The sequence below is a fragment of the Mobula hypostoma genome, chromosome 4, assembly GCF_963921235.1.
Source record: "Mobula hypostoma chromosome 4, sMobHyp1.1, whole genome shotgun sequence".
NCBI classification, from domain to species: domain Eukaryota; kingdom Metazoa; phylum Chordata; class Chondrichthyes; order Myliobatiformes; family Myliobatidae; genus Mobula; species Mobula hypostoma.
In genome coordinates, this window is record NC_086100.1 from 1,547,050 (window position 1) to 2,070,875 (window position 523,826).

General features: G+C 45.5%; 1 protein-coding gene and 1 long non-coding RNA gene across 5 annotated transcripts; one reads left to right on the plus strand and one right to left on the minus strand.

The window, feature by feature from the left end:
* The first annotated feature begins 19,493 nt into the window (after positions 1 to 19,493).
* Positions 19,494 to 473,066, plus strand: LOC134345086 (lipoma-preferred partner homolog). Of its 4 annotated transcripts, none has more exons than XM_063045237.1 (10): positions 19,494 to 19,631; positions 225,300 to 225,521; positions 323,266 to 323,378; positions 335,107 to 335,223; positions 386,137 to 386,802; positions 402,205 to 402,400; positions 418,568 to 418,737; positions 456,030 to 456,208; positions 465,248 to 465,368; positions 468,687 to 473,066. In XM_063045237.1, the coding sequence occupies exons 2-10, from the start codon at positions 225,311 to 225,313 to the stop codon at positions 468,813 to 468,815; spliced, it is 1,902 nt and encodes a 633-aa protein (XP_062901307.1). In that variant the 5' UTR covers positions 19,494 to 19,631; positions 225,300 to 225,310; the 3' UTR covers positions 468,816 to 473,066. The 4 variants fall into 4 exon arrangements, with proteins under 4 accessions (XP_062901307.1, XP_062901306.1, XP_062901308.1 ...); XM_063045236.1 differs by lacking the exon at positions 19,494 to 19,631 and adding an exon at positions 41,547 to 42,647; XM_063045238.1 differs by lacking the exon at positions 19,494 to 19,631 and adding an exon at positions 129,355 to 129,445.
* LOC134345088 (uncharacterized) lies at positions 24,186 to 77,055 on the minus strand. The gene is made up of 3 exons (XR_010017599.1): positions 52,751 to 77,055; positions 48,440 to 48,499; positions 24,186 to 27,544 (listed from the first exon to the last, which is right to left on the minus strand). It is a non-coding gene; the product is annotated as an uncharacterized LOC134345088 (long non-coding RNA).
* Positions 473,067 to 523,826: the final 50,760 nt, after the last annotated feature.

The window sequence follows — 523,826 nt, forward strand, 5'->3', positions numbered from 1 at the left end:
GGGGGAGAGGATGAGGAAAACCGGCGATCAGGTAAGGAAGGGGGAGAGGGCGAGGAAAGCCGGTGATCAGACAGCCGGTAGGAAATTTAAAACATTTTTTCCCTGCGCCACTCAGTCATCTGATCATCTACTCGAATAGCCAGATTAATCAGGTCATCCAGACTATCCTGCTCGTCCCGGACAGTGATCTCATGCCGGACCCCTGTGTTCAGTCCACGCTGGAAGGCAGTGATGAGAGATCTCTCATTCCATCCCGACTCTACTGCAAGGGTGCCAAATTTCACTGCATAGGCTCTCACCGTTCCTCTAGCTTGGCGCAGGTCCAGGAGTCGGTGGGCAGCCTCCTGACCCCGTACTGAAAGATCAAAATCCTCCTTAACTCCGCCACGAAATGTCGGAACGACTGTGCTACAGGTATCCTTGCTCCCGTAGAGCAAGGAGCAGGCTGAGTGGAGATCCATCAAGAAGATTGACAGTTGACGTCAATTTTTACACATCATCACCAAAACGACCAGGCTGGGCTTGGAATGTCAGTTCGCATTGGGTAATAAAATTCCTGCAGCAATCGGGATCACCAGGATATCTGCCTGGAGGTGGAATACTCGGTTCACAAGAGTCTGTGGGGGTCCGACTGCGAAAGTCGGCTCTGGTCCGGACGCAGGAGCGGGGGCATTAGTAACAGATTGTCGTGGCGGCAGAGATGCTGCGAGATGCTGGGAGTGGAGACTGAGGCGGCCTGAGGCTGCTGGATTGCGCTGGCGAGAACGTTAATGGACGTCAGCTGATGCCGTCTGTTCACAGTAAGTTCGTGGACGGCGGCCGTGATAGGGGAAAATCGCAGACACCCGAGTCCGATTGTCTGTGGTGAGCTGTTAACAGTTGCGGCTCGGGACGATACCTGTTCCTCCAAGTGAGACTGTGTTGTCGGCATGAGGTTATCTGCCTCATCATTGCCTTCGTATCTTCACTGAGAACAGATTCCATTGCCTGTAGCTTGTCTCCTACTTGACCAATGAATCTCACGGCCAAGATCAGCTGCTCTCTCTCTCTCTGCTCGGTCTATCCTTGTGTGGTCGAGACTTGCTGTCACCCGGTTCGGATATGGCCCCAGTGTGGAGTGAGAGACACTGAAGCGGGTCGATAGTTCATAGACTTTAGTGCGAACAGTGTTAAAGGGGAAAGAAAACAATAAACGCTAGGCCAAACAGGACCACTAACTAAAACTCTCAAATGGAAAAACGAAGCCCACACTGCGGATGAAAAGAACAACTAGAATATAAAACGAGTACTGCTAGTCTTCAGAGTCAGTTGACTGGACAGTCCAATTTCTCAGGCAAGGCCGAATGCAATCAGGCAGCAAAGCGTTGCTGTACTGTCCCCAAGTCTCGACAAGCACTACGACAACAAGTATGGAGTTAAATACTATCACAATGAAATAATAATTAGCTGACAAGTGCATATTCACAAGCGTAATTGCCGTGTCTACTGCGCTGCCAAATCCGTGGATGTGACATGTAGTCCAAGAACAGCATTCTCACATAAGCATCCTTCTCCAGATGTGTAAGGACGGTATGTAGAGCAGTGGCTATTGTGTCATCTGTCGATCGGTTGTGTCGGTGGGTGAATTGTAGGGTGTCCAGTTTGGGTGGTAGCAAGCTGCAGGTGTAATCCTTGACCAGCCTCTCAAAGCATTTGCTTATTAGGGAGGATTTAAACTAATTTGGCAGGGGGATGAGAACCAGAATGATAGAGCGGAGGAAGGGGAAAACAGAAATAAATCTAAGATAGTGAGCAGTAAAGATGTCAGGAAAGACAGGCAGGTGATGGGGCAAATGTGTAGCCATTGGGATGAGTTGCAGTGCAGTAAAGTTGCAGCGAAATCAAAGCAAAAAGTATCAAATACTGGTCTTAAGGTGTTGTACTTAAATGCACACAGCATAAGAAATAAGGTGGATGATCTTGTTGTACAGCTACAGATTGGCAGATATGATATTGTGGCCATCACTGAGACCTGGCTAAAGGATGCATGTCTCTGGGAGCTGAACGTCCAAGGATACACGTTGTATCGGAAGGATAGGAAGGTAGGCAGAGGGGGAGGCATGGCTTTATTGGTAAGAAATGATATTAAATCATTAGAAAGAGGTGATATAGGATCAGAAGGTGCAGAATCTTTATGGGTTGAGCTAAGGAATAGCAAGGGTAAAAGGACCCTGATGGCAGTTATTTATAGGCCTCCAAACAGCAGCAGGGATGTGGACTACAAATTACAACTGGAAATAGAAAAGGCTTGTCAGAAGGGCAGTGTTATGATAATTGTGGGGGATTTTAACATGCGAGTAGATTGGAAAAATCAGGTCGGCACTGGATCTCAAGAGAGAGAATTTGTAGAATGTCTGCGAGATGGCTTTTTAGAACAGCTTGTTGTTGAGCCCACTAGGGGATCGGCTGTACTGGATTGGGTATTGTGTAATGAACCGGAGATGATTGGAGAGATTGAGGTGAAGGAACCCTTAGGAGGCAGTGATCATAACATGATTGAGTTCACTGTGAAATTAGAAAAAGAGAAGCCGAAATATGATGTGTCGGTGTTTCAGTGGAGTAAAGGAAACTACAGTGGCATGAGAGAGGAACTGGCCAAAGTTGACTGGAAAGAGACACTGGCGGGAAAGACGGCAGAGCAGCAGTGGCTGGAGTTTATGCGAGAAATGAGGAATGTGCAAGACAGCTATATTCCAAAAAAGAAGAAATTTTCGAGTGGAAAAAGGATGTAACCGTGGTTGACAAGAGAAGTCAAAGCCAAAGTTAAAGCTAAGGAGAGGGCATACAAGGAAGCAAAAATTAGTGGGAAGACAGAGGATTGGGAAGTCTTTAAAACCTTACAAAAGGAAACCAAGAAGGTCATTAAGAGAGAAAAGATTAACTATGAAAGGAAACTAGCAAATAATATCAAAGAGGATACTAAAAGCTTTTTCAAGTATATAAAGAGTAAAAGACAGGTGAGAGTAGATATAGGACCGATAGAAAATGATACTGGAGTATTTGTAATGGGAGATGAGGAGATGGCAGAGGAACTGAACAAGTATTTTGCATCAGTCTTCACTGAGGAAGACAGCAGGATACCGGACACTCAAGGGTGGCAGGGAAGAGAAGTGTGCGCAGTCACAATTATGACAGAGAAAGTACTCAGGAAGCTGAATAGGCTAAAGGTCAATAAATCTCCTGGACCAGATGGAATGCACCCTCGTGTTCTGAAGGAAGTAGCTGTGGAGATTGCGGAGGCATTAGCGATGATCTTTCAAAAGTCGATAGATTCTGGCATGGTTCCGGAAGACTGGAAGATTGAAAATGTCACTCCGCTATTTAAGAAGGGGGCAAGGAAGCAAAAAGGAAATGATAGACCTGTTAGCTTGACGTCGGTGGTTGTGAAGTTGTTGGAGTCGATTGTCAAGGATGAGGTTACAGAGTACCTGGAGGCATATGACAAGATAGGCAGAACTCAGCATGGATTCCTTAAAGGAAGATCCTGCCTGACAAACCTATTACAATTTTTTGAGGAAATTACCAGTAGGCTAGACAAGGGAGATGCAGTGGATGTTGTATATTTGGATGTTCAGAAGGCCTTTGACAAGGTGCCACACATGAGGCTGCTTAACAAGATAAGAGCCCATGGAATTACAGGAAAGTTACATACGTGGATAGAGCCTTGGCTGATTGGCAGGAAACAGAGAGTGGGAATAAAGGGATCCTATTCTGGTTGGCTGCCGGTTACCAGTGGTGTTCCACAGGGATCAGTGTTGGGGCCGCTTCTTTTTACATTGTACATCAACGATTTGGATTATGGAGTAGATGGCTTTGTGGCTAAGTTTGCTGACGATATGAAGATAGGTGGAGGGGCCGGTAGTGCTGAGGAAATGGAGAGTCTGCAGAGAGACTTGGATAGATTGGAAGAATGGGCAGAGAAGTGGCAAATGAAGTACAATGTTGGAAAGTGTATGGTTATGCACTTTGGCAGAAAAAGTAAACGGGCAGACTATTATTTAAATGGAGAAAGAATTCAAAGTTCTGAGATGCAACGGGACTTGGGAGTCCTTGTACAGGATTCCCTTAAAGTTAACCTCCACGTTGAGTCGGTAGTGAAGAAGGCGAATGCAATGTTGGCATTCATTTCTAGAGGAATAGTGTATAGGAGCAGGGATGTGATGTTGAGGCTCTATAAGGCGCTGGTGAGACCTCACTTGGAGTACTGTGGGCAGTTTTGATCTCCTTATTTAAGAAAGGATGTGCTGACGTTGGAGAGGGTACAGAAAAGATTCACTAGAATGATTCCGGGAATGAGAGGGTTAACATATGAGGAACGTTTGTCCGCTCTTGGACTGTATTCCTTGGAGTTTAGAAGAATGAGGGGAGACCTCATAGAAACATTTCGAATGTTAAAAGGCATGGACAGAGTGGATGTGGCAAAGTTGTTTCCCATGATGGGGGAGTCTAGTACGAGAGGGCATGACTTCAGGATTGAAGGGCGCCCTTTCAGAACAGAAATGCGAAGAAATTTTTTTAGTCAGAGGGTGGTGAATCTATGGAATTTGTTGCCACGGGCAGCAGTGGAGGCCAAGTCATTGGGTGTATTTAAGGCAGAGATTGATAGGTATCTGAGTAGCCAGGGCATCAAAGGTTATGGTGAGAAGGCGGGGCAGTGGGACTAAATAGGATAAAATGGATCAGCTCATGATAAAATGGCGGAGCAGACTCGATGGGCCGAATGGCCTACTTCTGTTCCTTTGTCTTATGGTCTTATGGTCTTATGGTATTATTGAGGTGAGTGTGACAGGACGCCAGTCGTTCAGGCATGTTACCCTGGTCTTTTTTGGTACAGGGACAATGGTGGATAAGTTGAAGCATGAGGGCACTCTACACTGGGAGAGGGAGAAGTTAAAAATGTCAGTGAACACACCTGGCAGTTGTGCTGCGTACATCGTGAGTACTCGCTCTGGGATGCCGTCCGGTCCCGCAGCCTTGCGACTGTCCACTCGTTGGAAACATCTGCGTACTCAGCCTCAGAGATGACAAGGTTGTAGGCTGTAACAGTGGCTTTCCTCGGAATTCATAGTTAGCGACATCGAACCGAGCGTAAAAGCGATTAAGCTCATCTGGGAGAGAGGCTGCGATGTTGGCGGCACCACAATGTTCGGGCTTTGATGTCTGTGATGGTATGCAGTCCTTGCCACTAGTCACGTGTGCTATTCGTTGTGAATCTTGACTCAATCTTGTCCCTGTATTGTTGTTTCACAGCCATGATAGGTTTGCACAGATCACAGCTGCTTTTCGTGAGCTCTGGTTGATCTCCAGCGATGTAAGGTCGATGTCGCGCTGTCAGTGCTCCTCGCACGGAACTATTGATCAGAGGACAGGAGGACAAACGGGGCAGCCGTTGTTGGGAGCAGGCCATTGGTGAGAGTAGGAGCGTCAGGCTTTGCTCAGAAGAGGCATTGGCTCTGGGTAAGTTTCTGGGAAAGTTCCCTTTTTTTCTCTTCCTGTATCTCGTGTAGCAAATGGCTGTTGTGTGTTCTTCATGCCAGATGTTGGAGTGCTGGGAGACCCGGAGACTCCCAGGGAACTACATCTGCATGAAGTGCATCCAGCTGCAGCTCCTTGAAGACCGTGACAGGGATCTGGAGCAGCAGCTGGATGACCTTCGGCCTGTATGGGAGAGTGAGGAGATAACCAGAGTCACACTGAAGTTGCGGGAGGCGAATGGTTGGGTGACTGTTAGGAGGAATGGAAACGTCAATAGGCAGTTAGAGCAGAGCACTCTGAGGCCATTCCCCTCAAAAACAAGTATACCGCTGTGGATACTTTTGTGGGGGATGATCTCCCAGGAGAATGCCATGGGGACCGGGTTATAGGCACTGAGCATGGGTCCGTGGTGCAGAAGGGAAAGAGAGAGAAGAAGGGAGCAGTAGTGATCATCATCATCATCATCAGGTGCCGTGTCCAGTTTGAGCTTTGACTGCCGTGGCCCACATACTCCTGTTTCGGGTCAAGTGGATCAATTCATTGGTATTCATTTCCAGTTCTCTGGCTGCTGTCTCCATCATCATTTGTCTTTGCCTTCCTCTTGCTTTCTTCCCTTCAATCTTTCCCATAATTACTGTGCATTCCAACTCCTCTTTCCTAATCACGTCCAATGAAGTTAAGCTGCTTTTTCATGATCTCATACATTATTTCTCTTTTTGTGTTTGTTCTGTTCATGACATCCTCGTTAGATATTCGTTTCGTCCATGATATTCTTTGCATCCTCCTCAAAAACCACATCTCTGCTGCTACAATTCATTTCCTCATGTTACTGGATATTGTCCAATATTCTGAGCCGTATAACATAACTGGATAAATGTAACATTTCAGTACTCTGAGGTGGGTTGTCATGCCTAGTTTAGTATTGGTCAGTATACTCTTCATTCTCGTAAAGGTGTCTTTTGCCATCCCTATTCTTCTTTTGATGTCCATGTCACACCTGCCATCTGATGTCACCCAGCTTCCTAAGTAGCAAAAGTTCTGTACTTGTTTTATGTCTTCCCCATTTATTCTCAGCCTGCAGATAGGATTCTCCTTCTTTTTGGATATCACCATACATTCTGTCTTTTTGCAATTGATAGATAGACCCATTTTTGCACTTTCTTCAACAATTATATCAATTAAGTTTTGTGGTTCTTCCTCCGTACTTGCAATTAACACAGTGTCATCTGCATATCTGAAATTATTGATGTTTTCACCGCCAACTTTGATTCCCAAGGTATCTCTGATTTTTTGTAATATTGTTTCACTGTACACATTAAATAAGTCAGGGGAGAAAACACACCCTTGTCTAACGCTTCTCTTGATTTTCTTAAACTGACTGACTTCTCCATCTATTCTTACAGCGGCAGTTTGTTCCCAGTACAGATTTCTGATTAGGCGGAGGTCTTTTGAATCTAGATCTAGAGTTTTCTGTAATATTTCAAATAATTTATTGTGCTTCACTTTATCAAATGCTTTTGTGTAGTCGATAAAACAAACAAAGAGATCTTTTTGCACTTGAATAGCTCATTCTGATAGTATCCTTAACATCAATATTGCATTTCTTGTACCTTTGTCTTTCACAAAACCACATTGTTCTTTACCTATTTCAGCTTGTATCTTACTTTTAGCTCTTGGCATCAAAATTTTTAGAAGTATCTTGGTGATTAAACTCATTAAACTTATGGTCCTATGTAACTCACATTCTATTGCTCTAAGGTTTCTTAGGAAGAGTGATAAATACTGATTTTTTTCATCTCTTCTGGTATTATTCCAGTCTCATAAATGTTATTGATTAAATCAGTAAGATTTTCAATTCCATAATCTTCAAGGGTGATAATTTGTTCTGTTACTAATTCATCAGGACCTACTGCTTTTCCTTTCTTCATCTTATTTATTGCATTACGAACTTCAGATTTTAAAATACTCGGACCTTCAAAGTTTTTCTTAATTTCTGGTTTTTCGCCTCAATCGTGTTCAAACAATTCTTGAATATACTGAATTGCTATTGAGGGAGTGCAGCGGAGGTTCACAAGGTTAATTCCAGAGATGGCGGGACTGTCATATGTTGAAAGATTGGAGCGACTGGGCTTGTATACACTGGAATTTAGAAGGATAAGAGGGGATCTGATTGAAACATGTAAGGTTATTAAGGGATTGGACACACTGGAAGCAGGAAGCATGTTCTCGCTGATGGGTGAGTCCAGAACCAGAGGCCACAGTTTAAGAATAAGGGGTGGGCCATTTAGAATGGAGTTGAGGAAAAACTTTTTCACCCAGAGAGTGGTGGATATGTGGAATGCTCTGCCCCAGAAGGCAGAGGAGGCCAAGTCTCTGGATGCTTTCAAGAAAGAGATAGATAGAGTTCTTAAAGATAGTGGTATCAAAGGTTATGGGGATAAGGCAGGAACTGGATACTGATTGTGGATGATCAGCCATGATCACAGTGAATGGCGGTGCTGGCTCGAAGGGCCAAATGGCCTACTCCTGCACCTATTGTCTATTGTCTATACTCAGTCCATATGTTCACAGTCTCATCTTTTTCCATGATAATCCGCCTTCTCCGCCATAAGTTAAGTTACTGAACCTTCTGTATCTGCCGTTGGCCTTCACTCATATCCTGAGCAGGAACCCTTGCAGGTGCTACCATTCCAGGTCAGAGCGGCCCTGGGAGCAATGAATGACTAAGGGGCAACTCCACTTTCCCCAAAACTCTGAAAGTCCCCAATCAGAGCCTCATCACCGGGTGCAGTTTAGAGTCATACCCAGGACCGGTGGTAGTGATAGGGGACTCAATAGACAGAGGAACAGGTAGGAGTTTCTGTGGACATGAACGGGACACCCAAATGGTATGTTGCCTCCCAGGTGCCTGGGTCAGGGACATCTTGGATCATGGCCGTAGCATTTCAGAGAGGGAGGGGAGCAGCCAGATGTCTTGGTACCAATGACATAGGAAGGAAAAGCAAAGAGGTTCTGAAGAGAAATTTTAGAGAGCTAGGTAGAAAGCTGAGAAGCAGGACCTCCCAGGCAGTCATTTCTGGATTGTTGCCTGTGCCACGAGCCAGTGAGGGTAAAAACAGGATGATTTGGCAGATAAATGCGTGGCTGAGAAGCTGGTACGGGGGCAGGGCTTCAGGTTCTTGGATCATTGGGATCTCTTCTGGGGGAGCTATGACCTGTTCAAAAGTAACTGGTTGTACCTGAACCCGAGAGGAACCAATATTCTCGTGGGCAGGTTTGTTAGAGCTCTTGGGGAGTGTTTAAACTAATTTGGTGGGAGAGGTGGGGGTTGGGAACCAGAGTGAAGGGACTCTGGATAGGATGGATGGTAAAAAAGTAAAGATAATGTGCACTCAGACTGTCAGGAAGGGCAGGCAGATGACAGGACAAAACTACAGCCAGTAGGGTGAGATTCGGTGCATTAGGGATGCAGAATCAAAAAGGGTAGCAAATACAGCACTCAAAGTGTTATATCTCAATTCACTGAGTATAAGAAATAAGGTGGATGATTTCGTTGCACCTTTGATGATTGTTTGGTATGATGTTGTGGCCATCACTGAATAATGGCTGAAGGATGGTTGTAGTTGGGAGCTGAATGTCCAAGGTTACACGTTGTCCAAGGAGGTGGAATGGCTCTGCTGGTAAAGAATGGCATCAAGTCAGTAGAAACATGTGACGTAGGATCGGAAGATGTTGAATCCTAGTGGGTTGAGTTAAGAAACTGTAAGAGTTAAAGGACCTATATGGCAGTTATATACAGGCCTCCCAACAGTAATTGAGATGTGGACCTCACATTACAACAGGAAATAGAAAAGGCGTGTCAAAAGGGCAATGTTATGATAGTCATGTGAGATTTTAACATGCAGATTGATTGGGAAAATCAGGTTGGAAATGGATCCCAAGAGAGTGAGTTTGTTGAATGCCTATGAGATGGCATTTTAGACCAGTTTGTCATTGAGTCTATGAGGGGATCAGCTATACTGGATTGGGAGTTATGTAATGAACCGGAGGTGATTAGGGAGTTTAAGGTAAAAAACCCTCAGGAGACAGTGATCTCATATTGATTGAGTTCAACTTGAAATTTGATAGGGAGAAAGTAAAGTCTGATGTAGCAGTACTTCAGTGGAGGAAAGGAAATTACAGTGGTATGAGAGAGGAGTTGGCCAAAGTAAATTGGAAGGAGATGCTGGCAAGGATGACAACAATGGTATGAGTTTTGAGGAAAAATTAAGGAAGGTGCAGGATAGATGTATTCCAAAAATGAAGAAATACTCAAATGGCAAAATAGTACAACCATGGCTGACAAGGGAAGTCAAAGCACATGAGTGGGCATACAACAAAGCAAAAATTAGTGGGAAGACAGAGGATTGGGAAGCTTTTAAAACCCTACAGAGAGCAACTAAAAGAATCATGAGAAGGAAAAAAATGAAATATGAAGGATGTTTCCCATGGTGGAGGGGGGGGGAGGGTCTAGGACAAGAGGGCACAGCCTCTGGAAAGAAGGACATCCATTTAAAGCGGAGGTGCAGAGAAATTTCTTTAGCCAGAGAGTGGTGAATTTGTGCAATTTATTACCACAGGCAGCTGTGGAGGCCAGGTCATTGGGTGTATTTAAGGCAGAGCTTGATAGGTTCTTGACTGGACACAGCATCAACATCTATGGGGAGAAGGCCAGGAACTCGGGTGAGGAGGGGAAAAAAGGATCAGCCATGAGTGAATGGTGGAGCAGACTCAATGGGCCTAATGGCCTAATTCTGCTCCTGTGTATAATGGTCTTATGGCTCTTTGTTCAATACAGTTTCCAAACCAATAACTCAGGGCAGACACAGACCCCAATGTTCACAAACCTGCATGTTATATTATATTGAAGAGCACCTCAAAAATAACTTCTTATTCGGAAATTATCTCCAGACCAGCAGATTACCTTGAATATCATTGTATCTACTTTAAAAGACTGATTCAGGCAAGCATCTCCCGTTTACAACATGGAGAATGTTGACCAGCTTCAGTAAGTGGCAGCCTCCATCTCCTTCAAACAAATGGCAAGAACAAAGACAATTAGTTTGTCTGCTTTCACTGTCTTTGATTCATTCAAATTCACTGATTTGTGGACTGTAGTTCTTTCTGGCCAACACTAGGTATATTTAAAGCAGAGATTGATAGTTTCTTAGGTGTCAAAGCTTATGGGGAAATGGCAAGAGAGTGGGGTTGATAGGGTAATAAATCATCCATGATAGAGTGGAGGAGCAGACCAAATAACCATATAACAATTACAGCATGGAAACAGGCCATCTCGGCCCTTCGAGTCCATGCCGAACTCTTACTCTCACCTCGTCCCACCGACCTGCACTCAGCCCATAACCCTCCATTCTTTTCCTGTCCATATATCTATCCAATTTAACTCTAAAGGACAATATCGAACCTGCCTCAACCACTTCTGCTGGAAGCTCGTTCCACACAGCTACCACCCTCTGAGTAAAGAAGTTCCCCCTCATGTTACCCCTAAACTTTTCCCCTTTATTCTCAATTCATGTCCTCTTGTTTGAATCTCCCCCACTCTCAATGGAAAAAGCCGATCCACGTCAACTCTATCTACCCCCCTCATAATTTTAAAAACCTCTATCAAGTCCTCCCTCGACCTTCTACATTCCAAAGAATAAAGACCCAACTTGTTCAACCTTTCTCTGTAACTTAGGAGATGAAACCTAGGCAACATTCTTGTCAGAGCCCCTGCTATTTCCTTACGAACTTTCCGCAAGGTCCTAGGGAATATCTTGTCAGGTCCCGGAGACTTATCCACTTTTATATTCCTTAAAAGCGTCAGTACTTCCTCTTCTTTAATCATCATACTTTCCATAACTACCCTTCTTGTTTCCCTTACCTTACACAATTCAATATCCTTCTCCTCAGTGAATACCGAAGAAAAGAAATCCTTCAAAATCTCTCCCACCTCTTTTGGTTCCACACATAGCCGTCCACTCTGATTCTCTAAGGGACAAATTTTATCCCTCACTATCCTTTTGCTATTAATATAACTGTAGAAATCCTTTGGATTTATTTTCACCTTACTTACCAAAGCAGCCTCATATCTTCTTTTAGCTTTTCTAATTTCTTTCTTAAGATTCATTTTATATTCTTTATATTCCTCGAGCACCTCATTTACTCCAAGCTGCCTATATTTATTGTAGATCTCTCTCTTTTTCTGAACCAAGTTTCCAATATTCCTTGAAAACCATGGCTCTCTCAAACTATTAACCTTTCCTTTCAACCTAACAGGAACATAAAGATCCTGTATCCTCAAAATTTCACCTTTAAATGACCTCCATTTCTCTATTACATCCTTCCCATAAAACAAATTGTCCCAATCCACTCCTTCTAAATCCTTTCGCATCTCCTCAAAGTTAGCCTTTCTCCAATCAAAAATCTCAACCCTGGATCCAGTCCTATCCTTCTCCATAATTATATTGAAACTAATGGCATTGTGATCACTGGACCCGAAGTGCTCCCAGCCACAAACCTCCATCACCTGACCTATCTCATTCCCTAACAGGAGATCCAACACTGCCCCTTCTCGAGTTGGTACCTCTGTGTATTGCTGCAAAAAACTATCTTGCACACATTTGACAAACTCCAAACTATCCAGCCCTTTTACAGAATGGGCTTCCCAGTCTATGTGTGGAAAATTAAAAACTCCCACAACCACAACCTTCTGCTTACTACAAATATCTGCTATCTCCTTACGAATTTGCTTCTCCAGTTCTCGGTCCCTATTAGGTGGTCTATAATACACCCCTATTAGCGTCACTACACCTTTCCCATTCCTCAATTCCACCCAAATAGCCTCCCTAGACGAGTCCTCTAATCTATCCTGCCAAAGCACCGCTGATATATTTTCTCTGACAAGCAGTGCAACACCTCCCACTCTTGCCCCTCTGATTCTATCACACCTGAAGCAATGAAATCCTGGAATACTTAGTTGCCAATCACCCCCCTCCTGCAACCACGTTTAACTAATAGCTACAACATAATACTTCCAGAATCGATGGGTGGAATAGTCTAATTCTGCTGCTATGTCTGACGGTTTCATTGTTACATACACTGACAAGCTGGATGTTAATGCAAGAGGTAAGAATAGTAATAACACCATAAGCAATAATTATGGTGTTATTGTTACATACACTGACAAACTGGATGTCAATGCAAGAGGTAAGAATAGTAATTTTCCAGATAACTGGAAAATTCGTGAAGCAGTGAATAAGGAGGTGGATTGTCCTGCGTTATGCATTTTGTTAGGATGTTAGTGTAAGCATCATAGGGCAGTGTGGTAAATTAAGGTACAATGGTGTACGAGTTGAAGGATCCCTGAAGGTGGCAGCACAGGTAGATGGGAGGGTAAGAAGGTGTATGTATGGAATACCTGCCTTCATTAGCCGGGGCATAGAATATAAGATTATTGGGGAACTTTATAGAACATTGTTTATGTCACACACTGGAGAACAGAGGGTAGCTCTGAGTACCACACCACAAGGAGGACGTTGTAACACTGGCAAAGGTGCAGAGGGGAAGGTCACCTGCAACTTATCTCCTTGTATTAATACCATAAGACACAGGAGCAGAATTAATCTATTCAGCCCATTGAATCTGCTCTGCCATTCCATCATGGCTGATTGTATTATCCCTCTCAACCCCAAATTTGGTTTGAGTGGTGTAATAACAACAACATCTCACTCAATGACAGTAAGACCAAGGAACAGATTGTAGACTTCAGGAGAAGGAAATCTGAGGTACATATGTCAGCCTCATCAGAGGAAATAAGTTGGTGAGGATCAAAAACTTTAAATTCCTGGGTGTAATTTTAAAACCACGAACACGAGGAATTCTGCAGATGCTGGAAATTCAAGCAAAACATATCAAAGTTGCTGGTGAACGCAGCAGGCCAGGCAGCATCTCTAGGAAGAGGTACAGTCGACGTTTCAGGCCGAGACCCTTCGTCAGGACTAACTGAAGGAAGAGCTAGTAAGAGATTTGAAAGTGGGAGGGGGAGGGGGAGATCCAAAATGATAGGAGAAGACAGGAGGGGGAGGGATGGAGCCAAGAGTTGGACAGGTTATTGGCAAAAGGGATAGGAGAGGACCATGGGACAGGAGGCCCAGGGAGAAGGAAAAGGGGGAGGGGGGGGGAAATTCCTGGGTTTCAGAGGAACTGTCCTGGACCCACCATGCAAATGCCGTTGCAAAGAAAGCATGACAGCACCCTTACTTCCTGAAGAGTCTCTGGAGTTGCAACATGACATAAAACATTTCGATAAACTTCTATAGATGTACTTTATACTTTATTGTCGCCAAACAATTGATACTAGAACATACAATTATCACAGCCATATTTGATTCTGTGCTTCCCGCTCCCTGGAGTACAAATCAATAGTAAATATTAAAAATTTAAATTTTAAATCATAAATAGAAAATAGAAAAATGGAAAGTAAGGTAGTGCAAAAAAACCGAGAGGCAGTTCCGGATATTTGGAGGGTACGGCCCAGATCTGGGTCAGGATCTGTTCAGCAGTCTTATCACAGTTGGAAAGAAGCTGTTCCCAAATCTGGCCGTATGAGTCTTCAAGCTCCTGAGCCTTCTCCCGGAGGGAAGAGGGTTGAAAAGTGTGTTGGCTGGGTGGGTTGTGTCCTTGATTATCCTGGCAGCACTGCTCCGACAGCGTGCGGTGTAAAGTGAGTCCAAGGATGGAAGATTGGTTTGTGTGATGTGCTGGGCTGTGTTCACAATCTTCTGCAGCTTCTCAGGACTAACTGAAGGAAGAGCTAGTAAGAGATTTGAAAGTGGGAGGGGGAGGGAGACCAACACCATACAACTTCCGTACCAGGTTGTGATGCACCCTAGAAGAATGCTTTCTACGGTGCATAGTAGATGTGTAGTGGAGAGTGCATTGACTGTCTGCATCATGGTCTGGTGTGGAAACACTAATGGCTTTGAATAGAAAACCGTACAAAAAGTAGTGGATTCAGCCCAGTTCATTGCGGGAGAAGTGCTATCAACCATTGAGCACACATACGTGAGATGCTGTCACAGGAAAGCAGTATCCATCATCAGAGATCCTCACCACCCCAGGGTTCTGAAGAGATTGTGGAGACATTAGTAATAACCTTTCACGAATTATTAGATTCTAGAAACTGGGAAATGTTACCCCACTCTTCAATAAGGGAGAGAGGCAGAAGAAAGGAAACTATAGGCCAGTTAGTCTGACCTCAGTGGTTGGGAAGATGTTGGAGTTGCTTACTAAGGATGAGGTCTCAGGGTACTTGGAGGCACATGATAGAATAGGTAGTAGTCAGCATGGTTTCCTCAAGGGAAAATCTTGCCTGACAAACACTTTGGAATTTGTTGAAGAAATAACAAGCAGGATTGAAAAAGGTGAATTGGTTGATATTGCGTATTTGGACTTCCAGAAGGCCTTTGACAGGATGCCATACATAAAGCTGTTTAACAAGAGCCGATGGTATTACAGGAAAGATTCTAGCATGGTTAAAGCAGTGGCTGACTGGCAGAAGGCACTGAGTGGGAATAAAGGGAGCCTTTTCTGGTTGGCTGCCAGTGACTGGTGGTGTTCCACAGGGGTCTGTGATGGGACCAGTTCTTTTAACGTTATATATGTCAATGGTTTGGATGATAGAATTGATGGCTTGCAAAATTGCAAAGACAATATGAAGATAGGTGGAGGGGCAGGTAGTTTTGAGGAAATACAGAGGCTACAGAAGGATTTATACAGATTAGGAGAATGGGCAAAGAAGTGGCAGATGGACAGTTTTGCGAAGAGTATAGTCATGAACCTAAGTTGACTATTTTCTAAGTGCAGAGAAAATACAAAAAAGGACTGAGGTGCAAAGAAATTTGAGAGACCTTGAGCAAGAATCCCTAAAAGTTAATTCACAGGTTAAGTATGTGGTGAGGGAGGCAAATGTGATGTTAGCATTCATTTAAAGAGGAATAGAATATTAGATTAGATTAGATTATGAGGACACGCAGTCCTCTTTTATCGTCATTTAGTAATGCATGCATTAAGAAATGATGCAATATTCCTCCAGAATGATATCACAGAAACACAAGACAAACCAAGACTAAAAAAACTAACAAAAACCATGTAATTATAACATATAGTTACAACAGTGCAAAGCAATACCATAATTTGATAAGAACAGACCATGGGCATGGTAAAAAAAAGTCTCAAAGTCTCTCGAGAGTCCCATCATCTCACGCAGACGGTAGAAGGGAGAAACTCTCCCTGCCATGAGCTTCCAGCGCCGCAAACTTGCCGATGCAGCACCCTGGAAGCACCCGACCACAGCTGACTCTTGAGTCCGTCCGAAAACTTCAAGGGTCCGACCAGCCCTCCGACACCGAATACCAAGCACCAACTCTGCTGAGCGCTTTGACCCCGGCCCCGGCAACAGGCAATAGGGAAAGCCGAATATTCAGGGCCTTCCCCTCCTGAAATTCTCGACTGCACAGTAGCAGCGGCAGTGAAGCAGGCATTGTTGTTTGCGTTTAATTTCAGAAGTTTCTCCAGATGTTCCTCCGTGCTTCTCACGTCTGTCTCCATCAAATCAGGATTGTGCACGGCCCCTATTTAACAAATACGATATCATTTCAGAGCGGCCGTGCGAATATGAAAGCAAGGATGTAATGTTGAAACTGGTGAGGCCTCACTACAAGTATTGTGAGAATTTTGTGCCCCTTATCTTAGAAAGGATGTGCCGAAACTGGACAGGGTTCAAAGAAGGTTCACAAAAATGATTCCAGGATTGAATGGTTTGTCATATGAAGAGCTTTTGATAGCTCTGGGCCTGAATTTACTAGAATTCAGAAGAATGAGGGGTCACTTCATTGAAACCTATTGAATGGTGAAAGGCCTTGATAGAGTGGTTGTGGAGAGGATGTTTCCTGTGGTGGGAGAGCATAAGACCAAGTTAAGTCAAGTCAAGTCAAATCAAGTCACTTTTTATTGTCAATTCGACCATAACTGCTGGTTTAGTACACAGTAAAAACGAGACAACATTTTTCAGGACCATGGTGCTACATGAAACAATACAAAAACTACACTAAACTACAGACCTACCCAGGACTGCATAAAGTGCACAAAACAGTGCAGGCATTACAATAAATAATAAACAAGACAATAGGCACAGTAGAGGGCAGTAGGCTGGTGTCAGTCCACGCTCTGGGTATTGAGGAATCTGATGGCTTGGGGGAAGAAACTGTTACATAATCTGGTCGTGAGACCCCGAATGCTTCGGTGTCTTTTGCCAGATGGCAGGAGAGAGAAGAGTTTGTATGAGGGGTGCGTGAGGTCCTTCATAATGCTGTTTTCTTTATGGATGCAGCGTGTGGCGTAAATGTCTGTAATGGTGGGAAGAGAGACCCCGTTGATCTTCTCAGCTGACCTCACTATCCGCCGCAGGGTCTTGCGATCCGAGATGGTGCAATTTCCAAACCAGGCAGTGATGCAGCTGCTCAGGATGCTCTCAATACAACCTCTGTAGAATGTGGTGAGGGTGGATGGTGGGAGATGGACTTTTCTCAGCTTTCGCAGAAAGCATGGGCTTTCTTTGCTATGGAGCTGGTGTTGAGGGACCAGGTGAGATTGTCCACCAGGTAAACACCAAGAAATTTGGTGCTCTAAATGATCTCTATGGAGGAGTCGCTGATGTTCAGCGGAGAGGACACAGCCTCAGAATAGAAGGGTGTCCATTTAGAATGGAGATAAAAAGGAAATTCTTTATCAAGCGAGTGGTGAAATGGTGGAATTCTTTGCCACAGGCAGCTGTGGAAGCTAAATCTTTATGTATATTTAAGGCAGAGATTGATAGATTCTTGATTAGTCAGAGCATGAATTGATACGGGGAGAAGACAGGACATTGGGGCTGAGAGAAACTTGGATCAGCTGTGGTGAAATAGTGCAGCAGGTTCGATTGGCCAAATGGCCTAATTCTGCTCTAAGTCTAATGGTCATATGGACTTGATCAAAGGTATCCTGGATCTTGGCACCAGGGAGGCAACATACCATCTGGGAATCTTGTTCTTGCTCACAGAACCTCCTGTTGCTCCCCTATATAACAAATTCCCTCTCACCACAGCGTGCCTCTTCTCCCCCCTTCCCTTCTGAGTCACAGAGGCAGACTCAGTGCCAGAGACCCGGCCACTGTGACTTTCCTCTGCTAGGTCATCCCACCCAACAGTATCCAAAGCGGTATATGTTGAGGGGGATGACCACAAGGGTACTGTACACTGGTCCTTAAACCCTTTCTCCTTCCTGACTGTCACCCAGTTTCCTGTGTCCTGCACCTTGGTATAACTACCTCTCTGTATGTCCTATCACCCCTCAGCGTCCAGAATGATCTGGAGTTCATCCAGTTCCAGCTCCAACTCCTCAACACAGATTGTTAGAAGCTGCAGCTGGATGCACATCTCACAGATGTAGTCATCAGGGATACTGGAGGTCTCTCTGTGTTCCCACATCCGGCAAGATTATCATTCATCTATCCTGCCTGCCATCTTGACTGTCCTCGCTGAGCAGATATAAAGAAAGGAAGGAAAAAGAGTTTAACCTTGAGCTTTGCTTTTCTGACTGAAGCCTTGAATAGCTAAAGTCCCAAGATCACCACTCTCTGTCCACTTTGACGCAGCGACTGCACTTGCCCCTGCCTTCCTTTAATGTGCTATTGCTAATCAATCCCAAGCATGTATTGGTCACTGGTGAAAACTCTTTTTTGCTGTCGTGACCTGTTGCTCCCTTTCCTACTTGGGCAGTGGACCTGAGTGAAATCCCCCCCCTCAAAACTTCTAAGTCTGGATTGGTCACTGGTCAAAGTCCTATTGTGCTGCAGTGACCCACCACTCCCTTTCCTACTCGGGCAGTGGACCTGAATGAAATCCCCTCCTCTCAAAACTTCACTGTTCAAAGCACTTTTTCTACACGTATATGAGGACCTGAAGGATGACGAGAGTGAGGGTAAGACAACAGGGATAAAGGGGGAATGTCTTGAGTTGGAGGAGGTCCTTCATGAATACCTTGCTTCAGGGTTGACCAGTGGGAGGTCAATAGAGAATTGGCTAATGTGTTAATGAGTTTAAGAAAGAGACAATGTTGGAGCTTTTGAAAAACATTTGGACAGATCAATCCCTGGGGCCCCAAGAAGCAAGGAAAGAGATTGCTGCATATTTGGTGATGATTTTTGCATCTTCCCTGGCCACAGGAGTACTTCTAGAAGATTGGCAAATATTGTTCTGTGGTTCAAGAAAATCTCCTGCAGCCTACAAACCTCAACTCTGCAGCCATCTCTCACACTCACCACCTCCACGTTCACCCTAATCCCTCACCCCTACACCTTCACCATCTCATCCTCCACCACCATCCTTCACGCTTACCCTAACCTCTCACCCTTACACCTTCACCCCGTTATCCTCCACAGCCATCCCTCATGCTCACCCTAACTCTTCACCCCCCATCCTCACAGCCATCCCTCATGCTCACCCCGACACCTTAACCCCCTCAGCCTCCCAGCCATCCCTCACACCCCTACACCTTAACCCCCTCATCCTCCCAGCCATCCCTCACACTCACCCCTACACCTTCACCCCCTCATCCTCCACAGCCATCCCTCACACCCCTACACCTTCACCCCCTCATCCTCCACAGCCATCCCTCGCACCCCTACACCTTCACTCCCATCTCCACAGCCATCCCTCACACTCACCCTAACCCCTCACCCCGACACCTTCACCCCTCACACTCACCCTAACCCCTCACCCCTACACCTTCACCCCCTCACCCTCCGCAGCCATCCCTCACACTCATCCTAACCCCTCATCCCTACACCTTCACCCCATCTCCTCAGCCATCCCTCACACTCACCCTCACCCTAACCCCTCACACTCACACTAACCCCTCACCCTCCACAGCCATCCCTCACCCTAACCCCTCACCCCTACACCTTCACCCCCTCCTGCGGTGCGGTTGAGCGCTGACGCAGTGACGTTAGGCGCGGCCCCGGGACGGCTCGACCGGCGGTGGTGAGTGTGGCACCGGGGAGACGGGAAGTAGTAGAGACCGGGGCCGGGAACCGACAGCGGGGAGGCGGGTAGCGGTAGAGACTGGGGCCGGGAACCGACACCGGAGAGGCGGGTAGTAGTGGAGACTGGAGTCGGGAAGGAGTGGAGACTGGGGCTGGGAACCGGGAACCGGCACCAGGAAGGCGGGAAAGAGTGGAGCCGGGAGCCGGGAAACGACACTGGGCAGGCGGAAGGAGTTAGCCTGGGGGCAGCGGGAGGGACTGGGCTGCGGACAGAGCCGGGAGGTCTGGTAGGGATCGGGAACCGGGGCAATTGGGAGTGAGGGTGGGACGGGGGGAGCCGTCCGAGGTTATGGGACTGTTCTAGTGTGTGACCGGCCGGAGGGGGGTATTGGGGGCCGGGCCCTGTGTGAATCGCAGACAGTTATTAATGGGATCTTGCTGTGCATTGGACTTTTGGAGACAGTCACGAGTGTTGTGGGATCTTACTGTGCATCCAGCTCACTGGTTGTGGGATCTTGCTGTGTGCCTCAGACCCTGCTGTTCGTCGAAGACGGTTACTAATTGTGAGATCTTTCTGTGCATCTGGCTGTTGGAGATGATCACTGGTGCGGTATCTTGTGCGGGCTTTGCAGTAAGGTGCTTGCTGAAGGGTCCCAGTTTCCTGTTACTGTGAGGGCAGGCTATTTGGCCTCTCAACCTGCTCACCATTCAGGATGATCAAAAACCATTCAACCTTAGGCTCAGGATCTCCCTATCATTCCCCCTCCCTCTCACTGCCCCTCCCTTCCTCTCCCCCCCTCTCTCTCTCTCCCTCACCCTCCCTCCCTCCCTCTCTCCCCCTCCTCCCTCCCTCTCTCCCCCCCTCCCTCCCTCTCTCCCCCCTCCCTCCCTCTCTCCCCCTCTCCCCCCTCCCTCCCTCTCTCCCCCTCTCCCCCCTCCCTCCCTCTCTCCCCCTCTCCCCCCTCCCTCCCTCTCTCCCCCTCTCCCCCCTCCCTCCCTCTCTCCCCCTCTCCCCCTCTCCCCCTCTCCCCCCTCCCTCCCTCTCTCCCCCCTCCCTCCCTCTCTCCCCCTCTCCCCCCTCCCTCCCTCTCTCCCCCTCCCCCCCTCCCTCCCTCTCTCCCCCCCCCCCCCTCCCTCCCTCTCTCCCCCTCCCTCCCTCCCTCTCTCCCCCTCCCTCCCTCCCTCCCTCCCCCTCCCTCCCTCTCTCCCCCCCTCCCTCCCCCCCTCCCTCCCTCTCTCCCCCCTCCCTCCCTCCCTCTCTCCCCCCTCCCTCCCTCCCTCTCTCCCCCCTCCCTCCCTCCCTCCCTCCCTCCCTCCCTCCCTCCCTCCCTCCCTCCCTCTCTCCCTCCCTCTCCTCCCCCTCCCTCCCTCCCTCTCTCTCCCCCTCCCTCCCTCCCTCTCTCCCCCTCCCTCCCTCCCTCTCTCCCCCTCCCTCCCTCTCTCCCCCCTCCCTCCCTCCCTCCCTCCCTCCCTCTCTCCCTCCCTCCCTCCCTCTCTCCCTCCCTCCCTCTCTCTCCCTCCTCCCCCTCTCTCCCCCCCTCCCTCCCTCCCTCTCTCCCCCCCTCCCTCCCTCCCTCTCTCCCCCCTCCCTCCCTCCCTCCCTCCCTCCCTCCCTCCCTCCCTCTCTCCCCCCTCCCTCCCTCCCTCCCTCCCTCTCCCTCCCTCCCTCTCCCTCCCTCCCTCCCTCTCTCCCTCTCCCTCCCTCCCTCCCTTTCCCTCCCTCCCTCTCTCCCCCTCCCTCCCTCTCTCCCCCTCCCTCCCTCTCTCTCTCCCCTCCCTCTCTCTCTCTCCCCTCCCTCTCTCTCTCTCCCCCTCCCTCTCTCTCTCTCCCCCTCCCTCCCTCTCTCTCCCCTCCCTCCCTCTCTCTCCCTCCCCCTCCCTCTCTCTCCCTCCCCCTCCCTCTCCCTCTCCCTCCCCCTCCCTCCCTCCCTCTCCCTCCCTCTCCCCCTCCCTCCCTCTCTCTCTCCCCTCCCTCTCTCTCTCTCCCCCTCCCTCTCTCTCTCTCCCCCTCCCTCTCTCTCTCTCCCCCTCCCTCCCTCTCTCTCCCCTCCCTCCCTCTCTCTCCCTCCCCCTCCCTCTCTCTCCCTCCCCCTCCCTCCCTCCCTCTCCCTCCCTCTCCCTCCCTCTCCCCCTCCCTCCCTCCCTCTCCCTCCCCCCTCTCCCTCCCCCTCCCTCCCCCTCCCTCCCCCTCCCCCTCCCTCCCCCTCCCTCCCCCTCCCTCCCTCCATCTCTCCCCCTCCCTCCCTCCCTCTCTCCCCCTCCCTCCCTCCCTCTCTCCCCCTCCCTCCCTCCCTCTCTCCCCCTCCCTCCCTCTCTCCCCCTCCCTCCCTCTCTCCCCCTCCCTCCCCTCTCTCTCCCCCTCCCTCCCTCTCTCTCTCCCCCTCCCTCCCCTCTCTCTCCCCCTCCCTCCCTCTCTCTCCCCCTCCCTCACTCTCTCTCCCTCCCCCTCCCTCCCTCCCTCTCTCTCCCTCCCCCTCCCTCCCTCCCTCTCTCCCTCTCTCTCCCCCTCTCTCCCCCCCTCTCTCCCCCCTCTCTCCCCCCTCTCTCCCCCTCCCTCCCTCCCTCCCTCCCCCTCCCTCCCTCCCTCCCTCTCTCCCCCTCCCTCCCTCTCTCTCTCCCCCTCCCTCCCTCCCTCTCTCCCCCTCCCTCCCTCTCTCTCTCCCTCCCTCCCTCCCTCTCTCCCTCCCTCCCTCCTTCCCTCTCTCTCCCTCTCTCCCTCCCTCTCTCCCCCTCCCTCCCTCCCTCCCCCTCCCTCTCCCTCCCTCCCTCCCCCCTCCCTCTCCCTCCCTCCCCCTCCCTCTCCCTCCCTCCCCCCCCCTCTCCCTCCCTCCCCCCCCCCTCTCCCTCCCTCCCTCCCCCCTCCCTCTCCCTCCCTCCCCCCTCCCTCTCCCTCCCTCCCCTCCCTCTCCCTCCCTCCCTCCCCTCCCTCTCCCTCCCTCTCCCTCCCCCTCCCTCCCCCTCCCTCCCTCTCCCTCCCTCCCTCTCCCTCTCCCTCCCTCCCTCTCCCTCTCCCTCTCTCCCTCCCCCTCCCTCTCCCTCCCCCTCCCTCTCCCTCCCTCCCTCTCCCTCTCCCTCCCTCCCTCCCTCCCTCCCTCTCCCTCTCCCTCTCCCTCCCTCCCTCCCCCTCTCCCTCCCTCCCTCCCTCCCTCTCCCTCTCCCTCTCCCTCCCTCCCTCCCCCTCTCCCTCCCTCCCTCCCTCTCTCTCCTTCTCCCTCCCTCCCTCTCTCTCCTTCTCCCTCCCTCCCTCCCTCCCTCTCTTTCTCCCTCCCTCCCTCCCTCTCTCTTTCTCCCTCCCTCCCTCCCTCTCTCTTTCTTCCTCCCTCCCTCCCTCCCTCCCTCTCTCTTTCTCCCTCTCTCTTTCTCCCTCCCTCTCCCTCTCTCCCTCCCTCCCTCCCTCTCCCTCTCTCCCTCCCTCCCTCCCTCTCCCTCTCTCCCTCCCTCTCCCTCTCTCCCTCCCTCCCCCTCTCTCCCTCCCTCCCTCCCTCTCCCTCCCTCTCCCTCCCTCTCCCTCTCCCTCCTCTCCCTCTCCCTCCCTCTCCCTCCCTCCCTCTCCCTCCCTCTCCCTCCCTCTCCCTCCCTCCCCCTCCCTCCCTCTCCCTCCCTCTCCCTCCCTCCCTCTCCCTCCCCCTCCCTCCCTCTCCCTCCCCCTCCCTCCCTCTCCCTCCCCCTCCCTCCCTCTCCCTCCCTCCCCCTCCCTCCCTCTCCCTCCCTCTCCCTCTCCCTCCCTCTCCCTCTCCCTCCCTCCCTCTCCCTCCCTCCCTCTCCCTCCCTCTCTCCCTCCCTCTCCCTCCCTCTCTCCCTCTCACTCCCTCCCTCTCTCCCTCACACTCCCTCCCTCTCTCCCTCACACTCCCTCCCTCTCTCCCTCACACTCCCTCCCTCTCCCTCCCTCCCCCTCCCTCTCCCTCCCTCCCCCTCCCTCCCCCTCCCTCTCCCTCCCTCCCCCTCCCTCCCCCTCCCCCTCCCTCCCTCTCCCTCCCCCTCCCCCTCCCTCCCTCTCCCTCCCCCTCCCTCTCCCTCCCTCTCCCTCCCCCTCCCTCCCTCTCCCTCCCTCTCCCTCCCCCTCCCTCCCTCTCCCTCCCTCTCTCTCCCTCCCTCCCTCCCCCCTCTCCCTCCCTCCCTCCCCCCTCTCCCTCCCTCCCCCCCCCTCTCCCTCCCTCCCCCCTCTCCCTCTCTCTCTCCCTCCCTCCCTCTCCCTCCCTCCCTCCCTCCCTCCTCTCCCTCCCTCCCTCCCTCCCTCCCTCCCTCTCTCTCACTCCCTCCCTCCCTCCCTCTCCCTCCCTCCCTCCCTCCCTCTCTCCCTCTCTCTCTCCCTCCCTCCCTCCCTCTCTCCCTCTCTCTCTCCCTCCCTCCCTCCCTCTCTCTCTCCCGCCCTCCCTCCCTCTCTCTCTCCCTCCCTCCCTCTCTCTCTCTCGACCTCCCTCCCTCTCTCTCCCTCCCTCCCCCTCTCTCTCCCTCCCTCCCCCTCTCTCTCTTTCTCCCTCCCTCCCTCCCTCTTTCTCTCCCTCCCTCCCTCCCTCTTTCTCTCCCTCCCTCCCTCTCTCTGCAAAAGCTGCTGTCCCCCTAATTTTCAGTAGGAGAGTTTCACCATAGTTATAAGGTGATGGGGAACTCATTTAAATTGGAGCTGTGTAGGAGGCTCTTCCCACAGACAACTGTGAATCTGGGGTAGATGGTGATGGGAAGTCTAGGAGATGGAGATATATAAATATTTCTGAAGATGATGGAGAATTGGTGCAGATGGAGGGTTGAGGTCAGTATAGATAACGCTTGATATATATGGGGTGCCACCGTAGCGAAACACTGGGCCGTCGGAGTTTGGAGTTCAGTTCCAACAACCTTTTTAAGGAGTTTGTATGTCCTCTTCATGGAATGCATGGGTTTACTCCTGGTGCTCCAGCTTCCTCCCATAGTTCAAGGTTCAAAGTAAAACTGATTATCAGTGTATGTATGTCACCACATACAGCCCTGAGGTTCTTTTTTCCCTGCAGGTTCTCTTAGCAAATTAATTGAACAGTAACTGTAAACAGGATAAATGAACAGCAGACTATTCAAATGCACATATAAATGACTAGCAATAAACAATGATAACATGAAATAACAAGTTGAAGAGTCCTCAAAGTGAGACCGTTGGTTGTAGGAAGACTAGAAATAGATGAATGTAGTTATCCCCCTTTGTTCAAGAACTTGATGGTTGAGGGGTAGTAACTGTTCCTGAACCTGGTGGTGTGAGTCCTGAGGTTCCTGTATCTTCTACCTGATGGCAGCAGTGAGAAAAGAGCATCACTTGGGTGGTGAGGATCTTTGATGATAGATGCTGCTTTTCTATGGCAACGTTTCATTTTGATGTGCTCAATGGTTGGAAGGACTTTACCTGTGCTGTACTGAGCCGAATCCATTACCTTTTGTAGGATTTTCCACTCAAAGGCATTTTGTTCCCATACTAGCTGTAATGCAGCCAGTCAGCATGCTTTCCACCACACACCTATAGAAGTTTGCCAAGGTTTTTGATGATACGCTGAATCTCTACAGACCCTGTTGGTTAATTGGTGATTGTAAATTGTCCTGTTAAATCAGGGGTTGCTGGATGGTGAGGCTTGAAGGATCTGTTCCACACTGTATCTCTAAATAAAAAAATAAAATGCTGAGGTATGATTGAGGGTCTCCTGCTCCTGTTTTCTTGAATTCTTAGTTCAAGTGTCTGTCATTCTCCAACTAGAATATATTCAGCAACGTTGCTCTCTTGGGCTGAGAATTCCCACCATTTGCATGTGCTTCCAGTAGAAATATTTTGTCTTCACTAGTCTTGAGCTCAAATACTGAAACTGTCTGCCAGTTCTAAATATCCACATGAAGACCTTCAGAATCTACAGTATATGTTGCAATAAGATCACTCCTTGTTCTGAACTCCATTGGGCAAGCCTCTTATTTATCCGTTTACTTATCTGTCTGCCTATTAGAGACAGGGCAGGACAGGCCCATCAAGTTCCAGTTTATTGTCATCTGACTGTACATATATACAACCAAACCAAACAACGGTGCACCCACTAAACACAGCACATAAAACAAAATTATTAACACACACAAGTTAATAAAATATGAATTATAATTCAAGGTGTAGTGTGCAGCATAAACAGTAAACAGTATTTTGGTTCGAAATGCTGCTGCTGTTTGCTTCAATTGTTTGCAAGTTTTTTTTTCTTGTGCATCGAGAGTTGGTCTCTCATTTTTATTTCTTATTCTTCTTTTTCTTTAAGTGGGTTCTTTCAGGTTTCTTGCTTTGCGGCTACCTGTGAGCAAGCAAAACTCAAGGTTGTGTAATTTGTACATTCTTTGATAATAAATATACTTGAATCTTGAAAAGACAAGTTGTACTGCCCAGCAACCCCATGATTTAACCCCAGCCTAAACACAGGATAAATTACAACAAACAATGAACCTACTAACTGGTATGTCTTTGGACTGTGGGAAGAAACTGGGACACCGGCAGGAAAGCCATGCAGTTCTTGGAGAGAATGTACAAACTCCTTTACAAGCAGCAATGGGAATTGAACTCCAAACTGCCCTGAGCTGTACTCTCTGGTTCTCTTCTCCCATAGGCTGTTTGCCCTATCAAGTCTTTGCTGCACTCCTATCAGTCACAACCCCCCCCCCCGCAACTTCTTTCCCTGTTTATTTTCATATGCCCATCACCTGCCACACCACCCCCAGCCCCTTCCTTTAGAGGGGAGGGTTCACAGCAGACAACTCCATTATCACTCTAAGATGCGGAGCAAACCTAGAGTTTTCAGAGGAAAGTACCATGGTAACAGAATGTGCAAACTCCACATTAGGATTGAGTCTGGGTTTGGAGCTTGTTAGCAGCAGCGTTCACAATTAGAATCAGGTTTAGCATTGGTGGAGTATGTCATAAAGTTGAGTGTTTTGCAGCAGCAGTATATTGCAATTCATAATAAATAACTATAAATTGTAGTAAGAAATATATACAGTACATAAAAAATTAAGTAACTAGTGCAAATAGAGAACAAAAATACAGAGATAGTGTTGTTCATGGGTTCATTGTCCCTAAGACCTAGAAATTTAGGAGTAGAGTTAGGCCATTCAGCCCATCAAGTCTGCTCTACCATTCCACAAGGGCTGATTTATTATCGCTCTCAACCCCATTCTCCAGCCTTCTCCCCGACGCTCTGATTATCAAACGTCCAATTTAATGTTAGAGAAATGTATACAATATGCATCCTGAAATACTTTTTCTTCACAAACATCCACGAAAACAGCAAGTGCCCCAAAGAATGAACGACAGATAAATGTAAGAGCTCCAAAGTCCCCCTCAGCTCCCCTCCCTCCCATGCGTAAACAGCAGTAAGCAACAATCCCCCCTACCCCCTCCCCCACCACCGTCAAAAAAAAGCAAGCATTGGTCCCACCACCGAGCACTCACCACGAGCAAAGACACAGACTTGCAGTTACCCCCAAAGACTTCACATTTCATCTGGTATTCGACATACCGCAGATTCCCTCTCTCCCTAATAAGGGAGAAGGAGGTATCTCCATTTTTCCAGCGAGCGGGGAAACATAACAAATAGATCGCTGGTTTATGATTTTAAAAAGTCCATTATGTCCCTTTTTTCAAGCTCTGTGCCCAAAGATCACAAAGAGCCTGAGTCTTCGGGCCCACAGCGGATATCCTGACTCCCCCGATGACACAGAGGTGTCCTGCCATGACACCGACCCTCAATCCACCCGTCTTCAGAGCCACGAGATCTTAGTCTTCCAAATTCGAGCCCGTTTCTCAGCCAAAGTCTTGGCTTGCCGAACAAAGGCCAGTTGTGAAACCCCTGAGAATGGGTCCCATTCCCGCAAAGAACTGAAGTCAGCGTGTAACTCTGGGTCAGGGTCTTCAAAAGAACCCTGAAAGGGAATAATAAAGATATTAAAGGTGGAAATAGAGCTGTTTCCGAAGATGACTCTGCTGCGCCTCCCCAAGAGAACCTGTCAGCCTTCACTGTAAATATACCCAATGACTTGGCCTCCACAGCTGTCTGTAGCAATGCATTCCACAGATTCACCACTCTCTGGCTAAAGGAATCTGATGGCAGAGGGAAAGAAGCTGTTCCTGAAACATTGAGTGTGTATCTTCAGGCTCCCGTACCACCTCTTCAATTGCAGCAATGAGAAGAGGGCATGTCCTAAGCGATCAGGGTCCTGAATGTGGGATGCTACCTTTTTAAGGCATTATCTTCTGAAGATGTCCTCGATGCTGAGGAGGCTCGTGCCCATGATGGAGCTGACTGAGTTTGCTCGATTCTTATATTCCTTGGAAAGGCAGAGCAGGCATGTGTGTAATATTTCAGGTGTGGTCTTGCTGGGATTCTATATAATGGGAGTAAGATATCACTACTCTTGTACTCAAGTTCTCTTTTAATAAAGGTTTTATTCATTGTGTGCTGATCCTACATATATCAACTTTCAGAACACTGACACCTTTCAGCTTCTCATCATATCAGAAATAAACTCTGCCAGTCTGCTTTAGGCAATAGAACAGTACAGGTCAGAAACAGGCCCTTTGGCCCACAATGTTCTGCAAACCAACTAAATGGGTAATCAAATGGCCAACTAAACTAATCTCTTTGCCTACACGCTGGCTATATCCTTGCATTTTCCTCACATTCATGTGTCTATTTAAACGTCTCTTAAAAGTCCCTAATGTATCTGCCTCTACCACCATCCCAGGCACCCACCACTCACTTTGTAAAAAAAACTTGCCCCTTACATCTTGTTTGAAATTGCCCCCTTTCACCTTAAACACATGCCCTCTGTTGTTCAATGTTTCAACACTTGGGAAAAAATATTGTCTGTCTACTCTATCTATATCTCTCATAATTTTATAAACTTCAGTCGGACCTCCGCCTCTTCTGCTCCAGAGAAAACAACCCAAGTTTGTCCAACCTCTCGTTATAGCACATGTTCTCTAATCCAGGTAAATCCTGGTAAACCTCTTCTGTACCCTCTCCAAAGTCTCAGCGGGGGGAGGGGTGTGGTGGTCACGAGAACTGTGTTTAATTCTCCAGGTGTGGCCTAACTAGAGATTTATAAGCTTTTAAGTACTTTCTCCTATCAAAGTGAATATCTCATAGTTTTCCACTACTCTCCAGTTGGCATGTCCTTGTCCAATCACTGGGTTTGTCAGTATCTCTCAATTTTTTAGAGCATAAGATATACACCCATCGAGTCTGCTCCACCGTTGCATCATGGCTGCTGCATCTCACTTTAGCTTCTCCTCAAATTCCAGTGTGAATTTGATTGTGTGATCATTTTTCCTTGCGGGTTCTTTTACGTAAGCTCTCTAATCAATTCCAGTTCATTGCACAACACTCAATCCAGAATAGTTGATCACCTTGTGGCCTCCACCATGAGCTGCTCTAAAAAGCCATCTTGTAGGCATTCTGGAAATACCCCCTCCAGGAATCCAGTGCCAACCTGGTTTTCTCAGTCTACCTGCATACTGAAGTCCCCCGCGACTTTTACAACTTCCATCAGGGTCTTTTTACCCTTGTAGTCCCTTAGCTCTATCCACAATGATTCAATACCTTCTGACCCTATGTCACCTCTTTCGAATGATTTGATTTCATTTTTTTTTACCAACAGAGCAGTGCCTTCTCTGCTTGTCTGCCTGTCCTTTCGATACAATGTGTTTTCTTTGACATTAAACTCCCAGCTATAATCTTTCAGCCATGATTCAGTGATGCCTATAATATCATACTTGCTAATCTGTAACTGTGCAACAAGGTCATCAACCTTATTTCATATACTGCACACATTCAAATATAGCACCTTCAGTCCTGTATTCACTCTGCCTTGTACATTGCAACTCATCCTGTTGACTGCAATTTTGCCCTATCACCAGTCTCTCCTTGCTTGGAGTCTCACTACACATTGCTTCTGTTTGTAAACCCAACTCCCTCATCTTCAGCACTGTCACTCCAGTTCTCACTCCCCGTCAAATTAGTTTAAACCCACCTGAACAACTCCAGCCACCCTGCCCGTAAGGATATTGGATCCCCTCAGGCTCAGGTGTAACCCGTCCCTTTTCAGTCTGCTAGTTCTGATAGCTTGGTCTAAGCATTGTACAGCACAGCACAGTAACAAGCCCTTCCGCCCACTGCATTGTCCCTAATTCCTTCTGCCACACAAAGCCCATACCCCTCCATTCTCTGCATATTCATGTGTCAGTCTAAATTTGCCTCTACCATCACCCCAGGTGGAGCATTCCAGCCACCCACCTGCGTCTGTGCAAAGACACTTGTGCCTTACCCTTGAACTCCCTGACCCTGCCTCCGGCTTTAAATACATAGAGTCATAGACCCAGAGAACATTATAGTTTTATAACTGGGTTACAGAGCACTTTTCATCCAGATGATGTAGTTCAAAATGCTTTACAATGGGAGAAAGTATTAGAAGCTTCATTCAAAAAAGCTGACCTATTCATGATCTTTTGAAGGAGATTGTTAAATTTAAGAGTCCGATGGAAGGACTCCTGAGAGCTCAAGCAGGATCATAAAATGAAAGCAACTCTGTGATGTGCTGTGGTTCCAAACCATTGAGAGCTTTCAAAACAATTCTAAAGGGTACAGAAAACCAGTCCCGAGTCGCTGGGAATGAGTGATTTGCCCCTTCTTCCTGGTTTTGGTTAAAGATCTGAATGATTGAATTCAAATTCAAAGGTTCATTTATTATCAAAGCATGTATCCATATACAACTCTGAAATTTGTTTTTCTCCAGGTAGCCACAAAACAAAGAAAGAATATGAAAGTAACTCAGAGAGAAACATTAAACCCACCTCCCCCCCAGTATAAAAAAAATGGCATCCCGATCATCCAATAATCATACATCTTACATCAAATCAGTAGAAAGATGTGACATAAGATTGGAAGATGTTGAATCCTTGTGGGTTGAATTAGAAACTGCAAGGGTAAAAGGACCCTTATGGCAGTTATATTCAGGCCTCCCAACAGTGGCTGGGATGTGGACTACAGATTACAACAGGGAACAGAAAAGGTTTGTCACAAGGGCAATGTTGCGATAGTCATGGGAAATTTCAGCATGCAGGTCGATTGGGAAAATCAGGTTGGAAATGGATCTCAAGAGAGTGAGTTTGTTGAAAGTCTACGAGACGGCTTTTTAGACCAGTTTGTTGTTGAGCCTACTGAGGGATCAGCTATACTGGATTGGGTGTTATGTAATGAACCGGAGGTGATTAGAGAGCTTAAGGTGAAAGAAGCCGTAGGAGGCAGTGATCCCAATATGATTGAGTTCAACTTCAAATTTGATGGGGGGAAAGTAAATTTCGATGTAGCAGTATTTCAGTGGAATAAAGGAAGTTACAGTGGTATGAGAGACGAGTTGGCCAAAGTAAGTTGGAAGGAGATGTTGGCAGGGATGACAGCAGAGCAGCAGTAGAGTGAGTTTCTAGGAAAAATTAGGAAGATGAGGATAGATGTGTTCCAAAAACAAAGAAATACTCAAATGGCAATATAGTACAACCGTGTCTGACAAGGGAAGTCAAAGCAAAAGACAGGGCATACAACAAAGCAAAAATTAGTGGGAAGACAGAGGATTAGGAAGCTTTTAAAACCTACAGAGAGCAACTAAAAGAAGCATTAGGAGGGAAAAGATGAAATATGAAAGCAAGCGAGCAAACAGCATCAAAGTGGATAGTAAAAGCTTTTTCAAGTATGTAAAAAAGAAAAGAGAGATGAGAGTGGATATAGGGTTATGGGGAAACAGCAGATAGGTGAGGTGAGTCCTTGGCCAGATCAGCCATGATCTTAATGAATGGTGGAGTCGGCTCGATGGGCCAGATGGCCTACTCCTGTTCCTATTTCTTATGTTATGTTCTAGGACCGCTAGAAAATGAGGCCAGAGGAACAATAATGGGGGGGGGGGAGCAGATGAACTAAATGAGTATTTTTCATCAGTCTTCACTGTGGAAGAGACTAGCAGTGTGCCAAGTGTTGAAGGGTGTGAGGGAAGAGAAGTGAGTGCTATTAAAAGGTGTCGTGAAATTTTTTTTGTGGCAGCAGTATATCATATACAAAAGCTAAATTACAGTAATAAATATATAAATGCAGTATGTACTGTGCAAGTCTTCACCACACCTTAAAAAAAAGTTCTGTAAAGCAGGATCTCCCAGTGGCCACACGTTTTAATTCCACGTCCCATTCCTGTTCTGATATGTCTATCCACGGCCTCCTCTACTGTCAAGATGAAGCCACACTCAGGTTGGAGGAACAACACCTTATATTCCGCCTGGGTCGCCTCCAACCTGATGGCATGAACATTGACTTCTCTAACTTCCGTTAATGCCCCTCCTCCCATTCTTACCCCATTCCTTATTAATTAATTCCCCCTTTTCTCTCTCTCTCTCTCTTTCTTCTCCCTCTGTCCCTCTCACAATAACTCCTTGACTGCTCTCCATCTTCCTCTGGTGTTCCCCTCCCCCTTTCTTTCTCCCTAGGCCTCCCGTCCCATGATCCTCTCCCTTCTCCAGCCTTGTATCCCTTTTGCCAATCAACTTTCCAGCTTTTAGCTTCATCCCTCCCCCTCCTGTCTTCTCCTATCATTTTGGATCTCCCCCTCCCCCTCCCACTTTCAAATCTCTTACTAGCTCTTCTTTCAGTTAGTCCTGACGAAGGGTCTTGGCCTGAAACGTCGACTGTGCTTCTTCCTATGGGTGCTGCCTGGCCTGCTGTGTTCACCAGCATCTTGTGTGTGTTGCTTCTGTAAAGTTAGGATGCTTTCAAAAATAATGAAATGAAGTTTCTAAATATCAAAAAATTACAAAGTTTGTACTATAAAGAGCAGTAAACAGCAAAAAAACCTAAATCAAATTAATAATCAAGATTTGTTGTGATTACCCTTTGATTTAAAACCGCATTAATTCTCTTAGGTACACTGTGGTGCGATTTTATAAGAAAATCAGCTGGTAGGTTGTCCAAGCATCTTAGAGAGGTTGGCTGTCTCGCTTTCTTCCCAGACAGCCTTGATGTCTATGAGATCAGAGCTCTGTGGCGGCCATACCAGTTGAAACCATATAAAAAAATCTAGGGTACCCTCAGAGTTTTGCACAGTACTGTATATAAATAAGTTAGTAGTGGAAAAATAAAGCAAAAAAAAAAGAAAAAAAATAGAGATGTCCTCAGTGCTGGGGAGGCTGGTGCCCATGATGGAGCTGACTGAGTTTACAACCTTCTGCAGCTTTTTCTGATCCTGTGCAGTGGCCTCTTCATATCAGATGGTGATGCAATCAGTTAGACTGCACTCCACAGTACATCTGTGGAAGTTTGCGAGACTGAAGTATGCTCCCTTCCCTTATCAGGAAAGATGTCAGATGGTTCCTTTTTGTAGGCAGCTGCTTGTTATGTTCAGTTGAGTATGTGTTCATGAGAAGTTCAAAGTCCCTCATTGCATGTGAGGTGTTTCAAAGTATTTGGGGTGTGGCTGAAGCTAGTAATAGCCAAGTTCAAAGTTTCAGCACAGTCATCCCTGACTGAGTACAAAGCAGTGAAGTGAGTGAATGTGACTGGTGCTGTACATACTCCATTGCACAAGGCATCTTTTTCCACTGTGCATGGTCCAGCTCAGCTGAGCAGTCCACTTCAAGCACGTCTAAGGACAGCTCTTCACTCACAACAGAAACATCATGGTGGGGGCTGTTTCAGTCTCTTGGGTCTGCTTCCTGGTCTGTGAGATTTTATTTTACTTAGACTGCGCAGTAACAGCCATTTTGGCCCACAGAGCCCACATTGCAAACATACAGTCAAGTGACCAATTAACCGGTATGCTTTTGGACTATGGGAAGAAACCAGAGCACCCAGAGGAATCCTATCCGGTCTCAGGGAAAACATACAAACTGGTGAGAGATAGTGGCGGGAATTTAACCCTGGTCACCATTACAGCACAGTATAAGCCCTTCGGCCCACAATGTTGTGCCAGTGTTTTAACCTACTCTAAGATCAATATGACCATTCCCTCCCACTTAGCCCTTCATTTTCTATCATCCATATGCCTATCGAAGAGTCTTTTAAATGGCCCTGATGTATCTGCCTCTGCCACCATCCCTGGAAATGGGTTCCACACACCCACCGCTCTCTGTGTGAAAAAAACTTACCAATGACATCCTCCTATACTTCCCTTCAATCTCCTCAGAATTATGCCCCCTGTATTCAGCATCAGAATCAAAATCCGGTTTAATATCACTGGCATACGTCATGAAAATTGTTGTTTTGTGGCAAGAGTACATCCAATACATCATAATAAAAACTATAAATTACAATAAGTAATACATAAAAAATTAAATCAAGTAAGTAAGTCGTGCAAAAAGATAGTGAGTTAGGGTTCATTGGTTCTGAAATCTGATGGCAGTGGTGAAGAAGTTGTTACTGAAATGTTGAATTTGTGATGGTAGTAATGAGAAGAGGGTGATGGGGTCCTTATTTTTCAGAATGATTAGTCATTTTCACCCTAAGAAAATCTCTGGCTAATTACTCTATCTATGCATCTTAATCATCTTGTACATCTCTATGAAGTCACCTACCAGGACTCTGAAAATCACTTTTCCCCAATATACACTCAAGTGCCGTTCGGAAGTTCCTCGAGAATCGAATTCCACTGCCCTTTCTGGTAGTCAGTATAAGTTACAACAGTTCCTCTGTCTGTACAATTCTTTCTAGAACATAGAACAGTGCAGCACATGTTGTGCGGAACCAATTAAATTAGTAATCAAATGGTGAACTAAACTAATCCTTCCCTGCCGATACAATGTCCATATCTTTCCAAAAGGCCTGTATGGGAGAGTTTTTAACAGTGGAAAAGCTGTTGTGCTGAGGCAGTTCCACTCTCTTGACCTGAGACATTGATTTCAGTGGTACAAGCAGTTGTCACAAACTAGACGCAGATGACCATGGCTTTACTGTGCCTTGTCATGCCCTTTACTCTGCATGAAGCATTGCAGAATCGGCTTCCTGGCTGCAGAATCTCACTGTTGACCTTATTTGCCGAATCCACCAGAACTGACTTTGCATGCAAGGGCAGGCTTGTCCCTCTCTCAGCTGGCTGTGAGGCTGCCGGCTACCCTCATCTGGGCTAGCCTGCGGTGTACCGGGCTGTAGCCGCTGTCACAAACAGCTACGTGGAGCCACAGGTGAGAGCTGAGAGTGTGTCCAGTGGAAATGAAAGGTGAGTGAGTTGTCCTGGAACGGACACAACAAGCCCCTTCACCAGATATGCTACCCCTCCCTGGACACCTCATACACCCTCAACATGCGATATCCATGACAAACCTTTATAGATGCACGGTGGAGAGTTTATTGACTGGTTGCATCTACGTTAAGTGCTGCACTGGAAAGCAGCATCCATCATTAAGGATCCCCACCAACGAGACCATGCTTTCTTCTCACTGCTGCCTTCGGGAAGGAGGTACAGGAGTCTCAGGGCCCACACCACCAGGTTCAGGAACAGTTATTACTCTGCAACCATCAGGCTCCTGAGCCAGAGGGAATAACTTTGCTCACTCCATCACTGAACTGTGAATACCCGCAAGAAAATGAATCTTTAGTGCTGTATATGGTGACATGTATGTACTTTGAACTGTTCCGAGAAGCTGCTAATAATGTAGGAGCTTCCAGCAAACCATCAACAATTTCCTCGGTAGAAGCGATGTGTTCCCAGCATTTTCTGTGTGGCCTTCCTCTTTATTTTTGCCCTGTTTTTGCACTGCTTTAAAAATTTAATTTCTGCATATAGTAATTTGTAGTTTTATTTTTATTACGTATTGCGATGAAATTCTGCAATGCTGGAAATCCCAGGATAGCACACACAAGATGCTGGAGAAAATCATATTACTACTTTTTCATCCCTGTCCAGGTAGACCCATTGTTTCTGCTTGTTCCTGCCCCACTGAACTTATTGGCTTGCTCACAAAAGGCAAAGAGTGGTTGTAGATGGGTCATAATCTGCACAGAGGTTGGTGACCAGTGGTGTGCCTTAGGAATCTGTTCTGGGATGTGTTCTCTTCGTGAGTTTTATAACTGACCTGGATGAGGAAGTGGAGGGATGGGTTAGTAAATTTGATGATGACACAAAGGTTGGATGTGTTGTGGATAACGTGGAAGGCTGTCAGAGGTTACAGCAGGACTTAGATAGGATGCAAAACTGGGCTGAGAAGTGGCAGATGGAATTTAACCCAGATAAGTGTGAGGAGGTTCATTTTGGTAGGTGAAATATGATTTCAGAATATAGTATTAATGGTAAAACTCTTGGCAGTGTGGAGGATCAGAGGGATCTTGGGGTCCAAGTCCATAGGACACTCAAAGCTGCTGCGCAGGTTGACTGCGTGGTTAAGAAGGCATACAGTGCATTGGCCTTCATCAACTGTGAGATTGAGTCTAAGAGCTCAGAGGTAATGTTACAGCTATATAGGACCCTGGTCAGACCCCACTTGGAGTACTGTGCTCAGTTCTGGTCACCTCACTACAGGAAGGATGTGGAAACTATAGAAAGCGTGCAGAGGAGATTTACAAGGATGTTGCCTGGATTGGGGGGTATGCCTTATGAGAATAGGTTGAGTGAACTCAGCCTTTTCTCCTTGGAGCAACAGAGGATGAGAGGTGACCTGATAGAGATGTATAAGATGATGAGGGGCATTGATTGTGTGGATAGTCAGAGGCTTTTTCCCAGGGCTGAAATGGCTATCGCAAGAGGGCACAGTTTTAAGGCGCTTGGAGGTAGGTACAGAGGAGATGTACAGGGGTAAGTTAGAGAGTGGTGAGTACAGTACGTGGAACGGGCTGCCGGTGGCGGTGGTGGAGGCGATACAATAGGGTCTTTTAAGAGTCTTTTGGATAGGTACATGGAGCTGAGAAAAATAGAGGACTATGGGTAACCCTAGGTAATTTCTAAAGTAAGTACATGTTTGGTAGAGCATTGTGGGCTGAAGGGCTTGTATTGTGCTGTAGTTTTTCTATGCTTCTATATCTGTACACCTTAACTGAGTTTTATGCCCCTGGTTTAGTCTGTTCCTACCTACATCTGTGACACTTCACATGCTCTTGATCTGTTCAATGATTTACAATTCCATGGCCCTGATCATCTCAGTTTCACTATGGATGTCCAGTCCCTATGCACCTCCACACCCCGCGCCCCCCCCCCCCATCAGGATGGCTTCAAAGCTCTCTTTCTCTCTGGACACCAGACCCAACCAGTTCCCCTTCACCACCACTCTCCATCTGGCAGAACTGGTCCTTGATCTCAATAATTTCTCCTTTGGCTCCTCCCACTTCCTTCAAACAGAAGGTGTAGCCACGTACACTTGCATTGGTCACAGCTGTGCCTGCCTGTTTGCTGGCTACGTGAAACAGTCTTTGATCCAAGCCTACACTGGTATTAACTCCCCAACTTTTCCTATGCTACATTGACGACTGCATTGGTGCTGCTTCCTGCACCCATGCAGAGTTTGTTGACTCCATCAACTTTGCCTCCACCTTCCATCCTGCCCTCAAATTTACCTGGTCCATTTCCGACACCTCCATCCTCTTTCTTCATCTCTCTGTCTCCATTTCTGGAGACAGCTTCTGGAGACATTAACCAATTTCCCCCGGGATCAATAAAGTATGACTACTACTACTACTACTACTACTACTACTACTACTACTACTGCTGCTGCTGCTACTACTACTACTACCACTGCTACTAGCTTATCTGCTGATAACTTTTGTGGGAATAAAAGGATCCTTTTCTGGTTGGCTGCCAGTGACGAGTGGTGTTCCGCAGGGGTCAGTGTTGGGACCATTTCTTTATATGCTGTATTTCAATGATTTAGATGATGGAATAGACAGTTTGTTGCCAATTTTGCAGATGATACAAAGATTGGTGGAGGGGCAGGTAGTGTTGAGGAAACAGGTAGGATGCAGAAGGACTTATTAGGAGAAGGACAGATGAGGAAAATGGGCAAGGAAGTGGCAAATGAAATACAATGTTGGAAAATGCATGGTCACACACTTTGGTTGTAGAAATTAATGTGCGGGCTGTTTTCTAAACGGGGAGAAGATCCAGGAATCTGAGATGCAGATGGACTTGGGAATCCTTGTGCAGAATACCCTGAAGGTTAACTTGCAGGTTGAGTTGGTGGTGAGGAAGGCAAATGCCATGTTAGCATTTATTTCAAGAGGTCTAGAATACGAGAGCAAGGATGTGATGCTGAGGCTTTATAAGGCACCGGTGGGGCCTCACCTTGAGTATTGTGAACAGTGTTGTGCCCCTCATCTTAGAAAAGATGTGCTGGCATTGGAGAGGGTTCAGAGGAGGTTCACAAGGATGATTCCAGGAGTGAAAGGGTAATCATACGAGGAACGTTTGATGGCTCTGGGTCTGTACTCGCTGGAATTTAGAAGGATGGGGGGCATCTTATTGAAACCTTTCAAATGCTGAAAGGCCGAGACAGAGTAGATTTGGAAAGGGTGTTTCCCATGGTGGGGGAGTCTAGGACAAGAGGGCACAGACTCAGGATAGAGGGGCTTACATTTAAAACAGATGCAGAGAAATTTCTTTAGCCAGAGAGTGGTGAATTTGTGGAACTTATTACCTCAGGCAGCTGTGGAGGTCAGGTCACTGGGTGTATTTAAGGCAGAGCTGGATAGTTCTTGATGGGACATAGCATCAAAGGTTACGGGGAGGAGGCCAGGGAGTGGGGCTGAAGAGGCGATCAGCCATGATTGGTTTCTTGATTGGACATGGGTTGAAGAGGAGATGAGAAAAAAGGATCAGCCATGATTGAATGGCGGAGCAGACTCGATGGGCCAGATGGCCTAATTCTGCTCCTATGTCTCATGGTCTTATAAACATATGGACTCTCACAGCCACCTGAATTATACCTCTCCCCACCCTGTTACTTGTAAAAATTCCATACCCTTCTGTCAGTTCCTCTGCCTGTGCCGCATCTGTTCTCAGGATGAGGCTTTTCATTCCAGGACGAAGATGTCCTCCTCCTTCAAAGAAAAGGGCTTCCCTTTCTCCACCATCAACACTGCCCTCGCTAGCATCTCTTCCATGTTGCACACATCTGCCCTCACCCCATCCTCCCACCACCCTACCAGGGATAGGGTTCCTCTTGACCTCACCTACCACCCACTAGCCTACAGTTACAGCAGATAATTCTCTGTAACTTACGCCATCTCCAACGGGCATTCCCCCCCTCCTCCTGGTTTTCAGCTATCACTTACTACCTTGTACGTCTTCCTCCTCTCAATGCACCTTTTTACTCTAGCTTCCCATCTCTTTTCTCCAATCCTGAAGAAGGGTCTCGGACTGAAATGTTGACTCTTTGCCCTTTTCCATAGATGCTACCTGGCCTGCTGAGATCCCCCAGCATTTTGTGGGTGTTGCTTATTATTTTCCTGTGATTTCTCATAATAGTCATAGTCATAGTCATAACTTATTGATCCCAGGGGAAATTGATTTTCGTAAGAAAAGGAATATGGTGGCACATATGTACCTTAATAATCAAGTGGGATGGTTTCTTTGTGAAACTGGGGTGGACAGACACATCCACACCATCTGCCACAAGTGAGACTTCCCAGTGGCCAAAAATGATAATTCCCATTCTGACGTGTTGGCCCGTGGCCTGTTATTGTGCCAAGATGAGGCCATCTTCAGGGTCGAGGAGCAGCACCTTATATTCTGCTTGGCATCCACCAACCTGATGGCATGAATATCAACTTCTCTTTCGAGAAACAAATCTTCCCCTTTCATCTATTCCCCACTCTGACCTTTTCCCTCTTACTCACCTGCCTATACTTCCTGCTGGGCCCCTTCCTCCATCCCTCCCTCCTATGGATCACTCTCCTTTCCTATCAGATTCCTTCGTTTCTAGCCCTTGACCTTCCCCACCCATCTGGCATCACCTATCACCTGGCAGCAGGCCTCTTTCCCCTCCCCTCATCTGTTCTAGAACATAGAAGAGTACAGTGTAAAATCAGGCAATTCAGCCCACAAGGTTGTGGTGAATCATCTAAAAAGCGTCCAAACTCTGATCCCTCCTACCTACACCATGTCCATTTCTCGTCACCTTCCCTACATCCATATGCCTATCCAAACGACTCTTAAAAGCCTCTAATGTATTTGCCTCTACTACCATACCAGGCAGCACATTCTAGGCATCCATGACTCACTGAGAACAAACCTTACCTCTCACGTCCCCCTTGAACATCCCCTCTCTCACCTTCTGGTGTTAGACATTTTAACACTGGGAACAGATATTCTCTCATCGATGCTTCTCATAGTCTTACAAACCTCCATCAGATCTCCCCCCAGCTTCCAACACTTCAGAGAAAACAACCCAAGTTTATCCAGCCTCTTGTGATAGCACATGCCCTCTAAACCAGGCAGCATCCTGGTAAACCTCTTCTGCACTCTCTCCAAAGCTTCTACATCCTTCCTAGAGTGGAGCGACCAGAACTGTACACAATACCCCAGATGTGGCCAAACTAAAGTTTTATAAAGCTGCAGCATAACCTTCTGACTTTTGAACTCAATGCCTTGACTAGTAAAAGTAAACATCCCATAAGCCTTCTTAACCACGTTATAGACCTGTGTAGCCACTTTCAAGGAGCTGTGAACTTGGATCCCAACACTGTTACGTCTCCTTGCACTTGCCCTCCTGAGGTGCAACATCACATATTCACCAGGGTTATGGCATCTTCCTCCACCCTTCTCAGTCCTAAAGAAGGGTCTCGGCTCAAAACATCAACTGTTTATTCATTTCCACAGATGCTGCCAGATCAGCATTTTGTGAGCGTTGCTTTGGACAGACCTAATGGTGAGTTGCGTTTTAGGAAGTTTGTAAAAGAGGAAGTCTTAAGGCAGAGGTGCTGTGATCATACTGAATGGCGGGCTAAGTGGCTTCTTCCTACTGTTATGTAGGGGTGTACTACGAGGGGTATAGATAGAGTGAATGCAGGCAGGCTTTTTCCACTGAGGTTGGGTGGGACTACAACCAGAGGTCATGGGTTAAGGGTGAAAGGTGAGAAGTTTAAGGGGAACATGAGGGGAAACTTCTTCACTCAGAGTGTGGAATGAGCAGCCAACACGAGTGGAGCATGTGAGCTCGATTTCAACAATTAAGAGGGAGTTTGGATAGGTACATGAATAGTAGAGATATGGGGGCTATGTTACAGTGCAGGTCGATTAAAAATAGGTGGTTTCAGAATAGACTAGATGGGCTGATGGGCTGGTCTCCGTATTGTAGATCTCTATGACTCCATGGGGAAGGGGTAATGCTTTGAAGCATATTTTAGTGTATGATAGTAAGAAGAGGAATTTGTAATAATATAGGAGTTGCAGTTCATTGCTTTACGCGGGCGGGGCATGCTGTGAAAGTCTGCAAAAGTTGTAAACTCAGCCAGCTCCCTCATGGGCCCCAGTCTCCCCAGCGTCCAGGACACCTTCAAAAGGCCATGCCCCAGAAAGGTCGGCATCCATCAGTAAGTGCCCACATCACCCATGTCAAGATGTACATTGGGTGTAATGGTTGGGGACTTGTGTTACTTTGCGCATTTGGGGAATGCCAGTGATAGTGCGGATAAGTTCGAAAATATACAGTGTGGCACAGCGTGCATTAGTGTGTAAATATTACTTTGTGGGATGCCTGTGTTTGTAAATATCACTCTGTGGAATATGTGCTTTTGTGTGTAAGTATTACTCAGTGAGGTAGGTGTATTAGTGTGTAAATGTGGCTGTCGGACATGTGCATTGGTGTGTAAGTGTGACTGTGAGGCAGGTGTGTTGGTGTGTAAATGTGACTCTGGGACTTGTGTATTAGTGTGTAAATATTACTCTATAGGATGATCTGTTAGTGTGTACATATTACTGTGCAGAGACAGGTGTGTTGGTGTGTAAATGTGACCGGGACAGGTGTGTTGGTGTGTACATGTGACTGGGACAGGTGTGCTGGTGTGTAAATGTGACCAGGACAAGTGTGTTGTTGTGTAAATGTGACTGGGACAAGTGTGTTGGTGTGTAAATGTAACTCTGGGATGTGTGTGTAAATGTGTAAAAATTGCTCTGTGAGATGGTGTGTTAGTGTGCAAATATTACTCTGGGGCATGTGTTGGTGTGTAAATGTGACTGTGGGATGGTGTGATAGTGTGTAAATGTGACTCTGGGATGGGTGTGTTAGCGTGTAAATATTATTCCGTGGGGCGGATGTGTTAGAGTGCGAATATGAGTCTATGGGATGGGTGTGTTGGTGTGTAAATGTGACTGTGGCACAGGTGTGTTGGTGTGTAAATGTGAGTCTGTGGGGTGTATGCTTTAGTGTGTAAATGTTACTGTGAGGTGTGTACATTAGTGTGTAAATGTGACTGCAGGATGGGTGCATTAATGTGTAAATATTATTGTGGGATGGTTGTGTTAGTGTGTAAATGTGACTTTTGTGGGACATGGTGTTAGTGTGTAAATGTGACTGTGGGACAGGTGAATTAATGTGTAAATTTTACTGTGGGACGGGTGTGTTAGTGTGTAAATGTGAATCTGTGGGACGGGGGTGTTAGTGTGTAAGTGTGACTGTGGGATGTGTAGGAATCTGTAGTTGTAATGGTCACTGACGCTGGCTCAGTCAATGTGGGGGATTGCTGTTGTGTTACGAGAGCAGTCACAAATCATTCCTTTAGCTGCATTCACTTTGATTACTAAGGTTGCTGTTAGCTTGAACTGCATAGTTTACGGGAGCGGCACTGTGGCACAATTACTTTCTGTTTCCAGAAATTGTGCCTGTAATTTTTGTTGTAATTTTCCATATTTGGAATTGTTGCTGGGATCGGAGCGAAGGGGAGGGATGTAGGAGGGAAGATTTGGTGGGGTTTGCAGTAGACTCCTGCCAGAAGCTGTAGAGTGTGCAACCCTGGGGCTTTGAGGTTTGGAGGACACATTTCTGCTCGCTGCCTCTCGGCCCCGTCTCACTGTAAGTTCAACAACTCTTTCGATTTGACTTCAGTAGAAGAGAAAACCTGAAAAGTATAATTCTTAAAGAGGGCAGGGAAGGCAGGTTCATACAGGAACTGAAAGTGCGGTTGAACAAGCACTGGGCCAGAAATGGCTGGTCTGCTTATTGAACTGGGTGGTGCCCTTGAGATTATGACAGTATTCTGTGTTCTTTAACAGTCTGTCTGTTAACTCCTTTGTCACCACGATGTTTTGGATGCACAAGAAGTGCTTAATGCCTTATGTTGTTTCAGTAAAGTCTGTCTAATAGAAACCTATCAAAAATTGAAAGGCTGAAGTAGAGTGCTTGTGGAGAGGCTGTTTCCTATAGTGGGGGAGTCTTGGACCAGAAGGCACAGCCTCAGAAGAGAATAACGTCCATTAGAATAGAGATGAGGTAGAACTTCTTTAGCCGGAGGGTAATGAATCTGTGGAGGTCGGCCAAGTCACTGAATATATTTAAAGCAGAGGTTGATAGGTTCTTGATGAATCAGGGCATCAAAGGTGACAGGGAGAAGTCAGGAGAATAGGTTTGAGAGGGATTATACATCGGCCCTGATGAAATAGACTCGATGGGCCAAATGGCCCGATTCTGCTCTTATGTCTTATCGTCTTATGCTCAGCACTTGGTCATTGTGTCTGTGCCCCCACACTAACCGTTATCGTAACTGTGCCAGTCATGCATAGACTTTTGTTAGACTGAATAAATACATAAGTACAAAACGACTAGTCAATGGGTTAAACCAATTAGGGGAAGAAGATGTGGTAACAGAGATAAAATGTGAAGCTAAGATCGTAAATTTGTATTTGCCTCTGTATTCAGTTGCAATCAGAATCAGGCTTAATATCACTGGTATATGTCGTGAAATGTAATTGTTTTGCAGCAGCAGTACATCGCAATGCAGAATAAAAAACTAAATTATAATAAGAAATACATATTAACTATTAAATTAAGTAAGTAGTGCAAAAGAGAGCACAAATACATACTGAGGAAGTGCACATGGGTTCATTGTCCTTTCAGAAATCTGATGGCAGAAGGGAAGAAGGGGTTCCTGAAACATTGAGTGTGTGTCTTCAGGCTCCTGTACCTCCTCCTTGGTGGTAGCAATGAGAAGAGGACATGTCCTGGGTGATGGAGTATTTTGCCATTGTGACAGCCGAAGAAGAAATAATTATATTGTTAGAAGGAATACAATAGCAATTGAAAAAAGTATTTGGAGGAAACTACAGGTCTGAGGTAGGTTGCTTACACAGAGAGTAATGGGGGCATGGCCAGGGCTGCTGGTAGGAGCAGGTACATCAGGGACATTTAAGAGTCTCTTAGATAGGCACGTGGATGAATGAAAAATGGAGCACTGTGTGCGAGAGAAGGAAAAAGTGCCAGGTAAACTCAAGGGTCTTAAGGTGGATAAGTCCGCTGGGCCAGATGGTCTACATCCTAGAGCCCTGAGAGAGGTTGCTGAAGGGATAACAGATGCATTGGTCATGATCTTTCAAGAATCACTTGATTTTGGCATGGTTCTGGAGGAATGGAAAATAGCAAATGTTACTCCACTCTTAAGAAAGGAGGAAGGCAAAAGAAAGGAAATTATGGGGCAGTTAGCCTAACCTCCGTGGTTGGGAAAGTGTTTATGTCTATTATTAAGGATAAGATTTTCAGGTACTTGGAGACTAATGATAAAATAAGTCAAAACCATCATTCTGTAAAGGGAAATTTTGTCTGACAAATCTGTTAAAGTTCTTTGCGGCATTTTCTTAAATTTTTAGAATGCATCTGATAATGTGCCACATGTGAGGCTGCTTAACAAGATAAAATGCTGTGGTGTTAAAGGAAAGATACTGGCATGGATAGAGGAAGTAAGGAAGCAGGGCAGACAAAGGAGAGGCATTGGATGTCACTTAGATTTTCAGAAGGCAGGCGCCTCGCTTGAGGCTCCTTAATAAGATAAAATCCTATGGTGTTACATGAAAGTTACTGGCATGGATAGAGGAATGGCTGACAGGCAGGGGATAGTGAGTGGGAATAAAAGGGGCCTTTTCTGGTTGACTGCCAGTGACTAGTGGTGTTCCTCAGGGGTCAGTATTGGGACCGCTACCTTTCACATTGTTTATCAATGATTTAGATAATGGAATTGATGGCTTTGTGGCAAAGTTTGCAGATGATATGAAGATAGGTGGAGGGGTAGGTAGTGCTGAGGAAGCAATGTGCTTATAGCAGGACTTAGACAAATTGGAAGAATGGGCAAAAAAAGTGTCAAATGGAATACAGTGTTGGGAAATGTATGATCATGCATTTTGGTAAAAGGAACAGTAGTTGGACTATTATCTAAAATTCAAACATCAGAGGTTCAAAGGGACTTAGGAGTCATCATACAAGATTCCCAGAAGGTTAATTTACTGGTTGAGCCTGTGGTAAAGAAGGCAAATGCAATGTTGCCATTTATTTCAAGGGGGATAGAATATAAAAGCAAGGAGATAATGCTGAGCCTTTATAAGGCACTAGTCAGGCCGCACTTGGAGTATTGTCAACAGTTGGGCCCCATTTCAGAAACAATGTGTTGTCATTGGAGAGAGTCCAGAGGAGGTTCATGAGGATGATTCTGGGAATGAAGGGGTTAACATATGAGGAGCATTTGGCAGCTTTGGGCCTGTACTCACTTTAATTTAGAAGAACGCATGAGGATCTCATTGAAACCTACCAAATGTTGAAAGGATTAGATATGGTGGATATGGAGAGGATGTTTCCTCTGTTGTGGGTATCTAGAACTCGAATGCGCAGCCTCAAAATTGAGGGGTGACCTTTTAGATCAGAGTTAAGGAGGAATTTTTTTTTTAGCCAGAGAGTAGTGAATCTGTGGAATGATTTGCCACGGACTGCAGTGGAGGCTAAGTCCATGTGTATATTTAAAGCAGAAATTGATAGTTTCCTGATTGGTCAGGACATCAAAGGATATGGCGAGAAGGCAGGTGTATGGGGTTGAGTGGGATCCGGGATCAGCCATGGTGGAATTGCAGAGCAGACGCGATGGGCTGAATGGTGTAATCCTGCTTCTATGTCTTATGGTTTTATGGATTAGATTGATCTTGGAAGTGGATTGAATAGTCAGCAGGGCTGAAGGGCCTATACTGTGCTGTACTGTTCAATATTCTGTACACAGTTGTAGGTGCTCAAGGTAGCAGAATCAACTGATAAGGGTGGGTGCAGAGTACTGCAGATGCTGGAATTCCTTGGGGCAGTGGAGGGTGAAGCAGAGTTAATCGTCTTTCATCAAAATCAGGAAAAGTTGGAGATTATAAAGATGAGATTCTGCAATTCTGAAAATCCAGAGCAGCACACACAAAATGCTGGAGGAACTCCTTCATAAACTGGAGATTAAATAAGTTTAAATAAGCTTCATAAGCCAAGGGGTTATATAGCATGGAAACGGGCTGTTCAGCGCTACAGGTCAAAGCCCTCAACTTCATGATGGGTGGGGGCGGGGCAGGGTAACAATGGAGTGACTCCTGACTGGTTATTTTGTGAAGGAAGGCTGGAAACTGCCAGAATTGTTCATCCTCCTCGGATGTACAGCGGTATGCAAAAGTTTGGGCACCCTGGTCAAAATTTCTGTTACTGTGAATAGCTAAGCGAGTAAAAGATGACCAGATTTCCAAAAGGCATAAAGTTAAAGATGACACATTTCTTTCATATTTTAAGCAAGATTACTTTTTTATTTCCATCTTTTACAGTTTCAAAGTGACAAAAAAGGAAAGGGGCCCGAAGCAAAAGTTTGGGCACCCTGCATGATCAGTACTTAGTAACACCCCCTTTGGCAAGTATCACAGCTTGTAATTGCTTTCTGTAGCCAGCTAAGAGTCTTTCAATTCTTGTTTGGAGGATTTTCACCCATTCTTCCTTGCAAAAGGCTTCTAGTTCTGTGAGATTCTTGGGCCGTCTTGCAAGGACTGCTCTTTTGAGGTCTATCCACAGATTTTCGATGATGTTAGGGGACTGTGAGGGCCATGGCAAACCCTTCAGCTTGCGCCTCTTGAGGTAGTCCATTGTGGATTTTGAGGTGTGTTTAGGTTCATTATCCTGTTGTAGAAGCCATCCTCTTTTCATCTTCAGCTTTTTTACAGATGGTGTGATGTTTGCTTCCAGAATTTGCTGGTATTTAATTGAATTCATTCTTCCCCCTACCATTAAATGTTCCCCATGCCACTGGCTGCAACACAAGCCCAAAGCATGATCGATCCATCCCTGTGCTTAACAGTGGGAGAGGTGTTCTTTTCATGAAATTCTGCACCCTTTTTTCTCCAAACATACCTTTGCTCATTGCGGCCAAAAAGTTCTATTTTAACTTCATCAGTCCACAGGACTTGTTTCCAAAATGCATCAGGCTTGTTTAGATGTTCCTTTGCAAATCTCTGAATTTTGTGGTGAGGGCGCAGGAAAGCTTTTCTTCTGATGACTCTTCCGTGCAGGTCATATTTGTACAGGTGTTGCTGCACTGTAGAACAGTGCACCTCCACTCCAGAGTTTGCTAAATCTTCCTGAAGGTCTTTTGCAGTCAAACATGGGTTTTGATTTGCCTTCCTAGCAATCCTACGAGTAGTTCTCTTGGAAAGTTTTCTTGGTCTTCCAGACCTCAACTTGACCTCCACCATTCCTGTTAACTGCCATTTCTTAATTACATTACGAACTGAGGAAACGGCTACCTGAAAACGCTTTGCTATCTTCTTATAGCTTTCTCCTGCTTTGTGGGCATCATTTATTTTAATTTTCAGAGTGCTAAGCAGCTGCTTAGAGGAGCCCATGGCTGCTGATTGTTGGGACAAGGTTTGAGGAGTCAGGGTATTTATAAAGCTTTGAAATTTGCATCACCTGGCCTTTCCTAACGATTACTGTGAACAAGCCATAGCCCTAACAAGTTAATTAAGGTCTGAGACCTTGGTAAAAGTTATCTGAGAGCTCAGATCTCTTGAGGTGCCCAGATTTTTGCATGGTGCTCCTTTTTTTTCCCACTCTAAAATTATACAAAACAAAATAATACACTAATCTTGCTTAAATGTTGAAAAGAATGTTTCAAGTTTAACTTAATGACTTTTGGAGATCAGTTCATCTTCTACTCAGTTAACTATTCACAGTAGCAGAAATTTTGACCGGGGTGTCCAAACTTTTGCATGCCACTATATCTATCCGATTGAGCTCTGGGGAGTGTTGTAAAATAGAGGGACATAGTACAAGTACATGGATTGTATGGTGCGGAAGCTGCAAGGCATCGGACCTCAAGACTGTCAGAAGATCGTAAAAAACGCTCTCCCTTCCCCCTATTTATGACACTTACTGGGAGCGTTACAGATGAAGGGCTGGAAGCATTGTTGGGGATCCCTACCACCCATCCCACAATCTCTTTGACCCACTGCCATCAGGAAGAAGGTACAGGAACCTCAGGACTAGGACTGTCAGAGTGGGTAACAGCTTCTTCCCTCAGACTGTGAGACTAATGAATACCCTGCCACCACCGAGGTCTTGTCATTAGGACAATGAGCAGTTTACTGTTTAACTGTTTACCTGTGCTGCGTGCTACATGCATTTTGAATAATTTTTTAATGTATTTATGGTAATATTTATGTGCTGTGTAATATATGTTTTGTGGGTGCCCTCTGGTTCAGAGGAACTTTGTCTTGTTTGGTACAGTCAGATGACAATAAACCTGAGCTTGAAGTTGATTCCCTGAAGGTGGTGTCACAGGTAGATAGGGTGGTGAAGAAGCACTTTGACATACTGACCTTCATCATCAGGGCCTTGGTGAGCCTGCATTTGGAATGTAGTGTGTAGTTCTGATGACCCTGTTATTAGAAAGACATCCATGAAGCAGGAAAGGGTATAGAGGAGATGTAGAAGGATGTTGCTGGTACTCAAGGGACTGAATTATGGTCAGAAGTTGAGCAGATTGGGACTTGTTCATTGAGAATGAGGTGGGATTTAAGGTAAAGGCATCTGTTAGTCTTGCAAGACCATAGATCTGCGCCTGGAAAGTCTTCACTCTCCAGGGCACAGGCCTGGGCAAGGTTGTATGGAAGACCAGCAGCTGCCCATACTGCAAGTCTCCCCTCTCCACGACACCAATGTTGTCCGAGGGAAGGGCATTAGGACCCATACAGCTTGGCACCAGTGTTGTCGCAGAGCAGTGTGTGATTAAGTGCCTTGCTCAAGGACACAACACATTGCCTTGGCTGGGGCTGGAACTCACGACCTTCAGGTCGCTAGTCCAATGCCTTAACCATTTGGCCACGTGCCCACACTAATAGAAGTGTTATAAAGTCAAGAGGGGCAGAGAGAGGATGAATATAAGAACTTCTAAAAACCAAGTGGTTTCAAGAATTAAAGTTGAAAGTAAATTTATTATCCAAGTACATACAGCATATGTCACTGTATGCAACCCTGTGATTCATTTTCTTGTCGGTATTCCCAGGAAACACAAGGGGGCTGTGTTTCATATTTCTGGGATCATTGGGATATCTTCTGGGGAAGGCATGACCTTTTCAAAAGGGACGGGTTTCACCTGAACCTGAGGGAGTCAATATCCTTGCGGGAAGGTTTGCTGGAGCTGTTGGGAACAGTTTAAACTAATTTGGCAGAGTTATGGGAACCAGAGTGATAGACCTGAGGATGGGGCAATTGGTTTACAAACGGAGGCAGTGTGTAGTGAGACTGTGAGGAAGGACAGGCAGATGATAGAGCAAAATTGTAGTCAGTGAGATGAGCTGAAGTATAATGGGGGACAATATCGAAAAGAGTGGTGAATACAAGACTGAAGGTTTTATAATTGAATGCATGAAGTGCGTGGAATAAGGTAGATGATTTTGTAGTGCAGTTAAAGATAAGCAGGTATGATGTCATGGGGCATTGCTGAGTTGTGGCTGAAAGAAGATCATAGTTTGGAGCTTAATATCCAAGGTTACACCTTGTATCGAAAAGACAGGCAGTATGCAGAGGGGATGGGGTGGCCCTTGGGTAAAAAATTAAAATCAGATCCTTAGAAAGAGGCAACATAGGATCGGAAGGTGTAGAATCCTTGTGGTAGAGTTAAAAAATTATAAGGGTAAGAAGACCCTGATTATAGTTATATACAGGCCTCCGAACAGTATTCAGGATGTGGGATATAAGTTATAATGGGAGATAGAAATAGCATGTCAAAAGAGCAATGGTACAATATGCATGGGTGATTTCAATATGCAGTTAGGTTGGTGCTGGAGAGAAGTTATAGAACGCCTATGAAATGGCTGTTTGAAGGAGCTTGTGGTTGAACCCACTGGGGGATTGGTAATTCTGGATTAGGTGGTATGATTAGGAAGTTTAAGGTAAAGGAACCCTTTGGAAGCACTGATCATAATATGACAGAATTCAACCTGCAGTTTGAAAAAGAGAAGCCAAAATTGGTTGTATCCGTATTGCAGTGGAGTAAAGGGAATTACAGAGACATGAGCGAGGACCTGGCCAAAGTTGATTGGAAGGGGTCACTAGCAGGGATGATGGTAGAACAGCAATGGCTGGAGTTTTTGGGAGCAATTTGGAAGATGCAAGAAAGATACATTCCAAAGATGAAGTATTTTAAAGGGAGAATGAGGCAAACATGTCTGAACAGGGAAGTCAAAAACAACATGAAAGCAAAAGAGAGAGTATATAATAAAGCAAAAATTAGAGAGAAAGTTGAGAATTGGGAAGCCTTTAAAAGCAAAAGAAAGCAACTAAAAATGCCATAAAGAGGGAAAAGATGAAATACGAAGATAAGCTAGCCAATAATAACAAAGAGGATACCAGAAATATTTTCAGATATATAAAGAGTAAAAGAGAGATGAGAGTGGATATCAGACGGCTGGAAAATTACGTTGGAAAGGTAGTAATGGGGGACAAAGGAATAGCAGATGAATTTAATAAGCTTCGTCAGTCTTCACTGGGAACGACACTAACAGAATGCCGGAAATGTGATAGTGTCGTGGCACAGAAGTGAGTGTCATTGCTGTTACTAGGGAGAAGATGCCCAGGAAGCTGAAAGGTCTGAAGGACCTCCTCCCTGGTGGTATCAGTGAGAAGAGGGCATCCTGGGTGATGGGAGCCTTAATGATAGATGCTGCCGTCTTAAGGTGGAGGCACCTTTTGAAGATGTCCTTGATGCTGGGAAGGCTAGTACCCATGATGGAGCTGGCTGAGCTTATAACTCAAACCAATTTCAAAGATTAAACTATATTTATTATCAAAGGATGTATAAGCATATATAACCGTGAGATTTATCTTCTTGCAGTCAGCCACAAAACCAAGAAACACAATTGAACCCACATAAATCCCCACACAATAAAGGCCAACAAGCATGCAATGTGCGAAAAAAGAACAAATTCTGCAAACAATAAAAAAGTCATAGAACACTACAAAACAGAAACAGGCTGTTCAACCCATCCAGTCTGTGTTGAACTGCTAATCTGCCTTGTCCCATTGATCTGCATCCTCTCCTCTCCCATCCATGCATCTATCCAAACTTCTCTTAAATATGAAAATCAATTCTACATCTACTACTTGTGCTGGCAGATCATTTCACACTCTCATTACTGTCTCAGTGAAGAAGTTACCCCTCATGTTCTCCTTAAACATTTCACTTTTCACCCTTAACCATGACCTCGAGGTGTAGTCTCACTCAACCGCAGTGGAAAATGCCTGCTTGCATTTAACCTTATACCCCTCATAATTTTGTATATCTCTATCAAATATTCCCTCAATTTTCTACGTTCCAAGGAATAAAGTCCTAAACTATTCAACCTTTCCTTATATCTCAGGTCTTCCAGTCCCGGCAACATCCTTGTAAATCTTCTCTGTACTTTTTCAATTTTATTTACTGTATACCTTTCCTGTAGGTAGGTGACCAAAACTGCACAAAATACTCCAAATTAGGCTTCACCAACATCTTATAAAATTTCAGCATAGCATCCCATCTTCTGTACTGAATACATTGATTAATGAAGAAAGCTTTATTTACGGACCTATCCACCTGTGACACCTCTTCCAATGAATTATGGACTTTATTCCCAGATCCCTTTGTCCTAGCGCATTCTTCAGTGCCCTACTGTTCACTGTGTAAGACCTTTTCTGGTTGGTCCTACTGAAGTTCAACACCTCACACTTGTCTGCATTAAATTCCATCTGCCATTTTTCAGCTCATTGTTCCAGCTGATCCAGATCCCACTGCAAGCTCTGATAGTCTTTCTCACTGGCCACTACACATGCAGTTGTGGTGTCATCCACAAATGAACAAATAGTACATGGAACACGAACTACAGAGTCTAAAGTGAGTTCACAACCATGAACCTTCATTGGTTGAAGGCCATCCTTCCCAGCTTCAACAGTCTCAACTTGGAGATGTCATTCTTCATCCCTGGAACCAATCCAGTAGATCTTTCTGCACTCACTTCAGGACCTTGATGTCCCTGGTATAGCTGTTGTCTGTCCACTGTACGGTTTGGAAACAGTTTCCCTCTCTCTGTACACAGTGCAGTTCATTGTGAATCCCACGATCCCATATACTTTACTAGCCATACTCTCTCAACATGCTTCCTCACTTCTAAGGATTTTCCTATGTATGTTCCCAGGTCAGATTATGTGGTCACCAACCATTTTAATTCTTATCCCCATCCCCATTCCCATTCTGACATGTCAGTCCATGGCTGGTCTTCTGCCACAGTGAGGCCACTCTCAGGTTGGAGGAGCAATACTTCATTTTCCATCTAGGTGACTTCCAGCCTGATGGCTTAAACATTGATTTCTCCAACTTATGGTAATTTTTTCTCCCTAGTCCTTCCCTCTTCCTACTTTGGCTTCTTTCTTCTTCGCCTCGCCTGCCAATCACCTTCCCCTGCTGCTCCTCTTCCTTCCTTTTAATCCCATGCTCCACTCTCCTCCTCTATCAGATTCCTTCTTCTCCAGCCCTTTACCTTTTCCACCTACGAATTCCTGGCTTCTTACTTTATCTCCCCTCCCCCACCCCCGCTCATCTTCTAGCTTGTCCTCCTCCCGCTCCTGCACCTCCTTATTCTGACATCTTCCCCTACCTTTCCAATCCTGATGAAGGGTCTCGGCTTGAAACGTCGACCGTTATTCATTTTCGCAGATGCTGAGTTCCTCCTGCATTTTGTGTGTGTTGCAAAAGCCACCGAATTTCTGTTTATTGATCGACAGGATAATATGGCGATGCCAGCATTTACTGCCATTTATTGGGTACAGAGAGTACTATTTAATTGTGTGTAATTGACACAAAACTTGTCAGGACACTAAATAGTGTGTTTGAAGCTAGGAGGATTCAAGGGGACAGGAGTAACTGGAGGCACTGTCTGTTTAATGCAGGCATGAAGAGGTAGTGCAATTCAGATAGTTCTGTTTTATGCGCCTGAGTGCGTTAGTGAGGAATATTTGAAGAGGGCAGGGCAAGTTGGCAAGGTTGTTGAGATAATGTGTGTTATATTTATCTGTGTAAATAGGGGCGGTGAATATAGAAACAGAAAAGATAAGCAAACCTTTACAAGACATTGCTGCCTGTTGCAGGAAACATAAGGTTGTTGTACTAGGTGATTTTAATTTTCCACCTATTGACTGGGAATACCATTCTGTGGAAGGACTAGATGGGATAGAGTTTGTCAAACGTGTTCAGGAAAGTTTCTTTCATCAGTTTGTAGAAGTCCCAATGAGAGCACATACGATACTGCTAGTAGGGAATGAGGCAGAGCAGGTGACAGAAGTTTGAGTAGGGCGACACTTTGCATCTAGTGATCACAATCTCATTAATTTCAAAGTAATTATGCAAAAAGATAGGTCTGGTCTGTGGGTTGAGATTTCTAAATTGGAGAATGGACGGTTTTGATGGTATCAGAAATGATCTGGCAACTGTGGATTGGGTAGGTCATGTCTAACCAATCTTATAGAGTTTTTCTGAGGAAATTACCAGAGAGGTGAATGAAGGCAAGGCAGTGGATGTTGCCTACATAGACTTTTGCAAGGTGTTTGACAAGCTCCCATATAGGAGGTTGGTCAAGAAGATTCAGTTACTTGGCATTCAAGGTAAGGTAGTAAACTGGATTAGACATTGGCTTGGTGGGAGAAGCCAGAGTGGTAGTAGATGGTTGCCTCTCTGATTGGGAGCCTCTGACTAGTGGAATGCCGCAAATATCGGTTCTAGGTCCTTTGTTGTATGCCATCTATATCAATGATCTGGATGATAATGTGACTAACTGCATCAGCAAATTTGTGGCTGTAACGATAAGTGAGGAAGGCTATCATGCCTTGCAGGGGATTTGGACCAGCTGGAAAAATTGGCTGAAAAATGGCAGATAGAATTTAATGTAGACAAGTGCGAGGTGTTCCACTTTGGTAGGATTAATCAGGGTACTGTAGGTCTTATACAGTGAATGGTAGGGCACTGAGGAGTGTGGAAGAACAAAGGGATCTGGGAATACAGGTCCATAATTCTTTGGAAGTGACATTAGTCATAATCATAGTTATAGTCATACTTTATTGATCCCGGGGGAAATTGATTTTTGTTACAGTTGCACCATAAATAATAAATAGTATAAAACCATAAATAGTTAAATAGTAATATGTAAATTATGCCAGGAAATAAGTCCAGGACCAGCCTATTGGCTCAGGGTGTCTGACTCTCCAAGGGAGGAGTTGTAAAGTTTGATGGCCACAGGCAGGAATGACTTCCTATGACTCTCTGTGTTGCATCTCGGTGGAATGAGTCTCTGGCTGAATGTACTCCTGTGCCTACCCAGTACATTATGTAGTGGATGGGAGACATTGTTCAAGATGGCATGCAACTTAGACAGCATCCTCTTTTCAGACACCACCGTGAGAGAGTCCAGTTCCATCCCCACAACATCACTGGCCTTACGAATGAGTTTGTTGATTCTGTTGGTGTCTGCTACCCTCAGCCTGCTGCCCCAGCACACAACAGCAAACATGATAGCACTGGCCACCACAGACTCGTAGAACATCCTCAGCATCGTCTGGCAGATGTCAAAGGACCTTAGTCTTCTCAAGAAATAGAGACGGCTCTGACCCTTCTTGTAGACAGCCTCAGTGTTCTTTGACCAGTCCAGTTTATTGTCAATTCGTATCCCCAGGTATTTGTAATCTTCCACCATGTCCACACTGATCCCCTAGATGGAAACAGGGGTCACCGGTACCTTAGCTCTCCTCAGGTCTACCACCATCTCCTTAGTCTTTTTCACATTAAGCTGCAGATAATTCTGCTCACACCATGTGACAAAGTTTCCTACCGTAGCCCTGTACTCAGCCTCATCTCCCTTGTTGATGCATCCAACTATAGCAGAGTCATCCGAAAACTTCTGAAGATGACAGAAGATGACTTCAACTGTGCAGTAGTTGAAGTCTGAGGTGTAAATGGTGAAGAGAAAGGGAGATAGATACGGTGGCCAAGAAATGTTTTGGCACATTAATCTTCGTAAAACTATGTATTGAGTACAGGAGATGGGATGTTATGTTGAAATTGTAAAATCTAATTTGGAGTATTGTGTGCAGTTTTGGTCACTGACCTACAGGAGGATATAAACAATGTTGAAAGAGTACAGAAAAAATCTACAAGGGCATTGCCTGGTTATGAAAGGTTGAATAGGTTAGGACTGTATTCTTTTGAATGTAGAAGTTTGAGAGGAGATTTAATAGAGGTATACAAAATTTTGAGGGGTATAGATTGTGTAAATGCAAGCAGGTCTTTTCCACTGAGGTTGAGTGGACTACATTCAGAGGTCATGGGTTAAGGATGAAAGGTGAAAGGTTTAGGGGAAACATGAGGATGAGGAGAGACTTCTTCACTCAGAGAGTGGTGAGAGTGTGGAATGAGCTTTCAGCATGAGTGGTGCATGCAAGCTCAATTTCAACGTTTAAGAGAAGTTTGGGTATGTACATGGATCGTAAGGGTACGGAGCGGTATGGTCCCGGTGCAGGTTGATGGGAGAAGGCAGTTTAAATAGTTTTGGCATGGAATAGTTGGACCAAAGGGCCTGTTTCTGTGCTGTACTTCTCTATGACTATGGTTCCAACTGATCTTGATTGGCCACTGCATCAAAGATTACGGAGAGAAGGTCGGGGAGTGGGGCTGAGGAGGAGAAAAAAGGATCAGCCGTGATTGAATGGTGGAGCAGACTCGATTGGCCAGCTGGTGCAGGAGTAGGCCATTTGGCCCTTTGAGCCAGCACCGCCATTCACTGTGATCATGGCTGATCATCCACAATCAGTACCCCGTTCCTGCCTTCTCCCCATATCCCTTGACTCCACTACCTTTAAGAGCTCTACCCATCCCTTTCTTGAAAGCATCCAGAGACTTGGCCTCGACTGCCTTCTGGGGCAGAGCATTCCATATATCCACTACTCTCTGGGTGAAAAACTTTTTCCTCAACTTTGTTCTAAATGGCCTACCCCTTATTCTTAAACTGTGGCCTCTGGTTCTGGACTCACCCATCAGCGGGAACATGCTTCCTGCCTTCAGAGTGTCCAATCCCTTAGTAATCTTATATGTTTCAATCAGATCCCCTCTCAGCCTTCTAAATTCCAGAGTATACAAGCCCAGTCACTCCAATCTTTCAACATATGACAGTCCCGCCAATATACATCCTGAAATGTTTTCTTCACAACCATCCATGAAAACAGAGGAGTGTCCCAAAAAATGAACGACAGTTAAATGTTAGAACCCCGAAGTCCCGCCTAGCTCCCCTCCCTCCCGCACGTAAGCAGCAGCAGGCAATGATCCCCCTTCCCTCCAGTGGCAAAAAAAAATCATCGGCACCCACCACCGAGCACTCAAGCAAGATCGAGACATAACAAACAACTCACTGGTTTACGATGTTAAAAGTCCGTTACACTGCTTTTCTCAAGCTCTATGCTCAAAGACCTTGAGTCTCTGGGCACACAGCCATAGATCTTCCGACTCCCCTGACAACACACGGATGGATCTCCTGCTGTGACACTGACCTTCAATCCGCCCGCCTCCAGAGCCCCGGGACCCTAGGCCTCCAAAGGCAAGTTGAACTCCGAGGCTGAGCCCTTGGTGTGCCGAACAACGGGCAGTAATGAAATTCAGAGAGCGGGTCCCATTCCCGCAACGAACTCCAGCGTGTAACTACAGGTCAGGGTCTTCAAAAGAACCATGAAAGGGAAAAATAGAGATATTAAGGACATTTAATATCCAAAACCACCCCACCCTCTCCTTTACTATTCCCCATTCCCATATCCCTCTCTCACCTTATCACCTTACCTGCCCATCTAGTCCCTCTGGTGCCCCTCCCCCTTTGCTTTCTTCCATGGCCTCTGCCCTTTCCTATCACATTCCCCTTCTCCAGCCCTGTCCCTCTTTCACCAATTGACTTCCCAGCTTTTTACTTCACCTCTCTTCCCCCTTCCCGGTTTCACCTATCACCTTGTGATTCTCTCTCCCCTCCCCTCATCTTCTAACTCTGACTCCTCATCTTTTTCTTCTCCAGTCCTGCTAAAGGGTCTCGGCCTGAAACGTCGACTGTACTCTTTTCCATAGTTGCTGCCTGGCCTGCTGAGTTCCTCCAGCATTTTGTTACTATGTCATGTAATTTGTTGTTTTGTGGCGGCAGTATGTTGCAGACATAATAATAGCAATTATAAATTGCAATAAGAAGTATGTATAAAAAAAGAAGAATTAAGTAAGTAGTGCAGAAGGAGAGGGGGAAATAGACTGAGGAAGTGTTCAGGAGTTTAGTGTCTACTCTGAAGTCTGATGTCAGAGGGGAAGAAGCTATTCCTGAAATGTTGAGTGTGTGTCTTCAAGCTCCTGTACCACTTCCTCATTGTTAGTAATAAAAAAGGGGCATGTCCTGGGTGATGAGCTCTTTAATGACGGATGCTGCCTTTTTGAGGCATCACCTTTTGAAGGTGTCCTGTTTGCTGGGGCGGCTTGTGCTCATGACAGAGTTGGCTGAGTTTACAACTTCCTGTAACTTTTTTCAATCAAGTGCAGTGGGTGTTCCATACCAGATGGTGACGCAACCAGTTAGATTGTTCTCCACGGTACATCCATAGAAATTTGCAAGAGCCCTTGGTGACAAACTCAGTCTCTTCAAACTCCTAAAGAAATATAACTGCTGTCATACCTTCTTTCTAATTGCATCAAAATGTTGAGCCCAAGGTAAATCCGTAGAGATGTTGATGCCCAGGTACTTGAAACTGCTTACCCTTTCCACTGCTAATCCCTGGACGGGGACTGGTGTGTGTTCCCTATCCTGAAGTCCACAATCAGAACCACTGTACTGTGGGACTCAGAATGCATATGGCATGCTTGCCTTTCTCAATCACAGCATTGAATTGAAAAGTGAGGAAGTTAAGTAGCAGCTTTATAAAACTCTAGTTCGGCTGCATCTGGAGTATTGCTTGTGTATCATGTAGACAGCTGTGATTCAACGTCCATGGTTGACCCTCAATCATTGTTTGGCCTAAAAAGATAGACAGACAATATCTTTTTCCCAGGGTTGAAACACTTACGGTGAGAGGAGCTAATTTCAAAGGAGATGTGAAGGGCAAGTTTTCTACACGGAGAGTGGTGGGTATCTGGGGTGGTGGTAGAGGCAGATACATTAGAGACTTTTAAACATGTTTAGATAGGCTCATTAACGTCAGAAAAATGGAAGAATAGGGACATCATGTAGGCAGAAGAGATCAGTTTAGTTGGCTATTTGATTACTAACTTAATTGGTTTGGCACAACATTATGGCCTGAAGGAACTGTTCTATGTTCTATGTCTGGAACGATCGACATAAAAGGACATTGAGTCAGGTTTTACAGGAACTTTTAGTGGGCAGTTGTTCATAAATGTGAAGACTGATTAGTGGGGATATGGTGAAAACATTGCAGTGTGGGTTTAATTCTAGCAATATTTGAGACAAGCAGTACACATGGAGCTGCTGAATGGCCCTGGGTCTGTGCCCAACGATTCTGTCAAAGTTCCACTGAATCTGTGCTTCCTCTGTCTTTCCAGGAGCACATTCCACATTGCAGCGTCTCGTCTTTTCGATGACCACTTATGGGAACATTCCACATTCCACGAACTCTTCTGAGAAACTTCCTTCCAATCTTGTTCTCTGTTATTCAATCATTCCTGACTTCAAAATTTCCATTTTTGTCCCTGAATGGGAACTTCGTGATTATGGTGCTCGCCAGTATTTGATGATCTCATTTCTGTTTGCATTTTTAAGAATTGTTTAATTTGGTATGCTTGATAGAATAGGTGGCAGTGGGCCAGAGAGGCCCACCAGGAAATGGTTCCATGATACAGTGATCCTCCATCAATTAACGTAAATATGTGAAAATATGTAAACAAACTGTTTACTTTTGACAGTGGTAGAAATCAGAAAAATTTTAAACAAAGTTCACAGTAAATTTACTATCAAAGTACATATATATCACAAGAAACAACCTTGAAAATCATTTTCTTGTGGGCATTCACAGTAAGTACAAAGAAACAACAAAAAAGCAGTAAATATGGAGAACATGAGATGAAGAGTCCTTGAAAGTGTGTCTGTAGTTGTGGGAACAGTTCGGTGATCTGGTGAGCGAAGTTATCCCCTATGGTTCAAAAGCTGATGGTTGAGGGGTAATAACTGTTCCTGAACCTGGTGGTGTGGGTCCTGACATTCCTATACCACCTTTCTGATGGCAGCAGCGAGAAGAGAGCCTGGATGGCATGTCCCTGATGACGGATGCTGCTTTCTTGTAACAGCACTCCATGTTGTTGTTCTCAGTGGTAGGAGGGCTTTACCCATAAGACATAGGATCAGAATTAGGCCACTCAGCCCATTGTGTCCATTCCACCACTTCCTCATGGCTGATCCCGGATCCCATTCAACCCCATACACCTGTCCCTCTCACCATATCCCTTGATGCCCCAACCAGTCAGAAATCTATCACCTTCAGCTTTAAATATATCCACGGACTTGGCCTCAACCACAGTCTTTGGCAGAGCATTCCACAGATTCATGACTCTTTGACTAAAAAAATTCATCCTTACTTCTGTTCTGAAAAATTGCCCCTCAGTTTTGTGGCTGTGTCTTCTAGTTCTGGATACTTTCACCAGAAGAAACATCCTCTCCACATCCTCCTCATCTAGTCCTTTCAACATTCAGTAGGTTTCAATAAGAACCATCCCCATTCTTCTAAATTCCAATGAGTACAGGCCCAAAGCTGCCTTCTTTCCCAGAATTATCCTCATGAATCTCCTCTGGATTCTTTCCAAAGACAATACATCCTTTCTGAGATAAGAGGCCCAAAACAGTTGACAGTACTTCAAGTGCAGCCTGACTAGTGTCTTATAAAGGCTCAGCATTATCTCCTTGTTTTTATATGAAGAAGTGAAAAAGGCGAATGGTATGCTGGCATTTATAGCAAGAGGATTCGAGTACAGGAGCAGGGAGGTACTACTGCAGTTGTACAAGGCCTTGGTGAGACCACACCTGGAGTATTGTGTGAAGTTTTGGTCCCCTAATCTGAGGAAAGACATCCTTGCCATAGATGGAGTACAAAGAAGGTTCACCAGATTGATTCCTGGGATGGCAGGACTTTCATATGAAGAAAGACTGGATGAACTAGGCTTGTACTCGTTGGAATTTAGAAGATTGAGGGGGGATCTGATTGAAACGTATAAAATCCTAAAGGGATTGGACAGGCTAGATGCAGGAAGATTGTTCCCGATGCTGGGGAAGTCCAGAACGAGGGGTCACAGTTCGAGGATTAAGGCGAAGCCTTTTAGGACCGCGATTAGGAAAAACTTTTTCACACAGAGACTGGTGAATCTGTGGGATTCTCTGCCACAGGAAACAGTTGAGGCCAGATCATTGGCTATATTTAAGAGGGAGTTAGATATGGCCCTTGTGGCTAGGGGGATCAGAGGGTATGGAGGGAAGGCTGGTGCAGGGTTCTGAGTTGGATGATCAGCCATGATCATAATAAATGGCGGTGCAGGCTCGAAGGGCCGAATGGCCTACTCCTGCACCTATTTTCTATGTTTTCTATATTCTATTCCCCTTGAAATAAATGACAACATTGCATTTGCCTTCTTTACCACTGACTCAACCTGTGAATTAACCTTCTTGGAGTCTTGCACGAGGATTCCTAAGACTCTTTGCACCTCTGATGTTTGAACCTTCTCCCCATTTAGATAACAGTCTGCACTATTGTTCCTTTTACCAAGATGCATTATGGTATATTTCCCAGCATTGTATTATGTCTGCCACTTTTTTGCTCATTCTTCCAATATGTCTAAGCTCTGTTGTAATCGCATTGCTTCCTCAGCACTACCTACCACTATCTTTGTATCATCTTCAAACTTTGCCACAAAGTCATCAATTCTAAGTCATTGACAAACAATGTGAAAAGTAGTGGTCCCAATATTGACTCCTGAGGAACACCACTAGTCACTGGCAGCCAACCAGAAAAGGCCTCTTTTATTCCCACTCTCTGCCTCCTGCCTGTCAGCTATTGCTCTATCTATGCCAGTATCTTTCCTGTAAATCCATAGGATTTTATCTTGTTAAGGAGCCTCATGTCAGGTACCTGCCTTCTGAAAATCTAAGTCAGGGGTGTCAAAATCATTTTAGGTCTCGGGCTGGATTGGGCAAAATGCAACTTCATGCAGGCTGGATCAGTTGTGCACGCATGTGTGCTCCCACAGCTTTTGTTGCCTTCGATTTTTCAACCTGCTCTCCTGTGTCTCAGTCTCTGCTATAACTACAAAGTGTTTCACTTTACAAATTTATACTTTATGCTTTATATACTTAATACTTTATTGTCGCCAAACAATTGATACTAGAATGTACAATCATCACAGCGATATTTGATTCTGCGCTTCCCACTCCCTGGATTACAAATATTAGATATTAAAAATAGTAAAGATTAGTAAATATTAAACATTTAAGTTATAAATTATAAATAGAAAATAGAAAAATGGAAAGTAAGGTAGTGCAAAAAAAACTGAGAGGCAGGTCCGGATATTTGGAGGGTATGGCCCACATCCGGGTCAGCATCCGTTCAGCAGTCTTATCACAGTTGGAAAGAAGCTGTTCCCAAATCTGGCTGTACAAGTCTTCAAGCTCCTGAGCCTTCTCCCGGAGGGAAGAGGGACGAAAAGTGTGTTGGCTGGGTGGGTCGTGTCCTTGATTATCCTGGCAGCACTGCTCCGACAGCATGCGGTGTAAAGTGAGTCCAAGGATGGAAGATTAGTTTGTGTGATGTGCTGCGCCGTGTTCACGATCTTCTGCAGCTTCTTTTGGTCTTGGACAGGACAACTTCCATACCAGGTTGTGATGCACCCTAGAAGAATGCTTTCTACTATTTTTTTTAATACTTTTATACTATTTATATTTTTATACTATTATTATACTTTCTACTAAAATTTTGTTTCTTATGAAGAAGATTGCCTAGCAAGCATTATTTTTATGATTGGTATTAACTTGCAGTCGTAGGCTACAAGAAAGTTGTGATGAGAGAGAGAAAAAACAATGCTATTTTGGCTAAGGTTGTTTTGGGAGCCACATCTTTTCCATTAATAAACCATTTGAAATCGAACATTAGCAGACACAAATGTAGAACTAACGAAACAAATTGTAAATGTAGGCTACACAACTGCACCTAATTTTTATTAGCCTGCTTTCAGCAATCAAACTCAGACAATAAACACAGTTAGCCTCTAATTTTTATTGAAGTGATCACATTTACAATAAAAGAATAGTCAGAAAATGAATGAATCACAATATTATGACACTCAATATTTCATAATGCATTTTGCTTACATGTTGCAATGCATCAAACAGTGTCACTCATTTTTCACTTGCTGCTTCCAGACACCCGACATCTCTCGGCTTTAACCAGCCTGTCAACATTAGGGACCAGTTTCTGGGCAGTTGTGATTTTCATAATGTCATTTAGGTGTCTGTATGTCAGCTGCGAGTGCAGTTTGGATTTGTTAATGTTCATTATAGAGAATGTCTGCTTACAGAGATACGTTGTCCCGAACATGCAAAGGATCTCCGAGGCAAAGTCTGTCATCTTGGGGTACATTGGTCCCAGGTATTGATAGAATGAGTCCAGACCCACAGTCTCAAATTTATATTTCAAAGCTGAGTTACACTGAATTTCGATTAGTTCCATTTGGAGTTCCTCTGGCACATCTGATGTTGCATTGACAGCAAACGGTAAGAAAAATAGTGAGAATTTCTTCTCGAGCTGAGTGAAGACTTGGAAACAATTCTGAAACTCACTTTTCAGCCATGATATTTGTCCTTGTACCTGTCCATGTTGTCATTATTCCCACGAGCGACAGGCACAGACTGCAGAGAGGGGAAATGAGCTGGGTTGCTCCGGGATAGTTGCATCTCCCACAGGCCTAATTTAATTTGAAAGGCACGAATGCTGTCGTAGTCTGCCGTAACAAGTTTGTTGCGGCCTTGCATGTTAACATTAAGCACATTTAAGTGCTCTGTTATATCCACCAAAAATGTAACATCATGAAGCCAGTCTGGGTCATCCAACTCTGCCACTGGCTTCCCTTTCTCGTTCATGAATAGTCCAATTTCCACACGTAATTGAAAAAAAACGTTTGAGCACAACCCCTCTGCTCAACCAGCGGACTTCAGTGTGGTAGGGTAGGCCATGTCCAATATTACTTTCGGACAAAAGAATGTCAATTGCTGATGGTTGAGTCCCTTGGCTCTAATAAAATTAACTGTTTTGATTACTACATCCATGACATTGTCCATTTTCAGGCTCCTGCTACATAATGCCTCTTGGTGTATAATACAATGAAAATTCCAGAATTCCTGCTCTGGATTCTCTGTTTGAACTTTCTCTCTGAGTTTCACAAGAACACCTGCCTTTTCCCCGACCATGGATGGTGCGCCATCTGTTGCCACGCTGACAGCGTGACTCCAGTCAACCCCCAGTCTGTCCAAGGTCTCGATGAGGCAGGAGAAAACGTCGTTCGCCGTTGTGGTGTTTGTCATGGGCACCATCTCCACAAACTCCTCGGTGACTGTCAAAGATGCATCAACACCACGAATAAATATTCCCAATTGAGCTACATCAGTCACGTCGGTGCTCTCACAGTTGCAATAGAGAAGGCAATAAATGACTTCACTTAACACACATCAAAGTTGCTGGTGAACGCAGCAGGCCAGGCAGCATCTGTAGGAAGAGATGCAGTCGACGTTTCAGGCCGAGACCCTTCGTCAGGACTCCACTTTGTCTTTTAGTTGACTGTTCAAATCTCTTGCAAGGTCCCGATTCTCTCTGCCACAGTATTTCTTGACAAGCTGATATTACCAAAAGCCTGTCTCTTCTCAGGGCACACCAGCTCAGCTGCCGTCAGCATGCATGCTTTGATGAATTGCCCCACTGAGTATGGCTTTGACGCAGCAGCTATTTTGTTGGCAATAATATAGCTGGCCTTGACAGCTCCATCATGAGACTCTCGAATTTTGGTGAACACTGATTGCTGTGTTTTCAGAGCTGCTTCAAGCTTGTTTACCTTTTGCGTTCTGAGTCGTCCTGCGTACTTGTCATATTTTTCTCTGTGTGACGTCTCATAGTGTCGTTTGATATTGTACTCTTTTGCCATAGCCACTTGTTGTGAGCATATCAGACACACAGGTTTGCTGTTGACCTCAAAGAAGAAAAAAACGATCTTTCCAATTATCGTTGAATATCCGACCTTCGATGTCAACTTTTCTTTTCTTGGAAAGCATTTTGAACCACAGCAGCAAACAATCTCAGCCTTGCTACAGGTGTTACTTATCTGAGTACTCTGTGTGTTTGTACTGTGTCTGACGACGTAAGTGGGGCCCCAGTTGTCTTCAGTACAGGGTGGTAGGTGCTTATGCACAGCGGGTGGTTAACTGCCACCTATTGTTTTCTAAGTACACACAACAAGCTGCCAGCACAGACGGCGGTGGGAGAGAGAGCGGCTGCTGTAGAGATACATAATAAATGGTCGTGAATATACTTTTTTTCCCTAAATTATCCTGTGGCCCCTTCACGGGCCGGTAGTTTGACACCCCTGATCTAAGTAAATAACATCCACTGCCTCTCCTTTATCTGCCCTGCTTGTTCCTTCTTTGAAGAATTCCAACAGATTTGTCAGGCAAGATTTCCCTCTACAGAAATCATCCTGACTTTGACTTATTTTATCATTATTCTCCAAGTAACCTGAAATCTTGTCCTTAATAGTGGACTCCAGCACTTTCTCAACCACTGAGATTATGCTAACTGGCCTATAATTTTGTTTCTTTTGTCTTCCTCCCTTCTTAAAGAGTGGAGTGACATTTGCAATTTTCCAGTCCTGCAGTACCATGCCAGTATCAAGTGATTCTTGAAAGATCTTGACCAATGCATCCGTTATCTCTTGTCTCAGGACTCTGGGATGTAGTCCATCTGGTCCAGGTGACTTATGCACCTTAAGACCTTTGAGTTTGCCTAGCATTTTTTCCTTTGTAATAGCAATGGCACTCACTCCTGCTCCCTGACACTCATGGACCTCTGGCATACAGCTAGTGTCTTCCAAAGTAAAGACCGAAGCAAAGTACTTAATAAGTTCATCTGCCATTTCTTCGTCCCCTAGTACTTCCTCACCAACATCATTTTCCAGTGGTCCAATATCAACTCACACCTCCCTTTTTCTCTTTATATAACTGAAAAAACTTTTAGTATCCTGCTTTATATTATTGGCTAGTTTGCCTTCATATTTCATCTTTTCCCTTCTTATAGCTGTTTTAGTTGCCTTTTGTTGGATTTTAAAAGCTTCCCAATCACCCAACTTCTCACTCACTTTTGCTACCTTATATGCCCTTCCCTTGGTTTTATGCAGCCCTTAACTTCCCTTTTCAGCCATGGTTGTCTCGCCCTGCTATTTGAGAACTTCTTCCTTTGTGGGACATATCTATCCTGCGCCTTGTGAACTATTCCCAGAAATTTCAGCTGCCTCTTTTCAGCTGTCATCCCCACCAGTATACCTCTCCACTCCACCTGAGCAAGCTCCTCCCTCATGCCTCTGTAATTCCCTCTATTCCCCTAGTAGACTCAAACACAAGCTGCTCTAAAAAACCATCTCATAGGCATTCAACAAATTCTCTCTTGCAATCCGACACCAACCTGATCTTCCCAATCCCCTTGCATATTGAAGTCCCCCAGTACAATTGTGTCATTACCCTTATTACATGCCCCATGCAGCTCCCTTTGCAATCTCAACCTGCATTTTGGCTACTATTTGGAGGCCTATATATGATTCCCATATTGATATCCATGATAGACTGAGCTGTATCCAAGTACCTTTTGTAGGCTTTTTCATTCAAGGGCATTGGTGTTTCCATACCATGGAATGATGCAACCATTCAGTACACTGTCCACCACACACCTATAGAAGATTGTTTAAGTTTAAGATGATGTGCCAAATTTTCGCAAACTCCTGAGGAAGTCGAGATGCTGCTGTGCTTTCTTTGTGTGGCACTATTGTGCTGGGCCCAGGACAGACTTTCTGAAATGATAACACCGAGGAATTTAAAGTTGCTGACCCTCTCCACCTCTGATTCCCTGATGAGGACTGGCTTGTGGACCTCCAGTTTCCTCCTCCTGAGGTCAATAATCAGCTCCTTGGTCTTGCTGACATTGAGTGAGAGGTTTTTGTTGTAGTACCGCTCAGCCAGATTGTCAGTCTCCCTCCTGTCCCTCTGCTGCACAGTTCTATATTTTGTACTTCAAAGTCAAAGTGCCTTTTATTATCAAAGTTTCTTTAAATTATACAACCTTGAAGTTCGTGATTTATCTGCTTACAGGCAGCCACAAAACAAGAAACCCGAAAGAACACAATTTTAAAAAAAGACCAATACTCAAATAAAAAACAGATCAGATCAAATGATTCAAGCAATAAAGCAGGCATCAGAAGGAAATTGAGTCCATAAACCTGAAGCCGGGAGCAGCCGGAGTGGGCTCAAAGTCTCAGTCTCACTCTGTCACACAGAGGCAAATCAGCATGAAGCTCGTGGATGCTAAGTCCAGAGCAGCCTCATCGTCGGTAGGAAAGCCAATGTTTATTGAACATCTAATGTTGCATTTGCAGAGATGGTGTTGCGGCACCTTCCTGAAGTTCCATAGTTTTTCTGGTGATGGCATTTTGGTAAGGGGTTAAACCCAGTGATGATGCAGAAATGATGATCTGTTCTGGATATTCCTGCTCCAGAGTGCTTCTTTCTGTGAGAAATTCTGGTGGATGGTGGACAGAGAGCACGTGCTGTGTACATCTTGAGCACTTGGCCCTAGAGTGGTTTTAGATACAGTGCCGAACAGGCCCTTCTGGTGATCCAAGCTCTACCATCCAGTGACCCCCCAATTTAAATGCCCAGTCCCAGCCGGAATACATCACTGTGCAACTGTGTGTTGGATTTCCAAAGGAACAGACCTCAGAGTCAGGATGCACAACCACTCCATCCTCCTCATCTTCCTCAACATGGGTGCCCCCCAGAGCTGTGCTCTGAGCCTTTGCTGTACACTTTGCTCACGCATGACTGAACGGCCAATCACCCAAGCAATCACATTGTCAGGTTCACCAATGACAGTGGTGGGGCTTGTCACCAACAATGATGAGAAAGCCTGCAGAGAAAAGGCTGTCATAATCTCTTGCTCAATGTCAACAAGACCAAAGACATATGAGCAGTTTCAAACTCCTGGGAGTGCACATCTCACACAACCTCTCATGGTCCCAGAACAGAGTCAACATAAACAGGAAAGCTCACTAATGCCTGTCCTTTCTGAGAGGCTGAAGAGAGCTGGATTATGCACATCTATACTCACGTCATTCTATGGATGCGCAGTAGAGAGCATCTGAAAAAGCTGTATCACTGCAGGGCTTGGAAACTGCACTGCGGCGGGCAGGACATCTCTGCAACAGGTAGTCGAAACTGCCCAATGCATCACCAGCATCAGCCTACCCACCATCAAGGACCCATATAGAGAAAGGTGCTGGAAAAGGGACAATAACATCATGAAGGATCCTACTCACCCTGCTCATGGACGGTTTGTTCCACTTCCATGAGGGAGGAGGCTTCATAGCATTGTTACGTACCCCGTAACTGGGTTGCCAAACCAGCAGAAATGGATCACTCAGTTGGAGTCTGGATTACTAGGACTAAGAAAGTTTTATTAAAGAAACAAGCAACACAGTACTCTAATCAAAAGGATAATAAATGCAACAGTTCAGCAATGATAAACACACAGGTACACAGAATTTGGATAACAGGATCAATCAAGTTCTATCGTCGTCTAGGGGTAAATGACTAGTTTCAAAGTGACGCAAAGTTCAGTTCAATTGAATTCAGTTCAGTTCGCAGTAATCACTGCCGTGGGAGATGGACAGTGGGGGGAAGGAGAGAGAGAGCAAAAACGAATGAATGTTCAAACGGCTTCCACACAGACCTTCGATATTCTTCGCAGTCAGCTTTCGGGCGAGCCCTTTGTGATGTCTTCTGAGGTCACCGACTGTGACCCCTCCGTTTCCAGATACGATCGTTTCTCTGCGGTGAACCTGGCACCCAGGCAAGGGCGGACACACACACCAGGTTCCCGCCGATCGTGCCTTTCCACCCTGTGCGTCTATGGCTTGGTCCCGCGACCAGCCCTCCAAAACTTCCCACCGACTTATGGGAGGCGCACCGCTTCCAGGGTCTCGTTACCTCGTGGTGTCGTGTGTGTCCTGCCTTAGCGACCCTGTCCCTTTTTATCCCCCTGCTGGGGTATCGCCTGTCCATCACTTCAAACAGTTCAGGGTTCAAAGGGGGAGCCGATCTTGACAGCTCTCCTTCCATTAAACTCTCCCGTCCCTTCATTAACATCTCCAAATGCTGCTCCATTGTTTTCCTTATCTCTCTTTCTCTTGAAGACAGGTGGCAGACCAACTGCTGATCCCACTGGTGCCAGCACAGGACAGCTAACATATTAATCTATGTGTATTCTCGTCACAGCATCCACACCAGGACCACCAGACTCAAAAGACAAGTGGTTATGCTGATCAACACCTCCACACACGAATTCCATGACTACTTTATTATTTCTCGTCAGTCACCTTGTGTATAGCCTAGCATCACTTTATGGACACACAATCAATCTACAAACATATGTATATAAGCTATCTCATGTATTTATATTTCTTGTATTTTTTATTATTGTGTTCTTTATCTTTTGTGGGTTTCTTTGCACTGCATTAGATACAGAGTAACAGTTATTTTGTTCTCTTATACTTGTGTACTTCCCTTGAATCTTAACGTTAGCCTGTTCACGGGAGAATTTGCAATGGCCAGTTAACCTACTGACGGGAGGAGACTGGGTCATCCAGAGGAACCTCACGCACACATGAGAAGGAGCGTACAACCTTCCTTACAGAGGACCCTGGAATTGAACTCTGACCTCCAACACACTGAGCTGTAGTAGCATGGTGCTAACTGCTATGTTACTGTAGCACACCAACTGGATTAACTGGGTAGAAATGCTGCCAACCTCTGACCCACCCACAGCTTGCGTCTCTTGAGTGGTGTTTTTGCCTTTTTCTGCAGTCCCTTGAGCTACTTTGCAAGAAAGAATGGGATTTGACAATGTTTTTGCAGTTTCCTTAAGATAACCTAAAATTCCTTTTGAGTGACTTTTAGCTTGTTTGCATATACAGATAGATGTCTGTTTAATTTGTTTAGATTCCAGCCCGTATTTTGGTAAACATAAGAGATTATCTCTTAATCTTCACATGTGGATCAGCAATAGCAACGTTTTAGGAACAGCTTCTTCCCCTCTGCCATTGGGTTTCTGACTGGTCCATGAACAATACTTCACTTTTGCTCTCTTTTTCTGTATTCATTTATTTTCTCTATTTCTTATTGAGTCTCATAGTAATTTTTAATGGTGGTTGTCCATCGTATCTGACGATGACAGAAAACCTGTGCAGGAGAGTTTTTAAAATGGAAGAACCATTACAGTGGGGCAGTTTCATTCTCTCAGCCTTGGAAGTCGGGGTCCAGTGGTACAAGTAGTTGTCACAACTGGGGTCTTCCTTGGTTGCAGTGGTTGACCATGACTTCCCCTTTGCTTCGCCATGCCCTTTGCTCTCACAAAGCGTTACAGAATCGCCTTCCTGATCGTTGGATCTCACTGTTGATTTCATCTGCCCAGTCCACTGGAGCTGAATTCGCATGCTAGGTCAGGTATGTCCCCTGTCTCACCGGAGTATGAGACCCACTGACTACCCTCGCCTGGTTTAACCTGCCTGTTGAAGCTCTGGCCACCCACATGCAAACAGCTTCTTGGAGCCACAGGTGAGAACTGAGTGTCCAGTGGGGCCCAAAGGTGAGGTGCCCCAGAATGGACACAACATGCCCCTTCACCAGTGGTGCTAGCCCTCCCTGGACACCCCCATACACCCCACACACCCCACATCTTGAACCATATTGCTACCGCAAAAAAGCAGATTCAGATTCCGGGTTTCTACCTCAGGGGCTGTTGAAGGGAAGGACATCTCTCGCTCTTGCCATGAACTGACTTGATTGTACCTGAACGGTATTGGGGCCCACTCACATTGGGAAGCCCATTTCCCTGAAGCTTAATTTGCAGGTTGAGTCAGTGGTAAGGGAGGCAAATGCAATGTTAGCATTCATTTCGAGAGGTCATTGGTCAGACTGCACAGAGTATTGTGAGCATTTTTGAGCCCCTGATCTAAGAAAAGATATGCTGATTCTGGGAGTGAATGAGTTAATGTATAAGGAACGTTGAATGACTCTGGGCAAGTACTTGCTGGAGTTTAGAAGAATGAGGGGAGATCGCACTGAAACCTATTGAATATTGGAAGGCCTAGATAGAGTGGATGTGGAGAGGATGTTTCCTATAGTGGGGGAGTCTAGGACCAGAGGACACAGATAGAGTGGATGTAGAGAGAATGTTTCCTATAGTGGAGGAGTCTAGGACCAGAGGGCACAGCCTCAGAGTAGAAGGATGTCCATTTAGAACAGAGATAAGTAGGATTTCTTTAGCTGGAATGTGGTGAATCTTTGGAATTCATTACCACAGGCAGCTGTGGAGGCCAAGACATTGAGTGCATTTAAAGTGGAGGTTGATAGGTTCTTGATTAGTCTGGGTGTCAAAGGTTACAGGGAGGAGATTGGAAAATAGGTTTGAGAGGGATAACAAATCAGATATGATGGAGTGGTGGAGCAGACTCGATGGGCTGAATGGCTTAATTCTGCTCCTACATCTAATGAATTATGGTCTAAATGTTGCAACTGATGCTGTGCTGTGTTCTGTGAGGTGGTGAGCTGCCGCGAGGTTGTTGTTTTTGACATGAGTGTGTGAGTGAATATTTAGAATGCTTGGCCTCAGTATGTGGGGAATAATTTCCTGTCTGTTAGAGATACCCTTGGCTTGTGACTGCTTAGGGAGATGGCCTGACTATTCTCTCTGCCCTTATGGGTGGGTGTCAGAAACAGAATCAGAGTTAGGCCTCATGTCACTGGTATATGTCGTGAAATATCTTCAGCCCTTTTCCACCTACCACCCCTCAGCTTGTTTTTCTTTCTTCATCCCCCCTCCCCCACCCACCTGGCTTCACCTGTCCTCCTTACCCTCTCCCCACCGTCTTGTTCTGGTGTCTCCCCCCCTTCCTTTTCAGTTCTGAAGAAGGGTCTTGGCCTGAAACATCGACTGTTTATTTATTTCCATAGATGCTGCCTGACCTGCTGAGTTCCTCCAGCATTTTGTTGTGTTGCTCTGGATTTCCGGTATCCGCAGAAGCTCATTGCAATACGTAATAAAAAGAAAACTGTAAAGTACCACAAACAATAAAAGATAGTGAGGTAGTATTCATGGGTTTATTAACCATTCAGAAAATGGATGGCAGAAGGGAAGAAGCTGTTCCTGAATTGTGACTATGTGTCATGAGTCTCCTGTATCTGCTCCTTGATGGTAGCAATGAGAAGAGGGCATGTCCTGGGTGATGGGGGTCCTTAATGATCGATGACACCTTTTTGAGACATCGCCTGTTGAAGATGTCCTCGACGCCGGGAAGTCTAGTGCCCATGAAGGAGCTGGCTGAGTATACTACTTTCTGCAGCTTTTTCTGATACTGTGCCTTGGTCCCTGAGGGAATTCGAGAAGAAAGCCACACAGGAAGTATCAGGAACTGACTGCTTCTCTTAAGGCAATAGTTGATAATTTTTCCGGAAGCTCCCACATTATCAGCAGCTTCCAGGAACCGTTCAAAGCTCAAATTACAGATATGTTATCAAATACAACACTGAGCTTCATTTTCTTGCAGGCATTCACAGTAAATACAGAGAAACACCATTAAATTATTGAAAAAACACACACAAGATGAGCAAACAACCCATGTGTAAAAGACATGCTGTACAAATACAAAAGAGAAAATAATAATAATAAATTAATAAGAAATAAGTATCAAGAATAGGAGTTGAAGAGTCCTTGAAAGAGTGTCCATGGATTGTGGGGGCAGTTCAGTGATGGGACAAATTAAGTGAGTGAAATTATCCACTTTGGTTCCAGAACCAGATGGTTGAGGGGTAATAATTGTTCCTGACCCTGGTTGTTGAGGGGCAATAACTGTTCCTGAACCTGGTGGTTCAGGGGTCATAACTTGTCCTGAACCTGGTGGTGTGGGACCTGGTGGCTGAGGGGTAATAACTGTTCCTGAACCTGGTGGCGTGGGACCTGGTGGCTGAGGGGTAATAATTGTTCCTGAACCTGGTGGTTGAGGGGTAATAATTGTTCCTGAACCTGGTGGCTGAGGGGTAATAATTGTTCCTGAACCTGGTGGTTGAGGGGTAATAATTGTTCCTGAACCTGGTGGTGTGGGACCTGATGGTTGAGGGGTAATAATTGTTCCTGAACCTGGTGGTTGAGGGGTAATAATTGTTCCTGAACCTGGTGGTGTGGGACCTGGTGGTTGAGGGGTAATAATTGTTCCTGAACCTGGTGGTGTGGGACCTAAGCCTCCTGTACCTCTTCCTAATGGCAGCATTGAGAAGAGAGAATGTCCTGGATGCTGTGCTCAATGATGGGTGGGGGGGGGGCTTTACCCATGAAGGCTGAGGGAACAAGGCAGTGAGAGAGAGTGCGCACCAGATACATTGCTCCACTCTTTGAGACGTCAAGGAGAAGGCCATTCAGCCCATCAAACAGTTGATGGCTTGGTGAAAATGCTCTTCCCTGAACCTCACCCCGCTGTTCTCTCCACTTACCTCAGGGCTGTACATCCGTGAAATTCCCATTGAATCGGCTTCCACTGCTTTTCAGGTGACATCTTCACTTCAACTCAATTTCAAGTTCAAGTTTATTGTCATTTGACTGTACATATATAAAGGTGAAACGAAACAACCTTCGTCCGGACTATGGTGCACCCATAAAACACATCACACACAGCAAAGAAAACAAAATATTACCATAAATAAGTTAATAAAATGTCATTGAAAGTGCATGTAGTGCACAGCACAAGTAAACAGTAAACAGCTCACTGTCCTCATGATGAGATCTTAGTGGTGACCGGGTATTCATTAGTCTCACAGTCTGAGGGAAGAAGCTGTTTCCCAGTCTGATAGTCCTAGTCCTGATGCTCCTGTACCTCCTTCCTGATGGTAGTGGGTCAAAGAGATTGTGGATGGGTGGTAGGAATTTTCAACAATGCCTTGGGCCCTTCGAGTACAATGCTCCTGATAAATGGCAGAAATAGACCCCAGTGATCCACTCGGTGGTTTTTACCATCCTCTGTAGAGTCTGATGCCGTGCAGCTTCTTTACAATGCAGCCAGACAGAACAGTCTGGATGGTGCTCCTGTAGAACGTTGTTAGAATGGGGGTGGGAGCCTTCCTTGCACAACTATTTTCTCAGGAAGTCCAGATACCACTGTGTCTTCTTGACTAATGAGGAGGCGTTTCTCACTCTTGGTCCTTAACACATTCAGTTATTTTGGTAGAATAGTGGTTGATGTAACTTTACAGTGCTGGTGATCCCAGTGCTGTCTGTAAGGGGTTTGTATATTCTCTGTGTGACCATATTCAGGTGCTCCAATTTCCTCCCGCATTACAGAGACATACGGCTTAGGCTTAGTAAGTTGTTGGCATGCTATATTGGCTCTGGAAGCGCGGCAACACTTGTGGGCTCTCCAGTATGATCCTTGGTTGTGTTGTTCCTTGATGCATTTCACTGTTTCGATGTTCATGTGACAAATAAAGCTGATCTTTTTATCTGCCAAAATGGTCTCACGTCCTCTTTGCACCCGCCTAATTTCTCCCTTCTGTTCCCCAAGGGAGTCACTTGATCCCAACTGCCTATAGTTGACATTTGCCTTCTACTTTCATGACCAGAGCTTCAGTATCTCTTGTCATCCTCTGGTCCTGAACTCTCCCCATTTCAACTTCCACTTGCCAATGTCCCTTAACCCGTAAACAGCCCCTCACAACAACCTTTCTAACACCATCACAATTCGACTTGCTCCATGTCAACTGAGTCTGTGATTAAAGAATTCAAAGTTCAAAGTAAATTTAGTAACAAAGTATATATATGTCACCATATACAATCCTGAGATTCAGTTTCTGACAGGCATACACAATAAGTCCAATAACTATAATAGAATAAATGAAAATCCGCACCAATAGGGTGGACAACCAGGGCACAAAAGTCTGCAGTTATGGAATCATTTCAGAGTTGTGGAAGGTGAAGTGTTCCACACTGGTTCAAGAACCTGATGGTTGACGGGTAATAACTGTTCCAGAACCTGGTGGTGTGGGTCCTGAGGTCCTTGTACCTCCTACCCAATGGTAGTAGCAGGAAACAAGCATGGCTTGGATGGTGGGGGCCCTTGATGATGGATGCTGCTTTCTGGTGGCAGCGCTGTTTGTAAGTGTGGTCAGTGATGGTGAGGGCTTTGTGTTTCCCCATCTACAGAAACCTTTGTGTTTGGAAGTGATCGCTTCATCCTTCATCCTTATTTCTCAACTGTGCCCACATAACTTCACTGCATGGTCTCCCAAGCATATCAAGTTCAGTTTATTGTCATTCAACCATATACATTTACAGTGGTGCTAGAAAGTTTGTGAACACTGTAGAATTTTCTCTATTTCTGTATAAATATGACCTAAAATGTGATCAGATCTTTATGTAAGTCCTAAAACTAGAGAAAGAGAACCCAATTAAATAAAGAGGAGAGGAGAGGATGGCAGCGCACAGCGGCCACTCCGGTGATGAATATCTGTTATCTGTCTTTTTTACCGTGCCTATGGTCTGCTCTTTATCAAATTATGGTATTGCTTTGCACTGTTGTAACTATATATTATAATTATGTGGTTTTTGTCAGTTTTAGTCTTTAGCCCTGTGTTTCTATGATATCATACTGGAGGAACATTGTATCATTTCTTAATGACAATAAACGAGGACTGAGTGTCCTCATAATCTAATCTGTTTTTCAGTCTGGTGGTTCTGGCGTGCATCGGGTGGAACAAACAGTCCATAAGCAGGGTGGGAGGGATCCTTCATGATGTTATTGGCCTTTTTCTGGTACCTTTCTGCACATAAGTCCTTGATGGTGGGTAAGCTGATGATGCGTTGAGCCGTTTTGATTACCTGCTGTAGAGCCTTTCTGTCCACCACAGTGCAGTTTCCGTACCATGCAGTGATGCACTTTTTATCCTGGATAAGTGTGAAGTGATTCACTTTGGAAGGTCGAATTTGAAAGCAGAATACAGGATTAATTGCAGGATTCTTAGCAGTGTGGAGGAACAGAGGGATCCTGGGGTTCATGTCCAAAGATCCCTCGCAGTTACTACACAAGTTGATGGAGTAGTTAAGGCGGCATTAAGAATGCATGTTGGCTGTCATTACTCAGGGAACTGAGTTCAAAAGCCACGAGGTAATGTTGCAGCTCCATAAAACCCTGATTAGACTACACTCAGAATATTATGTTCAGATCCGGTTGCCTCATAAAAAGAAAGATGCGGAAGCTTTAGAGAGGGTGCAGAACAGATTTACAAGGGTGCTACATGGATTAGAGAGCATGTCTTATGATGAGAGGTTGAGTGAGCTCAGACTTTTCTCTTTGGAGCGGAGGATGAGAGATGACTTGATGGAGGTGTACAAGTTGATAAGAGGCAGGGATAGAGTAGATGGTCAGAGACTTTTTCCCAGGGTGGAAATGGCTAATATGAGGGGGCATAATTTTGGTGATTGGGAGAAAGTATTGGGGGGGATGGTCAGAGGTAAGTTCTGTGGAAAGAGAGTAGTGGGTGCATGAAATACTCTGATGGGATGGTGTCAGGTTCACAAGAATGATTCTGGTAATGGAAAAGTTAACATACAAGGCACATTCCATGGCTCCAGATCCATACTTGCTGGAGTTTAGAAGAATGATGGGTACCTCATTGAACCTTATCAAATATTGAAGATGGTCGATAGAGTGGGCATAGAAAGTATATCACCTATAATGAGGGAGACTAGGATCAGAGGACACAACCTCAGAGTAGAGGGACACCTATTTAGAACAGAGATGAGGATGAACTTCTTTAGCCAGGAGGTGATGAATTTGTGGACTTCATTGCCACAGACAGTTGTAGAGGCCAAGTCATTGGGTTTATTTCAAGCAGAGGTTGATAGGTTCTTGATTAGTCAGGGAATCAAAGGTTACAGGGGGAAGGCAGGAGAATGGGGTTGAGAGGGATAATAAATCAGACATGACGGAATGGTGGAATAGACTTGATGGGCCCAATAGCCTAATTCTGCTCCTGTCTTAAGGTGAGAGTCAGACACATTAGGGACATTTAAGAAAATCTTAGAAAGGCACATGAATGACAAAAAACTGGAGGGGTCAGTTGAAAAGGAAAGTTACATTGATCTTAGTGTAGGTTAAAAGGTCAGCACATCTTCGTGGGCATTGTGTTATGTTCTATGTTCTATTACACAGTTCAAGAAAAGGGGCATAATAAAGAGAGCCAGAATAAGGGATGGTAGAGGGGAGCTGGAGAAAGAGACAGTGGTAAAAAAGCACACAAAGGGAGTTTCTTCTGAGTCATATTTACCTGCTAACCAAGATCAGCAGTTCAGATTATTCAATGAGAGATAAGGGAAACTTCAAGAACAAATTGTCTGCTATGTTTTGTACATCACATTTTTGACTGCACTTCACAAGTATTTAATCAGCTGTGAAACATTTGGGTCATCCTGACTTCACAAAAGTCGCTGAAAGCCCTTCCCAACACATCACCAGCACTAGCCTACCTGCCATCAAGGCCATTTTTTACAGAATGATATCGGTAAAGGGCCAGTAACATCATGAAAGATCTCTTCCACCCTGCTCATGGACTGTTTGTCCCACTCCCATCAGGGAGGAGGCTACTTTGCATTCACACCAGGACCAGCAGACTCAAAAACAGTTACTTTCCCCAAGCAGTAAGGCTGATCAACACCTCCACCCCCTAACTCAACCCTCCACGCCCCCAACCACCACTACTTTATCATTTCCTGTCAGTCACCTTATATACAGACACTCCGGTGCCTAGCATCAGTCTACGGACATACAATCAATTCATGAATATAAGCTACCTGGTGTATTTATAGTCATTGTGTTTTATTATTATTGTGTTCTTTATCTCATTGTGATTTTTATGTTGCATCATATCCAGAGTAAGTGTACTGGAAATGACATGAAACAATCTTGATTTTTTAAAAATGGAAACTCTTGCAAAATCCATCAGGAAAATTGTGCAATCCCACTTTGGTGAGAAATTGTTTCTTCTCAGATGCTGGAGGTGGCTCTTCTGTCCCAAATGTCCACAGAACATTGTCCCAGAAGCGCTGCTGAACATCGAGGCAGTCTTTTGCAAACTTAATACATGCAGCAATGTTTTTTTTTGGAGAGCAGTGGTTTCCTTCATAGTGTCCTTCCATGAAAACACATGAACAGAGACTTTAGCAAGTTCTCAATTTCTGCAAGTCTTTTGCTGTTACCCTTGGGTTCCTTTTCACCTCACTCAGCATTGCACGTTGTGCTCTTGGTGTGATCTTAACAGGATGCCCACTAAGAGTAGCAACAGTACTGAGTTTCCTCTATTTGTAGACAATTTCTCTCACTGTGGACTGATGAACACTCAGGTCTTTAGAAATGCTTTTGGAACCTTCTCCAGCTTCGTGCATCTCTACAATTCTTCTTCTAAGGTCCTCTAAAAGTTGTTTGCATCGAAGCAAGGTGCACATAAACAGATCTTTCTTGAAAAGAGCAGGCTCTGTCAGTAACCTGACTTTGTGTGTCTTTTCTACAGGACAGGGCACCTCTACAACCCACACCTCTAATCTCATCTCATTTATTGGAACACCTGACTCCAAATAGCTTTTGTAGAAGGCATTATCCCAGAGGTTCATGTACTTTTTCCAACAAATACGTATAACATTGGATCATTTTTCTCAATAAATAAATGAATAAGTATAATGTTTTTGTGTTATTTAGATTAGATTAGATTAGATTATGAGGACATTCAGTCCTCATTTATTGTCATTGAGAAATGCATGCATTAAGAAATGATACAATGTTCCTCCAGTATGATATCACAGAAACTATAATATATAGTTACAACAGTGCAAAGCAATACCGTAATTTGATAAAGAGCAGACCATGGGCACAGTAAAAAAAAGTCTCAAAGTCCCGATAGCCCCTTCATCTCACGCAGACGGTAGAAGGGAGAAACTCTCCCTGCCATGAACCTCCAGCGCCGCAAACTTGCCGATGCAGCATTCTGGAAGCACCCGACCACAGCCGACTCTGAGTCTGTCTGAAAACTTCGAGCCTCCGACCAGCCCTCCGACACTGAGCACCGAGCACCATCTCTGCCGAGCGCTTCGACCCAGCCCCGGCCGCCGAGCAACAAGCAAAGCCGAGGACTCGGGGCCTTCCCCTCTGGAGATTCTGGATCACACAGTAGCAGCGGCAGCAAAACAGGCATTTCAGAAGTTTCACCAGATGCTCCTCTGAGCTCTCACGTCTGTCTCCATCAAATCAGGATTGTGCACGGCACCCTACTTGACAGATAACAGATATTCATCACCAGTTACTTTACCCAAGCAGTAAGACTGATCAACACCTCCACCCACTAACTCCACCACTACTTTATTATTTCCCATCTGTCACCTTGTGTACAGTCTGGCATCACTTTATGGACATATATATAATCTATTTTATGTATTTATATTATTGTGTTTTTTTATTATTGCGTGCTTCATCTTATTATGTTTTTTGTGCTGTATTGAATCCAGAGTAACAATTACTTTGTTTTCCTTTACACTTGTGTACAGGAAATGACATTAAACAATCTTGAATCTTGATCAAAGTGTCTGTCCTTGGTCCAGCGGCTGGTGCAGCATTTCCTCTGTACCCATAATGCACTGGAGCATCCTCTGGCAATTCACTCTGTGTGTCTGATGTAAGTGGGTAATAGTGGCTTCACTGCCTCTCAGCTTTGTAATGTCACCAACCCATTATGTTGCAACAATTGAAAGGATTATTTATTAAGGGGATGTGAATGTTCTCCTGTTAGTGCCGCAGTCCTATCAATAAATTACATTGAGGAAGATGTCAGCAGCTGCTGTTAAACACTGATTTTAGCATCACCAAATTCTGGTTTGAGTACTGCTCCCCGTTGCTCTCTGTGGATGTGGAACATTGAGTTCATCTTTCTAATTCTGATCTCTGACTTACACCTGTTGCTGCTCTTTATTGATTTTACACTCCAGTTATTTGGAAGTTGTTAACTCTGTCCAGACCCAATCAGAATCAGAGTCAAGTGTAGTATTACTGACACATGTTGTGAAATGTGTTGTTTTGTGGTAACAGTACATTGCAATGCATAAACAAACTATAGATTACACAAAACAAAAATATGTAAAAAATTAAATAAGTGGTACACAAAGAGAGAAAAAACATAAGAAATAGTGAGTTAGTGTTCATGGGTTCATTGTTCATTTAGAATCTGCTGGTGGAGGAGAAGAAGGTGTTCCTAAGTCGTTGAGTGTGTGCTCCTGTACCTCCTTGATGGTAGCAATGAGAAGAGGGCATGTCCTGGGTGATGGGGATCCTTTATGATAGACACCACCTTTTTGAGGCATTGCCTGTTAAAGATGTCCTCGATGTTGGGGAGGCAAGTGCTCTTGATGGAGCTTTTTCTGATCCTGTACAATGTCAGTTAAGATTATAGATAGATAGATGCTTTATTGATCCCAAAGGAAATTACAGTGTCACAGTAGCATCACAAGTGCACAGATATAAATATTAGAAGATCAGTAGAAAGAATAGAAAATAAGTTAGCACAAGCAATCAAACGGGGAGAGGGGGTCGTAAGCACAAAATAATCTGCAGATGCTGGGGTCAAAGCAACACTCACAACACGCTGGAGGAACTCAGCAGGTCGGGCAGCATCCGTGGAAAAGATCGGTCGACGTTTCGGGCCGGAACCCTTCGTCAGGACTGTAGAGGGAAGGAGCAAATAGGACCTCTTCTCCTTCCCTCTACAGTCCTGACGAAGGGTTCTGGCCCGAAATGTTGACCGATTTTTTCCACGGATGCTGCCTGACCTGCTGAGTTCCTCCAGCGTGTTGTGGGGGGAGGGAGTCATCACTTCCCCGGCTATAGGTTGACTCATTATAGAGTCTGATGGCTGAGGGTAAGAATGGCCTCGTATAGCGCTCTTCAGAGCAGCACAGTTGTCTTGGTCTATTACCGAAAGAGCTCCTCTGTTCAGCCAAGGTGGTAGGCAGTGGGTGAGAAACACTGTCCAGAATTGCTGGGATTTTACGTCGGGTCCTTTGTTCTACCACAGCCGCCAGTGTGCTCAGTTTGACTCCTATAACAGAGCATCCTTTCTAATCAGTTTGTTGAGTCTGTTGGTATCACCTGTGTTGATGCCATTGCCCCAGCATTGAATATTGTACTGGTGACAACAGACTGGTAGAACAAGTGAAGGAGAGGCCTGCATACTCCAAAGGACCTCAGTCTCCTCAGGAGGTAGAAGCAACCCTGGCCCTTTTACACAACCTGTGTTGGTGCTGTACTCAAGTCTGTCACCCAGGTACTTGTCAGTCCTCACCACTAATAGTAACAGGGAACAGTGCAGGCTTAGTCTTTCTAAAGTCCATCACTATCTCCTTTGTTTTACTAATGTTGAGCTGCAGATGATTCAGCTTGCACCATTTGGCAAAGTCCTCCACCAGGGCCCTGTATTCATCCTCTTGTCCCCCTTTATAAACCCAACAATTGCTGATTCATCAGAGAATTTCTTCAGATGACATGCTCAGTGTTATATCTAAAATCTGAGGTATACAGGTAAACAGGAAGGGAGCCAATACAGTCCCCTATGGGCCCCAATGCTGTTTATAGCCATGCCTGACGCACAACTCTAAAGCCGCAAAAACTGTGGTCTGCCAGTCAGGTAGTCCATAATCCAGGATACAATGGAAGTGCCAATCTGCACTGAACAGAGCTTCCCCCCAGCAATGAGGGCTGTGTGATAGAACCATAGAACATTACAGCACAAAAACAGGCCCTTTGGCCCTTCTTGGCTGTGCCGAACCATTTTTCTGCCTCGTCCCACTGACCTGCACCTGGACCAAATCCTTCCATACACCTCTCATCCATGTACCTGTCCAAGTTTTTCTTAAATGTTAAAAGTGAGCCTGCATTTACCACTTCATCTGGCAGCTCACTCCACACTCACACCGTTCTCTGTGTGAAGAAGCCCCCCTTAATGTTCCCTTTAAACTTTTCCCCCTTCACCCTTAACCCATGTCTTCTGTTTTTTTTCTCCCCTAGCCTCAGTGGAAAAAGCCTGCTTGCATTCACTCTATCTAAACCCATCATAATTTTATATACCTCTATCAAATCTCCCCTCATTCTTCTACGCTCCAGAAAATAAAGTCCTAACCTATTCAACCTTTCTCTATAACTCAGTTTCTCAAGTCCCAGCAACATCCTTGTAAACCTTCTCTGCACTGTTTCAACCTTATTAATATCCTTCCTGTAATTTGATACTGAAGGCACTTGAGAAATCAAAAAAACGTGACCCTCACAGCACTGCCCTGCTTATCCAAATGGGAGTAGGCTCTGTTCAGCAGGCAGACGACAGCATCATCGATTCCAATGTACTCCTGGTAGACAAACTGCAGGGGATCGAGGGCTAATCTGACCAGGGGTTGGAAGTGAGCCAGGACCAGCCCTCTAGGGTCTTCATGATGTATGAGGTCAGGGCCCTGGATGGTAGTCATTAACGAGAAAAAATCTGCAGATGCTGGAAATCCAAGCAACACACGCAAAATGCTGGAGGAACTCAGCAGGCCAGGCAGCATCTATGGAGAACAGTACAGTTGACGTTTCAGGCCGAGACCCTTCAGACCACACATGATGTTTTCCACACTGTTGGGACACTTTCCAGGCTGAGACTCAGAATGAAAATGCACTGGACAACTCCACACAGCTGCTCAGCACACTCCTTCAGGACGTTGGGTTCACATTATCCGGTCCCAATGCTTTGCCATGGCCGAGTTTCCCCAAAGCCCTTCTCACCTGCTCAGTAGTGAAGGTGAGTCCATCATGACTTGGAGACTTGGTGGAAATTCGGGGCTGGGGAAATGAAGATTAGGACGAGAGCAATTGATATGTGGAGTTGTGTATGGTAAGTACGGGCCAAGGAAGGGATATAGATAGTGGTAGTCTGTGTTGTCCATCCACTGGGTCCCTGGGCACCTAGAGTGGTGTGCTAACAGGGGTGTGAACGGGAGGGCATTTGTCAAACCTATTGAAAAAAATGGTTTAACTCATTAGCCCATTCACAGCTGCATTCTGAGGATCTACAGTGAGTCTGATTGAAGCCGGTGATGTTCTTCATGCTTTTCCACACCTCCCGTGTGCTACTCTGTCCAAGCTTGTTCTCAAGCTCTTTCCCGAATTCCTCTTTAGCCTCCTTGATCTTCTCCTCTAGCTCCCTCTGCACACGTTTCAATTCCGTCCTGTCCCCGATCTAAAAGCTCTCATGTTGTGGTTGAGAAGAGCCTTCAGATCACTGGTGACCCACGTCCATGGATACACGTTGTATTAAAAGGACAGGCAGAGGGGGTGGCATTGTTCTGTTAGCAAAAAAATGAAGTCGTCATTAGAAAGAAGTGACAAAGATGCTGGAATCATTGTGGATAGAGCTTAGGTATTGCAATGGTAAAAAGACCCTGATGGGAGTTATGTACAGACCTCCAAACAGTTGTAAAGATGTGGTCTACAAATTACAACAGGAGATAGAAAATCATGCCAAAAAGGCAATGTTACAGTAATCATGTGGGACTTCAATATGCAGGGAGATTGGGAAAGTCAGGTTGGTGCTGGATTACAGGAGGGGGAATTTCTAAAGTGCCTATGAGGTGGCTTTTTAGAGCAGCTCATGGTTGAATCTACCAGAGGATCAGATATTCTGGATTGGATGTTGTGCAATGATCAGGAATTGAATGGAGAGCTTAAGGTAAAAGAACCCTTTGGGGAAAATGATCATAATATGATCAAAATCACCCTGAATTTTGAGAGAGAGAAACTAAAGTCAGATGTATCAGTATTACAGTAGAGTAAAGGGAATTATGGAGCCATGAGAGAGGATTTGGCCAGAATTGATTGGGAAAGAACACTGCCAGGGATGATGGCAGAGTCAGCAACGGCTGGAATTTCTGGAAGCAAGTTTGGAAGACACAGGATATACACATCCCAAAGAGGAAGAAGTAATCTAAAGGCAAGATGACACAACCGTGGCTAACAAGAAGTCAAAGTCAACATAGAAGCCAAAGGGAGGGCATATAATAGATCAAAAATCAGTGGGAAGTTAGAGGATTGGGAAACTTTCAAATACCAACAGAAGGCAACTGAAAAGTCATTAAAAAGGTAAAGATGAAATACAAAGGTAAGCTAGCCAATATACTAAAGAGGATACAAAAGCTTCTACAGGTACAAAGAGAGGCGAGAGTGGATTTTGGACTGCTGGAAAACGATGCTAGAGAGATAGTAATGGGGGGACAAGGAAATAGTAGATGAACTGAATAGGTATTTTGGATCAGTCTTCACTGTGGAAGATACTAGCGGTATGGTGGAAATTCCAGGTGTCAGGGGTCATGAAGTGTGTGAAGTTACCATTACCAGGGAGAAGTTTCTTGGGAAGCTGAAAGGTCTGAAGATAGATAAGTCACCTGGACCAGATGGCATACTTCATAGTGTTCTGAAAGAGGTGGCTGAAGAAATTGTGGAGGCATTAGTAATGATTGTTGAAGAATCACTAGAGTTTGGAATGGTTTTGGAAGACTGGAAAATTAAAAATGTTATTCCACTCTTCAAGAAGGAAGAGAGGCAGAAGAAAGGAAATTATAAGCTAGTTAGTCTGATTTCAGTAGTCGGGAAGGTGTTGGAGTCGATTGTTAAGGATATGGTTGGGGGTACTTGGAGGCTGTAAGTGGCTTCCTCGAGGAAAAGTCTTGCTGAGAAATCTGTTAGAATTCTTTGAAGAAATAACAAGCAAGATCAACAAAGGAAAATCGGTTGATGTTGTGCACTTGGATCTTCAGAAGGCCTTTGACAAGGTGCCTCACATGAGGCTGCTTACAAGCTACGTGTCCATGGTATCACAGGGAAGATTCTAGCATGGATAAAGCAAGCAGTGGTTGACTGGGAAGAGGCAAAGAAGGAATAACTCGAGCCTTTTCTGGTTGGCTGTTGATGACTAGTGGTGTTCCATAACTGATTCTTTTTATGTTGTGTTAGTGATTTGGATGATGGAATTGGTGGCTTTGTTGCAACGTTTGCAGATGATACAAAGATCGGTAGAGGGGCAGGTTACTTTGAGGAAGTAGAGAGGCTACAGAAGGATTTAGATGAGGAGAATGGGCAAAGAAATGGCAGATGGAATATAGTGTCAGGAAGTGTATGGTCTTGCACTTTAGTAGAAGAAATGAAAGGGTTGACTACTTAATAAATGGGGAGAAAATACAAAAAACTGAGACACAAAGTGACTCCTTGTGCAAAATTCCCTAAAGGTTAATTTAGAGATTGAAGCTGTGGTGAGGAAGGCAAATGTGATGTTAACATTCAGTTCAAGAGAACAAGAATATAAAAACAAGGATGTAATGCTGAGACTTAGTAAAGCACTGGTGAGGCCTCACTTGAAGTATTATGAGCAGTTTTGGGCCCTTTATCTTGGAAAGGATGTGCTGAAACTGGTGAGAGTTTAAAGGAGTTTTACAAAAATGATTCCAGGATTGAATGGCTTGTCATATGAATAGCGTTTGATGGTTCTGGGCCTGTATTCACTGGAATTCAGAAGAATGGGGGTGACCTAATTGAAACCTATTGAATGGTGAAAGGCCTTGATAGAGTGGATGTGCAGAGGATGTTTCCAGTGGTGGGAGAGTCTCATGCCAGATGACACAGCCTCAGAATAGAGGGCCATCCTTTTAGAAAGGAGATGAGGAGACATTTCTTTAGCCAGAGAGTGGTGAATCTGTGGAATTTGTTGCCACAGGCAGCTGTGTTTATGTTTAAGGCAGAGCTTGATAGTTTCTTGATTGGTCAGGGCATGAAGGGATATGGGGAGAGGGCAGGAGATTGGGGCTGAGAGGAAAGATGGATCAGCTATGATGAAATAACAGAGCAGGCTCGATGGTCCAAAAGGCCTAAATCTGCTCCTCTGAATTTTGGTCTTATGGTCCTCTGCATTCCAGAGGGTGATGTGCCGGGCTTTTGTCGTGCACCTTTCTTCCAGAAAGTGAATGAAAGGAGCAAATGTTCTGCCAAGCACTTTGGGTATGCTATGTTGGCACCAGAATGTGTTGCAAGCCATGCGGGCTGCCCTCAGCACATTCTTAGAATACTGTATAGAACATAGATCAGTACAACTGGACCTTCAGTTCACAATGTTGTGCTGAACCAATCCATTTCCCTCATGTTTATGTGCTTATCTTAAACGTCTCCAATGTATCTTCCTTCACCACCACTCCAGGCAGCACATTTGAGCTACCCACCACTCTGTATAAAAAAATGTGCCCTTCACATCTTCTTTGAAATTGCCCACTCTCACCTTAAATGCATGCCTTCTGGTTTTAGACATTTCAACTGTGGGAGAAAGATACTGCCTGTCTACTCTATCTACGCCTATCATAATCTTATAAACCTCTGTCAGATCTCCCCTCAGCTCTGGCACTCCAAGAGAAAACAACCCAAGTTTGTCTAACCTCTCATTATAGCTCATGGCCTCTGATCCAGGCAGTATCATGGTAAACCTCAAACAGGAGAAAATCTGCAGATGCTGGAAATCCGAGCAACACACACAAAATGCTGGAGGAACTCAGCAGGCCAGGCAGCATCTATGGAAAGGGTACAGTTGACGTTTTGGCTGGAAATGCTGGAGGAACTCTGAGTTCTCCAACATATTGTTTGTATCCTGGTGAACCTGTTCAGTACCCTCTCCAAAACCTGGTCAGCCTTCCTGTGAAGGGATGGCCAGAACTGTGTGCAATCCAGAAGCAGCCGAACTAGAATTTTATAATGATGCAATAGAACTTAATGACTTTTGAACTCAGTTCCTCAACTAATAAAGGCAAGGATACCACATGGCTGCTTAATCTGTATTCTATGTTCTGTCAAGTTTCTGAATGTGAATTCCTGCAAAAATGTCTTAACCTGTATTCTGGGTTGTTCTGCCAAGCATCTGATATGAATTCTTCCAACAGTGTCTGAATTATCTGCTACCACCACCTCTCTGAGTGCAGCCATTGAAAAGAACTTGCCTTTGGTGCCTATGTTGGTTTTCCGTTGTAACTGACAATAATGGGAAACCTGTGGAGGAGAGATGTTAAAGTAGAAAAGCTGTTGTACTGGGGCAGTTCTACTCTCTCGACCTCAGACATACAGGTCCAGTGGTACTAGTAGTTGTCACAGCTGGGGTTTTCCTTGGTTGCAGTGGATGATAGTGACTTCCTTTGCACCTTATCAAGCCTTTTGCTCCCCACCAAGCATTGCAGAGCTGCCTTCCTGGCCGCTGGATCACACTGTTGATCTCATCCACCCAGTTCAATGAAACTGACTTCACATGCTAGGGCTGGCTGTCCCTTTCTCACCAGGGTATGAGGCCGCCGGCTACCCTCACCTGGTTTAGCCCACCTGTCGAAACGATGTACCGAGTTGTAGTTGTTGTCACATGCAAACAGCTACATGGAGCCACAGGTGAGAGCTGAGTGTCCGGTGGGGACCAAAGGTGAGCAAGCTGTCGCAGAAAGGCCATGACAAGCCCCTTCACCAGAGGTGCTACCTCCCTCGACACTCCATACACCCCAATTTGACGGTGTAGAATGTGACTTACTCTTCCCTTTGGTTGGAATGTGTGACTGAGGTTGTGTCAGAGCAAATGGAACTCAAATTCCTGTTGGTGGTAATTTGCAGTCTTTGGACTTTAATAAAGGTACAGTTATTATGTTAGGAGGTGTGGTTGTGTCTGCAGTGAAGTGGGTCATTGGGTTCAGAGTCAGGTTTGTAAACACAAAATACTCTGCAGATGCTGGGGTCAAAGCAACACGCACCACACGCTGGAGGAACTCAGCAGGTAGGGCAGCATCCGGCGTCTTGTCCCAAAACGTTGACTGTTCGTTTCCACGGATGCTGCCCCACCTGCTGAGTTCCTCCAGTGTGTTGTGCGTGTTGAGTTAGGATTGTGTCTGCCTGTCTCTCTGCATTGCTGGGGTTAGTTACCAGCCATAATAATTGTATTTATTTGTGTATTTAGAACTACTGGATGGAGCAGGCTCTTCCAGCCATTTGAGCTGCGCTTCCTAGCAACCCCTAGCTTAATCAATTTACAATGACCAGTTAACCTAGCGGTACGTCTTTGGACTGTGCGAGGAAAGCAGAGCATCTGGAGGAAACCCATGCGGTCATGGGGACGAACGTACAAACATTCTTACAGAGGATGTTGGAATTGAACTCTGAACTCTGATGGCCCGAGCCGTAATAGTGTTGTGCTAACTGCTACCGTGAGTTTCCGCACCCCCGTTGTTGGTTTCTGCTCTAAATTGCCAGATCAGAAATGGCGAATATAAGGGGTTTAATTTTAAGGTGATTAAAGGAAAGTATAGGGGGGATGTCAAAGAGTGGTGGGTTCATGGAATGTGCTGCCAACAGTGGTGGTAGAGGCATTTATAATTTTAATATTGTGAGGAAGATAAAGAATGGTAGGGTGAAGGAACCATGGGTGACAAGTGAGGTGGAAAATCTAGTCAGGTGGAAGAAGGCAGCATACATGTGGTTTAGGAAGCAAGGATCAGATGGGTCTATTGACGAATATAGGGTAGCAAGAAAGGAGCTTATGAAGGGGCTGAGGAGAGCAAGAAGGGGGCATGAGAAGGCCTTGGTGAGTAGGGTAAAGGAAAACCCCAAGGCATTCTTCAATTATGTGAAGAACAAAAGGATGACAGGAGTGAAGGTAGGACCGATTAGAGATAAAGGTGGGAAGATGTGCCTGGAGGCTGTGGAGGTGAGCGAGGTCCTCAATGAATACTTCTCTTCGGTATTCACCAATGAGAGGGAACTTGATGACGGTGAGGACAGTATGAGTGAGGTTGATGTTCCGGAGCATGTTGATATTAAGGGAGAGGAGGTGTTGGAATTGTTAAAATACATTAGGACAGATAAGTCCCCGGGGCCTGACAGAATATTCCCTAGGCTGCTCCACGAGGCAAAGGAAGAGATTACTGAGCCTTTGGCTAGGATCTTCATGTCCTTGTTGTCTACGGGAATGGTACCGGAGGATTGGAGGGAGGCGAATGTTGTCCCCTTGTTCAAAAAAGGTGGTAGGGATAGTATGGGTAATTATAGACCAGTGAGCCTTACATCTGTGGTGGGAAAGCTGTTGGAAAAGATTTTTAGACATAGGATCTATAGGCATTTAGAGAATCATGGTCTGATCAGGGACAGTCAGTATGGCTTTGTGAAGGGCAGATCGTGTCTAACAAGCCTGATAGAGTTCTTTGAGGAGGTGACCAGCCATATAGATGAGGTTAGTGCAGTGGATGTGATCTACATGGATTTTAGTAAGGCATTTGACAAGGTTCCACACGGTAGACTTATTCAGAAAGTCAGAAGGCATGGGATCCAGGGAAGTTTGGCCAGGTGGATTCAGAATTGGCTTGCCTGCAGAAGGCAGAGGGTCATGGTGGAGGGAGTACATTTGGATTGGAGGGTTGTGACTAGTGGTGTCCCACAAAGATTGGTTCAGGGACCTCTACTTTTCGTGATTTTTATTAACGACCTGGATGTGGGGGTAGAAGGGTGGGTTGGCAAGTTTGCAGACGACACAAAGATTGGTGGTGGTGTAGATAGTGTAGAGGATTGTCAAAGATTGCAGAGAGACATTGATAGGATGCAGAAGTGGGCTGAGAAGTGGCAGATAGAGTTCAACCCGGAGAAGTGTGAGGTGGTACACTTTGGAAGGACGAACTCCAAGGCAGAGTACAAAGTAAATGGCAGGATACTTGGTAGTGTGGAAGAGCAGAGGGTACATGTCCACAGATCCCTGAAAGTTGCCTCACAGGTAGATAGGGTAGTTAAGAAAGCTTATGGGTGTTAGCTTTCCTAAGTCGAGGGATAGAATTTAAGAGTCCTGAGGTAATGATGCAGCTCTATAAAACTCTGGTTTGGCCATACTTGGAGTACTGTGTCCAGTTCTGGTCGCCTCACTATAGGAAGGATGTGGAAGCATTGGAAAGGGTACAGAGGAGATGTACCAGGATGCTGCCTGGTTTAGAGAGTATGCATTATGATCAGAGATTAAGGGAGCTAGGGATTTACTCTTTGGAGAGAAGGATGATGAGAGGAGACATGATAGAGGTGTACAAGATAATAAGAGGAATGGACAGTGTGGATATTCAGCACCTCTTCCCCAGGGCACCACTGCTCAGTACAAGAGGACATGGCTTTAAGGTAAGGGGTGGGAAGTTCAAGGGGGATATTAGAGGAAGGTTTTTTACTCAGAGAGTGGTTGGTGCATGGAATGCACTGCCTGAGTCAGTGGTGGAGGCAGATACACTCGTGAAGTTTAAGAGACTACTCGACAGATATATGGAGGCAATTTAAGGTGGTTATTTGGGAGGCAAGGTTTGAAGGTTGGCACAACATTGTGGGCCGAAGGGCCTGTACTGTGCTGTACTATTCTATGTTCTATGTTCTAATTATAGTTCTTAAAAAAAATTGCATTGCAATATACTGCTGCTGCAAAATAACAAATTTCACAAAATATGCCAGTGATATTAAACCCCATTCTGATACTTTAAGGACATTTAAGAGACTCTGAGATAGGCACATGGATAACAGAAAAATGGAGGGCTATGTAGGAGCGATGGATTAGATTGATCCTGGAGTAGGTTAAAAGGTCAGCACATCATCAAGGGTTGAAGGAACTGGACTGTGCAGTAATGGTTTGTGTTTCAGTTACTGTTAGTCTGGTGATAAAGTTTTAATATCAGACATTCCTTATTTTTGTTGATGAGTTTTGTTGAGGCACTCCTGGCTGGCAGATTATCAGCTCAATCTTTAGCTGAAAGTGCTAGCTTCAAAATTCAAAGAAAATTTATCATCAGAGTATATGTATGTCACCTTATACAACCCTGAGATTCATTTTCTTGCAGGCATACTCAATAAATCCATAGTAGAATAAAAACTTACTGGGGTTCTTTGAGGACATTATGAGTGCAGTGGATAGAGGGGAACAGGTGGATGTCGTATACTTGGATTTCCAGAAGGCGTTCGATAAGGTGGTGCACAAGAGACTCATAAATAAGATACGGATGCATGGAGTTGGAGGAAGTGTATTGGCATGGATAGTGGATTGGTTAACTAATAGAAAGCAGACAGTTGGTATAAATGGGTGTTTCTCCGGTTGGCGGTCAGTGGTGAGTGGGGTGCCGCAGGGGTTGGTGCTGGGCCCGCAGCTGTTTACCATTTACATTGATGATTTGGAAGAGGGGATTGAGTGTAGGGTAGCAAAATTTGCTGATGACACTAAACTGAGTGGAAAAGCAAATTGTACAGAGGATGTGGAGAGTCTGCAGAGGGATATAGGTAGGTTAAATAAGTGGGCCAAGGTCTGGCAGATGGAATACAACGTTGGTAAATGCGAGATCATCCACTTTGGAAGGAATAATAGAAGAGCAGATTATTATTTAAATGGTGGAAGATTGCAGCATGCTGTTATGCAGAGAGACTTGGGAGTGCTTGTTCATGAATCGCAAAAAGTTGGCTTGCAGGTACAACAGGTTATTAAGAAGGCAAACAGAATGTTGGCCTTTATTGCTAGAGGGATTGAATTCAAGAGCAGGGAGGTCATGCTGCAACTATACAGAGTACTGGTGAGGCCGCACCTGGAGTACTGTGTGCAGTTCTGGTCTTCATACTTGAGGAAGGATATACTAACTTTGGAGGCAGTGCAGAGGAGGTTCACCAGGTTGATTCCAGGGATGAAGGGGTTAACCTATGAGGAGAGATTGAGTTGCCTGGGACTATACTCTCTGGAATTCAGAAGAATGAGAGGGGATCTTATAGAAACATACAAAATTTTGAAAGGGATAGATAAGATAGAAGTAGGAAAGTTGTTTCCATTGATAGGTGAGACTAGAACTAGGGGATATTGCCTCAAGATTCAGGGGAGAAGATTTAGGACGAAGATGAGGAGAAACTGTTTTTCCCAGAGAGTGGTGAATCTGTGGAATTCTCTGCCCAGGGAAGCAGTTGAGGCTTCCTCACTAAATATATATTTAAGAAACAGTTAAATAGATTTTTACATAGTAAGGGAATTAAGGGATATGGGGAAAAGGCAGGTCGATGGAGCTGAGTTTACGGACAGATCAACTATGATCTTATTGAATGGCGGGGCAGGCTTGATGGGCCGGATGGTCTACTCCTGCTCCTATTTCTTACGTTTGTAATTTTTTTATTATGTAGAAAAATAACCATAAGAATATCAGTAAATGACCACACCAGTGTGCAACAGCCAACAAACAGTGCAAATGGAAAAAGAAAGGAATAATAATAATAATAAATGTAAATAAACAATAACTATCGAGAACATGAGATGAGGAGTACTTGAAAGTGAATCACACAAAATGCTGGAGGACCTCAGCAGGCCAGGCAGCATCTATGGAAAGAAACACCGTCGACATTTTGGGACGAGACCCTTCTGTGGGACTGGAGAAAAAAAGCTGATGAGTAGAGTTAAAAGGTAGGGGTCGGAGAGGGAGAAACACCAGGTGATAGGTAATAGTGGGCGGGAGGGATGAAGTAAAGAGCTGAGAAGTTGTTTGGTGAAAGAGATACAGGGCCAGAGAAGGGGGCATCTGATAGGGGAGGACAGAGGCCATGGAAGAAAGAAAAGGGGAGGAGCACCAGAGGGAGACGATGGGCAGGTAAGGAGATAGGGTGAGAGAGGGAAAAGGGATGCGGAATGGTGAAGGAGAGGGGGCAGACATTACTGGAAGTTCGAGAAGTTAATGTTCATGCCATCAGGTTGGAGGCTACCCAGTGATGGGGCAAGTAAAGTTGAGTGAAGTTATCCCCCCTGGTTGAAGGGCCTTCGGTTCAGGGGTAATAATTGTTCCTGAACCTGGTGGTGTAGGTCTTGAGGCTCCTGTACATCCTTCCTAATGGCAGTGGCGAGAAGAGATCATGGCCTGGGTGGTTGGGGTCCCTGATGGTGGATGCTGTGACAGTATGCTGTGTAGATGTGCTCAATGATGTGGAGGGCTTTGCCTGTGATGGACTAACTCTGTTTTGTTCAAGCGTTTTGGTGTTTCCATATCAGGCTGTGATGCAGCCTGTCAATACACTCTCGACCACACATGTATAGAATTTATCAAAGTTTCAGATGTCATGCTGAATCTTCGCAAACTGCCAAGGAAGTGGAAGTGCTGCCATGCTTTCTTCGTAATTGTACTTACATGCTGGACCTAGATCAGGTTCCTCTGAAATAATAACATGGAGGAATTTAAAGTTGCTGACTCTTTCCACCTCTGATCCCCTGATGAGGACTGGCACATGGACCTGTGGTTTCCTCCTCTGAGGTCAATAATCAGCTCTTTGGTCTTGCTGACGTTGAGTGAGAGGTTGTGTTGTGGCATCACTCAGCTAGATTTTCATTCTCCCTCCTGTATGCTAATTCATCGCCACCTTTGATTCGGCTTATGACAATGGCGTCGCCAGCAAACTTCAACAAGGCATTGGAGCTTTGCTCAGCCACACAGTAATAAGTCACAGTCACGGGACAATTCACAATAACCTAATAACACACTAACTGTTCTGTCTTTGGACTGTTTTTCCCACTCCATCTTCCCTGACCCACAACTTTCTGTCACATCTCCCCCTTCCTGCGCTTTCTTTGCTCATTGCTAACCGGTGTTGGCATTGACTGTGAGGAGAGGAGCAGCTCCCCCTGCAGGCATTCTACAGTACTGCTTCCTCCCGTCGTCCCAGGCCTGTAATCCAGGGAGAGACCTTCACACTCTCCCCTCCTCCCCCTCCCTCCTCCCTCCTCCTCCTCCTCCTCTCCCCCTCTCTCCCTGCAGGCATTCTGCAGTACCGCTTCCCCCCGGTCGTCCCAGGCCTGTAATCCAGGGAGAGACCTTCACACCCTCCCCTCCTCCCTCTCCCTCCTCCCTCCTCCCACCTCCTTCTCCTCTTCTCCCCCTGCAGGCATTCTACAGTAGTGCATTCCCCCCAGTCATCCCAGACCTGTAATCCAGGGAGAGACCTCCACACTCTCTCCCCTCCTCTCCCCTCGATCCTCCCTCCCTCTTCCCTCTCCCCCTCCCCTCTCCCCTCTCCCCCTCTCCTCCTCCCCCTCTCCTCCTCCCCCTCTCCTCCTCCCCCTCTCCTCCTCCCCCTCTCTTCCTCCTCCCATCTCCCCTCTCCCCTCTCCTCCTCCCTCCCTCTACCACTCTCACAGTCTCTCCCCTCCCCTCCCCTTTCCTCCTCTCCTCTTCCCCTCTCCTCCTTTCCTCCTCCCCTCTCCTCCTCTCCTCCTCCCCTCCTCCTCTCCTCCTCCCTCCATCTCCCCTCTCCCTCTCCCCCTCCTCTCCCCTCCTCCCTCCCTCTCTCCTCCTCCCTCCCTCTCCCCTCCTCCCTCCCTCTCCCAATCTCACACTCTCTCCCCTCCCCTCTCTCCTCCTCTCCTCCTCCCTCCCTCTCCCACTCTCCTCTCCTCCTCCCTCCCTCTCCCACTCACCTCTCCTCCTTCCGCCCTCTCCCACTCTCCCCTCTATTCGTCTCCTCCTCCCCTCTCCTCCTCTCCTCCTCCCCCTCCTCCTCTCCTCCTCCCTCCATCTCCCCCTCTTCCTCTCCCCTCTCCTCTCCCCTCCTCCCTCCCTCTCTCCTCCTCCCTCCCTCTCCCAATCTCACACTCTCTCCCCTCCCCTCTCCCCCCTCCTCTCCCCCTCTCCTCCTCCTCTCCTCCTCCCTCCCTCTCCCACTCTCCTCTCCTCCTCCCTCCCTCTCCCACTCACCTCTCCTCCTTCCGCCCTCTCCCACTCTCCCCTCTACTCCTCTCCTCCTCCCCTAACCTCCTCCCTCCCGCTCCCCCTCTCCCCTCTCCCCCTTATTCCTCTCTATTGATGCAGGTGATAAAGAGAGAGAGAGAGCGAGTAGTGGTGGAGAGGAGGAGAGAGCGAGGGGGGGAAGGAACAGTAGGGAGCGGGGGGGAATGACGGTGGAAAGGGAGAAAGAAAGAGAGCTCGGTAGAGGAGGGAGAGGGATGGTGAAGAGAAAGAGGGAGGGGTGAGAGGTGGTGGAGAGGGTGAGAGGGACAGTGTGGAGGGAGAGCGGCGAGGAGAGGGACGGTGAGAGAGTGGGAGATAGACATAGGGAGATAGAGAAGTGGAGAGAGAGGAAGAGAAAGAAAAAGTATAAGGTAGCGAGAGGGAGAGTGGGAGAGTTAGAAGGAAAGCGAGAGTATGAGATGGAGAGGGAGAGGGAGGGAGAGAACGGAGTAGAGAGAGATAGAGAAGAGAGTGGGAGACAGCGAGAGGGAGAGAGGGAGAGTGGAAGATGGAAAAATGAGAGGGAGAGGGAAACTAGGAAACAGAGCAAAAGAGATAGAGAGGGAGAGTGGGAGACGGAGAGAGGGGTTCAGAGGGAGAGAAAGAGAGAACAAGAGTGGGAGACGGGGAGAGGGAGAGAGCAAGGGAGAAGAGATTGTGAGAGAATGTGAGGAGAGCAGGAAATAGAGAGAGAGAGGAGAAAGAGGTAGATTGGGAGGGAGGGAGATGGTAGAGGGAGATAGCAAAGGGAGAGAGCAAGAGACAGAGAGGCAGAGTGGGAAATGGGGGGGGAATGGGAGGGAGAGAGAACAGGGTAGAGGGAGGGAGAGAGCAGAGTAGAGGGGGAGAGAGATGGGAGTGGGGAGAGTGGAAAGCAGAGAGAGGGGAGTGGGAGGGAGAAAATGGGGTAGAAGGAAAGCAAGAGGGGGGAGAGAGATGTAGTGGGAGACAGCGAGAGAAAGAGTGAGGGACTGACTGTGAGATGGAGCAAGAGGAGGCAGAGGGACAAGGAGATGGAGAGAGAAGGAAGAAGAGAGGGAGAGAAGGATTAGGACACAGAGGGAGAGATAGACAGGGAGAGTGGGTGACAGAGAGAGAGAACAGTGGGCGGGAGCAAGAGAGAGAAGGAAGGTGGGAGATGGAGTGAGAGAGAGGGAGAATGGGTGACAGAGAAGGAGAATGCATGACAGAGAGAGGGGGAGTGAGTGACAGAGAGAGAGAGTGACAGAGAGAGAGGGGGAGTGACAGATAGAGGGAGAGTGGGTGATAGAGAGAGAGGGGGAGTGAGTGACAGAGAGAGAGGGGGAGTGACAGATAGAGGGAGAGTGGGTGATAGAGAGAGAGGGGGAGTGAGTGACAGAGAGAGAGGGGGATTGACAGAGAGAGAGATGGGTGACAGATCGATCGAGGGAGAGATAGGGAGAAAGGGAGCTTGGGTGACAGAACGAGAGAGCGTTCAGTTATTTTATGCTGTATCTAATCTTTTGGACTCTCTGTATTTAAATATTTACTAACCAGCTAGACGTTTTATGATCATTTCTCTTTTTAAATAGTGCAGAGATGAAACGTCATGACCAAACTTGCCTTCAGTCTGCAGGCTGGGACTATTTATTGAGAGGGTCAAGCATATGTTGTCAAACAGCAAGAGAGAGAAATGAGAAAATATTTTAAAAGGAATTTGGATTGAATTCAAAATGTAGTTCTTTCTGTTGCAGACTGGCCTGTGCTTTATGTTTGCAATGTGCCCTAGAACAGGGTAGCTGCCAATGGGATGGAGGTGTCTATGGTGGCTGTTGCTGCTCATCAGCTCTCCTTAGTTGATGCTCACTGCATACATGCCTTGTCAGCTAATGAATGGGCTCTGTTTTCACTGAAATCCACTGGAAAATACGCAAGACTTGCTTGGTGTTATGACCAGACCTTGAGAATCTAGTTTGATTGCTCTTTTTGGTAGTTGGTAAAAATTACATCAGTTCCTCTGTGTGAACAATTTTTTTCTACAATATAGAAAATAGAACACAGAACAGTACAACAAAGAAATAGGCCCTTCGGCCCACAATATCGTGCTGAACCAATTAAATTAGTAATCAATTGGCCAACTAAACTAATCTCTTCTACCTACGCAATATCCACAATATCCTACACAAAGGGAGGGAGGGAGGAGAAGATGGTGGCGCGACACAGCTCGCAGCGGCCACTCCGGTGAATGATATCTGTATCTGCCAAGTAGGGTGCTGTGCACAATCCTGATTTGATGGAGACGGACGTGAGAACTTGGAGGAACATCTGGTGAAACCTCTGAAATGCCTGTTTCGCTGCTGCTGCTACTGTGTGGTCCAGAATCTCTGGAGGGGAAGGCCCCAAGTCCTCGGCTTTGCTTGTTGCTTGGCGGTTGGGGTGGGGTCAAAGCGCTCGGCAGGGGATGGTGCTCTGAGAGGCTGTGTCAGAGGGGCAGGTCGGAGGCTCAAAGTTTTTGGACAGACTCAGAGTCAGCTGCGGTCGGGTGCTTCCAAGGGTGCTGCATCGGCAAGTTTGCGGCACTTGGAGGTTCACGGCAGGGAGAGTTCCTCCGTTCAGCCATCTGCGTGAGATGATGAGGCTATCGGGACTTTGAGACTTTTTTTTACCTTGCCCATGGTCTGCTCTTTATCAAATTACAGTATTGCTTTGCACTGTTGTAACTATATGTTATAATTATGTGGTTTTGTCAGTTTTAGTCTTGGTTTGCCCTGTGTTTCTGTGATATCTTTCTGGAGGAACGTTGTATCATTTTTAATGCATGCATTTCTAAATGACAATAAACGAGGACTAGAGTGTCCTCATAATCTAATCTAATCTAATCCATAAGAGTCCTGACGAAGGGCCCCGGCCTGAAACGTCGACTGTACCTCTTCCTAGAGATGCTGCCTGGCCTGCTGCGTTCACCAGCAACTTTGATGTGTGTTGCTAATCCATATCCTTCCATTTTCCTCACATTCAGCTGCCTGTCTAAATGTCTCTTAAATGTGCCTAATGTATCTGCCTCTACCACCACCCCAGGCAGCACATTCCAGACACCCACCACTCTGTGTTAAAACTGCCCCTCACATCTCCATTCAAATTCCCCCTTGCACCTTAAATGCCTGCCTTCTGGTATTAGACATTTCGACCCTGGGAAAAGGATATTGTTCATCCAGTATTATAACGAATGGCATGAAAAACAGAAGGCACTGGGAAGAAAGAAAAATTACTAGGAGTGGAGAGAGGGGAGAGACAGTTTAGAAAAGTTTTAAAGATTGGCTTTATTTGTCACATGTACATTGAAACATTCAAACATACAGTGAAACGCGTCATAGAAACATAGAAAATAGGTGCAGGAGTAGGCCATTCGGCCCTTCAAGCCTGCACCACCATTCAGTATGATCATGGCTGATCATCCAACTCAGAACCCTGCACCAGCCTTCCCTCCATACCCCCTGATCCCTTTAGCCACAAGGGCCATAGCTAACTCCCTCTTAAATATAGCCAATGAACTGGCCTCAACTGTTTCCTGTGGCAGAGAATTCCACAGATTCACCACTCTCTGTGTGAAGAAGTTTTTCCTAATCTCGGTCCTAAAAGGCTTCCCCTTTATCCTCAAACTGTGACCCCTCGTTCTGGACTTCCCCAACATCGGGAACAATCTTCCTTGCATCTAGCCTGTCCAATCCCTTTAGGATTTTATACGTTTCAATCAGATCCCCCCTCAATCTTCTAAATTCCAACGAGTATAAGCCTAGTTCATCCAGTCTTTCATCATATGAAAGTCCTGCCATCCCAGGAATCAATCTGGTGAACCTTCTTTGTACTCCCTCTATGGCAAGGATGTCTTTCCTCAGATTAGGGGACCAAAACTGCACACAATACTCCAGGTGTGGTCTCACCAAGGCCTTGTACAACTGCAGTAGTACCTCCCTGCTCCTGTACTCGAATCCTCTCGCTATAAATGCCAGCATACCATTCGCCTTTTTCACCGCCTGCTGTACCTGCATGCCCACTTTCAATGACTGGTGTATAATGACACCCAGGTCTCGTTGCACCTCCCCCTTTTCCTAATCGGCCACCATTCAGATAATAATCTGTTTTCCTGTTTTTGCCACCAAAGTGGATAACTTCACATTTATCCACATTAAATTGCATCTGCCATGAATTTGCCCACTCACCTAACCTATCCAAGTCACCCTGCATCTTCTTAGCATCCTCCTCACAGCTAACACTGCCACCCAGCTTCGTGTCATCCGCAAACTTGGAGATGCTGCATTTAATTCCCTCATGCAAGTCATTAATATATATTGTAAACAACTTGTGTCAATGACCAACACAGTCTGAGGATATGCTCATCCTTCCAGCACCAAAATAGTATGCCCCGGAACTCACCAACCCTGACCACTACATCTTTGGGATGTGGGAGGAAACTGGAGCACACGCAGTCACTGGGAGAATGCGCAAACACCTCACAGGCAGCAGCAGGGTTGAACCATGATCACTGTGCTCTAAATAGATATGCTAACTGCTATACCCCTGTGCCTTCAGAGGCAACAAGTTGTACCACTCAGACATACATATATTGGACTTTTGAATTGAATGATATTTAGAGTGCTCAGTTCAATGCAGGGATGGCCATAAGAACTATTAACCTGAGGGCCAGATGTCACAGCTTCAGAATAGAGGAATGTCCATTTACAACAGAGATGAGGAGGAATTTCTTTATCCACAGGGTGGTGAATCTATGAAATTCACTTCCACTGACGGCTGTGAAGGACAAGTCATTGGGTAAGACCGTAAGCAGGTATGATATTGTGGCCATCACTGAGACGTGGCTAAAGGATGCATGTTTCTGGGAGCTGAACATCCAAGGATACACAGTGTATCGGAAGGATAGGAAGGTAGGCAGAGGGGGAGGCATGGCTTTATTGGTAAGAAATGATATTAAATCATTAGAAAGAGGTGATATAGGATCAGAAGGTGCAGAATCTTTATGGGTTGAGCTAAGAAATCGCAGGGGTAAAAATGACCCTGATGGCAGTTATTTATAGGCCTCCAAACAGCTGCAGTGATGTGGACTACAAATTACAACAGGAAATAGAAAAGGCTTGTCAGAAGGGCAGTGTTATGATAATTGTGGGGGATTTTAACATGCGAGTGGATTGGGAAAATCGGGTCGGCACTGGATCTCAAGAGAGAGAATTTGTAGAATGTCTGCGAGATGGCTTTTTAGAACAGCTTGTTGTTGAGCCCACTAGGGGATCGGCTGTACTGGATTGGGTATTGAGTAATGAACCGGAGGTGATTGGAGAGATTGAGGTGAAGGAACCCTTAGGAGACAGTGATCATAACGATTGACTTCACTGTGAAATTTGAAAAAGAGAAGCCGAAATCTGATGTGTCGGTATTTTAGTGGAGTAAAGGAAATTACAGTGGTATGAGAGAGGAACTAGCCAAAGTTGACTGGAAAGGGACACTGGCGGGAAGGACGGCAGAGCAGCAGCGGCTGAAGTTTATGCGAGAAATGAGGAATGTGCAAGACAGCTATATTCCAAAAAAGAAGAAATTTTCGAATGGAAAAAGGATGCAATCGTGGTTGACAAGAGAAGTCAAAGCCAAAGTTAAAGCAAAGGAGAGGGCATGCAAGGAAGCAAAAATTAGTGGGAAGACAGGGGATTGGGAAGTTTTTAAAAGCTTACAAAAGGAAACTAAGAAGGTTATTAAGAGGAAAAAGATTAACTATGAAAGGAAGCTAGCAAATAATATCAAAGAGGATACTAAAAGCTTTTTCAGGTATATAAAGAGTAAAAGACAGGTGAGAGTAGATATAGGACCGATAGAAAATGATGCTGGAGAAATTGTAATGGGAGATAAGGAGATGGCGGAGGAACTGAACGAGTATTTTGCATCAGTCTTCACTGAGGAAGACATCAGCAGTATACCGGACACTCAAGGGTGGCAGGGAAGAGAAGTGTGCGCAGTCACAATTACGACAGAGAAAGTACTCAGGAAGCTGAATAGTCTAAAGGTAGATAAATCTCCCGGACCAGATGGAATGCACCCTTGTGTTCTGAAAGAAGTAGCTGTGGAGATTGCAGAGGAATTAGCGATGATCTTTCAAAAGTCGATAGATTCTGGCATGGTTCCGGAGGACTGGAAGATTGCAAATGTCACTCTGCTATTTAAGAAGGGGGCAAGGAAGCAAAAAGGAAATTATAGACCTGTTAGCTTGACATTGATGGTTGGGAAGTTGTTGGAGTCGATTGTCAAGGATGAGGTTTCAGAGTACCTGGAGGCATATGACAAGATAGGCAGAACTCAGCTTGGTTTCCTTAAAGGAAAATCCTGCCTGACTAACCAATTACAATTTTTTGAGGAAATTACAAGTAGGCTAGACAAGGGAGATGCAGTGGATGTTGTATATTTGGATTTTCAGAAGGCCTTTGACAAGGTGCCACACATGAGGATACTTAACAAGATAAGAGCCCATGGAATTATGGGAAAGTTACATACGTGGATAGAGCGTTGGCTGATTGGCAGGAAACAGAGAGTGGGAATAAAGGGATCCTATTCTGGTTGGCTGCTGGTTACCAGTGGTGTTCCACAGGGGTCCATGTTGGGGCCGCTTCTTTTTACATTGTACATCAACGATTTGGATTATGGAATAGATGGCTTTATGGCTAAGTTTGCTGACGATATGAAGATAGATGGAGGGGCTGGTAGTGCTGAGGAAACAGAGAGTCTGCACAGAGACTTGGATAGATTGGAAGAATGGGTGAAGAAGTGGCAAATGAAATACAATGTTGGAAAGTGTATGGTTATGCACTTTGGCAGAAGAAATAAATAGGCAGACTATTATTTAAATAGGGAAAGAATTCAAAATATAAGCTTTTAAAATTCAACAAAAGTCGCTAAAAAAATCTATAAGAAAAGAAAGGATGGAATATGAGGGCAGGCTGGACAATAATATAAAGCAGGATACCAGAATTTTTCCAGTTATATAAAGAGTAAAAGGGAGGTGAGAGTTGATATGGGACCACTGGAAAATGATGCTGGTGAGGTAGTAAGGAGGGAAAAAGAAATGACAGATGAACTTAATGGGTACTTTGCATCTGTCTTCACTATGGAAGACACTAGCGGTGTGCTAGAAGTCCGTGAATGTCAGCGAGCAGAAGTGAGTGCCATTGCTATTACAAAGGAAAAAGTGCTAAGGTCTTAAGGCAGATAGTTATCTGGAGCAGATGGACTACATACCAGAGTCCTGAGAGGGGTTGCTGAAGAGATAATGGATGCATTGGTCATGTTCTTTCAAGAATCACTTGATTCTGGTCTCAGAGAACTGGAAGATTGTAAATGTCACTCCAATCTTTAAGAAGAGAGGAAGGCAAAAGAAAGGAAATTATAGACCAGTAAGTGGATGTCACTTACTTGGATTTTCAGAAAGCATTTGATAAAGTGCCACACATGAAGCTTAACGAGATGAAGTCCTAGGGTGTTACAGGAAAGTTACTGGAATGGATAGCAGAATGGCTGATAGGTAGGAAACAGCGAGTGGGAATAAAAGCGGCCTTTTCTGCTTAGCAATAGGGCTATGGGTAACCCTAGGTAATTTCTGAAGTAAGTATGTGTTCAGTACAGCATTGTGGGCCGAAGGGCCTGTATTGTGGTGTAGGTTTTCTGTGTTTCTAAATCATGCTGACTTTGTTCTATCTTGTCCTGTGTCACTAAGTACTCCATAACCTCATCCTTAACAATTGACTCCAACATCTTCCCAACCACTGGGGTGACTGGCCTATAATCAGGCTAACTGGTCTATAATTTCCTTTCTGCTGCTTTCCTCCTTTCTTAAAGAGTGGAGTGACATTTGCAATTTTCCAGTCCTCTGGCACCATGCCCGAGTCCAATAATTTTTGAAAGATCATTATTGATGCCTCCACAATCTCTACCACTGCCTCTTTCAGAACTGTAGGGTGCAATTCATCTGGTTTGGGTGACTTATCTACCCTTAGGTCTTTCAGCTTTTTGAGCATCTTCTCCCTGGTAATAGTAGTTGCACTCCCGTTTTTTCTCTCACACCCTTCAACATCTGGCATACTGTTAGTGTCTTCCACAGTGAGGACTGATGCAAAATGCTCATTTAGTTCATCTGCCATCTCCTTGTCCCCCTTATTATTTCTCCTGCCTCATTTTCTAGTGGTCCTTTATCCATTCTCATTTCTCTTTTATTTTTAACGTACATTTAAAAAGCATCTACTGTCCACTTTGATATTGTTTGCTAGCTTGCTTTCATATTTCATCTTTTCCCTCCTAATCATTCTTTTCGTTCAATGAAGCAGTGGAGGCTACTTCAGTAAATAAATTTCCGACAAGGTTGCATAGAGTTTTCAATAGAATGGGAGTTAAGGGTGTTGGGGAATAGGCAGGTAGGATGGGAATTCAGTAGAATGGGAATGAAGGGTGTTGGGGAATAGGCGGGTAGGATGGGAATTCAGTAGAATGGGAATGAAGGGTGTTGGGGAATAGGCAGGTAGGATGGGAATTCAGTAGAATGGGAATGAAGGGTGTTGGGGAACGGGCAGGTAGGATGGGAATTCAGTAGAATGGGAATGAAGGGTGTTGGGGAACAGGCAGGTAGGATGGGAATTCAGTAGAATGGGAGTTAAGGGTGTTGGGGAACAGGCAGGTAGGATGGGAATTCAGTAGAATGGGAATGAAGGGTGTTGGGGAACAGGCAGGTAGGATGGGAATTCAGTAGAATGGGAGTTAAGGGTGTTGGGGAACAGGCAGGTAGGTGGAGGTGGGTCCACGGCCGGATCAGCCATGATCTTATTGAATGGCAGAGCAGGCTAGACAGACCAGATGGCCTACTCCTGCTCCTATTTTTTATATTCTTATGTTCTTCTTGTTCTTGGTAGCGTTTTAAACTTTCCCAATCCTGTGTCTTCCCTTTTTGCTTTGTTGTATTTTTAAAGTTGAGGTTGATAGGTTCAGCAAGATGATGCCCTGGATCAACAGCGACATTTTGCAGACAGCTCATGAAACTGCTAGATACTCTAGTAGATGTATTTTGTTTGAACTGCAGTCACTGCAGTATGCAGCCTGTAATTTCTCTTTGAAGGATGTAGTATTGAACCAACTAAGTGATCTGGTGCATTCGCGATCTCATGGGGGATATGGCGAAGTAGACTCTCGAAAGCGCAGTTACAGCTGGGACAGCGCTACTGGGGATGGATGCTGCTTTGAGGCTTGATAGTGGAACACAAGCAACACCAGAAACTCCAGCATTTTGTGTTGATTGCTTGGATTTCCAGCATCTGCAGACTTTCTCTTGTTAGTGGAAAACAAGCCCTTGTTTGGCTCCAGTACTCCATGCTGATTAAACCATCGAGCAAGATTAAAATCTCCATGGATGAGAGTGGAAAACAAACAGGTGTTTAGTGACGTCTGCCCGTGTTTGACTGCTGTCCCTCTCTTCTCGCTATTACCTCTGGGTGGGATGTTCATCTGCTATAGCCAGACCTCTTATTGGGGCTTTTTATTTTGCTAGGGTCTGGGTACAGGGGAGACTAAGAAAGCATGGCAAGCTTCCTTCCCTAATGGACATTCAAATTTATTGTCATCTGACTGTACATATATACAACCAAATGAAATAGCTTTCCCCCTGGCCATGGTGCATCCACAAAACATATATCACTCGCAGCACATAAAACAAAATATTTCCATATAAGTTAGTAAAATATAATTCAAAATTCATGTTGTAAAGTGTAGTTCAGGTAAATAGTAAACAGCTCACTGACTTAGAGACAAGACCACAGTGCTCGAAGGGTATCTGGCAGTCTCACTGCCTGGGAAAGAAGCTGTTACTTAGTCTGGCTCCTGTACCTCCTTCCTGACGGTAGTGGATCAAAGAGTGTGGGATGGGTGGTAGGGATTCTCAACAATGTTTTGAATCCTTTGTCTGCAGTGCTCCCAATAAATGTCACAAATAGGGGGGAAGGAGACTCGTTAATCCTCTCAATGGGTTTTGTCACCCTCTGTCGGGTTTTGTGGTACGACGCACTAGACATGTGACTCAGATGAGATTTTCCAGCCATCTGGTAGTCTGATAGCACAGATGGCTATCAGTTTTCCGGCTTCAAATTGGAATTAAGTTCACAACGTCTCTTTCCCTCACATGCCTCCCTCTTCTTGCACCTTTCACACTCTCAGGGATTTCCAGATTGCCCTCTCAGGAGTCAGTTGTTCGGGACTGAGATCAGAAAGTGCTTCTTTACTTGATGGGTTGACAATTTTCCTAGTGAGGGCTCTTGGCACTCAGGCATTACATTCAAGGCAGAACCTCATTGATTTTTGGATACTATGAGAATCAGGGAATCTTAAAACACTCATAACAGTGGGGTGCCATGGTAGTGTAGTGGTTAACGTGATGCTGTTATAGGTTGGGGTGCTGGAGTTTAGAGTTCAATTCCAGTGTCCTCCATATGAAAGATTGTGTGTTACTTTCTGTGATAGTTGTGGGTATCCTCGGAGTGCTCCAGTTTCCTCCCAAAATCCAAGACGTACCAGTTTATAGGTTAATTGGTCATTGTAAATGTCCTGAGATGAGGCTAACATTAAATCAGTGAGTTGCTGTTGGACTGGAAGGGCCTGTTCTGTGCTGAACCACTAAACGAATAATAAAATGAAGGTCCCACGCTGCCTAGGACTTGCCTTCTTCTCATTACTACTGTCAGGGGAGTCGTACAGGGACCTGAAGACCCGCATTCAACGTTTCAATAACAACTTTTCTCCCCTTCACCAACACATTTCTGAAAAACCAACAAAACCATGAACACTATTTTTCCTTTTTTTTTTGCACTTTTTTCAAATTTATTTAGAGGTGCAGTGTGGACCAGGCCCTACTGGCCCTTTGAAATGCGCTGGCAGCAACCCCTGATTTAACACTTGCCTAATCATGGGACAATTTAAAATAACCAACTAACCTACAAACGTTTGTACTAACCGGTACGTCTTTGGACTGTGGGAGCACTCGGAGGAAACTCATGTGTTCCGCGGGGAGGATAACCTATTTAATTTTTTACATATATTTTAAATTGTATTTTATGTTCTGCTGGGGCAAAACCACAAATTTCATGACATATGTCAATGATAATGAACCTGGTTCTGATTCATGAATGGAGAGTAATGGGATTGACGCCCTTCATCTGCAGTGGAATGTCGACTTCTCCTCTGCCTCGTCAGTAATGCTTGATTTTTCTCCCCCGTTGTGCACGTGCAGCGGACACAGACTCTCTCACGCACACACGGTACTGGAGTGCACGGTGACTCGGTCACCCTGAAACACAGATGTGGAGCCCCCTATGCAGACACCCACAGCCCCGGGGTCTGCAACCTGTCGTGCAAGTTTGGTAACTTTCTTTGTGATGCCTGCAGTAGATTTCACTGTTTTTCTGGACATTCAGCTTCACATGAAAATATCAGATAAACAACATAGTCCTTTGTGTGATGATCTTTTATCATAAGATTTCACTCAACAAGCCACCATCTTTCCAGACTGATGCGCTCTCTAATTGCAAGCAAAATAGAGTAAATTCTTTCAAAATGTTTAATCCCAAACCATTAATTCTCTTCCATAAAATATCAGGGTGTGTGTGAAACACTGAATTTGCACAAAGGACTAGCATAGAAGACTGGCAGTGGCAGACATAGGCAGAGAAATGACAGATGGAGTTTAACCCATCCTAATGTGAAGTGTTGCTCTTTGGTAGGTCAAATGCAATCAGACAGTACACAGTTAAGGGCCAGATCTTTAACGGTGTTGAAGAGCAGAGGAATCTAGGGGTCCAAGTTCATGGCTCCCTGAAAGTGACTACTGTACACAGTTGGAAGGGTGGTTCAGAAGGCATATGACATGCTTCCCTTTTTCAGTCAAGGCATTGAGTTGAAAGCTCAGGAAGTTATGTTGCTGCTTTATAAAACTCTAGTTTGGCTGCGTCCGGGATATTCCATTCAGTTCTGGTTGCCCCATTATAGGAAGGATATCGAGGTTCTGGAGAGGGTGCAGAAGAGGTTTACAAGAATGCTGCCTGGATTAGAGGGACTGTGCTATAACGAGAGGTCGGACAAATTTGGGTTGTTTTCTCTGGAGCAGCAGAGAGTGAGGGGAGATCTGACAGAGATTTATAAGATTATGAGAGGCATAGACAGAGTGGAGTGGAGTATCTTTTTCCCAGAGTTGAAATGTCAAATACCAGAGGGCATTTACTTAAAGTGAGAAAAGGTAATTTTGAAGGAGGTTTGAGGGGTGTTTTTTACACAGGGAATGTTGAGTGCCTGGAATGTGTTGTCTGGGATGTGGGTCGAGGTAAAAATATTAGGGACTTCTAAGATGTGTTTAGATAGGCAATGAATGTGAGGAAAATGGAACGATATGGACATTGTGTAGGCAGAAGGGTTTAGTTTAGTTGGCCAATTGATTACTAATTTATTTGGTGTGGCACAACATTGTGAACCGAAGGGCTGTTCCTGTGCTGTACTGTTCTGTGTTAAAACTGTTGGAACTCTTGCACAAAATATCAGGATACATGTGAAGCACTGAATTAAGTTTTGTACGACTGACAGTGGAGAAGAGGGTCTGAATGCACAGTGACTGCCGCTGGACATTAGTTGCAGGTAGCTGAAAGGTCAGTGACTTCCCTTCAGCTGATATTTGCAGTTAGTGATATCGTCGCAGTTTATTTAGACTCCTGGATAACATTGAGATCTACTCGGTTCTGTATGGGGCAATCAGACCTTGGATGTGAACATGCCTTACGTGTCACCCTGCTACTGCTCTGGTGTGAAGTTTACAGAACATTACACTATACCCAGTGAAAGCGTGTTCCACCAGCTGCTGCTGCAACTGCGCTATGCTCAAAGTTCAAAGTAAATTTATTATCAAAGTCACCACCTACAACCCCGAGATTACAGGCATTAACAGTATGTACAACGAAAAAAAAAACAAGCAAAATAACAAGTAATAGATGAAGAGTCCTTGGAAGTGAGTCCATAGTTGTGGGAACAGTTTAGTGTCGGGTGAGTGAGGTTGAGTGAAGCTATCCCCTCTGGTTGAAGAGCTTGATGGTTGAGGGTTAATAACTGTTCCTGAACCTGGTGGTGTGGGTCCTGAGGCTCCTGTACCACCTTTCTGATGGCAGTAGTGAGAAGATAACATGGTCTGAGTGGTGGGGGTCCTTGGTGATGGATCTGCTTTTCTGTGGCAGTGTTTCATGTAGATGTGCTCAATGGTTGGGAGGGCTTTCCCGAAGTGGACTGGCCGTATTCACTACCAGGATTCACTAATAGGATTTTCTATTCAAGGGCATTAGTGTGTCATACCAGATCGTAATGCAACCAGTCAATATACTTTCTAACCGCACATCTATGGATGCTTGTCAAGACATGCCGGATCTTTACAAACTTCGAAGAAAGTAGAGGCTCTGCGTGCTTTCATCATAATCGCACTTACATGCTGGACCTAGGACAGATCTTTTGAAATGATAACACCAAGGTATTTAAAGTTGCTGACTTCCTCCACCTTTGACCCCCGATGCGAACTGGGTCATGGACCTCCAGTTTCCTTCTGAAGTCAATAACTAGCTCCTTGGTACTGCTGAAATTGAGCAAGAGGTAGTTGTTGTGGCACCAGTCATGGTTATCATGGTTCTAGAAGCTCAAAAATGTAGATGTTAGAAATCTGAAAGAAAAACCAAGAATGTTGGAAATATAGTGCAGGTCAACCAGCATCTGTAGAAGCAAAAATAGGTGTAGCATACTGGGTGTGAAACTTAATCTGGTCTCCTGGCAATAATGCAATATTCCTTGACTGGTTGCATCACTGCTTGGTATGGGAACTGTACTTCCCTCGATCGCAGAGAGTGGTGCGGACAGCCCAGCGCACCTGTAGATGTGAACTTCTCACTATTCAGGACATTTACAAAGACAGGTGTGTAAAAAGGGCCCGAAGGATCATTGGGGACCCGACTCACCCCAACAACAAACTGTTCCAGCTGCTACCACCTGGGAAACGGTACCACAACATAAAAGCCAGGACCAACAGGCTCTGGGACACCATGCCATCCGACTGATTAATTCACACTGATACAATTGTTTTTCTATGCTATATTGACTGTCCTATTGTATGTACTATTTATTACAAATTACTATAAATTGAACATTGCACGTTTAGACGGAGAGGTAATGTAAACATTTTTACTCGTTTATGCGTATGAAGGATGTGAGTAATAAAGTCAATTCAGTTCAATTCAGAAGTGAGTATCGGAATAGATTGAGAGGCAGATAGATGTGCAGCTGAAGAATTGGAGCAGTGGGCAAGGATTCAGATTTCCGGATCATTGGGACCTGTTCTGGGGCAGGTGGGACCTGTGCAAAAGGGATGGGTTGCACTTGAATTTGAGGGGAACGAATATTCTTGATGGCTGGTTTTCTAGAGCTGTTGGGAGTGGCTTAATCTAATATAGCAGGGGGATAGGAACAGGTATGAGAGAGCTGAGGATGAGCCAGCAGGTTTACAAGTAGATGAAGGGTGTAACATGAATGTAAGGAAGGACAAGGCAAGGATTGGGTACAAATGCAGACAGAGCAAAGAGTTAAATTGTACCACAGAGGCAAAATTCAAAAGGGCAAAGACTGCAGGACTGAAGGTGCTGTATTTAAATGTGTGTAGCATTCGGAATAAGGTGGACGAACTCGCGGCACAATTAGAGATTGGTTGATATGATGTTGCAGGCAAAAGAAGGCAAAGTTGGAAACTTAACGTCGAAGGATATACTTTGTACCAAAAGGACAGGCAGGAAGGCATAGGCGATGGTGTGGCTTTGTTGGTAAGAGGTGGAATTACATCTTTAGAAAGAGGTGACATAGGGTCAGAGAATGTCAAATCTTTGTGGGTGGAGTTAAGAAACTGCAAGAGTTAAAAAAAACATTATGGGAATCTTATATAGGCCTCCAAATAGCAGCCAAGATATGGGGTTGACATTGCAAAGGGAGCTGGAAAAGGCATGTGATAAGGGTAATGACACAATTGTAATAGGAGACCTCAGTTTGCAAGGGGATTGGGAAAATCAGGTTGGTGTCAGATTGTAAAATAGGGAATTTGTTGAATACCTACTTGATGGCTGTTTAAAGCAGCTTGTGCTTGAGCCTACTCTGGGAAAGGCTATCTTAGATTGGTGTTGTGTAATAACCCAGTTCTTAGGAGGCAATGATCATAATATGATTAAATTCATGCTGCAATTTGAGAGGGAGAAGCATAGCTCACGTGTATCAGTATCGCAATGGAATAAAGGGGATCATGGAGGCATGAGAGAGGAGCTTGCCCAGGTGGATTGGAAGAGGATACTGGCAGAGATGATGGGAGAGCAGAGATAGCTGAAGTTTCTGAGAATAATCCACAAGGCACAGGATAAATATGTCCCACGGAAGAAGCTGTTCTCAAATAGCAGAGGGCAACCATGGTTGACAAGGGAAGTTAACTGAATAAAAGAGAAGTAAAGAGCATGTAAGGTAGCTAAAGTAGGTGGGAAGTTGGATGATTGGGAAGCTTTTCAAATCCAACAAAGGCAACTAAAAATGCTAAAAGAAGGGAAAAGATGATATATGAGGGAATACTATTTAATAATATAAAGCTGGATGCTAAAATTTTTTCAATTATATGAAGAGTAAAAGAGAGGTGAGAAGTAATATTAAACCACTAGAAAATGATTCTGGTAAGGTAGTAATGGGGGACAAAGAAATGGCAGATGAACTTAATGGATACTTTGCATCTGTCTTCACTGTGTATGACATGGGTAGTGTGCCAGAAGTCCGTGATTGTCAGCGAGCAGGAGTGAGTGCCATTGCTATTACAAAGGAAAAAGTGCTACGCAAGCTCAAAGGTCTTAAGGTGGGTAAGTCACCTGGGCCAGATGGACTACATCCCAGAGTCCTGAGACAGGTTACTGAAGAGATAACAGATGCATTGGTCATGATTGTTCAAGAATCATTTGATTCTGGAATGATCCCGGAGGACTGGAAAATTGGAAATGTCAGTCCACTTTTTGAGAAGGGAGAAAGGCAAAAGAAAAGAAAGTATAGGTCAGTTAGGCTATCCTCAGTACTTGGGAAAGTGTTGGAGTCTATTATTAAGGATGAAGTTTCAGGGTACTTAGAGACTAATGATAAAATGAGTCAAAGTCAGCATGGTTTCTGTGAATGGAAATCTTGCCTGACAAATCTGTTAAGAGTTCTTTGAGGAAGTAACAAGCAGGGTGGACAAAGGTGAGGCAGTGGACGTCATTTACTTGGATTTCCAGTAGGCATTTGATGATGTTCGTCCATCGTCGTCGTCGTCGATGAAGACCTCGACACCATTAGTCACTTTGAGACTGGATGCGGTGTGTCTGAAGATGACTGGTCAGGCCAATTCGGGCACGAAATGTCCTGGCACATGTTGGGCAGACATGTGTTGGCACTGCAGTTGTTACGCTGGTGGCTATGAACATGCGCAGCTCGTGCTTATGTTGTGTTTCAGCAATGCGCCTTGCTTCGTAAGCTTGACAACCCTTGTGGATGAGGCCGTGCCAGGTAGGGTGGTTTTGTGCCAGCATTTCCCAGGAGGTCGTGTCTATGTCAAGTGACTTCAGGGAGGCCTTAGTGTGTCTTTGTAACGTTTCTTCTGCCCTCCATGCGAGTGTCTTCCAGCAGAGAGTTCCCCAAAAAGGAGCTGCTTGGGTATGAGCTCGTCTGGCATACGGATGACGTGACCTGCCCACCAGGTCTGTGCTCTCATCAGCAGTGAGTGGACTGATGGTAGACTTGCTCTAGAGAGAACTTCAGTGTCTGGTACTTTGTCTTGCCATCTGACGCCTAATATTCTGCGAAGACAAGTCATGTGGAAATGGTTGAGCTGTCTTACATGCCTTCAATACACAGTCCACGTTTCACAGGCATACAGGAGGGTAGTGAGTTCCACAGCTCTGTAGACCTTCAGTTGTGTTGCTGGACTGATTCCCTGGCGTTCCCATACAGTGGAGCGCAGTCTACCGAAAGCAGAACTTGCCTTTGCTATTCTGCAGTTAACTTCTGTATCAATAGTCACTGCTCGGGAGAGGGTGCTGCCAAGGTAAGTAAACTGGTCCACTGCCTGTAGTTTCTGTCCATTGATTGTGATTTTCAGTTCTGTGTATGGTGCATGAGGAGCAGGCTGATGCTTGACTTCGGTCTTTTTGATGTTGATGGTGAGTCCAAAGTTGTCACAAGCCATAGAGGATTTGTCCATATTGACTTGCATCTCTGGCTCCGAGCCAGCGTACAGTGTGGAGTCATCAGCAAAGAGGAAGTCTCTCAGAACAGTCTCCTTCACTTTGGCAGTAGCTTGAAGTCTCCTCAGGTTGAAGAGCTTCCCATCCACTCTGTACTTGAGGCTGATTCCAGCATCACTGTCCTGGAAGGTATCATTCAGCATGGCAGTAAACATCATGCTGAACAGTGTGGGTACGAGCACACAGCCCTGTTTGACGCCATTGGTGACTGGGAACGCCTCAGAGGATACTGCGCTGTCCAGCAGTCTGGCCATCATGCCATCATAGAACTGGCGTACCATCTGAATGAACTTGGCAGGGCAGCCGAACCTTGACATGATCACCCACAGGCCTTGTCGGCAGACAGTGTCAAAGGCTTTTGTGAGGTCAACAAAAGTTGTGTAGAGTTTGCAATTCTGCTCCTGACCTTTCTCCTGAAGTTGGCGCGTGGCAAAAATCATGTCAATAGTCCCACGACCTTTGCGAAAGCCACACTGTGACTCTGGCAGCAGGCCCAGCTCCAGGTGAATGACCAGACGATTTAGTAGGACTCTTGCAAGGGTTTTTCCTGCGATGGAGAGCAGCGAAATTCCTCGTGGTTGTCGCATACTTGTCGATGGCCCTTCCTCTTGTAGAGGTGTACGATGGATGCATCCTTAAGTTCCTGAGGAATGGATCCTTGCTTCCAAAAGGACTGGAACAACTCAGTGAACTTCTCTATAAGTACAGGACCAACAGCTTTGTAGATCTCTGCAGGTATGGCGTCTGCCCCTGGGGCTTTGCCACTGGATAGCTAGCTGGCAGCTTTCGTGACTTCGGCTACTACCAGTGGGTCATCCATGGTGCTGTTGATGTCGACCTGGGGAACCTTGTCTATCGCCTCATCGTTAATAGATGACGATCAGTTGAGGACGGCTTCAAAGTGTTCAGCCCATCTTTGCAGGATCTGAGCCTTCTCTGTAATGAGTGTTGTACCATCTATACTCAGGAGGGGGGAACTCCCGAGAGACTGAGGTCCGTAGAGAGTGTTGAGAGCTTCACAGAACCGTTTCAAGTCGTTTCTGTCAACATATCCCTGTATTTCATCTGCCTTGGCGCTCAGCCAGACATCTTGCATTTTACACAGTTTATTCTGGACTATCCTGAGAGCACTGGTAAAGACGTTTTTCTTGGCAGCTGATGATGGGTCGTTCTGATGGGCACGATGAAGGCAGTGCTTTTCAACAAGTAGAGCCTGTATCTCCTCATCGTTCTCATCGAACCAGTCATGCTGCTTGTGGGTAGAGAACCTTAGCATCTTCAGTGCAGATGAATGCACAGTTTCCCTGAAGTGTTCCCAGTTGTCCACAGCGCTGCCTGCAAGGTGTAGGTCAGCAAGCTTGGTTTCTAAATCTTCAGCCTGGCCACATTGATTCTTTTCATAGCCTTGCTTCCTTGTGGTCCCCTCTTGGGTCTGATGCTGAGCTTCATTTTGGAGATGATGAGCCTGTGATCTGTCCAGCAGACAGCACCGCACATGGCCTTGGTCACTCTGACATCCTGCCTGTCTTTTCTCCTGATAATGACATAGTCCATAAGATGCCAATGCTTAGAGCGGGGATGCATCCAGGAGGTCTTGTTACGGGTAGGCAGCTGGAAAGTTGTGTTGGTGAGGAGCTGGTCGTGTGCTGCACAGGTCTTCAGTAAGAGTAGGCCATTACTGTTACATTTGCCCACTCCACGTCTCCCAACGACTCCCTGCCAGGCTGCAGAGTCACACCCTACTCTTGCATTGTAGTCGCCAAGTAAGATCAGCTTGTCGGTGCTGCTCACTGCTGATAGTAGGGCATCTAGTTCTTCATAGAACCTGTCTTTCGTCTCGTCCGGGTTGGTCATTGTGGGGGCATAGGCGCTGATGAGGGTGGCTTGACTTCTGTTCTGTAGTGGAAGCTGCAGTGTCATGAGCCGGTCATTCACACCCTTGGGGAGACTGGCAAGTTTCCGAACAAGGTGACTCATGACGGCAAATCCAACTCCAGCATCACGACGCTCATCGCTGCCGCGACCACTCCAGAGAAACGTGCCTCCACCTTCAGTTTCAGTCAGCTGACCTACTTTGGCAAGTCTCACTCAGGGCTGCAATGCCAATGTTGTATCTTGCAAGCTGTCTGGCAACTAAGGCTGTTCTTCTCTCTGGTTTGTTTGCTGTAGGGTTGTACAATAGCGTGCGCACGTTCCAAGTGCCAATAGTGAGCGGTGTCACCTTGCATTTTGTTGTGTTTATTTGACCGCCAAGATAGGACTCCCGCCAGCTTCGGTAAACTGGCCAGGGTGTAATGAAGCAGGCAATGTTTAGGGCACCTTTTCTAGCTCCTTCCTCGTACCACGGAGGTGAGCAGTGCGTTCCTACAGAGGGCTGCTCAGTCGCCCAGGTAGACGCCAAGTTTCACTGCTGCTTCGGTCAGCGAAAAATGACCCTTTGAGAAGGCAGGTGTATGGGGTTGAGTGGGATCCGGGATCAGCCATGATGGAATGGTGGAGCAGACTTGATGTCTGAATATCCTATTTCTGCTCCTATGTTTTATGGTCTTATGGTCTAAAATACTGGAAGAACTTATTGCAAGACTTATTGAGAAAGTAAGGCGGCATGGGATCCAAAAGAACATTGCTTTGTAGATCCAGAACTGGCTTGCCCATAGAGGGCTAAGAGTGGTTGTAGACGGGTCATATTCTGCATGGAGGTCTGTGACCAATGGTGTGCCTCAGGGATCTGCTCTGGGACCCCCTACTCTACGTGATTTTTATAAATGACCTGGATGAGGAAGTGGAGGGATGGGTTAGTAAATCTGCTGATGACACAAAGTTTGGGGGTGCTATGGATAATGTGGAGGGCTATCAGAGGTTACAGCGGGACATTGATAGGATGCAAAACTGGGCTGATAAGTGGCAGATGGAGTTCAACCCAGATAAGTGTGAGGTGGTTCATTTTGGTAGGTCAAATATGATGGCAGAATATAGTATTAATGGTAAGACTCTTGGCAGTGTGGAGGATCAGAGGGATCTTGGGGTCCGAGTCTATAGGACCCTCAAAGCAGCTGCACAAGTTGACTCTGTGGTTAAGAAAGCATACTGTGCATTGGCCTTCATCAATCATGGGATTGAGATTAGGAGCCAAGAGGTAATGTTGCAGCTATATAGGACCCTGGTCAGACCCCACCTGGAGTACTGTGCTCAGTTCTGGTCGCCTCACTACAGGAAGGATGTGGAAACCATAGAAAGGGTGCAGAAGAGACTTACAAGGATATTGCCTGGATTGGGGAGCATGCCTTATGAGAATAGGTTGAGTAAACTTGGCCTTTTTTCCTTGGAGCGATGGAGGTGACCTGATAGAGGTGTATAAAATGATGGGAGGCTTTGATTGTGTGGATAGTAAGAGGCTTTTTCCCTGGGGCTGAAATGGCTAACACGAGAGGGCACAGTTTTAAGGCGCTTGGAAGTAGGTACAGAGGAGATGTCAGGGATAGATTTTTTACGCAGAGAGTAGTGAGTGCGTGGAATGGGCTGCGGCGACGGTGGTGGAGACGGATATGATAGGGTTTTTTAAGAGACTCTTGGACAGGTACATGGAGCTCAGAAAAATAGAGGGCTATGGGTAACCCTACCTAATTTCTCAGTAAGGACATGTTCGGCACAGTTTCGTGGGCTGAAGGGCCTGTATTGTACTGTAGGTTTTCTATGTTTCTATGTTTCTAACTCAGCAGATCAGGCAGCATCTATGGTAAAGAGTAAACAGTTGAAGTTTTGGGCCAAGACCCTTAATCAGAACTGGAAAGGAAGGTGGCAGAAGCCAGCTTGTACTCCTTCCTCTCTCCCTCAGAACCTGGCTTCTGCCCCCTCTATGTCAGATAGAGTGGACAGACACTATCTTTTTCCCAGGATTGTTTTCTTTGCAGCAGCGAAAGATCTGATGAAGGTTTATAAGATTATGAGAGGCATAAAAAGAGTAGACAGATGGTATCTTTTGCCCAAGGTTTTAAATGTCTAAAACCAAAGGATGTACATTTAAGGAGAGAGGGGTAATTTCAAAAGATATGTCAGGGGCAAGTTTTTTACACAGGGAGTGTTGGGTGCCTGGAATGTGCTGCGTGGATGGTGAAAGAGGTAGATACATTAGAGACTTTTAAGAGACGTTTTGATAGGCAGATGGATGTGAGGAAAATGGAAGGACATGGACGTTGTGTGGGCAGAAGAGATTAGTTTAGTTGATTACTAATTTAATTAGCTCAATACAACATTGTGAGCCAAAAGGACCTGTTCCTGTGCTGTACTGTGCTACGGTCTGATCTGCTGGCTGCTTTATTGTGTATATTACATTTTGTATTCCCTCCATTGACTGATGACCTGAGGGTTGAGAATAAAGTGTGTGTTTTGGGTTTGATATTGTGTGTTAATAATCAGAGTTTACTGGCCTCTGAGCTGCAGTCATGCAGAGAAGGTAAGGGGATGGAGATTGCAGCCACGGGGTGTGGCTATAAAGTACAGATTGTGTAAGCAAGAGCTGTGACCCAGGGAGGCAGGAATGTGATCATATTCAGGGAACAGCAAGGAGACAGCAAGGCACTAACTCAGCTGTTTTACTATTCCTGATCCCTCACATGTGACCACTGCACGCAAGGTCAATTTTATCCTGTTTTCTTTTCCTTTCCACTCCTGTTGAAGTTGTGTGGTCATTTTGACACAGTCCGGTGGCTGTTGGAGGGGAAAGAAGTGTAATATATATATTTACTTAGTGGACAGTCCCTTCCGGCCCTTTGAGCTGTGTGGGCCAACAGCCTCCGACTCAACCAGAACAGTTTACAATGACCATTTAACCTACTAATCAGGACGTGCTTGGACCATGGGAGGAAACCAGAGCACCCGGAGGAAACCCATACGGTCATGGGGAGGTTTATCAGAATGAGAATGATCCCAGAAATGAAAGGGTTTGCATATGAGGAGTGTTAGTGTTTGTTGGCTATGTGCCTGTACGCTCTTGAGTTGAGGGGGGACCTCATTGAAACATCAAACATTGAAAGGTCTGGATAGAGTTGATCTAGAGGTTGTTTTCTAAGAAAAGGAGGCACAGCCTCAGAATAGAGGGACGTTATTTAGAATGGAGATGAGGAGGAATTTCTTTAGCCAGTGGTGAATCTGTGGAATTCATTGCCACAGATGGCTGTAAAGGTAAATTCATTAGGTATATTTAAAGCGGAGGTCGATAGGTTCCTGATTAGTCGTGGTGTCAAAGGATACGAGAAGGCAGGAGAATGGGATTAAGAGAATAATAAATCAACCATGATGGAATGGCGGAGCAGACTCGATGGTTTGGATGGCCTAATTCCGTGTCTGTGTCTTACGGTCTGATCGAAAAAAAATATATATTGATTATTTGAGCTATCTTATTTATTTACAGTGCCTATAAAAATTATTCACCCCCCCCCCCGAAGCTTTTCATGTTGTCAAAGTTGCTGGTGAACGCAGCAGGCCAGGCAGCATCTCTAGGAAGAGGTACAGTCGATGTTTCGGGCCGAGACCCTTCGTCAGGACGTCGACTGTACCTCTTCCTAGAGATGCTGCCTGGCCTGCTGCGTTCACCAGCAACTTTGATGTGTGTTGCTTGAATTTCCAGCATCTGCAGAATTCCTGTTGTTTGCCTTTTCATGTTGTATTGTTTTACAACATTGAATCACAGTTGATTTAATTTGGCTTTTTTCTGACACTGATCAAAAAGACTCTTTTGTGCAAAGTGAAAACAGATCTCTACAAAGTGATCTAAATTAATTACAAATATAAAACACAAAGTAATTGATTGTGTAAGTATTCACCCCCTTTAATATGACACATCAGAGCATCACTGGTGCAGCCAGTTAGTTTTAGAAGTCACATAATTAGTTAAACGGAGATCTTAATATGTGTTTTGGAGACCTCTGTGTAGTCAAGGTGTTTCAATTGATTGTAGTAAAGATACACCTATATCTGGAAGGTCCAACTGCTGTTAAGTCAATATCCTAGCAAAAACTACACCATGAAGACAAAACAACATCCCAAGCAACTCCACAAAAAGGTTATTGAAAAGCACAAGTTAGGAGATGGATACAAGAAAATTTCCAAGTTACTGAATATCCCTTGGAGTACAGTTAAGTCACTCATCAAGAAATGGAAAGAATATGGCACAGCTGTAAATCTGCCTAGAGCAGGCCATCCTCAAAAACTGAGTGGCCATACAAGAAAGGGACCAGTGAGGGAGGCCGTTAAGAGACCTGTGACAACTGTGGAGGAGTTACAAGCTTCAGTGGCTAACATGGTAGAGACTGTGCATACAATTGTTGCCTGGGTGCTTCACCAGCCACAGGAGAGTGGCAAAAACAAAGCCATTGTTGAAAAAAAAGGTCACGTAAAATCTTGGCTAGAGTTTACCAAAAGGCATGTAGGAGTCTCTGATGTCAGCTGGAAGAAGGTTCTATGGTCTGATGAAACCAAAATTGAGATGTAGCCATCAGACTAAGTGCTATGTTTGGCGTAAGCCAAACACCACACATCATCAAAAACACACCATCCCTACTGTGAAACATGGTGGTGGCTGCATCATGCTGTAGGGATGCTTCACTGAGCAGGCCCTGGAAGGCTTGTGAAGGTAGACGGTAAAATGAATGCAGCAAAATATGGGAAATCCTGAAGGAAAACCGGATGCAGTCTACAGGAGAACTGCGACTTGGGAGAAGATTTGTTTTCCAGCAAGACAATGACCCCAAGCAAAAAGCCAAAGCTACACAGGAATGGCTTAAAAACAACAAAGTTAATGTTCTGGAGTGGCCAAGTCAGAGTCCAGACCTCAATCCAATTGAAAATTTGTGGCTGGACTAGAAAAAGGCTGTTCACTCACAATCCCCATGCAACTTGACAGGGCTTGAGCAGTTTTGTAAAGAAGAATGGGGAAAAATTGCACTGTCCAGATGTGCAAAGCTGATAGAGATCTATCCACACAGACTCAAGGCTGTAATTGCTGCCAAAGGTGCATCTACTAAATACTGACTTGAAGGGGGTGGACACTTAAGCAATCAATTATTTTGTGTTAATAATTGTCATAAATTTTGACAAGTTTGTAGAAAATTATTTTCACTTTAACATGAAAGAGTCTTTTCTGTTGATCAGTGTCAAGAAAAGCCAAATTAAATCCACTGTGATTCAATGTTGTAAAACAGTAAATCATGAAGGCTTCGCGGGGGTGGGGGGATACTTTTTATAAGCACTGTGTTTTTATTGTTTTTATTATTATTGTGTTTTTTATCTTATTGTGATTTTTTTTTGTGCTGCATCGGATCCAGAGTGACAGTTATTTTGTTCTCCTTTATACTTGTGCACTTGGTAAACAATCTTGAATTAAATTAAAGAAATCCCAGTCTATAAAAACTGAATGGAGGTCTCCACGTCTACGGGCTTGGATTAGTACCTCTTGTGTTGCAACACAGTTTTCCTCCATTCCAAACCAGTCTGTAACAACCAAATCATCTCCACAACAAACACTAGCACATGCTAAAATTGCTGGTTCCTCTGCTTGGAGGTGGATTGTTGTATTCTCGAGTCCCTCTCAGGCAAGCCAGCTATTGGCAGGGTTCCAGGCATGGTTAACTGAGTTCATGTGCTAACTGCCTTGAACCCAATGCCCTGTTGGTGGGAGTCGAACACGCCTCCTACTGCAAACAAGGCTGGGCTGGGACAGGTCCCACCACTCACATTCCTCAGTACAACTCAACAAAGCAGATTAATGTCTGTGTCATAACAATTCAGCAAGATTTACTGCACTAAATCCTTTCCTAATTAGCACTAGAAATTCCTCCCCACCCCAAGAAAGAAACATTCACACTTGCAGCTGGAAGCTTGCCCAGGTTTGCGAGAAATCATTGCACTGTGTAAAGAACTCTCCTTCCACTCGGTCCTGTCAAACAGTCTCAGGGGAGAGAGAGAGTACAGCTTCCTCACCCCCCCCCCCCCCGCCCCAGAGCGCAGACAGCACATCCACCTTGGATTTTTGGGGAGGCTGGTTGAGCTACTCTAGAAATTCATGAAGATTGTGTTCCAAACCATTTATGGAGCACAGAACTGTACAGTACAGGAACCGGCCCTTCGGCCCACAATGTTGTGCTGACCCAATTACATTAGTAATCAAATGGCCAATGAAACTAATCTCTTCTGCCTACATAATGTCTATATCGTTTCATTTTCCTCACATTCATTGGCCTATCTAAAGTCTTTCATATATCTGCCTCTATCACCACCCCAGGCAGTGCAGTCCAGGCATCCACTTCTCTCTCCCACCCCCCTCCAGTACACACCCTCTGGTATGAGACATTTTAACCCTGGGAGAAAGATGTTGTCTCTCTATTAATGTTCCTCCTAATCTTTTCAACCCTTATCAGATCTTCCTGCAGCCTCTGCCAAAACAACCCAAGTTTGTCCTGCCTCTTGAGAAACCACATGGCCTCTAATTCAAGTACCATCCTGGTGAACCTCTTCTGCACCATCTCCAAAGCTTTGGCATCCTTCCTGTAATGGGGTGACCAGAACTGAATGCAGACATCCCACCTCTCCTGGAAGTTCCGGGAGTCTCCCGCATATGAATAGTGGCTCCCTGATGCCCGCAAATTATATACAATATCACGGAAATCAATTTTTTTGAGAGCGAGCGAGAGAAAGCAAGAGAGAGCGCGTGCACGAGAGAGAGCGAGAGCAAGCGAGCGAGAGAGAAAGCAAGTAAGAGCGTGCGAGCGAGAGAGAAAGCAAGTAAGAGCGTGCGAGCGAGAGAGAAAGCGAGAGAGAGAGCGTGAGAGTGAGAGAGCGAGTGCGCGAGCGAGTGAGAGAGCAAGAGAGAAAGCAAGCGAGAGCACTTGAGAGTGCGCGAGCAACCACGAGAGAGAGGGAGAGCGCGCCATGGCAGAGAGTTCCAAAAAATATAAAACGTACGTCACCCCAGACTACACTAAAGTGTACCCCTGCCTAATAGGGGTCAAAAATAATGCCAGTGTTGCTCGCTGCACTGTTTGCAACAGTGACTTTTCTATTGCCCATGGTGGGTTAAGACTGTAAAAGACATGTTGAGGTGAGTTTAACAGGTGTCATTCGTTCATTAGTATAGCAAACGTTTTTTAAACTAGCTGGCTGGCTGCTAAGGAGCTACTCTATTGCAGACATCCCACCTCTCCCGCAAGTCTCCCGCAAATTGATGGTGCTACCTCCCTGAAATGAGCTTTTGCAGGGTGGGATGTCTGTGAATGCAATATTTCAGATGCAGCACTTCCTGAACTTTGAACTTAATGCCTTGACTACGAAAGGCAAGCATGCCAAATGCCTTCTTAACCACCCTATTGACCTGTGCAGCCACTTTCAGTGAGCCATGAACTTGGACCCCCAGATCCCTCTGCTCACCAACACTGTTAAGGGTCTTGCTCTTCACATCCTACCTCGACATCCCCACACTAATTTATGATTGAAAAGTGACAGTCTATTTGGCAAGAAACATAATGTTATATCAAAAAGAATGGGGAGTGAGTGAGTGTTAAAGGATGGGAAAGTGCGTGAGTACTGACGGAGTGAAGGGAATGAGGAATGAGTGAGTATTGCAGGATTGAGGGAAACGGGAGTGAATGAGTGTTCGGTGATCGAGGGGACCGGGTTGTGAGTGAGTGTTGAGGGATTGAGGGGAATGGGGAGTGAGTGAGTATTGAAGATTGGAGGGGAACAGGGAGTGAATGAGTGTTGAGGGATCAAGGGGAACAGGGGGTGAGTGAGTGTTGCGGAATCGAGGGGAACGGAGTGAGTGAGTGTTGAGGGATCGAGGGGAATGGGGAGTAAGTGAATGTTGAGGGATCAAGGGGAATGGGGAATGAGTGAGTGTTGAGAGATCGAGGGGAACAGGGAGTGAGCGAGTGTTGAGGCATTGAGGGGAACGGGGAGTGAGTGAGTGTTCAGGGATCAAGGGGAATGGTGAGTGAGTGTTCAGGGATCGAGGGGAATGGGGAGTGAGTGAGTATTGAGGGTTGAGGGATGGAGAGTGTTGAGGGATTGTTGGATGGGGAGTGAGTGTTGTGGGGTGAAGGGGAATGTGGAGTGAGGGAGTGTTGAGGGATTGTTGAATGGAATGAGAGTGAGTGTTGTGGGGTGAAGGGGAATTGCCTCCATTGAGCTGAAAGGAAGTCTGGCTAATATCAGCTCTTGGGGTAGCTTGTGAACCATCAGAATTTCCAAGTAATTGAAGAATTATTGCAAATACTGGAAAGCACAAATATAGTGATTCAGAGGAATTCATGATTGATACAAGCTGCTGTTTCTGTGGCCAGCAAGATGAAAAGCAAAAAGGCCAAATTTAGAAGGAAAGTCTAGCATGGTATCAGATTGAATAGCATTGGAACTGTGAATGCCTGAGGAATGCAGAGCAAAAAGGCAAAGAGCTAGCAGAAGGGAAAGAGCTCACTGCCTGGTTTCAGCCTTGTCCTGTCAACGGTTCATCTTCCTTAGTTCCATGTTACATAAGACTGTTAGACATGGGAGCAGCATTAGGCCATTCAGCCCATCAAGTCTGCTCTGCCATTCCATCTCAGCTGATTTATTACCCCTCTCAATCGCATTCTCCTGTCTTCTCCCCGAAACCTTTAACAGCCTGACTAATAAAGAACCTATCAACCTCTGCTTTAAAAACAAGAGAAAATCTGCAGTTGCTGGAAATCCAAGCAACACACACAAAATGCTGGAGGAACTCAGCAGTCCAGGCAGCATCTAGGGAAAAAAGTCCCGCTGAAAGGATTCGTCCCGAAACGTCGACTGTACCTTTTTCCATAGATGTTGCCTGGCCTGCTGAGTTTCTCCAGCATTTCAAAGGTTCAAAAGTCCAATTTAATGCAGACAAATGTATACAATATACATCCTGAAATGTTTTTTCTTCACAAACATCCATGAAAACAGAGAAATGCCCCAAAGAATGAACGGCAGATAAACATAAGAACCCTAAAGTCCCCCCCCCAGCTCCCTCGCTCACACGTGTAAGCAGCAGCAAACAACAATCCCTGCCTCCCCCCACCAGCAAAAAAAAAGCAAGCATTGGTCCCACCACCGAGCACTCACCACGAGCAAAGCAATAGCAAAGACACAGACTTGCAGTTACCCCAAAGACTTCGTGTTACATCCGGCATACGACATACTGCAGATTCCCTCTCTCCCTAATAAGGGAGAAATAGGTGTTTCCGTTTTTCACCAGCAGGCAGGGAGACATGACAAACAACTTGCTGGCTTACGATGTTAAATGCCCGTTACGTCGCATTTTCTGAGCTCTGTGCCTGAAGATGGCAACGACCTCGGGTCTTTGGGCCCACAGCAGGTATCCTGACTTCCCCTCGACGACACACGGATCTCCTGCTGTGACACCGACCCTCAATCCACCCATCTTCAGAGCCCCGAGATCTGAGACTTCTGAATTCGAGTTGGACTCTTAGGCCGAACCCTTGGCGTGCCGAACAACGGCCTGTTCTGAAACCCTGAGAGTGGGTCCCATTCCCGCAAAGAACCAAGGTCAGCCTGCAGCTTCACGTCAGGGTCTTCAAAAGAACCCTGAAAGGGAATAAATAAAGATATTAAAGATGGAAATAGAGCTGTTTCCGAAGATGCAAGCAAAGGAGTCGCTGTTTAGCGCCATCTTAACTTCGCCTCACCTCCTTTTGTGTGTGAACCTTTGCTTTAAGTTTACTCAATGATCTGACGTCCACAGCTGTCTGTGGCAATGAATTCTACAGATTCACTACTGGGGTATGGGCCGGCAACAGCATCTGGCCAGGGTCCTCTGTGTCGGGCCAGTAGAAGGTTGACCAGCCTTGTGGCTTCTGCTTTCAGCTCACAACTCCTTACGTCTTCGGGGAGAAGATCGTTCCCCTCCCAGTGGTGAGGTCTCTGGAGCTCCCGTTGGCATTTCGGTAGCTCTGGGTTTTTACAGGATGGGGTAATGAGCCACATACCCAACCCTCGGGACTTTGGGACCAGCCACGGTGGAGATGAGCAGCAGTGTAGGAAAAGGGTTTTTACCTCTCCTTTTGGCTGCTCACAGATCCTCTTCAATCCTGAGTGACACTGGAATGTATCAGAGACCAGGCAGGAGAAGGAGCTGACAGACATAGAGTAAATGGCGTTGCCAGCTCAGGGAAGCTGGGCCTTGTGTAAATAACACCCTTCCTCAGCAGGGCAGGGGCAAACCCTCAACTCAGGGAACTGGGACACCACAGCAGGGTAGCGGTTAGCATGATGCTGTGACAGCTCAGGGCGTTGGAGTTGGAAACTTGATCCTGTACGTCCTCTCCATGCTGTTCTCCCACAGTGTAAGACACACCAAGTAGGCTGATTGTCCACCGATCAGGCTCGGGTCAGATTGAGTTGTCAGAGCAGCTCGAAGGACCGAATAGGTCTACTCCACTCTGTATTGAGAGGAAACGGATGTGAAGGCACAGGACCAGTCATGCAGGCAGTTGCCTGGGGTGGGGGCAGAAGCAGAGATATTAGAGATGTTAATGTGAAGAAAATGGAAGGATCTGGACATAGTGTCAGCAGAAGAGATTAGTTTCATTGGCCATTTGATTACCAGTTTAATTGGTTCAGCACAACATTGTGGGGTGAAGGGACTGTTCCTGTGTAGAACCGTCCTATGAGTCCGTTCAAATTCAAATTCAACTCTATTGTCACCTGCCGCTATCAAACAAAACAACGTTCCTCTGGAACACAGTGCACCTGCACAACATAGATCACACACACCACACAACCAAAATATTACCGTAATAGCACAACCAAACTATCACACACACCACACAACCGAAATATCACCGTAATAGCACAACCAAACTATCACACACACCACACAACCAAAATATCACTGTAATATCACAACCAAACTATCACACACACCACACAACTGAATATCACCGTAATAGCACAACCAAACTATCACACACACCACACAACTGAAATATCACCGTAATAGCACAACCAAACTATCACACACGCCACACAACTGAAATATCACTGTAATATCACAACCAAACTATCACACACACCACACAACCAAAATATCACCGTAATAGCACAACCAAACTATCACACACACCACACAACTGAAATATCACCGTAATATCACAACCAAACTATCACACACACCACACAACCAAAATATCACTGTAATATCACAACCAAACTATCACACACACCACACAACCGAAATATCACCGTAATATCACAACCAAACTATCACACACACCACACAACCAAAATGTCACCGTAAATTACTTAATAAAATACCATTCGAAATGCATGCAGTGCACAGCGCAGGTAAACAGTCTCGTCAGGGTATTTAGCTCATCGAGTCCGTCTCCTGCAGGCGCTATCAGTGAAGGTCTGCAGATTGTTACAACATCATTAGGATGAGACCAGATTAGCTTTGCCAGTCATGTGTACATTAAAACATACAGTGAAATGAGCTGTTTGAGTTAACAACCTCCACTGTTCAAGGATGTATTGGTGGCGGCCCACAGTGTCACCACATTTCCGGCACCAACATAGCTTACCCACAGCTTACCAACCCAAAACCAAATATCTTTGAAATGTGTGAGGAACCCCACCCCCCCGCAGTATCGAGGAGAACGTACAAACTCCTTACAGACAGTGAACCCTGGTGACAGGTGCTGTAATGCAGAGTATTTCGAGGAGGTTACTTGCAGGTTGGCGAAGTTTATATAAAAGGAGAGCTTGGCAGGCGTTCGGACATTCCGGAGGCCCAATCAGCGTCGAGAGCAGAGCACTGCGAAGTAAATAAAAGTACTGAAGGGACAAGCGGGGCACCCATTGTTGGGAGTGAGCCAGTGGTGAGAGTGGGAGTGTCAGGCTTTGACTCAAGAGGCTTTGATGAGGAGAAGCTGAGGCAAAGACTCAGGTTAGAAGATCTGGTCTTGGTTGCCCATTGTACAGTATAGGCAGGATGGCAGATATGGCAGTGGAATGCTCCTCCTGTAGGATGTGGGAACTCATGGAACCTGATGGTCTCCCTGGTGACTACACCTGTGGGAAGTGCAGCTAATACCTGCTCATGAAAGATTGCATTAAGCTGGAACTGGAGTTGGATGAACTTAGGGTCATCTGGGAGGCAGAGCATTTGATAGATATGACTTTAAAGCAGGTGGTTACACCCAGAGTGTAGAATTCAGAGAGTAGATGGATGAACACTGAGAGAGGCAAAGGGAAAAATAAGTAAGTGCAGATTCCCCCGAGGCCATAACCTTTGGAATATGACTTATCTGGGCAAGGCAGCAGCAGCCAGACCAATAGCACCGTGATTGGCTCTGGGCCTCAGAAGGGAAGGGTGAAGTCAGGTGGAGATATAGTCATAGGGGACTTGATATTTAGGGGGACAGATAGAAGATTCTGCAGCAGCAAAAGAGACGCCAGGATAGTGTGTTGCCTCCTGGGTGCTAGGGTCTTTGAGCAGTTGCAGAATATTCTCTAAAGGGAGGGTCAGCTAGAGGTCGTGGTACATGTTGGTACCAGTGACATAGGCAGGAGAGGGGTAGGGGTCCTGTGCAGTGAATTTAGGGAGTAAGGAAGGAGGCTGAAGAACAGGATCTCCAAGGTGGTGATCTCTGGAGTACTCCCAGTGCCACGAGCAAGTGAAGGTCAGAACTGGAAGAGTAGTGCAGATGAGTGAGTGGCTGAAGAGATGTCCAGGGGGCAGGGTTTCAAGTTCTTGGATTATTGGAACATTTTCTGGGAAAGGAGTGACCTGTACAAGTGGGACAGGTTGCATCTGAACTGGAGGGAACCGATATCCTGGGAGGAAGGTTTGCTCATATCATTGGGGAGGGTTTAAACTAGATTTGCAGAGGGTTGGGAACTGAAGTGAAGAGGCAGAGGATGGGGTGGTTGGCACACAAATAGAGACAGCTTGTAGGGAGTTTGAGAGGAAGGATAAGCGGATGATAGAGCAAAGATGCACTCCGCCAGATGATTTGAGATGTGTCTATTTTAATGCAAGGCATATCATAAACAAGGCAGATGAACTTAAAGCGTGGATCAATAATGTGCCGGGCTTTAGATGTTTCAAAAGGGACAGGGAGGGAGGCACAAGAGGTAGAGAACTGGCATTGCTAATCAGGGATAGTATCACAGCTGCAGAAAAGGAGGAAATCATGGAGGGATTGTCTACTGAGTCATTGTGGGTGGAAGTTAGAAACAGGAAGGGGGCAATAACTCTACTGGGTGTCTTTTATAGATCCCTTCAATAGTAACAAGCATATCGAGGAGCAGATAGGGAGGCAGATTCTGGAATGGTGCAATAATAGTAGGGTTGTTGTGATGGGTGATTTTAACTTTCCTAATATTGACTGGCATCTCCTTAGAGCAAGGGGTTTAGATGGGTTAGAGTTTGTTAGGTGTGTTCAGGAAAGTTTCCTGACACAATATGTAGATAAGCCAACTAGAGGAGAGGCTGTACTTGATCTAGTATTGGGAAAGGAACCTGGTCAGGTGTCAGATCTTTCAGTGGGAGAGCATTTTGGAGGTAGTGATCACAACTCTGACTCCTTTACCATAGCGCTGGAGAGGGATGGGAGGGGAGGGGAGGGAACGTCGAATCAGACCATGAGAGGCCTGCGTCTGGTATTTTCATGCCTTACAAGGCATAGATTGGAAGTATATGTGGGGCGCCACTCCTTGCACAGACACTAGAGCAATGTGTGATTAAGTGCCTTGCTCAAGGACACAGACACACTGCCACAGCTGAGGCTCAAACTAGCAACCTTCAGATCACTAGACGAACACCTTAACCACTTGGCCATGTGCCCAACACATGGAGAGGGATAGGAGCAGACAATTTGGGAAAACATTTAATTGGGGCTGGGGAAATATGATGCTATTAGGCAGGAAGGGAACACAAATTGGGAGCAGACAACCTCAGGGAAATGCCCGGTAAAAATGTAAATGTTCAGGGAACATTTGCATGGTGTTGTGCATAGGTACATCCAATTGAAGCAAGGAAAGGATGGTAGGGTAAAAGAACCATGGTGTACAAAGGATGTAGAAAATCTAGTTAAGGAAAGAAAAGCTTATGAAAGGTTCAAGATACTAGGTACTGTTAGAGCTCCAGGAAGAGGCAGATGGAGTTCAACCTAGATAAGTGTGAAGTGGTTCATTTTGGTAGGTCAAATTTGAAGACAGAATTTAGTGTTCATGGTAAAACTCTTGGCAGTGTGGAGGATCAGCAAGATCTTGGAGTCTGTGTCCGTAGGACACATAAAGCTGCTGTGCAGATTGACAGTGTTGTTAAGAAGGCGTATGGTGTGATGGACTTCATCAACCATGGGACTGAGTTCAAGAGCCTTGAGGTACTGTGTTGCGTACCTTGGTCCAGAGGATCATTCTTGAATTTCTCTGTGTGTTATACGTACTGTATACGTACCTCGGTCTTGAGGAATGTTGTTCCATTTGTGTGTGTGTTGTACTTCCTGTGTTCTGTAACTTGGTCCAGAGGAATGTTGTTTTGTTTGTGTGTGAGTTATACATACCGTATTATACACCTTGGTCCGAGGAACATTGTTTCATTTGTGTGTGTGGGTTATACGTTCTGTGTTCTTTACCTTCGTCCAGAGGAACGCTGTTTCATGTGTGTGTGTGGGTTATACGTTCTGTGTTCTGTACCTTCATCCAGAGGAACGCTGTTTCATGTGTGTGTGTGGGTTATACGTTCTGTGTTCTGTACCTTCGTCCGGAGGAACGTTGTTTCATGTGTGTGTGTGGGTTATACGTTCTGTGTTCTGTACCTTCGACCAGAGGAACGCTGTTTCATGTGTGTGTGTGGGTTATACGTTCTGTGTTCTGTACCTTCGTCCAGAGGAACGCTGTTTCATGTGTGTGTGTGGGTTATACGTTCTGTGTTCTGTACCTTCGTCCGGAGGAACGCTGTTTCATTTGAGCATGAGTTATACGTACTGTGTTAAACACGTTGGTCTGGTAAAATGTTGTTTTATTTCTGTTTGAGTTTTTCATGCTGTGTTGTCAACCTTGGTCCGGAGACACGTTGTTTCATTTCTGTGTGGGTTATATGTATTGTGTTTTGTACCTTGGTCCAGAGGAACATTGTTGAATTTGTGTGTGCTATGTGTACTGTGTTGTTTAACTTGGTCCGGAGGAAAGTTTTCTCTTTTGTGTATGAGTTATATATACTGTGTTGTACACCTTGGTCCAGAGGAACATTGTCTCCTTTGTGTGTGCGTTACGAGGAATGATTGATAAGTTTGTGGCCTAAGGTAGAAGGAGTCAATTTTAGAAAACCTAGCACATTTATTTTTCAATATTGTCCCCCCCTACATGTACACACTTAGTCCAGCGGTCGTGGAGCATACGGATCCCTTCTTTGTAGAAGTGGTCCACAGCAGGGATGATCGATAACTTCGTGGCCTAAGGTAGAAGGAGATAAGGAGATGAGTTATCCAGCTGTCGTTATATGCATGTGTAGTTCAACTCTATGAGTGAAAATGCAGGAGGTTTGAAGTTTCTCCTCATCTCCTTCTACCCTAGGACACGAACTTATCAGTCACCCCTGCTGTGGACTACTTTCTGGACTTCCAAGACACCAACTTCTACAAGGAAGGGATCCGTATGCTCCACGACCGCTGGACTAAGTGTGTAAATGTAGGAAAAGTAAATGTGCTACGTTTTCTAAAATTGACTCCTTCTACCCTAGGCCACGAACTTATCAATCACCCTTCGTATATGTACTGGTCTGTAGGAATGCAGTTTCATTTGTGTGTTTGTAATATAAACTGTGATGTACACCTTGGAAGGAAGAATGTTTTCTCCTTTTTGTGTGGGATATATGTACTGTGCTGTACACCTTGGTCCAGGTAAACGTTGTTTCGTTTGGCAGCATGCACCTTGGTCCAGAGGAGTACTGTCTCATATTTGTTTGATATATATGTACTGTGTTCTCTACCTTGGTCCACAGGAATGTTGTTATATGTACAGTGTTGTGTACGTTGGTCTGGAGGAATGTTGTTTCACTTACACCTTTTTCCAGAAGAACCTTGTCCCATTTATGTTTGAGTTATGCATACTGTCATGTACACCTTGGTCCAGAGGAATGTTGTTTAATTTGTGTGTGCATTATACATATGTGTTTTGTACATGGTCTGGAGTCACCTTGTTCCGTTGGTGTGTGAGTTATACGTACATTGTTGTACACCTTAGTCTGGAGGAACATTGTTTCATCTGTGTGAGAGTTATATGCACTGTGTTGTACATCTTGGTCCGAGGAACATTGTTTCAGTTGTGTGTTAGTTATATGTACTGTCTTGTACTCCTTGGTCTGGAAGAACCTGTTTCAGTTGTGTGTGAGTTATACATACTGTGTTGTGTACCTTGGTCGTGAGGAACATTGTTTCATTTGTGTGAGTGTTATACGTACTGTGTTGTACTTGTTTCATATCGCGGTATACACCTTGGTCCAGAGGAACATTGTCTCATTTGTGTGAGTGTTATACGTATTGTGTTGTACTTGTTTCATATCGCGGTATACACCTTGGTCCAGAGGAACATTGTCTCATTTGTGTGTGGGTTATACGTACTGTGTTGTACACCTTGGTCTAGGGTAAAGTTGTTTCGCTTGGCGGTATACACCTTGGTCCTGAGGAATATTGTCCGGTTCTTGTGTGAGTTATATGTACTGCGTTTTGCATGTTGGTCTGGAAGAACATAGCTTTGTTTGTGTATGAGCTATACGTAATGTGTTGTACACCTTGGTCCAAGATTTTCTCTTGTTTGGTCCAAGGAATGTTCTTTCATTTGTGTGTGAGTTATATGTACTGTTTTGTACACCTTGTTCTGGAGGAACGTTGTTCTGTTTGGTGGTATACAGCTTGGATTTACACGTACTCTGTTTTGTACACCTTGGTCCAGAGGAACGTTGTTTAATTTGTGTGTGAATTATACGTACTATGTTGTGTTCCTTGGTCAGAAGGAAAGTTGTTTCGTATCGCGGTATACACCTTGGTGCAGAGGATTACTGTCTCAGTTGTGTGTGAGTTATATGTACTGTGTTGTACATCCTGGTCAGGAGGAACATTCATTCTTTTGTGTGTGAGTTTATTTGTACTGTATTGTAGACCTTAGTCGAGAAGATCAGTATACACTGCAGTCCTGAGGAACGTTGTTTGGTTTGGCAGTATGCACCTTGGTCCAGAGGATCAATTCCGATTGAGAAGTTAAAGAACCTGGGCCTCTGTACCTCCCTCTGGAATTGGATCCTCGACTTTCTAACTTGAAGACCACAAACTGTGCAGATTGGTGATAATATCTCTTCCTTGCTGACGATCAACACTGGTGCACCTCAGGGATGTGTATTTAGCCAACTGCTCTACTCTCTGTATACACATGACTGCGTGGCTAGGCATAACTCAAATACCATCTATAAATTTGCTGACGATACAACCATTGTTGGTAGGATCTCAGGTGGTGACGAGAGGGCATACAGGGATATGCCAACTAGTGGAGTGGTGTCTTAGCAACAACCTGGCACTCAACATCATTAAGGCGAAAGAGCTGATTGTGGACTTCAGGAAGGGTAAGACGAAGGAACACATACCAATCCTCATAGAGGGATTAGAAGTGGAGAGAGTGAGCAGTTTCAAATTCCTGGGTATCAAGATCTCTGAGGATCTAACCTTGTCCCAACATATCGATGCAGTTATAAAGAAGGCAAGACAGTGACTATACTTCATTAGGAGTCTGAAGAGATTTGGTATGTCAACAAATACACTCAAAAACTTCTATAGATGTACCGTGGAGAGCATTCTGACAGGCTGCATCACTGTCTGGTATGGAGGGGCTACTGCACAGGACCAAAAGAAGCTGCAGAAGGTTGTAAGTCTAGTCGGCTCCATCTGGGTACTAGCCTACAAAGTACCCAGGACATCTTCAGGGAGCGGAGTCTCAGAAAAGCAGTGTCCATAATTAAGGACCTCCGGCACCCAGGGCATGCCCTTTTCTCACTGTTACCATCAGGCAGGAGATACAGAAGCCTGAAGGCACACACTCAGCGATTCAGGAACAGCTTCTTCCCCTCTGCCATCCGATTCCTAAATGGACATTGAACCTGTGAACACTACTTCACTTTTTTAATATATTGTTTCTTTTTATTGCACAATTTTTAATCTATTCGATACACGTGCACAGTGATTTATTTATTATTATTATTCTTATTTTATATTTTTATATTTTTCTTCTCCTATATTATGTATTGCATTGAACTGCTGCTGCTAAGTTAACAAATTTTACGACACTTGCCGGTGATAATAAACCTAATTCTGATTCTGAGGAACAATGTCTCGTTTGTTTGTGAATTAGTTGCACTGTGTTGTACAGCTTGATCTGGAGGAAAGTTGTTTGATTTGTGTCTGAGTTAGACATACTGTGTTGTGTACCTTTGTCCGGAAGAGCATTATTTTGTTTGGTGGTATACACTTTGGTCCGGAGGAATGTTGTTTCATTTGTGAGTGAGTTTTCGTACTGTGTTGTACACCTTGTTCCAGAGCAATGTTGTTTCAGTTGTATGTACTGTGTGGTACACCTTGATTCTGAAGAACATTGTTTCGTTTGGTGGTATACATCTTCACCAGAGGAACAATATCTCGTTTGTGTATGAGCTAAATGTACTGTTTTGTACACCTTGGTCCCAAGGAAGAGTGTTTCATTTGTATGTGAGTTATACGTAGTACGTTGTGCAAGTTGGTGCTTGGAACTTTGTTTCATTTGTGTGTGAGTTATATGTACTGTGTTGTATATCTTGGTCCTGAGGAACATTGTTTCATTTGTGTGTGAGTTATACATACTGTGTTGGGTACCTTGGTTGGGAGGAACGTTGTTTTGTTTGACAGCATACATGTATACAGTTGGATCAGATCAAACTGAATTTAAAATTAAATCTGATGTCCGTCAGTTCCAGCTCATTTATTTGCTTATTAAAAACCACTTAGCACCTCTATCGTATTTGCTTCTGACAACACATTTCCAGAGCCTCACCACTCTCTGTGTCAACGAAGATGCATCACGCATCTCCTGCGGAATTTTCCCCTTCCACGTTCAAGTGGAGTTGTCTCGTCTTTGCTTTGCATTCTGTGCTCCAGCGTGTGCTGAGGTGTCTATCAGAGTGAACGTAGAACAGTGCAGGAGAGGAACAGTCCTTTGGCCCACAGTGTTGTACCTGCCATCACCTTCATCGAACCTAAACCCAATCTAACCCTTGATGACCAGATAGTACACCTGTTTTCTTTCATACATGGCCCAAACATCACCATTGTATCTGCCTTGATCACCAGCACTGTCAGGGTGTTCCAGCCACCCGCCACACTGTGTAAAATAAGCCTGTGACTTCCTCCTGATACTATCCAAAAATTACCATGAAAGTATGCCCCGTGATATTAGCCATATCTGCATGGGATCATCAGGACCTGATAAAGAGTCTCGGCCTGAGACGTCGAATGTTTGTTCGATGCTGCCTGAGTTCCTCCAGCATCTTGTGTGTGTCACAAGTTTACTCTGTCTGTGTATGATTGTGTGTGTTTGTTTGATTTATTTTATTTGAGCAAAGAGTTAAATTGTACCATGGAGGCAAAACTCAGAAGGGGTGAAGGATACAGGACTAAAGATGCTGTTTTTAAATGCTTGTAGCATTTGGAATAAGATGGATGAACTTGTGGCGCAATTACAGATTGGTCGGTATGATGTTGTGGGTATCACTGATTGCGGCTGAAAGAAGGCCACAGTTGGGAACTTAACATCAAAGGATGTACTTTGTTTCGAAAGGACAGGCAGGAAGGCGTAGGCGATGGTGTGGTACTGTTGGTAAGAGATGAAATTACATCAGTTAGAGGTGACTTAGGGTCAGAGAATATCAAATCTTTGTGAATGGAGTTAAGAAATTGCAAGGGTGAAAAAAGCATTATCATATGTAGGCCTCCAAATGGGTAGCAAAGATGTGGGGTTGAGATTGCAAAGGGAGCTAGAAAAGGTATGTAATAAGGGTAATGATACAATTGTAATGGGGGACTTGAATATGCAAGGGGATTGGGAAAATTAGGTTGGTGTTGAATCACAAGGGAGGGAACTTGTTGAATGCCCATGAGATGGCTTTTTAGAGCAGCTTGTGCTTGAGCTTATTCAGGGAAAGGCTATCTTAGATTGAGTGTTGTGTAGTAACCCAGATCTTAATAGTGAGCTTAACATAAGGAACCCTTAGGCAGTGATCAGAATTCATACTGCATTTTGAGAGGGAGAAGCATAACTCACATGTATCAGTATCACAGTGGAATAAAGGGAATTACAGAGGCATGAGAGAGGAGCTTGCCCAGGTGGATTGGAGGGGGATACTGGTGGGGATCATGGCAGAGGAGAGGTGGCTGGAGTTTCTTGGAATAGTTCACAAGGCGAAGGATAGATATCACAGAGTAAGAAGTTCTCAAATGGCAGGGGTAGACAATCAGAGCTGACAAAGGAAGTTAAGGACTGCATAAAAGCCAAGGAAAGGGCATATAAGATGGCAAAAGTAAGTGGGAAATTGGATGATTAGGAAGCTTTTAAAATTCAACAGAAGTCGCTAAAAAAATCTATAAGAAAGGAAAGGATGGAATATGAGGGCAGGCTGGACAATAATATAAAGCAGGATATCAGAAGTTTTCCAGTTATATAAAGGGTAAAAGGTAAGTGAGAGTTGATATTGGACCACTGGAAAATGACGCTGGTGGGGTAGTAATGGGGGACAAAGAAACGGCAGATGAACTTAATGGGGACTTTGCATCTGACTTCTCTATGGAAGACTAGCAGTGTGCTAGAGGCCCGTGAGTGTTATGGAGGAAGAGTGAGTGCCATTCTTATTACAAAGCAAAAGAGCAAACAACAGGAATTCTGCAGATGCTGGAAATTCAAGCAACACACATAAAAGTTGCTGGTGAACGCAGCAGGCCAGGCAGCATCTCTAGGAAGAGGTGCAGTCGATGTTTCAGGCCGAGACCCTTCGTCAGGACTATCCTGACAAAGGGTCTCGGCCTGAAACGTCGACTGCACCTCTTCCTAGAGATGCTGCCTGGCCGGCTGCGTTCACCAGCAACTTTTATGTGTGTTGCTACAAAGCAAAAGGGGCTAGGCAAACTCAAAGGTCTTAAAGCGGATAAGTCAGCTGGACTGAGGAGACCTTGTGCAAAGGTGGATGTGATGTTTCCTGTAGTGAGGGCACCCAAAACTAGAGGGCACATCTCAAAATTGAGAGGTGACCCTTTACAATATAGCTAAGGAGCAATGTTTTTAGCTAGAGTAGTAAATCTGTGGAACGCTCTGATGTCTGGTTGGCCCAATTCTGCTCTTGTGTATTCTGGTCTTACCTGTGTTTGTGTGTTTTTCTGGTTGTCTGCATGTTTACTGTGTGTGTGTGTGTGTGTATTTCTGCATGTCTGCACATTTACTGCATCTGTGAGTGTTTGTTTCTGGGTGATTGCACGTTTACTGTATCTATGAATTAGAATTAGAATTTATCTAATCTTACATGCATCCCACAACATTAGGGAGTAAAAATCTTTGCATTATGACTCCATCGCAATGTGAATTTATGTCTAACAGCTTGTAGAAAGAAGCTGTTCTCTTGGACCTGGCTTTAATGCTGTGGTACTATTTGCCAGACGGAAACAGCTGGAGCAGTTTATGGTTGGGGTGACTGGTGTCCCCAATGATCTTTCAGGCCTTGTTTCTGCACCTGCTGCTATAAATGTCCTCAATGGGGGGAAGTTCACATCCACAGATGCACTGGCTGCCCATACCACTCTCTGCAGTGCCCAGTGATCAAGGTTGGTACAGTTCCCGTATCAGGTGGTGATACAGTCAGTCAGGATGCTGTCAATGGTGCCCCTGTTGAAGATCTTGAGAACTTGGGGGCCCATGCTGAACAACTTCAGTCGCCTGAGGTGGAAGAGACACTGTTGTGCTTTCTTTTGCCACACAGCCGGTGTGTACAGTCCAGGTGAGATCATCGGTGGTGTGTATACCGAGGACTTGAAACTACTCACCCTCTCAACGGCAGACCCATTGATGTTGATCGGGCCGAGTCTGTCTCCATACCTCTCGTAATCTACGATCAACTCTTTTGTTTTTTGGACATTCAGGGAGAGGTTCTTATGCTTGTTATCCTGTGTCAGGGTGTCAACCTGTCGCTTGTAGGCTCTGTCATTTCCGCTAGAAATAAGGCCAATCAAAGTCGTGTCATTTGCAAATTTGATCATCAGATTGGAGCTGTGTGTGGCAGCACAGTTGTGCGTATAAAGGGAGTAGAGAAGGAGATTCAGAACACAACCCTGGGGGGCACCTGTGTTGAGGGTCAGTGAGGGAGGGAGCCCATCCTTACCACCTGTCGTCGCTCTGATAAGAAGTCTGGGATCCAGCTGCACAAGGTGGGGTGTTTCTGTGTGTCTGCACGTTTACTGTATCTATGTGCGTGTGTTTCTGGGTGTTTGCACGTTTACTGTATGTGTGTGTTTATGGGCATCTGCAAGTTTACTGTATCTGTGCGTGTGTTTCTGGCTGTCTGCACGTTTACGGTGTCTGTGTGTGTGTTTGTTGCCGTGGTCCGTGCATTTACCATATGACCAAAAGACATAGGAGCAGAATTTGGCCATTTGGCTCATTTTGTCTGCTGTGCCATTCCATCATGGCTGATCCCAGATCTCGCCATATTCTTTGATACCCTGACCGATCAGGAAACGATCAACTATTAACTTAAACATATGCATGGACTTGACCTCCACTGCAGTCTGTGGCAGAGCATTCCACAGATTCAACACTCTTTGGCTAAAAAAAATACCTTCTTACCTTCGTTTTAAAGGGTCACCCCTCAAGTTTGAGGCTGTGTTCTCTAGTTTTTGAGAACCCCACCAGAGGAAACATCCTCTTCACATCCACCCTATCTAGTCCTTTCAGCATTCGGTTGCTTTCAATAAGATCCCTCCGCATTATTCTAAATTGCAGTGAGTACAGGCCCAAAGCTGTGAAATGCTCCTCATATGTTAACCCCTTCATTCCCAGAATCATCCTTGTGAGCCTCCTCTGGACTCTCCCCAATGACAACACATCCTTTCTGATATATCAGGCCCAAAACTGTTGACAATACTCCAAGTACAGCCTGATTAGTGTCTTATAAAGGCTCAGCATTATCTCCTTGCTTTTATATTCTATTCCCCTTGAAATAAATGCCAACATTGTATTTGCCTTCTTTACCACAAACTCAACCCGTAAATTAACCTTCTGGGAGTTTTGCACAAGGACTCCTAAGTTCCTCTGCACCTCTGATGTTTGAACCTTCTCCCTATTTAGATAATAGTCTGGGCTATTGTTCCTTTTACCAAAATGCATTATCATACACTTTCCAATACTACATTGTACCTGCCACTTTTTTGTCCATTCTTTCCCATTTGTCTAACTCCTACTGCAATTCAGTGCTTCCTCAGCGCCATCTACCCCTCCACCTATCTTCATATCATCCACAAACTTTGCCACAAAGCCATCAATTCCATTATCTAAATCACTGATAACAATGTCAAAAGCAGAGGTTCCAATACTAACCCCTGAGGAACACTATGATTCTCCAGCAGCCAACAGAAAAGGCCCCTCTTATTCCCACTCGCTGCCTCCTGCCTGTCAGCCATTCTGCTGTCCATACCAGTGAAACACCCTGGTTTCCTCGGGAAGACAATCTCTGGCCGTGCCAAACGTGTGGGATTGAGGCGTGAGCCCACCCTGAACCCCGTTTGTGTGGGTACTGTGTAATTCGTTACCCTGTTACAAATTGGTGCCACGAAATAGCAGACAGTACACTGCATACAATTAAAAGATTTATCTTTATCATTCTTAATTCAACTGAAGGGTTAGTAAAGAAAAGAACAAAAAAAGAAAAGGGCCCAGTTTAATGAAACAGTGTAATGTGCACAAGTTGGAGCTCACAGTTTCCCCAAGTCACCGATCTCAATGGACGTCACCCCGGGCTTCATCGAATCACGGTCCCTCTCCGGGTCGAATTCTACAAACTCTTCTCTCCACATTCTTCTCTTTTCATCTCCTCTTGACCCACACAAAAAAACCCAACCCCAACTTAGTGTCCCTCACCAGAGAAACTTCCCCTTCATTTGGATTCTCCTCATCCCTTATCTTCACCAATAACCCAAACATAAGCGGAAACCAAGCAGAACAGCACAAAATGAAATACATACAGCATAACAGTAAAACACAGAACTAGGGCATTACACCAGTATCTTTCCTGTAATGCCACAGGATTTTAACTTGTTAAGCAGCCTCACATGTGACACCTTATCACAACCCTTCAGAAAATCCAAGTAAATGACATCCACTGCCTCTCCTTTGTCCACCCTGCTTGTTACTTCCTCGAAGAACTCTTAACAGATTTGTCAGGCAAGATTTCCCTTCACAGAAACCATGCTTTATTATTAGTCTCCAAGTACCTCAAAGCCTCATCCTTAATAATAGACTCCAATTTTTTATCAACCACTGAGGTTAGGTTAACTGGCCTATATTTTCCTTTCTTTTGCCTTCCTCCCTTCTGAAAGAGTAGCGTAACATTTGCAGTTTTCCAGACCTTGAGGGCCATGCCAGAATCAAGTGATTCTTGAAAGAGCATGACCCTGTTATCTCTTCAGGAACCTCTTACAGGACTCTGGGATGCAGTCCATCTGATCCAGCTGATTTATCCATCTTAAGATCTTTGAGTTTGCCTAGCACTTTTTCCTTTGTAATAACAATGGCATTCACTCCTGCTCCCTGATATTCACAAACCTCTGGCACACTGTCAGTGTCTTTCACAGTGAAAACAGATGCAAAGTATCCATTAACTTCATCTGACATTTCTTTGTCCCCAATTACCACATCGCCAGCATCATTTCCAGTGGTCCAATATCAACACTCACCTCTCTTTTTCTCTTTATAAAACTGAAAAAAACTTTTGCTTTATATTATTGGCCTCATATTTCAACGTTTCCCTTCTATATCTGTATCTTTAAAGTATCTATGTGTGTGTGTGTTTCTGGGTGCGTATACGTTTATGGCAGACATCCCACCCTGCAAAAACTCATTTCAGGGAGGTAGCACCACCACCACATCTAACCCCCGCAGTCGACCTCCAAGGGTATATGTATACCGGACATTTGATTATGAAAGAACACAACAATTTATTTGATCACATATTGAAACTATTTACACACACATACATACACACACACACACACACACACACACACACAAATATATATATTCCTTGTTGAGTATTTTGTCGGCAGTCTCAATGCTAATAGCTAAATGCAAATAGCTTTTCTATTTCTTTTGCAAACTTTCCTTGTACTGTAATGTGGCTTGCTTGGCAGATTTGAGCATTTTGCTGGAAGTCTCAACCTCATAGCAGTCTGTGTCAATGAATTTGTTAATTTTGCAAGATATCAGATTTACAAGGTTCACAATTATATTATCATGGAGTCTTTTTTTTATTCTATTACAACTTTAAGCAAGTCTACAGGGAGTTTGGCCTCATCACGTAGGACATCAATAGAGTAGCTCCTTAGCAGCTAGCCAGCTAGTTTAAATAACGTTAGCTATGCTAATGAATGAATGACACCTGTTAAACTCACTTCAACATGTCTTTTACAGTCATTTAACCCACCATGGGCAATAGAAAAGTTACTGATGCAAACAGTGCAGTGAGCAACACTGACATTATTTTTGACTCCTATTAGGCATGGGTACACTTCAGTGTAGTCTGGGGTGAAGTACGTTTTATATTTTCTTTTTTTGGAACACTCTGCCATGGTGCTGCAGGACACTAAACTGAACTGATGGACAATGAAAGAGAGACAGAGGTCGACTGTAAAGCCCGCCCACAGAGAAAACTGATAGGTCTACTTAGCACAAAGAGAGACCAATCAGGATGCGTGCGCTCTCTCTCTCTCTCTCTGCCTCCCTCTCCCCTCCCCCTCCCCTCTCCTCCTCTCCCCCTCTCCCCCTCTCCTTCCCTCCTTCCTTCCTCCCCCCCTTCCCCTCGCTCGCTCACTCTCAAGAAAGTCGATTTCCGGGATATTGTATATAATTTGCGGGCATCAGGGAGCAGCAATTAATATGTGGGAGACTCCCGAAACTTCCGGGAGAGGTGGGATGTCTGGTTTATGGTATCATTTGTGTGTGTTTCTGCATGATTACTGTATCTAGATGTGTGTTTCTGTGTGTTTGCACATTTACTGTTTCTCTGTGTCTGTGTTTCTGGGTGTCTGCACATTGACTGTATCTGTGGGTGTCTGGACATTGACTGTATCTGTGTGTGTCTGTCTGGGTGTTAGGGAACTGGAGATGCAGCTCGATGACCTTTGGTCAGGGAGAGTGAGCAGGTAATAGAGAGGAGCTATAGGCAAGTAGTCACACCGGGGTCTTGGGAGACAGGTAAGTGGGTAACAGTCAAGAGAGGGAAGGGCAGATGCTAGAGAGCACCCCAGTGGCTGTCCCCCTTAATGATAAGTACTCCTGGTTGAGTACTGTTGGGGGGACGGCCTACCTGGGGGAAACAACAGTGGTTGCACCTCTGGCACAGAGTCTGGCCTGTGGCTCAGAAGGGTAGGGAAAGGAAGAGGATGGCAGCAGTGATAGGGGACTCTATAGTTACGGGGTCAGACTGGCGATTCTGTGGATGCTGGAAAGAAACATGGATGGTAGTTTGCCTCCCAGGTGCCAGGGTCTGGGATGTTTCTGATCGCATCCACGATATCTTGAAGTGAGAAGGAGAACAGCCAGAGTTCGTGGTACATATTGGTACCAACGACATACAGTTGAAGTCAGAAGTTTACATACACCTTAGCCAAATATATTTAAACTCAGTTTTTCACAATTCCTGACATTTAATCCTAGAAAATATTCCCTGTCTTAGGTCAGTTAAGATCACTACTTTATTTTAAGAATGTGAAATGTCAGATTAATAGTAGAGAGAATGATATATTTCAGCTTTTATTTCTTTCATCACTTTCCCAGTGGGTCAGAAGTTTACATACACTTTGTTAGTATTTGGTAGCATTGCCTTTAAATTGTTTAACTTGGGTCAAATGTTTTGGGTGGCTTTCCACAAACTTCTCACAGTAAATTGCTGGAATTTTGTTCCATTCCTCCAGACAGAACTGGTGTAACTGAGTCAGGTTTGTAGGCCTCCTTGCTCGCACATGCTTTATCAGTTCTGCTCACAAATCTTCAATCAGATTGAGGTCAGAAAATGATGTCAAGTCTGGTTCATCTTTGGGAGCAATTTCCAAACGCCTGAAGGTACCACGTTCATCTGTACAAACAATAGTAAGCAAGTATAAACACCATGGGACCATGCAGCCGTCATACCACTCAGGAAGGAGACGCATTCTGTCTCCTAGAGATGAAAGTACTTTGGTGCGAAAAGTGCAAATCAATCCCAGAATAACAGCAAAGGACCTTGTGAAGATGCTGGAGGAAACAGGTAGACAAGTATCTATATCCACAGTAAAACGAGTTCTATATCGCCATAACCTGAAAGGAAGAAGCCACTGCTCCAAAACTGCCACAAAAAAAGCCAGACTACAGTTTGCAAGTGCACATGGGGACAAAGATCTTACTTTTTGGAGAAATGTCCTCTTGTCTGATGAAACAAAAATTGAACTGTTTGGCCATAATGACCATGGTTATGTTTGGAGGGAAAAGGGTGAGGCTTGCAAGCCAAAGAAGACCATCCCAACCGTGAAGCATGGGGGTGGCAGCATCATGTTGTGGGGGTGCTTTGCTGCAGGAGGGACTGGTGTACTTCACAAAATAGATGGCATCATGAGGAAGGAAAATTACGTAGATATGTTGAAGCAACATCTCAAGACATCAGCCAGGAAGTTAAAGCTCGGTTGCAAATGGGTCTTCCAAAATGGACAATGACCACAAGCATACCTCCAAAGTTGTGGCAAAATTGCTTAAGGACAACAAAGTCAGGGTATTGGAGTGGCCATCACAAAGCCCTGACCTCAATCCGATAGAAAATTTGTGGGCAGAGCTGAAGAAGCGTGTGCGAGCAAGGACGCCTACAAACCTGACTCAGTTACACCAGTTCTGTCTGGAGGAATGGAACAAAATTCCAGCAACTTACTGTGAGAAGCTTGTGGAAGGCTACCCAAAATGTTTGACCCAAGTTAAACAATTTAGAGGCAATGCTACCAAATACTAACAAAGTGTATGTAAACTTCTGACCCACTGGAAAAGTGATGAAAGTAAGAAAAGCTGAAATAAGTCATCCTCTCTACTATTATTCTGACATTTCACGCTCTTAAAATAAAGTAATGATCCTAACTGACCTAAGACAGGGAATGTTTTCTAAGATTAAATGTCAGGAATTGTGAAAAACTGAGTTTACATGTATTTGGCTAAGGTGTATGTAAACTTCTGACTTCAACTGTAGGTAGGAAAAGGGAGGAGGTCCTGAAAACAGACTACAGGGAGTTAGGAAGGAAGTTAGGCAGGACCTCAAAAGTAGTAATCTCGGGATTACTGCTTGTGCCAAGTGACAGTGAATATAGGAACAGAATGAGGTTAAGGATAAATGCGTGGCTGAGGGATTGGAGCAGGGGTTAGGGATTCAGATTTCTGGATCATGGGGACCTCTTTTGGGGCAGATGTGACCTGTACAAAAAGGACGGGTTGCACTTGTATCCCAGGGGGACCAATATCCTGGCAGGGAGGTTTGCTAAGGCTATTGGGGAGAGTTTAAACTAGAATCTCTGGGAGGTGGGAACTAAACTGGAGGAAAGGGAGCTTGGCTACCAAATAGAGAAAGCTTGGAGACAGTGCGAAAGGAAGGGGATAAGCAGGTGATAGAGAAGGGACGCGCTTAGACTGATGGTTTGAGATGTGTCTATTTTAATGCGAGGAGTATTATGAACAAAGCGGATGAGTTTAGAGTGTGGAAAAGCACTTGGAGCTATGATGTAGGGGCCATTACAGACAGTTGGATGGTGCAGGGGCAGGAATGCCTACTTCAAGTGCCAGGCTTTAGATGTTTCGTGAAGGACAGGGAGAGCGGCAAAAGAGGTGGGGGTGTGGCATTGTTGATCAGAGATAGTGTCACGGCTGCAGCATAGGAGGAAGTCATGGAGGGGTTGTCTACGGAGTCTCTGTGGGTGGAAGTTAGGAATAGGAAAGGGTCAATAACTCCACTGGGTGTTTTTTTATAGAGCACCCAATAGTAACAGGGACATCGAGGAGCAGATAGGGAGACAGATTCTGCAAAGGTGTAATAATAACAGGGTTGTTGTGGGAGATTTTAATTTCCCAAATATTGAATGGCATCTCCCTAGAGTCAGGGGTTTAGAGGGGGTAAAGTTTGTTAGGTGTGTTCAGGAAGGTTTCTTGACACAATATGTAGATAAGCCTACAAGAGGAGAGGCTGTACTTGATCTGGTATTGGGAATTGAACCTGGTCAGGTGTCAGGTCTCTCAGTGGGAGAGCATTTTGGAGATAGTGATCGCAATTCTATCTCCTTTACCATAGCATTGGAGAGTGATAGGGAACAGACAAGTTAGGGAAATGTTTAATTGGAGTAAGGGGAAAATGAGTCTATCATGCAGGAACTTGGAAGCATAAATTGGAAGCAGATGTTCTCAGGGAAACGTATGGAAAAAATGTGGCAAATGATCGGGATATTTGTGTGGAGTTCTGCATAGGTATGTTACAATGAGACAGGAAAGGATGGTAGGGTACAGGAACCGTGGTGTTCAAAGGCTGTTGTAAATCTAGTCAAGAAGAAAAGAAGAGCTTACGAAAGGTTCAAAAAACTAGGTAATGATAGAGATAAAAGAACAAAAGAACAAAAAATAGTACAGCGCAGTACAGGCCCTTCGGCCCACAATGTTGTGCCGACCCTTAAACCTGCCTCCCATATAACCCCCCAACTTAAATTCCTCCATATACCTGTCTAGTAGTCTCTTAAATTTCACTAGTGTATCTGCCTCCACCATTAACTCAGGCAGTGCATTCCACGCACCAACCACTCTCTGAGTAAAAAACCTTCCTCTAATATCCCCCTTGAACTTCCCACCCCTTACCTTAAAGCCATGTCCTCTTGTATTGAGCAGTGGTGCCCTGGGGAAGAGGCGCTGGCTATCGACTCTATCTATTCCTCTTAATATCTTGTATACCTCTATCATGTCTCCTCTCATCCTCCTTCTGTACAAAGAATAAAGCCCTAGCTCCATTAATCTCTGTTCATAATGCATACTTTCTAAACCAGGCAGCATCCTGGTAAATCTCCTCTGTACCCTTTCCAATGCTTCCACATCCTTCCTACAGTGAGGCGACCAGAACTGGACACAGTACTCCAAGTGTGACCTAACCAGAATTTTATAGAGCTGCATCATTACCTCACGACTCTTAAACTCTATCCCTTGACTTATGAAAGCTAACAGCCCATAAGCTTTCTTAACTACCCTATCTACCTGTGAGGCAACTTTCAGGGATCTGTGGACATGTACCCCCAGATCCCTCTGTTCCTCCACGCTACCAAGTATCTTGCCATTTACTTTGTACTGTGCCTTGGAGTTTGACCTTCCAAAGTGTACCACCTCACACTTCTCTGGGTTGAACTCCATCTGCCACTTCTCAGCCCACTTCTGCATCCTATCAATGTCTCTCTGCAATCTTCGACAATCCTCTACACTATCCACAACACCACCAACCTTGTGTCATCTGCAAACTTGCCAACCCACCCTTCTACCCCCATATCCAGGTCGTTAATAAAAATCACGAAAAGTAGAGATCCCAGAACAGATCCTTGTGGGACACCACTAGTCACAATCCTCCAATCTGAATGTACTCCCTCCACCATGGTCCTCTGCTTTCTGCAGGCAAGCCAATTCTGAATCCACCTGGCCAAACTTCCCTGGATCCCATGCCTTCTGACTTTCTGAATAAGCCTACCATGTGGAACCTTGTCAAATGCCTTACTAAAATCCATATAGATCACATCCACTGCACTACCCTCATCTATATTACCGGTCACCTCCTCAAAGAACTCTATCAGGGTTGTTAGACACGATCTGCCCTTCACAAAGTCATGCTGACTGTCCCTGATCAGACCCTGATTCTCTAAATGCCCATAGATCCTATCTCTAAGAATCTTTTCCAACAGCGTTCCCACCACAGACGTAAGGCTCACTGGTCTATAATTACCCGGACTATCCCTACTACCTTTTTTGAACAAGGGGACAACTTTCGCCTCCCTCCAATCCTCCGGTACCATTCCCGTGGACAATGAGGACATAAAGATCCTAGCCCGAGGCTCTAGAAGATTATAAGACAAGCAGGAAGGAGCTTAAGAATGAAATTAGGAGAGCCAGAAGAGACCATGAGAAGGCCTTGGTGGACAGGATTAAGGAAAACCCCAAGGCATTCTACGAGTATGTGAAGAGCATGAGAGAATAGGACCAATCAAATGTGACAGTGGAAAAGTGTGTGTGGAACCAGAGGAGGTGGCAGAGGTACTTAATAATGTACCTTTGTGGTTAAGAAGGCATATGGTGCATTGGCCTTCATCAATTGTGGGATTGAGTTTTGGAGCCGAGAGGTAATGTTGCAACTATATAGGACCCTGGTCAGACCCCACTTGGAGTACTGTGCTCAGTTCTGGTCGCCTCACTACAGGAAGGACGTGGAAACCATAGAAACCATAGTACAGAGGAGATTTTCAAGGATGTTGCCTGGATTGGGAAGCATGCCTAATGAGAATAGGTTGAGTGAACTTGGCCTTTTATCCTTCGAGCGATGGAGGATGAGAGGTGACCTGAGAGAGGTGTAGAAGGTAATGAGAGGCATTGATCATGTGGATAGTCAGAGGCTTTTTCCCCAGGGCTGAAATGGCTAGCACGAGAGGGCATAGTTTTACGGTCCTTGGAAGTAGGTAGAGTGGAGATGTCAGGGGTAAGTTTTTTACGCAGAGAGTGGTGAGTGCGTGAAATGGGCTGCCGGCGGTGGTGGTGGTGGAGGCAGATACAATAGGGTCTTTTAAGAGACTCCTGGATAGGTACATGGAGCTTAGAAAAATAGAGGGCTATGTGTAAGCCTGGGTAGTTCTAAGGTAAGGACATGTTTGGCACAATTTTGTGGGCGAAGGGCCCGTATTGTGCTGTTGGTTTCTATGTTTCTATGTTTCTGTACGTTCACTGTATCTGTGTGTGTTTCTGGGTGTCTGAACATTTACTGTTTCAGTGTGTTTGCACGTTAGTGTATCTGTGTGTTTGGATGTTTGGACATTTACAGTACTATATCTCTGTTTGTGTTTCTGGGTGTCTGCACATTTGCAGTATCTGTGTGTGCACTTCTGTGTGTTTGCACGTTTACTGTATCTGTATGTGTGTGTTTCTGTGTGTTTGCACGTTTACTGTATCTGTGTCTGTTTGTTTCTGGGTGTTTGCATGTTTACTGTATCTGTCTGTGTGTTTCTGGTTGCCTGTACGTTTAGACCATAAGACCAGAAGATATACGAGCAGAAGTACGCTATTCAGCCCATCGAGTCTGCTCTGCCATTCAATCATGGGCTGATCCAATTCTTCCAGTCATCCCTACTCCCCTGCCTTCACCCCGTACCCTTTGACGCCCTGGCTAATCAAGAAGCTATCTATCTTTGCCTTAAATGAATCCAATGACTTGGCCTCCACTGTTGATCGTGGCAACAATTCCACAGATTTACCACCATCTGACGAAAGTAATTTCTCGGCATCTCTGTTCTAAATGGGCGTCCTTCAATCCTGAAGTCGTGCCCTCTTGTCCTAGACTCCCCTACCATGGGAAATAACTTTGCCATACCTAATCTGTTCAGGCCTTTTAACATTTGGAATGTTTCTGTGAGATCCCCCCTCATTCTCCTGAACTCCAGGGAATACAGCCCAAGAGTTGTCAGACGTTCCTCATACAGTAACCCTTTCATTCCGGGAATCATTCTCGTGAATCTTCCCTGTTCCCTCTCCAATGTCAGTGTATTGTTTCTAAAATATGGAGCCCAAAACTGTGCACAATACTCCAAGTGTGGTTTCACGAGTGCCTTATAGAGCCTCAACATCACATCCCTGTTCTTATATTCTGTACATTCAGAAATGAATGCCAACATTGCATTCGCCTTCTTCATCACTGACTCAACCTGGAGGTTAACCTTTAGTGTATTCTGCTCAAGGAGTCCCAAGTCCTTTTGCATCTCTGTAGTTTGAATTCTCTTCCCATCTAAATAATAGTCTGCCCATTTATTTCTTCCACCAAAGTGCATGACCATTCATTTTTCAACATTGTATTTCATTTGCCACTTCTTTGCCCATTCCCCTAAACTATCTAAGTCTCTCTGCAGGCTTTCTGTTTCCTTAACACTACCCGCTCCTCCACCTATCTTTGTATCATCGGGAAATTTAGCCACAAATCCATTAATACCGTAGTCCAAATCATTGACATACATCGTAAAAAGCAGTGGTCCCAACACCTACCCCTGTGGAATTTCACTGGTAACGGGCAGCCAGCCAGAATAGGATCCCTTTATTCCCACTCTCTGTTTTCTGCTGATCAACAAATGCTGCACCCATGCTAGTAACTCCTCTGTAATTCCCTGGGCTCTTATCTTGCTAAGCAGCCTCATGTGCGGCACCTTTTCAAAGGCCTTCCAAAAATCTAAGTACACCACATCCACTACATCTCCTTTGTCTACCCTGCTTGTAATTTCCTCAAAGAATTGCAGTAGGTTTGTCAGGCAGGATTTTCCTTTCAGGAAACCATGGTGGCTTTGGCCTAACCTGTCATGTGCTTCCAGGTACTCCATAATCTTATTCCTAAGAGTTGATTCCACCAACTTCCCAACCACTGATGTCAGGCTAACAGGTCTATAGTTTCCTTTCTGCTGCCTCCCACCCTTCTTATATAGTGGAGTAACATTTGCAATTTTCCAGTCATCTGGTACAATGCCAGAATCTATCGATTCTTGAAAGATCATTGTTAATGCCTCCACAATCTCTTCAGCTACTTCCTTCAGATCCCGAGGTCCAGGAGATTTATCCACCCTCAGACCATTAAGCTTCCTGAGCGTCTTCTCAGTTGTAATTTTCACTGCACATACTGTGGCATGCAAAAGTTTGGGCACCCCGGTCAAAATTTCTGTTACTGTGAATAGCTAAGTGAGTAAAAGATTAACTGATTTCCAAAAGGCATAAAGTTAAAGATGACTCATTTCTTTAATATTTTGAGCAGGAAAACTTCTTTATTTTCATCTTTTACAGTTTCAAAATAACAAAAAAGGAAAAGGGCCTGAAGCAAAAGTTTGGGCACCCTGCATGGCAGTACTTAGTAACACCCCCTTTGGCAAGTATCACAGCTTGTAAACACTTTTTGTAGCCAGTTAAGAGTCTTTCAATTTTTGTTTGGGGGATTTTCGCCCATTCTTCCTTGCAAAAGGCTTCTAGTTCTGTGAGATTCTTAGGCTGTTGCTCATTGCAGCCAAAATGTTCTATTTTAACTTCATCAGTCCACAGGACTTGTTTCCAAAATGCATCAGGCTTGTTTAGATGTTCCTTTGAACCTTTTGAATAGAACTTTTTGGCCGCAATAAGCAAAGGTATGTTTGGAGAAAAAAGGGTGCAGAATTTCATGAAAAGAACACCTCTCCAACTGTTCAGCACGGGGATGCATCGATCATGCTTTGGGCTTATGTTGCAGCCAGTGGCACGGGGAACATTTACTGGTAGGGGGAAGAATGAATTCAATTAAATACCAGCATATTCTGGAAGCAAACGTCACACCATCTGTAAAAAAGCCGAAGATGAAAAGAGGATGGCTTCTACAAAAGATAATGAACCTAAACATACATCAAAATCCACAATGGACTACTTCAAGAGGTACAAGCTGGAGGTTTTGCCATGGTCCTCACAGTCCCCTGACCTAAACATCATCGAGAATCTGTGGATAGACCTCAAAAGAGTAGTGCATGCAAGACGGCCCAAGAATATCACAGAATTAGAAGCCTTTTGCAAGGAAGAATGGGCGTAAATCCCTCAAACAAGAATTGAAAGACTCTTAGCTGGCTACAAAATGCGTTTACAAGCTGTGATACTTGGCAAAGGGGGTGTTACTAAGTACTGACCATGCACGGTGCCCAAACTTTTGCTTCGGGCCCTTTTCCGTTTTTGTTATTTTGAAACTGTAAAAGATGGAAATAAAAAAGTAATCTTGCTTAAAATATTAAAGAAATGTGTCATCTTTAACTATGCCTTTTGGAAATCAGTTCATCTTTTACTCACTTAGCTATTCACAGTAACAGAAATTTGACCGGGGTGCCCAAACTTTTGTATACAACTGTACTTCACTTCCCTGACACTCTTGAATGTCCAGTATACTGCAGATGTCTTCCACTGTGAAGACCGATGCAAAATATGCATTCAGTTCCTCTGCCATCTCTGCATCTCTCATTACAATATCTCCAGCGTCATTTTGTATTAGTTCTATATCTACCCTCGACTTTCTTTTACCTTTTATATACTTAAGAAAGCTTTTTGTATCTTCTTTGATATTAGTCACCAGCTTCCTTTAATAATTTATCTTTTCCTTCCTAATGACCATCTTAGTTTCCTTCTGCAAGTTTTTTAAGCTTCTCAATCCTGTATCTTCCCACTACAGATTATTATCTGAATGGTGGCCGATTAGGAAAAGGGGAGGTGCAACGAGACCTGGGTGTCATTATATACCAGTCATTGAAAGTGGGCATGCAGGTACAGCAGGCGGTGAAAAAGGCAAATGATATGCTGGCATTTATAGCAAGAGGATTCAAGTACAGGGGCAGGGAGGTACTACTGCAGTTGTACAAGGCCTTGGTGAGACCACACCTGGAGTATGGTGTGCAGTTTTGGTCCCCTAATCTGAGGAAAGACATTCTTGCCATAGAGGGAGTACAAAGAAGGTTCACCAGATTGATTCCTGGGATGGCAGGACTTTCATATGATGAAAGACTGGATCGACTAGGCTTATACTCGTTGGAATTTAGAAGGTTGAGGGGGGATCTTATTGAAATGTATAAAATCCTAAAGGGATTGGACAGGCTAGATGCAGGAAGATTGTTCCCGATGTTGGGGAAGACCAGAACGAGAGGTCACAGTTTGAGGATTAAGGGGAAGCCTTTTAGGACCGAGATTAGGAGAAACTTCTTCACACAGAGAGTGGTGAATCTGTGGAATTCTCTGCCACAGGAAACAGTTGAGGCCAGTTCATTGGCTATATTTAAGAGGGAGTTAGATACGGCCCTTGTGGCTAAAGGGATCAGGGGGTATGGAGGGAAGGCTGGTACAGGGTTCTGAGTTAGATGATCAGCCATGATCATACTGAATGGTGGTGCAGGCTCGAAGGGCCGAATGGCCTACTTCTGCACCTATTTTCTACATTTCTATGTTTCCTTGTATGCCTTCTCTTTTGCTTTTACTTTGGCTCTGACTTCACTTGTCAGTCACGGTATTGTCCTTCTTCCACTCAAAAATTTCTTCTTATTTGGAATATATCTGTCTTGCACTTTCCTCATTTATCATAGAAACTCCAGCCATTGGTGCTCTGCTATCCTTCCTGCTAGTGTCCTTTTCCAGTCAACCTTGGCTAGTTCCCTTCTCATGCCATTGTAATTTCCTTTATTCCACTGAAATACTGTCACATTGGAATTTAGTTTCATCTTCTCAAGTTTCAAAATGAACTCGATCGTACTGTGATCACTGTTCCCTAAGGGTTCCTTGACTTTAAGCTCTCTTATCACGTCCGGATCATTGCACAACACCCAATCCAGCACAGCCAATTCCCTAGTGGGCTCAACAACAAGCTGTTCTAAAAAGCCATCCCTTAGACATTCTACAAATTCTCTCTCTTGAGGTCCAGTACTGGCCTGGTTTTCCCAATCCACTTTCATGTTAAAATCCCCAACGATTATCATGATGTTGCCCTTCTGACACACCTATTCTATCTCCTGCTGTAATTTGCTATCCACATCCAGGCTGCCGGTTACTGTATCTGTGTGTGTTTCTGAGTGTCTGCATGTTTACTGTATCTGTGTGTGTGTTTCTTGATGTTTGCACGTTTACGGCATGTATATGTGTGTGTTTCTGGCTATATGCTGTATTTATGTGTGTGTTACTGTATCTGTGTTTCTGTGTTTGTACAGTTACTGTAATGTGTGATTGTGCCTGTGTGTGTGTTTCTGGGTGTCTGCACGTTTACTGTATCTGGGTGTTTACATGTTTACTATATCTGTGTGTGTGTTTCTGTGTGTTTGCATGTTTACTGTATCTGTGTGTGTGTTTCTGGGTGTTTGCATGTTTACTGTATCTGTGTGTGTGTTTCTGGGTGTCTGCACGTTTACTGTATCTGGGTGTTTACATGTTTACTATATCTGTGTGTGTGTTTCTGTGTGTTTGCATGTTTACTATATCTGTGTGTCTGTTTCTGGGTGTCTGGACATTTACTGTATCTGGGTGTTTACATGTTTACTATATCTGTGTGTATGTTTCTGTGTGTTTGCATGTTTACTGTATCTGTGTGTGTTTTTCTGTGTGTTTGCATGTTTACTGTATCTGCGTGTGTGTTTCTGTGTGTGTGCATGTTTACAGTATCTCTGTGTGTGTTTCTGTGTGTGTGCATGTTTACAGTATCTCTGTGTGTGTTTCTGTGTGTTTGCATGTTTACAGTATCTCTGTGTGTGTTTCTGGGTGTCTGCACGTTTACAGTATCTCTGTGTGTTTCTGGGTGTTTGCACCTTTACTGTATTTATGCTCCTGTATTTTTTCTGTTCTATGCATATGGATGTATATCTGTTTGGGACTGGGTGCACTGTGCGTTTATTGTCGTGTGTTGTGCACTGTTTGTACATTAGTTGGCCTGAGCGTGCATTATGTTGTCGGCATGTTGCATTGCTGTTGTTTTCCTATCTGGCACCTTGTTTCAGGAGGTTATAGACATTTGATTTGTCTTTTTGACGCAGTGGGGTATGATCCATGGTTAGTTTATCATTCAAAGTTCAAGTTTCAAGGTCCAATTATTAAGAAATATGTGTACGTTGTACAACCTTGGGATTTGTATTCCTTCTGGAAGGCAGAAAACAATAAACCCAGTGTAACCCATTAAAAAGAATCCAACAAAGTCCCAATGTATAGAGTCAAAAAAAAACAAAAACTGGGCAAACAATAAAAGCAAGCAAACAGCTTTCGCAATGAATGTGAGCCCATGGACACGGCCACGGCCACAGCATCAGTTCATCACAGAGCAGAATGTTGCGAAGTTCACAGGCATGAAGCCTGGAGCAGGTGGAGCGTAACGCACCATTAAGCTGGGTGTCAACCGCCGTAAAACAAGATGGAGAAGAAGAGGTGGAGCAGGCGTATGGCCTCTGCCTCGGTGCAGTAGAGGAGTGAACGGTGCAGGGCAGCGAGCAGAACCTGCCTTTTTAATCCATCCTGCTCGCGGCTTAAAACGTCCAAACACTGTGTCGTCCCTCGGTCTGAGACTGGACCCTGGTGCACTGATACGCCCTGGGCCTGAACGCCACCTCCGTGTTCCAGCCTGTTGCTGACCTTTCCAGGTCAGCTGAGATCGATCAAACCTCACTCTTTGTTTTGGTGGTTGTGTTCTGAAACTCCTCCACTCTGACTTTTTCCCAGTTTCGTCACTCCAATTCCAACTCAGTCTCCTATATGCTTCAACTTGCTTGCACCCGCATGCCTCATCCCTTGAGTCAGGCTTGCTTTCACTTGCGTCTTCATTGTTTATGGTGATTGTTTACCATAATTTTCACAGAAAAATTGCTATTAATAAAATATTTAGTTTTATTTCTTGCTTTGAGAACCACCAGTTAGTTGCTGCCTGCCTTTTTAAACCGGAAGTCCAGTGAGCATGTTTGAAATGGGCAAAGGCCCTGCTTCTGAATTAAACATTGAGGCCAGTTCATTAGCTATGTTTAAAAGGAAGTTAGATATGGCCCTTGTGGCTACAGGGGTCAGGGGGTATGGAGGGAAGGCTGGGTTCTGAGTTGGATGATCAGCCATGATCATAATAAATGGCGGTGCAGGCTCGAAGGGCCGAATGGCCTACTCCTGCACCTATTTTCTATGTTTCTATGTTTCTATAATCCCGTGTTGAACACTCAGCTTCCACTATGTGCCTGCCACGTCATATCCATGTACACATGTTGACTGACAGGACATGATAGTAGTGATGTAGTGGTGGTCGGGGGTGTGGAGGGGTCTTCTGTGGTTGTCCACTATGCCGTTCCGTCACGCTCCAAAACGTTTTTTGTACGGGCTGCTCCTGCACACCTTTCACTTCCTCACTTTTATCTGCCAACCAGACTCACCTTGAGGGTCCGTGATAGCATCTGGCAGCAGGGGAGATCCCCAGTGGAAGTCTCTTTATGCAGGGGTGCTTCCCCTGTACACTGGGGACCTGGGGTGGAAGGGTTTGCTTCGGCAGTACCGTACAACAGGGTTTTGAGCAGGTTCACCGTCTCCCTGCCCAGCTGCCCATTCCCCCAGTAGACTCCGGGGGGAGTCAGTGTAGAATGTGAGAGATGGCAGCCACTCTTTGAGTTTCTCGAGGGTCTGCTGCTGAGGTTCTGGCTGTCCTTATTGACGGATAGGCTGGTATCTGTGATGCATTGGGCAGTTTTGACTACCTGTCCACCACAGCACACTTTCCATACAGTGATGTTCTCTACTTCTCATCTGTAGAATGATGTGAGGAGAGACATGCACGTTTGATTTGTTCCTGTGACTGGGCAATTTGGACAATAATTTTGCAAGCAAAAACATGAACAGGCTTGCAAGCAACAAGCTGTCCTTCATTTTGAAACTCTTCTTGGAGATTGCATCCTTAAGATATGTTAGCTCTGCTTTGCGCACACACTAGCAAACTGCTTCTTCTGCTCATCTCACATTCTGCAGACTTTGCCTCTGGCACAGCCTCATGTCCATGGTCTTGTTGAGAACATGCACATCATCCCTGCTACGAGAGGCCCTGTGTTGGTCAGGATCAACCATGGATATTGTGTCCTAGCCAGGGCAGTACGATATGGAGAACAAGCTGTTCCTCATGCAGCTGATGGATCCAAAGGAATGTCAGAGACCAATACAATTTGGTACCAGCAGCATTGCAGGAGTTGTCAGCCAATGTTGAACTCAACATTGAATTGCCTTAGGGACGAGCTCCAGATTTTTCTGTCAGAGATGTTTACTCCCAAACACTTGCCCATGAGTGGGTATCGCCAAAAGATCTAGATGTGCTGCCAACTACGGCTGACAAGCCCCATTTGCCCAAAGCGACTGGTTTTGAGGCACCAGAAAGCACCTTTATCCTTTCTCCTGTCAGTAGTAACAGTTCCACTGGGTTTAGTAACTACATTGCCAGGAGCTGAACTTGGTTGTTAGAAGTTATTTGAGATGCATGCCATTGGGAGCACTTAATAGGTAGTGGGAGTTTATCCCCACTCCCCACCTCATTCTCCTGTGCCCGGCTTAGACCCCTGCTGTATCCAAAGGCAATCTAAAGAAGTGCTACATGTCAGAGGGTCAGAGTGGACACCTCTGGCCTCCGGGCTCACGGCCGAGCAGCACGTGTCCACAATAGAAGCCTAGAAAACCTACAGCACAATACAGGCCCTTCGGCCCACAATGCTGTGCCAAACATGTACTTACTTTGGTAATTACCCATTACCCATAGCCCTCAATTTTTCTAAGCTCCACGTACCTATCCAGGAGCCTCTTAAAAGACCCTATTGTATCTGCCTCCACCACCGTTGCCGGCAGCCCATTCCACTCACTCACCTCTCTCTGAGTAAAAAGCTTACCCCTGACATCTCCTCTGTACCTACTCCCCAGCACCTTAAAACCGTGCCCTCTCATGTTAGCCATTTCAGCCCTGGGAAAAAGCCTCTGACTATCCACACGATCAATGCCTCTCGTCATCTTATACACCTCTATCAGGTCACCTCTCATCCTCCATCGCTCCAAGGAGAAAAGGCCAAATTCACTCAAACTATTCTCATAGAGCATGCTCCCCAATCCAGGCAACATCCTTGTAAATCTCTGCACCCTTTCTATAATTTCTACATCCTTCCTATAGTGAGGCGACCAGAACTGAGCACAGTACTCCAAGTGGGGTCTGACCAGCGTCCTATATAGCTACAACATTACCTCTTGGGTCTTAAACTCAATCCCACAATTGCTGAAGGCCAATGCACCGTATGCGTTCTTAACCACAGAGTCAACCTGTGCAGCAGCCTTGAGTGTCCTGTGGACTCAGACTCCAAGATCCCTCTGATCCTCCACACTTCCAAGAGTCTTACCATTAATGCTATATTCTGCCATCATATGTGACCTACCAAAATGAGCCACCTCACACTTATCTGGGTTGAACTACTTCTGCCACTTCTCAGCCCAGGTTTGCATCCTGTTGATGTTCCACTGCAACCTCTGACAGCCCTCCACACTATCCACAACACCCCTAATCTTTGTGTCATCAGCAAATTTACTAACCCATCCCTCAACTTCCTCATCCAGGTCATTTTATGAAAATCGCAAAGAGAAGGGGTCCCAGAACAGATCCCTGAGGCACACCACTTGTCACCAACCTCCATGCAGAATATGAACCATCTACAATCCCCTTTTGCCTTCTGTGGGCAAGCCAGTTCTGGATCCAGAAAGAAAGGTCCCCTTGGATCTCATGCCTCCTTACTTTCTCAATAAGCCTTGCATGGGGTACCTTATCAAATATAACCATAGAAACATTACAGCACAGAAACAGGCCTTTTGGCCCTTCTTGGCTGTGCTGGGACCATATCGCTCCATACACCTCTCATCCATGTACCTGTCCAAATTTTTCTTAAATGTTAAAAGCTGCCACTTCATCCGGCAACTCATTCAACATTCCCATCACTCTCTGTGTGAAGAAGCACCCCCACCCCCCAAATGTTTCCTTTAAACTTTTCCCCCCTCACCCTTAACCCATGTCCTCTGGTTTTTTTCTCCTCTTGCCTCAGTGGAGAAAGCCTGCTTGTTTTCACTCTATCTATACCCATCATAACTTTATATACCTCTATCAAATCTCCCCTCATTCTTCTACGCTCCAGGGAATAAAGTCCTAACCTATTCAAACTATCTCTGTGACTCAGTTTCTCAAGTCCCGGCAACATCCTTGTAAACCTTCTCTGCACTCTTTCAACCTTATTAACATCCTTCCTGTAACTTGGTGACCAAAACTGAAAACAATACTCCAAATTTGGCCTCACCAATGCCTTATACAACCTCACCATAACATTCCAACTCTTATACTCAATACTCAATACATAAAGGCCAATGCACCAAAAGCTCTCTTTACGACCCTATCGACCTGTGACGCCACTTTCAGGGAATTTTCTATCTGTATTCCCAGATCCCTCTGTTCTACTGCACTCCTCAGTGCCCTACCATTTACCTTCTGTGTTCTACCTTGGTTTGTCCTTCCAAAGTGCAATACCTCACACTTGCCTGTATTAAACTCCATCTGCCATTTTTCAGCCCATTTTTCCAGCTGGTCCAAATCCCTCTGCAAGCTTTGAAAACCTTTCTCACTGTCCACTGCTCCTCCAATCTTTGTATCATCAGCAAATTAGCTGATACAATATACCACATTATCATCCAGATCATTAAGATAGATGACAAATAACAATAGACCCAGCGCCGATCCCTGTGGCACAACACTAGTCACAGGCCTCCACACAGAGAAGCGATCCTCCACTACCACTCTCTGGCTTCTCCCATTGAGCCAATGTCTAATCCAATTGACCACCTCTCCATGTATACCAGCGACTGAATTTTCCTAACTAACCTCCCATGTGGGACCTTGTCAAAGGCCTTACTGAAATCCATGTAGACAACATCCACTGCCTTCCCTTCATCCACTTTCCTGGTAATCTCCTCGAAAAAATCTAATGTACTTGTTAAACATGACCTACCACACACAAAGCCATGTTGACTCTCCCTAATTTTATTTTTAGAATAGTACAGCACAGTACAGGCCCTTCGGCCCACAATGTTGTGCCGACCCTCAAACCCTGCCTCCCATATAAGCCTCCACCACTGACTCAGGCAGTGCATTCCACGCACCAACCACTCTCTGAGTAAAAAACCTTCCTCTAATATCCCCCTTGAACTTCCCACCCCTTACCTTAAAGCCATGTCCTCTTGTATTGAGCAGTATTGCCCTGGGGAAGTGTTCTGGTTATCCACTCTATCTATTCCTCCTATTATCTTGTACACCTCTATCATGTCTCCACTCATCCTCCTTCTCTCCAAAGAGTAAAGCCCTAGCTTCCTTAATCTCTGATCATAATGCATACTTTCTAAACCAGGCAGCATCCTGGTAAATCTCCTCTGTACCCTTTCCAATGCTTCCACATCCTTCCTATAGTGAGGTGACCAGAACTGGACACAGTACTCCAAGTGTGGCCTAACCAGAGTTTTATAGAGCTGCATCATTACATCGCGACTCTTAAACTCTATCCCTCGACTTATGAAAGCTAACACCCCATAAGCTTTCTTAACTACCCTATCCACCTGTGAGGCAACTTTCAGGGATCTGTAGACATGTACCCCCAGATCCCCTCTGCTCCTCCACACTACCAAGTATCCTGCCATTTACTTTGTACTCTCCCTTGGAGTTTGTCCTTCCAAAGTGTACCACCTCACACTTCTCTGGGTTGAACTCCATCTGCCACTTCTCAGCCCACTTCTGCATCCTATCAATGTCTCTCTGCAATCTTCGACAATCCTCTACACTATCCACAACACCACCAACCTTGTGTCGTCTGCAAACTTGCCAACCCACCCTTCTACCCCCATATCCAGGTCGTTAATAAAAATCACGAAAAGTAAAGGTCCCAGAACAGATCCTTGTGGGACACCACTAGTCACAATCCTCCAATCTGAATGTACTCCCTCCACCACCACCCTCTGCCTTCTGCAGGCAAGCCAATTCTGAATCCACCTGACCAAACTTCCCTGGATCCCATGCCTTCTAACTTTCTGAATAAGCCTACCGTGTGGAACCTTGTCAAATGCCTTACTAAAATCCATATGGATCACATCCACTGCACTACCCTCATCTATATGCCTGGTCACCTCCTCAAAGAACTCTATCAGGCTTGTTAGACACGATCTGCTCTTCACAAAGCCATGCTGACTGTCCCTGATCAGACCATGATTCTCTAAATGCCTATAGATTCTATCTCTAAGAATCTTTTCCAGCAGCTTTCCCACCACAGACGTAAGGCTCACTGGTCTATAATTACCCGGACTATCCCTACTACCTTTTTTGAACAAGGGAACAGCATTCGCCTCCGTCCAATCCTCCGGTACCATTCCCGTGGACAACGAGGACATAAAGATCCTAGCGAGAGGCTCAGCAATCTCTTCTCTCGCCTTGTGGAGCAGCCTGGGGAATATTCCGTCAGGCCTCAGGAACTATCTGTCCTAATGTATTTTAACAACTCCAACACCTCCTCTCCCTTAATATCAACATGCTCCAGAACATCAACCTCACTCATATTGTCCTCACCATCATCAAGTTCCCTCTCATTGGTGAATACCAAAGAGAAGTATTCATTGAGGACCTCGCTCACTTCCACAGCCTCCAGGCACATCTTCCCACCTTTATCTCTAATCTGTTTTACCTTCACTCCTGTCATCCTTTTTTTCTTCACATAATTGAAGAATGCCTTGGGGTTTTCCTTTACCCTACTTGCCAAGGCCTTCTCATGCCCCCTTCTTGCTCTTCTCAGCCCCTTCTTAAGCTCTTTTCTTGCTTCCCTATATTCCTCAATAGACCCATCTGATCCTTGCTTCCTAAACCTCATGTATGCTGCCTTCTTCCACCTGACTAGATTTTCCACCTCACTTGTCACCCATTGTTCCTTCACCCTACCATTCTTTATATTCCTCACCGGGACAAATTTATCCCTTATATCTCGCAAGAGATCTCTAAACATCGATCACATGTCCATAGTACATTTCCCTGCAAAAACATCATCCCAATTCACACCCGCAAGTTCTAGCCTTATAGCCTCATAATTTGCCTTTCCCCAATTAAAAATTTTCCTGTCCTCTTTGATTCTATCCTTTTCCATGATAATTATAAAGGCCAGGGAGCGGTGGTCACTGTACCCCAGATGCTCACCCACTGAGAGATCTGTGACCTGACCCAGTTCATTGCCTAGTACTAGATCTAGTATGGCATTCCCCCTGGTCGGCCTGTCCACATACTGTGACAGGAATCCATCCTGGACACACCTAACAAATTCTGCCCCATCTAAACCCTTGGAAGTAATCAGGTGCCAATCAATATTAGGGAAGTTAAAGTCACCCATGATAAAAACCCTGTTATTTTTGCACCTTTCCAAAATCTGCCTCCCAATCTGCTCCTCTGTATCTCTGCTGCTACCAGGGGGCCTATAGAATACCCCTAGTAGAGTAACTGCTCCCTTCCTGTTCCTGTCTAATAAGTCCCTGTCTATCCAAATACTTGTAGATCCTATCTCTTAGTACTCCTTCCAGTAATTTACCTACTACTGACGTCAAACTTACCGGCCTATAATTTCCCGGATTACTTTTACAGCCTTTTTTAAATAACGGAACAACATGAGCCACTCTCCAATCCTCTGGCACCTTACCCGTAGATACCAACATTTTAAATATATCTACCAGGGCCCCTACAGTTTCACACTGTCTGCAAGCTTTCTCCATTTGTGAGCCAACTGCCCCTTGACAATGTTACAGTCAAGATGATAAGATATTGGAGCAGAATGAGGCCATTTGGCCCATCGAGTCCGCTTCTGTTAGATAGAGCTCTTAATGATAGTGGAGTCAATGGATATAGGGAGAAGGCAGGAATGGGGTACTGATTGTGGATGATCAGCCATGATCACAGTGAATGGTGGTGCTGGTTCGAAGGGTCGAATGGCCTACTCCTGCACCTATTGTTTATTGTCTATTCACCATGTTATCCTGGCTGACCCAATTTCCTTCTTAGCTCTAATCTCCTGGCAATTTCTGCCTTGCTGAAATTTATATTTATCACAGACCCGTCCCCATTGCCAACCCCCTGATGTTTCTCTGAATGCAGGTCGCCTGGCCTGCTCCTTCACTGTCCTGTCCACAACCTGAAGGAACTCGGTGTGCATTTTCAAAGGTATTTTTATGTTTGTTATGCCCAAGGCTTTTTTAGTTAAAGGCTTTATTGGAATGTGATACTAAATATTGAGGCAACAGCTCACAATCTGCACACTAAACTGTGACTTGTTATTGCATCAATTCCAGATGCTAGGATTTTCAGGGAACTCAAATAGGAGTCAAGTCCTCTCTCAAATTAGACATTCTTAAAATAATGATTCTTCAGTGCTGAACACATATCTGATCTGGAAGAATTCTCATCCAGGTTGTTAATATACAGTAATAGACAAACAACAACGGACCCAGCCCCGACCCCTGGGAAACACCACCAATAAGGGACCTCCGTTCTAAAAATCAACCTGCCACCAACACCCTTTGCTTCCTACAGCCAAAGCAATTTTGTATCCAGTCAGCCAGCTCTCCCTGGATTCTATGTAGTCAAACCATATAACCATATAACAATTACAGCATGGAAGCAGGCCATCTCGGCCCTTCTAGTCCGTGCTGAACTCTTACTCTCACCTAGTTCCACCGACCTGCACTCAGCCCACAACCCTCCATTCCTTTCCTGTTCATATATCTATCCAATTTAACTTTAAAGGACAACATTGAACCTGCCTCAACCACTTCTGCTGGAAGCTCGTTCCTCACAGCTACCACTCTCTGAGTAAAGAAGTTCCCCCTCATGTTACCCCTAAACTTTTGCCCTTTAACTCTCAACTCATGTCCCCTTGTTTGAATCTCCCCCATTCTCAATGGAAAAAGCCTATCCACATCAACTCTATCAACCCCCTTCATAATTTTAAACACCTCTATCAAGTCCCCTCTTAACCTTCTATGCTCCAAAGAATAAAGACTTAACTTGTTCAACCTTTCTCTGTAACTTAGGAGATGAAACCCAGGCAATATTTAGTAAATCTCCTCTGTACTCTCTTAATTTTATTGACATCTTTCCTATAATTCGGTGACCAGAACTGGACACAATACTCCAAATTTAGCCTTACTAATGCCTTATACAATTTCAACATTACATCCCAACTTCTATACTCAATGCTCTGATTAATAAAGGCCAGCATACCAAAAGGTTTCTTCACCACCCTATCCACATGAGATTCCACCTTCAGGGAACTATGCACCATTATTCCTAGATCCCTCCGTTCTACAGCATTCTTCAATGCCCTACCATTTACCATGTATGTCCTATTTTGATTAGTCCTACCAAAATGTAACACCTCACATTTTTCAGCATTAAACTCCATCTGCCATCTTTCAGCCCACTCTTCTAACTGGCCTAAATCTCTCTGCAAGCTTTGAAAACCTACTTCATTATCCACAACGCCACTTATCTTAGTATTATCTGCATACTTACTAATCCAATTTACCACCCGATCATCCAGATCATTAATTTATATGACAAACAACATTGGACCCAGTACAGATCCCTGAGGCACACCGCTACACACCGTCCTCCGATCTGACACACAATTATCCACCACCACTCTCTGGGGTCTCCCATCTGGCCACTGCTGAATCCATTTTACTACTTCGATATTAGTGCCTAACGATTGAACCTTCCTAACGAACCTTCCGTGTGGAACCTTGTCAAAGGCCTTACTGAAGACCATATAGACAACATCCACCGCTTTATCCTTGTCAGCTTTCACAGTAACCTCCTCAAAAAATTCAATAAGATTTGTCAAACATGACCTTCCACACACAAATCCATGTTGACTGTTCCTAATCAGACCCTGTCTATCCAGATAATTATATATACCATCTCTAAGAATACTTTCCATCAACTTACCCACCACTGACGTCAAACTCACAGGCCGATAATTGCCAGGTTTACTCTTAGAACCCTTTTTAAACAATGGAACCACATGAGCAATAGGCCAATCCTCTGGCACCATCCATCCCCGTTTCTAATGACATTTTAAATATTTCTGTCAGAGCCCCTGCTGTTTCCACACTAACTTCCCTCAAGGTCCTAGGGAATATTTTGTCCGGACCTGGAGACATATCCACTTTTATATTCCTTAAAAGTGTCAGTACTTCCTCTCCTTTAATCGTCATACTTTCCATAACTACCCTTCTTGTTTCCTTTACCTTACACAATTCAATATCCTTCTCCTTAGAGAATACCGAAGAAAAGAAATTGTTCAAAATCTCCCCCATCTCTTTTGACTCCGCACATAGCCGTTCACTCTGATTCTCTAAGGGATTAATTTTATCCCTCACTCTCCTTTTGCTATTAATATAACTGTAGAAAACCTTTGGATTTATTTTCACCTTTCTTGCCAAAGCAGCCTCGTATCTTCTTTTAGCTTTTCTAATTTCTTTCTTAAGATTGTTTTTACATTCTTTATATTCCTTGAGCACCTCATTAACTCCAAGCTGCCTATATTTATTGTAGATCCCTCTCTTTTTCCGAACTAAGTTTCCTATATCCCTTGAAAACCATGGCTCTCTCAAACTTTTAACCTTTCTTTTCAACCTAACAGGAACATAAAAATCCTGTACCCTCAAAATTTCACCTTTAAATGAACTCCATTTCTCTATTACGTCCTTCCCATAAAACAAATTATCCCAATCCACTCCTTCTAAATCCTTTCGCATCTCCTCAAAGTTAGCCTTTCTCCAATCAAAAATCTCAACCCTGGGTTCAGTCCTATCCTTCTCTATAATTATATTGAAACTAATGGCATTGTGATCACTGGACCTGAAGTGCTCCCCAACACATACCTCCATCACCTGCCCTATCTCATTCCCTAACAGGAGATCCAACACTGCCCCTTCTCTAGTTGGTACCTCTATGTATTGCTGCAAAAAACTATCTTGCACACATTTGACAAACTCCAAACCATCCAGCCCTTTTACAGAATGGGCTTCCCAGTCTATGTGTGGAAAATTAAAATCTCCCACATCACAACATTGTGCTTACTACAAATATCTGCTATCTCCTTACAAATTTGCTCCTCCAGTTCTCGGTCCCCATTAGGTGGTCTATAATACACCCCTATAAGCGTCACTACACCTTTCCCATTCCTCAATTCCACCCAAATAGCCTCCCTGGGTGAGTCCACTAATCTATCCTGCCAGAGGACCGCTGTTATATTTTCTCTGACAAGCAATGCAACACCTCCCCCTCTTGCCCTTCCTTCTTGTCCTTCAATGCAACACCTTCCCCTCTTGTCCTTCACACCTGAAGCAACGAAATCCTGGAATATTTAGTTGCCAATCACACCCCTCCTACAACCACGTTTCACTAATAGCTACAACATCATATTTCCAGGTATCAATCCATGCTCTAAGCTCATCCACCTTTCTTACAATGCTCCTAGCATTAAAATAGATGCATTTAAGAAACTCTCCACCTTGTGCTCTCTTTTTATCCTTAATGGAGCAAACAACTTTGTTATCTTTTTCTTCCTTGTCCCCTACATCTTTGGTCTGAGTGCTCCGGATCTCTGTCCTCTGCCTATCCTCTCTCACACACCGTCTACTAGCTTTCTCTATTTGTGAACTAACCTCCTCTCTCCTGGTCTCTTTAATTTGATTCCCACCCCTCAACCATTCTAGTTTAAAGTCACCTCAGTAGCCCTTGCAAATCTCCCCGCCAGGATATTGGTCCCCCTAGGATTCAAGTGTAACCCGTCCTTTTTGTACAGGTCACACCTGCGCCAAAAGACTTCCCAATGATCCAAAAACTTGAATCCCTGCCCCCTGCTCCAGACCCTCAGCCACGCATTTATCTTCCACCTCATTGCATTGCTACTCTCACTGTCGCGTAGCACAGGCAGTAATCCTGAGATTACTACCTTTGAGGTTCTTTTTCTCTACTCCCTTCCTAACTCCCTATATTCTCCTTTCAGGACCTCTCCCCTTTTCCTGCCTATGTCATTGGTACCTATATGTACCACGACCTCTGGCTCCTCACCCTCCCACTTCAGGATATCTTGGACGCGATCAGAACCATCCTGGACCCTGGCACCAGGGAGGCAAACTACCATCTGGGTCTCTGGACTGCGTCCACAGAATTGCCTATCTGACCCCCTTACTATCGAGTCCCCTTTTACTACTGCCCTCCTCTTCCTTTCCCTACCCTTCTGAGCTACGGACTCTGTGCCGGAGGCACGGCCACTGTCGCTTCCCCCAGGTAAGCTGTTCCCCCCCAACAGTACTCAAACAGAAGTACCTATTGTCAAGGGGCACAGCAACTGGGGTACTCTCTATTACCTGACTCTTCCTCTTCCCGCTCCTAACCGTGACCCACTTGTCTGCCTCCCGTGGCCCCGGTGTGACCACGGCCTGTAACTCCTCGCTATCAATTCCTCACTCTCCCTGACCAGATGAAGGTCATCGAGCTGCAGCTCCAGTTCCCTAACGCGGTCCCTTAGGAGCTGCATCTCGGCGCACCTGGCGCAGATGTGGACGTCTGGGAGGCTGGGAGACTCCACGACCTCTCACACCCGGCACTGAGAACAACAAGCTGCCCTCACACTCATTCTGCCCCTCTCCTCAAATAACAACGAAAAATGTATACCAAACCCTCTTTGCCATGCCCGTTTCCGCCTAAACCCATTGAGCCAAAGCCCTTAAGCCTTCACTCTGCTTCTGGTGCACTCCGCAGCCCGCAAACCTTCCATGGCATCCAGCCATGGGGAGCCTTATTGAAGTCTCGATGGGTCAGGTCTACCATCTCATTTAACGTCTCAGTTACTTCTTCAAAAAGCTCAAATTGATGAGACATGATCTATCCCTATCTGCAATGATAAGGGAGGGAGGCAGAGGAAAGGAAATTATAGGCCAGTTAGACTGACTTTAATGGTTGGGAGGATGTTGGAGTCCATTCTTAAGGATGACATTTTGGGGTACTTAGATGCACATTATTTTATAAACGGGGAGAAAATTCAAAAATCCAGGGTGCAAAGGGACTTGGGTGTCCTCATGCAGTATTCCCTAAAGGCTGAGTGGGTGGTGAAGAAGGCAAATATAATGTTAGTATTCATTTTCAGAGGATAGAATATAAAAGCAAGAATGTCATGCTGAGGCTTTATAAAGCACTGGTGAGGCCTCACTTGGAGTTTTGGGCCCCTTATCTTAGAAAGGATTTGCTGAAACTGGGGAGGGTTCAAAGGAGGTTCATGAAAATGATTCTGGGATTGAAAGACTTGTCATATGAGGAACGGTTGATGGCTCTGGGCCTCATATCATTATCACAATTATCTGCCATGTTATATGATGTAGGTGATCATGGTTTTGACCATGACTTTCTAGCAATCCTACAAGTATTTCTATAGAAGTGAGTTGGAGTTCATTGAGGAAATCAAAGGCAGGATAGACACAGGAGAATTGGTAGATGTTGTGTACCTGGTTTTTCAGAAGGCCTTCAACAATGAGGCTGCTAAAGTAGATAAGAGCCTGTAATATTAGAGGAAAATTTACTAGCATGGATAGAATATTGGGTGACTGGCAGAAGGCAAAGAGTGGGAAAAAAAAGTGCCTGTTCTGGTTGGATGCTGGTGAGTAGTGGTGTTCTTCAGGGGTCGGTGTTGGGTTGGGACTGCCTCTTTTCACTTTATATGTCAATGATTTGGATGATGGAATTGATGGCTTTGTGGCCTGATTTGCTGACAATACAAAGGTAGGCAGATGGACTTGGACAGATTGGGAGAATAGGTAAAGAAATAGCAGAATTGAATATAGTGTAAGCAATAAGTTTCAGAGCTTACCAAGGAAATCGAGGACTGTGTTGAAGTTGGAGAATAAGAAGTTGGGGAGTCTTATTCTTCTTCCTCTACTGCCATGATGAGACCACTCTTAGGCTGGAGGAACAACACCTCATATTACATCTGCAGTGGCATGCAAAAGTTTGGGCACCCCTGGTCAACATTTCTGTTACTGTGAATAGCTAAGTGAGTAAAGGATGACCTGATTTCCAAAAGACATAAAGTTAAAGATGACACATTTCTTTAGTATTTTAAACAAGATTACTTTTTTATTTCCATCTTATATAGTTTCAAAATAATAAAAAAGGAAAAGGGCCCGAAGCAAAAGTTTGGGCACCCTGCATGGTCAGTACTTAGTAACATCTCCTTTGGCAAGTATCACAGCTTGTAAACACTTTCTGTAGCCAGCTAAGAGTCTTTCAATTCTTGTTTGGGGGATTTTCGCCCATTCTTCCTTGCAAGACTTATAGTTCTGTGAGATTCTTGGGCCGCCTTTCATGCACTGCTCTTTTGAGGTCTATCCACAGATTTTCGATGATGTTTAGGTCGGGGGACTGTGAGGGCCATGGCAAAACCTTCAGCTTGCGCCTCTTGAGGTAGTCCATTGTGGATCTTGATGTGTGTTTAGGATCATTGTCCTGTTGTAGAAGCCATCCTCTTTTCATCTTCAGCTTTTTTACAGACGGTGTGATGCTTGCTTCCAGAATTTGCTGGTATTTAATTGAATTCATGCTTTCCTCTACCAGTGAAATGTTCCCCATGCCACTGGCTGCAACACAAGCCCAAAGCATGATCGACCCACCGCCATGCTTAACAGTTGGAGAGGGGTTCTTTTCATGAAATTCTGCACCCTTTTTTCTCCAAACATACTTTTGCTCATTGCGGCCAAAAAGTTCTATTTTAACTTCATCAGTCCATAGGACTTGTTTCCAAAATGCATCAGGCTTGTTTAGATGTTCCTTTGCAAATCTCTGAATTTTGTGGTGAGGATGCAGGAAAGGTTTTCTTCTGATGATTCTTCCATGAAGGTCATATTTGTGCAGGTGTTGCTGCACAGTAGAACAGTGCATCACCACTCCAGAGTCTGCTAAATCTTCCTGAAGATCTTTTGCAGTCAAACAGGAGTTTTGATTTGCCTTTCTAGCAATCCTACGAGCAGTTCTCTCAGAAAGTTTTCTTGGTCTTCCAGACCTCAACTTGATCTCCACCGTTCCTGTTAACTGCTATTTCTTAATTACATTACGAACTGAGGAAATGGCTACCTGAAAACGCTATGCTATCTTCTTATAGCCTTCTCCTGCTTTGTGGGCATCATTTATTTTAATTTTCAGAGTTCTAGGCAGCTGCTTAGAGGAGCCCATGGCTGGTGATTGTTAGGACAAGGTTTGAGGAGTCAGGGTATTTATAAAGCTTTGAAATTTGCATCATTTGGCCTTTCCTAATGATGACTGTGAACAAGCCATTAGCCCTAACAAGCTAAGTCTGAGACCTTGGTAAAAGTTATCTGAGAGCTCAAATCTCTTGGGGTGCCCAAACTTTTGCATGGTGCCCCTTTCCTTTTTTTCACTTTAAAATTGTACAAGCCAAAAATAATACATAAATCTTGCTTAAAATGTTGAAAAGAATGTTTCATCTTTAACTTTATGACTTTTGGAGATCAGTTCATCTTCTACTCACATAACTATTCACAGTAACAGAAAATTTGACCGGGGTGCCCAAACTTCTGCATGCCACTGTAGGTGGCCTCCAGCTTGATGACATGAACATCCATTTCCTCAACTTCTAGTGATTTTTCTCTCTTCCTCCTTCCCTCTTCTTCAATTCCCCACTGTAGCCTCTTACCTCTTCTCTTCACCTACCTATTACCTCCTCCCTGGTGCCCCTCCTCCTTCATTTTCTCCCATGGTCCACTCTCCTCTCCTGTCAGATTCCTTCTTCTCCAGCCCTTCACCTTTTCCACCTATCACCTCCCAGCTTGTTGCTTCATACCCACGTAGTTTCACCTGTCACCTTCCAGCTTGTCTTCTTCCCCTCCCCTGTCCTTCACACTCTGACATCTTGCCCCTTCCATTCCAGTCCCAATGAAGAGTCTCAGCCCGAAATGTCGACTGTTTATTAACTTCCGTAGATGCTGCCCAACCTGCTGGCTTCATCCAGCATTTTGTGTGTGTTGCTCTGAATTTCCAGCATCTTGTGGTTATGAAACCAGATGTCTGTGTGTTGATATATTTTTAGTTTAATTTAGGCAGGGGGAGGCTGATCAACTGTGAACCTGGTGCAATTGACAGTAAATTACAGAGTACTGAACCAACCTTGAGGAGTAGAAATAGACCCTTTAGAAAGAAGCTTTATTTTGGGCTTAGTACAGGGATACATAGTGATGTTTTATCACAGTAGATCATTGTTCTGCGTTCTGTTAGCCAGTGAGCCCAGCAGAAGGCGAGTCTCGCTCAATATCTCCATTGCAGACACTTTTAAGAGACATTTAGATAGGTACGTGGAGGTGAGGAAAATGGAAGTATATGGACATTCTGTAGGCAAAGGGGATTAGTTAGGTTATAGAGTCATAGAAGTTCAGCTCAGAAACAGGCTATTTAGTACATGCCAAACCATTTGAACTGCCCACTCTCATTGACCTGCTCCTGTGCCATAACCCTCCATATCCCTACCAGCTATGTCTCTGTCCAAACTTCTCTCAAATGTTGAAATCAACCTCACATGGACCATGATGCTGATGCTGCTTTGCCTCACCTCTACAGAGTTTGTATCTGTCTCCCAAGTAAATACAGATGCAAAAAATTCATTTATGACCTTCCCCATCTCTTTTAGCTCCATGCATGGATTACTATTTTGGTCTTTCAGAGGACCAGTTTTGTCCCTAGCAATCCTTTTACTCTCAACATACCTGTAGAATCCTTCAGGATTTTCCTTTGACTTATCTGCAAGAGCAATTTCAAGCATTCTTTTAGCTCTCCTGATTTCTTTCTTAAAGAAACTTTCTCTTGCATTTCTTATACTCCATGAGCCCTCATTTGTTCCTACCTGCTAAGCACCTGTTTATTTTCCTTAACCAGTGCCTTAATATCTTTTGAAAACCAAGTTTTGTTACAATTATTATCTTTACCTTTTATTCTGACAGGTACATACAAGCTTTTAACTCTTTAAATTTCACTTTTGAAGGCCTCCCAGTTACCATGTGCACCTTTGCCAGAAAACAGCCTGACCTAATGCACATTTGCCAGGTCCTTTCTGATGCCTTCAGAATCGGTCTTTGTCCAGTTTAGAATCTCAGCCTGTGGACCAGACCTGTCATTTTGCAGACTTACTTTGAAACTAATGGCGTTATGATCATTGGATGCAAACTGTTCCCCTACACAAACTTCTGTCACCTGTCCTGCCTCATTCCCTAATACAGATTAAGTATCGTGCACTCTCTGGTTGGGACTTCTGTGCACTGATGAAGTAAACTTCCCTGAACACAATTGACAAAGTCCTTTTACAGCCTTGGTTGCCTATTTGATGAGTAATTTTAATTGGATTGACACAACATTGTGGGCTGAACGGCCTGTTCCTGTGCAGTACTGTTCCAGATGAGTATGGATCCATTCAGAGAGAGACATTTGTGGGAGATGGGAACAGCAGAGAGGGGTTATAGGGGTAGAGTATTAGCATAGTATGACCCAGTGCTCGGAGAAGTCTTTCCCTATGCTGTAGCTTTGAGGCTTTCACTGCACCACCACGGTAGCATAGGAGTTAGCGCGATGCAATTATTACTTGGGGCATCGGAGTTCAGAGTTCAATAACGGCGTCCTCTGTAAGCAAACTTCTCTGTTCCTTCCCATATGTGCGTGAGTCTCCTCTGGGTTCTCCGGTTACCTCCCACAGTCCAAAGGTTAATTTGTCAATGTATATTGTCTTTTGGTTAGGTTAGCGTTAAGTTGATAGGTTGCTGGGCGGTGTGACTAGAAGGGCCTGTTTCACGCTTAATTGCTAAATAAATGAATCTCACCCTGGTGGAAGAGCAGCCAACCCTTGCTGTTGTGAAGATAATTGATCTGTTTTCACAAGTCAGGAGTAAGTGCACCTAGTTCAGAGTTAAGGCTGATTTATACTTGTGTGTACTAGCTTACGCCGTAGCCTATGCAAGTGGGCTACACTGTTGTGAGCATTTATACTTGTACATTGGTGTGTCTGTGTCGCTCTGCAATTCACCGCCAAAACACTTGTTGGCGGTGGGGTTTCTATGCCGCTGTGTTGCGTTTCTTCGTGTTGAAACTCAACATGAAGGAACTCAAACTTAAAGCAATGGCGACTGAAACTGAAGGAGGGTGAATTTTCTGTGCTTGTCCGGCCACTGAGAGACATGGATGAGGAAATGCATTTCAAATATTTTCAGATGTCAGCAGGTAGATTTGACGATTTGGTTCTCCAACCATTTATTTCGCATCAATGCACGCACTGTATACTCAGAGACTTGCAGTCACCATTCGAGTTTTAGCTTCAGGTGGAAGTCAACAGGCTGTAGCAGCTAGATGCAAGCTGGCATCAAGCACAGGGTCCTCCATAATTTCGGAGGTCTGTAAAGCCTTATGGAAAGCATTGCAGCCAGAGTTCCTTCCCTGCCCTTCAGTCGCCCAATGGGAAGCAGTTGCAGTGTAGGAGGAAATGTGATGCTACCAAGTGGACCAATCACAGTTGTTGCAGTCTGCGTTGCCGCAGTGCGTAGTTACATTTTTGGGGAGGTGCGCGTCTGGCTACGGCATAGGGTATGATGTGGGGTACGCGGCTATGCCGTACTTACGGCGTCAATTTGACGCACAAGTATAAATTGGCCTTTAGATAGATCTGGTCAGTATTCACATCTCTCTCATTTGTTCCTTGCAGTTGTCAATGTGTACACTTGATAATTAGACCACATGACATAGGAGAAAAATGAGGCCCTTCAGCCCATTGAGTCTGCTCCACATTCCATCGTCCCTCTCTAAAGTGATCAACAGTGGTGAAGATGAGGTAGCTGGTTCACAAACAGAGGCAATGTGTAGTGAGGAGAAGCTGTTAATAGGGCAAAATTGCAGTCAACAGGATACATTTCAATGTAAAAGGTGGACAGAATTAAAAAGGGTGAATACAGGACTGAAGTTGTTATATTTGAATGCATGCAGTATATGCAAGAGGACCATAAGATATAAGAGCAGAATTAGGCCATTTGGCCTATTGCGTCTGCTCCAGCATTTTATCGTAGCTGATCCAATTTTCCTCTCAGCTCCAGTCTCCTGCCTTCTCCCTGTATCTGTTCATGCTCTGACCAGTGAAGAATCTATCAACCGCTGCCTTAAATATACATAAAGACTTGGCCTCCACAGCTGCCTGTGGCCAAGCATTCCACAGATTCACCGTTCTCTAGCTAAAGAAATTCCTCCTCATCTCCGTTCTAAAAGGACATCCCTCTGTTCTGTGCCCTGTGGTCTTAGACTCTCCCACCATAGGAAACATCATCTCCACTCCACATCCACTCTATCAAGGCCTTTCACCATTTGATAAGTTTCAGGGAGCTCACCTGTCATTCTTCTGAATTCCAGTGAATGCAGGTCCAGAGCCATCAAATGCTCTTCATATGACAACCCATTTAATCCTGGAATCATTTTCATGAACTTGCTTTGAGCCCTCTCCAGTTTCAGCACATCCTTTCTAAGATGAGGGGCCCAAACTTGCTCACAATACTGAAAGTGAGGCCTCACCAGTGCTTTATGGAATTTCAGCATTACATCCTTGCTTTTATATTCTAGTCCCCTTGAAATGAATGCTAACATTGCGTTCTCCTTCCTTACCACAGACTCAACCTGCAAGTTAACCTTCAGAGAATCCTGCACAAGGACTCCCAAGTCCCTTTGCACCTCAGTTTTTTTTCGTATTTTCGCTCCATTTAGAAAATAGTCAAACCTTTCCTTTCTTCAACCAAATTGCATGACCATACACTGCCAGACACAGGATTCCATCTGCCACTTCTTTGCCCTTCTCCTTGTCTGTCTAAGTTCTTCTGTAGTCTTTCTACTTCCTCAAAACTACCTTCAAAGCAGAGATTGATAGGTTCTTGATTAGACAGCATGTCAAAGGTTCTGGGGAGAAGACAAGAGAATGGGATTGAGAGGGATAATGAATCATCCATGATGGAATGACGGAGCAGACTCGATGGCCTAATTCTGCTCCCATGTCTTATGATCTTAACAAACCACACTTGTTTCACCAAGAACAACTCTTTTCCTGAAGTTACTGACAAGCTGAAAGGAGAACCAGAGAGAATCTCAGGATTGTCCCCTCTTCACTGGCAACATGGTAGAACTTAAACAGCACCAAAACAGAACATTTTGTACATCAACTGTCCCCATTCACAACAATTCAGTTTAATTAGACCATAAGATATGGGAGCAGAATTAGGCCATTTGGTCCATCAAGCCTGCTTTGCCATTCAATCATGGCTGATCCTTTTTCTTCCTCCTCAGCCCCAGTTCCTGGCTATCTCCCCGTAACCTTTGATGCCATGTCCAATCAAGAACCTATCATTTTTTTTTTGCTTTAAATACACCCAGCGACCTGGCCTCCACAGCTGCCTGTGGTAACAAATTCCACAAATTCACCACCCTTTGGCTAAAGAAATTTCAGCATATCTCTGTTTTAGATGGGTGCCCGTCTACCCTGAGGCTGTGCCCTCTTTTTCTAGATGCCCCCACCACGGGAAACATTCTTTCCACATCTACTCTGTCTAGGCCTTTCAATATTTGAAAGTTTTCAATGAGATCCCCACTTATCCTTTTAAACTCCAGCGAGTACAGACCCAGTGCTATCAAACGTTCCTTGTATGATAACCCTTTCATTCCCAGAATCATCCTTGTGATTCTGCTTTGAACCTTCTCCAATGCCAGCACATCTTGCCTTAGATGAGGAACCCAGAAATGTTCACAATACTCAAGGTGAGGCCTCACCAGTGCCTTATAAAGACCCAGTATCACATCCCTGCTCTTGTATTCTAGACCTCTTGAAATGAATGCTAACATTGCATTTGCCTTCCTCACCACCGACTCAACTTGCAAGTTAACCTTGTTCTGCACAAGAACTCCCAAGTTTCTTTGTGTCGCCGATTTTTGGATTTTCTTCCCATTTAGAAAATAGTCTGCATATTTATTTTTACTCCAAAGTGCGGAACACCACTAGTCACCAGCAGCCAACGAGAAAAGGATCCTTTTATTTCCATTTGCAGCCTCCTACCAATTGGCCCATGTCCTAACCATGCCAGTAACTTTCCTGTAATACCATGGGCTCTTAACTTGATAAGCAGCCTCATGTGTGGCACTTTGTCAAAGGCCTTCTGAAAGTCCAAATATACAACATCCACTGCATCCCCTTTATCTATCCTACTTGAAATGTCCTCAAAGAATTCTGACAGATTTTGTTACGTAAGATTTTTCCTTAAGAAAACCATGCTGATGTTCTTCTAAAATTCTCCCAACATTCCCACAACATTCCCACAATTCATCCCAGATTTGATGATTCTAAGGGTATTTACACTCTCTGTTTAATTAGAGCATAGAACACGTTATGAATAGCTTCTTCAGCCCTCATACCCTTCCATTTTCCTCACATCCATCTGCCTGTCTAAAAGTTACTTAAAAGTCTCTAATGTATCTGCCTCTACCACCACCCCAGGCAGCGCATTCCAGGTACCCACCACTTTCTGTGTAAAAAAAAAACTTGCCCCTCATATCTCCTTTGAAATTAAACCTCTCTCAATTTAAATGCATGCCCTTGGGTATTAGATATTTCAACCCTGGGAAAAAGATACTCTCTGTCAACGCTATCTATGCCTCTCATAATCTCATAAGTCTCTATCAGATCTCCCCTGAGCCTCCTCTGCTCCAGAGAAAACACCCCAAGTGTGTCCAACCTCTGATTCCGTCAATCCAGGCAGTACCCTGGTAGTACTTTTCTGCCCCCTTTCCAAAGCTTCTACATCCTTTCTATAGTGCAGCGACCAGAACTGTACATAATACTCCAGATGTGGCCTATAAAGCAGCAACTTAACTTCCTGACTTTTGAACTCAGTGTCTCAACTAATAAAGTCAATCATGCCATATGCCTTTTTAACCATCCTAGTAACCTAGGTGCTCTGAAATTGGAATTGAGATCCCTCTGCTCATCATCACTTATGTGTCTTTATCTAACCAGCTCTTTGTCTTTGGGATGTGGGTAGCTGGGAAAAGCAAACACACCCTGTGAAGAATGTGTAGCAAAGTTGAGGGTTATGAGTTTAGGGGTACACTGCTCTGCCCAATCTCCAGCTGTTATCTAATCTCAGTAGTAGGTAAGTTATTGGAGGGAGTACTAAGAGACAGAATCTACAAGCATTTGGATAGACAGGAGCTTATTAGGGAGAGTCAGCATGGCTTTGTGCGTGGTAGGTCATGTTTGACCATTCTGTTGGAGTTTTTCGAGGAGGTTACCAGGAAGGTGGATGAAGGGAAGGCAGTGGATATTGTCTACATGGACTTCAGTAAGGCCTTTGACAAGGTCCCGCATGGGAGGTTAGTTAGGAAAATTCAGTTGCTAGGTATACATGGAGAGGTGGTAAATTGGATTAGACATTGGCTCGATGGAAGAAGCCAGAGAGTGGTGGTAGAGAATTGCTTCTCTGAGTGGAGGCCTGTGACTAGTGGTGTGCCACAGGGATCAGTGCTGAGTCCATTGTTATTTGTCATCTATATCAATGATCTGGATGATAATGTGGTAAATTGGATCAGCAAGTTTGCTGATGATACAAAGATTAGAGGTGTAGTAGACAGTGAGGAAGGTTTTCAGAGCCTGCAGAGGGACTTAGACCCGCTGGAAAAATGGGCTGAAAAATGGCAGATGGAGTTTAATACTGACAAGTGTGAGGTATTGCACGTTGGAAGGACAAACCAACGTAGAACATACAGGCTTAATGGTAAGGCACTGAGGAGTGCAGTGGAACAGAGGGATCTGGGAATACAGATACAAAATTCCCTAAAAGTGTCGTCACAGGTAGATAGGGTCGTAAAGAGAGCTTTTGGTACATTGGCCTTTATTAATCGAAGTATTGAGTATAAGAGCTGGAATGTTATGATGAGGTTGTAAAATGCATTGGTGAGGCCGAATCTGGAGTATTGTGTTCAGTTTTGGTCACCAAATTACAGGAAGGATATAAATAAGGTTGAAAGAGTGCAGAGAAGGTTTACAAGGATGTTGCCGGGACTTGAGAAACTCAGTTACAGAGAAAGGTTGAATAGGTTAGGACTTTATTCCCTGGAGCGTAGAAGAATGAGGGGAGATTTGATAGAGGTATATAAAATTATGATGGGTATAGATAGAGTGAATGCAAGCAGGCTTTTTCCACTGAGGCAAGGGGAGAAAAAAACCAGAGGACATGGGTTATGGGTGAGGGGGGAAAAGTTTAAAGGGAACATTGTGGGGGCTTCTTCACACAGAGAGTGGTGGGAGTGTGGAATGAGCTGCCAGACGAGGTGGTAAATGCGGGTTCTTTTTTAACATTTAAGAATAAATTGGACAGATACATGGATGGGAGGTGTATGGAGGGATATGGTCCGTGTGCAGGTCAGTGGGACTAGGCAGAAAATGGTTCGGCACAGCCAAGAAGGGCCAAAAGGCCTGTTTCTGTGCTGTAGTTTCTATGGTTTCTCACCATGCCGGTATCCCACCATTCTCTATGACGTCCGAATACAAAGTGACTCTGAAGCAAACGGGTTCTGGCCATCGTTACGTTTCAGCTCAGGCTCTGTGTGCTCCCGGTGATTTATTTCACACTTTCTTGTTCTTCCTGCACACATGCTGAGCTCGTTGACTTTATTAACTTTGCCTCCAACTTTCACCCTGCCCTCAAGTTTACCTGGTCCATTTCTGACACCTCTCTCCTCTTTCTAGATCTTTCTGTCTCTATCTCTGGAGACAGCTTATCCACTCATGTCTACTATAAGCCTACTGACTCTCACAGCTATCTGGACTATTCCTCTTCTCACCCTGTCTCTTGCAAAAATGCCATCCCCTTCTCGCAATTCCTCCATCTTCACCGCATCTGCTCTCAGGATGAAGCTTTTCATTCCAGGACGAGGGAGATGTCCTCCTTTTTTAAAGAAAGGGGCTTCCCTTCCTCCACCATCAACTCTCCTCTCAAACGCATCTCCCCCATTTCACGCACATCTGCTCTTACTCCATCCTCCCGCCACCCCACTAGGAAATAGGGTTCCCCTGGTCCTCACCTACCACCCCACCAGCCTCCGGGTCCAACATATTATTCTCCATAAATTCCGCCACCTCCAACGGGATCCCACCACTAAGCACATCTTTCCCTCCCCCCCCCCACTGCTTTCCGCAGGGATCGCTCCCTACGCGACTCCCTTGTCCATTCGTCCCCCCATCCCTCCTCACTGATCTCCCTCCTAGCACTTATCCTTGTAAGCGGAACAAGTGCTACACATGCCCTTACACTTCCTCCCTCACCACCATTCAGGGCCCCGGTCAGTCCTTACAGGTGAGGTGACACTTCACCTGTGAGTCGGCTGGGTTGATATACTGCGTCCGGTGCTCCCGATGTGGCCTTCTATATATTGGCGAGACCCGACGCAGACTGGGAGACCACTCTGCTGAACACCTACGCTCTGTCCGCCGGAGAAAGCAGGATCTCCCAGTGGCCACACATTTTAATTCCACATCCCATTCCCATTCTGACATGTCTATCCACGGCCTCCTCTACTGTAAAGATGAAGCCACACTCAGGTTAGAGGAACAGCACCTTATATTCCGTCTGGGTAGCCTCCAACCTGATGGCATGAACATTGACTTCTCTAACTTCCGCTAATGCCCCACCTCCCCCTCGTACCCCATCTGTTATTTATTTTTATACACACATTCTTTCTCTCTCTCTCCTTTTTCTCCCTCTGTCCCTCTGACTATACCCCTTGCCCATCCTCTGGGTCTCCCCCCGCCCCTTGTCTTTCTCCCCGGACCTCCTGTCCCATGATCCTCTCATATCCCTTTTGCCAATCACCTGTCCAGCTCTTGGCTCCATCCCTCCCCCTCCTGTCTTCTCCTATCATTTTGGATCTCCCCCTCCCCCTCCCACTTTCAAATCTCTTACTAACTCTTCTTTCAGTTAGTCCTGACGAAGGGTCTCGGCCCGAAACGTTGACTGTACCTCTTCCTAGAGATGCTGCCTGGCCTGCTGCATTCACCAGCAACTTTGATGTGTGTTGTTAGTTCACACTTTCTGTTGGTTTTGGAATAAGAATGTGCTTTGTCAGCACAGAGGGAGTGATATGTACTGATGTAATCATTTTGTGAATCTGAACTATTTAAACATGAAGTAATGCGCAACTTATGGACTCACTGGGTAGCTCACGTACTCAGTATTATCGATTTATCTCATGTTCCTCTACACCTTACATTCTGTCTAGGCAGTCTCCAACCTGATAACATGAACATTATTTCCTCAGCTTCTGGAACTGTTCCCCTCCCACTTCCTTCTTCAATTCCCCACTCTGGCTTCTTCCCTCTTCTCCTCATCTGCCTATCACCTCCCCCTGGTGCTCTTCCTCACCTCCTTCCCTTTCTCCCATGGTCCACTTTCCCCTCCTATCAGATTCCTTTTTTTCCAACCCTACACCTCCCAGCTTCTTACTTCATCCCTCTCCCCCACCCCCGTGGTCTCACCTATCACCTGTTAGCCTGTCCTCCTTCGCCTCCACCTACCTCTTATTCTGATGTTTTTCCCCTTCCTCTCTCGTCCTGAGGAAGGGTCTCTGTTCCAAAAGTTGACTGTTTATTCATTTCCATAGATGCTGCCTGGCCTGCTGAGTTTCTCCAGCATTTTGTGTGTGTTACTCTGGATTTCCAGCATCTGCAGAATCTCTTGTTTTTAGTGCTTTGATTGGGAATGGGTTTGAAGAGGGATGGTAAATAGTGCGTGAATGGACAGATAGTCATAGAGCACTACAGCACAGAAACAGACCCTTTGGCCCATCTAGTATGTGCTGAAATGTTATTCTGCATAGTCCTGAATTATAGCCCTCTTTAGCTTTTCCATCTATGTACCTGTCTAAATTTCTCTTAAATGTTGAAAGCGAACCACTTCTACTAGCAGCTTGTTCCACACTCTCACCACCCTCTGAGTGACGAAGTTTCCCCACATGTTCCCCTTAAACATTTCGCCTTTCATCCTTCACCCGTGACTTCTAATTCCAGTCTCACCCAACCTCAGTGGAAAATGCCTGCTTGCATTTACCCTATGTATACCCCTTATAATTCAGTATACAGTACCTCTATCAAATCTGCCCTCAATCTCCAGAGAACATAAAACACTACAGCACAGCACAGGTCCTTTGACCCACGATATTGTGTTAATCTTTTAAGCTTCTCTAAGATCAATGTATCCCTTATAGCTTCCATTTCTTGATCATCCATCTGCTTGTATTCTATATTCGTGTTCAGGATGACAGCAGACTTGGATGTTGCCCTTTGTAGATGCTATCTGACCTGTGTTTTCTGCTTTCTGAGAAACACACAGCAGATTTCAACTGCTATACAGAATCCTACCCAAATATAGTCATAGATTCAAAGAGTTACCCAGTAGAGAAACAGACTTGTCAGCACAACTTGTCTTTACTGACCAAGTTGTCTACCTAGCAAGTTATTTGCCTATATTTCAAAGTTCAAACTCAGTCTATCATCAAAGTACATGTGTGTCAACATGAACAAACCCGAGATTGGTTATCTCGCAGTAAATAAAAATAACCAAAACAATGAAAAAGACAATAACAATAAATAAGCGATAAATATCAAGAACATGAGTTGAAGAGTCATTGAAGTTGAATCCATAGGTTGTGGGGACAGTTCAGTGCTGAGGCAGGTGAAGTTGAGTGAAGTTACCCCTCTGGTTCAAGAGCCTGATGGTTAATGAGTAATAACTGTATCTGAACCTGGTGTTGATGGGTAATAACTGTATCTGAACCTGGTGTTGATGGGTAATAACTGTATCTGAACCTGGTTTGATGGGTAATAACTGTACCTGAATCTGGTGTTGATGGGTAATAACTGTTTCTGAACCTGGTGTTGATGGGTAATAGCTGGACCTCAAGTCAAGTCAAGTCATTTCGACCATAACTGCTGGTAAAATACACAGTAAAAACAAGGCATTGTTTTTCAGGACCATGGTGCTACCTTAACCAGGTGTTGGTGGGCAATTACTGTATCTGAACCTGGTGTTGATGGGTAATAACTGTACCTGAATCTGGTGTTGATGGGTAATAACTGTTTCTGAACCTGGTGTTGATGGGTAATTACTGTACCTGAACTTGGTGTTTATGGGTAATAACTATACCTGAACCTTGTGTTGATGGGTAATAACTGTTCCTGAACCTTGTGTTGGTGGGTAATAGCTGGACCTCAAGTCAAGTCAAGTCATTTCGACCATAACTGCTGGTAAAATACACAGTAAAAACAAGGCATTGTTTTTCAGGACCATGGTGCTACCTTAACCAGGTGTTGGTGGGCAATTACTGTATCTGAACCTGGTGTTGATGGGTAATAACTGTACCTGAACCTGGTGTTGATGGGTAATAACTACCTGTACCTGGTGTTGATGGGTAATAACTGTACCTGAACCTGGTGTTGTTAGGTAAGAACTGTTCCTGAACATTTGCTGATATGCCCGTATCTCGGTAAACCTTCCCTATCTATGTGCCAGTCCAACTGTCTTGTAAACATTGTTATTGCCCATGCCACTACCACTTGCTCTGGAATATGATCATATAACACACCTTGATCTGGATCACACCATCTGGATCAGCACTCCCGCTGGGTTTGCATTAGTATGCAGAACCACAGTGAACTGCCTCCATGCGCCAAATACGGGTGTCCCATTTTAATTCCAATCCCTATTCCCAGTCTGAGATGTCGGGCCAGGAACCCCTCCTGCCATGATGAGGTCACTCTCAGAGTGGAGGAACAACATCTCATTGGTAGTCTCCAACCTAATGGTATGAACATCAATTTATCCAATATCTGGCAGCTTTTTTTCCTATCCCACTGCCATCTTCTTCAGTTCCCTACTCTGACCTCTTACCTCCTCTCCTCACCTGCCTATCTTCTGGTGCCCCTTTCTCCCATGGCCCACACTCCTCTCCTTGTAGCTCGTCCTTCTTCCCCTCTCCCCCCCCCCCCACCCTCTTATTCTGGGAGCTTCCATCTTCTTTTCCAATCCTAATGAAGATGGTCGGCCTGAAATGTTGACTGTTTATTCATTTCCATGGATGCTGCCTGACCTGCTGAGTTCCTCCAGCATTCTGAGTGTGTTGCAGGGAGTATGGTTCTGCTTCTCCCAGTCTCATGCAACCAACATGTCCCAGACAGGTCTCCTAGTGTAATCTGTTCTCTCCTCATTCCTCACAGACTTCTTTTATCACAGTGATTTCAAGAAGGAAACTGACTTTGAGAGGATATTTGCAAGTAAAGTGCAAACAGAGACTAAGAGTTTGAATGTTCTCCCCATGGTGGTGTGGAATTCCTCCTACATCCCAAAGATGTAGTGGTTGGTAGGTTAGTTGAGGTGCTTTGGTACTGTAGCGGTTAGTGTGATACCATTACAGCTCAGGGTGTCGGAGTTCATCATTCAATTCCGGCGCCCTCTGTAAGCGAGTTTGTATGTTCCTTCCCGTGTGCATGAGGATTTCTTCTGGGTGCTTGGGTTTCTTCCCACAGTCCAAAGACGTACTGGTTAGTAGGCTAATTGGTCATTGTCAATTATCCTGTGACTCAGCTGGGGTTGCTGGACAGTGTAGCTCGAAGGGCCGGAAGGGCCTCTTCCGCACTGTATCTGGAAATAAAAACTAAAATCAATATGGTCATGGCTGGTCTGTACAGGTACTGGCCTGTGTGCCAGTTAGAGTATCAGCATTAAACGTGTCTCCGCCATCAAAACTCGTTTCATTATCCCCTAAGCCTTGCCCATCCAAATATACTGTGTATTTGTCCAAATCTCTTTCTAATCGCATCTGCATCAACCACTTCAGAATCAGGTTTAATATCATTGGCAAATGTTGTGAAATTTTGTTTTTTTGTGGCAACAGTACATTGCAATACATAATAAAATTCGATAAAGGACAAGAAGAAATAATGTTTCAAAGGTTTCAAAGGTACATTTAATGTCAGAGAAATGTATACTATATACATCCTGAAATGCTTTTTCTTCGCGAACGTCCATGAAAACAGCGGAGTGCCCCAAAGAATGAACGAAAGTTAAATGTTAGAACGCTGAAGTCCCCCCCCAGCTCCCCCCCCGTGCATAAGTGGCAGCAAGCAACAATCCCCCCCTACCCCCACTGACAAAGAAAAGGCATCGACAGTCGCCACTGAGCACTCAAGCATGAGCGAAGCTGTAGCTAAGACACAGACTTGTGGTACTTGAAAGGCCACATTGTTCACCCGGCATTCGACATACCACAGGCTCTCTCTGTCTCTAATGAGGGTGAAAGAGTTGTTTCCATATCACAATGATCTGTCCCTCAGATCTTCATCTTTCCCTCCTCTGTTTAAACCTGTACCACGGGTCCTCATCTTTCCCCGCAGTTTCATAATGTGTATGTAAAACAAGTAAATTAGTCCAAAAAGAGAGCAAAAGTTAATGAGGTAGTGTACACTAAAGAGGCAGGGTTCAATGTCCATTCAGAAATCTGACGGCAGAGGGGAAGAAGCTGTTCCTGAAATGGTGAGGGTGTGTCTTCAGGCTCCTGTACCTCCACCTCATGGTAGCAATGAGAAGAGGGCACACGGGTAGTAATATGCCCTTTTGATTTCACTCAGCACAGTGCATGAATTCACACCCTGCCACTTTAAACTGCATTTAGCCCACTCACTCAATCTATCTATATCACGTTGTAAACCACATTTTGGCCTTGAGTGGGAAGGACTGGAGTTCAAAAATAGCAAGTTTTGTTTGGTATGACTTTGGAGAGGGTGCAGAAGAGGTTACCAGGATGTTGCCTAGATTAGAGGACGTGTGCTATAACGAGAGGATGGACAAACTTGAGTTGTGAAGCACTGGAGGCTGAAGGGAGATCTGATAGAGGTTTATAAGATTATGAGGGGCAGAGATGGAGTGGACAGAGAGTACCTTTTTCCCAGGGTTGAAATGCCTACACCACAGGGTGTGGATTTAAGGTGAGAGAGGGGTAATTTCAAAGGAGATGTGAGGGGCAAGCATTTTACTCAGAGTGGTGTATGTCTGTAATGCAGTGCCTGGGGTGGTGGTAGAGACAGGTACATTAGAGACTAAGAGGCATTTAGTAAGACACATGAATAGGAGGAAAATGGAAGGACGTGGACACTTTGTAGGCAGAAGGGATTAGTTTAGTTGGCCATTTGATTACTCATTTAACACACAGGGCACAACACTGAAGGCCAAAGGATCTGTTCCTGTGTTGTACTGACCTACAACCTATGTTCTATTTGTCAAATGTCTTTGTAATCATGTCTGCCTCTACCATCTCCACTTGTACAGTAGCTCATTCAATAAAACCACAACCTGTTGTTGTGGCATCCGTTAGTCTCGCGAGACCACGAATCTACGCCTGGAAAGTCTTGCTTCAGTCTGTGTTGGTAGAGCAGCGTCTGTTGTGGCTGTAGAGGCCCACACGGGAGTGACAGTCTCGGCTGCAGTGACTGCACTTGAAGGCCGCTGTCCTCCAGTGTTGTCTTGGTGCTGTTTTCCTGACGAGTGCGTTTTTCTTCAGCAGCAAGCCTCAGCTTCTCTTCTCCTCTTTTTAGACCTCTGTGTAGTTCCAGCCTCCAGCGAGAGTGATCACTTGCCCTTCCACCCTCAGTATAAACCTGTCCTTCAGATCCTCATCTTTCTAAATCTGTCCCTCAGATCCTCATCTTTCTCTCCTCAGTTTAAACCTGTCCCTCAGATCCTCATCTTCGTCTCCTCAGTTTAAACCATTGCCCTTCAGTTTTAAATCCGCCTTCTCTGAGGTAAGAACTATCTATTGATTTTTGTTCTGATTACATAAAGGTCTATTAGGTTCACCCCTCAGCTTCCTTCACTCCAGGGAAAACAGTTCATGCCTCTCTATTTATAACTCAAGCCATCAGGTTCAGGCAGCTCTCTTTGAACTGTTCACTCTCACTGTGAGAAGGTGTTTCTGTGTGCAGTGGATTCAGATTAATTGGGACACATCATAACCTGTGCATTTTGGCACAATTAACCAGCTGCCTCAGCTCACCATAGTTTCATGGAAATAGCTAAAAAAGTATAAAGAAGTCAAATACTATTTAACTGAGTAACAAATTAGGTATGTATATGAAATTCAGAACAAATTAGAACTCTACCAAATCTAGAACTCTACAGTACTGTTGAACTGTGTGTTGGTTTCTAAAAGTTATCGACAGAGGAATTTATCCAGTGTACGCTGCTGTCTTCTTTAGATTGACTGCAAATGAACAATATCAGCTCAGACACTTAGTGCAGATAATAGACTGCCTTCATACAATGCTTTTGACGATTGCATCCGCCTAATCTTCATTTTCATTTTAACATGAAGATGATTGTTGATGCCTGCAAATTCCTTGTATTGCCCCATTTGTAGTAGTGGAATCATTTCATTTTCTCTCCCAGCTGTTTCTGGTATCTTCAGTCCCAAATGCTTGAAACAACAGAGAGCAAAACAGTTCTGAATTGTATTACTGCTCATAACCCACCAACTATTGCATCAAAAATCACTGCTTTTTGTCGACAAACACAAGCAACTGATGCTATTTAAAAGTGTTTGCTCCTGGCACTGTGTAGTCTCTAATGGCCACACAGGTGCACGCAAGTTAGAAACTGTTTGGCAACAGTCTGTTGTTCCAATTATGTGGCATGATGCCAATTAATCCCAAATAAGTGAAGATATGCTGGCTAGTTTCTGTTTTCGTTTTTGTTCATTAAGTGTAGTCCCACATAAGTGGCTGCCCGATTAACTGATGGCCCAATTAATGGGAATCCACTTTACTTCAGTTTTAAATGATGGGCCCCTTATAACTCTGTCCCCTTGTTTGTGTGTCTTGTTTCTGGTGAAAACCTTGCAACACCTTTCCTGCCTGGATCCATGTGGATTTTGCACTTTTCATTAACGTCACCCTTCATTCTTCAGACACAGACTATTTTATCTATCTCAGTAGGACCTCCCTCCAGAAATTAGCCTGGTGAGTATTGACACATTAGGCAAATGTACAAAATCCTGAGGGGATTTAACAGGGTCGATGTTGAGTCGCCGATAACCCAATGGCATGCAAAGAAAGTTCTTCTGTTTCAGGTCATTATGTTTCCTTCTGTTCCTTTTTCCTCTCCTCCTGTTCACCCAATTCTTTCCAATACTCAAACTCTCCGCCCCTCGCCTCATTTCCCAATTTCTGTCCACCGCCCCTCTGGTTCCAGCTGCATATCCCCCATACATTCTACCTCACTCCATTGTTGTCATCTGCTCACTGTCCCACCCTTATTTCATGTCTCTCATCACCTTCAGTTTTTATCAGATTGCATAATCTGCAGCCCTTTGTAGTCTCTACAAATCACCCCCGGCCACCGACTCTCCTCTGCATTGTCATTCCTCATGCAGGACTTTAGTGCAACACATTGACTTATCCCACTACAGACATTGCCCAATCCACCAGCATCTTAATTTCCCAGTTTTTGTAACTTCTTGTGTCTTCATTAATCTGGTCAGTCTCCTTTGTACTGCATCCAAGGTTCACGAGAATGATTCCGGGAATGAAGGGGTTAACATATGAGGAGTGTTTGATGCCTCTAGGCCTGTACTCACTGGAGTTTAGAAGAATCAGGGCCAGAGGATGGTGAATCTGTGGAATTCATTGCCACAGTCAGCCACAGAGACTAAGTTATTGTGTATATTTAAAGCGGAGGTTGATGAGTTCTAGATTAGTCAGGACGTCAAAGGTTATAGTAATAGTAATAATAATAGTAATAGTCATGCTTTATTGATCCTGGGGGAAGTTGGTTAAAACCTGGGAGAAATTGGTTAAAAATTGGTTATGGGAAGAAGATAGGAGAATTGGGTTGAATCTGAGGCCCTTTATTCATTGAGGTCAACCATGCGTTGTGTCCCAGCTGTCTACACAAGCCAGGACAGTACGATTTGGAGAGAAATCTGTTGCTCCACGCAGCTGATGAGGAATGGCAGAGACTGATACAGTTTGGCTCCAGCGATGTCTCAGGACTTGCCAATCAGCGTTGATCTCAACGTAGGACTGCCTTAGGGGCTCCAGCCCTGGATTTTTCCTCTAGGTTTACTCCTGAAGCCTTGCCCACAAGTGGGTATAGCCACTAGGCAGCAGAGATTTGAGATCAGAGTTTTCCTTCTCCTAGATGAGCTGCAGACCACGGCTGATGAGCCCCGTCTGTCCAAAGCAATGGGTTTTAAGGAGCCAGTAACCTGCTTTTGCCCCTTCTGTCGATAGAAATGGTTCTGCTGGGCTTAGTAGCTAAGTCACACATGACGGGCAGAAGTTGGATTTAGCTGTCAGAGGCTACTTAGGACGCACACCATTGGGAGCAATTAATAGCTACTGGGAGCTTATCCCCAAAACTATCCTGGCTCTGGCAACCTAAGGAACCATGGGGGTTGAGAGGGATAATAAATCAGCCATGACAGAATGGTGGAATAGACAAAATGGGCCAAATTGCCTAATTCTGCTCCTATGATTTGTGGTATTAGGATTATATGGTAACTGCATGTTTTTTTTTAGGTGAATGGTGCAAAATTATGCTCGATATTCCGGGTGTGGCCCCACCAGCACACTGGGCAGCATCAAAATCTATTTTTAAACGCTTTCCAAAGAGCAGTTTGACTCCTTAACTACAAACGTATTTGTTGGAGTTGCCTGCTAAAATTTTGAGCTTCATACAGCAGGACACTCCTTGAAAGGACTCGATAAGGTGGATGTGGAGAGGATGTTTCCTATGGTAGGGTTATCCAGAACTGGAGGGCACAGTCTCAAAATTGAGAGGTGACCTTTTAGAAGAGAGCTGAAGAGGAATTATGGAGACACAGATCCCTCTGAACACTACTTACTTACTAAGACAAGAGATCCTGCAGGTGCTGGAAATCCAGAGCAACACACACAAAATGCTGGAGGAACTCAGCAGGTCTTGGTAGAATGGAAGGTTTGGTCCGAAACGTTGGCTGTTTATTCACTTGATTACAGTCTCTTTCCACTCAGGTAATAAGATGCCCTTTGATTTCACTCAGCACAGAGCAGCAACTCACATATCTCCACACTAAACTACATTTAGCCCACTCACTCAATCTGCTTATGTCTTGTTGTAAATTGCAGTTTGGTTTTGGGAAGGGGGTGGAGTTGAAGAATATCGGAATCAGGTTTAATATCACTGGCATAGGTGTCAATCTGTGGTTTTGCAGCAGCAGTACATGAGAATACTTATTAATAAAAATATTAATTACAATTAGAAATGTATTTTAAAAATTAAATGAGTAATGCAAAATGAGAGCAGAGCAAAGAAAAAAAATAGTGAGGCAATGTACATGGGTTAATTATCATTCGGAAATCTGATGATGGAGGGGAAGAAGCTGTTCCACATCCACCCTGTCTAGTCCTTTCAGCATTCGGTAGGTTTCAATGAGATCCCCCCTCCCCCGCATTCTTCTAAATTCCAGTGAGTACAGGCCCAAAGTTGCCAAACGCTCCTCATATGTTAACCCCTTCATTCTCAGAATCATCCTCATGAACCTCCTCTGGACTCACTCCAATGACAATGCATCATTTCTGAGATATGGGGCCCAAAACTGTTGACAATACTTTTAAGTGCAGCCTATCTATTGTCTTACAAAGGCTCACCATTATCTCCTAGCTTTTATATTCTATTCCCCTTGAAATAAATACCAACATTACATTTGCCTTCTTTATCACAGACTTAATCTGTAAATTAACCTTCTGGGAGTCTTGAAAATGGGCTCCCAAGTCTCTCTGCACCTCTGATGTTTGAACCTTCCCCCTATTTGGATAACCGTCTGCACTATTGTTCCTTTTACCAAAATACAATATCTTACATTTCCCAACACTGTATTCCATCTGACACTTTTTTGCCGATTCTTCCAATTTCTCTAAGTCCCGCTGCAATCTCATTGCTTCCTCAGCACTACCTACCCCTCCATCTATTTTCGTATCATCCACGAACTTTGCCAAAAGGCCATCAATTCCATTGTCTGTCTAAATCATTGACAAACTATGAAAAGTAACGGTCCCAATACTGACCTCTGTGGAACACCACTAGTCACCTGCAGCCAACCAGAACAGGTCCCCTTTATTCCTCGGCTAGGTGTCCTCCTCAACACCATCTGCCAAAATTAGTTGTGACTTCAGCAAATTTCTAGATACTGTTTGAGCTGTATTTAGCCACGCAGTCATTGATTTAGAGGTAGAGCAGTGTGCTAAACATGCATCGTTGAGGTGTCAATGAGGAGGAAATGTTATTTTCAGTCTGCACACTCTGTACATTTTGCCCTCGCACTCGATCTATCTATATCATGTTTTTTACCACCGTTTGGCTTTTATTGGGAAGGGTTTGGAGTTTAAGAATGGGAGGTTTTATTACTGTTGTTTGTATTGTGGGTAGCAGAGAAGGTTCTCTGAGGCTACGGCAGGATATAGATCATTAAACACTGGTGCATAGAAATCTCTCTTGGAGAAGGTAGTGAATCTTTAGAACACTCTGTGGTTGGGGCCAGTTCACTACATGTACATGTATGGAGATAGATTAATATTTGGAAGATCAAGGAACTGAGAGTCAGAGTACAGGAAGCAGTACAGCACAGGGACAGGCCATTCGGCCCACAATGTACAGCACAGTATCAGGCCATTCGGCCCACAATGTACCGTACAGGATCAGGCCATTCAGCCCACAATGTACCGTACAGGATCAGGCCATTCGATCCACAATGTACAGTACAGGGACAGGCCATTCAGCCCACAATGTACAGCACAGGATCAGGCCATTCGGCCCACAATGTACAGCACAGGATCAGGCCATTCGGCCCACAATGTACCGTACAGGATCAGGCCATTCAGCCCACAATGTACCGTACAGGATCAGGCCATTTGATCCACAATGTACAGTACAGGGACAGGCCATTCAGCCCACAATGTACAGCACAGGATCAGGCCATTCGGCCCACAATGTACAGCACAGGCTCAGGCCATTCGGCCCACAATGTACCGCACAGGATCAGGCCATTTGATCCACAATGTTCAGCACAGAGACAGGCCATTCAGCCCACAATGTTGTGCCAAACCAAATAAATTCATAATCAAATGGCCTACTAAACTTACCTCTTCTGCCTACAATATCCTTGCCCTTCCAATTTTCCTCACATTCATGTGCCTATATAAATGTCTCCTTAAAGTCTCTAATGTTTCTGCCTCTATCCTCTCCAGGCATTGCATTCCAGGTACCCTCCACTCTCTGTGTAAAAAATCTTCCCCCTCACATCTCCTTTGAAATTACCCCTTCTCACCTTATATGCATGCCCTCTGGTATTAGATATTTCAGTCCTGGGAAAAAGATACCGTCTGTCCACTGTATCTATGCCTCTCAAAATCTTATAAACCTCTATCAGATCTCCCCTCAGCGTCCACCAATCTTTCTGCAGTGTAGTCTTAGCGTGGGCTGAAAGAAAACTGTTGATGATTGGGAAGTGAACAACCCAGATTGTGACCTATTTATTGGCTGATAATGCCACAGACACAACAACCTGCCCATGCTGTACTCAGCTATTATTGGTAGAAGTTTGAAATGATGGCAGTGTTTGTTTTGAAAGCACCGGCAGAGAGTGCAGTGATTGGACATCTGCTCTCCAGAGTGGTGATGTTTCTGAAAAGTTTCCAATACTGATGCCCTTTCTGAAAGTGAATTAAGTGGGCGAGCAAATTTGAAGTGTAGGTGCGATTAGATCGAGAGATACATCTCTAAGTGCTGACCAAGAAACGGAAACCACTCATGTTCCTGTTCTGTTTTGTCATTTCTGCCATGGCCTCAGGTTCTTTTTTTAAAAGAACTGTCCTTTTACCATTGTAGTTTTTCAATTTATATGAGTACAGTAACGGAAATTCGCACTTTTTATCATGTCTTTGAGATGCACCCGTGGTACTGCACTAAAGGAATTACCAAACAGATGATGACTCAGCTAAATATGGAATAGGGCCAATGGGCACAATCATCCTGGAGACGTGTCGGGGCAGGAGAAAGCCATGGATCTACACAGGGTGTCGGAGCAGGAGGAGGCCATGGATCTACACAGGGTGTCGGGGCAGGAGGAGGCCATGGATCTACACAGGGTGTCGGGGCAGGAGGAGGCCATGGATCTACACAGGGTGTCGGGGCAGGAGGAGGCCATGGATCTACACAGGGTGTCGGGGCAGGAGGAGGCCATGGATCTACACAGGGTGTCGGGGCAGGAGGAGGCCATGGATCTACACAGGGTGTCGGAGCAGGAGGAGGCCATGGATCTACACAAGGTGTTGGGGCAGAAGGAGGCCATGGATCTACACAGGGTGTCGGGGCAGAAGGAGGCCATGGATCTACACAGGGTGTCGGGGCAGGAGGAGGCCATGGATCTACACAGGGTGTCGGAGCAGGAGGAGGCCATGGATCTACACAGGGTGTCGGAGCAGGAAGAGGCCATGGATCTACACAGGGTGTCGGGGCAGAAGGAGGCCATGGATCTACACAGGGTGTCGGGGCAGAAGGAGGCCATGGATCTACACAGGGTGTCGGGGCAGAAGGAGGCCATGGATCTACACAGGGTGTCGGGGCAGGGGAAAGCCATGGACCTACAATGAGTGTTGGGACAGGAGGAGGCCATGGATCTACACAGGGTGTCGGAGCAGAAGGAGGCCATTTATCCACACAGGGTGTCGGAGCAGGAGGAGGCCATGGATCTACAATTGGTGTCGGAGCAGAAGGAGGCCATGGATCTACACAGGGTGTCGGGGCAGGAGAAAGCCATGGACCTACAATGAGTGATGGGACAGGAGGAGGCCATGGATCTACATAGGGTTTTGGGGCTAGAGGGAGATGAAAGTGATAGGGATGGTGTAGGGGTAGGGGCAAGACATTATGGAATTTTAAGTGTGAACATTTTAGAATTGTGTCTTTAAAATATGGAGTCTCACAGACAAGAGTAATCAGCTGTAAGTTTCAGTATGTTCACAAGATCACAACTTGGTCATGTAGAATACTGCAAGTCCAATTGACTAGTTGATTGGTGAGTCCGACGGTCGTGGAGCTGCATGGCCACACCTTCATACGCAGATCAAGCCTTCATACCACAAGATTGCTTGTTGCAGCCACCCATGGGAAAATCAGCGGGGGTTGTGTGGCAGGCATGCTGGAATCCATTCCGGGTTAGGCACTGACCTCTCCCTTTAGTGCTGCTCTCCAGTGTTCGCTCGGTGGAAGACATTCATCCGTGGTTGCATCATCAGACTGCTGTGGGCTTGTTTTTGCTGACAATACTTGTGTGCCATCAATGTACAGGACATGACACTCTGGGGACGTGGGCTGGATTATTATCACTTTGTGTGACTGTGTGTCTGCTCTGATCTTAGGTGCTATGCATTCCTTGTGCTGTGTATGACTGTTGGTACTGTGTTTTGCGCCTTGACCCCAGAGGAACATTGTTTCGTTTGTCTGTATTCATGGGTATAGTTGAATGACAATTAAACTGGAACTTGGACCTGATGAAACCTTGGTTTAATAAATAAAACTTAACCAAATGTTGCTATACAGTCCAAGAAGAGCAGAAAGCAGAACAGAGGGAAAGGGTGAACACAGTCATTGTGGTTCAATGTGTCAATGGAGAGTGAGGTTAATAAGGATAATTCTGCATTGCCTTGCATGAGTAAGAATGATTATTATCATCACTCAGTGGATATCTGCAAAGGTCAGGGGCCATTGCTTCACCTACACACTGTTTCAAACTGTATTTCAATAGGAAGAACTCAGTAAACATAGTCTGACTCGTCGTCAGCTATTTAATGACAACTTTGAAGATAATCTCCTTCCCTGCTTGCAACATTCACACGTACGGTAAATTGTAAAAATAAAGAAATATTTCATTAACTTTCTCGAAAATCTAACAATCCACAGACCAGTCTTAATCAAAATGAAACCAGCGGAAGCTCCCTTTTACTTTTGTGGTTTGTGACAGATGAGTCTTAACTCAGATCAAAACTGGTGAATTTGGAGATGTGAAGACTGTGCGGTTTTAGCAGAAATTCCCAACTCCACTCGTCATGTCCTCATCTACCATTGTTGGTACTCTTTTGAGTTCCCTTCAGATTCCCTAACTCCATTCTCTAGTAGAATATAAGAGCAAGGATTTAATGCTGAGGCTTTATAAAGCAGTGGTCAGTCTGCACGTGGAGTATTGTGAGCAGTTTTGAGTCCCTTATCTAAGAAAAGATGTGCTGGCACTGGAGAGGGTCCAGAGGAAGTTCATGAAAATGATTCCCAGAATGAAAGGGTTAACACATGGGGTCTGCACTCACCAGAATGAGTGCGGAATCTGATTGCAACCTATTGAATATTGAAAGGCCTAGATAAAGTGGATGAGGAGAGGATGTTTTCTGTAGTGGGGGAATCTAGTACCAGAGGACACAGCTTCAGAACACAGGGATGTCCATCTAGAACAGAGATGAGGAATTTCTTCAGCCAGAGAGTGGTGAATCTGTTGAATTCACTGCCACAAACTGTGGCAGGGGGCATATCTAAAGCAGAGGGTGATAAGTTCTTGATTCTTCAGAGTGTCAAAGGTTACAGAGAGAAGATAGGAGAATGAGATTGGGAGGGGTAATAAATCAGCCGTGATGGAAAGGTGGAGCAGACTCAATGGGCTGAATGGCCTAATTCTGCTCCTATGTCTTATAGTCTTATGTAAGTATTCTTTTGAGTTACCTCCAGAGTGAAGATCATGGTAATGCCTCCTCAACACTAACATTACCTTGGTCAATTATATTGTGAGTTGAACTACTTGCCGGTGTGACACAACCATAGAATGAAGGTTTCAGTCTTCACGTTGTATTCAGTCTGTGCACTGGTTGATCGCAACTACCTTTTCCAGTGCAAAAGAAAGTGGATTAATCTTAGAGTAAGTTATAAGGTCGACATACCATTTTGGTCTGTACTGTGCTATAATGTTTTATGTTTTATGAAGCAGTTTTGGGTCAAATACAGGCTTAAGACCCCTAGATAGAGTGGATGTGGAAGTGGGAAAGTCTAGGACCAGAGGGTCCCGTCTCAGAACAGAGACTGTCCATTTAGAACAGGAGACAAGGAGGAATTTCTTTAGCCAGCAGCTGATGAATTTGTGGAATTCATTGCCACAGATGGCTGTGGAGGCCAACTCATTTGGGTATAGTTAAAGTGGAGGTTGATAGGTTCTTGATTAATCAGGATGTCAAAGGTTATGAGGAGAAGAGAGGAGAATGGGGTTGAGAGGGATAATAAATCAGCCATGGTGAAAAGGCAGAGCAGACTTGATGGGCCGAATTTACAATGACCAGTTAACCTACCTGGTACGTCTTTGGACTGTGGGAATGACCCAGATCTCACTCAGTTTTGTGTAAGCGGAGATCTCAATCAACTAAGTCAAAAATTACCGAAGTTATTGCCTTGTTAAAGAAGGACATTGGGGACAAGCCTGGAAATTATAGGCTGTTGAGTCTTACATCAGTGAGAGGGAAGATTCTGAGGGGGAGGATTAATATGCTCTTATTAGCAGTAGTCAGCATGGCTTTGTGCGGTGCAGGTCATGCTGTGCTGATGAGTGAGTTGGTTGAGGACGTATTGGGGATGATTGAGGGTAGGGAAGTGGTTAAGGTATAATTGCTATGGGTGTTGTCAACGAGGACTTCAGCAAATTCAGCCAAGATTTGGCATGTTATGTGACTTCTATGGATACGCAGTGGTCTATTGATTGGCTGCCTCACAGCCTGGTATGGAAACACCAATGTTCTTGAACAGAAAATCCAACAAAAAGTGGTGGATATGACCCAGTCCATCATGGGTAAAGCCCTCCCCACCATTTAGCACTTCGACACAGAGCGGTTTTGCAGAAAATCAGCATCCATCATCAAGGACCCCTGCCACCCGGATCATGCTGTCTTCTCACGGCTGCCATCGGGAAGTGGGTACGGGAGCCTCAGACCCACAGCACCAGGTTCAGGAACAACCTCAGCCATCAGGCTGTTGAGCAGGAGGGGATAAATTCATTCACTCACCCCATCACACGCCCACAACTCAGTGTGATATTACTTTATAATAATAACAAATAAATAATCAAGAACATGAGATGAGGAGTCCTTGAAACTGAGGTAAATAGAGGGAGATCTGATGGAAGTTTATAAGATCATGAGGCATAGAGAGAGTAGACAGACAATATCTTTTTCATCAGGGTTGAAATGTCTGATACCAGAGTTTTGAAGGTGAGAGGAGGTAATTTCAAAGGAGATGTGAGGGGCAAGTTGTTTTACACAGAGTGGTGGCTGCCTGGGCTGGTGGTAGAGGAAAATACGTTTGGGACTTTTAAGAGATGTTTAGATAGGTGAGGAAAATGGAGATATGAACATTGCGTAGGCAGTAGAGATTAGTTTGGGTGGCCAATTGATTACTTGACTGCACAACATTGTGGGCCAAGGGCCTGTTCCTGTGCTGTACTCTTCCATGTGCTCCCATTGTCAGGCCGTGTCCGCGTGTGCCTAAACCTGAGCAACGACTTATTGAAATAAAAGAATTATCCCTCAGAACAATTTCATGGTGTTCTGTGTGAGTTTGTCATGATTTTATAAAGGCAAATTAGGTAGCACATCACCAGTGGAAGACCACAAACACGATGAGTCAGACTGACAATTAATCATATTGAGATGTTGGTGGAGAGAAGCAGGTCGATCTCAATAAACAATTCTTGCTTGAATGAACAGTTCCATTCAATCACTTATTTCAATTGCATGCCAGAATAGCATTTGGTCAGAGAAGAGGGAGGGAGTTTTCTGTCACAGCCTTGCTTTTCCTGCCGAGGGTGTCCCGAACAGAAAGGTACAAGACAATTTTCCACCTCATCTGCTTTATGTTAGCGGCTCCCTCTTCATTTGATAGCCAAACAGACAGCATGGCAGAAGAGTGATTAGCGCAATGCTTTATAGCACTAGCTGTGTGATTCCTGCCACAGTCTGTAAAGAGTTCTTATGTTCTGCCCGAGACCGTGTGGATAGCATCCGAGTTTCCTTTCACATTCCAAAGAGACCCGGGTTAGGGTGAGTGAGTTGTGGGCATGCTACACTGGCGCTGGACCAGGCCAACACCAACACTTCCTCGCTGATTAGATTTGAAGCAAATGACATGTTTCACGGTATATTCTGATATACATGTCAGAGGTAAAGTTAATCTTTAAATCTGGGAGCAATGTGTGACAGGAAAGAAGCGATGTAATAAATGGTCTACAGGAAATACAGTTAATTGAGACACATTGGTCCAGTGGAGTGTGGAAGAATGTTTCATACAGGAAATACATTGAATCTGGTTCACTGGGACACACTGGACCAATGGAGAGTGTCCAGGAGTTTACCATACAGGAAATACATTGATTCCGGTTAACTCATTTAATTGGTTTTGCACAATATGGTGTGCTGAGGGGCCTGTCGCGGTGCTGTACTGTTCTATGCTGGATGTTGTGTGTTCTGTGATTCAGCTGTAAACACCACCGGTACTTGTGTTTCCTCAGCGAGGATCTGTGTGCACAAAGAGCATGTCATGGTGTGGCCACGGCCAGTGGCTGCTTCACACAGCTGTCACCTCTGCTGCACAAACAGAACAGCTGACAAACAGGATGTCCAGGGCAGTAACCTCTGGATTGCTGCCTGTGCCACGTGCCAGTGAGAGTAAGAATAGGATGATTTGGCAGCTGAATGCGTGTCTGCGTAACTGCTGCAGGGGGCAGGGGTTCAGATTTATGGATCATCCGCATCTCTGGGGGAATTGCAAAAGGCATGGGTTACACCTGAACCTAAAGGGATCCCAGTAAGCTTGCGGGCAGATTTGCTGCAGTTGCTCGGGAGGGTTTAAACTAATTTGGCAGGGGGATGGGAGTGATAGTGCTGAAGATGAAGTAGTTGGTTGTCAAACAGAGGAAATATGTAGTGATACTCCTAGCAAGGAGAGGCAGATAATAGTGGAAAACTGCAGTCAGCAGGATGAGTTGCAATGTAAAAGGTGGACAAAATTGACAAGGGTGAATACACGACTGAAGTTATTGTTTCGGAATGGGCAAAATATACGGAATAAGATAAATGAACTTCTAGCACAGTTACAGATTGGCAAGTACGATGTTCTGAGTCACAGCTAAAAAAAGATTATAGCGGGGAGCTTAATATCCAGAGATACACATTATATCAGAAAGATTGGCAGGAAGGCAGAGGTGATAGCGTTGCTCTGTTGGTAAAAATTGAAATCAAATCATTAAAAACAAGTGACATAGGGTTGGAAGTGTTGAATCATTGTGGATAGAGCTAAGGAACTGCAAGGGTAAAAAGACCCTGATGGCAGTTGTATTGTGGTGGCATCTGTTAGTCTCCCGAGACCATGGATCTGCGCCTGGAAAGACTGGAGTGTCTTCTCCAGGGCGCAGGCCTGAGCAAGGTTGTATGGAAGACCGGCAGTTGCCCAAGCAGCAAGTCTCCCCTCTCCATGACACCAATGTTGTTCAAGGGAAGGGCAAGGGCCATTACAGCTTAGCACCGGTGTCGTCGCAGGAGTTGCCAGAACGAGGTTGAAGGCAACGTCGGGCTGCCTTAGGGACCCCAGCTCTGGATTTGTCCTCGGGGTTTACTCCCGAAGCCTTTCCCATGAGTGGGTATGGCCGCAAGGCAGCGCAGATGTGAAATCAGAGTTTTCCCTCTCTTAGACGGACTGCCTTCCCAGGCTGACAAGCTCCATCTACCTGAAGCACTGGTTTTAAGGCGCCAGAACCTGCCTTCGCCCCTTCTCCTGTCAGTAGAAACAGTTCCGCCGGGCTTAGAGGCTAAGCCACACGAGAAGGCCAGGAGTTGGACTTGGTTGTCAGAGGCTATTTGAGGCGCATGCCGTGAGGAGCACTTTTAGGTAGTGGGAGCTTGTCCCCACTACCACTGCTCAGCTTGCAGTTCCAGTTGTATACAGACCCCCAAACAGTAGTAGTAAGGATATGCCTACAAATTACAATGCGAGATAGAAAATGCATGCCAAAGGGAAATTAGTCACGGGGGACTTCAATAGGCAGGTAGATTGGAAACATAAGGTTGGTGCTGGATTCCAGGAGGGGAAATTTCTAGTGTGCCTATGAGGTGTCTTTTTAAGAGCAGCTCGAGGTTGAGCCCACTAAAGGATCACCTATTCTGAACTGGGTGTTGTGCAACGAACTGAAACTGATTCGAGAACCTACAGTAAACGAACCCTTAGGGGAAAGTAATCATTATAAGAATATATTCACCCTGAAATTTGAGAAGGAGAAGCTAAAGTCAGATGTATCTGTATTACAGTGGAGTAAAGGTAATTAAAGAGAGGAGTTGGCCAGAATTGATTGGAAAAGAACACTGGCAGGGAGATGGCAGAGCAGCATTGACTGGAATTTCTGGAAGCAATTCAGAAGACAGAATATGTGCATCCCAAACAGTAATAAATATTCCAAAGGCAAGATGACACAACCATGTCTAACAAGAGAAGTCAAAGCCAACATAAAAGTCAAAGAGAGGGCATATAACCAAGGAAAAATTAGTGGGCAGTCCTGACGAAGGGTCTCGGCCTGAAACGTCGACTGCGCCTCTTCCTATAGATGCTGCTTGGCCTGCTGCGTTCACCAGCAACTTTGATGTATGTTGCTTGAATTTCCAGCATCTGCAGAATTCCTGTTGTTTGGGCAGTTAGAAGATTGGAAAGTTTTAACAGTCAAAGAATCAGCTAAAAAGTCATCAAGCTGGAAAAGATGAAACATGAAAGTAAGCTAGCCAATAATATTAAAGAGGATAGCAGAAGTTTCTACCGATACATAAAGTGTAAAGGAGAAATGAGTGGATATTGGACCGCGTGAAAACTATGCTGGAGAGGTAGTAATGGGGGACAAGGAAATGGCAGACGAACTGACTAAGTATTTTGCATCAATCATCACTGTGAAAGATGCTAGCAGTGTGGTGGAAGTTCGAGAGTGTCAGGGGTCAGTTGTGTGTGAAGTTGCCATTACTTGGGAGAAAGTTCTTGGGAAACTGAAAGGTCTGAAGGTAGATAAATCACCAGGACCAGATGGTGGACACCCCAGGGTTCTGAAAGAGGTGGCTGAAGAGATTATGGAGGCATTAGAAAAGATCTTTTGAGAATTACTAGATTCTAAAATGTTTCAGAAGACTGGAAAATTGCAAATGTCACTCCACTCTTCAAGAAGAGAAAGAGGCAAAAGACAGGACATTATAGGCCAGTTAGTCTGACCTCAGTGGTTGGGAAGATGTTGGAGATGATTGTCAGGATGATGTCTCAGGGTACTTGGAGGCACATGATAAAATAGGCCTCACTCAGGATTGATTCCTCAAGAGAAAATCTTGCCTGACAAATCTGTTGGAAATTATTTGAAGAAATAACAAGCAGGATAGACAAAGGAGAATCAGTTAATGTGTACTTGAATTTTCAGAAAGCCTTTGACAAGTTGCCACACATGAGGCTGCTTAACAAGTTAAGAGCCCATGGGTTTACAGGAAAGATTCTAGCATGGATGAAGCAGTGGCTGATTGGCAGGAGGCAAAGAGTGGGAATAAAGGGAGCCTTTTCTGGCTGGCTGCCAGAGACTAGTGGTGTTCCTCAGGGGTCTGATTCTTTTTACATCATATATCAATGATTTGGATGGTGGAATTGATGGCTTTGTTGCACATTTTGTGAACAATATGAATATAGGTGGAGGGGCAGGTAGTTTTGAGGAACTAGGGAAGTGACAGAAGAATTTGGCCAGATTAGGAAAATGGACAAAGAAATGACAGGTGGAGTACAGTGTCAGCAAGTGTATGGTCATGCACTTTGGTAGAAGAAATTAAAGGGTAGAATAAAATGATGTTGAGACCTTGTAAAGCACTGGTGAGGTCTCACTTATGATATTATGAGCAGTTTTAGGCCCCTTATCTTAGAAAGGTGTGCTCAAACTGGAGAGAGTTCAAAGGATTCACGAAAATGTTCTCAGGATAGACTGGCTTGTCATATGATGAGCATTTGATGGCTCTGGGCCTGTATTCACTAGAATTCAGAAGAATGAGGGGTTACCTCATGAAAACCTATTGAATGTTGAAATGCCTTGATAGAGTGCATGTGGAGAGGATATTTCCACTGGTGGGAGAGTCTATGACCAGAGGACATAACCTCAGAAGAGAGGGGTATCTTTTTAGAATGGAGATGTGGAGGAATTTCTTTAGCCAGAGTGTGGTGAATCTGTGGAATTCATTGCCACAGGCAGCTGTGGAGGCCATTTTTATGAATATTTAAGACAGAGGATGGTAAATTTTTGACTGGTCAGGGCATGAAGGGCTATGGGGAGAGGGTAGGAGATTGGGGCTGAGAGGAAGAATAGATCAGCCATGATGGAATGGTGGTGCACTTGATGGGCCAAATGGCCTAATTCTTCTCCTATATATTATGGTCTTATGGTCTAAATGACCTGTAACTAGCAAGACTGCACCCTGCCCCAAAGCAAAGGATCCTTAGACCGTCAGACCATAAGATATAGGAACAGGATGAAGCCATTCAGCCCATCGTGCTTGCTTTGCCATTCCACAATGGCTGATTTATGATCCCTTTCAATGCCATTCTCCAGCCTTCTCCCTGTAAACTTTGACCACCCTGACTAATCAAGATCCTATCAACCTCTGCTTGAAATCTACCCAATAGCTTGGGCTCCACATGCATCTGTAACAATGAATTCCACAGATTCACCACCCTCTGGCTAAAAAATTCCTCCTTATCTCTGTTCTAAAGTGCAGAATGAAGCTACGGTTTGAGAGAAAGTGCAGAGCAGGCAGACAGAAAGGTGCAAGATGATAATGACAGCAATTATGTCCAATTTAGGGTGTTATAACTGCAGGGTAGAAGGTGTTCTTCAGCCTGATGGGACGTGCTTTAAGGCTTTTGCATCTGCTACCCAATGGGAGGGGCGCAGAACAGAAAATGTCTGGGCTGGGTGGGATCTTTGATAATTCTGGCTGCTTTACTGAGGCAGTGGAAAGTAGAGAGAGTCCATGGAGGGGAGGCAGGCTTCTGAGATGTGCTGAGCTGCATGCACAGCCCTCTGTAGTTGCTATACCATGCAGATGGAACGTTCTAGTGCAACATAGGAAATCTCTTACTAACTCTTCCTTCAGTTAGTCCTGACGAAGGGTCTCGGCCCGAAACGTCGACTGTACCTCTTCCTAGAGATGCTTGCTGCCTGGCCTGCTGTGTTCACCAGCAACTTTGATGTGTGTTGCAACATAGGAGATGCTGTCTTAGAGTAACCTTTGCTGTCATGGCCTTGGCAACATTTGGCATGGCAGTATAAGGGCAGCTTCCCTGTGTTCAGTTTGCTGAGGGAACTTCACTGTGCTGACCCTATCCTAACCACCAGTGTCACAGTAGTGGAGTGGTTCACATGACCTCAGGGTGCCAGAGTGCAGAGTTCATTTCCAGCGTCCTCTGGAAGCACCTTGAATGCTCCTTCCCGTGTGTGCATGAGTTTTCTTTGGGTGCTCCGGTTTCCCACCCACAATTCAAAGACATACCAGTTAGTAAGTTAATTGGTCATTGTAAATTGTCCTGTGATTGGGGTAGGGTGAAATCGGGTTGCCAGAAGGACCGCATTGTATCTTTAAATAAATGATCTTTATCCACAGGCTCCCTTTTAGTTTGTGTCGTTGTTTTGTGTAAAAAGAACTAAGCATCAACAAAACTTAAATAAAACAGTATCCTCAGTGTTGAGGATGCCCTGTAAGCCTGTCCCTGCTCTTAAAGTATTTGACAGACATCTGTAAGGGAGTGTTACCTGTTTTATTTCCAGGCCCATATCATATCTTTTATTGTTGCCCTCTTCTTGTAACTACTGATAAGGCCGAGGTACAGGAGCCTGAAGGCACACACTCAACATTTCAGGAACAGCTTCTTTCCCTCTGCCATCAGATTTCTGAACGGAGAATGAACCCCTGAACACTATCTTTTTGTTTTATTTTTGCGCTGCTTATTTAATTATATATAGATATGTATATATAAGTTTTAAAATACTGTAAATACATACAATAGATCAGATTAGATTCAACTTTATTGTCATTGTACTGAGTACAGATACAAAGCCAATGAAATACAGTTAGCATCTAACCAGAAATGCAAAGAATAGTGTTATTTACAAAATAACTGTGAATAAAAAGTAAGTGCCACAGCACACAAATATAAAAGTACTGAGACAGTACAATATGGGTACAATACTGCTTAGCGCTGTGATGTGAGGTTCAGCAGGGTCACAGCCTCAGGGAAGAAGCTCTTCCTGAGCCTGTTGGTGCGGTAGCGGAGGCTCCTGTAGCGCCTACCGGGTGGGAGGAGAGTAAAAAGTCCATGGTTAGGATGAGATGCATCCCTGATAATGCTTTTCGCCCTGCCCAGGCAGTGTTTATGGTAGATGTTCTCAATGGTGGGCAATTGGGTGCCGATAATCTGCTGGGCAGTTTTCACCGCACACTGGAGTGCTTTGCGGTCCGATATGGGACAATTGCCATACCACACTGAGATGCAGTTGGTGAGTATGTTCTCAATGGTACATCGGTAAAAGTCCGTCAGTATCCTGGGACAGAGGTGAGCTTTCTTGATGCTCCGCAGGAAATAAAGGCACTGTTGCGCCTTTCTGATCAGGATGGAGGAGTTCAGTGACCAGGTGAGATCCTTGGAAATGTGGACACCAAGGAATTTGAAGCTTGATACACACTCCACTACAGCTCCGTTGATGTAGATGGGGCTGTGAGTGTGGCTCCTAGCATGCCTGAAGTCCACCATGATCTCCTTGGTGGTCTGGGTGTTAAGGGTCAGGTTGTTGTCGGCACACCATGCGGCCAGGTGATAAACATGGTTTGATTTTATGTCCATAAAGTGACATAAGGTATAGAAGTGTCTGGGCATAAGATGACTGATATAGGAGCAGAATTAGGCCATTTGGCCCATCAAGCCTGCTACACAATTTATCATGGCTGATCCATGTTTCCTCTCAGTTCCAATCTCCTGCCTTCTCCCCATATCCCTGCATGCCTTGACCAATCAAGAATCTACCAACAACTATGGTTGACCATAAGACAAAGGAGCAGAATTAGGCCATTCAGCCCATCGAGTCTGCTCCGCCATTCCTTCATGGCTTATCCCAGATCCCACTCAACCTCAATCGTGTCTATGGAAACTATAAAGAAAACCAAAGAAAACCCATGCGCACACGGGAAGGAGCATTCAAGGTGCTTCCAGAGGATGCTGGAAATGAACTCTGCACTCTGGCATCCTGAGGTCATGTCTATGAAAAGACTATGGGAAGTGTACAGATTGAAAAGGAGGAGGTGCTTGCTGTCTTGAGGAAAATTAAAGTGGATAAATCCCCGGGACCTGACAGAGTGTTCCCTCGGACCTTGAAGGAGACTAGTGTTGAAATTGCGGGGGCCCTGGCAGAAATATTTAAAATGTCGCTGTCTACGGGTGAAGTGCCGGAGGATTGGAGAGTGGCTCATGTTGTTCCGTTGTTTAAAAAAGGATCGAAAAATAATCCGGGAAATTATAGGCCGGTGAGTTTAACGTCAGTAGTAGGTAAGTTATTGGAGGGAGTACTAAGAGACAGAATCTACAAGCATTTAGATAGACAGGGGCTTATTAGGGAGAGTCAACATGGCTTTGTGCGTGGTAGGTCATGTTTGACCAATCTGTTGGAGTTTTTTCGAGGAGGTTACCAGGAAAGTGGATGAAGGGAAGGCAGTGGATATTGTCTACATGGACTTCAGTAAGGCCTTTGACAAGGTCCCGCATGGGAGGTTAGTTAGGAAAATTCAGTCGCTAGGTATACATGGAGAGGTGGTAAATTGGATTAGACATTGGCTCGATGGAAGAAGCCAGAGAGTGGTGGTAGAGAATTGCTTCTCTGAGTGGAGGCCTGTGACTAGTGGTGTGCCACAGGGATCAGTGCTGGGTCCATTGTTATTTGTCATCTATATCAATGACCTGGATGATAATGTGGTAAATTGGATCAGCAAGTTTGCTGATGATACAAAGATTGGAGGTGTAGTAGACAGTGAGGAAGGTTTTCAGAGCCTGCAGAGGGACTTGGACCAGCTGGAAAAATGGGCTGAAAAATGGCAGATGGAGCTTAATACTGACAAGTGTGAGGTATTGCACGTTGGAAGGACAAACCAACGTAGAACATACAGGGTTAATGGTAAGGCACTGAGGAGTGCAGTGGAACAGAGGGATCTGGGAATACAGATACAAAATTCCCTAAAAGTGTCGTCACAGGTAGATAGGGTCATAAAGAGAGCTTTTGGTACATTGGCCTTTATTAATCGAAGTATTGAGTATAAGAGCTGGAATGTTATGATGAGGTTGTAAAAGGCATTGGTGAGGCCAAATCTGGAGTATTGTGTTCAGTTTTGGTCACCAAATTACAGGAAGGATATAAATAAGGTTGAAAGAGTGCAGAGAAGGTTTACAAGGATGTTGCCGGGACTTGAGAAACTCAGTTACAGAGAAAGGTTGAATAGGTTAGGACTTTATTCCCTGGAGCGTAGAAGAATGAGGGGAGATTTGATAGAGATATATAAAATTATGATGGGTATAGATAGAGTGAATGCAAGCAGGCTTTTTCCACTGAGGCAAGGGGAGAAAAAAACCAGAGGACATGGGTTAAGGGTGAGGGGGGAAAAGTTTAAAGGGAACGTTGGGGGGGGCTTCTTCACACAGAGGGTGGTGGGAGTATGGAATGAGCTGCCAGACGAGGTGGTAAATGCGGGTTCTTTTTTAACATTTAAGAATAAATTGGACAGATACATGGATGGGAGGTGTATGGAGGGATATGGTCTGTGTGCAGGTCAGTGGGACTAGGCAGAAAATGGTTCGGCACAGCCAAGAAGGGCCAAAGGGCCTGTTTCTGTGCTGTAGTTTCTATGGTTCTATGGTTCTATGTACCTTTTCGCATATCCTTTGATGCCCTGACCAATCAGGAAATGATCAACTTCCGCTGTACTGTAAATTTACCCAACGACTTGGCTTCCATCGCAGTCTGTAGCAGATTCACTAGTCACTGGCTAAAAAAATTCCTCCCTAACTTTGTTCTAAAAGGTCATCCCTCAATTTTGAGACTGTGCCCTCTAGTTCTGGATACCTCCACCATAGGAAACATCTTCTCCACATCCACCCGATCTTGTTTTTTCAATATTCGGTAGGTTTCAATGAGATCCCCGTGCACTCTTCTAAATTCCAGTGAGTACAGGCCCATAGATGCCAAATGCTCCTTATATGTTAACCCTTTCATTCTTGTGAGGCTCCTCTGGACTCTCTCCAATGACAGCACATTCTTCCTGAGATATGGGGCCCAAAACTGTTGACAGTACTCAAAGTGCAGCCTGACTAGTATCTTGTAAAGCCTCAGCATTATCTCCTTGTCTTTATATTCTATTCCCCATCAAATAAATGCCAACATTACATTTGCCTTCTTTACCACGGACTCAATCTGTAATTTAACCTCTGGACGTATTGCACGAGGACTCCTTTGAACCTTCTGCCTATTTGGATAACAGTCTGCACTATTACTCCTTTTACCAAAATGCATTATCATACCTTTTCCAACACTGCATTCCATCTTCCGCATTTTTACCCTTTCTTCCAATCTGTCTCAGTCCTGCTGCAATCACATTGCTTCCTCAGCATTACCTACCCCTCCACCTGTCTTCGTATCATCCACAAACTTTGCCACAAATCCATCAATTCCATTATCTAAATCATTGACAAACAGTGTGAAAAGCAGCAGTCCCAATACTGACCCCTGAAGAAAACAGTAGTCATCAGCAGCCATATATAAAATTTAAAAAATATAAAAATGGCCCCTTTTATTCCCACTTGCTGCCTCCTGCCTGTCAGCCACTCCGCTATCCATGTCAGTATCTTTCCTGTAATGCCATAGGATTTTATCTTGTTAAGCAGCCTCACCTGTGGTACCCTATCAAATGTTTTCTGAAAATCCAAGTAAATAATATCGACTGCCTCTCCTTTGTCCACCCTGCTTGTTACTTCCTTGAAGAACTTTAACAGGTTAGTCAGACAAGATTTCCCTTTAAAGAAACCATGCTGACTTGGATTTATTTTATCATTAGTCTCCAACCTCATTCTTAATAATAGACTCCAACACTTTTCCTACCACTGAGGTTAGGCTAACTGGCTTATTATTTCCTTTTTTTTGCCTTCCTCCCTTCATAAAGGGTGGAGTGACATTTGCAATCTTCCACTCCTCCGAGACAATGCCAGAATCAAGTGTGTTCTTTAAAGACCATGACCAATGCATCCATTATCTCTTCAGCAACCTCTCTCAGGACTCCACCTGGTCCAGGTGACTTATACATCTTCAGACCTTTGAGTTTGTCTAGCACTTTGTCCTTTGTGGTAGCAATGGCACCCACTCCTACTCCCTGACACTCATGGGCCCCGGCACACTGCTAGTGTCTTCCACAGTGATGACAGATGCAAAATCCCCATTAAGTTCATCTACCATTTCTCTGGAACCCATTACTACCTCACCAGCATCATTTTTCAATGGTCCAATATCAACTCTCACCTCCCCCTTACTCTTTGTATAACTGAAAAAAAACATTTGGTGTCCTGCTTTACATTATTGGCTCGGCTGCCCTTATATTTCATCTTTTCCCTTCTTATAGCTTTTTTAGTTGCCTTTTGTTGGATTTTAAAAGCTTCCCAATCATCCAACTTCCCACTCAGTTTTGCTACCTTATATGCCCATTCTTTGGCTTTTATGTACTCCTTAACTTCACCCTGCCATTTGAGAACTACTTCTTCTGTGGGACATATCTATCCTGCACCTTGTGAACTATTCCCAGAAACTTCAGCCATCTCTGCTCTGCCGTCATCCTCCTCTAATCCACTGGGCAAGCTTCCTTCTCATGCCTCTGTAATTCCCCTTATTCCATTGCGATACTGATACATGTGACTTATGCTTCTCCCTCTCAAATTGCAGTATGAAGACGATCATGATCATTATAAGATCTGGGTTATTAGACAACACCCAATCTAACATAGCCTTTCCTCGAGTAGGCTCAAGCACAAGCTGCTCTAAAAAGCAATCTCATAGGCAATTAACAAATTCCCTCTCTTGCGATCCGACACCAACCTAATTTTCCCAATCCCCTTGTGTATTGAAGGCCCCCATTACAATTGTGACATTACCCTTATTACATGCCTTTTCCCAGCTCCCTTTGCAATCTCAACTCCACATCTTGGTTCGTATTTAGAAGCCTATATATGATTCCCATAAAGTTTTTTTTGCCCTTGTAATTTCTTAACTCCACCCATAAAGATTCAACATTCTCTGACCCTATATCACCTCTTTCTAAAGAAATTATTCCATCTCTTACCAACAGAGCCACATCACCATCTTTGCCTTACAGCCTGTCCTTTCGTTACAAGATATATTCTTTGACGTTGAACTTCCAACTATGGCCTCTTTCACCTCCTTCTAAAGATGGTTTCCACAGCTGCCTGTTGCGAAGAATTCCACAGATTCATCACACTCTGGCTGAAGAAATTCCTCCTCATCTCCGTTCTAAAAGGATGTCCCTCTATTCTGAGGCTGTGTTCTCTGGTCATAGACTCTCCACCATAGGAAACATCCTCTCCACATTCACTCTATCACGGCCTTTCACCATTTGATAGGTTTCAGTGAGGTTACCACTCATTCTTCTGAATTTCAGTGAGTACAGGCCCAGAGCCTTCAAACACCCTTCACATGACAAACCGTTTAATCCTGGAAACATTTTCGTGAACCTCCTTTGAACCCTCTTCAGTTTCAGCATATCCTTTCTAAGATATAGGGGCCCAAACCTGCTCACAATACTCCAAGTAAAGCCTCACCAGTGCTTTATAAAGTTTCAATATTACATCCTTGCTTTTATATTCTAGTTCTCTGGAAAGGAATGCTAACATTGCATTTGTCTTTCTTACCACCGACTCAAACTGCAAATTAACGTTTAGGGAATCCTGCACAAGAACTCCCAAGTCCTTTGCACCTCAGTGTTTTGTATTTTCTCTCCATTTAGAAAATGGAGAGCCAGCTCTTTCATTTCTTCTGCCAAAGTGCATGACCATACACTTCTCATCTGTATTCAACCTGCCACTTCTTGGCCCATTCTCCTAATCTGTTTTAAGTCCCTTTGTAGCCTCTCTACTTACTCAAAACCACCTGCCTCTCTATCTATCTTCGTATCGTCTGCAAACTTTGCAACAAAGCCATCAATTCCATCATCCAAGTCATTGATATACAACATAAAAAGAATTGTTCCCAACACAGACCACTGTGGAACACCACTAGTAACTGGCAGCCAGTCAGAAAAGGTTCCCTTTATTCCTGCTCTTTGCCTCCTGCCAATCACCACTGCTTTATCCATGCTAGAATCTTTCCTGTAATACCATGGACTCATAGCTCTTTAAGCAACCTCATGTGTGGCACCTAGCCAAAGGCCTTTTGAAAGTCTAAGTACACAACATTGACCCATTCTCCTCTGCCTATGCTGTTATATGCCCTCTCTTTGGCTTTTATGAAGTTCTTGACTTCCCTTGTTAGCCATGGTTGTGTAGTCTTGCCTTTCGAATACGTCCTCCTCTCTGGGATGTACATATCCTGTGCCTTCTGAATTGCTCCTAGAAATTCATAAGATATAGGAGCAGAAGTAGGCCATTCGGCCCATCTGTCTGCTCCACCATTCAATCATGGTCTGATCCAATTCTTCCAGTCACCCCCATTCCCCTGCCTTCGCCCCATACCCTTTGATGCCCTGGCTAATCGAGAACATGTCTACCTCAGCCATTGCTGCTCTGTCATCATCCCTGCCAGTGTTCTTTTTTAGTCCATTCTGGCCAACTCCTCTCTCATGCCTCTGTAATTCCCTTTACTCCACTGTCATTCTGATACATCTGAATTTAGCTTCCCCTTCTCAAAATTCAGGGTGAATTTAGGTATATTATGATCATTTTCCTCTTAGGGTTCTTTTACCTTAAGCTCGTTAATCAATTATGGTTCTTTGCACAACACCCTATTCAGGATAGCTGATGCTCTAGTGGGCTCAACCATGAGCTGCTCTTAAAAACCATCGTGTGGGCACTCTAGAAATTCCCCCTCCTGGAATCCAGCTCCAACCTGATTTTCCCAATCTACCTGTAGATTGAAATTCCCATGACTATTGTAATATTGCCCTTTTGGCATGCATTTTCTATCTCCCATTGTGATTTATAGGCCACATCCTTACTATTGTTTGAGGGTCAATACAACTCTCATCAGGGTCTTCTTACCCTTGCAGTTCCTTAGCTCTATCCACAATGATTCAAGGAAACTGTTGAGGCCAGTTCATTGGCTATATTTAAGAGGGAGTTAGATATGGCCCTTGTGGCTACGGGGGTCAGGGGGTATGGAGGGAAGGCTGGGGCGGGGTTCTGAGTTGGATGATCAGCCATGATCATAATAAATGGCGGTGCAGGCTCGAAGGGCCGAATGGCCTACTCCTGCACCTATTTTCTATGTTTCTAATACCTACCGACCCTATGTCACCTCTTTCTAATGATTTGATTTCATTTTTTACCAACAGAGCAGCACCGCCCCCTCTGCCTTCCTGCCTGTCCTTTCAATACAATGTCTATCCTTGGACATTAAGATTCCAGCTATAGTCCTCCAGCCATGATTCAGTGATGACTACATCATACCTGCCAATCTGCAACTGTGCTGCAAGTTCATCCACCTTATTCTGTGTACTACAGGCATTCAATTGTAACACCTTTAGTCCTGTGTTCACCTTTTTTGATTTTGTCCGCCTTTTACGTTGCAACTCATCCTCTTGACTGAAGTCTTGCCCTAACAACAGCACATTGCCTGTTTGTAAACTGGCTGGCGTCATCTTCAGCAGTATTATCTGCCTTTGCCTCGATGTTTCTTGTATGGAAATATACGCAGCTCAGGACACCAGTCGCACCATGCTAACCTTTTGATATAATGATAAAGTGGAGGTGGTTGGAGGTGAGGAGGGGTGGGTATGTGGGTGAAGGGGTTGATGAGTCTTTCTGCTTGGGGAAAATAACTGTGTTTGAGTCTGGTTCTGCACAATCCAGGTGCCACAACTCTACGTATTCCAGGTGTCTAAAGCTGCCCTTTCAATAGATATCTGGAATGTGGTGTGGGAATGTGAACCAGTTTACAAACCTGTTGTACAACATGCTCTGTACAACACTCCCAGTCCAGGGTCCCCAGGATAAAGAAAGATGACAGTCTGAACAAAGACCTCAACAGATACGTATACCTTCTCCCTGACAAATGGCAGAATGGACCTCCATGTTGTGTCCAAATGGCAGACGAGGGTGGGGACGTGGAGACTGAGCAGGGACAGCACGTATAGAACGATGCCTCGGTGAGGTGAGCAAAGGTATCCGAGTCATTGTTGAGAGCTGCCTTACATTTTGTGTGACCAGTTCATGAGAGAGGATCTGAGATCTGCGGCCCTCATGACAGAAAAGGGTTCGGAAGAGGTTACCAGGGTGCTGCCTGGATTAGAGGACATGAGCTATAACGAGAGGTTGTACAATCTTGGGTGGTTTTATCTGGAGCAGGAAGGCCGAAGGGAGATCTGACAGAGGTTTATAAGACTATGAGAGCCACAGATAGAGTAGACAGACAGTATCTCTTCCCAGGGTTGAAATGTCTAACACCAGAGGACATGCATTTAAGGTGAGAGAGGGTAATTTCAAAGAAGATGTGAGGGGCAGGTTTTTTTTCACACACAGAGGGGTGGGTGTCTGGAATGTGCTGCCTGGGCTGGTGGTAGAGGCAGATACATTAGCGACTTTGAAGAGACGTTTAGATAGGCACATGAATGTGAGGAAAAAGGAAAGATATGGATATTGTGTAGGCAGAGAAAATTAGTTGACAATTTGATGAGTAATTTAGTTGGTTCAGCACAACACTGAGGGTTGAGTGGCCTTTTGCTGTGCTGTACTGTTTTATGTTCTGTGAAACGATCTGCTGGCACTTGCATGTCATTCCCAAATCTGGAATGGCAATTCCAGCTGAGGATGAGAAACTAATCCCACCCTGGTACCTCGGGGGCAGCCTCGCTGCTGTGACTTGCTGCTCCACGACGGTCATGGACTGTATCAGATATCATGTAGACAGTGTCGCCAGCAATAAAAACATCCCTGTATTCCCGAATCAAAAGCCATGGATGAACAACAAAATCAGGAACCTGCTCAGGGCTCGGGATGCTGCTTACAGATTCAGTGACTTTGCAAAACCAGGTCGAACCGTAAATAAGGCATCAAAACCACCAAGTAAAGATAGAGACACACTTCAATAACGCCACTAACCCTGACGCATGTGGGACAGCATCAGGCTGAAAAGGAAAGATGTCCTGCCCTGCAAACTGCAGCGTCGCTCTAGCTGAGGAGCTGAACAACTTCTTCACCTGGTTTGACAGCAAGTCGGTGAAGAAGGCCTTGACACTGCGGACACGGGACACAGTGCTGACACTCAGCACACGTGAGGTGAAACTTACTCTCCACGGTATCAACACATGGACCAGTTAGCAGACTTGGGGCTGCACTGACCAGCCGGCAAAGGTACTTTACTGAATCCAGAATCTCCCTCTGTCCCTGGATTCTTCAAAACATCAGCCATCTTACCAATCCCACAGCAGTCAGCAGTAACATGTCTCAACAATGACAGGCCAGTTGCACATAGTTGCCAAGTGCCTGGACAGACTGCTTAGGCATGCCATCCCTACTATTCCGCCCCAGCTCCAGCATGCCTATTTGACTCTCCAGTCGACTGAGAATACCATCTGCATCGTACCGGAACAGCTGGAGCACGAGCTCACCGACACCAGAATGCTTTTTTATTGACTACAGTTCTGCCATCAACACCACACTCCCCTACAAGCTAACTATTTAACTACACATTCATTGACTCTATATGTCAATCTGCAACTGGATTCTGGACTTTCTTACCATTTCCACTGACAGACAGACTAGGCAGGTACACATCAACCTCCCTAATCCTGATGGCAGGATCACTCAACATCCAAAAAACAAAGACATGATTATCGATTTCATGAAATCAAGAAGGTATGAAGAAGCTTCACTCCTGATAACTGGCGAAGCAGTGGAAAGGATGTCCAGCTTTAAGTGTTTGGGAGTAAATATCACAGAGGAGCACTCCTGGATCACTAACTCCTCCTTGATAGGAGGGAAGGCTCAGCAACGACAGTACTATCTTAGAAGTTTAAAGAGAACAAATCTGTCCCAAAAACTGCTGGTAAAACTTCATTGTTGGGTAACTGAGAGCATACTGGCATACTACGTAACAGTATGGTACACTAGCTGCAGCAAGATTGGCCAAAATGGACTTCAGCAAGTGACTAGGACTGCACAGAACATCACTGGGACACGACTACCAGATTGGAAACCATTAGCAACACACGTCTACAACTGGCTTGCAAAATTGTGACAGGCTCATCCCACCCTACTATTCACCTATTCAATCTCCTGCCATCCGGCAAGAGATACAGAAACATCTTTGCACAGGCATCAAAGATTCAAAGTTTGAAAGTACATTTATTATCAAAGTACTTATTGAGATTTGTATCCTTACAGGCAGCCACAAAGCAAGAAACTCAAAAGAACTCAATAAAAAAAATAAACTAAAGACCAACATCTGATGCGCAGAGAAAGGAAAAAAAACACAAATCATGCAAGCAGTAGAGGTGAGCAACAGTATTCTGAACTGGATGAGTTGTTAAATCTGAGCCTGGAGGTGGCCCGAACCTCAGTATCAGTCCGTCAGATCAGCTGGTAGCTGGCACGGAGCACAGCAGCTGAGGGCAGAGCTCATAGTCGCAGTGCTACAGTGACAGAGGAGTTAACATTGTGGAAGAGTGAGCAAAATCAGTTCTCGCCTCCGATCCTGAAGCCCTGTCTTTCCAGTATCAGTCTGAAAAACAGCTTTTTCATGCAACTGAAAACTGCCCCAGTTTAGAGTTGTTTCTTTTAAATTCAGTTGTAATTTAGATGTCATCCTAAATAACTCAAATGTTACTTTAAATGTTGTCATTGTTTTTTCAGTAATTCAGTTGCCAGTGTGCTGTTTTGCGCTGAATGGAGCAGTACTGTAATCTCATTGTCTTCAGCAATGACAATAAAACTCTAACATAATCTGCTCTGTCCCCTGCTCTGATCGACTTTACAGCATGGGAGTTTCTGAATGGAAATGTCCATGTAGAGAAATATTGCTAAAAGAGAATGAACTAATGTCAAGTGTGGTTAATACTGATTAGACCACATTTGGAATATTACAAGATCATAAGATCCTGATTGACAACACTGGTGCACCTCAGGAATGTGTGCTTAGCCCACTGCTCTACTCTGTCTGTACCCATGACTCTGTGGCTAGGCACAGCTCAAGTACCATCTATAAATTTGGTGATGATACAACCATTGTTAGTAGAATCTCACATGGAGATGAGATGGGGTACAGGAGCATGATATACCAACTAGTGGAGTGGTGCCGCAGCAACAACCTGGCACTCAACGTCAGTAAGACGAAGAGCTGATTGTGGACTTTAGGAACACATACTAATCCTCATACAGGGATCAGAAGTGGAGAGAGTCAGCAGTTTCAAGTTCCTGGGTGTCAAGATCTCTGAGGACCTGACCTGGTCCCAACATATCGATGCAGCTATAAAGAAGGCAAGACAGTGACTATACTTCATTAGGAGTTTGAAGAGATTTGGTATGTCAACAAAAACACTCAAAACGTTAGAGTAGAGAGAGACAGAATAGGAGGGCTTTGGTTCAACAGGGCTTCGGTGATAACGGGTCGAGGCCAGGTAGGTTATCTGTGAAGAATAGAAATAGGAAGTATGTCTGTGAGGCTGGTGTTCTGTACTGTGTGTTAAATGCGGGAAGCCCGAGAGACTCCCAGTCTCCTGGACAGCCACATCTGCTCCAGGTGCGTCGAGCTACAGCTCCTTAGGGACAGCGTTAGGGAACTGGAGCTGCAGCTCGATCACCTTCATCTGGTCAGGGAGAGTGAGGAGGTGATTGAGAGGAGTTATAGGCAAGTAGTCACACTGGGGCCTCGGGAGACAGGTAAGTGGGTAACAGTCAGGAGAGGGAGGGGCAAGTGTCAGACACGGCAGAGTACCCCTGTGGCTGTCCCCCTTGACAATAGGTACTCCTGGTTGAGTACTGTCAGGGGAGGGACAACTTACCTGGGGGAAGCAACAGTGGTCACGCCTCTGGCACAGAGTCTGGCCCTGTGGCTCAGAAGGGTAGAGAAAGGAAGAAGGCAGCAGTAATAGGGGACTCTATAGTTAGGGGGTCAGACAGGCGATTCTGTGGATGCAGGAAAGAAATGCAGAAGGTAGTTTGCCTCCCAGGTGCCAGGGTCCGGGATGTTTCTGACCACGTCCACAATATCCTGAAATGGGAAGGTGAACAGCCAGAGGTCGTGGTACATACTGGTACCAACAACATAGGTAGGAAAAGGGAGGAGGTCCTGAAAACAGACTACAGGGAGTTAAGAACGAAGTTAAGAAGCAGGACTTCAAAGGATTACTGCCTGTGCCACGTGACAGTGAGTATAGGAAGAAGGTGGGTTGAAGGATAAATGCATGGCTGAGGGATTGGAGCAGGGGGCAGGGATTCAGAGCTCTGTATCTTTGGGACCTCTTTTGGGGCAAGAGTGACCTGACGACGGGTTGCGCTTGAATCCTAGGGGGACCAATATCCTGGCCAGAGATTTGCTAAGGCTAGTATTGCTTGAGGGGGCTGGTGGGAACTGAACTGAAGAGATGGAGGAAGGGGCTGATGGCCCAGAAATAGAGTAAGCTGGGAGATAGTGTGTGAGGGAGGATAGGCAGGTGATAGAGAAGGGATGCGCTCAGACCGATGGTTTGAGATGTGTCTTCTTTAATGCAAGAGGCATTGCTTAGAGCATGGATCAGTACTTGGAGCTATGATGTTGTGGCCATTACAGAGACTGGGATGGTTTGGGCAGGAATGGTTATTTAGAGTGCCAGGCTTTAGATGTTTCAGAAAGGACGGGGAGGGAGGCAAAAGAGGTGGGGGCGTGGCACTGCTGATCAGAGATAGTGTCACGGCTGCAGAAAAGGAGGAAGTCATGGAGGGATTGTCTATTGAGTCTCCGTGGGTAGAAGTTAGAAACAGGAAGGGGTCAATAACTCTACTGGCTGTTATTTATAGACCACCCAATAGCTACAGGAACATCGAGGAGCAGATAGGGAGATGGATTCTGGAAAGATGCAATAATGACAGGGTTGGTGTGGTGGGAGATTTTAATTTTCCAATATTGATTGGCATTAGATAGGGTGGAGTTTGTTAGGTGTGTTCTGGAAGGCTCCTGATGCAATATGTAGATAACCCTACAAGAAGAGAGGCTGTGCTTGATCTGGTATTGGGAAATGCACATGGACAGGTGTCAGGTCACTCAATGGGAGAGCATTTTGGAGATAGTGATCACAACTCTATCTCCTTTACCATAGCTTTGGGGAGGGTAGGAACAGACAAGTTAGGAAAACATTTAATAGGAGTAAGGGGAAATATGAAGCTATAGGCAGGAACTTGGAAGCATAAATTGGGAACAGATGTTCTCAGAGAAATGTACGGAAGAAATGTGGCAAATGTTCAGGGGATATTTGCGTGGCGTTCTGCATAGGTACATTCCAATGAGACGGGGAAAGGATGGTCAGGTACAGGAACGGTGGTGTTCAAAGGCTGTTGAAAATCTAGTCAAGGAGAAAAGAAAAGCTTACGATGGGTTCAAAAATCTAGGTAATGATAGAGATCTAGAAGATTATAAGGCTAGCAAGAAGGAGTTTAAGATTAAAATTAGGAGAGCCAGAATGGGCCATGATAAGGTCTTGACGAGCAGGATTAAGGAAAACCTCAAGGCATTTTACAAATATGTGAAGAGCAAGAGGATAAGACGCGAAAGAATAGGACCTATCAAATGTGACAGTGGAGAGTTGTGTATGGAACCAGAGCAGATAGCAGAGGTACTTAATGAATACTTTGCTTCAGTATTCACTACGGAAAAGGATCTTGGTGATTGTAGGGATGACTTACAGCAGATTGAAAAGCTGGAGCATATAGACATTAAGAAAGAGGATGTGCTGGAGCTTTTGGAAAGCATCAAGTAGGATAAGTCTCCAAGACCAGATGAAATGTACCCCAGGCTACTGTGGGAGGCGAGGAAGGAGATTGCTGAGCCTCTGGCAATGATATTTGCATCATCAATGGGGACAGGAGAGGTTCTGGAGGATTGGAGGTCACCTCATACAGGAAGGATGTGGAAACTACAGAAAGGGTGCAGAGGAGATTTACAAGGACGTTGCCTGGGTTGGTGAGTGTGCCTTACAGGTTGAGTGAACTCGGCCGTTTCTCTTTGGAGCGACGGAGGATGAGCGGTGACCTGATAGAGATGTATAAGGTGATGAGAGGCATTGATCGTGTGAATAGTCAGAAGCTTTTTCCCTGAGCCGAAATGGCTAATATGAGAGGGCACAGGTTTGAGGTCCTTGGAAGCAGGTACAAAGAAGATGTTAGGGATAAGTTTTTTACACAGAGAGTGATGAATGTGCGCAAATGGGCTGCCAGTGACGGTGGATATGATGGGGTCTTTTAAGAGACTCCTGGAGAGCTACACGGAGCTTTGGAAAATAGAGGACCATGGGTAACCTTAGATAATTTCTAAGTAAGTACATGTTCGGCACAGCATTGTGGGCCAAATGGCCTGTATCGTGCTGTTTAAAAAAAACTTGTATAGATGTACGGTGGAGAGCATTCTGACAGACTGCATCACTATCTGGTATGGAGAGGATTGTAACTTTATTCGGCTCCATCTCGGGTGCTAACCTACAAAGTACCCAGGACATCTTCTGACCAGTGTCTCAGAAAGGCAGCGTCCATTATTAAAGACCTCCAGCACCCAGGGCATGTCCTTTTCTCACTGTTACCATCAGGCAGGAGATACAGAAGCCTGAAGGTACACACTCAGCAATTCAGGAACAGCTTCTTCCCCTCTGCCATCTGATTTTTAAATGGACATTGAATCCTTGAACACTACCTCACTTAATTTATTTTTTATTGAAGTTTATCATCATCAAACAAACATTTCCATATCTTGTTCTTGTTTTTTCACAATTTTTAATCTATTCAATATACATATACTGTAATTTATTTAATTTTTTTCTATATTATGTATTACATTGAACTGCTACTGTTAAGTCAACAAATTTCATGACATAGACGGTGATAATAATGCAAACACGAGAAAATCTGCAGATGCTGGAATATCAAGGAACACACACAAAATGCTGGTGAACGCAGCAGGCCAGGCAGCGTCTATAGGAAGAGGTACAGTCGACGTTTCAGGCCAAGACCCTTTGTCAGGACTAACTGAAAGAAGAGATAGTAAGAGATTTGAAAGTGGGAGGGGGAGGGGGAGATCTGAAATGATAGGAGAAGACAGGAGGGGGAGGGATGAAGCTAAGAGCTGAACAGGTGATTGGCAAAAGGGATACAGAGTTGGAGAAAGGGGGTGGATCATGGGAATCAACTTTCCAGCTCTTGGCTCCATCCCTCCCGCTCCTGTCTTCTCCTATCATTTCGGATCTCCCCCTCCCCCTCCCACTTTCAAATCTCTTACTATCTCTTCTTTCATTTAGTACTGACGAAGGGTCTTGGCCCGAAACATTGACTGTACCTCTTCCTATAGACGCTGCCTAGCCTGCTGCGTTCACCAGCATTTTGTGTGTGTCCAGTGATAATAAACCTGATTCTGATTCTGATTCTGAGGTAATGGAACAGAATTAGGCCACTGACTCTGATCTGCCATTTCATCATGGCTGATCCAATTTTCATCTCAGCCCCAATCTCCTGCCTTACCCCCGTATCCCTTCATGCTCTGACTAATCAGGAATCTATCAAGCTCTGTCTTAAATATACATAAAGACCTGGTTTCCATTGCTGCTTGTGGCAAAGAATTCCACAGATTCACCACTACTGGCTAAAGAAATTCATCCTTGTCTGTTCTAAAAGGATGTCCCTCTGGTTGTGTACTCTGGTCTTAGACTCTCCCACCATTGGAAACATCCTCTCCACATCCACTCATGCCTTTCACCATTCAGTAGCTTTCAATAAGGTCACCCCTCACGATGTTCAGATATGGTCGGAGATCTGGTGGTCCATGTCCACAGATCCCTCAAAGTTGCCATGCAAGTCGATAGGGGGGCTAAGAAGGCCCTTCTTAGTGAGGGGATTTGCTTTCAAAAGCTGTGAGCTAATGTTACAGCTCGATAAATCCCTGGTTAGACCACACTTGGAATGTGGTGTTCAGTTCTGGTCGCCTCATTATAGGAAGGATTTGGACACTTTAGGGAGGACACAGAGGAGATTTACCCAGGTGCTGCCTGGATTAGGTAGCATGTTTTAAGAGGAAAGTTTGAGTGACCTGGGGTTTTTCTCTTTGGAGTAAAGGTCAAAGAGGGGTGACTTTATAGAGGTGAACAAGCTGATAAGAGGCAGAGACCACGTGGACAGGCAGAGCTGTCTTCCCGAGACAGGAATGGCTAATATGAGAGGGCATCATTTTAAGGCGATTGGAGGAAAGTATATGGGAGGATGTTCAAAGTAGTTTTTATCACAGAGAGTGGTGGGTGCGTGGAACCTCCTGACAGGGGTGGTGGTAGAAATGATACATTAGCGACATTTAAGAGACTCTTAGATAGGTATATGGATGATAGAGAAATTGAGGGCTATGTGGGAGGGAAGGTTAAATTGATTTTGGCGTGAGTTAAAGGTCAGCACAACATGATGGGCTGAACGGCCTGTGCTGTGCTATCATGTTCTATGTTCTTTCCCTTGGCAGCAGCGTGCCTCTCCGACTGTAGGATTCCTGGCTGAGAAAGCCGTTTTCAGCTCTCATTACCGGGAGGATTCCCCAAATACTTAAGCCTGGAGGCTTGAGCTAAACAAGCTTTGGCAAGAGCAGGCTTGGACAAGCACAACCAGAGGTTGAAAGTTATTTTTTCTGTTAGTGAGCTGAGAATGTGTGCAGAGTTAGTGGTGTATTCCTTGTGAGACGTGGGAACTCTGGGAGACCTCCAGTCTCCATGATAACTACACCTTCACAAAGTGCATTTAGCTAAGCTCCTTAGGCACCGTGTTAAGGAACTGGAGCTGGATATGGCTCAAATGAGAAACTGAGGAGGCGATAGATTGGAGCTATAAGGAGGTAGTCACCCCTAAATTGCTGGAGAGGGAAAGTGAATAGATAGCCAGTGCAGGGTAACCCTGTGGCCATTCTCCTCATATTGCTTTGGAATTATTTGGGGCGTGGGGACTGATCTACCAAGGGAAGCCGCAGCGACCAGGTCTTGGGCACCGATTCTGGCTCTGTGGCTCAGAATGGAAGGTTGGAGAAGAGAAGTGCAGTAGTGAAAGGATTAAGTAGAGGAGTGGGCATGAAAGTGACACCCGGATGGTATGTTACTTCCAGTTTACAGGGTCAGGGATGTCTCCGATTGGGTTCAAAGGGGGAGGGTGAGCAGCCAGCAGTCGTAGTACATTTTGGCACCAATGAGAAATATAGAAAAAAGAAAGAGGTCCTGAAGAGAGAATTTAGGGAGTTACAGTATGTAGAAAGCTGAGGTATTAATCTCTGGGTTGCTGCCTGTTCCATGTGCCAACGAGGGTAAGAATAGGATGATTCAGTAGGTGAATACGTGGCTGAGAAACTGGTACAGGGGACAAGGTTGAAGATTTCTGGATTATTGGAAGGTATGGTCTGTACAAAAAGGACAGCTTACACCTGAACCTTAGCCAGCTGGTGGTGTAGCATCGGCAGTGGACTTCACGGTGATTGGTCCTGGGTTTGAATCCAGCCAGCTCCTGGCTTTCCGTATGTGCTGGGTTGAGCATTGAGCTAGCAACTCGGTCTGCCAAAAATCAGTCAAATGCTAAATAAACAGCAAGGTTGGCACCTGATCCACCACAAGGCACGGAAAGGAACAACACCACCTGAAAGGGACCAGTATCCTTGCAGACAGGCTTGCTGGATCTGCAGGGAGGGTTTAAACTTGTTTACAAACAGAGGCAGTGTGTGGTGAGACTGCCAGGAAGAACAGGCTGATGGTGTTAAAATTGCAGTCAGAGGGATGAGTTAAAGTTTAACAGGGGGGCCAAATCAAAAAGGATGATGCATACAGGACTGAAGGTGTTACATTTGGATGCACACAATATTTGGAGTAAGGTAGGTGACCTGGTAGCACAATCACATATTGACAGGTATGATGCTGTGGGCATCATTGAATCGTGGCTAAAAGAAGATCATAGTTGGGAGCTTAACACCCAAGGATACACATCCCTGGAATCATTCTTCTGAACTTCCTGTTGGCCCTCTCCAATGACAGCACATTGTTTATTAGATAAGGGACCTAAAAACTGCTCGCAAAATTCCAAGTGAGGCCTCACCAGTGCCTTATGAAAGCTCAGTAATACATCCTTACTTTTATATTCTAGTCCTCTTGAAATGCATGCTAACATTACATTTACACTCACCGCAGACTCAAGCTGAAAATTAACCTTTAGGGAATCCTGTCCTGTCAGTTTACCTGCAGGGTTTTCTTGGTGGGACAAGAGCAGAGAAGCAGATGGAGAGTGATCCTTAGAGATGGGCTTATCTCCCCGCAGACAATCTTGCTGGAGTTTTGAAGAATTGGGAGGAGGGCTCATTGAAACCCGACTAAGTATTGAAACCCCCAGATAGAGTGGGTGTGGGCCGATGTTTCTTATAGTGGAAGAGTCTAGGATCAGAAGGCACTGCCTCAAAATAGAGGGGATGTCCCTTTAGAACAGTGATTAGGAGACATTTCTTTAGGCAGAGGGTAGTGCATCTGTGGAATGCATTGCCACAGGCAGCTATGGAAGTCAAGACATTGGGAATATTTAAAGCAGAGGCTGATAGGTTTTTGATTAGTCATGTGTCAAAGGTTTCGGGGAGAAGGCAGGAGAACTGGGTTGAGAGGATAATAAATCAGCCATCAGCAGAGCAGACTCAATGGGCCAAATGGTCTAATTCTGCGCAATACACACTAAATGCTGGAGAAAGACAGCAGGCCAGAAAGTATCTAGGAAAAGAGTACAGTTGACGTTTTTGGATGAAACCCTTCAGCAGGACTGGAGAAAAAAAGCTGAGGAGTAAATTTAAAAGGTGGGGACGGGGAGAGAGAAACACAAGGTGATAGGTGAAATCTGGAGGGGGAATGATGAAATAAAGAGCTGGGAAGTTGATTAGTGAAAGAGACAGAAGGCCATGGCTTCCCTTCCTCCATCATCAATGCTGCCCTCAACCACATCTCTTCCATTTCATGCAAGCCTGCTCTTACCCCATCCTCCCGGCACCCATCAACAGATAGGGTTCCTCTTATCCTCACCTACCACCCTACCAGCACTTAATTCCCCAAAACTTCCGCCACCTCCAATGGGATCCCACCACCAGGCACATCTTTCCCTCCCCCTGCTTTCTGCTTTCCACAGGGATCGTTCCAACCACGACTCCCTTGTCAATTCATCCCTCCCCACTGATCTCCCTCCTGGCACTTATACTTGCAAGCGGAACAAGTGCTACACCTGGCCCTACACCTCCTCCCTCACTACCATTTAGGGCCCTAAGCAGTCCCTCCAGGTGAGGTGACACTTCACCTGTGAGTCTGTTGGGGTCATATACTGTGTCCAGTGCTCCTGGTGTGGCCTCCTGTATATCAGTGAGACCCAAAGTAGATTGGGAGACCATTTTGCTGGGCACCTACCAGAACAACTGGGATCTCCCAGTGGCCACCCATTTTAATTCCACTTCCCATTTCCATTCCGATATGTCTATCCATGGCCTCCCCCACCGTTATGATGGGGTCACACTCAGGCTGGAGGAACAAACAGTATATTCATTTTGGGTAGCCTCCAACCTGATAGCATGAACATTGATTTCTCAAACCTGGTAATGTCTCCCACTCGCCCTCCTTCACAATTCCTCATCCCCTTTTCCTTCCCTCACCTTATCTCCTTGCCTACCCATCGCCTCCCTCTGGTGCTTCTCCCCCTTTTTTCTGTCTTCCATAGCCTTCTGTCTCTTTCACCTATCAATTTCTCCCCTCTACTTCATCCCTCCCCCTCCAGGTTTCACCTATCATTTGGTGTTTCTCCCACCCCTCCCCCACCTTCTAAATCTACTCACCAGCTTTTTTTCCCCCCAGTCCTGCCAAAGGGTTTTGGTTCAAAATGTCAACTGCACTCTTTTGTTGATGCTGCCTGGCCTGCTGAGTTCCTCCAGCATTTTGTGCATGTTGCTTGGATTTGCAACATCTGCAGATGTTTGTGGTCTAATTCTGCTCCTCTGTCCTTGTAGACAACCCACTGTCACTCATGCATCTCGTGTCATCTGTCACTTGTTGGCAGATCATCTCTGGTCTGTGCAGCCTGCCCTATCCTTGTCACGTTTGTCCAGACAGTGTAGAGGGGTGTTGTCTGTCTCTGGTTTTGCTTTATTCATGACTCCATCGCACCTGCATTATAGTATGAAACATTGAACTCTGTGATTGAGGCTGGATTAAGTGACACGTGTCTTGTGCTGATGGGTGGGACAGTCTGTGAACCTTTTGACCGAGTTTGTGCTGCTATCAATGTTTTTTTTAATAATTGCCAGGAACCCAGTGAACTCCTTTACACTGTATCCTGAGAGTTAAACGCAGGGCCTTTAACTGCACTTGCTGGTGGGATGCTTTGAAGCTGCCTGTTGGGATCTGGACTGTGGGAGGAGACCAAAACACTCAGAGAAAACACACATGCTTATGAGAATGATGCACAACCTTTTCTTCAGAGGACATCGGAATTGAACTCTGAACTGTAATAACATTACACTAGCCACTAATCGGATCCTGCCCACCACCCTTTCAATAGTGCCTCTTCCTCCCAGCAAACTAGATCGGTGATCTTTAGTGCAGCATCAAACCTTTCTTTTACAAAACTACAGAAGTTTATTCACACATAAAACACCCACATGAGGGATTTACAGGATTTAACAATTTCAAATTAAAATATGGTTACTACTGTCTATAACACACTCAATTCCCACTGTATTCATAGTGACTGCAGATTCTCTCGGGGACAGGCCTCACCCCAGAACAAGAGGCAGGTTTGGCAGTCAGCTCAGGCAGAACCACGGACTGGCTGCCACCTGGAACCATGAATGGCCATCTTGGTAGCGAGCCCAGCAGTAGACCTGAGCAATTCACATCCCGCTCACTCTTTCCCACCCCCGCCCTGTACAGGGGGCCGTATATCAGATACTTAAACCAGGAGCTGCATCCTCTCACACTCCATATAAACATGGACCACTCACTCTTCATGACCACAGAATGAAAAGGTGGACGAGGACCATAGAATGGACAGCTTCAGACCCTCATTCACGCTGACTGTCGGTAGGTGAACAAGCCCTTCAGCTGTCCTCCACAGCTGCCTATGGTAATAAATTCCATAAGTTCACCACTTTCTTACCCATTCTCCTAATCTGTCTTAAGTCCTTCTGCATCCTACCTGTTTCCTCAACACTACCTGCCCTCCACCAATCTTTGTATCACCTGCAAACTTAGCAACAACTCTTATTAAGATGCTCATCTGAGCCAGTCTTGTTGGCCTTCATTCGATTCTCATCTATCTAAACTTCTGTCCAAATATATGCTACATCATTGTCATTGTGCCCCCACCCCTCCCATTCCTCTTACATACAACATACGACAATACAGCACAGTACAGGCCCTACAGTCCACAATCTTGTGCCAACCTAGGCATCCATCATCAAAGACCTCCACCACCCAGGCCATGCTCCCTTCTCACTGCTGCCTTCCAGAAGGAGGCACAAGAGTCTCAGGACCCACACCACCAGGATCAGGAACAGTTATTACCCCTCAACCATCAGGCTCTTGAACCAGAAGGAATAACTTCGCTCAACTTCTCTCACCCCATCGCTGAACTAATTTACAAACAATGGACTCACTTTCAAGGACTCTTCATCTCATGTTCTCGATTTTTATTGTGCATTTATTTATTATTATTAGTCTGCTTGCTTTTTATGAAAAGCCTCCCTTCTCCTCTTAAATATTTGCCCTTTAGTTCTTGATTCCCCACCCCTGGGAAAAGACTGAGTGCTTTCACCCTATCTACAGGGTATGAAGAGCTATGTCAATGGTACTAGGCAGAGTAGTAATTCAGCATGGACCAGATGGGAAGAAGGGCCTGTTTCTGTACTGCAATGTTCTATGAGCCTATGGCCCAAATAGATCAGTTATGATCTGTTGGTGTGGAATGGCAGCATAGTGGTTAGCCATAAGACATAGGAGCAGAATTAAGCCATCTGGCCCATCGAGTCTACTCTGCCATTCCATCATGGCTGATCCTTTTTTTTAATCTCCTCCTCAACCCCAGTTCCCGGCCTTCTCCCCAAAACCTTTGATGCCATGTCCAATCACGAACCTATCAATCTCTGCCTTAAATACACCCAATGACCTGGCCCCCACAGCTGCCTATGGTAATAAATTCCATAAATTCACCACTTTCTTAGCCATTCTCCTAATCTGTCTTAAGTCCTTCTGCATCCTATCTGTTTTCTCAACACTACCTGCCCCTACACCAATCTTTGTATCGTCAGCAAACTTGGCAACAAAGTTATCTATTCTATCATCTAAATCATTGATATACAGCATAAAATGAAGTTGTCCCAAAACTGACCCCTGTGGAACACCACTGGTCACTGGCGGCCAACCAGAAAAAGATCCTTTTATTCCCATTTGCTGCCTCCTACCAATCAGCCAATGCTCTCACCATGTTAGTAACTTTCCTGTAATATCATGGGCTCTTACCTTGGTAAGCAGCCTCATGTGTGGCACCTTCTGAAAGTCCAAATATACAACATGCACTGCATCCCCTCTATCTATCCTACATGTAATCTCCTCAAAGAATTCCAACAGAATTGTCAGGAATGATTTTCCCTGAAGGAAACCATGCTGACTTTGTCCTCTCTTGTCCTGTGTCACCAAGTACTCCATAACCTCATCTTTAACATTTGACTCTAACGTCTTCCCAACCACTGAGGTCAGGCTAACTGGTCTATAATTTCCTTTCTGCTGCCTCCCTCCTTTCGTAAAGAGTGGAGTGACAGTTGGCGCTATTACAGCTCAAGGTCAGAGTTCAGTTCCAGCGCTGCCTGTAAACATGTTTGTACGCCCCTTCTTGTATGTGTGTGGGTTTTCTTTGGGTGCTCCCGTTTTCTCCCGTAGTCCAAAGTCCTATCGTTAGTTGGTCATTGCAGATTGTCCATTGATTAGGCTAGGGTTAAATCGGGTAGCTGGTCACCTCAGCACAAAGGACCGCAGAGTCCTGTTCCGTGCTGTATACTAAATAAATAAATAATCTTATTCCTGTCTTCCTTTCCTGTATTATGAACTAGATTCCTGTGTGCATTTTCTTCAACAGATTTTTGAAGTACACATTCAAAGATAATGAGCATAAAAACATCTTTCTGTGCTACATAAACATGGTTGTTTCTTAAGCATGAATGAAATGGTTAATGTATGAAGATCATTTGGTGGCTCTGGGCCTGTACTCACTGGAGCTTAGAAACCTATTGAATGTTGAAAGGCCAAGATAGAGTGAATTTGGAGAGGATGTTTTCTATAGCGGTGGAGCCTAGGACCAGAGGGCACAGCCTCAGAATACAGGGACGTCCATTTAGAACAAAGATGAGGAAGAATTTCTTTATCCAGAGGCTGGTAAATCTGTGGAATTCACTGCCACTGACGGCTGTGGAGGCCAAGTCATTGGATATATTTAAAGTGGAGGTTGATAGGTTCTTGATTAGTGAGGACAAAGGTTACAGGGAGAAGGCAGGAGAATGGGGTTAGAAGGGATAATAAATCAGTAATGATGGAATGGAGGAGCAGATTGTCCCTTCAGAGCAGAGATGAAGAGGAATTTCTTTAGCCAGAGAGTGGTGAATCTCTGGAATAGGTTGATAGGTTCTTGATTAGTCAGGGCACCAAAGGTTATTGCGAGAAGACAGATGAATGGGGTTGAGAGGGATAATAAATCAGACCTGATGGAATGGTGAAGTAGACTAGATGGGCCAATGACTTAATTGTGTTCCTGTATATTATTGTCTTTGGTATTATAGTCCCGGCATTTATATACTATACTATACTTTATGGAGTTTAGATAAGCTATCTCGCATATTTATATTTATTATGTTCTTTATCTGATTGTGTTTTTTTTTGTGCTGCGTTGGATCTGGAGTAACAGTTATTTTGTTCTCTTTTTGTGCTGACATTGGAGAGGGTACAGAGAAGATTCACTAGAATGATTCCGGGAATGAGAGGGTTAACATATGAGGAACGTTTGTCCGCTCTTGGACTGTATTCCTTGGAGTTTAGAAGAATGAGGGGGGACCTCATAGAAACATTTCGAATGTTAAAAGGCATGGACAGAGTGGATGTGGCAAAGTTGTTTCCCATGATGGGAGAGTCTAGTACGAGAGGGCATGACTTAAGGATTGAAGGGCGCCCTTTCAGAACAGAAATGCGAAGAAATTTTTTTAGTCAGAGGGTGGTGAATCTATGGAATTTGTTGCCACGGGCAGCAGTGGAGGCCAAGTCATTGGGTGTATTTAAGGCAGAGATTGATAGGTATCTGAGTAGCCAGGGCATCAAAGGTTATGGTGAGAAGGCAGGGGAGTGGGACTAAATAGGAGAAAATGGATCAGCTCATGATAAAATGGCAGAGCAGACTCGATGGGCCGAATGGCCTACTTCTGCTCCTTTGTCTTATGGTCTTATGGTCTTTACACTTGTGTACTGCAAATGATGTTAAACAATCTTAAAGCTTGAATGGAGTGCTCTTCGCTGGGGTTCACTGACTGGTACACTTCAGACATCTCCTCACTTCACTGCCTTTTGGTGTTTTTCAGGGTTCAAAACCATGTCTAACCCAAGCTGGCTTCTCCCAAAGGATGGCGACACCTCCGGTCATGTGTCAGCCAGGATGGAGACCATGACTTCAATCACCAACCCCAGTATCTCCGTATCGACTCAGCAAGCGCCCAAGAAGTTCGCGCCTGTGGTTGCTCCAAAGCCCAAGTATAACCCTTACAAGCCAAATGGGCATCCCAGGGCTCAGGTGGTTGCTGAAGGTAGGTGCACAACTGTAATGTAAAGATGGAATATTAGCTTGGTTTGTCATGTGTACGTCGAAACTTTGACGTCTATGGTGAAATGCACCGGCTCTCAGCATCGGTACTCCACTGGCTCTGACATTCAAGGATTTGGGCTGCATATGTTTCGATATGTTTTGACGATTGTATGTTTTTCTGCTATCATGACTATATGTGCTGTGTACTGTTAGTGCTGTGTTTTGCACCTTGGCACCAGGGGAACACTGTTTTGTTTGGCTGTATTCATGAGTATGGTTAAATGACAATTAAAGTTAAATTTTAAAAAACTTGAATTATTGCAATGGCCAGCATAGTGTGAGGATGTGCTGGGGTAGCTCGCAAGTGTCGCCACGCTACATGCCCACGACTTTCTCACCCTAACTGGTACATCGTTGGAATGTGGGAGGAGGCCAGAACAGCCGGAGGAAACCCGCATGGTCACTGGGATAACGTACAGACGGCAGCACGGATCGAAGCCAGGCTGACGCTGTAAAATGTTACGCTACCATACCGCCCTATCTGTAGACCCAGTGAACTCTCTCACACCACACACCACACTCCCAACATCCAGGGAGAGAAGTACAGCACGGAAACAGATCCTTCGGCCCATCTAGTCCATGCCAAAACTATTTAAACTGCCTACTCCCAACGACCTGCAACCAGACCATAGCCCTAATACCCCTACTATCCATGTACCTATCCAAACTCCTCTCCGACGTTGAAATCGAGCTTGCGTCCACCACTTGAGCTGGCAGCTTGTTCCACACTCTCTTGACCCTCTGAGTGAAGAATTTTCCCCTCATGTCCCCTTAAACCATGACTTCTGGTTGTGATCCCACCCAACCTCAGTGGAAAAAGCATGCCTGTATTTACTCTACCTATACCCCTCATAATTTTGTACACTTCCACCAAATCTACTCTCAACTTTCTACGTTCTAAAGAATACAGTCCTAACCAATTCAATCTTTCCTTATAACTCAAGTCCTCCAGATCCGGCAACATCCTTGTAAATTTTCTCTGTACTCTTTCAACCCTGTTTACATCTTTTTGGTAGGTAGGTGACCAAAACCACACACAACATTCCAAATCTGGCCTCACCAATGTCTTCTAGAGCTTCAACATAACATCCCATCTCCTTTACTCAGTACATTGATTTATGAGGGCCAATGTGCTAAAAGCTTTCTTTACGACCCTATCTACCTATGATGACACTTTCAATGTATTATGGAATTGTATCCCTTTGCTCTACCACACTCCTCAGACTCTTCATGGCAGATGAACTAAATGAGTATCTTACACCAGTCTTCACTGTGGAAATACTAGCAGTGTGCAGATGTTGAAGGGTGTGAGGGAAGAGAAGTGAGTGCAGATGCTATTACAAGGGAGAAGGTGCTCAAAAAGCTGAAAGATCTAAGGGTACATGTCACCAGGACCAGAGGAACGGCATCCTAGGTTCTGAAAGAGGTAGTGTTACAGATTGTAGAGGCATTAGAAATGACCTTTCAAAAATCATTGGACACTGACATGGTGCCAGAGAACTAGAAAATTGCAAATGTCACTCCACTCCTTAAGAAAGGAGAAAGGCAGCAGAAAGGAAATTCTAGACCAGTTAGCCTGACCTCAGTTGTTGGGAAATATTGGAGTCAATTGTTAAAGGTGAGGTTATGGAGTACTTGAAGACACAGGACAAGAAAGGACAAAGTCAGCATGGTTTCCTGAAGGGAAAATCTTGCCTGACGAACCTGTTGGAATTCTTTGAAGAGATTACAAGTAGGATAGATAAAGGGGATGCAGTGGATGTTGTATATTTGGACTTTCAGAAGGCCTTTGACAGGGTGCCACACATGAGGCTGCTTACCAAGTTAAGAGCCCATGGTATTACAGGAAAGTTACTTACATGATTAGAGCATTGGCTAATTGGTAGGAGGCAGCGAGTGGGAACAAAAGGATCCTTGTCTGGTTGGCTGCTAGTGACTAGTGGTGTTCTGCAGGGGTCGGTGTTGGGACAGCTTCTTTTTATGTTGCATATCAATGATTGAGATGATGGAATGGGTGGCTTTGTTGCCAAGTATGCAGATGATACAAAGGTTGGTGGAGGGGCAGATAGTATTGAGGAGACAGGATGCAGAAGAGCAAGAAAGTGGCAAGTGAAGTACAATGTTGGAAAATGAATGCTCATGGACTTTGGTAGTAGAAATAAATGTGCAGACTATTTTCTAAATGGGGAGAAAATCCAAAAATCTGAGATGCAAGGAGACTTGGGATCCTTGTGCAGAACTCCCTGAAGATTAACTTGCAGGTTGAGTCAGTGGTGAAGCAGGCAAATGCAATGTTAGCATTCATTTCAACAGGTCTAGAATACAAGAGAAAGGATGTGATGCTGAGGCTTTATAAGGCACTGGTGAGGCCTGACCTTGCCTATTGTGAACAGTTTTGGGCCCCTCATTTTAGAAAAGATGTGCTGGCATTGGAGAGGGTTCAGAGGAGGTTCACAAGGATGATTCCAGGAATGAAAGGGTTATCATACAAGGAGTGTTTGATAGCTCTGGGTCTGTACTCGCTAGAATTTAGAAGGAGGAGGGGAGAGCTCATTGAAACTTTTCGAATGTTGAAAGGCCGGGAAAGAGTAGATGTGGAAAGAATGTTTCCCATGATGGGGGAGTCTAGGACAAGAGGGCACAGCCTCAGGATTATGGGGCGTACATTTAAAAAAGAGATGTGGAGAAATTTCTTTAGCCAGAGTGTGGTGAACTTAAGGAATTTATTACCACAGGCAGCAGTGGAGGACAGGTCATTGGGTGTATTTAAGGCAGAGGTTGATAGGTTCTTGATGGAAACTGCTTTGAAGGTTACGGGGAGAAGGCCGGGAAGTGTGGCTGAGGAGGGCAGAAGAAGGATCAGCCATGATTGAATGGTAGAGCAGTCAATGGGCCAAATGGCCTAATTCTGCTCCTATATCTTATGGTCTTGTGGTCTTCAGTGCCCTATCATTCACTGTGTAAGACCTACTCTAGATGTTCAACTGAAGTGCAAAACCTCACACTTGTCTGCATTAAATTCTATCTGCCATTTTTCAGCCCATTTCCCCAGCTGATCCAAATCCCTCTACAAGCCCTGATAGCCTTCCTGATTGTCCACTACGCCCCCAATCTTGGTGTCATCTGTAAACTTACTGATCCAGTTAACCACATTATCATCCAGATCATTTATATAGATGACAAACAACAGTGGACCCAGCACTGATCCCTGTGGCATTCCTCCAGTGACAGACCTCCAGTCAGGGAGGCAACCCTCTACTACAACTCTCTGTCTTCTCCCACAAAGCCAGTGTCTAATTCAATTTACTATCTCATCCTGAATGCTGAACAACTGAACCTTCGTGACCAGCATCTCATGTGGGACTTTGTCAAATGCCATACTAAAGTTTATGTGGCCTTGTTAAGGAATCAGTAATCGCCACAGGGATTACAACCACCATTGGACTTAGGGACAATATGAAGGGGAGAAGCCCAGGGGCTATTTGACTGGCATACAATGCCAAGTCTTTCTATATTGGCAAACTCAGCTTTCACAGTTTCCAGCTTTTCTGGGCCTAGTCTACGCACACGGGCATAGACTGCTGGGCCAGTTGTGGAAATCTGGTGCTCAACCCCATGTTTTGTAACTCCTGTGAGGTTTAGGAATTCGCCCAGCAGGTGAGTAACCTCACAGGTGGTGGCGTGTGTGTTTGACTGAGTCGTTGTGGGAAACTTACTGGGGGAGCACGGTACTGACCCAAAGTCCTTGACATCCACAAGCCAGCAGTTCTTAAGATCTTCCGCAGTCCAGGCAATCTGCACCGAGCAGATGTCTAGCCACTTCAACGAGGACGAAGTTCCATCTGTAACGTTACCCACTGAAGCACAGCGTCACCCATCATATCCTGTAAGTCTGGATCTTGCTGCCAATGGCGGTCTCCAGTGAGGCTTTACCTTCTCATCAATAGGCGATAGGGCAGCACACTCACTTGAGCACCCGTGTCACACAGGAGGCGTCGCCCTGAAAGGGTGTCTGTAATGAACAGTAGACGACCCTGGCAGCTGGAACCCACAGAGTTCAGACACCTCGGATGTCCCGATGTGCTGTCACTGTCGGAGATGTAAGGCAGTCAGCACTTCCTAGCACTCCTGGCAAAGCAAGCGTGGTAAAACCAGGCCTGGCGTCGTGTGTTTCACAGCCGCAGATGTCCTTATGTTGGGGGCCTTGCTGACGGGGGATTATTGAGGCGGAGGAAGGAGGAGGAATGATGCACATCTGTCATATCGGAGGCTAATTCAGCCATTCAGTCCATCACAGCTTATCCGCCATTCCTCTCAACCCCATTTTTCTGCCTCATCGCCATTACCTTTTACTAATTAAGCTCAGCTTTACATCTACTAACCAATCAGCCTCAGCTTTACATATACCCCATAACCTGGCATCCACAGCTGTCTATGGCAATAAATTCCACAGATTCACCACCCCCAGTTGAAAGAAATTCCTCCTCATTTCTCTTAGAAATGGACGTCCCTCTATTTTGAGGCTGTGCAGTCTGCTCCTGGACTCCTCCACAATCCTATAACCTAGCCTTTCAATATTCGAGAGGTTGCAATGACGTCCCTCCTCATTTCTCTAAACTCCATTGAGTACAGACCCAGATACATCAAAAGCTTCTCATACATTAACCCTTTCATTCCCGGGATCATTCTCGTGAACGTCCTCTGGATCCTCTCCAAATCCAGCACATCTTTATTAATTAATGGGTCCACACTGCTCACAATACTCCATGTGGTCTGACCAATGCCTTATAAAGCCTCAGCTTTACATCTGTGCTTTTGTACTCTCGTCCTCTCGAGATGAATGCTAGCATTGCATTTGCCATTCTCACCACCGACTCTACCTTAAAACTAACCCTTATGTTTTTATCTACCTTCTTCTTCACTGTCTTTTCTTTCATCCTCTAACCTGTTGCCCTCCTGCTCTTGCTTCCCATCTCACTCCCTACCCTGGCTCATCTCCCACTCTCTCTCTTCAGTTCATCTTCCATAGACACTAAGCTGAGGATTCTAGAACAATCCCTAGTTTTAGTCCCATGAAATGTGTTTGTTGTTGGTTGTCTCAGGATGTCACTGAGCAACCTGCGGCCTAGCACGGCCTGGTGGCCTAGCAGTCGTGGAAAGTGGGAACACTTGGGTGGAGAGCTACCCGATATCAGCTACACATCAATGGACCAATCAGTGAATGGAAGAGCTCACAAAGCCCTCAACACTTCTCAAATCAGCCACAGGCCCCACGGTAGCGACACAATTACACCTCAGGCTGTTGGAGTTCCAAGTTCAATTCTGGCGTTCTCTGTTAGGAGTCGCTGTGCCTCCTCTCCATAGAATGCCTGGGTTTTCTCCTGGTGCTCTGATTTCCTCCCACAGTCAAAAGACAAATCGGTTAGTAGGTCATCATAAATTGTCCTGTGATTAGGCTAGGGTTTCAGCGATGAGTTGTCAAGTCATGTTTTATAGATATATTTTATTTAGAGATATCGCGTGGAACAGGCCCTTCAAGTCACACCACCCAGCAACCCACCAATTTAACCCTTAGCTTAATCACAGGACAACGTACAGTCTACCAAACAGTACGTCTTTGGACTGTGGGAGGAAACCCACACGTACGTGGGAAGAATGTACAAACTTTCTTACGGAGGAGCCGCAGCTGAACTCCGATCGCTGACACCCCAAGCTTAATAGTGTCACGAAAACCGCTATGCTACCGTGGCCCCTCGCGGTGACGGGTACAGACCGTGGCCTCTCGCTGTGATGGCTATGGACCATGGGGCCTCGCGGTGACGGGTAGGGACCGCGGGGCCTCGCGGTGACAGGTACGGGCCGTGTCCCCTCGCGGTGACGGGTACGGGCCGTGTCCCCTTGCGGTGACAGGTACGGGCCATGGGGCCTCGTGGTGACGGGTACGGACCGTGTCCCCTCGCGGTGACGGGTACGGGCCATGAGGCCTCGTGGTGACGGGTATGGACCGTGTCCCCTCGCGGTGACAGGTAAGGACCGCGGGGCCTCACGGTGACGGGTAGGGACTGCGGGGCCTCACGGTGATGGGTATGGACCGTGTCCCCTCGCGGTGACAGGTACGGGCCGTGGGGCCTCGTGGTGATGGGTACGGACCATATCCCCTCGTGGTGACGGGTGCGGGCCATGGGGCCTCACGGTGACGGGTACGGACTGTGGGCAGGCGGACCTGTCCATTATGGTCAGCATAGATGTGGTGGTCTGAAGGGTCTGATCCTGACGCTTCGCAGTAAGCTGATCATTGCAAATTAGAAAGACATTTAGGTCAGACACTTCCGTAAGCCCATTCCACCATTCATAAGGTAGTTCTTCTGACTGTGTCCTCATCTCCATTACCCTGTAACCCCCTACTTTTCAAAAAACTGCCTATCTCTACCTGAAAAATATTTACTACAGCACAGTCCAGGCCCTTTGGCCCAAAATGTTTTGCCAACCTTTTAACCTACTCTAAGATGAATTTAACCCTTCCCTCCCATATAGCCCTCCATTTTTATTTCATCCATGTGCCTATCTAAGAGTCTGTTCAATGTCCCTATTGTATCTGCCGCTGGCACCACCCCTGGCAGGGCGTTCCATGCACCCACCACTCTGTGTAAAACACCTGCCTCTGACAGCCCCCCTATGCTTCCCTCCAATCACCTTAAAATTATGCCCTTCGTATTGCTATTTCCTACCCTGGGAAAAAGTCTCAGGTAGCCCATTCTGTCTATACCTCTTTGCATCTTGTATACCTCAATCAAGTCTTCTCTCACCATCCTTTGCTCTAAAGAGACAATCTCTCTTTTTCTACCTCCTTTTGAGGCAGAGAATTGCAAAGATTCACCATCATGGGAGAATATGTTTGCTGCATCTCTGCCTTAGAATAGCAACAATCTTATTTTTAAATTGAGACCCCTTGATATATATTCTCCCACAATCAGACATGAGAGATTCTGCAGATGCTGGAAATCCACAGCAACACCCACAAAATGCTGGAGAAACTCAGCAGGTCAGGCAGCGTCCATGGAAATGAATAAACTGTCAACATTTCAGCCGGCGACTCTTCCTTAGGACCGGAAAGGCAGGGGAAGATGCAAGAATAAGTAAATGGGAGGGGAAGAAGGACAAGCTAAAAGGTGACAGGTGGGGAGGGGAGATAAAGTAAGAAGCTGTGAGGTGAGCAGGGTGGAAAAGATAAAGGGCTGGAGAAGAAGGAATAGCGAGTCTGGGTGAGCACATGGTCAGGGCAGCAGAGATCCCAGAAGGGGGCAGTGAGACCTTCTCTCAGAGGGTCTCACTGAACTCCCATCGAAGATAATTGCCAAGGAGCAGTTCATCATAAACTGTTCATCAAAATCTCCTGGTTTTTATACATGACCTGGATGAGGAAGTGAAGGGATGGGTTAGTAAATTTGCTGATGACGCAAAGGTTGGGGGTGTTGTGGATAGTGTGGAGGGCTGTCAGAGGTTACAGCAGGACATTGATATGATGCAAAACTGGGCCGAGAAGAGACAGATGGAGTTCAACCCAGATAAGTGTGAGGTGGTTCATTTTGGTAAGTCAAATATGATGGCAGAGTATAGTATTAATGGTAAGACACTTGGCAGTGTGGAGGATCAGAGGGATCTTGGGGTCTGAGTCCATAGGACACTCAAAGCTACTACGCAGGTTGACTGTGGTTAAGAAGGCATACGGTGCATTGGCCTTCATCAATCATGGGATTGAGTTTAAGAGCCAAGAGGTAATGTTGCAGCTATATAGGACCCTGGTCAGACCTCACTTGGAGTACTGTGCTCATTTCTGGTCGCCTCACTACTGGAAGGATGTGGAAGCCATAGAAAGGGTGCAGAGGAGAAGTACAGGGATGTTGCCTGGATTGGGGAGCATGCCTTATGAGAATAGGTTGAGTGAACTTGGCCTTTTCTCCTTGGAGTGGCGGAGAATGAGAGGTGACCTGATAGAGGTGTACAAGATAATGAGAGGCATTGATCGTGTGGATAGTCAGAGGCTTTTTCCCAGGGTGGAAATGGTTGGCACGAGAGGGCACAGGTTTAAGGTGCTTGGAAGCAGGTACGGAGGAGATGTCAGGGGTAAGTTTTTTACGCAGAGCGTGGTGAGTGCGTGGAATGGGCTGCTGGCGACGGTGGTGGAGGCCGATATGATAGGGTCTTTTAAGAGACTCCTGAACGGGTACGTGGAGCTTAGAAGAGTAGAGTGTTATGGGTAACCCTGGGTAATTTCTAAGGTAGAGGCATGTTCAGCACAGCTTTGTGGGCCAAAGGGCCTGTATTGCGCTGTAGGTTTTCTATATTCTAAACACAAGACATTCTGTAGATGCTGGAAATCCAGAGCAACACACACAAGATGCTGGAGGAACTCAGCAAGTCAGGCAGCATATATGAAAATGAATAAACAGTATGCGTTTTGGGCTGAATTCTGATGAGCGTTCTCCTTCCTGATGAAGGGATTCCTGACCTGCTGAGTTCCTCCAGCATTTTGTGTGTGTTGCTCCCACAAGCAAAACTAGATTTTCACATCTGAGATAGCTCAACATCTTTTATTTCAGTCATTTCTTCTCACCCTTGTAATCTCCTCCTGAGAGGTTGGACAGACTTGGCCTGGATTAGAAGCTGTGTGCTTTAGCGAGAGGTTGGACAAACTCTGGACAGGCAGAGGCTGGGGGGAGATCTGATAGAGGTTTATAAGAGTACGAGGGGCAAAGATAGAGAGACAGACAGTATCGATCTCCCAATGTTGAAATACCTCGATGTCCCAGAGGGCATGCATTTAAGGTGAGAGGGGGTAATTTCAAAGGAGATATGAGAGGCAAGTTTTTTACACAGAGAGGGGTGGGTGCCTGGAATGTGCTGCCTGGGGTGGTGGTAGAGGTGAAAATATTAGAGACTTTTAAGAAATGTTTAAATAGGCAGATGAATGTGAGGAAACTAGAAGGATATGGACATCGTGTAGGCAGAAGGGATTAGATTAGTTGGCCATTTCATACTAATTAATTGGTTCAGCACAGCGTTGTGCGCCGAAGGGCCTGTTCCTTTGCTGTTCTGTTCAATGTTCTGTGACACAAACTGAGCCAGTGCAACCCGTCCTCATAGTTTAACCCATCGACTGCAGAATTCAAACTTGTAAACTTCTCTGAACAGCATCCATGCATTAACCAGCTTCCCTAAACCAGGAGACCAACACTGTACACGGTACTCAGTGTGGTTTTACCAAAACAGTGTGGAACAGAAGTGTAACTTCCCCACTTTTGTCTTCATTTCCCTCACAAGAAACAATAACATGTCTATAACTCTCCTGCTTGCTTGTTGCACCCCCATGCTGGTGTTTGTAAACTGTAGAACAGGACATGCAGATTCCTATACACCTCAACCTCACAGTCTTCCAACATTTCAATAAAGTTCCTCTGTTGACATTTTTCTACCACAATGGACGATTTCACATTTTCCCACAAGTGCAGGAACTTTCCCTGCTCAGTAAAGCTTTCGAACTCTTGTGAAGATACCTCTATCAGGTCAGAATCAGGTTTAAAACCACTGACACATGCGAAATTTGTTGTTTTGTGATGGCCGTACATTGCAATGCATAATAATAAAAAATTAAATGATGATAAGAAATATATATAAAATATTAAATGTAGTAAGTCATGCAAAAAGAGCAAAAAGTGAAAAAAAATAGTGAGGTAGAGTTCATGGGTTCATTGTCCATTCAGAAATCTGATGGCGGAAGGGAAGAAATTGTTGCCAAAACACTGAATGTGCGTCTTCAGGTTCTTGTACCGCCTCCTTGATGGTAGCAATGAGAAGAGGACATGTCCTGGGTGATTGGGGTCCTTAATGATGGATGCTGCCTTTCTGAGGCATTTTATCTTTTGAAGGTGTCCTGGATGCTGGGGAGGCTGGTGCCAGTGATGGAGATGACTGAGTTTACAACTTTCTGTGGCTGTTTCTGATCCTGTGCAGTGGCTCAATGAAACCACATTCACATTGGAGGAGGTAGCAATCAATCTGAAGGCATGAACATAGATTTCTCCAACTTACATAAATGTATCCCCCTTCTCCCTTCTTTCTTTTTCTATTTTTCTCTTCTTCATGTCTCCTCCCTCTGGTCCTTCTCCCCTTTCTCCTATGGCCCACTCTACTGTTCTATCAGATTCCTTATTCTCCAGCCCTTCCACCTAACCTCTCACTTCATCCCAAATCCCCCACCCACCCACCTTTCCCCTCACCCGGTTTCACCTATCACCTGTCAGCTTGTGTTCCTTGCCCTACCCCCATCTTCTTAATCTGTCTTCTGCTCCTTCCTGTCCAGTCCTAATGAAGAGTCTTGGGCTGAAACATCGATGGTTTGTTCTTCTCCGTGCATGCTGCCTGACTTGCTGAGTTCCTCCAGCATTTTGTGTGTGTTGCTGTGGATTTCTAGCGTCTGCAGAATCTCTTGTGTTTATGCGAAGCCACCTGTTATTTTTCCTCAGCAATTTTGAGTCCTCACAAGACCGAGCATCTGTACCTTTGATCCCTTCTTCCGAGTCGTTTCTGTAAATGATGGAAGTTGGGGCTTCAGCACTGATGCACCACCTGCAACTTTCAAAGTTTCAGATTCAAGATTATTCAACGTCATTTCCTGTACACAAAGTTAAAGGAGAATAAAATAATTGTTACTCCTAATCCAGTGTATCACAAAAAAACCAAGATAAAGAACACAATCAAAATAAAAAACAAAATAAACATAAATACATAAGATAGCTTATATACTTAGATTGATTGTACATCCGTAAAGTAACATTAGGGACAGAAGTGTCTGTATATTGAAACCTATCGAATGTTGAAAGTCCAAATAAACTGCATGTATAGAGGTCCCAGACCAGAGATCAAAGCCTCAGAAGAAAGAATTGTCCTTTTAGAACAGGGATGAGGAGGAATTCCTTCAGCAGAGGGTGGTGAATCTGTGGAATTCTTTGCCACATGCAGCTGTGGAGGCCGTCTATGTGTATATTTAAACATAGAAACATAGAAAATAGGTGCAGGAGTAGGCCTTTCGGCCCTTCGAGCCAGTACCGCCATTCATTACAATCATGGCTGATCATCCAACTCAGAACCCCATACCTGCCTTCTCTCCATACCCCCTGATCCCTTTAGCCACAAGGGCCATATCTAACTCCCTCTTAAATATAGCCAATGAACTGGCCTCAACTGTTTCCTGTGGCAGAGAATTCCACAGATAAAGGCAGAGATTGATATTAAGGCAGAGATTGATATATTCCTGATTGGTCAGAGCACAAAGGGATATGGAGAGAAAACGGGAGATTGGGGCTGGGAGGGAAAATGGATCTGCAATGATCAAATAGCGGAGCAGCCTCGATGGGCCAAATGGCCTAATTCTGCTCTGAAGTCTAATGGTCTTACGTAAGGTGACGGAGGAAATAATAAACGCAAACACGAGGAAATCTGCAGATGCTGGAAATTCAAGCAACAAACAAAATGCTGGTGGAACGCAGCAGGTCAGACAGCATTGATAGGAAGAGGTACAGTCGATGTTTCAGGACGAAGGGCCTCGGCCCGAAACGTCTACTGTACTTCTTCCTATAGATGCTGCCTGGCCTGCTGCATTCTCCAGCATTTTGTGTGTTGCTTGAGGAAATAATAAAGTAGTATACACAAAATGCTGGAGGAACTCAACAGGTCAGGCAGCATCTGTGGAAAAGAGTACAGTCGACGTTTCAGGCCAAGACCCTTCCGCAAGACTGGAGAAAAAAAATCTGAGGAGTAGATTTAAAAGGTGGGGGGGTTGGAGAGGGGAGAGAGAACCACCAGGTGATAGGTGAAACTGAAGGGGGACGATGAAGCAAAGAGATGGGAAGTTGATCGGTGAAAGAGACAGAAGGCCATAGAAGATAGATAGGGAGGGAGGAGCACCAGAGGAAGGTGACGGGCAGGCAAGGAGATGAGGTGAGAGAGGGGAAAGGGGATAGAGAATGGTGAAGGGGTGGGGGACATTCCAGAAGTTTGAAAAATCTATGTTCATGCCATCAGGTTGGAGGCTACCCAAATGCAATATCAGGTGTTGTTCCTCCAACCTGAGTGTGGTCTCATCGCGACAGTAGAGGAGGCCATGGATGAACATATGAGAATGGGAATGGGAAGTGGAATTAAAATGGGTTGCCACTGGGAGATCTCGCTTTTTCTGCTCGTTGGAGCGTAGATGCTCGGTGAAGTGCTCTCCCAATCTGCATCGTGTTTCACTGATATACACACTGGGGGCACCGAGCACAGTACATGATCCCAACAGACTCACAGAGTGAAGTGTCACCTCATCTGTGAGTCTGTTCCCATTCCCGTCCCAACATGTCTACGACTGATTCTCATTCCAATATGTCTACATCCATTTTAATTCCACTTCCCATTCCCATTCTGATATGTCCATCCATGGCCTCCTCCACTGTCGCGATGAGGCCACACTTTGGCTGGAGGAACAACACCTTATATTCTGTTTGGGTAGCCTTCAACCTGATGGCATGAGCATCAATTTCTCAAACTTCCAGTAATGTCCCCCAGCCCCCCTTCACCATTTCCCATCCCCTTCTCCTTCTCCCTCCTTGCCCACCCTTCACCTCCCTCTTTTTCCTACCATGGCCTTTCTAACTGGAAGACCACAATCTGTGTGGATAGGTGATAATATTCCTCCTCACTGACGATCAACACTGGTGCACCTCAGGGGTGTGTGTTTAGCCCACTGCTCTCATCATCATCATCAGATGCCATGCCTGGTTTGAGCTTTGACTGCCGTGGCCCACACAGTCCTGTTTCGGGTCAAGTGAATCAATTCATTGCTATCCATTTCCAGTTTTCTGGCTGCTGTCTCCATCATCATTTGTCTTTGTCTTCCTCTTGCTTTCGTCCATTCAATCTTTCCCATAATTACCATGCATTCTAACTCCTCTTTCCTAATCGCATGTCCAATGAAGTTACATTGCCTTTTCAGGATCTCATACATTATTTCTCTTTTTGTGTTTGCTCTGTTCATGACATCCTCGTTAGATATTCGTTTCGTCCATGATATTCTTTGCATCCTCCTCAAAATCCTCCTCTGCTGCTTCAATTCATTTCGTCATGATACTAGATATTGTCCAACATTCTGATCTGTATAACATAATGGGATAAATGTAACATTTCAGTACTCTGAGGTGGGTTGTCATGCCTAGTTTAGTATTGGTCAGTATACTCTTCATTCTCATAAAGGTGTCTTTTGCCATCTCTATTCTTCTTTTGATGTCCAAGTCGCACCTACCATCTGATGTCACCCAGCTTCCTAAGTAGCAAAAGTTCTGTACTTATTTTATGTCTTCCCCATTTATTCTCAGCCTGCAGATAGGATTCTCCTTCTTTTTGGATATCCCCATACATTCTGTCTCTTTGCAATTAATAGATAGACCCATTTTTGCACATTCTTTAACAACTATATCAATTAAGTTTTGTAGTTCTTCCTCCGTACTTGCAATTAACACAGTGTCATCTGCATATCTGAAATTATTATGTGTTCACCGCCAACTTTGATTCGCAAGATGTCTCTATTTTTTTGTAATATTGTTTCACTCTACACATTAAATAAATCAGGGGAGAAAACACACCCTTGTCTAACACCTCTCTTGATGTTCGTAAACTGACTCTCTTCTCCATCTATTCTTACAGCGGCAGTTTGTTCCCAGTACAGATTTCTGATTAGGTGGAGGTCTTTCGAATCTAGATCTAGAGTTTCCTGTAATATTTCAAATAGCTTATTGTGCTTCACTTTATCAAATGCTTTTGTGTAGTCCATAAAACAAACAAACCTTTTTGCACTTGAATAGCTCATTCTGATAGCATCCTTAACATCAATATTGTGTTTCTTGTTCCTTTGTCTTTCGCAAAACCACATCGTTCTTTACCTATTTCAGCTTGTATCTTACTATTAGCTCTTGTCATCAAAATTCTTAGAAGCATCTTGGTGATATGACTCATTAAACTTATGGTCCTATGTAATTCGCATTCTATTGCTCCAGGTTTCTTAGGAAGAGTGATAAATACTGATTTTTTCATCTCTTCTGGTATTATTCCAGTCTCATGAATGTCATTGATTAAATCAGTAAATTTTTCAATTCCATAATCTTCAAGGGCGATAATTTGTCCTGTTACTAATTCATCAGGACCTGCTGCCTTTCCTTTCTTCATCTTATTTCTTGCATTATGAACTTCAGATTTTAAAATACTTGGACCTTCAATGTTTTTTTTAATTTCTGGTTTTTCGCCTCGATCGTCTTCAAACAATTCCTGAATATACTCAGTCCATCTGTTCATAATCTCATCTTTTTCCATGATAATGGTACCGTCCTTTGCTTTCAAACATCCACCTGAAGGACAGAGGAGCTTTTTACCAGTGATATTCTTGATTTGTTGATGAAACATTTTTAGATTAGTAATAGGGATTCTTTCTATTTGCTCACATTCCTGGTTTAACCATTCTTCTTTGGCTTTTTGAAATAAGCTTTTAACTTTTTTATCTAAGGACTTATATTCTATAGGATTTGCTTTCTTCTGTCTCCTTTCTTCCATTAGATTTTTGATTTCATCTGTCATCTATTTATTCTTTGTGCTTTTTTCTTTTTTAGGAATCACTGACTTTGCCGATTCTACCAAGGCATCCTTTAGACAGTTAAATATCATTTCCACATGATTGCTATCATCTTCAATAGACTCTATTTCTAGACTTTGAAATCTATTCCTTACTTCAATTGTAAATTTTTGTCTTAAGATTTCTTCTTTAATTAATTTCAAGTAGTCAAGGGATTGTTCAGGTTTTTGCTTCTTTAGTTTTTTTTAAGTTTTACTTTTACACGATATACTACTGGGTTATGGTCACTATTACAATCTGCACCTGGATAAGTTTTGCATTGAGTCACCGAGTTTCTAAATCTTTGGTTTATAGTAATAAAGTTAATTTGCTTTCTAGTGTTATCACCTGGACTTTTCCAGGTCCACAAGTGTCTTGGATGGTTTTTAAAGTAGGTATTCATAATGACCTGATTCTTCATCTTGCACCATTCTACCCATTTCTCACCTCTTTCATTTCTTTCCCCTCATCCAAATCTTCCTATGGTATTTCCATCAGCACCTCATCCGACTTCAGCATTTAGATCTCCCATGACAATAACAATATCTTGAGATTTGCAGCCATTCTTTCCCTGTTCGAAATCTTCATAGAATTTATCTATATCTTCATTTGTTCCATCTCTTGTTGGTGCATATACTTGTATAATTGCTAAATCAAATGGTTGTCCTCTGAATCTAACAAGGAGCACTCTTTTCTGATATTGCCCAGTGTCCTAAAACACTTTTTGCCATGTTTTCATCCATAAGAATTCCTACTCCATTCGTATGGGATGTTCCCCAAGAATAAGTTAGTGTTTTATTTCTATTCTGACATGTTCCAGCACCTATCCAACGAACTTCGCTAATTCCTATGATGTTAATCTTTAGTCTTTCCATTTCATTTATCACATTGTCCAATCTTCCTGCTTGATATAGGGTTCTTACGTTCCAAGTGGCAATAATTTTCTTTTGTGTTACTTGAATTTTATGAGCAGTAGCTTGATGACAGTCAGGGATCCCCTGCTGGCCAGAATCAACCCTGCCGAGCAAAGCATCCTCAGAATTGTTTTGAAGATCCTCTTGACATTGTTGTTGTGTGATACATTTGTGAATTTGACCATGGTTTTCTTAGCAAATAGATTCTAGGAAACCTAGTATCTAGCAACGGTGGTTTGCTATTGCCTACCATTGGGCAAACTAAAGAAATCGCCATTTCTCTTCCCAAATGTTCATCCGCCTTTACTATAGCTGTTGTCATTTGAGGTCCTAGCTCATCCGCCTTCTCCGTCGTAAGTTCAGTTACTGAACCTCCCGGATCTGCCATTGGCCTTCGCTCGTATCCTGAGCAGGAACCCTTACAGGTGCTACCGTTCCGGGTCAAAGTGGCCCTGGGAGCAATGAATGACTAAGGGGTAACTCCACTTTCCCCAAAGCTCTGAAAGTCTCCAATCAGAGCCTCATCACCGGTTGCAGTTCAGAGTCATACCACTGCTCTACTCTTTCTATATACCCATGAATGAGTAGCTAGTAATAGCTCAAATACCATCTACAAATTTGCTGATGATACAACATTGTTGGTCAAATCTCAGGTGGTGACGAGAGGGCATAGAGGAGTGAGATATGCCAACTAGTGGAGTGGTGTCGCAGCAACAACCTGGCACTCAATGTCAGTAAGACAAAAGTGCTGATTGTGGACTTCAGGAAGGGTAAGGTGAAGATAGAGGGATCAGAAGTGGAGAGAGTGAGCAGTTTAAAGTTCCCGCGTGTCAAGATCTCGGAGGACCTAACCTCGTCCCAACATATCAATGCAGCTATCAAGAAGGCAAGACAGTGACTATACTTCATTAGGAGTTTGAAGAGATTTGATATGTCAACAACTACACTCAAAAACTTCTATAGATGATCCACGGAGAGCATTCTGACAGGCTGCATCACTGTCTGGTGTGGAGGGACTACTGCACAGGACCGAAAGAAGCTGCAGGAGGTTGTAAATATAGTCAGCTCCATCTTGGGTACTAGCCTACAAAATACCCAGGACATCTTTAGGGAGTGGTGTCTCAGAAAGGCAGTGTCCATTATTAAGGATCTCCAGCACCCAGGGCATGCCCTTTTCTCACTGTTACCATCAGGGAGGAGATACAGAAGCCTGAAGGCACACACTCAGCAATTCAGGAACAGCTTCTTCCCCTCCGCCATCCGATTCCTAAATAGACATTGAACCCCTGAACACTACCTCACTTTTTTAATATGTATTATTTATGTTTTTGCATAATTTTTAATCTAATCAATATACATATACTGTAGTGTAATTGATTGGGTTGTTTATTTATTTATTTATCTTCTACATTATGTATTGCGTTGAGCTGCTGCTGCTAAGTTCACAACATGTGGCAGTGGTAATAAGCCTGATTCTGATTCTGACTCTTTCGCCAATGAACTTCCCAGCTGTTTACTTCATCCCACCCCCTCCTGGTTTCACCTATCACCTTGTGTTTCTCTCTTCCCTCCTCCGGCCTTTTAAATCTACTCAGCACTTTTTCTCCAGTCCTACTGAACGGTTTCAGCCTGAAATGTTGACTCTACTCTTTTCCTAGATGCTACCTGGCCTGCTGAGTTCCTCCAGCATTTTGTGTGTGTTGCTTGGATTTCCAGCATCTGCAGATTTTCTCTTGTTAGTGATGAAGCAGTGATGGTTAAGGGTGTGGAGGTGTTGATCAATCTTACTATTTGGGGAAAGTAACTGCTTTTGTGTCTGGTGGTCCTGGCGTAGATGCAACGGAGCCTCCTCCCTGATGGGAGTGGGACCGTGAGCAGGGTGAGTGGGATTCTTCATGCTGTGCTGACCGGTTTACAGCCCACCTTTCTCAATATATAGTATGTCCTTGATGGTGGGTAGGCTTGATGGGGCCAGTGATGAGTTGGGCAGTTTAAACTACCCATTGTAGATTTGTCCTGTCTGTCATGGTGGGCTTGATGGTGCCAGCAATGAGTTGGGCAGTTTAGACTACCCGTTGTAGATTTGCCCCGTCATGGTGGGTAGGATGCTGCCAGTGATGTGTTCGGCAGTTTTGATTACGCGTTGCAAAACCTCCTTGCCGTTCAGAGAAAGGCTCGTTCACGCGCACTTTGCTATACTCATCACTTTGTTTCCTCTTCAACTTCTCCACAGGCACTTTTAGCTCTGATTGATCATGATATCCTTTGATGCCTGCTGGATATCTGTACAAAACATCCTCTGGTTCCCCGGCACAGTTGATCATGTTACCTCTCCAAGTGCTGTCAGACTTCACTGTCCTTTGGGAAGGGAAAGACTGGTGCCTTCACCCAGCAGAGCAATATGTGACCTCAGACACAGAACAGCAATTTGGCTGAAGAGGCAGTGAGATGCTCCATTGTCCACATAGATGTCCTGCCTCTAAAAATCAGCCAAGAATTTATATCCTGTGAGCTGGACATCAGTCGTGAGTAAATTATTGGAACATTTGGAGTATTGTGAAGTTTTTGGCCTCTCATCTGAGAAAAGATGTGCTGACATTCGAGGAGGACCAGGGTGTTTCACAAGAATGAGTCCAAAAATGAAAATGGTAAGGTGTAAGGAGCATTTGAGGGCTCTGGGCCTGTGCTCGATGGAGTTTAGAAGACTGGGGGGAGATCTCATTGAAGTCTGTCGAATATTGATAGGCCTAGATAGAGTGGACGGGGAGAGGATGTTTCCTATAGTGGGAGAATCTTGGACCAGAGGGCATAGCCTCAGAATAGAGGGCCACCCATTAGAACAGAGATGAGGAGAAATTTCTTTAGCCAGAGGGGAGTGAATCTGTGAAATTCATTGCCAAAGCCAGCTGTGGCGGCCAAGTTATAGGGTATGTTTAAAGCAGAGGCTGATAGGTTATAGATTAGTCAAGGCGGTCAAACGTTATGGGGAGAAGTCAGGAGAATGGGCTTGAGAGGAATAATCCATCAGCCATGACTGTGCTGGATGGCCTGATGCTGCTGTTATGTATTATGGTCTTATCTACCTGCCGACCTTTCAGTTTCCCAACAACCTTCTCCCTCGTAATGGTAACTTCACCCTGACACCTGGAACATCCACCTTACTGTTAGTGTCTTCCATAATGAAGACTGATGCAACATACTTAGTCAATTTGTCAGCCATTTCCTTGTCCTCCATTACTACCTGTCCAGCATTGTTTTGCAGTGGTCTGATATCCATTCTTGCCTCTCTTTTACACTTTATGTATCTGAAGAACCTTTTGGTATCCTCTTTAATATTATTGGCTGGCTTACTTTCATATTCCATCTTTACCTTCTAAAGACATTTTCTTGTTGCCTTCTGTGGGTTTTTAAAAGTTGCCTCGTCTCCTCCATTCCCTTCTGAGTCATGGAGCCAGAGTCATTGCCAGAGACACGACCACTAATGGTTAGTTCAACCCCCCCCCCTCAAACGGTATCCACAGTGATATACCTGTTGTTGAGGGGGTTGGCCACAGGGTACTCTGCGCTGGCTCCTTAACCCCTTTCCTCTTCCTGACTGTCACCCAGTTTCCTGTGTCCTGCACCTCGGTATAACTACCTCTCTATATGTCCTATCTATCACCCCTCAGCCTCCTGATTGATCTGGAGTTCATTCATTTCCGGCTTCAACTCCTTAACGCGGATTGTTAGAAGCTGCAGCTGGATGCACTTCTGGCAGTTGTAGTCGTCAGGGACACTGGAGGCCTCCCTGCTTTCCCACATTCAACGATCCTGATTGGTATCTCTACTGTCTTAGCTAAGCAGATGTAAAGAAGGGAAGAAAGAAGAACAACCTTGAGCTCTTCTTTCCTTCGCTTTCTCAGACTGAAGCTGCTCTTGCCTGAATCCTTGAAGAGCTGAACCCTCAAGGTGACCACTCTACCTCTGTCCACTCAGACAATGGCCAGTGCACTTGCCCCACCTTGCTTTAATTTGCATTTGTTAATCAATCCCAAACACTGAATGGTCGCTAGTCAAAGCTCTCTTTCGCTGTAGTGACCTGCTGCTGGATTTTCTACCTAGGCAGTGGACCTGAGTGAAATCCCCTCCTTCTGATGTCTGGATTGGTCACTGGTCAAAGCTCTTTTTACTCAATGACTGAACAGAATGGCAGCATACGCAATGACTGGGCCTCCCCAGCATCTATGACAATGAATTCCACAGGTTCACCACCTTCTGGCCAAAGAAATTCTTCCTCATCTCTGTTCACAATGGACGTCCCTCTGATCTGAGGCTGTGCCCTCTGGTCCTCGACTCCCCCACTATAGGAAACATCCTTTCCACATCCACTCTATCTGTGTCCTCTGGTCCCAGACTCCCCCACTGTAGGAAACATCCTCTCCACATCCACTCTATCTGTGTCCTCTGGTCCTAGACTCCGCCACTACAGGAAACATCCTCTCTGCATCCACTTTATCTCAGCCTTTCAATATTCAATTGATTTCAATGAAATTACCCCCTCATTCTTCTAAACTCAATCAAATATAGGCCCAAAGCCTTATATGCACCACATACGTTAACCTTTTCATTCCCAGGATCATTCTCATGACCCTCTCCAATGCCAGCGTGTCTTTTCCTAGATAAGGGCTCCCAAGCTGCTCACAGTATTCCAAGTGAATGGATTCTGCTCTCTGTTCTTTGAAGAGTTGCATTGAGTGATACTTCCTGAAGGTTTTCCCCAAGAGTAAAAATAACCCGTGGTCACGGTTGGTAACTCAGTTCAGGAAATAAAAGCAGCAACAAGCTCTCTTCCTGAAAACACCACACACGATTCTTCCGGAGCTTTCTGCTTTTCAGGGTGAATGAAAGTGAGTGAGAGGGGAGAATTTCCAGTAAACAGAGTGGTAAGGGGAAGGGGCGGTGCCGAGCTCTTCCTGTGCATGCACAGAGCCTGATGTGGTCATTAGCACAGGAGTGTAACTGTAAATCTGTTCTCTGTGTGAAACCACCCAAGTTACTGCTTCTGCCTCAACGTTCATTGTCAATACATAGAGTCATAGAGCCCTTTGGCCCAACTAATATGTTCCATACCATTATTCTGCATTGTCCTATTGATCCACACCTGAACCATAGCCGTCCATATAGCTTGTGTCAATACCCTGCCCTATTAATAATTCTAAAGTACATCACATCGTACTCTTATCTGCCATCAGCCCAACAGATTAATGTCATTGTGTAGTGATCCATATTATCAACACTGTTCATTTTCATTTCATCTGCAAACTATAATCAAATCCAAAATGTAAATGTGTACAATGAATACCATCCCTGCATTACAAAGCTTTGTGAATGAACGAATTGTCAATCACAAAAATAATCCCGGGAATGAAAGCGTTAACATATATGGAGTGTTTGATGGCTCTAGGCCTGTAATGGCTGGAGTTCAGAAGAATGAAGGGAGGGTTATTCCATTCAATATTGAAACCTATTCTGTATCGAAAGGCCTGGATAGAGTGGATGTGGAGAGGATGTTTCCTGTAGAGGGGCGCTTAGGACCTGAGGACACAGCCTCAGAATAGAGGGACGTCCATTTAGAACGGAGATGAGGAACCCCTTTATCCAGAGTGTGGTGGATCTGTGCAGTTCACTGCCACAGATGGCTGTGGAGGTCAAGTCATTGAGTGCATTTAAAGCAAAGGTTGATAGGTTTGTCAGGACGTCAAAGATTACGGCAATGATGGAGGAGAATGGGGTTGAGTGGGATCTGGGATCAGCCATGATGGAATGGCGGAGCAGGCTCGATGGGCTGAATGGCCTCATTCTGTTTCCGATGCATTGTTACTTCTTCAAAAAATTCAGTCACATTCGCCAGGCCAGACCTTCCCCAGCTATCTTTGATTAATCCTGTTCATTCCAGTTGTACATGAACCCTACCTCATACTTCCCAGTAACTTTCCTCTCTCTGCCTTTCGGAACCCACAGCCTTGCAGTTATCTGTCTCATTCCAGCTGTACTTCCTGAGTGAAGTCAACAGTTAGCAGTCTTCTAGCCATCCGGTATCTCATCCCTGCCCAGCGATGATTCCAAAATCTCTTTTGAGGTGCCAGCAGTCTCCTACCTTTGCCTGGACACAGCTCTTAGTCTCAGGATTATCCCATCGTTCAGCCCACGAAAGCATCTAATATCCTTTTGCTCACTCTATATCTGTATCTCTCTTTTTTTCTGTCAGTCTCACTCTGTCCCTCTCGCTGTCACATCTGGTGTAATATCTATCTCTGCCTCCCCCTCCCCTCCCTCGCTCCCTATCCCTCTTCCTCTCCCTCCCCTCCCTCTCTTGCTCTCCCCCTCCCCCCTCTCCCTCGCTCCCTACCCCTCTCCCTCTCCCACCTGGTCCCCCTCACCTCCCCCCCCTCCCCTCCCCCCTCCCCCCCCTCTCCCACCCGGTCCCCCTCTCCCCCTCCCTCCCTCCCGCTCACTCTCTCCTTCTCCTTCTCCCTCCTAGTACCCCTCCCTCTCCCATTCCCCTCCCTTTCCCCTTCTCCCCCTCATTCTCTGTTTTCCTGTTTCTGTCTTTCTTTCTGTATGTTTGCCTCTCACTATCTGTCCCTCTTGACCTCTTTCTCTATCTCTCCCTTTTTCTCTCTCCCCTTGCACTGGACAGTTCCACTTTCTCAACCTCAGAAGTCCAGGTACAGAGGTACGAACAAGTGTCACAAACTGGGGACTTCTGTGGTTGCCGAGGATGACATGACATCTTCTGTGCCTTGCCTTGCCCTTCGCTCTCCACAGAATCATCTTCCAGGATGTTGGATCTCACTGTAGATCTCATCTGCCGAGTCCACTGGAGCTGCCTTTGCAAGCTCGGACAGATATGTATATGGTAATATATTTGCAATTTGATAGTAGATTTACTTTCATCTTTGAATATGCTGAAGCTGGATTGAGGCAAATTGTACAGTTTCTATTCTCTGGCAACATCTTGCCAGTCGACAGTGTCTGCTGTAAAATGCGGCCAAAATCTTTTATAAACATTGTCAACTTGGATTTCATCTTCTGCTAATTTCTTCCTCTGTCCCTTCCCTCTTCTTCAATCCCCACTCTGGCCAGTGACTTCTCCTCACCAGCCTATCTCATCCCTCGAGGGCATTCTTTGCTGACCTCACTGTACAGGCCCTCCGCATCCTGCACACTCTTTAGGTCCTGTTATTTCACCCACAGACAGTCTCTGCAGTCACAGGAAATGTGCCCTTTGCTGACAGATGTTAATCAGCACCAGTGGGGACACTCCCCTCATTTGGTTTGTATGGTGACATGCGATCTTTGATAGACATCTGTGAGTCAGTCGTGGACGAGACATGGACTTGTAAGTATTAAAATGCCAAACAAGACATTTTGGTCTGAAGTGTGAAACCACAGTATATGATCAGGAGGCGAGCAATATCACCGGCATATGTTGTGAAATTTGATGTTTATCGGCAGCAATACATAATTAAAAAAACATTACAATAAGAAGTTATATATAAAGATGTAATTAATTAAGGTAAAAAAGAGAGCAAAAATAGTGAGTTAGTGTTCATGGGTTCATTGTCCATTCAGAGGTCTGATATTGGAGGGGAAGAGGCTGTTCCTGAAACATTGAGTGTGGGTCTTCAGACTCCTGTACCTCCTCCCTGATGGTAGCAGTGAGAAGAGGGCATGTCCTGGGTGATGGGGGCCCTTAGTGATGGATGCCATCTTTCTGAGGCATCACCTTTTGAGGATGTCCTCGATGCTGGGGAGACTGGTGCCCATGATGGAGCTGGATGAGTTTACGACGTTCTGCAGCTTTTCCGATCCTGTGCATTCGTCCCTCCATACCAGATGGCAATGAAACCAGTTAGAATACTTTCCCCAGTACATCTATAGAAATTTATGAATAACCTATTAAGTCTCCTCAAATTCCAAATGAAATATAGCCACTGTCATATCTTCTTTGTAATTGCATCAATATACTGGGCTAGGATAGGTCCTCAGAGATGTTGACACCCAGGAATTTGAAATTGCTCACCTTTCCACTGCTGATCCCTCGAGGAGCAGTGTGTATTCCCTCGACTTCCCCTTGGTCTCACTGATGTTCAGTGCACGGTTGTTGCTGCAACACCACTCAATCAGCTGATCCATTTCAATCTTGTCACCATCTGAAGTTCAGCCAGGACATTTGGTCAGTCAGTCAAAGCTACCCAGTGAGAAGCAGTGGTTTAAACCCAATGGCGCCATTAGAAGCTGCGGTTTTCAGATTTCACTAAGGTGAATTTGTTTTCTTTGACCAGAGCCGTTGGGAAGGCTCAAACTAATCTGGGAGGGGGATGGGAGCCAGAGTGTTAGGGCAGTTAGTATACATGTGCACAGTGAGACTATCAGATGATAAGGCAAAATTGCAGTTAGTGGGATGAGTTAAAGTTTAAAAGGGGCCAAAATCGAAAAGGGTGATGAATACAGGACTGAAGGTGTACATTTGAATGCACACAGTATATAGAATAAGGTAATCATTGGATATATTTGAAGTGAAAGTCCTTGATTAATCAGGGCATGAAAGATTACGGGGATAATGGCAGGAGAAAGAGGGATAATGGATCAGCCGTGATGGAATGATGGAGCAAGCTCGATGGGCTGAATGGCCTAATTCTGCTCCTATGTCTGATAGTCTTGTGTTCAGAGCTGGCCCCTCACCCTCTGTAGCAGCACGTCAAAATGCTGCCGTGCAGCTCTTCATTGTCAGTGATTTATAAGAACCGAAAGGAATCTTGACTAGTTCGTCTGAATCTTCCTTCTGATCTGCTCCAGAGGGCAAACAGAGTTTATCCCAGAGCATGAACTCAGCACTCGTTGTGTCTTGATTCCTTAAGGTTGCAATAGCTGGGGGTGTCGAGGGGATGATATCCCACTATCTATCCAATGCTCCCAATGGCATGCATCTCAAATACCCTTTGACAACCAAGTCCAGCTCTTGGCCCTCATGTCTGGTTTAGCTAGTAAGCCCCACAGAACTGCTTCTACTGACAAGAGAAGTGCAAAAGTATGTTACTGGCACCTTAAAACCAGTCACTTCAGGCAGATGTGGTTAGTCAGCTGTGACTGGCAGCTCATCTAAGAGAAGGAAAACTCTGATCTCAAACCTCCACTGCCTTGCAGCTGTACTCACGATTTGAGAAGGCTTCACGAGTAAACTCTGAGGAAAAATCTGGAGCTGGAGTCCCCAAGGCAATCAAGCAACGAGTTCAACACTGACCGGCAACTACTGTGACACCACTGGTGCCAAACTGTATCAGTCTGTTCTGTTCCTTTGGATTCATCAGCCATGTGGACAGGAAGAGCCTGCTGCCTGGGCAACAGCTCAGTCTCCAAATTGTACTGCTCTGGCTTGCGTACTGGTTGTGTACACGTAGACGGCTTTGTACAGCTCTGGCTTGCATACTGGTTGTGTACACGTAGACAGCTTTGTACTGCTGTGGCCTGCATACTGGTTTCTCCGCGTCTCTGTTCTAAATGGACGTCTTTCAATCCTGAAGTCATGCACTCTTGTCCTAGAGTCCCCTACCATGGGAAATAATATGTATTTATGGATTTTACATAAATCACTATCCAATTGACTCACTGCATTTTCTATAACACAGTATCTCTTGTGATAGAATTTTCCATTTCTATGGCAGTTGGTTTTTAAACATGAGGTAAGAAGATTTCAGAACCAATACGTTCCTGTTAGAGTGAAGGGCAAGACTGGTGAGATTAAGGAATCCCTAGCTGATAAGGGATATTAAGGCTCTGGTCAGGAAGAAGAAGGGGTATTTCAAGTGTAAGCAACTGGGATCAAGTGAACCCTTGAGTATAAGGGGTGTAGAAGTGTACTTGAGAAATAGATCAGGAAAACAAAAGATATCCTTGACAAGTAAAATAAGTGAAAACTCTGTTCGATTTTTTAAGTACATTTAGAGCAAAAAGATAAATTTTGGGGCCTGACCAAGTGTATCTCAGGACATTGTGGAAATCAAGGGAAGAAACTGCTGGGGCCCCAGGAGAAAAAAATAATTGTATCTTTGTTAGCCGTGAATGAGGTTACCAGAAGACAGGAGGGTTATGAGTGTTGTGCCGTTGAAGGGCTGTGAAAACAAGCTGGGGAGTATCAGCCCATTGAGCCTAAGATCAGTGCTGGCAATATTACTGGAGGGAATTCTGGAGATGTGATCTACCTGCACCTGGAAAGCAAAGGACTGATCAGGGCTGGTGAGTATGGCTTTGGGCATGGGAAGTTGTGTCTCACAAAATTGAATGTTAGTTTTTATTTGAAGAGATACCAAGCAGGTTGATGAGAGCAGAGCAGTAGAAAGGCTTTCAGCAAAGTCTTTGATAAGGTCCCATGTGATAGGCTGGTCTGGAAGTTTAGATCACATGGCATTCAGGATGAGCCTGCCAATTGTTATAAAACTGGGTTGGTGGGAAGAGTCAGATGGTGATTGAGGAGGGTTGTTTCCTAGATTGGAAGCCTTGGCCAGCTGTGTGCTACAGGGATCCGTTCATAGATAATAGCTAAAGTTATGAGTTGTTAGACAGTAAATGTTGTCTAATGTTACAGCAGGATGTAAGCAACTGGGAAAGTGGGGGGAAAAGGAATAGCAGATGGAATTTAAATGAAATAGTGCATATTGGAAAGTTTACACAGGGCAGAATTTACACAGTAAATGACATATCCCTGTGATGTGTTATGGACCAGAGACCTTGGAGTACAAGTACATGGAATCAGAATCAGAATTCTTGAAAGTGGGTAAATAGTGATGAAGAAGGAGTTTTTACACAGCTGCCTACAGTGGATGGGATCTGTGCCAGAGACGGGACATCATGTTACAACTCTGACCACCATACTGTAGGAATGGTGTGATTCATCTAGAGAGGCTGCAGAAGAAAACAATCTCAAGAATATTGCTGGGGCAGGAGGGCTTTGGTTACAGGGAGAGACTGGATAGGCTGAGGTTTTCTTAAAATCATAAGGGGAATTACAAGGTGGGTGGTCACAGTCTCTTTCCTAGGGTAAGGGGGTCTAAGACTAAAGACCATGGTTTTAAGCTGATAGGGAAAAGACTTAAAGGGAAAATGAGGGACATGTTTTTCACGTCGAGGGTGGTGGGTACATAGAATTGGTGTATAGGAAAATACCAGGTAAGAGGTGAAACCTGGAGGAAGAAGGATGAAATAAAGAGCTGGGAAGTTGATCGGTGAAAGAGGTACAGGGCTGGAGAAGGCCAAGTCTGAAAGGAGAGGACAGAAGGCCATGGAAGAAAGAAAAGGGGGGAGGAGCACCAGAGGGAGGCGATGAGCAGGCAGGGAGATAGGCTGAGAGGGGTTGCCCAGCAGCCCCCAATTTAACCCCCGTCTAATCACTGTACAATTTATAATAACCAATTAACCTGCTATCTGTTACTTCTTTGCACTGTGGAAGGAAATTGGAGTACATGGAAGAAACCCATGTATTCCTCAGGGAGGACATTCAGACTCCATACAGATAACTTTGCAATTGAACTATGAACTCCAAAGTCTCGAGCTTAAGAATGAAATTAGGAGAGCCAGAAGAGACCATGAGAAGGCCTTGGTGGACAGGATTAAGGAAAACCCCAAGGCATTCTACAAGTATGTGAAGAGCAAGAGGGTAAGACATGAGAGAATAGGACCAATGAAGTGTGACAGTGGGAAAGTGTGTATGGAACCAGAGGAGACAGCAGAGATACTTAATGAGTACTTTGCTTAGTATTCACTACGAAAAAGGATCTTGGCGTTTGTAGGGATGACTTACAGCGGACTGAAAAGCTTGAGCATGTAGATACTAAGAAAGAGGATGTGCTGGAGCTTTTGAAAAGCATCAAGTTGGATAAGTCACCGGAACTGAACGACATGTACCCCAGGCTACTGTGGGAGGCAAGGGAGGAGATTGCGGAGCCTCTGGCAATGATCTTTGCATCATCAATGGGGATGGGAGAGGATCCGGAGGATTGGAGGGTTGAAGATGTTGTTCCATTATTCAAGAAAGGGAGTAGAGATGGTCCAGGAAATAATGGACCAGTGAGTCTTACTTCAATAAGTTGATGGAGAAGATCCTGAGAAGCAGGAATTATGAACATTTGGAGAGGCATAGTATGATTAGGAATAGTCAGTATGGCTCTGTCAAAAGCAGGTTTTGCCTTACAAGCCTGATTGAATTTTTTGAGGATATGACTAAACACATTGATGAAGTTAGAGCAGTAGATGTTAGTGTATATGGATTTCAGCAAGGCATTTGACAAGGTACTCCATGCAAGACTTATTGAGAAAGTAAGGAGGCATGGGTTCCAAGGGGACATTGCATTGTGGATCCAGAATTGGCTTGCCCACAGAAGGCAAAGAGTGGTTGTAGACAGATCATATTGTGCATGGAGTTTGGTGACAAGTGGTGTGCATCAGGGATCAGTTCTGGGACCCCTGCTCTTCGTGATTTTTATAAATGACCTGGACGAGGAAGTGGAGGGATGGGTTAGTAAATTTGCTGATGACACAAAGGCTGGGGGTGTTGTGGATAGTGTGGAGGGCTGTCAGAGGTTACAGCAGGACATTGATAGGATGCAAAACTGGGCTGAGAAGTGGCAGATGGAGTTCAACCCAGATGAATGTGAAGTGGTTCATTTTGGTAGGTCAAATATGATGGCACAATATATTATTAATGGCAGTGTGGAGGATCAGAGGGATCTTGGGGTTCGAGTCCATAGGATGCTCAAAGCAGCTGTACAGGTTGACTCTATGGTTAAGAACGCATATGGTGCATTAGCCTTCATCAATCGTGGGATTGAGTTTAGAAGCCGAGAGGTAATGTTGCAGCTATATAGGACCCTGGTCAGACCCCACTTGGAGTACTGTGCTCAGTTCTGGTCGCCTCACTACAGGAAGGATGTGGAAACCATAGAAAGGGTGCAGAGGAGATTTACAAGGATGTTGCCTGGATTGGGGAGCATGCCTTATGAGAATAGGTTGAGTGAACTTCACCTTTTCTCCTTGGAGCGATGAAGGATGAGAGGTGACCTGATAGAGGTGTATAAGCTGATGAGAGACATTGATCGCGTGGATAGTCAGACACTTTTTTCCAGGGCTGAAATGGCTAGCACAAGAGGGTATAGTTTTAAGGTGCTTGAAAGTAGGGTACAGAGGAGATGTCAGGGTAAGTTTTTTAGTCAGAGAGCGGTGCGTGCGTGGAATGGGCTGCCGGCAATGGTGGTGGAGGCGGATACGATAGGGTCTTTTAAGAGACTTCTGGATAGGTACATGGAGCTTAAAAAAAGAGGGCTACGGGTAATCCTTAGTAATTTCTAAGTTAACGACATGTTCGGCACAGCTTTGTGGGCCGAAGGGCCTGTATTGTGTTGTAGGTTTTCTATGTTTCTAGGTAATAGCGTTGTGCTAATTGCTATGCTACTGTGGCTCACTGGCCTTCATAAATCAGGGCTTTGAGTATAAACGTTGGGAGGTTATGGTACCATTGTATATGGAGAGGTATGGACAGCTATGGCCCAGGTGCAGGTTGACGGGACAAGGCAAAGTAATATTTTGGCACATACTAGATGGGCTGAATGGCCTGTTTCTGTGCTGTAGCACTCTATGACTCTAATAAATTTCCCTGTAAACTCACTGAAAGTGTTGGGCAGGCTAGATAAAGGGCCACCTTATCTCTGCTGTATATCATGATGTATAGTACATTGTAGGAATTTTAACCTTTGGCACCTTAGACAAGGGAGGGATTTTTTAAAGATGTGTTTTAAAGAAGGGAGGAAAGTGTCCAAAGTTCAAAGTAAATTTATTATCAAAGTCCATCCATGTCACCATACATAACCCTGAGATTATTTTTTTGCGGGGCATTCACAGTAAATACAGGAAACACAATAGAATCAATGAAAGATTGCATCCTTCAGTATGAAGAAACAACCGAAGTGTAAAAGATGAGACACTACACAAATACAGAAATAACAATCATCAGATAGGACAATCCTAATAATCATCTGGATATAATATTTCATAATAAATAAGCAAGAACAACTTAATAGATATAATCATTCCAAACAAGCAGAACATACATAAATCAAGAATTCAGCATATTTAATTCAGAAATATGCTGTATTAAAAGAGGAAGTTGAGAGATGTTGGAACATGAACGGTGCATACATTGTCCCAAAAGTAACATCTACAACTGGTATCATTGCAAAGTCACTACACAGTAGTATTTAACATTTAGGGCTACACAGCAATATTTATGTAAATATAGAAACATAGAAACATAGAAAATAGGTGCAGGAGTAGGCCATTCGGCCCTTCGAGCCTGCACCGCCATTCAGTATGATCAAGGCTGATCATCCAACTCAGAACCCTGTACCAGCCTTCCCTCCATACCCCCGATCCCTTTAGCCACAAGGGCCATATCTAACTCCCTCTTAAATATAGCCAATGAACTGGCCTCAACTGTTTCCTGTGACAGAGAATTCCACAGATTCACCACTCTGTGTGAAGAAGTTTTTCCTAATCTCGGTCCTAAAAGGCTTCCCCTTTATCCTCAAACTGTGACCCCTCATTCTGGACTTCCCCAATATCGGGAACAATCTTCCTGCATCTAGCCTGTCCAATCCCTTTAGGATTTTATACGTTTCAATAAGATCCCTCCTCAATCTTCTGAATTCCAACGAGTATAAGCCTAGTTGATCCAGTCTCCAGAAAACCCCACTAGGATAGTCTGAAAGTTGGTAGCAATTAAGAAATGAGCGTGCTTGGTTATGCCCATACCTCAAGTATTACCAGCTTGAGCTGAGAAAAAATAAATAATAATAATATCAAATAAATAAGCAATACATATCGAGAACTTGAAATGAAGAGTACTTGAAAATGAGTGAGTCCATAGGTTGTGGGAACACTTCAGTATTGGGCAGGTGAAGTTTAGTGATGCTCTCCCCTCCGTTCAAGTGCTTGACAGTTGAGGGGTGAAAACAGTTCCTGAACCTGGTGGTGCAGCTCCTGAGTGTCCCTGTACCTCCTTCCTGATGGCAGCAGTGTAAAGAGAACACGTCCAAAAGGCCTTAAGAAATAGGAGCAGAACTCGACCATTTGGCCCATAGGGTCTGCTCCACCATTTCAGCATGGTTGATACATTTCTCTCTCAGCCCCAATCACCTGACTTCTCCTTGTATCCTTTCATTCCCTGACCGATCAAGAATCTATCAACCTCTGCCTTAAATATAGATAAAGACTTGGCCTCCACAGATGCCTGTGGCAAAGAGTTACACAGATTCACCACTCCCTGGCAAAAGAAATTCCTCCTCATCTCCATTCTAAATGGACACCCCTCTATTCTGAGGCTGTGTCTACTCGTCTTAGTCCCTCCCACTATAGGAAACTTCCTCTCCAGTTCCACTCTATCAAGACCTTTCACCACTCAATAGGTTTCAATGAAGTCTCCCCTCATTCTTCTGAATTCCAGTGAATACAGGCCCAGGGCCATCAGATACTCTTCAGGTGACAAGCCATTCAAACCTGGAATCATTTTCGTGAACCTCCTTTGAACCCTCTTCATTTTCAGCAAATCCTTTCTAAGATAAGGGGCCCCAAACTGCTCACAGTACTCCAAATGAGGCCTCACTAGTGCTTTATAAAGTTTCAACATTACATCCTTGCTTTTACATTCTGGTCCTCTTGAAATTAATGCGAACATCACATTTGTCTTCCTCACCACAGGCATAAGGACTCCCAAGTTTGCACCTCAGTTTTGTTTGTATCTTCTCTGCATGTAGAAAATAGTCAACCCTTTCATTTCTTCTACAAAAGTGCATGACCATACACTTGATACTGTATTCCATCTTCCACTTCTTTTCCCATTCTCCTAATCTGTCTAAGTCATTCATAGCCTCTCGACTTCCTCAAGCAACCTGCTCCTCCACCTATCTTCATATCATCTGCAAACTTTGCAACAGATCCATCAATTCCATCGTAATTGTTACTGACATGACAGGATCTTCTACACCCTTTCCTGAATAATGGAATAACAGCCGCAAACCTCCAATCCTCCAGAACCTCTCTTGTCCATGTTGATGATGCAAAGATCATCGCCAGAGGCTCAGCAATCTCCTCCCTCACCTCCCACGGTAGCCTGGGGTACATTTCATCCGGACCGGGTGACTTATCCAACTTGATGCTTTCCAAAAGCTCCAGCACATTCTCTTTCTTAATATCTACATGCTCAAGCTTTTCAGTCTGCTGCAAGTCATCACTACAATCACCAAGATCCTTTTCCATAGTGAATACTGAAGCAAAGTACTCATTAAGTACCTCTGCTATCTCCTCCAGTACCATACACACTTTTCCACTGTCACACTTGATTGGCCCTATTCTGTCACATCTTATCCTCTTGCTCTTCACATATTTGTAGAATGCCTTGGGGTTTTCCTTAATCCTGTCCGCCAAGGCCTTCTCGTGGCCCCTTCTGGCTTCCCTAATTTCTTTCTTAAACTCATTCTCGCTAGCCTTATAATCTTCTAGATCTCTATCATTCTCTCGTTTTTTGAACTTTTTGTAAGCTCTTCTTTTCTTCTTGACTAGATTTTCAACAGCCTTTGTACGCCACGGTTCCTGTACCCTACTATCCTTTTCCTGGCTCATTGGAACATACTTACGCAGAACCCCAGGCAAATATCCCCTGAATTTTTGCCACATTTCTTCCGTACGTTTCCCTGAGAACATCTGTTCCCAATTTATGCTTCTACAGATGTTCTGTGCAGGTTTACAGGAACCCGTTCAGCACAGTCAAACAGATGTTCTGTGCAGGTTCACAATATCTCGTTCAGCACAGTGAAACAGATGTTCAAATTTTCTTCTGCTATTCCTGTTCACATCCCGTTGTATAAAATCCGCTTTCCCTTTCTCAGATCTTTGTCATTGCAGCTGCTGGTTCTGATCCTCCACACTGGAAGTGCATCTTTCTTTAACACCGTCCTAACTTTTTTCATCTGTCTCAACGTTCACTGAGTGGCCACTTTATTAGATACACCAGCTTGTTAATGTAAATATCTAATCAGACTATCATGTGGCAACAACTCAATGCATAAAAGCATGCAGCAATGGTCAAGAGATTCAGCGAAGAAGTGTGATCTAAGTTTTTTGACCGTGGAATGATTGTTGGTGCCTGACTGGTTTGTTTGGGTATCTCAGAAGCCGCTGATCTCCTGGGATTTTCATACACAACCTTCTCCAGAGTTTACAGAGCATGGTGTGAAAAACAAATAAAAAATCTAGTGAGTGGCAGTTGTGTAGGTGAAAACTCCTTGTTAATGAGAGAGGTCGGAGGAGAATGGCCAGACTGGTTCAAGCTGACAGGAAGGTGACAGTAACTCAGATGACCACGCTTTGCAACAATGGAATGTAGAGGAACGCACAGCATATCAAACTTGCATGGGCTGCAGCAGCAGAAGACCATGAACACACACTAAGTAGCCACTTTGTTAGGTACGGTGTGTTTATGTACAATGTTTTTGAGGAGTTAGAACTGACAGGCTGTAGGGGGAAGGGGAGGTTGTGGGTCTCATCCTCCCAAAAACATTGTGTGACTCTCGGGGAGAATGGCTTAAAGGAGTGTGAAACAGTATGTGGGTTTACAGTTACATCGTCTGTAGGATAATTACTAGCATTAACTAGGTGGGCTGAATGTCCTCTTCTGTTAGGTTTGATAAAAGATAGGGCAAGGTCTCCTTTTGGTCCCACAGGCGAGTCATTTGACTCACTGCACAGTCACCCTATTATTATTCTTGTTGTTGTCCCATGACTCCTCATCTAATGTTCTCAAATTTTTTGCTTATTTATTAATTATTCTTGTAATAACACATGTTGTTGTCTTGTGTGCATTCGTTATTGGTCTGTCTTGTTATGTGCGGTCTTTCATTGATTCTATTGTGTTTCTGGGTATTTACTGTGATTGCCTGCAAGGAAATGAATCTCAGGGTTGCATATGGTGACATTCATGTACTTTGATAATAAAATTACTTTCAACTTTCAACATGCAGTAAAAATTTTGTCTAGCATACTGTGCATACAGATCAGATCATTACACAGTGCATTGAGGTAGAACAAGGTAAAACAATAACGAGTATCAGTTACAGGGGAAGTGCAGTGCAGGTAGACAATGAGGTACAAGTCTGTTATAACGTAGATTGTGAGGTCAAGTCCAACTTATCACATTAGGGAAGCTTGCAATCATCTTATAACAGCAGAGTAGAAGCTGTGCTCAGGCCTGATTTCAGGCTTTTGTATCTTCTGCCTAATGGGGGAGGGTGAGGGGGAAGAGAGGGGCTTCACCCTTTCCCCAGGTCCAAACGTGTTCCCAAAGCCCAGCCTGTCTCCTTCTGCCTAATGGGGTGAGGGGGAAGAGAGGGGCTTCACCCTTTCCCCAGGTCCAAACGTGTTCCCAAAGCACAGCCTGTCTCCTTCTTCACTCCCTTAGAAGGCAGTGAATAGCAGATTATAACTTCTCAATTTCAAGTTCAAGGGAATTGTCATCTGCCTGTACACATATACAACCAAATGAAACAACATTTCTCTGGACTATGGTGCACCCACACAACATATATCATTACCAAAAATGAATTAATAAAATATAATTCAAAATGCATGTAATGCACAGCACAGGTAAACAATAAACAGCTCACTGACCCAGTGACGAGACCTTAGTGGTGACAGGGTATTCATTAATCTCACAGCCTGAGGGAAGAAGTTGTTACCCAGTTTGACAGTCTTAATTCTGATGTTCCTGTACCTCTTCCTGATGGTAGTGAGTCAAGGAAATTGTGGGATGGGTGGTAGGGATCCTGAGGGAGACCCCAGTGATCCTCTTGGCAGTTTTTACTGTCCTCTGTAGGGTCTTGCTGTCCAATGCCACACACTTCCATACACTTTCTGAGTTGGATGATCAGCCATGATCATAATAAATGGCGGTGCAGGCTCGAAGGGCCGAATGGCCTACTCCTGCACCTATTTTCTATGTTTCTATGTTTCTATACCACAAAATGATGCAGCCAGACAGGACAATCTGATGGTGCTTCTGGAGAAAGTTGTTAGAATGGGGACAGGGAGCCTTGCATGCCCCAATCTCATCAGAAAGTGTAGATGCTGCTCCTTCTTGACCAGTGAGGAGGTAGGGTTCAGGTTTTCTCGTTCTGTACAGCAAAGGCAGCTTTTCAATGTATTCCTCTACACCTCAGTGTGCTGAGGTCTGTGACCTCCAGTTCAGGAGATACATACTGACACAATCACCGACCTTCAGTAACGCTTTCACAATCTATTTGTGATATCTCCAATTGAATTTGATCCATAAAGAAGTCCCAGGTTCTCTGGCTTAACTTCAAAATAATCTGCAGATGCTGGGGTCAAAGCAACACTCACAACACGCTGGAGGAACTCAGCAGGTCAGGCAGCATCCGTGGAAAAGATCGGTTGATGTTTCGGGCCGGAACCCTTTGTCAGGAGTCCTGATGAAGGATTCCGGCCCGAAACATCGACTGATCTTTTCCACGGATGCTGCCCGACCTGCTGAGTTCCTCCAGCGTGTTGTGAGTGTTGCTCTGGCTTAACTTTGCAGCTAAAGTTATCATTAAGGAGCCCCATCACCCAGGACATGCCCTCTTCTCACTGCTACACCCAGAGAGGAGGTACAGCAGCCTGAAGGAGCCTCTTTATACACCTCTTATTTATTCTTAAATATATTTCTGCAGCCATGATGGAATGGCAGAGCAGACTACCTAACTCACTAATCACAGCTTCCTGACCATTCCACTCTCCCTTCTCCACGTTAACTGATATAGCTGCACATATATTATGCACTCTAGTTCTATGATGTTCACCTCAAACTCCCAGTCACCAGTCCATCCCATTTCTACTCTGATCCCTCTGCTGGAGAACATCTAACTCTTTGCATCACTGTCTGATATGGAGGGGCCACTGCACAGGATCGGAGAAAGCTGCAGAAAGTTGTAAACTCAGCCAGTTCCATCATGGGCACTGGCTCCCCAGCATCGAGGACATCTTCAAAAGGTGACGCCTCAAAAAGGCAGCATCCATCATTAAGGCGTCCCCATCACCCAGGACATGCCCTCTTCTCATTGCTACCAACAAAGAGGAGGTACAGGAGCCTGAAGACGCACACTTGGTGTTTTAGGAACAGCTGTCTTCCTTCCACCATCAGTTTTCTGAATGGACAATGAATCCATGAACACTTCCTCTGTATTTTTCCTTCTCTTTTTGCACTGCATATTTAATTTAATTTTCTTTTTTATATATACTTCTTGTAAGTTATATTTTTATTATTGTATATTGCATTGTGCTGCTGCCGCTTTAAGGCATCCATTAGTCTTGCAAGACCATGGATCTGCGCCTGGAAAGTCTTCACTCTCCAGGGTGCAGGCCCGGGCAGGGTTGTATGGAAGACCGGCAGTTGCCTATGCTGCAAGTCTCCCCTCTCCATGACACCGATGTTGTCCAGGTGAAGGGCAAGGGCTGATACAGCTTGGCACCGGCGTCGTCGCAGAGCACTGTGTGGTTAAGTGCCTTGCTCAAGGACACAACACATTGCCTCGGCTGGGGCTCGAACCCACGACCTTCAGATCGCTAGTCAAATACCTTAACCACTTGGCCACGTGCCCACACTAAGTTAACAAGTTTAACGCCATGACGGTGACATTAAAGCTGATTCTGATTCTAGTTCTCTCTTCGCACTTTAGTGGCATTGAGCAACAGTGTGTCATCTTCTATCCAGACAAGATGCAGCCATTTCAGATTAAATCATGACATTAACTCCATTTCTCTGGGACCACACACACCGCCTGACCTGTTGAATCTCTCCAATATTGTAATTTTTGTTGCTTCTTCAAGAAAGGAGGGAGAGAAAAAGTCAGAAACTACAGCCAGTTTACCGTTTATCAGAAGCTATAATTAAAGACATTATAGCAGAGCAAATGTCACTCCACTCTTTAAGAAGAGATGGATGCAAAAGGTAGGAAATTATATTAAGGATAAGGTTTCGGGTTACTGGGAGGCATGTGATATAATAGGCCAAAGTCAGCACAGAAACATAGAAAATAGGTGCAGGAGTAGGCCATTCGGCCCTTCGAGCCTGAACCGCCATTCAGTATGATCATGGCTGATCATCCAACTCAGAACCCTGTACCAGCCTTCCCCCCATACCCCCTGATCCCTTTAGCCACAAGGGCCATATCTAACTCCCTCTTAAATATAGCCAATGAACTGGCCTCAACTGTTTCCTGTGGCAAAGAATTCCACAGATTCAACACTCTCTGTGTGAAGAAGTTTTTCCTAATCTCGGTCCTAAAAGGCTTCCCCTTTATCCTCAAACTGTGACCCCTCGTTCTGGACTTCCCCAACATCGGGAACAATCTTCCTGCATCTAGCCTGTCCAATCCCTTTAGGATTTTATATGTTTCAATAAGATCCCCCCTCAATCTTCTAAATTCCAACAAGTATAAGCCTAGTCGATCCAGTCTTTCATCATATGAAAGTCCTGCCATCCCAGGAATCAATCTGGTGAACCTTCTTTGTACTCCCTCTATGGCAAGGATGTCTTTCCTCAGATTAGGGGACCAAAACTGCACACAGCATGGTTTACTTAAGGGAAAATCTTGCCTGACAAATCTGTTGGAATTCTTCATAAGAACGTAAGAAATAGGAGCAGGAGTAGGCCATCTGGCCCATGGAGCCTGCCCCGCCATTCAATAAGATCATGGCTGATCTGTCCGTAAACTCAGCTCCATCTACCTGCCTTTTCCCCATATCCCTTAATTCCCTTACTATGTAAAAATCTATCTAACTGTTTCTTAAATATATTTAGTGAAGAAGCCTCAACTGCTTCCCTGGGCAGAGAATTCCACAGATTCACCACTCTCTGGGAAAAACAGTTTCTCCTCATCTCCGTCCTAAGTCTTCTCCCCTGAATCTTGAGGCAATGTCCCCTAGTTCTAGTCTCACCTACCAATGGAAACAACTTTCCTACTATCTTATCTATCCCTTTCAAAATTTTGTATGCTTCAATAAAATCCCCTCTTATTCTTCTGAATTCCAGAGAGTATAGTCCCAGGCGACTCAATCTCTCCTCATAGGTTAACCCCTTCATCCCTGGAATCAACCTGGTGAACCTCCTCTGCACTGCCTCCAAAGCCAGTATATCCTTCCTCAAGTATGGAGACCAGAACTGCACACAGTACTCCAGGTGCGGCCTCACCAGTGCTCTGTATAGTTACAGCATGACCTCCCTGCTCTTGAATTCAATCCCTCTAGCAATGAAGCCAACATTCCGTTTGCCTTCTTAATAACCTGTTGTACCTGCAAGCCAACTTTTTGCGATTCATGCACAAGCACTCCCAAGTCCCTCTGCACAACAGCATTCTGCAATCTTTCACCATTTAAATAATAATCTGCTCTTCTATTATTCCTTCCAAAGTGGATGATCTCACATTTACCAGTATTGTATTCCATCTGCCAGACCTTGGCCCACTCATTTAACCTATCTAGATCCCTCTACAGACTCTCCACATCCTCTGTACAATTTTCTTTTCTACTCAGTTTAGTGCCATCAGCAAATTTTGCAACACTACACTCAATCCCCTCTTTCAAATTATCAATGTAAATGGTAAACAGTTGTGGCCCAGCACCGACCCCTGCGGCACCCCACTCACCACTGACAGCCAACCGGAGAAGCACCCATTTATACTAACTCTCTGCCTTCTATTGGTTAACCAATCCACTATCCATGCCAATACACTTCCTCCAACTCCATGCATCCGTATCTTATTTATAAGTCTCTTGTGCGCCACCTTATTGAACGCCTTCTGGAAATCCAAGTATATGACATCCACCTGTTCCCCTCTATCCACTGCACTCATTTTGTCCTCAAAGAACTCCAGTAATTTTGTCAAACTGGACCTGCCCTTTCTGAATCCATGCTGCGTCTGTCTAATGAAACCACTCCTTTCTAAATGTTTCGTTATTTCTTCCTTAATGACAGCTTCAATCATTTTCCCAACTACAGATGTTAAGCTAACTGGCCTATAGTTGCCTGTCTTTTGCCTACATCCTTTTTTAAAAAGTGGTGTAACATTTCCTGTCTTCCAGTCTGCCAGGACCTGCCCAGAGTCTAGAGAGTTTTGGTAAATGATTACCATTGCGTCTACTATAACCTCCGGCAATTCCCTCAGCACCCTGGGATGCATCCCATCAGGACCAGGGGACTTATCTACCTTCAGGCCCTCTATCTCTTTAGTGACAGTGATTTTATCAAGTTCCTCACCTCCCATTCCATCCATAACATCCTTCTTTGGCATATTAGACGTGTCCTCCACTGTGAAGACCGACACAAAATAGTCGTTCAATGCCTCAGCCATTTCCTTATCACCCAATATTAATTTCCCTTTCACGTCTTCCAAGGGACCTACGTTGAATTTAGCCACCCTCTTCTGCTTTATATATTTATAAAAACTTCTGCTATCTGTTTTTATATTGTGTGCTAATTTACTTTCATACTCTATCTTCCCTTTCCTTATTTCTTGTTTAGTTGTTCCCTGTTGCTTTTTAGTTTTCCCAATCCTCCAGTCTCCCACAACTCTTTGGGACTTTGTACACAGGAGCTTTTTACACCTCGAGGAAATAAACAGGACAGAGAAAGGAGAATCAGTGGATGTTGTGTACTGTACTTGGATTTTCAGAAGGCCTTTGACAAGGTGCAGCACATGATGCTGGTTAACAAGTTACAAGCCCATGGTATTAAAGGGAAGATTCTAGCCTGGAGAAAGAAGAGGCTGACTGGCAGGAGGCACAGAGTGTTTCGCTGCGAGTGACTAGTGCTGATCCACAGGGGTCTGTGCTGGGACTGAATCTTTTTACATTATATGTCAATGATTTAGATGATGGAATTGATGGCTTTGTTGCAAAGTTGGCAGACAATAAGAAGGTATGTGGAGGGGCATATAGTGTTGAGGGAGCAGGAGGACTGCAGAAGGACTTGGACAGATTTGGAGGATGGACAAAGAAGTAGCTGATGGAATATAGTGTAGGAAAGTGTATGGTCACGCACTTTGATATAAGGAAGCGTAGACTGTTTTCTAAATGGGTAGAAAATTAAAACATCTGAGACACAAACAGACTTGGGAGTCCTTGTGTAGGATTCCCTAAAGGTTGATTTGCAGGTTGAGTCAGTGGTAAGGAGGGCAAATGCAATGTTAGCATTCATTTGAAGAGGTCTAGAATATAAGAGCAAGGATACAATGCTGAGGCTTTATACGGCATTGGTCAGACTACTTTTGGAGCATTGTGAGCAGTTTTGGGCCCCTCATCTTAGAAAGGATATGCTGACATTGAAAGGGTCCAGGGGAGGTTCAAGAGAATAGTTCCAGGAATGAAAGGGTTTCAGGAGTGTTTGATAGCTCTGGGCCTGTAGTTTAGAAGAATCGGGGAGATCTCATTGAAACCTATTGAATATTGAAAGGCCTAGACAGAATGGACGTGGAGAGGATGTTTCCTGTAGTGGGGAGTCTAGAGCCAGAGGGCATAGCCTCAGAATTGAGGGATGTACACTTAGAACAGAAATGAAGAGGAATTTCTTTAGACAGAGGGCAGTGAATCTGTGAAATTCTTTGCCACAGATGGCTGTGGAGGTCAATTCATTATGTTTAAAGTAGAGGTTGATAGGTTCTTGATTAGTCAGGGTGTCAAAGTTTACAGGGAGAAGGCAGGAGAATGTGAATGAGAGGAATAGTGAGTCAGCATGATGGAATGGTGGAGCAGATTCAATGGGTCTTATGGAAAAAGTATAGAATTTTACATATGCAACTAGAGTGAAGCTCATTCCATTGCAGAACTGCAACTCCTCAATCACACTTACAAATGCAAGGTAACAAGCATGGGATGGTTGGGTTGTCCCGTGGGAAAACGTTGCATGGGCGAGCCTGGAATTCAGAGTGCGAAAGAATTTGATGCAAGCCTGTTGTATCCTGAAGGAGCTTGTCAGAATAAATGTGAAGAAGAATTTTCCTTCTGTGTAAGAATCCAGAACAAGGGCATAATTGAAGGCAGAGACTGGCTGCCTGTTTCTCTCAATGGAAGCAAAAAGTTTAAATATTTTTAAGCAGAGGTAGTTGAATCTTGATGGGCAAGTGGGTGAAAGGTCACCATGGGGTGGGGGTGGGCAGACATTACAGTAACTCAGCATTACAGAGCGAATCAAGCGCTGGTGACCTACCTCGGTCTCAACCTTCTCTATCGGGATATTATAGAACTCTACTGTAGTGTCGCAGCCCGAAATGTTGACTGTTTTCTCCCCTCCATAGATGTTGCCTGACCTGCTGAGTTCCTCCAGCATTTTGTTCAACTTGTTGCAGATACTGGCATCTGCCATCTCTACATTAGACCTAAGCCTATTTGTTCTTGTTGTAACCTAGAGTCATACAGCACTACAGTACAGAAACAGGCCCTTCAGCCCATCTAGTCCATACCAAACCACTGAAACATCCTCTTCAAATTGATTCTGCCTGGTCCCTTCTGCCGATCTCATTCGGTTCAGAGAGTGCAGAATGTTAAAAGACTTGAAATTAAGATTTATGATCTTTCAGTTGTGAACTTAACCAGCTCCATCGTGGGCAGTCAAATCCACAGCATCAAGGACACCTTCAAAAGGTGATGCCTCAAAGAAAAGTGACATCCATCATTAAGGACCCCAGCACCCAGGACATGCTCTCTTCTCATTGCTGCCATCAGGAAGGAGGTACAGGAGCCTGAAGACACACACTCAGTGTTTTAGGAACTGCTTCTTCTCCTCTGTCATCAGATTTCTGAATGGTCAATGAAACCATGTACACCAGCTCACTGTTTTATTATTTACTATCTCTTAGTTATTTTTATTATGTATTGCCGCATAACAACAAAATTTCATGACATATGCCAGTGATAGTGAACTTGATTGTGATTGTGTGGCATGAATCTGTAAGTCTGTACACTAACAGACTGATGGTGGTCTCACGTATTCCTGCAGCACTGTTATTGTGTCCTGGAATCCGCCTGTCCAATAGGTGTACTCTCGCCGTCAGTGGGCAGGCGTGTTGTATAGATGTCTGACTTGGACAGTTAGCTCCCAGGTGGAGCATAGACCATCTCCATCGTCCTCTGAAGTCCATGGTATGCTTGAAGTTTATCAATGTTTCTGCAGTCTGTTGTGTCCACTGTGCAGGGGATTGGTCGATACAGCTTCAGCAGACCCCTGTTGCTGGCCTCACCTATCTCCACCTCTCATGACGGGGACGGGTTGGACTCAGAGGGACATGGATGTTCAAGTTCCAGTTTGATTGTTATTCTACTGTACACAAGAATACAGCCAAACGAAACAGCGCTCCTTTGGGACCAAAGGGCAAAACACAGCACCAGCAGTCACACACTGCACAAGGCACATATAGTACATATCATTATGAGAGCAGAAAAATACACAGTTACAAAGAATAGTGAAGAAATAATAATACATAAGTTTACTATAATTTTTATTTGGAGGTACTTTACGGAACAGGCTCCTCCGGCCTATCGAGCCGCATCACCCAGCAATCCATCAACTTAACTCCTAGCTTAATCACAGGTCAATTTACAATAACCAATTAAGCTACTAACTGGGAGGAAAGCAGAGCTCTGAGAGGAAACCCGTGCAGTCATGGGGAGAAGGTACAGGGAATGAACTCAAGTTGCTGGCTCCCTAATAGCATTATGTTAACCCTTATGTGACTGTGCTGTCCTAGGTCCCTGAGAGACATGTCCTGTAGAAAGATGTGCATGGATGTTGTCCTGGAGCCATGTTTCTGCAAGAACAAGCCCACTGCAGATCTCATTTGGTACTGTACAGCTGCAGATGAATACTGTGCAGCTTGCCTTTGGCCGAGCGAACACCAGAGGGCAGTACTGATGAGAGGGGCCAGCCCACCACTCAGTGCTGAATCCAGCAACCACACCAAGCGGATGCATGGCTAATTCAGATTTATTTATTACGTGTACATTGAATATAGTATTAATGGTAAGACTCTTGGCAGTGTGGAGGATCAGAGGGATCTTGAGTCCAAAGGATGCTCAAAGCAGCTGCGCAGGTTGACTCTGTGGTTAAGAAGTCATACGGTGCATTGGCCTTCATCAATCGTGGAATTGAATTTAGGAGCCGAGAGGTAATGTTGCAGCTATATAGGACCCTGGTCAGACCCACTTGGAGTACTGTGCTCAGTTCTGGTCGCCTCACTACAGGAAGGATTTGGAAACCATAGAAGGGTGCAGAGGAGATTTACAGGGATGTTGCCTGGATTGGGGATCATGCCTTATGAAGACGGGTTGAGTGAACTTGGCCTTTTCTCCTTGGAGCGATGGAGAATGAGAGGTGACCTGATAGAGGTGTACAAGATGATGAGAGGCATTGATCGTGTGGATAGTCAGAGGCTTTTTCTCAGGGCTGAAATGGTTGCCACAAGAGGACACAGGTTTAAGGTGCTTGGGAGCAGGTACAGAGGAGATGTCAGGGGTAAGTTTTTTACGCAGAGAGTGGTGAGTGCGCAGAATGGGCTGCCGGCAACATTGATGGAGGCGGATATGATAGGGTATTTTAAGAGACTTTTGGGTAGGTACATGGAGCTTAGAAAATGGAGGGCTATGGGTAAGCCTAGTAATTTCTAAGGTAGGAACATGTTTGGCACAACTTTGTGGGCCGAAGGGCCTGTATTGTGCTGTAGGTTTTCTATGTTTCTATGAAACACACTGTGAAAGGTGTTGTTTGCATTAACAACCTTTAAGCTAAGGACGTAGTGAGTCAGCCCGCAAGCGTCACCACATGCTCTGTCACATAGCACCCCGCATGTTGCACAGAACACCAACAACAGTTCCATCCGACTGTACCTGTGCACAAACAAATGATGTTCCTCCAGATCACGGTGCACCCACAAAACAACACAAGCAGCAATAACCACAACAACAGCTCAATCTGACTGTACCTATGCACAAAGGAACAAAACAATGTTCATTCGGACCACAATGCACCCACAAAACATATGTCACACACAGCATATGAAGCAAAATATTGCCATCAATAAGAAAATAAAATATAATTCAAAATGTGAAGCAAGTCCCTCTGCCACCAACTCCCACACACAGACAGGCTGCCTCTAGGCCTTGGCCCTGAACTCTGACACATCACACTGTCTGGGGCTCAGACTCCCAGACTCACAGACATGGGCCTCCAACTTGCCTTCATCTGTGAACTGTGTGGAGTGAGTTCTTCAGCCAGCGTGTTATGCAGCCTCAGTACAGTACCTGTCATTACCTATTTGATTGGGATATGAACATTAGAGGCAAGGCAGGAAATAATTCAAAGTAAATTTATTATCTAAGTATGTATGTATCATCATATACAGCCCTGAGATCCATCTTCTTACAGCCATTCACAGTAAGTACAGAGAAACAAAAAGAAAGCAAATAATAATAAATAACCAAACAATAAATGTTATCAAGAACACGAGATGCATGTGAGGCCGATGGAGCTGCTGAGTTTACAACACCGCAGCCTTTTCTGGTCCTGTGCAGAGGCCCCTCCATACCAGACAGTGATGAAACCCGTTAGAATGCTCTCCATGGTACATTTGTAGAAATTTGCGAGAGTCTTTGGTGCAAGGTTCCATGGTGTTACATGTCTTTTGGGGAAGGTTTGTGATATGGCCATTGTGTTTGTAGAATCACTCTTACAGTCTAGATCCCACACAGGGAGCTGTTGTTGGAGTGGGACAGTGTGTAACGTGGAGACTGTCTGAACTGCTATCATCGTATGAAGACACCACATGAAAATCATGATTTGGCCTAGCTGGTACCGTTAAACGGAGGTTTGAATTAGAGCATTGGTAATATCCAATGTAAATGGGGGCCCGCCTTGTTGAGCCCTCTGCTCCATGCGCAAAAAGCGGGATTTTCCAGTGACCACCCATTTTAATTCCTATCCCCATTCCCGATCCGACATGCTACAATGAGACCACTCTCAGGTTGGAGGAGCAACACATTATATTCTGTCTAGGTACCTAACAACCTGATAGAATGAATGTCAATTTCTCAGTCTGGTACTTTTTCTTGGGCAGGTCGTGCCTTACGAGCCTGATTGAATTCTTTGAGGAAGTCACAAACCACATTGATGTAGTGTATATGGATGTCATTAAGGCATTTGATAAGGTTCCCCATGCAAGGCTCCTTCAGAAAGTAAGGAGACATGGGATCCAAGGAGACTTTGCTTTGTGGATTCAGTATTGGCTTGCCCACAGAAGGCAAAGGGTGGTTGTAGATGGGTCATATTCTGCATGGGGAACGGTGACCAGTGGTGTGCCTTGGGGATCTGTTCTGGGACCCCGCCTCTTCGTGATTTTTGTAAATGATCTGGACGAGGAAGTGGAGGGATGGGTTAGTAAGTTTGCTGATGACACAAAGGTTGGGAGTGTTATGGATAGTGTGGAGGGTTGTCAGAGGTTACAGCGGGACATCAATAGGATATAGAACTGGACTGAGAAGTGGCAGATGGACTTCAACCCAGATAAATTGAAGTGGTTCATTTTGGTAGGTCCAATCTGAAGACAGAATATAATATAAATGGTAAGACTCTTGGCAGTGTGGAAGATCTGAGAGATCTTGGGGCTCGTGTCCAGAGGACACTCGAAGCTGCTGCGCAGGTTGACTGTGTTGTTAAGAAGCCGTATGGTGTGTTGCATTCATCAACTGTGGGATTGAGTTCAAGAGCTGTGAGGTAATGTTACAACTATATAAGACCTTGGTCAGACCCCACTTGGAGTACTGTGTTCAGTTCTGTTCACCTCACTACAGGAAGGATGTGGAAATGACAGAGAGAGTGCAGAGGAGATTTACAAGGATGTTGCTTGGATTGAAGAGTATGCCTTATGAGAATAGGTTGAATGAACTTGGCCTTTTCTCCTTGGAGTGATGGAGGATGAGAGGTGACCTGATAGAGGTGTATATGATGATGAGAGGCATTGATCATGTGGATAGTCAGAGGCTTTTTCCTGGGGCTGAAATGGCTAATGTGAGGAGACATAGTTTTAAAGTGCTTGGAAATAGGTACAGAGGGGATATCAGGGTTAAGTTAGAGTGTTTGGTGCGTGGAATGCACTGCCAGCGGTGCCAGCGGAAACAGATAAAGTAGGGTCTCTTGGATAGGTACATGGAGCTTAGAAAAGTAGAGGGCTATGCGGTAGGGAAATTCTAGACAGTTTCTAGAGTAGGTTACATGGTCGGCACAATATTGTGGGCCGAAGGGCCTGTAATGTGCTGTAGACTTCTTTGTTCTATGGTCTTTTTATTCCCCACTCTGGTCTTTTAACTTTTCTTCTCACTTTCATATCACCATCTTCAAGCACCCCTCCACTTTTTCTTTATCCCATGGTCCACTCTCTTCTCCTATCAGATTCTTTCTTCTCCAGCTTTTTACTTTTTCCACTTCTCACCTCCCAGCTTCTTACTTCATTCAACTCCCCCCACCCCACCCAGCCACCTGGTTTCAATTGTCACCTTCTAGCTTGTCCTGCTTCCCCTTCACCCTACCTGGCTTCTTCTCCTTCCCTTTCCTTTCCAGTCCAGGCGAAGGGTCTCAGCCCGCAACGTTGACTTTTTATTCCACTCCATAGAAGCTGCCTGACATGATGTGTTCCTCCAGCACTTTGTGTGAGTTAAGGCAGTGGTTTGTGTGCAGAACTTGTTTTGCAAATTGTTATGGCCGATGTTTCTAACTGTACTATTCTTAGGCAGACTCTTGGAATCAAGAACACCTTGCTTCTGTCTAGTTTTCTGGGTTCTGAAGTTTTTAAAATGACCACTGTGTACTCCACAGGATGTGTCGGGGAAAAAGATTCATGTTGGCCTGATGGCGCAAGGTAATCAAGACCAGACTATTCTGTATGTGCACTTCAGGGTAGGATGAGTGATGAGGTTCTGCACAGGGAGTTCAGGGAGTTAGGTGCTAAGTTAAAGGGCAGGACCTCCTGAAATATGATCTCAGAATTGTTAACCATGCCATGTGCTAGTGAGGCCAGAACTAGGAAGATTATACAGTTTAATACATGGCTAAGGAGTTGGTGTAGGAGGATCACTGGGCTCTCTTCCAGGAAAGGTGGGACCTGTACAGACAGGATGGTTTGCACCTGAACTGGAGAGGGACTAATATCCTAGTGGGAAGGTTTGCTAGTGCTGCATGATGGGGTTTAACCTAAATTTGCAGGAGGATGGGAACCAGAGTGCCAGAACAGTTAATGGAGAGGCTGTGGAGTGAGATGTTGGTAAGACCTGAGACAAAAGTCAGGAATCAAAAAGTTGAGCATGGTGCAACTAGTGTCCTGAGATATCTATATTTCAATGCAAGAAGTGTCATAGGAAAGGCGGATGATAGTGCTGAAAGTGGGCTCGCTAGTTTACAGAGGCAATGTTCAGTGAGGAGACGCTGTTGATAGGGCAAAATTTCAGTCAACAGGATGAGTTGCAAAGTGAAAGCCAGGCAAAATCGAAAAGGGTGGAATTCAGGACTTGAAGGTGTTGTATTTGAATGCGTGTAGTATATGGAATATGGTAGATCTTATAGCAGAGTTGCAGATTAGCAGGTATGATGTCAAGAAGGAGAAACTAAAGTCAGATTTTTCAGTATTGCAGTGGAGTAAAGGGAATTATAGAGGCATGAGAGAGTAGTTGGCCAAAATTGATTGGAAAAGAACACTGGCAAGGATGATGGCAGAGCAGCGATGGCTGCAATTTGGAAGACACATCCCAAAGAAGAAGCAAGCAAGTAGATTTATTTGTCTAGCACTTTTCAATCAAAAGGCAGTTCAAACGTCAAATTTCAGACAATATAGAAGAGAATAAAATCACACAAAAATAGATATTATAAATAGAAGTTACAGTGCAGGAAATTCTAATTAAAAGCTAAATTGAGGAGAAAAGTTTTAAGCCTTGATTTAAAAGAGCTTAAAGTTGGGGCAGACTTCAGATCCTCTGGAAGGTTATTCCAGATGTGTAGAGCATAGTAACTAAAAGCTGCTTCACTTGGGGACGGTAAGCAGACCTGTCCCAGATGACCTGAGAGCTCAGGAAGGTTCATAACGCAGCAAGAGATCAGAGATATATTTTGGTAGCATTTAATAAGGAGTGGGAGCTCACCCCCACCTCACCACCTGGCTATGACAACTTTAAGGAACTTGAAAACCTTAAGCATGTCACTTATTAATGTTCTCATATCAAAGAACAATCCTAACATTTACAAATTCTCCTCAACACAAGGGGTGCTGCAAATCCAGAGCAACACACACAAAATGCTGGAGGAAATCGGCAGGTCAGGCAGCATCTGTAGAAAAGAATCAACAGTCACCATTTTGAGCCCAGTCCTGATGAAGGGTCTCATCCTGAAACATTGTTCCTCTCCACAGATGCTGCTTTACCTGCTGAGTTCCTCCAGTATTTTTTATGTGTTACTCCCGTTTCTCCCTTCCCTTGTGTCTCCTGCCCCAGTTCTATTCTGATCGAATTCTCCCTTTTCCTTCAGACCCCTGCCCCAGTTCTGATCTGATAAAATTCACCGTGCTCAAGTCTCCTGCCCCAGTTTATTCTGATCGAATTCTCCCTTTTCCCTGAGTCTCCTGCCCAGTTCTATTCTGATCGAATTTTCCCTTTTCTTCAGACCCCTGCCCCAGTTCTATTCTGATAAAATTCACCCTGTTGCTCGAGTCTCCTGCACTGGGTTCTATTCTGATACAAATTCTCCCCTTTCCCTGAGTCTCCTGCCCAGTTCTGTTCTGAAACAGACTTCTTGGTTCTTCTTGGTTAGCAGACAGGAAGTAAAGAGTGGGAATAAACGGGACCTTTTCAGAATGGCAGGCAGTGACTACTGGGGTACCGCAAGGCTCAGTGCTGGGACCCCAGTTGTTTACAATATATATTAATGACTTGGATGAGGGAATTAAATGCAGCATCTCCAAGTTTGCGGATGACACGAAGCTGGGTGGCAGTGTTAGCAGTGAGGAGGATGCTAAGAGGATGCAGGGTGACTTGGATAGGTTGGGTGAGTGGGCAAACTCATGGCAGATGCAATTTAATGTGGATAAATGTGAAGTTATCCACTTTGGTGGCAAAAATAGGAAAACAGATTATTATCTGAATGGTGGCCGATTAGGAAAAGGGGGAGGTGCAACGAGACCTGGGTGTCATTATACACCAGTCATTGAAAGTGGGCATGCAGGTACAGCAGGCGGTGAAAAAGGCGAATGGTATGCTGGCATTTATAGCGAGAGGATTCGAGTACAGGAGCAGGGAGGTACTACTGCAGTTGTACAAGGCCTTGGTGAGACCACACCTGGAGTATTGTGTGCAGTTTTGGTCCCCTAATCTGAGGAAAGACGTCTTTGCCATAGAGGGAGTACAAAGAAGGTTCACCAGATTGATTCCTGGGATGGCAGGACTTTCATATGAAGAAAGACTGGATGAACTGGGCTTGTACTCGTTGGAATTTAGAAGATTGAGGGGGGATCTGATTGAAACGTATAAGATCCTAAAGGGATTGGACAGGCTAGATGCAGGAAGATTGTTCCCGATGTTGGGGAAGTCCAGAACGAGGGGCCACAGTTTGAGGATAGAGGGGAAGCCTTTTAGGACCGAGATTAGGAAAAACTTCTTCACACAGAGAGTGGTGAATCTGTGGAATTCTCTGCCACAGGAAACTGTTGAGGCCAGTTCATTGGCTATATTTAAGAGGGAGTTAGATATGGCCCTTGTGGCTACGGGGGTCAGGGGGTATGGAGGGAAGGCTGGGGCGGGGTTCTGAGTTGGATGATCAGCCATGATCATAATAAATGGCGGTGCAGGCTCGAAGGGCCGAATGGCCTACTCCTGCACCTATTTTCTATGTTTCTATGTTTCTATGAATCAACTTCTGCCTTTTCTTTGAGTCTTGTGTCCTGGTTCTATTCCGATACAACTTCTCACTGTTCCTTGAGTCTCGTGCCCTGGTTCTGTTCTGATTATCTTGCTCTCTGCGCTGTTATTCTTTCCCGATTAGGTTACATGAGAAGTTGTTTCTCCCTCTCCCACCTGTTCAAACATTGAGCTCCAGGACATCACTCAGTTCTGCTAACCCTTCCCCTAAATGCTGACATTATCCGTACTTTAGAAGAATGAGATGTAATCTGATTGAAATGTACAGAATTCTTTCAAAGTCAAGGACAAAGAAGGGAATTTAAGCCTGGAGCCAGAAGTAGGTGAGGTAGTAAATGAGTCCTTCGGGTTGGTATTTACGAAAGAGAAGGACAGAGGGATCAGGGAGGGAATGTTGGTGGAGCATAGACCATAGAGCGTGGACAGTACACCATAGAAACAGGCTCTTTGGCCCACAGTGTTATGCTAAGCCAGTCTCTAATGTATCTGCCTCTTCCACCACCCTAGGCAGTGCATTCCAGGCCTCCACCTCTCTCCGTGTTAAAAAAAAATTGCCCCTTACATCTCCTTTGAAATTATCCTTTCACCTTAAATACACACCCTTTGGTATTAGACTGTTCAACCCTGAGGAAAATGACACTGTCTGTCTACTCTAGCTATGCCTTTCATAACCTCTATCAGATTCCCCCTCAGCCTCTGCCATACCAGAGAAAACATTGTCCAATGTCTCCCTGTTCCTGCACATGCCCTCGAATCCAGCCATTTCTCCCAGTACAAATGCAGAGTGTTTGAATGTTTTCTGGAACCAAGAGGCACAGATCAACTGGACAGCCAGAGACCTTTTCCCAGGGCAGAACTGGTTAATACAAGGGGTGATTGGAGGAAAGTATAAGGGGGATGTCAGAGGTACAATGGTGCTGGGATGTTTGTGAACCCTGTAGAATTTTCAGTTTTTGAAAATAAATATGACCAAAAATATGACCAGATCTTCACGTGTCCTAAACTAGATAAAGAGAACCCAATTAAATAAATAACTTGAAAAAAGTTATACTTGTTCATTTATTTATAGAGAAAAATGATCCAGTGTTACATCTATTTATTGGAAAAACTATGTGAACCTTTGCTTTCCGTAACTGGTGTGACCTCCATGCACAGCAATAACTTCAGCCAAACATTTCTGGTAACCGTTGGTCAGTCCTACACATTGGCTTGGAAGAATTTTAGGCCATTCCTCCTTACAAAACTGCTTCAAGTGCGGGATGTTGGTAGGCTTCCTTGCATGAACTGCTTACTTCAGGTCATTCCACAACATTTCTATAGAATTAAGGTGAGGACTTTCATTCAGTCATTCTAAAACATAAATTTTCTTCTTTTTAAACCATTCTGTTGTTGACTTACTCTTGTCTTTCGGATCATTGTCTTGTTGCATTATCCATCTTCTATTAAGCTTCAGGTGACTGACTGCTACCCTGACATTCTCCTGTAAAATGTGTTGATATGATTTTGAATTCATTGTTCCCTCAACAATTGCAAGCTGCTCAGGCCCTGAGGCAGCAAAACAGCCCCAAACCGTGATGCTCCTGCCACCATGCTTCACAGTTGGGATGTGGTTTTGCAGTGTAAGGTGTGTAGTGTCCTTTCTCCTCCAAACATACCAATGTGCATATCTTCCAATTAGTTCAACTTTAGTCCCAACTGTCCACAGAACATTGTCCTAGAAGTGCTATAGAACATCCAGGTAATCTTTTGCAAACTTGAGATGTGCAGCAATTTTGTTTTTGGAGTGCGGTGGTTTCCTCTGTGGCACCCTTCCATGAACAACATTCTTGTTCAGTGTTTTTCTTATAGTGGACACATGAACAGAGACTTCAGCAAGTTCTCGATTTCTGCAAGTCTTTTGCTGTTACCCTTGGGTTCCTTTTCACCTCACTCAGCATTGCACGTTGTGCTCTTGATGTGATCTTAACAGGATGCCCACTAAGAGTAGCAACAGTACTGAGTTTCCTCTATTTGTACACAGTTTCTCTCACTGTGGACTGATGAACACTCAGGTTTTAGAAATGCTTTTGTAGCCTTTTCCAGCTTCATGCATCTCTACAGTTCTTCTTTTAAGGTCCTGTGAAAGCTGTTTTCATTGAAGCAAGGTGCACATAAACAGATTTTTCTTGAGAAGAGCAGGCTCTGTCACTAACCTGTCTGTCTGTATCTTGTTTTACGGCGGTTGGCCATTCTGTCACTAACCTGACTTTGTGTGTATGTTTTTATAGGGCAGGGCACCTCTGCAACCCACAACTCCAATCTCATCTTGTTGATTGGAACACCTGACTCCAAATAGCTTTTGCAGAAGGCATTATCCCAGAGGTTCACAAACGTTTTCCAACAAATACATGTAACATTGGATTGTTTTCTCAATAAATAAATGTACATGTTTACTTTTGGGGCTTCAGTGATGTTAATGTCTGGGGGGGGGTTCAGTGTTGTTAATATTTGGGGGTTGATTGTTGTTGATATTTGAGCTTTAGTGATGTTGATGCCTGGGATTTCAATGGTGTTGATGTCTAGGGATTCAGTGATGATGATATTTGGGGTTCAGTGATGTTGAAATTTTGGGTTCAGTGTTGTTGATATTTGGGGTTCAGTGGTGCTGATATCTGGGGGTTCAGTGATGCTGAAATTTGGGGGTCCTGTGGTGCTGATATTTGGGGTTCAGTGATGATGTCTGGAGGTTCAGTGATGTTGATATTTGGCTTCAGCAATGCTGATATTTGGGGTTCAGTGATGATGTCGGGGGTTCAGTAGTGTTGATATTTGGGGGTTCAGTGATGAAGTCTAGGGGTTCAGTGACGCTGATGTCTGGGGGTTCAGTAGTGATATCTGGGGTTCAGTGATGATGATATTAGGGGGTTCAGTGATGCTCATATTTGGAGTTCAGTGATGCTGATGTCTGGGAATTCAGTGTTGTTGATATTAGTGGGGGTGGGGGTTCATTGATAATGATATTGTGGTTCAGTGATATTGATGCCCAGAGGTTCAGTAATGGTAATATTTGGGGTTGTGATGTTGATGTCTAGGGGTTGAATGTTTTTGATATTTGGGGTTCAGTGATGTTGATCTGCTGTAGGGGGCAGGGTTTCAGATTTCAGGATCATTGGGACCTCTTCTGGGGCAGGTGGGACCTGTACAAGAGAGACAGGTTACACCTGAACTACAAGGGGACCAATATCCTAGCAGGAAGGTTTGTTAGTGCTATTGGGGAGGATTTAAACTAGATTTGCAGGGGGATGGGAACCAGAGTGCCAGAGCAGATAGTGGAGCGGGGGTGAAAATAAATGATGTTAAAAGTTCATGCAAAGTCACAAACAGAAGGATTGCGTGTGGTGGTAATAATCTTCTGAAGTGTGTCTATTTCAATACAAGGAGTATTGTGGTGAAGGCTGACAAGCTGAGGGTGTGGATTGACACATGGAATTACGACATTATAGTCATTGATGAAACTTGGCTACAGGAGGGGCAGGACTGGCAGCTTAATGTTCCAGGGTTCTGATGTTTCACACGTGATAGAGGCAGAGGAATGAAGGGTGGGGGGGGGGTGGCATTGCTAGTTAGGGAAAATATTACAGCAGTGCTCAGGCAGGACAGATTAGAGGGCTTGTCTACTGAGTCCTTATGGGTGGAGCTGAGAAACAGGAAAGGTATGGCCACGTTAATGGGGTTGTATTACAGACCACCCAATAGTCAGCAAGAATTGCAGGAGCAAATCTGCAGAGATAGCAGACAATTGCAGGAAACATAAAGTTGTGATAGTAGGGGATTTTAATTTTCCACATATTGATTAGGACTCTCATACTGTTAAAGGTCTAGATGGGTTAGAGTTTGTAAAATGTGTTCAGGAAAGTTTTCTAAATCAATATATAGAGGTACCAGCTAGAGAGGATGCAAGATTGGAGGTGTAGTGGACAGTGAGGAAGGTTTTCAAAGCTTGCAGAGGGATTTGGACCAGCTGGGAAAATGAGCTGAAAAATGGCAGATGGAGTTTAATACAGACAAGTGTGAGGTATTGCACTTTGGAAGGACAAACCAAGGTAGACCATACAACGTAAATGGTAGGGCACTGAGGAGTGCAGTAGAACAGAGGGATCTGGGAATACAGATACAAAATTCCCTAAAAGTGGCGTCACAGGTAGATAGGGTCGTAAAGAGATCTTTTGGTATATTGGCCTTTATTAATCAAAGTATTGAGTATAAGAGCTGGAATGTTATGGTGAGGTTGTATAAGGCAGTGAGGAAGGATATTAATAAGGTTGAAAGAGTGCAGAGAAGGTTTACAAGGATGTTGCCGGAACTTGAGGAATTGAGTTACAGAGAAAGGTTGAATAGGTTAGGACTTTATTCCCTGGAGCGTAGAAGAATGAGGGGAGATTTGATAGAGGTATATAAAATTATGGTGGGTATAGATAGAGTGAATGCAAGCAGGCTTTTTCCACTGAGGCAAGGGGAGAAAAAAAAAACCACAGGACATGGGTTAAAGGTGAAGGGGAAAAGTTTAAAGGGAACATTGAGGGGGGGCTTCTTCACACATAGAGTGGTGGGAGCGTGGAATGAGCTGCCAGATGCTAAATGTGGGCTCACTTTTAACATTTAAGAAAAACTTGGACAGGTACATGGATGAGAGGTGTATGGAAGGATTTGGTCCAGGTGCAGGTCAGTGGGACGAGGCAGAAAAATGGTTCGGCACAGCCAAGAAGGGCCAAAAGGCCTGTTTCTGTTCTGTAATGTTTCTATGGTTTCTATGATTTCTACCAACCTACATTCACTGACTTTGCTTTTCAGTCTTTCGTGAATAAAGGCACAACATTAGTCACGCTGCATTTTTCAGTGTGCCTCAACACTACCAATAATTATTTTTGCTGTAATGTTTGACAAGACAGGGCAATAGACAGTGTCTGCATGGAATTTAGCAAAGCCTTTGACAAGGTCTTGCATGGTAGGCTGATCTAGATGGTAAAATCACATAGAATTCAGTGTAAACTACCAAAATGGATCTCAAAGTTGGCTTTCTGGTAGGAGTTTGAGGGTTAATGGAAGGTTGTTTTCAGATTAGAGCACTGTAACCAGTGGTATACCAGAAGGATACACGGATCGGTGCTTTTGTCACCTATATTAATACTTGGAGATAGCATGGTTCGTAAGTTTGGTGACTCTTTAGTGAGCAGTGAAGAAAGTTGCATAGGGTTACAGCAGGATCGAGATGAGCTGGGGAAGTGGGAAAGGGAATAGCAGATGGAATTTAACTCGGAAGGTTGCTAAGTGATGCACTTTGAGAAGTTAAACTTGTGCAGGAGTTACAGAGTGAGTGGCTGAGCCCTGGGAGTGTTCTAGGACAGGGACGGAGGAGTCTCCTTCCCCAGAGTACCTGTGACATCACGTGCTCCCACAACACTTTCTGTGACAGTGTATGCTCTCTCACTTTACAGAACCACAGGTGTTGATAAGTTGTGACGAGGAGTTTTAGATTGACTCTCCCCTACTCAAGCCTGAGGCACACCGTTTCAGTGCTCAGAGAATGTTTAAAATTAGCTTCACTTCTTGAGAAGGATGGTAAGCCACCAGGTGCTGAGGCAGGCATGGTGTCTCCTGATGTTAATTGTTGTTAATTATCAGAACATCATTCCAGGCTCTGACGCTACAAAACTGTGACTCAGCACCGTGCCTTATATTTTAATTTTAGAGATACAGTGTGGAACAGGCTCATACAGCCCTCTGAGCAGCACCCAGCAACCCACCTACCCACCCAACCCGAATCTAGTCATGGGACATCACGGGTAAAGCCCTCCAACCAACCACTGAGCACATCTACATGAAATAGGAAAGCATCATTCATCTCCCAGCTGGTTCTCTTTTCTCACTGCTGCCACTAGGTAGAAGGTACAAGAGATTCAGGACTCGGTTCAAAAACAGTTACTACCCCTCAACCATCAGGCTCTTGAAAAAAAAGAGGATAAATACACTCATCTACTGAGATGGTCCCACAACCAATGATCTCACTTTGAAGGCTCTTTATCTTGTTAGTTCATGCTGTTGATATTTATTGCTATTTTTTTATGTAACGCCCTGGTAAAGATTTTATTGCTAATGTGTTGGGTATTTCCTGTAATGGATTTCTGTAGAAGCAGTGTATTCTGCTAGTAGTGTTATGTTACCATTAATGATAAAAGATGCTTAGGAATGTTGTATCATCCAGTCAGGATGGTGGAACTGGAAGATTCTAGACAATTCTGGGGTAGAGGGTTTGTGAAGGACGTTGAGATGGGTTGAGGTCTTTTTTGGTGAGAGATGGAGAGAGAAGAAGCTCGAGAGAATCGGCTGTGTGATTCGATCCGAATGGAATGCATGATTTGATGGAGCCTGAGGATGAATTCTACCGGGGATTAGTGAATGTGGTGTTGGTACCGTGAGCACATCAGACCCATCGGCTTTTGGAAGATTTAAGCTCCAACCTGAGCACATTTGACTGTTTAATTATGATGGGCCCTTCTGTTTTTTTTGTCCTTTTCTTTAATAACCGAGTGGTTAAGCGAACATTTATAAATATACTTTCTTTATAATTGTATGCAGTGTACAGTCTGTTATTTCTTGCCACCGGGCAATTGCACGGGAGCAGTTAGTTACACAGTATTCACCCAATTCTGGCTTCGGGTAGGTCAGACATCAGAATTGGCACAGGGTTGAGACCTGTCAGCTGAAGTCTGTCACCCTCTCGAAACTACCCCTTGCATAAGTTGGAGTTTCTGCTACTGATATAGGCTGTGGTGGATAAGTTAAGTGATTATCTATATGGTGCTAAGTTTGAGGTGAGGACTGGCAACAATCCATTGACTTATATCCTGACGTTAGTGACGTTGGATGCCACAGGTCATTGTTGGCTGGCAGCATGTCTGCCTATGATTTCAGCCGAAGTACAGCCAAGGAGTCAGAACATTGATGCGGATGCATTGTCCCGACATGCACATGAAGGGCCGGAAATGGACGGAGAGTGGGAGAGCATTCCTGCCTCTGGAGTTAAAACGATGTGCCAGTTTTCTGCCACAGGGAAATCAGAAGGAAGGCATTGGCAGGATGGAGCTGTGAATCCTTTGGGAGCTTCTGACTGTGTCATTCCACAAGCTGACCGCCCTGAATACGAAGCAGTTACCTGCCCGAGTCCTGGGGAATTGGCAGCAGCTCAGCGAGATGACACCTGTATAATCACCGTTTGGTCTGCTGTTGCAGAAGGAGATGTGGCCCCATTTGAAAAGATGAAACACCCTGCCATACCTCTACAAACTGGAGTTGAGGATCCAGGTTCTATACAGGGTCACGTTGCCTCCAGACGGGCCTCGGCCTTCCCAGTTGTTTTTGGTTTTGTCTGAGGAACATTTGAGGATTGTGTTGTCACTTCATGATGATTCAGTTCATTTGGGGTTTGACAAGACGTATGGATTGGTCTGAGATTGGTTCTACCGGAGGACGATGAGTACTATTAGTTGTGCATTCCATGTATACGGAGGAGGACGCTGCCTACGAGAGTTGCTCTGTTATCCCATTTGCAGAGTGCAGGGCCACTTGATCTAGTATGTATGGATTTCCTCTCTATGGAGCCTGATTGCAGCAACATTGCGAATGTCCTAGTTATCACTGATCACTACCAGGTATGTTCAGGCCTTCCCTACCAAGGATCAGAGGGCATCCACTGTGGCCAAAGTGTTATGGGAGAAGTATTTCGTTCATTTTGGCCTTCTCAGCTGGATACACAACATCAGGGACGGGACAGCTCGTACATGATTACTGAGCATGCCTGGAGTCGAGAAGTTGAGGACTATGCCTTATCACCTTCAGGGTGATCTCCAGTCCAAGAAGTTCAACTGGACATTGCCAGATATGCCCTGGAGATCAGAAAGAAGAACAAGTGGAGTCAGCATATTGGGCATCTGGTCCAATGTTACAACTGTACACAGAATGAAGCTACCGGGCACTCGCCATATTATTTGCTGCTTGGGCACGAAGCAAGACTGCCAGTAGACCTCTGTTTTGGGACTGGTTGGGAAGACTTGCCACAGAAGACCTATCTTAAGTATGTGTCTGACATGAGGAGGGGATTGCAAAAGGCATATGAACTAGCAAAGGTCTTTGCTACTAAGCAGAATCAAGGAGATATGCTCAAAAGATTAGGTGCTCCCAACAGCCACCTGGAGACAGAGTACTAATAAGGAATTTGGGGCTACCAGAGAAGCATAAGGTGGCTGACCGCTGGGTGGCTGTGCCTCATGTAGTGGAGAGTCAGGTGCCAAATGTGCCAGTTTTTCAGGTGAAGCCAGAAGATAGGAATGGACCTGTCAAAATACTCCATCTGAACCATCTTCTAGGAGGTACGTGTTGACACAGAGCTTGTTGTGGACCCTACACCTAGTAGGAGGAGCATGCACTAAAGTGGGTGAACAGAAAGACAATCAGTAGACAGATCTGTAGGCTACCTAACCACTGAATGTTGTATGGACTCAGAGGATGAGAAAATGGGAGTGTGGTATATTTCACCTTATGCAAACTCCCCAGGAATTGATGGAGAGATTCCCGAACCTCCCCATGCTGATGAAGATGTAGTGGGGCGGGAGGAGGACCAGCTTGCAGCTGGACGGTGAAGAGAAACTGGGCTTCAAAGTAAGTGGGGATGAAGCTGAACTCAGTCAAGTGACAAGGGACCTGAGCTGCCGGAAGGCACGAGTAATGGTCAGGGAGAGGCCACTCCAAGGAGTGTCTGAGACTGAAGAATTGGATGATGGGATAAGGAGGTCTCAAAGAGTCAGGAAACCCCCAGATAGGCTGGCCTATAATGTACCAGGGGAACAGAGTGAGCTATGTGACCATGATTTACAAATGGATTGGAGGTCCCGACATCACAAAGTTCCTTTGAAAACTGTGTTATAAATGATGGGTTGATAAATTTCAAAGTCATAGGGGCATGACTATTTTTGGTGCGGGGGGGAGAGTGTAACACCCTGGTTAGGATTTTGCTGCTGACTTTGTAGGGTATTTCATGTAATGGCTTTCTGTAGAAGCAGTGTGTTCCACTGGCAGTGTTTGGGTTACTGTTAAAGATAAGGGGTTGTGATGTTCATGCTTAGAAACATTGGGTGATCCAATATAGATGGTGGATCCAATAGAGAATGCTGGCGGAGAGTTTTTCTGATGGACACTGAGGTGGGTCAAGGTCTTTTTTGGCGGGAGAAGGAGGAAGAAGAAGCTGAAGAGAACCAGCCGTAGGCGGGAATTTGCGACTTGGTGGAGTCCGAGGGGGAGTTCGATCGGGGACTAGTGAATTTGGAGTTAGTACTGTGAGCACAACGGACACAGTGGCTTTTGGAATATTTGACCTCCAACCTGAGCGAATATGATTGTTTAATTTTGTTTTTTTCTTTCTTTTCTTTGACAACTTATTAGTTAAGCTAACATTCATAATATTTCATGCCGCTGGGCGATTGCACGGGGACAGTAGTTACACAGTATTCACCTAAATCGGGGTTTGGGTGGGTGAGACATCGCAGCCTCACGGGTTTGGCAGGACCCAAGTCTCATCTAACCTGGACGTAGAGAGCCTGGCAAAGGGGTCTTCTCACTGCTGGGTCTAGCGACTGTTGGCGAAGGGCTAACAAGCCACACCTATAAAGATGCCCAGTAACAAGGGGGTTTATTAATATTTGCATTTGCATAGTTTGGTCTCTACTATGCTCTTGCCCTTTCAGTCATCCTGTTTACAGTTACTGTAGGTTTGCTGAGTATGCCCGCAGGAAAAGAATTTCAGGGTTGTGTCTGGTGACATGTATGTACTCTGATAATAAATTTATTTTCAACTTTGATTTACAATAACCAATTAATCAATCCAGTACGTCTTTGGACTATGGAAGGATATCAGAATACCCAGGGAAGACCTATGCATTCCACATATAAAAATTCCTTTCAGAGGACAGCGGGATTGAACTCTGATGCCCCAAGCTGTAATAGCATCGTGCTAGCCGTGATATTATCTTGTCATCTATTATTTCCCTGGGTGTCCTGTCTCATCTGTGAATTATGTCTGTGTGTTCTGCCTTCATCACCGCCCCCCCACCTCCCACCCCCCGACCCTGAAGATGTCAGGCTGGGGTGGATCATCCACCATTGCTTCAAACGGCAGGATAGTCACCTACTTCTTCAGTACTGACGACTACCCCTCCCACAGTGAGATCCTCCCTCAGTAAAAGCCCCTCAACAGTCACTTGGACATAGCTCCTCCACATCACAGACCCTAACTAGGGTGGTCTGTCGCAGTGTGTCGGTCCCTGAATACACTGTGGTATCAGTACGGAGCCTGTGTTCAAACACGAGAGCCTGAAACTAAACACTTTCAACCACTATTGAAAAACTGCTGGAACGTGTAAGTTCAAGTTTAGTTGTCACTCAATCATACCCGTGAATACAGCCAAAATAAACAGTGTTCCTCCAGGGCCGAGGTGAAAAACACAGTACCAACAGCACACAGCACACATAGTTAGGATATATGGAGGCCAAGTCATTGGGTGCATTTAAGGCAGAGATGGACAGGTTCTTGATTAGCCAGGGCATCAAAGGGTATGGGGAGAAGGCAGGGGAGTGGGGATGACTGGAAGAATTGGATCAGCCCATGATTGAATGGCAGAGCAGACTTGATGGGCCAAATGACCTACCTCTGCTCCTATATTTTATGATATCTAGCCCAGGTCCCGAAGTGGCACAGCCTGTAGGTTGAAGGTACATGGGACCTGTCATTAAAACTAATCTTCTCTTAGCCAGCACAGCTGAGCTTTCTATAACATGGCAACACGTGTGGTTGCAGCAGTCTCTCCAGGCCCAACCAAAGAAGCATCAACGATACTCTTTCACATAGATGCTGCCCGGCCTGCTGAGTTCCTCCAGCATCATATAGAACATAGAACATAGAATAGTACAGCACAGTACAGGCCCTTCGGCCCACAATGTTGTGCCGACCCTCAAACCCTGCCTCCCATATAAGTCCCCACCTTAGGTTCCTCCATATACCTGTCTAGTAGTCTCTTAAACTTCACTAGTGTATCTGCCTCCACCACTGACTCAGGCAGTGCATTCCACATACCAACCACTCTCTGAGTAAAAAACCTTCCTCTAATATCCCCCTTGAACTTCCCACCCCTTACCTTAAAGCCATGTCCTCTTGTATTGAGCAGTGGTGCCCTGGGGAAGAGGCGCTGGCTATCCACTCTATCTATTCCTCTTATTATCTTGTACACCTCTATCATGTCTCCTCTCATCCTCCTTCTCCCCAAAGAGTAAAGCCCTAGCTCCCTTAATCTCTGATCATAATGCATACTTTCTAAACCAGGCAGCATCCTGGTAAATCTCCTCTGTACCCTTTCCAATGCTTCCACATCCTTCCTATAGTGACGTGACCAGAACTGGACACAGTACTCCAAGTGTGGCCTAACCAGAGTTTTATAGAGCTGCATCATTACCTCGCGACTCTTAAACTCTATCCCTCGACTTATGAAAGCTAACACCCCATAAGCTTTCTTAACTACCCTATCCACCTGTGAGGCAACTTTCAGGGATCTGTGGACATGTACCCCCAGATCCCTCTGCTCCTCCACACTACCAAGTATCCTGCCATTTACTTTGTACTCTCCCTTGGAGTTTGTCCTTCCAAAGTGTACCACCTCACACTTCTCCGGGTTGAACTCCACCTGCCACTTCTCAGCCCACTTCTGCATCCTATCAATGTCTCTCTGCAATCTTTGACAATCCTCTACACTATCTACAACACCACCAACCTTTGTGTCGTCTGCAAACTTGCCAACCCACCCTTCTACTCCCACATCCAGGTCGTTATTAAAAATCACGAAAAGTAGGGGTCCCAGAACAGATCCCTGTGGGACACCACTAGTCACAATCCTCCAATCTGAATGTACTCCCTCCACCACCACCCTCTGCCTTCTGCAGGCAAGCCAATTCCACCTGGCCAAACTTCCCTGGATCCCATGCCTTCTAACTTTCTGAATAAGCCTACCGTGTGGAACCTTGTCAAATGCCTTACTAAAATCCATATCGATCACATCCACTGCACTACCCTCATCTATATGCCTGGTCACCTCCTCAAAGAATTCTATCAGGCTTGTTAGACACGATCTGCCCTTCACATTTTCTGTGTGTTAATTGTTCATCCTTTACATTTCTGTTCTGATCGTAAGACACTGGTGGATATTGAGAACATGGAGTACTGCATGTCTACCCCATTAGCCAGCTGCTCATTTGCAATGGAGCTGGACTTGTTGTGTACTGTTGTTGTGTGGAGGCAGTGCGCAGTCCAACAAATGGTGCAAAAGGTTATCCTGGATGTTTTTATTGTGACGGCTAGACCTTGGATATTGGTAATGCAGAATCCAGTTGTTTTTAATGGAGTTAATGCAAAATATATTTAATTAAAACTAGAACACCAGCAAGATTTACAGCATTAAGTATTATTTATTGGATTGTTGCCAGCGTTACTAGAATCCCAAGTTCAGCTCAAATCAGCAGCAGATTGGAGACACATGTAGAAATTCCTTAAGGGAAGAGTGGAATTATTAAACCAAATAAGGAGGATTCTGAGATGTAGGAAAGTGTGAAATTTACTGTTGTTTTGAGTTGATTTGACAGTGTTTTTGTTGTCTGTATTGAGTTCAAACAGTACAGCTTGTGAGGGCTGTACTGTTGGTCTCAGTGTGGGTCTTTTCGCAATGACAGCAAATCGGCTGTCACACACAGTATACAGTGGATTCCATTTAACTGGAGCACATCAGCACCAGTACATTTTGGCCCAATTTAGTGGCTGCCCTAATCAGTCAAAGTTTCATGAAAATTGTTGAAAAGGTATAAAAATGACAAACTGAGTAACTAATTATGTATTTCACCGACACTACCGTGGAGGCAGAGGTGAGCCCCTGATAGAAGTTCATAAAATTTTAAGAGAAGTACCAGGAGACTCAGATAGGAATGTTAGATACCAGAGGACACAGCTTTAAGGGAAAAAGGGATAGGTTTAAAGGAGAGCAAGGAGACGTTTTTTACATAGAAGGCGGAATGGATTTTTGAATTCCGACCCCTTGTTGTGTCTTCCGTTATTTAACACCATTGGAATTTAAGTAAAGGCCACATTGACCATCATGTTGTATCATGCACAGCCTGTGCTTGGCAAGCCCTTGTCACAATGAGCATCCTGAAACTGTCATTCATCTAACCTAAGTGATTGATTGCCACAGATCTTACAATGGAACTAAAAATGTATTCTTTAACATTAACATGTCCTCGTTGTCTACCGGAATGATTGTCCCCTTGTTCAAAAAAGGTAGTAGGGATAGTCCGGGTAATTATGGACCAGTGAGCCTTACGTCTGTGGTGGGAAAGCTGCTGGAAAAGATTCTTAGAGACAGGATCTCTGGGCATTTAGAGAATCATGGTCTGATTAGGGACAGTCAGCATGGCTTTGTGAAGGGCAGATCGTGTCTAACAAGCCTGATAGAGTTCTTTGAGGAGGTGACCAAGCATATAGATGAGGGTAGTGCAGTGTATGTGATCTATATGGATTTTAGTAAGGCATTTGACAAGGTTCCACACAGTAAGCTTATTCAGAAAGTTAGAAGGCATGGGATCCAGGGAAGTTTGGCTAGGTGGATTCAGAATTGGCTTGCCTGCAGAAGGCAGAGGGTGGTGGTGGAGGGAGTACATTCAGATTGGAGGGTTGTGACTAGTGGTGTCCCACAAGGATCTGTTCTGGGACCTCTACTTTTCATGATTTTTATTAACAACCTGGATGTGGGGGTAGAAGGGTGGGTTGGCAAGTTTGCAGATGACACAAAAGTTGGTGGTGTTGTAGATAGTGTAGAGGATTGTCAAAGATTGCAGAGAGACATTGATAGGATGCAGAAGTGGGCTGAGAAGTGGCAGATGGAGTTCAGCCCGGAGAAGTGTGAGGTGGTACACTTTGGAAGGACAAACTCCAAGGGAGAGTACAAAGTAAATGGCAGGATACATGGTAGTGTGGAGGAACAGAGGGATCTGGGGGTACATGTCCACAGATCCTTGAAAGTTGCCTCACTGGTAGATAAGGTAGTTAAGAAAGCTTATGGGGTGTTAGCTTTCATAAGTCAAGGGATAGAGTTTAAGAGTCGCGAGGTAATGATGCAGCTCTATAAAACTCTGGTTAGGCCACACTTGGAGTACTGTGTCCAGTTCTGGTGGCTTCACTATAGGAAGGATGTGGAAGCATTGGAAAGGGTACAGAGGAGATTTACCAGGATGCTGCCTGGTTTAGAGAGTATGCATTATGATCAGAGATTAAAGGAGCTAGGGCTTTACTCTTTGGAGAGAAGGAGGATGAGAGGAGTCATGATAGAGGTATACAAGATATTAAGAGGAATAGATAGAGTGGATATCCAGCGCCTCTTCCCCAGGGCACCACTGCTCAATACAAGAGGACATGGCTTTAAGGTAAGGGGTGGAAAGTTCAAGGGGGATATTAGAGGAATGTTTTTACTCAGAGAGTGGTTGGTGCGAGGAATACACTGCCTGAGTCAGTGGTGGAGGCAGATATACTCGTGAAGTTTAACAGACTGCTAGACAGGTATATGGAGGAATTTAAGGCGGGGGGGTTATTTCGGTATTCATTAAGGAGAAGGATATTGTATTGTGTAAGGTAGGGGAAACAAGTAGAGTAGTTAGGGAAACTATGGTGATTAAAGAAGAGGAAGTACTGGCGCTTTTAAGGAATATAAAAGTGGATAAGTCTCCGGGTCCTGACAGGATATTCCCTTGGACCTTGAGGGAAGTTAGTGTAGAAATAGCAGGGGCTCTGACAGAAATATTTCAAATGTCATTAGAAACGGGGATAGTGCCGGAGGATTGGCGTATTGCTCATGTTGTTCCATTGTTTAAAAAGAGTTCTAAGAGTAAATCTAGCAATTATCAGCCTGTAAATTTAACGTCAGTGGTGGATAAATTAATGGAAAGTATTCTTAGAGATGGTATATATAATTATCTGGATAGACAGGGTCTGATTAGGAACAGTCAACATAGGTTTATACGTGGAAGGTCATGTTTGACAAATCTTATTGAATTTTTTGAAGAGGTTACTAGGAAAATTGATGAGGGTAAAGCGGTGGATGTTGCCTATATGGACTTCAGTAAGGCCTTTGACAAGGTTCCACATGGAAGGTTAGTTAGGAAGGTTCAATCATTAGATATTAATATTGAAATAGTAAAATGGATTCAACAGTGGCTGGATGGGAGATGCCAGAGAGTAGTGTTGGATAACTGTTTGTCAGATTGGAGGCTGGTGACTAGTGGTGTGCCTCAGGGATCTGTACTGTGTCCAATGCTGTTTGTCATATGCATTCATGATCTGGATGATGGTGTGGTAAATTAGATTAGTAAGTATGCAGATGTTACTAGGATAGGTGGCGTTGTGGAGAATGAAGTTGGTTTTCAAAGCTTGCAGAGAGATTTAAGCCAGTTAGAAGTGTGGGTTGAAAGATGGCAGATGGAGTTTAATGCTGATAAGTGTGAGGTGCTACATTTTGCTAGGACTAATCAAAATAGGAGATACATGGTAAATGGTAGGGCATTGAAGAATGCTGCAGAACAGAGGGATCTAGGAATAATGGTGCATAGTTCCCTGAAGGTGGAATCTCATGTGGATAGGGTGGTGAAGAAAGCTTTTGGTATGCTGGCCTTTATAAATCAGAGCATTGAGAATAGGAGTTGGGATGTAATGTTAAAATTGTACAAGTCATTGGTCAGGCCAAATTTGGAGTATTGTGTACAGTTCTGGTCACCAAATTATAGGAAAGATGTCAACAAAATAGAGAGAGTACAGAGGAGATTTACTGGAATGTTACCTGGGTTTTAGCACCTAAGTTACAGAGAAAGGTTGAGCAAGTTGGGTCTTTATTCTTTGGAGCGTAGAAGGTTGAGGGGGGACTTGATAGAGGTATTTCAAATTATGAGGGCGATAGATAGAGTTGACATGGATAGGCTTTTTCCATCGAGAGTGGGGGAGATTCAAACAAGAGGGCATGAGTTGAGAGTTAAAGGGTAAAAGTTTAGGGGTAACACGAGGGGGAACTTCTTTACTCAGAGAGTGGTAGCTGTGTGGAACGAGCTTCCAGCAGAAGTGGTTGAGGCAGGTTCGATGTTGTTTAAAGTTAAATTGGATAAACAGGAAGGGAATGGAGGGTTATGGGCTGAGTGCAGGTCGGTGGGACTAGGTGAGAGTAAGAGTTCGGCACGGACTAGAAGGGCCGAGATGGCCTGTTGCCGTGCTGTAATTGTTATATGGTTATATGGGAGGCAGGGTTTGAGGGTCGGCACAACAATGTGGGCTGAAGGGCCTGTACTGTGCTGTACTATTCTATATTCTATATGTTCTATCACCGAAGTGTCTTTAGCTATAAATTAGTTATTCCTGTAAGAAACAAGATTCCGATTTAGATTTATTTATCATGTTTACACGGAAACGTCAGCCAGCTCCGGCAGACTGGGCAGATGAGATCTATAGTGAGATGTAACGGCCAGGGAGGTGGTACTGCAACACTGCGTGGAGAACAAAGGGGCATGACGAGGCACAGGAGACACTATAGCCATCCACTCCAAACAAAGATCCCAGCTGTGGCACTTACTTGTACTATTCTGAGCCTGAGAAAGTGGAACTTTCCCAGCTGAAAATTTCTCCCACACGGGTTTCCTATCATTGTCGGATATGTAGGATGAACACCACATGGAAACATACAGTGAGCTGTTGTTTGCATTAACAACCAACACAACCTGAGGATTGCTGCAGGCAGGCCACATGTGGTGCCGTAAATTCCAGCACCAACACAGCATACCCACAATGTCCGGCAGAACAACGCAGAACACAGCAAGCAACAAATCAGCCCTCTTTCCTTCCTTTCACGCTCTGTCTCTTATTGACTTTAGGACATGCCTCACGCCATTGGGCATCGACTTCTGGACTTGCGTTCGATATTCAGTATCAATCCCGTGACTATGAGAATTGGGAGAATTCATTCAGCAAGTAACAACTCTGCTCCAGACTATGGGCACTAAGAATACAGCACAATATAGATCAGTTGCAGATCTGGGCTGGATTTTAACCCAGATAAATGAGAGGTGTTGCACCTCGGTAGGGCAGCTGCATGGAAATAGTACACTGTTAAAGGTAAGATCGTTAACAGAGCAGAGAGATCTTGGGATCTAAGTTTGTAACTCCTGTAAGGCGGCTACACAGGTCAAAAAGATGGCTAGGAAGTCTAATGGTATGCTTGCTTTTATTAGTGGAGGCATTGAGTTCAAAAGACAGGAGATTATGCTGCAACTTTATAAAACTTTGTTCGGCCACATCTGGAGTATTGCATACAGTTCTCGTGCCCCAATATAGGAAAGATATTAAGGCTTTGAAGAGGGTGCAGAAGAGGTTCACCAGGATGCTGCCTGGTTTAGGAGCTAGATCAACTTGATAGAGATTTATAAGATTATGAGGCATAGACAGAGTGGAGAGAGGGTATCTGTTTCCCAAGGTTGAAATGTCTAACACCAGAGTGCATGCATTGAAGGTGGGGTGGGGGGGGTAGGTTTAAGGGGGATGTGAGGGGTAAATTTTGTACTCAGTGAGCCATGGATGCCTGGAGTGTGCTGCCCAGTTTAGTAGAGGCAAATACAGTGGAAGTGTTTAAGAGGCGATTGGATATAAGGAAGATGGAGGGATATGGACATGGTTAAGGCATTGGACCAGCGACCTGAAGGTCGTGAGTTCGAGCCCCAGCCAAGGCAACGTGTTGTGTCCTTGAGCAAGGCACTTAATCACACATTGTTATGCGACGACACTGGTGCCAAGCCGTATGGGTCCTAATGCCCTTCCCTTGGACAACATCGGTGTCATGGAGAGGGGAGACGTGCAGCATGGGCAACTGCTGGTCCTCCATACAACCTTGCCCAGGCCTGCGCCCTGGAGAGTGAAGACTTTCCAGGTGCAGATCCATGGTCTCGCAAGACTAACGGATGCCTTAATGGACATGGTGTGGGTAAAGGGATTAGTGTTGGGGTGCTTTTGATTTGTTTTTTAGCTGGTTCAACACAACATTGTGGGCTGAATGGCCATTTCCTGTGCTATACTGTTCTACTTTCAATGTAGGACCAGTGTTATTAATATCAGGGCAACCAGAGCTGGATGTCCCAACATTCGTGAGCCTTTCTCCCAGCTACAAGTCAGGATATCAATCATTAACTTTCAGGATTACAGGCCCAAAGTTCAAAGTAAATTTATTATTAAAGTGCATATATGTCACCATATATAACCCTGAGATTCATTTTCCTGCAGGCATTCACAGCAACAACCAACGTGTAAAAGATAACAGACTGCGCAAAGAGAATCGTATTAAATAAATAAGCAATAAATATCGAGAACATGAGATGAGGAGTTGTGGAAAGCGAGTCCACTGGTTGTGGGAACAGTTTAGTTGGTGGGTGAGTGAAGTTGAGTGAGGAGTCTGCTAGTTGAGGGACAGAAACTGTTCCTGAACCGTGGTGTCGTGCAGTAGTTTGGAGATACAATGCTGGCTCTACTCAGTCATTAGCTTGAAATCTGGGAATTTCGTGCATGCATATGGAGTGTTTCTCCCAGTGTCATGAGAAGGTATCGCATCACCGCGTTCTGCCGTTTATGGACAGACAATGAACACTGACCTTGCAGGAGACAGTACCTCCCAGTGATGACTCAACAAAACCCCTGGCTGCTGTAGAGGAGCTGTACTTCATGTCTAACCTGTTTTGCTTCTTTCTGCTTTACAATAAGCCATAACATTCTTTTGTTAGATTTTGTTTCTTGCTGTATACTAACTATTGCTATCTGTTTCATACCCCTGACTGTCTGTATTCCTGAAGTCTGCAACCTCCCACCATTCACAGAGTATATTTGTATATTTTGTAAAATGTCTGCTGCAAGACAGAACTGTTTTACATTTTACCATGTTATACATTTACCTGCTGACCATTTATTCAAGGCCCCTTGACCTCGTCACAACTTGCTTTCATAAAGCATAGAACATTACAGCACAGTACAAGTTCCAAACTCAATCTAACCCTTCCCTACTACAAAACCTTCCATTTTTCTAACATCCATGTGCCTAAGATTATCTTAAATGTTCCTAATGTATCTGCCTCTATCGCCACTCCTGCTAAACTGTTTCAAGTGCCCACCACTCTCTTGTGCAGAAATATACTTCTGACACTTCCCCTATAATTTCTTATAATCACCTTAAAATTATGCCCCCTCGTACTGGCCATTTCCACCCTGGGAAAAAGGTGCTGGCTGTCCATTCTGTCCTACCTGACACAGAACACGGAACGTAGAACACAACGTAGAACACAACGTAGAATGCAGAATGTAGAACATAGAACGTAGAATACAGAACGTAAAAGACAGAACGTAGAACATAGAACGTAGAACACAGAACGTAGAACACAGAACATAGAATACAGAACGTAGAAAACAGAATGTAGAACATAGAACGTAGAATACAGAATGTAAAAGACAGAACGTAGAACACAGAACATAGAATACAGAACATAGAACGTAGAACACAGAACATAGAATACAGAACGTAGAAGACAGAATGTAGGCATAGAATGTAGAATACAGAACGTAAAAGATAGAACGTAGAATACAGAACGTAGAAGACAGAATGTAGAATACAGAAAGTAGAATACAGAACGTAAAAGACAGAACGTAGAATACAGAACGTAGAACACAGAACGTAGAATACAGAACTTAGAAGACAGAATGTAGACATAGAACGTAGAATACAGAACATAGAAGACAGAATGTAGAACATAGAACGTAGAATACAGAACATAGAATACAGAACATGAAAGACAGAACATAGAATACAGAATGTAGAATACAGAACGTAGAACACAGAACGTAGAATACACAATGTAGAATACAGAACGTAGAACACAGAACGTAGAATACACAATGTAGAATACAGAACGTAAAAGACAGAACGTAGAATACAGAACGTAGAAGACAGAATGTAGACATAGAACGTAGAATACAAAACGTAAAAGACGGAACGTAGAATACAGAACGTAGAACACAGAACGTAAAAGACAGAACGTAGAATACAGAACGTAGAATTCAGAACGTAAAAGACAGAAAGTAGAATACAGAACGTAGAATACAGAACATAAAAGACAGAACGTAGAAGACAGAACGTAGAATACAGAACGTAGAAGACAGAATGTAGACATAAAACGTAGAATACAGAACGTAGAACACAGAACGTAGAATACACAACGTAGAATACAGAACGTAAAAGACGGAACGTAGAATACAGAACGTAGAACACAGAACGTAAAAGACAGAACGTAGAATACAGAATGTAGAATTCAGAACGTAAAAGACAGAAAGTAGAATACAGAACGTAGAATACAGAATGTAAAAGACAGAACGTAGAAGACAGAACGTAGAATACAGAACGTAGAAGACAGAATGTAGACATAAAACGTAGAATACAGAACGTAAAAGACAGAATGTAAAAGACACATCGTAGAATACAGCACGTAGAATACAGAACTTTGAAGACAGAATGTAGAAATAGAACGTAGAATACAGAACGTAGAAGACAGAACGTAGAACGCAGAACGTAGAACACAGAACGTAGAACATAGAAGGTGGAACATAGAACGTAGAATACAGAACGTAGAAGACAGAACGTAAAACATAGAACGTAGAAGACAGAACATTGAATACAGAACGTAGAAGACAGAACGTAGAATACAGAACGTAGAACACAGAACGTAGAAGACAGAACGTAAACGTAGAATGCAGAACGTAGAACACAGAACGTAGAACACAGAACGTAGAATACAGAACGTAGAAGACGGAACGTAGAACATAGAACGTAGAATACAGAACGCAGAATACAGAACGTAAAAGACAGAACGTAGAATACAGAACGTAGAACACAGAACGTAAAGGACAGAACGCAGAATACAGAACGTAGAACACAGAACATAAAAGACAGAACGTAGAATACAGAACGTAGAAGACAGAACGTAAAAGACAGAACGTAGAACACAGAACGTAGAAGACAGAACATTGAACGTAGAACACAGAACATACAAGACAATGTAGAACACAGAACGTAGAATACAGAACGTAGAAGACAGAATGTAGAACATAGAACGTAGAATACAGAACGTAGAATACAGGATGTAGAAGACAGAATGTAGAACACAGAACATAGAATACAGAACGTAGAAGACAGAATGTAGAACATAGAACGTAGAATGACAGAACGTAGAACATAGAATGTAGAATACAGAGCGTAGAATACAGAACGTAAAAGACAGAGCGTAGAATACAGAACGTAGAACACAACGTAGAAGACAGAACGTAGAATACAGAACGTAGAACACAATGTAGAAGACAGAACGTAGAACACAGAACGTAGAATACAGAATGTAGAAGACAGAACGTAGAACATAGAATGTAGAATACAGAATGTAGAAGACAGAATGTAGAACACAGAACATAGAATACAGAACGTAGAACATAGAACGTAGAATGCAGAACGTAGAATACAGAACGTAGAACATAGAACGTAGAATACAGAACATAGAATACAGAACGTAAAAGACAACGTAGAACATAGAACGTAGAATAAAGAACGTAGAATACAGAACGTAAAAGACAGAACGTAGAATACAGAACGTAGAACACAACGTAGAAGACAGAACGTAGAATACAGAACATAGAACGTAGAACACAGAACATAGAAGACAGAACGTAGAACACAATGTAGAAGACAGAACATAGAACACAGAACGTAGAATACAGAATGTAGAAGACAGAACGTAGAACATAGAACGTAGAATACAGAACGTAGAACACAGAACGTAAAACACAGAATGTAGAACACAACGTAGAAGACAGAACGTAGAATACAGAACGTTGAAGACAGAACGTAGAACATAGAACGTAGAATACAGAACGTAGAATACAGAACGTAAAAGACAGAACGTAGAATACAGAACATAGAATACAGAACGTAGAAGACAGAACATAGAACACAGAACGTAGAATACAGAACATAGAACGTAGAACACAGAATGTAGAACACAGAACATAGAAGACAGAACGTAGAATACAGAACGTAGAACACAACGTAGAAGACAGAACGTAGAACACAGAACGTAGAATACAGAATGTAGAAGACAGAACGTAGAACATAGAATGTAGAATACAGAACGTAGAACACAGAACGTAAAACACAGAATGTAGAACACAACGTAGAAGACAGAACGTAGAATATAGAACGTAGAAGACAGAACGTAGAACATAGAACGTAGAATACAGAACGTAGAACACAGAACGTAAAAGACAGAATGTAGAATACAGAACATAGAATACAGAACGTAGAAGACAGAACATAGAACACAGAACGTAGAACACAGAACGTAGAAGACAGAACGTAGAACACAGAACGTAGAAGACAGAACGTAGAACACAGAACGTAGAAGACAGAACATAGAACACAGAACATAGAATACAGAATGTAGAACACAACGTAGAACGTAGAACACAGAACATAGAATACAGAATGTAGAACACAACGTAGAAGACCGAATGTAGAACACAGAACGTAGAATACAGAACGTAGAACACAACGTAGAACGTAGAACACAGAACGTAGAACACAGAACGTAGAATACAGAACGTAGAACACAGAATGTAGAACACAACGTAGAACACAGAACGTAGAATACAGAATGTAGAACACAACGTAGAAGACAGAATATAGAACACAGAACGTAGAATACAGAACGTAGAACACAACATAGAACGTAGAACACAGAACGTAGAACACAGAACGTAGAATACAGAACGTAGAACACAGAATGTAGAACACAACGTAGAACACAGAACGTAGAATACAGAATGTAGAACACAACGTAGAATACAGAACGTAGAACACAGAATGTAGAACACAACGTAGAACACAGAACGTAGAATACAGAATGTAGAATACAGAATGTAGAATACAGAACGTAGAACACAGAACGTAGAAGACAGAATGTAGAAGACAGAACGTTGAATACAGAACGTAGAACGTAGAACACAGAACGTAGAAGACAGAACGTAGAAGGCAGAATGTAGAAGACAGAACGTTGAATACAAAACGTAGAACGTAGAACACAGAACATAGAAGACAGAACGTAGAAAAGTACTGCACAGGAACAGGCCTTTCAGCCCATAATGTTGGGCCAAATCAAATGAATTATTAATCAAATGGTCAACTAAACTAATCCCTTCTGCCTACACAATGTTCATATCCTTCCATTTCCCTCACATTCATGTTCCCATCTAAACGTCTCTAAAGTCTCTGATGTATCTGCCTCTACCCACTCTGTGTGTAAAAAACACCCCTTACATTCCCTTTGAAATTACATCCCCCAGCTTAACTGCATGCCCTCTAGTATTAGACATTTCAACACTGGGAATAAAGGTTCTGTCTATGCCTCTGAATCTTATAAACTCTTATCATATCTTCCCTCAGCCTCCATCACTCCAGAGAAAACAACCCAACTTTGTCCAACCTCTCGTTATAGCTCATGCCCTCTATTCCAGGCAGCATCCTGGTGAACAACTTATGCCCCTCTCTAAACCCTCAATATCTTTTCTATTTTGTGTCTTCAGGCTCCTGTACTTCCTCCTTGATGGTAGCAATGCGAAGAGCACATGTACTGGGTGATCCTTACTGATGGATACTGTCTTTTTGAGGCATTGCCTTTTAACGATTTCCTCGATGTTGGGGAGACTGGTGGCAGGTGCCCATGATGGAACTGGCCAAGTTTTCAGCTTACTACAGCTTTTTCCAATTCTTTGCAGTGGCTTCTCAATACCAGATAGTGATTACAACCAGTTAGAATGCTCTTTGCGATACATCTGTGGAAATTTGCGAGTCTTTGATGACGTACAAGTGGTGACACCCTCTGCTAAGCTCTGGAATCTGAGAGATGATGAGGGTTTTCTGGCTCTGCTATTGTTTGGAGGCAAAGTCCCATCACTCCAGTTGCCAAGTCTGTTGTGTGACCCGTAACTCCCAGTTCATTGATGAACTCTTTAACCCTATGATCTAATTGAATCTCTGGCACGAGACTGTAACTGCAGCCAGATGTTGTGTGGAAATTCCTCTGCTCTTTCCATTCATTGGAACTCACTGTGTACTGCTGTAGTTGCTTTACTGGAGAGAGAGAGATATCCCACAGAGAGATTTGTGTTAAAGCATGCGAACAGTTGTGTTCACTATAAAGTGATCTTTGCATTACAATGCCTATTCTCCCAGTTACTTCACTGTCCTCAGCTCTGTACGCATGTGGGGTGCTGTACACTGGTGAAGCCAGCGATCTCGGCTTCTTTTGCTAACTGACTCCTGCTTGTATTTGTAAGTGTGATTGAGGAGTTGCAGTTCTGCAATGGAATGAGCCTCACTCTAGCTGCATATATAAGACCATAAGATATAGGAGCAGAATTAGGCCATTCAGCCCATCAAGTCTGCTCTGCAATTCCTTCATGGCTAATTTATTATCCCTCTCAATCCATTCCTCTGCCTTCTCCCTGTAGCCTTTGATACCCTGACTAATCACCAACTTATCAACTTCTGCTTTAAATTACTCGGCTTCCACAGCCACCTGTGGCAATGAATTCCACAGAATCACTATAGTCTGGCTAAAGAAATTCCTCCTCATCTCTCTTGTTTATGGATGCCCTCTACTCTGAGGCTGTACCCAGGCCCTAGACTCCCCCACTATAGGATTGCCTGATCTATGAGCTGTTGGATTTCCAGCACCGCAAGATGTCTGTGAGGGAATGAAGATATAGTCTAGGCTTCAGAAGGGCATCCTAAGGATGCACTGAAGTTCGGTGCAGCCAACAGAAAAGCTGTGTGAGGAAGGACGACAGCCTGGGCTCCTCCCAGTATCGGTCACGAGGGCAGCGTTAAGTGGAACAGTGAATGGGGTGTCCCCTCAGGGAGTCACGGGGTCAGTATGCCATGCTTGTGCAGTTTTTCTTTAAGAGTTCACACTACTGAACTTGCAAGTTTCTTCCTTTACAGGGTGTTAAAGGTTCTGGAATGGGATTCAGAATCAGAATCAGGTTTCATTTCACTGGCATATGTTGTGAAATGTGTGGTTTTGTGGCAGCAGTACATTGTCATAAATAATTTTTTAAAACTATAAATGACAACAAGAGATATATATGTATGTATTAAAAATTAAATAAGTAGTGCCAAAAGAGAGCAAAAAAAAGAGGAAACTACTGAGGAAGTGCTGATGGATTCATTGTCATTCAGAGGTCTGATGGTGGAGGGGAAGAGGCTGTTCCTGAATCATTGAGTGTGGGTCTTCGGGCTCCTGTACCTCCTCGCCGGTGATAACAATGAGAAGAGGGCATGTCCTGGGTGATGGGGCTCCTTAAACGACGGATGGCACCTCTGTCCAATGGTGTTGATAACTGGCAACTCTTTGTGTGCAGCTCCAATGGGAAAGATAAATATTCCCATTAAAGACTGCTGTAGCTGGGTTGAGAGGGATAGTAAATCAGCCATGATGGAATGGCGGAGCAGGCTCAGTGGGCCGAGTGGCATAATTTTACTTGTATGTCTTATGTTCTTATGGTCTAGCGGACATTTATATTGTGAATAGTCTATTTTGACATTAAAATATTGTTAGACAGAGAAATGTGTGCACAACACATTTTAAACTGTGCACAAATATTTCCCACAGTTCATAGTATGATAATGATAGGAAGAAAGATTTCACTGCAGACCGATACTGAGATACTGTAAATATTTTCCAAAGAGCAGAGAGAGCTTCGCTCGGGAAACATAGCTCAATACTGCCTCCTTCAGAGAGCAGCGTGAGTTTCACACTATCCCATCATCACTGAAACCCAGAACAGAATGCCATTGGTAAGACTCTCAGAGTATAATGTAAATGGTAAGACTCTTGGCAGTGTGGAGGATCTGGAGTCCATGTCCATAGGACACTCAAGGCCGCTGAGCAGGTTGACAGTGTTGTTAAGAGGGTGTATGGTGTGTTGCCATTCATCATCCGTGGGATTGAGTTTAAGAGCCGTGAGGTAATGTTACAACTGTATGAGACCTTGGTCAGACCTCACTTGGAGTGCTGTGTTCAGTTCTGGTCACCTCACTACAGGAACGATGTGTGTGACTCTCAGTTCAGCTAGCAGCTTAATCTAGGAGATGACAGCCCCTGGCCCAACCAAATTTAAGAAATCTCGTTTGGGTGGATGCTGCACGATGTGTCCCCTGTTACAAATCAGTACCCCGAAATAAGAAACAGTACACAATATGCGATTAAACCATTGAGCTTTATAATTCTTAATTTGACTATATGGTTAATAAAGCAACAAAACAAAGAAAAGGGCCCATTCTCATGAAACAGTCTAATGCACAATGTTAGAGCTCACTGGTAAGGCCATTCATCCACCATTGACCTCCTCCGATTGTCGCTGCCCTTCGGACCCTCGCTCTGAGTCCACCCTCATTACCGAACAGCCCACGGTGTGACACTCCCCCGTAACTTCCCATCCCACAGTGTGACCCTCCCTCATTACCGAACAGCCCACAGTGTGACCCTCCCCCATAACTTCCCATCCCACAGTGTGACCCTCCCTCATTACCGAACAGCCCACAGTGTGACCCTCCCCCGTAACTTCCCATCCCACAGTGTGACCCTCCCTCATTACCGAACAGCCCACAGTGTGACCCTCCTCCATAACTTCCCATCCCACAGTGTGACCCTCCTTAAGGGCCACCTCCTTCTCCACCCCACCCACCTTCACACTGGAAGGAACATTGACTGATAGCATCACAGCCTGCTATGGAAGCGTGAGACAGTAAGTCCATAAGACCTAGGAGCCAAATTAGACCATTCAACCCATCGAGTCACTCCACCATTCCATCATGGCTGATCCCAGATCCCACTCAACCCCATACGCCTGCCTTCTCACCATATCCTTTGATGCCCTGACCAATCAGGAAACTATCAACCTCTGCCTTAAGTATACCAATGGATGGTTTCCAGCACTCTCTTTGGCAGAGCATTCCATAGATTTCCTACTCTCTGGCTAAAAAAATCCTCTTTACCACTATTCTAAAGGATCACCACTCAATTTCTGGCTGTATCCTCCGGTTTTGGATACTGTACCTTCATCACTGGAAATGTCATCTCCACATCCACCCTATCTAGTCCTTTCAACATTCGGTGGGTTTCAATGAGATCCCCCCGGCATTCTTCTAAATTCCAGTGAGTACAGGCCCAAAGCTGCCAAACGCTCCTCTTTTTAAAAAAGGAGGGAGAGAGAAACCGGGGAATTATAGACCGGTTAGCCTAACGTCGGTGGTGGGGAAACTGCTGGAGTCAGTTATCAAGGATGTGATAACAGCACATTTGGAAAGCAGTGAAATGATCGGACAAAGTCAGCATGGATTTGTGAAAGGAAAATCATGTCTGACGAATCTCATAGAATTTTTTGAGGATGTAACTAGTAGAGTGGATAGGGGAGAACCAGTGGATGTGGTATATTTGGATTTTCAAAAGGCTTTTGACAAGGTCCCACACAGGAGATTAGTGTGCAAACTTAAAGCACACGGTATTGGGGGTAAGGTATTGGTGTGGGTGGAGAATTGGTTAGCAGACAGGAAGCAAAGAGTGGGAATAAACGGGACCTTTTCAGAATGGCAGGTGGTGACTACTGGGGTACCGTAAGGCTCAGTGCTGGGACCCCAGTTGTTTACAATATATATTAATGACTTGGATGAGGGAATTAAATGCAGCATCTCCAAGTTTGCGGATGACACGAAGCTGGGTGGCAGTGTTAGCAGTGAGGAGGATGCTAAGAGGATGCAGGGTGACTTGGATAGGTTGGGTGAGTGGGCAAATTCATGGCAGATGCAATTTAATGTGGATAAATGTGAAGTTATCCACTTTGGTGGCAAAAATAGGAAAACAGATTATTATCTGAATGGTGGCCGATTAGGAAAAGGGGAGGTGCAACGAGACCTGGGTGTCATTATACACCAGTCATTGAAAGTGGGCATGCAGGTACAGCGGGCGGTGAAAAAGGCGAATGGTATGCTGGCATTTATAGCAAGAGGATTCGAGTACAGGAGCAGGGAGGTACTACTGCAGTTGTACAAGGCCTTGGTGAGACCACACCTGGAGTATTGTGTGCAGTTTTGGTCCCCTAATCTGAGGAAAGACATCCTTGCCTTAGAGGGAGTACAAAGAAGGTTCACCAGATTGATTCCTGGGATTGCAGGACTTTCATATGAAGAAAGACTGGATGAACTGGGCTTGTACTCGTTGGAATTTAGAAGATTGAGGGGGGATCTGATTGAAACGTATAAGATCCTAAAGGGATTGGACAGGCTAGATGCAGGAAGATTGTTCCCGATGTTGGGGAAGTCCAGAACAAGGAGCCACAGTTTGAGGATAAAGGGGAAGACTTTTAGGACTGAGATTAGGAAAAACTTCTTCACACAGAGAGTGTTGAATCTGTGGAATTCTCTGCCACAGGAAACAGTTGAGGCCAGTTCATTGGCTATATTTAAGAGGGAGTTAGATATGGCCCTTGTGGCTACGGGGATCAGGGAGTATGGAGGGAAGGCTGGGGTGGGGTTCTGAGTTGGATGATCAGCCATGATCATAATAAATGGCGGTGCAGGCTCGAAGGGCCGAATGGCCTACTCCTGCACCTATTTTCTATGTTTTCTATATATTAACTCTTTCATTCTCAGAATCATCCTTGTGAACCTCCTGTGGACTCTCTCCAATGACAACACATCTTTTCTGATATACAGGACCCAAAACAGTTGATAATACTTCAAGTGTGGCCTGACCAGTGTCTTATAAAGGCTCAACATTATCTCCTGTCTTCTATATTCGATTCCCCTTGAAATAAATGCCAACATTGCATTTGTCTTCTTTACCACAGATTCAACCTGTAAATTAACCTTCTGGGTGTCTTGCATGTCTTCCTAAGTCCCTCTGCACCTCTGATGTTTGAACCTTCTCCCTATTTAGATAATAGTCTGATCTGTCGTTCATTTTACCAAAATGCATTATCATACCTTTCCCAGCACTGTATTCCATCCACCACTTTTTTGCCCAATCTTCCAATTTGACTAAGTCCTGCTGCAATTGCGTTGTTTCCTCAGCACTACCTACCCCTCCACATATCTTCGTATCATCTGCAAACTTTGCCACAAAGCCATCAATTCCATTGTCTGTCTAAATCATTGATAAACAATGTGAAAAGTGGCGGTCCCAATACTGACCCTTGAGGAACATCACTAGTCACCACAGCCAACCAGAAAAGGCCCCTTTTATCCCCTGTTGCTGCTTCCTGCCTGTATCTTTCCTGTAACACCATAGGATTTTATCTTGTTAAGCAACCTCAAGTGTGGCACCTATCAAACGCCTTCTGAAAATCCAAGTAAATGATATCCACTGCCTCTCCTTTGTTCACCCTGCTTGTTTTTTTTTCCTCAAAGAACTCTCAACAGGTTTGCCTGGCAAGATTTCCCTTCACAGAAATCATGTTGACTTTGACTTATTTCATCATTTGTCTCCAAGTACCCCAAAACCTCATCCTTAACATTTTCCTGACCACTGAGGTTAGGCTAACTGGCCTATAATTTCCTTTCATTTTCCTTCCTCCCTTCTTAAAGAGTGGAGTGACATTCGCAATCTTCTAGTCCTCCGGGACCATGCTAAAACCAAGTGATTCTTGTAAGACCATGACCAATGAGTATGTTATCCCTTCAGCAACCTCTCTCAAGATTCTGGGATGTAGTCCATCTGGTCCAGGTGACTTATCCACCTTGAGACCTTTGAGTTTGTCAAGCACATTTTCCTTTGTAATAGCAATGGCACTCATTCCTGCTCCCTGACCCTCACGGACCTCTAGCACACTGCTAGTGTCTTCCACAGTGAAGACAGCTGCAAAATACTCATTAAGTTCATCTGCCATTTCTTTGTCCCGCATTACTACCTCACCAGCATCATTTTCCAGTAAACATAGATGCCCTTGAATGAAAAATCCTACAATAAGCATTGAATAAGTTCCAGTCCATCATGAGTAGAGCCCTCCCCACCACTGAGTATATCAACGTGGAGCACTGTCACAGGAAAGCAGCAGCCACCATGAAAGACCTGCACCATTGAGACCATGCTCTCTTCCCACTGCTGCCATCAGGAAGGAGGTACAGGAGCCTCAGGGCCTACTCCACCAGGTTCAGGAACAGTTATTACCCCTCAAACATCAGGCTCTTGAACCAAAGGGGATAACTTCACTCAACCTCCCTCATTGGATCACTAAAATCTTCCCACAACCTATGGGCTCAGTTCCAAGGACTCTACCTCATGCTCTCGATATTTTTTGCTTATTTATTTATTATTATTTAGTTTTTTTCCTTTTCGTACTTCTTGTTCTTTGTGTTTTGCTGATTTGTCTGTCTTTGCTGTGTGTGGCCTTTCAAAGATTCTATCGTGTTACTGTGTATTTAGTTCAAGCTCAAATCTAATTGTCATTGGATCATACATACATACCCATAAACACAGCAAAATGAAACTACGTTACCTTGAATACCTGCAAGAAGACGAATCTCAGGATAGCATTTGGGGGTGTATGTGTACTTTGACAATAAATTTACTTTGAACTTTGAACTTGTAGAGAATTAGCAAGGACTATAGAATTGTCTGTGTGGTCTTTAGCAAGGCCTTTGACAACAACCCAGATGGTAGACTGTTCCAGAAGATTAGATCGTGTCAGACCCAGCGTGAGGTTAACAACTGGGTACAAGACTGGATTGGTGGAAGTAGACAGATGGTGGAAAGTTGTTTCCAGGTTGGAGGCCTGTGACCAGTGGTGTACTGCAGGGATCAGTGCAGGGTGTACTGTTTTTTCTCATAAAACAATGAACAGTACTGCACAGGAACAGGACAATTAACTTCGTCATCAAATGGCCAACTAATTCTCTCTGCCTACACGGTGTCCATATCCTTCCATTTTCCTCACATTCATGAGCCTATCTCAACGTCTCTTAAAAGTCTCTAATGTATCTGCCTCTACCACCACCCCAGGAAGCACATTCCAGACACCCACCCCTCTCTGCATAAAAGAACTTGCCCCTCATATCTCCTTTGAAATTGCCTCCTCTCACTTTAAATACGTGACCTCTGGTGTCAGACATTTCAACCCTGGGAAAAGATATTGTCTGTCTACTCTGGCTGTGTTGCTCATAATCGTGCAAACTCTAGCAGATCTCCCCTCAACCCCTGCCACTCCAGAGAAAACACCGCAGGTTTGTCCAGCCTTTCGTTGTGCACGTGCCCTCCAATCCAGGCAGCATCCTGGTCAACCTCGTCGATGCCCTCTCCAAAGCCTCGACATCTTTCCAATAATAGGGCGACCAGATCTCTATGCACTATTCCAGATGTGCTGTAACTAGAGTTCTATAAAGCTGCAACATAACTTCCTGAGTTTTGAACTCAAAGGAGATGAGTTATTAACTTCAAACTTTCTGCATAATCACTCAAAGAGATGAACTGCACGTGCATGTAACAAGAACTGTATAACTCATCTCCTTCTACCTTAGGCCACAAACTTACCCCTCGTATATTATACTTTTATACTTTATACTTTATAGTTGCCAAACAATTGATACTAGAACATACAATCATCACAGAGATGTTTGATTCTGTGCTTCCCGCTCCCTGGATTACAAATATTAAATATTAAAAATTTAAATTATAAATCATAAATAGAAAATAGAAAAATGGAAAGTAAGGTAGTGCAAAAAAACCGAGAGGCAGGTCCGGATATTTGGAGGGTACGGCCCAGATCCGGGTCAGGATCCGTTCAGCAGTCTTACCGCAGTTGGAAAGAAGCTGTTCCCAAGTCTGGCCATACAAGTCTTCAAGCTCCTGAGTCTTCTCCCGGAGGGAAGAGGGACGAAAAGTGTGTTGGCTGGGTGGGTCATGTCCTTGATTATCCTGGCAGCACTGCTCCGACAGCGTGCGGTGTAAAGTGAGTCCACGGACGGAAGATTGGTTTGTGTGATGTGCTGCACCATGTTCACGATCTTCTGCAGCTTCTTTCGGTCTTGGACAGGACAACTTCCATACCAGGTTCTGATACACCCTAGAAGAATGCTTTCTACGGTGCATCTATAAAAATTAGTGAGGGTTTTAGGGGACAGGTCAAATTTCTTTAGTTTTCTCAGGAAGTAAAGGCGCTGGTGGGCCTTCTTAGCAGTGAACTCTGCTTGGTTGGACCAAGTCAGGTCATTTGTGATATTGACCCCGAGGAACTTAAAGCTTTTGACCTGTTCCACTTGCGCACCACCGATGTAAATTGGGTCGTGCGGTCTGCTACTCCTTCTGAAGTCAACAACCAATTCCTTCATCTTGCTGACATTGAGGGCTAGGTTATTGTCTTCACAAGATCACAAGACAAAGGAGCAGAAGTAGGCCATTCGGCCCATCGAGTCTGCTCCGCAGCTCCCCCATGAACTGAACTATTCACCCATCTAGTTCCAATTTCCGGCTTTTTCCCCATATCCCTTGATACCCTGACCTTCGCACCACTTTGACAAAGCCATGCTGAGTATTCCTATTCATATTATGCTTCTCCAAATGTTCATAAATCCTGCCTCTCAAGATCTTCTCCATCAACTTACCAACCACTGAAGTAAGACTCACTGGTCTATAATTTCTCGGGCTATCTCTACTCCCTTTCTTGAATAAAGGAACAATATCCGCGACCCTCTAATCCTCCGGAACCTCTCCCATCCCCATTGATGGTGCAAAGATCTTCGCCAGAGGCTCAGCAATCTCCTCCCTCGCTTCCCACAGGAGCCTGGGGTACATCTCATCCTGTCCTGGTGACTTACCCAACTTGATGCTTTCCAAAAGCTCCAGCACATCCTGTTCCTTAATATCTACATGCCCAAGCTTTTCAGTCCACTGTAAGTCATTCCTACAATCGCCAAGGTCCTTTTCCATAGTGAATACTGAAGCAAAGTATTCATTAGGTACCTCCGCTACCTCCTCTGGTTCCAGATACACTTTTCCACTGTCACACTTGTTTGGTCCAATTCTCTATGGCACGTGCTCTGGGCGCCACTTGAAGGGGGCGCCACTGAGCAGTTTCTATTAAAGTGAGACAAGCCATCCTTGGATAGTGAAAAAAGAAATTTCTTCAGATATATGATCTGTCTTTGTTTATCATGGGTGAGAAGCACTAGGATGGCCTTATTTCAGAGCATTGTGTTAGAAGACCATGAAACGTTCCTTCATGAAGAAGAAGGAAAGTGGAGCTGAAGGATGGAAGAGATGAAAGTTGGAGGCAGAGGAAGCCAAGAAGTTGAGCAAGTTCTTCATGCCCTTCTTTGAAAAGCCCGGAACAAGTAGTTCGACACGTTTCCTGGAGTCGCCTGCCCCTGCTGCAAGTTTGTTAGAATCCGAAGGTGGATCAAGTACAAATGCGTCACAAGTGGAGGAGGAAGTCAAGTCAGATAAATCTGAGTATGACGAGAGTAAGAGTGAGGCTGCCACAGAGAACGTGGACATGACAGGAGGGGAAGGCGATGGTGGTGGTGGTGGTGATGTTGAGTTTATTGACGAGATTTTATCTGACGAGATTGAACCTGACGACACTGAACCTAGTGAACTGCATGGTCATAGTCATAGTCATAGTCATAGTCATACTTTATTGATCCCGGGGGAAATTGGTTTTTGTTACAGTTGCACCATAAATAATAAATAATAATAACACCATAAATAGTTAAATAGTAATATGTAAATTATGCCAGGAAATGAGTCCAGGACCAGCCTATTGGCTCAGGATGTGTGACCTTCCAGGGGAGGAGTTGTAAAGTTTGATGGCCACAGGCAGGAATGACTTCCTATGATGCTCTGTGTTGCATCTCAGTGGAATGAGTCTCTGGCTGAATGTATTCCTGTGCCCACCCAGTACATTACGTAGTGGATGGGAGACATTGTCCAAGATGGATGGTGTCAAAGAGCCTGGAACTGTCATACCAGAAGTGATTGAACAGCATGGCATTGAAATTCTGAAGTTTGAAAAGGATACTGAAAAAGTAATTCTGCCTGATGTGTTGAGAATAGAAATAATAAAGCTGGGTTTGAAGTGTTTCCAGAACAGAGGGGCCTTTCCTACCAACATATAACCGCTCAATGAACAAAACTTGGTTCAAGATGAAATTGGGAAATGGTCGTGGTGAGGAAGTGACTCGCTCATGGCTGGTCTATTCCCCTTCTAAAAAGTCTGCATTTTGTATCTGTTGTCTTCTCTATTCCCGGTCAGACCATCAATCCTCATTGGAGCAGGAAAGTGGATTCAACCAGTGGAAAGCACCTGAAAGGATTAGTGTTCATGAAAATGTCAAGAATCATTGGGAATGCTTCACACAGTGGAAAGAAATGGAAAGAAATTTAGCTGAAAACAGGATTTATTGACGCGGTATTTCAGTCACAGATTGAGAAGGAAAAGCAGAAGTGGTGTGATATCTTGACGAGAATCCTTCACTGCATTAAATTCCTTGTAATTCAGAACCTGGCTTTGCAAGGACACGGAGTCACTTCAGCTAGCCGATGACTGCAATGTGGGAAATTTCCTTGGTTTACTGAAACTACTGGCCATCTTTGACCCTGTCATAAACGAACACCTCACTCATTTGAAAAGTCATCCTGGATCCACGTCTTATCTTTCACCGGGTGTCCAGAACGAATTCATCCACATGATGGCATCCACTGTTCGCCAGAGTTTACCGAGAAGCATTCGTAAAGCCAAGTACCATGGTCTCATGTTCAACTCGACTCCTGATCAGGCACACCGTGAGCTGATGTCAGAAGTAGTGAGGTATGTGAAAGTTGATTTTGAGAGGAAAACAGTCCTTGGTTTTATCCAGATGAGCCAGAAGGATGCTGAGAGCTTGGTTGAAGACAGCTTGAAACAGCTAGAGAAGGATGAAATGGAGCTACAAGATTGTCGGTCACAGTGCTATGACAACGCTGCTGTGATGGCTGGACACAGAAGTGTTCATCAAAGAATAAGTGAGAAAAACAACCTGGCAGTGTTTGTGAATTGCAACAATCACTCACTCAACTTGGTGGGTGTACATGCAGCCAAGCAGGATACAATAATGGTCATGTTTTTTGGAACCATCGAAGCTCTCTACGTGTTTTTCTCTCGTTCAACACAGCGCTGGGAAAAACTCAAAAGCGCCGTGCCTGTGGTTGTTAAGTCAGAGTCCGAAACCAGGTGGAGTGCAAGGACAGAAGCAGTGAAGCCTGTCAACAAGTACCTTGAAGAGATACTTCAAGTTCTCCAGAACATGATAGACAATGAAAACGAGACCAGTGAAATAAGAAGTGATGCAAGGCAGCTGTACAACTACATGTTGAGTTAAGATTTTCTGATCTTGCTAGGACTTTGGAACAAGGTACTCGGTCGCATTGACCATATTCAAAAGGGGCTGCAGGATCCTAGCATGAACTTCCACCATGCTGCCCTGGATTTGAAAACCCTCCGAGATTATGATGAAAGAGAAGTGTTGGTCAATGAGTCACTTGAAGAAGGAGTCGTTCTCTGTCAAGAATGGAATATTGAAGTTGAAAGACGTCAGAGACAAAAGAAACGAATGGCTGATGAGAACTCGAGACGTTGGGTTAACAGCTAAGGAGGAAATGGAAAGAGTCATGAAGGGAACACTCGGCCGTCTTCACAGAGAAATGGACGAAAAGTTCGCTCGTTTGCACGGCACAGACGCCAAGTTTGGGTTCCTTCTCGATGTTGAGGGACTGTGTTACGGCGCCAACAGTAATGACCTAAAGAAAAAGTGCAAAAATTTGAGTGAATTGTACAGCTCTGATGTTGATGGACAGCAGCTATGTCCTGACGAAGGGTTCCAGCCCAAAACTTCGACTCATCGTTTCTAACTGATGCTGCCCGACCTGCTGAGCTCATCCAGTGTACTGAAAGTGTTGCTTTGATCACAGCATCTGCAGATTATTTTGTGTTAGCTATATGAAGAAATTTTGGATTGCAGAATATTGCAATCAAGGCGGGTCAACATGAAAATATCAAGAACTGAAGAGCTTCTTGAATTTATTGTTCAGTATGGAGGTGAGAGCGTCTTCCCCAATCTTCGCATTGCTATTCAGATAATGTTAACCATCGCAGTTTCCATCACCAGCTGTGAGAGATCATTCAGCAAGTTAAAACTAATACTTTCATATTTGAGAGCCTCCATATGTCAAGGCAGCCTCTGTGATCTTGCTCTGCTGAGTGTAGAAAGAGAAGAAACTGAAAAAACTGACTTTGATCACATCATAGACCAACTTGCATCAGTGAAAGCAAGGAAGCTGCAGATACACCCCTGCTCTTCACATACTTGTAGAACACCTTAGGGTTTTCCTTAAACCAGCTTGCCAAGGCCTTATTATGGCCCCTTCTGGCTCTCCTAATTTCATTCTTAAGATCTTTCCTGCTAGGCTTATAATCTTCTAGATCTATATCATTACCCAGCTTTTTGAACCTTTTGTAAGCTTTTCTTTTCTTCTTGACTAGATTTTCAACAGCCTTTGTACACCATGGTTCCTGTACCCTACCATAACTTCCCTGTCTCATTGGAATGTGCCTATGCAGAACACCATTCAAATATCCCCTGAACATTTGCTACATTTCTGCCGTACATTTCCCTGAGAACATCTGCTCCCAATTTATACTTCTAAGTTCCGGCCTGATAGCTTCATATTTCCACTTACTTCAATTAAATGTTTTCCTCACTTGTCTGTTCCTATCCCTCTCCAATGCTACGGTAAAGGAGATAGAATTGTGATCACTATCTCCAAGATGACCTGACACCTAGCCAAGTTCATTTCCCAATTCCAGATGAAGTACAGCCTCTCCTCTTGTAGGCTTATCTAAATATTGTGTCAGGAAACCTTCCTGAACACACCTAACAAACTCCACCCCATCTAAACCCCTCGCTCTAAGGAGATGCCAGTCAATATTGGAGAAATTAAAATCTCCCATCACAACAACCCTATTATCATTGTGCCGTTCCAGAATCTATCTCCCTATCTGTTCCTCGATGTCCCTGTTACTCTTGGGTGATCTATTAAAAAAGCACCCAGTAGAGTTATTGACCCCCTTTCTGTTTGTAACTTCCACCCACAGAAACACAGTAGGCAATCCCTCCATGACTTCCTCCTTTTCTGCAGCTGTGACACTATCCCTGATCAGCAGTGCCACACCCCCACCTCTTTTGCCTCCCTCCCTGTCCTTTCTGAAACATTTATAGCCTGGCACTCTAAGGAGCCATTACTGCCCCTGAGCCATCCAAGTCTCTGTAATGGCCACAACGTCATAGCTTCAAGTACTGATCCACGCTCTAAGCTCATCCGCTTTGTTCATGATGCTTCTTTCATTAAAATAGACACATCTCAAGCCATCAATCTGAGCGCATCCTTCTCTATCACCTGCCTCTCCAACCTCTCACCCTATCTACAAGCTTTCTCTGTTTGTGATCCAACCGCCCCTTCCTCCGTCTCTTCAGTTCGGTCCCCATCCTCCAGCAATTCTAGTGAGTAGAGATAGCCCAGGAGATTATAAACCAGCGAGTCTTACTTCAGTGGTTGGTAAGTTGATGGAGAAGATCCTGAGATGCAGGATTTATGAACATTTCATGAGGCATAATATGATTAGGAACAGTCAGCATGGCTTTGTCAAGGATGTGACTAAACACGTTGATGAAGGTAAAGCAGTACATGTAGTGTATATCAATTTCAACAAAGCATTTGATAAGGTACCCCATGCAAGGCTTATTGAGAAAGTAAGGAGGCATGGGATCCAAGGAGACCTAGCTTTCTGGATCCAGAACTGGCACCCACAGAAGGCAAAGAGTGGTCATCTTCTGCATGAGGTTGGTGACCAGTGGTGTGCATCAGGGAACTGTTCTGGGACCTCCTTCTCTTTGTGATTTTTTTTTAGATGCCCTGGATGAAGGATGGGTTAGTAAATTTACCAATGACACATGTTGGGTGTGTTGTGGATAGTGTGGAGGGCTGTCAGAGGTTACAGTGGGACATCAATAGGATGCAAAACTGGACTGAGAAGTGGCAGATGGAGTTCAACCTAGATAAGCATGAGATGGTTCATTTTGGTCGGTCAAATATGATGGCAGAATATAGTATTAATGGTAAGACTCTTGGCAGTGTGGACAATCAGAGGGATCTTAGGGTCTGAGCTTATAAGACCATAAGATGTAGGAGCAGAAGTACGCCATTCGGCAATGGAGTCTGTTCCGCCATTCAATCATAGGTTGATCCACTTCATCCAGCCATCCCCACCCCCCTGCTTTCAGCCCATACCCTTTGATGCCCTGTCTAATCAAGAGCCTATCTATCTCTACCTTAAATACACCAAGTGACCTGGCCTCCACAGTGGCTTGTGGCAACAAATTCCACAGATTTACCACCCTCTGACTAAAGTAATTTCTCTGCATCTCAGTTCTAAATGGACGTCCTTCAATCCTGAAGTCGTGCCCCTTTGTCCTAGAATCCTCTACCATGGGAAATAACTTTGCCATATCTAATCTGTTCAGGCCTTTTAACATTTGGAATGTTTCTATGAGATCCCCCCTCATTCTCCTGAACTCCAGGGAATACAGCCCAAGAGCTGCCAGACATTCCTCATACGGTAACCCTTTCATTTCTGGAATCATTCTCATGAATCTTCTCTGAACACTCTCCAATGTCAGTATTTCTAAAATAAGGAGCCCAAAACTGCACACAGTACTCCAAGTGTGGTCTCACGAATGACTTATAGAGCCTTAACATCACATCCCTGCTCTTATATTCTATACCTCTGGAAATGAATGTCAACATTGCATTTGCCTTCTTCACAACTGACTCAACCTGGAGGGTAACCTTTAGGATATCTTGCACAAGTACTCCCAAGTCTCTTTGCATCCCTGCATTTTGAATTCTCTCCCCATCTAAATAATAGTCTGGCTGTTTATTTCTTCCATCAAAGTGCATAACCATACACTTTCCAACATTGTATTTCATTTGCCACTTCTTCGCCCATTCCCCAAAACTATCTAAGTCTCTCTGCAGACTCTCTGTTTCCTCAACACTACCTGCTCCTCCACCTATCTTTGTATCATCAGGAAATTTAGCCACAAACCCATTAATACCGTAGTCCAAATCATTGACATACATCGTAAAAAGAAACGGTCCCAACACCGACCCCTTGATGAACGTCACTGGTAACGTGCAGCCAACCAGAATAGGATCCCTTTATTCCCACTCTCTGTTTTCTGCCGACTAGCCAATGCTCCACCTATGCTAGTAACTTCTCTGTAATTCCATGGGCTCTTATCTTGCTAAGCAGCCTCATGTGTGGCACCTTGTCAAAGGCCTTCTGAAAATCCAAGTACACCACATCTACTGGTAGGATGCAGAAGTGGGCTGAGAAGTGGCAGATGGAGTTCAACCCGAAGAAGTGTGAGGTGGTACACTTTGGAAGGACAAACTCCAAGGCAGAGTACAAAGTAAATGGCAGGATACTTGGTAGTGTGGAGGAGCAGAGGGATCTCGAGGTACATGTCCACAGATCCCTGAAAGTTGCCTCACAGGTGGATAGGGTAGTTAAGAAAGCTTATGGGGTGTTAGCTTTCATAAGTCGAGGGATAGAGTTTAAGAGTCGCGATGTAATGATGCAGCTCTATAAAACTCTGGTTAGGCCACACTTGGAGTATTGTGTCCAGTTCTGGTCACCTCACTATAGGAAGGATGTGGAAGCATTGGAAAGGGTACAGAGGAGATTTACCAGGATGCTGCCTGGTTTAGAAAGTATGGATTATGATCAGAGATTAAGGGAGCTAGGGCTTTACTCTTTGGAGAGAAGGAGGATGAGAGGAGACATGATAGAGGTGTACAAGATAATAAGAGGAATAGGTAGAGTGGATATCCAGCGCCTCTTCCCCAGGGCACCACTGCTCAATACAAGAGGAAAACAACAGGAATTCTGCAGATGCTGGAAATTCAAGCAACACACATCAAAGTTGCTGGTGAACGCAGCAGGCCAGGCAGCATGTCTAGGAAGAGGTGCAGTCGACGTTTCAGGCCGAGACCCTTCGCGACAAAGGGTCTCGGCCTGAAACGTCGACTGCACCTCTTCCTAGAGATGCTGCCTGGCCTGCTGCGTTCACCAGCAACTTTGATGTGTGTTGCTTCAATACAAGAGGACATGGCTTTAAGGTAAGGGGTGGGAAGTTCAAGGGGTATATTAGAGGAAGGTTTTTTACTCAGAGAGTGGTTGGTGCGTGGAATGCACTGCCTGAGTCAGTGGTGGAGGCAGATACATTAGTGAAGTTTAAGAGACTACTAGACAGGTATATGGAGGAATCCAAGCTGGGGGCTTATATGGAAGGCAGGGTTTGAGGGTCGGCACAACATTATGGGCCGAAGAGCCTGTACTGTGCTGTACTATTGAATGTTCTATGTTCTATGTACTGCATCTCCTTTGTCTAACCTGCTTGTAATTTCCTCAAAGAATTGCAGTAGGTTTGTCAGGGAGGATTTTCCTTTCAGGAATCCTTGCTGGCTTTGGCCTATCTTGTCATGTGCCTCCAGGTACGCCTAATCTCATTCCTACCAATCGATTCCAACAACTTCTCAACCACTGATATCAGGCTAACAGGTCTATAGTTTCCTTTCTGCTCCCTCACATAGTGTCCATAGGACACTCAAAGCTGCTGCGCAGGTTGACGCTGTGGTTAGGAAGGCATACGGATTGAGTTCCAGAGCCAAGAGGTAATGTTGCAGCTATATAGGACCCTGGTCAGACCCCACTTGGAGTACTGTGCTCAGTTCTGATCATGTCACTACAGGAAGGATGTGGAAACTATAGAGAGGGTGCAAAGGAGATTTACAAGGATGTTGCCTGGATTGGGGAGCGTGCCTTATGAGAATAGGTTGAGTGAACTTGGCCTTTTCTCTTTGGAGCGGTGGAGGATGAGAGGTGACCTGATAGAGGTCTATAAGATGATGAGAAGCATAGATCATGTGGATAGTCAGAGGCTTTTTTCCAGGGCTGAAATGACTAACACGAGGGGACACCGTTTTAAAGTGCTTGGAAGTAGGTACAGAGGAGATGTCGGGGTAAGGTTTTTACTCAGAGAGAGGTGAGTGCATGGAATGGGCTGCTGGTGACGGTGGTGGAGGCAGATACAATAGGGTCTTTTAAGAGACTCCTGGATAGGTACATGCAACTTAGATAAATAGAGGGCTGTGGGTAACCCGAGGTTATTTCTAAAATAAGTACATGTTCGGCACAGCATTGTGGGCCAAAGGGCCTGTATTGTGCTGTAGGTTTTCTATGTTTCTATGTTTTAAATCTGAATTCCTGCCCCTTGCTCCAATCTCTCAGCTATGCATTTGTCTTTCATCTCACTCTATTCTTATACTCACTGTGGACGGGCACAGGCAGTAATCCGGAGATTACTACCCTTGTGGTCCTGTTTCTCAACTTCTTTCCTAACTCCCCGTAATCTGTTTTCAGAACCTCCTCTCTTTTCCTACCTATGTCGTTGGTACCAATATGTACCACAACCTCTGGCTGTTCACCTTCCCACTTCAGGATATCACTGAAGCGATCTTAAACATCCCGGACACTGGCACCTGGGAGGCAAACTGCTATCCATGTTGCTTTCCTGCATCCACAGAATTGCCTGTCTGACCCTGTAACTATCGAGTCCCCTATCACTGCTGCCATCCTCTTCCTTTCCCTACCCTTCTGAGCCACAGGGCCAGACTCTGTGCCTGAGGCACGGCCACTGTTGCTTCCCCCAGGTAGGCCGTCCCCCCCAACTGTACTCAGACAGGAGTACTTATTGTTAAGGGGGACAGCCACAGGGGTATTCTCTAGCATCTGACTCCTGCCCTTCCCACTCCCGACTGTTACCCACTTCTCTGTCTCACCAGGGCCCTCTCCATAGCCTATAGCTCCTCTCTATCACCTTCTCACTTTCCCTGATCAAAGGTCATCTAGCTGCATCTCCAGTTCCCTAACCTGGTCCTTAAGGAGCTGCAGCTCGACTCACCTTGCACAGATGTGGCTGTCCGGGAGGCTGGGCGTTTCCTGGACACTCCACATCCGACACCCGGTAAGAGCACCGGCCTTGCAGACAAACTTCCTGTTTCTATTCCTCACAGGTAAATTACCTCGCCTCGACCCGTTATCGCTGAAGCCCTGTTGAGCCAAAGCCTTCCTTCTCTGATCCTCTCTACCCTGATGTTCGCTCTATAAAGCTGACTATTTTTAAAATTCTTCCCACCGGTTTAACTCACTGACAACTACACCCTTGCGCAGTCGCACCTCGATGAAACCCCTGAAGAAAAAAATGGGTGTATTGTACGGTTAGGAGTGAATGTCCTGTGATGGTACATGGGGTGGACAATGCTGTTGGGAATGGAAATCCTGTGTTGTTAGCTGGCTTGGACTGCACTGTTGGGACTGAATTGTCTGTGATAGTACATGGGGTGGACTGTACTGTTATCCAGAGAGGTAAGGAGGAGTGGGGCATCACTGAGTGGTGAGTCACTTTGGATGTCGTCTCAGCTTCTAATATTTTCTGCTCTTTGGGTCACAGTGCTTAAAGGATCCAGTGTTCAACGCAATCCAAGTTTTCAGTGAGGCCAAGACATGCAGTACATCTAGTTCTGGCCTCTACTTTCAAAGGACATTGCTGCCTTCTCAGGAAAATAACAGTCGGTGATTCCAGGCTGCAGATGCTCACATTGCTTAAATAGCTCCAGTGGAACTTGCTGTTCTTTAGTGGGGAAAATGGTTTCAAGGCATCTAACATAACACAGGGCATATGTCCAGGCGAGCTGTCAGATTTAATTGGGCACAGAATGAATCAGAAAGCCATCAGTTCTCAAACAGTAAAGAACAGACACATAGTTGTGGACTGTGCCTGAACATTTCTACATTTCTGTCGAGGACTGTAAATAAGCTCTAGAGTCATCTGGCCAAGCAAACCTGGACACACCAGGGAGACAGTGGTAAAGGACACACATTCTCTCTCTCTCTGTCGCGTGCACGCCCCACACACACACACACACACACACACCCCATTCACACACACACACCCCATACACACACACACACACACACACACACACAGACACACACCCCATTCACACACACACACCCCATACACACACACACACCCCATACACACACACACCTCATACACACACACACACACACACACACCCCATTCACACACACACACCCCATACACACACACACCTCATACACACACACACACACACACACCCCATTCACACACACACACCCCATACACACACACACCTCATACACACACACACACACACACACCCCATTCACACACACACACCCCATACACACACACACCTCATACACACACACACACACACACACCCCATTCATTCACACACACACACCCCATACACACACACACCTCATACACACACACACACACACACACACCCCATTCACACACACACACCCCATACACACACACACCACATACACACACACACACACACACCCCATTCACACACACACACCCCATACACACACACACCTCATACACACACACACACACACACAGACATACATGTGCGTGTACACACACACACACCTCACTTACACACTGACAGTCACACACACACACACATACACACTCACACGCACGCACACACACTCACACGCACGCGCACACACACACACACACAGACACATACCTCACATACACACACTCACACTGACACACACAGACACAGACACACACACATGTGCACACACACATGATTGTAATAGAAAATAGAAACATAGAAAACCTACAGCACAATACAGGCCCTTTGGCCCACAAAGTTGTGCCGAACATGTCCCTACCTTAGAAATTACTAGGCTTACCCATAGCCCTCTATTTTTCTAAGCTCCATGTACCTAGCCAGAAGTCTCTTAAAAGACCCTATCGTATCCGCCTCCATCACCGTTGCCGGCAGCCCATTCCACGCACTCACCACTCTCTGAGTAAAAAACTTACCCCTGACACCTTCTCTGTACCTACTCCCCAGCACCTTAAACCTGTGCCCTCTTGTGGCAGCCATTTCAGCCGTTGGGGAAAAAGCCTCTGACTATCCACATGATCAATGCCTGTCATCAGCTTATACATCTCTATCAGGTCACCTCTCATCCTCCGTCGCTCCAAGGAGAAAAGGCCGAGTTCACTCAACCTGTTTTCATAAGGCATGCTCCCCAATCCAGGCAACATCCTTGTAAATCTCCTCTGCACCCTTTCTATGGTTTCCACGTCCTTCCTGTAGTGAGGTGACCAGAACTGAGCACAGTACTCCAAGTGGGGTCTGACCAGGGTCCTATATAGCTGCAACATTGCCTCTCGGCTCATAAATTCAATTCCACGATTAATGAAGGCCAATACACCGTATGCCTTCTTAACCACAGAGTGAACATGCACAGCTGCTTTGAGCATCCTATGGACTCGGACCCCAAGATCACCCTGATCCTCCACACTGCCAAGAGTCTTACCATTAATACTATATTCTGCCATCATATTTCACCTACCAAAATGAACCTCTTCACACTTATCTGGATTGAACTCCATCTGCCACTTCTCAGCCCAGTTTTGCATCCTATCAATGTCCTGCTGTAACCTCTGACAGCCCTCCACACCATCCACAATACCTTCAACCTTTGTGTCATCGGCAAACATACTAACCCATCCTTCCACTTCCTCATCCAGGTCATATATAAAAGTCAGGAAGAGTAAAGGTCCCAGAACAGATCCCTGAGGCACACCACTGGTCACAGACCTCCATGCAGAATATGACCTTGGTGTCTACAACCACTCTTTGGCTTCTTCTTCCTCTTCTTCTCTGTCTTGTTTTATGGCAGTTGGCACCCAGCTTAATGGTGCATTACTGCCACCTTCTGCTCTGGAGTGTGCAATAGACTTACATTCTAAATCACTTCACTCAATCACACACACACACATACCCTAACTTGCACTTTATCCTCCCATCTTTGGCCATCCTACCCTATTCCTGCTTATCCATCATATCCTATAAAAAACCCCTGTACCCCTTAAGAAAGCTAAAAATACCCTGACCTGTGCTCTCTCACCCATGCCCAGCAGCCCTTTTAATGTGAATTCCTGCACCCCCAATTCCGTTAGATTAATTCTCATCATCTCTCTCTGTATCCCATACTTCCTCTTTCCCTTCTGTGGGCAAGCCAGTTCTGGATCCACAAAGCAATGTCCCCTTGGATATCATGCCTCCTTACTTTCTCAATAAGCCTTGTATGGGGTACCTTATCAAATGCCTTGCTGAAATCCATATACACTACATCTACTGCTCTTCCTTCATCAATGTGTTTAGTCACATCCTCAAAAAATTCATTCAGGCTCGTAAGGCGTTTACCTGCATTACGAGACCTGCCTTTGACAAAGCCATGCTGACTGTTACTCATCATATTCTACCTCTTCAAATGTTCATAAATCCTGCTTCTCAGGATCTTCTCCATCAACTTACCAACCACTGAAGTAAGACTCACTGGTCTATAATTTCCTGGGCTATCTCTATTCACTTTCTTGAATAAGGGAACAACATCCGCAACCCTCCAATCCTCCGGAACCTCTCCCATCTACATTGATGATGCAAAGATCATCGCCAGAGGCTCAGCGATCTCCTCCCTTGCCTCCCACAGTAGCCTAAGGTGGATCTCATCCGGTCCCGGCAATTTATCCAACTTGGTGTTTTCCAAAAGCTCCAGCACATTCTCTTTCTTAATATCTACATGCTCAAGCTTTTCAGTCCGCTGCAAGTCATCTCTACAATCACCAAGATCTTTCTCCATAGTGAATACTGAAGTAAAGTATTCATTAAGTACCCCTCCTATTTCCTCCGGCACCATACACACTTTCCCACTGTCACACTTGATAGGTCCTATTCTTTCACGTCTTATCCTCTTGCTCTTCACATACTTGGGGTTTTCCTTAATCCTGTCCGCCAAGGCCTTCTCATGGCCCCTTCTGGCTCTCCTAATTTCCTTTTTAAGCTCCTTCCTGTTAGCCTTATAATCTTCTAGATCTCTAACATTACCTAGCTCGCTGAACCTTTTGTAAGCTTTTCTCTTCTTCTTGACTAGACTTATACAGCCTTTGTACACCTCGGTTCCTGTACCCTACCATAACTTCCCTGTCTCATTGGAACGTACCTGTGCAGAACTCCACACAAATATCCCCTGAATATTTGCCACCTGTCTTCCGTACTTTTCCCTGAGAACATCTGTTCCCAATTTAAGCTTCCAATTTCCTGCCTGATAGCCTCATAATTCTTCTTACACCAATTAAATGTTTTTCTAACTTGTCTGTTCCTATCTCTCTCCAATGCTATTGTAAAGGAGATAGAATTATGATCACTATCTCCAAAATGCTCTCCCACTGAGAGATCTGACACCTGACCAGGTTTATTTCCCAATACCAAATCAAGTACGGTCTCTCCTCTTGTAGGCTTATCTACATATTGTGTCAGGAAACCTTCCTGAGCACACCTAACAAACTCCACCCCATCTAAACCGCTTGCTCTAGGGAGATGCCAGTCGATATTTGGGAAATTAAAATCTCCCATCACGACAACTCTGTTATTATTACACCTTTCCAGAATCTGTTTCCTTATCTGCTCCTCAATATCCCTGTTACTATTGGGCGGCCTATAAAAAACACCCAGTAGAGTTATTGGTCCCTTCCTGTTCGTAACCTCCACCCATAGAGACTTTGTAGACAACCCCGCCATGACGTCCACCTTTTCTGCAGCCATGACACTATCACTATCTCAGTTAATAACTCATCAGGGGTGATTGATAAGTTTGTAGCCTAAGGTAGAAGGTGATGAGTTATTAACCTCAAACTTTCTGCACAACCACTCAAAGCGTTGAACTGCGTGTGCATGTAACGAGAGCTGTATAACTTATCTCCTTCTACCTTAGGCCACAAACTTATCAATCACCGCTGCTGTGGACACTTTCTAGAGGTCCAAGATGCGTATGCTACACGACCGCTGGACTAAGTGTGCAAATGTAGGAGGGGACTATGTTGAAAAATAAATGTGCTAGGTTTTCTAAAATTGACTCCTACCTTAGACCACGAACTTATCAATCACCCCTCGTACAACCCTGAGATTCATTGTTACCATCAAAGTGGAGGTACAGGAGCCTGAAGACACACATTCAACGTTTCAGGAACAGCTTCTTCCCCTCCAGCATCAGGTTTCTGAATGGGTAATGGGCTCATTTACACTAACACTATATTTCTCCCCTCTCTTTCTATTTAATTTAAATTTATATATGTATTTCTTACTGTAATTTTTAGTTTTTTATTATTAGCTATTGCAATGTACTGCTGCTGGAAAACAACAAATGTCACCACACACGCTGGTGATATGCAAGCTGATTCTGACCTGATCCCCGTTGTAGAGCTTTCCTGTCCCCGGCAGTGCAATTCCCCTCACATGCAGTGATGCAGTATGTGAGGGTGGTTTCTTCTGTGCATCAGAACACCACGTCTGTGATCGCTGTCACTTGTTCAGTGGTCAGGATGAAGAGAGAACCTGCCCTGTGTGTTGGGAAGGCATTTATGGAGCCAGTAGTATGGACATCAGTGATGTTTGAATTTGATTGTTTCCTACAGGAGAGTTTCCACCGCCCCCTCCAAGTGTCGAAGGACTGAGCCAGATCCCTGCGGAGTTCCCCCCTCCACCCACATTGGACCAGAATGAATCGAGTACATCTTCTGATGTGCAGGTGAGGAGATGCCTGGCTGGGAGTGAGTGGACACGGAGTGCGGTCAAGTTAGAGAACTCTTCCACACACTGTAGATGATGTTCAATCAAACCATAAGACATAGAGCAGAATGAGGCCTGTTAGCCCATCAAATCTGCTCTTTCATTCCATCATGGCTGATTTATTATCCCTCTCAACCCCATTCTCTTGCTTTCTCCCTGTAACCTTTGAAGTCCTGATTAACCAAGAACCTATCAACCTCCACTTTAAATATACTCAATGATTTGGCACCTCAGCCATCAGTAGCAATGAATTCCACAGACTCACAAAATACAAAAAGAGTACAAAGCTTGAATGTGCTTGTCAGAGAGAGTACAAACTTTGTACATAACTGTCAGAACACAAGGTAAAGATAAAGTATGGGGAGCTTGTTTTTTGAGAGATATTGAGACCTTGGTCAAGACTTGTACTTGTTACATACACCTGTTAGGGTACATTCTCCAGATACTTTATAAGGTAACCGTAGCCTTCAGCCAGGAGCAGATGTCATCAGGTGGTTCCCAACCTTCACAGAGTGTTTCGACCCTTAACCACGACACTCTCCAGTTGGTGGGCCGGCAGTGGTGGCCAAATCACTGCCCATCTGCTCCTGGTTTCCAGCGTCCCTCCTCTCACCTACTCCAAATCCAACAAGAGGCTCGTTCTGCCTCTTCCCCCATCCTACGAGCTACTTGTTTTTTGCTCCTTTCGTCCAGGCCCAGAGCTGACAACAACGGCCATGCTGATTGGGCTGGGAAACTTCTGCAGCCGATCTCCACAGGGAACAACCATGCCTGCCATCCCTTGTCTTTACACTCCTGCACTAAGGGCTGGTACTTCATGGCCTTTCTCTCATGGAGAAAGGAGAAAAAAAGAGATGCATATTGCGGGTAGGAACAAATGAGGTGCTTATAGAGTATAAGAAATGCAAGAGAACACTTAAGAAAGAAATCAGGAAGGCTAAAAGGCATGAAGTTGCTCTTGCACAGAAGTTGAAGCAGAATTCTAAGGGATTCTATAGATGTTAGAAGTAAAAGGATTAGAAACAAAGAAAACCTACAACACAATACAGGCCCTTCGGCCCACAGAGCTGTGTTGAATATGTCCTTACCTTAGAAATTACCGGGTTTACCTATAACCCTATATTTTTCTAAGCTCCATGTACCTATCCAAAAGTCTTTTAAAAGACCCTATTGTATCCGCCTTCACCACCGTTGCCGACGGCCTATTCCACGTACTCAGCACTCTCTAAGTCAAAAACTTACCCCTGACATCTCCTCTGTACCTACTCCCCAGCACCTTAAACCTGTGTCCTCTTGTGGCAACCATTTCAGCCCTGGGAAAAAGCCTCTGACTATCCACACGATCAATGCCTCTACGGGTACCTTATAAGGTATCTGGAGAATGTACCTTAACAGGTGTATGTAACAAGTACAAGTCTTGACCAAGGTCTCAATATCTCTCAAAAAACAAGCTCCCCATACTTTATCTTTACCTTGTACACCTCTATCAGGTCACCTCATACACCTCTATCAGGTCACCTCTCATCCTCCGTCGCTCCAAGGAGAAAAGGCCGCGTTCACTCAACCTATTCTCATAAGGCATGCTCCCCAATCCAGGCAACGTCCTTGTAAATCTCCTCTGCACCCTTTCTATGGCTTCCACATCCTTCCTGTAGTGAGGCGACCAGAACTGAGCACAGTTCTGGGCCAAATTAACAAGGAGTTTGATAAGGTGCTACATAATAGTCATAGTCATATTGATCCCGGGGGAAATTGGTTTTCGTTACAGTTGCACCATAAATAATTAAATAGTAATAAAACCATAAATAATTAAATAGTAATATGTAAATTATGCCAGGAAATAAGTCCAGGACCAGCCTATTGGCTCAGGGTGTCTGACCCTCCAAGGGAGGAGTTGTAAAGTTTGATAGCCACAGGCAGGAAGGACTTCCTATGATGCTCTGTGTTGCATCTCGGTGGAATGAGTCTCTGGCTGAATGTACTCCTGAGCCCAACCAGTACATTATGTAGTGGATGGGAGACATTGTCCAAGATGGCATGCAACTTGGACAGCATCCTCTTTTCAGACACCACCTAAAAGACTTATCCATCAAATAAGGATGCATAGAGTTGGGGATGATGTATTAGGGGTGGTGTATTAACATGGAAAGTTGATTGGTTAACCAATAGAAAGCAGAGAGTTGGAATACATGGGTGTTCCTCTAGTTGGCAATCAGTGGTGAGTCGTGTGTCGCAGGGGTCAGTGCTGGGCCCACAATTGTTCACAATATACATTAACCATCTGGAAGAGGGGTCAGAGTGTAGTGTATCTAAGTTTGCTGATGATACTAAATTGATTGGTAAAGCAAATTGTGCAGAAGATAAGGAGAGTCTGCAGAGAGATATAGATAGGTTAAGTGAGTGGGCAAAGGTCTGGCAGGTGGAATACAATGTTGGTAAATGTGAGGTCATCCACTTTGGAAGGAAAATTGAAAGAGCAGATTATTATTTGAATGGTAAAAAAAATTGCAGCATGCTGCTGTGTAGAGGGACTTGGGAATACTTGTGCATGAATCACAAAAGGTTGGTTTGCAGGTGCAGCAGGCTATCAAGAAGGCAAATGGGATGTTGACCTTCATTGCAAGAAGGATTGTATTTAAGAGCAAGGAGGTTATGTTGCAACTGTACAGGGTAATGGTGAGCCCACACCTCGAGCACTACATACAGTTCTGGTCTCTTTACTTGAAGAAGGATATACTGGCTTTGGAGGTGGTGCAGAGAAGGTTCACCGGGTTTATTCCAAAGATAAGGGGGTTAGACTATGAGGAGAAATTGAGTTGCCTGGGACTGTTCACGCTGGAATTCAGAAGAAAGAGGGCAGATCTTATAGAAACATATAAAATTATCAAAGGGATAGATAAGATAGAGGCAGGAAAGTTGTTTCCATAAGACCATAAGACAAAGGAGCAGAAGTCGGCCATTCGGCCCATCGAGTCTGCTCCACCATTTTATCATGAGCTGATTCATTCTCCCATTTAGCCCCACTCCCCCGCCTTCTCACCATAACCTTTGATGCCCTGGCTACTGAGATACCTGTCAATCTCTGCCTTAAATACACCCAATGACTTGGCCTCCACTGCTGCCCGTGGCAACAAATTCCATAGATTCATCACCCTCTGACTAAAAAAATTTCTTCGCATTTCTGTTCTGAATGGGCGCCCTTCAATCCTTCAGTCATGCCCTCTCGTACTAGACTCCCTCATCATGGGAAACAACTTTGCCACATCCACTCTGTCCATGCTTTTCAACATTCGAAATGTTTCTACGAGGTCTCCCCTCATTCTTCTAAACTCCAAGGAATACAGTCCAAGAGTGGACAAACGTTCCTCATATGTTAACCCTGTCATTCCCGGAATCATTCTAGTGAATCTTCTCTGAACTCTCTCCAACGTCAGCACATCCTTTCTCAGATAACGAGCCCAAAACTGCCCACAATACTCCAAATGAGGTCTTACCAGCGCCTTATAGAGCCTCAACATCACATCCCTGTTCCTATACTCTATTCTTCTAGAAATGAACGCCAACATTGCATTTGCCTTCTTCACCACCGACTCAGCCTGGAGGTTAACCTTAAGGGTATCCTGCACGAGGGCATCTCAGAACTTTGAATTCTCTCTCCATTTAAATAATAGTCTGCCCATTTATTTCTTCTGCCAAAGTGCATAACCTTACACTTTCCAACATTGTATTTCATTTGCCACTTCTTTGCCCATTCTTCTAATCTAGCCAAGTCTCTCTGCAGACTCTCTGTTTCCTCAGCACTACCAGCCCCTCCACCTATCTTCATATCGTCAGCAAACTTAGCCACAAAGCCATCTATTCCATAATCCAAATCGTTGATGTACAATGTAAAAAGAAGCGGCCCCAACACGGACCCCTGTGGAACACCACTGGTAACCGGCAGCCAACCAGAATAGGATCCCTTTATTCCCACTCTCTGTTTCCTGCCAATCAGCCAACGCCCTATCCACGTATGTAACTTTCCCATAATTCCATGGGCTCTTATCTGGTTAAGTAGCCTCATGTGTGGCACCTTGTCAAAGGCCTTTTGAAAATCCAAATATACAACATCCACTGCATCTCCCTTGTCTAGCCTACTGGTAATTTCCTCAAAAAATTGTAATAGGTTTGTCAGACAGGATTTTCCTTTAAGGAATCCATGCTGAGTTCTGCCTATCTTGTCATATGCCTCCAGGTACTCCGTAACCTCATCCTTGACAATCGACTCCAACAACTTCCCAACCACCGATGTCAAGCTAACAGGTTTATAATTTCCTTTCTGCTTCCTTGACCCCTTCTTAAATAGTGGAGTGACATTTGCAATCTTCCAGTCCTCCAAAACCATGCCAGAATCTATCGACTTTTGAAAGATCACTGCTAATACCTCTGCAATCTCCACAGCTACTTCCTTCAGAACACGAGGGTGCATTCCATCTGGTCCGGGAGATTTATCTACCTTTAGACTATTCAGCTTCCTGAGTATTTTCTCTGTCGTAATTGTGACTGTGCACACTTCTCTTCCCTGCCACCATTGAGTATAAGGTATAATGCTGATGACTTCCTCAGTGAAGACTGATGCAAAATACTCGTTCAGTTCCTCCGCCATCTCCTTATCTCCCATTACAATTTCTCCAGCATCATTTTCTTTCGGTCCTATATCTACTCTCACCTGTCTTTTACTCTTTATATACTTGAAAAAGCTTTTAGTATCCTCTTTGATATTATTTGCTAGCTTCCTTTCATAGTTCATCTTTTCCCTCTTAATCACCTTCTTAGTTTCCTTTTGTAAGCTTTTCAAAACTTCCCAATCCTCTGTCTTCCCACTAATTTTTGCCTCCTTGTATGCCCTCTCCTTTGCTATAACTTTGGCTTTGACTTCTTTTGTCAGCCACGGTTGCATCCTTTTTCCATTTGACAATTTCTTCTTTTTTGGAATATACCTGTCTTACACCTTCCTCACTTCTCACATAAACTCCAGCCACTGCTGCTCTGCCGTCTTTCCCGCCAGTGTCCCTTTCCAGTCAACATTGGCCAGTTCCTCTCTCATGCCACTGTAATTTCCTTTACACCACTGAAATACCGACACATCAGATTTCGGCTTCTCTTTTTCAAATTTCACAGTGACCTCAATCATGTTATGATCACTGCCTCCTGGGGGTGCCTTCACCTCAATCTCTCTAATCATCTCTGGTTCATTACGCAATACCCAATCCAGTACAGCCGATCCCCTAGTGGACTCAACAACAAACTGTTCTAAAAAGCCATCTCGCAGACATTCTACAAATTCTCTCTCTTGAGATCCAGTGCCGACCTGATTTTCCCAATCCACTCGCATGTTAAAATCCCCCACAGTTATCATAATACTGCCCTTCTGACAAGCCTTTTCCATTTCCTGTTGTAGTTTTAGTCCACATCACTACAGCTGTTAGGAGGCCTGTATATAACTGCCATCAGGGTCCTTTTACCCCTGCAATTTCTAAGGTCAACCCATAAAGATTCTGCACCTTCTGATCCTATGTCACCTCTTTCTAATGATTTGATATCATTTCTTACCAATAAAGCCATGCCTCCCCCTCTGCCTACCTTCCTATCCTTCCGATACACCGTGTATCCTTGGGTGTTCAGCTCCCAGAGACATGCATCCTTTAGCCACGTCTCAGTGATGGCCACAATATCATACCTGCCAATCTGTAGCTGTACGACAAGATCATCCACCTTATTCCTTATGCTGCATGTGTTTAAGTATAACACCTTAAGACCAGTATTTGGTACTTTTTGCTTTGAGTGCACAGCAACTTTATTGCACTGCAACTCATCTCAATGGCTACAAATTTGCCCCATCACCTGCCTGCCTTTCCTGATATCTTTACTGCTCACTATCTTAGATTTATTTTTGTTTTCCTCTTCCTCCGCTCTATCATTCCGGTTCCCGTCCCCCTACCAAATTAGTTTAAACCCTCCCTAACAGCTCTATTAAACCTTCCTGCCAGGATATTGGTCCCCTTCGGGTTCAGGTGTAACCTGTCCATTTTGAACAGGTCATACTTCCCCCAGAAGAGATCCCAATTATCCAAGAATCTGAAGCCCTGTCCCCTGCACCAGTCTCTCGGCCACACATTCATCTGCCTGATCCTACTATTCTTGCCCTCACTAGCACGTGGCACAGGTAGCAATCCCGAGATTACTACCCTGGAGGTCCTGCTTCTCAGCTTCCTTCCTAACTCCTGGAAATCTCTCTTCAGGACTTCCTCCCTTCTCCTATCTATGTCATTGGTACCAACATGTACCAAGACAACTGGCTGCTCACCCTCCCCCTTTAGAATATTCTGGACCCATAAGACATAAGACAAGACAAAGGAGCAGAAGTTGGCCATTCAGCCCATCGGGTCTGCTCTGCCATTTTATCATGAGCTGATCCATTCTCCCATGTAGTCCCACTCCCCCGCCTTCTCACCATAACGTTTGATGTCCTGACTACTCAGATACCTATCAGTCTCTGCCTTAAATACACCCAATGACTTGGCCTCCACTGCCGCCCGTGGCAACAAATTCCATAGATTCACCACCCTCTGACTAAAAAAATTTCTTCGCATTTCTGTTCTGAATGGGCGCCCTTCAATCCTTAAGTCATGCCCTCTCGTACTAGACTCCTCCATCATGGGAAACAACTTTGCCACATCCACTCTGTCCATGCCTTTCAATATTGGAATCCGACCCGATCCGAGACATCCCGTACCCTGGCACCTGGGAGGCAGCACACCCTGCGGGTATCTCTATCAGGCTTACAGAATCTCCTGTCTGTTCCCCTGACTATGGAATCCCCTATGACTACCGCATTCCTCTTCTCCCTCCTTCCCTCCTGCACAACAGCACCAGGCCCAGTGCCAGAGACCCAGTCAGGTGGGCGTCCCCTTTCAGGTCATCCCCCTCAACAGTATCCAGAACAAGATACTTGTTGCTGAGGGGGACAGCCACAGGGGTGCTCTCCACTATCCGGGCATTTCCCTTCCCTCTCTTGACAGTGACCCAGTTTTCTGACCCCTGTAGCCTAGGGATGACTACCTCCCTGTAGCTCCTGTCTATCACCTCTTCACTTTCCCTGATAAGCAGTAGGTCATCAAGCTGCAGCTCCAGATCCCTAACCCGGTCTCTGAGGAGCTGCATCTCGGTGCACCTGGGGCAGATGTGGCCATCAGGGAGGCTGCAGGTCTCCCAGGATTCCCACATCCGACACCCTGAACAAAGCACTAACCCTGCAGGCAGGCTACCTAATTCTACAGGAATGAAACAGGAAAAATAAATCTACTCACCCACTTACCTCGCCAAACAGACGAACTTTTTAAACGGTTAGCTCGTACCGTTAGCTGTGAGAGCTCTGCTGTTCCTCTGTCTGTCCGGGCCGATTCACCAAGGGGAAAAAATAGAGTTGGTGCTTCGCCCTCGCCTCTTCCCATTACCGCCGAAGCCCTTTGAAGCCAAAGCCCTACACTCTGCTGCCCACTCCGACCGCTGCCCGCTGTATAGGGTGGTCTCCTTTTTAAACTCTCCGCACTCTCCTGTCTACATCACGCGCCTGCGCAGTCTCATCCTTCTTGCACTCGAAGAAGTTTTTAAAAAAACTGCCTTCCTTCAGAATTCAGCTGCCAAGCCGCTCTGCTTGTCCCAATCCAAAAGACAGCCGTTGGAAATAACCTTACTTTGTAAACTCTCCGCACTGTCCTGTCTACATCATGCGCCTGCGCAGTCTTGTCCTTCTTGCATGCTATTGCAATTTGGTAAAAGGAACAATAGTGCGGACTATTATCTAAATAGGGAGCAGGTTCAAACATCAGAGGTGCAGAGAGACTTAGGAGTCCTCGTGCAAGACTCCCACAAGATTAATTTACAGGTTGAGTCTGTAGTAAAGAAGGCAAATGCATTGTTGACATTTATTTCAAGGAAAATAGAATAGGAAAACAAGGAGATAATGCTGAGCCTTTATAAGACACTAGTCAGGCTGTACTTGGAGTATTGTCAACAGTTTTGGCCCCATATCTCAGAAAGGATGTGTTGTCATTGGAGAGAGTCCAGAGGAGGTTCATGAGGATGATTCTGGGAATGAAGGGGTTAACATATGAAGAGCGTTTGGCCACTTTGACCCTGTACTCACAAGAATTTAGAAGAATGCAGGGGGATTTCATTGAAACCTACTGAATGTTCAAAGGACTGGACAGGGTGGATGTGGAAAGGATGTTTCCTATGGTGGCGGTATCCAGAATTAGAGGGAAAGACTCAAAATCGAGGGGCGACCTTTTCGAAATGAGGTAAGAAGGAATTTTTTTAGCCAGAGTAGTGAATCTGTGGAACATTCTGCCACAGATTGCGGTGGAGGCCAAGTCTGTGTGTATATTTAAGATGGAAGTTGATATTTTCCTGATTGGTCAGGGATTCAAAGGATATGGTGAGAGGGCAGATGAATGGGGTTGAGTGGGATCCAGGATCAGCCATGATGAATGGTGGAACAGACTCGATGGGCTGAATGGGCTAATTCTGCTCCTAGGTCTTATGACTTTGTAGTCTAAGATTGAGTAGGTTAGGAGATTATTCCCTAGAGCATGAGAGAATGAGGGGAGATTTGATAGAGGTATATAAAATTATGAGGAGTTTAGATAGGGTAAATGCAGGCAGGCTTTTTTCCACTGAACAACTCACACAAAATACTGGAGAAACTCAGCAGGTCAGGCAGTATCTATGGATGTTGATGTTTCAAGCCGAGGCCCCTCATCAGGACTGGAAAGGAAGGGGGGAGATGCCTGAATAAAAAGGTGGGGAAGGGGAAGGAGGTCTAGCTGGAAGGTGATAGGTGCAGCTAGGTGGTTGGGAAAGGTAAATAGCTGGAAAAGAAGAGGAGAGTGGCCCATGGAAAAGGGCACAGACTAGATGGGCTGAAGGGTCTGTCTCTGTGCTGTAGTGTTTTGTGACTCAGTGAGTCTATGAATCACCTTCCTGGTGCTTTACATCATGATCTATCCTTAGAGGATATTCTTCCTTGTCCATATTCCGCTCCATCTGCAATCTACCAACATTCACATCCTAGCTGTCACTGGGGATTTTGTCTGCTGTCAGTGGATTAGTTAAGCAAAGTGCAAGTGGAACTCACTTTTCATAGACAAGTAAATTCCTACAAATCAATTCCTCTAAACACATTTTGAAATTTGATTTTTATGATACCTCGTTTGCTGAAAGCTGTTTTTGTTTAGTGTGAACTCAGTGATGTGGTCTGTGTTTCACTGGCCATAAGACCGTGAGACATGGGAGCAGAATTAGGCCTTTTGGCCCATCGAGTCTGCTCTGCCAATCAATCATGGCTGATCCTTTTCTCCCCTCCTTAGCCTCACTCCCCAGCCTTCTCCCCGTAACCTTTGATGCCATGTCCAAACAAAAATCTATCAAGCTCTGCCTGAACTACACCCAATGACCTGGCCATCACAGCTAACTGTGGGAATAAATTCCACAAATTCACCACCCTTTGGCTAAAGAAATTTATCTGCATCTGTTTGGACAAGGAGCCTTTCTATCCTGAGGCTGTGCCCTCTTGTCCTAGACACTCCTCTCCACACCGATTCTGTCTGGACCTTTCAACATTCAAAAGGTTTCAATGAGATACCCTCCCCACCCCCCATCCTTCTAAATTCCAGAGAGCAGAGACCCAGAGCTATCAAATGCCCCTCATATGATAACCCTTTCATTCCTAGAATTTTCCTTGTGAACCTCCTCGGGACCCTCTCCAATGCCAGCAAATCTTTTCTAAGGTGAAGGGTCCAAAACTGCCTCACCAGTGCCTTATAAAGCCTCAGCATCACATCCTTGGTCTTGTTTTCCAGACCTCTTGAAATGAATGCTAACATGGCATTTGACTTCCTCACCAACTCTACCTGCAAGTTAACCTTTAGGGTGTTCTTCATAAGGACTCCCAAGTCCTTTTGCGTCTCAGATTTTGGATTTTCTTTCAGTTAGAAAATAGTCTGCACATTTATTTCTGTTACCAAAGTGCATGACCATGAATTTTCCAACATTGTATTTCATTTGCCACTTTCTTACCCATTCTCCTAGTTTGTCTAAGTCTTTGTGCATCCGACCTGTTTCCTCAACACTACCTGCCACTCCACCAATCTTCACATCATCTGCAAACTTGACAACAAAGCCGTCTATTTCATCATCTAAATCGTTGATATACAGCAGAAAAAGAAACAGTCCCAACACTGACCCTGCAGAACACCACTAGTCACTTGCAGCCAACCAGAAAAGGATCCTTTTATTCCCACTCGCTGCCTCCTACCAATCAGCCAATGCTGTAACCATACTATTAACTTTCCTGTAATACCATTGGCCCTTAATTCCGTAAGCAGCCTCATGTGTGGCACCTTGTCATAGGCTTTCTGAAAGTCCAAATATACAACATCCACTACATCCCTTTTATCAATCCTACTTGTAATCTCCTCAAAGAATTCCAACAGGTTCGTCAGGGGAGATTTTTCCTTAAGGAAACCATGCTGACTTTGTCCTGTCTTGTGCTGTGTCACCAAGTACTCCATCACCTCATCTGTAATACTGATGACATCCATAGCCTGTCAACAGACAACATTTTATCTAGAGACACACACACAATGCCAGAGGAAATCTGCAGATCAGGAAGCATCTATGGAAATCAATAAACAGTTGACGTTCCAGACTGAGACCCTTCATCAGGAATGGAAAGGAAGGGGGAAGAAACCAGAATAAGAAGGTGGGGGAGGAGGTTAGGAGGACAAGCCAGGGGTGAGGGAGAGGGGGTGAAGTAAAAAGCTGGAAAGTGATGGGTAGAAAAGGTAAAGGGCTGGAGAAGAAGGAATATGACAGGATAGGAGAGTGAGCTGTGGGAGAAAGGGCTGTTAAACCTGATTCTGATTCTGATTCTAACTTGCTAAATTTTCTTCGCCTCCTGAAGAAGTCGAGGCATTGATAAGCTTTCTTGGCTGGCACAGAATGACATTCACTCTTTGGAGCTTGAGGGTCTCAACGGTCTTGATCTCAACACTGTTCATGCATCTGTTTAATATAGAGAAAGGTGCCGGAAATGGGCCAGTAACACCCACCCTGCTTATGGACGGTTTGTCCAACTCCCATCAGGGAGGAGACTGTGTAGCATCCACACCAGGACCACCAGACTCAAAAACAGTTACTTTCCCCAAGCAGTAAGTCTGATCAACACCTCCACCCACTAACCCACCCCTCCACACCCCCAACCACCACTACTGTATCATTTCCTGTCAGTCACCCTATGTACAGACACTCCTGTGCCTAGTGTCACTTTATAGACATACATTCCATCTATGTATACTGTATAAGCTGTCTTATGTATTTATAGTTATTGTGTTTTATATTACTATGTTTTTTTTGTACTGCATTGGATCCGGAGTCACAATTTTTTTGTTCTCCTTTACACTTGTGTACTGGAAGTAACGCTAAACAATCCTGAATCTTGAATGTTTAAACTTTCAGTACCATATGTTTCTATGGTTTGATTAACTACTATGATGCAAAAGATAGATGGGCTTGTGTGGCCTCCCAGTCTGAGGATGAGGAGGTTTAGTTGCTGCCTGCGAACTGACCTGTTGCTGTTCTTTCAGACGGGGAAGAAGACCCTGGAGGAAAGGCGCTCGAGTCTGGACGCAGAGATCGATTCACTGACCAGCATCCTGGCCGACCTGGAGAGCAGCTCCCCGTACCAGCCTCGACCTCGCCAGGTAAGTAGCACCGAGTCTGCCAGGGAATGCTGACGCCAGCCTGGTGCACTGACGAGCGGGTACGTGACAGGTTGTTACTCAAAGCGAGACGTGCGGTGTTGCCAAAAGCAAGTTCTCCAGGACAGGAGCCAACAGAGAGGATGCAGCATTGTTGAGAGCAGTAGAACGGTAACAAAAAAGTCATCCACTCAACCTTTTGACGATGGAGTGGGCCCAATGCTATGGGGTTTGAACCAGACAAATGGGAAGTGTTGCAACTTGGTAGGTCAAATGTAAACAGACAGTACACTGTTAAAGGCGAGACCCTCAACAGTGTTGATGAGCAGAGGGATCTAGGGGTCCATGTTCATAGCTCCCTGAAAGTGACTATACAGTTGACAGGGTGGTTAAGAAGGCATTTGGCATGCTTCCCTTTATTAGACAAGCATTGTTCAAACAACAGGAAGTTATGTTGCAGCTTTATAAAACTCTGGTAAGGCCACATCTGGAATATTGCATACAGTTCTGGTTACCCCATTAGAGGAAGAATGTTGAAGCTTTGGAGAGGGTGCAGAAGAGATTCACAGGATGCTGAATCCTGGTGAGAGGCTGCACAAACTTGGGTTGTTTTCTCAATCCTGCTCATAATACTTCAAGTGAGGCCTCACCAGTGTTTTACAAAGTTTCAACATTACGTCCTTGTTTTTATATCCTAGTCCTCTGAAACAAATGCCAACAATGCATTTGTCTTCCTCACCACAGACTCAACCTGCAAATTAACCTTTCCGGAATCTTGCACAAGGACTCCCAAGTCCCATTGTGTTTCAGTTATTTATATTTTCTTTCCATTTAGAAAATAGTCAAAATTTTAATTTCTTCTATCAAAGGTCAAGCCTTACACTTCCAACTTTGGTAAGTTGATGGAGAAGATCTTGAGAGGCAGGATTTATGAACATTTGGAGAGGCATAATAGGATGAGTAACAGTCAGCATGGCTTTGTCAAAGGCAGGTCGTGCCTTATGGGCTTGATTGAATTTTTTGAGAATGTGACTAAACATATTGATGAAAATTTCAGCAAGGCATTTGATAAGTTACCACATGCAAAACTTATTGAGAAAGTAAGGAGGTATGGGATCCAAGGGGACATTGCTTTGTGGATCCAGAACTGGCTTGCTCACAGAAGGTAAACAGTGGTTGTAAACGGGTCATATTCTGCATGGAGGTCGGTGACCAGTGGTGTACCTCAGAGATCTGTTTAGGGATCCCTAAACAGATCTCTGAGGTACACCACTGGTAATTTCTAAAGTAAGTACATGTTTGGCACAGCATTGTGGGCCAAAGGGCCTGTATTGTGCTGTAGGGAGTCTATGTTTCTAGGTTTCCCAGCACTGTATTGCATCTGCCGTTTCTTTGCCCATTCTCCTAATCTGTCTAAGTCCTTCTGTAGCCTCTCTAATTGCTCAAAACTATCTGCCCCTTCAACTATCTTCATATTATCTGCAAACTTTGCAACAAAGTCATCAATTCCATCATCCAAATCAACGACATATAGCATAAAAAGAATCGTTCCCAACACAGACCCCTTGTCACTGGCAGCTAGTCAGAAAAGGCTCCCTTTATTCCCATTCCTTGCCTCCTGCCAATCAGCCACTGCTTTATCCATTCTAGAATCTTTCCTGTAATACCATGGGTTCACAGCTTATTAAGCAGCCTCATGTGTGGCACCTTGTCAAAGGCCTCCTGAAAATTCAAGTACACAACATCAACCAATTTTCCTTTGTCTACCCTGCTTGTTATTTCCATAGAAACTATAGAAACTACAGCACAGAAACAGGCCTTTTGGCCCTTCTTGGCTGTGCCGAACCATTTTCTGCCTAGTCCCACTGACCTGCACACGGACCATATCTCTCCATACACCTCCCATTCATGTATCTGTCCAATTTATTCTTAAATGTTACAAAAGAACCCGCATTTACCACCTCGTCTGGCAGCTCATTCCATACTCCCACCACTCTCTGTGTGAAGAAGCCCCCCCTAATGTTCCCTTTAAACTTTTCCCCCCTCACCCTTAACCAATGTCCTCTGGTTTTTTTCTCCCCTTGCCTCAGTGGAAGAAGCCTGCTTGCATTCACTCTATCTATACCCATCATAATTTTATATACCTCTATCAAATCTCCCCTCATTCTTCTACGCTCCAGGGAATAAAGTCCTAACCTATTCAACCTTTCTCTGTAACTGAGTTTCTCAAGTCCCGGCAACACCTTTGTAAACCTTCTCTGCACTCTTTCAACCTTACTTATATCCTTCCTGTAATTTGGTGACCAAAACTGAACACAATACTCCAGATTCGGCCTCACCAATGCCTTATACAACCTCATCATAACATTCCAGCTCTTATACTCAATACTTCGATTAATAAAGGCCAATGTACCAAAAGCTCTCTTTATGACCCTATCTATCTGTGACGACACTTTTAGGGAATTTTGTATCTGTATTCCCAGATCCCTCTGTTCCACTGCACTCCTCAGTGCCTTACCATTAACCCTGTATGTTCTACGTTGGTTTGTCCTTCCAACGTGCAATACCTCACACTTGTCAGTATTAAACTCCATCTGCCATTTTTCAGCCCATTTTTCCTGCTGATCCAAGTCCCTCTGCAGGCTCTGAAAACCTTCCTCACTGTCTACTACACCTCCAATCTTTGTATCATCAGCAAACTTGCTGATCCAATTTACCACATTATCATCCAGATCATTGATATAGATGACAAATAACAATGGACCCAGCACTGATCCCTGTGGCACACCACTAGTCACAGGCCTTCACTCAGAGAAGCAATTCTCTACCACCACTCTCTGGCTTCTTCCATTGAGCCAATGTCTAATCCAATTTACCACCTCTCCATGTATACCTAGCGACTCAATTTTCCTAACTAACCTCCCATGTGGGACCTTGTCAAAGGCCTTACTGAAGTCCATGTAGACAATATCCACTGCCTTCCCTTCATCCACTTTCCTGGTAACCTCCTCGAAAAACTCCAACAGATTGGTCAAACATGACCTACCATGCACAAAGCCATGTTGACTCTCCCTATTAAGCCCCTGTCTATCCAAATGCTTGTAGATTCTGTCTCTTAGTACTCCCTCCAATAACTTACCTACTACTGACGTTAAACTCACCGGCCTATAATTTCCTGGATTACTTTTCGATTCTTTTTTAAACAACAGAACAACATGAGCCACTCTCCAATCCTCCGGCACTTCACCCGTAGACAGCGACATTTTAAATATTTCTGCCAGGGCCCCCTGCAATTTCAACACTAGTCTCCTTCAAGGTCCGAGGGAACACTCTGTCAGGTCCCGGGGATTTATCCACTTTAATTTTCCTCAAGACAGCAAGCACCTCCTCCTTTTTAATCTGTACAGTTTCCATGGTCTCACTACTTGATTCCCTCAATTCCATAGATTTCATGCCAGCTTCCTTAGTAAATACAGACGCAAAAAACCTATTTAAGATCTCCCCCATTTCCTTTGGTTCCGCACAAAGCCGACCACTCTGATCTTCAAGAGGACCGATTTTATCCCTTACAATCCTTTTGCTCTTAATATACTTGTAAAAGCTCTTTGGATTATCCTTCACTTTGACTGCCAAGGCAACCTCATGTCTTCTTTTAGCCCTCCTGATTTCTTTCTTAAGTATTTTCTTGCACTTCTTATACTCCTCAAGCACCTGATTTACCCCCTGTTTCCTATACATTTCATACAACTCCCTCTTCTTCTTTATCAGAGTTGCAATATCCCTTGAGAACCAAGGTTCCTTATTCCTATTCAATTTGCCTTTAATCCTGACAGGAACATACAAACTCTGCACTCTCAAAATTTCCCCTTTGAAGGCTTCCCACCTACCAATCACATCTTTGCCAGAGAACAACCTGTCCCAATACACGCTTTTTAGATCCTTTCTCATTTCTTCAAATTTGGCCTTCTTCCAGTTCAAAACCTCAACCCTAGGACCAGATCTATCCTTGTCCATGATCAAATTGAAACTAATGGTGTTATGATCACTGGAACCAAAGTGCTCCCCTACACAGACTTCCGTCACTTGCCCTCATTCATTACCTAACAGGAGATCCAATATTGCATCCCCTCTTGTTGGTCCCTCTATATACTGATTTAGAAAACTTTCCTGAACACATTTTACAAACTCTAAACCATCTAGACCCCTAACAGTATGGGGGTCCCAATCAATGTATGGAAAATTAAAATCCCCTACTACCACAACTTTATGTTTCCTGCAGTTGCCTGCTATCTCTCTGCAGATTTGCTCTTCCAAGTCTCGTTGACTATTGGGTGGTCTGTAATACAATCCCACTAATGTGGCCATACCTTTCCTGTTTTTCAGCTCCACCCAATTTCTTCAAAGATTTGTCAGGCAATATTTTCCCTTGAGGAAACCATACTGACTACAGCTTATTTTATCATGTGCCTCCAAATTCCTGAGACCTCATCATTAATAATCAACTCCAACATCTTTCCAACCACTGAGAAAGGACTAAATGGCCTATAATTGCCTTTATCCCTACTTGAAGAGTGGAGTGATATTTGCAATTTTCCAGTCTTCTGGAATCATTCCAGAAAATAGTGATTTTTGAAAGATCATTTCTAATGAGATCATTATGAAGGAAGTGAGTTTGTTGAATGCCTACAAGGTGGCATTTTAGAGCAATTTGTCATTGAGCCTACTAGGGATCTGCTATACTGGATTGTGTGTCATTAGGGAGCTTAAGGTTAAAGAAACCTTAGGAGGTAGTGATCACAATATGATTGAGTTCAACTTGAAATTTGATAGGGAGAAAGTTGTGTCTGATATAGCAGTATTTCAGTAGAGTGAAGGGTAAATTACAGTGGTATGAGAGAGAGGAGTTCGTCAAAGTAAATTGGATGGAGGTGCTGGTAGGGGTGACAGCAGAGCAGCAATGGTGTGAGTTTCTAGAAAAAATGAGGAAGGTGCAGGAGAAGTATTTTCCAAAAACAAAGAATTACTCAAATGGCAAAATAGTACAACCGTGGCCAACAAGGAATGTCAAAGCTAATGTAAAAGGAAAAGAGAGGGCATACAACAAAGCAAAAATTAGTGGAAAGGCAGAAATTGGAAAGCTTTTAAAACCCTACTGAGAATAACCTAAAAGAATCATCAGAAGAGAAAAGGTGAAGTATGAAAGCAAGCAAGCAAACCATATCAAAGTGGATAGTAAAATATAAAAGAGAGATGAGAGTGGATATAGTACCGCTATGGGCCCGAGCTTCTCTGTGGATTGTCACCTTGTCGTGGTGGAGAAGCTTGTGTGGTCCTGTGATCCTGAGAGCAATGCCGTCTGGAGCTATGCTCCTGGTAGGGTCACTCATGGTGGTAAGGTCGAGGGTGAGGTCCCTGACAAAGAACAATCCAACCAAGGCCTCAAAGGTGGAACAGGTGGACGAAGTTACTTTGACCTCAATGGCTGTGAAGGCGGACGAAGGCTGCAACAAATCCATCAGCTCCAATCGTCGTGGTTTCCATGCCATTGGAATCAGTTGGTTGATTTGTGAAGTATCGTGTGCTTCTTGGAGTGCAACATCAAGTACACGTTAAACAAATACACGCACAGGCGTCTTCGCACTGTACGGAACGAAGACCATCATCCTCGACCTCAAGGGATAGCCACGACGACGATGAACCCGAGAAATGATAATAGGGGACAAGGAGATGGCAGATGAACTAAATGGGTATTTTGCATCAGTCTTCACTGTGGAAGACGCTAGCAATGTACTGGATGTTGAAAGGTGTGAGGGAAGAGAAGTGAGTGCAGTTACTCCTATAAGTGAGAAGGTGCTCAAAAAGCTGAAAGACCTAAGGATACCTAAGTCACATGGGCCAGAAGAACTGCTTCTTAGGATTCTGAAAGATGTAGTGGTGGAGATTGTGGTGTCATTAGTAGTGATCTTTCAGAAGTCATTGACTTTGGCATGGTGCCAGAGGACTGGAAAATTGCAAATATCACTCCACTCTTTAAGAGAGAAGGAAGATAGCAGAAAGGAAATTATAGAGCAATTAGCCTGACTTCAGTGTTTGGGAAGATGTTGGAGCCAGTTGTTAAGGATGAGGTTATGGAGCACATGGTGTCACAGGACAAGATAGGACAAAGATTGAATGGTTTCTTGAAGGGAAAATCTTGCCTGACGAACCTGTTGGAATTCTTTGAGATTACATGTAGGATAGATAAAGGGGGATGCAGTGGATGTTGTATATTTGGACATTAGAAAGCCTTTGACAGGGTGCCACACATGAGGCTGCTTACCAAGTTAAGAGCCCATGGTATTACAGGAAAGTTACTAACATGGTTAGAGCATTGGCTGATTGGTAGGAGGCAGCAAGTGGGAATAAAAGGATCCTTTTCTGGTTGACTGCCAGTGACTAGTGGTGTTCCACAGGGGTCAGTGTTGGGACAACTTCATTTTCTGCTGTATGTCAGTGATTTAGATGATGGAATAGATGGCTTTGTTGCCAAGTTTGCAGATGATCTGAAGATTGGTGGAGGGGCAGGTAGTGTTGAGGAAACAGGTAGGCTGCAGAAGGACTTAGACAGATTAGGAGAATGGGCAAGAAAGTGGCAAATGAAATACATGTTGAAAATGCATTGTCATGCACTTTGATAGTAGAAATAAGTGTGTGGACTATTTTCTAAATGGGGAGATAATCCAAAAATCTGATATGCAAAGGGACTTGGGAGTCATTGGGCAGAACACTCTAAAGGAAGAGTTGGCAGTGAGGAAGGCAAGTGCAATGTTAGCATTAATTTCAAGAGCAGGGATGTAATGCTGAGTCTTTATGAGGCACTGGTGAGGCCTCACCTTGAGTATTGAATTGAATTGACTTTATTTCTTACATCCTGCACATACACGAGGAATAAAAATCTCCATCTAAATGTGCAATGTGCAATCATAGTAATTTATAATAAATAGAACAGTCAATGTAATATAGAGTACACTCAAATCAGCGTGAGTTCATCAGTCTGATGGCCTGGTGGAAGAAGGTGTCCCGGAGCCTGTTGGTCCTGGCTTTTATGCTGCAGTACTGTCTTCCGAATAGTAGCGGCTGGAGTAGATTGTGGTTGGGGTGACTCAGGTCTCCAATGATCCTTTGGGCCCTTTTTACACACCTGTCCTTGGAAATGTCCTGAATCATGGGAAGTTCACAACTACAGATGTGCTGGGCTGTCCACACCACTCTCTGCAGAGTCCTGCAATGAGGTACAGTTCCCATACCAGGCAGTGATGCAGCCAGTCAGGATGCACTCTGTTGTGCCCCTGAAGAAAGTTCTTAGGATTTGGGGGCCCATACCAAACTTCCTCAAGTGCCTGAGGTGAAAGAGGCGCTGTTGTGCCTTTTTACCACACAGCTGGTGTGTACAGACCACGTGAGGTCCTCGGTGATGTGGATGCTGAGGAACTTAAAGTTGTTTGCCCTCTCAGCCCCAGATCTATTGATGTCAATAGGGGTTAACCTGTCTCCATTCCTCCTGTAATCCACAACCAGCTCCTTTGTTTTTGTGACATTGAGGGCGAGGTTGTCTTCTTGAAACTTGAACAGTTTTGGGCACCTCATCGAAGAAAAGATGTGCTGCATTGGAGAGGGTTCAGAGGAAGTTCACAGGGATGATTCCGGGAATGAAAGTGTTATCATACCAGGAACATTTGATAGCTATGGGTCTGTACTCGCTCGAATTTAGAAGGATGAGGGGGGATCTCATTGAAACCTTTCAAATGTTGAAAGGCTTAGATAGATTAGATGTGGAAAGGATGTTTTCTATAGTGGGGAAGTTTAGGACAAGAGGCACAACCTTAGGATAGAGGGGTGTCCATTTAAAACAAAGATGTGGAGATATTTCTTTCGCCAGAGGGTGGCAAATTTGTGGAATTTATTAACATGGGCATCTGTGGAGGCCAGTTTGTTGGATGTATTTAAGGCAGAGTTTGATAGGTTCTTGATTGGACACAGTATCAAAGGGTACAGGGAGAAGGTCGGGTAGTGGGTCTGAGGAGGGGATAAAAGGATCAGCCATGATTGAATGGCGGAGCAGACTCGATGGGCCTAATGGCCTGATTGTGTTCCTGTGTCTTATGGTCTTATGGTCTAATGCCTCCACAATCTCTTCAGCCACCTCTTTCAGAACCCTGAGATGTACACCATCTCGTTCAGGTGACTTAACTACTTTCAGGTTTTTCAGTTTCCCTAAGTACCTTCTCTCTAGTTATGGTAACTTCATACACTTCATGACCCCTGACACCTGGAACTTCAGCCATTTGGCCAGTGTTTTGAACAGTGAAGACTGAAACAAAGTACTTATTTAGTTCATCCACCCAGTGTGTCCCCCATTACTACCTCTCCACCATTGTTTTCCAGTGGTCCGATATCCACTCTCGCCTTATGTATCTGAAGAAACTTTTGGTAACCTGTTTAATATATTGGCTAGCTTACTTTTATGTTCCATCTTTACTTTCTTAATGACGTTTTTGTTGCCTTCTGTTGGTTTTTAAAAGCTTCCCATTCCTCTAACTTCCCACTAATTTTTGCTCTGTTATATGCCCTCTTAAGGTTGTTATAGCCTTAATGGGGACAAGTTCTCACAACCTATTAAATGCTCCCAATGGCTCGTTCCTCACGTAGCCTTTGATAACCAAGTCCAGCTCCTGGCCTTCACGTGTGGCTTAGCTACTAAGCCTGGTGGAAGCATTTCTACTGGCAGGAGAAGGGGCAAAGTTGGGTTACTGGGGCCTTAAAACCAGTCACTTCGGGCAGATGGGGCTCATCAGCCGTGGTCAGCAGCTCATCCTGGAGAAGGAAAACTCTGATCTCAAACCTTCACTGCCTTGTAGCTATACCCACTCATGGAGAAGGCTTTGGGAGTAAACCCTGAGGGAAAAGTACAGAGCTGGAGCTCCTAAGGCAGTCCCACATTAAATTCAATGTTGTCTGACAATTCCTGCGGCATTGCTGGTACCAAACTGTCTCAGTCTCTGCCGTTCCTTTGGGTTCATCAGATGTGATAAAGGGGGAGCTTGCTCTCCATGTTATACTGCCCAGGCTTGCACATCTAGACAGTTAGAACACAACACCATGGTCAACTCTGACCGACTGGAAGCCTCAGACTCAGATATGCCCTCTCTTCAGCTTTTATGTTGGCTTTGACTTCTCTTGTTAGCCACGGTTGTGACATCTTTGATACTTCTTCCTCTTTTGGGTATATCCTGTGCCTTCCAAATTGATTCCAGAATTCCACAGATTCACCACTCTCTGGCAAAATCTCTCCTCATTTCTATTCTAAATGGATGCCCCTCTATTTTTAGGTTGTGTTAGTCTTAGATTCTCCCACCATAGGAAACATCCTCTCCACATCCACTCTATCAAGGTTTTCCATTACTTAACACCATCCAAGTTTAAGTAAAAGTCATAGTGACCATTATGAGTGGGCTTCGGAGGAGCGGGTGACAGAGTAGAGGTAGACAGAGTAGGAGGGCTTTGGCTCAACAGGGCTTCAGCGGTAACAGGTCAAGACGAGGTAGGTTACCCGTGTAGAATAGAAACAAGAAGTACGTCTGTGAGACTGGTGTTCTGTACTGGGTGTCAGATGTGGGAAGTCTGGGAGACTTCCAGCCTTCCGGAAGGTCACATCTGCGCCAGATGCATCAAGCTGCAACTCCTTAGGGACCGTGCTAGGGATCTGGAGATGCAGCTCGATGACCTTCGTCTGGTCAGTGAAAGTGAGGAGGTGATAGGGAGGAGCTATAGGCAAGTAGTCACACTGGGGCCTTAAGAGACAGATAAGTGGGTCACAGTCAGGAGAAGGAAGGGCAAGGGTCAGATACTAGAGGGTACCCCTGTGGCTGTCCCCCTTAATGATAAGTACTCCTGTTTGAGTACTGTTGGGGGAGGACAACTTACATGAGGGAAGCAATAGTGGTCGCGCCTCTGGCACAGAGTCTGGCCCTGTGGCTCAGAAGGGTAGGGAAAGGAAGAAGGTGGCAGTAATAGGGTTGTTGTTTGCCTCCCAGGTGCCAGGGTCCGGGATGTTTCTGATCACATCCACAATATCCTGAAGTGGGAAGGTGAACAGCCAGAGGTTGTGCTATATATTGGTACCAACGACATAAGTAGGAAAAGGGAGGAGGTCCTGAAAACAGACTACAGGGAGTTAGGAAGGAAGTTGAGAAGCAGGACCTCAAAGTTAGTAATCTCGGGATTACTGCCTGTGCCGTGTGACAGTGAGTACAGGAATAGAGTGAGGTGGAGGATAAATGGATGGTTGAGGGATTGGACCAGGGGACAGGGATTCAGATTTCTGGATCATTGGGGCCTCTTTTGGGGCAGGTGTGACCCCTGCAAAAAGGACGGGTTGCACTTGAATCAGAATCAGGTTTATTATCACTGGCATGTGATGCGAAATTTGTTAATTTAGCAGCAGCAGTTCAATGCAATACATAATCTAGCAGAGAGAAAAACAGGAATAATAAATAAAATAATAATAATAAATAAACAAAGAAATCAATTACGTATATTGAATAGTTTTTTAAAAAGTGCAAAAACAGAAATACTGTATGTTTAAAAAAAAGTGAGGTAGTGTCAAAAGATTCAATGTTCATTTAGGAATCAGATGGCAGAGGGGAAGAAGCTGTTCCTGAATCGCTGAGTGTGAGCCTTCAGGCTTCTGTACCTCCTTCCTGATGGTAACAATGAGAAAAGGGCTGCCCTGGGTGCTGGAGGAATCCGAGGGGGACCAATATCCTGGCAGGGAGGTTTGCTAAAGCTGTGGGGAGAGTTTAGACGAGAATTGCTGGGGGTGGGAACCGAACTGAAGAGACAGCTGAAGGGATGGTTGGCTCACAAATAGAGAAAGCTTGTAGACAGTACGAGAGGGAGGATAGGCAGGTGATACAGAAGGGATCCGCTCAGACTGATGGTTTGAGGTGTGTGTATTTTAATGCAAGAAGCATCATGAACAATGCGGATGAGCTTAGAGTGTGGATGTTGTGGCCTTTGCAGAGACTTGGATGGCTCAGGGGCAGGAATGGTTACTTTTTATGTTTCAGAAAGGGAGGCAAAAGAGGTGGGGGCGTGGCACTGTTGATCAGGAATAGTGTCACGGCTGCAGAAAAGGAGGAAGTCATGGAGGGATTGTCTACTGGGTCTCTGTGGGTGGAAGTTAGAAACCGGAAGGGGTCAATAAATCTACTGGGTGTTTTTCATAGACCACCCATAGTAACAGGGACATCGAGGAGCAGATTGGGAGACAGATTCTGAAAAGGTGTAATAACAGGGTTGTCGTGGTGGGAGATTTATTTTCCCAAATATCAATTGGCAAGTCCCTAGAGTGAGGGGTTTAGATGGGGTGGAGTTTGTTAGGTGTGTTTAAGGAAGTTTTCTGACACAATATGTAGATAAGCCTACAAGAGGAGAGGCTGTACTTGAACTGATATTGGGAAATGAACCTGGTCAGGTGTCAGGACTCTCAGTGGGAGAGCATTTTGGAGATGAAGAAGAAGAAGAAAGCCCTTAACTCCGAGTGGAGTCATCGGGATGCCGTCATGATGGCAATTGTTTGGCAGGCTTTCTTATTTTTACGAGGCTGAGTAGCTAGCTCGATGCTCAACCCAGCACAGATGGAAAGCGTGCAAGGAAGCTGGCCAGATTCGAAATTGGGACCCTTTGCTCCGAAGTCCAGCGCTGATGCCACTACGCCACCAGCCGGCTATTTTGGAGATAGTGATCACAATTCTATCTCCTTTACCATAGCCTTGGAGATGGATAGGAACAGACAAGTTAGGAAAACGTTTAATTGGAGTAAGGGGAAATATGAAGCTATCAGGCAGGAACTTGGAAGCATAAATTGGGAACAGATGTTCTCAGGGAAACGTACGGAAGAAATGTGGCAAATGTTCAGGGGATATTTGCCTGGGTTCTGCATAGGTGCGTTCCAATGAGACAGGGAAAGGATGGTAGGGTACAGGAACCGTGGTGTACAAAGGTTGTTGAAAATCTAGTCAAGAAGAATAGAAAAACTTACGAAAGGTATGAAAGGTTCAAAAATCTAGATAATGATAGAGATCTAGAAGATTATAAGGCTAGCAAGAAGGAGCTTAAGAATGAAATTAGGAGAGCCAGAAGGTGCCATGAGAAGGCCTTGTTGAGTAGGATTAAGGAAAACTCCAAGGCATTCTACAAGTATGTGAAGAGCAAGACGTTAAGATGTGAGAGAATAGGACCAATCAAGTGTGACAGTGGAAAAGTGTGTATGGAACCAGAGGAGATAGCAGAGATACTTAAAGAATATTTTGCTTCAATATTCACAATGGAAAAGAATCTTGGCGATCTTAGGGATGACTTAGAGTGGATTAAAAAGCTTGAGCATATAGACATTAAGAAAGAGGATGTGCTGGAACTTTTGTAAAGCATCAAGTTGAATAAGTCTCCGGGACCAGATGAGATGTACCCCAGGCTACTGTGGGAGGCAAGGGAGGAGATTTCTGAGTCTCTGGCAATGATCTTTGCATCATCAATGGAGACAGGAGAGGTTCTGGAGAATTGGACGGTTGCAGATGTTGTTCCCTTATTCGAGAAAGGGAGTAGAAATAGCCCAGGAAAGGCTGGTCGTGCCTTATGAGCCTGATTGAATTTTTTGAAGATGTGACTAAACATATTGATAACGGTAGAGCAGTAGATGTAGTGCATATGGATTTCAGCAAGGCATTTGAAAAGGTACCCCATGCAAGACTTATTGAGAAAGTAAGGAGGCATGGGATCCAAGGGGACATTGCTTTGTGGATCCAGAACTGGCTTGCTCACAGAAGGCAAAGAGTGGTTGCAGACGGGTCATATTCTGCATGGAGGTTGGTGACCAGTTGTGTGCTTCAGGGATCTATTCTGGGACCCCTTCTCTTTGTGAGTTTTGTAAATGACCTGGATGAGGAAGTGAAGGGATGGGTTAGTAAATTTGCTGATAATACAAAGGTTGGGAGTGTTGTGGATAGTGTGGAGGGCTGTCAGAGGTTACAGTGAGATATCAATAGGATGCAAAACTGGGCTGAGAAGTGGCAGACAGAGTTCAACCCAGATAAGTGTGAGGTAGTTCATTTTGGTAGGTCAAATATGATATAGTATTAATGGTAAGACTCTTGGCAGTGTGGAGGATCAGAGGGATCTTTGGGTCTGAGTCCAAAGGACATTCAAAGCTGCTGTGCAGGTTGACTGTGTGGTTAAGAAGGCATACGGTGCATTGGCCTTCATCAATCATGGGACTGCGTTTAGGAGCCGAGAGGTAATGTTGCAGCTACATAGGACCCTAGTCAGACCCCACTTGGAGTACTGTGCTCAGTTCTGGTCACCACACTACAGGAAGGATGTGGAAATTATAGAAAGGATGCAGAGGAGATTTACAAGTATGTTGCCTGGATTGGGGAGCATGCCTTATGAGAATAGGTTGAGTGAACTCGGCCGTTTCTCCTTGGAGCGACGGCGGATGAGAGGTGACCTGATAGAGGTGTACAAGATAATGAGAGGCATTGATTGTGTGGATAGTCAGAGGCTTTTTCCCAGGGCTGAAATGGCTAACATGATAGGGCACAGTTTTAAGGTGCCTGGAAGTAGGCACAGGGAGATGTCAGGGGTAAGTTTTTTACGCAGAGTGGTGAGTGCATGGAATGGACTGCCAGCGACGGTGGTGGAGGCTGATACGATAGGGTCTTTTAAGAAACTCCTGGACAGGTAAATGGAGCTTAGAAAAATAGAGGTCTATGGTTCCTCTGACGTACAAATTTCCAGTGGAAACACACTGCAATTGATGACACCTCTGAAAGTTAAAACTCCTTTGTTGGGAGGAAATAATTAGCACAGATATTCAAACAGCTTCTGACAACAGAAAACAGACGAAACCCATAGTTACCTGGATTCATGCAAGCAATTAACACAATCCCATTATGTTCACATTGGCTGATGTGTGGGAATTGCAGTTAGGCAATATCCATGCAAGGACGACTGTGGCTGTACGCGGCCAAACTCAAGGATGACTGCCTGGCAATGTTCAGGGGTAGCCCGGGCAGCTTACACGCGGCATCTACAGGTAATACGGAAATATTTTTGGACAGTTAATGTGGGGGCGGGGGAGTTAAATGCGATCCTTGATGAGGATGGGACTATGTTAGTTTCATGTATATTAGTTCTGATTTTTCTGGTCTTTTGCTTTGTAAGATGATTGCACCCAAGTGTAGAGGTTTGAATTTGTAATAGAAGTAGCTTTGTCAAAAAGCTGAGGGACAATTGGTTTAGTAACTTCATCGGTTAGCAGTTTGAAGTTTCCATTGACTTTTAACATCTCCATTGTGAATGGCGATTGATCTTGCAAGTAATGAATTGAAACATACACAATTTCCCAAATGGTTAGTATCCATAACTGATAAACCAATTCTGTATAAAAATAGCAGTTTTCTGTCCTGGCTTCAGAACAATGTGGATGGCAGGGACCAGGCTCTTCTTGTGCACAAGTAGAACAGATATGTTTGAGTCATAAGAGTGAGCCTGTTCTGTGCCCAGTTATTTAATTATTTTATTTTATTATCAGTGACAACAGATGCAGATGCAAACATCTCCTGGTCACCATTTTTAAACCATATCTCTGACAGACAGTATTGTTTATCTGCAAAGTGTGCTTTTAACTTCTATTTACTGCTTGCAGTATTTACAATACGATAGTGTGAATAGCTCATAACCCTAGAATATTCCCTAACAATATTTCCCACTATATCCTGCTGAATTCTTTGAACAACCTCCTCACTGTTTAACTATTTCACTCTGCCAATTTAAGTACCAGGCCAGATGCGATAGGTCGGTACAGGCCAAAATCGAGATGGCTGGGCCTGGGCTGTGCCACTTTGATACACTCTCAGGCCTGGGGCTGAGAGCATGGAATGGCTCAAGGTTTGGCCAGTTTGAGTGCAGGCCAGATTAAAAAGGTCAGGGTGTCAGGCCCAGAGGTGAGGGACAGGTTCAGCTCACCGCTCAGCGAGGGTTACTCATCTCTGCACAGAACTGGGGATGTGGCCTGCAACTAACAGGCTCCTGAACTGACTTCATCACTGTGGACTCAGTTTTGTAAACTGAAGTTCTGAATGTTATTTGCTTATTTTTATTGTTTGCACAATGTGTTCCTTTTTTTTGCACATAGGCTGGTAGATGGTCTTTTTTTAATGGGTTCTATGGGGTTTCTTTGCTTGGTGGCTGTCTGAGGAGACGAATCTCACGGCTGTATATAGTACACGTACTTTGATAATATATGTACTTTGAACTTTAAACTCTACAACTCTGACGATATTTCTGACTGCAAGCATCAGTAGTTTTTGTGTCATCAGCACTTCTTGTTGGCATGGACAGTGTGGGCCAGCTGACATGTTTACCAGTCCCAGGATGGGGACAGAGTAAAGATCTCTCCCCACTGTCCCATCTCACTGTCCCAGGATGGGGACAGAGTAAAGATCTCTCCCCACTGGCCCATCACACTGTCCCAGTACAGGGACAGAATAAAGATCTCTCCCCACTGGCCCATCCCCACTGTCCCAGGGTGGGGAAGAGTAAAGATCTCTTCCCACTGGCCCATCCCCACCGTCCCAGGGTGGGGACAGAGTAAAGCTCTCTCCCCACTGTCCCATCACACTATCCGAGTGCAGAGACAGAGTAAAGATCTCTCCCCACTGGCCCATCCCCACTGTCCCAGGGTGGGGACAAAGTAAAGATCTCTCCCCATTGTCCCATCACACTGTCCCAGTACAGAGACAGAGTAAAGATCTCTCCCCACTGTCCCATCACACTATCCCAGTGCAGAGACAGAGTAAAGATCTTTCCCCACTGGCCCATCCCCACTGTCCCAGGGTGGGGACAGAGTAAAGATCCCATCTCACTGTCCCAGGGTGGGGACAGAGTAAAGATCTCTCCCCACTGTCCCATCACACTATCCGAGTGCAGAGACAGAGTAAAGATCTCTCCCCACTGGCCCATCCCCACTGTCCCATCACACTGTGCCAGGGTAGGGACAGAGTAAAGATCTCTCCCCACTGGCCCATCACACTGTCCCAGGGTGGGGACAGAGTAAAGGTCTCTCCCCACTGGCCCATCACACTGTCCCAGGGTGGGGACAGAGTAAAGATCTCTCCCCATTGGCCCATCACACTGTCCCAGTACTTTTACTTCATTTTTAAACTTTATTTTATTGTCTCCAAACAATTGATACTAGAGCGTACAATCATCACAGCGATATTTGATTCTGCGCTTCGCACTCCCTGGAGTACAAAACAATAGTAAATATAATAAAAATTTAAATTATAAATCATAAATAGAAAATGGAAAAGGGAAAACATATAGTGCAAAAAAACCGAGAGGCAGGTCCGGATATTTGGAGGGTACGGCCCAGATCCAGGTCAGGATCCGTTCAGCAGTCTTATCACAGTTGGAAAGAAGCTATTCCCAAATCTGGCTGTATGAGTCTTCAAGCTCCTGAGCCTCTCCCGGAGGGAAGAGAGACGAAATTGTGTTGGCTGGGTGGGTCATGTCCTTGATTATCCTGGCAGCACTGTTCCGACAGCGTGCGGTGTAAAGTGAATCCAAGGACGGAAGATTGGTTTGTGTGATGTGCTGGGCTGTGTTCACGATCTTCTGCAGCTTCTTCCGGTCTTGGACAGGACAACTTCCATACCAGGTTGTGATGCACCCTAGAGAATGCTTTCTACGGTGCATCTATAAAAATTAGTGAGGGTTTTAGGGGACAGGCCAAATTTCTTTAGCTTCCTGAGGAAGTAAAGGTGCTGGTGGACCTTCTTAGCAGTGGACTCTGCTTGGTTGGACCAAGTCAGGTCATTTGTGATATTGACCCTGAGGAACTTAAAGCTTTTGACCTGTTCCACCTGCGCACCACCGATGTCCGCTACTCCTTCTGAAGTCAACAACCAATTCCTTCGTCTTGCTGACGTTGAGGGATAGGTTATTGTCTTCACACCATGCCACCAGGTTCTTAACTTCCTCTCTGTACTCAAACTCATCATTACCCGAGATACGGCCTACAATTGTGGTGTCATCAGCAAACTTATATATTGAGTTTGATGGAAACTTGGCTACACAATCATGGGTGTACAGTGAGTACAGCAGGGAGCTGAGTACACAGCCTTGTGGGGCACCGGTGCTCAGAGTGATTGTAGAGGAGAGCTTGTCCCTTACTTTTACAGCCTGGGTCCTATCTGTGAGGAAGTTGAAGATCCAGCTGCAGATCTGAGTGTTAAGGCCCAGGTTCTGGAGCTTAGGAATCAGTTTATTTGGAATGATGGTATTAAAGGCAGAGCTGTAGTCAATGAAAAGGAGCCTTACATATGCATCTTTATTCTCCAGGTAGGAACAATCCCAGGGTAGGGACAGAGTAATGATCTTTCCCCACAGTCCCTGAGCAGGGACAAAACGGGTCAGATACAGAGTAAAATCTCTCCTCATTGTCTCATTTCTCAGTTCCTGTGCAGGGACAGAGTAGGCAGGTAGACATTAGTTGAACACTCCTTTGCTGTTCAGTGGTTCAGCATGTGATCTGAAAATAATATTGTGACGGATTGGGAAATGGGTGAAAGGTTAGAGCCTGAGATGTTTGTAAATTACCTGATTAAACTGGTCAAATATTTCAGCTGTCTTTTTGGACAAGTTGTGCTGGGTATTTAGGGGTTTTTAATGATGATGCTTCAGGATATTGCTAGATTATTCTGGCAGTAATTCAGATAATTAAACCTTTTATGAGGATTGAACGCTCCGACTTTGTTTTGGAGCATTTATTGCTGTGAGAGTCCTCTCCTGTTGCTGATTGTTGGTGATTGCCACATTCTCTGGTGCGTGTCGTCTCCAGGTAACTAAGTGCTGGGATGGAACTATTCCTGTCCAGTTAACTCAGCCGTGGTTAGCCACGTGTGTCCCTTACCCTCAGTACTGATACATAGAACACAAACTAGTACAGCACAGGAACAGGCTCTTCGGCCCTCAATCTTGTGCTATACCGATTAAATGGCCAACTAAACTCATCTCCTCTGCCTACACAATGTCCGTATCCTTCCATTTTCCTCACATTCATGTATCTACATTATGTATAGTGGTGCGGCTAATGTAGATGAATTGTTGAGGGAGAGGGAGAAGTGGAGAGTCCTTCATCGTGCCCGACGCCGGCCCCCTAGGCCTGAGTCGATGTAGTAGCATGTATCTATCTAAACGTCTCTGGGAAGTCTGTACCACCACCCCAAGCAGCGCATCCCAGACACCCACCATTCTCTGTGCAAAAAAACTTGCCCCTCACATCTCCCTTGAGATTACCCCCTCTCACCTTAAATACATGTCCGCTGGTATTAGATATTACAACACTCGGAAAAGGATACTGTCTGTCCACTCTATCTACACCTCTCCCTCAAACTCTGCCACTTTGCAGAAAACACCCCAAATTTATCCAACTCCTCATGATAGCACACACCCTCTAATCCAGGCAGCATCCTGGTGAACCTCTTCTGCACCCTCTTCAAAACCTCAACGTCCTTCCGATAATGGGGTGACCAGAACTGTGCACAATAGTCAAGAAGCAGCCCAACTAGAGTTCTGTAAAGCTGCAATATAACTTGCTGACTTTTGAACTCAATGTCTGGACTAATGCAGGCAAACATGCCAAATGCCTTCTTATCCACTCTATCAACCTATGTAACCACTTCCATGGAGTTATGAACTTGGAGCCCTAGATCCCTCAGCTCATCAGGACTATTAAAGGCCTTGCCCTTTACAATGGACGTTGGTTTACATTTGACTTACCACGGGGCAAAACTTCACATTTGGCTGGGTTAAACACCACCTGCCACTTCTGCAACTGACCTGTATCGTGCTGTATTCATTGCCAGCCTTCTACACTATCCACAACTCCACCAATCTTGGTATCATCTGCACAGGACACCGTTCTACTCCCCATGATGGGCAGCCTCTGAGATTAGAACACAGAACACACAACAGCCCTCCAGTCCATCACGTCTGCACTGAATGCGATGCCAAATAACCTGGATCCCCTCTAGCTGCACAGAAGCTGGTTCACCGGTGAGAGCGATGGTGGGAGGCTGCAGTCCGGACTTGGCCCTCGTGCTGCGCGGTTACATTCATCTGTGGTCTGATGAGGGCTCGTTCGTGCCAACAACATCCATGCACCATCACTCTGCAGGACATGGCACTCAGGGATCTGGGCTAGATTACATATTTGTGTGACCTGTATGTTTACTGCTGTCTCACATGTGCTATATGTGCCTTGTGCTGTATGTGACTGTTGGTACTGTATTTTGCATCTTAACCCTGTGGGAATGCTGTTTCGTTTGGTTGTATTCATTGGTATGATTGAATAGCTGAACTTGAACTTGTAGACCACAAGACATAGGAGCAGAATTAGACAATTCAGCCCATCAGGTCCACTTTGCTGTTCCCATGGCTGATTTATTTTCCCTCTCAACCACAATCTCCTGCCTTCTCTCCATAATATTTGATGCTCTGAATACTCAAGAACCTATCAACCTCTACTTGAAATATACCCAATGACGACCTCCACAGCCATCTGTGGCAATGAATTCCATAAATTCACCGCCAACTGGCTAATGAAATTCCTCCTCATCTCTGTTCTAAATGGACATCCTCGATTCTGAGGCTGTGCCCTCTGGTCCTAGACTCCCCCACTATAGGAAACATCCTCTCCATATCCACTCTACAGTGCCTATAAAAAGTATTCACCCCCCCCCGGGAAGTTTTCATGACTTATTGTTTTACAACATTGAATCACTGTGGATTTAATTCAGCTTTTTTGACACTGATCATCAGTAAAGACTCTTTTGTGTTAAAGTGAAAACAAATTTCTACAAATTGGTGTAAATTTATGACAATTATTAAATGCAAAATAATTGATTGCATAAGTATTCACTCCCTTCTAGTCAATATTTAGTAGATGCATCTTTGGTAGCAATTACAGCCTTGAGTCTGTGTGGATAGGTCTCTATCAGCTTTGCACATCTGAACACTGCAACTTTTCCCCATTCTTCTTTACAAAACTGTTCAAGCTCTGTCAGATTGCATGGGGATCATGAGTGAACAGCCCTTTTCAATTCCAGCCACAAATTCTCAATTGGATTGAGATCTGGACTCTGACTTGGCCACTCCAGGACATTAACTTTGTTGTTTTTAAGCCATTCCAATGTAGCTTTATGCTTGGGGTCATTGTCTTGCTGGAAAACAATTCTTCTCCCAAGTCGCAGCTCTCTTGCAGACTGCATCAGGTTTTTCTCCAGGATTTCCCTGCATTTGCTGCATTCATTTTACCCTCTACCTTCACAAGCCTTCCAGGGCCTGCTGCAGTGAAGCATTCCCACAGCACGATGCAGCCACCACCATGCTTCATGGTAGGGATGGTGTGTTTTTGATAATGTGCAGTGTTTGGTTTACATCAAACATAGCGTTTAGTCTGATGGCCAAAAAGCTCAATTTTGGTTTCATCAGACCATAGAACCTTCTTCCAGTTGACTTCAGAGTCTCCCATACGTCTTCTGGCAAACTCTAGCTGTGATTTCATGTGATTTTTTTTTGAACAGTGTCTTTCTCTTTGCCACTCTCCCTCTAAGTTGCGACTGGTGATGCAACTGGGCAACAGTTGCATGTGCAGTCTCTCCCATCTCAGCCACTGAAGCTTTTAGCTCCTCCAGAGATGTCTTGGTGGCCTCCCTCACTAGTCTGCTTGCACAGTCACTCAGTTTTTGAGGACGGCCTGCTCTAGGCAGATTTACAGCTGTGCCTTATTCTTTCCATTTTTTTGATGATTGACTTAACTGTACTCCAAGAGATATTGAGTGACTTGGAAAACAAAATAATAATAAATAAATAAGCAATAAATAATGAGAACATGAGATGAAGAGACCTTGAAAATGAGTCCATAGGTTGTGGGAACAGCTCAGTGTTGGGGTGAGTGAGGTTGAGTGACGTTAGAAGTGTAGACGTGAAGTTGTCATTGAAAAGTAATTGGATGAGAGTGGAAGTTGTTGTCAGAGGTAGGTCACCATGGTTAGCGTAGCAATTACCGCAGAACTATTGCAGTTGACAGTTCAGTTCTGGCATCCTGTGTAAAGAGTCTGTATGTCCTCACTGTGAAATATTTGGACTGTGGGAGGAAACCAGAACACCCAGAGGAAATCCACATGGTCACGAGGAGAATGTAAACATTCCTGAAAGGCAGCAACGTGAATTCAACCCAGGTTGTTGGCACAGTAAGGCAGTAAGCTAACCGTGCCACCCTGCTCTCTGAGCATAGTTTCCTTCTCCGTCTCTTCCATTTCTTTCTCACTTTCCCTCCCACACAAATGCTTTCTGTCCCCCTGTTCATTGACTTGTCCTCTTCCCTCTCCCTCTCTCTCTCCCCTTCCACTCTCCCTCCCTCCCTATTTTTCTGTCTCACCTCAAATCACACACACAGAGACATTCTGTTCCTCTGTTGACTCTCCCTCTTCAAATCTCTTTCTCTCCCCATCTCTTACACACCTAAACAAGTTTTATGTCCCCCTGTCCATTGACCATTGACTCTTCTCTTCCTCCCCTCTGTCTCTGATCCTCCTAAACTCTGTTGGTTCCTGTTGTAGTTTCTCCTGCCACCTGTTTACAATCTGCCCTTGTGCCTGTGGGTTCAGCCTCTACCCCTCCATGATCTCTTGTTTGGAAGGGATTTGAGCTTCCATTACCCTGCAGAGACTCACTGCAGTCACTTGACGATAGATTTATGAGGTGTGTGACTAATTCTGTGAAGTGTTGCTTTTACAGGCGTTTGCTAGAGTGGTAATCAGCTTCCATCTGTTTAATTTCTTCGCACACGATGAAACTTGGACATAATGTTACTACGAACTGTTGAGTACAGGAAGCATCTCATCCACTGCAGAAAAAGGCAGTTGCTGAAGATTTGACCCTGACCGGACTATGTTTCAGATCGGTGTTAGAGAGCAGGGAGAAGCGGATTGTAATTGACCAAGTGTCGATTTGACCCTGACTGGACTATGTGGAAAGCGGCCAGTGAGTGAGTGGGCCAGTGAAGGAGTGGAGCTTTGAGGCTTTGACTCGAGAGGCTTCAACGAGAAGAGGCGGAGGACGAGCTTGCTCCCAGTTAGGCTTTACAATGCCTCCTGAGACGGTGATGTGCCTCTCATGTGAGCTGTCACAGTCTTGGGGGAACTCCCCTCTCCTGCAGAGTCACATCTGCCAGAATTGCATATGGCTGGGCGATCTGAAAGACCGTGTAAGGAATCTGGAGCAGCAGCTGGATGACCTTCGACTCATAAGGGAGAATGAGGCAGTCATAGATGAGAGCTACAGGGAGGTAGTCACACCTAGGCTGCTGGAAGCAGGTCGTTGGGTGACAGTCAGAGGGGGGAAAGCGAAGGTGAGCAGACAGGTAGTGCAGAGCACCCCTGTAGCCATTCCCCTGAATTATAAGTTTACTGTCCTGGCTACTGTTGGTGGGGACGACCGACCAGGTGTGAGCCATGGTGGCAGGGCCTCCGGCACTGAGTCTGACCTGGTGGTGCAGAAGGATGGGACGGAGAAGAGGAGAGCTGTCGTCATTGGAGACTCTATAGTCAGGGGAGCAGACAGGAGATTTCGTGGACATGAGAAGGACACCCACATGGTTTGTTGCCTCCCAGGTGCCAGGGTCTGGGATGTCTCTGACCGGGTACGACATCCTGGTACAAGAGGGAAAGCAACCAGAAGTCGTGATACATGTTGGTATCAACGACATAGGCAGGAAGAGGGATGAGGTCCTGAAGTGTGAGTTTTGGGAACTAGGCAGAAGGCTGAAGAACAGGACCTCAAGGGTGGCGTTCTCAGGATTGCTGCCAGTGCTACGTGACAGTGATGGTAAGAATTGGAGGAGATGGCAGTAGAATGCGTGGCTGCGGAGTTGGTGCAGGGAGCAGGGTTTTAGATTTTTGGATCATTGGGATCTCTTCTGGGGAAGGTGGGACCTGTACAGATTGGATGGGTTGCACCTGAACTCGAGGGGTAGCAATATCCTTGCAGGTAGGTTTGCTAGCATGGTTCGGGAGGGTTTAAACTAATTTGCAAGGGCGATGGGACCTGGAGCGATAGAGCAGTGAAAGAAGTGCATGGAGTAAAGCTAGATCTAACATACAAAGAGGTTTTGAGGAAAAAGAAGCAGAATAAAGGATGTAAAGGTAGTAAGGTAGAAGGGCTAAAGTGCGTGTACCTCAATGCAAGAAGCATCAGGAACAAAGGTGATGAACTGAGAGCTTGGATACATACATGGAATTATGATGTAGTGGCCATTACAGAGACTTGGCTGGCACCAGGGCAGGAATGGATTCTTAATATTCCTGGATCTCAGTGCTTTAAAAGGGTTAGAGAGGGGGGAAAGGGGAGGAGGGGTGGCATTACTGGTCAGGGTTACTATTACAGCTACAGAAAGGGTGGGTAATGTAGCAGGATCCTCTTTTGAGTCAGTATGGGTGGAAGTCAGGAACAGGAAGGGAGCAGTTACTCTACTGAGGGTATTCTATAGGCCCCCTGGTAGCAACAGAGATACAGAGGAGCAGGTTGGGAGGCAGATTTTGGAAATGTGCAAAAATAACAGGGTTGTTATCATGGGTGACTTCAACTTCCCCAATATTGATTGGCACCTGATTAGATCCAACAGTTTAGATTGGGCAGAGATTGTTAAGTGTGTCCAAGACGGATTCCTGTCACAGTATGTTGACAGACCGACTAGGGGGAATGCCATACTAGATCTAGTACTAGGTAATGAACCGGGTCTGGTCACAGATCTCTCAGTGGGTGAGCATCTGGGGGACAGTGACCACCGCTCCCTGGCCTTTAGCATTATCATGGAAAAGGATAGAATCAGAGATGACAGGAAAATTTTTAATTGGGGAAGGGCAAATTATGAGGCTATAAGGCTAGAACTTGCGGGTGTGAATTGGGATGTTTTTGCAGGGAAATGTACTATGGACATGTGGTCGATGTTTAGAGATCTCTTGCAGGATGTTAGGGATAAATTTGTCCCGGTGAGGAAGATAAAGAATGGTAGGGTGAAGGAACCATGGGTGACAAGTGAGTTGGAAAATCTAGTCAGCTGGAAGAAGGCAGCATACATGAGGTTTAGGAAGCAAGGATCAGATGGGTCTATTGAGGAATATAGGGAAGCAAGAAAGAAGCTTAAGAAGGGGCTGAGAAGAGCAAGAAGGGGGCATGAGAAGGCCTTGGAGAGTAGGGTAAAGGAAAACCCCAAGGCATTCTTCAATTATGTGAAGAACAAAAGGATGACAGGAGTTAAGGTAGGACTGATTAGAGATAAAGGTGGGAAGATGTGCTTGGAGGCTGTGGATGTGAGCAAGGCCCTCAATGAATACTTGTCTTCGGTATTCACCAATGAGAGGGAACTTGATGACGGTGAGGACAATATGAGTGAGGTTGATGTTCTGGAGCATGTTGATATTAAGGGAGAGGAGGTGTTGGAGTTGTTAAAATATATTAGGACGGATAACTCCCTGGGGCCTGACGGAATATTCCCCAGGCTGCTCCACGAGGTGAGGGAAGAGATTGCTGAGATTCTGGCTAGGATCTTTATGTCCTCGTTGTCCGCGGGAATGGTACCGGAGGATTGGAGGGAGGCAAATGTTGTCCCCTTGTTCAAAAAAGGTAGTAGGGATAGTCCGGGTAATTATAGACCAGTGAGCCTTACGTCTGTGGTGGGAAAGCTGTTGGAAAGGATTCTTAGAGATAGGATCTATGGGTATTTAGAGAAACATGGTCTGATCAGGGACGGTCAGCATGGCTTTGTGAAGGGCAGGTCGTGTCTGACAAGCCTGATAGAGTTCTTGAGAAGTGGGCTGAGAATTGGCAGATGGAGTTCAACCCAGAGAAGTGTGAGGTGGTACACTTTGGAAGGACAAACTCCAAGGCAGAGTACAAAGTAAAATCTAGGTTACTTGGTAGTGTGGAGGAGCAGAGGGATCTGGGGGTACATGTCCACAGATCCCTGAAAGTTGCCTCACAGGTAGATAGGGTAGTTAAGAAAGCTTATGGGGTGTTAGCCTTCATACGTCGAGGGATAGAATTTAAGAGTTGTGAGATAATGATGCAGCTCTATAAAACTCTGGTTTTGCCACACTTGAAGTACGGTGTCCAGTTCTGGTCACCTCACTATAGGACGGATGTGGAAGCATTGGAAAGGGTACAGAGGAGATTTATCAGGATGCTGCCTGGTTTAGAGAGTATGGATTATGAACAGTGATTTAGGGAGCTAGGACTTTACTCTTTGGAGAGAAGGAGGATGAGAGGAGACATGATAGAGGTATATAAGATATTAAGAAGAATAGATAGAGTGGACAGCTAACGCCTCTTCCCCAGGGCACCACTGCTCAATACACGAGGACATGGCTTTAAGGTAAGGGGTGGGAAGTTCAAGGAGGATATTAGAGGAAGGTTTTTTTACTCAGACAGTGGTTGGTGCATGGAATACACTGTCTGAGTCAGTGGTGGAGGCAGATACACTAGTGAAGTTTAAGAGACTACTAGACAAGTATATGGAGGAATTTAAGGTGGGGGGTTATATGGGAGGCAGGGTTTAAGGGTCAGCACAACATTGTGGGCTGATGGGCCTGTACTGTGCTGTACTATTCTAAGTTCTATGTTCTATGTTTCAGATCGGTGTTAGAGAGCGGGGAGAAGTGGATTGTAATTGAGATAGTGAAGATTTGACCTGACTGGACTATGTTTCAGATCGGTGTTAGAGAGTGGGGAGAAGCGGATTGTAACTGAGAAAGTGAAGATTTGATTCTGTCCGGACTATGTTTCAGATCAGTGTTCGAGAGCGGGGGGAAGCAGACTGTAATTGACCAAGTGCTGCATGTTCCCGAAATCTTTGTTGTTAGTGGACTGTACCTCGACAAAGGCCTGTTTCAAATTGTAACATTGCAATGTTAAATGTATGGCTGATTTATTATATCTCTCAATCCAGTTCTTTTGCCTTCTCCCATAACCTGTGACACCCTGCCTAACTGAGAACCTATCAAGCTCTGCTTTATATATACCCAATGACTTGGCCTCCTCAGCTGCCTAAGGCAGTGAATTCCACAGATTCACCACCCTCTGGCTTAAGAAATTCCTCCTCATCTCTGTTCAAAATAGATGTTCCTCTATTCTGAGGCTGAGCCTCTGGTACAAGACTCCCCACTATTGGAAATATCCTCTCCACATCCACACTGTCTAAGCCTTTCAGTATTTGAAAGGTTTCAATGAAATCGCCTCTCATTCTTCTAAACTTCTTGCATCATCTTTGCATCATCAAGAGGGACGGGAGAAGTACCGAAGAATTGGAGGCTTGCAAATGTTGTTCACTTGTTTAAGAAAGGGAGTAGAGATAACCAAGAAATTATAGTTCAGTGCGTCTGACTTCATTGGTGGGCAAGTTGTTGGAGAAGATCCTGAGAGGCAGGATTTAATCATAATCTGATTAGGGATAGTCAGCATGACTTTGTCAAAGGCAGGCCGTGCCATGCGAGCCTGACTGAATTCTTTGAGAATTTAACAAAACACATTGATCAAGGTAGAGCAGTGGATATAATGTATATGGATTTCAGCAAGGCATTTGATAAGGTTCCCCATACAAGGCTTATTGAGAAAGTAATGAGGCATGGGATCCAAGGGGACATTGCTTTGTGGATCCAGAACTGGCTTGCCCACAGAAAGCAAAGGGTGGTTGTAGACGGGTCATATTCTGCATGGAGGTTGGTGACCAGTGGTGTTCCGCAGGGATCTGTTCTGGGACCCTTACTCTTCGCGATTTTTATAAATGACCTGGATGAGGAAGTAGAAGGGTGGGTTAGTAATTTTGCTGATGACACAAAGGAGGGTGTTGTAGATAGCCTGGAGGGTTGTCTGTGGATAGTCAGAGGTTACAGCGGGACATCAATAGGATGCAGAACTGGACTGAGGAGAGGCAGATGGAGTTCAACCCAGATAAGTGTGAAGTGGTTCATTTTGGTAGGTCCAATCTGAAGACAGAATATAATATAAATGGTAAGACTCTAGGCAGTGTGGAGGACCAGCGAGGTCTTGGGGTCTGTGTCCATAGGACACTTAAAGCTGCTGCTCAGGTTGACAGTGTTGTTAAGGCATATAGTGTGTTGCTATTCATCAGCCATGGAATTGAGTTCAAGAGCCATGAGGTAATGTTGCAGCTATATAAGACCTTGGTGAGACCCCACTTGGAGTACTGTGTTCAGATCTGGTCACCTCACTACAGGGAGGATGTAGAAACTATAGAAAAGGTGCAGTGGAGATTTACAAGGACGTTGCCTGGATTGGGGAGCATGCCTTTTGAGAATAGGTGAGTGAGCTTGGCCTTTTCTCCTTGGAGCAACGGAGGATGAGAGGTGACCTAATAGAGGAGTATATGATGTTAAGGGGCATTGATCTTGTGGATAATCGGAGGCTTTTCCCCATGGCTGAAATGGCTAGCACATGGGGACATAGTGTTAAGGTGTTTGGAAATAGGTACCAAAGGGATGTCAGGGGTAAGTTTTTCACACAGAGAATGGTGGGTGCGTGGAATGCACTGCCGGTGATGGTGGTGGAATCGAATACAATAGGGTCTTTTAAGAGCCATGGAGCTTCGAAAAATAGAGGGCTATGCATTAGGGAGACATGAAATGCTCCTCATGCATTAACCCTTTCATTCCTAGGATCATTCTCATGAGCCTTCTCTGGACTTTCTCCAATGCCGGTGTATCTTTTCTTAAAGGGTCCAATAGTTCTTCTGTGATCCTAGTTTTTACCTGGGACACACTACTGAGGGTGGAGACCTTGGCTGATTCAGTAGGACCTTATATAGTTCAATGTAAATTTATTATCAAATTACCTATATGTCAACATATATATGAAAACGCAGCGACTCGCAGCAGTTTTAGAGTTTTGGGCATTAGCCAATCAAAGAGACCAATAGCCTGAGAAGATGTAATTCACTAATCAAGTAGAAAAGCCAATGACTCGTGGCAGCTTTGGAGCTTTGAGCATTTGGGATTGATTAGCAAGAACAAATTAAGGTAAGGCAAGGGCAAGCAGGGCTGCCATCGTTGGAGTGGCAGAATTAGAGTGGAGAATTTGAGGCTTGAGCTCTTCGAGGCTTCAGTCAGAGAAGGCAAACAAAGCTGTAGGTATAGTGTGTTTTCCCCCTTTGCATTTACTCAGTTAGAACTGCAGAGATGCCAGGTCCGATAGTGCAATGCTCATCCTGTGGGATGTGGGAAGGCAGGGAGATTGCAGTATCCCTGAGCATTACAACTGCGAGAAGTGCATCCAGCTGCAGCTTCTAACAATCCGTGTTGAGGAGTTGGAGCTGGAACTGGATGAGCTCTGGGTTGTTCGGGCGGCTGTGGGGTGACAGAATCAGAATCAGGTTTAACATCACCGGCATATGTCATGAAATTTGTTAACTTAGTGGCAGCATTTCAATGCAAACATGATAACGTAGAAATAAATAAATAAGTTGCAGTAAATACGTATATATTTATATATCTCATATATATTAAATAGCAAATAGCTAAATTTAAAAATAGAAGTACAAAAGAAGAAATAATAAAGAAAGTGAGGCACTGTTCATGGGTTCAAAGTCCATTTAGGAATCGGATGGCAGAGGGGAAGAAGCTGTTCCTGAATCGCTGAGTGTGTGCCTTCAGGCTTCCGTACCTCCTACCTGATGGTAACAGTGAGAAAAGGGCATGTCTTGGGTGATGGGGCTCTTTAATACTGAATGCCGCCTTTCTGAGGCACTGATTCCTGAAGATGTCTTGAATACTACTGTGACTAGTACCCATGGTGAAGATGACTAATTTTACAACTCCATAGGACATATAGAGAGGTAGTTACACCCATGGCGTAGGATACAAGACAGTCAGGAAAGGGGAAAGGGTTAAAGAGCCGGTGCAGAGTACCCCTGTGACCATCCCCCTCAACAACAGCTTGAATACTGTTGGGGAGGGGCACGGGGTGGGGTGGGGTGGATGACCTAGCCGAGGAAAGTTACAGTGGTCAGGTCTCTGGCACTGAGTCTGGCTCTATGACTCAAAAGAGAAGTGGGGAGAAGAGACAAGCTGTGGTGGTAGGGATTCGTTAGTTAGGGGAACAGAAAGGAGGTTCTGTGGGCAAGAACGTGATTCCTGGATGGTTTGTTGCCTCCCGGATGCCAAGGTCTGGGATATCTCGGTCTGGGATCGAGTCCTCAGCATTCGTAAGTGGGAGAGCGAAAAGCAAGAAGTCGTGGTCTATGTAGGTACCAATGACATGGGTAGAACAAGTGACGAGATTCTGCATAGGGAGTTCAGGGAGTTAGGTGCTAAGTTAAAGGGCAAGATATTCAGGGCTGTGATCTCAGGATTGCTACCCATGCCAAGTGCCAGTGAGGCCAGAACTAGGAAGATTATACAGTTTAATACATGGCTAAGGAGTTGGTGTAGGAGGGAGGGCATCAGAATTTTTGGATCATTGGGCTCTCTTCCAAGGAAGGTAAGAGCTGTACAGAGAGACAGTTTGTACCTGAACTGGTAGGGGACCAATATCCTAGCAGGAAGGTTTGTTAATGTTGCACAGTGGGGTTTAAACTAGGCTTCCAGGGAGATGGCAACCAGAATGCCAGAACAGTTGATTGGAGCGGTTGTGCAGACGGATGTTGGTAAGACCTCAGACAAAGTCAGGAATTATTTCAATGCAAAAAGTATTGGAAGCAAGGTGGAAGTGCTCGGGGTGTGGGTCAACACCTGGAATTATGATATTGTAGCCATTACTGAGACTTGATTGCAAGAGAGGCTGGTGTGGCAGCTCAGTGTTGTTGTTTTAGACGCGACAGTGCAGGATTAAAGAACCTGAATCAGGTTTATTATCACCGGCATGTGATGTGAAATCTGTTAACTTAGCAGCAGCAGTTCAATGCAATGCATAATATAGAAGAGAAAAAAAGAAAAAATAATAATAATAAGTAAATCAATTACCTTTGACAAGGTCCCGCATGGGAGGTTAGTTAGGAAAATTGAGTCGCTAGGTATACGTGGAGAGGTGGTAAATTGGATTAGACATTGGCTCGATGGAAGAAGCCAAAGAGTGGTAGTAGAGAATTGCTTCCCCGAGTGGAGGCCTGTGACTAGTGGTGTGCCACAGGGATCAGTGCTGGGTCCATTGTTATTTGTCATCTATATCAATGATCTGGATGATAATGTGGTAAATTGGATCAGCAAATTTGCTGATGATACAAAGATTGGAGGTGTAGTAGACAGTGAGGAAGGTTTTCAGAGCCTGCAGAGGGACTTGGACCAGCTGGAAAAATGGGCTGAAAAATGGCAGATGGAGTTTAATACTGACAAGTGTGAGGTATTGCACGTTGGAAGGACAAACCAAGGTAGAACATACAGGGTTAATGGTAAGGCACTGAGGAGTCCAGTTGAACAGAGGGATCTGGGAATACAGATACAAAATTCCCTAAAAGTGTCGTCACAGGTAGATAGGGTCGTAAAGAGAGCTTTTGGTACATTGGCCTTTATTAATCGAAGTATTGAGTATAAGAGCAGGAATGTTATGATGAGGTTGTATAAGGCATTGGTGAGGCCGAATCTGGAGTATTGTGTTCAGTTTTGGTCAGCAAATTACAGGAAGGATATAAATAAGGTTGAAAGAGTGCAGAGAAGGTTTACAAGGTTGTTGCCAGGACTTGAGAAACTCAGTTACAGAGAAAGGTTGAATAGGTTAGGACTTTATTCCCTGGAGCGTAGAAGAATGAGGGGAGATTTGAAAGAGGTATATAAAATTATGATGGGTATAGATAGAGTGCCCTTGTGGCTACAGGGGTCACGGGGTATGGAGGGAAGGCTGGGTTCTGAGTTGGATGATCAGCCATGATCATAATAAATGGCGGTGCAGGCTCGAAGGGCCGAATGGCCTACTCCTGCACCTATTTTCTATGTTTCTATGAATGCAAGCAGGCTTTTTCCACTTAGGCAAGGGGAGAAAAAAACCAGAGGACATGGGTTAAGGGTGAGGGGGGAAAAGTTTAAAGGGAACATTAGGGGGGGCTTCTTCACACAGAGTGGTGGGAATATGGAATGAGCTGCCAGATGAGGTGGTAAATGCGGGTTCTTTTTTAACATTTAAGAATAAATTGGACAGATACATGGATGGGAGGTGTATGGAGGGATATGGTCCGTGTGCAGGTCAGTGGGACTAGGCAGAAAATGGTTCAGCACAGCCAAGAAGGGCCAAAAGGCCTGTTTCTGTGCTGTCGTTTCTATGGTTCTATTGTTCTAATTACAGTATGCGTGTATTAAATAGATTTTAAAAACGTGCAAAAAAGAGAAATACTACATATTTTAAAAAATGAGATCGTGTCCAAGGGTTCAATGTCCATTTAGGAATCGGATGGCAGAGGGGAGGAAGCTGTTCCTGAATCGCTGAGTGTGTGCCTTCAGGCTTCTGTACGTCCTACTTGATGGTAACAGTGAGAAAAGGGCATGCCCTGGGTGCTGGGGGCTTTAATAATGGACACTGCCTTTCTGAGACACCGCTCCCTGAAGATGTCCTAGGTACTTTGTAGGCTGGTACCCAAGATGAAGATGACCGGATTTACAACCATTTGCAGCTTTGCAGGAGGACAGGTGGCACTACTAGTCAGGGAAGATGTTACAGCAGTGCTCCATCAGGACAGACTGAGGAACTCGAATGGAGAGACCTAATTGGTGGAACTGAGAAATAAGAAAGGTATGAGCACATTAATGGGACTATATTACAGACCACCCAACAGTCCAAGAGATTTAGACAAATAAATTTGTAGAGAGATTGCAGACTGTTGCAAGAAACATAATGTTGTTATGGTAGGTGATTTTAAAGTTCCACATATTGAGTGGGAGCCCTATACTGTACAAGGGCTAGATGGGATAGAGTTTGTCAACCGTGTTCAGGATTGCTTCCTTCGTCAGTATGTGGAAGTCCCAATGAGAGAGCATGATCTGGATCTGCTGTTAGGGAATGTGACAGGGCAGGTGACAGAAATTTGAGTAGGGGAACACTTTGCATCTGGTGATCACAGTGCCATTAGTTTCAAAGAAAATATGCAAAAAGATAGATCTGGTCCACAGTTTGAGATTCTAAATTGGAAAAAGGCCAATTTTGATGGTATCAAAAATGATCTGGGAAGTGTGGATTGAGACAGGCTGTTTTCTGGCAAAGTGTACATGGTAAATGAGAGGCCTTCAAAAATGAAATTTTGAGAGTACAAAGCTCGTATGTGCCTGTCAGAATAAAAGGTAAAGATATATATCCACATATTGATTAATTGGGATTCCCATACTGTTAAAGGTCTAGACAGGTTAGAGTCTGTAAAATGTGTTCAGGAAAGTTTTCTAAATCAGTATATAGAGGTACCAGCTAGAGAGGATGCAATATTGGATCTTCTATTAGGAAATGAGTTAGGACAGGTGACAGAAGTGTGTGTAGGGGAACACTTTGGTTCCAGTGATCATAACACCATTAGTTTCAACTTGATCATGGATAAAGATAGATCTGGTCCTTGGGTTGAGGTTCTAAACTGGAAAAAGGCCAAATTTGAAGAAATGAGAAAGGATCTAAAAAGCGTGGATTGGGACAGGTTGTTCTCTGGCAAGGATGTGATCAGTAAGTGGGAAACCTTCAAAGGAGAAATTTTGAGAGTGCAGAGCTTATATGTTTCTGTCAGGATTAAAGGCAAAGTGAATAAGAACAGGGAACCTTGGTTCTCAAGGGATATTGGAACTCTGATAAAGAAGAAGAGAGAGTTGTATGACATGTATAGGAATCAGGGAGCAAATAAGGTGCTTGAGGAGTATAAAAAGTGCAAAAAAATACTTAAGAAAGAAATCAGGAGGGCTAAAAGAAGACATGAGGTTGCTTTGACAGTCAAGGTGAAGGACAATCCAAAGAGCTTCTACAGGTATATTAAGAGCAAAAGGATAGTAAGGGATAAAATTGGTCCTCTTAAAGATCAGAGTGGTTGGCTATGTATGGAACCAAAAGAAATGGGGGAGATCTTAAATGGTTTTTTTAGCATCTGTATTTACTAAGGAAACTGGCATGGAGTCGATGGAAATAAGGCAAACAAGTAGTGAGGTCATGGAACCTATATAGATTGAAGAGGAGGAGGTGCTTGCTATCTTGAGGCAAATCAGAGTAGATAAATCCCCAGGACCTAACAAGGTATTCCCTCAGACCTTGAAGGAGTCTAGTGTTGAAATTGCAGATATATTTAAAATGTCGGTATCTACGGGTGAGGTGCCGGAGGACTGGAGAATAGCTCATGTTGTTCTGTTGTTTAAAAAAGGCTCTGAAAGTAAGCCGGGAAATGATAGGCCGGTAAATTTGACGTCAGTAGTAGGTAAATTATTGGAAGGAGTACTGAGAGATAGGATCTACCAGTATTTGGATAGACAAGGACTTATTCGGGAGAGTCAACATGGCTTTGTGCGTGGTAGGTCATGCTTAACAAATCTATTAGAGTTTTTCGAGAAGGTTACCAGGAAAGTGGATGATGGGAAGGCAGTGGATGTTGTCTACGTCAGTGGTCTTCAACCATCGGGCTGCAAAGCATGTGTTACCGGGCCGCGAGGAAATTATATTATTTGGCGGTATGAAGCGATATGAGTCAGCTGCACCTTTCCTCATTCCCTGTCACATCCACTGTTGAACTTGAATGTACGCGAGGTCATCAGTCAGTGAGAGGGAAAAACAAATGTCACTTGCGAGTTTCTTTGGAAGAGGTGGAAGAGGACATAAAAGGCCTAACAATGATGATAACGCAGAGACTGCAAAAAAAAAGAAAGCTTCCTTCAACTGAAAATACAACAAATCGTACATAAAATATGGCTCTTTTACGATCGGTGACTCGCACGCTCCAAGCCCCCTGTGTGTGGTATGTGGAGACAAGCTGTCCAATGAGGCAATGAAGCCCTCAAAACTGCTTCGGCACCCTGAGTCCAAGCACCCTGCACTTAAGGACAAACCCGCTGAGTTTTTTGAGAGGAAAAAACCTGAGCAAGCGAGACAGAAGCAAGTGCGGAGAGCCACCACCTCCACAAATGCTGCTGCTCTGAGAGCGTCTACTGAGTGGCTATCTGTGTGACATTCAACCTGCTCAATGAACTCAATTTGTCGCTTCAGGGGAGAATGACAACTGTCTTCAAGTTGGCAGATAAAGTGTCTGCTTTCAAAGCCAAACTGGAACTGTGGGGACGGCGAATGGACACCGGCATATTTGACTTGTTCCCAACATTAGCTGGAACTTTGGGAGAGACTGAGGTTGCACCATCTTTCTCACAGCTGGTGCGCGATCACCTAACTGCGCTGTCGACAGAATTCGAGCGTTACTTCCCAACCGCAAATGACCCAAGACATGCAAAGGAATGGGTCCGTGACCCATTTGTGAATGTCCCCGGTGAATCATCCATGTCAGCGCGGGAAGATCAACTCCTCGAGCTTGCAAATGACGGTGGGCTGAAAAGTATGTTTGACATAACATCTCTGCCGGCATTCTGGATCAAAGTCAAGGCTCACTTTCCTGAGATAGCCACGAAAGCACTGAAAACGTTGCTTCCATTTCCAACATCATATCTCTGCAAAGCAGGAATTTCTGCAATGAATGCAACGAAAACTAAATTGCGGAATAGACTGGACATAAGGAACCCCCTTCGAGGATCACTGTCTCCCATCACCCCTCGATGGGACCGTCTTATTGCAGGGAAATAAGCCCAAGGCGCCCACTGATTCAGCGATATTGGTGTGTTGCAATGATTTTATATGTTCATATGAGGAAAATATGCACTGTGTGTTTAATATCCAAACGTTACTTAAAATGTTATGATGCTATTGACTTAGAAGTGACTTATAATTGACTTATCACTATATTCATAAGAGGAAAATATGCGCTGTGAGTTTAATATTAAATTTGTTAGATAAACCCTTTTAGAAACGAAATTGAGTGTATTATTAGCCACTTATAAGTGACTTATAGTTTCACCTATATTCCGGTCATGATTAACATCCCCTCCCCGCCCCCCTGTCAGCCGATCCGCAAGAATATTGTCAATATTAAACCGGTCCGCGGTGAAAAAAAGGGTTGGGGACCCCGGTCTACATGGACTTCAGTAAGGCCTTTGACAACGTCCCGCATGGGAGGTTAGTTAGGAAGATTCAGTCACGAGGTATACATGGTGAGGTAGTAAATTGGATTAGACATTGGCTCAATGGAAGAAGCCAGAGTGGTAGTGGAGGATTGCTTCTCTGAGTGGAGGCCTGTGACTAGTGGTGTGCCACAGGGATCAGTGCTGGGTCCATTGCTATTTGTCATCTATATCAATGATCTGGATGATAATGTGGTGAATTGGATCAGCAAATTTGCTGATAATATAAAAATTGGAGATGTAGTGGACAGTGAGGAGGGTTTTCAAAGCTTGCAGATAGATTTGGTCCAGCTGGAAAAATGGGCTGACAAATGGCAGGTGGAGTTTAATACAGATAAGTGTGAGATAGTGCACTGTGGAAGGACAAACCAAGATAGAACATACAAGGTAAACGGTAAGGCACTGAGGAGTGCAGTAGAACAGAGGGATCTGGCAATACAGATACAAAATTCTCTAAAAGTGGCATCACAGATAGATAGGGTCGTAAAGAGAGCTTTTGGTATATTGGCCTTTATAAATCAAAGTATTGAGTATAAGAGTTGGAATGTTATGTTAAGGCTGTATAAGGCATTGGTGAGGCTGAATTTGGAGTAATGTGTGCAGTTTTGGTCACCAAATTACAGGAAGGATATTAATAAGGTTGAAAGAGTGCAGAGAAGGTTTACAAGGATGTTGCCCTAACAAGGGATTCTACAGACATGTTGAAAGCAAAGGGATTGGATGGAAAAAAATTGGTCCCTGGAATATCAGAATGGTTATCCATGTGCGGAGCCAAAAGAAGGGCAAGATCTTAAATGATTTTTGCATTTACTGAAGCAAAGCAGCATCAATTTCATGGACCATATACTGATTACAGAGGAGGAGGAGTTTGCTGTCCTGAGGCAAATTAGGTGGGCTGGGCCTGCAAGGTATTTCCTCGGACCCTACAAGAGGCAAGTGCAAAATGGCTGGGGCCCAAGCAGAGATACTTAAATTATCCCCAGCAATAGAATGGTAACAGAAGATTACAAGATGGCCAATGTTGTTCTGTTGTTTAAGAAAATAGAAACATAGAAACATAGAAAATAGGTGCAGGAGTAGGCCATTCGGCCCTTCGAGCCTGCACCGCCATTTATTATGATCATGGCTGATCATCCAACTCAGAACCCCGCCCCAGCCTTCCCTCCATACCCCCTGATCCCCGTAGCCACAAGGACCATATCTAACCCCCTCTTAAATATAGCCAATGAACTGGCCTCAACTGTTTCCTGTGGCAGAGAATTCCACAGATTCACCACTCTCTGTGTGAAGAAGTTTTTCCTAATCTCGGTCCTAAAAGGCTTCCCCTTAATCCTCAAACTGTGACCCCTCGTTCTGGACTTCCCCAACATCGGGAACAATCTTCCTGCATCTAGCCTGTCCAATCCCTTTAGGATTCTATACGTTTCAATCAGATCCCCCCTCAATCTTCCAAATTCCAACGAGTACAAGCCCAGTTTATCCAGTCTTTCTTCATATGAAAGTCCTGCCATCCCAGGAATCAATCTGGTGAACCTTCTTTGTACTCCCTCTATGGCAAGGATGTCTTTCCTCAGATTAGGGGACCAAAACTGCACACAATACTCCAGGTGTGGTCTCACCAAGGCCTTGTACAACTGCAGTAGTACCTCCCTGCTCCTGTACTCGAATCCTCTCGCTATAAATGCCAGCATACCATTCGCCTTTTTCACCGCCTGCTGTACCTGCATGCCCACTTTCAATGACTGGTGTATAATGACACCCAGGTCTCGTTGCACCTCCCCTTTTCCTAATTGGCCACCATTCAGATAATAATCTGTTTTCCTGTTTTTGCCACCAAAGTGGATAGCCTCACATTTATCCAGATTAAATTGCATCTGCCATGAATTTGCCCACTCACCCAACCTATCCAAGTCACCCTGCATCCTCTTAGCATCCTCCTCACAGCTAACACTGCCGCCCAGCTTCGTGTCATCCGCAAACTTGGAGATACTGCATTTAATTTCCTCATCCAAGTCATTAATATATATTGTAAACAGCTGGGGTCCCAGCACTGAGCCTTGCGGTACCCCACTAGTCACCGCTTGCCATTCTGAAAAGGTCCCGTTTATTCCCACTCTTTGCTTCCTGTCTGCTAACCAATTCTCCATCCACATCAATACCTTACCCCCAATACCGTGTGCTTTAAGTTTGCACACTAATCTCTTGTGTGGGACCTTGTCAAAAGCCTTTTGAAAATCCAAATATACCACATCCACTGGTTCTCCCCTATCCACTCTACTAGTTACATCCTCAAAAAATTCTATGAGATTCGTCAGACATGATTTTCCTTTCACAAATCCATGCTGACTTTGTCTGATGATTTCACCGCTTTCCAAATGTGCTGTTATCACATCTTTGATAACTGACTCCAGCAGTTTCCCCACCACCGACGTTAGGCTAACTGGTCTATAATTCCCCGGTTTCTCTCTCCCTCCTTTTTTAAAAAGTGGGGTTACATTAGCCACCCTCCAATCCTCAGGAACTAGTCCAGAATCTAATGAGTTTTGAAAAATTATCACTAATGCATCCACTATTTCTTGGGCTACTTCCCTAAGCACTCTAGGATGCAGACCATCTGGCCCTGGGGATTTATCTGCCTTCAATCCCTTCAATTTACCTAACACCACTTCCCTATTAACATGTATTTCGCTCAGTTCCTCCATCTCACTGGACCCTCTGTCCCCTACTATTTCTGGAAGATTATTTATGTCCTCCTTAGTGAAGACAGAACCAAAGTAATTATTCAATTGGTCTGCCATGTCCTTGCTCCCCATAATCAATTCACCTGTTTCTGTCTGTAGGGGAGCTACATTTGTCTTTACCAGTCTTTTCCTTTTTACATATCTATAAAAGCTTTTACAGTCAGATTAAAATCTCTAAACATAAAGCAGGAAATTATCGGCTGGTGAGTCTGACATCAGTAGTGGGTAACTTATTGGAAAGTATTGTAAGGGGCTGCATGTATAAGTACTTGGAGAGACACGGACTGATTAAGGATAGTAAGCATGACTTCATGTGCGATTGGTCAAGTCTAACCAGTTACCAGGAAAGTGGATGAAGGCAAGGCAGTGGATGTTGTCTACATGGACTTTAGCAAGGCCTTTGACAATGTTTCACATGGGAGGTTGGTCAAATCAGTTCAGTCGTTTGGCATTCAAGATGAGTTGGTAAATTGGATTAGACATTGTCATTGTGCGAGAAGTCAGAGTGGTAGTAGAGGGTTTCCTCTTTGACTGGAGACCTGTGACAAGTGGTGTGCTGCAGAGATCCGCACTGGATTGATTGTCATCTACATCAATGATCTGGATGAAAATGTGGTTAACTGGATCAGCAAATTTGTGGATGACACCAAGATTGGGGGTGTAGTGGACAGTGAGGAAGGCTATCATGGCTTGCAGAGGGATTTGCATCAGCTGGAAAAAATGGGCTGAAAAATGGCTGATGGAATTTAATGCAGAGAAGTGTGAGGCTTTGCACTTCGGTGGGACCAACAAGGGTAGGTCTTACACGGTGAACGGAAGGGCACTGAGGAGTGTGGTAGAACAAAGGCATCTGGGAATACAGGTCCATAATTCATTGAAAGTGGTCACAAGCAGATCCGGCCAAAAAGAGACATTGGCCTTCATAAAACAGGTATTGAGTTGAGGATGTTATATTGAAGTTTATATGATGTTGGTGACGCCTAATTTGGAGTATTGTGCGCAGTCCTGCTCACCGACTGTAACTACAGGAAAGATGTAAACAAGATTGAAAGAGTACAAAGAAAATTTACAAGGATGTCGTTGGGTCTGGAGGATCTGAATTATAAGGAAAGATTGCATCGATTAGAACTTTATTGGCTGGAGTGTAAGAGAATGAGGGGAGATTTGATAGAGGTATACAGAATTATGAAGGGTATCGATAGTGTAAATGCAAGCAGACTTTTACCACTGAGATGAGAAGAGCTGCAGATGCTGGAAATCCAGACACACACAAAGTGCTGAAGGAACTCTGAAGGCCAGGCAGCATCTGTGGAAAAAGGGAAACAGTCAACGTTTTGGGCCAGAACCTTTTTTCCACTGAGGTTGGGTGGGACCACAACCAGAGATCACAGGTTAAGGGTGAAAGGTGAAAAGTTTAAGGGGAACATCAGGAGAAACATCTTCACTCAGAGAGTCATGAAAGTGGAATGAGCTGCCAGAACAAGTGGTGCATGTGAGCTCGATGTCAATGTTTAAAGACGTTTGGATACGTACATGGATAGTAGGGGTATGGGGTGTTATGGTCCCAGTGCAGGTTGATGGGAATAGGCAGTTTAAATGGTTTTGGTATGGATTAGATGGCCTGTGTGGCCTGTTCCTGCACTGTACCTGTCTAGAATTCTATACACCACCCTCAAATTGTCTTTCTTGCAGGCATTCACGGTAAATACAATGAAACACAATAGCATCAATGAAAGACTGCACACAAGACGGACAAACAACTGATATGCAAAACCAAGAGACTATGCAAATAATAATAATAATAATAATAATAAATAAGCAATAAATATTGAGAACATTAGGTGAAGAGCCCATAGGTTGTGGGAACAGTTCAGTGTTGGGGCGAGTGAAATTGAGTGAAGTTATCCCCTCTGGTTCGAGAGCCTGAAGGTTGATGGATGATAACAGTTTCTGGACCTGGTGATGTGGACCTGAGGCTCCTGTACCCACTTCCTGACGGCAGCAGTTAGAAGAGAACATGGCGTGGGTGGTGGGGGTCCTTGATGATGGATATATTCAGCTGCATCCAGGACACTTTGTAGGCTTTTTCTTTTGTAGGGCATGAGTGTTTCCGTACCAGGCTGTGATGTAACTAGTCAGTATATGCTCTACCGCACATCTGTCAAAGTTTCAGACGTCAATCCAAATCTTCACAAACTTCTAAGGAAGTAGAAGTGCTGCCGTGCTTTCTTCGCAATTGCAGGCATTCGATTGCAGACGTGCTGGTCCCAGGACAGACCCTCTGAAATGATAACACTCAGGATCTTAAAGTTGCTGATCCTCTCACCTCTCTTCCCCAATGAGGACTGGCTCATCGACCTCTGGTGTCCTCCTCCTGAAGTGAATGATCAGCTCCTTGGTCTTGCTGACACTGAGTGAGAGGTTCTGTTCTGGCACCACAATCTCCCTCCTGTATGCTGATTCATCACCATCTTTGATTTAGCCCACGACAGTGGTGTTGTCAGCAAATTTCAGTATGTCATTGGAGCTGTGCTTGGCCTCACAGTCGTAAGTGTAAAGCGAGTCAAGCAGCTGAATAAGCTCACAGTCTTCTAGTGCACCTGTGTGGATGGAGATTGTGGAGGGGATGTTAGTACCAATTGAACTAACTGTGAAGAAATTGAGGATCCAATTACACAAGGATGTATTGAAGCCAAGGTCTTGAAGATCATTGATCACTTTTGAGGGATGATAGTACTGAATATCAAGCTAGATCTGAAGAAGATTGACCTGATGTATGTGCCTTTGCTGTCCAGATGTTCCAGGGTTCAGTGAAGAGCCAGTGAAATGGCATCTGCTGTGGACTCGTTGTGCCGGTAGGCACTTCTCAGGCAGGAGATAGTATGTTCATCACCAACCTCGCAAAACGCTTCATCACAGTGGATGTAAGTGTCACTGGGCAATGGGCACCACGTCCTTCATCACAGTGGATGCAAAAACTCTCTGTGTAAGAAACTTGCCCCTCATATCTCCTTTGAAATTACCACCTCTCACCTTAAATAACACCTTAAAGGTCGATCAGGAAAATCAGGTTGGTAATGGATCTCAAGAGAGTTGAATGCCTAAAAGATAGCCTTTTAGAGCAGTTTGTCGTTGAGTCTACTAGGAGATCGGCTATACTGGATTGGGTGTTATGTAATGATCTGGAGGCGATTAGGGAGTTTAAGGTAAAAAAAACCCTTAGGAACCAGTGATCACAATATGATTGTGTTCAACTTGAAATTTGATAGGGAGAAAGTAAAGTCTGATGTAGCAGTATTTCAGTAGTGTAAGGGAAATTACAGATCTATGAGAGAGGAGTTGGTCAAAGTAAATTGGAAAGAGCTGCTGGCAGGGATGTCAGCAGAGCAGCAATGGCGTGCATTACTGGGAAAAATGAGGAAGGTGCAGGACATGTGTATTCCAAAAATGAAAAAATACTCAAATGGTAAAACAGTACAACCATGGCTGACAAGGGAAGTCAAAGCTATTGTGAAAGCAAAAGAAAGGGCATACAACAAAGCAAAAATTAGTGGGAATATAGAGGATTGGGAAGTTGTTAAAAACCTACACAGAGCAACTAAAAAATCATTAAAAGGGAAAAGATGAAATATGAAAGCAAGCTAGCAAATAATATCAAAGTGGATAGTAAAAGTTTTTTCAAGCATGTTAAAAATAAAAGAGAAACGAGAGTGGATATAGGACCACTAGAAAATGAGGCAGGAGAAATAATAGCGGAGGCAAGGAGATAGCTGATGAATTAAATGAGTATTTTGCGTCAGTCTTCACTGTGGAAGACACTAGCAGTGTGCCTGATGTTGTAGTGTTTGAAGGAAGAGAAGTGGGTGCAGTTACTGTTACAAGAGAGAAGGTGCTCAAAAAGCTGAAAGACCAAAACGTATATAAGTCACCCGGACCAGATGAACTGCACCCTAGGGTTCTGAAAGTGGTCGCGTTAGAGATGGTGGTGGCATTAGAAATAATCATTCAAAACTCATTGGACTCTGGCATGATGCAAGAGGAGTGGAAAATTGCAAATCTCACTTCATTGTTTAAGAAAGGAGGAAGGCAGCAGAAAGGAAATTATAGACCAGTTAACCTGACCTCAGTGGTTGGGAAGATGTTAGATTCAATTGTTAAGGACGAGGTAACATAGAAACATAGAAACACAGAAAACCTACAGCACAATACAGGCCCTTCAGCCCACAGAGCTGTGCCGAACATGTCCCTAACTTAGAACTACCTAGACTTTACCCATAGCCCTCTATTCTTCTAAGCTCCACGTAGCTATCCAGGAGTCTCGTAAAAGACCCTATCGTTTCCTCCTCCACCACCGCCGCCAGCAGCCCATTCCACGAACACACCACTCTCTGCATAAAAAACTTACCCCTGACATCTCCTCTGCACCTACTTCCAAGCACCTTAAAACTATGCCCTCTCGTGCTAGCCATTTCAGCCCTGGAAAAAGCCTCTGACTATCCACACGATCAATGCATCTCATTGTCTTCTTTCTTTCTTTATTAATCTTTTAATTGATTTAAAAAAACATAGATACAATCAAATACAATCATTAGTTCAAATACATATATCAGTAACCAAAATTAAAATAGACACTGTCAAAATCATAGATATTATTAAACGTATAAAATATATAATAAAAAAAAAGAAAATAACAATTCTCCTCTTACCAGTTAAAAGGAGAAAGGAAAAAAAATTGGGTTTTAAATAGAGAGGAAAAAAAACCCACTATACGAGAAAAAAAAAGAACAAACAAAACAAAAAAAAAGTGATTGGGCAGTCCATTTTGAGGATACAACCAAAAAAAGAGGAGAGAAAAACTTTCTGATCAAATCTAAAACCTCGAAAAAAAAATTTGAAAGAGTATTAAATCAAATTAAATGAAAATATTGGATAAAAGTTTGCCATATTTGTTCAAATTTAAAGGATGTATCAAATGTCCGACTTCTTGTTTTCTCTAAACTTAAACAGGACATGATGGAAGAGAGCCAGTAAAAGACCGTAGGTGGATTAGAATCCTTCCACTTTAATAAAATGGCTCTCCTAGGCCTCTCATTATCTTCTACACCTCTATCAGGTCACCTCTCATCCTCCATTGCTCCAAGGAGAAATGGCCGAGTTCACTCAACCTGTTTTCATAAGGCAGCGGTCCCCAATCCAGGCAACATTCTTGTAAATCTCCTCTGCACCCTTTCTATGGTTTCCACATCCTTCCTGTAGTGAGGTGACCAGAACTGAGCACAGTACTCCAATTGGGTTCTGACCAGGGTCCTGTATAGCTGCAACATTACCTCTCGGCTCTTAAACTCAATCCCACGGTCGATGAAGGCCAATGCACCGTATGCCTTCTTAACCACAGAGTCAACCTGCACAGCAGCTTTGAATGTCTTATGGACTCAGTCCCCAAAATCCCTCTGATCCTCCACACTGCCAAGAGTCTTACAATTAATATTATATTCTGCCATCATATTTGACCTATCAAAATGAACCACCTCACACTTATCTGGGTTGAACTTCATCTGCCATTTCTCAGCCCAGTTTTGCATCCTTTCAATGTCCCATTGTAACCTCTGACAACCTTCCACACTATCCACAACACCCCCAACCTCTGTGTCATCAGCAAATTTACTAATCCATCCCTCCACTTCCTTGTCCAGGTCACTTACAAAAAAAATCACAAAGAGAAAGGGTCCCAAAACAGATCCCTGAGGCACACCGCTGGTCACCAACCTCCATGCAGAATATGACCCGTCTACAACCACATTTTGCCTTCTGTGGGCAAGCCAGTTCTGGATCCACAAAGCAATGTCCCCTTGGATCCCATGCTTCCTTACTTTCTCAATAAGCCTTGCATGGGGTTCCTTATCAAATGCCTTGCTAAAATGCATATACACGATATCTACGGCTCTTCCTTCATCAATGTGTTTAGTCACATCCTCAAAAAATTCAATCAGGCTCGTAAGCACGCCCTTCCTTTGACAAAGCTTTGCTGACTACTCCTAATCATATTATACCTCTCCAAATGTTCATAAATCCTGCCTCTCAGGATCTCCTCCATCAACTTACCAACCACTTAAGTAAGATTCACTGGCCTATAAATTCCTGGGCTATCCCTATTCCCTTTCTTGAATAAGGGAACGACGTCCGCAACCCTCCAATCCTCCGGAACCTCTCCCGTCCACATTGATGATGCAAAGATCATTGCCAGAGACTCAGCAATCTCCTCCCTCGCTTCCCACAGTAGTCTGGGGTACATCCTGTCCGGTCCTGGTGACTTATCCAACTTGATGCTTTCCAAATGAACCAGCACATCCTTTTTCTTAATATCTACATGCTCAAGCTTTTCAGTCCACTGCAAGTCATCCCTACAATCACCAAGATCCTTTTCTGTAGTGAATATGATGGAGTAACTGGTGACACAGGACAAGATAGTACCAAGTCAGCATGGTTTCCTTCAGGGAAAATTCTGCCTGACGAAACTGTTGAAATTGTTTGATGTGATTACATGTAGGATAGATAAAGGGGATGTAGTGGATGTTATATATTTGGATTTTCAGAAGGCCTTTGATAAGGTGCCACATATGAGGCTGCTTATCAAGCTAAGATCCCATGGTATTACAGGAAAGTTACTAACATGGTTAGAGAATTGGCTGATTAGTAGGAGGCAGCGAGTGGGAATAAAAGGAGTGAGATTCAGAGGGACTTGGGAGTCCTTGTACAAAACACCCTGAAGGTTAACTTGCAGGTTGAGTTGGTGGTGAGGAAGGCAAATGCCATGTTCGCATTCTTTTCTAGAGGACTAGAAAACAAAAGCAGGGGTGTGATGCTGAGACTTTATAAGGCACTGGTGAGACCACAAGGATGATTCTGGAAATGAAAGGGTTATCATACGAAGATTGTTTTTTGGTTCTGGATCTGTACTTGCTGGAATTCAGAAGGATGAGGGGGGATCTCATTGAAACCTTTTGAATGTTGAAAACCCTAGACAGATTAGATGTGAAAAGGATGTTTCCCATGGTGGGAGAGTCTAGGACAAGTGGGCACACCCTCAGGATAGAGGGGCGCCCCTTCAGAACAGAGTTGTGGAGAAATTTCTTCAGTCTAAGTGTGGTGAAATTGTGGAATTTGTTGCCACATGCAGCTGTGGGGGCCAAGTTGTTGGGAGATTGGTAGGTTCTTGATGGACTTGGCATCAAAGGTTACAGGGAGAAGGCTGGGAACTGGTGTTGAGGAAGAAACAGGAAAAAGAGGTCAGCCATGATGGAATGGTGGAGCAGCCTCGATGGGCCAGATGGCCCAATTCTGCTCCTGTGTTTTATGGTCTTAAATACACGCTGTTGGGTATTAGACATTTAAACCCTGGGAGAAAGATACTGTCTGTCTATCCTATCTATGACTCTCGATCTTATACACCTCTGTCACATATCCCCTCAGCTTCGGTCACTCCAGACAAAACAACCAAGGATGTTGCCTGGATTGGGGAGCATGCCTTATGAGAATAGGTTGAGTGAACTCTGCCTTTTCTCCTTGGAGTGATGGAGGATGAGAGGTGATTTGATAGAGGGGTATAAGATGATGAGAAGCATTCATCGTGTGGATAGTCAGAGGCTTTTTCCCAGGGCTGAAATGGCTAGCAATAGAGGGCATAGTTTTAAGGTGCTTAGAGGTAGGTACAGAGGAGATGTCAGGGGTAACTTTTTTTACGCAGAGAGTGGTGGAAGCGGAAACAATAGGGTCTTTTAAGAGACTCCTGGATGAATACAAGGAGCTTAGAAAAATAAAGGGCTATTGGTAAAGCCTAGGTAGTTAAAAACATAGAAAACATAACGCAATACAGGACCTTCAGCCCACAAGGTTGTGCCGAATATGTCCCTACCTCAGCAATTACGAGACTTCCCTGTAGCCCTCTGTTTTTCTGAGCTCCATGTACCTAACTAAAAGTCTCTTAAAAGACCCTATCGTATCCACCTCCACCACTGTTGCCGGCAGCCCATTCCACCCATTCACCACTCTCTGCGTAAAAAACTTACCCCTGACATCTCCTCTGTACCTACTCCCCAGCACCTTAGACCTGTGTCCCCTTGTGGCAACCACTTCAGCTCTGGGAAAAAGCCTCTGACTATCCACACGATCAATGTCTCTCGTCATCTTATACACCTCTGTCAATTCACCTCTCATCCTCCGTCACTACAAGGAGAAAAGGCCGAGTTCACTCAATCTGCTTTCATAAGGCATGCTCCCCAATCCAGGCAACATCCTTGTAAATCTCCTCTGCACCCTTTCTATGGCTTCCATATCCTTCCTGTACTGAGGTGACCAGAACTGAGCACAGTACTCCAAGTGGGGTCTAACCAGGGTCCTATATAGCTGCAACATTACCTCTCGGCTCCTAAATTCAATTCCACAATTAATGAAGGCCAATACACTGTATGCCTTCATAACCACAGAGTCAACCTGCACAGCTGCTTTGAGGGTCCTATAGACTCGGACCCCAAGATCCCTCTGATCCTCCACCCTGCCAAGACTCTTACCATTAATCCTATATTCTGCCATCATATTTGACCTACCAGAATGAACCACTTCACACTTATCTGGGTTGAAGTCCATCTACCACTTCTCAGCCCAGTTTTGTATCCTATCGTTGTCCTGCTGTAACCTCTGACAGCCCTCCACACTATCCACAACACCTCCAACCTTTGTGTCATCAGCAAACTTACTAACCCATCCCTCCACTTCCTCATCCAGGTCATTTATAAAACTCACGAAGAGTAAGGGTCCCAGAACAGATCCCTGAGGCACACCACTGCAGTGACAGAGGATGAGAGGTGACCTGATAGAGGTGTATAAGATGATGAGAGGCATTGATCGTGTGGATAGTCAGAGGCTTTTTCCCAGGAATGAAATGGTTGCCACAAGAGGACACAGGTTTAAGGTGCTGGGGAGTGGGTACAGAGGAGATGTCAGGGGTAAGTTTTTTCAATCAGAGAGTGGTGAGTGCGTGGAATGGGCTGCCGGCAACGGTGGTGGAGGTGGATATGATAGGGTCTTTTAAGAGACTTTTGGATAGATACATGGAGCTTAGAAAAATAGAGGGCTGTGGGTAAGCCTAGTAATTTCTAAGGTAGGCACATGTTTGGCACAACTTTGTGGGCCGAAGGGCCTGTAGGTTTTCTGTGTTTCTTTTCTTATTTTATTACATATATATACACACACACACATTTTAAATGTATTTATTATATATTAAGTAGAGCAAAAAAAAAAGTAAGAATAGTGAGGTACTGTTCATGGGTTCAATGTCCATACAGAAATCTGATGTCAGGGGGAAGAGGCTGTTCGGGAGATATTGAGTGTGCGTCTTCAGACTCCTGTACCTCCTCCTTGATGGTAGCAATGAGACGAGGGCACGTCCTGGGTGAGGTGGGTCCTTAATGACTGATGGCGCCCATCTGAGTCATCGCTTTTTGAATTGTGACAAGAAGCAAATTGCAATGGGTCCAGGTCCTTGCTGAGGCAGGAGTTCGGTCCAGTCATGGCCAACCTCTCAATGTATTTCATCACTGCATATGTGAGTGCTACTGGGCGATGGTCATTAAGGCTGCTCACATTTAAACTGCCTACTCCCATTGACCTGCACTGGGACCGTAGGCCTCCATACCCCTTCCATCCACGTACTTATCCAAACTTCTGTTAAATGTTGAAACCGAACCCATCTCCACTACTTGTGCTGGCAGCTCGTTCCACATTCTCTCCACACTCTGAATGGAGAATTTTCCCTTCATGTTCCTCTAAAACATTTCATCTTTCACCTTTAACCTCTGACTTCTCGTTCTAATCTCACCCAACCTCAGTAGAAAAGCCTGGTTGCATTTACCCTATCAACATTCCTCATAATAGAACACAGAATAGTACAGCACATTACAGGCCTTTCGGCCCACAATGTTGTGCCGACCCTCAAACCCTGCCTCCCATATAACCCCCCACCTTAAATTCCTCCATATACCTGTCTAGTAGTCTCTTAAATTTCACTAGTGTATCCGCCTTTACCACTGACTCAGGCAGTGTATTCCATTCACCAACCACTCTCGGAGTAAAAAACCTTCCTCTAATATCCACCTTGAACTTCCCACCCCTTACCTTAAAGCCATGTCCTCTTGTATTGAGCAGTGGTGCCCTGGGGAAGAGGCGCTGGCTATCCACTCTCATTTATTCCTCTTAATATCTTGTATGCCTCTAGCATGTCTCCTCTCATTCTCCTTTTCGCCAAAGAGTAAAGTCCTAGCTCCCTTGATCTCTGATCATAATGCATACTCTCTAAACCAGGCAGCATCCTGGTAAATCTCTTCTGTACCCTTTCCAATGCTTCCACATCCTTCCTATAGTGAGGTGACCAGAACTGGACACAGTACTCCAAGTGTGGCCTAACCAGAGTTTTATAGAGCTGCATCATTACATCACGACTCTTAAACTCTATCCCTCGACTTATGAAAGCTAACACCCCATAAGCTTTCTTAACTACCCTATCCACCTGTGAGGCAACTTTCAGGGATCTGTGGACATGTACCCCCAGATCCCTCTGCTCCTCCACACTACCAAGTATCCTGCCACATAATTCCACATACTTCTATCAAATCTCCTTTCAATCTTCGACATTCTCAAGAATACAGTCCTAACTGATTCAATCTTTCCTCATATCTCAGGTCCTCAAATACTGTACTGGCAACATCCTTGTGAATTATTTCAGCACTCTTTCAATCTTACTGACATCTTTCCTGTAAGTAGGTGACCAAAACTGCACACAATACTCCTAATTAACCCTCAATGTCTTATACAACTTCTACATCACACCCTATACTCAATAGTCTGATTTATGAAGGCCTACTCACATTAGTGTGACAGGTTGTGATCTCTGTAAATTTACACCTCAATAACTTAGCAGTTAGCATAATGCAAAATCAGCTCGGAGCATTCCAGTGTTTGGAGTTCGATTCTGACACCCTTCTGTAATGTCCTCTGGTGACAGAATATGTGGGTTTTGCCCGGGTGACACAATGTGTGGGTTTTGCCCGGGTGACAGATGTGTGGGTTGTGCCCCGGGTGACAGATGTGTGGGTTTTGCCCGGGTGACAGATGTGTGGGTTGTGCCCCGGGTGACACAATGTGTGGGTTTTGCCCGGGTGACAGATGTGTGGGTTGTGCCCCGGGTGACAGATGTGTGGGTTTTGCCCAGGTGACAGATGTGTGGGTTGTGCCCCAGGTGACACAATGTGTGGGTTTTGCCCGGGTGACAGATGTGTGGGTTGTGCCCCGGGTGACAGATGTGTGGGTTGTGCCCCGGGTGACACAATGTGTGGGTTTTGCCCGGGTGACAGATGTGTGGGTTGTGCCCCGGGTGACACAATGTGTGGGTTTTGCCCGGGTGACAGATGTGTGGGTTGTGCCCCGGGTGACACAATGTGTGGGTTTTGCCCGGGTGACACAATGTGTGGGTTTTGCCCAGGTGACACAATGCGTGGGTTTTGCCCCAGGTGACAGATGTGTGGGTTTTGCCTGGGTGCTCTGGTTTCCTACCCCAGACATATCGTATAGATGTTGGAAATTGTTCCATGATTGGGCTTTGGGGTTGTGGGTTGCTGGAACAGCATGACCTATTCTGCACATAAATAAATCCCTTTCTCCTTCCTCAAGAGCCCTTTGGGAAAATCGTACCATGTGCAACCTTGACCTATTCACCTCAGGGTAATGACATTGGCCTTAGACAATGAAGGATGGATTTCAGATTGATTTCTGGAATGTTCAGTGGAAGGATAATGAGATAATGAGGGAGCTTGGCCATGTACGCGTGGACATGGATTATCTTCCTGACACACAGTAAATGCTGCAGGTGATTCACACGGTGCCAAGAGTCTTCAACCACACTCTGCATCAATAGTCAGGTTACTGACTACTGTGTGAGGAGAGCTCCCTGCGTTTCGGGGGACTGGTGCAAGTGCTCTATACTCCGCACAGGTACGGGAGCCCCGGCAGCTGTCCGTACCCCTCGCCGGTACGGGAGAACCGACAGCTGTCCGTACCTCGTGCCAGTACGGGAGCTGTCCGTACCCCGCGCCGGAACGGGAGAACCGGGAGCTGTCCGTACCTCGCGCCCATACAGGAGAACCGGGAGCTGTCCATACCCCGCCCCGGTATGGGAGCTGTCCGTACCCCGCGCCGGTACGGGAGAACCGGGAGCTGTCCGTACCTCGCGCCCGTACGGGAGCTGTCCGTACCCTGCCCCGGTACGGGAGCTGTCTGTACCCTGCATGGGTACAGGAGAACTGGGACTCACGCCTAGTAGCCTGTCACTGTGCTGTATTGTTCTATGTTCAATCATCAAAAGCACGGTATGAAGGCAGGTCTGTACTTTGTACTAATATGTAAATACTGCATTGTCATACAGCACAGAAACAGGCTTTCGGACCGTCTACTCTATACTGAGCTGTTACTTTGCTTAATTCTACCTTGTTCTATTTCAATGCACTGTATAAAGAATTGATCTGTCTGAACAGTATACAAGACAGGTCATTCACTATACTTAAGTACATCCGACAATAATAAACTAATTTATATTTTAATGCAGACTCTAGCGTGTGCGTGCGTGTGTGTGTGTGTGTGTGTGTGTGTGTGTGTGTGCGTGCGTGTGTGTGTGTGTGTGTGTGCATGCATGTGTGGACTTGATCACTGTGCTGGACAACACCACTGATCATAGCCGCCATTACATGAACTGCCTGTCCCTTATCATCTCCCTGCTTCTGTTTCAGAGCCATGGAGTCACGAGCAGCACCCCCTCAGCCATCCAAGGCCCAGTCACCACCGCCGCCCACAGTCCAGTGATCGGACACCAGAGGATGGTCATTCCCGCCCAACCACTACTGACCGCCACCAAGAAGGCAGCTAGCAAGCCTCACACTTCTCCAAGCTTGGCCCCTGCTCTCTCTGCGAAGAACCCGCCACAGCCCGTGCCAGCCTCCTACACCACGGCCTCCACGTCCTCCCAGCCTGCCTTCAACATCCAGGTCAAAACTGCACAGCCCAATCCCAACTTCTTGCCGCCGGGTTCCCAGCCAACAGGCCCAGAGCTGGCCCCCGCTCCCCCTCTTCCTCCTCCTCCACCTCAGCAGCAGTTCAACACACCGCCTCGTTCCCTGGACCCGGGCTACAGAGCTACACCGGCAAAGTACCCCGACCCAGGTTACGGTTACACCCCTTCGCCATCCCACTATCAGGACACCCAGCCGGTGGCACCAGGGTATGGAGGAGGCTACGTGGGAGAGCCAGCCTATGGCAATCAGCATCCCTGGAGGCCAGAGGTCGCCTACAACCCCTCTGCTCCTGCACACAGTACCTATCGTCAACCTGGCCCCTCCAAGAAGGCATCCACCATGGAACCTGCACCGGCACCACCAGCATTTCAACAGCCACCCAAGGTAAGCAAGCATCCTTTCCTTGGCTCGACTCCAGCACTCCTCTGAGACCTGGGCGATTTAACTCATTTCCGAAGTGCAAAGCTCAGCAAACAGAGAGCAAGTACTCATTGTGTTTAGTAGCCTAGTCATGGGTGGGGCTTGTCCAACCAGTTGGAAGATTTCCTGGAAAAACAGATTTGGATTATGTGAGAAAGAAAGATGTAAGGACTCGTTTTGGTTCGGAATATTGTGGCTCGATTCCATTGTTTGCATGACCTGTTCCCCTTTCTCTGCGCTTCAGACGTTGGTCTCAATTTTATTAATTTTTAAATGGGTTCTTTTGGGTTTCTTGCTTTGTGGCTGCCTGTAAGCAGACGAATCTCAAGGTTGTATAATTTATATGTTCTTTGATAAGCAATGTACTTTGAAAACATGTGGAGAGGACATTCCTATAGTGCGGGAATCTAGGACCAGAGGGCACAGCCTCAGAATAGAAGGATATCCATTTAGAACAGAGATGAGGAGGAATTTCTTTAGCCAGAGGGTGGAGAAACTGTGGAATTCATTGCCACAGAAGTCTGTGAAGGTCAGGTCATTGGGAATATTTGAAGCGAAAGTTGATAGGTTCTTGATTAGTCAGGGTCATGGTGTCAAAGGTTACAGGGAGGATGCTGGAGAATGGCATTGAGAGGGATAATAAATCAGCCATGTTAGAGTGGAGGAGCAGACTTGATGGGCTGAATGGCCTAATTCTGCTTCCACATCTGATGGTCTTGTGGTTCTATGTCTTATACTCTAAAGGTCTAAGTGAAATATCTTTTAGTAGCCTAGTCGGCACTCGTATCATTTGGGAGATTTCCCAGAGAAGCACATTTATGTTGTGTAAGAAGAAAGGGTAACATGTCTGAGTAACACAGAGGCAGCTGGTCCGGGTAACTGCTCCCTGTGTAGTCTGACAATTTAACAAGCTGCTCATTAACTAAAGAGATGACACTGATGGCAATGCTGACATGATTTTGTATGCCATGTTTGTTTGTGCCAAGCTCCATGTGAGTGTAATAGTTTTCATTATACCGATTAGCTGGCTATCTACCTACCACTGCTGAGAGCAATTTAATGAACTAAACTGACAGGCACCTTCACAGCACTCAGCGTGGAAAATTTCACAAAACCGAGGGCCAACACCAGCACCTGCACAACACTGAAGATCAGAACAGTAATCTGTGTCTAGAGCCAACATAGATGGGTGAAGTCTGAGATGGATTTTTTTACAACTGTATTTACTCAGGAGATGGACACAAAATCTACAGAAGTGAGGCAAAGCAGCATCAGTTTCAAGGACCGTCATACAGAATGCAGAGAAGGAGGTGTTTGCTATCATCAGACAAATTAAGAGTGGATAAATGCCCAGGGCCTGACAAGGTGTTCCCTCGGACACTACGGGAGGCAAGTACAGAAATTACCAAGTCCCTAGCAGGAATATTTAAGTCATCCTTAGTGACAGGAGAGGTGCCAGAGGATTGGAGGACAGACAATTGTGTTCTGCTGTTTAAAAAAGGCTCTAAACATAAACCAGGAAATTATACACTGGAGCCTGACATCAGCAGTGGGAAAATTATTGGAAGGTATTCCAAAGGACCAGATATAAAGTAGATGAACATAAATTGATCAAAGATAGTCAGCATGGCAACCTTATATAGTTTTTTGAGGAAGTAACCAGGAAAGTAGATGAAGGCACGGCAATGATTGTTGTCTACATGGACTTTAGTGAGGCATTTGTGGAAGACACTAGCAGTGTGTCAGGGAGCAGGAGCGAGTGCCATTGCTGTTACAAAGGAAAATATGCTCAGCAAACTCAAAGGTCTTAAGGTGGATAAGTCACCTGGACCAGATGGACTACATCCCAGAGTCCTCAGAGAGGTTGCTGAAGAGATAATGAATGCATTGGTCATGATCTTTCAAGAATCACTTGATTCTGGCATGCCTCGGAGGACTGGAAAATTGCAAATGTCACTCCACTCTTTAAAAAGGGATGCAGACAAAAGAAAGGAAATTATAGGCCAGTTAGCCTAACCTCAGTGGTTGCAAAAGTGTTGGAGTCTATTATTAAGGAGGAGGATTTGAGGTACCTGGAGACTAATGATAAAATAAGTCAAAGTCAGCATGGTTTCTGTGAAGGGAAATCTTGCCTGACCAATCTGTTAAAGTTCTTCAAAGAAGTAACAAGCAGGGTGGACAAAGGAGAGGCAGTGGATGTCATTTACTTGCATTTTCAGATAGTATTTGATAAGGTACCACATATGAGGCTGCTTAACAAGATAAAATCATATGGTGTTACAGGAAAGATATTGGCATGGATAGTGAAATGGCTGACAGACAGGAGGCAGCGAGTGAGAATAAAAGGAGCCTTTTCTGGTTGGCTGCCAGTGACTAGTGGTCACTGGCAGCCAATCAGGGTCAGTATTGGGACCACTACTTTTCATATTGTTTGTCAGTTATTTAGATAATGGAATTGATGGTTTTGTGGCAAAGTTTGCAGATGATACAAAGATAGGTGGAGGGGTAGGTAGTGCTGAGGAAGCAATGTGATTGCAGCAGGACTTAGACAAATTGGACAGAGCATAAATTGGCCTGTTACGCGGATGACATTTGATCTATCCAGGGCAACCAACAGACTTTTTACCTAAATTGATGCAATCCTTTGAACAATATGGCTAATTATCAGGATACAAGATCAACTTAGGTAAAACCCAACTACTTTCATATAACTATAGTCCACCAAGAGAATTTGAAAGTAGGTATCCTTGGGCAAGGCAAACAGAGTCTGTCAAATATTTGGGCATCATTATGCCAAAAGATTTGGCAAAATTATCAGAATGCAATTATCAGCCAATATATAAAAAAATTAAGGAAGCTATAACAAGGTGGAACCTAATTCCTTTTCTTGGTCTCAGTTCAAGGATTGAATCTGTTAAAATGTATATACTGCCCAGACTACTATATCTCTTTCAGACCCTACCAATAGAGATTAACCAAAATCAATTCAATGAATGGAACAAGATGCTATCAAGATATAGATGGCAGGGTAAAAGGCCTAGGGTTTGTCTCAAAACTTAGCAATTAGCCAAGGGAAAGGGGGGATGGGGCCTACCTTCTCTTATAGATTATTATTTTGCAGCACAGTTGAGAGCTGTGATATGCTGGTGCAACCCATCATATGACACTCAATGGAAAAACATTGAGGAGAGGATACTTTCCATCCCCATACAGGCAATTTTGGCTGATAACAACCTACAGAGTTACATAAGTAATATTGACAACCCGTGGGTGAAATAAACACTTAAAATATGGAAAACTATTATAAAAGAATCTAAACTGGAGAGAGACATTGCAAATCTTAGATGGTGTGCATATGACTCGGATTTTACACCAAATAAACTGGATGCTAGATTTAAGGACTGAACAGCTATTTGCAATATAATGAAAGGAGAAACACTGTTCAGTTTTGAAATGCTCAAAGAGAAGTACTTACTAGAAAACCAAGACTTTTACCAGTATTTACAGATGCGACAGTATGTTAATAGGACTGTTAAAAATGTAACCAAGGCAAGTACATGTCTGATAGAGCTATTTAGAAACGCATATAATTCAGACAACAGTAGTAGAATAATTTCAAGCGTGTATAAGGGTCTGTCAAATCTTAAAACACATTCGATTTCATACATTAAAACAAAATGGGAGAAGGAAGGAGGGATAATAATATCTGAGGAAGAATGGACAATAATATGGAGGTATCAATGGAAGTGTACCAGTTCACAGAAATGGAGGGTGTTCAGGTGGAAAAACTTGATAAGATATTTTCTCAGAAATCCCATTATGATAACAACCCCCCTGTTTGCTGGAGAAATTGTGGAAATCAAAATGCAAACCATTATCACATTTTCTGGGAATGCCCCGTTATCAAAGACTATTGGAGTGGGATACATAATGCCCTACAAGACATCTTTAAATATGAAATACCCTTAGACAGTAAGACCATATACTTTGGGTATATACCTCAAGAATGGTTGAAAAGAGATAAATATTTAATGAATATACTGCTGGTGGCTGGTAAAAAGACTCCTACCAGGAAATGGTTATCACAGGAGAGCCCAACTTTAAATGTATGGATGGAAATTACAATGGACATTTACAAAATGGAGAAGATAACAGCATCTGTTAATCATAAGTTGGAACAATTTTATTAATGCTGGAAAAAATGGTTTAACTGCATAACACCTCACAGGCCTGATTTTATTCTCACAAGCCAATAAATATGTTGTAAAAAAAAGATCACTCCCTACTTCGTACGTAGTTTTCTTCTTTCGATTGTTTTTTCTTTCCTCTCCTTTCTATAAGTGTATACCTCAGATAAATATTATGTGGAGATTTGTGACAAATATGATTATATGATATATATGTACAGTATCTGAAATACATCTTATGGAAATGTTTGTTTGATGATGAAATTCAATAAAAAAATAAATTACAGAAAAAAAGAACTTAGACAAATTGGAAGAATGGGCAAAAAAAATGGCAGATGGAATACAGTGTTGGGAAAAGTATAACGATGCATTTTGGTAAGAGGAACAATAGTGCAGACTGTTATCTAAATGGGGAGAAGGTTCAAACATCAGAGGGACTTAGGAGTCCTCATGCAAGACTCCCAGAAGGTTAATTTATAGGTTGAGTCTGTGGTAAAGAAGGGAAAAATTGGCATTTATTTCAAGGGGAATAGAATATAAAAGCAAGGAAATAATGCTGAGGCTTCACTCACAACACGCTGGAGGAACTCAGCAGGTCGGGCAGCATCCGTGGAAATGATCAGTCAACGGTTCGGGCCAGAACCTTTCGTCAGGACTGAAGAGGGAAGGGGCAGAGGCCCTATAAAGAAGGTGGGGGGAGGGTGGGAAGGAGAAGGCTGGTAGGTTCCAGGTGAAAAACCAGTAAGGGGAAAGATAAAGGGGTGGGGGAAGGGAGGCAGGGAGGTGATAGGCAGGAAAAGTGAAGAAGGAATAGGTGAAAACACAATGGGTAGTAGAAGGAGGCGAAACCATGAGGGAGGTGGTAGGCAGCTGGGGGAGGGGGCAGAGTGAAATAGGGATAGGGGAAGGGAGGGGGAGGGAATTACCGTAAGTTGGAGAATTCTATATTCATACCAAGGGGCTGGAGACTACCTAGACAGTATATGAGGTGTTGCTCCTCCAACCTGAGTTTAGCCTCATCATGGCCATGTATGGACATATCTGAATGGGAGTGGGAAGCAGAGTTGAAGTGGGTGGCAACTGGGAGATCCTGTCTGTTGTGGCGGATGGAGCAGAGGTGCTCGACGAAGCGGTCCCCCAATCTGCGTCGGGTTTCACCGATGTAGAGGAGGCCGCACCGGGAGCACCGGATGCAATAGATGACCCCAACAGACTCACAAGTGAAGTGTTGCCTCACTTGGAAGGACTGTTTGGGGCCCTGAATGGTGGCAAGAGAGGAGGTGTAGGGACAGGTGTAGCACTTGCGCTTACAGGGATAAGTGCTGGGTGGGAGATCTGTGGGGAGGGACGTGTGGATCAGGGAGTTGCGGAGGGACCGATCCTTGTGGAAAGCAGAGAGGGGCGGAGAGGGAAAGATGTGCTTAGTGGTGGGGTCCTGTTGAAGGTGGCGGAAGTTGTGGAGGATAATGTGCCGGATCCGGAGGCTGGTGGGGTGGTAGGTGAGGACAAGGGGAACTCTGTCCATGTTGTGGTGGCAGGAGGCTGGGGTGAGGGCCGAAGTGCGGGAAATGGAGGAGATGCGGGTGAGGGCATCATTGATGATGGCAGAAGGGAAACCACGATCCTTAAAGAAAGAGGACATTTGAGGTGTCCTGGAACGGAAAGCCTCATCCTGGGAGCAGATGCGGCAGAGACGGAGGAACTGGGAATAGGGAATGGCATTTTTGCATGTGGCGGGGTGGGAAGAGGTATAGTTGAGGTAGTTGTAAGAGTCTGTGGGCTTGTAGAAGATGTCAGTGGACAGGCTGTCTCCAGAGATGGAGACCGAGAGATCAAGAAAGGGGGAGAAGTGTCTGAGATAGACCAAGTGAATTTGAGAGCTGGGTGGAAGTTAGAAGTAAAGTCGATGAAATTGATGAGCTCAGCATGGGTGCAGGAAGCAGCACCAATGTAGTCGTCAATGTAGCGAAGGAAAAGTTGGGGAGCATTACCAGGATAGGTTCGGAACACAGACTGTTCCACATAACCAACAAAGAGGCAGGCATAGCTGGGGCCCATGCAAGTGCCCGTAGCTACACCCTTGGTCTGAAGAAAGTAGGAAGAGCCAAAAGAGAAGTTATTAAGTGTGAGTACCAGTTCCACCAACCGGAGGAGGGTAGTGGTGGTGGGGAACTGGTGAGGTCTATTGTCCAGAAAGTAGCAGAGGGCTTTGAGGCCTTCTTGATGGGGAATGGAGGTGTGTAAGGATCGGAGGTGTATGATGCTGAGGCTTTATAAGAGACTGGTCCAGCTGCATTTGGAGTATTGTCAACCGTTTTGGGCTGCATGTCTCTGTAAGGATGTGTTGTCATTGGAGAGAGTCCAGAGGAGGTTCATGAGGATGATTCCAGGAATGAAGGGGTTAATATATGAAGGGCATTTGGCAGCTTTGGGCCTGTGCTTACTGGAATTTAGAATGCAATTGGATCTTATTGAAACCTACCAAATGTTGAAAGGACTAGATAAGGTGGATGTGGAGAGGATGTTTCCTATGGTGGAGGTATCCAGAACTAGAGGGCACAGCCTCAAAATAGAGGGGCGACTCTTTAGAACAGAGGTAAGGAGGATTTTTTTTTAGCCAGAGCATAGTGAATCTGTGGAATGCTCTGCCACAGTCTCTGGTGGAGGCCAAGGTCGTACGTATATTTAAGGCGGAAGTTGATTATTTCCTGATCGGTCAGGGTGTCAAAGGATATGGCGAGAAGGCAGGTGTATGGGGTTGAGTGGGATCCAGGATCAGCCATCATGGAATGGCGGAGCAGACTCGATGGGCTGAATGGCTGAAAAGGGGGAAGGGGCACCAAAGGGAGGTGATGGGCAGGCAAGGAGATAAGGTGATAGAGGGAAAAGGGTGGAAAATGGTGAAGGAGAGGGTTTGGGGGGTAGTACTGGAAGTTTGAGATAGCGATGTTCATGCCATCAGGTTGGAGGCTACCCAAATGGAATACAAGGTATTGTTCCTCCAACCTGAGTGTGGCCTCATCACGACAGTAGAGGAGGCCATGTATAGACATATCGGAATGGGAATGGGAAATGGAATTAAAATGGATGGCCACTGGGAATCCCACTTTTTATGGCAGACGGAGCATTGGGACGCAGTGAAACGGTCTCCCAATCTACATTGTGTCTCACCGATATACAGGGGGCCACACCGCAAGCATTGAACATAGTATATAACCCCAACAGACTCACAGATAAAGTGTCACCTCACCTGGATTTAGGGTCCTGAATGGTAGTGAGGGAGAAGGCATAGGGGCAAGTGTAACACTTGTTCCATTTGCAAGATAAATGCCAGGTGGGAGATCAGTGGGGGGGGGAACAAATGGACAAGGGAGTCACGTAGGGAGCGATCCCTATGGAAAGCAGAACGTCGGGGTGGGGTGAGGGAAAGATGTGCTTGGTGGTGAAATCTTGTTGGAATGGCAGAAGTTTTGGAGAATTACTGTATTGCTGGACGAAGAGACTGGTGAGGTGGTAGGTGAGGACAAGAGAAACCCTATCCGAGGGAGGATGGGGTAAGAGCAGACGTGCGTGAAATGGAAGAGACGTGGTTGAGGACAGCGTTGATGGTGGAGGAAGGGAAGCCCCTTTCTTTGAAAAAGGAGACTATTTCCTTTATTCTAGAATGAAATGCTTCATCCTGAGAGCAGATTCAGTGGAGATGGAGGAATTGAGAGAAGGGGATTGTATTTTTACAAGTAACAGGGTGGGAAGAGGTATAATCTAGGTAGCTGTGAGAGTCCGTGGGTTTATAATTGACATCAGTGAATAAGCTGTCTCCAGAGACAGTGAGATCAATAAAGGGGAGGGAGGTGTCGGAAATGGACCGGGTAAATTTGAGGGCAGGGTAGGAGTTGGAATTTTACACAGTGGACGGTAGGGAACTGAGGACTGTGGTTAAACAAAGAAATCTGGGAATACAGGTGCATAATTTGCTGAAAGTGGCTTCATAGTTAGATAGAGTCGTAAAGAGAGCTTTTGGCATATTGGCCTTCATAAATCAAAGTACTGAGTACAGGAGATAGGATCACAAACAGGAGAAAATCTGCAGATGCTGAAAATCCAGGCAACACACACAAAATGCTGGAGGAACTCAGCAGGCCGGGCAGCATCTAGGGAAAAGAGTACAGCTGACATTTCAGGCCAAGACCTTTCAGCAGGACTAGAGAAAAAAAGATGAGGAATAGAATTAGAAGCTGGGGGAGGATAGAGAAACACAAGGTGATAGGTGAAACCACGAAGGGGAGGGATGAAGTAAAGAGCAGGGAGGGAACTGATTGGCAAAAAAGATACAGGGCTGAAGAAGGGGGGGGGTCTGATAGGAGAGGACAGAAAGAAAAGGAGGGAGGAGCACTGGAGGAAGGCAATGGACAGGCAAGGAGATAAGTTGAGAGAGGGAAAAGGGGATGGGGAATGGTGAAGGGGGGGTGGTGTCATTATCAGAAGTTTGTGTCTGAATCAGTGCTGGCTTCTGCAGGAGCTGATCTCATACTGCATGTCAGTGTTCATGCAATGTCACTCCATCTCTCTGTTATTGGTCATTTCCACTTACCGGTTACCCGCCTTGTTCAGACAAGTTACCCCTGACAACAACCCCCTTCCCCAACAAGGCTGCAGAACAAAACATTTCCTTTCATTATTGATCATTAGTTGCTTTTCAGATTCCTGTTACCTCACTGTCTGCCTTCTCATTTTGCCTCCCCTCACAGTACAGCACAGGAACTCCAGGTGCCCACCACTCTGCATGTAAAGAAAGCTTGCCCCTCCCATCTCCTTTGAAATTACCCCCTCTCACTTTAAATGCATGCCCTCTGGTACTAGACATTTCAACCCTGGGAGATCGATACTGTCTGTCTACTCTATCTTTGCCTCTCAAAGCCTTATAAACCTCTGTCAGACCTCCCCTCAGCCTTCGCTGCTCCAGAGAAAACAACCCAAGTTTGTCCAACCTCTCGTTATAGCACATGTCCTCTAATCCAGGCAGCACCCTGGTAACCTCTTCTGCACCCTCTCCAAAGCCTTGACAACCTTCCTATAGTGGAGTGGCCAGAACGGTCAGAGGAAGCCCAGCTAGAGTTTTATAAAGCTGCAACATGACTTCCTGATTATTAAACTCAGTGCCTTGACTAATAATAGCAAGCATGTCATAGGCTTCTGAACCACCCTTTGAACTGTGTTGCCACTTTCAGGGAGGCAAGCATTGTTATTCCCACTCGCTGCCTCCTGCCTGCCAGCCAGTCCTCTATCCATGCCAGTATCTGTCCTGTAATACCATAGGATTTTACCCTGTTAAACAGCCTCATGTGTGGCACCTTATCAAGTTGCTTCTGAAAACCCAAGTAAATGACATCCACTGCCTCTCCTTTGTCCATCTTGCTTTTTACTTCCTCAAAGACCTCTAACAGATTTGTCAGGCAAGATTTCCCTTTCCAGAGACAATGCTGACTTTGACTTATTTTATCGGTAGTCTCCAAGTACCCCGAAACCTCATCCTTAATAATAGACTCCAACATTTTCCCAACCACTGAGGTTAGGCTGAAGGATGTGGATACTGTAGAGAGAGTGCAGAGGAGATTGACAAGGATGTTTCCTGGATTGGGGAGCATGCCTTATGAGAATAGGTTGAGTGAACTTGGCCTTTTCTCCTTGGAGCGATGGAAGATGAGAGGTGACCTGATAGAGGAGTATAAGATGATGAGAGGCATTGGTCGTGTGGATAGTCAGAGGCTTTTCCCCAGGGCTGGAATGGCTAACACGAGGGGCCATAGTTTTAAGGTGCTTGGAAGTAAGTACAGGGGGGATGTCAGTGTAAGTTTTTCACACAGAGAGTGATGGGTGCGTGGAATGCATCACCAGCAAAGGTGGTGGAGGCAGATACAATAGGGTTTTTAAGAGACTCTTAGATAGGTACGTGGAGCTTAGAAAAATAGAGGGCTCTGCGGTTGGGAAATTCTGGGCAACGTCTAGAGTAGGTTACATGCTCGGTAAAACATTGTCAGCCAAAGGGCCTGTTATGTGCTGTAGATTTTCTATGTTTCTCTTATTTCTTTTCTTTTGCCTTCCTCCCTTCTTAAAGAATGGAGTGACATTTGCAATCTTTAAGTGATTCTTGAGAGATTTTGACCAATGCATCTGTTATCTCTTCAGCAACCTCTCCTTGGACTTTGGGATGTGGTCCATCTGGTCCAGGTGACTTATCCACCTCAAGACCTTTGTGTTTTCCCTCAGTAATAGCAATGGCACTCACTCCTGCTCCCTGACACTCACGGACCTCTGGCACACTGCTAGTTTCTTCCACAGTGAAGACAGATGCAAAATACCCATAAGTTCATCTGCCATTTCTTTGTCCCCCATTACTAGCTCACCAGCATTATTTTCCAGTGGTCCAATATCAACTGTCACCTCCCTTTTACTCTTTATATAACTGAAAAATACTTTCAGTATCCTGCTTTATATTATTGGCTAGTTTGTCCCCATATTTCCTCTTTTCACTTTATACCCCTCCCATCCAGGTACTTATCCAAACTAGTCTTAAATGTTGAAATCCAAGCCACATTCACCATTTCCAGTGGCAGCTCATTCTACACTCTCTGCACCCTCTGAGTGAAGACGTTTCCCCACATGTTCCCCTTAAACAGTTCACCTTTCCCCCTTAACTCAGTTGTAACCTCACCCAACATGTGGAAAAGCCTGTTTGCATTACCCTGTGAAATTTGTTGTTTTGTGACATCAGTACATTACAACACATAATAATAAAACAATAAATTACAATGATAAATATACAGTGCTTTCCCTACTATAGGAACCACCCTCTCCACTCTACAATACCTATAAAAGGTATTTACCCCCACCAAAAGTTTTCATGTTTTATTGAATCACAGTGGTCTTAATTTAGCTTTTTTGACACCAATCAATAGAAATAACTCTTTCATGTCAAAGTGACAAATTTCTACAAATTGATCTAAATATATTACAATAATTAAACACAAAATAATTGATTGCAGAAGTATTCACTCCCTTCAAGTCAGTCTTTAGTAGATGTACCTTTGGCAGCAATTACAGCCTTGAGTCTGTGTGGATAGGTCTCTATCTGCTTTGCACATCTGGACACGGCAATTTTTCCCCATTCTTCTTTACAAAACTGCTCAAGCCCTGTCAAGTTGCATAGGAATTGTGAGTGAACAGCCCTTTTCAATTCCAGCCACAAATTCTCAATTGGATTGAGGTCTGGACTCTGACTTGGCCACTCCAGGACATTAATTTTGTTGTTTTTAAGCCACTTCTGTGTAGCTTTGGCATTCTACTTGGGGTCATTGTCTTGCTGGAAAACAAATCTTTTCCCAATTCACAGCTCTCTTGCAAACTGCATCAGGTTTTCCTCCAGGATTTCCCTGTATTTTGCTGCATTCATTTTACCCTCTACCTTCACAAGCCTTCCAGGGCCTGCTGCAGTGAACCATTCCCACAGCACGATGCAGCCACCACCATGCTTCATGGTAGGGATGGTGTGTTTTTGATGATGTGCAGTGTTTGGCTCACATCAAACATAGCATTTAGTCTGATGGCCAAATATCAATTCTCTCAGCTGACTTCAAAGTCTCCCACATGCCTTCTGGCAAACTCTAGCTGAGATTTCATGTGAGTTTTTTTTCAACAGTGTCTTTCTCTTTGCCACTCTCCCATAAAGCTGCAACTGATAAAGCACCTGGGCAGGTTGTTGTATGCACAGTCCCTCCCATCTCAGACACTGAAGCTTGTAACTCCTTGCAGGGTTGTCATAGATCTCTTGGTGGCTTTCCTCACTAGTTCTTTTCTTGCACAGTCACTCAGTTTTTGAGGATGGCCTGCTCTAGGCAGATTTACAGCTGTGCCATATTCTTTCCATTTCTTGATGATTGATTTAACTGTACTCCAAGGGATATTCAGTGACTTGGAAATTTTCTTGTATCCATCTCCTGACTTGTGCTTTTCAATAACCTTTTCACAGAGTTGCTAGGAGTGTTCTTTTGTCTTCATGGTGTAGTTTTTGCCAGGATACTGACTCACCAGCAGTTGGACCTTCCAGATACAGGTGTATTGTACTACAATCCATTAAAACACCTTGACTGCACACAGGTGATCTCCATTTAACTAATCATATGACTTCTAAAACCAGTTGGCAGCCCTAGTGTTGATTTGGTGCGTCATGTAAAAGAGCGAATCCTTATGCAATCAGTTATTTAGTGTTTTATATTTCTTTAATTAATTTGATCACTTTGCAGAGATCTGTTTTCACTCCGACGTGAGTCTTTTTCTGTTGATCAGTGTCAAAAAAAGCCAAATTAAATCCACTGTGATTCAATGTTGTAAAACAATAAAACATGAAAACTTCAAGGGACGGTGAATACTTTTATAGGCACTGTAAATAAGTAGACATAAATAAGTAGAGCAAAAAGAGAGCAGAGAAGAAGAAAATTGTGAGGTAGTGCTTATTGGTTTATCGTCATTCAGAAAGCTGATAAGCGATGGCAGAGGCGAAGAAGCTATTCCTGAAATGTTGTGTTTGTGTATTCAGGCTCCTGTACCACCTCCTTGATGGTAGCAATAAGAAAAGGGCATGCCCTGGCTGCTGGAGGTCCTTAATAATGGACGCAGCCTTTCTGAGATACCGCTCCTTGGAGATGTCCTGGGTACTTTGTAGGCTAGTACCTAAGATGAAGCCAACTAAATTTACAACCCTCTGCAGCATCCTTTGGTCCTGTGCAGTGCCCCCCCCCCATACCAGACAGTGATGCAGCCTGTCAGAATGCTCTCCACGGTACATCTATAGAAGTTTTTGAGTGTATTTGTTGACATACCAAATCTCTTCAAACTCCTAATGAAGTATAGCCGCTGTCTTGCCTTCTTTATAACTGCATCAATATGTTGGGATCAGGTTAGATCCTCAGAGATCTTGACACCCATGAACTTGAAGCTGTTCACTCTCTCCACTTCTGATCCCTCTGTGAGGATTGGTATGTGTTCTTTCGTCTTACCCTTCCTGAAGTCCACAATCAGCTCTTTCATCTTACTGATGTTGGGTGCAAGGTTGTTGCTGTGGCACCACTCCACTAGTTGGCATATCTCACTCCTGTACGCCCTCTCATCACCACCTGAGATTCTACCAACAATGGTTGTATCATCAGCAAATTTATAGGTGGTATTTGACCTATGCCTGGCCACACAGTTATGGGTATAGAGAGAGTAGAGCAGTGGGCTAAGCACACACCCCTGAGGTGCACCAGTGTTGATCGTCAGTGAGGAGGAGATGTTATCATCAATTTGCACAGATTGTGGTCTTCTGATTGAGAAGTTAAGGATCCAATTGCAGAGGGAGGTACAGAGGCTCAGGTTCTGCAACTTCTGAATCAGGATTGAGTGAATGAAGGTATTAAATGCTGAGCTATATCGATGAACAGCATCCTGACATACAGTAGGTGTTTGTGTTGTCCAGGTGGTCTAAAGCTGTGTGGAGAGCCATTGAGATTGTGTCTGCCGTTGACCTATTGTGGCGATAGGCAAATTGCAATGGGTCCAGGTCCTTTTGAAGATGTCCTCGATGCTGGGGAGACTGGTGCCGATGATGGAGCTGGCTGAGTTTACAACCTTCTGCAGCTTTTTCCGATCCTGTGCAGTGGCCCCTCCATACCAGACAGTGATGCAACCAGTTAGAATGCTCTCCATCTGGTACATCTGTAGAAATTTGTGGGCCCGCTGATGGACAGCTGCTGGATGAGGTTCTAGTTGGTGATGAATTCTTGGACATACACTTTCACTGGGAGGGTCACCGGGGTTTCCCTCATACCTTTTTTGTAATATTTACCGGGAGCATTGCAGACCCATCCCACAAGCTCTTTGACCTACTATCATTAGAAAGGAGGTTTAGGAGCATCAGGTCTAGGTAACAGCTCCTTCCCTCAGGCTGTGAGACTAATGATTACACTGCCACCACCTAGGTCTCCTCACTCGGACAGCGAGCTGTTTACTCTTTACTTGTGCTGCGGACTGCATTTATTTTGAATCATATTTTATTAACTTATTTATGGTAATATTTTGTTTTACATGCTGTGTGTATAACCCCCCCTGGCCAGCCTCAGAGTCGCTCAGCTCGCTGTCATCTAGGGAAACAGCCCTCGGCCCCACCAAACTGGGTAATAGTTTGTGTGGATGCTGTGTGATGTACCCCCCCCCCCCAAATAACAGAAAATACACCAGATACGATTAAATGATTTACAGTTTATAGATATTACTGGAACTATATAATTAATAGACAATAAAATATAAAAGGAAAATAAAAGGCGCCACACTTATCAAAGTTCAATCTCTACGTGCACAAACAGTTGGAGCTCGGGACCCTCCTTCTTCCCTTGCGATCCCCTCAGACTACTTCGGCCTGCCGCCTGGGACCAACAACAGTGGTCGACCAGACAAGTCCACTTCTGTCTCCTCTCCTCGCCGAACACCCTGGACTTCGGACTCCTGCGCGGGGTCCGACCCCGTTAGCGGACTCACAGCACCTTGTTCATCCTTTGTCTCGCTCTCCTGCCTTCTGCCCAAAAAACCCGCGCATCACAATAACTTACAGACACACAGAAAGAATAACATCTATACCAATTGGTTTGTTCCTCCTCTTATCAGTAACATAATCCAAGCAAACTACTAGCGGGAGGACTTTCTCAGCAGTTAACATAACAAAGAAGCCATTTCAATTATAACATTGGTGGTGCAGGCTCGAAGGGCCGAATGGCCTACTCCTGCACCTATTTTCTATAACAAAGAAGCCATTTTAATTAGACTACACAGTAACATAAAAGAAGAAACCCCTTACATGTGTAATATATATTTTAGACCAAAAGACCATAAGACATAGCAGCTGAGTTCAGCCATTGGGCCCATCTGGTCCGCCATTCAATCATGGCTGATCATTTTTTTCCCTCTCCTCAGCCTTCTCCTGTTTACTGTTTATCTGTACTGCGTACTACATGCATTTTGAATTATATTTTATTTTATGCACTGTGAGTGATAGATGTTGTGTGGGTGCACCATAGTCCAGAGGAACATTGTTTCATTTAGTTGTATATATGTTCAGTCAGCTGACAATAAAATCTTCTCTTTCTTTCAGAATGTCTACCAGCCTTCGGCTCCTATTCCAGCTCCGGCTCCCGTTTCAGCCCCGGCTCCAGTTCCAGTTCAGAATCTGGTTCCAGCTCCGGCTCCTGCACCAAATATCCCTGTGGCCAGACCAGAGGATGAGCTGGACCGTCTCACGAAGAAGATGTTGTATGATATGGACCATCCACCATCTGATGATTACTTTGGTAAAGAGAACCATCCGAAAGCTTGTCTAACCACGATCTAAAATAACAAGTTTGACTTTCTCTCAGTATCTCTTATTTTTTACAGTCCGTGCACTTGTCTAAGAGTGCCTTAAACACTCCTAATGTATCTGCTTCTAGCACCACCCCGGCAGTGTGTTCCATACAGCCACCACTCTCTGTGCAAAGACCATAAATTATAAGGGCAGAAGTAGGCTATTTGGCCCATCGAGTCTGCTCCACCATTCTATCATGGGCTGATCCAACTCTTCCAGTCATCCCCACTCCCCTGCCTTCTCCTCGTATCCTGGCTAACCAAGAACTTATCCATCTCTGTCTTAAACACACCCAATGACTTGGCCTCCACAGCCTCTGTTGGCAACAAATTTCTCCGCATCTCTCTTCTCTCTGTTCTAAATGGATATCTTCAATCCTGAAGTCGTGCCCTCTTGTCCTAGACTCCCCTACCATGGGAAATAACTTTGCCATTGCTAATCTGTTCAGGCCTTTTAACAATGGGAATGTTTCTATAAGATCCCCCCTCATTCTCCTGCGTCCCAGGGAATACTGACCAAGAGCAGCCAGACGTTCCTCACATGGTAACTCTATCTCTGACAACCCTCCGATACTTCCCTCACATAAGCCATTTACACCCTGGGACACCCTGGCTTTCCACTCAATCTGCCCTCTTACCACCCTATCCACCTCTATTAACTCACCTCTCACCGTCCTTCACTCCAAAGAGAAATGCCCAAGCTCACTCAACCTATTCTCGAGAGACATGTTCTTTAATCTAGGCAGTATCCAGCATGATTCTGACATGGATATACGTCCAACACTGACACGGGTCCAACACAGACACGGGTCCAACACTGACACGGGTCCAACATGGACACAGGGCCAACACGGATATGGGTCTAACATTGACACATGTGTAACATGGACATGGGTCCAACACGGATATGGGTCTAACATTGACACAGGTGTAACACAGACATGGGTCCTACACGGATATGGGTCTAACATTGACACATGTGTAACACGGACACGGGTCCAACACGGATATGGGTCTAACATTGACACAGGTGTAACACAGACATGGGTCCTACACGGATATGGGTCTAACATTGACACATGTGTAACACGGACACGGGTCCAACACGGATATGGGTCTAACATTGACACAGGTGTAACATGGACACGGGTCCAACATGGTCACAGGTGCAACATAGACACAGTCCAATCAGCAGCAGGAGCAAGCCACAGTGACCAGGTTTTTTGCAGGTCAGCGACATTTGTTTAAAAGTACAGAAAGGACATGCAGGGCGACCATTGTTGGGAGTAGGCCAGTGGTGAGAGGAGGAGTGTCAGGCTTTGGTTCAGAGGAGGTTTTGGCTGGAAAGAGGTGTTGGCTCTGGGTAAGCTTCTGTTAAGGTTCCTTTTCGTTTTCTCTTACCGTACCTAGTGTAGTAAATGGCCGTTGTGTGTTCTTCGTGCCGGATGCTGGAGTCCTGGGAGATCGGTCTCCGGGCAACGACATCTGCGTGAAGTGCATCCGGCTGCAGCTCCTCGAAGACTGTGTTAGGGATCTGGAGCAGCAGCTGGTTGACCTTCAGCTTGTACAGGAGAGTGAGGAGATAATCAATCAGAGTTACAGGGAAGTGGTCACCCCGAAGTTGCAGGAGGTGAGTAGCTGGGTGACTGTCAGGAGGAATGGAAATGTGAATAGGCACTTGTGTTAGTGCAGAGCACCCTGTGGCCATTCCCCTCAAAAATAAGTGTACCGCTTTGGATACTGTTCTGGGGGACAACCTTCCAGGGGAATGCCACAGAGACCAGCTTACTGGCACTGAGCATAGGTCCACAGGGCAGAAGGGAAAGAGAGCGAAGAAGGGAGTGGTAGTGACAGGGGACTCAATAATCAGGGGAACAGACAGGAGACTCTGTGGACATGAACAGGACACACAGATGGTAAGTTGCTTCCCAGGTGCCAGGGTCAGGGATGTCACACGCTATATCCACAGTATTTTGGAGAGAGAGGGAGAGCGGCCAAATATCTTGGTACATATTGGTACCAATGACATAGGAAGGAAAAGCAAAGAGGTCCTGAGAAAAGAATTTAGAGAGCTAGATAGAAAGCAGAGAAGCAGGACATCCAGGGTCGTAATTTCTGGATTGTTGCCTGTGCCACGTGCCAGTGAGGGTAGGAACAGGATGATGTGGCAAATAAATGCGTGGCTGAGAAGCTGGTCCAGGGGGCAGGGCTTCAGGTTCTTGGATTACTGGGATCTCTTCTGGGGGAGGTATGACCTGTTCAAAAGTGACAAGCTGCACCTGAACCTGAGGGGACCAATATTCTCATGGGCAGATTTGGTAGATCTGTTGGGGAGAATTTAGACTGATTTGGCGGTGGGGTGGGAGTGGAAACCAGAGTGAAGACACTCAGGGTAGGACAAATGATAAAAAAGTAAAGATAATGTGCAGTCATACTGTCAGGAATGGCAGGCAGATGACAGGACATAATTGAGGTGAGCAGGGTGACTATCAGTGCATAAGGGATGCAGAATCAAAAAGTGTAGCAAATGTAATACTCAAAGTGTTTTATCTCAATGCACAGAGTATAAGAAATGAAGTGGGTGATCTTGTTACACCATTACAGATTGTTAGAAATATAGAATCATAGAAAACCTACAGCAAAATACAGGCCCTTTGACCCACAAAGTTGTGCCGAACGTGTCCTTACCTCAGAACTACTTAGGCTTATCATATAACCATATAACAATTACAGAACGGAAACAGGCCATCTCGGCCCTTCTAGTCTGTGCCGAACTCTTACTCTCACCTAGTCCCTCCGACCTGCACTCAGCCCATAACCCTCCATTCCTTTCCTGTCCATATATCTGTCCAATTTAACTTTAAATGACAACATCGAACCTGCCTCAACCACTTCTGCTGGAAGCTCGTTCCACACAGCTACCACTCTCTGAGTAAAGAAGTTCCCCCTCATGTTACCCTTAAAATTTTGCCCTTTAACTCTCAACTCATGTCCTCTTGTTTGAATCTCCCCCATTCTCAATGGAAAAAAGCCTATCCAAGTCAACTCTATCTATCCCCCTCATAATTTTAAACACCTCTATTAAGTCCCCCCTCAACTTTCTACATTCCAAAGAATAAAGAACCAACTTGTTCAACCTTTCTCTGTAACTTAGGTGATGAAACCCAGGTAACATTCTAGTAAATTTTCTCTGTACTCTCTCTGTTTTGTTGACATCTTTCCTATAATTCAGTGACCAAAACTGCACACTATACTCCAAATTTGGCCTCACCAATGCCTTGTACAATTTCAACATTACATCCCAACTCCTATGCTCAATGCCCTGATTTATAAAGGCCAGCATACCAAAAGCTTTCTTCACCACCCTATCCACATGAGATTCCACCTTCATGGAACTATGCACCATTATTCCTAGATCCCTCTGTTCTACTGCATTCTTCAATGCCCTACCATTTACCATGCATGTCCTATTTTGATTAGTTCTACCAAAATGTAGCACCTCACATTTATCAGCATTAAACTCCATCTGCCATCTTTCAGCCCACTTTTCTAACTGGCCTAAATCTCTCTCCAAGTCTTGAAAACCTACTTCATTATCCACAACTCCACCTATCTTAGTATCATCTGCATACTTACTCATCCAATTTACCACCCCATCATCCAGATCATTAATGTATATGACAAATAACATTAGACCCACCACAGATCCCTGAGGCACACCACTAGTCACCGACTTCCAATCTGACAAACAGTTATCCCCCACCACTCCCTGGCATCTCCCATCCAGCCACTGCTGAATCCATTTACTACTTCAGTATTAATACCTAACGATTGAACCTTCCTAACCAACCTTCCATGTGGGACCTTTTCAAAGGCCTTACTGAATTTCATATAGACAACATCCACCGCTTTGCCCTCGTTAACTTTCCTAGTAACCTCTTCAAAAAATTCAATAAGATTTGTCAAACATGACCTTCCACGCACAAATAGCCCTCTATTTTTCTAAGCTCCTTGTATCCATCCAAGAGTCTCTTAAAAGACACTGTCATCTCCGCTTCCACCACTGATGCCAGCGGCCCATTCCACGCACTCACCATTCTCTGCATAAAAATCTTACCACTGACGTCTTCTCTGTACTTGCTTCCAAGCACTTTAAAACCATGTCCTGTCATACTAAAACAACAGGAATTCTGCAGATGCTGGAAATTCAAGCAACACACATCAAAGTTGGTTGCGAACACAGCAGACCAGGCAGCATCTCTAGGAAGAGGTACAGTCGACGTTTCAGGCTGAGACCCTTCAACGAAGGGTCTCGGCCTGAAACGTCGACTGTACCTCTTCCTAGAGATGCTGCCTGGCCTGCTGTGTTCACCAGCAACTTTGATGTGTGTCCCTCTCATACTAGCCATTTCAGCCCTGGGGAAGAGCCTCTGACTATCTACACGATCAATATCTCTCATTATCTTGTACACCTCTATCAAGTCACCTCCAATCCTCTGTCACTCCAAGAAGTAAAGGCCAAGTTCACTCAACCTATTCTCATAAGGCATGCTCCCCAATCCAGGCAACATCCTTGTAAATCTCCTCTGCACCCATTCTATGGCTTCCACATCCCTCTAGTAATGAGGCGACCAGAGTTGAGCACAGTACTCCAGGTGGGGTGTGACCAGGGTCCTATATAGCTGCAACATTACCTCTTGGCTCTTAAACTCAGTCCCACGATTGATGAAGACCAATGCATCTATGCCTTCTTAACCACAGAGTCAACCTGCGTAGCAGATTTGAGTGTCCTATGGACTTGGACCCCAAGATCCCTCTGATCCTCCACACTGCCAAGAGTCTTGCCATTAATGCTATATTCTGTTATCATATTTGGCCTACCAAAATGAACCACCTCACACTTATCTGGGATGAACTCCATCTGCCACTTCTCAGCCCAGTTTTGCATCCTATCAATGTCTCACTGTAACCTCTGACAGCCCTCCACACTATCCACAACACCCCCAACCTTTGTGTCATCAACAAATTTACTAACCCATCCCTCCACTTCCTCATCCAGGTCATTTAAAAAAATCACAAAGAGTAGGGTCCCAGAACAGATTCCTGAGGCACACCACTGGTCACCGGCCTCTATGCAGAATATGATCCGTCTACAACCACCCTTTGTTTTCTGTGGGCAAGCCAGTTCTGGATCCACAGAGCAATGTCTCCTTGGATCCTATGCCTCTTTACTTTCTGAAGGAGCCTTGCATCGGGATTCTTATCAAATGCCGTACTGAAATTCATATACACTACATCTATGGCTCTACCTTCATCAATGTGTTTTGTCACATCCTCAAAAAATTCAATCAGTCTTGTAAGGCACAACCTGCCTTTGACAAAGCCATGCTGATTATTCCTAATCATATTATATCTCTCCAAATGTTCATAAATCCTGCCTCTTAGGATCTTCTCCATCAACTTACCAACCACTGAAGTAAGACTCACTGGTCTATAATTTCCTGGGCTATCTCTACTCCCTTTCTTAAATAATGGAACAACATCTGCAACACTCCCATCCTCTGGAACCTCTCCCGTCCTCATTGATGATGCAAAGATCATTGCCAGAGGCTCAGCAATCTCCTCCCTCACCTCGCACACTAGCCTAGGGTATATCTCATCCGGTCCCAGTGACTTATCCAACTAGATGCTTTCCAAAAGCTCCAGCACATCCTCTTTCTTAATATCTACATGCTCAAGCTTTTCAGTCCGCTGCAAGTCATCCCTACAATCACCAAGATCCTTTTCCATAGTGAATACTGAAGCAAAGTATTCATTAAGTACCTCTGCTACCTCCTCCGGTTCCATACACAACTCCCCACTGTCACACTTGATAGATCCTATTCTCTCACGCCTTATCCTTTTGCTCTTCACATACTTGTAGAATGCCTTGGGGTTTTCCTTAATGCTGTCTGCTAAGGCCTTCTCATGGCCCCTTCTGGCACTCCTAATTTCATTCTTAAACTCCTTCCTGTTAGCCTTATAATCTTCAAGCTCTCTATCATCACCTAGTTTTTTGAACCTTTCGTAAGCTCTTCTTTTCTTCTTGACTAGATTTACAACATCCTTTGTACACCACAGTTCCTGTACCCTACTATCCTTTCCCTGTCTCATTGGAACGTACCTACGCAAATATCCCCTGAACATTTGCCACATTTCTTCCGTACGTTTCCCTGAGAACATCTGTTTCCAATTTATGCTTCCAAGTTCCTGCCTGATAGCCTCATATTTCCCCTTACTCCATCCAGTTAAACGTTTCCCTAACTTCTAAGGAGATAGAATTATGATCGCTATCTCCAAAGTGCTGTCCTACTGAGAGACCTGACATGTGAGCAGGTTCATTTCCCAATACCAGATCAAGTACAGCCTCTCCTCTTGTAGGTTTATCTACATATTGTGTCAAGAAACCTTCCTGAACACACCTAACAAACTCCACCCTATTTAAACCCCTCACTCTAGGGAGATGCCAATCAATATTTGGGAAATTAAAATCTCCCACCACAACAACCCTGTTATTATTACTCCTTTCCAGAATCTGTCTCCCTATCTGCTCCTCGATATCCCTGTTGCTATTGGGTGGTCTATAAAAAACACCCAGTAGAGTTATTCACCCCTTCCTGTTTCTAACTTCCACTCACAGAGACTCCGTAGACAATCCCTCCATGACGTCCACCTTTTCTGCAGTCGTGACACTATCTCTGATCAACAGTGCCACACCTCCACCTCTTTTGCCTCCCTCCCTGTCCTTTCTGAAACATCTAAACCCTGTCCCTGAGCCATTCAAGTCTCTGTAATGGTCACATCATCATCACTCCAAGTACTGATCCATGCTCTAAGCTCATCCGCTTTTTTCATAGTACTCCTTGCATTAAAATAGACACATCTCAATCCATCGGTCTGAGCGCATCCCTTGTCTGTCACCTGCCTATCGTCCCTCTCGCACTGTCTACAAACTTCCTTTATTTGTGAGACAACCACCTTTTTTTCCGTCTCTACAGTTTGGTTCCCATCCCCCAGCATAGTTCCGACATGACACGGGTCTAGCACTGGCATGGGTCCAGCACGGACACAGACCCAACATGAATACAAGACCAACACTGGCACGTCTCCAACACGGACACAGGTCCGACATGAATACAAGACCAACACTGGCACGGCTCCAACACGGACACAGGTCCGACAGGGATGCAGGTCCAACACTGACACAGGTCCAATACCGACACATGTCCAACACGCACACGGGTCCAATATTGACACGGGTCCAACACTGACTCGGGTCCAACACTGACACGGGCCCAACACGGGCACGGGTCCAACACTGACACGGGCCCAACACGGGCACGGGTCCAACACTGACACGGGTCCAACACGGACATGGGTCCAACACTGACACGGGCCCAACACGGGCACGGGTCCAACACTGACACGGGTCCAACACGGACATGGGTCCAACAGGGACACGGGTCCAACAGGGACACGGGTCCAACACAGGCACGGGTCCAACACAGGCATTGGTCCAACATTGACACGGGTCCAACACTGACACGGGTCCAACACTGACACGGGTCCAACACTGACACGGGTCCAACACGGACAAGGGTCCAACACAGGCACGGGTCCAACACTGACACGGGTCCAACACTGACACGGGTCCAACACGGACAAGGGTCCAACACAGGCACGGGTCCAACATTGACACGGGTCCAACACTGACACGGGTCCAACACTGACACGGGTCCAACACGGACAAGGGTCCAACACAGGCACGGGTCCAACACTGACACGGGTCCAACACTGACACGGGTCCAACACTGACACGGGTCAAACAGGGACACAGGTCCAACAGGGACACGGGTCCAACACTGACACGGGTCCAACACGGACACGGGTTCAACACTGACACGGGTCCAACACGGACACAGGTCAAACAGGGACACGGGTCCAACACTGACACGGGTCCAACACTGACACAGGTCCAACACGGACACAGGTCCAACATGGCGACTGATCCAACACTGACACATGTCACACGGATGGGTCCAATACCAATGTGTCTGCAACACGGACACGGGTCCAACAAGATACAGGTTCAATGTTGATACTGTATGTGTCTAAGACTGACAGAGGTCTAAGGCAACAGAAGGTGTACTGCTGACAAAACTGTCTGGCACTGTACCCTGAATGTGGGGATGTTGCTGAGATGCACCATTTGCCTGTTCACAGAAGCTGTCCCGGTGTCACTTTGATCCACTGAGCACTGGGTCCTGGGTCCTGAGTCCTGGACTGTGGCTGTGCTGTGTCCCAGACAGAGGGCTGCTGACAGGATGAATGGATCACAATAGTTGGATTCCACCTCAGATGAACAATCCTGTACCTGGCCCTCTGTCACTGAATGATGTTTGGCACGGCAGCCGCATCTGGCTGTTCCCTCAGAGAACTGCAGCTGTTTATTGATACACTTTCTCCTGTTGTGAAAGGTCAAGTTCAAGTTCAGTTTATTGTCATTCGATTGGACACATGTATACCGCCAAATGAAGCAACGTTCCTCGGGACCAAAGTGTACATATAGCTCACAGACAACACGTGAAGTAATATTACCACAAATAAATTTACAATATTAGGATGCATTTATGAAACAAGATAAAAAGTAAGCAGTATAATGCTACTGGCACTTCATACATGACAAGACATGGGTGTTGACAGGAGATCAGCAGCCTGGGGGAAGAAGCTGTTTCCTGTATTAACAGTCCTTGTCCTAATGCTACAGTACCTCCCTACCTAATTGTTGGGGGTCAAAGAGATTGTTGGACAGATGAGGGGGTCATTGACAATGCTAAAGGTCCTGCGTATGCAGCCTTCCTGATAAACATCTCTACTGGGTGGAAGAGAGACCCCAGTGATCCTCTCAGCATCCTCACAATCCCTTACAGGGACTCAGGCAACACACATCAAAGTTGCTGGTGAACGCAGCAGGCCAAGCAGCTTCTATAGGAAGAGGCGCAGTCGACGTTTCAGGCCGAGATCCTTCGTCAGGACTAACTGAAGGAAGAGTGAGTAAGGGACTTGAAAGTTGGAGGGGGAGGGGGAGATCCAAAATGATAGGAGAAGACAGGAGGGGGAGGGATGGAGCCAAGAGCTGGACAGGTGATAGGCAAAAGGGGATACGAGAGGATCATGGGACAGGAGGTCCGGGAAGAAAGACAAGGAGGGAGGGGGACCCAGAGGATGGGCAACAGGTATATTCAGAGGGACAGAGGGAGAAAAAGAGTGAGAGAAAGAATGTGTGCATAAAAATAAGTAACAGATGGGGTACGAGGGGGAGGTGGGGCCTTAGCGGAAGTTAGAGAAGTCGATGTTCATACCATCAGGTTGGAGGCTACCCAGACGGAATATAAGGTGTTGTTCCTCCAACCTGGGTGTGGCTTCATCTTTACAGTAGAGGATGCCGTGGATAGACACGTCAGAATGGGAATGGGATGTGGAATTAAAATGTGTGGCCACTGGGAGATCCTGCTTTCTCTGGCAGACAGAGCGTAGATGTTCAGCAAAGCGGTCTCCCAGTCTGCGTCGGGTCTCGCCAATATATAAAAGGCCACATCGGGAGCACCGGACACAGTATATCACCCCAGTCGACTCACAGGTGAAGTGTTGCCTCACCTGGAAGGACTGTTTGGGGCCCTGAATGGTGGTAAGGGAAGAAGTGTAAGGGCATGTGTAGCACTTGTTCCGCTTACATGGATAAGTGCCAGGAGGGAGATCAGTGGGGAGGGATGGGGGGGACGAATGGACAAGGGAGTTGCGTAGGGAGCGATCCCTGCGGAATGCAGAGAGAGCGGGGGAGGGAAAGATGTGCTTAGTGGTGGGATCCCGTTGGAGGTGGCGGAAGTTACAGAGAATAATATGTTGGACCCGGAGGCTGGTGGGGTGGTAGGTGAGGACCAGGGGAACCCTATTCCTAGTGGGGTGGCAGGAGGATGGAGTGAGAGCAGATGTACGTGAAATGGGGGAGATGCGTTTAAGAGCAGAGTTGATAGTGGAGGAAGGGAAGCCCCTTTCTTTAAAAAAGGAAGATATCTCCCTCGTCCTAGAATGAAAAGCCTCATCCTGAGAGCAGATGCAGCGGAGACGGAGGAATTGCGAGAAGGGGATGGCGTTTTTGCAAGAGACAGGGTGAGAAGAGGAATAGTCCAGATAGCTGTGAGAGTCAGTAGGCTTATAGTAGACATCAGTGGATAAGCTGTCTCCAGAGACAGAGAGAGAAAGATCTAGAAAGGGGAGGGAGGTGTCGGAAATGGACCAGGTAAACTTGAGGGCAGGGTGAAAGTTGGAGGCAAAGTTAATAAAGTCAATGAGTTCTGCATGCGTGCAGGAAGCAGCGCCAATGCAGTCGTTGATGTAGTGAAGGAAAAGTGGAGGACAGATACCAGAATAGGCACGGAACATAGATTGTTCCACAAACCCAACAAAAAGGCAGGCACAGCTAGGACCCATACGGGTGCCCATAGCTACACCTTTAGTTTGGAGGAAGTCCCTTACAGGGACTTGCTGTCAGATGTCTTGCAATTCCCGTACCGGACGGTGATGAAGCTGGTCAGGACACTCTCGATGGTGCTCCTGTAAGGATTGGTTAGGGTGGGGTGGAACTTCGTGTGCTTTCAGTTCACAGCTGGCTACCTCTGCCAAGAGGGGAAGTGGCTGCCAGGGCTGCTGCAGAGCTTGGATTCTCTCAACCACTGCACTTTTCCAAGTCAGGAATGTTTTTCCAAGACACTTCCGTGGTCTGGCAGTGTTCCAGTGTTTCTAGGGAGAACGCTTCAGCTGTTTGCCAGTTTGTGTTGCTGGAGACCAGTCTATTATTGGCCGACCAGGGAAGCTGAAGTCACCGTGAGACCAATCAGATAAGCAGCAGGGCTAGACCATTCAGCCCATTAAGTCTGCTTCCCCATTCCAAAATGACTGATTTATTATCCCTCTAAACCCCATTCTCCTGCCTTCTCCCCGTAAACTTCGATGCACTGACTAATCATGAACCTACCAACTTTAAGTATGACTTGGCCTCCACAGCTGTCCATGGCAATGAATTCTACACATTCAACACCTTCTGGCTAAAGGAATTGCTCCTCATCTCTGTTCTAAGTGGACGTCCCTCTATTCTGAGGCTGAGCCCTCTGGTCTCCCTCTCCACATCCACTCTTATCTAGGCCTTTCAACATTTGATGGGTTTCAATGAGTTCAGAGATGCTGTTCAGCATGCTTGTTGTAATGCTTGTTTATCTGAGTTACTGTCACCTTCCTATCATTCTTGAACCAGTCCGGCCATTCTCCTCTGACCTTTCTCGTTTTTTGCCCACAGAACTGTCACTCACTGGATGTTTTTTGCTTTTCGCACCATTCTATGTAAACTCTAGAGATGGTTGTGCCTGAAAATCCCAGGAGATCAGTTTCTGAGATATTCAAACCACCCCATCTGACACAAACAATTATTCCATGTTCAAAGTCGCTTGAATCACATTTCTTCCCATTCTGATGTCTGGCCTGAACAACAACTGAACCTCTTGACCATGTCTGTATGCTTTTATGCATTGAGTTGCTGGCAAATGATTAGCTGACTATATAATTGCATTGAGCAGGTGTATGTAATACAATGGCCACTGTGTATAAGTGCTTTACAGAGAGTGGTGGGTGCATGGAACACCCTGCCAGGGGTGATGGGAGAGGCAGATACAATAGGGACATTGAACAGATTCTTAGATAGGCACACGGATGATAGAAAAGTGGAGAGTTACGTGGGAGGGAAGGGTTAGATTGATCAAAGGGTACTTGGAACATAGAACAGTATCATAGAACAGCCTTCGGCTCAAAATGTTGTGCCAAACTATTTAAATTTGTAATCAAAAGGCCAACTAAAGTAATCTCTTCTGACCTCACCATGTCTATATACATTTTCCTCACATTCATGTGACTATCTAAACATCTTTTAATAGTCCCTGATGTATATGAGCATATAGAAATTAAGAAAGAGGATGTGCTGGAGCTTTTGAAAGGCATTAAGTTAGATAAGTCACCGGGACCGGATGAGATGTACCCCAGGCTACTGTGGGAAGCGAGGGACAAGATTGCTGAGCCTCTGGCGATGATCTTTGCATCATCAATGGGGAAAGGAGAGGTTCCAGAGGATTGGGGGGTTGTAGATGTTGTTCCCTTTTCAAGAAAGGGAGTAGAGATAACGCAGGAAATTGTAGACCAGTGAGTCTGACTTCAGAGGTGGGCGAGTTGTTGGAGAAGATCCTGAGAGGCAGGATTTATGAGCATTTGGAGAGACATAATCTGATTAAGGATAGTCAGCATGGCTTGACAAGGGCAGGTCATGCCTTATGAGCCTGACTGAATTCTTTGAGGAAGTAACAAAACACATTGATGAAGGTAGAGCAGTGGATATAGTGTATATGGATTTCAGTAAGGCATTTGATAAGGTTCCTCATTCAGAAAGTAAAGAGGCATGGGATCCAAGGAGACTTTGCTTTGTGGATTCAGAATTGGCTTGCCCACAGAAGGCAAAGGGTGGTTGTAGATGGTTCGTTCTCTGCATCAGGTCGGTGACCAGTGGTGTTCCTCAGGGATCTGTCTGGGACCTCCTCCTCTTTGTGATTTTTATTAATGACCTGGATGAAAAAGTAGAAGGGTGGGTTATTGATGACACAAAAGGTGGGGGTGTTGTGGATAGTCTGGGGTATTGTCAGAGGTTACAGAGGGACATTGTTAGGATGCAGAACTAGGCTGAGAAGTGGCAGATGGAGTTCAACTCAGATAAGTGTGAAGTGATTCATTTCGGTAGGTCAAATTTGAAGACAGAATATAATATAGATGGTAAGACTCTTGGCAGTGTGGAGGATCTGAGATATCTTGGGGTCTATGTCAATAGGACACTCAAAGCTGCACAGGTTGACAGTGTTGTTAAGAAGGCGTATGGTGTGTCGGCATTCATCAACCATGGGATTGAGTTCAAGAGCCATGAGGTTATTTTATGGGTATATAAGATCTTGCTCAGGCCCCACTTGGAGTACAGTGTTCAGTTCTGTCACCTCACTACAGGAACGATGTAGGTACTATAGAGAGAGTGCAGAGGAGATTTACAAGGATGTTGCCTGGATTGGAGAGCATGCCTTATGAGAATAGGTTGAGGATACTTGGCCTTTTCTCCTTTGAGCGACGGAGGATGAGAGGTGAGTTGATAGAGGTGTATAAGATTATGAGAGGCATTGATCATGTGGATAGTCAGAGGCTTTTTCCCAGGGCTGAAATGGCTAACACGTGGGGGCATAGTTTGAAAGTGCTTGGAAATAGATCTGAGGGGATATCAGAGGTAGGTTTTTCACACAGAGAGTGATGGGTGCGTGGAATGGACTGCTGGCGATGGTGGTGGAGGCAGATACAATAGGGTCTTTTAAGAGCCTCTTAGCTAGGTATATGGAGCTTATAAAGATAGAGGGCTGTGCGTGGGGAAATTTCAGGCAGCTTCTAGAGTTTGTTACATGGTCAGCATAATGTTGTGGGCCGAAGGGCCTGTAATGTGCTGTAGTGTTCTGTGTATCTGCCTCTAGCACCCCAGCAGTGCATTCAAAGTTCAAAATAAATGTATTATCGAAGTACATATATGATACCATATACAGCCCTGAGATTTGTGTTTTTTTGTGGGCATACACGGTAAATCCAAGAAACATCATAAAATCAATGAAAGACTGCACCCAACTGGACTGACAACCAATCAGTGTGCAAAAGACAACAATCTGTGCAACAAAAGAAAAAGAAGAAAGAGTAATAATAGTGTAAATAAGCAATATCATAGAGAACGTGAGATGAAGAGTCTGTGAAATGAGTCCATAGGTTGTGAGAACACTTCAGTGATGCATCAAGTGAAGTTGAGTGAAGTTATCCCCTCTGGTTCAGGAGCCTGATGGATGAGGGGTAACAACTGTTCCTGAACCTGATGGTGTGGGTCCTGAGGCACCTGTACCTTCTTCCTGATGGCAGCAGTGAGGAGAGAGCATGACCTAGGCGGTGGTGGGTGGTGGTTGTCTCCTTGCTGACGGATGCTGTTTTCCTGCAACGACACTTCGTGTAGATGTGCTCAATGATAGTGAGGATGTTACCTGTGATGGACTGGGCTGTATCCACGACTTTTTGTAGGATTTTTCATACAAGGACATTGATGGTTCCATACCAAGCTATAATGCAACCAGTCAATATACTGTCCACCACACCTCTATAGAAGTTAGTCAGAGTTTTAGATGTCATGCCAAATCTTCTCAAGTTTGTAATAAAGTAGAGGTGCTGCCGTGCTTTCTTCATAATTGCACTTACGACTTGGCCCAGGGCACAGCCTCTGAAATGATAATTTCGAGGAATTTAAAGTTGCTGATCCTCTCCGCCAATGAGGACTGGCTCACAGATCTCTGGTTTCCTCCTCCTGAACTCAATAATTAGCTGGCATTGAGTGAGAGCTTGGTATGACACCACTCAGCCAGATTTTTAATCTCCCTCCTATATGCTGATTTGTCACCACCTTTGATTTGGCCAATAACAGTGGTGTTGTCAGTAAAATTAAATATGCATTCCAGACACCCAGCACCCTCTGTGTAAAAAAATTGTCTCTCACATCTCCTTTGAATTTACCTCCTCTCTCCTTAAATACATGCCCTCTGGTATTAGACATTTCAACCCTGGGAGGAAGATAGTATCTGTCTACCCTATCTATGTCTCTCATGACCTTATGAATCCCTATCAGATCCTCCCTCAGCCTCCACTGCTGCAGAGAAAACAACCCCAGTTTGTCCAGCCTCTCGTTATAGCACGTGCCCCCTAATCCAGGCAGCATCCTGGTATCTTCTGCACCCTCTTCAAAGCCTCAACATCCTTCCTGTAGTGGAATGACCAGAACTGTGTGCAATACTCCAGATGTGGCCAAACTAGAGTTTTATAAAGCTGCAACATAACTTCCTGACTTTTGAACAGGTTAAATGTTTGGCACAGCATTGTGGGCTGAAGGGCTTCTGCTGTGTTATGATGTTCGATGTCCTGTGACAGAGTTTCATGGAGAGAGCACAGAGAAGGTGAGCTGTACTGTAGTGCATTGCTCTAACAAGTCTTCAGTTCCCACTGCAGTTTGTAAGGAGTTGGTACGTTCTCGCTGTGACTGCGTGGGTTTGCTCCGGGTGCTCCAGTCCGAGTACATACAGGTTGATCACATGGGTGTAATGAGGGCACCTTCACACAGCGATGCTTCAAAAATCTATCATCACCCAGGACATGCCCTCTTATTGCTGAAATCAAGCAGGAGGTCCAGGAGCCTGAAGACACACTCAACGATTCAGGAGCAGCCTCAGATTTCTGAATGGATGATGAACCCATGGACACTACCTCACTATTTTCCCTCTTTTTGCACAACTTATAGTACTTAATTTTAATTTTTAATATATTTTTCTCATTGTAATTATAGTTACCTTATTATAGGTTGCACTGTACAGCTGCTGCAGAACAACACATTTCACAACATTTACTAGTGATAGAGTCATGGCAAAGCTCAGCACAGAAACCAGCCTCTGGTCCATCTAATCCCTGCCAACCATTGATACTTATCCTGGTTCTGATTCTGAATCCAATTGAACGGTGCAGGCTCATTGGGCCAGAAGGTGTCCGATTCGGAATCAGAACCAGCTTTATTATCACTGACATATATCGTGAAATGTGTTGTTCAGAACCATACATAAAAAAATGACTAGAGGTTTCAACAAGAATTGTAAAAATGTAAATAAATAAGCAGAAAAGAGGACAAATGAGATGTACTGTTGCTGGGTTATATGGAGCTGTAGCTATCAACTCAGGTGCCACGGAAGCACAATATTCCGGAGTTCAGAGTTCAATTCCAGTGCCTCTGGAAGAACTTTGTACATTCCCCCACATGACTGCGTGAGTTTTCCCAACATGAGATAAATAAATAAAATGGGAAAGAGGACAGTTCCTTGTGTTGATTGTCCCATGCCAGGCTGCCGTATTTATGGCAAACTGTCTTTTTGCAGGCCAGTGTGTGCGCTGTGGGGAGAGTGTCATTGGGGATGGAGCTGGCTGTACCGCCATGGACCAAGTCTTCCACGTGGATTGCTTCACCTGTGTGACCTGTGGCCACAAGCTGCGAGGACAGGCCTTCTACGCGGTGGAGAAGAGGTCTTACTGTGAGCCCTGCTACATTGTGAGTGCAAGACAACTGTTCATGCTGTGTGGGTGTGGGGGAAGGAGACACACCAGGCAGCCCAAGCCGCTGTCTCCATTGCCGCACTCTCTGCAGTGTGATCATCGCCTGACTGTACACATATACAACCAAACAAAACAGCGTTCCTCCAGACCACAGTCAATATAGTCACCTGACTGTACACATATACAACCAAACGAAACAACGTTCCTCCAGACCACAGTCAAGTTTATAGTCACCTGACTGTACACATATACAACCAAACGAAACAGCGTTCCTCCAGACCACAGTCAATATAGTCACCTGACTACACATATACAACCAAACGAAACAACGTTCCTCCAGACCACAGTCAATATAGTCACCTGACTGTACACATATACAACCAAACAAAACAGCATTCCTCCAGACCACAGTCAATATAGTCACCTGACTGTACACATATACAACCAAACGAAACAACGTTCCTCCAGACCACAGTCAAGTTTATAGTCACCTGACTGTACACATATACAACCAAACGAAACAGCGTTCCTCCAGACCACAGTCAAGTTTATAGTCACCTGACTGTACACATATACAACCAAACAAAACAACATTCCTCCGTACCACAGTCAAGTTTATAGTCACCTGACTGTACACATATACAACCAAACAAAACAGCGTTCCTCCAGACCACAGTCAATATAGTCACCTGACTGTACACATATACAACCAAACGAAACAACGTTCCTCCAGACCACAGTCAAGTTTATAGTCACCTGACTGTACACATATACAACCAAACGAAACAGCGTTCCTCCAGACCACAGTCAATATAGTCACCTGACTGTACACATATACAACCAAACGAAACAATGTTCCTCCAGACCACAGTCAAGTTTATAGTCACCTGACTGTACACATATACAACCAAACAAAACAACATTCTTCCGTACAACAGTCAAGTTTATAGTCACCTGACTGTACACATATACAACCAAACGAAACAGCGTTCTTCCGTACCACAGTCAAGTTTATAGTCACCTGACTGTACACATATACAACCAAACAAAACAACATTCTTCCGTACAACAGTCAAGTTTATAGTCACCTGACTGTACACATATACAACCAAACGAAACAGCGTTCTTCCGTACCACAGTCAAGTTTATAGTCACCTGACTGTACACATATACAACCAAACGAAACAACGTTCCTCCAGATCACAGTCAAGTTTATAGTCACCCGACTGTACACATATACAACCAAACGAAACAACGTTCCTCTAGACCACAGGCAAGTTTATAGTCACCTGACTGTACACATATACAACCAAACGAAACAACGTTCCTCCAGATCACAGTCAAGTTTATAGTCACCCGACTGTACACATATACAACCAAACGAAACAACGTTCCTCTAGACCACAGGCAAGTTTATAGTCACCTGACTGTACACATATACAACCAAACGAAACAACATTCCTCTAGACCACAGGCAAGTTTATAGTCACCTGACTGTACACATATACAACCAGATGCAACGACATTCATCCAGACCATGGTATACCCACCCTCCTTTAAAATACAAACCCCATTTCCAGAAAAGTTGGGATATTTTCCAAAATGCAATAAAAACAAAAATCTGTGATATGTTAATTCACGTGAACCTTTATTTAACTGACAAAAGTACAAAGAAAAGATTTTCAATAGTTTTACTGACCAACTTAATTGTATTTTGTAAACATACACAAATTTAGAATTTGATGGCTGCAACACACTCAACAAAAGTTGGGACAGAGGCATGTTTACCATTGTGTTACATCACCTTTCCTTTTAATAACACTGTTTAATCATTTTAGAACTGACGATACTTATTGCAGTAGATTTGCAATTGGAAATTTTGTCCATTCTTGCTTGATATAACACTTCAGCTGCTCAACAGTCCATGGTCTCCGTTGTCTGATTCTCCTCTTCATGATGCGCCATTCATTTTCAGAGTCAATGGTACCTTCACATACATGCAACTCACCCATGCCGTGGGCACTGATGCACCCCCATACCATCACAGATGCTGGCTTTTGCACCTTTCGCTGATAACAATCTGGATGGTCGTTTTCATCTTTGGCACGGAGAACTCGACGCCTGTTTTTTCCAACAACTAGCTGAAATGTGGACTCATCTAACCACAGCACACGGTTCCACAGTCGTTCAGTCCATCTGAGATGAGCTCAGGCCCAGAGAACTTGCCGGCGTTTCTGCATAGAGTTGATATATGGCTTCCTCCTTGCGTAATACAGTTTCAAGTTGCATTTCTAGATGCAGCGACGGACTGTGTTGAGTGACAATGGTTTTCCGAAGTACTCCCGAGCCCAGGTGGCTATAATTGTCACAGTAGCATGACGGTTTCTTAGGCAGTGCCGCCTGAGGGCCCAAAGATCACGCACATTCAACAGTGGTTTCCGACCTTGCCCTTTACGCACTGAGATGTCTCTGAATTCTCTGAATCTTTTCACAATATTATGTACTGTAGATGTTGAAAGACCTAAATCTTCGCAATCTTGCGTTGAGAAATGTTCCTTTTGAACTGACTAACAATTCTCTCACGAATTTTGGCACAAAGGGGTGAGCCACGACCCATCCTTGCTTGCAAAGTCTGAGCCTTTGATGGACGCTACTTTTATACCCAGTCATGATACGTCACCTGCTACCAATTAGCCTGCTTAATGTCGAGTCTTCCAAACCGGTGTTACTTGAATATTCTGTGCACTTTTCAATCTTATTTTAACTCTGTCCCAACTTTTGTTGAGTGTGTTGCAGCCATCAAATTCTAATTTTGTGTATATTTAGAAAGTACAATTAAGTTGGTCAGTAAAACTATTGAAAATCTTTTCTTTGTACTTTTGTCAGTTAAATAAAGGTTCATGTGAATTAACATATCACAGATTTTTGTTTTTATTGCATTTTGGAAAATATCCCAACTTTTCTGGAAATGAGGTTTGTAGTAGGAAGGCAGCAGAAAGGAATTCTAGACCAGTTAGCCTGACCTCAGTAGTGGGAAGATGTTGGAGTCAATTTTAAGGATGAGGTTATGAGCATTTGGTGATGCAGAACAAGATAGGGCAAAGTCAACGTGGTTTCCTTCAGGGAAAGGCTTGCCTGATGAACCTGTTGGAATTTTTTTGAGGAGATTACAAGTAGGATAGATAAAGGGGATGCAGTGGATGTTATATATTTGGACTTTCAGAAGTCCTTTGACAAGGTGCCACACATGAGGCTGCTTATCAGTTGAGAGCCCATGGTATTACAGGAAAGTTACTGGCATGGTTAGGACATCGGCCAATTGGTAGGAGGCAGTGAGTGGGAATAACAGGATCCTTTTCTGGTTCGCTGTTAGTGACTAGTGGTGATCTGCAGGGATTGGCTTTGGGCCTGTTTCTTTTTATACTGTATATCAATGATTTAGGTGATGGAATAGATGGCTATGTTGCCAAGTTTGTAGATGACACGAGGATTGGTGGAGGGGCAGGTAGTGTTGAGGAAAACAGGTAGGTTGCAGAAGGACTTAAACAGATTAGGAGAATGGGAAATGAAATACAATGTTGTAAATGCATGGTCATGCACTTCGGTAGTAGAAATCAATGTGAGGAAGACACATGTAATGTTAGCATTCATTTCAAGAGGTCTAGAATACAAAAGCAGGGATGTGATACTGAGGCTTTATAAGGCACTGGGGAGGCCTCACCTCGAGTATTGTGTACAGTTTTGGGCTCCACATCTAAGAAAAGATGTACTGGCATTGGAGAGAGTGCAAAGGCGGTTCAGAAGGTTCATTCCAGAAATGAAAGAGTTATCATATGATAGAATATTTGATAGCTCTTGGTCTAAACTAGCTGGAATTTAGAAGGATGGTGGGGGGGGGGGGTCCTCTTTGAAACCTTGAGAATGCTGAAATGCCAAGACAGAATAGACGTGGAAAGGATATTTCCCATGATGGGAGAGTCCAGGACAAGAGGGCACATCCTCAGGATAGAGGGGCGTCCATTTAAAACAGAGATGTAGAGGAATTTCTTTAGCCAAAGGGTGGTGAATTTGTGGAATTTGTTGCCACAGGCAGCTGTGGAGGCCAGGTCATTGAGTGTATTTAAGGCAGAGATTGATAGATTCTTGATTGGACACAGTATCAAAGGTGGGGGAGTGGGGCTGAGGAGGGGAAAAAAGGATCAGCCATGATTGAATGGCAGAGCAGACTCGATGGGCCAAATGGCCTAATACAGCTCCTACGTCTTATGGTCTTTTGGTCTAAAACGTATATTATACACAGCACATAAAACAAAATATTACCATAAATAATAAAATATGATTCAAAATACATGCAGAAAACAGCACAGGTAAAGAGTAAACAGCTCGCAGTCCTAGTGACGAGACCTCGGTGGTGGCAGGGTATTCATTAGTCTCACAGTCTGACAGTCCTGGTCCTGATGCTCCTGTACCTCCTTCCTGAAGGTAGTGACAAGCTGTGCCAGGTTAATTGGGGAGCAGTGCTGGACAGCAACCTTGAGGGCTTGCCAGAGATATTCAATCGGGTTAAGTCAGCACTCTGACTGGGCCACTCAAGGACATCAACTGTCTTCATTTGAAGCCACTCCATGATCCACACTCTGGCAATGTGCTTTGGATCATTGCCCTACTGAAAGACGAACTTCCTCCCAGTTTAAGATTTCTGGCAGATGCTAGCAGGGTTTTATCCAGGACCTCTCTGTATTTAGCAATAGTCATCTTCCCATCAATCCTGACCAGATTTCCAGTCCTTGCTGCTGAAAAACAACCAAAAAGCATGATACCACCTCCACCATACTTTATATAGTGACGGGGTACCTGGCATGATGCCACCTCCACCATAGTGACGGGGTACCTGGCGTCGTGTTGTGCAAAGCTAATAGAGACTTATCCAAAAAGAATACTGGCTGTAATGGTTATGAGAGGTAGTTCAACTAAGTGCTGAGCAAAGGGATGAATACCCTTGAGCTGCTGACATTTCAGCTTTTGAATTTTTAGTTTTTTATGCTTTACAGTTTTCCCTGTTTTTGGGCTCTACTGTGAAAAGGAAGGAGCATGTGATTCGCAATTAAAAATTCTCAGTTAAATTGATCAAAACCCCTGGTTGTATACTCATTTATGTGAACAAAGGGTTTGGAGCTGAATACTTTTACAAGGAAATGGAGGTGATGCTAGAGAGGTTTGTAAAACTATGAATGACAGAGACAGCATTGGTAGTCAATGTCTTTTTCCCACACCCCTCCCATCCGTAGATAGGATTGGTAGTCAGTGTCTTTTTTCCCAGCACCAGAAAGATTTCCCACACCCCTCCCATCCATGTACCTATTCAAACTTCTCTTAAATGTTGATATCAAACCCACATTGTCACCTCCTGGCAGCTTGTTCCACACACTCACCACTCTCTGACTGAAGAAGTTCCCTCTCATGTTCCCCTTAAACATTTCACCTTTCATCCTTAATCCATGACCTCTCGTTCTGGTCTCATGCAACCTCAGTAGAAAAAGCTTGCTTGCATTTACCTTATCTATATCCCTCATAATTTTGTATACCTCTATCAAATCTCCTCTCAATCTTCTACACTCTGAAGAATAAAGTCCTAACCTATTCAATCCTTTCCTACAACTCAAGTTCTGATTTATTATCCCTCTCAACCCCATTCTCCTGCCTTCTCCCCATAACCTTTCCTGACCTGACTAATCAAGAACCTATCAACCTCCCCTTTAAATATACCCAATGAACTGGCCTCTGTAGCAATAAATTCCACAGATTCACCACCCTCTGACTAAAGCAAATTCTCCTTATCTCTGTTCTAAATAAAGGTCCCTCTGTTCTGAGGCTGTGTCCTCTGGTCTTAGACTCCCCCCAAATCCACTTACCTAGGCTTTTCAATATTCGATTGGTTTCAATGAGATCCCTCTCATTCTTGTCAACCCCAGTGAGTGCAGGCCCAGAACCCTCAAGCATTCCAGATATATTAACCCTTTCATTCCTGGAATCATTCTCATGAACCTTCTATGGATCCTGTCCAATTCCAGCACATCTTTTCTTGGATAAGGGGCCCAAAACTGCTCACGATACTGCAAGTCTATATGTGAGTATCATTCTGTTGTTAGACCAATTTACCTAGCAATCAGTGCAAGACGTGTGAGGTAATCAGCTATCTTATGTATTGATATTTTCAGTATTTTTGTTATTATTGTGTTCTTTATCTTGTTGTGTTTTTTTGTGCTGCATCGTATCCAGAGTAACAATTATTTCATTCTCCTTTACCTTGTTTACTAGAAATGACATGAAACAATCTTGAATCTTTTACAGTATTGTATTATCCCTCAGCCTTCCAGCTCCAACTCTCTCTTTCCATCCACTGTCACATTCCTCTCTTTCCTCTTTTCCATTTGGAGAGGCAGTGGATGTCATTTACTTGGATTTTCAGAAGGCATTTGATAAGGTGCCACACCTGAGGCTGCTTAACAAGATAAAGTCCAATGGTGTTACAGGAAGGATATTGGCATGGATAGTGGAATGGCTGACCGGCAGGAAACAGGGAGTGGGAATAAAGGGGCCTTTTCTGGTTGGCTGTCGGTGACTAGTGGTGTTCCTCAGGGGTTAATACTGGGACTGCTACCTTTCACATTGTTTGTCGGTGATTTAAATAATAGTACTGATGGCTTTGTGGCAAAGTTTTCAGATGATACGATGATAGGTGGAGGGGTAGGTAGTGCTGAGGAAGCAATGCAATTGTAGGAGGATTTAGACAAATTGGAAGAATGGGCAAAAAAGTGGCAGATGGAATACAGTGTTGGGAAATGTACCATAATGCATTTTGATGAAAGGAGCAATAGTGTGGACTATGGGCAGAAGGTTCAAACATCAGAGGCAAAGGGGGACTTGGGTGACCTTGTGCAAAACTCCCAGAAGGTTCATTTACAGGTTGAGTCTGTGGTAAAGAAGGCAAATGCAATGTTGGCATTTATTTCAAGGGGAATAGAACATAAGAACAAGGAGATAATGCTGAGCCTTTATAAGACACTGGTCAGGCCGCACTTGGAGTATTGTCAACAGTTTTGGGCCCTGTATCTCAGAAAGCATGGGTTGTCATTGGAGAGAGTCCAGAGGAGGCTCATGAGGATGATTGGGGGGAATGAAGTGGTTAACACATGAGGAATGTTTGACAGCTTTGGGTCTGTATTCACTGGAATTTAGAAGAATGCGAGGGATCTCATTGAAACCTACGGAATGTTGAAAGGACTAGATAGGGTGGATGTGGAGAGGATGTTTCCTATGGTACGAGTATCCAGAACTAGAGGGCACAGCCTCAAAATTGAGGGGTGACCTTTGAGATCAGAGGTAAGGAGGGATTATTTTAGCCAGAAAATAGTGAATCTGTGGAATGTTCTGCCACAGACTTCGGTGGAGTCCAAGTCTGTGGGTTTATTTAAAACGGAAGTTGATAGTTTCCTGATCGGTTGGGGCATCAAATGATATGGCGAGAAGGCAGGTGTGTGGGGTTGAGTGGGATCCGGGATCAGCCATGGTGGAATGGCGGAGTGCACTCAATGGCCTGAATGGCCTAATTCTGCACCTGTGGTCTGATGGTCTCGGATGTGATATGTCTTTGAGGGTACAGTGGATTTTCAGTTAATTGGGCCATTGGTTAATCGGGGCATCCACTTATTTCAGACAACTCTTAAAAAAACGAATCAAGGAAGTATCCAGGATTCCCTTCATTTATTTGGGACACTATGCCACTTAACTGGGACAGGAGACTGTTGCCCAGCAGTTCCTAACTAGTGTCAGTCAATAGGACTCGTGTGGCCATTAGACTCCGCACCGTATACAGAGCAATCAGTTTTAAATCATGTTAGATGCATATTGTTGTGTTCAAAGAGCAGTGATTTGTGTCACTGATAGCTACCGATAAGTAAGCAGCAAGACAATTCAGAACTGTTTTGCTCTCCACGATTTCAAGCAGTCAGGCTTGAAGATGCCAGAAAGTCAGTGAAACAATTTCACCAATTCAACAAGTTAAGAATTACAAAGAATTTAAAGGTATTGACAGTCATGTTGAAAGTTACAATGAAAATGAAGATTTGGTGGATGTGATAGTCAAAAGCATTGTATGAAGGCAGCCCATTATCTGCACTTAATGTTTGCACTGATTTTGTTCATTTACAGTCAATCAACAGCGTACAGCAGTGTACACAACGTACAGGGTGCAGCACTGTACACTGGATGAATTCCTCCGTCGATAACTATTAGGAACCAATACACAGTTTTATTTAACCGGCTGGTGATGTAGTGGTATCCGCGCTGGACCCAGCAAGTGTTCCCAGGTTCAAATCCGGCCAGCGCCCTGCAGGCTTCCCATCCGTGTTGGGTTCCGCGTTGAGTTAGCAACTCGGCCTCGTTAAAAACAGCCAAGTGCTAAACAAGCAGCAAGGTTGCCACCTGATGTGCCACAAGGCGCAGAAAGGAACAACCACACAGTTTTATAGCAATATGGTAGTATTCTAATTTGTTCTGTATTTCATTTAAGTAGATTATTTGCCTGCTAGTTTGTCTTTTTATACCTTTTTAACTATTTGGATGAGACTTTGGCTAATTGGGCCAAAATGTACTGGTACTGATGTGTCCCAATGAAGTGGAATCTCTGTAAATGTTTGAGCTTAGTTAGCCCAGATGCCCTTTGTTCCACATCCTTTAAACTCTCAGAACATCTGTCACTGCCTTGCTTCAATCTCCACTTTACACATTTGGATCCCGGCAGCTGAGGAGCTGCCAGCTCTCAGCTCCCCCATTTTATTTGCTTTACGTCAAGTTTTGAACCTTTTAACAGACAGAACATATCAACCAGCTCAACAAAACAGTTTGGCGTTTGACACTTTAAAGCCTGCCTTCGCCCATGAAAATGCCTAATCTATATATGTAGGAAGGACATTGAGGCTTTGGAGAGGGTGCAGAAAAGGTTTACCAGGATGCTGCCTGTTCTGTAGTGAGGGGTTGGACAAACTTGGGTTGTTTTCTCTGGAGAGGCGGAGGCTGGGGAGAGATCTGACAGAGGGTTATAAGATAATGAGAGCCATTACTAGAGTAGACAGACAGAATCTTTTTCTCAGGGTTGTAACGTCTAATAGCAGAGGACATATATTTAAGGCGAGAGGGGATAATTTGAAAGGAGATGTGAGGTGCAAGTGTTTTAACAGAGAGTGGTGGGTGTCTGGAATGAGCTGCCTGGGGTGATGGTAGAAGCAGAAACATTGGAGGTAGTTAAGAGACGTTTAGATAGACACATGAATGTGAGGAAATTGGAGGGATATGAACATTGTGTAGGCAGAGGGGATTAGTTTAGTTGGCCATTTGATTAATTGTGGGCCAAATACTGTTCTGTTCTGTGTTCTAAAATAAGTGAGATATAAACCTAGGCAAATACTGAAAATCTCCACACTCCTTTTTATAACTCAGTGAAGCCAAACATAACTCTTTTGCAGAGGAATCACACCTCACAGAGTGAACCCCCCACAACAGTTTAAGTGCTCTGACCACTGGATACTGTAAAGTGCATGCCAGATTTTCCTTTGCAATCTGAACTATATTTATACAGATCTTTTTATAGATCGGACTGTGGACGAACTATGGTTTGGAAGCTGTATTTCTGAGGTTCTGGGTTAACATGCTGGCAGGAGTTTTTTTTATTCGTCCCCCTTTTAACAACTGCTGCAATATTTTTTAAATTATCCATCTTGAAAGTGTGAATGGTACTGGCAACACTTCATGATTGCTTAATGTCATTTCCTGGCCACAAATGTAAAGGAGAACAAAATAATTGTTACTCCAGATCCGATGCAGCACAAAAAAAGACAATAATAATAAAAACACAAAAAATATAAATATATAAGACAGTTTATATTCATAGATTGATCGTATGTCCATAAAGTGACACTAGACACAGGAGTGCCTGTACATAAGGTGACCGACATGAAATGATAAAGTAGTGGTGGTTGGGGGTGTGGGGGGGGCGGGTTGAGGAGTTGATGGGTGGAGGAGTTGATCAGCCTTACTGCTTGGGGAAAGGAACTGTATTTGAGTCTGGTGATCTTGGCATGGTTGCTAGACAGCCTCCTGTCTGATTGGAATGGGAAGTTTAGGGTCAGATATGATATCTAGGATCGGAGTTGCATATAGGGCCAGAATGGATAAAGAAGAGGTGCCCATTTCTTCCGTCAGGCCAATGCAAGTTTACCTATATTAATTTGCACTTCTTGATATGGCAACTGCTCTACCTGTAAAATGGATTCGATAGGGTCTTCCAAGAGACTCCTGGATAGGTACATGGAGCCTTGAAAAATAGAGGGCTATGGGTAACCCGAGGTAATTTCTAAAGTAAGTACATGTTTGGCACAGCATTGTGGGCCAAAGGGCCTGTATTGTGCTGTTGGTCTTAGAAACATAGAAACATAGAAAACCTACAGCACAATATAGGCCCTTCAGCCCACAAGGCTATGCCAAACATGTCCTTACCTGAGAAATTACCTAGGGTTACCCATAGCCCTCTATTTTTCGAAACTCCATGTACCTATTCAGGAGTCTCTTAAAAGACCCTATCGTATCCGCCTCCTCCACCGTCACCGGCAGCCCATTCCACACACTCACCACTCTCTGCGTAAAAAAACTTACCCCGATATCTCCTCTGTACCTACTTCCAAGCACTTAAAACTGTGCCCTCTCATGCTAGCCATTTCATTCCCGAGAAAAAGCCTCTGACTATCCACATGATCAATGCCTCTCATCATCTTATACACCTCTATCAGGTCACCGCTCATCCTCCGTTGCTCCAAGGAGAAAAGGCCAAGTTCACTCAACCTATTCTCATAAGGCATGCTCCCCAATCCAGGCAACATCCTTGTAAATCTCCTCTGCACCCTTTTTATGGCTTCCACATCCCTCCTGTAGTGAGGCGACCAGAACTGAGCACAGTACTCCACGTGGGGTCTGACCAGCGTCCTATATAGCTGTAACATTACCTCTTGGCTCTTAAACTCAATCCCATGGTTGATGAAGGCCAATATACCGTACGCCTTCTTAACCACAGAGTCAACCTGCGCAGCAGCTTTGAGTGTCCTATGGACTCGGACACCAAGATCCCTCTGATCCTCCACACTGCCAAGTCTTACCAGTAATACTATAATCTGCCATCATATTTGACCTACCAAAATGAACCAGCTGACACTTAACTGGGTTGAACTCCATCTGCCACTTCTCAGCCCATTTTGCATCCTATCAATGTCCCGGTGTAACCTCTGACAGCCCTCCACACGATCCACAACACCCGCAATCTTTGTGTCATCAGCAAATTTACTAACCCATCCCTCCATTTCTTCATTCAGGTCATTTATAAAAATCACAAAGAGTAGGGGTCCCAGAACAGATCCCTGAGGCACACCACTAGTCACCGACCTCCATGCAGAATATGACCCGTCTACAACCGCTCTTTGCCTTCTGTGGGCAAGCCAGTTCTGGATCCACAAAGCAATGTCCCCTCGGATCTATGTTTCTATGTTTCTGTCTGCCACAGTAAAGCAGCCAAGATAATCAGAGGCCACGTCCAACCAGGATATTCTGTCTTATCCCCGCTCCCATTAGGCACTAGATACAAAAGCCTGAAAGCACGTACCTCCAGGCTCACAGCCATCCTCTTCCCCACCGTTGTCAGACTATTAAATGGTTCCCTCTGACAATAAAGTGAACTCGACCTGACAATCTATTCATGAAGATACTGCACTTTTTTGTCTACCTGCACTGTGCCTTCTCTGCTTGTTCGACCTCAGTACACTGTGTAATGATCTGATCCATATCAGCAGTATGTAAGACACACTTTTCACTTATCACGACATGTGACAATACCCTCTGAATCTCCCCTATACTTTCCACCAAACACCTTAAAAATTATGCCCCTCCGATACTCAAATGATGCCCCTCCTATGTTTCCCAGGGAGCTGATTGGTGCTGAGTTGAAAATACTCCAGGTTCTTGAAGTGCGGTGGGAGTTGGAAGTCCTTGTGCAGGATTCCTTAAAGGATAACTTGCAGGTTGAGTCGGTGGTGAAGAAGGCAAATGTATTCATTTCAACAGGACTAGAATACAGAAAATATTTTTTTCAGCTATATAAGATTAAAATGGAGGTGAGAGTTGATATTGGACCACTGGTAAATGATGCTGGTGAGGAGGTAATGGGGGACCAAGAAATGACAGATGCACTTCATGGGTACTTTGCATCTGTCTTCACTGTGGAAGAAACTAGCATTGTATCAGAGGTCCATGAGTGTCACGGAGCAGAAGTGAGTGCCAATGCTATTACTAAGAGGTGTACAAGATAATAAGAGGAATAGATAGAGTGGACAGCCAGCGCCTCTTCCCCAGGGCACCACTGCTCAATACAAGAGGACATGGCTTTAAGGTAGGGGGTGGGAAGTTCAAGGGGGATATTAGAGGAAGGTTTTTTACTCAGAGAGTGGTTGGTGTGTGGAATGCACTGCCTGAGTCAGTGGTGGAGGCAGATACATTAGTGAAATTATATGGGAGGCAGAGTTTGAGGGTCGGCACAACATTGTGGACCGAAGGGCCTGTACTGTGCTGTGCTATTCTATATTCTATGTAAGGGAAAACACAAAGGTCTTAAAGTGGTTAAGTCACCTGGGCCAGATGGACTACATCCCAATGTCTTGAGAGATGTTGCTGAAGAGATAACGGATGCATTCGTCATGATGTTTCAAGAATCACTTGATTCTGGCGTTGTTTTCAGAGGACTAAGAGATTGGAAATGTTACAAGGCAAAAGAAAGGAAATTATACACCAGTTAGCTTAACATCAGTGGTTGGGAAAGTGTTGGAGTCTATTATTAATTATGAGGTTTCGGGGTACTTGGAGACTAATGATAAAATAAATCAAAGTCAGCATGGTTTCTGTGAAGGGAAATCTTGCTGACAAATCTCTTAGAGTTCTTCAAGGAAGTAACAAGCAGGGTGGACGAAGGAGAGACAGTGAATGTCATTTACTTGGATTTTCAGATAGCATTTGATAAGGTACCACACATGAGGCTGCTTAACAGGATAAAATCCTATGGTGTTACAGGAAAGATACTGGCATGGATAGAGGAATGGCTGACGGGCAGGAGGCAGCGAGTGGGAAGAAAAGGAGCCTTTTCTGGTTGGTTGCCAGTGACTAGTGGAGTTCCTCACTATTGGGACTGCTACTTTGCACATTGTTCGACAAGGATTTAGAATAATGGATTGGGTGGCTTTATGGCAAAGTTTGCAGATGATACGGAGATAGGCAGAGGGGTAGGTAGTGTTGAAGAAGCAATGCAATTACAGCAGGACCTAGACAAATTGCAAGAATGGGGAAAGAAGTGGCAGATGGAATACAGTGTTGGAAAATGTATGATGATGCATTTTGGTAAAAGGAGCAATAGTGTGGACTAGTATCTAAATGGGGAGAAAGTTCAAACATCAGAGGTGTAGAGAGACTTAGGAGTCCTCATGCAAGACTCCCAGAAGTTAAATTTCCAGGCAGAGTCTGTGGTAAAGAAAGGAAAAATTGGCATTAATTTCAAGGGGAATAGAATATAAAAGAAAGGAGATAATGCTGAGCCTTTATAAGACACTAGTCAGGGCCACATTTGGAGTATTGTCAACAGTCTTGGGCCCCATATCTCAGAAAGGATGTGTTGGCATTGGAGAGAGTCCAGAGGAGGTTCAGGATTCTGGGAAAATTATATAAAATTATGATGGGTATAGATAGAGTGAATGCAAGCAGGCTTTTTCCACTGAGGCAAGAGGAGAAAAAAAAAACCAGAGGACATGGGTTAAGGGTGAAGGGGGAAAAGTTTAAAGGGAACATTAGGGGGGGCTTCTTCACACAGAGAGTGGTGGGAGTATGGAATGAGCTGCCAGACGAGGTGGTAAATGCGGGCTCACTTTTAACATTTAAGAAAATCTTGGACAGGTACATGGATGGGAGGTGTATGGAGGGATAGGGTCCAGGTGCAGGTCAGTGGGACGAGGCAGAAAAATGGTTCGGCACAGCCAAGAAGGGCCAAAAGGCCTGTTTCTGTGCTGTAATGTTCTATGGTTTCGATGATGCTGTAACATGTATAGGGAATCATAGTTTTCAATAGATATTAAGGCCTTGGTTAAGGAAAAAAGGAGATACATAACAGTTATAGGCAGGTAGGAACAAATGAGGTGTTAAGGAGTATAAGAAATGCAAGAGCAAGAAAACAGGAAGGCTAAAAGAAGGTATGACATTGCCCTAACAAGGGATTCTACAGACATGTTGAAAGCAAAGGGATTGGATGGAAAAAAATTGGTCCCTGGAATATCAGAATGGTTATCCATGTGCGGAGCCAAAAGAAGGGCAAGATCTTAAATGATTTTTGCATTTACTGAAGCAAAGCAGCATCATTTTCATGGACCATATACTGATTACAGAGGAGGAGGAGTTTGCTGTCCTGAGGCAAATTAGGTGGGCTGGGCCTGCAAGGTATTTCCTCGGACCCTACAAGAGGCAAGTGCAAAATGGCTGGGGCCCAAGCAGAGATACTTAAATTATCCTCAGCAATAGAATGGTAACAGAAGATTACAAGATGGCCAATGTTGTTCTGTTGTTTAAGAAAATAGAAACATAGAAACATAGAAAATAGGTGCAGGAGTAGGCCATTCGGCCCTTCGAGCCTGCACCGCCATTTATTATGATCATGGCTGATCATCCAACTCAGAACCCCGCCCCAGCCTTCCCTCCATACCCCCTGATCCCCGTAGCCACAAGGACCATATCTAACCCCCTCTTAAATATAGCCAATGAACTGGCCTCAACTGTTTCCTGTGGCAGAGAATTCCACAGATTCACCACTCTCTGTGTGAAGAAGTTTTTCCTAATCTCGGTCCTAAAAGGCTTCCCCTTAATCCTCAAACTGTGACCCCTCGTTCTGGACTTCCCCAACATCGGGAACAATCTTCCTGCATCTAGCCTGTCCAATCCCTTTAGGATTTTATACGTTTCAATCAGATCCCCCCTCAATCTTCCAAATTCCAACGAGTACAAGCCCAGTTTATCCAGTCTTTCTTCATATGAAAGTCCTGCCATCCCAGGAATCAATCTGGTGAACCTTCTTTGTACTCCCTCTATGGCAAGGATGTCTTTCCTCAGATTAGGGGACCAAAACTGCACACAATACTCCAGGTGTGGTCTCACCAAGGCCTTGTACAACTGCAGTAGTACCTCCCTGCTCCTGTACTCGAATCCTCTCGCTATAAATGCCAGCATACCATTCGCCTTTTTCACCGCCTGCTGTACCTGCATGCCCACTTTCAATGACTGGTGTATAATGACACCCAGGTCTCGTTGTACCTCCCCTTTTCCTAATTGGCCACCATTCAGATAATAATCTGTTTTCCTGTTTTTGCCACTAAAATGGATAGACTCACATTTATCCAGATTAAATTGCATCTGCCATGAATTTGCCCACTCACCCAACCTATCCAAGTCACCCTGCATCCTCTTAGCATCCTCCTCACAGCTAACACTGCCGCCCAGCTCCGTGACATCCGCAAACTTGGAGATGCTGAATTTAATTTCCTCATCCAAGTCATTAATATATATTGTAAACAACTGGGGTCCCAGCACTGAGCCTTGCGGTACCCCACTGGAGTTTGGAAGAATGCAAGGGCATCTCATCGAAACCTACCGAATGTTGAAAAGACTAGATAGGGTGGATGTGGAGAGAATTGTTTTCTATGGTGTGGATATCCAGAACTAGAGGGCACAGCCTCAGAATTGAGGGGCAACCATTTAGAACAGAGGTAAGGAGGAATTATTTTAGCCAGAAAGCAGTAAATCTATAGAACGCTCTGCCACAGACTGCAGTGGAGGCCAAGTCTGTATTATATATTTAAGGTGGAAATTGATTATTACCTGGTCAATCAGGGCATCAAAGGATTGGGCGAGAAGGCAGGTGTAAGGGGTTGAGTGGGATCCTGGATCAGCATGATGGAATGGCGGAGTGGACTCAGAGGGCTGAATGGCCTTATTCTGCGTTTTATGGTCTTATGGTCTAAAAGCAAGGATGTAATGTTCAGGTTTTATAAGGCATTGGTCAGACTGCGCTTGGAGTATTGTCAACAGTTTTGGACCTCTTATCTAAGAAATGATGTGTTACAGTTGGGGAGGGTCCAGAGGAGTTTCATGAGAATGAATCCAGGAATAAAAATGGTAAGGTATGAGGAGCGTTTGATGGCTCTGGGCCTGTACTCACTGGAGTTTAGAAAAATGAGGAGAGATCTCACTGAAATCTATCGAATATTGATAGGCCTAGATAGAGAGGATGTTTCGTAGAGAGTCTTGGACCGGGGGCACTGCCTTCAGAGTAGTGGGACATCGCATTAGAAAAGAGGTGAGGAACTCCTTTATTCAGGGGGTGGTGAATCTGGGGAATTCATTGTCACAGACGGCTGTGGAAGCCAAGTCATTTGGTGAATTTACAGTGGGTGTTAATAGGTTCTTGATTAGCCAAGGCATCAAAGGCTACGGGAAGAAGGCAGGAGAATGGGGTTGAGAGAGAAAATAAATCATCCATGATGGAAATGTGGAGCACACACAATGGGCCGAATGGCCTGGCAACACATACAAAATCCTAGAGGAACTGAGTAGGCCAGGCAGCATCTGTGGAAAACAGTACAGTTGACATTTCAGGCTCAGACCCCTCATCAGAACTGAACAAAACAGATGAGGGGTCGGGGGAAGGGGAGGAAGGGTCTCAAGGCGATAGGTAAAACTGGGGAGGGTGGGGAGGGCTGAAGTTAACAGCTGGGAATTTCATTGATGGAAGAAATACAAGGCTCTACCTTCATACAACACCTTATATTCCGTCTGGGTAGCCTCCAACCTGATGGCATGAAGATCGACTTCTCTAACTTCCGCTAAGGCCCCACCTCCCCCTCGTACCCCATCTGTTACTCATTTTTATGCACACATTCTTTCTCTCACTCTCCTTTTTCTCCCTCTGTCCCTCTGAATATACCTCTTGCCCATCCTCTGGGTCACCCCCCCCCGTCTCTCTTCCCGGACCTCCTGTCCCATGATCCTCTCGTATCCCCTTTTGCCTATCACCTGTCCAGCTCTCGGCTCTATCCCTCCCCCTCCTGTCTTCTCCTATCATTTTGGATCTCCCCCTCCCCCTCCAACTTTCAAATCCCTTACTCACTCTTCCTTCAGTTAGTCCTAACGAAGGGTCTCGGCCTGAAACGTCGACTGCACCTCTTCCTATAGATGCTGCCTGGCCTGCTGCATTCACCAGCAACTTTGATGTATGTTGCTCTACCTTCATAGTGTTTTGTTACATCCTCAAAGAATTCAGTCCTGCCCATAAGGCACGACCTGCCCTTGACAAAACCATATTGACTATCCCTAATCAGAATATGTCTCTAAATTTTCATAAATCCTGCCTCTCAGGATCTTCTCCAAAAACTTGCCCACCACTGAAGACAGACTCACTGGTCTATAATTTCCTGGGTTATCTCTACTCCCTTTCTTGAAAAAGGGAACAACATTTGCAACCCACCAATCCTCCACTACTTCACCCGTCCCTATTGATGATGCAAAGATCACTGCCAGAGGGTCAGCAATCTCCTCCCTTGCTTCACGCAGTAGCCTGGGGTACATCTCATCCAGTCTCAGCGACTTATCCAACTTAATGCTTTTCAAATGCTTCAGCGCATCCTCTTCTCAAAGTGAAAAGTCCATAAAATAAAGGAGCAGAATTACGCCATTTAGCCCATTGAGTCTGCTTGCCATTTCATCATAACCCCCTCTGCCCAAATCTCCTGCCTTCTCTCTATATACCTTCATGCCCTGACCAATCAAGAATCTATCAACCTCTGCCTTAAGTATACATAAAGACTTTGCCTCCACAGCCATGTAGTGTATACGGATTTCAGTAAGGCATTTGATAAGGTTCTCCATGCAAGGCTCATTCAGAAAGTAAGGAGGCATGGTATACAAGGAGACCTTGCTTTGTGGATCCAGAATTGGCTTGCTCACAGAAGGCAAATGGTGGTTGTAGGTGGTTCGTATTCTGCATGGAGATCAGTGATCAGTGGTGTTCCACGGGGATCTGTTCTGGGACTCTTCCACTTTGTAATTTTTATAAATGACCTGGATGAGGAAGTAGAAGGGTGGGTGAGTAAAGCGTGCTGATGACACAAAGGTGGGGGTGTTGTGGACAATCTGGAGGATTGTCAGAGGTTACAGTGGGACATCGATAGAATGCAGAACTGGGCTGAGAAGTGGCAGATGGAGTTCAACCCAGATAAGTGTGAAGTGGTTCATTTTGGTAGGTCTAATTTGAAGACAGAATATAGTATTAAAGGTAAGACTCTTGGCAGTGTGCAGGATCAAAGAAATCTTGGGGTCCTTGTCCTTAGGACACTCAAAGCTGCTGTGCAGGTTGACAGTGTTGTTAAGAAGGCATGTGGTGTGTTGGCATTTATCAACCATGAGATTGAGTTCAAGAGCCGTGAGCTAATGTTACAGCTATATAAGATCTTAGTAAGATTGCACTTGGAGTACTGTGTTCAGTTCTGGTCACCTCACTACAGGTAGGATGTGGATAATATAGAGAGAGAGTGCAGAGGAGATTTACAAGGATGTTGCCTGGATTGGGGAGCATGCCTTATGAGAATAGGTTGAGTGAACTTGGCCTTTTCTCCTTGGAGTGATGGAGGATGAGAGGTGACCTGATAGAGGTGTATACGATGATGAGAGGCATTGATCGTGTGGATAGACAGAGGCTTTACCCAGGGCTGAAATGGCTAACACAAGGGGACATAGATTTAAGGTGCTTGGAAGTAGGTACAGAGGGGGTGTCAGCAGTAACTTTCACACACTAAGTGGAGGGTCCATGGAATGCACTGCCGGTGATGATAGTGGAGGCAGATACAATAGGATCTTTTAAGAGACTCTCAGATAAGTACATTAAGTTCAGAAAAATAGAAGGCTATATGATACGGAAATTCGAGGCAGTTTCTAGAATAGGTTATATGGTCAGCACAACATTGTGGACCGAAGGGCCTGTATTGTGCTGTAGATAGGGCTGGAGAAGGTAGAGTCTGATAGGAGAGGACAGAGGGCATGGAGGAAAGAAAAGGGGGAGGAGCACCCGGGGGAGGTGATAAGGTGAGAGAGGGAAACGGTAATGGAGAATGGTGAAGGGGATAGGGGCATTACTGGAAGCTGAAGAAATCAATGTTCATGCCATCTGATTGGTGGCTACCAGATGGAATCTAAGGTGCGGTTCTTCCAACCTGAGTGTGGCTTCATTGCGACAGTGGAGGAGGCCATGGACTGACATATCAGAATTGAAATGGGAAGTGGAGTTAAACTTGGTGGCCAACGGGAGACCCATTTTTCTGGTGGACCGAGCATAGGTGCTCGGCAAAGCGGTCTCCCAATCTGAGTAATGTGATTGGGTGTGTAAGGATCTGAATGAAGTGACTGGGTGTGTAAGGCTGTGAATGAGGTGATTGGGTGTGTAAGGCTGTGAAGGAGGTGATTGAGTGTGTAAGGATCTGAATGAGATAATTGGGTGTGTAAGGCTGTGAATGAGGTGATTGGGTGTGTAAGGCTGTGAATGAAGTGATTGGGTGTTTGAGGCTGTGAATGAGGTGATTGGGTGGGTAAGGATCTGAATGAGATGATTGAGTGTGTAAGGCTCTGAATGAAGTGATTGGGTGTGTAAGGCTGTGAATGACGTGACTGGGTGTGTAAGGCTGTGAATCAGGTGATTGGGTGTTTGAGGCTGTGAATGAGCTGATTGGGTGTTTGAGGCTGTGAATGAGGTGATTGGGTGTGTAAGGCTGTGAATGAGGTGACTGGGTGTGTAAGGCTGTGAATGAGGTGATTGGGTGTGTAAGGATCTGAATGAGCTGATTGGGTGTTTGAGGCTCTGAATGAGGTCATTGGGTATGTAAGGCTCTGAATGGGGTGATTGGGTGTGTAAGACTGTGAATGAGGTGATTGGGTGTGTAAGGATCTGAATGAGAGGATTGGGTGTTTGAGGCTCTGAATGAGGTGATTGGGTGTGTAAGGCTCTGAATGAGGCGATTGGCTGTGTAAGGCTGTGAATGAGGTGATTGGGTGGGTAAGGATCTGAATGAGGTGATTGGGTGTGTAAGGATCTGAATGAGGTGACTGGGTGTGTAAGGCTGTGGAGGTGATTGAGTGTGTAAGGATCTGAATGAGATAATTGGGTGTGTAAGGCTGTGAATGAGGTGATTGGGTGTGTAAGGCTGTGAATGAAGTGATTGGGTGTTTGAGGCTGTGAATGAGGTGATTGGGTGTTTGAGGCTGTGGATGAGCTGACTGGGTGTGTAAGGCTCTGACTGAGGTGATTGGGCGTGTAAGGCTCTGAATGAGGTGATTGGGTGTGTAAGGATCTGATTGAGGTGATTGGGTGTTTGAGGCTCTGAATGAGGTGATTGGGTTTGTAAGGATCTGAATGAGGTGATTGGGTGTGTAAGGCTGTGAATGAGGTGATTGGGTGTGTAAGGCTGTGAATGAGGTGATTGGGTGTGTAAGGCTGTGAATGAGGTGATTGGGTGTGTAAGGATCTGAATGAGGTGAATCGGTGTGTAAGGCTCTGAATGGGGTGATTGGGTGTGTAAGGCTGTGAATGAGGTGATTGGGTGGGTAAGGATCTGATTGAGGTGATTGGGTGGGTAAGGTTCTGAATGAGGTGACTGGGTGTGTAAGGCTGTGAATGAGATGATTGGGTGTGTAAGGCTCTGAATGAGGTGACTGGGTGTGTAAGGATCTGAATGAGGTGATTGGGTGTGTAAGGATCTGAATGAGGTGACTGGGTGTGTCAGGCTCTGAATGAGGTGATTCGGTGTTTGAGGCTGTGAATGAGGTGACTGGGTGTGTAAGGCTGTGAATGGGGTGATTGGGTGTGTAAGGCTGTGAATGAGGTGACTGGGTGTGTAAGGCTGTGAATGAGGTGATTGGGTGTGTAAGGCTGTGAATGAGGTGACTGGGTGTGTAAGGCTCTGAATGAGGTGATTGGGTGTGTAAGGCTCTGAATGAGGTGACTGGGTGTGAAAGGCTCTGAATGAGGTGATTGGGTGTGTAAGGCTCTGAATGAGGTGACTGGGTGTGAAAGGCTCTGAATGAGGTGATTGGGTGTGTAAGGCTCTGAATGAGGTGATTGGGTGTGTAAGGCTCTGAATGAGGTGACTGGCTGTGTAAGGCTGTGAATGAGGTGATTGGGTGGTTGAGGCTGTGAATGAGGTGATTAGGTGTGTAAGGCTGTGAATGAGGTGATTCGGTGTGTAAGGCTCTGAATGAGGTGATTGGCTGTGTAAGGCTGTGAATGAGGTGATTCGGTGGTTGAGGCTGTGAATGAGGTGATTAGGTGTGTAAGGCTGTGAATGAGGTGATTGGGTGTGTGAGGCTCTGAATGAGGTGATTGGGTGTGTAAGGCTGTGAATGGGGTGATTGGGTGGTTGAGGCTGTGAATGAGGTGATTAGGTGTGTAAGGCTGTGAATGAGGTGATTGGGTGTATAAGTCTCTGAATGAGATGATTGGGTGTGTATGGCTGTGAGTGAGGTGATTGGGTGTGTAAGGCTGTGAATGAGGTGACTGGGTGTTTAAGGCTGTGAATGAGGTGATTGGGTGGGTAAGGATCTGAATGAGGTGATTGGGTGTGTAAGGATCTGAATGAGGTGATTGGGTGTGTAAGGCTGCCAATGAGGTGATTGGGTGTGTAAGGCTCTGAATGAGGTGATTGGGTGTGTAAGGATCTGAATGAGGTGACTGGGTGTGTAAGGATCCGAATGAGGTGATTGGTTGTGTAAAAGAGAGGCTGTATCTTCATATTGCCTGCGAACTTTGCAACAAAGCCACCAATTCCATCATCCAAATCACTAACATATAACATAAAAGGAATCTATCCCATTGCTGACCCTTGTGGAACACCAGTAGTCACCAGCAGCCAGTCAGAAAAACTCCCTTTATTCTCACTCTTTGCCTCCTGCCAATCAGCCACTGTTTTATCCATTCTAGATTCTTTTCTGTAATACCATGGGTTTGTAGCTTGTTAAGCAACCTCATCTGTGGCACCTTGTCAAAGGCCTTTTGGAAATCCAAGTACACACCATCAACCAATTCTTTTTGTCTATTCTGCTTGTTGTTTCTTCAAAGAATTCCAACAGATATGTCAGGCAAGATTTTCCCTTGAGGAAACTATGCTGGCTATGGCCTATTTTATCATGCGCCTCCAAGTATTCTGACACCTCATCCTTAACAATCGACTCCAAAATCTTCCCAACCACTGAGGTCAGACCAACAGGCTTATGATTTCCTTTCTTCTGCCTCTCTCCATTCTTGAACAGTGGAATGACATTTGCAATTTTCCAGCCTTCAGAACCATTCCAGAATCTAGTTAGTCTTGAAAGTTCATTACTAATGCCTCCACAATCTCTCCAACCGTCTCTTTCATAACTGTGGGGTGTACACCATCTGCTCCAAGTGGCTTATCTACCTTCAAACTTTTCAGTTTCCCAAGAACTTTTTCTAGTTATGGTAACTTTATACACCTCAGACCCCCTGACTCCTGGAACTCCCACCATGCTGCTAATGTCTTCCTCAGTGAAGACTGATTGAAAATACTTACTCTGTTTGTCCACCATTTCATTGTTCCCCATTACTATCTCTCCAGCATTGTTTTCCAGTGGTCCGATACCCACTTTCGCCTCTCTTTTACACTTTATGCATCTGAAGAAACTTTGGGTATCCTCTTTAATATTATTGGTTAGCTTACTTTGGTATTCCATCTTTACCTTCTTAATAACTTTTTCAGTTGCCTTCTGTTGGTTTTTAAAGCTTCCCAAACCTCTTAACTTCCCACTTTTTTTTTGCTTTATTATATGTCCTCTCTTTGGCTTACATTTTGGCTTTGACATCTTTTTAGCCATGGTTGTGTCATCTTTCCTTTAGAATACTTATTCCTCTTTGGGATGTATATATGCCGTGCCTTCCAAATTGATTCCAGAAATTCCAGCCATTGCTGCTCTGTCATCATCCCTGCCAGTGTCCTTTTCCAATCAATTCTGGCCAGCTCCTCTCTCATGTTTCTGTAATACCTTTTACTCCACTGTAATACTGTTGCATCTGACTTAAGCTTCTCCTTAGATTTCAGGGTGAATTCCATCGTATTGTGATAAACTGTCCGTAAGGGTTCTTTTACCTTCAGCTCTCTGATCAATTCTGGTTCATTGCACAACACTAAATCCAGAATAGCCAATCCTTTAGTGGGCTCAATCACAAGCTGCTCTAAAAAGCCATCTCGTAGGCATTTTAGAAATTCTCCCTCCTGGAATCCAGCACCAACCTGATTTTCCCAATCTACCTGCATATTGAAATCCCCCATGACTATTGTAACATTACCCTTTTGGCATGCATTTTCCATCTCGCAATGTAATTTGTAGACCATATCCTTACTATTGTTTGGGGGGCTGTATACAAATCCCATCGGGATCTTTTTACCCTTGCGGTTCCTTAGTTCTATCCACAATGATTCAATACCTTCTGACCTTATATTACCTCTTTCTAATGATTTGATTTCTTTTTTTTAAAACAGAGCAGTGCTGTCCCCTCTGCTTTACCACCTGTCCTTTTGATACAACCTGTATCCTTGGACACTGAGCTCCGAGCTATAATCTTCTTTCAGCCATGATTTAGTGATGCCTACAACATCATACCTACTAGTCTGCAACTGTGCTACAAGTTCATCTACCTTATCCATATACTGCGCACATTCAAATACAACACCTTCAGTCCTGTATTCACCCTTTTCTATTTTGTCTGCCTTTTACGTTGCAACTCATCCTGCTGACTGTAATTTTGCCCTGTCACCAGCCTCTCCTCACTACACATTACCTCTGTTTGTAAACCAGCTACCTCTTCTTCAGCACTGCTACCTGCCTTCCCTATGATACCTCTTGCAGCTCAGGGCACCAGTCGCACCATGCTCAACCTTTTGATTCCTAACTTTGTCTGAGGTCTCACCAACATCTGCCTCCACAACCTCTCCACTAACTGTTCTGGCATTCTGGTTCCCATCCCCCTGCAACTCTAGTTTAAACCCCACCATGCAGCATTAACAAACCTTCCTGCTAGGATATTAGTCCCCCTCCAGTGCAAGTGCAAACTGACCCTTCTGTACTGGTCCCATCTTCACTGGAAGAGAGCCCAAAGATCCAAAAACCTTATGCCCTCCCTCCTCCACCAACTCCTTAGCCACGTATTAAACTGTATAATCATACAGTTCGGGCCTCACTAGCACGTGGCATGGGTAGCAATCCTGAGATCACAACCCTGGAGATCCTGCTCTTTAACTTAGCATCTAACTCCCTGAACTCCCTATGTAGAACCCCATCACTCGTCCTACCCAAGTTGTTGGTACTACATGGACCATGACTTCTGGCTGTTATCCCTCCCAATTAAGAATGCTGAAAACTCGATCTGAGATATCCTGGACGCTGGCACACAGGAGCCAACATCAATCTGGGAATCTCGTTCTGGCGCACAGAACATCCTGTCCGTTCCCCTAACTTGTGAATCCCCTATCACGGTTGTAGTCATCAGGGACACTGGAGGTCTCCTTGCCTTCTCACATCCCGCAAGAGGAGCATTTCACTATTCTGGCATCCCTATTGTCCCAGTTGAGCAGGCATAAAGAAGGGAAGGGAAAAAGAACTTGAACTTTTCTTTCCTTTGCTTTGCTCTCGACTGAAGCCTCTGTTCGATGAAGACTGAAGGTGAGCATTCAGACGATGGCTGCTGCACTTGGCCTTGCCTTCCTTTAATTTTCTCTTGCTATTCTATCCTAACCACCAATTGCTACTGGTGTCCACCTGCTCCCTCTCCAAGGACACCCAGACACTAACCTAACCCCGGAGAGGCCCAAGTTCGGCATTTGGATCGTGCGGGGTCTTTGACTGGCCGTAGTCTGGATCCATGAATGGCTGTCTTGGGCAGGCCCAGGAGCAAGCCCAGCTGTAGATCCTGAGTGACTCGTATCCCCCCTGTACTGAGTGCGCGGGGCTGAAGTACAACCAGTGGCTGCAACCCCCTCAGGTGCACTTATCCAGCCTGAGAATCCCCACCCAGAGAGGCCCTCTGTTGTTTGGGCTCAACCATGGATGTTGCGTCCTAACTGTCAAGCCAGCGTGCAAGGCTGGCCAGTAAAATATGGAGAGAAAGTTGTTGCCCATACAGCAGGCTTCCTCTCCACACAGCCGATGAATCAGAATCAGGTTTATTATCACCGGCATGTGACGTGAAATATGTTAACTTAGCAGCAGCAGTTTACTGCAATACATAATCCAGCAGAGAGAAAAAACAATAATAATAAATAAATTACAGTATATGCCTATTGAATAGATTAAAATTGTGCAAAAACATAAATAATATATATTAAAACAGTGAGGTAGTGTCCAAAGCTTCAATGTCCATTTAGGAATCCAGTGGCAGAGGGGAAGAAGCTGTTCCTGAATCGCTGAGTGTGTGCCTTCAGGCTTCTGTACCTCCTACCTGATGGTAACAGTGAGAAAAGGACATGCCCTGGGTGCTGGAGGTCCTTAATAATGGACGCTGCCTTTCTGAGATACCACTCCCTGAAGCTGTCCTGGGTACTTTGTAGGCTAGTGCCCGAGATGGAGCCGACTAGATTTACAACCCTCTGCAGCTCCCCTCAGTCCTGTTCAGTAGCCCCTCCATACCAGACAGTGATGCAGCCTGTCGGAATGCTCTCCAGGGTACAATTGTAGAGGTTTTTGAGTGTATTTGTTGACATACCCAATCTCCCTATCAAGTGTAGCCCTGACCGCCCTTCTCTGTAACTACATCAATATGTTGGGACAAAAGAAACGGCAGACGCTGATACTGTTTGGCACCAGCGGCATCACAGGAATTGCCAGCAGTGTTGAACTCAGTGTAGGACTGCCTAGGGTGGATTTTTCCCTTGGGGTTTACTCCCAAAGCCTTCCCCATGAGTGGGTTTAGGTGCTTGGCAGCAGACATTTGAGATCAGAGTTTTCCTTCAAGGTGAGCTGCCAACCATAGCTGATGAGCCCCATCTGCCCAGAGAAACCAAGCTGAATATTTCAATGTTCTCTGAAACAACCAGCTAAGGGAGTTCTTCACCTTCTCAAGGGTAGCAAAGCCTCAAGAACAGAGTGCAGTCTCTTCAGCCCTGGGTACAGATACAGAGGATCTGATGTCACCTCCATCTCTCACAGATTAAACTGCAAACAGACTGGTGTGCAACTCTGCCATGGACTGTCCCAAAAAGAGAAGGGTTGGCATGGGGCGAGCAATCCCGCCCATAAAAGCCCCGAGCCTCAGAAAGGCCAACAGAGGCTCTTCCCTGGGAAAGGAAAGACCTTCGATGAGCCACACCTTGAAAGGCTAAAGGATTGGCCCAGGACAGAGACTTTTTAGAGAGGTTTAGACAGGATAGGGACATTGTGTAGGCAGAAGATATTAGTTTAGTTAGCCATGTGATTACAAATTTAATTGGTTCGTCACAACATAGCGAGCCAATGGGCCTGTTCCTGTGCTGTACGTTATGGGACAAAGGGTCTGTCTCTGTACTGTACATTGTGGGCCGAGTAGCCTGATCCTGTACTGTACATTGTGGGCCGAATGGCCTGATCCTGTGCTGTACATTGTGGGCCGAATGGCCTGATCCTGTGCTGTACATTGTGGGCCAAATGGCCTGATCCTGTACCGTACTGTTCTGTGTTCAGTGCTCCCTGATTATTTCAGTTCTTTTGAAAGTTGCTGATGAATCTGCATTTGTACTTTCCACATCAATGGAAGGACAATTTCTCCTGTCTATTGTTTTAGTTTTTCTTTTCCAATCACCTTCAGATGTTATGTGTTAATTCAAGCTCTTTCCCTGAAGGGTAAATTCTTTACTTTATTGACTTCTGTTTTCTTTCATCCCTTTTACTGTTGCCCCATCTTGTTCAATCTACCAACTTGGAACAGTCACGTTGCCCAATCTCATTACATTAATTCTCACCAACTCCTAGGAAACATGCTGTTAGAGTTTGCTCACCGACTGATCACATCTAATTAAATCTTTGTTGAACAACTTCCTTTGCTTTATTAAATAAATTTAGCTTTCAGCCAGTACTGAAGGTAATGTTGCCATGCTTGTCTTGATCATTCAACAATATGGATGCACAGAAAGTTAGACACTTGTGGTTAGTCACTATAGGAAGGATGTGGAAGTTTCAGGGAAGGTGCAGAAGAGAATTACAGTATCAGGATGCTGCCTGGATTGGACAGCGTGTCTTATGAGGATTGGCTGAGTGAGCCAGGGGTTTTCCCTTTGGAGTGAAGGGGGGTGAGAGATGACTTGAGAGGTGCAGAAGATGGTAAGAGCCATATATCGGATGGACAGCCAGAGCCATTTTCCCCAGATCAGAAATGGCTAATTACGAGGGGGAACAGTTCTAAGCCTTAGAATCTAAGGTGAGTGGAGGAAAGTATCAGGAAATGACAGGGTCTGCTCTGTACACGGAGTGATAGGTGAGTGGAAAGCCCAGCCAGGGATAGGCAGATGGATAATAGAAATGTGGAGTGTATGCAGGAGGAAAGGTTTAGATTGATCACAGAGTAAGCATGATATTGTGAGCTGTAGGCTCTGTAGTGTGCTACAAACATAGAAACATAGAAAACCTACAGCACAATACAGGCCCTTTAGCCCACAAAGCCGTGCCAAACATGTCCCTACCTTAGAAATTACCTAGGGTTACCCATAGCCCTCTATTTTTCTAAGCTGCATGTACCTATCCAAAAGTCTCTTAAAAGACCCTGTCGTATCCACCTCCACCACCGTTGCCAGCAGCCTATTCCACGCACTCACCACTCTCTGCGTAAAAAACTTACCACTGTCATCTCCTCTGTACCTACTCCGCAGCACCTTAAACCTGTGTCCTCTTGTGGCAACCACTTTAGCCCTGGGAAAAAGCCTCTGACTACCTGCGCAGCAGCTTTGAGTGTCCTATGGACTCGGACCCCAAGATCACTTTGATCCTCCACACTGCCAAGAATCTTACCATTAATACTATATTCTGCCATCATATCTGACCTACTGAAATGAACCACTTCACACTTACCTGGGTTGAACTCCATCTGCCACTTCTCAGCCCAGTTTTGCATCCTATCAATGTCCCACTGTAACCTCTGACAGCCCTCCACACTATCCACAACACCCCCAACCTTTGTGTCATCAGTGAACTTACTAAGCCATCCCTCCACTTCCACTTCCTCATCCAGGTCATTTATAAAAATCACGAAGAGTAAGGGTCCCACAACAGATCCATGAGGCGCACCACTGGTCACCGACCTCCATGCAGAATATGACCAGTCTACAACCACTCTTTGCCTTCTGTGGGCAAGCCAGTTCTGGATCCACAGAGCAATGTTCCCTTGGATCCCATGCCTCCTTACTTTCTCAATGAGCCTTGAATGGGGTACCTTATCAAATGCCTTGCTGAAATCCATATACACTACATTTACTGCTCTTCCTTCATAAATCTGCTTAGTCACATACTCAAAAAATTCATTCAGGCTCCTAAGGCACGATATGCCCATCACAAAGTCATGCTGACTATTCCTAATCATATTATACCTCTCCAAATGTTCATAAATCCTGTCTCTCAAGATCTTTTCCATCAACTTACCAAACACTGAAGTACGATTCACTGGTCTATAATTTCCTGGGCTATTCTCTACTCCCTTTCTTGAATAAGGGAATAACATCCGCAACCCTCCAATCCTCCAGAATCTTTCCCGTCACCATTGATGATGCAAAGATCATTGCCAGAGGCTCAGCAATCTCCTCCCTCACCTCACACACTAGCCTAGGGTATATCTCATCCGGTCCCAGTGACTTATCCAACTAGATGCTTTCCAAAAGCTCCAGCACATCCTCTTTCTTAATATCTACATGCTCAAGCTTTTCAGTCCGCTGCAAGTCATCACTACAATCACCAAGATCCTTTTCCATAGTGAATACTGAAGTAAAGTATTCATTAAGTACCTCTGCTATTTCCTCCAGTTCCATACACACTTTCCCACTGCCACACTTGATAGGTCCTATTCTTTCATGTCTTATCCTCTTGCTCTTCACATACTTGTAGAATGCCTCGGGGTTTTCCCTCAATCCTGCCTGCCAAGGCCTTCTCATGGCCCCTTCTGGCTCTCCTAATTTCCTTCTTAAGCTCCTTCCTGTTACCCTCATAATTTTCTAGATCTCCAACATTACCTAGCTCTCTGAACCTTTCGTAAGCTTTTCTTTTCTTCTTGACTAGATTTACTACAGCCTTTGTACACAGTTTTCCTGTATCCTATCATAACTTCCCTGTCTCATTGGAACATACCTATGCAGAACCCCTCACAGATATCCCCTGAACATTTCCACATTTCTTCCGTACCTTCCCTGAGAACATCTGTTTCCAATTTAAGCTTCCAATTATGAGGCCTGATAGCCTCATAATTCCCCTTACTCCAATTAAATGCTTTTCTAACTTGTCTGTTCCTATCTCTCTCCAATGCTATTGTAAAGGAGATAGAATTGTGATCACTATCTCCAAAATGCTCTCCCACTGAGAGATCTGACACCTGAACAGGTTCATTTCCCAATACCAAATCAAGAGCCTCTCCTTATAGGCTTATCTACATATTGTGTCAAGAAACCTTCCTGAACACACCTAACAAACTCCACCCCATCTAAACCCCTTGCTCTAGGGAGATGCCAATTGATATTTGGGAAATTAAAATCTCCCACCACGACAACTCTGTTATTATTACACCTTTCCAGGATTTGTTGCCCTATCTGCTCCTCAATATCCCTGTTACTATTCGGTAGTCTATAAAAAACACCCAGTAGAGTTATTGCCCCCTTCCTGTTCCTAACCTCCACCCACAGAGACTCCGTAGACAATCCCTCCATGACGTCCACCTTTTCTGCAGCCATGACACTATCTCTGATCAACAGTGCCATGCCCCCATCTCTTTTGTCTCCCTCCCTGTCCTTTCTGAAACATTTAAAACCCGGCACTTGAAGTAACCATTCCTGTCCCTGAGCCATCCAGGTCTCTGAAATGGCCACCACGTCACAGCTCCAAGTACTGATCCACGCTCTAAGCTCATCCTCTTTTTTCACAATACTCCTTGCGTTAAAATAGACACATCTCAATCGTCGGTCTGAGTGCGTTCCTTCTCTATCACCTGCCTATCCTCCCTCACACACTGTCTCCAAGCTATCTCTATTTGAAAGTGAGTGTTGTAGTGTTCTATGTTCTAACCCATTCACCACTCAACTCTGACAGCACTCACTTACACCCTAACAGTCTTCCTACATCAACCAGATAACCTACCAACCCATACGTCTTTGGGATGTGGGAAAAGGTATCCTCTCAGGGGTAAATGATCATAATATGATTGAATTCATCCTGAAATTTGAGAAGGAAAAGCTAAAGTCAGACGTATCAGTATTACAGTGATGTAAAGGGAAATGCATAGGCGTGACAGTGGAGTTGGCCAGAATTGATTGGAAAAGAACACTGGCAGGGATGACAGCAATACAGCAATAGCGGAAATTTCTGGAAGCAATTCAAAAAGCACAATATATATACATAACAAAGGGTAAGAAGTATTCTAAAGGCAAAATGACACAACCATGGCTAACAAGAGAAGTCAAGGCAACATAAAAGCCAAAGAAAGGGCATATAATAGAGCAAAAATAGTTGGGAAGTTAGAGGATTGGGAAGCTTTTAAAAACCAACAGAAAGCAACTAAAAAATAATGAAGATGGTAAAGATGGAATACAAAAGTGAGCTAGCCAACAATATTAAACAGGATACCAAAAGTTTCTTCAGCTACATATAGTGTAAAAGAGATGCAACAGTGTATATCAGATTGCTGGAAAATGATGCTGGAGAGGTAGTACTTGGGGAAAAGGAAATAGTGGACGAATTGAATAAGTATTTAGCGTCACTGTGGAAAGCACTAGCAGTATGGTGAATGTTCCAGGTGCCAGGGAGCATAAAGTGTGTGAAGTTACCATTATTAAGAGAAGGTAGACAAGTCACCTGGACCAGATGGTGTACACCCCAGGGTTCTGAAAGAGGTGGCTGAAGAGATTGTGGAGGCATTAGTAATGATCTTTCAAGAATCACTAGATCCTGGAATGGTTCTGGAAGACTGGAAAACTGCAAATGTCACTCCACTCTTCAAGGGAGAGAACTATAGGAAACTATAGGCCAGTTAGTCTGACATCATGGTTAGAAACAGAGAACATAGAAAACCTACAGCATAATACAGGCCCTTCAGCCCGCAATGCTGTGCCAAGCATGTACTTACCTTAGAAATTACCTAGGGTTACCCATAACCCTCCATTTTTCTAAGCTCCATGTACCTATCTAGGAGTCTCTTAAAAAACCCCATCGTATCAGCCTTCTCCACCTTTGCCAGCAGCCCATTCCATGCACTCACTGCTCTCGTTGTAAAAAACTTACCCCTGAGATCTCCTCTGTACCTACTTCCAAGCACCTTAAAACTGTGCCCTCTCCTGTTAGCTATTTCAGCCCTGGGAAAAAGCCTCCGACTGTCCACAGGATCAATGCCTCTCATCATCTTATACACCTCTATCAGGTCACCTCTCATCCTCTGTCGCTCCAAGGAAAAAAGGCCAAGTTTCACTCAACCTATTCTCATAAGGCATGCTCCCCAATCCAATCAACATCCTTGTAAATCCCACGGTTGATGAAGGCCAATGCACTGTATGCCTTCTTAACCACAGAGTCAACCTGCGCAGCAGCTTTGAGTGTCCTATGGACTCGGACCCCAAGATCCCACAGGTCCTCCACACTGCCAAGAGTCTTACCATTAATACTATATTCTGACATCATATTTGACCTACCAAGCTGAACCACCTCACACTTATCTGGGTTGAACTCCATCTGCCACTTCTCTGTCCAGTTTTGCATCCTATTGATGTCCCACTGTAACCTCTGACAGCCCTCCACACTATCCACAACAGGCCCAACCTTTGTGTCATCAGCAAATTTACTAACCCATCCCTCCACTACTTCATCCAGGTCATTTATAAAAATCACAAAGAGAAGGGGTCCCAGAACAGATCCCTGAGGCACACCACTGGTCACCAACCTCCATGCAGAATATGACCTGTCTACAGCCACACTTTGCCTTTTGTGGGAAAGCCAGTTCTGGATCCACAAAGCAATGTCCCCTTGGATCCCATGCCTCCTTACTTTCTCAATAAGCCTTGCATGGGGTACCTTATCAAATGCCTTGCTGAAATCCATATACACTACATCTACTGCTCTACCTTCAACAACGTGTGTAGTCACATCCTCAAAAAATTTAATCAGGCTCGTAAGGCATGACCTGCCCTTGACAAAGCCATGCTGACTATTCCTTATCATATTAAGTCTCTCTAAATGTTCATAAATCCTGCCTCTCAAAATCTTTTCCATCAACTTACCAAACACTGAAGTACGATTCACTGGTCTATAATTTCCTGGGCTATCTCTACTCCCTTTCTTGAATAAGGGAACAACATCTGCAACCCCTCAATCGTCTGGAACCGCTCTCATCCCCATTGATGATGCAAAGATCATTGCCAAAGGCTCATCAATCTCCTCCCTTGCCTCCCACAGTAGCCTGGGATACGTCTCATCTGGTCCTGGAGACTTATCCAACTTGATGCTTTCCAAAAGCTCCAACACGTCCTCTTTCTTAATGTCTATATGCTCAAGCTTTTCAATCCGCTGTAAGTCATCCCTACAATCGCCAAGATCCTTTTCCATGGTGAATACTGAAGTAAAGTATTCCTTAAGTACCTCAGCTATCTCCTCCAGTTCCATACACACTTTTCCACTGTCACACTTGATTGGTCCTATGCTCTCATGTCTTATCCTCTTGCTCTTTACATACTTGTAGAATGGCTTCGGGTTTTCTTAAATCCTGCTCACCAAGGCCTTCTCATGGCCCTTTCTGGCTCTCCTAATTTCATTTTTAAGCTCCTTCCTGCTAGCCTTATAACCTGCTAGATCTCTATTATTACCTAGTTTTTTGGTTGGGAAAATGTTGGATTCAATTATTAGGGATGATATCTTAGGGTACTTGGGGCCCATGGTCAGTGTGGCTTCCTCAAGGGAAAACCTTGCCTGGCGTATCTGTTGGAATTCTTTGAAGAAATAACAAGCAGGGTAGACAAAGGAAAATTGGTTGATGTTGTGTACTTGGATTTTCAGAAGGCCTTTGACAAGGTGCCACACATGAGGCTGCTTAACAAGCTACGAGCCCATGGTATTACAGGAAAGATTCTAGCATGGATAAAGCAGTGGCTGATTGGCAGGAGGCAAAGAGTGGGAATAAAGGGAGCCTTTTCTGGTTGGCTGCCGGTGACTAGTGGTGTTCCACAGAGATCTGTTATATGTCAGTGTTTTGGATGACGGAATTGATTCCTTTATGGCGAAGTTTGCAGATGATACAAAGGTAGGTGGAGGGGCTGGAAGTTTTGAGGAAGCAGAGGGGCCTCAAAAGGATGACACAAAGCTGGGTGGCAGTGTGAAATGTGAGGAGGATGTTATGAGAATGCAGGGTGACTTGGACAGGCTGGGTGAGTGGGCAGATGCATGGCAGATGCAGTTTCATGTGGATAAAAGTGAGGTTATCCACTTCGGTGGTAAGGACGGGAAGGCAGATTATTATCTAAATGGAGTCAAGTTAGGAAAAGGGGAAGCACAACGAGATCTAGGTGTTCTTGTACATCAGTCACTGAAAGCAAGCATGCAAGTACAGCAGGCAGTGAAGAAAGCTAATGGCATGCTGGCCTTCATAACAAGGGGAATTGAGTATAAGAGCAAAGAGGTCCTTCTGCAGTTGCATAGGGCCCTGGTGAGACCACACCTGGAGTACTGTGTGCAGTTTTGGTCTCCAAATTTGAGGAAGGACATTCTTGCTATTGAGGGAGTGCAGTGTAGGTTCACAGGGTTAATTCCCGGGATGGTGGGACTGTCATATGTCGAAAGATTGGAGCGACTGGGCTTGTTTACTCTGGAATTTAGAAGGCTGAGAGGGGATCTTATTGAAACATATAAGAGTATTAAGGGATTGGACACGCTGGAGGCAGGAAGCATGTTCCCGCTGATGGGTGAGTCCAGAACCAGAGGCCACAGTTTAAGAATTAGGGGTAGGCCATTTAGAACGGAGTTGAGGAAAAACTTTTTCACCCAGAGAGTGGTGGATATATGGAATGCTCTGGCCCAGAAGGCTGTGGAGGCCAAGTCTCTGGATGCTTTCAAGAAAGAGATGGATAGAGCTCTTAAAGATAGCGGAATCAAAGGTTATGGGGATAAGGCAGGAACTGGATAATGATTGTGGATGATCAGCCATGATCACAGTGAATGGTGGTGCTGGCTCGAAGGGCCGAATGGCTTACTCCTGCACCTATTGTCTATTGTCTATTAACTTAGACTGATTAGGAGAATGGGCAAAGAAGTGGCAGATGGAATACAGTGTCGGGAAGTGTATGGTCATGCACTTTGGTAGAAGAAATGAAAGCATAGATGATTTTCTAAATGAAAGAAAATTCAATCTGAGGCGCAAAAGGACTTGGGAGTCCTTGTGCAGGGTTCCCTGAAGGTTAATTTGCAGATTGCTTTTTTGGTGTGGAAGGCAAATGCAATGTTAGCATTTATTTCAAGAGAACTAGAATATAAATACAAGGATATGATGTTGAAAGTTTAGAAAGTACTGGTGAGGCCTCACTTGGAGTATTGTGAGCAGTTTTGGGCCCTTTATCTTAGAAAGGATGTACTGAAACTGAAGGATGAGAGGGGACTTGATCAAGGTCTACAAGATTATGAGAGGCATAGGTTGGGTGGATAGCCAGTACCTGTTCCCCAGGACACGGATAGCAAACACCAGAGGGCATATGTACAAAGTTAAGGGAGGGAAGTTTAGGGGAGACATCAGGGGTAAGTTTTTTACACAGAGGGTTGTGGTGCCTGGAATGACTTGCCAGGGATGGTGGTGGAGGCTAAAACATTAGGGGTATTTAAGAGCTTCTTGGACAGGCACATGGATGAAAGAAAAATAGAGGGTTACGGGGTAGTGAGGGTTTAGTACGTTTTTTAAAGGAATATATGGGTCGGCACAACACTGAGGGCCGAAGGGCCTGTACTGTGCTGTAGTATTCTACTGTCTAGTGTCTTCTAGTGTTTAGGGTTCAAAGGAGGTTCACAAAAATGATTCCAGGATTGAATGGCTTGTCATATGAAGAGTGTTTGATGGCTCTGGGCCTGTATTCACTGGAATTCAGAAGAATGAAGGGTGACCTAATTGAAACCTATCAAATAACAAAAGGCCTTGATAGAGTGGATGTGGGGAGGATGTTTCCTATGGGGGGAGAGTCTAAGACCAGAGGACACAGCCTCAGAATAGAGGGGCGACTGTTTAGAACAGAGACAAGGAGGAATTTCTCTCAGAGTGATGAATCTGTGGAATTCTTCGCCGCAGGCAGCTGTGGAACCCAAGTCTTTATGTATATTTAAGACAGAGGTTGATACACTCTTGATTGGTCAGAGCATGAAGGGTCACAGGGAGAAGGCAGGAGATTTGGGCTGAGAGGAAAATTGGGTCAGCCATGATCAATTGGTGAAGCAGACTTGATGGGCCAAATTGCTTAATTCTGCTCCTGTACTTTATGCTCTTATGGTCTAAGAAACTGAAGGCCCTAGGCAGCTGTGGAGGCCATAGATCAAAGTTGAAAGTAAATTTATTATCAAAGTAGATGTATATTACCATATACAACCTTCTGGCAGGCATTCGTAATAAAGAAACACAATGGAATCAATGAAAGGACTTTATAGGGTGGAGAGGATATTTCCTATGGTGGGATATCCAGAACTAGAGGGCACAGCCTCAAAATCGAGGGGTGACCATTCAGAATAGAGGTAAGGAGGAATATTTTTAGCCGGAAAGTACTGAATCTGTGGAATGCTCTGCCACAGACTGTGGTGAGGCCAAGTCTGTGCATATACTTAAGGCAGAATTTGGTCGTTTCCTGATTGGTTAGGGCATCAAAGGATATAGCGAGAAGGCAGATGTATGGGGTTGAGTGGGATCCGGGATCAGCCATGATGGAATGGCCGAGCAGACTCGATGGGCTGAATGGCCTAATTCTGCTCCTAGGTCTTATGATCATCTGGTCAAAGACCTCACCCAACAGAACAAACAGCTAATCTGCAAAAGACCACAAACTCTGCAAATAGAAAAGTGAGAAAAAAGGGTAATAGTAATAAATAAATAAGCTGTAAATATCAAGAACATGAGATGAAGAGTCGTTGAAGGTGAATCCATAGGTTGTGGGAACAGTTCAGCGATGGGGTGAGGGAAGTTAAGTGAAGTTATCCCCTCTGGTTCAACAGCCTGATGTTTGAGGGGTGATAATTGTTTCTGAACTTGCTGATATGGGTCTGGGATGCTGGGAGATCCCTGATGGTGGATGCTGCTTTCCTGTGACAGCGTCTCTTGTCAATGTGCTCAATGGTGCGGAGGACTTCACCTGTGAAGGACTGGGCTGTATCCACTACTTCCTTCAGCTTTTCCATTCACAGGCATCGCTGTTGCTACACAAAGCCTTGATGCAACCGGTCAGTGCACTTTCTACCATGTCTATTGAAATTAGTGAAAGTTTTACATGACATTCTGAATATTCACAAATTCCTGAGGAAGTAGATGAGCTGCTGTGCTTTCTTCATAATGGCAGTTATGTGCTGGCCCAGGACAGGCCCTCTGAAATAATAACAGCAAGGAATTTAAAGATGCTGACCCTCTCCACGTCTGATTTCCCCAAAGAGATCTGGCTGACGGACCTGTGGTTTCCTCTTTCAGTCGACACTTGGTGAAATTTGAGGCAGATACATTAGGCACATTTAAGACACTCTTAGATAGACACATGAATGCTGGAAAAATGGAGGGGTATGTGAGAGAGAAGGGAGCAGGTTAAAAGTTTGACCTAACTTCGTGGGCCGAAGGGTGTGTACTGTGCGGTAATGTTCTGTGATTCTGAGTGGGTGTTCTCTCCTGCACAGAGCACTCTGGAGCAGTGCAGCGTCTGCTCGAAGCCGATCATGGAGCGCATCCTTCGGGCGACCGGCCGGGCCTTTCACCCACAGTGCTTCACCTGTGTGGTGTGTCACCGCAGTCTGGACGGCATCCCCTTCACTGTGGACTCCAGCAACCAGATCCACTGCATCCAGGACTTCCACAAGTAAGTACCGCAGCCACCAGCCGCTTCTCTGGCAACCAGCTTTACACGTTTCACACTCACTCTCGGTAAGTATGTTCATTATTTATTTAGAGGACAAGACAGACATCAGGTATTCAGTGAAGCCTTCAAGTTACACTTAGTTACAAATGCTTATCCAAACGGAGTGTGTGAAGTGGCAGGACAAGACACACACCAAAGGTAAACACTGCGGCGAATACTAATCCGAAGTGTGTGCTCGAGACTTCTGCACTGCAGCACACTCTGATGTTCACTGCTTCCACGGCATTGCGACCCAGACAGCACATGGTTTCTGTGCTACACGGAGCTAGTGGGAGGGGCTGCAGTGCTCCTTAAACAGGCCGATCCCTAGCGGGAACGAGGGAGCGGCTTTTGATGAACAGCTACTGTAAGATGGACAATTACTGCAACAACGAGTACCACAGTGGCAGCACCGCAGCGTAGCTGTCAGTGTTACACTTTAATTCACCAATCTGAGTTCAATTCCTGCTCCAGTCTGTACGATCAATTCCCATTCCAGTCTGTACGATCGATTCCTGCTCCAGTCTGTACGATCGATTCCTGCTCCAGTCTGTGTGATTGATTCCTGTTTCGGTCTGTACGATCGATTCCTGCTCCAGTCTGTACGATCGATTCCTGCTCCAGTCTGTACGATCGATTCCTGCTCCAGTCTGTACGATCGATTCCTGCTCCAGTCTGTGATCAATTCCCATTCCAGTCTGTACGATCGATTCCTGCTCCAGTCTGTGTGATCGATTCCTGCTCCAGTCTGTACGATCGATTCCTGCTCCAGTCTGTACGATCAATTCCTGCTCCAGTCTGTGTGATCAATTCCTGCTCCAGTCTGTGTGATCGTTTCCTGTTCCAGTCTGTACGATCGATTCCTGCTCCAGTCTGTACGATCAATTCCTGCTCCAGTCTGTGTGATCAATTCCTGTTCCAGTCTGTACGATCGATTCCTGCTCCAGTCTGTACGATCAATTCCTGCTCCAGTCTGTGTGATCAATTCCTGTTCCAGTCTGTACGATCGATTCCTGCTCCAGTCTGTACGATCGATTCCTGCTCCAGTCTGTACAATTGATTCCTGCTCCAGTCTGTGTGATCAATTCCTGTTCCTGTCTGTACGACCGATTCCTGCTCCAGTCTGTGTGATCGATTCCTGTTTCAGTCTGTACGATCGATTCCTGCTCCAGTCTGTACGATCGATTCCCGCTCCAGTCTGTACGATCAATTCCTGTTCCAGTCTGTGTGACCAATTCCTGTTCCAGTCTGTACATTCAATTCCTGCTCCTCTCTGCATGATTCCTGTCTAATTCACGTCTCCTGCCCCACTAGAGGCTGAAATATACTTGACTACTGCTACACAGCAGTCAAGGATGCCTACCATTCCCTCCCACAACCTCACTTCGGAAAATCGGACCATCAGGCCGTACTTCTCCTCCCGGCTTACAAACAGAAACTGAATCCGGAGGTCATGGTGTCAAAAGTAGTGTCGCATTGGACGGAGGAAACGGATGAGGTCCTCCGTGACTGCTTTGAATCGGTGGACTGGTTAGTATTCAAGGACTCGGCAGCTGACCTCGATGAGCTGTTACAGACTTTATCTGGAAATGCACGGAGGACTGTGTGTCTCGCAAGACGATCCAGGTTTTCCCTAACCGGAAACCTTGGATGAATTATGAGGTCAAGTCCCTATTAAAGGTTAGAGCTGTGGCTTTTAGGTCCGGGGATACCAGTCACTACACGGAATCCAGGTGTGAACTCCGGAAAGCCATTAAGGGCGCCAAGAGGCAATATTGAGCCAAGTAGGAAGCCCAGGCTAACCAGAGGGATGCCAGTAGACTATGGCAGGGTCTAAGTGAGATCACTGGGCGCAAAGAAAAGGCTGGGAATATCAATAACTGTGGCACTTCTCTTCCTGATGAACTTAACGTATTCTACGCAAAATTCGAACAGAAGAGGAGCATCCCGCTCCCTCCGGATGAACCAGACCTGGTGGCATCGAGATTCATCATCACCGAGGAGGACGTTAGAAGGGCCTTCCTGAAGATAAATCCAAGGAAGGCGACGGGCTCAGATGGCGTCCCAGGACGGGTTCTCCGGGCCTGTGCAAGCGAGCTAGCTGGAGTGTTTGCTGACATCTTCAACTGCTCCTTGCTTCAGTCTAAGATCCCCTCATGTTTTAAGAAGGCAACGATAATCCCAGTGCCGAAGAAGAGCAAGGTGGCATGTCTGAATGACTATTGACCTGTGGCTCTGACATCAATTGCTATGAAGTGCTTCGAATGATTGGTTATGGCACACATCAACCACAGCCTACCGGTCAACCTCGACGCTTTGCAATTCGCCTACTGGAGCAACAGGTAAATGGCAGATGCCATCTCTCTGGCCCTACGTTCCTCCCTAGAACACCTGGAGAATAAAGACACATACGTAAGGCTCCTTTTCATTGACTACAGCTCTGCCTTTAATACCATCATTCCAAATAAACTGATTCCTAAGCTCCGGAACCTGGGCCTTAGCACTCAGATCTGCAGCTGGATCTTCAACTTCCTCACAGACAGGACCCAGGCTGTAAGAATAGGGGACAAGCTCTCCTCTGCAATCATTCTGAGCACCGGTGCCCCACAAGGCTGTGTACTCAGCCCCCTGCTGTACTCACTGTACACCCATGATTGTGTAGCCTAGTTTCCATCGAACTCAATATATAAGTTTGCTGATGACACAACAATTGTAGGCCGTATCTCGGTAATGATGAGTTTGAGTACAGAGCGGAAATTAAGAACCTGGTGGCATGGTGCAAAGACAATAACCTATCCCTCAACGTCAGCAAGATGAAGGAATTGGTTGTTGACTTCAGAAGGAGTAGCGGACCACAGGACCCAATTTACATCGGTGGTGCGCAAGTGGAACAGGTCAAAAACTTTTAAGTTCCTCGGGGTCAATATCACAAATGACCTGACTTGGTCCAACCAAGCAGAGTTCACTGCCAAGAAGGCCCACCAGTGCCTTTACTTCCTGAGAAAACTAAAGAAATTTGGCCTGTCCCCTAAAATCCTCACTAATTTTTATAGATGCGCCGTAGAAAGCATTTTTCTAGGGTGCATCACAGCCTGGTATGGAAATTGTCTTGTCCCAGACCAAAAGAAGCTGCAGAAGATTGTGAACACGGCGCAGCACATCACACAAACCAATCTTCCATCTGTGGACTCACTTTATACCGCACGCTGTCGGAGCAGTGCTGCCAGGATAATCAAGGACACGACCCACCCAGCCGACGCACTTTTCGTCCCTCTTCCCTCCAGGAGAAGGCTCAGGAGCTTGAAGACTCAGACGGCCAGATTTGGGAACAGCTTCTTTCCAACTGTGATAAGACTGCTGAACGGATCCTGACCCGGATCTGGGCCATACCCTCCAAATATCCGGACCTGCCTCTCGGTTTTTTTGTACTACCTTACTTTCTATTTTTCTATTTTTGGTTTATGATGTATAATTTAAATTTTTATTATTTACCAATTTTTACTATTTTTAATATTTAATATTTGTAATCCAGGGAGCGGGAAGCGCAGAATCAAATTTCGCTGTGAGGATTGTACGTTAAAGTATCAATTATTTGGTGACAATAAAGTATAAAGTATGATCAATTCCTGTTCCAGTCTGAGTTCAATTTCTGCTTCAGTCTGTACGACCAATTCCTGTTCCAGTCTGTATGATCAATTCATTCTCCACACTGTCACCACCCTGAGTGAACAAGATTTCCCTCATGTTCCACTTTAACATTCATTTTTCACCCTTAACCCATGACCTCTCGTTCTAGTCTTACCCAAGCTGGCTGGAAAAAGCCTGCTTGCATTTACTCTATCTCTACGCCCCAATTTATTTAGAACAGAAGAGGCCCTTCGGGCTGCTTCATCCAGAAACCCACTAATTTAACCCAAACCTGATTTACAGTGACCAACTGATCAGTTCTGGGAGGAAAGCAGAGCACACAGAGCAAAGCCACGCATGCACCGGAAGGAAAGTACCAACTTGCTTGGAGAGGACTCTGGAATTGACAGCTGTAACAGGGTTGTGTTCGTGCACTGTGGGCAAAATGCTGGTGTTGGAAATATGACGGTTATTTGTGGGCTGCCCCAGCACATCACTAGCCTGTTTTGGGCATTGTCACCAACAACATATTTCACTCTGTTTTGATGCATTTGTGACGAATAAAGGTCGTCTCTACCAGACCAGCAACTGGGATCTGAGACATGTGAAATGTTTGTGCACAGTTTCTGGCTCCTATTTCACCAAGTTACAGGACACAGCCCCCACCCTGTCAGTTCCATCTGCCCTCCCCTCCTCACCAATATCCCTCAGGAAGGAAGACAAACCAGAGACCAGATCTTGCACAAGGTCCCGTTGTATCGACTCTCCCTGGGGGTACAGTCCCTGATGTACTAACTTTGCCCGAGGTACATTTGCTGATATACCAACTCTCCCCTGGGATGCAGTCTCTAATGTACCGACTCTCCCTCAGGTAGAGTCCCAGATACACCGACTCTCCCTGGAGTACAATCCCTGATGTTGCCAACTCTCTCTGGATAAATATGTCCCCTATGTTGGTGGATGAATCTGCATTTCTAATGCATTTAATATCATTGGGAAAACATTGAGTTCTTAAATGATAGACACCAGTATTCCTTAAGACATAGGAGAAGAATTAGGTCATTTGGTCCATTGGGTCTGCTCCGCTATTTCATCATGGCTGATTTATTATCCCTCTCAACCCCATTCTCCTGCCCTCTCCATATAACCTTTGATGCCCTGACTAATCAAGAACCTGTCAAGATCTGCTTTAAATATACCCAAAGACGTGGCCTCCACAGTCATCTGTGGCAATGAATTCCACAGATTCATCACCCTCTGGTAAAGAAACTCCTTGTGATCTCTGTTCTAAATGGATGTCCATCTATTCTAAGGCTGTGCCCTCTGATCCTAGACCCACCCATTATTGGAAACATCCTCCTTACATCCACTCTATCTAGACCTTTCAATATTTGGTAGATATCAATGACATCCCCCTTCATTCTTTTAAACTCCAGCGAATACAGGCCCAGAGCCATCAAATGCACCTCAGCTGTTAACCATTTCATTTCTGGGATTATTATCATGAACCTCCAATGTCAGCACATCCTTTCTTTGATAAGAGGCCCATGCCCTCTGTGAGGTGAACTGAGAACCGGTCCCTGAAGCTCCCACTACTGTGACCATGACTGTTTGCACAGAGTGTGCATCTGTTGGTACCAGTAAGTGTGGAGCTGACGGTACAGCGTAGAATAAGCCCTTTTGGCATTTCGAGCTGCACTGCCCAGTAACCCACATATTTAACCCTTGCCTAATCACAGGACAGTTTACAATTACCAATTAACCTACCAAATGGTAGATCTTTGGACTGTGACAGGAAACCAGAGCACCCAGAAGAAATCCACGTGTTCACAGAGAGCAGACCATAAAACATAGCAGAATTAGGCCATTCAGCCCATCAAGTCTGCCTTGCCATTCCATTATGGCTGATCCCGGATCCCGCTCAACCCCATTCATATGCTTTCTCACCATAACCTTTGATGCCCTGACCAATCAGAAACTATCAACTTCCGCTTTAAATATACACATGGACTTGGTCTCCACCGCAGTCTGTGGCAGAGCATTCCACAGATTCACTATTCTCCGGCTTAAAAAAAATCATAGAAACACAGAAAATCTACAGCACAATACAGGCCCTTTGGCCCACAAAGTTGTGCTGAACATGTCCCTACCTCAGAAATTACTAGGGTTACCCACAGCCCTCTATTTTTCTAAGCTCCGTGTACCTATCCAATAGTCTTTTAAAAGACCCTATCGTCTCCACCTCCACCACGGTTGCCGGCAGCCCATTCCACGCACTCACCACTCTCTGCATAAAAAAACTTACCCCTGACATCTCCTCTGTACCTACTCCCAACCACCTTAAACCTGTGCCCTCTTGTGGCAACCATTTCAGCCCTGGGAAAAAGCCTCTGACTATGCACACAATCAATGCCTCTCATCATCTTATACACCTCTATCAGGTCACCTCTCATCCTCCATCGCTCCAAGGCGAAAAGGCCAGGTTCACTCAACCTGTTTTCATAAGGCATGCTCCCCAATCCAGGCAACATCCTTGTAAATCTCCTCTGCACCCTTTCTATGGTTTCCACATCCTTCCTGTAGTGAGGCGACCAGAACTGAGCACAGTACTCCAGGGTCCTATATAGCTGTAACATCACCTCTCTGCTCCTAAATTCAACTCCACGATTGATGAAGGCCAATACACCATATGCCTTCTTAACCACAGAGTTAACCTGCACAGCAGCTTTCAGTGTCCTATGGACTCGGACACCAAGATCCCTCTGATCCTCCACACTGCCAAGAGTCTTACCGTTAACACTATATTCTGCCATCATATCTGACCTACCAAAATGAACCACCTCACACTTATCTGGGTTGAATTCCATCTGCCACTTCTCAGCCCAGTTTTGCATCCTATCAGTGTCCCATCGTAACCTCTGACAGCCCTCCACACTGTCCACAACACCCCCAACCTTTGTGTCATCAGCAAATTTACTAACCCATCCCTCCACTTCCTCATCCAGGTCATTTTTAAAAATCCTCCTCAACTCTGTTCTAAAGGGTCACCCCTCAGTTTTAAAGCTGTTCCCTCTAGTTTGGATAACCCCACTATAGGAAACATCTTCTCCACATCCACCCTATCTAGTTCTTTCAACATTCAGTAGGTTTCAATGAGATTTCTCTGCATTCTCCTAATTTCCAGTGAGTACAGGCCCAAAACTGCCAACTGTTCCTCATATGTTAACCTCTTCATTCCTGGAGTCATCCTCATGAACCTCCTCTGGACTCTCTCCAATGACAACATGTCCTTTCTGAGATCATCATCATCATCATCATCATCAGGTGCTGTGCCCAGTTTGAGCTTTGACTGCCATGGCCCACATACTCCTGTTTTGGGTCAAGTGGATCAATTCATTGGTATTCATTTCCAGTTCTCTGGCTGCTGTCTCCATCATTATTTGTCTTTGTCTTCCTCTTGCTTTCTTCCCTTCAATCTTTCCCATAATTACCGTGCATTCTAACTTCTCTTTCCTAATCACATGTCCAATGAAGTTACGTTGCCTTTTCATGATCTCATACGTTATTTCTCTTTTTGTGTTTGCTCTGTTCATGACATCCTCGTTAGATATTCGTTTCGTCCATGATATTCTTTGCATCCTCCTCAAAAACCACATCTCTGCTGCTACAATTCGTTTCCTCATGTTACTAGATATTGTCCAACATTCTGATCCATGTAACATAACTGGATAAACGTAACATTTCAGTACTCTGAGGTGGGTTGTCATGCCTAGTTTAGTATTGGTCAGTATACTCTTCATTCTCGTAAAGGTGTCTTTTGCCATCTCTATTCTTCTTTTGATGTCCATGTCGCACCTGCCATCTTATGTCACCCAGCTTCCTAAGTAGCAAAAGTTCTGTACTTGTTTTCTGTCTTTCCCATTTATTCTCAGCCTGTAGATAGGATTCTCCTTCTTTTTGGATATCACCATACATTCTGTCTTTTTGCAATTGATAGATGGACCCATTTTTGTACTTTCTTCAACAACTATATCAATTAAGTTTTGTAGTTCTTCCTCCGTACTGGCAATTAACACAGTGTCATCTGTATATCTGAAATTATTGATGTTTTCACCACCAACTTTGATTCCCAAGGTGTCTCTTATTTTTTGTAATATTGTTTCACTGTACACATTAAATAAATCAGAGGAGAAAACACACCCTTGTCTAACACCTCTCTTGATTTTCATAAACTGACTCACTTCCCCATCTATTCTTACAGCGGCAGTTTGTTCCCAGTACAGATTTCTGATTAGGCGGAGGTCTTTCAAATCTGGATCTAGAGTTTCCTATAATATCTCAAATAACTTATTGTGCTTCACTTTATCAAATGCTTTTGTGTAGTCGATAAAACAAACAAACAAATCTTTTTGAACTTGAATAGCTCATTCTGATAGTATCCTTAACATCAATATTGCATTTCTTGTACCTTTGTCTTTCACAAACCACATTGTTCTTTACCTATTTCAGCTTGTATCTTACTTTTAGCTCTCGTCATCAAAATTGTTAGAAATATCCTGGTGATATGACTCATTAAACTTATGGTCCTATGTAATTCGCATTCTATTGCTCCAGGTTTCTTTGGAACAGTGATAAATACTGATTTTTTTCATCTCTTCTGGTATTATTCCAGTCTCATGAATGTCATTGATTAAATCAGTAACTTTTTCAATTCCATAATCTTCAAGGGCAATAATTTGTTCTATTACTAATTCATCAGGACCTGCTGCCTTTCCTTTCTTCATCTTATTTATTGCATTATGAACTTCAGATTTTAAAATACTTGGACCTTCAATGTTTTTCTTAATTTCTGGTTTTTCACTTCGATCGTCTTCAAACAATTCCTGAATATACTCAGTCCATCTGTTCATAATCTCATCTTTTTCCATGATTTGGGGCCCAAAACTGATGACAATACTCTAAATGCAGCCTGACTAGTGTCTTATAAAGGCTCAGCATTATCTCCTTGCTTTTATAGTCTATCCCCCTTGAAATAAATGCCAACATTGCATTTGACTTCTTCACCACAGTCTCAACTGTAAAATAACCTTCTGGGAGTCTTGGACGAGGATTCCTAAGTCTCTCTGCACCTTTGATGTTTGAACCTTCTCCCCATTTAGGAAATCGTCCACGCTATTGTTCCTTTTACCAAACAAACTCCAAACAAACCTTTAACAAACAGACTCCATAAAAGGGACGCCGGGGTTGAACTCAGAACTCTGACGCTCCAAGCTGTAACTGCGTTGCGCTGACCGCCATGCTACCGTGGTGCCCAAGGTAGCAACCCGCTGAGCTCCACTCTATGCTTTAACCTGCTGTCTGTCACCCCTGCAGGAAGTTCGCTCCACGCTGCTCTGTGTGTGCTGAACCCATCATGCCTGCTGAGGGTCAGGAGGAAACAGTGCGCATCGTGGCTCTCGACCGTGATTTCCATGTCCAGTGTTATCGCTGTGAGGTACGTTGACCAAAAGGCCATCAGACATAAGAGCACTACTATGAACTTCAAGTTTAAGTTTAATTGTCATTCAATCATGCGCACGAATACAGCCAAACAAAACCGTGTTCCTCCGAGGCCAAGAGCGAAGCACAGCACCAACATCACACAGCACACAGCACATCCAGTCACAATAGCAGAGAAACATACAGTCACAAAAAAATATCGCCCAAGTCCCTGAGTGGCATGGCTTGTAGACTGATCCTTTCTTAAATAAGGTGCCCAAAACTGCTCACAATACTGCAAGTGAGGACTCACTCATACCTTATACAGCCTCAGCATTACATCCTCTCAAAATGAAAGCTTACATTCTATTTGCCTTCTTCACCACCAACTCAACCTGCAAATTAACCTTCAGGAGATCCTACACAAGGACTCCCAAATCCCTGTGCACCTAGGACTTTCTCATTTTCTCCCTGTTTAGAAAATGGTGTATGCTTTTATTTCTTCTACCAAAGTGCATGACCATACACTTCCTGACACTATATTTCATCTGTCACTTCTTTGCCCATTCCCCTAATCTGTCTAAGTCCTTCTATAGCCTCTCTACTTCCTCAAAACAACCTGGTCCTCCAGCTATCTTCACATCATCCACAAACTGGGCCACAAAGCTGTCAGTTTCATCATCCAAATCACTGACTTACAATGTAAAGAGAAACAGCCCCAACACCGACCCCTGACAGGAAATGATAAAGTCGTGGTGGCTGGAGGTGTGGAGGGGTGGGCTAAGCGGGTGGAGGTGTTGATCAGCCTTACTGCTTGGGGAAAGGAACTGTTTTTTCTCTGGAGCATCAGTCTTTGTGGAAGACCCAACCAGTGTGGTGGATGTTCGAGAGAGTCAGGAGTCATAAGTGTGTGAGGTTGCCATTACTAGGGAGAAGGTTCTTGGGAAACTTACAGGTCTGAAGGTAGATAAGTCACCTGGACCAGTTGGTGTACACCCCACGGTTATGAAAGAGGTGACTGAAGAGATTGTGGAGGCATTAGTACTGATCTTTCAGGAGTCACTAGACTCTGGCATGGTTCTGGAAGACTGGAAAATTGCAAATATCACTCCAGTCTTCAAGGGAGAGAGGCAGAAGAAAGGAAACTATAGGCCAGTCAGTCTGACATCAGTGGTTAGAAACATAGAACATAGCAAACTACAGCACAATGCAGGCCCTTCGGCCCACAAGGCTGTGCCGAACATGTACTTACTTTAGAAATTACCTCGGGTTACCCACAGTCCTCTATTTTTCTAAGATACATGTACCTATCCAGGAGTCTCGTAAAAGACCCTATCGTATCTGCCTCCACCACCATCGCCAGCAGCCCATTCCACGCACTCACCACTCTCTATGTAAAAACTTACTCCTGACATCTCCAAGCTTCCAAGTACCCTAAAACTGTGCCTCTCATGTTAGCCATTTCAGTCCTGGGAAAAAGCCTCTGACTATCCACACGATCAATGCTTCTCATCATCTTATACACCTCTATCAGGTCACCCCTCACCCTCCGCCGCTCCAAGGAGAAAAGGCTGAGTTCACTCAACCTATTCTCATAAGGTGGACCGGATGGTAGACACCCCATGGTTGTGAAAGAGGTGACTGAAGAGATTGTGGAGGCATTAATAATGATCTTTCAGGAGTCACTAGATTCTGGAATGGATCCGGAAAATTGGAAAATTGCAAATGTCACTCCACTCTTCAAGAAAGGAGAGAGGCAGAAGAACAGAAATTATAGGCCAGTTAGTCTGACCTCAGTGGTTGGGAAGATGTTAGAGTCAATTATTAAGGATGAGGTCTCAGTACTTGGGGGCACATGATAAAATAGGCTGTAATCAGCATGGTTTTCTCAAGGGAAAATCTTGCCTGACAAATCAGTTGGAATTCTTTGAAGAAATAACAAGCAGGTTAGGCAAAGGAGAATTTGTTAATGTTGTGTACCTGGATTTTCAGAAGGCCTTTGACTTTTGATTTTAAGAAGGCTGCTTAACAACTATGAGCCCATAATATTACAGGAAAGATTCTAGCATGGATAAAGCAGTTGTTGAATGTCAGAAGCAAAGAGTGTGAATTAAAGGGAGCCTTTTCTGACCGGCTGCTGGTGACTGGTGCTGTTCCACAGGGCTCTATTATTACCCCTCAACCATCAAATCCTGAACCAGAGGAGAGAACATCACTCAACGTTACACCCCAACACTGAACTGTTGCCACAACCTATGGACTCACTTTCAAAGACTCTTCATCTCATCTTCTTGATATTTATCATGTATTTATTTATTACTAATGGCTCTTTGTACTTACTGTTACAGCCTGCAAGAAAATGTATATAATGACATAATTATAGAACTCTACAGCAGAGAAACAGGCACTTCAGCCCATCTAGTTCATGTTGAACCATTAATCTGCCTACTCCCATCGACCTGCACCTGGACTATACCCCTGCTATCCATGTATCTATCCACATTTGTCTTAAATGTTGAAATCGAACCCACATCCACCACTTGTGCTGACTTCTTGTTCCACACTCTCAACTCCCTCCGAGTGAAGAAGTTCCCCCTCATGTTCCACTTAAACATTTCACTTTTCACCCTTAACCCATGACCTCCGGTTTTATTCCCACCCAATCTCAGTGGGAAAATCCTGCTTGTGTTTATCCTATCTATACCCCTCATAATTATGCATACCTCCATCAAATCTCCTCTCAATCTTCTACGTTCTAAAGAATAAGATCCTAACCCATTGTCTTTCCTTATAACTCAGGTCCTCCAGACCCGACAACATCCTTGTAAATTTTCTCTATACTCTTTCAACCTTGTTTAATCTTTTCTGTAGGTAGGTGAGCAAACCTGCACACAATTGTCCAAATTAGACCTGACCAACGCCTTATACAACTTCATCAAAACATCCCATCTCCAATACATTGCTTTATGAAGGCCAATATGCCAAAAGGTCTCTTTATGGCCCCATCTACCTGTGATGCCACTTTTAAAGAATTATGGCTCTGTACTCCCAGATCCCTCGATCTACAACACTCCTCAGTGCCCAACTGTTCATTCACTGTGTAAGATCTACTCTGGCTGGTCCTCCCAAATATGCACTTTGATAATAAATTTACTTTGAACTTTGAAATTTGTACTTTTAATGCCGGTAAATACAGCTAGCTCAGGTTGGCATGGACGAGTTAGGCAGATGGACTTGTTTCGGTTACATATATCTCTGTGACGTCTTGGAGGACTTTCACCCATCTTTTACTGACGCCTGTCTCTTTCTGATGCCCTGGTATTTGTTTCCTCAGGACTGTGGCACCCTGCTCTCCGACGGTGACACACAAGGATGTTACCCCCTGGATGGACACATCTACTGCAAATCCTGCAACGCCAGGCGCATCCAGCTTCTGTCTGCCAAGGCCACCACTGACCTGTGAGCCCACTGACCAGCAGGACCCCTGCATCCTGCTGGGGCCGACAATCCTACCAAAGATATTCCAGCAGCGCATTCTTTACGCTTTCACCTTCTGATGACCTTCGCTTGCGCTGTCTGCCAGTTCGAGGTCTCTCACTGGCCAGAGCTGTCATTGTATAGGACAGGCACGGTTAAACAGCTAAACAGGTGGGGAGCACCAGTCAAGCAGGTGAACAATCCTGCCATGTCTCGTTGTGGGGCCTTCATCCACGTGCACCAGCCCTCTCTGTAGATTGCCATGACATTCAGTCTCTCACGTTCCGTCTGTCTCTCTAAACTATCTCTGTCTCTCTCTCTCTCCCTCTCCCTGCCACTCCCCCCACCCCTCCTCCCCCCCCCTCGGTCCTCCCTCCACCCGCTCTTCCGTGCTCACTAGGTTGAGCTGTTGACTGAACAGCAGAGTCGGATAAAAATGGGACCAGGCGTTCTCGCTTTGTGTTTGTACAGGAAGGAATAATATTTACCTCTGGCTCTCTATAAATGACTAAAGTAACCTTTTTTTAGCTCTGGGAATCTGCTTTGCAATAAGACTAAATAGCCGGACATTGTAAATAAGCAAATGCAGAGGCACCACTGAGAGCCCAGACTTGTTAAGAACATTCTGGAAGGAGAATTTCTGCAGATTGTCATGAGGAAAGTTGGGCGTACCAGCTGCAGAGACGATGCAGGGAACTTGGTTGAGGTCAAGATCTCATTGTCCGGAAATGTTGAAGTTAATGTATGGGGATGTTTAACAGCTCTGGGCCTGTACTCGTTGGAGTTTCAAAGAATTGTGGGGCGGGGGGGAGATCTCATTGAAACCTATTGAATTTTGAAAGGCCTAGAAAGACCTTAAAACATAGGAGCAGAATTAGGCCAATCGATCCCTCGAGTCTGCTCTGCCATTTCATCATAGCTGATTTCGAAGATAGAAGAGTACAGCACAGGGATCAGCATTTGGCCCAGGGTATTGTGCTGAGCCGGCTAAACAGCAGATCAAAGCCACCCAAACACTACACCATGTCCATATCCCTCCATCCTTCTTATATCCATCTGCTTATCCGAACGTCTCCTCTCATTGGACTAATACTAACTTACGAAACTTTCCTGGATATACTTAACAAATTCTGCCCCATCTAAGTGCCTTACACTAAGAAGGTCCCTGTTTATATTGGAGAAGTTGAAATCCCCCTTGACAACAACTCTATTTATTATCCCTCTCAACCCCATTCTCCTGCCTTCTCCCCATAACCTTTGACTCCCCGATTAATCAAGAACCTGGCAACCCCCACTTTAAATGTACCCAATGACTTAGCCTCCACAGCCCCCTGTGGCAATGAATTCCACACATCCACCAGCCTCTGGCTAAAGAAATTCCTCCTCACCTCTGTTCTAAATGGACGCCCCTCTATTTTGAAGCTGTGCCGTCTGGTCCTAGATTCCCCCATTATAGGAAATATCCTCTCAATGTCCTCTAAGGCTTTCAAAGTTTGATAGCTTTTAATGAAATCCCCCTTTCGTCTAAACTCCAGGGAGTATAGGCCCAGAGTTATCAAATGCTTCTCTCACGTTAACCCTAGATCTTTCTCATGAATGCAGATTTGGGGCACAGGAACAATTTCGGTATTGTTCCATGGTACTGCGAGCTCAAGGTGTGAATGACCCCCCTCCCCTTTCCCTCCTGGGTGAGATCATTGAAATTCTGTGCTCTCCCCTTCTTCCCACATGTGATGTGATAGTTTGGGCTGACAGAATTCAACCAAGATCAGATCTAAACTGCCATCTCTGCACTGCAACACACACAAAATGCTGGAGGAGCTCAGCAGGTCAGGCAGAATCTGTGGAAATGAATAAACTGTCAACGATTATTGGCACAGGTGTTGCCTGGCCTGCTGAGTTCCTCCAGAATTTTGTGTGTGTTGCTCTGGATTTCCAGCATCTGCAGAATCTCTTGTCTTTTGGCCCATGATGTTATGCTGAACTTTTAGCCTACTCCGGGATAACCCAAACCTTTCCTTCCCACGTAACCTTCCATTTTCCTATCATCCATGAGCCTATCTGAGAGTCTCTTGTACCTGCCTCTCCACCACCCCTGGCATCGCGTTCCACTCACCAACCACTCTCTGTGTAAAAACCTTACCTCTGACATCCCCCCTGAACTTTCCTGCAATCATCTTAAAATCAGACCCCCTTGTATTAGCCATGTTCACCCTGGGTAAAAGTCTACGGCTGCCCACTCAATCCATGCCTCTTATCATTCGGTACACCTCTATCAAGTCACCTGTTATCCTCCTTCCCTCCAGAGAGAGAAACCCTCGCTCACATTTACAATGGTATTGAGTAAAACTGGCCCTCAGTGAGGAGAAGGATTCTGACTGCTTCATACATTTCCTGAAGAGTGGAAGGAGATTCCTTACAAGAGTGCCGTCCTCAATTTGTCTGGTTGAGGCCTGCACACGTTGCTATGGAGTTCCTCCTGGTCGGAGTTAGCCTGAGGCCTACCACTCTACACAGCCTCCTGTGTCGGCCAGTGCCCATGTTAGTGTGTCAGATCTGTGCAACAACACCCCTCCGTAAGTAACGTTCAAGTACTCACCATCCGGAACCTCAGCTCCTGCTCCGTGACATCACATCAGGTTTAATATCACTGACGTATGCCGTGAAATTTGCAGCAGTATAATCAAAACTAAAAGTACAATAGGAAATATATTGAAATCAAATAAGTGAAAAATGAGAGCAAAAAAAGAAAAAAATAATGAGGTAGAGTTCGTTGTCCATTCAGAAATCTGATGTCAGAGGGGAAGAGGCTGTTCCTGAATCATTGTGTGTCTTCAGGAACCTGTACCACCTCTATCCTGATAGCAATGAGAAGAGGACATGTCCTGGGTGATGGGGCTCCTTAATGATGGATGCCGCCTTTTTGAGGCATTTCTTTTGAAGATGTCCTGGATGCTGGGGAGGCCGGTGCCCATGATGGAGATGATTGAGTTTACAGCTTTTTCCAATCCTCTCTACAGTACACCTGTAGAAATTTGCGAGAGTCCTTATGACACCCAAGTCTCCCCAAACTCCTAATGAAATATAGATGTTATTGTGCCGCCTTTGTAATTGCATCAATATGTTGGGCTGAGGACAGATTTTCAGAGATGTTGACACTTGCAAGTGCTCACCCTTTGCACTCTGATGCCTCGATGAGGACTGGTGCATATTCTCTCAACTTGCCCTTGCTGAAGTCCACAGTCAGTGTTGTGGCAATGTCAGAGGATGGCCGAGCTCCTCCAAGAGTGACGTATGCAGTCCTGCCCCAGCACACAACGCTCCTGATACATACACAGTGGGGAGGAGGAGGTTACAAAGTTCAGCAGGGAGTGCAGATTGGACAGTTACTTGACAGATCACCCACAGAGAGCCCCTCAGGGACCTGAACTTTACGCAAAAACAAATTCTTCTTCATCTTTCATGATTGGATTATGCAAACTGAATTAGTATTGTATTTGGAACTGGGATAATGCCAGCGTCACAAAGTAATAATGTTTATTGATTGTGTGTGTCTTACATCAGAGCCTACATCAACGTGACCTCAGTCCATTCAAACCAAGTAAAAATACTTCCCAATTCAATTTAAATCTGATAATAACACTAGCTAACTCTGGCACACTTTACAACTCTCTGTGGGTGACTGTCCAATTCATGGTTCTTCATCAGACATTTGCAAATCTTTAAAAGGACTACAAGTCTAGCCACCACATTCCCAAATCCAGGACATTCCCAAGCCATGCAGTATATATATAGTATAAAATCATAAAACATAGGAGCAGAATTAGACCATTTGGCCCATCGAGTCTGTTCTGTCATTCCATCGTTGCTGATTTATTATCCCTCTCAATCCCATTCTCCCGCCTTCACCCCGTAACCTTTGTCACCCTGACTAATCAAGAACCCATCAAACTGCTCTTTAAATATACCCAATGACTTAGCCTCCACAGCTGTCTGTGGCAAAGAATTCCACAGATTCACCACCCCCTGGCTAAAGAAATTCCTCCTTATTCTTTATTCTGAGGCTGTGCCTTCTGGTCCGAGACTCCCCCACTATAGGAAACGTCCTCTCCACGTCCACTCTATCTGTGTCCTCTGGTCCCAGACTCCCCCACTATAGGAAACATCCTCTCCACACCCACTCTACCTGTGTCCTCTGGTCCTAGGCTCCCCCACCATAGGAAACATCCTCTCCACACCCACTCTACCTGTGTCCTCTGGTCCTAGGCTCCCCCACCATAGGAAACATCCTCTCCACATCCACTCTATCTGTGTCCTCTGGTCTAGACTCCCCCACTATAGGAAACATCCTCTCCACATCCACTCTATCTGTGTCCTCTGGTCCCAGACTCACCCACTATAGGAAACATCCTCTCCACACCCACTCTACCTGTGTCCTCTGGTCCTAGGCTCCCCCACCATAGGAAACATCCTCTCCACATCCACTCTATCTGTGTCCTCTGGTCTAGACTCCCCCACTATAGGAAACATCCTCTCCATCTCCACACGGCCTATCAATATTTGATAGGTTTCAGCGAGACACCGCCCTCCCTTTCATTCTCATGAACCGTCTCTGGACCGTCTCCAACACCATTGTATCTTTGCTTAGATCATCAGCAGCAGCTTTACTGTATGCGCCATGTCATATGACACAGGCGATCGTGGTTTCATGACCGTGATTGTTCTTGGAAAATGTTTCTTCACATGTGGTTTGACACTGCCTTCTACTGGCCAGTGTCTTTACAAGATGGATGACTCCAGTTATTATCAATACACTTCAGAGATCATCTGCCTGGTGTCAGTGGTCACACACCAGGGCTGGAGATATGCACCACCTCTTCATATATATCCACTGGGGGGCGGGGGGGGGGTTACAACTTGCCCAAGGGTGACCTGTAGGCTAACGGAGGGATGGAGTGCCTTACACCTCCATTGGTGGAAACACATCTCCATCCTGCCACCCTTTTCTTAGGTAATGTGCCCAAAACTGCTCACGATACCCCAAAATCTGCAGATGTTGGAAATCCAAGATACACACATACACACAAAATGCTGGAGGATCTCAGCAGGTCAGGCAGCATCCATGCAAAGGAATAAACAGTCAATGTTTCAGGCCCAGGCCATTCGTCACAATACTCCAAGTGTCATTTGACCAACGGCTTATAAAGGCTCAGCATTATATCCCAGCTTTTGTGCTCTATTCCTCCGGGAAAGAATGCAAACATCGCATTTGCTTTCCTTACCACCGACCCAACCTGCCAGTTAACCTTCAGGGAATCCTACACTAGGACTCCCAAGTCCCTTTGCACCTCATATTTTTGAATTTTCAATCTACTTTGATGCCAGTTTTGTAAACCATTCCTGTTCCTCATATTTTGGGATGCCAACACTTACCGGGACATTTTCTGATTATTCCAAATATTCTATTTTCCTGATTCTTCAACATACTCCACAGGCTGGAGGCACCATTGTTAGTATTGTGCTTTAGAGGCGCTGACATAACACTCTGAAAGTATCTCCCTGAGTGTCAGACCAGAAAGGAGCAGAATCCCGGTTCCCTTCAGACTCACAAAAACCTTACGACACAGAAACAGGGGCTCCGACTCACCTGTCTGCGACGACCATGCAGAAACAGGGGCTTTGACTCACTGGTCCGTAATGACCATGAAGAAACAGGGGCTTCAACTCACCTGTCTGTAATGCTGATGGAGAAACAGGGGCTTCGACTCACCTGTCTGTAATGATGATGGAGAAACAGGGGCTTCGACTCACCTGACTGTGATGATGATGGAGAAACAGGGGCTTCGACTCACCTGTCCGTAATGACCATGAACAAACAGGGGCTTTGACTCACCTGTCTGTAATGACCATGCAGAAACAGGGCCCCTGGCTGTTACTCATGTGACTGTACAACTCAGACGTGGTGCCCCAGCCTGTGAAAACAAGCCTACCAAACGCTTTCTTATCACCCTATGTACTCGTGTGTCAATTTTCAGACTACTATGGACATACATCCATCGATTATTGGACATTAAAGCACAGTCCAGCCACTTGGGCCCATGATGTTGTGCTGACCTTTTAACCTACTCCAAGATCAATCTCACCTTCCCCTCCTACATAATACAACATTTTTCTATCATCCATGTTCCAATCTATGAGTCTCTTAAATATTTCTAATGTATCTGCCTCCACCACCAATCCTGGAAGTGCATTCCATACGCTCACCACTTTTCATAAAACAAACTTACCTCTGACACCCCCCTATAATATCCTCCATTCACCTTAAAATTAAACCCCCTTTACCATCTGGAGGAGAAGTCTCCGGCTGTCCTGCAGAAAGCGTGGGTTTTTCTGGATGCTGCAGTTTCCAGTCACAGTCCAGTGACATACGGTTAGTCAGTTAATTGATCATTGTAAATTTCCCGTGATTAGTTCGGGTTAAATCGGGGAATTGCTGGGGGCACGGCTTGAAGAGATGAAAAGGCCTGTTCCATGCTGTATTCCAAAAAATAACTAACAGCGGGGTACGAGCTGTAAAGGGTAAGGAACTGCTCAGACACCAGCAGAACAGACATTGGCTGCAGATTTGTAAGTTGTGATTTATTGCTGGGTCCTAGCTCCCACTGGTGGACCATCTTTCATCCTCTGCCTCATGAATCTCTCCTACTTTCTTTTCTACTATATTCAGACCTCTGTAATTACTCTGGGAGTTGGTGCATGTGAGAGAGGCTGGGTTATTGGTATCTATGTAATAAAATGACAGTTGTTTGCTGCGACAATCATTATATAAACGGGTGTGTCTGCGGGAGGCTGTTCCCTTGGCTGTGTTTCCACTCACCTTGTCTGAACTCAGCATGCTGTGGTCGCCATGGCTTCATTCTGCCACCTGCTGGACTGCAGCATCACTGTGCTCTGGAACTCACTAGCCAGTGACTACAGACTGTGCAAAATCACTGCACACACTGTGAGTTCAGTGCCCGCTGACTGTACACAGTGAAATCAGTGCCCACTGACTACACACAGTGAGTTCAGTGCCCAATGACTGTACACACAGTGAGTTCAGTGCCCAATGACTGTACACACAGTGAATTCAGTTCCCACTGACTGTACACACAGTGAATTTAGTGCCCAGTGATGGCACGCATAGTGAAATCACTTCCCAGTGACTCCACACACTATGAAATCACTGTCCAGTGGCTGCACAGTGTCAAATCAGCACTCGTTTACTGCACACAATTAAATCACTACCCAGTGACTGCACACTGTCAAATCAGTGCCCAGTGACTACACAATTAATGAAATCACTGCCCAGTGACTGCACACACTGTGAAATCACTCCCCAATGACTGCACACTGTCAAATCAGTGCCCAGTGACTACACAATTAATGAAATCACTGTCCGGTAACTGCACATCATGAAATCAGTGCCAGTGATTGCACAATAAGCAGATTCAGTGCCTTGTCACTGTGCTGTGAATTCAGTGCTCAGTGACTGCATATCTGTCAAATCAGTACACAGTAACTACAGTCAATGAATTCAGTGCCTAGGTGATAAATCAATCAGTTTACAAGTTTTGTTTCAGGAATGTGACAGACACTGAGTTCTGTTACCGGGCCCTCAGTAACGCCAGACCTGACCATAGTGACTTTAGCCTGAACCTGTTGTGTCGACTTCAGATACGGCGACTAAATAAACATTATTGCTTTAACTAAATATTAATGCCTAAAACACTTTATAAGCACAATTATTACATTTATGTATCTCTAATCAGCTGTGATTATGTGAAACTGATCTGTAAGAGGTGGAGGGGTGGTGTAGAGGTGAAGCAGTCTTTGCACAGTTCCAGCTTCAGACCGTGGCTGTCTGCAGTTGTCCGCTTGTAACATCTTTAATTCCACATTAAATATTTCTGAACAACTAGCACCTTGCACCAAATCGCACAGTTAGCTGGAGCTAAATTTGTTTTATTATATGCTTCAAGTTTTATTCACCTTGAGGCAGAAGGTAGCCAGGAGAGTGACCTGCATCAACGCACAGACTGACGCGGCGAACTTGGGAGTCAAGCTGCGTCTGTGGAGAGAAAGACACTGACTGTTTCAGATACCATATTGTGACCCAAAGCTTCAACAGTGTCACAAACAAACCGTCAGAATCCGAACCAGGTTTCATATCATTTGTTGTTATGTGACAGCGGTACATTGTAATGTATAATAATAAAACTCTAAATTACAATAAGAAGAAAATTAATTAAATTAAATAAGTAGTGAGGTGGTGTTGATGGGTTCACTGTCATTCACAAATCTGATGGTGAAGGGAAGAAGCTGTTCCTGAAACACTGAGTGTGAGTCCTCAGAATCCTGTACCTCCTCCCTGACGGTAGCAATGAGAAGAGGGCATGCCCTGGGTGATGGGCTCCTTGACGATGGATGCCTCCTTTTTGAGGTGTTTCTTTTGAAGATGTTCTCGTTACTTGACCCAGTGAGTTCTTCCTGCAGAGTGTGCGTTGCTATGTTTGAGTTTCCCATGGTTCAGGGTTTTAATCCGAGGTACGAGTGAAGCTCCGAGAGCTGGTCTTCAGTTCAATGCTACACAACAGCTTGTGAGTAAGATTTCAGATTGTTCAGTGTTGTTTCCTGACAGTGACTCTGAGCTCAAGCCAGGGTCAGGAGAGGGGCCAGACATCACAGAGAAGCAACAGAGTGCAGTTAAAGTCTGATTCAGATGAGTTGGTTGATATTTTTACAGAAAATGAAACACTTTATATAAAGCACTTAAAGTAATGTCTTTTGCTTTGCCATTCACTAGTGACTGTATTAATTCATCGTAAAACAACATGCTTATTTGCAACGCTTTTCTACTTTTGATTCTGAGGGGCTAAGAATTCCAGTCCATTTCCTGGCCCCTGATGTTCTGCTGAGATTTCTATTCACAATAAAAGTTTACCTACAATCACAAACATTTCTGAGGTGTGCATTATTCCAAAAGTTACACAAAAGTGCACCGGGTATTGGTTTCTTTGGTCGACACCTCGTCCAGGACGCGAGCATTAGAGAGCATGCAAAGGAGGTTCACGAGAGTGATTCCAGGAATAAAAGGGTTAATGTATAACAACAGGAATTCTGCAGATGCTGGAAATTCAAGCAACACACATCAAAGTTGCTGGTGAACGCAGCAGGCCAGGCAGCATCTGTAGGAAGAGGTGCAGTCGACGTTTCAGGCCGAGACCCTTCGTCAGGACTAACTGAAGGAAGAATGAGTAAGGGATTTGAAAGTTGGAGGGGGAGGGGGAGATCCAAAATGATAGGAGAAGACAGGAGGGGGAGGGATGGAGCCAAGAGCTGGACAGGTGATAGGCAAAAGGGATACGAGAGGACATGGGACAGGAGGTCCGGGAAGAAAGACAAGGAGGGAGGGGGACCCAGAGGATGGGCAAGAGGTATATTCAGAGAGAGAAAAAGAGTGAGAGAAAGAATGTGTGCATAAAAATGAGTAACAGATGGGGTACGAGGGGGAGGTGGGGCCTTAGCGGAAGTTGGAGAAGTCGATGTTCATGCCATCAGGTTGGAGGCTACCCAGACGGAATATAAGGTGTTGTTCCTCCAACCTGAGTGTGGCTTCATCTTTACAGTAGAGGAGGCCGTGGATGGACATGTCAGAATGGGAATGGGGTGTGGAATTAAAATGTGTGTGGCCACTGGGAGATCCTGCTTTCTCTGGCGGACAGAGCGTTTCCTGCACGCATGCAGAACTTGTTGACTTTATTAACTTTGCCTCCAACTTTCACCCTGCCCTCAAGTTTACCTGGTCCATTTCCGACACCTCCCTCCCCTTTCTAGATCTTTCTGTCTCTGTCTCTGGAGACAGCTTATCCACTGATGTCTACTATAAGCCTACTGACTCTCACAGCTATCTGGACTATTCCTCTACTCACCCTGTCTCTTGCAAAAACGCCATCCCCTTCTCGCAATTCCTCTGTCTCCGCCACATCTGCTCTCAGGATGAGGCTTTTCATTCTAGGACGAGGGAGATGTCTTCCTTTTTTTAAAGAAAGGGGCTTCCCTTCCTCCACTATCAACTCTGCTCTTAAACGCATCTCCCCCATTTCACGTACATCTGCTCTCACTCCATCCTTCCGCCACCCCACTAGGAATAGGGTTCCCCTGGTCCTCACCTACCACCCCACCAGCCTCTGGGTCCAACATATTATTGTCCGTAACTTCCGCCACCTCCAACGGGATCCCACCACTAAGCACATCTTTCCCTCCCCCGCTCTCTCTGCGTTCCGCAGGGATCGCTCCCTACACAACTCCCTTGTCCCTTCGTCCCCCCCATCCCTCCCCACTGATCTCCCTCCTGGCACTTATCCGTGTAAGCGGAACAAGTGTTACACATGCCCTTACACTTCCTCCCTTACCACCATTCAGGGCCCCAAACAGTCCTTCCAGGTGAGGCAACACTTCACCTGTGAGTCGACTGGGGTGATATACTGCGTCCAGTGCGCCCGATGTGGCCTTTTATATATTGGCAAGACCGGATGCAGACTGGAAGACCACTTTGCTGAACATCTATGCTCTGTCCGCCAGAGAAAGCAGGATCTCCCAGTGCCCACACATTTTAATTCCACATCCCATTCCCATTCTGACATTTCCATCCACGGCCTCCTCTACTGTAAAGATGAAGCCACACTCAGGTTGGAGGAACAACACCTTATATTCCATCTGGGTAGCCTCCAACCTGATGGCATGAACATCGACTTCTCTAACTTCCGCTAAGGCCCCACCTCCCCCTCGTACCCCATCTGTTACTCATTTTTATGCACACATACTTTCTCTCACTCTTTTTCTCCCTCTGTCCCTCTGAATATACCTCTTGCCCATCCTCTGGGTCCCCCACCCCCCTCCTTGTCTTTCTTCCCGGACCTCCTGTCCCATGATCCTCTCGTATCCCCTTTTGCCTATCACCTGTCCAGCTCTTGGCTCCATCCCTCCCCCTCCTGTCTTCTCCTATCATTTTGGATCTCCCGCTCCCCCTCCAACTTTCAAATCCCTTACTCACTCTTCCTTCAGTTAGTCCTGACGAAGGGTCTCGGCCTGAAACATCGACTGCACCTCTTCCTACAGATGCTGCCTGGCCTGCTGTGTTCACCAGCAACTTTGATGTGTGTTGCGTGGGTTAATGTATAAGGCGTGTTTGATGGTTCTGGGCATCTCAATGAAACCTATTGAATATTGAAAGAATAGCCCACACCAAATACTGGAGGAGCTGAGCATGTCAGTCAGCATCAATGGAAATGAATAAACAGTAGACATTTCAGGCTGAGACCCTTCATCAGGGCTGGAAAGCAAGGGGAAAGATGCAGACGGGGGCAGGTGGAGAGGAACGAGGACAGGCGAGAAGGTGACAGGTGAAACCATGTGGGTGGGGTGGGAGATGAAGTAAGAAGCTGGGAGGTGATGGGTAGAAAAGGTAAAAGGTTGGGGAATAAAGAATCTGATAGGAGAGGAGAGTGGACCACGGGAGAAAAGGAGGGATGAGGGCACCAGGAGGAGGTGATAGGCGGGTGAGCAGAGGTGAAAGGCCAGAATGGGGAATAGAAAAAGAGGGAAAGGGGATAGGAAAAAAATTAGCAAAGGGAGAAATCGATGTTGATGCCATCAAGTTGGAGGCTACCTAGACAGAATTGAAGAGTTGCTCCTCCAACCTGACAGTGACCTTATCTTAGCAGAAGAGGAGGCTATGGATCAACATCTCAGAACAGGAATGAGGATAGGAATTGAAATGGTTCGCCACTGGGAGTATTGAAAGGCCTAGATAGAGTGCATATAGGAAGAATGTTTTCTATAGTGGAGGAGTCTAGGACCAGAGGGTTCAGCCTCAGAATAGAGGAACAACCATTTAGAACAAATGAGGAGGGATTTCTTTAGACAAACAGTGGTGAATCTGTGGAATTCAATGCCACAGTCGGCTGTGGAGGCCGAGTCATTTGGTATATTTAAAGCAGAGATTGATAGGTTCGTGATTAGTTGGGGTGTCAAAGATTACAGGGAGAAGGCAGGAGGATGGGATTGAAAGGAATAAAAAAAATCAGCCATGATGGAATGGTGGAGCAGACTCAATGGGCCGAATGGCCTAATTCTGCTCCTGTCTTATGGCACAAGACTTGTTGCTTCAAGATGATTTTATTAAGCGTTAATAGAACAAAGAGAAGTGAAAGGGACAGTGATGGAGGTATAAGCAGCAGAAAAAGATGATGGTGCCTCACGGTCAGCTCTTTTTGGACCCATAGATAAAAAAACGATCATTCACGTTCACAGCCCATCAGATAGCCCCTGTTCAAATAAAGGTGTTTCCAAAATCACACCAACGTAAGCACAAGGGCAGACACTGAAGAATCTAGCAAGCATGCTAACAGTTATATGCTGTACATTAGTAGTTATAACAAATATAAACTATAGAAAATAACAGTCTAATCCAACAAATGTAAGAAGTGAAGGTTTAGATAATGAAAACAGGCAGCTTGTCATACTTTTAGAGAAAAGCACCCACACCTAGAAATTGTCAGGCGGGAAGGGAAGGTTTGTAGCTGGGTCCTTCTCGGAAGAGATGTCATTACTTCAGAGCAGATATTAGTAACCATAATGACTGAGTTACAGAGCACGTTTCATACAGGTGATGCAGTTCAAAGTGCTTTACACTGGGATAAAGTGCAACCAGGAAAATAAAATATAAAAAATAAACATGGCAAAAAAGGAAAAAAAGATTTCCTTTAAAAGTACCTCCCCCACAGTGTGACCCTCCCTCAGTACCTCCCCTCCCACAGAGTGACCCTCCCTCAGTACCACCCCTCCCACAGTGTGACCCACCCTCGGTATCACCCCTCCCACAGTGTGGCCCTCCCTCGTTACCACCCCTCCCACAGTGTGACCCTCCCTCAGCACCACCCCTCCCTCGGTGTGACCCTCCCTCAGTACCACCCCCTCCCACAGTGTGTCCCTCCCTCGGTACCACCCTTCCCACAATGTGACACTCTCTCAGTACCACCCCTCCCTCGGTGTGTCCCTCCCTCAGTACAACCCCTCCCACAGTGTGGCCCTCCCTCAGTACCACCCCTCCCACAGTGTGACCCTCCCTCGGTACCACCCCTCCCACAATAACGAACCTCCCACAGTACCACCCCTTCCCACAGTGTGACCCTCCCTCGGTACCACCCCTCCCACAATAACGAACCTCCCACAGTACCACCCCCTCCCACAGTGTGACCCTCACTCGGTACCACCCCTCCCACAATGTGACCCTCCCACAGCACCACCCCTCCCACAGTGTGACACTCCCACAGCACCAACCCTCCCACAGTGTGACCCTCCCTCGGTACCACCCCTCCCACAGTGTGACCCTCGCACGGCACCACCCCTCCCACAGTGTGACCCTCCCTCGGTACCACCCCCTCCCACAGTGTGTCCCTCCCTCGGTACCACCCCTCCCACAATAATGAACCTCCCTCAGTACCACCCCTCCCACAGTGTGACCCTCCCTCGGTACCACCCCTCCCACAGTGTGACCCTCCCTCGGTACCACCCCTCCCACAATAACGAACCTCCCAAAGCACCACCCCTCCCACAGTGTGACCCTCCCTCAGCACCAACCCTCCCACAGTGTGACCCTCTCTCGGTACCACCCCTCCCACAGTAACCCACACTCAGTACCACCCCTCCCACAGTGTGACCCTCCCTCAGCACCACCCCTCCCACAGTGTGACTCTCCCTCAGCACCACTCCTCCCACAATGTGACCCTGCCTCGGTACCACCCCTCCCACAGTGTGACCCTACCTCGGTACCACCCCCTCCCACAGTGTGACCCTCCCTCAGCACCACTCCTCCCACAGTGTGACCCTCCCTCGGTACCACCCCTCCCACAGTGTGACCCTCCCACGGCACCACCCCTCCCACAATGTGACCCTCCCTCAGTACCGCCCCTCCCACAGTGTGACCCTCCCTCAGTACCACCCCTCCCACAGTGTGGCCCTCCCTCGGTACCACCCCTCCCACAGTGTGACCCTCCCTCGGTACCACCCCTCCCACAATAACGAACCTCCCACAGTACCACCCCCTCCCACAATGTGACCCTCTCTCAGTACCACCCCTCCCTCGGTGTGTCCCTCCCTCAGTACAGTCCCTCCCACAGTGTGACCCTCACTCAGTACCAACCCTGCCACAGTGTGGCCCTCCCTCAGTACCACCCCTCCCACAATAACGAACCTCCCACAGTACCACCCCCTCCCACAGTGTGACCCTCACTCGGTACCACCTCTCCCACAGTGTGACCCTCCCACAGCACCAACCCTCCCACAGTGTGACCCTCCCTCGGTACCACCCCTCCCACAGTGTGACCCTCTGACGGCACCACCCTTCCCACAGTGTGACCCTCCCTCGGTACCACCCCCTCCCACAGTGTGTCCCTCCCTCGGTACCACCCCTCCCACAATAACGAACCTCCCAAAGCACCACCCCTCCCACAGTGTGACCCTCCCTCAGCACCAACCCTCCCACAGTGTGACCCTCTCTCGGTACCACCCCTCCCACAGTAACCCACACTCAGTACCACCCCTCCCACAGTGTGACTCTCCCTCAGCACCACTCCTCCCACAGTGTGACCCTCTCTCAGCACCACTCCTCCCACAGTGTGACTCTCCCTCAGCACCACTCCTCCCACAATGTGACCCTGCCTCGGTACCACCCCTCCCACAGTGTGACCCTCCCTCGGTACCACCCCCTCCCACAGTGTGACCCTCCCTCAGCACCACTCCTCCCACAGTGTGACCCTCCCTCGGTACCACCCCTCCCACAGTGTGACCCTCCCACGGCACCACCCCTCCCACAATGTGACCCTCCCTCAGTACCGCCCCTCCCACAGTGTTACCCTCCCTCAGTACCACCCCTCCCACAGTGTGGCCCTCCCTCGGTACCACCCCTCCCACAGTGTGACCCTCCCTCGGTACCACCCCCCCCACAATAACGAACCTCCCACAGTACCACCCCGTCCCACAATGTGACCCTCTCTCAGTACCACCCCTCCCTCGGTGTGTCCCTCCCTCAGTACAGTCCCTCCCACAGTGTGACCCTCACTCAGTACCAACCCTGCCACAGTGTGGCCCTCCCTCAGTACCACCCCTCCCACAATAACGAACCTCCCACAGTACCACCCCTTCCCACAGTGTGACCCTCCCTCGCTACCACCCCTCCCACAATAACGAACCTCCCACAGTACCACCCCCTCCCACAGTGTGACCCTCACTCGGTACCACCTCTCCCACAGTGTGACCCTCCCTCAGCACCACCCCTCCCTCAGTGTGACCCTCCCTCGGCACCGCCCCTCCCACAGTGTGACCCTCCCTCAGTACCACCCCTCCCACAGTGTGACCCTCCCACGGCACCACCCCTCCCACAGTGTGACCCTCCCTCAGTACCTCCCCTCCCACAGTGTGACCCTCCCTCCGTACCACCCCTCCCACAGTGTGACCCTCCCTCAGTACAACCCCTCCCTCAGTGTGACCCTCCCTCAGTAGCACCCCTCCCACAGTGAGACCCTCCCTCAGTACCACCCCTCCCACAGTGTGGCCCTCCCTCGGTACCACCCCTCCCACAGTGACCCTCCCTCGGTACCACCCCTCCCACAGTGTGACCCTCCCACAGTGTGACCCTTCCTCAGCACCACCCCTCCTACAGTGTGACCCTCCCTCAGCACCACCCCTCCTACAGTGTGACCCTCCCACGGCACCACCCCTCCCACAGTATGACCCTCCCTCAGTACCACCCCTCCCACAGTGTGACCCTCCCTCGGTATCACCCCTCCCACATTGTGACCCTCCCTCGGTACCACCCCTTCCTCGGTGTGACCCTCCCTCAGTACCACCCCCTCCCACAGTGTGTTCCTCCCTTGGTACCACCCCCTCCCACAGTGTGACCCTCTCTCAGTACCACCCCTCCCTCGTGTGACCCTCCCTCAGTACCACCCTTCCCACAGTGTGGCCCTCCCTCAGTACCACCCCTCCCACAGTGTGGCCCTCCCTCAGTACCACCCCTCCCACAGTGTGACCCTTCCTCAGTACCACCCCTCCCACAGTGTTGCCCTCCCTCAGTACCACACCTCCCACAGTGTGACGCTCCCTCAGTACCACCCCCTCCCACAGTGTGACCCTCCCTCGGTACCACCCCCCCCACAATAACGAACCTCCCATAGTACCACCCCCACCCACAGTGTGACCCTCACTCGGTACCAACCCTCCCACAGTGTGACCCTCCCACAGCACCACCCCTCCCACAGTGTGACGCACCCTCAGCACCACCCCTCCCACAGTGTGACCCTCCCTCGGTACCACCCCTCCCACAGTAACCCACACTCAGTACCACCCCTCCCACAGTGTGTCCCTCCCTCAGTACCACCCCTCCCTCAGTGTGACCCTCCCTCAGTACCACCCCTCCCACAGTGTGACCCTCCCTCGTCACCGCCACTCCCACAGTGTGACCCTCCCTCGTCACCGCCCCTCCCACAGTGTGACCCTCCCTCGGTACTACCCCTCCCACAGTAACCCACACTCAGTACCACCCCTCCCACAGTGTGACCCTCACTCAGTACCAACCCTGCCACAGTGTGGCCCTCCCTCAGTACCACCCCTCCCACAATAACGAACCTCCCACAGTACCACCCCTTCCCACAGTGTGACCCTCCCTCAGTACAACCCCTCCCTCAGTGTGACCCTCCCTCAGTACCACCCCTTCCTCGGTGTGACCCTCCCTCAGTACCACCCCTCCCACAGTGAGACCATCCCTCAGTACCACCCCTCCCACAGTGTGGCCCTCCCTCGGTACCACCCCTCCCACAGTGACCCTCCCTCGGTACCACCCCTCCCACAGTGTGACCCTCCCACAGTGTGACCCTTCCTCAGCACCATCCCTCCCACAGTGTGACCCTCCCTCGGTACCACCCCTCCCACAGTGTGACCATCCCTCAGTGTGACCCTCCCTCAGTACCACCCCTTCCTCGGTGTGACCCTCCCTCAGTACCACCCCTCCCACAGTGACCCTCCCTCGGTACCACCCCTCCCACAGTGTGACCCTTCCTCAGCACCATCCCTCCCACAGTGTGACCCTCCCTCAGTACCACCCCTCCCACAGTAACCCACACTCAGTACCACCCCTCCCACAGTGTGACCCTCCCTCAGCACCTCCCCTCCCACAGTGTGACCCTCCCTCAGTATCAGCCCTCCCACAGTGTGACCCTCCCTCAGTATCACCCCTTCCACAGTGTGACCCTCCCTCGGATCCACCCCCTGCCACAGTGTGTCCCTCCCTCTGTACCACCCCTCCCACAGTGTGACCCTCCCTCGGCACCGCCCCTCCCACAGTGTGACCCTCCCTCAGCACCACCCCTCCCACAGTGTGACCCTCCCTCGGTACCACCCCTCCCACAGTAACCCACACTCAGTACCACCCCTCCCACAGTGTGACCCTCCCACGGCACCACCCCTCCCACAGTGTGACCCTCCCTCAGTACCTCCCCTCCCACAGTGTGACCCTCCCTCAGTACCACCCCTCCCACAGTGTGGCCCTCCCTCAGTACCACCCCTCCCACAGTGAGACCCTCCCTCAGTACCACCCCTCCCACAGTGTGGCCCTCCCTCGGTACCACCCTTCCCACAGTGACCCTCCCTTGGTACCACCCCTCCCACAGTGTGACCCTCCCACAGTGTGACCCTTCCTCAGCACCATCCCTCCCACAGTGTGACCCTCCCTCGGTACCACCCTTCCCACATTGTGACCCTCCCTCGGTACCACCCCTCCCACAGTGTGACCCTCCCTCGGTACCGCCCCTCCCACAGTGTGACCCTCCCTCGGTACCACCCCTTCCTCGGTGTGACCCTCCCTCAGTACCACACCCTCCCACAGTGTGTTCCTCCCTTGGTACCACCCCCTCCCACAGTGTGACCCTCTCTCAGTACCACCCCTCCCTCGGTGTGACCCTCCCTCAGTACCACCCCTCCCACAGTGTGGCCCTCCCTCAGTACCACCCCTCCCACAGTGTGGCCCTCCCTCAGTACCACCCCTCCCACAGTGTGACCCTTCCTCAGTACCACCCCTCCCACAGTGTTGCCCTCCCTCAGTACCACCCCTCCCACAGTGTGACGCTCCCTCAGTACCACCCCCTCCCACAGTGTGACCCTCCCTCGGTACCACCCCTCCCACAATAACGAACCTCCCATAGTACCACCACCACCCACAGTGTGACCCTCACTCTGTACCACCCCTCCCACAGTGTGACCCTCCCACAGCACCACCCCTCCCACAGTGTGACCCTCCCTCAGCACCACCCCTCCCACAGTGTGACCCTCCCTCGGTACCACCCCTCCCACAGTGTGACCCTCCCACAGTGTGACCCTTCCTCAGCACCGCCCCTCCCACAGTGTGACGCTCCCTCAGCACCATCCCTCCCACAGTGTGACCCTCCCTCGGTACCACCCCTCCCACAGTAACCCACACTCAGTACCACCCCTCCCACAGTGTGACCCTCCCTCAGCACCACCCCTCCTACAGTGTGACCCTCACACGGCACCACCCCTCCCATAGTGTGACCCTCCTGCAGTACCACCCCTCCCACAGTGTGACCCTCCCTCGGTATCACCCCTCCCACAGTGTGACCCTCCCTCGGATCCACCCCCTGCCACAGTGTGTCCCTCCCTCGGTACCACCCTTCCCACAGTGTGACCCTCCCTCGGTACCACCCCTTCCTCGGTGTGACCCTCCCTCAGTACCACCCCCTCCCACAGTGTGTTCCTCCCTTGGTACCACCCCTCCCTCGGTGTGACCCTCCCTCAGTACCACCCTTCCCACAGTGTGGCCCTCCCTCAGTACCACCCCTCCCACAGTGTGGCCCTCCCTCAGTACCACCCCTCCCACAGTGTGACCCTTCCTCAGTACCACCCCTCCCACAGTGTGACCCTCCCTCAGTACCACCCCTCCCACAGTGTGACGCTTCCTCAGCACCACCCCTCCCACAGTGTGACCCTCCCTCGGTACCACCCCTCCCACAGTAACCCACACTCAGTACCACCCCTCCCACAGTGTGACCCTCCCACAGCACCACCCCTCCCACAGTGTGACGCTTCCTCAGCACCACCCCTCCCACAGTGTGACCCTCCCTCGGTACCACCCCTCCCACAGTAACCCACACTCAGTACCACCCCTCCCACAGTGTGACCCTCCCTCAGCACCACCCCTCCCACATTGTGACCCTCCCACAGCACCACCCCTCCCACAGTGTGACCCTCCCTCAGTACCACCCATCCCACAGTGTGACCCTCCCTCAGCACCACCCCTCCCACAGTGTGACCCTCCCTCGGTACCACCCCCTGCCACAGTGTGTCCCTCCCTCGGTACCACCCTTCCCACAGTGTGACCCTCCCTCAGCACCGCCCCTCCCATAGTGTGACCCTCTCTCAGTACCTCCCCTCCCACAGTGTGTCCCTCCCTCGGTACCACCCCTCCCACAATAACGAACCTCCCAGAGCACCACCCCTCCCACAGTGTGACCCTCCCTCAGCACCACCCCTCCCACAGTGTGATGCTCCCTCAGCACCACCCCTCCCACAGTGTGACTCTCCCTCGGCACCACCCCTCCCACAGTGTGACCCTCCCTCAGCACCACTCCTCCCACAGTGTGACTCTCCCTCGGCACCACCCCTCCCACAGTGTGACTCTCCCTCGGCACCACCCCTCCCACAGTGTGACCCTCCCTCAGCACCACCCCTCCCACAGTGTGTCCCTCCCTCGGTACCACCCCTCCCACAATAACGAACCTCCCAGAGCACCACCCCTCCCACAGTGTGACCCTCCCTCGGTACCACCCCTCCCACAGTAACCCACACTCAGTCCCACCCCTCCCACAGTGTGACCCTCCCTCAGCACCACCCCTCCCACAGTGTGACTCTCCCTCGGCACCACCCCTCCCACAGTGTGACCCTCCCTCGGCACCACCCCTCCCACAGTGTGACCCTTCCTCGGTACCACCCCCTCCCACAGTGTGACCCTCCCTCGGTACCACCCCTCCCACAGTGTGACCCTCCCACGGCACCACCCCTCCCACAGTGTGACCCTCCCACGGCACCACCCCTCCCACAGTGTGACCCTCCCTCGGCACCACTCCTCCCACAGTGTGACCCTCCCTCAGTACCACCCCTCCCACAGTGTGACCCTCCCACGGCACCACCCCTCCCACAGTGTGACCCTCCCTCGGCACCACTCCTCCCACAGTGTGACCCTCCCTCGGTACCACCCCTCCCACAGTGTGACCCTCCCTCGGTACCACCCCTCCCACAGTGTGACCCTCCCTCAGTACCGCCCCTCCCACAGTGTGACCCTCCCTCGGTACCACCCCTCCCACAGTGTGACCCTCCCTCCTGCCCTATCTTGTGTACGCCCACCGCTCCTGCAGCGATTTCCCCGGCAGCTCGGGGTGAATCCAGGTGACCTGTACCGTCTCTGCCCTGCTGGTGGCCGCCTGCCCAGTTCCTGCTTGTGGTCACTGGTATTGCTGAAACATGCAGGAACGGCGGTGGTGTTGCCCTTCGAGGATCAGCGCACGGAGTGTGTGCGTGAATCCTGTCCTTCAAAAAACATTTTCAACATTTAAAGGGATTATATTTTGTTATACAACCTCAGCAGCGAGGCAGAGAGCGAGTGGAATGGAATGAAACACAAAACCAGCCAGACAGAACCTTCAACTGGAAGAGTTCAGTGTTTGAGGGACCTGGGCATACTGCCAGCTGGAAGGGAGGGTTGTTAAATTTAGCTCACAGCATTTCCACACACAGACACATACACACACACACAAACAGCACTCTGCGCCTCGGTCTGATGTGACCGTAAGTGGAGCAGTTGCTGGCGTGGTCCCAGAGAACAGAGTGTTCTGGCAGAGCCACTGTTAAGAGTCGAGCATGAAAAACATCTCCAGCCACAGAGGCAGCCAGCAGTTCAGGAACTGCACTCCCACTGACTCTCAGCACACTCACACTTACAGACTCACAAGTTCACATGACACACTCACATTCACCCTCATGCTACACACACTCACACTCAGAACACTCAGTCACACATAGTGCACACACACTCACACACACAGAGCATATTCACACACTTTAACACACAGCACACTCACACAATTACAGCAACGCACACAGCACACACATACACTTGCACAAACACACACTCACCCATTCACACACAGACCACTGCAGGCACACTTCCCCACACACGCATTGCACACATTCCCTCACAATCATGTGCACTTTCTCACTCACTCACTCACACAGGGTCATTAATTCACTACTACACATTTACACGTTCCCACACACACACGCACACGCAGGTTACTTGCAGTCATGCACATCGCGATGCCAGGCAGTCATGGGGAAGGGGGAAGGGGGAAGGGGAAAGGGTAAATCTTGTCCCTCAGAGACCGGAGTTAGTTCCTCAGGAAGTGAAACTCTGTGGTAACGTGTTCCTGAAACACCAAGGGAAACGTTTGTTAAATAAAACGATCACATTGGCAGTGTAGAGACTGCAGAATGGCGAGAGCTTTAACCAATATCCTGTCAGAGGGTGAACAGGACAGAATGAAAACATACAGGCACTGAAAATCTGAAATAAAACTCATCTGAGAAATGAGAACATATAATGTAGAACACAGAAATGTACACACAGGGCAGACCATTCAGCCCAGAGTGTTGTGCTAAACCAATTAAATTAATAAACAATAGCCATCTAAACTAATCTCTTCAGCCCACACAATGTCCATATCCCTCCATTTCCCTCACATTCCTGTGTCTATCTTAACGTCTTTCAAGTCTCTAATGTATCTGCCTCTCCCACCACCCCAGGCAGCACATTTCAGACACTCACCATTCTCAGTATGTAAAAAACACCCCTCAGATCCCCTTTGAAATTACCCGCTCTCACTTTAAATACATGCCCTCTGGAAAAGATACTCTCTGTCTATGCCCCTCGTAATCTTATAATGGACATCACATATGTAAGGGTACCATTGAACACAGCTAATGAAACGTTGCCGTAGAAAAGCAGCATCCATCATCAAAGATCCTCACCACCCAGGTGATGCTCTTTTCTCACTGCTGCCATCGGGAAGGGGGTACAGGAGCCTCAGGACTCACACCACCAGGTTCAGGAACAGTTACTAGCCCTCAACCATCAGGCTCTTGAACAAAAGCACACAACTACATTCATTAAGGACTCTTCTAAAATATTATTTCATGCTTGTCAGAAACAGATGAGGTACACAAGAAACAGTTTCTTCCCCCAGGCCATTAGGCTTCTGAACACCCTGCCGCATTGTATTTGAAGTGTCACTGGTTAATCTGTTCCGTACCTTCCATTATTTAAAATTAATGTACTTTAGTTTGTTATTTATATGTGATTCATCCATAGATTTTACAAGTTATCGTGTGTTATGTGTACTACCATGCTTTACACCCTGGGCCAGAGAAACATTATCTCATTTCTATATACATTATATATATCTGTATATAGTTAAATAACAATAAATTTGACTTGGCTTCACTTGATTTGACTTGTTTATTGGTCGTTATTTATATCTGCATTGGCACAGTTTGTTGTTCATTGATCCTGTTTACAGTTACTGTTCTATAGATTCGCTAAGTATGCCCACAAGGAAAGAATCTCAGGGTGACATTTATGTTCTCTGATAATAAATTTGACTTTAAACCTCTATCAGATCTCCCCTTAGCTACTGCCACTCCAGAGAAAACAACCCAAGTTTGTCCATCCTCTTGTTATAGCTCACGCCCCTTAAACCAGGCAGCCCCCTGGTGAACCTCTCCTGCACCCTCTCAATACAGAACACTACAGCACGGTACAGGCCCTTCAGCCCATGATTTCGTGCCAAAGTTTTACCCTTCTCCAAGATTAATCTAACCCTTCCATCCCACATAGCCTCCATTTTTCTATCATCCGTGAGCCATTCGAGCTGCAACGCGCGGGCTCTCCCGCCACGGACGCTACCTCACACAGTGAGTGTTTCCACAATCATAGCACCGTTAAAAGGAGACCATTCTTCCCATCGAGTCCACAGCTTTACTGCATTTCCTCTTTTGATATCAGATTTCCAGCACTCTTTCGGTGTGGCGCAGTAGTGCAGCGGTTAGCAGCGCCTGCCACCTGGGTTCAATTTGGCCAGTGTCTGTACGTTCTCCTCATCACCACCTTCGTTTCCTGGGTGCTCCGGTTTCCTCCCACATTCCAAAGGCATATTGGCTTGTAGGTTAAAGATGAGCTTTATTTACCACATGTACGTTGAAACAAACAGTGAAATGCGTCTTTTTGGGTCAACGATCAACACAGCCGAGGATGGCCGGGGAAGCTAGCCACATTTTGCCACAATTCTGGCGTCAACATAGCATGTCCACAACTCACTAACTCTAACCCAGACATCTTTTGAATATGGGAGTTTAATTGTGTGGGGCAGGCTCGTTGGGTTGACAGGCCTGTTACGTCTTGTTGCTCTGAATGAAATAAATTAAATTGAATTTATTTAATTCTGCTGCCATTTGCTTAGCCCCCTTCAGAAACTGCCAGTCCCTGCCAGAAGATGACCCATGCTTCACATTGTCCAGGGTTCTAACAACTGCACATTCTGGCATCTCTAATCCTGGTGGCCAGAACCACTGCTCCACACCAGCATGGAAGACACTGCCCCCCAGCATGTGAGTGTCAATGGGAGGGCTAGAAATGCCATAGGGTCTCTCCCTCTTTGTTATTTATCAAGATTTACCAGGATGCTGCCTGGATTTGAGAGCATGTCTTACCAGGAAAGTTTGGGTGAGGAGGTGTAGAGCAGACAGCTGTAAGCTGCCAGCCACACAGTAACTGGAATACTCTCACGCACATAGTCTTTGCTGCTAAGCAGCTGGAATTTTCTTATATATTATGTTAATATAATTTTGAAATCTATATTAATTGTGGAATTCTTTGTAATTAATCATGTGTAATGAGTACAATCCATAAATTTTCTAAATAAGAAACTTCACAACCTTTACTTAGAAACATTTTAGAGCTTCAACATATTTACATTGTAAGTATTTTAAGTACAACATTGTTGCAAATTGTAACAATAAACACTGAATGGAAGTCAGTAACTCATTGTTAATAAACCTCCAGGTCGCTGAACGCCGACGCCATCTAGTCAAAACATTTTATTTTTGCCAGTGTCCCTGTTAGTTGTTTTGACTACCTGACATTATTTACTTATAATTTGTGTTTGTTTGCTGTCAATATTACAGAAATAAGACTTGCCACACAATTTTCAAAGTAAAAATGTCCTGCTCAGAACAATGGGTGGTCTGCTCAGCTGTAAAAGAAAATCAGAGGGAACATTGTTTACCAGGATGCTGCCTGGATTAGAGAGCATGTTTGATAATGATAGCTGAGTAAGCTAGGGCTTTTCTCTTTGGATAGGGGGTGACTTGATAGAGGTGTACAAGATTATGTTGCACAGACTGAGTCAGAGGGGGCATAATTTTAAGGTAATTGGAGAAAAGTATAAGGGATGTCAGAGGCAGGTTTTTTACACAGAGTGGTAGGTTCATAGAACGCCCTGCCAGGGGTGGTGCTAGAGGCAGATACAATAGGGACATTTAACAGATTCTTAGATAGGCACATGGATGATAGAAATCTAGAGGTCTTTGTGGAAGGGGAAGATTACAATCTTGGAGTAGGATAAAGTCAGCAAAACTTGGTGGGTCAAATGGCCTGGACCTTATTAAGAGTATTGTGTGTCAATTATGTCTGCATGCTTGTTCCTGAGCTCTCCCGGGCTGTGGGTACTCGGCCAACAAATTGACAGACCTGCTCCCCTGACACCTCCGAGCAAGCACAATCAGGCCCCTCCCAGTCTCCACCCAGCTAAAAGGATTCACGTACCTCTCATGCAGACACATCACCTGCAGCCTATTTAACCCCGCAGTCCTGGTTCACTCATCAAACCAGCTGGCCTCAGCCAGTTGCTCCAAGTTTTCACACTCCCTGCTAATGTCGAGTATTGTTTTATGGTCCTCGTGGCTTGTTACTTTGCCGTCATTCACCACTGAATCATCTCCACTGCTCTGTTTTTGAGTCAGATCTCCTTTACATCTATCTCTCCTGTAGTTATTTACTCAGCAATAGGGCGCACAGCTGGCCCTACTGACCCACTGAACCATGGCACTTCAGGAAATGCTGGCAACACTGATCTAATCTGAGCCTAGTCACGGGACAAATAACAATGACAAGTTAACCTATGCAGTACGTCTTTCGACGGTGGAAGGAAACCGGAGACCCATGGGGAGGAGGTACCGAGGACGTTGGGATTGAACTCTGAACTTGGAACTCTGATGCCCCGAGCTGCAGTAGCATCACGCTAATCAGGACATGGTAAAGAGCACAGACCAACTCTAGGCCCGCGGCACCTCTCGGGCAGAGTTCTGGCCGCCACAGCAGGGGCACAAGAAGCCTCTGCCCTGGTCTGGTTCCTCTCTACGTCAGTGTGCAAACAATCCCCGTGTTGGTTGATGTGTGAGATGCGATTCTACAACCCATGGACTTACTGTCCAGAACTCTCCAACTCACGTTCTCATTATTATTTATTTACTTATTATACTTGCTCAGTTTGTCTTCATTAGTACAGTCGTTGTTTTGAGCGTAGTTTTTAAACTGATTTTGTTGTATTTTTTGTTCTATTGTGAATGCTGGAAACAAAATAAACCTCGGGGTTGTACATGGTAACATATACATACTTTGAGAATAAATTTACTTTGAACTGTAAGCTTTTTCAGAAATCTTCTACTGTCACTGATAAAATCACGCCCTTGGTCTGAAGCTTCTCCTTTCTTCTAGAATATTCCGGTAGTCAGAGTTTACCATTGTCACTCTCCAGTCACCAGTTTTTCAGTACCATATCCACCATTGCCCACCACAGTGGAGAGTTTCTCCCTCACTCACCCTGAGCCCCTCCACTCAACCCATTGCAGACGCAGGATCATGGTCCTGGCTGCATAGTTTTCCCCACCAAATTAACCCATCAAGCCCCAGGCTCTGGCGGTTCCCCTCCCCACCTCAATGGGGTCTGGGTCCCAGATGTGTTGGTTTCTCCCACCCGGCATTAAAATGCAGGCTGGTATTCCATCCTCATGTCCACATCCATGTTTTCAGTTCAGTTCACTCACATTAACAATCAACAGGACCGAATCATGAGCTGGGGGCAAACTGCAGGTGTCACCACACATTCCACTGCCAACATAGCACGTCCAGAACACAGGACAGCACAAAATACAGCATGAAGGAAGCAAAATGACAACAGCAAAAAAAGCCCAAGTCTCAGCCACTGTCTATTTAGATGGTGCAATTTTGTTCACCCTCACTTTTAGTCCTAATTGCAACTCATTTGTATCTCTGGCTGCTGTTTCCATTGATACAGCTATTTCAACTGCTCAATGTAAGTTGTACTTCAGTTAGGAGCTGTTTTTGAATGTTCTCTTGTATGATTCAACAAACTAAACTACCTTGTAGTGCATAATTAAGCCTGGCAATGCTCAAAGAATCTCTTCAATTCAGCCACATATGCTGAAATCCATTCCTTTTCCTTTTGATTTTGTTTATGAAATCTAAAGCATTCTGCAATCAACAATGTTTTCATTTCTAAATATTCCAGCACTAGCAAGGCTCATGGCCTTGGTTCGAGCAGATAAACTTCTATGCAAACTGTCTGCCTCCAAACCCAATGCACTCAAAAACTGGCATTTGCTTCTCATTGGCTATTCCATTTGCTTCAAAATATTGTTCAATTCACTTAGTCTACAATAACCAGGGGGAATGCCATACTAGATCTAGTACTAGGTAATGAACCGGGTCAGGTCACAGATCTCTCAGTGGGTGAGCATCTGGGGGACAGTGACCACCGCTCCCTGGCCTTTATAATTATCATGGAAAAGGATAGAATCAAAGAGGACAGGAAAATTTTTAATTGGGGAAGGGCAAATTATGAGGCTATAAGGCTAGAACTTGCAGGTGTGAATTTGATAATGTTTTTGCAGGGAAATGTACTATGGACATGTGGTCGATGTTTAGAGATCTCTTGCGGGATGTAAGGGATAAATTTGTCCCAGTGAGGAAGATAAAGAATGGTAGGGTGAAGGAACCATGGGTGACAAGTGAGGTGGAAAATCTAGTCAGGAGGAAGAAGGCAGCATACATGAGGTTTAGGAAGCAAGGATCAGCTGGGTCTATTGAGGAATATAGGGAAGCAAGAAAGGAGCTTAAGAAGGGGCTGAGAAGAGCATGAGAAGGCCTTGGTAAGTAGGGTAAAGGAAAACCCCAAGGCATTCTTCAATTATGTGAAGAAAAAAAGGATGACAGGAGTGAAGGTAGGACCGATTAGACATAAAGGTGGGAAGATGTGCCTGGAGGCTGTGGAAGTGAGCGAGGTCCTCAATGAATACTTCTCTTCGGTATTCACCAATGAGAGGGAACTTGATGATGGTGAGGACAATATGAGTGAGGTTGATGTTCTGGAGCATGCTGATATTAAGGGAGAGGAGGTGTTGGAGTTGTTAAAATACATTAGGACAGATAAGTCCCCGGGGCCTGACGGAATATTCCCCAGGCTGCTCCACGAGGCGAGAGAAGAGATTGCTGAGCCTCTGGCTAGGATCTTTATGTCCTTGTTGTCCACGGGAATGGTACCGGAGAATTGGAGGGAGGCGAATGTCGTTCCCCTGTTCAAAAAAGGTAGTAGGGATAGTCCGGGTAATTATAGACCAGTGAGCCTTACGTCTGTGGTGGGAAAGCTGTTGGAAAAGATTCTTACAGATAGGATCTATAGGCATTTAGAGAATCATGGTCTGATCAGGGACAGTCAGCATGGCTTTGTGAAGGGCAGATTGTGTCTAACAAGCCTGATAGAGTTCTTTGAGGAGGTGACCAGGCATATAGATGAGGATAGTGCAGTGGATGTGATCTATATGGATTTTAGTAAGGCATTTGACAAGGTTCCAAGGTTTATTCAGAAAGTTAGAAGGCATGGGATCCAGGGAAGTTTGGTCAGGTGGATTCAGAATTGACTTGCCTGCAGAAGGCAGAGGGTCGTGGTGGAGGGAGTACATTCAGATTGGAGGATTGTGACTAGTGGTGTCCCACAAGGATCTGTTCTGGGACCTCTACATTTCGTGATTTTTATTAACGACCTGGATGTGGGGGTGGAAGGGTGGGTTGGCAAGTTTGCAGATGACACAAAGGTTGGTGGTGTTGTAGATAGTGTAGAGGATTGTCAAAGATTGCAGACAGACATCGATAGGACGCAGAAGTGGGCTGAGAAGTGGCAGGTGGAGTTCAACCCGGAGAAGTGTGAGGTGGTACACTTTGGAAGGACAAACTCCAAGGCAGAGTACAAAGTAAATGGCAGGATACTTGGTAGTGTGGAGGAACAGAGAGATCTCGGGGTACATGTCCACAGATCCCTGAAAGTTGCCTCACAGGTGGATAGGGTAGTTAAGAAAGCTTATGGGGTGTTAGCTTTCATAAGTCGAGGGATAGAGTTTAAGAGTCGCGATGTAATGATGCAGCTCTATAAAACTCTGGTTAGGCCACACTTGGAGTATTGTGTCCAGTTCTGGTCACCTCACTATAGGAAGGATGTGGAAGCATTGGAAAGGGCACAGAGGAGATTTACCAGGATGCTGCCTGGTTTAGAAAGTATGCATTATGATCAGAGATTAAGGGAGCTAGGGCTTTACTCTTTATAGAGAAGGAGGATGAGAGGAGACATGACAGAGGTGTACAAGATAATAAGAGGAATAGATAGAGTGGATAGCCAGCGCCTCTTCCCCAGGGCACCACTGCTCAATACAAGAGGACATGGCTTTAAGGTAAGGGGTGGAAAGTTCAAGGGGGATATTAGAGGAAGGTTTTTTACTCAGAGAGTGGTTGGTGCATGGAATGCACTGCCTGAGTCAGTGGTGGAGGCAGATACACTCGTGAAGTTTAAGAGACTACGAGACAGGTATATGGAGGAATCTAAGGTGGGGGTTTATATGGGAGGCAGGGTTTGAGGGTCGGCACAACATTGTGGGCCGAAGGGCCTTTACTTTGCTGTACTATTCTATGTTCTATGTTAACTCCTATGCAATCAAATGCATCTATCTTTCCAACGTAGCCAGCCATTTCTGCTTCTTTATTTATGATTATTATCACCCATACTCCCTGCTTATGAACCCATGAATTCAACCATTTTCTGCCTTTTTTTAACGACCGCCTTTTCCTCTCGCAAAGAAAGCATGCTGCACTTTTTTCAAAACTTGAACATCTTGCTGTGCTTCAACAGGTAGATATTCATCTTGGGTTCATTTTAAAGACACCTCATCAGAACTGTTATGTTTTGTATTTACTTTATGACACGGTGGCATGATGATGTACGCCATTCACATACTTTTACATATAACTCCTAATGAATTATTAAACAAACCAAGAATGTTTAATCAAAAATATATTTTCAATATTACTCAAAACTTACTGAAATAATAAATACACAACAAGAACCACCAGGACTCTGAACTCGAGGCCTTGAGCTCGAGACTGGCCGGTGTTGGGACCGGAAAGTCAGACCTTGTGCTCCAGATCACTGGTCCATCATGTTTTCTGACAGTGCCGGCACCTGCCAGCCATGGGTGTTCACCGGTCCTTGTACCTGCTGGAGTTCATCTAAAAAGCATACCAGCCCAAAGTTTGTTCCCAAGGATGGCTCACTTTCAACTTAAAGAGTTTTCAAATTTGGACACCAGCCTGACTACTAACTCCCCTCATCAATGTCCGAAACCACAAACTGACCACTAAATCCCCCATCACTGCCCCTAAACCCCAACCTGACCACTAACTCCCCCCATCCCTGTCCCTAAACACCAACCTGACCACTAACTCCCCCCATCCCTGTCCCTAAACACCAACCTGACCACTAACTCCCCCCATCCCTGTCCCTAAACACCAACCTGACCACTAACTCCCCCTCACAGTCCCTAAACCCCAACCTGACCACTAACTCCCCTCATCCCTTTCCGAAACCCCAAACTGACCACTAACCCCCCCTCACTGTCCCTCAACCCTAACCTGACCACTAACTCCCCCACCACAGTTCCTAAACTCCAACCTGACCACTAACCCCACCTCATCACTGTCTGAAACCCCAACCTAACCACTAACTCCTCTCATCACTGTCCCTAAACCCCAACCTGACTCCCCTCATCCCTTTCCAAAACCCCAACCTGACCACTAACCCCCCCTCACGGTCCCTCAACCCTAACCTGACCACTAACTCCCCTCATCACCGTCCCTCAACCCCAACCTGACAATTAACTCCCCTCATCCGTCCCTAAACCCCAACATAACCACTAACTCCCCTCATCACTGTCCCTAAACCCCCTGACCACTAACTCCCCCACTGTCCTTAAACCCCAACCTGACCACTAACTCCCCCATCACTGTCCCTAAACCCCCTGACCACTAACTTCCCCGCTGTCCTTAAACCCCAACATGACCACTAACTCCCCCATCACTGTCCCTAAACCCCAACCTACTAACTCCCCCATCACTGTCCAAAACCCCAACCTGACCACTAACTCCCCTCATCACTGTCCCAAACCCCAACCTGACCACTAACTCCCCTCATCACTGTCCCTAAACCTCAACCTGACCACTAAACTCCCCCATCACTGTCCCTAAACCCCAACCTGACCACTAACTCCCCTCATCACTGTCCCTAAACCTCAACCTGACCACTAACTCCCCTCATCACTGTCCCAAACCCCAACCTGACCACTAACTCCCCTCATCACTGTCCCTAAACCTCAACCTGACCACTAAACTCCCCCATCACTGTCCCTAAACCCCAACCTGACCACTAACTCCCCTCATCACTGTCCCTAAACCTCAACCTGACCACTAACTCCCTCATCACTGTCCGAAACCCCAACCTGACCACTAACTCCCCCATCACTGTCCCAAAACCCAACCTGACCACTAACTCCCCTCATCACTGTCCCTAAACCTCAACCTGACCACTAACTCCCCTCATCACTGTCCAAAACCCCAACCTGACCACTAACTCCCCTCATCACTGTCCCTAAACCTCAACCTGACCACTAAACTCCCCCATCACTGTCCCTAAACCCCAACCTGACCACTAACTCCCCTCATCACTGTCCCTAAACCTCAACCTGACCACTAACTCCCTCATCACTGTCCGAAACCCCAACCTGACCACTAACTCCCCCATCACTGTCCCAAAACCCAACCTGACCACTAACTCCCCTCATCACTGTCCCTAAACCTCAACCTGACCACTAACTCCCTCATCACTGTCCGAAACCCCAACCTGACCACTAACTCCCCCATCACTGTCCCAAAACCCAACCTGACCACTAACTCCCCTCATCACTGTCCCTAAACCTCAACCTGACCACTAACTCCCCCATCACTGTCCGAAACCCCAACCTGACCACTAACTCCCCCATCACTGTCCCAAAACCCAACCTGACCACTAACTCCCCCATCACTGTCCAAAACCCCAACCTGACCACTAACTCCCCTCATCACTGTCCCTAAACCCCAACCTGACTATTAACTCCCCCACCACTGTCCCAAAACCCAACCTGACCACTAACTCCCCTCATCACTGTCCAAAACCCCAACCTGACCACTAACTCCCCTCATCACTGTCCCTAAACCCCAACCTGACTATTAACTCCCCCACCACTGTCCGAAACCCCAACCTGACCACTAACTCCCCCATCACTGTCCAAAACCCCAACCTGACCACTAACTCCCCTCATCACTGTCCCTAAACCCCAACCTGACTATTAACTCCCCCACCACTGTCCAAAACCCCAACCTGACTATTAACTCCCCTCATCACTGTCCCTAAACCCCAACCTGACCACTAACTCCTCCATCACTGTCCCTAAACCCCAACCTGACCACTAACTCCCCCATCACTGTCCGAAACCCCAACCTGACTACTAACTCCTCTCATCACTGTCCCTAAACCCCAACCTGACCCCTAACTCCCCTCATCGCTGTCCAAAACCCCAACCTGACCACTAACTCCCCCATCACTGTCCCTAAACCCCAACCTGACCACTAACTCCCTCCATCACTGCCCCTAAACCCCAACCTGAACAATAACTCCCCCATCACTGTCCGAAACCCCAACCTGACCACGAAATCCCTCCATCACTGCCCTTAAACCCCAACCTGACCACTAACTCCCCTCATCACTGTCCCTCAACCCTAACCTGACCACTAACTCCCCCACTGTCCCTAAACCCCAACCTGACCACTAACTCCTCTCATCACTGTTCCTAAACCTCAACCTGACCACTAACTCCCCCATCACTGTCCCTAAACCCCAACCTGACCACTAACTCCCCCTCACTGTCCGAAACCCCAACCTGACCACTAACTCCCCTTATCACTGTCCCTAAACCTCAACCTGAGCACTAACTCCCCTCATCACTGTCCCTAAACCTCAACCTGAGCACTAACTCCCCTCATCACTGTCCCTAAACCTTAACCTGAGCACTAACTCCCCTCATCACTGTCCCTAAACCTCAACCTGACCACTAACTCCCATCATCACTGTCCCTAAACCCCAACCTGACCCCTAACTCCCCCATCACTGTCTGAAACCCCAGCCTGATCACTAACTCCCCCTCATCACTGTCCTTAAACCCCAACCTGACCACTAACTCCCCCATCACTGACCCTAAGCCCCAACCTGACCACTAACTCCCCTCATCACTGTCCCAAACCCCAACCTGACCACTAACTTCCCCTCACTGACCCTAAGCCCCAACCTGACCACTAACTCCCCTCATCACTGTCCCTAAACCCCAACCTGACCACTAACCCCCCATCCCTTTCCGAAACCCCATCCTGACCACTAACTCAAACAATCCCACACACCTAAAAAGAACCCCCAGACCATAAAACATGGGAGCAGAATTCAGCCAGTCAAGTCCGCTCCACCATTCCATCAGGGATGATTTATTGTCCCTCTCAACCCTGTTCTCCTGTCTTCTCCCTGTAACCCTTGACACCCGACTAAGCAAGAACCTATCAACCTCCACTTTAAATATTCCCAGTGACTTGGACTCCACTCCATCTGGGCCTTTGAATACTTGATAGGTTTCTTTGAGATCCCCCTCATTCTCCTGAATTTCAGCGAGTACAGGCCCAGAGCCATCATACATTGCTCGTATGGTAATCTCGATGGGGAGCTGAGGCCGGCTCCGTTTTGACAGGTTTCTGATCAGGTGGGTGTGTGTGATCCCTGCCGATCAGCCTGACCTGTTTACTCAGAGACTGCGTCTGCTCACGTGGTGGGAGGGTGAACTCCTCATGGGAGGCTGGAGTTGGACCTCCACATTGTTTACTCGGAGGCTGCACTCTAATGCAAAGCAGTTGTAATTTTCAAACAGGTCAAACAAGGTTGAAGTAGCCTCCTTCCAGAAATATGGTGTAAAAAATGCTCAGCATTCCTTCCCTGTCCTCAGTGGTGAGCTGCCAGTTCTGGTGGGAAGATTTCCCGGAGATTCCTGCTCCCAGATGCACACGCTGGGGCAGAAGGAACAAGCTCCCACAGGAAGATGGCGAAAGGGTTGAGAAAGCAGACAATCAGTAGTGAATGAGAAAGGGGGAAGACGTGAGGATCCAGGGACTGGAAGCCCTTTTGTTACTGAAACCGTCTGAGGAAGGACAGACGCTGGCCAGCATGCAGATGTGTTACATCCCTGTCTGGTATGCAGAGGAGCGGAAAAAGCTGTAAACTCAGCCAAGTCCCTCATGGGCACTCGCCTCCCCAGCATCGAGGAAATCCTCAAAAGGTGATACCTCGAAGGCTGGCATCCAACATTAAGGACCCCATTACCCAGGACATGCCCTCTTCTCATTGCTGCCATCAGGGAGGAGGTAGAGGAGCCTGAAGACACACACTCAGTGTTTCAGGAACAGCTTCTTCCCTCCATAATCAGATTTCTGAACAAACAATGAACCCATGAACACTTCCTCACTATTTTGTTTGTTTTCATTTTTTTACATATACATTTCTTATTGCAATTTATGTATTTATTGCAATCTTATTTATCTATCCATCTCTGTATTTAATTTTATTTATTTCGGGATACAGTGTGGAAGAGGCCTCTCTACCCTTTGAGACACAGCGCCCAGCAAGCCTCGATTTTACCCCAGCCTAATCACAGGAAATTTACAAAGACCAGTTAACTAGTACATCTCAGGACTGTGAAGGGAAACCCACGTAGTCACACTGGGAATGTATAGAGAGAGCGGCCACTGGTACTGCTAACCACCACAGTAATGAGTTATCCTATTCTGATTCTGACAATTCCAAACGAGATGGAGAACAACATAAAAGGAAGGTTAGCCGGTTTACAAAGCAATTTGAGTGGTGAGGACCAGAGAGAATTGGGTCGCTTCTTCAAACAGAGAATGATTCAGAAGCTTTTCATTAGAGAGAGTGGCAAGATTGAATACTTCAGTGAGTTGTGAACGAAGTTTTCAACCAGCAAACTAAAACCCAAGAAGGAGAGTTACAGGGAGTACTGAATTTTTACAGCACTTCACAACTTTGTCAAATGTAACAAACCCAAGGGAGGGAGGGGAAGTTCTGCTCAGAGTGAATCTGTGTGGCAGCATTTCGGTAGCAGCGATCATAGTTCAAATATATTTTGTATTGTCATGGGGAAAGAGACAAATCTGTGTCTGGTTGTAGGAGTGTGTGAAGGATCGGTGTGGGGGGAACTTCAGTCCGTGTCTGTCCCCGAACTGTATAATGGTACAGTGTCTGTCCCTGGGAGTGTGTGAGGGGACGGTGTAGGGAGAGTTTCACTCTGCATCTGAATCCGGGAGTGTGTGATGGGACAGTGTAGGGGCAGTTTCACTCTGTGTCTGACCCTGGGACTGTGTGATGGGACAGTGTAGGGAGAGTTTCACTCTGTGTCTGTCCACGGGAATGTGTGATGGGACGGTGTGGAGGGAGCTTCACTCTGCGTCTGACCCCGGGAGTGTGTGATGAGACGGTGTAGGGGGAGCTTCACTCTGTCTTTGACCCCGGGAGTGTGTGATGAGATGGTATAGGGGGAGTTTGACTCTGTGTCTGACCCCGAGGGTATGTGATGGGACGGCGTAAGGGGAGTTTGACTCTGTCTGTCCTGTACTGTCATACACATTGCTGGTCATAAACATTGTTGTTTCTTATTGACAGGGACATCGTCACAAGGACATTGTTTATATGAAGTGATTAAAAGATGAAGTTTAGAAAGTTCGCAATTAAATATTTGAATACCAGTTGGACTGAGTTTTGTAAGATTTCAAATAAACTTGTAGCAGAAGCCAAGAAGAGCACAAAGGGATTGTTGGAAAGTCTTGAGACGGAGGAAAAGAAAACAGAGTCATTTTTTGTGATTTATTATCCAATTAAAAAGGATTGTACATATTTTATCTTACAGAACTCTTTTGAGGTTTTATATGGGAAATCCACCAAGCAGTTTGTGTGAGTGGCTGCAGGCTTGGCCAAGGTTCTAGTATTTTGCAGTGGAATCCATACCGTCCACCCAGTGAACATGCACTCACTGTTCCTGTACACAAGAGATTCTACAGATGCTGGAAATCACATTGCTGACACCCAACATAGATTGGAGGGCTGCTTTGTCGAGCACATTTGCTCCATTCACAAAAAGCAAGATTTCCCAGTGGCCAACCGCTTTAATTCCAGTCTCCATTCCTAGTTGGATATTTCAGTCCATTCCACACACCCACCACTCTCTGTGTGACAAATCTACCTCTGATATCCCCTCAGTACCTGTTTCCAAGCACCTTAAAACTATGCCCCCTCGTGTTAGCCATTTCAGCCCTGGTAAAAAGCCTCTGACTATCCACACGATCAATGCCTCTCATTATCTTATACACCTCTATCAGGTCACCTCTCATCCTCCGTCGCTCCAAGGAGAAAAGGCCAAGTTCACTCAACCTACTGTCATATGGCATGTTCCCCAATCCAGGCAATATCCTTGTAAATCTCCTCTGCACTCTCTTTATAGTATCCACCTCCTTCCTGTAGTAAGGTGACCAAAACTGAGCACAGTACGCCAAGTGGGGTCTGACCACGGTCTTATATAGCTGTAACATTACCTCCTGGCTCCTAAACTCAATTCTACGGTTGATGAATGCCAACACACCATACACCTTCTTAACAACACAACAATACCAAAAGTATATTCATTTCCATAGATGCTGCCTGATGCCTCCAAAATTTAGTGGGTGTTGCCAAAAAGAATCAGATTTCCCAGGCTGAAGGTCTCAAATTTAATAGCTACTTTGCAATATCGGAGAGGCAATGACAGGCAGACTCTGTTCTACTGGCCTTTCCGGAGCTCTGTCCCGACTCCGGCTCAGTGCCTTGGCCTGCACTGCCCCCTACTGACCCCGAACTCTCTCTGCAGGCTGAAGGCTTCCATCCCTCGCACCTGAACAACTGGATCTAAAGTATTTTATAAATGCAAGGCCCTCTGTCTAACTCCCAAAGAACACAAGACAGAGAGCAGTACAGGCCCTTCAGCCCATAATGTTGTGCCCACCCTGTCCTACGTTCTTTAGCTAAAGGGTGGTGAATCTGTGGGATACATTGCCATAGCCAGCTGTGGAGGCCAACTGAGTGTGATTAAAGCAGAGGTTGATAGGTTCTTGATTAGTCAAGGTGTCAAAGGTTACAGGAAGATGGCAGGAGAGGGATAATAAATCGGCCATGATGGAATGGCGGAACAGACTCGATGGGATGAATGGCCTAATTCTGTTATGTCATATGGTTTTAGGGTCTTACCTGAAGGTCAGTCTAAGCCTTCCCTCCTATTTCCTATCCTTCATGTGCCTATCAGTTTGTTATCAGTCTGTCATCGATCTGGCTGTACCACCACCATTGGCATCATGTTCCATGCTCCAAACAAGAGAAAATCTGCAGGTGCTGGAAATCCGAGCAACACACACAAAATGCTAGGGGAACTCAGCAGGCTAGGCAGCATCTGTGGAAAAGAGTACAGTCGCGTTTCGGGCTGAGACCCTTCGGCAGGACTGGAGAAAAATAAGACGAGGAGTCAGAGTTAGAAGGGTGGGAGGGGAGGAGGAAACACAAGGTGATGGGTGAAACTGGGAGGGGGAGGGGGGAAGTAAACATCTGGGAAGTTGATGGGTGAAAGAGGTACAGGACTGGAAAAGAGGGAATCGGATTGGAGAGCACAGAAGATCATGGAAGAAAGTAAAGCAGGAAGACCTCCAGAGGGATGTAATATGCAGTTAAGGAGATAGGGTGAGAGAGGGAAAAGGGAATGGGAATGCTGAAGGAGCAGCAGGGGAATATAACCAGAAGTTTGACAAGTCGATGTTGATGCCATCAGGTTGGAGGCTACCCAGACGGAATATAAGGTGTTGCTCCTCCAATCTGAGTGTGGCCTCATCACAAAGTAGAGGAGGCCATGGATTGACATGTCAGAATGGGAATGGGAATTTGAATTAAAATGAGTGGCCACTGGCAGATCCCATTTTTTTCTGGCAGACAGAGCACAGGTGCTCGGCTAAGCAGTCTCCCAATCTACGTCGGGTCTCACTGAATTACAGGAGGCCTCACCAAGAGCACCGGATACAATAGATAACCCCAACAGACTCACAGGTGAAGGGTCACCTCACCTGAAAGGACTGTTTAGGACCCTGAAGGGTAGTGAGGGAGGAAGTGTAGGGGCAGATGCAGCACTTGTTCAGCTTGCAAGGATAAGTGCCAGGAGGGAGATCAGTGGGGAGGGACAAGTGGACAAGGGAGCCACGTAGGTTGCATCCCTGTGGAAAGCAGAAAGTAGGGGGAGCAGAAAGATGGCCTTGGTGGTGGGATGCTGTTGGAGATGACAGAAATTACAGAGAATTAAGTGCTGGACGTGGAGGCTGGTGGGGTGGTAGGTGAGGGTGAGATGATCCCTATGCCTGGTGGAGTGGCAGGAGGATGGGGTGAGGGCAGACGCGCGTGAAATGGAAGAGATGTGGTTCAAGGCAGCAGCTGAGGCAGGGAAGCCCCTATTTTGAAAAAGGAGGACATCTCCTTTGTTCTGAAATGGAAACAGGTGAATTGAGAGAAGGGGATGGCATTTTTACAAGTAGCAGGGTGGGACGAGGTGTAGTCCAGGTAGTTGTGAGAGTCCTGACGAAGGGTCTCGGCCTGAAACGTCGACTGCGCCTCTTCCTATAGATGCTGCTTGGCCTGCTGCGTTCACCAGCAACTTTGATGTAAGTTGTGAGAGTCTGCGGGTTTACGATAGACATCGGTGGATAAGCTGTCTCCGGAGATAGAGACAGAGAGATTGAGAAAGGGGATGGAGGTGTCAGGAATGGACCAGGTGAATTTGAGGGCAGGGTGGAAGTTGGAGGCAAAGTGGATGAAGTCGGTGAGTTCAGTACGGGTGCAGGAAGCAGCACCAATGCAGTCATCGATGTAGTGTAGGAGAAGTGCGGGGCAGATGGTCACCAGTACAGGCTTGGAACATAGACTGTTCCACACAGCTGACAGACAGGCGGAGCTGGGACCCATGTGAGTGCCCATGGCTACTTATTTTGCATGAAGGAAGTGGGAGGAGCCAAAGAAGAAACTATTCAATGTGAGGACAAGTTCTGCTAGGCGGAGGAGGGTGGTGGTGGAGGGAAACTAGTTGGGTCTGGTGTCCAGAAAGAAACCGAGAGCTTTATTGCCTTCCTGATGGAGGATGGAGGTGTACAGGGACTGGACATCCATAGTAAAAGTAGGATGCTCAGGACCAGAGAACTTGAAATCATTGCGAAGATCAAGAGTGTGTGAGGTGTCACGGATGAGTTGGGAAGGGACTGAACCGGGAGTATAAGCAGAGTCGAGGTAAGCTGATATGAGTTCAGTGGGGCAGGAACAAGCTGAAACAATGGGTTTACCTGCCTTTGTGTACCTTGGGTAGGAGGTAGAAATAGGAGGTGTGGGGTGAGGGAACTGAGGTTGGTGACGGTGGACAGGAGATCCCCAGAGTCAATAAGGTTGGTGATGGTGTGAGAGATAATGGCCTGGTGTTCCTTAGCGGGGTCCTGTTCAAGGGGAAAGTAAGAGGAGGTGTCTGAGAGTTGTCGCTGGGCCTCAGCAAGGTCAGTCCCCCAGACTACTACAGTACCCCGCCACCTGTGGCTTTGATGGTGAGGTTAGGGTTAATGCAGAGGGAGTGGAGAGCCGAGAGTTCGGAAGGAGTGAGGTTGGAACGCTCCTACTACTCTGTGTGTTGATAAAAAACCTCTGATACTCCCCATACATTGCACTTACTCCAATCATCTTGTCATTTTGCCCTCTCAAATTAGCCATACCACCCAGGGAAGGGAAGTCTCCAGCTGTCTGCTCCATTATTGATTGATTGATTTACTCAGGGGTACAGTACAGAACAGGCCCATTGGCCCAAGACAATTTACAATGACCAATTAGCCTACCAAGTTACTTCTGACTGTAGGAGGAAACCAGAGCACCCAGGCAAAACGCACACAGTCATTGGAAGGGACTGATAAACTGCAATGCACCCATCTGTAGTAGTATTGTACCGACTGCTACACTACTACGCACCTCCACTCCACTCACAAAATGTGGGACCTCCCAGTGGCCAACCACTTTAATTCCTATCCCTGACTCGTCTCTTCTGCCACGATGAGGCCAGTCTCCAGGTGGAGGAGCAACACCTCATTTTCCATCTAGGTAGCCTCCAACCTGATGGCATGAACATCCATTTTTCCTCTGGTAATTTTCTTCCCTCTCCCTTCCCTCTTGTTCAATTCCCCTCTCTGTCTCTTCTCTCTTCTCCTCATCTGCCTATCACCTCCCTCCTTCCCTTTCTGTCCTCTCCTATCAGATTCCTTCCTCTCCAGCCCTTCACTTTTCCATCTATCACCTCCCGGCTTCGTACTTCATCTCCTCTCCTGCCCACGTAGTCTCACCTATCATCTTCTGGCTTGTTCTCCATCCCCCCCTCCCACCACATACAATGTATTTCACCGTGTGTTTTGACTCACATGTGACAAATAAATTTCAATCTGAATCTACAGTCCTCACTTCCCTCTGAGCTCACCTTCCTCTCCAGTCCTGAAGAAGGGTTTTGGACTGAAACATTCACTGTTTATCCCTTCCCACAGATGCTGCCTGACCTGCTGAGTTCTTCCAGCATTTTGTGTGTGTTACTTTAGATTTCCAGCATCTGCAGAACCTTGTGTGTATCGTCTACCACAGGACTGCCCTGCCACCTTGTAGGCTGGTGTCACACAGATTCATTCTTACCAGCCTCCCCAGGCAAACGAGTAACTCTACCCCAAACTGGCAACACCTTCAGTCCTTTGCCACCCCCACCCGGTACCTCCCAGCTTCAGACAGCACCTAACCACTCTCCCATTCTCTGTTCTGCCCATCACCTTCCCTCCCTAGATCCACCCTACAACTCTCCACCTCCCCTCGGTTTTCCAGTCTCAGCCTGAAACGTCGACTGTTACTCATTTTCGCAGATGCTGAGTTCCTCCACCATTTTGTGTGTGTTGCAAAAGCCACCGAATTTCTGTTTATTGATCGACAGGATAATATGGCGATGCCAGCATTTACTGCCATTTATTGGGTACAGAGAGTACTATTTAATTGTGTGTAATTGACACAAAACTTGTCAGGACAGTGACCACCGCTCCCGGGCCTTATCATGGAAAAGGATAGACTCAGAGAGGACAGGAAAATTTTTAATTGGGGAAGGGCAAATTATGAGGCTATAAGGCTAGAACTTGCGGGTGTGAATTGGGATAATGTTTTTGCAGGGAAATGTACTACGGACATGTGGTCGATGTTTAGAGATCTCTTGCGGGATGTAAGGGATGAATTTGTCCCGGTGAGGAAGATAAAGAATGGTAGGGTGAAGGAACCATGGGTGACAAGTGAGGTGGAAAATCCAGTCAGATGGAAGAAGGCAGCATACATGAGGTTTAGGAAGCAAGGATCAGATGGGTCTATTGAGGAATATAGGGAGGCAAGAAAGGAGCTTAAGAAGGGGCTGAGAAGAGCAAGAAGGGGGCATGAGAAGGCCTTGGCGAGTAGGGTAAAGGAAAACCCCAAGGCATTCTTCAATTATGTGAAGAAAAAAAGGATGACAGGAGTGAAGGTAGGACCGATTACAGATAAGGGTGGGAAGATGTGCCTGGAGGCTGTGGAAGTGAGCGAGGTCCTCAATGAATACTTCTCTTTGGTATTCACCAACGAGAGGGAACTTGATGATGGTGAGGACAATATGAGTGAGGTTAATATGAGTGAGGTTGATGTTCTGGAGCATGTTGATATTAAGGGAGAGGAGGTGTTGGAGTTGTTAAAATACATTAGGACAGATAAGTCCCCGGGGCCTGACGGAATATTCCCCAGGCTGCTCCACGAGGCGAGGAAAGAGATTGCTGAGCCTCTGGCTAGGATCTTTATGTCCTCGTTGTCCACGGGAATGGTACCAGAGAATTGGAGGGAGGCGAATGTTGTCCCCTTGTTCAAAAAAGGTAGTAGGGATAGTCCGGGTAATTATAGACCCGTGAGCCTTACATCAGTGGCGGGAAAGCTATTGGAAAAGATTCTTAGAGATAGGATCTATAGGCATTTAGAGAATCATGGTCTGATCAGGGACAGTCAGCATGGCTTTGTGAAGGGCAGATCGTGTCTAACAAGCCTGATAGAGTTCTTTGAGGAGGTGACCAGGCATTAAGATGAGGGTAGTGCATTGGATGTGATCTATATGGATTTTAGTAAGGCATTTGACAAGGTTCCGCACGGTAGGCTTATTCAGAAAGTTAGAAGGCATGGGATCCAGGGAAGTTTGGCCAGGTGGATTCAGAATTGGCTTGCCTGCAGAAAGCAGAGGGTGGTGGTGGAGGGAGTACATTCAGATTGGAGGATTGTGACTAGTGGTGTTTCACAAGGATCTGTTCTGGAACCTCTACTTTTCGTGATTCTTATTAACGACCTGGATGTGGGGGTAGAAGGGTGGGTTGGCAAGTTTGCAGATGACACAAAGGTTGGTGGTGTTGTAGATAGTGTAGAGGATTGTCAAAGATTGCAGACAGACATCGATAGGACGCAGAAGTGGGCTGAGAAGTGGCAGGTGGAGTTCAACCCGGAGAAGTGTGAGGTGGTACACTTTGGAAGGACAAACTCCAAGGCAGAGTACAAAGTAAATGGCAGGATACTTGGTAGTGTGGAGGAACAGAGAGATCTCGGGGTACATGTCCACAGATCCCTGAAAGTTGCCTCACAGGTGGATAGGGTAGTTAAGAAAGCTTATGGGGTGTTAGCTTTCATAAGTCGAGGGATAGAGTTTAAGAGTCGCGATGTAATGATGCAGCTCTATAAAACTCTGGTTAGGCCACACTTGGAGTATTGTGTCCAGTTCTGGTCACCTCACTATAGGAAGGATGTTGAAGCATTAGAAAGGGTACAGAGGAGATTTACCAGGATGCTGCCTGGTTTAGAGAGTATGCATTATGATCAGAGATTAAGGGAGCTAGGGCTTTACTCTTTGGAGAGAAGGAGGATGAGAGGAGACATGATAGAGGTGTACAAGATAATAAGAGGAATAGATAGAGTGGATAGCCAGCGCCTCTTCCCCAGGGCACCACTGCTCAATACAAGAGGACATGGCTTTAAGGTAAGGGGTGGGAAGTTCAAGGGGGATATTAGAGGAAGGTTTTTTACTCAGAGAGTGGTTGGTGTGTGGAGTACACTGCCTGAGTCAGTGGTGGAGGCAGATACACTAGTGAAGTTTAAGAGACTACTAGACAGGTATATGGGGGCTTATATGGGAGGCAGGGTTTGAGGGTTGGCACAACATTACGGGCCGAAGGGCCTGTACTGTGCTGTACTGTTCTATCTATCTATCTATCTATCTATCTAAATAGTGTGTTTGAAGCTAGGAGGATTCAAGGGGACAGGAGTAACTGGAGGCACTGTCTGTTTAATGCAGGCATGAAGAGGTAGTGCAATTCAGATAGTTCTGTTTTATGTGCCTAAGTGCGTTGGTGAGGAATATTTGAAGAGGGCAGGGCAAGTTGGCAAGGTTGTTGAGATAATGTGTGGAATATTTATCTGTGTAAATCGGGGCGGTAGCAAACTTTACTGTTCTGGGGTGGGTGGGAGAATCCAATTGAAACCTTTCAAATATTGTTTTCAACAGATCCATGGGGGGATCTCATTGAAAACTGATTAATATTGTTTCCATCTGAGCTGGGGGGCAGGATTTCATTGAAAATTGTTAAATATTGAAACCTATACAATGGTTCCAACTGTTTCCTACAGATGCAGAGTCTCGGAACAGAAGGCACAGCCTCAGAATAGAGGGATGTCCATTTAGAGTGGAGATGAGGAGGTTCTTTAGCCAGAGTGTGATATGTCTGTGGAATTCATTACCACAGTCAGCTGTGGGGTCCAGGTACTTAGATATATTTAAAACCAAGGTTGATAGGTTCCTGATCAGTCAGGGCATCAGAGGTTATGGGGAGAAGCCAGTCAGCTGGGACTAAGAAGGATAGTAAACCAGCCATGAAAGAATGTCAGATCAGACTTGGTGTCACCAACAACCAATCTGAATAGGCCCCTTTATCCCCATATTTTGCTTCCTGCCAGTCAGCTATGGGGTTTTATCTTGTTAAGCAGCCTCATGTGCAACACCTTTTGAAAACTTTGAAAGGTGCATACCTCATACATCAGGATGCTCTTTAGTCATAGTCATAGTCATACTTTATTGATCCCGGGGGAAATTGGTTTTCGTTACTGTTGCACCATAAATAATTAAATAGTAATAAAACCATAAATAGTTAAATAGTAATATATAAATTATGCCAGGAAATAAGTCCAGGACCAGCCTATTGGCTCAGGGTGTCTGACCCTCCAAGGGAGGAGTTGTAAAGTTTGATGGCCACAGGCAGGAAGGACTTCCTATGATGCTCTGTGTTGCATCTCGGTGGAATGAGTCTCTGGCTGAATGTAGTCCTGTGCCCACCCAGTACATTATGTAGTGGATGGGAGACATTGTCCAAGATGGCATGCAACTTGGACAGCATCCTCTTTTCAGACACCACTGTCAGAGAGTGACAGTGATGTCACTCTCTGAGATTATTGAGTTTAGAGATTGTAGCTCAGCATTTAATACCATTATCCCCTCAAAACTAATCAGTAACCTCCAAGACCTGGGCCTCAGTACCCCCTTGTACAATTGGATTCTGGATTTTCTCCATGCAGACCTTGGATTGGCAAAAAAATTTCCTCCAGGACCTCATCAGCAGGGGAGCACCACGGGGCTGTGTGCTCCCCCCCCCCCCGCTCTACTTGCTTACGAATATGACAGTGTGGCTAGGTACAGCTCCAACACCATATACAAGTTTGCTGATGACACCATTGTTGTGGGCCGTATCAAAGGTGGAGATGTATCAGTACACAGGAGGGAGACGGAAGATTTGGCTGAGTAGAAGGTTATTGGGGTCTCCCTACCTTCTGTCCAAGACCTCTTTCAGAGTCGATGCCTCCAGAAGACACGGAACATCATTAAAGACCCCTCACACCCTCTCCATGAACTGTTTGTTCTTCTGCCATCAGGCAAATGTTACAGGAGCATCAAAACTAAAACCACAAGGCTACTAAACAGCTTCCTCCCACAGGCAGTCAGACTGCTAAATAGCTGCTCCACCTGACTCTGCTTTAGACACTTTTAACTTGCACTGGACACTTATAACTGATTTAAACTGACATGTGGCTGTTGTGTTTTACTATTTATTGCTATGTTTATTATTTAGTGTTGCCTTTGTTATGTTATGATTGCACTGCCCCTGAGAAACGCTGTCTCATTCTGCCCTGCAGAGCTGATGCATGGTTAGAATGAAAATAAAGTTTTTTGAATCTTGAATCTTTGAATCTAATAGTAACAACCTCTCCCTCAATGTCAATAAGACCAAGGGACTGACAGTTGACCCCAGGAGAGGGAAATCAGAGGTCCCTGAGCCAGTAATCAAAGGATCAGGGGTGGAGAGGATCAGGAACTTTGAATTCCTGGGCATCACCATCTCAGAGGACCTGTCCTGGATCCATTATATAAATATAATTGGACAGAAAGCACGACAGTGCATCTGCTTCCTCAGGTGATTAGGCATGTCACTAAAAACCTTGGTAAACGTTTATAGATGCCAGGTGGAAAGTGTGCTGACTGGCTGCACTACGGCTGACGTGGCAATGGATTCAGCTCAGTATGTCACAGGTAATACCCTCCCAACCACTGAACACATCTACATGAAACTTCACTGTAAAAAAGCCGTATTAATCATCAGGATTGCTGAAGGGTCTAGGCTGAAATATCAACTGTCCTCTTTCCCACAGATGCTGCCAGGCCTGCTGAGTTCCTCCAGCATTTTGCGTGTGGCCATGGATTTCTTAGCTAGGGTCGGCAGCAGAGCTGCCACTGAGCTGAAGTTCCTGATGAACTTCTGGTGGAAGTTACCAGACCGCGGGTCTCTGACTGGCTGGATCTTGAGAGGGTCTATTTTGCAATTACTGCTGGAGATGACAAAACCCGAAAATGAAACAGTCATCACATGAAACTCGGACTTCTCTAACTTGTCATAAAGTAGCCTCTTTAAAATGTCCCTGACATGAGCAAGTTGCTCCTCCATGGACTTCAAGAAGATTAGGATATCATCTGAGTAGATGAAGCCACACTTATGGAAAGTATCCTGGAGGACGTCATTTATAAAGCTTGGAAAACAGCTGTGACGCTTACAAGGCCAAGGGGCATGACCTGGTACTTGCTGTGCCCTGTCGGTGTATTGAATGCCATCTTCCGCTCATCGCCCTCCCTGATACAGACCAGATTGTAAGCACTTCGAAGGTCTAATATTGTGAATGTCCTCACCCCTTGGAATTTCTTGAAAGCCGTATTCATAAGAAGAAGAAGGGACTAGTGATTCTTGGATGTTATGCTGTCTAATCCCCTGTAACCAAGGCATGGCTGCAGGCTCCCATCATTCTTTTCTATGAAGAAGAAACCTGCACTAGTTGGTGAAGTGGAGGGCAGAATGAAGCCAGTGGCAAGAGCTTCCTTTCTATACTCCTCTGTGGTGCTTCCCTCTGGGCCTGAGAATGTGTGCAAATGACCCCACGGAGGACGAGTATGGGACAGCAGGTCATCATGTTGGTATGCTGGAAGAGTCGAGGCCTTCCCCTATGTCCTTCTGAACAGAGGGGATTTCAACTCAGAGCTCAGAAAGCTCATCCATGGAAACAGTGTCCAAATCAGAGTCCGACTCCCCATCTGTATCCAGTGGCAACGACAGCGAGGCGTTACAGAGGGTTCTTGCATCTCTGCAAACAGGCTTCAAGGATCAGTGTAAAGGAGTCTTTCCCTTCCTCGAGATCTGGTGGCTGGGTCCCTTCAGCGAGTCTCCCAGAGAGTTCAGACATCTCCTGACCTAGAAATTCCGTCTCTTTAGTTTCTGTGGGATTCCAGCTAGTCTGTGTCAGGACTCGCACTGTCCCATTGGCCAGAACTGGCTTGTCCGCTCTTGAAGTCTGAACTAGGTCTCCAGAAGGTCTCAGGTTCCCTGGCACTGAAGCCTGCTCATTGGTCATTGGTCACTAGGGAGTCTGGGTGTCTGAACACCATACTCTTGACAAAGCCTCTTACAATGACTGGACCAAGCAATGATTCTCCCCTCCCTCCAGTCCACGGATGGGTTCTGCTGGGACAGCCAAGTGTACCCGAGGATCGGGGTATGAGCAGAGAGTCAATAATGTAGAAACTAATGTCTTTCACATGATCCCCTATCCTCATCTGCAAAACCACAGTCTGTTGATGGATCAGCCTAGAACGTAGCAGTGGGCTGTCCAGGACATTTGCAGGTGAGGATTGACTCAGCTCTTCCAGTGGTATGTCAAACCAACGGGCAGTTTCCAAATCCAGAAAATTACCCGCTGCCCCCAAGTCCACAAAAGCCCTCACCTGCCTCGAGTTCTTATCCCAGGCGAACTCCACCTTCAGCATGAAATGAGAATCTGTGGGATTGGGAGTAGTGGCTGCTACTGCCACAGTTCTCTTGACACTGGACAGTCTTAGCTGGGTGGCTGCAAATTCAGACCTGCTTCCCTGCAGTAAAAGCGGCGACATTGACTCCAACGCCAGGACGACTGATCAGTGGAGGGTCCAGTGCCACCGACCTGAATAGGATTGACTGGATCTTGAGCAGGTGACGGGCTGGTCATGGCCTGGGGCTGGGGAGTGGAACTGTGATGGGTGAGAAGTAGAACTGCGATGGGTGGGGACTGGGCTTGGACCCTTTCGCTCTGCCAGATAGTTTTCAAGACAAATGGACTGGTTGGTGAGAACCTCCAAGTTCTCTGCTGGCTCTCCCAAGGTGAGGGCATTCTTCAGTTTATCTCGGAGTCTGTGGCAGTACAGTGTGGCCAAGGCCTCCCCGTTCCAACACTTCTCCCGGGCCAAGATCGTGTAGTTGGCTATTGATGGTCCCTCCTGTCTAATCTTCATCAGGCAGTCTGAGGCTCGACTGGCTCTGGCAGGGTGATGAAACACTTTCGTCATGGCTGTCCTGAATTCCTCAGAATCCGGGCAGATCTCCAGCCTGTGTTCCCAACAAGTGGTGGCCCAGGCCATGGCTCCTTCAGTCAGGAGAGAGATAATGAGGCCACTTTTCCATGCTCCGAAGGGAACCGGCAAGGCTGAAGTTCGAACACTAACGTGGAAGTTGCGGAAAGTACCCAGGTTACCATCAAATCACTCTGGGGTTGGAAGATGTATTGGCTCTGGAACGGGACCGACCGGCTTTCCCAAGTGACTCTGGCTACTTCCCTGCAAAGGTTGACCAGAGGCTACCTGGAGGTGATTGAGTCTTCGGGCTCTGTCTGCAAGCAGCTTTGCTGTGGCTGGTCACCGTGCACGACAGACTCCAACACCCCGCTGGGTGCATGTTGGCTTAATTGTACTGTGACAAGAGTCCTTGACGAGGATGGCTTGGACCCCAATGGCAGAGTATCCAAAGCAAGGATCCAGAACTGAGCACAAAACAAATGCTAGATGAACTCAACAGGAAGGCTTGCGATTAAGCACAGAACCCATTTTCAAGTATTGATTATCAATCAATGGGAATGTCTTAAGCCTTATAGAGGCTGCGTCAGCAATCCATATTCTGGAGAGTAAGAGTGTTTAAATGTTAGAAGTTGGTGTGGTTGGGAGTGTCTCATAATATGAAGTACTTCAAAATCTCATCCTTAATGATCAACTCGGACATCTTCCCAACCACTGAGGTCAGGCTACCGGCCTATTATTTCCTTTCTTCTGCCTCTCTCCCTTCTTAAAAAGTGGAGTGACATTTGCAATTTTCCATTCCTCCGGAATCTACTGATTCTTGAAGGATTACTAAACACAAAATAATCTGCAGATGTTGGAATCAAAGCAACACTTACAGTACGCTGGAGGAACTCAGCAGGTCAGGCAGCATCAGTGGAAACGATGCGTCGACGTTTCAGGCCGGAACCCTTCGTCAGGACTGAAGAATGAAGGAGGGGAAAGGATTTGAAGAATGCTTGTAGGCTCCGTTGAAAGACCAGTAATTTGAAAGACAAAGGGGTGGGGGAGGGGAGGCATCAACGTCATAGGCAGGAAAACAATGGGTAGTAGTCCTTCGTTTCCACTGATGCTACCCGACCTGCTGAGTTTCTTGAAGGATTACTAATGCCTCCAGAATCTCTTCAGCCACCTCTTTCAGGTGTTGAGCTTGCAAAGGGAGCTGGAAAAGGCATGTAATAGGGGCAATGTCACAATTGAAATGGGGGACTTTAATATGCAAGGGGATTGGGAAAATTAGGTTGGAGTCAGATCGCAAGAGAGGGAATTTGTTAAATGCCTACCAGCTGGCTTTCTAGAGCATATTGTGTTTGTGCCTACATAGGGAGAAGGCTATCCTAGATTAGGAGTTGAATAATATACCAGATCTTATTAGGGAGTTTACTGTAAAGGAATCAATGATCATAATACGATTGAATTCATACTGTAACTTGAGAGGGAGAAGCATAACTCACATGCATCAGTATGGCATTACAGAGGCATGAGAGAGGAGCTGGCCCAGGTGGATTTGAGGAGGATACTGTTGGGGATGACGACAGAGCAGAGATGTTTGAAGTTTCTGGGAATAGTTCACAAGGATAGGTATGTCCCTCAGAAGAAGAAATTCTCACCTGGCAGGGGTAGGCAACCATGGCTGACAAGGGAAGTCAAGGACTGCATAAAAGCCAAGGAAAGGGCATATAAGGCAGCAAAAGTGAATGGGAAGTTGGATGATTGGGAAGCTTTAAAAATCCAAGAAAAGGCAACTAAAACATCTATAGGAAGGGAAAAGTTGAAATATGAGAGCAAACTAGCCAATAATATAAAGCAGGATACCATAAGTTTTTTTCAGTTATATAAAGATTAAAAGGGTCACGAGAGTTGATATTGGACCAGTGGAAAATGATGCTGGTGGGGTAGTAATGGGGGACAAAGAAATGGCAGATGAACTTAATGGGGACTTTGCATATGACTTCACTGTGGAACTTGCCCAGTCTCATTAGCGGTGGACCAATTGATTCGAAGAGACAGAGTAAGTTTCGCACACATCAGAGAGAAGTGTGCAGACGCAGTAGCTCATCATCACACAAGGACCCCGCTGAGAAATCTCCAAAATAAAAGACAGACACTGTCTAGTGGAGCAGTTGTCGAAGGAGCAGTGGTTGGAGTAGTGTAAGTCAGATTAGTAGGGCTTTGGCTCATCAGGGCTTCAGCGAGGACGGGTCCAGGCGAAGTAGGTTTTTCTTTTCCCCTTCGAACAAGAATAGTGAGTATGACTGTGAGGCCAGTGTTCTGTTCTGAGTGTCAGACTTCCAGCCTCCCTGATGGCCACACCTGCACCACGTAATCAAGCTGCAGCTCCTCGGAGACCCAGTTCGGAAACTGGAGCCGCAGCTCCATGACCTTCGGCTTGTGAGGGAGAGTGAGCAGGTGATAGACAGGAGCTACAGGCAGGTAGTCACCCTGGGGCCAGAGGATAAGTGGGTGACCATCATCAGGGAGGGAAAGAGGGCATCAGGAAGTGGAGAGCGCCCCTGTGGTGTTCCCTTAACAACAGGTGCTGTCTGGGGGGATGACCTACCTGGGAGAAGTAACAGTGGCTGTGCCACTGGCTCTGTGGCTCAGAAGGGTGGGGAACTGAAGAAGATGGCAGCAGTAATAGGGGACTCTATAGTTAGGGGGACAGATAGATGATTCCGTGTGCACAAAAAAGAAGCAGAGGTGGTAGTTTGCCTCCCAGGTGCCAGGGTTTGTGATGTTTCTAAACATGTCCAAAATATCCTGAAATGGGAGGGTGAGCGCCAGAGGTCGTGGTACATGTTGATACCAACGACATAGGTAGAAAAAGGTGGAAGTCCTGAAAGCAGAATTGATGGAGTTCGGAAGGAAGCTGAGAAGCAGGTCCTCAAAGGTAGTAATCTTGGGATTGCGGACTGTGCCATGTGACAGTAAGTATAGAAACATAGAAAATAGGTGCAGGAGTAGGCCATTTGGCCCTTCGAGCCTGCACCGCCATTTATTATGATCATGGCTGATCCTCCAACTCAGAACCCTGCACCAGCCTTCCCTCCATACCCCCTGATCCCTGTAGCCACAAGGGCCATATCTAACTCCCTCTTAAATATAGCCAATGAACTGGCCTCAACTGTTTCCTGTGGCAGAGAATTCCACAGATTCACCACTCTCTGTGTGAAGAAGTTTTTCCTAATCTCGGTCCTAAAAGGCTTCCCCTCTATCCTCAAACTGTGGCCCCTCGTTCTGGACTTCCACAACATCGGGAACAATCTTCCTGCATCTAGCCTGTCCAATCCCTTTAGGATCTTATACGTTTCAATCAGATCCCCCCTCAATCTTCTAAATTCCAACGAGTACAAGCCCAGTTCATCCAGTCTTTCTTCATATGAAAGTCCTGCCTTCCCAGGAATCAATCTGGTGAACCTTCTTTGTACTCCCTCTATGGCAAGGATGTCTTTCCTCAGATTAGGGGACCAAAACTGCACACAATACTTCAGGTGTGGTCTCACCAAGGCCTTGTACAACTGCAGTAGTACCTCCCTGTTCCTGTACTCAAATCCTCTCGCTATAAATGCCAGCATACCATTCGCCTTTTTCACTGCCTGCTGTACCTGCATGCCCACTTTCAATGACTGGTGTATAACGACACCCAGGTCTCGTTGCACCTCCCCTTTTCCTAATCGGCCACCATTCAGATATAATCTGTTTTCCTATTTTTGCTACCAAAGTGGATAACTTCACATTTATCCACATTAAATTGCATCTGCCATGAATTTGCCCACTCACCCAACCTATCCAAGTCACCCTGCATCCTCTTAGCATCCTCCTCACAGCTAACACTGCCACCCAGCTTTGTGACATCCGCAAACTTGGAGATGATGCATTTAATTCCCTCATCTAAGTCATTAATATATATTGTAAACAACTGGGGTCCCAGCACTGAGCCTTGCGGTACCCCACTAGTCACCGCCTGCCATTCTGAAAAGGTCCCGTTTATTCCCACTCTTTGCTTCCTGTCTGCTAACCAATTCTCCACCCACACCAATACCTTACCCCCAATACCTTGTGCATTAAGTTTGCACACTAATCTCCTGTGTGGGACCTTGTCAAAAGCCTTTTGAAAATCCAAATATACCACATCCACTGGTTCTCCCCTATCCACTCTACTAGTTACATCCTCAAAAAATTCTATGAGATTCGTCAGACATGATTTTCCTTTCACAAATCCATGCTGACTTTGTCCGATGATTTCACCGCTTTCCAAATGTGCTGTTATCACATCCTTGATAACTGACTCCAGCAGTTTCCCCACCACCAACGTTAGGCTAACCGGTCTATAATTCCCCGGTTTCTCTCTCCCTCTCTCCTCAAAGGGGGGGGGGTGACCCAGAGGATGGGCAAGAGGGATAGTCAGAGGGACAGAGGGAGAAAAAGGAGAGTGAGAGAAAGAATGTGTGCATAAAAATAAGTAACAGATGGGGTACGAGGGGGAGGTGGGGCCTTAGCGGAAGTTAGAGAAGTCGATGTTCATGCCATCAGGTTGGAGGCTACCCAGACGGAATATAAGGTGTTGTTCCTCCAACCTGAGTGTGGCTTCATCTTTACAGTAGAGGAGGCCGTGGATAGACATGTCAGAATGGGAATGGGACGTGGAATTAAAATGTGTGGCCACTGGGAGATCCTGCTTTCTCTGGTGGACAGAGCATAGATGTTCAGCAAAGCGGTCTCCCAGTCTGCGTCGGGTCTCACCAATATATAAAAGGCCACATCGGGAGCACCGGATGCAGTATATCACCCTAGTCGACTCACAGGTGAAGCGATGCCTCACCTGGAAGGACTGTTTGGGGCCCTGAATGGTGGTAAGGGAGGAAGTGTAAGGGCATGTGTAGCACTTGTTCCGCTTACACGGATAAGTGCCAGGAGGGAGATCAGTGGGGAGGGATGGGGGGGAAGAATGGACAAGGGAGTTGTGTAGGGAGTGATCCCTGCGGAATGCAGGGGGGGTGAGGGAAAGATGTGCTTAGTGGTGGGTGCTGGGTGGGGACTGGGAGGTGGTGGATGCTGGGTGGGGACGGGGTGGGGGTATTGGGTGCTGAGTGGGGATGGGGTGGGGTAGTGGGTGCGGGGTGGGGGTGGTAGGTGCTGGCTGGGGATGGGGGTGGGGGTGGTGGGTGCTGAGTGGGGATGGGGTGGGGATGGTGGGTGCTGGCTGGGGATGGGGGTGGGGGTATTGGGTGCGGGGTGGGGACGGTGGGTGCTGAGTGGGGATGGGGTGGGGTAGTGCGTGCGGGGTGGGGACGGGGTGGGGGTATTGGGTGCGGGGTGGGGACGGGGTGGGGGTGGTGGGTGCTGAGTGGGGACGGGGTGTGGATGATGGGTGCTGGGTGGGGACCGAGTGGGGGTGGTGGGTGCTGGCTGGGGATGGGGTGGGGGTGGTGGGTGCTGAGTGGGGATGGGTGGGGTAGTGCGTGCGGGGTGGGGATGGGGGTGGGGGTGGTGGGTGCTGGGAGGGGACAGGGCTGGGGTAGTGGGTGCTGAGTGGGGATGGGGTGTGGATGATGGGTGCTGGGTGGGGATGGGAGTGGGGGTATTGAGTGCTGAGTGGGGATGGGGGTGGGGGTAGTGGGTGCGGGATGGGGATGGGGTGGGGATGGTGGGTGCTGACTAGGGATGGGGTGGGGGTAGTGGGTGCTGGCTGGGGATGGGGTGGGGGTGGTGGGTGCTGGCTGGGGATGGGGTGGGGGTAGTGGGTGCTGGCTGGGGATGGGGTGGGGGTGGTGGGTGCTGGCTGGGGGTGGGGGTATTGGGTGCTGAGTGGGGATGGGGTGGGGGTGGTGGGTGCTGAGTGGGGATGGGGTGGGGGTATTGGGTGCTGAGTGGGGATGGGGTGGGGTAGTGGGTGCGGGGTGGGGATGGGGTGGGGGTGGTAGGTGCTGGCTGGGGATGGGGGTGGGGGTGGTGGGTGCTGAGTGGGGATGGGGTGGGGATGGTGGGTGCTGGCTGGGGATGGGGGTGGGGGTATTGGGTGCGGGGTGGGGACGGGGTGGGGACGGGGTGGGGGTGGTGGTTGCTGAGTGGGGGTGGGGTGGGGTAGTGTGTGCGGGGTGGGGACGGGGTGGGGGTATTGGGTGCGGGGTGGGGACGGGGTGGGGGTGGTGGGTGCTGAGTGGGGACAGGGTGTGGATGATGGGTGCTGGGTGGGGACCGAGTGGGGGTGGTGGGTGCTGGCTGGGGATGGGGTGGGGGTGGTGGGTGCTGAGTGGGGATGGGTGGGGTAGTGCGTGCGGGGTGGGGATGGGTGTGGGGGTGGTGGGTGCTGGGAGGGGACAGGGCTGGGGTAGTGGGTGCTGAGTGGGGATGGGGTGTGGATGATGGGTGCTGGGTGGGGATGGGGGTGGGGGTATTGAGTGCTGAGTGGGGATGGGGGTGGGGGTAGTGGGTGCGGGATGGGGATGGGGTGGGGATGGTGGGTGCTGGGTGGGGATGGGGTGGGGATGGTGGGTGCTGGCTAGGGATGGGGTGGGGGTAGTGGGTGCTGGCTGGGGATGGGGTGGGGGTGGTGGGTGCTGGCTGGGGATGGGGTGGGGGTAGTGGGTGCTGGCTGGGGATGGGGTGGGGGTGGTGGGTGCTGGCTGGGGATGGGGGTGGGGGTATTGGGTGCTGAGTGGGGATGGGGTGGGGGTGGTGGGTGCTGAGTGGGGATGGGGTGGGGGTATTGGGTGCTGAGTGGGGATGGGGTGGGGTAGTGGGTGCGGGGTGGGGATGGGGTGGGGGTGGTAGGTGCTGGCTGGGGATGGGGGTGGGGGTGGTGGGTGCTGAGTGGGGATGGGGTGGGGATGGTGGGTGCTGGCTGGGGATGGGGGTGGGGGTATTGGGTGCGGGGTGGGGACGGGGTGGGGGTGGTGGGTGCTGAGTGGGGATGGGGTGTGGATGATGGGTGCTGGGTGGGGACCGAGTGGGGGTGGTGGGTGCTGGCTGGGGATGGGGTGGGGGTGGTGGGTGCTGAGTGGGGATGGGTGGGGTAGTGCGTGCGGGGTGGGGATGGGGGTGGGGGTGGTGGGTGCTGGGTGGGGACGGGGTGGGGACGGGGTGGGGGTGGTGGTTGCTGAGTGGGGGT

Excerpts from the sequence above, each read along its gene's own strand:
- LOC134345086 (XM_063045235.1), top strand. The coding sequence starts at position 210,927 with ATGCGCAGAGAAAGGAAAAAAAACACAAATCATGCAAGCAGTAGAG. Across the intron at positions 323,379-335,106 it reads GTACATCTTCTGATGTGCAG|ACGGGGAAGAAGACCCTGGA; the intron begins GTGAGGAGATGC and ends CTGTTCTTTCAG. Across the intron at positions 418,738-456,029 it reads ACTGTGAGCCCTGCTACATT|AGCACTCTGGAGCAGTGCAG; the intron begins GTGAGTGCAAGA and ends TCTCCTGCACAG.